This window comes from Microcaecilia unicolor, chromosome 4 (genome assembly GCF_901765095.1).
Source record: "Microcaecilia unicolor chromosome 4, aMicUni1.1, whole genome shotgun sequence".
Classification (NCBI taxonomy): Eukaryota; Metazoa; Chordata; class Amphibia; order Gymnophiona; family Siphonopidae; genus Microcaecilia; species Microcaecilia unicolor.
Genome location: NC_044034.1, coordinates 175185941 through 175687348, shown reverse-complemented (window position 1 = coordinate 175687348; position 501408 = coordinate 175185941). Strand labels below are relative to the sequence as shown.

The following is a 501408-nucleotide window of genomic DNA, read 5'->3' as shown; positions in this document are numbered from 1 at the left end:
AGTTCCAATTAAGTGCCAATTAGCTCTAAATAACCTCAATAATTGGTTGTTAGCACCCAATTGACTACCTGTGCATCTAGGCTCTGTGCCCAAATTTAGGTGCTCATCTTTGGATGACCTATATAGAATCCAGGGGAGAGTGTCTCATGGAATTTACATGTGAGCAGGAAACAGAAGGGATAGACAGGCAATGATCAGATGCAGAACGGAGACATCTGCAGCGTTATAGGGAATAATTGTAGAAGCCAAATTTGAGGTGACTCAGCTGAAGCACTTTATGAGTCAAAATCAGAACTTTGTATTGGATGCAAAATTGGATTGGTAACCAATGATGATGCATCAGAAGTGGGGTGATCTAATTGTATCTTAGGCAGAGAAAGAGATAGAAGATGATATAGATGGGCAGATTGCATGGGCCATATGGCCTTTATCTGCTATAATTTCCCATATTTCTATATCTTCAGGTGCAGATCAAAACCCTAATGGGCATATTTTGTACCAAATGAAATGTTTTTCAAAAGGGTAGAATTAAGGCCAGTATAAGCATCCAAATGACTCAGAACTAGGGCATATAATAGAGATGTGCAAAAAGAATCAATATAGCTTCTGACAGCGCGGATCTGACGTAATACAGAAAAACAGGATTTGACAACTGAAGAAAGTTGAGCATTCAGGGAAAGCTGATAGTCCAAATGGATGCCTAAATATCTAAATGAATCAACAAGAGTAATTACTTCAAGAGACAGATGATAAGCATGCTGAGGCAAGGCTGAACAAGTGAAAAAGAGGACTTCTCTCTGTCTGTCTGGCAGACAAATCAGCAAGAAGCAGGTGCACAGCACAAAAGTCAGCACAGACAATTACACTTCCAACAGGAGGCATCTTTTCCATTTCAGAGCAAACCCCAGGTATAGTACACAGGAAATTCTGTGTCAAAAATTTTACAATTATGTCCCGAAAAAATCAGAATCATGCAAATACCTTTTTTTGTCACACAAATAGACTAAATTATAGTGCAGGACTTGTTTACAAATAGATGCAGGTCCTTTTGCAACAATTAAGAGACTATCTTCCTAGAATCAGATGCCTCCGGCCATGTACTAAATGTGTAACTGCATGCATAGAGTGATTTAGTGTAGCGTGTTGGGTGGGGAAGTGGGTGTGTGACTGCATGGTACTGAATGACTGATTACAGTGTGTTTGAGACGTGCCTTGCATGATTGCTAGGTGAGATGTTTCAATGTGTGGAATGAGTGGGGTGTGATTGTGAGACTAAGTAACTGGGCTCAGTATGGCTGAGTGAGGTGGGGGGAGGTATTACTGTGCTGGATGGTGCTTACTTATCCATGGACGAGTGGGCTGAATGCATGGGTGGAGGGATGTTGCATGTGGGTTTTGTTGATAGCTTAGTGTTTAGTGTGTGCATTGTTTAAAGTCTGTAAGTGAGACAGAGGAGGTGGGTGTACTCTGATTATTTGGGGTTTTTTTAATACTATTTTTATTTCACATATCAAATTGGAAGCATACACATTTTATATATCAGCAGGGTTCAAGTAGTACCATTTTCACAGAGGCAGCTGACAGGGTGGGAGCAAGTGCGGATCCTGGGGAGGGGATGACTCTCAGGAGTTTGGTAATGGTTGGGGCTTCAGGGAGGGGGAAGGCTTCTTACAACATTTTAGCCCAAGTTGGAGAGGGCTTGGACTTAGTGGGCCATGAGGATTCTGTACTTTGATGCAAATTTACACAATTATGTGTGCACTCATTAATGTGCCATATTTACTGCAGGTCCCATTTTGTACAAGGTGACCTATTTACTAATAATGTACATTAAGGGCAAAATTAAGTAAACAGCGCTCAAATTTAGGCACTGGGGAAAATCCGTGCTAAGCACTGTTCTATGAAGGGCACTCCAATTTGATGCCTTTTATACAATAATGCTAAGAGCGGATTCCCACATGAGGACTTATGCCAGCTGGCGCATAAGTTGGGCATTTAGAATGCCTCTTACCTGCCGAAGTCCCACCCATGGCTACATCCCCTTTTGGGTTTGCACACAAGACACTTTGGGTGCTCAGTGTTATAGAATAACATGTAGGCAGATCCATGCTTAAATCCAAATTAGTGCCAATGCAGTGCCAATTAACTCCAATTAACATCAATTATTGGTTGTTAACACCCAATTGGCTAATTAGTTTGTGTGTGCATCTAGGTGCCCAACTTTAGGGTAAAAGGGCAATTCTATAACTGGACATCTGCAATTGTGCACCACTTGAGCATGTAAATGTACAGAATGCTAGTGTTCACTTATGCACATATGTACAGAATACTAGTGTACACTTATGCACATATGTAGCTGCAGGGTTGCTAAATGCTTTTCTGTAAGTGTGCACAGTTGTGGCACAGTGTGAAAGTGCAAGGGGATGTTCACTTGGGTGGAGCATGGGAGGGGCTTGGGCAGGACTGTCAGTTACATGTGTACCTCACAGAATACTGTCAGTTACATGTGCCCCTGCTGCATTCACACAGCCGTATTTATGCTAGGTGTATGGCTGGTGTAACTGCAGTCACATACACATAAGCATGTCGATGCCAGGTTACAATCATATTCTATAATGGAATCTGGGTGATGTTATAGGATAGGCTTTCTCCATGCGGCATCAGGGCACCAAAAAGAAGAGGCTCACTTAGGGGGGTCTCTTACGTAGGCGTGCTGGCGTTTTTAGTGTGCATTAAAAATAGGCATGCGCTAAACGCTAAAGACGCCCATAGGAATACATTGACATCTTTAGGGTTTAGTGTGCACCTATTTCTTTTTTTATTTTTAAAATTTGTATGAAGTCTTTATTAACCAAAAAAAGACAGTGCAATAGCTCTTCGAGCAACGATAACATTACACTGTTGCATATTTTATACAGACATTCAAGGTTATCTGATGTTTCCTCATCCAACAATTTCAACTACCAATTATTAACTGCATTGAACTTCAAACTTTATAAATTTTCCCCCATATACATTTATCTCCCTCCCCGTACCCACCCTCCCCCCTATACCCCCCACTCACCTCCTTAGGACACCACTTGCCACTTCCAGCCATACCACACTCTCATCACACATATTAAACATTTCGAGTACCCTGAATAAAGAATTGCCATACTGCATGCCATTTACTCTGTTGTCGTTTTCGCTCTGCTATGAATTTCTCCATGTCATACACATAGCTCAACTTATTTAGCCATCTCTTGACCGGTGGGACCCCCACCTGCTTCCAATACAATGCAATAACCACCCTTGCTATACCAACTGCTTGCCTCACAAGTACCTGTTGGCTCGAAGTAAGGCCTGCCACCCTGGCTGAAAAAAGGAACACTCGCTAAAAACGCCAGCACGCCTACGTAAAAGACCCCCTTAGAGAATTGTAGAAAAGCATTAGTATCATAGCAATGTTATTTGAATGTTCTAATTGTGTGCTTTTTGGATATTTCTTCACTATTATGCTTGCATCATATTATGTCTCTGTTATTTGAATTTCAGTGCTCTTAAAAGTGTATATTTCTGATTCTGTTTCATGGTAGTCTTATTATTAGGTTTCAATTTGCTGTTTTCAAGTTTTCCTCTTTCTTTGTATTTTTGTTTATACTTGTATATTTTACTATTGCTATGCTGTTAACAAAATTGTAAGTTTGATGTTACCATTGGAAACCTAACGCCAACTCAGAGCTGGCATTGGAGTGTTTGAAGAGCAGATTTCCCATGATTTTCTCCTTAATATCTGACAGTTTTGATTTAATTTGGAAGCAGAAGGAAGCCCCTGCAAGCCTCTAAGCATTAGAATTGAGAAACACATATGTGCGAGTCTGAGCAAAGCTGAAAATGAAAGCACACATTGGTGTCTGTTTTCTGCACTTAAACATAAGCCTTCCAGTGAAAAAAAAATTAAAAGGATTATATTTAAAGGCACAGAGAAATAGCACCAATGTATGCTTCACTTCTGGGTTTACCTGAGCATGCACACAAGAGCTGCACTTAATGCAAAACTCTTGTGCGCAGGGCCGGTCTTAGGCAGAGGCGACCAAGGCGGCCGCATAGGGCCCCGCGCTTAGGGGGGCCCCGTGTGGCGCACCTCAACTCTGCCTCACTCCGACCAACCCCCGCTCGGACTGCATCATGATCCTGCTCGGCCGCCGCCGCTCCGCTCCTGCCACGTTGCGGCACGGTGCCCACCCCCCCACTGAGCCCGCCGTCAGCAGCCTCCCGCCTCCCCAGACCCCGACAGTTGCACTGACGGCCCTGACAGACAGTTGTAGCGCCAGCGCGACGGCCCTGGCTCCCGACAGAGAGCTGCAGTGATGGCTCACCCCAGCGTTTCACTTCCCGCTCAATGTCCTGCCTTCTGATAAGGTATTTCCTGTTTGGCGGGCAGGAGTCACTGAGCGGGAAAGCTGCCTGGAGCCTGGTCGGAGGTGAGCCGGTGTGCGAGTGAGTGCGACTTAAAAATAAATAAAGGCAGTCAAGTGGAGCTCGAGCTGGAGCAAGTTTGTGCCACTGCCATTCAAAGGCAAGCCAGGTATGATGATAGCTTTTCTTATAAGGAAGAAGGAAGTTTCAAACCCCTTTTGTGCCATTTTAAAGGTAAATACTATTGCAGTAGTCTATTACTCTCCCATCAGTGATTAAGTCAAAATTCAGTGTTTTATGAAGGGCAGTGACAGGAAAAGATCAAGAGGTTAGCTAAAGGGGTGCGTGTATGTGAGGGGTGGGGACAGGGGCAACTGGAGAGGGCTAGTAGTGTCAGAATTTACTGTTAATTTGCCCAAAGTTATTGAAAACCTAAAGAATCCCAAGTGGGCAGACTAAAAATTGTCCATCTAAAGGTACTTATCTTGCTACGCTGGCCAGATCATGTGTATTTAGAATTTGAGTTTCCAAAGCAAATAGCATTGTAGCCTCAAGAAAGAGGGGCATTTCTCTAAGCATGTTCAGCTTAGGAGAGGAAAAGAGTACATATAAAATCCATTTCCAAGGAACCTTTTTAAATTAAAAAATAGGGGAATTTGAAAGTACTGGATCTTTTCTTAGTATTTTTCCTTTATTCTCCTTTGTTATGAGAATTGGAACTACTGATTGTAGTGGACTTGAACTGAATTTCTGGGGAGGGGGGGTTCATGATAGCATTGTGCTTATTATTTCAATCAGTTTTTTTGTACAAGTTGTACAAGTTTAGCTTCATTTGTCTTTATTTGAAATTTCATAAATAAAAATTTTCTAAAAATGGAATAATCTTATCAATGGGGTGGAGCTATGGTGGGGCAGGGCTATGGTGGAGCGGGGCTAGGGTAGGGAGGGGCTAGGATGGGGCCCCACCAAATTGGTCTGCACAGGGCCCCGCACTTGCTAAGACCGGCCCTGCTTGTGCGCATGCACCAGGCATGTTCCTCCTCCTTACTTTTGGACTCACAATTAGTGATGATCATTTGGGAACTACTGTTCTGTGCTGTTCATGTGCTATTCCCAGGCACTGTTTGCTACAGCACCGGAGTTCTGAGTATCGGCCTGCCAGAGAGGAATAGAAGGAGAAAGTATGCATTGCGTTAGAGGTAGACCAAATAACAAGTCCAACAGGACAGGAACACAAAGAAAGTGCCATATCTGCATGTTAGAGATAGATACTACAGGAAAAGACCCAGATCGAGACTGAGATCATACTGCACATGCACTGTATTAGGAGTGAGGTTCATTACAGAGTGGAGGAGTAGCCTAATGGTTAGTGCAGTGGGCTGAGAACCTGAGGAACTAGGTTCCATTCACTCTGGGCAAGTCACTTAACCCTTCATTGCCCTAGGTACAAAAAAATTAGATTGTGAGCCCACTAGGGACAGAGAAAATACCTGCATATAATATATATGTAAACAGCTTTGTTTATACCACAGACATGTGATAAAACAAATGCATGAGCCCTGTGCCTTAATGTGTAAAGCTAACCCATTTGGAGATATTGCTCCCTGGATACACACACCAGACACTTTATTTTATTTATTTATTGGGATTTATTAATCACCTTTATGAAGAGATTCACCAAGGTTGTGTTCAGCAGGTACAGTTGATGAGCAATGACAGGTACATACATGGAAATATTCACAGGGCAGATTGGTTCTAAAAAATGATGTCCTCCATGCAACGCTTGTTCCTACACTGGCTTTTGTTAATGTTTTACTGCTGTCTCCGTGGCCAGATATCTACCTTCTCTCTTTCTACTTTAGTCTCAGAAAGAAACTGCACAGTTTTTGGAGCATCCACAACAAATATGCATGACACAGATTTGCATAAAGTGGAAGCAATATATCTATCTATCTTTTTTTTTTTTTTTACAATTTATTTGTAATTTTATTGAACAACAGCATTCGAATGGTACAACATCTGAACCAGCCTCTGGCTTGGCTCAAGTAATAGTCATATAAGATCTTAAACATATTCAACTTTGTTTTCCCTTTTACTGAACCTACCTATCCTCCCCTCTCCCCTTCCCCCCTGCCCCCCTCCTTGAGGTTCTGGCAAAGCCATTTCAGGATGAGATGACCATTGAATATATGGGTCCCAAACGTGGTAATAGGCTATTATATTGCCTGTACGCAGTGCAGTGAGTAGACATCAAATGGATATAATCCAATTTACGCATTATCACCGATATATCAGGCAGGGATTGTTGTTTCCATGCTGCTGCCAGCACTAATTTAATGGCTACAAACACTTGAGTAACTAATTGATGAGTATTCAGATTCACCCCCTGCAGTTTAGCATGTAAAAGACATTGCTCCATTTTCATGGGATAACTGACCCCAGTCAGTTGCGATACAAAATATAATACTTTCTCCCAAAACTTTTGTGCTGAGGGGCAAGACCGCCAAATATGATACATATCCCCCTCCCCCCCACTCACATTGTCGCCAGCACAATGCTGATCCTGCCCTGAACATTCTAGCTAATCTCTTGGGAGTGTAGTAACATAGTAGCATAGTAGATGACGGCAAAAAAAGATCCGCACGGTCCATCCAGTCTGCCCAACAAGATAAACTCATGTGTATACCTTACCTTGATTTGTACCTGTCTTTTTCAGGGCACAGACTGTATAAGTCTGGCCAGCACTATCCCCTCCTCCCAACCACCAGCCCCGCCTCCCACCACCGGCTCTGGCACAGACCGTATAAGTCTGCCCAGCACTATTCCCTCCCTCCCAACCACCAGTCCTGCCTCCCACCACCGGATCTGGCACAGACCGTATAAGTCTGCCCACCACTATCTTCGCCTCCCCACCACCAACCCCTCTTCCCCCCACCGGCTCCACCACCCAATTTCGGCTAAGCTTCTGAGGATCCATTTCTTCTGCACAGGATTCCTTTATGTATATCCCACGCATGTTTGAATTCCGTTACTGTTTTCTTCTCCACCACCTCCCGCGGGAGGGCATTCCAAGCATCCACCACTCTCTCTGTGAAAAAATACTTCCTGACATTTTTCTTGAGTCTGCCCCCCTTCAATCTCATTTCATGTCCTCTCGTTCTACCGCCTTCCCATCTCCGGAAAAGATTCATTTGCGGATTAATACCTTTCAAATATTTGAATGTCTGTATCATATCACCCCTGTTCCTCCTTTCCTCCAGGGTATACATGTTCAGGTCCGCAAGTCTCTCCTCATACGTCTTGGAACGCAAATGCCATACCATTCTCGTACCAGCAATAAAGTATCTTGTATCCATTCTCTACCAGGGAGCTAGATACCGACACCTTAAGCAGAGATTTAAATATCCTTTCCCACTCTGCGTGATCATAGGTCACCCCCAATGCCTTTTCCCTTTTCTGTGTGTAATAAGTAACAGGGTTAGTCCGCTGAAGCGATGCCTTATAAATTCTCAATATTCCTCCTCCCCCCCCCCCACTAGCCATCGCCTGCTCCAGTTGTGTTTCCTTTTGACTTAACTCCCCCTTTGCTTGTCTAAGAATATAGTCTCGTAATTGGTGATACTGGAATGCATTAGAGGCGGGTATCCATATTCCTCCTGCATCTCCCCAACTGTTAAAGGTCTCCCATCCTCCCATACTTGCCCAAGCTCGCGTAGACTTAATTGTGCCCACTTGCCATAACAAGTATCCGTTATCCCAGAAAGGAACCCCGGGGCAACTCGTATGTGCATTTGCAGAAAATGTGTGCACCCTGGGAAAAAACGCCCTCTAATTGCGTACCAAGTCTTAAGAAGCCATTGAAGAAGCAGTGGGGCCGATTTAGTCACTCTTCTCAATAGTCTCTGGCGTAGCCAGGGGATAGCGCCCAGGGGGTATTGATCAAACCATACCTGCTCCATCGCTGTCCATATCTTCCTCCCCCCCCCCTTAAGCCAATCAGCTAAAATTCTAAGATGAGCTGCCTGATAATAAAGAAAGAAGGATCGAACTCCCTTTCCCCCCTGAGCTTGGGACTGGAACATTACCACTCGACGTACCTGCAGTGGTCTCTTTTTCCAAATAAAAGAGAACACTTTCCTATTCAGACCTTGAAAGAATGTATCAGGGATAGAAATTGGCATTGCCATAAACAGATATAGCAGTTTGGGAAGTAAAATCATTTTCACCGCATTTATGCGTCCCAGCCAAGAAATCGTCAGTCCCTCCCATCTCTCCAACTCTAAGAATAGCTCTCGCACTTTCGCTGGAAAGTTTGCCTCGTATAGATCTTCTATGCACTTAGTCAGGTTGACCCCCAGGTATTTAATATATCGTGATGCCCATTTAAACGGAAAGCTGGATCTCAATCTCGTAACCTGTTCCTCTGGGACTGTGATAATCAGGGCCTCAGACGTCCATATTTATCTTAAAGCTTGACACCCCACCATAATCCTGTAACACGGAAGACAGGACCGGGAAAGATATACCTGGCTCGGTTAAGGCGAGTATTATGTCGTCTTCAAACAAAAGGATTCTTGATTCGATAGTCCCCTGTCGCAACCCTTTGATATCCGGATGTGTACGAATATAAATAGCTAGAGGCTCGATCACCATTGCAAAATGGAGAGGGGACAAAGCACAGCCCTGTCTTGTTCCCCAGTGTAACGGAAACTGAGAGGAATGACTGCAATTTACACGCACAGCAGCTGTAGGCTCCTTATATAAGAGATGTAGCCAGTGAAGAAAGCAGCCCGAAATTCCCATCCTCTCCGCAACTGCAAATAAGAAGGGCCAGTGCACCCTATCAAATGCCTTCTCAGCATCTAATGAAAATAAGCACATAGGGATTCTCAATGACTGGGCACAGTGGATGAGGTGTAGCACCCTACGAATGTTATCAAACGTTTGCCACCCGTGAATGAATCCCGCCTGATCCTCCTGCACCAACAATGGAAGATAATGTTGTAACCGAGAGGCCAGTATCTTGGTAAAAATTTTATAGTCCACCCCTAATAATGAGATCGGCCTATAGGAACTGCAGAGCTGTGGGTCTTTTCCCGGTTTAGGCAAGACTGTAATAAGGGCCATATTCCAAGTCTCTAGAAGTGTCTGTGCTTCCTGATTTAAATTGAACACCCTCAATAGGAGAGGGGCCAGGAACCTTCCAAAAATCTTATAAAACTTATTTGTGAAGCCATCCGGCCCCGGAGACTTGGAGGGAGCCAAGGCCTTGGTTGTCTCCAGAATCTCGTGTAGCTCAATCAGTCTAGATAATCTATGTTGGGCCCCTTCTAGTAACCTCGGTAAACAAATCTGATCTAGAAAAGCAGATATATCGTTCTCTGTGGGGTCGATATCAGGGGTGTAGAGTTTAGTATAGAACTGTTGAAACATTAATTGTAATTCTATTGGATCTGAGGTTACCACTCCACTGCCATCCCTCAGTTGTGAAATCTGAGCTCAACTCACCTGCTTTTTGAACTTGTGAGCCAGAAGCCTACTTGCTTTATTCCCAAATTCAAAATGTGTCTGTTGGACCCTCTGTAGCTGCTCCGAGATATCAGCTAGTTGCAGCTCATGTAGCTCCTGCCGTAGTTTGTGTGCCTGATCTAATAAAAGCTTCTTTGTAAAGAATTCTCTGCCTTCTGTTTTTCCTTTCACACATGAGCGTTTAAAGCAATAATGTGCCCTCTCATTACCGCTTTAAATCCCTCCCATATTACCAAAGACGTGACCTCCCCATTGTCATTTAATTGTAGATAATCTTTAATCAGACGCTCAAGTTGTTGTACATTAGCCACGTCAGAGAGTAATGTATCATCTAGACGCCAATGTGGGGTAGTTCTCGATCTAGTACAAGAGCAAAGACACAGCATAACTGGGCTATGGTCCGACCAAGTGTGGGGCTCTATCTGTTGATCAGAGAAGCAAGACAGCACAGAGGCATCCCTCAGCCAGAAATCTATACGAGAGTGAGATCGATGGACTGGAGAGAAATACGTGTATTCTCTCTCTGTTGGGTTCGCATGACGCCAGAGATCTATCAATTGCCACCTAGTTAGGAACGCATGCAGTATTGAACGACTCTGTTGGGCATATTGTATTGTTTGAGTTGAGTTATCTACCCGAGGGTTAAATGTGAGATTAAAGTCTCCCCCAACTAACACTGACCCCTCTCCATGCTCTAATAATAAGTACATAAGTACATAAGTAGTGCCATACTGGGAAAGACCAAAGGTCCATCTAGCCCAGCATCCTGTCACCGACAGTGGCCAATCCAGGTCAAGGGCACCTGGCATGCTCCCCAAACGTAAAAACATTCCAGACAAGTTATACCTAAAAATGCGGAATTTTTCCAAGTCCATTTAATAGCGGTCTATGGACTTGTCCTTTAGGAATCTATCTAACCCCTTTTTAAACTCCGTCAAACTAACCGCCCGTACCACGTTCTCCGGCAACGAATTCCAGAGTCTAATTACACGTTGGGTGAAGAAAAATTTTCTCCGATTCGTTTTAAATTTACCACACTGTAGCTTCAACTCATGCCCTCTAGTCCTAGTATTTTTGGATAGCGTGAACAGTCGCTTCACATCCACCCGATCCATTCCACTCATTATTTTATACACTTCTATCATATCTCCCCTCAGCCGTCTCTTCTCCAAGCTGAAAAGCCCTAGCCTTCTCAGCCTCTCTTCGTAGGAAAGTCGTCCCATCCCCACTATCATTTTCGTCGCCCTTCGCTGTACCTTTTCCAATTCTACTATATCTTTTTTGAGATACGGAGACCAGTACTGATCCAATCGATGAAAAAATTCCCTGTGATCAGCATTCTGCCCATATACATTTACTATAGTATATTTTGGGGTCCCCACTGAGAAAAATCCATATAAATAATTCTCACCTCCAATTCTGAAGCTCACTGTTTGGCAGGGAAACACTGAAGCCCTGTACTGTTGTAGGCTGTCAGCACCACTCACTCTCACTCTCACTCATACACCCGCCCTCAGCCACGCCCCATCCGGACATAATTCGCAACCCTTACGTTCTAATGAAGCCCCCAAGGTCGACCCACTTCCGTGAAGGGTTCGTAACTTCATGGTGGTGAAGCCTCTCCACTGCCCATGTCTCTCTGTCACGCCATCACATCAAATGTGATGATGTCAAGGGCGGAACAATTTCGGGGAACGAAAGGAATGCCAGAACAGAAGTTCGCCTCCGTCAGCAGAGGTAAACACAGGCTTCAGGGAGGTTTTCCGGATGAAAGGCTGGTGTCCAGAGGGTCGCGCCACGGGAGGGGGGGACAGCGAGTAACGCCAAGGGGGGGGGGTTCAACTCGGTGGGAGGGCGTGAACGGGCCTTGAACTGGGAGGGAGGGGGTCTGCAACTCACCAGGGATGGAGAAACGGAGGGACAGAGGGGGGTATAGAACTCGGCAGGGAGGGAGGATGGGTGGGGATTTCCCTTGCTAGCACCCGCTTCATTGCGTTTCGAAATGGGCCTTTCTTACTAGTAATAATATAAAACGACCCTGCTTATCTCTAATAGTTTTTTCAATACACCAAGGACGTGAGTCATTAAACGCTATCAGAATCCCCTTGGTCTTGCCCCCTGCACGATTGGATGCAAAATACATAAGAGGATATTTACGATGTTTACACAAATACTCATACTGTGGTTTTAGATGTGTCTCCTGAATCAGAGCAATGTCCACCTTTAAACGGACCAACTCCTGAAATAGTAGCTGGTGCTTCATATGCACATTCAGACCCCTGACATTTAGGAGCATTAATTTCATATCTAACGTTGTAGCATTTTCCTCATCTCATTCTGGCCATCTACACCCCCTTCACTCCCTTTCCTCTCTCTCCACCTCCCACCTCCATTCAACCACCCGTTCTTTCCCTCCCATGCCCGCTCAGAACCCCTTCCCCCCACCCCTCCCCTTTCCCTTTATGAAGCCCCCTTCACATTACCTAAAGTTTTTCCCCTCCCTCCCCCCCCATCCTATCCAACCCCCACTTATCCATAGCACCTCATCCATACCAGACTAGGTGCTTTAAGGGAGGAATGTGACCCTTACAGCCAAAGCCACTTATATAGCCATTTATAACAATCCCTCATCTAGTAACAGTTGGCCTTGATATGACATGTCTATATATTCCCCAACTCAATAAGGCAACAGACCCAAACATCAAACATCCCACTCCCACCCCAACAGTCAAACCAGGATCCTGCATATATGATCGTAGACCATGATCAAGGGTCCCCAGTAATATCAGTATAAAGTTAACCCATTTTGTATACTCCCGGTCCATCTTCAAGTGAGGCGGCTAGCTGATTGTTGGCGTTGCAAGTGCTTGTGCCCCACTTGTTGCCACTTCGGGTGGGATCTCAGGGCAGACTCAGGTCGAGATACCCCAGATGGTAATGGTGTTGCTGTTAGGTCTCCCTCTGGTATGACCTCTCGCGCTTCTGAAACAGATTTAACATGGTGCATTCTTCCATCCTTATAGAATACCAATGCAAAGGGATGTCTCCATCTATACCAAATGCCCAGATCGCGAAGTTTAGTAGTAACAGGTTTTAGTTCAGCTCGCCATTTCAAGGTGGCTGATGCTAGATCTTGATAGATCTCCACGTTATATGAGTCCCATTTGAAGTCATTGGCTTGACGCGCTGCTTTGAAGACCTGCTCCTTCAGTTTAAAATCATGAAAACAGGCTATGATGTCTTTGGGGATGTTGTTCCTTATCGGCCCCATAGCTCGGTGGGATCTCTACAAAACTACCTTCTCCGGGTCGATGGGCGAATCCGTTGCTGACAATAGCAAGCTAACCAGTCTTTGAACCACCAATTCGCTATCCTGGTACGTTGGAGTTCCCGGAAGACCGCGAAACTGCAAGTTTTTGCGTCTGAACCAGTTCTCTAAATCCTCCAATTTGTCAGCCATTTGCTGATGACCTATGCGAACATCTGTGATCTGCCAATCTATGAATCCTATTGCCTCTGAGTGTTCGTCAAGTCGGCCTTCTACTTCTTCCACTCTATGTCCCAGTTCTTTAATCTCGCCCCTCAAGTCCACCCCTAGTGTGGCCAGGTCAGATCGAACCACTTTTAGATCCGAGTGGATTTCCTGCAACCAGGAACGTAGCTCCGAAAAGCCTCCAACCTTGGGTTCAGCCTGCTCCTATGTCGAGAATAAGTCCCCTGAGGACGGGTCTCCAATCATTTCTTGCTCAACGGCGGTCTCCCCCACCTGAGCCGCCATGTGCTTTTTGCTCGCACTGCTCCCAAATGCAAACTGAGATAGATTGACTGACTCTGCCCGTCTCTGCATCACCTCGCCAAGACGCTCACACTCAGATCGTCTTTACTACACCAATCTGGAAGAAACTGATCGCCGTTAGCTGGGGGATTGCATCAAATTGCTGCGAGTGATCAGGAGCTCGGCATTTAGGCTGCCATCTTCCCCGATGATGTCACTTCCTCACAATATATCTATCTCAAGTATATTCATTGTGGATATCCTGAAAATCTAACTGGCTGAGTTTTGTGGGCTTGGTTGAGAACCATTAATCTAGAGAAAAGACTCATTGTCATGCTGATAGCATATGTTGGATTCATCATAGATGTGATATGAATGGACACATGCTGGCTTTTCAAGCCAGCTTGATAAGGCATTGGTGGTGTTTTAGAGAGTATGCAAATGAGACAGTGTGGAAACTAATGTACTGGCAGTGACTTCTTGCCCTTATATCATACTGATACTATGACTTCTGCATGCTTAGAGCAGCTTCTTTGCCTTTCTCTATAAAATCTGACATCATCTGACTGACTTTACAGGTCAAAAAAGGGATACGTGCTTAGGCTCATGCATGGAAAAATAAGGCAGCTAATGTATTTGGAAACTCGGAGCAGGACAAGTCCAACATGTTTCTTTCTACTCTTGCTTGTATCTAATTATTCCTAGTCAACCTTTCGTGCTCTCTGCTCAGACTTTGAATAAGAAATGATTATTCACCTCTGCCTCGTTTCCAACTTCAGAATAAATGAACTGACCCCTGGTGTTCCTTTAACAAGAAGCATTCTAACAGCAAACACGTTTGTGCTGTTCAAATATTTGATGGAATAAAATTCAGTCAAAATCCAAACTAAAAGGACGGCTAATTAATAAAACAGCCTTCATTAGTGCTTGATTAGTAATGGAAATTTTAAAATTGGCATGCTTCAAGCTACTTAATAATAGCCTTTATATGACAAGGCAACTACTTTATTAAACATCTTTTATTTTTGCAGATATATAATCTTATAAACTAAAAGTACAGTGTACAAACAAACAAAATGTTCATGATATATTTAACAGTTTTTATTATCATATTGCAGTCCAAAGAAAAAGCAGAAAACCAAACACCTCCACTGAGCCAAAAGAAGCAAACAAAAACAGGGGGAGGAGTGGAAGTGACTACAATAAATCTGTTCCAGGTAGAAATACGATAAAAGTGTATTCGTAAATCCAAAATGAGCACAATACACCTATGGTGCATGTAGTAGGCAAGTAGATACTCAGTTGTAATACTATTTTCTAGGCTTGTCCAATCCCCACCAAGTACTTTTTTCTGGCTTGGCAATACTTGTGGTGCCTACAGTGGGATTCCTGCTTCCCCACCATTACTCAGCTCTCTGTAAGTTTGAGCCATATGGTACCGGAAGTTCGGGTCGGTCTTGCAGTTTCAAGTCTCATGAGACTTCAAACCGTGAGACCAACCCAAACTTCTGGCACCACATGGCTCAAACTTGCAGAGAGTTGTGTCATGATGGGGAAACAGGAATCCCGCTGGTTCTTGTGCAGCTGAAGCCAGGTGAGGGGAAAGAGACTGGGTGAAGACTTGGGGGAGGGAAGGTGGGGGGGGGGGGGGGGTTATATGAGAGAGAGAGAGGCTGGGGGAAGGGGACAACACACCTTTGTATTTTACCACTATTTCATGAATCGTGGCAAAATATGACAGTGTGTTTTGGACTTCTGAATGTTACAAAATAAAAAATGTGGCCCCTAATAGAAAAAGGTTGGCCAAGCCTGCTATAGACCATATGCTGTACAGATTGACCCTACAGACACTTGCACCTCCTCAGTGTGGCAGAAATGTTGCTGACGTGTTTTTTTTTTTTTTTTGCAGAAACCGAAACCTGGATTTTGGGTCAGTTTCAGTGCTGAATCTGAAGTGGAAACTGAAATGTGGTTGCCTCTAGTGCCAGCAGCCCTTTCTTCCACTGAGGGGAAGTGTGCCTTTAGAATCCCCTTTAGTTGCTTCCCCTAAAGAACTCTGCCATAGGTGAAATGTGGCCATTTTGGGCTATTTTAATAAACGTTCGCTCTTCATCCTGTCTGATCCATTGTCTTCTACTTAAAAATAGATTCATAATATACTCCCTCCAGTTTAAAGAAATCCTCCTCACTAATTTCTAGATTATTTAAGGTTATCAATAGAAATCAAACCAAATAAAACATGGAAAAGAAAATAGATTATTTAACAAAGTTTCTCTTAAAAGAGAAATGTTTGGTATGCCTGTAGGTGAAAGAATTAGCGGTTTATATGCTAAAGCATACATTAAAATGAAAGCATGAGGTCATACACGATTATTTTGTATCTCAATAGCAGCGGGGTATGACAGAGTCAAAGTGGGGGAAGTTATCAATGTGGGCTACTGTTAAGATGAGTTATTTTACTACAACTCATGCTACTATAGCACAAGTCCCATTTTATGCAATGAGACCCTGTGTTAAAATAGTACAGTTTGTGAAAAAATAACCCATCTTGACAGTAGCCCTTGTTGATAACTTCTCCTCAAACTCTCTTCGAAGCTCATGTTCTATTCATGACCTGGACTAGTACTGTCTGTTTGGCTATTGTGTTCAAATTTTATTTTTATGTTATTTATTGCATTTGTATCCCACATTCCCCCACCTATTTGCAGGCTCAATGTGGCTTACATAGATTTGAAACATTGTCATTACAGGATATCAGATACAATTATTACTGTGTAATTAGGAGAGGTAAGAGAAGAAGGAAGAGAGTGATTAGGGTAGTTGTAGAAGGTAGGCATTCTTAATTGATTGGGTTAGTGGGGTGACTTAGTGAGGCTATAGGTTCTCATTGTGGGACTTGTAGAAAAAGAAGAATGTCTTCAAGGATTTTCGAAGGATAAATGTTTTCATAGATTAGTTTAGTGAAGCTATAGGTTCTCATTGTAGGCCTTGTTGAAGAAGAATGTCTTCAGGGATTTTCGAAAGACTGTTGTTTCGCTGATTGCTTTCAGGTCTGTAGGTAATGCATTCCATATCTGCGTGCTCATGTAGGAGAAGGTGGTGGCATGCATCTGCTTGTATTTAAGCCCTTTGCAGCTGGGGTAGTGCAGGTTGAGAAATTTGCGGGATGATCTTGTGGCGTTTCTGGGAGGTAGGTCTACGAGGTTTAGCATGTAGATTTGGGCGTCTGTGTGAATGATTTTGTGTACTATCGTGCAGATCTTGAACGTGATGTGTTCCTTGAGTGGGAGCCAGTGAAGTTTCTCTCTTAGGGGTTTTGCACTTTCATATTTAGTTTTTCCAAATATGAGTCTGGCGGCCATGTTCTGGGCAGTTTGGAGTTTTTTGATTGTCTGTTCTTTGCATCCGGCGTATAGTGCATTGCAGTAATCTAGATGACTTATTACCATTGACTGTACCAGGGTGCGGAAGATGTATCTCGGGAAGAATGGTTTTATTCTTTTGAGTTTCCACATGGTGTAGAACATCTTTTTCGTTGTGCTTCCTCTCCTCCAGGTAGAGTCTTTAAAGTACTTCTCATATTTTTCACAATAACTTAATGGGAGCTCAGACACTGCTTACAGATGGTCAGTGTGGTGGGGTTAGGGAGGTGGTTCCCAAACCTGGTCATGGAGGCACCCCAGGCAGTCAGGTTTTCAGGATATCCACAATATTCAGGAATATACTACTACTAATCATTTCTATAGCACTACTAGAGGTACACAGCACTGTACATATTATATGCAGGTACTTTCTCTGTCACTAGAGGTCTCACATTCTAAGTTTTGGTACCTGGGATAATGGAGGGTTAAGTGACTTGCTCAAGGTCACAAGGAGCTACAGTGGGAATCAAACCTAGTTCCCCAGGATCAAAGTCCGCTCCACTAGGCTACTCCTCTACTCCAATATGAGATACACTTTGAAAGTGTTGATACCACCACCCTCCCCCGCTGGTAAAAGTCTCCGCAGGGAACCAACCGCTGAGAACCTTGCTGCCCTCGACAATATCAAGGAACCTGATCCACCAGACCCACTGGACATTGGACTTTACCCTGTTGATAAGTGTCATTCTGAGCAGGTATCTGAAACCAATTCCCATTGGTCGAACGACTTCGACGACACTTATTTGGAAGGCGACACCATTCCTGACGACACGGACGGAACCAGCACCCGTCCGAGCGTTGTCTCAGCAGCAGTGACGGTGTTACATCAATACACCCTCTTCTTCTGCTTTCCATCTGCTCGATTGTTTGCTGTTGGACTCGTGTGCATCATCCTACTTTGTATAGGTTTGGTTTTGTTTTTCACTACCCTGTTTACCTATACTGCTGATAGTAACCTCCTTGATCTTTGGATCACACTTACTGCCTTTCCCACTGGCAACGTTACCTTGCCAGCCGGAAACGCCACGGTACTTGCAACTACCTCTGTACTTGCAACTACTCCAGCAGTACTTGTAACTACTTCGGTACTTACATCTACTCCTGCTCCACCACTTACTACAGCAGCCTACACAGAGCCCCAACAATACACCGCATTTACACGCCTGTTTGCATACAGATCCCTCCAGACGACCTCAAAGATAACTCCCATTGCCACCAGTCATCCCACCCCCTGGGCAGACACATCTGCCACAACAGACTTTTCAACTGGCAATCCTCCAGAGCCTATTGCAACCTCTGCGACTACTCCTATCCTCACTGATTCTCCTGTTTTGCATTCTACAACTGTTCCCAATAATATCAGTAGCTCGGTCCATATTGTCCCCAATCTTACAACTACTTTTGAGGATAATATTACCTTGCTCGAATTACGACCCACCCCTCCTCCTTATTCTCTGGTTCCTCCTAGTGACGCTCCTCCTCCCACGAATACTACTTTAGCCACTCCAAACATCACCGTCCCAGCCACTCGACCTCCCAGATAGCTCAGCATCCTTAAGTAACCATCAATATATGTCCCAGAATTTACCAGATAACCCGCCCTCTCCACCTGATTCTCCCCCACCATCGCCTTTTAGTTTAGGTGTACACTTAATCCCTGAACCCCCAGAGTACCTTCTTGATCTAAGAGAGTTACTACATCCTCATTGGGACCCAGCTCCAGAAGACGATCCCAATTGGGACCCCTTCACCCGATATCTGACATTGTGTGAACCTTTGTTTGAGAATTGGACACTAGGTCCTAGCCGAACGGTTACAGACACTGTGATACTGTTTGGAGGAACCTTAGGTTTACAAATAGAACAAACCGACGACCTCCTAATAAGACCAGAAACTGGTGACGTTGTAGATTTTTGGATAATCACATACGCCGTACTGGGCACTGATTGGATACCCTTTCTGTTCATTAGAGAGGTTGGATTGGGACCTTTGGAAGTATACAGTCTTTTCGATATCCCCGACCCTCCTGAAAGAGGAGCTATTAGAATTTACCCACCCTACCCAGTTATTAGAATTTACCAACCCAACCCAAATTCTTCCTGATGATATATCAAGCTTTGGTATACCTTGGAATATTAATTATAGCAATTACAGTTCTGGTTAAGACCCTAGGATTTATTGTGTTACTCATTTTCATTAACCGCCAATTACCTTTGGTACAATCCAGATCTTACATTTAACCATGAAAACTACCAACATGAAGTCCTTAGTCTTCCTCCTGTTGTGTGTGCTCACCATGCCCATGATACAAGGAACACAGCAGCTAGAAAGTTTTCTAAAACAATTCATTACCCCTTACGAAATAGCATTACCCACCACCACGGACACAACCACAATAACCCTTGATGTCTGTGCTTACACAATGTGTGGGGCACATCCTGTACAGCAATACTTGTCAGCTTTTGAGGTATACCTGTGTCCCTTCTCCAATTGCGGAAGTTGGGCACAAGTATGGTGGTATACAGGGTCGTGGGTCCCCTACTCAGGTAGTGAGATTCCAGATCTCAAAAAGAGCATTTCTATCATGAAATTGCGAGTGAATGGCCTCTGTCCAATGACCAAATGTAATCAAGTGGCTGTTACTTTCAGAGGAGTAACAGCCACTACATACAGAACTTATTCCATAGGAATTGATGCCACAGGTAGAGATCCGGTTGGAACGTTCAAGATTATTCCACCCCCAGCTCAACCAGAACCAAATCCTTTGGTGCCAACTAAGATCCCAGAAGTAAAAATTCCTTACCAGATCGTGCCAATTAATAATTCCAAAGATTTAATAGCATTAGAAACAGGATTTGGAGAAACAAACCTATGGCTCGAATGGGCACATTATACTACAAAGAGCTTGAATGTCTCTAATTGTTATTTTTGTTCCCATGCAAGAGCAGAACCAACGGTAGTTCCTTTCCCTTTAGATCTCCACAATGATCCAGATGGTTTTTGGTGTATGTTAGAATTATTGCAGGTAAAAGAAGAAGTCAATCAGTCTTGTCAGCATCTTGACAAGCACCACCCCTACTTGCCCCCTCGGATGAGGGTTCCACCTGCATTCAGGATTCCAGATCCTGCTACCAGATATCATACATGTATAGAACGATATGGGGTGAAAAATACACGGTTTTTAGGAAATTTGACTAATTGTAACACAACCTTAGAAAAAGGGAGTCTGCGAAATCTTAATCTCACAGACTTTTCACAAGCTAGAGCAGACATATGGTGGTACTGTGGAGCCCATACTATCCACCATACACTTCACAGAAGTTGGACAGGCAGATGTGCCTTAGTCAAATTGGTAATTCCAATTATAATAGCCTCTTTACTCCCTCCTCACAGCAGCTCTTCCTCACGAGTGAAGAGAAATGCAATGCCTGGATCTTTTGATGATCGGGTCTATATAGATGCTATTGGTGTTCCAAGAGGGGTCCCTGATGAGTTCAAAGCCAGAAACCAAATAGCTGCAGGATTTGAATCAGTTTTCTTTTGGTGGTCCACTATAAATAAGAACGTAGACTGGATTAATTATATATATTACAACCAGCAAAGATTTGTGAACTACACTAGGGACGCAGTTAAAGGAATTGCAACACAATTAGACGCCACCAGCAGGATGACGTTGGAAAATAGATTAGTTCTTGACCAACTTCTAGCAGCGGATGGCGGGGTGTGCCAAAAGATAGGTACACAGTGTTGCACCTTTATCCCCAACAATACAGCTCCAGATGGATCAATCACCAGAGCTTTGGAAGGCTTAACCTCACTGTCACAAGAGTTGGCAGAAAACTCTGGCGTTGATACATCCTGGACTGGTTGGATGGATAAAGCTTTTGGTAAATGGAAGACATTTATCATTTCAGCAGCCACAACTATAATCATAGTGGTAGCAATTTTTGTGCTAGTAGGGTGTTGCATAATCCCTTGTGCTAGAGGCTTAGTAGAACGCTTAATCGAAACTGCAATAATGAAAAAGACAACAGCTGGACAATATGTCCTGTACGAAAATCTCCTTCCCAACACCACAGGAGATAACACATTGGACTATCTCCCTCTGAGAAGGACCAATCGCTATGCAACTGCTAGAGACACTAGAGAGATGTCTGCAACTGTATAATCAGGTAATAGCACACACAGGGATACAATATAACCATATAAAGCTTTATAAGATAAGATATAATCAATATATAACCAAAGAATTAATGATAAAATAGGTAAGAATAAGATAGAATCTGCATATTAAAGGGTAGAAGTATAGTAACTATAAGTTTTTGTATAACCATAGAGATAGATAAGTAGGAAGGATAGAAATAATTGAAGTGGTGCCAGGATGGTAATCTGAAACCAAATAATTCAGACTGTACCGGTTTGCATTGAGACAAAGAAAATTTGATGGCCTTATAGGATACCTTCTGGAATGGATGGTACCATGGTACATGAACCCTGGTGTCACCCTATGGGATAGGGTGAAGAGGGGAATGTTAATATATGGCCTGGTTTTAGATCTACCACTGGAATTGTGATGGACAAAGCCACAGAGCCAAAAACATCTGAAAAAGTACTGATTAGGCCAAATAAGTAACAAATGAATTAATATTTGAGAATCTGCAGAAAGCAGGTCTGAACAATGAGTCTTAACACAAACAGGTACAATATTCAAATAAAATGTAGCACCTGTAATGAAAGAATGATGGATAAAATGGGAAAAAAATGTGGCTCTCAAAATGGGGATAAATCTCTCTTGTCTGTCCCCTTCTCCTCTACTGCTAATTCCAGACTCTGCTCCTTTTATCTCGCTGCACCTCACGCCTGGAATAAACTTCTTGAGCCTGTAGTCTAGCCCCGTCTTTGGCCGTTTTCAAATCCAGGCTAAAAGCCCACCTCTTTAATGCTGCTTTTGACTCCTAACCGCTACTCACTTGCTCTGTACCCTTTTATCCCCACCTTTCATTCCTTTACCTCTTAGTTGTTATATTTGTTCCTTCCTATTTACCTCTTAGTTGTTCTGTCTGTCCTGTCCTATTTAGCTTGTGAGCTCTTTGAGCAGGGACTGTCTTTTTCATGTATGGTGTACAGCGCTGGTATGCCTTGTAGCGCTATAGAAGTGATAAGTAGTAGTAGTAGTACTTATTTCCCCGCCTGAGGTTAACAGTGTGTTCTGCTGCCATGAATTTATGCAGGGGTTGGTGAAATTAGGTAGACTTAAGTATTCTGTCGCTGGAATTTTATGTCTGGCATGGGCATTGCAAGATTATGAAGTGAGCTTAATAGCCAGCACTGGGAAAGTCCTAAAGCTATTGGTTTTAGGTCAAGAACCTGGAAAGCTAAAGCCGTTTGTATAACAATTTCATATTGATGAGATTTAACTTTTTAGAAAGCACAGCGCTGGATGGAGTCTTCCAGAAAGATCGCTTGACATCAAATTATAAGTGGACCTAAGTTCCAAGTTACTGTTTGTTATCTAGCATGATTTGTAAAACCCATTGTTCTTAAACTGTGACTGATCAGAACCATGTGCAGGGACAGCGCTAATACGACCAACATTTTCGAGATAAAGAACACCTTAGTGTACAGATTAAAGCAAACATTTATATATATTTTATTTTTATCTTCGGATCTGAAGCTTTTATTTGCTGTTTTGCCAGTCTGGTGCACTTTTCTGGCACATATATTAGATTTTACATCTCATTGCATTCCTTATTCTCTTCTCTCTTCGGACAAAATATCTGGTGGATAGGAAAGCGAAGGAGGGAAATATCTGTGTAGAATTCTGTTACTTCTTAATCATCTTAAAAAATATGACTCCAGCGGACTGAAGATTTAAAGATAAAGAAGTAATCATCCTTAGAAATCGTCATCAAGGGTACATTGCTCTTCAAGCAACTGTAGACAAGCTGTCAGTATGGGAAGGGGGAGGGGGGTTGTAGTTTGAATAAGGAAAATCAGTAGCACAGCCTGAAATCATTTATGGTCAGGCAAGCATACAAGAACTACAAAAATACAGTTTTGAAAGATGGATCAAACTGATCACTATTGGCCTTCATGTGTCAGAATACAACTTTTGTACACGCTTGTCGGGAATAATCTGCATCTATCATGGAGGTAAAGAGACGGTGCCTCATCTGAATCTCACTCTTGCTGCAAGAAGTCTATATTTGTCATGGTATCAATAATAATATTTATGACTGAGTTTTAGCCTACTTTCTCTGCGCTGTAATTGTTCACGTTTTAATTACAGGGCATCAGAGGGAGCTTTCTCCAGTAGGCGCAGGATACCCTAGGCATTAAACAATGTTAAGTATTCAAATTACAAGAAACAAACAAACAAAAAAAGTAAAAGATAGCGGTTGGAAGGTGTCCTATACTTATTAGTACTAACATTTAAGATTTGTATGGCCCTCAAAACCTCTGATTGTGCTGCTGCAATACCTGTGGAGACGTTATCGCCCTTCTCCAATGAGCTTCTATTTGAAATACGCTCCCGATCTCTGTTTTAACCGAAATATGTGGGGGGAAAAACCACATTCTGCTGGTTTCCATGGTCATCTTAATCTGTTGACCGATTCAGTCCGAGCCACTCTATTTCAGTCTCGGTTCTCTGACTCACGTACTGTTTCTGCTAAATTGAAAATAGTTTGAATTTTAACATGCAATTTAAATGGCAACAACACATTATTGAAAGCAAATGAAGGCTACGACAATTTGGGGCTCATTTTCAAAGACTTTCAAAGTTCCATAGGTACTTAGCTTTGTGCTTTGAAAATACGCCTCCATGTAGTCAACTGCTTTGAAAAGGAACTAATTTATAGTTTTAACAAGTTATCCTTAAACACTGATCACTTGGGCAGTTTAATAGTTACAAATGTATGAATGAAAAATGATTCTAGTCACACTTATTTGTCATAGGGTTATTATGCTAATGACCTCTCAAAATCAAGATGTTTACTGTACTTAGCACGCTTTGTATATACCCTATTGCTATTGTTAAACATTTAAGCAGCTGTAATATTGCGCTGTAGAACAGTCCAGGTACAGAATTTATCCGAGGATGGAAACTTTTTATTAATGAACCATGTTTAAACTATTTCTTTCTATGCATAATCTTCCAAAATCTAGGTATTTGCAGACACGCAGGTCTTCTCTTTGGTATGTTGCTTAATTTGTTTGTATCCTGTTGACCAATCTTGACAATAACGTGACTAATCCTATAAAAATGTATCTGGGGGGTCTTCAGACGGAAGGTGAAAGCCAGCAGAAAGAGAACGAGCCAGGAGCGTGCGATTGGCACGTAGCGCAGTCCCGCCCCCTCCCGGCTGCTGCTATAAAAGGCTGCACCGCAGCTTAGGACATTCACAGTGGTTTCTTCAGTGGGACACAAAGAGGGATTTATCAGCGCTCTACTACACATATAGCCGCACTTGCTGGATAATTTTGATCTCGGGATCGATAAATTAGAAGAACATTTGTGTCTGTGGATTATCAGCATTATCAGGTATGTATGTCTTTGCAAAACAAACTGGGGGGGGGGGGGGGGAGGTAAACGTAAAAAAAATGCTGTTAGGACTTGTGATTCTGAAGTCACACTGCTAGTTTTGGATCAGTTTTTAAATCAAGAGCGATTGTTCAATGTGATTAAAAAATACTAATCTTTCAAAAGTAGCTAGTCCAGACAAACCTGGCACTGAAAAATACGGGCTACTTATTTAATTCCCTTCTTCACGTTAGAGCCAGTGGTTTGGCAATGCTGTAGCCTTGAATTATCTAATAAGCCAACATATGACACGTGAACTCAAAGGTTTTTTTATTTGCTGTATTAGAAATTGCTGAGTAAATATGAGGAACATAGTGCAGAGAAATTCCTAGAGATTAGAACTATGCTGCGGTACATGCATGCACTTGGTGGTGTGAAGCAAAGTCGGTAAATCCTATAATGAGTTTCTCTTTTCTCCAACAGGAAAACTGCCAAAATGAAACTGGTTCCAGTAGCCCTGCTTTATCTCAGTTCTGTGACCTTCCTGGGTGCCAGTGCTGTAAGACTGGACGTTGCTTCAGAACTGAAAAAAAGGTGAGCCTTCTGTTCTGCTGACCTGCTATTAGCTTCCCACCTTTAAACTAATGACTTATGATCTAGTATAAACCATTCCATAACTGTGTGCATTTTTTATTTTCTTTACTTTACTTTGCTTCCTGTCTCAGTTTGTACAGTGCGTGTGCTAAACTGCTGCATTGGCTGTTGTATTTAGTGACTTTTTGCTTTTGCATGTTTTCAGATGGAATGTGAGGGTGCTCAGCCGAATAAGGAGAGAATTAAGGGCACCAAGTAAACCCTATGCTCAAGAAGTTAATTCGAGTATAAGATCCCCGTTCATAAGGACAGAGAATATGAAGGATCCCTTGAATCTTCAAGACAGGTAATTTTAATAACTGCAATAGGTGGAGCATGCATGTAGAGATTTAAATAGTTAAATGGAAAGCATTCGGCACTAGAGGCATTTCACAATCGCCCCGGGTGGGGAGGGGAACCAAGGTCACATTCATTTCTTATAAACATTTAGAGGTTTGAAAGACTCAGTTGGGGTAAGATAATTCACTGCCATGAGGCTGAAGTCAAAATAGAAACTGACTATGGTGTTATCATTCCTGGGTTTGCTAATATCTCTTGCCTTGTTCTTTTGCAGCACTCCTAGCGCTCACATGCGTGTGAAAAGGCACCGTCCGAGCACTGACAACCTGGTGAAGGTGGGATGTCGATTCGGGACGTGCACGGTGCAGAACCTCGCCCACGTGCTTTACCACTATACAGATAAGCAAAAGGACAACGCAGCTCCCAGCAGAAAGATGAGCTCGCAAGGTTATGGCAGGAGAAGGCGCGCTGTGCCGGACAGCAGGGCGCTTTTCCAGGTCATCGAGGGCAAACTGAGGCCACTGTGGCTCAGAGGCAGCAGCAGCAGCAGCCGGACGTCAGAGAAAGGACAAGAGCAGGTCCGGAGAAACGCTGACGCTCCCCAATCCAGCCTGAAGAGGGCGCACGCTCAGCTCGCCTTCCTGAGGACTTAAGAGCAGGAGCAAGAAGTAGGCGCCTCTGCCAGAGCCTGGGAGGAGTGTGCACAAAAAACCTCCGAAAAGAAGGGGTGGGGGGCTTCTGAATCCCCTTCTGCACTCGCAGCTGCAACTGAAGAAGCTGGTAGCTGACCCGACCCCTGCGGGGAAACTCCAGGGAGGGGCGCGGCTGTGGGGTATTGCACTTGTGACTTTTGGAGTCCGGTATGATCTCTGCAGTGGGACGAGGACGTGATCACATGGGGAACCACTGAATCAAAGGGGACAGGAAAGTGCGATCGGCACTTGTTGGACATGTAGCAAACTCCTCCGCCCCCCCCCCTCCGGACAGGCTCCCCTCCCATTGTCTATCTGTCTGTAAACCAGTGTCTGCGGGAACTGTGAATTAAAGACTCACATCACCGAAACTGGCAGTCGGAGAGCCAGATCGGGCTGTGGATCTGCCATCGGCCACTACTAACCACATGCTTTTGACGCTGATAGAAGCTGAAGCTATGAACCTTGGTGCGGGATTTACAGGGACTCCGATCCACGTCTGCTGTGGCTGGACTGAATTAAACGCCGCTCCTCAGTTGGATAAGGGATCCGACAGACGCTAAGTCAGTCCGTTAAGGATTGTTTTATACTTGAATGTAAACCTCCTAAAACAAAGTGCAATTTTTGTGTTTGTCATGGTATATGTATATGATGATATTTAAATTCTGTTTTGTTTCTTGTTTTCTGTAACGTTTTGAAATCAGAATTATTTTTGTATGTTGTTATATAAGGGCATTTCCTATCTTTATTTTTAATGTCTGAGGATACCGCCTATCTCAAGATGAAGTATCTGTCCATCTCTCTCTTTTTGAACATTCCAGATGTGTGAAAGAAAATGTATGTATTATCTATTTCGTTCAAATGGGTAATGTGACATAATAAAAACCCTATGATTATTTGCAGACTTGTTATTTCTGGCGCAATTTAAGTGGTCATTTTTCATCAGTGTTTGCAATTCGTACTGACCAGGTGTCATTTGTCTGTCATAAGGAGGCACACAAGTATGTATATTTAAGGTAATTTGTCAGATATGTTCAAAACAGAACGAGCCAAGAAGAAGCTCCCATAAGGTAAATTCAGGAAAAACAAACCGCACTGCTTAGGGTACATGAGATCATCTATTTCGGAAAACTCCAAAGGAAATTTCCACACTCTGCTATAAACAGGCTGCAAACTGTCTGAAGTTGAACTTACCAGGTTAGCTTACTCTTCTGCAATTAATCAAAGACAACAACAGCAGCAGCCTTCAGCGTTACACAATAAAGCAAAAGATTTGTTGTCTGTGCTTTTCCCCAAAATAATGTCAGTTCCAAGGCTGATATTTTGAAGGATTTCCTGGGCTACAGTTTAGGTTAAAGTTAGACGCCAACCAGATCATTGCGGTTGTACAATGCAGTTAAATCTCTTCATTTTTCACTGGGACGCATCCAAACCACAGGCCACAAAAATAAACCTGAGCCCAGGCTAACTCTGAGGTTTCTACGCCACCTACTGCTGTTGACTATTATTGTTACAACAAACCAGTACAGGTTCTTTTTTCATCATCCTGTTATTTATTTATTTGGATGTTGCTCACACCACACCATTTTCAGTAAGAGCTGGAGGTGAGTTACTTTAAGGTACAGTTGGTATTTCCTAGTCCTTAGAGGGCTCACAGACTAAATTTTGTACCTACTGTTCCTTTTGTGCCAAAAAGTATAATTGAAGTCCTCCACTACTAATGATAAAAATAATAAGCATTTTATTTTTACATTTATATCAACATCTTAAGACACAAAGCTAAAAAAACAAAATTCTCTTTATAAGCACTTTACATAATTTACAGAGAATAATGTGGTTACATTTATTTCCTTCTTCCTGAACCACAACAGCAAGAGAATTTCACAGTGGTATTAAATTAGTCTTCCTGGATTACAAGGTATTATTTTCTACAATTTCTTAGATGTTAGCTATTAAGTCTTTTCAAATGTTCTTGTCTGGCTTGAGAACCCTGATTTTATAAACCAGATATATTTCTTTTAGTAATAGAGCTGTGAGTACAGGTTTCTGGAGACCAGACCCCTTAACAATTATTTGGGAGATTCCCATTGCTTATTTCTGGGAGTGACCAAGGGAGAATGCCCCCCCCCACCGTGGGAACCACCAGGTATTTCTAAGCAATGTGGTATGGCCACTGTTAAAAGACAGGATGCTGGGCTGGATGGACCTCTGACACAGTCTGAACCAGCATGACTCTTTTGTTTTAAAGGTAAATTCATGAATCATTGCTGCCAATCAATCCTTTGAATCAAATGACAGATGATAATGGTATTTACCTAAGATGATTTGAAAACATAATGCGATGTTTGAAATTATTTATGCATCTCACTAACAGATAGCTCGACCACTTGCAGAACATAAATGCTCTTGAATCAGAAACCATTTCTGCACCTATGACCAACATTCTTTACTCACCTGGTGCAAATATTTCAGTGGAACACCTGGAATGTTTCCAATCACTTTAATCCAACAGAATTCTTTGACAATTGCCTTTTGGTTTTCTTTGGCCGATGAATACTTAACAGTGTTTGTTATATAGTAGCTTGATTTCTTGGACGGTGGAAGTATACAATGATTCCTGCAATATTTTCACTTTCTGTCTGTTTTAAATCCGCTCCTTTCTTTCCGAGCACTCTACCAAAACCCTCATCCACACCCTTGTCACCTCTCATTCAGACTACTGCAATCTGCTTCTTGCTGGCCTCCCACTTAGTCACCTCTCCCCTCTCCAGTCAGTTCAAAACTCTGCTGCCCATCTCATCTTCCGCCAGGGTCGCTTTACTCATACTACCCCTCTCCTCAAGACCCTTCACTGGCTCCCTATCCGTTTTCGCATCCTGTTCAAACTTCTTCTACTAACCTATAAATGTACTCACTCTGCTGCTCCCCAGTATCTCTCCACACTTGTCCTTCCCTACACCCCTTCCCGTGCACTCCGCTCCATGGATAAATCCTTCTTATCTGTTCCCTTCTCCACTACTGCCAACTCCAGACTTCGCGCCTTCTGTCTCGCTGCACCCTACGCCTGGAATAAACTTCCTGAGCCCCTACGTCTTGCCCCATCCTTGGCCACCTTTAAATCTAGACTGAAAGCCCACCTCTTTAACATTGCTTTTGACTCGTAACCACTTGTAATCACTCGCCTCCACCTACCCTCCTCTCTTCTTTCCCGTTCACATTAATTGATTTGATTTGCTTACTTTATTTATTTTTTGTCTATTAGATTGTAAGCTCTTTGAGCAGGGACTGTCTTTCTTCTATGTTTGTGCAGCGCTGCGTACGCCTTGTAGCACTATAGAAATGCTAAATAGTAGTAGTAGTAGTAATATATAAGGTATAGCTACCATTCAGATACAGGACTTAGATTCTGAACATCTACCACAGGGACAGCAGATTATTGATGAACATGCTGGATGGTCATGAGAGCCTTGTTCTTGAATTTATGAATAAACATTTTCCTAGACGGACTGCAACAGTTCTTTCGCTATATGAAAATATCTGCTCATGATTAAGTGATGAATCTCACATATGTTGCATAGGGGTGTGCAGGGAAAAACTTTCATTTTGTGTTTTCTTTTTGTTTCCAATGTCTTTCATTTCTGTTGTTTCATTTATAATTTTTATTGTCTTTGTCATTTTGTTTCATTCTTTGTTATAGTCAACGAATGCTTGCTGATTGGATTGTAATAGAAACAGAATATACCAGTATATATGTACTTCTCCTCAGCATTTGCCTTCTGCTTTTTCCACAATCCGAATTGTAGCTTGTCCCGTTGCTACTGAAGCTCACATAGCATCTTTCTCTCTCTCTGCACTCATTCCAGCATCTATCCCCTCACACGCTCCCCTACCCATAGCAGCTTTGGGCCTCCTGCTTTATTGATCACTGATGGGATGGGCTTCACCAGTGGCCTAGGCTTCAGTCACTGGTGGGATGGGCTCCACCCTGTGCCAGTACCATGATGGTATTTAAAAAAAATGTTGGGATCCTGCCATGCACTTCTAACTTGGATTGGCCACTGTTGGAAACAGGATGCTGGGCTTGATGGACCTTTGATCTGACCCAGCATGTCATTTCTTATGTCCTTATGTTTACAGGTCAGCATTTCCTGCCTGCTGATCTAATCTTATAAAATCACCAGCTGAGAGATCTTGCTGCTTCTCCCAAATGACATGGAAAAACACCATTGATATTTTCTTTTGACTTGATGTTGTTTTTCATAGGAAGCAACACAAAAACAAATATAAACTACAAATAAAAATATAATTGGTGTTTTCCACATTGCATTATTGATTTCACATCCTTAATACTAAAGATTTCTGGACCTTGTGTAACCCACTTCCGTAAATTTTGGATCCTTTGAACTTCATTTTTTTAATGTGCTTTCTCTGTCAGAAGCTTGGGAAACGTAGAAGCAGAGTTTGGGGGTGAGTGTGGGGACAGTGCCCCTCCAGATATAAGGAGCAATCAGAAATCCATGGATACCAGCTGAATTGACTCATCTGGGCCAGAAGCAAAAAGAGCCAGTGTAAGCCTGTCATGAAGGGAGGAGATGGCTGTATTGAAGGCAGAGTAAGGAACAATGCTTACATCAAATTGTATAGGTGTGAAGAAGGGGGAGTTGAAATTGGCCTGTGAGAATAGCAATTTAATAACTGGCCTGTGAGAATAGCAACTTAATAAGTGTGAGGGTTAGAAGCTGCCTGCTTTGGGAGGGGGGGGGGGGGAGGAAGGTGGAAGTTTTTATATAAACCGCTTTGATTGGTAGGTCCTGAAAGGAGGTAATAAAGAACCAATAAACATAACATAACACCGAGGTCAAGGGTGGTATAAAGAGGCAGAATGTTGAGGTCAAGTCTAGTGGTGGTGAGATGGTGGGAGACTGTGGAGGAGGGACTGAAGCAGTGATCAGAGAACCAGGAAAGTCAGGGTTCAAATTCCATTTCTTCTACTGATGCTCCTTCTGATTTGGCCAAGTCATTTTACTTTCTATTGCCTCAGGTACAGTGGTTGCTGGTGTGGTAATGAATGGGCTGTATCAGCATTACTGTGTGGCTTAATGGGGGGGGGGGGGGGTGAGGTTAGATTGTAAGTCCTCTGGGAATATGGAAATGCCTTCTGTAGCTGAATGTAACTTGCCTTGAGCAATGACTGAAAAAGCATGAGCTAAATCCCCACAAAATGTGTGTGTGTGTGTGTGTGTGAGAGAGAGAGAGAGAGAGAGAGAGAGAGAGAGAGAGAGAGTGAACGGGAGGGGTTTAAAAGAAGTTTGGTCAAGTTCCTGGAGGAAAAGTCTATAGTCTGCTGTTGAGACAGACATGGGGAAGCCACTGCTTGCCCTGGAATGTTGCTACTATTTGGGTTTTTATATACAAAAAGAAAGGAGAAAATCATCTTCTAAACAGATAATGGCAAAAGAAATATAGGAGGAAACAAAAAGTGGCAATACCCTAAATCATACAAAACAAGTATACTGCTATTTTTTTAAGGACAAGGGGCCAGATGCACTAAACCTAACGAGCCCACAACTTGTGTTTTAAACTGGTTCCAACCAGTTTAAAACGCAAGTAGTTTACCGGGGGCATGCACTAAGGGCATTTTCCCTGCTACGGTAGCAGGCAACGAAAACAGAATGCAAATTATTCAAAAGCTCTTATAATGAGCTGCACTACCATTGCAGCCCATTATAATGAGATGCACTACCGTTTTTCCGATTTCCTTACCGTAGGAACCCTAACAGGAGGTCTGCACCTCTCGTTAGGGCTCCTGTGAGGGAATCAGAAAGGGAAAGGGTCCCCCAAAAAAGGTAAAAAAGAAAAAAAAAAGCAGGGAGCGCATGTGAGGGGCGTCCTTTATGGACGTACTTTCCCTGCGCTTGTGAGAGACGTCTTTTTTTCACCGTTTTTCGCTCTGCCAGCGCTCGTGTTTTTTCCCCCTTCTATTTTGTCTTCGCCGCGCCACTTACCCCTCCACAGCAAAATTTTTCTATTTTCCTGGTTGCCGGAGAATCAGGACGTCCCTTTCGATTATGCACCTCTTCCTGGTCTCTTCAGCCAATCAGAGCGCATTTTGCTGACAACAGCCAGCTAAATCCGCTTTGATTGGCTGAAGAGACCAGGAAGAGGTGCATAATCGAAAGGGACGTCCCGATTCTCCGACTGGCAACCGAGGAAAATAGCGAATGCAAGTGAGCTACAACGAGTAGCTCATTTGCATTCCCTATCGTTGATGCATTCCCGTTCCCTACCAATTCACTATGGAATCGGTAGGGAATGGGAATTACCGACGACTTTAGTGCATCTGGCTCAAGGAGGCATCAGATGTTAATTACAGGAGCTATTAGATCTCCTATAGCGCAAAGCTATTCCAGATCTAGAAATATTCATCAATCACTTGCCTACAATGTCCTCTTTAAACTTATATATTAAAAGTCATGAACACAGTTTTCAATAATTGACATGCTACAGCACTGCCTAGACAAAGCAACAATGTTAAACAAGAGAGAGCAACTACTTAGCTTCAACTGTGCATATTGCACTCAGCCCTAGCACACTGGCAATTGAAGCTAAGTAGTTGCTCTCTCTTGTTTAACATTGTTGCTTTGTCTAGGCAGTGCTGTAGCATGTCAATTATTGAAAACTGTGTTCATGACTTTTAATATATAAGTTTAAAGAGGACATTGTAGGCAAGTGATTGAGAATAGCTTTGCGCTATAGGAGATCTTCTAATAGCTCCTGTAATTACCATCTGATGCCTCCTTGTCCTAAAAAATAGCAGTATTCTGTTTTGTTTGATTTAGGATGTTACCATTTTGTGGTTGTTCCTATATTTCTTTTAATATTTGGGTTTCTGCCAGGTACTTGTGATCCGGATTGGCCACTGTTGGAAACAGCATACTGGGCTAGATGGACCATTGGTCTGACCCAGAATGACTATTCTTATTTTCTTATGATATTTTTCCCTTTCCAACATCTAGACCTCCCTACCCTTTGATCCTCCAACATTAATCAGCCAAAAGGTAATTCTATAAGCTACACACACCTTATGTGCATAAGTGATGCTTTAATAGAGGTCTAAGATCTGACTAGATTTACTAATGTGCATTGATATGCTTATTGTATTATTCCACATTAGTGCATGTTGAACTGCATTAATGCATGTTTGTTTATGACTATTAACAAGACTTACTTTGCAAATGGCAGTATATTATCATAGTGGAGAGGAGTGGCCTAGTGGTTGGAGCACTGGTCTTGCAATCTAGAGGTGGCCAGTTCAAATCTCACTGCTGCACCTTGTGATCTTGGGCAAGTCACTTAACTCTCCATTGCCTCAGGTACAAACTTAGATTGTGAGCCCTCCTGGGACAAAGAAATATTCAGTGTACCTGAATGTAACTCACCTTGATCTACTACTGAAAAAGGTGTGAGCAAAATCTAATAATAATAATAGACATGTATTTGTACTTAGTGCTAGTCTATAAGGGAGAGATGTCTCCTGGGTGGGGGGGTCCTTTTACTAAGCCACGGCAAAAAGCAGTCTGCAGTAGTGTGGGTGCATGTTCTTAGCGTGCGCTGGGCCAGTTTTTCAATGGGCCGGGAAAAGGGCCTGCGGTAAAATTGAAACCAGCATGCGCCTATTTATGGCCTGAGCTCTTAATGCCACCCATTGATCTATTGGTAAGGGCTCAAACGCTACATGCACGGTGACTGGTCGGCATGTCCCTACTAATGATTAACATTGGAAATGTCATGCGCAGTAGGAAATAAAAAATAATTTGTCCCAGCAGTATGGGCACATGTCAAATCCAAAATTACCACCAGGGAGTGCACTAGCCCGGTGTAGTCTTGTTTTAGCACATGCTAAGCACACTTAGAGCCTACCGCACCATTGTAAAAGAGCCCCTATGTGAGCTCCTTATAGAATATACTATAAGCTCTGTGCATGCATAGAGCACTGAAGCACACCAGCTTACTAGACCTGGTGTAAATGGGTGTGCCTAAATGGCACCTCAATGCTGACCTTTGCTGGTATTCTAGAACCAAATCTTGGTGACAAGATGCCATTATAGAATTGTCCCCCCTCCCGACTTTGCCTATGAGAGAGACAGAAATTTCAAGCATATTTTGCATGATGATAAAATGAAGAGAGACTGAGGGAGAAAAATCTTACTTTGGTAGAAGACTTTTGTAGGCGTATAGAAACTATAGAGTTAGAGATTTTTTTTCTCAGTTTGTTCTAGAAAGCCAGATGTCTCAGTTTCACCTGGATCCTGTGAACACAGAGAGATACAGTGATTTGTCAAAGCTCAGACAATCACTGGCAAAGGGAGTCTCATGCTTGTGACTTCTCAAGCATAGCCCAATGCTCTATCTACAAGACCACTCCTCTTCCTTATTGTTGCATGCAAACAATGGAGGTAATGGGTATGCAAATATATCTCATGCATATTCATTATAATATACTCAACAACTGTTACAAATATATCCATCTTTATTACATATTTAAATATCATAAATCTAACAATTATTGTCTAAATGATTGGTTAAATGAGCAGCGGGCTGGTCTTTGAAAGGCAAGATAAAACAACACCTGATATGTAGAGAAATTCAAAGACTGGTAACAAGTGGATGGAGAGAATATGTTAATGAAGAAAAGTTTTCTCTGACTGACTGTGTAATTGACAGGCTCTATAATAATATTGTTATTGAAATTTTGGTGAAATTATGAGTGACACAATTATTCCGGGTACTGCAATGGTGTATTAATGTTAATGATTTTAGGGATTTAAGATTGTGTGAGTGGATGAATGATTGGATATATTGGGAATTTTAGACAATAATTGTTAGATTTATGATATTTAAATATGTAATAAAGATGGATATAATTGTAACAGTTGTTGAGTATATTATATAGATTTGATGCAACTATTTATTGAAATTAACCTAAGGTAGCATTGTGTTATGCATATTCATTAGGGAGATCCTGAAAATCAGACCCATTGGAGGCCCTCTAGGACTGGGAGTGAAAACCAAATTGTTAGGTAGATACTTTTGGTCAATGAAAATGTTGTCTTAATGTTACGTGGATAACTTTATATGTTTAGTGGCAGAAGTTTCCGGATAAAACTCACTGGATAGCGGATAAAGTTATCCAAATAACTTATCCACTAGGGATGTACATTTGTTTGAAACACTATGGGAAATGCTAACAACATTTCCTATGCTTTTTATTGTCCTTTAGAGCCTGCAATGACAGGAAAAAGCCCCAAATATTTTTCTCTTGTGCTATTAATAGTACTCACTGTTGACAAACAGTGTGCATGCATGTGTGCACTATTTGTGCTTATGCATGTATTATTGAAAAATAATGTGTACTTTGTGAATCGTGGGTACTGTTAATGACATTGCCTCTAAATGAAAATTTAGAAATAATAAAACAAAATAAAATCCTGCAAACAACAAGAGGAACAAACAGAACAAAACCTTTTGCACTACACATCCCTACTATACATTCGCAAGGTTTGTATATTTATGTTATATTTTTCCATGACTTCCAGAGACAAAACTGTAGGATCAGGACCACCGAGAGACTGAGCAGGGCCCAGGGCAAGGCCGCCCCTGGGGCCTGGGCCCCCGCTGCCACTGTCCCCCTGGGGCCCCCCAGTCACTACCACTGTCGCCTCCCTCTCCTGCTCCCATATTGCCGGTGCCGCAGTCCCCAGTCTCCACCTGCCCCCCCCAGCACTGTCGACAGCCCCTCTCTGTCCGCCACTGGGCCCCCTGCATTCAAATTGGCAGCGCAGCACCAGCGAGCAGCGCCTCACCTCCATGTGAAAGTGGCAGAACACCTCCCTTCGGGCTCTCCCTCACTGTGCCCCGCCCTCACAGAAACAGGAAGTTACATCAGAGGAGGGCGGGGCACAGTGAGGGAAGGCCCGAGGCGATCCGCCGCACTCAAACAGACGCGAGGTGCTGCACTGCCAACTAGCGACTCTCCCTTTTCCAAATGCAGGGGGCCTGGTGGCAGACAGAAGGGGGTTGCCACCGGAGCTGAGAGCAGGCAGGTGGAGACCGGGGACTGCAGCGCCAGCAGCCTGGGAGCAGGAGAAGGAGAGAGACCCCAGCACTAGGCCCCCCTTGGAGGCCCGGGGAATTTTGTCCCCCCTGCCCCCCCTCTCGGTGGCCCTGTGTAGGATCAGGCACTGGCACCTTTAGGCTCACCTCACATTCATAGCCAGCCTGTACAATAGAACTGCAATTTTAAAAAATCCTAAATCGCCCTTTGGAGCAGCAGCAGCAGCAGCCATGCCAGATGGGTGGCTGAAAAAATGTTCTTCTTGTGGTTTATAAGTAGGTGGGTCAGGGAATATTTTTTAATTTCTCAAGACAGCTCCTGCCGAGATAATCTATGTAAAAGAGATGTCATTTACTCGCACTCTTTGGAAAATCTGTATAGTTTCATGACTATATTGAAGAACTTCATTCACATGCCAGAAACAAGAACAATGGCAAAGAAGGGAATACTAATGAATATTTTGGCACGTATGTGCAGCTTGCTGGCTGATGCTGTACCCAAGAGACACTAAGTCATAATTAAAGACAATAATGTTAACTCCAAACAACTATTCAGATTTTTTCCTGATGTTGTCAATACACTATTTTTATATTTTATAACATCATTCTTAGTATATACTGCAGACACGTGAATATGCTCAAGCAGAGCTAGAATTGCAGCTGTTGATAGACTTATAAAACCCCTTGAACATGTGCAATTCAGGACAATTCTTTCATCAGTCTTTTCTGGGATTTTTCCCTGAGTGGAGGAGTAGTTTAGTGGTTAGAACATCAAAGGCCCTGTTTACTAAGGTGCGCTAGCATTTTTAGCATGTGCTAACTGTGTAGATGCCCATAGGAATATTAAGGGCACCTACACAATTAGTGTGCGCTAATGCTTAGCACACACTAAAAACACTAATGTGCCTCTAGCGTGGCTTAGTAAACAGAGCCCCAAGTTTGACATCCAGGGGTACCCAGTTCAAGTCCTGCTGATGTTGCTCTGTGTGACCTTGGGCAAATCGCTTAACCCTGGTAAGCCTTCCAAGAAAGCATTGCATAGGCACAGAGTTGAATTGGCATTCTCACCAAGATGCTGACCTTAGCAGTTTTTAGGGCAAATTATTGGATTTAATCAGCTACAGCAAAGCTACGGATCAAATTAATTTCCAGTTCTTGTTCCTGCTGACCTTTTGACACCGGCACTGTGTTCTCGGAGCACTCATAAGTCCTGGTGACTACAGTACTAACATTGTGAGTGGCCATAAAAAAGATTTGCACTTGATCTTGGAGGTAGTGTCCATCTTTTCTAGACTCACCCAAGCAGGTGTTGATTAGGTGTTGCTTTGTTTCAGGTTGCTTAATGAAGCTTAGGTGGTCATTTTAGAAGCATTTCCAAATGTAAATAATGGAATTCACATGTGTAGATTGTTATTTACATATGGAGATGCAAATGATGCTAAGATTTCATGGGGGCATGGTGAGGTGTGTTTTGGGCACTGCTAAAAATAGTCCCCATTTTACAATGAGAGTGCACGTCTATTTAAGAAAACTTCCCTCATGGCTTTTACACCTACCCTGAGGCATGAGGAAGTGCCAGCTACCTGTTTAAACCTGGGGTGTAAATGGGGCAGGTGCAAAACCAAATTCTCCATCCCCTGCTGACAAACATTACTTACTCCCCCCCCCCCCCCCACACTTCTCAATACCTCTGACTCTTATCAAGGATCTCTGGTGGGAGGAGGAGGCAGGAGTGATCCCTGGATGCACCTTGGTTCAAAATGTATTGTATGCAAATAGATCTCATCCATATTCATTATGGAAATCCTGACAACCTGACTAGATGAGGGCTGAAGTTTGACCCCCCTCTGAGCAAAGAATTTATTTATTTATTATTAGGATTTATTTACCGCCCTTTTGAAGGAATTCACTCAAGGCGGTGTACAGTAAGAATAGATCAAACATGAGCAGCAGGCAATTAAAGCAGTAAAAATATTCGAACAACAATACAAAGTATGGCATGGTATACTACTTGCAATGACAACACAATCCTGCTTATAATTGAAATAGAAAAACGCCTATATTGTGACCCAAATTGGGAGATAGAAGTTTATCTCACAAAAACGAATAAAGCGGTATAATCGAAAGCCGAATTTGGACGTTTTCAACTGCACTCCGTCGCGGATGCGGACAAAGTTGATGGGGGCGTGTCGAAGGCGTGGTGAAGGCGGAACTGGGGCGTGGTTATCGGGCGATCAGAGATGGGCGCCTTTCGCCGATAATGGAAAAAAAATATGCGTTTTTAGCGAGAATTTAGGGCACTTTTCCTGGACCCTGTTTTTCCACAAATAAGGCCCCAAAAAGTGCCCTAAATGACCAGATGACCACTGGAGGGAATCGGGGATGACCTCCCCTGACTCCTCCAGTGGTCACAAACCCCCTCCCACCACAAAATATGCCGTTTCACAACTTTTAATTTTCACCCTCAAATGTCATACCCACCTCCCTGGCAGCAGTATGCAGGTCACTAGAGCAGTTATTAGGGGGTGCAGTGGACTTCAGGCAGGTGGACCCAGGCCCATCCCCCCCACCTGTTACACTTGTGCTGGTAAATGGGAGCCCTCCAAACCGCCCCCCAAACCCACTGTACCCACATGTAGGTGTCCCCCTTCACCTCTTAGGGCTATAGTAATGGTGTAGACTTGTGGGCAGTGGGTTTTGAGGGGGATTTGGGGGGCTCAATACCCAAGGGAAGGGTGCTATGCACCTGGGAGCTGTTTTACCTTGTTTTTTTTTTTTTTTTTTGTAAAAGTGCCCTCTAGGGTGCCCGGTTGGTGTCCTGGCATGTGAGGGGACCAGTGCACTACGAATCCTGGCCCCTCCCACGAATAAATGTCTTGGAGTTATTCGTTTTTGAGCTGGGCGCTTTCGGTTTCCATTATCGCTGAAAAACAAAAACGCCCAGCTCAAAAAAAGATAAACGTCCATGTTTTTCGAAAATACGCTTCGGTCCGCCCCTTCACGGACCCGTTCTCGGAGATAAACGCCCATGGAGATATGTACTAGAACATTATAATTGGTAGTGAAGGGTAAGGCAAAGTTGTAACATATAGATGAGTAAGAAAGTAGGAAGAATTAGAAAGTAAGGTGATTGATTTGAAGAAAGTTGCACGTGAGGTCAGAGAGATGGTTAAATATTATCTCAGCTAGGGTAGGAGTGGATAAACATGTCAAGCTGCAGTATGTGCAGCCTGAGTCAATCCTTGTGTGTTTGACTCAGGGCAAGTCACTTAACCCTCCATTGCCCCATGTAAGCCGCATTGAGCCTGCCATGAGTGGGAAAGCGCGGGGTACAAATGTAACAAAAAAAAAAAAGTTATAATTTCAAGCAAATCAGCATCAAGCTTGCCAGTCAGGTTTTCAGGATATCCACAATGAATATGAATGAAGTTGATACACTGCCTCCATTATATGCAAATCTCTTTCATACATATTCATTGTGGATATTCTGAAAACCTTTCTGGCAAGGGGTACTCCAGGACCAGACTTGAGAAACACTGATCTATGGTACCATATACCCTTGTATCAGCCGTCCTCAGGAATGACCTGAAGGTGTATTTCTTGTAAGAAAAGGTGGTGGATATATGCACCAACTTCATAAGTACATAAGAATTGCCATACTGGGACAGACTGAAGGTCCATCAAGCCTAGCATCCTGTTTCCAACAGTGGCCAATCCAGGTCACAAGTACCTGGCAAGATCCCAAAAAAGTCCATTTTAATAATGGTCTATGGACTTTTCTTTTAGGAAGCCATCCAAACCTTTTTAAACCCCACTAAGCTAACTGCTTTTACTACATTCTCTGGTAACGAATTCCAAAGTGTAATAACACATTGAGTGAAGAAATATTTTCTCCGGTTCATTTTAAATTTGCTACTTTGTAGCTTCCTTGAGTACCCCTTAGTCCTAGTATTTTTGGAAAGAGTAAACAAGCAATTCAAGTCTACCCATTCCACTCCACTCATTATTTTATAGACCTCTATCATATCTCCCCTCAGCCATCTTTTCTCCAAGCTGAAAAGCCTTAGCCACTTTAGCCTTTCCTCATAGAGAAGTCATCCCATCCCTTTAATATTTTTGTCGCCCTTCCCTGTACCTTTTCTAATTCCACTACATCTTTTTAAAGATGCGGTAACCAGAATTGAACACAATATTCAAGGTGCGGTCACACCATGGAACAATACAAAGGCATTATAACCTCCTCATTTTTGTTTTCCATTCCTTTCCTAAGAATACCTAACATTCTACTTGCTTTCTTAGCTGCTGCCGCCTACATCCCTTTCCTGGTCGGTGACTCCTAATGTGGAACATTGCATTATGTAGCTATAATTTAGGTTCCTCTTTCTCACATGCATCACTTTGCACTTGCTCACATTAAACGTCATCTGCCATTTATGTGCCCAGTCTCCCAGTCTCGTAAGGTCCTCTTGTAATTTTTCACAATCCTCTTGTGATTTAATAATTTTGAATAAATTTGTGTCATCAACAAATTTAATTACCTCACTAGTTACTCCCATCTCTAGGTCATTTATAAATATGTTAAAAAGCAGCGGTCCCAGCACAGACCCCTGGGGAACCCCACTATCTATCCTTCTCCATTGAGAATATTGACCATTTAACCCTACTCTCTGTTTTCTGTCTTTTAGCCAGTTTTTAATCCACAATAGGACACTACCTCCTATCCCATGACTCTCCAATTTCCTCTGGAGTCTTTCATGAGGTACTTTGTCAAATGCCTTTTTGAAAATCCAGATACACAATATCAACCGGATCACCTTTATCCACATATTGGTTCACCCCTTCAAAGACATGTTGGCTTTGTCTCATTAATCCATGCTTTTGAATATGCTCTGTAATTTTGTTCTTTATAATAGTCTCTACCATTTTGCCCGGCACTGATGTCAGGCTCGCTGGTCTAAAATTTCCCGGATCTCCCCTGGAACCTTTTTTAAAAATCGGTGTTACATTGGCCACCCTCCAATCTTCCAGTACCACTCTTGATTGTAAAGATAAATTATATATTACTAACAATAGTTCTGTAAGTTCATTTTTCAGTTCTATCAGTATTCTGGGATGAATACCATCCGGTCCTGGCAATTTGCTACTCTTTAATTTGTCAAATTGAGCCATTATATCCTCCAGGTATATAGAGATTTCATTCAGTTTCTTTGACTCATGAGCTTTGAATACCATTTCTGGCATCGGTATCTATCCCAAATCTTCCTCGGTGAAGACCGAAGTAAAGAGTTAATTTAATCTCTCTGCTATGGTTTTGTCTTCCCTGATTGCTCCTTTTACCCCTCGGTCATCCAGCGGTCCAACCAATTCTTTTGCTGGCTTCTTGTTTTTAATATACATCAAAAAAATGTTACTATGTGTTTTTGCCTTCAATACAATCTATTTTTCAAAGTCCATCTTTGCCTTCCTTATCAACACTCTGCATTTGACTTGACATTCCTTATGCTGTTTCTTATTATTTTCAGTCTGTTCCTTCTTCCATTTTCTGAAGGATTTTCTTTTAGCTCTAATAGCTTCCTTCACCTAATTTTTTAACCATGCTAGCTGTTGTTTGGTCTTCCTTCCTCCTTTTTTAATACACAGAATATATTTGGACTGGGCTTCCATAATCCACGCCTGATGTAAATTTTTGACCTTCGTAGCTGCTCCTCTAAGTTTTTTAAAAACAGTTCTTATCATTTTATCATAGTCTCCTTTTTGAAATTTAAATGCTAATGTGTTGGATTTCCTTTGCGTACTTACTCCAAAGCCGATATCAAATCTGATCATATTACGATCACTGTTACCAAGCGGCCCCAGCATCATTATCTCCCGTACCAGATCTTGCGCTCCACTAATGACTAGGTCTAGAACTTTTTCTTCTCTTGTCGGCTCCTGTACCAGCTGCTCTATAAAGCAGTCCTTGATTTCGTGAAGGAATTTTACCTTCCTAGCATGCCCTGATGTTACATTTACCCAGTCAATATCGGGGTAATTGAAATCACCCATTATTATTGTGTTGCCCAGTTTATTAGCCTCTCTAATTTCTGATAACATTTCTACATCCGTCTGTTCATCCTGGCCAGGTAGACAGTAGTACACTCCTATCACTGTTCTTTTCCCCTTTATACATGGAATTTCTATCCATAGGGATTCCAAGATGTGTTTTGTTTCCTGCAGAATTTTCAGTCTATTTGATTCAAGGCCCTCCTTAACATACAATGCTACCCCTCCACCAATTCAATCCACACTATCACTAAAATATAATTTGTACCCTGCAGGGGCGTAACTACGGGTGGGCCTAGGCCCACCCAATGTCAGCTCAGGCCCACCCAGACAGCCGACAGCTCTCCGGTCTTCCTCCACCCGAGTCCTGATCTGGAAGTTGTAGGCAGGTCATTGTAGCGGTTGCGTTGCAGCTGCACTTCGGCGCCATTACTCCAGTCCATTGTTCAGTGCCTTGCTCACTCCCCGTCTGGTTCTGTGCTGCTTTGCCTTGTTCTTTCTTCCCTGCCCCCAGTGCGCATCACAGTGCCGCAGTTGAGCTGAATGGGAAATGTGCTGTGCAGGCTGCCGTCAGTGTCGCTGTTGCGTTTCCTTCACTCTGTGCCCTGCAATGCAGCCTTCCCCCTCCCAGTCCTAGTCAGCACTCCCCTGCGACCCCACTCAACATGGAGTGGAGCACACAGCACAGTGAGTGCTGAGCTCTCTGCACCACCTGCCACCACTGAAGCCCAGCTGCAAAGGTTAAAAAAAAAAAAAGAGGTTTAAATTTTTTTTTTTTTAACGTGTAGTGAAGTCAGTGTAATGCTGGCTGGTGGTGCTGGTGGGCTTCTGGGTGGGGGTGGACTCTTTCACTGCCTAGGGCAAAAAAAGGTATATTTAATCATTCAGTATACTTTTTTTCCCTAAGTAGTGAAGAGCCGACCTCTACCCAGAAATCCACCACCAATAAATTTTATTATACCCAGGTTAAAATTTAAAAAAGGTTGTACTATATTTGTCATGGTGCCTTGGTGGGTTTTTGGGTAGGGATGGTCTCTGCAGTACAAAGGTTAAAATTAAAAAAAAAAAGTTTTCAATTTAATGTAGGTGGGTTTCTGGGTGGAGGTGGGTCTGCAGTGCCCAGAACATTTAAAAAAACAAGCAAACAAACAAAAAAAAAAGGTCTTATATTTAATGCTGGTGTCCTTAAGGGTGGGGGGACAGGGAGAGGAGATGCCAGACCATGGGGGGATGGGTGGGGGTAGGACAGGGCTGATGCTAAGGCTACAAGGAAGAGTGGGGTAGGGCTGATGCCTAACTATGGGATGGATGGTGAAGAAGGGAAGGGCTGATACTGGGCTATGAGGATGGATGGGGGTGTTGGGAAGGAAAGGAAGGGCTGATGGTAGACTACAGGGATGGATGGGGGGAGTAGGGAAGAGAAAAGCTGATGCTGGGCTACAAGGACAGTTGGGAGGGTAGGGAAGGGAAAAGCTGATGACAGGCTATAGGGATGGATGGGGGGGGGGGGGTTTAGGGAAGGGAAGAGCTGATGTCAGTTTACAGGACAATTTCTAATTTTTGGTCCTTTATTCTGTAATTGATGAGGATTGGTCTGTGTTCTGCATTTGACTGAGAATGCTGGTATGTGGTTTGTGTGGGGATCTATGAGTCTGACTTGTCTGACTTTCCAATGGGACATGTAGTGCTGTTGTGTATATTCACTGCTGCCTTTGTAAAGGTATTGTTATTGGAATTGGTGTTAAAGTTTGCAAAGTTTGTATATATCATTGCTGTAATTATATTGCAGAATCCTGTCATGTGCGTTGAGATGTTTGCCATTATAGTAGACTTAATGTAGCATGCAACAGAACGAAGACTTTTTTGCACTGACTGCAGGATGAAGAGGACGTCGGCTGGCGGGGATTGGGGTCCCCCACCAGCAAAAGCAAAGGTAGGTGGCGGCGGGGGAGGGTTCGCGAGCGGGGGGTCGAGAGGGTCATTGGGAGGGGGTCCAGGATGAAATCTAGGAGGGCCCAGACCCCCTCAGGCCCCACGTAGCTACGCCACTGTTTTGTAGTATCCCAAGAAACACTACTCATACCTATATACATAGTGCCCACCCATATTAGCCCTGGGCCCACCCAAAATGTCAGGTCTGGCTACGCCACTAGTACCCTGGTATGACAGTGTCCCACTGGTTATCCTCCTTCTACCAAGTCTCAAAGATGCCCATTATATCAAATTTTTCATTTAGTGCAATATATTCTAACTCATCTTATTTCTTAGGCTTCTAGCATTCGCATATAAACATTTCAAACTATGAGGCAGATGCACTAAAGCTAAATGAGCCTTTAATGACCCTCCAACGAGGAAAATTTGATCCGTTGCATGCATCAAAGGGCTTTTACCGAGGAAGCCAGCAGCTAACGAAAACGGAATGGAAATGAGCAATTAGTGTGAAAACCCCATTGAAACGACATGCACTAACCTTTTCCGATTGCCTTTACGCAGGAAAAAGGCAGGAAATCTAACGAGAGGTCTGGACCTCTCGTTAGGACAGCTCTGTGCCAGGAAAAATCATTAAGTGAAAAAATAAACAAACTTTGAGCCAATCCCAGCGCATTAGCAGAGCTAAAAGCGCTGTGATTGGTCCAAAGGACGTCAGAAAACACATCAAATAAAAAAAATAAAAAAAGGATCGGGAGGGGGCAAGGGCGCTCATCAGGAGCGTACCTACATCAGAAGGAGGCGGGGCCTGGGCCAGGGAAGAAGAGACGTCATGGAGACTCTACAACCAACACAATAGATCTTCCTGCCCGTGCAGCGCTTCTGAAAGAGGTGAGAGGCGCTGCTCGGGTCGTTAATAGGGAGGGGGGTCTCGGTGGAGGGGGGGAGCGGCGTAGTCGACCTCAGGGGGGGCAGCGGGGGCGGGGCACGGTGCGAAAGAATGACAGGAGGCAGAGTTAGCTCTGCAGAACACAGGAACAGGAAGGGAGGGGGACCGGGGCAGCCAGCTAGCATTTTGCTTTTTTGGGGGGGGGGGGGGGAGCGGCGGAAAGTGTGGGCGGGGGGGCAAGGCCGTCCATACAGGACGCTCCTGATGAGCGCCCTTGCCCCCTCCCGATCCTTTGTTTTTGGATTTTGCTGACCGGGTAGCCACGTGTATGTGTTGTGGCTTTTTTGTTTGTTTGTTTTTACGTTTGCAGCATGCGCAGAGCAGCCAGCAAAACGCTTGGCTGCTCTGCGCATGATTTAGGGGCCGATTACCGATGTGTATTGTGATTCTTTGATACATTGTACGTTTGAATACCGATCTGAGCATGTGTGACTTTTTTTTTTGGTGCATTCTTCGTTTTTTAAAAATCGTTAGGGACTTTAACGATTTTGATTTTTTTACGTTTGGTTGCTGCATCTGCCTCTATGTTTGTTGTTCCTATTTACATCTTGCTCAGTAGTTGACAGTGTTAATTTGCAATCTTTTGTCTGATTTTTATTTAAGGACACCTGATCTACTATGGACTCTTTTGCAACCTTGCTATCGGGATAATCTATCTTCCCTATTTTGGTGATATCTTTGAAAGATACCTTAAGGAGGTGGTGGGGCCTAATGGTATCAGAAATTTAAAAAGCATGTGATGTGTCAGCTCAGAAAATTCTGAAGTGGAAAGGTGGGGACCAATGTAAAAATTAAACAGGATTATAGTAAGTGTGGAAAACGAGAAGATGAAATGGACTATCAAAATGAAGGTGCCTCAGGGGCCTGAAGGATAATTGAGGAAGGTGGAAAGATGAAAGTAACAAACTTGAACTGGCCCTGATTTCAGTTCATGGCATAAGTGTAGTAATGTCTATATTCTGTGCAAGATTTTATTATTAAAATATCATTCAGCATATATTTAAAACTAAAAATAAATACATAAAATGTTGCCTGGAGTGGATACAAATTTCATGGTATAACTGTAACACTTTTACCAGTGATCATCCTTGAGGCACTTAATATGTGGTTTATTGTGGGTTAACTGCTAACGCTTATTTAGCAGTTACTGTGAGGTAAACTACATATTAAGAGGTCTTTTTACTAAGGTGCACCGAGAAATGGCCTGCGCTAGTGTAGGTGCATGTTTTGGATGCGCGAAAGTCCATTTTTTAGCGCGCCTGGAAAAATGCTTTTTTTTTTAGCCGATAATGGATGTGAGACAAAATAAAAATTGGCACGTGTCCATTTTGGGCCTGCGACCTTACTGCTACCCATTGACTTAGTTGTAAGGTCTCATGTATTAACTGGGTGATAATTGTCAGCATCCATACACTGCCAATTACTGCCCGGTTAGCGCCACGAAGCAGAAAATAAAAATAATTTTCTGGTACATTTATTGGATGTGAATAAAAATTAGAATTACTGCCCATGGCACGCGGTACCTGGACGGTAGTTCTAATTTGATGCGCATTGTACATGCATAGGAGCCTATGCACCTTAGTGAAAGGCCCCTTAGTGTTTTTTGTTCAGGGTTGTGGCATGGGCAGAGAGTGGGCGTGAAAGGCACTTGCCAGTTAACACCCTGAGCTTACTGTTCGCTAACCCCCAGATTCTATATAGTGCAACCTTGAGTTGCACGCACAAATCAGGTTGTATTCTGGATTTGTGTGCACAACTTAATTAGCTATCAAGTCAATCAGCGCTGATAATTGCCACTTAACAAGCAATTATTGACACTAATTGCATTAATTAGAAATTATATGCACAACTTTCTAAGTGTATTCTGTAAAGTGATGCGCATAAATTCTCAGACGCAGATTGGAAAAGGGGGCGTGGCTATAGGCATGGAATGGGCAGGTCATATTTCTAAAAACTGTGCACACTGTTACAGAATACAACAGCTCTGCACCTATCTTAAACATAGGCATTTATACCAAGTTTTACTTGGCATAAATGCAAGCAACTAAATGTAGTCATGTTGATGGGCGCTAGGCATATTCTTTAAACTGCACCTAACTTTAGGCCTACTTTATAGAATACGCTTAGGCATAAATTTTTTCGGACCTGATTTTTACAGCGCCATGTATAGAATATAGCACTAACTGGCTAGCATGGAGTTAATGTGCTATATGCCTCCATGTTAACTAGAAGCAGGCACCGCAAGTTAATGGGAATGTAACGCATGACCTGGAATAAAAAATATTCAGAAAGTCTTCAATATGTGCAGCATTTAACTTGCAGCTACCGTGCTGAAAAGTCCCACATTAAGCCATGGTAACTGCAAATGTTACCACAGTTTAGTGAAAGCGCCTGAAAGAATATAAGCAGTTTAAATTGTCATGCACTCTCTTTGTGGTCTGTTTCTAGATTGTTGTGTACTTCAGCTATCTAGTGCCTCATTTGCAGTGTTATTCTACCATATCTGGCTTGCTACATGGCTTCCATAATCGGCAAGCAAAAGTAGCATATATAGAACATCAATAACACACACGTTCAAAGGCATAAGGGTCAGTGTTACCTGCCGTACATTGGAAAAAAGATACAATTCAGATTTGATAAAGGTAATTTCTTTATTTGAAACTCTGCTGCCATCTACTGCTTTAAAGACAGAAGGGAGAACCATGTATATGAATGGATTTATAGGGCTTTTCAACTTAAGAACATAAGAACTGCCATACAGGATCAGGTCAAAGGTCCATCAAGCCCAGTAACCTGTTTCTAACAGTGACCAATCCAGGTCACAAGTACCTGGCAGGAGTCCAGAAAGTAGCAAGATACCATGCCACTAATTCCAAGTTTACTCAGATAACAGTTTATGCACTTTTCTTCAGGAACTTGTCCATACCTTTTTTATGGTTAATCTCTTTATTGAATGAATAGCATATAAGAACAAAAACCCAAGAATCAATAGAAATCTTTTTAAAACCCAGCTACACTATCTTTCCGCCTATGCAGAAACAGAAAGTTGCATCAGAGAGAAAGCTCTGAGATCATTGCTGGCAACCTGTAGAAGAAAAGACAGTTTTGAAAAGGTACATTGGTTGGGGGGAGGGGGAAAAAAGTGAACGACAAGGAGAGATGCCATTGCCAGCTTTGTAAGGGGCAACAGGGAGAGAAGCTGGACCGCTGGTGTGTGTGTGTGTGAGTGGGTGGTGATGTCACTTTCAAAGCCTAAAGAAGTGCTGGAACGCTCTGTTCCAGCACAAAAAGCCCTACACTTAAGATTATCTCTGATAGGTGGCATATAAACCTAATAAATGAAATCAAAGTGAAGGAAGAGAGGAGAGAGAGCTCAATAATTCTGAATTCTTGTCTTCTTTACCTAACTTCTCCTCCATAAATGATTCCATCTAATTTGGTCAAAAAAGTTGCTTGTTTCTACTTATTTCCTGAAAAAGATTGCTTGCTTCAGTGCAGATAATTGACAATCTAATGCTTATCAGCCTTTTTGCACCTTCCTCCTTAACTTTCTTCTTACAGGTTTTGAAATGTTATTATGTATATTTGTGCCATGCATCAATACCATTCATAGAGTATTGATATTTGTGGTATACGCTTGACTGAGGAGTTGTAAAAACATGGAAGGAGATTGGACTTTTGCAGTTTTTGAGGGTGTAGAGTGAGCAACCATAGGGTATTTTTGTCTTTCTGCAGAGTGGCAAACTGTAAGAGCAGCTTTAACATTGAAAAGGAGAGGTAGATAGAACTGAGACAATTTGAAATGCTGAATCTTCTACTATTTTCACCTGTTTTCTGTTGTTTTCCGTGAATTTGTGAAGTGCTTCTCATTCAACCAAAATTCCCAGTTCCTTTCATTTGTAAAACGTACCTCCAGTTCACAGCAAATCTCCAGGGAAGTGTACCACCTGCACCTTTGTGTAAAAGGCTTGTAACCCAAGACTAGCTTCTATTTGCAAGTTTATTCATCAGACCCCACTAATCCCAGGTGTTCATATGCACATCTGTCTGTGTTCTTGTACAAACTGAATGTATCATGGTTGTTGTTTTTTTCTCTATTAGAATTTCCGCTTACCTGTAGCTTTTAACACAGCAGTTACTCCAGCTTCTATATAAGGTGCAGTGAGTAATGTGCATTAAATTGTGCAAGTGACCAATTTATGCATGCTACTCAATTGAGTAACAAGCCAATCAGTGGCCAATAATTGGAATTTATTCACGCTTCTCTTTAGGCATATTCTAAAAAGAGGTGTGTGTAAATTCTAACACGCATAGCTGAAAAGGGGGCACGGCCATAGGAGGAGTGTGGGTGTGTTTGGGACATTACTAAAATTTACATTTGTTGTTATAGAATTTGGAAAAATGCACCTACATTTAGGCAATTGGTATTTACACCAGGTTTTCAGTGACATAAGTGGCCACACCTATTGTAACCAGGCGCCTCTCTTGTGTAGCCAGGGATAGAACAATCTCCTCTAACCACAGGCTCCTGGTACAATGAAGAAACAGATATCCACCAGTAACTTCAAACTCAAGAACTTTATTCCATGCAGGTTTCTAGTACACAGTCCCAACAGCAGCATTCACCTTCAATCCTAAGTACCTATAAGCCACCTGAAAGTGTGTGGCCAGTAGTCCCCTTTAAGCCAAAGGCTCTTAGCACATGTCAGGATTCAATATAGGCTACAGTCAGCTTCAGTTTAGGCTCTTTATCCAGTGCACCATAAACATTAGTTCAATTCCAACCAGCAGCAGCCCATTCAATTCATCACCATAGTTAACTCACAAAGCAGCAGTTATACTTTCTATTCTCTTCACCCTCATAATGAGTTCCATATTTTAGGGACTTCTCACACCCAAGGGATTCCCCCTGCAACCGCTTCACTAGTAAGGTCAATACTTTAGGGACTTTTTCTTACCCCAGGATTTTCAGCCTGCAATTACTTCCAAGACTTCAGTACTTTAGGGACCTCCCTGCCCAAGGGTTTTCAGCCTACAACTGCTTCTCGCCTTCCTTACTGCTCTCCCTGAACTAACCTCCTGAGACTCCTTCCCACCTGCCTAATCAATCCCTGGCTTCTGCCTTCACAACCAATCATTCTCCACTCATTAGCTTCTCTACACACCCATACCAGCTGAGTTGAGCATGAGCCTAATGAGGAGCTCCTGCACACAGGGTTTCCTAGCTCTCTTTCCCCCTAGGGCAGCCAATCTACACATCCTGTCAGCTTATTCCCTTGTCTTCCCCTATTGCAGCTAGAAGTCCAGTCCGGGTTCCTCATCTCACCCCCTGGATCCTTGCCTGCAATGCCTTTTGGGATTTGTAGTTCAGACAGAAACTGCCTTAACCCAACTATCCTGGCTGTGACTTTATCACACTATATATAGGCACGTTCCCTGGTCCTTTGCGCTATTCTATACACCGTGTCTAACTTTAGACGCATTACATAGAATAGTGCTATGCTTGTTAATCAGACGCATCTAGATTTTAGATGCCATTTACAGAATCTGGCCCTTAATCTATCCTAACAGTTAATGCAGGTGCCATGCTTCAAGCTACTGTAACACCTTAGCAGTTAATGCACAGCAACTTTTGCGCCAACAGGGAGTGGAATGGGTGTAGAGTGGGCGGGGACTGCGTTTCACATTAATGCATGGGAAAGTGTGTTTGGATGGTCTGGATGAATGATTCTTTCCTGAACATAAGAGCATAAGAGTAGCCATAATGGGTTAGACCAATGGTCTATCTAGCCCAGTATCCTGTTTCCAGCAGTGGCCAAGCCAGGTCACAAGTACCTGACAGAAACCCAAATAGTGGCAACATTTCATGCTACAAATTCCAGGGCAAGCAGTGGCTTCCTCCATGTCTGTCTCAATAGCAGACTCTGGACTTTTTCTCCAGGAACTTTCCAAACCTTTTTTAAACCCAGATACGCTAACCGCTTTGTACTTTTGGAACGAGTAAAAAATCGATTTGCTTCTACTTATTCTACACCACTCAGGATTTTGTAGACCTCAATCATAGCTCTCCTCACCGGTCTCTTTTCCAAGCTGAAGAGCCCTAACCTTTTTAGCCTTTCCTCATATGAGAAGAGTTCCATCCCCCTTATCATTTTGGTTGCTCTTCTTTGAACCTTTTCTAATTCTGCTATATCTTTTTTGAGATACGGTTACCAGAACTGAACACAATACTCAAGGTGAGGTCGCACCAAGGAGGGATACAGAGGCATTATAGTATTTTTGGTCTTATTCACCATCTTGTTTTTATTGACGTACTTTTGTGATAAAAATATTGAATGTAAGCCATCTTTGTTAGTAGAAATGTGGTATATCAAGCTTTTTAAAACTATTTCATATAACTGTTAACATGTCAGATAAAGTGGCACAGTTAATGCTGCTTCAATAGGTATAGCTAAGTACATCATCTTTTCTGCCATTCAGTTAACACTTGTTAAACATTTTTCCTCTGTATTACCTGTATGGGAAGCTGCTGGGAACATCCCCAACAATTATCAAAGAGGTTTAGGAGTAAATTCAAGAAAAAGCACAGTTCCACATGGAACTGCTGTTACATAGTAAAAGATGGCAGATAAAGACCTGAACAGTCCATCCAGTCTGCCCAACAAGATAAACTCATTTTACATGGTATTTATTTATTTATTTAGATTTTGCCCACACCTTTTTCAGTAGTAGCTCAAGGTGAGTTACATTCAGGTACTTTGGATGTTTCTCTGTCCCAGGAGGGCTCACAATCTAAGTTTGTACTTGAGGCAATGGAGGGTTAAGTGCAGTGGCGTAGCCAGACCTAACATTTTGGGTGGGCCCAGAGCTTATATGGGTGGGCACTATGTATATGGGTGTGAGTAGTGTTTCTTGGGACACTCCTAAATAATGCCTTAGAGTGCATTTGATGACAGATTTTTAATAAACAGTCTGCCCAACAGTTGTGCTGCATCAACATAAACCACATCCATACTTGGAACCTATGTTGCAAACCTTAACACCACCAGTTCTGAACACACAAATGCCAACAACAGCACCTTTAAAAAGGCAGCAGTGAACATACACAACAGCAATATGTGTTCCATTGGAAAAAAAACAGACAAGTCAGACTGATACAGATCCCATACAAACCATATGCCATCAGAATCTCTCACCTGGGTCACATACAGAACACAGATTAACCCTCATCAATTGAGACTAGAGGACCAAAAATTTGAAATTGGCCTGTAGCTCAGCATCAGCCCTGCCCTTCCCTACCCCCATCCCTCTCTGTAGCCTGGCATCAGCCCTGCCCTTCCCTACCCCCATCCCTCTCTGTAGCCTGGCATCAGCCCTACCTTCCCCCCCCCCCCCATCCATCTCTGTAGCCATTTCCCCTACCCTTCCCAATCTCTCCCCCAAAGTAGCAAAGCCCACAGGTGCTTAATAAAGACCATCACCTGCTGAGGCTCAGCTGCAGGAATCCCAAGACAAGTACGGGTGCTGCTTATGGACAAACAAGGCAAGCAATTCTGGCAGACAGGAAGATCCGACCTGGACCAACCTCTGACACAGGCTTGGGAAACAGCAACAGCTAGTCTATAGCAGTCACTGGTACTGGCCACCAGAGGGCGAGGGGAGCACAAACCAGGAAAACAGTCATAATCATGACAATTTAGGTGTAATATATAGAATATGCTTAGTTGATATCCCAGCACCTAAAACTATATGCCTCCATTTACACCAATGAAAATGTGGCATTAATCCCCATGTGTAAATTTACATGCACTCGGCCATATTCTATAATAACACGTGCAAATTTGGGAACACCCATGGAATGCCCAAATCCCCGCCCATAGCCACACCACTTTTGAACAGTGCACATTAGAATTTGGGTACAGTTCATTACAGAATACACTTAGCGAGTTGTGTGTTTAAATTGTAATTATTGCCAATTAGTGTTCATTATTGCTTAAGTGCTGTTATCAATGCTGATTAGCTTGTTAAGCCAATTAAGTTATGTGCGTTATTATAGAATATGCCTGGATTTTGGTGCAGATCTCTAGGTGTGCTATATAGAATCCGAGAGTTAGCGTTTAAATGCTATAGAGCACAACTACAAAGGGGGTGTGCCCATGGGTGGGTCAGGGGCAGGTCTAAGTTATAGAATACTATTACTTACATGTGAGATTTTCACCATCCTTTGACATGGTGTAAGTGCTTGTCCCTAAAGTTAGGCACACGCATGCCAACTTACGCTCTATTCTATAATAACAATTTTGCACATATTTGCCATTATAGAATTGGTGCTTAGCACCCATATTTTTTGCCCCTAATTTTTGGTGCCATTCCCTTTATCCATAGCCACGTCCTTGTTAAGACCTTGTTGGGAACAGCAATCGCTGGTGAGGTAGTGACGGAATTGTCAACATATCCTGCATATCAATATTGGAGAATAAACCTTTGGTCATCTTGGAATTTGCTTTTGGAGTCTTCCACCCCCTTGTTTTGCTCATTTGACTGTTGTAGAAGCGGCATTTCCCCTTTTTTCTATTCATTTTTGAGGTAGTGACATATGCAATCTCAGACGCCCATGGGACATAGATAGTCAAGATGCCTTGCCAAGGGCACATACAGACTCTCTTAATATAGGTCAGCACCAGCACCTTGCCCTTGCTGATATATCTTTCCCTTCTCATTCCAGCACCAGCATAATTTACCAACCCATCCAAACATTTACATTAACCTTTTTAAGTTGGCATACATACCATACACATGACAGCTTGTCTCTGCTGCAGCACACATTATTATGATGATATGTGTATAAATACATACCATCTTGTCAACTGGTGTACTTTTACACATGTATAAAATTGACAGAGGCAGGTGGCACTTTATAGACTGACTAAATGAACAAAAATGTATTCCTACTTCGCTGATTACAGCCAAGCTTCACTGTATGGGAAGGAAAAACACCTCAGAGATCATAGATCAGCATAATCTTTCAATGTGCTTAATCTAATGTAATCATAGGCACAAAAACTTTCCCACTATTGTCCAATATTTCACAACCTCAAAATCACATAATTTAGTACTTTGAAAAAGTGTATCTTGAATGTCTTCTATGTCACGCTGGTCAGATCCACACACATAACTCTTCTAGAAACAGTATTGGTTCAAGGATTGCCAGTGTTTCATTATACTATATCAGGAACCAAGGGACTAAAATTCTGTAAAAATAAAGAAAAGTAAACATTAGTGTCACGATTGTGGCCATGACCCCTCTTTCGACTCACCTTTTCTGCTGGTCAGGTCATGAACTGGCTTCTATCTGCATTGTTGTGTTTGTCCTGTGTGCTCCAAGCCTCACTTTGGTGTTCAGAGTGTAGGGTTTCTACTTCCTGTGTGTTCCTAGCCTCACCGGTGTTCAGTGTGTATTTCCTGTTTCTGTCCTGTAGGCTTTCCACTTCCTCTGTGTTTCAAGCCTCATTTTGGGTTCTGTATACTTTCTGTCTCTGTCCTGTTTATAAGGAAGTGATTGACTTTCATTCAGGGCCTTTGCAATGCCAAAGGTCCCGAGGTTAGTCCGTGTGCAGTGTGCACTTCTGTTTAGATTTCTTGCCTTGTTCTTGTCTGGGTGCCTGTGGGCACTTCCGTGTCTTGTTTTCTTATTTGGGTGCCTGTGTGCACTTCTGCCTTTAGCCTTTGTTCTGTTGTTCTTCTCTGTTTGTTAGCTTTGTGTCCTGCTTGTCTCTGCCTTGCAAGCCTTCAGTTTTGGTTCTGTCCCTGCTTGTCTGTCTTTACCCTGGTAGTGTTTAGCTCCAGTCCCCTTCCTGCTTGCCTCTGCCTTGCAAGCCTTCAGCTTTGGTTCTGTCCCTGCTTGTCTGTCTTTACCCTGGTAGTCTTTAGCTCCAGTCCCCTCCCTGCTTGTCTCTGCCCTGTTTGTAGCCAAGCTTGTTCCTGAATCCAGTTCCAGTCCAGTCAATTCAAGCTTGTTCCTGAATCCAGTTCCAGTTCAGTCAAGCCACGCTTGTTCCTGAATCTAGTTCCAGTCCAGTCAAGCCAAGCTTGTTCCTGAATCCGGTTCCAGTCCAGCCAAGCGAAGTCCGTTCCAGCATTTGGTTCCAGTCAAGCCAAGCTTGTTCCAGTATCCGGTTCCAGTCCAGCCAAGCCAAGTCCATTCCAGCATTTGGTTCCAGCCCAGTCAAGCCAAGCTTGTTCCAGTATCTGACTCTAGCCAAGCCAAGTGCATCCTGAATCCTGCTCAGTCTTGCTTGGGGGTTTTTGTCTCCTGCTGCTGCTCGACGACAGTAAGCCAAGGGCTCACGTTGTTCCAGAGTTCGTGCCTGGTTGTTCAAAGCCCAGGATCGTGACAATTAGATAGAAAAAGACACGAGAGAGAAGTATTAGTGCAAGCCTTGTTTTCACCATTGCAAAAGCTCACAAATATGGGAGCAGGTTGAAATAGTTGTTCTCATTTAAATTAGGCCTGAACTTTTTAATCTACTTCATCAGAAGTGAAAGATCTTCTTTATGAGTAAAAAAGCCTTTAAATATGGCAAAAATCTTTGGGTCTCTTTTATCAAGCCGCTCTAGCTGCAATGCTGACAGAGCCCATTCAAAGTGAATGGGCTTTGCTGGCATTACCGTACCGGGAGCCGCTAGCGTGACATGACAAAAGAGGCCCTTTATAAAATTATCCCCCTTATGACCATAACTGTATAATTAAAATTAGATCGCTGCAGAGGCAACAGTCACAGCCCTGCCACAGGAATTCCTAGTGTTGAATTTAGGGCTGTACAATACGATCAATCTAGGACAGCTGGAAATGCTGTTTTATGGGTCAATAGTAAATAGGTTTCTCATGATTAACATCACTCTTTTAGCACTGCAAGGGCAGGAAGCATTCCAGAGCTCATTACAGTAATGCACAGTGGTGTGCTGGAGCAGGCTCTCATGGGCTCGTGAGAGCCGTTTGTTGAGTTTTTAAGAATTGTGGGCGCCAGCAGTTAAAGTAGGCCCCCCCTCCCATGGTTACTTTAACAACTGGCTCTCAAAGTGTGGGCTTGTGCCCCCTCCTGAATTCTCTTTTACTTTCCTGGTGGGGATGCTGAGCCCCGTCAGCCAAGTAAATAGACTACTGCTGCTCCCTGCTCCATGTTTCCAGCTTTGAGCAGCAGGCTGGGAATTCTCCTGCATGTGAGAGAAATCCCAGCATGCTAGTCAGAGCCAGAAACAAGCAGCCCTCGCTTGTGGTAGCAGTCCATTTATTGCCCGGTGGGGCTCGGCATCCCTGGCAGCAAAGGTATGTCTAGTGTGCCTGCACAAGGGCGGAGGAGATAGAGACATGCACTGCCCCCCAGTCCACCTCTGCCCCCCCCCCCCCCACCAAAGTGAGGGGCTGGCTATGCCTGCAGAGAGAGCCCACTGTTAAAACGTTACTAGCACACCCTTGGTAATGCATGTCCAGCCATAGTGACTGTAGACATCTGACATAGCAGAGTTGAAGGGGAGTTTTATTGCTTAAGACAGTGCCAAAGAGCTTCATCCTAACAGGATAATTTAGACATCTTTTTACACTGGATGCACTTTACTGCTTGAAAAAAGTGTACAGAGTTCCAATAGCTATCTGAGTCATACAGAAAGGTGAATGCTTTACACAATATGATGCATTTTGTTAGTTTATACAAACAATGAGACACAAATGGGAACCAGTAAGCATGCCTTTTTTAGTTGTACTTATGAATTATCTGTAGAGATGGTGTACCTGAAGTTTCAACACCACACAGGTCTGCTGTGTGGATGATGCCAGCTGGAGAGAATCCAGTGTGTGTGAGAGCAGTTAGTAGGCCTTAAATTGTAAATAGTATAAAGCCAGTACAACTTGTTTGACTACTAATTTAAGGCTTGTGAGCACAGTGCGGTGAATTCTAGATGTGTGTATTTGTGAGCTCGCTTTTGCTTTGTTTGGGTGACCAAAGATTTAAAGTGCACGCAGTAGGTATCATTTTAAAACGTGCTGCATGTATGCATGGTATTTTAGTTCAGCAGGCTTTGCTAACGCTGACATTTTGTAAAGGCATATTTGTAACAAGCCGCCTTTCTTTCCTTTTTGATTTTTTCCAAATTAATTGCTTGTGAGATGTTCCTTATTTTTAACTAATGTGTTTTTTGAGAGTGCTTTTAAAAATGGTTTTTTTAGCTCCTTTTTCAGACAGTGTGGTTTTCATTTATAAGTATGCATGCAATATGGCTCATCTACTCTTCACCTCCTTCTGTTTTCACATGCCACACTTATTGTTACAGCCTCGCTTTGTGTTTTTCATTAATCACAAGCACACAGACCAATTTTTTCCACCCTTTTCTCACAAATACAGATGTTTCTCTGGGACTTCTCATATTCCATTCTGCTTTTTAGTTTATATCTGACTCCTTATTATATTTCATAATCATTTATTTATTTTTGTAGCATTTATACCCCGCTCTTTCCCGCTGTTAGCAGGTTCAGTGTGGCTTACAAAGTATAGTACAGAGTTACAATGCAGGTTTAGTGCGGTTTACAAAGTGTGGTACAAAATTACAATGTCTGATACAAAGTATCACAGAAATAACATAATTGTATAAAGTAGGGCAAGAAGAAGAGATGTGGGGGAGGGTTTAATGTAAGGATAATGCTAGTGGTGTGGATTGGGTTCGTGAATTAAGTTGGGTCATTTGGATAGGCTTGTTTGAAGAGGTAGGTTTTCAGCAGCTTGCGGAAGGGTAGGTGTTCTTTGTTTGTTCGGATGTGTCTTGGTATGGCGTTCCAGAGTAGGCTGCCTATAACGGAGAAGTTGGATGCGTAGTAGGTTTTGTATTTGAGACCTTTGCAATTGGGAAGATGAAGATTGAGAAATGTTCGAGATGATTTGGTCCCGTTTCTGGCTGGAAGATCGACCAAACAGTTCATGTAGCTTGGGGCTACTCCAAGGAGGATCTTGTGGATCAATGTATGGACTTTGAAAAATTTTTTTTTTTTTTTTTAACATCTTGTTTATTGACAACTCAAAAAATCCATAACATTAACAGAACAGTTAACAGGACCAGCGCTCATTCTAGGCTAATACAATCACGATCTGTGGGTCCTTAAGAGTTTTATTCATTTTCTCCCCTTCATCCCCCCCCCCACTTCCCCCCTCCCCTCCCTCCCCTCCACCCCGCCTTCCTCCCTACTACCCTTCAGGAGTTCAAGACTCTACTTCTTGCCACTGATGTCAATGTGTCCCAATATGGAGACCATATCTTGCAGTACATGTCTCCCTTTTCTGAAGACAGATCCGCCACATTTTTCCGTTCTAGTGAGCACATTTGAATCATTAGCGAGCGCCAATGGCTGACTGTGGGGCTTTCTGCCGACAGCCATACCTTCAGAATAGCTTTCTTCCCCATTAAACTAGCTCTTTGCAGGAAGGCCCTCGCTCCCGCTGGTGCCTGTCCCTGAATAGAAAAGGTGTTAAAAAGTTGTCTTGGGGAGTGGTACCATTTAATTTGCCACATTGCAGATACATGTTCTGCTAGCTGCTTCCAAAATCTATGAATTTTTGGGCATGTCCAAAACATGTCCCAAATGTGCATTAGCCATTTCACACTTTGGGCATGAGTCTGTCTCCCTTAGTGTGGCCCTGTAGGCTCTATGCGGGGAGATGTAGAGACGAAGAATAAATTTATATTGTGTTTCCTGCCAGTTTACGTTCTCTGTTAGTTTGTAAATCCTCTTTAAGCAAGATTCCATCTGCTCCTGAGTAACGTGAGTTCCCAGTTCTGTACTCCATTGCTGTGCCAGTTTGGTATAGTCCTCCTGTTCGGTGTGTTCTCGTAGGTGTGCATGAAAGTATGCCAATGGAATTCAAGATTGCGCATCCAATCCTAGCATAGCATTGTAATTTTCCCACGATTCCAGACTCAAAGCTTGTCTCGGCAGCGAGTGCACATAATGGTTTAGCTGCAAATATGCAAAAGTGTCCCTTCTTGACAGTTTAAACTCTGTACAAAGTTCTGGAAAGGGCTTTATCTCGCCTTGATCATCAACTACATGGTATACATATCTCACTCCCCTCCATGCCCATTCCTGAAAAGTTCTGGAAGTACTCCCCACTGGAAATTCAGGATTACCTCGGATGGGTAGCAGGGGGGAAATACACCTGTTATAGCCATAATATTTACATAACCATTTCCATGTCAATCTCAATGGCTGGAATATAGGGGACACTGGGCCCAACCTCAACACCCGCCCCGCCGAAGCATGTAGCCAGCTCGCAAAGTGCCCTCCCCTAAACCATTGTGTTTCTACTGGTGTGTTGGAAAAAAATTGAGTAGACCTAAACCAGTCCGAGAGATGGCGCATTCCACTTGCCACCGAGAGCAGACGTAAATTCAATAGCCCCAACCCCCCCTTATCTCTGGAAAGCATCGCTCTTTTTATGGACATACGCGCTCGTTTACCCTGCCATAAGAAGTGGTTAAGTTGCTTCTGCAGCCATCTCTCATCCCCAGCTCGTAAGTACATGGGCAGCGTTTGGAATGTGTAAACCCAGGATCATGTTATATAGGGCTACCCTCCCCATCAAGGATAAGGGTAGGGCTTGCCAACTTTGTAATGTTCTACCCATTTTGTCTTTCAAATGGTTCATATTGCAGGAGTAAAGTGTGTCTAAATTTATTGGTATGCGCACTCCGAGGTATGTCACCTCCTCCTGGGCCCATTGCAATGGGAAGGGTCCCTGCCACTCTGTCCGCATCTCCACCCTCGAGGGGAGAGCCACCGATTTTTTGGAGTTTAAAGTGAAGCCGGAGTGAAACCCAAACTCATCTATGACTTCTAGAAGCCTAATTAAGGATTCCTGTGGCCTGGTCAAGGTCAAAAACACGTCATCTGCAAATGCTAGGGCTTTCACCAGTTGACCTGGCAACTGAACCCCAACTATCTATGGATCGGCTTCAATCATACATAACAATGGCTCTAGATACAGCAGGAACAGCAGGGGTGAGAGAGGGCAGCCCTGTCTTGTGCCCGATTTTATCTCCAGTACTGGTGATTTCATGCCATTTACCAACACCCGGGCAGTTGGCGCCTCATAGAGTGTTTTAACTGCTTTTAAAAACCAGTCCTCTATGCCCACATGTTCTAACACTTGGTATAGGTAATTCCACCGCACCTTGTCGAATGCTTTTTCAGCATCTAGACTCGTTAACAAGAGTGGGGTCTTTGCTGATCTGCACTGCGCAATGGTTAGTAAGACTTTTCGTACGTTTAACACTGATTGTCTGCCTCTCACAAACCCCACTTGATGTTCTCTTATCAGGTACTGCATATGTGGTGCCAAACGGTCTGCCAAAATTCTGGCCAATATTTTTAAGTCAACATTAATAAGAGAAATTGGCCTATATGATTCTACCCTATCTTCCGGTTTACCCGGCTTAGGGATCAGGGTTATCCATGCCTCATTTTCTCCTGATGTAAAGTGACCTCTCCCAACCACTGCTTCATAATAATCAATTAATGGGGCACTAAACTGGATTGGGAGGAGCTTGTAATACTCAGCCGGGAACCCATCAGGGCCCAGTGTGGAGCTCAGCGGTAAAGCCTTGAGCACCTGCTGTATTTCACGGGCCTGCAATGGACCAGAGAGCGCCGCCCGGACCGCTGATGGCAATTTCAGGAGACCTGAGTCCTCTATGTAGTCCCGTGCTGCCGACTCTTCCTGGTCTCCTCCCCCTGCATACATTTTTGTAAAATATGAATGGAATGCCTCAACTATCTCCTCAGGGCTGTGTATTCCAGACCCCGACGGGGATATGATCGATGTTATTAGCCTTTTTGGTGTCTGTGAGTGGGCCACCCTAGCTAACAGTTTCCCTGTCTTGTTCCCGAAGCGACAAAAGTGTATCCCACGCGCTAGCAATCGTTTTTTAGTTTGTTCATGAATCAGGGAATTCAGTGCCACTGTAGTTGCTGTTAGGGCCTCCCTGTGCTCTCTGGTTGGGTTCTTTAAGTATTTACCTTTTGCCAACTTTAGCACCCTTTCAAGATTTATAATACCCGCTGAGATTCGTTTTTTCCTAGCGCTCATGTACGCTATAATCTCCCCCCTCATTACAGCTTTCGAAGCTTCCCACAGTACTATAGGGGACTCACAGGAAGTAGCATTTGTTTCCCAGTAACTGTCCCACTTTTCTTTTATGTGTTTGGCAAATTGTTCCTCACTATATAAGTAGGACGGGAATCTCCATGTGTAACCCAACTCCCCGCGGCCCTCCTGTGTCAGATCTATCCATATTAATGAGTGATCGAATATCACCAAGGGTCCCACCTCTGCGTTCTCCACTCTAAAGAATATCGACTGGGCCACTAGAATGTAATCCAGACGAGACCATGATTGGTGCACTTTGGACTGATGGGTGAAGTCTTTGGTGGAGGGATGTAGAAGTCGCCAAGGGTCCACCAATGTTAGCGCCTTGCAGAGTTCTGGTAGGCTACTACTGACCCCCTGCCTATGTACGACCCCGGTCCTGTCCAATTGGACGTCCATGATATTGTTAAAGTCTCCCACCCATACCCAAGGAGCGTCCATGTGTTGCATACCTAGCGCTATTAATTTTTGAAAGAAGGAGGGGGAAGGGGAGTTAGGACCATACACATTGCACAAGTAGTAGCTCTGCCCCTGGATGTTAAGTCTGAGCAGCAGGATCCTCCCCTCAGTGTCCTTGTATATTAACTTAGCCAAGCACGGGAGGCCCTTTTTTATCAAAATTGCCACTCCACTCCGTTTGGTCCCTGCAGATGCATAGTGGCACTCCCCCACCCATTGTTGTTTCAATTTCTCATGTTCCCCATCTGTCAATTTGGTCTCTTGAATACAGGCAATGTCTGCTTTATGGTGCTTGAGTTGCCCTAATATCTTTGATCTCTTTATTGGGGATGTTATACCTGACACATTCCAGGAGATTATGCGAGTAGTGGATTTATGTATAGGTGTTACCTATTGTCCCCATCCAAATGTACTCCTGCAGATATTTCCCCGGGAGCCCAGCCCTTCTCCCTGGGGGTCTTTGTCCTCCTACGGTCTCAGTGGCCTTTGATCCTTTTCCTGTGACATTCCCTTTCTGTGACTCCTGAAGCTTCCTTATCTCCCCCCTCCCTCTGATCCCCCTCCTACCACTCCCACTTCCCATCCCCCTCCTTCCCCTCCCCCTTCTTATCCCTTCCCCTTGCCGGGGTACCAGGGCCCTCTCCCACCCGGAGTGAGGTTGTCTGGTAGGGGTCAATACACCAAGTGCCCCGGGGAGCCCCATCCACTACTTCAAACTTTAACAACAAGAACTTATGTACCTTCATGCCCATGAGACAATTGTCCAGTAGCGAACTGAGTCCTTAGACCTTAGCCCGTTCACCCTGTTGATTTAGGGTTCCGGTGATTCCAAACTGTTTGTCCATGTCTCTGCCGCTGCGGCCTCCATGAATACTTGCCATCTGTTGTTATAGTGTACCCGCAGCGTGGCTGGGTATTGTAGAGTGAAGCGAATCTTCTTCTCGATCAGTTGAGTACAAATTTTTGAAAACTTGCGCCGCTTTGCTGCCAAGTCCGCAGAGTAATCTTGAAAGATTCGAATCGGCTTCCCCTCAAACCGGGCATCTTCTTGATTGGTCTTATAAAGCTGTAACAATTGGGCTTTCTGCGAATACTTGTGGAACTTTGCAATTATCACCCTCGGCCTCTCCGCATTCAGCCTCGCTGGGCCCACTCTGTGTACTCTGTCCATGCAGATTTTCCCATGGCTAGCCACCTCAGGATAGCGCGCCACCAACCATGTCTCCAGCGTGGCTGCCAATGTTGCCTCCGAGACTGATTCTGGAAAGCCCACAAATCTTAGATTCTCGCGCCTCGCTCTGTTCTCTAGGTCCTCCAGTTTTTCATGCTGAGACTGAGCCAGTGCTTCTAGGTGCTCTATTTTCTCATTTTGGGCCTGTATCGTGTCTTCTGTGTCCGAGACTCTGACCTCCAACTCTCCTGTACGGGGGTGCAACTCTGCTGTGTTCTGTGCGATTCCCGCTATTTGTTCCGAGAGTTGCTGAAAACGCGAGTCCAGAGCACTGACTACTGCCTCTGTTATTTCGGCCAGGAACTCCGCAGAAGCTGTTCGAGGCGGAGGGCTGGGCGCCATTTTGTCCTCGCTGGACTTGTTGCGGTCTGCTCCTTTGCGCGACACTTTTACCAACATTCGGGTCGTCGGGGCAGATAAATATTTGTCCATGCGATGCTGCACACTTTCACCCCTTTTTCCCCCCGCGGGTAGTGCCGAGTTTCAGGTCTCACGGGCGTTAAAGTGGATCGGGTTCCCTCAGCGAGCTGACTTGCGTCCGCTGTCGTTCACAGCATCACGTGACCCATGGACTTTGAAATTTATTCGTTCTTTGATAGGGAGCCAATGGAGTTTTTCATGGAGTGGGGTTGCGCTTTCAAATCGTGGTTTGCCAAAAATCAGTCTGGCGGCTGTGTTTTGGGCGGTTTGGAGTTTTTTCAGGATTTGGGCTTTGCAGCCAATGAAGATGCTGTTGCAGTAGTCGACGTGGGTGAGTACAGATTGTGGAAAGTTTTTTTGGTGAGGAATGGTTTAACTCTTTTCAATACCCACATCATATTGAACATCTTCTTTGTTATGGTTTTTGCATGAGTTTCTAGAGTTAGGTGGTTGTCTAGCGTTACGCCTAGGATTTTTAGATTGTTGGATATTGGGATTGTGACATCGGGTGTGGTCAGGGTGGTAGGGAGCATAGTGGAGTGTTGTGATGAGAGGATTAAGCATTTTTTCTTTGTTCAGTTTCATCTTGAAAGCATTGGCCCAGTCGGCTAGGATGTTCATGCCAGTAGTTATTTTCTTCGAGATCTCATCCAGGTTAGATTGGAATGGAATGAATATGGTGACGTCGTCAGCATAGATGAAGGGGTTTAGATGAGATTTGGATAGGGATTTAGCCAGGAGAATCATCATAAGTTTGAAGAGGATCGGGGATAGAGGCAATCCCTGGGGGACTCCGCATTTTGATGACCATGCAGACGATATTGATGAGGTTGATTTGACTTGATAAGATCTGGTGGTGATGAAACTTTTTATCCACTTAATGATGTTTCCGCCGATCCCTAGTTTGTCCAGTAGTTTTGTGAGAATGTTAGTCAACTCATTGCAAATGTTACACGGATTTCACACTAGGGACTAGATTCTGTAAATGGCACTAAGAAATCAGTGCTGAAAAATGTAAACACTGAGCTCTATTCTATTAAGGATCTGCGCCATTCATAGAATATCGGCTAAGCACATAAATGGTGCTTAACTTAAGGGGTCTTTTACAAAGCAGCGGTAAACCCAATGCTGGCTTACTGCATTCTAAAATGGAACTACCACTGGCCCAACGCAGCTGCTGGCAGTAGTTCCATCTGGAGTGCGCGCTATTTCCAGCGCACCGGGAAATGTTTTCCCTAGTGCAGCGCTAATCTGGTGGTAATCGGGTATCAATGCACACTGCCCAGTTACTGCTAGGTTACCACAGGAGCCCTTACTGGTACCTCAATGGGTGGTGGTAAGTGCTCCCCATAGTATGGCCACACGGTAAGGGGGGGGTTACCTGTTGTAGTAAAAAGGGCCCTTGCGCATGGGAAAAATGGCCCCATTCGCTACTGCAGGGCTCTTTTTCCTGCAGCTTAGTAAAAGGACCCCTTAAGACACCAGTAATTATGCCTGCTGGAAAGCAGGTGTAAGTACTGGCACTAAGTTAGGCGCTAATTGGGTCTATTCTGTAACAATGTACATACATTTTGAGAACACCCCTGACCATGCCCCCTTGAAGTTATGTGCTATAGGATTTCCTCATGCATCATTATAGAATATGATGTGTGTGTAAATCCCAATTAAGGCCAATTAACACTAATAATTGGCACTGATTGGCTCATTAATCAATTAATTTGCACATGCAAATTGTCACTGTGTGTTGATTTGCACATGCAAATTTAGTCGCCATATATAAAATCTGGGAGATAGTGCATACATATATGTACTCACAAGTAGAGTTCTTGGTTTTATGTTTAAACGGTTTTTATTAACACTGCAGCAACATAAACATTGTCATACAGGCTCTGCATATAACATCCATCCAACCTCGATCTAACTATACAACAATTGCTAACTAACATGCAGCATTTTTGAATTTTATATTCCAACATTTATTTCCCCATCAGGATGTACCTATCCTCCCCCCACCCTCTCCCGTAACCCTCCTTTACCCCCCCCCCCCTTTCCCCAGACCTGGAGAACCATTCAGTAACAGCCCGTGGAGTTCACCCTGCATTTAAAAGTAAACTACGACCTCTATGGCTTAGACTTCGCAGATAAGGGCCCCAGACAGCCAAAAATGTGACTCTCTTTTTCTGTGATAATAGGGATTCTCCAGCCTCCCAAGACACCAGCTGATGAAACTGGTTTCTCCAGTGCCAGTATGCCGGAGGATCCTTGACTGTCCAGTACTGTAAGATGCATTTCCTGGCCAATAAGCTCATCTTACGGAGCATTAATGTTTCAAATCGATTCTGCCCTCTAAAGGACCCTGGAATGTCTAAAATAAATTGTTCAGCTGTCCCCAGGATCCGAAGCGAGTTCTTGGTTTTATTAGGCTCTACATTTCTTCCTTTTTGTGGGTAACAATATGTGCCATTCTTGTTGATGTTCTAGGTATGTTTTTTCACCACGGGTTATCACCCTAATTCTGTACAAGTTGCCAAAAAATTTGCATGCCCAATTTGTGCGCATAATTTAATTAAATAACAAGCTAAATGGTGCCAATAATTGGCTTAACAAACAATTATTGATACTAATTAAATTAAATTGAACTTTACGTGTGTAAATGTAGGCATGGATTCCATACCTAAATTTTACATGTGATCTGGGGGGAGTGAAAATGGAAGGTTCGTGGGTGGAACAGGGGCATTCCTAAAATTAACAGGTTGTTATAGAATACTAGTAAAAAAGGCCTGTTTCTGGCTGAAAGGAAACGGGTACTAGCAAGGTTTTTGGCGGAGTGTGTATGTTTGAGAGAGTGTCTGTGACAGTGAATGTGTGAGAGAGAGAGAGTGAATGTGCAAGTGTGTGTGTGTGACACACTGAGATTGGTTGCAAGTGTTTATGTGAGAATGAGTGTGTGCGTGAGACAGTGAGTGTCCTCCGCTCTCCCCCCTCTCAGATCTGAGGACCACCTACCCTGTGGTGTGAGGACCCCCCCTCTCTGTGGTGTGAGGACCCCCACTCTCTGTGCTCTGAGGACCTCCCCCGTCTGTGGTCTGAGGACCCCCCTTCCCCACCTGTCTGTGGTGTTAGGGACTCCCCTTTCCCCCTCTCTGGTGTTAGGGACCCCCCTTCCCCCCCTGTCTGTGGTGTTAGGGTCCCCCCTTCCCCCCTTCTGTGTTGTTAAGGTCCCCCCTTCCCCCCTGTATCTGAGTTCCTGGCCCCCCCACTCTCCCCCCTCTCAGGTCTGAGGACCTCCTACCATGTGTTGTGAGGACCCCCCGCTCTCTGTGCTCTGAGGACCCCCCCTGTCTATGGTCTGAAGACCCCCCTTTCCCCCTGTCTGTGGTGTTGTGGACCCCCCTTCCCCTCTCTCTGGTGTTAGAGACCCCCTTCCCCCCTGTGTGGTGTTAGGGTCCCCCCTTCTGTGTTGTTAAGGTCCCCCTTTCCCCCTGCATCTGAGTTCCTGGCCCCCCATCTCCCTCCTTCCACCTCTTCCCATCCGTTCTTTTTCCTTTGCCAGTCCGCCTCTCATCCTCCCCCTCCCCTGTGGTTTGAGGAGCCCCTCCCCTCTGGCCTCAGGACCCCTTCCACCTCCGTGGTCACAGCCGCTCACCCTCCCCCCGCCCCCCAGGGTGCCACCGCTCCTTCCCCTCCCCCCCTCCCTACTGCTGTTGCTGCTGCTCTCCTCAGGTTGTTTCCTGTGCCGGGTTGCTTTAGCCCCTACCAAGAACTGTGGTGCTGCTGTTGCTGCATGGGCTCTGCCTCCACCTGCACATTTACTTTAATTACTGGCCATGTTGTTGTCGTGCTTTACACATGGAGGGTGCCCCTCCCTCACCTCTGTATCCTCGGGTGGTGGCCTCCCTCACGGGGAGCCCCGCAGCATGTAAAATGCACCTCCGTAGACAGACAACACACATTGGCTGATGTCTCTGCAGCTGTTCCTCCTCTCCCCTCTGACATCGCTGTGCTCCTCCGGGGTCTTCCTCCAGGGGCAGTCACGTAGAGGGAAGAGGATGAGCGGCTGTAGAGACGTCAGCCAATGTGTGTTGGCTGTCTACGCAGGTGCATTTTAGGCTTAAGGTTTTTTTTTTTTTTAATATTTTTCTTTCTGTACTGGCTGCTGCTGCTGAACAGGAGAAGCAGCAGCGGCCGGACAGTATTTGCGGGTGGCGAGGCGGTTGCTGTTTTGGGTGGGGGGGATAGTGGCTTGGTGATGCGCCGTGGGGAGGTGAGTGATGCGCCGGGGGGGGGGGGGGTAGGGGCTTTGTGAAGCGCCGTTGCGGGGGGGCAGTCAGAGTTGTTTCTTAGGCAGGGGGTGGAGTAGGGAAACACACTCCATGTGTTTCCCTACCGCTCCCCCTGCGTGGCTCGCGGATTGGCAAGGGAGGGGCTTGGGTGATGCGCTGGGGGGGCGGCACTGTCCACTTTTGCTCCATGAGTGTCATTGCTCCGCCCTCGATGTCATCACATTTGACGCGTGGGTGGGGCAGACACTCATGGAGCAAAAGCGGTCTCAGCCACCTCACTTTAGAAAGTTGGGAAAGTGAGGCTTCATTAGAACATTGGAGGTGCGTTTTATATAGAGAGATGTGCCTAACGTAGGTGTATACATTTGCACCACATTTCAACTGGTGCAAATGGCTGCACCTAGATTCCCAGGCGTAACCGCTATTCTATAAACAACACTTAAGTTTGAGTGCAGCTTATAGAATAGTGCTTTTTTTTGCACCATATATAGAATCTAGCCCTATATGTTTGTATTAACTCCGTAAGTGGTATTCTGCCATTTTGAATGGTTTAGGCTTATTTCGTTTGGTAAATTTATGGGCAGAGCACCATTATTCTGTAATTACGCACCTAACTCAAAGCCATGACCTGTTCCATCCTGAAACACCCATGACCATCCCCTTTCTGCACCCCCTTTTTTGGGCTGCGCATAAAGTCTAGGCACGAATCTTGCACCTGACTTAGGGGTCCTTTTTTTAACTAAAGGGTTGCCACGTGGTAATGGGCTTGCCGTGTGGCAAATTGAATCTACCGCAGGCCTAATGCGGCCTTCAGCAGTAGTTCTGCCCTCAGCACACAACATTTCCAGTACTACTGGAAATTCAAGAGAAAGACTGTCTAAACTGATCTGGCTTAAATCACTTGGGTTCTCTAAGTTAGGGTCACTGTCAATAAAAAGTGATGATTTCTTGTACTTTTGTTGTGTTATTCTACACTTTTCATCTGGAATAGTCACAAACATGGTGAAAGGGATAATAAAATCCAGAATTTAAATTTAAGAGGTGGTGCTAGAGAGCTTTAAACCATTATATCCTACTACGGGATTCCTTTATAACATCCTTCCTGTAGCATGGAGAGTGGAGACTAGAAATTATGGGATCAACTATGAGACACGAGAACTGTGCCCCAGAGTCCAGAGGAACTATTTCTCATGTAACTGGAGAGGTGTGAATGTCTGACACCCAGTGATGTGGTTTTCTGAACAACTGGCTTGGCAGGATCAAAACTCCATAACAAAAAAAAAAGTTAACATTTACCAACAATATCACATTTTATGCCATAATTTATAATGCTACGTTTTCCTTTTTTTCCTGTATTTCCAGTATTGTAAAGGGAAAACAGGTAACAGCTTAGTGCATTCTATCTATAAATGGCACGTCTGAGTTAGGCACCATTTATAGAACAGCGCGTAGTGTCGGGATCTACGCCCAAATTTGGGCATCAGGATTTACACCAACTAAAACCAGGTGTAAATCCTAGTGTAAAAATTAGGCACAGATCCCATAATTCTAAAATACTAAGAGTATCTTAAGTGAACACCCCTAAGCCACCCATGCTCCTTCCATGGCCACACCCCCTTTTTCATTTGCAAGCTAAAGGATTTATGTGTGCATCTTTATAAAATAGTTTATAAAGATGTTTAAAAAAGGGTTGGACGGTTTCCTAAAGGACAAGTCCATAAACCGCTACTAAACGGACTTGGAAAAATCCAAAATTCCAGGAATAACATGTATAGAATGTTTGTACGTTTGGGAAGCTTGCCAGGTGCCCTTGGCCTGGATTGGCTGCTGTCGTGGACAAGATGCTGGGCTCGATGGACCCTTGGTCTTTTCCCAGTATGGCATGTACTTATGTACTTAAGCCTTGCAAGATGTGCGTGTAAATCCAAATTGTTGCCAATTAGTGCCAATAATTGATTGCTAGTACCCAATTATTGGCACTAATTGTCTCGGTATTCAATTAAATTGTACACAGAAATTGGACGCACGCCCAAATTTGTGCATGTAACTTTGAGCACCATATATAGAATCCAGGGGTATATATATATAACTGGGAGACACACCCATGCTCTTCCCATGTGTGCACCCTGTAGCAGTTAGGCGAATAGTGCCCAGTGCGCATCAGCACCTAACTATCAATAATTAGTGCCTCAGACATGCATAAGTGGAACGTACTACTACTACTACTACTACTATTTAGCATTTCTATAGCACTACAAGGCGTACGCAGCGCTGCACAAACATAGAAGAAAGACAGTCCCTGCTCAAAGAGCTTACAATCTAATAGACAAAAAATAAAGTAAGCAAATCAAATCAATTAATGTGTACAGGAAGGAGGAGAGGAGGGTAGATGGAGGCGAGTGGTTACAAGTGGTTACGAGTCAAAAGCAATATCAAAGAGGTGGGCTTTCAGTCTAGATTTAAAGGTGGCCAAGGATGGGGCAAGACGTAGGGGCTCAGGAAGTTTATTTCAGGCGTAGGGTGCAGCGAGACAGAAGGCGCGAAGTCTGGAGTTGGCAGTAGTGGAGAAGGGAACAGATAAGAAGGATTTATCCATGGAGCGGAGTGCATGGGAAGGGGTGTAGGGAAGGATGAGTGTGGAGAGATACTGGGGAGCAGTAGAGTGAGTACATTTATAGGTTAGTAGAAGAAGTTTGAACAGGATACGAAAACGGATAGGGAGCCAGTGAAGCGACTTGAGGAGAGGGGTAGTATGAGTTAAGTGACCCTGGCGGAAGACAAGACGGGCAGCAGAGTTTTGAACCGATTGGAGAGGGGAGAGGTGACTACGTGGGAGGCCAGCAAGAAGCAGATTGCAGTAGTCTAAACGAGAGGTGACAAGGGTGTTGATGAGGGTTTTGGTAGAGTGCTCAGAAAGAAAGGGGCGGATTTTACAGATGTTGTAAAAAAAGAAACGACAGGTCTTGGCGATCTGCTGGATATAATCAGAGAAGGAGAGAGAAGAGTCAAAGATGACCCCAAGGTTTGAAGCTGAGGAGACAGGGAGAATGAGAGAGCCATAAACAGAAATAGAAAACGGGGGGAGTGGGGAGGTGGGTTTGGGTGGGGAAAATGAGAAGCTCGGTTTTGGTCATGTTTAATTTCAGGTGGCGTTGAGACATCCAGATAGCAATGTCAGACAAGCACGCTGAAACTTTGGTTTGGATGCAAGGTGAGATATCAGGGGTAGAAAGGTAGATTTGGGAGTCATCAGCATAGAGATGGTAGGAAAAGCCATGGGATGAGATTAATGAACCAAGGGAAGAAGTGTAGATAGAAAAGAGGAGGGGACCAAGAACAGAACCCTGAGGTACGCCAACAGGCAGAGGGATAGAAGTAGAAGAGGATCCACCAGAGTGAACACTGAAGGTGCGGAGGGAGAGGTAGGAAGAGAACCAGGAAAGGACAGAGCCCTGGAATCCAAGTGAGGACAGGGTATCGAGGAGTATGCTGTGATCGACAGTGTCAAAAGCAGCGGAAAGATCAAGAAGAATATGGATGGAATAGAGACCTCTGGATTTAGCCAGTAATAGGTCATTGGAGACTTTAGTAAGCGCAGTTTCGGTTGAGTGGAGAGGGCGAAAACCAGATTGTAGTGGGTCAAGAATAGCATGTGAGGACAGAAAATCAAGGCAGCGGCGGTGAACAGCACGCTCAAGTAATTTGGAGAGAAAGGGAAGGAGGGAGATGGGTCGGTAATTAGAAGGACAAGTAGGGTCGAGTGAAGGCTTCTTAAGGAGAGGTATGACCACAGCATGTTTAAAGGCAGCAGGGACAGTCGCAGTGGAAAGTGAGAGTTTGAGAATGTGACAGATAAAAGGAATAAGAGCAGGAGAGATGGCATTAAGAAGGTGGGTGGGAATGGGATCAGAGGAACAGGTGGTACATTTTGAGGAAGAAAGGAGAAGTGTAGTTTCCTCAATAGTAACTTCAGGAAAGGAGGAAAGGAAATGAGGGGGAGGAGAGAGAGGGGAACGGACTAGTGGAGGCAGAGGTGGCGAGGTAGAGAATGCAAGGTTTATCTTTTGAACCTTGTCGTGAAAGAATTCAGCAAGAGTCTGAGGAGATAATGAAGGGGGAGTTGGGGGAGGGGGCACCTTGAGGAGAGAGTTCAATGTGGTGAAGAGAAGTCGAGGGTTAGAGCCAAGAGAGTTGGTCAGTTGGATATAATAATCCTGTTTGGCGCGTAAAAGAGCAGATTGGAAGGAGGTCAGCATGAACTTAAAGTGTAAGAAATCAGCAAGGGCCCGAGATTTCCGCCAGAGGCGTTCGGCGGAGCGGGTACAGGAACATAGGTAGCGGATATTAGAAGTCAGCCAAGACTGGGATTTTGTACGCCTTATAGGGCGGGTCATCAAAGGTGCAAGAGTGTCTAAGGCAGAGGATAGAGTATTGTTGTAAGAAGAAACAGCCTCTAGGTGCCAATTAATAGAATTGCCTTCTGCAGCCACCTTTTACAAAGCTGTGCTAGGGGATGTTGGTGTGGTAATGTTGACACAACACAGCTCTGTAAAGGGGGGGCCTAAGTAACATAGTAACATAGTAAATGACGGCAGATAAAGACCTGTATTTTCCATCCAGTCTGCCCAGCAAAATAAACTCATTTTACATGGTATGCAATACTTTATATGTATACTTTTTATGTATACCAGAGTTTGATTCTCAGGGCACAGACCGTAGAAGTCTGCCCAGCACTCTTCTTGTACTAAAGGTTCTGAAGCTAATGTCGAAGCCCCTTAAAATTTACACTCTAGCCCATCCCTATCTATTCAGTCACGATCATGGCATAGACTGTAGAAGTCTGCCCAGCTCTGGTTTTCCTTCCCAATTACCGGTGTTGCCACACAATTTCCACTAAGATTCCACAGATCCATTCCTCCTAAACAGGATTCCTTTGTGTTTGTACCAGGCATGTTTGAATTCCATTGCCGTTTTCATCTCTACCACCTCCTGCGGGAGGGCATTCCATGTATCCACCACCCTCTTGCTGAAAAAATTCTTCCTGACATTACTCCTAAGCAGTGGCGTTCCTAGGGTGGCTGACACCTGGGGCGGATCACCGATGCGCCCCGCCCGGGTGCAGTGCGACCCCCCCCTAGCGAAAGGACACCCCCCGGGTGCATTTTTACCTGCTGAGGGGGGGGGGGGGGTCCGGCGCGCCTGTCGGCTTCGCTCGTTCCATGCTCCCTCTGCCCCGGAACAGGAAGTAACCTGTTCAAGGGCAGAGGGAGTACGGAACGAGCGGAGCCGACAGGCGCAGCACCCCCCCCAGTGGCGTGCACCCGGGGCGGACCGCACCCACCGCCCCGCCCTTGGTATGCCACTGCTCCTAAGTCTGTCCCCCTTCAACCTCTATTCAAGGGCCTTTACTAAGCCACAGTAGTGCTTTTGGCACACGCTAAAAATAAGTGTGTGCTAAACAAGAAGCATAGCCAGGTTGAGGTGTCGGGGGGAGCGGAGAGCAGACTGCTGCTGGTGTCGGTGCCTATTTTTCATGCGACAGATCACATGAAAAACAGGCGCTGGCACCGTTGGATGTCCATTTGGAGGAGCAGTCACTCCCCTGGTGACCCACCTAGCTATGCCTCTGTGCTAAGCACTAGAGATGTCCATATGTTCTCTAGCATTTAGTGTGTGCTAATCATTAGCACACGCTAAAAATGCTACCGTGGCTTAGTTGAGAAAAGGGATAATGGGGGGAGAGGTATTCTATAGCTGGGTGCTTCCATTTAGGTGCTCGGAGGATGAATACTGTCAGCCTATTCTACAACGGCATTTGGGTGACCAGATTCCATTATAGAATATTAGAATAACCCAGTATTGTGCACCTTACATTTATGTAAAATACAAAAAAATGAAGACATTTCCACTGAAATCATATGAATACTAAACACACTAAAGTGGAACTTAATATGCCCTTCAAATAGTAAGAATGGAGGAAAAAGACCTCAGCTGACTCAGGCTATATCACATGTAGTGTAATCGCTGGTACTATACCGGAAACCAGCCTATCTTTGCTCACAGCTCTCCATCTAAATCATCGGTCAAAAATAGCTCCATATAAATGCAATCTTTATTCTGTGTTTCAATACTTAAGTTTTTTTAAAAATTTTTAAACTATTTTAAAAAAATTTAACAGTTCAACTTTTCATGCTTGCGCTAAGGATCGTTTAAACAGCTGAAGATAAGTGTTTCCTTTTTCCTGCTTAGATTGACAGTATTGCCAGATATTTGCAAAAAGATTTGCTCAGTGCAAGCATGCAAAGTTAAACAGATAAACTGAAAATTTTTCAGTGCAAGCATGAAAAGTTGAATTGTTAAATTAAAAAAATTAATTTTAGAAATTCAAAAACTTGAGTATTGAAGCACAGAATAAAGATTTCATTTATATGGAGGTATTTTTGACTGATGATTGAGACAGAGCTGTGAGCAGAGATAAGCTGGTTTCTGGTGTAGTACCAGCCATTACACTGTATATGATATAGCCTGAGTCAGCTGAGGTCTTTTTCCACAATTATTAGTATTTGAAGGGCATATTAAGTTCCACTTTAGTGTGTTGAGCACCTTACGTTTACCCATCTGCAGTTACCTTAGGAATGGTGCAATTGCAGGGGTCTGTAAGTTACATGTGTAAGTGGGAGCCTCGCCTATTGCCATGCTCCACCCATGTGAATGTCCCCTTGCAGCTTCACCATGCCACTTACACACACCCTTAGAGAATAGTGCTTAGATGACCTACTAGCACTTATACATGTAAATGTGCACTTATGTGTGAATGTTCGCCTTCCATACTTTATCATGTGCAAGGGCTGCTCGCATGCAGGTGCCCAGTTTTAGAATTACCTTTAATGAGGCTCATAGAACATTCATTGCTGCTAGTACATTCTGCAGCTTGGAGCTGGCTGAGTCTCAAATGCCTTATTATACTGTCCTTACCACCCAGTTCCATATTATCTGGCTTCTTGTGCAGCCTCTGCTCAAGCTTTGAATAACTTTGTTTTACTTGCTGTGGTCTCCTTCCTGCTCTCAAAGTAGACAAATTTTATAATAGGGTGCCTAAGTTAATAAGGCAAGAAGACGCCTATCTTTGCCTGTGTTATGAAGACACAAAAGCACCTATGCATAAATCTTGCAGGAACCGCACCTAGATTGAAAGATGCAGACAGTTCAAGCAGACGCGAACATAATGCATACAGTATGTGTGATTGCATATATTTTGTATAGCATGCACCTAAATTGGGATTCTGCCCAGCACTGTTCCCTCTAAGCTGAGCAGGAGACCTCCACCTACAGTCCTGCCAGTGGAGGGTGCTGTTTCACAATCACATTTTTAATAGTGAGGTCTGCAGGACTCCAGGGAACCTGGCTATCCCTAATGGTTGAAAGCACAATATTGAAGCACCGCCCCCCACTAGCAGCAATGCAGTTTGAGGACTCCTGCTCAACTTAGAGGGCACAGTGCTGCCCAGGTTCTGCCCAAATGCCACCACTGAGTACACCTATTGTATGAGTATATGCTGACTTGCACTGCATGACCTAATTTTCTAAGATCCCATTTATGCATGTAAATCAGCATTTTACAGAGTGGAGAAGTGGCCTAGTGGTTAGGGTAGTGGACTTGGGTCCTGGGGAATGAGGAACTAAGTTCAATTCCCACTTCAGGCACAGGCAGCTCCTTGTGACTCTGGGCAAGTCACTTAACCCTCCATTGTCCCATGTAAGCCGCATTGAGCCTGCCATGAGTGGGAAAGCGTGGGGTACAAATGTAACAAAAATAAAAAATAGTTTATAAAAAGATTCTCAAATTGTGTAACTTGAGCCATTAGTGTTAAGGGCTGGATTCAGTAAATGGCACTAAAATGTGGACACTGGAAAAAATGAGGGCTGAGTGCTATTCTAAAAATAGTGCTCTGAGTGGTGCTTAGTGCCAGGATCCATTCTCAATTTTGGGCACGAGGATTTACACCAACTGAAACCTGGTGTAAATTCTCAAACCTAAATGAGGGTCAGATTTCCTGTATTCTATAGTACTGTGCATGTCTTAAGTGTACGCCCCTAGCCCACCCATGCCCTTCCATGGCCACACCCCCTTTCAGTTGTGCACTAAAAAATGTACACACACATCTTTACAGAACAACGCCTAGGAAGATGTGCACACAAATTCAATTTGTTGCCAGTTAGCGCTAATTGATTGTTGGTGGGCAATTGTTGGTTCTAATTTCCTCATTATTATATTAAAGTATGCGCACAAATTGGGCGCATGCCCACATTTTTTTTGTGCACAATTTTGAAAGCCATTTATAGAATCTGGAGATAAATGTTAACAATATTTTCAGAATAAGGTTTTTTTCCCCCACCTGCCAGTTTTCTGCTTCTTTGTAGTTTCAGTTCTGTTGAAATCTTCATGCACAGCTAGGCAAGGATTTTTCCCCTATTTCAATACTACTCAACTTTTAAAAAATTTTTGGACACACTTATGAGTTTGCTGAAACCTTGCGGCACACCAGACCAGATTCTCCATGATCATCAACCTCCCAGCAATAGGATGGGTGTACTTTTTACCTGGGTGTGCCTCTTTCAGCGGCCTTCATTCTGGTGCATGAATTAATGGAGCCAGCAGATCTTGTGAGGCTGAAGAGCTCCATACATTCAGACAGCACATAGATGTCATTAGAGGAGACATAGGTAAGAAGAATTGCTCTCCTTCTACCAGAGGGTAAATCTGGGCTACTTGTTATCCGCAGTGAGCAGTTCATTTTGCTGAGGTAATGAAGGGCTAAATAACTTGCTCAAGATCACAAGATGCATCAGTGGGATTTGAACCTTGGCTTTCCCTCTCAGCCCACTGATTTAAATAGTAGATTATTTCTCCATTCCATCCCCACCAGTACTGGCCTTCCGACAGCCACCCAACTTAAAACACAAGCTAATCAGAAGTAAACTTCCATCACAGACTGAAAAGGAACAGAAGGGCACACTTCCCTGTAATTTATCCAGTTGCAAACTATGCCAAAATATTTCACAGGACCCCAAAGTCATCCACAAAGGAAAGATATTCAATATAAAGGGATCTTTCACTTGCTCATCTTCCAACGTGGTATATATCATTCAGTGTAAAAAATGTAACGAAGGATGCTATATTAGAGAAACAGGCCAGATGCTTAAGACAAGATTCAATTTACATAGACATCACATGAACAATACTGGTGCCAGTAGGGTTCCCACACCTGTTGGTCAGCATTTTACAGGACCAGGACACTGTACCAGTGACTTCACAGTGAGAATCCTGAAAGGTAACTTTAAAACCATACAAGAACGTAAGACCTTTGAAGTCAGAATGATTGAATATTTTAAAACCCAACAGAAAGGACTTAACAAGGATCTGGGGTTCCTAGCCCATTATAAACCATAAAGCTGTATGTCTCTGTTGATCACCCCACCCCTCACCTATCCACACCCATCCTGTTAGAATATCAATTATATGCTTTGATGTCCCCATGCATACCTCCTACCCACCCCCATCCTCCCACCCTGTCAGACTGTCATAGTAATGCTTGAATGTCTTCACTTATATACACTGTCAGCTAGCACATTTGCTTATTTCCGATCTGACGAAGAAGGGCAACCTTCGAAAGCTAATCAAGAAATGTATTAAGTTATGTCCAATAAAAAAGGTATCATCTTATTTTCTTTTCCATGTTTTATTTTGTTTGATTTCTATTGATAACCTTAAGAGTGGACTAACACGGCTACTCCATTCATCCACACATGCCTAGCCATATTCTTAGGTGTCATCACCAAGGCACATCAAAGATTTACCCAAGGCACACCAGCTGGCTGGTTCAGAAGCACTGCCCTATATTATATCCTCACGGCTCCAAACACACTTGTCATTACAATGATGATCCTGGGCTGGCAACCATGCACCAGGGCTTCTTCCAGAGCACTGCAATGAAGGACCTGAATCTGGTCACTAGATGTCACTCTTAAGCAATGTCTATGACCATAACCATGAGCATCACTCTTTCCCTACCTCCCTAATGGGCTGTGAATGCATAGAAATTAGTGTTTTACATGCAAACATGATTTGTAAAGTTACCCTCCACATGTACTGTATTACATAACATTGAGGACTGCAGTAACTGTGAACCATCTTCAATGTTTGTGCACACTGACAAAACACTTCTAAAAGAAAGAAAGTGAGGACTGGTAGTAGGTATCAAGACCAAAACTGCATATTTTCAGTTTTAGTGTGAGGTTGAAGCTGAGGGACAGCTATTCAAGGGGGAAGGATGGAGGCATTATTCATCTTTCATTGATAGACAGTATATCAAATAAAGGTGAAACCTTCCAGAGTTCAGTAACTATGGCACTACCTTATATTTATAGGGAAGAACATAATATGATAAAGGCACAAGGACATTGAGGAATAAATGACACTGAATTGTGGCAGTTTTCTATGGTATTCAAGGATTCTTTTTTTCTGAATCTTCATCATTCATTTCTGTATTTCAGCTGCCTTTGTCTCTATGAAGACATTGTAGCAGGCACTTTGAAAGTTTGTCCAGCTTTTAGGTTTCTCAGGGAAAGTATATGATAACCATTGACTGGGTGCTACAGGTCTCCGCCATCTAGCTTGGCCCAACTTTTAGTATTGGATTGGATTTAATGATTTGATATGCTGCACAATATTTATGTGTCTAAGTGGTTTACACTTATTAAATAAATCTTTAAGAGGTCCCACCTGGACCTCTCTGAGCTCCCTCAGTATCCTGGGATTTATCCCATCCGGCCCCATAGCTTTGTCCACCTTCAGATTCTCAAGCTGTTTATAAACTCTTTGTTCCATAAACGGTGCAATATCCACTCCATTCCCAGATGTTCCCTCGGCAGCCAACAGCGGTCCTTTTCCAGGATTTTCCTCCATGAACACTGAAGATAAGTAATTGTTTAGCACGTTTGCTTTTTCCTCATCACTCTCCACATAGCCATTCTCATTATCTTTCAGTCTTGCAATTCCATTCCTATCTTTTCTCCTTTCTACAATATATCTGAAAAAGGTCTTGTCCCCTCTTTTTACATCTTTTGCCAGTTTTTCTTCTACTTGTGCTTTTGCTAGCTGTATTTCCCTCTTTGCTTCTTTGAGTTTAATCCGGTAATCTTTTCCGTGATCCACTTGTTGCGTTCTTTCAGCTACTTGTTTGGAGAACCATATAGGTGTATATGCCTTCCTATGCTTGGCCTATGACTAAGGGCTAGGCCTAAGGCCTGTACAGTCAGTTTGGTTCTCACAAGTTAGCCTACTAACTCAGCATCTTGTGTAACAATCATTGCCTTCTCAGGAGCTGAGAACTGACACTTCATAACATTTGTTTGCAGCTGAGTATGTTTTTCATATAAGGTGGATGTAACCTTGATAGTTGCTAAGGGACTGAGGATACAGTGAAGCCTACTAGTATGTTGCATTTGTGGAGAGAGACAGAGAGAGGATACAAGGGTATTGTTCTGACTGTGCACGCAGAACAGATAACTGACTAGCCAATAGGTACCGATTTTGCACGTGAACTCCCATCAGGAGAGACTGATAGAATACAGGAACAATCAATATGGTAGAAGGCAACCTAATGGTGCTAGTTGATGGGAAATCACATGATTTATGAGAAATGGAATTTGCAACACTATATATGTGATGTCCTGGAGGTGTTAGGGGGGCAGTTTGTTTTTCAGGATGTGCGCTGCTGACTGACAACCTGCTCCAAGAGAGAGAACAATTATTTGTATTTTTTGGCTCTGTGACAAGCTAATACAGGTAATTTAATAGCTGCGTCTAATAGAGTCTAAGTTCTCTTTCTTATCTGTGTTTTCCCTCCCTGGGGGGGGGGGGGGGGGCTAAGAGATGGAAATACACATTGGCTTCCTGTTTCTCTTATTTTTGTTTACTTTCCTTGCATAAAGATCAGTTGCCATATTTATAGCAGCCTTTAGCTTTGACCACTGATTTTCCACTTCTCCTACGCCTTCCCATGCCAACAGATCCTTCTTCAGGTATTCACATTTTATCAAAATCAGTACGTCTGAAATCCAGTACTTTGAGTTTTGTGCGTCTGCACTCTGTCTTTGCCCTTATATCAAACCATATGGTGTGATGATCACTATTACATAGGTGGGCACCCACCTGGATGTTGGAAGTACTTCCTCCATTCGTGAGCACTAGATCCAGCATTGACCCTTTCCTCGTGGGTTCCATCACATAAGTACATAAGTACATAAGTAGTGCCATACTGGGAAAGACCAAAGGTCCATCTAGCCCAGCATCCTGTCACCGACAGTGGCCAATCCAGGTCAAGGGCACCTGGCACGCTCCCCAAACGTAAAAACATTCCAGACAAGTTATACCTAAAAATGAGGAATTTTTCCAGTCCATTTAATAGCGGTCTATGGACTTGTCCTTTAGGAATCTATCTAACCCCTTTTTAAACTCCGTCAAGCTAACCGCCCGTACCACGTTCTCCGGCAATGAATTCCAGAGTCTAATTACACGTTGGGTGAAGAAAAATTTTCTCCGATTCGTTTTAAATTTACCACACTGTAGCTTCAACTCATGCCCTCTAGTCCTAGTATTTTTGGATAGCGTGAACAGTCGCTTCACATCCACCCGATCCATTCCACTCATTATTTTATACACTTCTATCATATCTCCCCTCAGCCGTCTCTTCTCCAAGCTGAAAAGCCCTAGCCTTTTCAGCCTCTCTTCATAGGAAAGTCGTCCCATCCCCACTATCATTTTCGTCGCCCTTCGCTGTACCTTTTCCAATTCTACTATATCTTTTTTGAGATACGGAGACCAGTACTGAACACAATACTCCAGGTGTGGTCGCACCATGGAGCGATACAACGGCATTATAACATCCGCACACCTGGACTCCATACCCTTCTTAATAACACCCAACATTCTATTCGCTTTCCTAGCCGCAGCAGCACACTGAGCAGAAGGTTTCAGCGTATCATCGACGACGACACCCAGATCCCTTTCTTGATCCGTAACTCCTAACGCGGAACCTTGCAAGACGTAGCTATAATTCGGGTTCCTCTTACCCACATGCATCACTTTGCACTTGTCAACATTGAACTTCATCTGCCACTTGCACGCCCATTCTCCCAGTCTCGCAAGGTCCTCCTGTAATCGTTCACATTCCTCCTGCGACTTGACGACCCTGAATAATTTTGTGTCATCGGCGAATTTAATTACCTCACTAGTTATTCCCATCTCTAGGTCATTTATAAATACATTAAAAAGCAACGGACCCAGCACAGACCCCTGCGGGACCCCACTAACTACCCTCCTCCACTGAGAATACTGGCCACGCAATCCTACTCTCTGCTTCCTATCTTTCAACCAGTTCTTAATCCATAATAATACCCTACCTCCGATTCCATGACTCTGCAATTTCTTCAGGAGTCTTTCGTGCGGCACTTTGTCAAACGCCTTCTGAAAATCACCATTTGTCTGAGCAAGGGGCGTCCACAATCTCCTTATTTCTTTCCGATTCTGCAGATGGGACTTTACAATCCACATCAGACAATTTCAGTAAACTAAAGTTACTGAAGAGCAGATGGACCACCAAAGATTGAAAAACAAGAGGAAATATTGTACCTTCTGGTCCAATACAGGTATATCTGTGCATGGACCCCTGCAGATCCTGCCTCATTGGTGTCTGCTCCCCTAGAGTGCCAAATGCCCCTTCCCCAAGGACAGTCCAGAAGTGGTGGTGGTGTGTGTGTGTATGGGGGGGGGGGACTACATTTAAACTAATTTATAGCATGTTTTACAATCACTGTGAGGGCTGGGTTTAGAAAAGTACATATACAAAATCTTTACTTGCTTGATTTTTATCTTCATTCTCATAGATTTAGAGAGTTTTTATTGACATAACACTAAAAACAGTCTTTGCAGCAGAGTAGATGATATCCTAGCACAGAAAACAAGTATTCTGCAATATAGTCTCTTCAGGCACAGGATGATCCCAAATGAGACCCTCCGGTCATCAGACTCCCATTCTTCCAATAAGCATTTAGGTCTTTCCAGTTCAGGCGACCACTGGCTTCTTTAGTTGAAGAAGTGAAATATCTACCTGACATGAAGAGAGTAATTTAGGTCAGTTTGCACAACCATTTGTCCTGGTGATGCCCACCTGAATCTCTTAGACCCCCTTGGCATGATCCAGATCTAGGGCACACTCTGCATTTACTGCAAGGGCTTTGCACTACCTACACATTAAGTTTTACTTTTAACATGCATTAAGTGCAAAACTAGTGTGTGTATATATATATATATATATATATATATATATATATATATATATATATATACATATATATATATGAATTACAGAACTGAATCCAGCTGGACGTCTGTGTCCGATTTATCCTCAGGGAGCCCAAATTACATTATTCATTATGAAACCATTCATTATTCATTAGTAAACAACTGTATATAATAACTTCACATTAACATTGTGATCTCACTTTCAATTTGTCACAATGATCCATAATCCCTATAATACAATAAAATTCAGTTCTAGAATTTGCTCTGTGTTCTTTCTTTGTCATGTGACCTGCCATCCAAGCTTGTGTTCTATGATGTCATTAAAAGGCCTGGATGGCCTTTTAAATTTGGTTTTATACCATGTTTATAAACATGTGGCCATTCGAACTACATAATGATAAAAGCATTATTCCACACTACTCTATGATAAATTCCTCTGTTATGGGATGTATTACCTTTAGGAATTATGCAAACAGTTTTGCTTTGTGAGTTAGGAGTGACCATCGCTCCCCAGTGGCAGAGACACAAGTCAGTGATTTAGTCACTTAGGAATGAATCAAAAACATTTATGTAACTTCTGAAATCAATGCTGTTTCTGTGAGCTGTACAATGCAGATATGGTGCATGGGAGACTGACTGGGGATTCCAAATAAACCCATTTCCTCAGATCAATTGCTTACAAGCAGATTGGGAAAGGTAAAAGAGAGCAGAAGTTAATGAATTAACTGGAATGTTCTGAAAATCCAGGTGACTGGCCCCACATATCCTATGGACATTTAATTCAGTGGTAGTTTAATCTAGGAAACTCAGGGGTTCAGAGGGAATTTGGAATACCATGATTGGTAATTTGATTTTACCCCTCCCCCTTCCCTTATCATCCCATTTGTACAATTTTCGAGGTCTATTTTAACAATAACAATATATCCACTTATGTTCCGCTAGATACTATCTATGGATAACAATTAAAAGAGACTGGTGACATGCCAGGAATAACAATACATAAAATTCCACTAATTACTAAATATTCATTGAGTCAAGAAGTTATTACTTATTTTTCTATTAAGAAATCTTTTAAATAAAAAGTTTTTTCCCCCCGAAAACTCATGTAATCTATCATAAAACAGGTCCTAAGAAACAAGATGGCAAGCGATCCGCAAAATCCAACGTGGAGACAAGCAAAGCAGATCAATCAGTGATATGGTTCAAAACTTTATTTTCAGAGATTCGCCCGACACAGACTGTGTTTCGCCCACAAGGGCTGTGTCAGGGGCTAATAGTCCAAGCAAGACATGAGATTGAAACGAATTGGCCCAATTCAGGCATGTGTAGAGTTTAAGAGTGTCCTCACCTTGATTGAGGAAAGCACCTTGCTGTTTTTTTACGTTTCAATCTCATGTCCTGCTTGGACTATTAGCCCCTGACGCAGCCCTTGTGGGCGAAACACAGTCTGTGTCGGGCGAATCTCTGAAAATAAAGTTTTGAACCATATCACTGATTGATCTGCTTTGTTTGTCTCCATCTATCATAAAACATACATTATCCAGACGATTATTTCAGAGATTCACTATCTGATAAGGCAGAGACTGTTCAAACAGTTTTCCATATCTTACTCCTTTTGGATTTGGGAATTGAAAACTCATAGAAGTGTGTAAAGCTGTCTTAGTGGTAATAACAAAGGCACCTGTCCATGTTTGGCCTAATTCTATATATGGTGCTAAAAAATTGCGTGTGGAAATTTGGGTACGCGTGCCCAATTTCCACATGCAATTTAATTGAATAACAAGTCGATTAGCACTGATAATTGGGACCTAACAATCAATTACCAATGCTAATTGACATTAATTGAAATTTATTTATGCATTTTTAGATGCCAGGATCCCCGTGTAAATTTTATACCTGGTTCCAAAAAGGGGCTGTGGCCATGGAAGACTCATGGACAGATGAAGGGTGTTCCTGCAATTCATGCACACTGTTGTAGAGTAAGGGGGATCAACGCCTAATTTAGGTGCAAAGATTTACACAAGGGTTTTGTTGGTGTAAAGCTTTGTGCCTAAAGTTAGGCATGGAACCCAGCGCTATGCTCTGTTCTGTAAACAGCGCCTAATTTTGAGTGCCATTTATAGAATAGCGCTTAGCATGGCTTTTATCAGTGCTGATTTTTCAGCGCCATTTATAGAATTTGGTCCTATATGCGTACTCTAGGTGTTCCACTTACTAATGAAAGTATCGGATGTACAAAACAGCCCATTCCAGAACAAAGCTTAAATCTGTGGGGGGTTTCTTTTAGGTGGTTTTGAATATCACAAGTGCATGCAGAATTCAGAAGCAGTAGGAATAACTGTAGAATAAGATATCTATGTGAAAATATACTGGCCTTCTCAGCGTTCAGGACTGAGTTCATTGCCTTATTGAAAATCCACATTAAGTTATATAAGAAAAAATGCCGGGAAGACTTTTGTGGTCTGTGCCCTGATTGTGGCTGGACAGATTCAGCTTCAGTAACTGGAGGACAAAGACAGGGCCTGGCAGACTTCTACGGTCTGTGCTCTGAAAATGGCAAGGACAAATCAAAATCAAGTATACATATGTAGTATCACATCATACCTTATGCTATGAGTTTATCTTCTTGGGCAGACTGGATAGACTGTACAAGTCTCTATCTGCCATCATCTACTATATTACTATCAGTACATAAGTATTGCCATACTGGGACAGACCGAAGGTCCATCAAGCCCAGCATCCTGTTTCTAATAGTGGCCAATCCAGGTCACAAGTACCTGGCAAGATCCCAAAAAGTACAATACATTTTATGCTGCTTTTCCTAGAAATAAGCAATGGATTTTCCCAAAGTCCATTTTAATAATGGTCTATGAACTTTTCCTTTACGAAGCCACCCACACCTTTTTAAAACTCCGCTAAGCTAACTGCTTTTACTACATTCTCTGGCAACGAATTCCAGAGTTTAATTACACATTAAGAAAAGCTACAAGAATGGTATGGGATTTGCGTTACAAGACGTATGAGGAGAGACTTGCGGACCTAAACATGTATACTCTGGAGAAAAGGAGAAACGGGTGATATGATACAGACGTTCAAATATTTGAAAGGTATTAATCCACAAACGAACCTTTTCCGGAGATGCGAAGGCAGTAGAACGAGAGGACATGAAATGAGATTGAAGGGGGGCAGACTCAAGAAAAATGTCAGGAAGTATTTTTTCACGGAGAGAGTAGTGGATGCTTGGAATGCCCTCCCGTGGGAGGTGGTGGAAATGAAAATGGTAACGGAATTCAAACATGGGTGGGATAAACATAAAGGAATCCTGTTCAGAAGGAATGGATCCTCAGGAGCTTAGCTGAGATTGGGTGGCAGAGCCGGTAGTGGGAGGCGGGGCTGGTGGTTGGGAGGTGGGGATAGTGCTGAGCAGACTTATACGGTCTGTGCCAGAGCCGGTGGTGGGAGGCGAGACTGGTGGTTGGGAGGCGGGGATAGTGCTGGGCAGACTTATACGGTCTGTGCCAGAGCCGGTGGTGGGAGGCGGGGCTGGAGGTTGGGAGGCAGGGATAGTGCTGGGCAGACTTATACGGTCTGTGCCCTGAAGTGGACAAGTACAAATCAAAGTAGGGTATGCACAAAAAGTAGCACATATGAGTTTATCTTGTTGGGCAGACTGGATGGACCGTGCAGGTCTTTTTCTGCCGTCATCTACTATGTTACTATGATCTAAATATCTTTAAATGGTGGTCAGCTGAATATTTCCCTCACAAGGAATAACCTACAATATGCTTAAGTGAATGGATTATCCTTCAATTAAGGTTACTGTGCTTAATTTGATCATAGCTTGGGCCGTCAGATCAAATGATCATCAGAGGCCATGTTGAACTGTCTATACTGGATACTGAGGATGTGAAAAGTGACTGAATGCCAGTGTAGTAACTTAACCAGCCAGAAATGGCTCCTGGCTGGTTAAATCACTTGTGCCGGGCTATTCAGTGGCACTTGTTAGTTCCGCTGAATATCACCACAGACCACTATAGTAAAACCGACCATTTTGTGGGTGGTCTGGGGCGGAGTCATAATGTATGCATTTAAGTGCCAAATTTCAGTGCTTAACCACCAAAGTTAAGTGACCAAATTGGACTGCATAAAAGTCAGTCTTATCTTTGTGTGGTGTTGCTTAGGCAGTTAAGTGCTGAACATCAGAATTAAAATGCCAGCTACAGCTAAAGAAATGCTCACTGCCGCCAGCTGACTATCTACCCCCACAATTAAGCAATGTGACCAGCATGTATTCCTCCCGCAAGAAATGTGATAGCTCACTTTGATTCATCCTAATCAACATTCCATGTCATTGTCTAGCATTCCCTTTGATTTGAGGTGTACAGGGGCTGTCTTGCATACAGTGTGGTCTGCAGCTTGTTTATAATGCAGTAACTCTTGTGAGCTTTGCCTTCTAACTTGTAGAAATTTGTTCCAGAATTTTGAATCTTTTCCATTGAGATATGAAATAACTTCCCAACAGTTATCTGAGCCTAGCTGATTTCCTTTTTTTCGTTTGGTTCTTTCTTTCTTTGGACCGTGCAGGTCTTTTTCTGCCATCATCTACTATGTTATGTATGTATGTTTCTGTTTATTTCCATGTTCTTTTCTGTTTTACTCTGCATTGTTTCCCGCTTGTGTTTTTTCCATTCTTGTCTCCTTATCCGTCGCATATAATCTGAATTTCCTTCAGTCTGCTGACCTCTGACATATTTGGCATCATCTGCAGTCCCTCCCTTACCTCTTGTTTTCTCCTATCTATTCTCTTCCCTATCTAAAGGGCTGCTAGTCTACATTATAAAAATAGATCTGCTTGCATTTCATTAGTCATATGCTATAAACTAGGCACCCTACTTCTAGCAAACAAACTATCAAATTTCTCTATGATACCGAGAACAGGCACGTTTAAAAAACAAATAATGTTCAGAATGTTCCATTCACTTCTCACATTCTTTTTATCTCCTGGGCTAGTACTACATTGCTACTTAAAGACAGCAGGAACATCTCAGGCATCGTTAAATGATTATGGGATCTGGAATGACTTGAGCGGAAAATAACTGTTTTGAGGACGGTTTAAAAAATCTTATGCTCTACTCAGAATTGTGTGATTTGGATCTATGGCATAATATTCCTACAGTAAGGGGAAAACTTCAAACCACTTGAGTGAGGCAGGACATTAAATAGCTGCTTTTCCTAAAGGAATTTCTCAATAACTCTTTTGAAAGGCAAAGTAAAACAATTTGACAGTAATCATGCAGGATGTAGGTAGCAACAGGAACTTAGATATCTCAAAATAAAAGAAGTGAGCAAATTGACTATCAGCAGGAATAAAAACTGAAATATCCCCTCTCTGCAAAAGACAAATGACTTGAGCCAATATTGTTGACTTTTGTCAGTTTCCATCATTTCAGTCAGACTACAGATTTCAAAATAATATGCATTTATTTGTATTTAATTTCTCATAAACCACCTGCATTGCAAAAGCTATGGAAGCAGAGTACATTCAGGCACAGTAGATATTTTTCTGTCCCAGAGGCTCACAGTGTGGGTACTCAGGCCTTGAAGAAAAATTGTAAATGAGGACACCCCAGTCCCTTGAGAATTTGCCAACTGAAGACACAGAGATCTACTTGTGAAGGGATGTAGTGTGCTCCTGGGACATAACAGTAAAGCAGCATAATTTTGGAACTCCCTCCCTTCTTTGATTAGAACTGAGCAAAATTATTTAATATTCCGGAAAAAAATTTTTTGGTTACTAAATTCTAAGGGGTCCTTTTACCAAGCTGCGGTAAAAAGGGCCCTGTGTTAGTGATTGGGGCTGTTTTTGCCATGTGCTGCAGCCCTTTTTACTGCAGCAAGTACAAAAGGCTGAAAATAGTCATGGCCATGCAGTAAGATTGCTCTTACTACATGGCTCCGCGGGGGGGGGGGGGGGGGGGGGGAAGGAGCATTTACTACTATCCATTGAGGTGGCATGTGATGCTGCCCGATTACCGCTGCGTTCGTGCCACGCTAAAAAATACTGGCTGATTTTCCCTAGCATGAGAAATGGTGCACCCTGGAGCTGGAACTACCACCAGTGGGTTGGGCTGGCAGTACCTTCAGATTAGCGTGCGGTAAACCCACATTGGGCTTACTGCCACTTTGTAAAAGGGCCCCTAAGTTTTTATAGTTAAGACATGTGCTCCTAGTAGAGATTCTTATGCTTACTCTATGATGAATTGTATAATTTTCTCTTTTTAACTGTCACTATTTTAATATTGTTTTTTGTACATTTCTGCTTTACTGCTTTCTGACTTTTTGTGATTGTATTATTTTACTTACCTGCACACCACACTGAACCCTATTTTGAGGGAACTTAGTGGTCTATAAGAGCTATATTGGCATTGACATGTCCAGTGAGGTAGAAGGTTCATCTCATTCTTTTGCTGTTTTATAAGTGTTCTACCAGTTCAAGCAGTTTGTAAATGCAACCAAAACATTTGAGGTCCTGCTCCTTTCCCCATAATTAACTTTTAGGGCGGCCTCCTCCAACAATCATAATCGCCCAAAACAACTCCTCCCAGAATAACCTGTGTAAATGGACTGAAAATGCCTACCTTCCCTACTGGTAAAAGTATCAGTCTTTTTGTTTGTCAGGCCTTATTGTTTTGCTCTAACTGCAGCTGCTCTTTGGTGTCCCCCCAGAAACTGCTGCTCTAGACAACTGCCCAGTTGTGCCCAGGGCCGCCGAGAGACTGAGCCGGGCCTGGGGCAAGGCCACCCCTGGGGTCGCTGCTGTCGTCACTGCCTCCCAATCCCTACCACTGTTGCCTCCCTCTCCTGCTCCCAGGCTGCCGGCGCTGCAGTCCCCAGTCTCACCTGCCCACCCTCGGCTTCATCGATAGCCCCCTTCCATCCGCCACTGTGACCAGGCCCCCTGCATTCAAATCGGCAGCGCCTCACCTCCATGTGAAGGCGGCAGATCACCTCCCTTCGGGCCCTCCCTCACTGTGTCCCACCCTCGAGGGTGGGACACAGTGAGGGATAGCCCGAAGGGAAGCAATCTGCCACCTTCACGTGGAGGTGAGGCACTGCGGTCACAATGGCGGATGGAGGGGGGCTATCAATGGAGCCAAGGGTGAGCAGGTGAGATCGGGGAATGCAGCACTGGCAGCCTATGAGCAAGAGAAGGAGAGAGACCCCAGCGCCGGGCCCCCCTTGGAGGCCCGGGCCCGGGGAATTTTGTCCCCCCTGCCCACCCCTCTTGGCGGCTCTAGTTGTGCCTAATGGTTGGGCTGGCCCAGACCAGACCAAAATTCTAAGATAATACTTGATTTATTTAAAGGAAAGTTTGTAACATGAAATAACTTTCCTGGTTGAGGAAACACAGCAGACACAGTACAGATCAATAGGGGGATAAAGTGTCATGATCTGTGCATCTAAGCTGTGCTGAGGTTTCTGGAATGAGATCAGGTCACAAGAACAGAGGCAGAGAAGACATTATGAAATGACACCAGCGTAAGTGGAAGTTTATGAATGTGTTTTCTGTACTGCAGCAGGAAATATGAAATTACAAGAAGGATGGCAGTAGATAACAGGAGAAAATATTTTTTCACTCTGCAGAGTTAAACTCTGAGACTCGTGGTAAAAGCAATTAGCATAGCTGTGTTTTTAAAATGTTTGAACAGTTCTTGGAGGTAAAGTCCATAAACCGTAGTTAGGGTAGAGCTGGGGAAAGCCATTGAATTCTTTCTTCTTTTTTGGGATATACTAAATACTTATGACCTGACTTGGACACTGTTAGAAGCAAGGTAGTGGGCTAGATGGATGTTTTAATGTCTTATGTCGTGTGTCAAATGCTATAAAACTTTTATGATTTTGCTCTAGCAGTCAATGGCAACCTTGAGTTACCTATTGTATCTCATTTGGAGAATGATCCGCCAATTTTAGTGGCAATGAGAAGATGGACTGCTAAGTCTAGTAGTTATGAAAAATTAAAGTTGAGCATTCCCCCACACTACTACTTACCATTATATACTGTAGAGGTCCTGATTATCTGACCTTTAGTTATCTAATGTTCTAGATTATCCAATAGTCAGGTAATCTGGGCTCTGCCCCTCCCCCTGAAACATGTTTAGACCTCCCCCAGGGACACCCCACAAAGTGCCTCCCTGTAGGCCCTTCTGGCACCACACTCAGCCCATCCCCACATAAATGGTAGCAGCCATACCCCTGAATGGTAACAGATGCACCTCCCGGACCCCTACTCAAACAGTAGTAGTTGCACCTCCCAGACCCCCTGCCCCCTGAATAGTAGCAGCCATATCTCCCAGGCTTCCTCCCAAGTGCTTCCCACTCTCCTGTAGGCCCCTCCTGGTCCTTCCTTATAGTCTCAGTTGGTCTAGTGGTAACATTGGGACAAGAGCAATCCCCAATCACTCCTGCCCCTGTTGGCTCCATTTTTCAAAATAGCTGCTATAACCTCTGTATATGAAAAGTAACAAGCAATGAATCAGTATTTTATCACATTTGATGGTGAAGCTGAAAGTTGAGTTCACTGTCCACCACAACTCCCAAAATCTGATTGGAGGTTTTAATAGGTACTGAAAATCTAGAAATAGGTTGCCAGTGTTTTTCAGGTTGGGGGGTGGTGGGTGGCATTTATTGGGGGAATCTTGATCTGGTTTGAAGACCAAATTTTCTGGGGGTTTTGGTTCCTGAAGTGGGGAAGGGTGGACATTTATTGGTAGTGGGTGTTTATTAGAAACAATATGGTGTGTATGTATGTGTGTAGATAGATATATATGTCCATGAAAATGTTTTATTAGGTATTGTGTTGACATTGTAATGTAGCATTCTATGCCATACTTTGTATTGTTATTTGAATATTTTTTACTGCTGCAATTGTCTATTGCTTATGCTTGACCTATTCTTGTTGTACACTGCCTTGAGTGATTTCCTTCAAAAAGGCGGTAAATAAATCCTAAATAAATAAATTATGCCTACCATTTAGATGTTGTAAAGTATAAGCTATAGAGAGGCACAGCATTCAGAAAACTAACTTTTTTGTGTATTTTTGGAAACAAGAAATGAAGGATTGAGGAGGCAGTATCAGAACAAGTTATAATTCTCTCTAGAGTGAATGAATAAAAAAGACGTTGCACTTATGAAAGACTTTACTTTTTACCTTATGTGGTATTGCTTGGTGATTCATGGTTTTGGAGAAGACACCTTTAGTTTTGATAATGTAAAATATAGAATTGACTAAGGGGTATCTAGGATTTTTCTCTATTAAAGGAATCTCACATGGCCACATCACCATCTGTGAACTCTAGGCTGCATCCCATGTGTCCTGTGTCATCATGGATGAGGAATCCATTTCTGTAGCCTTAATTTCCCAAATCGGGCTGCAATACAAATGAGTCAACTAGTCTTACCTGCATCTCCACAGCATCCCATGTGTTCAGCCATGAATGAGAAGCCCTGTACCTCTCCTAAACTCTCAGGTGCATCATGTGTGACTAATTAGTGAGGCTGCCACTCCCAGCATCATCATCAGTGCTGTGCCCCTGCCACATGTGGCAAGAGTCATGAATGTGGAATCTTCTTCCTCATTCTCACATTCTTCAAAGTCCTAACTGAACTGGATTTCCTGCTTGCACAGTCTAATGGAAGCAAAAGTTTATGGCATAGCAAGGAGTTGTCTACTTCATGGTGATTCAACAGCAAATGATGTTCATTTTAATACTGCTCCACAAAAACACAAGTTCACATGATGTCTTATAGAATACTAATGCAAAATGTTACATAATGCTTCTAATTCAGATACACCACTATCTGCATATATGAAGTATATCTAGTGAAATCATATGGTTTAAAATAAAGATCATTTAGGGGCCCTTTTATTAAAAGGTGATAAGCTCTTAACACACAGTTAGTGTGTGAAAAGAGGCTACCACATAAATTCATTAAAGTGTTTTGAGATATTTTCCCTGCTTTCACATGTTAAACTGTGACTATAAATTAAAAAAGAATTGGGGGAAGGGGTATAGTATGGTTGGTGTAAACCAGTCAACACATGCTTGTTTTAATTAGCATGTGCTATCTGGTTTACACAGAAGGTGCTAAGTGCTCTTAAGACATAAGACATAAGCATGCCACACTGGGACAGACCAAAGGTCCATCTAGCCCAGCACCCTGTCTCCGACAGTGGCCCATCCAGGTCGCAATCACCCGACAAGATCCACGGAGCAAAGCATTTTGTACTGCTTGTCCCGGGAATAGTGGATTTTTCCCTACGTCCATTTAATAACATTTTATGGCCTTTTCCTTCAGGAAGCCATCCAAACTTTTCTTAAACTCTGCTAAGCTAACCGCCTTAACCACATTCTCTGGCAACGAATTCCAGAGTCGAATTACGCGCTAAGTCAAGAAACATTTTCTCTTATTTGTTTTAAACTTACTGCACTCCAGCTTCATCGCATGCCCCCTTGTCCTAGTATTTTTGGAAAGCGTAAACAGATGCTCCACATCTATCTGTTCCACTCCACTCATTATTTTATAAACCTCTATCATATCACCCCTCAGCCGCCTTTTCTCCAAGCTGAAGAGCCCCGGCCGTTTTAGCCTTTGTTCATAGGAAAGTCGTCCCATCCCCTTAATCATCTTTGTTGCCCTTCTCAGCACCTATTGTAATTCCACTATATCTTTTTTGAGGTGCGGGGACCAGAATTATTTTAATTGTTTCAGGTCTCATGCACTGTTGGCAAAAAAAAAAAAAAAAAAAAACAACTAAAATGAAAAAGACCTAAAAACACTCTACTTTTGCAGTTAGGGCATGGGAAATTTCCACCTAAAGCTGCACAATTGGAAAATAGTATGTTTTAGTAAAAGGGCCCTTTAGATCAATATTGTTGCAAGATATTTCATTTTATTTTCATTTAATATATTTACATTTCACCCATCTTCACAATCCTGGGCCGATCACAATAAAACCCTTCTGAGACTAATAAAAAAGCAAGGTAACGCATGTACCTTTGTTTCCTGGTCCTCACATTTCTCTCTCTATGGGGGTCTTTTACTAAGGTGCCCTCACGTTTTTGGTGCATGGTAAAATTGTGGGCGCACTAAACATTAGAGACGCCAGTGCATTCCTATTGGTGTCTCTAACTTTTAGTGCGCCCACAATTTTAGCGTGCACTAAAAACGTGAGCACGCCTTAGTAAAAGATGCCCTATAACTCTCTTACTACAGGAACTCTAAGTGAACAATTTTAATAGCTAGGTATTAACATTTATGCACACCACATGTACCTAAATGTTTAGAACACTAGCATATATTTGTATATATGTGCAAATGTATGAACGTATAGGGCAGCATGATGCTAAGCACTGTTCTGCAAATACCCACTTAACTTATATACCCACCCTTTAACAAAGCTGCGCTAGTGGCTGCCGACGTGGTAATGCCAACACAGCCCCTTCAAAGTGAAGGGGCTGTGTTAGCATTACTGCGCGGCTTTGTAAAAGGGGGAGGGGGTAGTGCATATTTGCAAGGAGGTGTACACAAGGACAGAGCATGAGTACAACATAGAGGGGACTCCCTGTTACACATGTAACTTACAGAATACTACAAACAAAAGTAAAACCAACACTTTCACAAAGCACAGCAAAGGAATACAAGAGTGAGAGTGACCAAGCTGACAATAAGTGAAACCTTTATTAACAATTCCACAAATGCACAGTCCCAAACAAAACTGGACCCAACATGGGCCTTGTTTCAGCTCTCAATCCCTCCTCAGGAGTTCTCTGTCATATAGAACATACAACAATCCCAAAAAGAAAGGGCAAAAAAGTGCAATAATCAATCCTTGTTGCAATAGTAGGGGGTTCAGGCAGGGAAAAGGTCCCACGCAAAGGAGTAGCAGAAGTGACAGTGCTTATTGCCGGTCTTTACCTTTTCTTTTTGGGATTGTTTTATGTCCTATACGACAGAGGACTCCTGAGAAAGGATTGACAGTCAAAACACAGCCCATGTTGGGTCCAATTTTGTGTGGGCCTACGCATTTGTCCAATTGTGAACAAACTTTTCACTTATTGACCATCTTGGTCACACTTACAGAATACTACAAGTTATACATGTCTCTGCCACACTTAAGTGCTCTATGCTGGCATAAGTGCAAGTATCTAAACGCTAGGCCAGAATATTCCAGGCTATGCTAGCATAATGAAACAGAGGCACGTAGGTTCCTTGATAGGATAGACTCCTACCATTTACCCTCAGGATGCCTAAATAGAGGCACCCAGATAGAGAATTGCCCCCTTAAGGCCAGATTCTATATAAGGTGCCTACAAAATCTGGCTAAGCATATTCAATAAGTGGCACCTAGATTTAGGCACGGTATATAGAATATGCTTAGTTTATATCCCAGCGCCTTAAACTACGCTCCTTCATTTACACCAATGAAAATGTGGCATAAATCCCTGCACATAGATTTACATGCACTGGCCCATATTATATAACTATCCTGCTTATAATCGAACGAGAAAAACGCCCAAGTTCCGACCTAAATCGGGAGATGGACGTTAATCTCACAAAAACGAGTAAATCCATATAATCGAAAGCAATGTTTCAGTGCGTCCGTGTCGCTCGTACGTGGACGTAAAAACGTCCAAATAAGAGGCATGTCGGGGGCGTGTTAGGGGCGGTGATACGACGTGGACGGGTACAACGTATAACAAATAGCGAAATGGCTCTGGTTGAGCGGGAAGATGGGCGTAATAGGATGGACCCGAAATAAAAGCGACCAGAGCAAGGGGGAAAGCGTCTTTAGACCCATTAGCGATTGTGTGTAGTTGGAGAGTGGCGATATTGTTGGTGGAAGAGCTGAAGTGGTGGTTGCAGAGAGAAAGCCGAGTGTGTTGAGTACCTGTGACGGTCGTCTGTGTGCCCTGCCTCTTTTTGTGTCTTACCCTTTGACCGTTCCTTACTCCTACTCCTTTGCTCCATCGCCCCCTTCCCCTCCCCCTATCCCTCCCCATTCACTCTTCCCACGTGTATACTCTATTCCCTGACCTCCGTTTGTCTCTGTGTTCCTGTACTGTTTGGCGAGTGAGTGGCCAGAGGGCGTGGTGGCTGGAAGTGAAAGATCTGTGTGTGTTGCTGTTTGTTTGACTACTAGTCCTAATACTTGCACTGGTGGTGGGGATATGGATGCACTTAATGCACTTGTGGCATGCATGCTACACGAAGAGGCCACCCACCGCAAGGAGGTATTCACGGCCCCGAGTGTTTAGGCCCCGCACCACCTTCCTACAACTCACTGACCAGCAGTGTCTAACAAGGTTCAGGTTTGATAGGGCCACCATTCGTCAGCTGTGTGAGCAGCTGACACCCCTCCTTCAGCCCCAGACACGTAGGAATAACCCCATCCCTGCCCACCTCAAAATCACTTCCGCTCTCTCTGTCCTGGCCACTGGCAGTTTTCAATCCGTATTAGCTGCTAACACAAGCCTCACCCAGGCTTCTATTTCACACTGTCTCACCCAGTTCCTGGATGCCTTCATAACTCACACCTCACACTACATCACTTTCCCCACCACCCCCCAGGCCCTGCACAACAACATGGCCGCCTTCTATGCTGTTGCTAGATTCCCCTCGGTCATCGGTGTGATAGACTGCACACACGTAGCCCTCAGACCCCCCCGGGCACACGAAGCCACCTACAGAAATAGGAAGGCATTTCATTCTATGAACATGCAAGTTGTATGTGATGCCCAGGGGGAGATATTAGACGTGTGTGCCAGGTACCCCGGCTCCAGCCACGATGCCTACATCCTACAGCACTCGGGCATCTTCCGCAGGTTCGAGCGAGGGGAGTTCATTGGTGGATGGCTACTAGGTAAGTGCAACATGCATGTACCACCCATACTAGACCTCCTCCACTGGGCAACCCTCCGCCCTGGCTTCCTCCACCACAACCCACTATCCAAATCCCCCCGCCCCCCCTGTACTTGCTCCAAGCGATACACACTCATCTATCTCATTCTGCTTTTCTGCAAAGGTGACCGAGGCTACCCGCAGAGGACATGGCTCATGACCCCCCTGATCCACCCACAACCAGGGCCAGAAGAAACCTACAACAGGAGACATCGCAGCACCCGGGGGATCATTGAGCGCACCTTTGATTTATTGAAAAACCGCTTCCGCTGTCTGGACCGGTCTGGAGGAGAGCTGCTCTACAGTCCAGAAAAGGTGGCCAAGATCTTTGTGGCGTGCTGCATGTTACACAATTTGGCCCAGCGCAGAGGACAGCCTCTCCCAGAGGAGCCACAGCCACCACCAGAAGAGGCCCCAGATGAGCTGGAAGAGGAGCCCCCTCCACCCCCAGCCCACAGAGCAGAGCTCAATGCCTACCAGCTTGGCGTAAGAGCAAGACAAAGACTCATTGAAACAAGTTTTAGGTGAAAGTAAGTGAACATTTATTTTTTACATTCAGTGCATGTGTGTGTTCAACCCCACCACCACCACCACCACCACCACCCCCCTCCCACACCCACCCCCCTCCCACCAACCCTCACCCTACAGCATGTCCCATCATTTTCCCCTTCCCTTCCCCCGTCCCCTCCTACCCCTCCCACGCCCTTCCTTTGCAGCTGGTGCTGCACGGGAAGTCTCCACCCTCTTCGGAGCTGCTGCTCCCAGTGTCCTCCTCCCTATCCCCACGGCAGCCTGCGGCTTCGGCTGCACCGTGGAAATCGGGCCACCTTCTTGGTTCTAGTGGTCTGGCCACAGGACCCAGAATGGGAGCAGATTTGGTGGGTGCTGCAGGAGTGGGTGCGGAGGCTGAGGATCGCAATGCCCACCTCTTAGCTGGTGGTTGCTGGTGGTCAGTGGAGGAGGATGTTGATGGCAGGGGCTGCTCCAGCAGCACGGGGGCTGGAGTAGGCGCGGTGCCCTGAGGGCGCAGGTGTTGGATGCTCTGCTCCAGCCGTCTCAGTTGCTGGAGCACCTCCTGGTGGCCTTCACATTGCACCTGGAGGAGTTCCTGGTGTGCTCGCTGCTGTGCCTCCAGTGCTTGGCGCTGCAGCTCCAGTTTCTGCTGCCGGTACTCCTCCAAGCGCACGTTGTGGCGGAGTAGTTCCGTGGCCAGCCGCAGGAGTTGCCTCCTTTGGCCGGATGGCCTCTGGCGGGGAGCTGGGCCCTCCTCCTCCTCAACAAAGTCCTCCGGTGCTGGAGGTGCGGCCTCTGCTGGTGCAGGTGGTGGTGGTGGTGGTGGTGGTGGTGGTGGCAGAGGCTGGACAGCTGGTGGTGGCAGAGGCTGGACAGCTGGTGCAGGTGGTGGTGGACGCAGAGGATGCACAGCTGGTGCAGGTGGTGGTGGACGCCGAGGTTGCACAGCTGGTGCAGGTGGTGGAGGCTGGACAGCTGGTGCTGCAGGCTGTGGAGGTTGAGGCTGGACTGGTGGTGTAGGGCGTTGGCCTTGCAGGCCACTAGGGCCAGCCTCCTCTGAGTCATCACCTGTATAGCACAAGAGTGAGGAATAGTGTTGGTGCAAATAACCCACTTTTGTCTTTCAGCATTCATATACATTGGTATGTCCCCCAACCTGATGACCCAGCAAAGAGATGGTGAGGAGGAATGGAATTGACACGGGTACGAAAGAGAGAGCCCCGCAGGCAGCTGGGTAGAGGTGGTGGATGAGCAGCCAAGAGAAGGACACCACTCACAACGTTGTGCTCAAGCTGTTAGTTGTATAATTGTTAAATTGAACAACATTGCAGCATGTGTTGTGTTACTACTGACTTGCTAAACTGCATAGAACTGCTTTATGACCCCCATTACAGGCTCCTTCAGTTGAATGCATGTGGCCCACACTCAGTAGAGCACAGAGGTCACAGGAGGAACTAGGCACAGTTTGGTAATGGGAAAATAGGAGGGAGTAGTAGGGAAGGACGGCCCCCAAAGTTCTGCCACAGTAGTAACCTACACACACCCATAGGAGCCAACTGGAAAGTAGTATTGGGGGTGCTAAGCCCAGTGACCAACACTCCTCCATGCACAGCTACATGATCTTTCCTCAATATTGGGGGTGCTCACACACACACACAGCACCCACCCTGTCTGCTTGCTCCTATAACACACATGACCACTACCACTACTCAAATAGAGCTTACAATTAATTCAATAAATATGGGCACACAGGACAAGTAAGAGGAAACCCAATGACAACAGTAGGGATAGGGAGTAAGGGTAGAGAGCTAGTGAGTAGGGGTTACCAGGTCACAACAGCATCATAAAGGTGGCCTGTTAATATACATAAAGACAGCCAGAGATACTCCCCCCCCCTCCTCCTGCCCCCCACTCCTCACCTCCCTCCCCCTGACCCCAACTTCTATAACACAAGTGTACTGCAGCACAACAGATACCCCAACTGCATAATGAAACACCTACCTGAGTCCTCAGCCTGGCTCGAGGTGTCCAGGGAGCCAATCCCGTGGATGCCCTCCTGGGGTAGGAGGGAGTACACCATCAGCTCCATGGGTGTAAGGTTGGCAGTGTCATTGCCTGGGGGATTGGCCCCCGCCTTCCTCCGAACATCCCTCCTCAGCTTCCGCCACTTCCTCTTGCAGTCCTCCACGTCTCTCCCAGCATGGAAGACAGCATTCAGGCTGTCCCGTACTGCCTCCCATTCGCGCTGCTTTAATGTTGCTGCCAGCCTCTGCCCTGTAGGAGCAAACAGACTCCGGTGCCGCTGTACTATTTCTTGCACCAGGAGCTCCACCTCTGCTTCGACAAAATTACCCTTCCGGGTCGGCAGCATGCGTGGTGGCATTGTACCAATGGGGTTTTCGAAAATACGGAGTGGGCGTTTATACAGGCGCCAAGAACGCCCATTGAGACGGGGGCATAGGCGTTTCTGATATGGGCGTTTCTTTTTCAGTTATACACATAATTGCTAAGCGTGCCCAGTTCAGATAGCGATTAGGAACACATGGTTTCGATTATGAGTAGATAAGTATGGGCGTCTCCACCTGCCTTCCCTTTCTTCATTGCCATTTTACCTGTCATTTCCTGCACTTAGACCTTGCCCGTTGTTCGTAATAATCATTTACAGGGTTTTACCCTCACTTATATGAAGGTATGTGTTTAGCAATGTATGCTTGGGTACACCTGTGTATTTAGGGGGGGGGGGGGAATTATTGTTGGCCCTCAGCCACCACGCCTTCCGTTTCCTGTCTTCCACATCCCCTGATGCTCCCTTCCTTTCTCCCATTCTCTCTGCCTGGTTGTAGCAGGCAGTGTGTGGGGGCCAAGAATTTAGTACAGTCGGCCCAAATCAAGCACCCCTCGGTAAGGGTCATTTCAATCAGGGAGATGTGCAGCTAATGTTCCAGAAGATAAAAGGCGCACTACACAGTCTTGAAACAGACGTTCATGGTAAGCTCTCATTTGTCTGCCACCTCTTCTCTTTGTGCTCATAGTCAAGGAGTGTGCATTCACTGTATGTATGTAGTCTGGAGTCAGATGTTAGGTAGCTCTCTTTTCACCAGGTTCCTGTGCACTGTACTGTGGGGTTGGCAGGTCCTCAGTGGTGTGGGCCAGCTGTTGGAGGTGCTGTATTGGTTCCCGGTAGCTTCCATCTTCCTTGTTTATGTGGTGTACCCCAGTCCCCATTTATGAAGTGGCCACCCATTCTCAAGGTCCATAGGCGGGGGAGGGGAGAATGATTAATGCAATGGATGTGTATAGCACATTATGGAACACCTTCCTAAATTGCTCCATAGGTAGTAGGGTAGGGAACATGCACATTACATTGTTTTTAATCGGTAGCCTGGACAAAAAATGATCGAGGTGGCTACAGGTAGTGCCACTGAGGCCTATGACATGGTGGTGAGGGAGAGGGGTGTGTGTACAGGTACCAACCCAAAGTAACTGGTGGTGGCTAAAGCCTGGTGGCTGCTGTGGCCTAGTGGTTAGAGCACTGTTGCAGGAATTGATGCATGAATTACCCCTATTGTTAGCAGAATCTGTGGTACTTCAGGAGTCAAACAGCACACACCAGAATGAGGGAGAAATCTTCTTTATTTGCCAGCAAACAAAGTAGGACATCAGTTCTAGCTCTCTTCTCTCTCTCTTAGCTCTCTGGATGTTATGGCTTCTGTCTCAGCTGCTTCTCTTCTTCTGCTGTCTGTCTTCCTTCAGCTCTCCTTCTTCTGTCTGTTCCCTCTGACGTAAGCTGCTTCTGCTCCCACTTATATACCGTTCTATCCCCCTCCTAGCCCCCCTTACTCTCCAGATGGTAAAGAATAGATTGATTACCCTGTCTGAACCAATCATCTCCATACATATGTTCAAAATATCAGTTACATAGGTTTGAGATGTCCTAAACTGACCTATGACCTGGGGCCTCTCACACTAGACATTGTGGCTCCCATCTCTTACATTTTCATTATGATTAATTTCTCAGCTATAGCTTAAACTGAGTTTATTTAGGGGCTAAGGGACATTCTCATATTCCTAGTCAACTTCATACTAACTGCTAACTGAACTCTGGCATTCATTAAGGGGTCAAGGGCCAGTCTTACTTAATGGCATACAGCTATAATTTGTTATTACTTTCAGGACCATTCCTACATTTACCTATAATTAATCAAGGAGAAGAGAGTTGACTTCTCTTTCACCTATTAGCTTCATACATTGAACCAGCCAGGACTGCAGGTAACTCAAACCATATGCTGACCTTTTCAACTACAGTCTTACTTAGAAAGTCAGACAAAGAGTTGGACAGACATTAGATTTAAAAAGGTATTCTACATATTAACTACACAGAATAAACATATTCTAAAATAAGCATCCTTATAAGACATATTCTAAAATACACAGAAATCAGAATTCCTTATAACAAAATCTACATATCAAGAATTATTTAAACAGCATTCAGCCTACTTTTAAACTACAGCATGTCTGGCTCATGCCTTGTTCATAATAGTATACAGATGTATGTGGTAAGGTAATATCTTTGAACTATCCTTCACCCTCCATCACTCACAAAGGGTGAAAGAAGTTTCTCTCTCTGACCTTTCTAACCTTTAGCTTAGCCAAAGCTAGACTTTCTAAGTAATTAAATCCAGCTGGCATTCCTTCACTTGCAGGGTGAAAAGTTGACAACTCAAACACCAAGCTTTTAAACCCCAAATTTTTAAACAGAATTAACAATTAATATGATTTCTTATATATGTATAATTATGCCCATGCTGTCTCAGCACCAGCCTTATAATCATAAGGTTGCTGGTTCAAATCCCACCTAAGGCAAGTCACTTCAGGGACAAAGTTTGACACAAACCCAGAATACTTGAATGTAACACACCTTGATCGACTACTGGAGAAAGTGTGATCACACCTGCAAATAATGAGCACCATTTTTATTTGTGCCCTTCCCTAACACAAGTATTACATTGCAACTGTGATGAAGTAACCATCCATCTATTGGGTTTCCCATTGTTTCCCTTTTGCTCCTCAGCATTATATACCATAGCTGATGTATTCAATGTGAAAATATGAGCCAGCTGTTTGTAGGTCCTTCTTGGGCCCCCCCCCCCCCCCCCCCACCAATGTGGCTTGTGGGTAAGGATATGTGTCCATCAGACAGCAAACACTGTGTATGTGGTACCTGGAGTTATGTGGAAGTGTGTACCTGGCAGATCACACGTGGTACACTATTAATCTCTTATTGATGGCACTCTGTATTGTGGGTTAGTATGGTGGAGGGGAGGGAGGAAGGGAGAGAGAGATGCTGGCTGGCCATTTTTATTAATGGACACAAATATCCATCCAGCCTCCCCGGCCCAACCCCCCTGCACATATGGCCATGCAGGTTGGAATGAACAGGTGGCGTTCTGTATGGCCAACATTCTCAGACATACATCACCTTCTCATTCACACAGCACATTTAATGCTACGCATATTGCTGCCTCCTTCCTCTCAACTCAACAGCACCATTTGGTGATATGTAATGCACAAGGGAGACAAACACACACCCACACCCTGATAGTTATATTGTAACAGAAACATTTATTCCCCCCCCACCCCCACCCCTACAAAATAAGCCCCAACAATGCCCTCCTCCCCCCCACAACTCCCCACACACCCCAACAATTCCCTCCCCCACCCCCCACAGAACCCCCAACATTTTCCTCCCCCACACACACAACCCCAACAATTCCCTCCCCCACCCCCCACAGAACCCCCAACATTTCCCTCCCCCCACACACACAATCCCAACAATTCCCTCCCCCACCCCCCACAGAACCCCCAACATTTTCCTCCCCCACACACACAACCCCAACAATTCCCTCCCCCACCCCCCACAGAACCCCCAACATTTCCCTCCCCCCCCACACACAATCCCAACAATTCCCTCCCCCACCCCCCACAGAACCCCCAACATTTCCCTCCCCCCACACACACAACCCCAACATTTCCCTCCCCCCCCACACACAACCCCAACAATTCCCTCCCCCACCCACTCCCCACACCCCCAACAGGCCCCCCCTATTTAAATTAAGGGCGGCCACGCCCTCTTAGCAAGGCCCTCTGTAGCAGGGCAATGAGCAGCCCCAGCAGTACCCTTAGTGGGCCCTGGAGCTGCTCATTGCCCTGTCATAGGGCTCTCACCTCCTGCAGCAGCTGGTGCTGGCCAACTATAAGCTGCTGCTGGCCATCTACCAGCTGCTGTAGGAGGCGCACCACAGTGGCAGGGCCAAAGGCTGGAGGTGGGCCAGGGGACACGGAAGATGGCCCAGGGGATGGAGGTGGGCCAGGGGACACGGAAGCTGGCCCAGGGGATGGAGGTGGGCCAGGGGACACTGAAGCTGGCCCAGGGGATGGAGGTGGGCCAGGCGATGGCGCTGCCTGAGGGGAGGGAGAGGCCTCATACGGAGCTGCAGGTGGGGAGGGGTCCTCATGATTGTCCTCATCCTCCTCATCTATGATGAGGACTCTCTCCTCCGAGTCCTCCTCCTCCTCCTGGTGGGCTGCCTCCTGGCCTGGCTGCTGCTCCTCCTCCTCCTCCTCCTCATCCAGCTGCTCCTGCTCCTCCTGCTCCTCCTGCTCCTCCTCCTCCTCCTGCTCCTCCTGGAGGTGGTGGCCCTCCTCATCCTGGCGCTCAGCTTCCTGCTGGTGGAGCCCTGTGTATGTAAAAGGAGTGTGATTGAGATCAGTGCATACACCATGGCTTGCATAGTGCAGTAGCTGGGTGGCGTGAGGCAGGGGATGGGGCAGGGTGTGGTAAGGCGTAGCCTATGCCCATGGGGAATGAGCTGCATCAGATGACATGAAACAGAACCCTGGACCCTCCTCTGACACACACCACGCAGGACATGTTGCCATACCAAATTCATTGCTGACCAGCATGTTTGCATTGTGAGATGCAACGAGGGGTTGATGGGCAGTTGTTGTAGGAGTTATTGGGGGGGGGGGGGCAGTGGGAAGGGTGTTGAGCACAATTCTTTTATGTGATTTAGGCCATAACATGCAGTACAAGTAGGGCCTCAGGCAGCTGTACCAGGACACAGTAATCAGCCACCACAATAAGGGGAATAGTAAAGTGTGGCATATCATCTCATTCATCTCGGGGGGATGGTCGGACGTTGCAGGCACGCTCATGGGAGAACCCCTGCAACCTGCATCCTTGATCTGGGACAGATATGGTATTACTAGGTGCCTATTAGGCACATGGGAAGTGATATTGTACAACACATTTGCTTTATTCATGAAATGTATGTAGTAATCTGTATAGGTGTCCTGTTTTTGAATACTTACGGCGAGCCCTGAGGTGCCTTCGCACCGCCCGGATGAGGTCGGGCCTCTCCCGCCTCACCCGCCGGAACCGCCTCCTCAGGGACTCCAGGTCCCGGTGGACTCCAAAGCGTCTGTAAGATATAAGTTTGTAGAGCAGGGGTCAGGGGTGTTGGTCCTTTTTGTCCTCTGCACACATTCATTTGCTATTCACATACCAGAGAGAGAGGGTCTACAGTGTTGGGGGGGGGGGGGCACCTCCATTGGTAGTGAATCATAGGAGCCACCTTTTTACCATTTTGGGGGGTAGAACCCCCAGTGGAGATGACCCCTCCCTCCATACATATTTGATATTGGGGGTGGGGTGGTGAAGCACCCACAGCAGCCACCGAGTTGGTTCCTATGCAGATGATGCCAGAGAAGTGGGCATGAGGCCAGACAGTACCGTTTGTATACATTATAATGTATGCTTGTTAAACTACTTTATATGTGTTATCATGACCATGTTATAAAGTATGGTATAGGTTTCATTGGTCTCATGCTTCCACTATTCGGAGGCGTTGTAACCCACTGGCTGCAAAGAGGGGTTGGAAAATGTGGCCTTCACATAACTAACGAAATTGTCACATAACACTAATAGCATTTGTCACATACCTAACCTAACGAAATACATTCTTGTAGGGATGTGGGAATGGTGGTCGTTTCAATAACATACAAATTATTAGTGATTGTGCATGTTCCTATATTACTCATGATCCTTGCATGGACACTCCAGTTACTGCTGGTAACATTGATGACGGAGCTGTTATATGTGTAGGTACAGGAGGGGAGGGGGGTTGGGCCATAACCTTACCTTTCTAACCTTTCCCGGATGCGGGACCAGGCTCGCATGGCCTGCAGCCTGGGGGGCAGGTGGTGGTGCTGGATAAACAGCGTGTGTCGGTGCCTTACGCACAGCCGCACCAGCAGCAGGCTCTCCTCCTCTCCAAAATTTGGCTCCCTACGTTGTGCCATTTTTCCACGTGTTGGAACAGAAGTGCCTTATATAGACGACCTTGCGTGAGGGACGTCGTTTCATGCACAGCTCCATATATGGATGACCATTCCATATATGGCCCCTATCAGCACGTGGACGCCCTCGTAAGCATAGACGTCTTTGACGTGCACATGCCTGCAGGAGTGTGAAACGTGCCTTATATAGATGAGTATGACGCACCCCACCCGACCCTTTTCACATATACAGAATATGCATTTACTGCATGTTCAGTAGGTGTACAGTGCATGCAGATCCGGACATTCAGATGGGCACATATGATGAAAGTATGGGTGGAGCAGCATGATATGTCTGTAGTTGACACATATATGCGTTCCTCATATATTTCCGTACCTGGATGGCCTGAACAACATGTACTGTACTTGCGATACACCTATGTACATTATTTTACACACCACGTGATTTGGTTGTTTGCACCTGCAATAATCGACCGTGTTAGGGCGCCCAATTTAGTCACGCTTATGCGCTCGTCATTTGATTGTTTTCTTACAGGGATAATCGATTATCGAAAAACGCCCACACTATTTTTCCATTATACAGGTCTATTTTTGGACGTTTTCGTAAGAACGTCCTAATTCGTACTTGGACGATCTTTCCATTATGCCCCTCTATGTGTGTAAAGTTTGGAACACCTATGAAATACTCATAGTGGAGGAGTGGTCTAGTGGTTAGAGCACCAGTCTTGACATCCAGAGGTAGCCATTTCAAATCCCACTGCTGCTCCTTGTGATTTTGGGTAAGTCACTTAACCCTCCTTTGCCTGAGGTACAAACTTAGATTGTGAGCCCTCCAGGGACAGGGAAATACCCACAGTACCGGAATGTAACTCACCTTGAGCTACCACTGAAAAAGGTGTGAGCAAAATCCAAATAAATAACCATGCCCCTTTTGAACTGCACACATTAGAATTTAGGCACAGTTCAATACAGAATACGAGTTGTGTGTGTAAATTCTAATTATTGCCAGTTAGTGCTCATTATTGCTTGTTAGGTGCTATCATCAGCTCTGATTAGCTTGTTAAGCCAATTACGTTATTTATTTATTTATTTGTTGCATTTGTATCCCACATTTTCCCACCTCTTTGCAGGCTCAATGTGGCTTACAATACATCATTAATGGTGGAAATACATAAGAAAATATACATTTAGTATTACAGGAGGATCTTGGGTAACATGATATTGATAGAACATGATAGTAGTTTAACAAGCAAATATTGTAAGACAGTTCTAGATATATGTATAGGAGTTCACATTTGTTGATCTTTGTGGTATGCCTTGTTAAAGAGATGGGTCTTCAGTAGTTTGCGGAAGTTAGTTCATAGGTTGTTTTTAAGTTGCGCGGCGGCAGCGCATTCCAGAATTGTGTGCTCAGGTAGGAAAAGGTTGACACATGCGTTCGTTTGTATTTTAGACCTTTACAGTTGGGGAAGTGAAGATCAAGGAATGTGCGGGATGATTTTTTAGCATTCCTGGGTGCTAAGTCTATCAGGTCTGACATATCGGCTGGGGCGTCTCCGTGAATGATTTTGTGAACTAGGGTGCATATTTTGAATGTGATGCGTTCTTTAAATGGGAGCCAGTGTAGCTTTTCACATAGGGGTTTGGCACTTTCATATTTTGTTTTACCGAATATTAGTCTAGCTGCGGTGTTCTGAGCTGTCTGAAGTTTCTTGATTATTTGTTCTTTGCAACCAGCGTAGAGTGCGTTGCAGTAGACTAGATGACTGAGTACCATTGATTGTACCAGGCTGCGGAAAACGGTCCTTGGGAAGAAAGGTCTTACTCTTTTTAATTTCCACATTGAATGGAACATCTTCTTGGTTGTGTTTTTCGCATGACTCTTGAGTGTTAGGTGTCGATCAATAGTAAGTCCAAGAATTTTTAGGGTGTCCAAAATTGGAAGATTCAATTTTGGTGGTTTAATGGTGGTGAATTTGTTCGTGTTATGTTGCAAGGTAAGTATTAGGCATTGGGTTTTTTCTGCATTAAGTTTCAGCTGAAATGCATCCGCCCAAGTATGCATGATATGTAGGTTTTGGTTGATATCATTGGAAATTTCCTTTAGATCTTGATTAAATGGGATGTAGATCGTTATGTCGTCTGCGTATATGTATGGGTTAAGGTTTTGGTTTTGGTTTGATAGTAGTTTAGCTAAGGGTATCATCATTAAGTTGAATAAGGTCGGTGAGAGGGGGGATCCCTGTGGAACTCACATTCAGGTATCCATGTAGCTGATGTAGTCGAATTAGATGTCACTTGGTATGATCGTGTGGTTAGGAACCCCTTGAACCAATTGAGAACGTTGCCTCCAATTCCGTAGTACTCGAGGATATGTAGTAGTATCCCATGATCAACTATATCGAAGGCGCTGGACATATCAAATTGTAGAAGTAGTATGTTCTTGCCAGTTGCGATCATTTGTTTAAATGTATTCATGAGAGTTACTAGTACCGTTTTCGTACTATGATTAGACCGGAATCCTAACTGGGAATCGTGTAGTATTGAAAATTTGTTTAAATAGTTTGTGAGTTGTTTGGTTACCATCCCTTCTGTTAGTTTGGTTATTAAGGGAATGGATGCTACTGGCCTGTAGTTGGTTAGTTCACTAGCACTCTTCTTCGCGTCTTTGGGTATGGGGGTGAGTAGAATGTTTCCTTTCTGCTTCGGGAAGAGTCCAATTTGTAACATATAGTTCACTTGATTCGTGAGGTCTGTTATAAATTGTTGAGGGGCAGATGTCATAAGGTTGCTTGGGCATATGTCTAATTTGCAATGAGATTTGGTGAATCTTTTGAGCGTATGGGAGATGAGATCCTCTGATAATATCTCGAAGTTGGTCCAGGTTCTGTCTGCTGGGTATACATCAGGGTCTGGATCTAGACAATCAAGGAGTTTGGTGTAATCGGTGGTACTGACTGGTATTTTAAGTCGCAGTTGTACGATTTTCTCATTGAAGTATCTCACGAGATTGTCTGCTCCTGGTGTATCTTTGCCGTTGGTTGTGATTGGTGTGGTATCTAGTAGTTTATTCACGAGTTGGAAGAGTTTATGTGTGTCTTTGTATTTTGGTCCAATTTCAGTTTTATAAAATAATCTTTTAGTTTGTTTTATGGTATATTTATATTTTCTTTGAAGTTGTTTCCAGGCATTGAGTGTGGGATCATCTTTCTTTTTATTCCACGCACGTTCTAACCTTCTAACTTGTGTTTTAAGTTTTTTCAGTTCTTCATTGAACCATGGTGTTGAGTTCTTCCTGTGTGAGGTTGTGGTTTGAGTTGGGGCAATGTTGTCTAATACTGATCTGCATCTATTGTCCCATTCTAGGAGGAATTGGTTTGTATCTGCCTTTATTGTCCATCCATTGTGGTAGATCTGTTGCCAGAATTTTACCAGGTCAATTTTTCCTCTCGTGGTGTAGGTTTTGTGTTCTTGTTTATTAATTGTGTCTTTCGTTCACCATTGGAGGGAGATGTATGCTTTATAGTGGTCTGACCACGGTGCGGGTGTCCATCTTGTATCTGTTAGTATAAGGTTTGAGTTTGGTTCGAATTTGTGTGTGATAATGTCTAGTGTGTGTCCTTTAGTGTGAGTTGGTTGTGTGTTTGGTGCGTGAAGATCCCATAGTTGTAGGAACTCTTTGCATTCTTGGGTACTTGTTGAGGTAAGATCTTCAAGGTGCAGGTTTATATCTCCTATTATGATAAGGTTTGAGGTGGAGACACATGTGTTTGAAATAAAGTCCATAAGGTGTGTTTGGGAATCTTTCCAGTTGCCTGGTGGTCTGTAGAGTAGGACTGCGTTTAGGTGTTCCTGCAAGTTTGGGTGATTGATTCTTACCGAGGTGATTTCAAGTTGTGGTAGAATGGATTCCGCTGTGGTTGTGATGTGTGTTGTTATGGAATACGCTTAGATTTCAGCTCTGAACACTAGGTGCGCTATATAGAATCCGGCAGTTAATGCCTGAAGGCTCCTGCAAGCCAGCTCATAGATCTTCTGCAGCATCTTCAGCTTCAGTAAGCCCTGGGAGAACAAATTCCAGTCCAGAAATTCAACCAAGAACCATCCACACTGACACACATTGCACTTACCATCTGAGCCACCAGGTCATCCCATTCAAATACTTTCTACTGAAGTGGGGGCCTGGAGCTCTGCTGCTGTATACAATTAACATAGTAACATAGTAGATGACGGCAGAAAAAGACCTGCATGGTCCATCCAGTCTGCCCAACAAGATAAACTCATATGTGTATACCTTACCTTGATTTGTACCTGCCTTTTTCAGGGCACAGACCGTACAAGTCTGCCCAGCAGTATTTCCTGCCTCCCAACCACCAGTCCCGCCTCCCATCACTGGCTCTGGCACAGACCGTATAAGTCTGCCCTCCACTATCCTCGCCTCCCAACCACCAACCTCTCTTCCCCCACCTGCTCCGCCACCCAATTTTGGCTAAGCTTCTGAGGATCCATTCCTACTGCATAGGATTCCTTTATGCATATCCCACGCATGTTTGAATTCCGTTAGCGTTTTCATCTCCACCACCTCCTGCGGGAGGGCATTCCAAGCATCCACCACCCTCTCCGTGAAAAAATACTTCCTGACATCTTTTTTGAGTGAGTCACAGCTTTTCTGATATGATTGGAAAGGAAGTGACAGAGCATGTCAATGGAAGGAAGATATGTCTGATAGACCAAAGCATTTTAAAGAGCTGATGGGTTACTTGGTTGAACTTTTCTCCCATAGCAAAATACGTGGCACTCAATTACACCTATTAAAACAGTTCTTCAAGGTCTCAAATAAAGAGAGGGAATGGGAAATACAGAATGAGAAATAAGTATATCAGTGTTAAGATTCCAGTTGTCAAACAAATGAAAACCTGTAAAAGATTTATGTTACGTTATTGGTGATTATCTCAGTAAAGGGCAAAGGGGGTAAAGGGTTACTGCCTTTCTGTTGTATGTAGGGAATACATTTCTGTTTTTCTATTGTAGCAATTAAAGTGTTTCGAAACAAATACATAAAAAAATATAAAGATATAAATTGGGGATATGGGTGGTAGAGGTAAACAGTTGCTTTCTGAAAACGTTTTTCTTTCCCCCTGGGATTTCTATGGAGTCCCAAACCGCTGGCTAATTACTGAAATTCCTGTGCAATTACTGTCTTCTTCCAGTAATATTCAAATGTTAGAAAGTGTTGATTATGACTTTAACATGTTATATCCTGCTGGAAACTCCTTTCCATACTGCAAATAAATAGCACTGATCCATGGAAAGCTGTGAGCTAAATTTAGCATCTGATCTTCTCTGGGCTATGTAATTCTCGGCCTGTGCACTCATTGGTCTGGACTGTGAAATCTGTTTTGAATTTGCTCGAGCAAGACCGATGGTTTCTCTCTTTGGATCTTCGCCAGCCAGCCAGCCAGAATATGTATTTCACCAGTTCACCAACTTGTTCCAGTAAAGCATTCTTTAATTAGATATAAGAAGATTTCCCCATTTTTATACCAATTCCTGATGTGGATAAAGATATTGTATTTTACTCAAATGCAGGTTCTGCTTTTGCTTTAATGGACCCATTATAGATTAAATGATCCATTAGTTTGCTTTGCTCTGCAGGAAAGGCAAATCAATAATATAAACATATTAAAAACCATTTGAATACATCAACCTAACATGTCCTTTCTGGAGAAGGTGTGTAGAGATCCTAGGCAGGATGTTACGCTTCTGTAATTTGGCATTCTGTGATTTTAAAGTGATGTAAAACAAGTTCAGACCTCACAGGATGTCTTACAACACACTGAGATTTCTAGAGGTCTTCTGCAAATGACATGCAATCGAACTACAGGGTTTGAACTCAATATTTAATTTTTTTAGGGGTCCTTTTACTAAGCTGCAGTAAGCACTAATGTGTGCATACTGTGGGGTGTGCTCAGATGTCCTGTGATAATTTTTGCATGTGCACATGCATGCGGTAACAATAGCCTTGGCACATGGGAATGACATGTGTAAGCAGTGGCGGCCCTACCATTAGGTCAACTGAGGCAGGGGCCTCAGGCGGCACACTTCTGAGGTGGCATCACCTCTGCTCTTCCTTCTCCAACTCCCTTCCTCAAACTTACCTTTTCTTTCCTTGTTTTTTAAAAGGCAGTGGCGACAGTAGCAGCAGCAATTCCCAAAGGCTGCCCTGCTGCCGGTCCTGGCCCGTTCTCTCTACTGTGGCCTGCCTCTCTGATGTAACTTCCTGTTTCCATCAGGGCTGTGCCAACACGGTAAGCGAGGTAAGCACGGCAGGAAGGCGCCGTCCTCTGGGGGGCGCCCCGCCGCACCATGCTTACCTTGCCCTCCCGCTCCCATGTCCCAACTGCCCGCCCTCTTCTCCCCTCCAACAAGATCCCTTTTAAATTTACCTCCATCCGGCAGCGAAGGTGCAGCGTCAGTGAAGGAGGCGGCGCTCCCGACGTCTTCCCTTTGCTCAGTGTTCCGCCTTCTTCTGACGTCAAGGCGGGACATTGAGCGAAGGGAAGACTAGTAGAGACGTCGGGAGCGCCGCCTCCTTCACTGACACTGCACCTTTGCTGCCGGACGGAGGTAAATTTAAAAGGGATCTTGGGGGGGGGAGAAGAGGGCGGGCAGTTGGGACATGGGAGCGGGAGGGCAGGGGAGAGAGGAGCATGGATGGGAGGGCAGCGATCATTTTCACGGGGGGAGGGGGCACATGCGCGCCAACTGTTCATCTGCGGGGGGGGGGGGCGCCAACTGATCTTCTGCAGGGGGGCGCCACAGACCCTTGGCATGGCCCTGGTTTCCATGGAGGTGGGCTGCAATTGAGATAAGGGGCCAGGACTGGTGGCAGGGCAGCTATGGGAATTGCTGCTGCCACCTTGTAATGGAAGTGAATTTTAAAGATTGTTTTTCAGCTCTGTCTTGACTGACCAGTGCAGTAGGGGTATGTATTGTTGATTAGAAGTAATTCTGTTTAAAAATGATTGTTTAACTTTGATTGTGTTGGAGTTGGAGAACATGTGACCACGTTCCCACAGTATGGCTTGTTTACCTAGACAGAGAAGCATTCTGTAATTTTCCCTAGCTCTGAACATGAGTTCTGAGCCTAATAAAAAGGGGAGTTTCTTTCAGTGAAATCGGGAGCTCATCTGTGAGTAACGTATGTACTGCGCAGAGGATCTGTTCCTGGTCTAAAAAGCTCCTGGCTTTCGCTGTAACGCCCCCCCTCCAGCTGATGATGAGCCTGGATGATGTAAGGACCAGTGATGTTGTATGTATGTATGTATTATTGCTTCTTTTCCCGGTCTAAGAACTCTTAGCATTACTTAGATGTAGAGACCAGTGATGTAATGATTGTTTATATATAGCTAATCATTGTGTTTATATAGCTAATCATTGTATATACCTTAATCAATGTAGACTTTAGCTCCTCTAATAAAGGTTTCATTTATCTAATACGAATCCAAAAGAATCCACAATAATTACTGAGTAGTCTGTGTCAGTGAAGCAGGCTGTAAAATTCATAGCAGTACACACCTCCACCTTTTCAAAAACAAGAAAAGAAAAGGGAAATTAAGGGAAGAGGGTTGGGGAAGGAAGGGGGGAGATGTCAGATGTGGCGGGAGGGGGTGGCAGTGGAGGAGCCGGAGTGGCAGCTCATTCCTTGCCTCAGGCATCAGATTGTCTTGGGCTGCTCCTGTGCGTAAGCATACACTAAGGCCACTTTTTATTGTAGCTTAGCAAAAGGGCCCCTTAGTAAGCATCCAGAGTATGCAAAAATTACATGAAGGAACTTTGCATGGAGACATAACATGCAGAACATCTATACGAAACACGATTTGTTTTCTTTGAGACCAATATGGTGGATTTAGTAAAAGACCCCTGTAAAAAGATTTATATCCTTCAGATTTATTTATTTATTCTCTTTATATTTTGCATACCAAACTATGCAGATAATAACAAAACATATATAATATACAATCAAGTACATGGTGACAAAACAAAGCAATAATTACCAAACATAAGGCATTCAGGTAACATGCATCTGATATGTTTTTCCATTTGTTAGGTCTCGATTTGTATCTGTGGAAATTATATAATTCCCTTATGTTGGATGGTGCTGGTCTATTTTTAATTCTTGGTTTGATCCTTTTTGATATCAATTGAATTGAGGGTGTTGATTAAATGTATTTAAATGAATAAAGTTATAACCTGCTGTTCTAATTTAAAGCAGGCTTATGGGATATGCGCATATTGGTTTTGATCCCATCTGCTGCTTTTTGTGATTTTGGACAAGTCATTTAGGTGTGTTATTGGATGTGCACTAACAATTAGTGCACTAATAAGGGACCTGTTTACTAAGCTGCGCTGTAGGCGCACTAACTTTTTAGCTCACATTAATGATAGAGACACCCATTATATTCCTATGGGTGTCTCTAGCTTTAGTGCACACTAAAAAGTTATCGTGCCTATAGTGCAGCTTAGTAAACAGGGCCCTAAATGCTGCACAGTCCATTGTATACCTATGGGCTGCGTGTCATTTAATGCACACTAATTTGTTAGCATGTGCTAAATCCGTTAGCGCACCTTAGTAAAAAAAAAAATCCTTAACCCTCCATTGCCTCAGATACAACATTAAATTGTAAGCTCTCCAGGGACAGGGAAATACCTACTGTATCTGAATGTAATTCACATTGAGCTACTACTGAAAAAGGTGTTAGCAAAATCCAAATGTAGACAGATAATTTTTGGGTGTTCTATCCACAGCAAATTTTCAGGACATGTCAGCAGTGACACGAAGATTCTGGCAGGGGTCCCCTCCCCTCCCCCCATTCACACATACACTCACATCATGGATGAATGTACATACAATCTAGATGGCTCCATTTCAGGGTGAAAATTCTTGTTTAAACTCATCTTTTGGGGCAGGAGGGTAGGATGAAGCAGGGCGTAGCCACGGGTGGGCCTAGGCCCACCCAGTTTGGGTTCAGGCCCACCCAGCAGCGGAGCGGAGGGAGCAGGCAGCGCTGATCCTGCATCTGCCTCCTTCTCTCTGACAGCAGCGCTTCCCAGACGCTGCCTACCGCCGCCACGATCTACCTCCTCCCTCTGTCTCACTCTCAACAGCAGCGGTAGCGTCGTGATTCAAACACGCTGCCTCCTGCTTCTAACCCGGAAGCGTCTCCTCTGCAGAGGGGATGGAGGGGAGGGAAGAGCGAGGAAGGAGATGAGATGAGGGAAAAGGAAGAGAGGAGAAAATTGCACATGGATGAAGAAAATAGGCAGAAGCTGGATCCACTGGACAGTCAAGTCTGCGGAGGACCCAGAGCAAGAAATGAAGAAGAAAGGCGGAAAGTAAAGAAATAAATGGAAAGGAAGCCCTGGAAACGGAGTAAAGAGGACAGATAGCAGCAGAATCAGATACTGGGCCAGTATGATCAGAAAAACAAAGTCACCAGACAGCAAAGGTAGAAAAAAAAAATCATTTTATTTTCATTATAATGATTGGAACATGTCCACTTTGAGAATCAGGTGCTCAACATTAAAAGTTTATATTTATTTACTTATTTATGGCATTTTATCCCACATTAAACATGAATTAGATTGGAACCTGGGATCATTTAATGTTTTTTTTCCTGGAGAGAGTAATGCATTGCCTCCCCCACCCCCCAGGCTCTCTCCCCCGGTATAGCCAGCTCTGCAATTTTGAGGGGAGGTGCACAGGTGGATGGGGGAGGGGGGCGCAGAGGTGAACAGGGGAGAGAGCCTGTTGTTAAACATTTACCAGCACACCACTGTCTAGTGCCCACCCATCCAACCTGTTGGCCCACCCAAAAATTGACTTCTGGCTACGCCACTGGAAGAGTCAGATACTTCTGCCAAGGGTTACTGTATCTGTGTAAGATGTATAGGATAATGCGCGTCATTTCCAGCAGAGGGACTGACCGGAGGCCGGAAAAGAGAACTTTTCTGTTGCGATTCCAGGTCTGAGTTTTCGCAGGTAACCCAGCCTGGCAGGGGAAACGCTGTCCTACCTGCAGACTGCACACTTGGGCTACTTTCCAGGGAGAAACTACACAAGATTATTCCTATCTGATCAGCCAAAGAATACACAGGTAACCCCGTAGAGATCATAAATAATCCTAGGGGAAATTTAATGTGTGAAAGTCACTGACATGCATGATCTAACATTTTATCTGGATTTCTTTAATTACAGATTTTAAATGAGTTGGGGGGGGGGGGGGTTAAGGGGATAGGAAAGCAGGGGTGCTTGGTCTGTTCTGCGATAGGCTGCCGCTTTGAGCTGGATCAGGGCTTGAACTTACTTCTTCTCCCTAACTTCCTCCCGTGCCCCCTGCCCAGACTCCAGCACGGCCTGGCACGCGCAGACTCGTTTGGGGAGGTCAAAAAGAACCCCCCGAGCCCTTCCAGCCGTGGGATCTAGAAAGTTACATTACACAGCTAACAAGTTCCCTCGTCACGTGCTCGAAAGGTGCCATTGAAAAGGAGCAGGTGGCATCACTTTCGCTGTGGCGCGAGGCTGCATTAGCAGACACGGATAAAGCTGCAAAGACGCGCTGCCGGGAGGGGGAGGGGGAGGTCAGGCAGCCAACCAGCTATTTGCTCTAAAGATACTTTCTTTCCTTGGAAATAATTTCAATCGCTCACTAAATCCTTCCTCTCTACCTTCCACGGTTGTACAGTTGTTGCTCTTCCGGGTTTTTTTTTTTTAATTGGATGATGAGTTGTTCCACATTAAGACGTGTATGATGAAAACTCGACCAGGCAGCGGTACGCGTAAGATCGGCGTCCTGAAATAGAAAAGGGGTGCGGTATAAGAAAACCTCCGAGCCGAGTTTCCAGGCTGTCAGTAGGAGGAAGGATCTATTCTGAGCAGACAGAGAGACAGAGGATCCCATTCTACTTGTTAAACGGGACTTCGGCGTATTTCCTCCTGGCCCCTTCTTCCATAGCAGAGCCATGGCTTTAACTGGGGCTCTAGGTAAGGACAGAGTCGGTTGCAGATCTTAGCTTCTCTATGCCGTTGCTGCATTGCTCCTGCAGTCAGAGTCTGAGAAAAGACCTTGCAGTCCCCCTTGCTAATATAGCCTGAAGCGGGCGTTAAACACCAGATGCGGCAGTAGCAAAAATACAGCAATACTGCTTTCAGTTTAGACACATCTTTAAATAAGGAAAAATGGTCCATCGATAGAAGAAATATATACAATGGTGACGCTGAAAGATAAATATCTTCTCAGTCTTTTGCCATCTAAACTGCTTTTATTCTAGCTCGATAGAAGCGAGTGTAATTTTCTGCTTGTAACTTACTTTAGGCTATGCGCTGTCCTTTTGAAATGTGCATTCAATTTATTATTATTATTTTTATTATTATGCTTTAAGGCCAGCACGGGGGCTCCGGAGCAGTGTGGCAGATTATCATACTGTCTGCATAGGCTTGGCTCCAGGGCTAGGGCTCTGCGTCTCGGGATGGTCTGGGGGGGGGGGGGGGGGGGGGGGGGGAGGGGGGAGGAGGCTCAGTCATTGTACAGCAGCGACTGTACTTCCATTAATGCAGCCTTCTAGAAGGAGCCCCGGTGCTGCGATGACCGAGCTCAAATGCTTTAAGCCAGCCCTGACAGTCCGAAGAGTCGTCAACATTTGCATTGCTTCTGAAGAAACATCAGAATGTTACTGAACGGTGCTCTTTCTCCCTCATTCATAATTATGCCTTCAGATTGATTTATCAATGAAACTGTAATAAAAATGTTGCTAGGTAGGTGAGGAACTTGCTTTGGCTATCTGTAACAAAAATGTGTTTATGCAAAAGGACGCCTGACGATTTATGGAAAGAGATGCTTTAAAGTGTTTTCATACCTAGTCCCAATGTGTGCTGAGCAATGTTGTGCGGCTGGAACAGTTGTTTTGCACCTTGCCACTGAGGAATGCTGACACACTGCAGACTCTCTGCAGATCAATGGCTGAGCCATTCAGAAAGATATCAAGCCTCAGAGAGGGCTGTCATATCTGGTATCATCATATGATACTGTTGATCAAAAAGACAAGCAAGAGCCTAAAATGTCAAAACTCCAATGAAAATATAACCTATTTAAGAAAATTGCTTATTCATAATCATTATTTATACAATTTATGTTCCATCTTTTTGGAATAGATACAAATCTACTAAAGGTGAATAAATTTTCTGAGCGCTAGGTGAGATCATTAGATACCTCTATCCAAAACATCAGTATTGCGTGGCAACGTCTAATCCCCAGCAAACTTGGAGAAATATGATCCATAGAAAGATGACAGCTTCTAGCAGCTCTATTTATTCCAGCAGTGATGTTTTCCTTCTTATCTATATTGTCTGAAAATAGCTTGTATTATCTTTCCAACTATTTCTGATGGTGTTTCTAAAGATAGACATTATGGGTACAAAGGGTGTATCTGACTTGAACAGTTTGGGAAATAAGTCAACATTCCCTAGCATCCAGCTACTCCTGGGGTAGACACATCATATACTGCAGCTGTCCCCAGCCTTGCTTTAGGAAGACAAAATTGCATTTAACAGAGACTAGAAGCCTCCTTTTTCCCCAGACTGCTTCACCTTACACTGCTTTAGAAATAATTTAGTCGGTTCCCACCATAATTTGCAATAAACTGTTCTATTTTTTTAATTTATTCTTCTCAAATCTTACAACCAAGTAAAACTTGTAAAGTAAAGCTATCCAGTAATTCAGAATAGGAAGTTCTATACAAAAGCAAAATAGAAATATTAGATAGTTAAACTCAAGTCCACTATTTGCAGATTCAAGATTACATAAGTGGACATATTTTATAGGGGGGAAAATTAATTATGTAAATAAATTAAACCTGACTAATTACAGAATGCCTTATTACATTTTAGAGCAAATGATAGTATTAATTAGCCCCCGTGAGTCTTTTAGCAACTAAAAAGTCAGTAAGATGAGAAGGCTCAAAAAACACATATTTAACTGATTGGTAACGGATTACACATTTACACAGATAGCAAATAGCACAAATCTGAAGAACCCCTGGTTTAAGCAATAGAAACTGGTGTCTCTTCTGAGTTTCTCTTGACACATCTGGAAAAACTTGAATTTTAAATCCCATAAAGATCTTATCCTTATTTTTAAAGAACATTTTCATCAACCAGTCTTTATCTGGAGCCAAGGCAACCATTGCCAACAAGGTTGATTCAACTGCTGAAACATCTAAAGGGACATCACTTTGTTTTTAAGTCAATTGACCTTCCACCGGTTTACTCAGAAGATAGTATGTTTGAGAGAAAGGCGGAATAGGTTCCTCTGCAACTGGAAAAATTTCTTTGATATATCTTCTGAGCAGAAGTAATAGAAAAAAAATGCTAGGGAAATTTAAGAAACGTGGATTATTATTTCTCAAGGAATTTTCAAAAGTTTCAGCTTTTCTCCTCAAATTCACTACATTCTTAATCACGGTTGTATCAAGTTCTTTCAACAGTTTCCAGTCTCTGTTTAAGAGATTGGATTTCTTGCTCCATTATCTGAATCTAGGGGCACAAAGCCTTACCCAGATTTATAATTAGAGCCCATAGATTATCAAGGGTAAGTTCAGTCAGTTTCTCAGTCAGAAAAGTAGGAAAAAGTGAAGTCTGTACCTGTTAAACTGGTAAAGCAAGAGCACTCAGGTTACCAACTGTAGTCAAAGAATCTCCCGCAGGGCCAGATGATCCCACAGTAGCTGTTTGGGAGTTCAGAGAAGCTGAAATCCCCCTGTCCTCCACTGGATGTAATTGTGCCTCATGTTGTTCCGACACTGCTGCACTTCCTGGCTGCAGAGGGTAAGATGCTGTCAACGGAGAACTAGCACTCTGTGGTTGGGGCTCAGAGTAACATCTAGCCCTAGCATCACACTGGGGTCTTTACTCACAGCGGTCGTAGCAAGCGGGCTGCTCTCTGACCTCATTGGCACACTAGTTTTCTGCAGAAACGAATCCAAAACACCAGTCCTTGGTGTGGGAGGTTGACAAGAGGCAACAGTGGCAGCCGGCCTACCCCTATGCTTCGGCATCCTGAGGAAAACAGTCACAAGAAATGGCAGAGTTTCCACTGACGTCAGGTTCATAATGCCATCTTGGATCCTCCCTGCAATAAACTATTCTAAAAGAGAACTTTAGAATTAAATTCCAAATATCAAAACTTGAGATCTTTATTCATTTTACTTTCAAGATAATGAAAATATTTTACTTTTCTTAATATTTTTGTCCTTGAAAAAAATAAATAATGACCATCAGTCACTCTAGGCAGTTGCATAGGACTGCAAATTCTGCAGTCAAAGCAAAAAGATTCTGATATTTGTGCAACATCTATGTTTGTTTGTTTCATTAAACTTTATATACCGCTTAACTTTTTCAGAACAAAGTGGTTTACAAACGTATAGACATAAAAATACAAATAAAACAATTAAAAGAGCTCCATTAATGAACAGAAAAGCCTCAAACATTCATATCAAGAGTCATTTATTTCCTCATTCAAATTCTTTAGAAAATGTTTATACTCTGCAGAACTGTTAATATACCCTAATATCCAGCTCAACCTCAAAAGCCTGTTTGATGTTTTTAGCAGAATCTTAAACCTTTTAAAATTTACCTCTGCATGAATAGTGTGTGGCAAATTATTCCACAAAGGCCCTAGATCATGTTGAGGTCCATTTGGCCCGTTTAAATTGAGATATAACCATTCTCTTGTCTTGTTTATGCCTGCTCTGTTTTGATTTAGTTGAAGTTTCTGCTGGTTTATGTCTAGTATTTTATAAAGGCACACAAACCAGAGTTAGGACTAACTTAGGGGCCCTTTTACAAAGTGGTGGTAAGCCCAACATGGGCTTACCTCATGCTATTGCGGAACTATTGCCGGCCCAATGCGGCCACCGGCAGTAGTTCTGGCTCAAGTGCTTCGTTTCCGGTGCTTCGGGAAATTGTTTTGTAGTGCGGCGCTAACTCGTTGGTAATCAGTCACCACTGCGTGCTGCCTGGTTACCACATGGCCACGTGGTAAGAGTTATCTTACCGCTTGACCATTTTTTTGAGGCATTTTACCCACTGTGGTAAAAAAGACCCTGGTGCACGGGAAAAATGGCTCCTGCCACTACCGCAGGTCCCTTTTTCCTGCAGCTTAGTAAAAGAACCTCTTAGTCTGTACCAAGGGCAACTTCTAGTCCTACTTTAAAAAAATTTGGGGAGGGGGGAGTGGTAAATATTCAGCAGGTGGTAGACAGTTATTTTTTTCATTCCCATCACCTGCATGCACAGATATTCAATGCCAGCTCATGTCCAGCCACTGGCATTGAATATCCAGGTATGTGCGGCCGGCTGGCACTTAATTAGTTAAGTCCTGTTATTCAGCCTTGACCAGTTAAGCTAAACCATTCAAAGATAAGACTGTTATTTATGTGGTCCTATTTGCCCAGTTAACTTATCCAGTTAAATGCTGACTCCTCCCCCAGACTGCCCACACAATAGCCTGTTTCATCTTTAGGTCCATGCATACTAAGCCGAGCTAGAATTTCTGGCGCGCGCTAAGCATTAGTATGTGCTAACCGTGTAGATGCCCATAATATTCCTATGGGCGTTTATACAGCACATGCTAAAATCGCTAGCACACCTTAATAAACAGGGTCCTTAGTGTTTAGAGGAGATATTCAGCACCACTATCCAGCTGAATATTCCCTCAGGGCCTGGTCAGTGTGTTAATCGGAAAAAAGTCTCTCTTAACTGGTGGCAGAGGGAGCAGGGAGCCAGTGGAGCCGACAGGCGCACGGCTGCTCTCTGCACCCTCCAGCAGCCAAGAATGCACCCGGGGGGGGGGGGGGGGGCTTGATGCGCCGGGGAGGGGAGTGTCATTGCGCCGGGGGTGTGTGTGTCATGCTGCACCCTGGGGGAATGGATGCTGCTGCACCTGGGGGGGGAGGGTGCACAGTGGCGATCCACCCTGGGTGGCAGCTGACCTTTGATCACCACTGCATACTTGTTTTTACACGTTACTATGATATGGCCAATAATATATTCATGAGATTGATTTGTATACTGCGTCTACTTTGTATGCATATTCATTGTGGATATCCTGAAAACCTGACTCTCTGGGGTTTCCCCGGGACAGGTTTGGGAATCACTGAAATTAGGTGTCATATAACAAGGGACTGTCCTACTTGCCTTGCTGAGCCATATAGAGGGGCATTTTCGAAAGGGACATCCAAGTTTTGATGAGGACGTCCTCACAAAATGTCCCCATCCAGGGGCAGGGAAACCCGTATTTTCAAAACAAGATGGACATCCATCTTTTGTTTCAATAATACAATCAGGGATGCCCAAATCCTGAAATTTGGTCGTCCCTAGACTTGGTCATTTTTGATTTTCAGCGATAATCGAAACCAAGGACGTCCATCTCAGAAACGACCAAATGCCAGCATTTGTAGTGCACTGGTCCCCCTGACATGCCAGGAGACCAGCCGGGCACCCTAGGGGGCACTGCAGTGGACTTCATAAATTTCTCCCAAGAACATAGCTCCCTTACCTTGTGTGCTGAGCCCCCCAACCCCCCCTAAAACCAACTACCCACAATTGTACACCACTACCATAGCCCTTACGGGTGAAGGGGGCACCTAGATGTGGGTACAGTGGGTTTGTAGTGGGTTTTGGAGGGCTCGCTGTTTCCTCCACAAACGTAACAGGTGGGGGGGGGGGATGGGCTTGGGTCTGCCTGCCTGAAGTGCACTGCACCCACTAAAACTGCTCCAGGGACCTGCATACTGCTGTGATGGACCTGAGTATGACATCTGAGGCTGGCACGACATATTTTCAAAGATGTTTTTTGAGGGTGGGAGGGGGTTAGTGACCACTGGGGGAGTAAAGGGAGGTCATCCCCGATTCTCTCCTCTGGTCATCTGGTAATTTCGGGCACCTTTTTGTGCCTTGGTCATAAGAAAAACACGACCAGGTAAAGTCATCCAAGTTTTCCTCAGGGACGTCCTTGTTTCTTTCAATTATGGGTCGAGGACGTCCTAGTGTTAGGCACACCCAAGTCCCGCCTTCACTATGCCTCCGATACACCCCCTTGAACTTTGGCCGTCCCTGCGACGGAAAGCAGATGGGGACATCCAAAATCGGCTTTCGATTATACCGATTTGGATGACCCTGTGAGGACACCCATCTTCCGATTTATGTCGAAAGATGGGCGTCCTTCTCTTTCGAAAATGAGCCCAAAAGTCTTAAGAAAGGCAACCAAATGGAAATACATCATTTTCACGTCTCTGAGATGGCTGTTATTTGCGTTGATCTATCTTAAACATTTTTCTTCATAGGCGAAATGCCAAGACAGTTCCCAAAGACTAATATCTCTCAAGTGGATGAGAAGGTGCGGCTTCTAGCAGAGAAAGTGTATGCCAAAGTTCTTCGAGAGGAAGATAGCAAAGATGCTTTCTCGCTCTTCAGTGTGCCCGAGGACTGTCCAATTGGCCAGAAGGAGGCTAAGGAAAGAGAGCTGGAGAAAGAGATGGCCGAGCAGAAATCAGCAGAGACAGCTAAAAGGTTTGTTCAATATATACATAGGCTTTCGATTGGTAGATCACTTGAAATGTGGTGTCTGTGTGAAAAGTTTTAACATGCATGTCAGGAACTGGTAAACACTGATTTTGCATCCATAAAAAGGCAAAGTAAAATGGATTTTCTTGCTTTGAAAAAAACTGTGTGAACTGCTTTTTGTTCTGCGAAAACTAATGGGGACGTTTTCAGAAAGATCTGAAGGTGTCTTGTCACTGAGAAAAAATGCCTATTTTAATAGACTGACCCACTCACTGCCTGTCTAAATTACTGGATAACAGACCTCTTATGAATGTTCGGATGCACAGTTCTTCCATTTTACTAGGGATGTGCATGGCAACAAATTTCAGGTCATTTCTGGACTTTTTTTCCTTGATTTTTTTAGACATTTTTTCGATTTGCTTCAGACATTTTTGTTACATAAAATTACAACGTCAGAAACAAAATAATGGTGGGGCTGTTTTACTAAGCTGCACTAGTAAATGGACTTAGCACATCTCATTCCTGTGTATGTAATACTGTTATATTCACTGTTTCATTGTAAACCACATTGAACCAATATTTGCTTTTTGGATATTGTGGGATACAATAATAAATAAATAAAATAAATAATGTGGGACCTTCCTACATGCTAAGCCCATTTCTAGTGTGTCTGTAAATTCAGACTTTCAATTATTTCATTTTCTAGCTGTGCATTAATGTTAACATTAGCACATGGCTGAAAAAAATTAAAGCAGTAACCCTTACCAACTCCTATTTAGGAGGTGCTAAGGGCGCCCGAATTGTCAGCATTATTCAGTCAGGGGTCCTTTAACCAAGCTGCAGTGAAATGGGCCCTGCACTAGTGACGGGGGCTGTTTTTGCTATGTGCTATGGCCCTTTTTACTGCAGCAGGTAAAAAAGGCTGAAAATAGCCATGGCCATGTGCTAAGATTGGTCTTACCGTGTGGCCATGCGAGGGGGAGCACTTACTGCCACCTATTGAGGTGGTGGTAAGGGCTCCCACGCTAACCAAGTGGCAACTGGGTAGCATGTGGCGCTGCCCGATTACTGCCAGGTTAGTGCTGTTCTAAAAATTACAGCCCTATTTCCCCCAGCATGGGAAATGGCACGTAGCTCCAGGTTAGTGTGTGGTAAGCTTGCATTGGGCTTACTGCTGCTTTGTAAAAGGGCCCCTTAGCACTTATTAGTGCCAGCGAGCTAGCTGAATAGCACTTCTATGCACATTCTCCACTCCTGACACACCCCCTCCCCCCAAAATACCACATGGTTAGCATGCAAAAATGCAATACTAATGCACAATGCTTTACCACATGCTTTATAAGGCCCAGTAGCATTCCTAGTTCAGCTGCCACCCTGGGCAGATCACTACTGCGCACCCCCCCCCCCCCCCCGGCGCATCATCTCCACTCCCCTGGCACATCATTTCCTGGGGGTGCAGGGAGCAGTCGCACGACTGCCGGCTCCACCGGTTCTCTGCCCCGGAACAGGAAGTAATGTCAGAGAGAGCAGGGAACCGCTGCTCCTGCACCCCTTTGCAGGGTGCACCTGGGGCGGACTTCCCCCACTACCCACTCTTGGTATGCCACTGGTAAGGCCACTTTTCCTGCGTTAAGTGTGTGTTAATGCTTAATGCACTTTAGTGAAAGGGCCTCTATGTGTGTTCATTCTTAGGTTAATACACAGTAAATTGATTTTCTATGCACTGTTTTTAAGGCACACTAATGAACCAAATACATGCTGATGAAAGCAGATCCCCTCAATTTACAGGTATGCAGAGACCTACAAGGTTTTTTTCACTTCTAGAAAATGAGACCTGCTTGAGGAATTGGTAGTAAAATTACTCCTCTGTTCACTAAGCCGCACTAGCGGCTGCCATGTGGCACTGCCGACACAGCCTATTCAAAGTGAATGGGCTGTGTTGGCATTAGCACATGGCAGCTGCTAACGTGGCTTAGTAAATAGGGGGGTTAACTTCAACCCACAGAACTCAGACTGAAATTTTCAGTCAGTGTATCACAATATCAACATCTTCCAGTGCAAATGGTCAAATTATTTTTATTATTATTGCAATCATTTGTATAAGCAGTAATGGGTGTAATGCAGTGTTTTTCTGATACTTATAATAGCCCCTGTTTCTTGAAGCATGTGCCTCATTTTCAAAGCACATAGACTTACAAAGTTACATAGCTTATTATTGTAACTTTATAAGTCTATGTGATATGAAAATGAACACCATAGTCTGCTAAGACAGACAGAGGAAAAGCTGACAAGACAATACCTCCACATTCTATAAATTGTGCCTACTATTAGCAGCACTTAGGATCCCTTTTACTAAAGGAGCCCTGCGGTAGTTCCCACCCCCAGTGTATGCCATTTCCAGCACTACAAAATTATTTTCTATTTTGTAGCACCAGTGCTTACCCAACGGTAATTGGCAGGGTCACTTGCTGCCGGTTACCCCTTACTGCCACCTAAGTGGGTGGCGGTAAGTGCTCCCCCCAAAATGGCCGCGCAGTAAGTGGTTCACTTACCAAATGGCCATTTCTTTAAAAAAAAAAAAAAGAGACAGCCTTTTACCTGCTGTGGTAAAAGGGGGCCTCAGTGCGTATTTGGGTGTTTTTTTTGGGGGGGGGGGGGGAGGAGCTGACACTTTCCACCAGAAGTGTAATAGAGTGGATTATGGGCCTGGTTCCCCTTCTCTACAATACATTGCACTGACCACTAGGCTATTCCAGGAACCTGCTTCCTGTTCTAATAGGACTGACCATAACATCTGAAACTGTCATAGAGGCTACTGTTTCATTTACATCTTTGCGGGGTGGAGGGGTTCAGTGACCACTGAAGGAGTAAGGGGGTTGTCATTCCTTTATTCCTGCAGTGGTCATCTGGTCATTTAGGGCACTTCTTTGTGTCTTATTGTTAATAAATCAAGTCTAGACCAAAACATACAACTTATAGCCCTGGATGTTTTTGTTTTGTTCCATTATTGCAGAAAAAAGTCCAAGTGTTAGGAACACACACATCCTGCCCTTAACATGCCCCTGGCATTCTCCCTTGTGATTTGAATACACTTCTGACAGACGTAAAAAAAAAAAAAAGTCTAAAAATTGGTTTTGAAAATTCCATTTTGGATGAAAAATGTCCAAATGCAGATTTATGCCACTTTTTTTTTCTCTTTTGAAAATGAGCCCCAAAGTACAACAGCGATGTCTGTGGTGGGATTTGGAAACAAATATACTGGGTGCTAAAAGGATGCTGCTGAGATAGAGGAAATGTGGCCTAGTTGAACTGAAGACATATTGTGTTTAAACTACTGATGTCATACCCGCCTTGAGACAGCTTATACAGGGAAACTCTGGCCACAGTCGGTGTGACTGACTTCTCCCGCAGTTTGTCTTCACAAGTTTAAGCAAAGTTTTTTTTCATTATAAGATAAAGGTTTTTTCATTAGAAGTTCTTTGGGATCCAGTATTCCTGTGAAGTTTTTAGCAAAATAAGAATTGAGTATAGGGTTTTTTTATGCCGATGAAGAAAGTTGACCCATGTTGTTTCCTCCTTATCTCATAAATTATCATATTGGGTGGAGGTTTGGGTACAGAGGCTTTTTCCCTTTCTCATTATTATGGTCTTGCGCTTCACAGGAATGTATTAGTCCAAAATGTGGGATCCAAATGTAACAAATAAATTAATACAGAAAGTACTTTGTAGTTTATATCAAGAGAGGTTGATTTTGTTGCCTAGTTGAGGAAAACTATTTGTGGCTGCCAATGAAGCCCCATGGAGGGGCATAATCGAACGGCGCTGGCCATCACTGGGGCTGTCTCCGCAAGTGGGCGGAGCCAACCGTATTTTCAAAAAAGATGGCCGGGCATCTTTTTTTTCGATAATACGGTTGGGGCCGGCCAAATGTCAGAGATGGCCGGGTTTGAGATGGCCAGCATCATTTTTTGCCCATAATGGAAACCGAAGCCGGCGATCTCAAATCCGGCCAAATCCAAGGCATTTGGTCATGGGAGGGGCCAGGATTCGTAGTGCACTGGTCCCCTTCACATGCCTTGGACTTGGACCTGAAAAAAAAGGGGCCAAATAAAGCAGACCAAATTCTCGTCAAGGCCGGCTTTCTTTTTTCTATTATCGGGTGAAGCCGGCCATCTCAATGCAGTCCCGCCCCCGTCCTGCCTTTGCTACCATGTTGACACACCCCCTTGAACTTTTGCCGGCCCCGTGACGGAACGCAGGTGAAGCCGGCCAAAGTCAGCTTTCGGTTATGCTGATTTGGCTGGATTCAGGAGATCGCTGGCCATCTCCTGATTTGTGTTGGAAGATGGCCGGCGATCTCTTTCGAAAATAAGCTGGATGGTGTCTCAGTGTTGGGCCACCATTATAAATTCCATTGAATGGGGCTGGAGCATGTTCTGACTTGACTGAATGCTTAGATATTGAAAAAAGTGAGGCATATTGAAACAGAAAATGTGTAGAATGGAAAAAGATATTATGAGCTCGTATGGATCAGCTGTAGCCCTGTATCATGCAGTGACTCAGCATTTGAGTATGGGTCAGGGAGTGGGGAAGGGGAGGTGCTTAAGGCCTACCATGATGGTAAGGCACTTCAATTTCAGAAAGGAAGATCAGTTGTTGCCGCTGTAATGACCTTTTGGCATAAGAGTACTACTGAGGCCCTGTAAATGAGTAGTGTTGAAAAGCATGGTATTGGCAGAATACTTGCAAAATCTGGAATGAATAAAAATTTGGACTTTTTGCAGCAGTCTTAGACTGTTATCTAAATAGCTTTAGATCCAAAGAAATGTGCCTGTTAAACAAGCACAAAACCAAATAGGTGATGGCTTCTGCTATTGCATTGAGCTGAAATAATTATCTTTCTTAGGGCAATATCCCGAGATTGTCTTCTAGCTATGCCCTAATAAGTAGAATTATCTTCACCAAGGTTTCTTTTCTTGAGCTCTTGTAGATCAGATCAAGGGTGGCAGTAAAGCCCGGGGATGGCAGAGTGAATATAATATCAACTAGTGTGGCTCCTTCTATGTGTCCAAGTGTGTGTGTGTGTGTGGGGGGGGGGGGGGGGGGGGGTTAGAATCTGATGTTCAGTTCAGGGAACTGAGAGTACTACTGCTGTTTTCATGCTCACCCCTATATTATGGAATTCTTTACTGTCTTATATTTGACAAGGTTTAAAAAGGCACTTAAGATATATTTTTCATAGGTGTTTGCGAAGGACTAGGGATTGTGTTGGCTGGGGTGGAGGAACAGCCAGTCTGTTTCTTTATTTTCTAGCTTTTGCTGCTGCTTTTTTTCCTGCTATTCTTTTTATGGGATTTTGATTGTATATAAAGAGCTATGATGATGCATTGAATGGTGGTATACAAATTCTGCAATAAACATAAACATACTGATAACACAGATAGGGAAAAGGAACGGGACTGAGATTTGGGGTTGTCCATATAGTTGGTTGTTTTTATTTCAATAATTCTTAGGTTTCAAAATAAGGAAGCGTATTTGTTCATCATGATTATACCTTGTGCCTTATGATCCCTGTGGAGTGAGAATGTTAAACTTTTTTGTACTATGCTTCTGGATGCTGCTAAAGAGGATTCTTTATTTTTAATGAATCTGATATGTGTTTTCCATCCAAAAAAAGTCCAAAAAGTCTGGATGGTACCAAGCTATAGTATCTGATCCACTGGTGCCCACCTACCTCGTCCACTTCTCCAATGCCAATGAGAGGAGACAGTGGGCTGAGAGCAATTTTTGTGCACCTTCATATTTGCATCAGTGGTTTAGTGCTGGGAGGAGTGATTCAGTCGTTAGAGCATTTGATGCTGACTGATTAGAAAATGAGGAGCTTGATTGCATGATTCTTCTCTGCTGCTCACACTGTATGATGTTGGACAAGCATTTTATCTTCCTGGATTTCTGTGGTCTGGTTGAAAATAAGGAATTTGTCTTATCCTAGTCAATACGTAAAAAATAAATCCAATGGCTACTGTTATGTTCTTACGTTCTTCTGTAAAGCAGTCATTGGTGGTGTTTGCGCTAATATAGGGAATATGAGTTTAAATTCAGTATTAACTATGTTGGGAAGATGGTCCATGGACTTCATAGCACTTATTATAGGGGACCATTGAGATGTTATAAAATGTACTTTGTTTAATAAATGCAAACAAAGTATTGGAACTAAGAGAAGAAACAAACACCCTGAGGGGTTGATATTCAAAAGAGTTTAACCGGGCAGGAGAAGCTCCTGCCCAGTTAAACCCCACTGGTTAGTGCCACTCAATATGTCCTCTAATTGGCCATCCCCTAACCGGATAAGTTAGGGGTGGGCTGGGGACAGAGTTAGGGTAGAGCAGCAAGGCAACTTAGCCGGTTAATGGTGATTTTCAGTCTGCTAACCATCTAAGAAACAGCATATTATTAGAACAGCAAAAACATGTGTCCTAACTTTATGTGCCAAGTTAACCGGGCATCAGTCTCAACATCAGCCAGTACTTGGTTAAATTCTGGGTAATCGGTGCCAGGAGCCGTACATGTCCCAGCTTTGAATTTCTGGGGTTAGTTCAGATCATGGCTGGAAGCAGCTTACCAGTCGCTTAACACTGCAGACTAGATATCTACACCTGAGTTCGCATTTCAAACTCTGAATTGCACGTTGCTAAGCCTTCCTTGGGGAGTTCATGAGTAGCGGTTAATCTGTTCTGAGACCTAAGTTGCTTCCTGGTGATTTGGCACAGGGCCATCTAACTTTCTATGGAGGCGATTCTGTAAGTGGGTGCCTTCATTAAGATGCCATGCAGTGAAAACCTATTCTGTAGTGAAATCTGGATGCCCACATTCCATAATAGAAATACTAACGTAACCTGCTATTGGCATATCTAACATTTACAAACCCGCGATTGCCATAGATTTAGCATAACTGCGATTGTGTAAATGTGGCAGGTGTGCACATAACTCTCTAAGTTATGTGTATAATTGGGAACCCTGCCCATGCTCTGCCGTGTGTGCAGCCCCTTGCATTTATGTGCTATACCACTTCTGCCCCTGCAGGCACTTTTACAGGTGAGTGCACACTTTGCACTACACTCAGTAACTGGTGGCCAAACTTGGGAGCTGAAAAACTACACATTGAGCGCTATTCTATAAACGGCACTCCAAGTTGGGCACTGTTTATAAAATAGCTCCGCAGCACCGGGATCTGTGCCAACTTTTAGGAGCGAAGATTTACACTAACTGAATCCCTGTGCAAATCCCCATGCCTAAATTAGGCATGGATCCCCTGGATTCTATAATAGTGCGCACATCTTTAGTGAACACCCCTCCCATGGCCAACCCCCCTTTTTGGTTGCATGCTAAAAAATATGCACACGCATCTTTACAGAATAGTGCCTAGCAAGATGTAGGCATAAATCCAAATTTTTGCCAATTAACGCCAATAATTAATGCCCAATGATTGGCGCTAATAGGCTCATTATGCACTCACATTTGCACATACAGTTTTAAGCATCATTTATAGAATTACCCTGCAGGTGTATAAGTGCTAGTATTCTGTACATTAACAAGTGTAAGTTAAAGAATTGCCCTTCGTGTGACCAGCTATTAATTTGACATTTTTGTTAGTTGGATCATGTTCGATGGTTAGTGACTGACGTTTGTTAGTGACACCATCATGAATCCCACAGCATACAAAAAACCTCCTGGGAGATTACACAGTGACAAATCTTTCTGTTCATGGATCTTTTGGTTGGGGTGATGTGAAGCTGTTGAATACTGCAGCTTAGGCATGTTTTGTTGGACTGATTATTGCATGTGCAGTTGTTGTGCATGGAGAGTTTATTTCATCTTTGCTGATTTGATTATGTCAAATGTTTGGATTACCTCCCTCCTCCATTCAGTGTAGGCCCTATTTGTGGCAGAGACTGTCCTTTGAGGATTTGGGGTCCCAGGACTCTGTTTGAAATACCCAAGATGACACATGAACATATTTGTGTAAGGTACTGAATTTTCTGTGTTTGTTTTATGGCGCTTGACACTGCTACAGTAACACTAAAATGGCTGAGACACTTACATCTGTCACCATGTTGGTTGGTTTCTCTAATCACTCTGTTTAGACTTAAGCTCTGTTTGACATATGAAGAACTGCAGTAACCGCTCTGAACATAGCTAGGCATCTGAGTTTTTCTTTACTTTCCTGGAGCACAGGAATTTTTTTAGGGGTTAATATTTTGCAGGTGGAGAAGACAACTATTCTGATGCTATTTTATAACGACACATAGGCTTTAAGGTGTGTATGAATTGTGACTGTATCTGTGTCTTGCTCATCATCGTTCCTGTGCATGCTTACTATAAAAATATGCACTCGCTTGCACCATCTGTACTTTTAGGCATGGCTTAATTTTTTAAAAACCCATTTATGTGCTTAAAACTGCTTTTTGGGCATGAAAATGACTTCTAATATTTCTCTCTTAGTAGGCAATTGTTTAACACAGTGGTGTTCATTTTTAAGCTGCGGCCACTTTGGATTCTAATGACCCGAAGGAGAGCTGCAAAATATCTTCCCATTTGGGGCCATGACACTGCTGACCAGTGTGTGTCAATGAAATCTGGCTCCACCAGTTCATCTTTAAACTTCGCTGGGGGGGGGGGGGGGGGGGGGGGGGGTATCCTCAAGGTGGTGATCATTTTCAAATGTGTTTTCAAATGTCTATTGAGAAATACCTTGTCCTTCAAACATGTGGCTCTTCTCCCCCCTCCCCCCTTTCCAGTTTCCCTTTTTCGTCTTGAGCCTGGATAGTGAGACAAAGTAGCAGAAATGATTAAAAAAAAAACCACAATGGTGGCTGCCCCAGAGGTCTCCAGGAGTGCCATTGGCCCCGGGCCTTGCATTGAAGAACACCGCTATAATAGGCTGCCAAAATTTAGGTGTCTAGTTTCTACAAGTAGCAAGCCTATTTTCTAAGAACACTTGCAAAGGCAAATGAGGATGGACTGGGGAGGCAGGACCAGATGCTGAGAAAGGGGGAGAAGGACTAGAAGCTTGGGAAGGAAGCAGATGGGGGAGAAAGAGGCAGGGGTATATGCTGGGAAAGATGTGAGGAGAGAAGGGGTGCTAGGGAAGGAGGCAAGGCAGATGCCAGGAGAGGGAATGGATGTTGAGGAAGGAGACAGGAAGATGGGAGCTGGAGAGGCATGGACAAATGCTGGGAAAGTGGGAGAGGAAGGGAGAGTGGATGCTGGGGAAAGAGGTAGATGTGTGAGTTCTGGAGAAAGGGGCCAGGAGACAGACGATCACATATTGACATGGAGTGGTGGGAGAGCAGACTGACCTCGCGGCCTTCCAGGCAACCACCAGGTGAACCAACCAGGTGAACAAACGGAACGTATACTTCGTTACCTGGTAAGCGATCCTGCTGAAAAAGCGACCTCCAGGCGAGCCAACTGACCTCGTGACCAACGGGCAAGCTGACCGACCTCGTAGCCTTCCAGGCGGACCAGCGGGGCGATCACTGCGAGACCTGGCAGACGATCCAGCCGAGAACGGGGACCACTAGGCGAGGAAGGACCACCAGGCAAGCCGACCAACCCGTGACCACCCACCCGCCGACCGACGCGTGGTCATCCACCCGCCGAGATCACAAAGTGCACAGGACAGATAGCAAAGCACCGGGTGAGGAGAAGAGTGGCAAATGCTACCTCGGCGGTTCTGGAGCAGGGAGAAGCAGCTGCTCCCCTCCCCAGGAGAACCGAGTGAGACCCAAACGCCCAGAATTCCCTCCCGCCAGCTAACCCCAAAGCAGATAGACCTGGTAGACAACATGCTGGAACAGCGATCACCTGAAGAAACGACTGACCTCATGATCATCCACCCACCGGGATCGCAAACCTCAACACAGGACGCACGAGTCGCATAAGGACCGAGAGAAGAGTGGAAAATGACACTTCAATGGCCCCGAAGCAGGGAGAAACAGCTGCACCTCTATTAAAGGACCACACGAGACCTGGACACCCAGACTTACCTCCCGATCGCCGACCTCCCTCCGACACAACAAGAACCACTCAAACCGTCCCACATCTCCTAACCGACGCAACAAAAGAAGTCTGCACTCTCACTACCTCGACCCAACCGGACCCAAATTGAGGACGCCGGACGAGGAGAGTAACGACGGACAAACCCATAGCCCGTAAGCGATACTAAATTGAGATGCATGAGTGCAACATTATGGACTTCTGTTGTGTAGTATGTTGAGTGACTTCCTAAAACAACTTTCTAATCAGTATTTTGTGTAGTTGGGTAGGTTTGAGGGAAGCACTGCAGACTTCTGATTTGCAGCATGCTATGCGACCTCTTAAAATAACTCTCTAGTCAGCATTTTGTGTTTCTAGGTAGGATAAATCATAAAATCACTGCATTATTGAAATGTTTGATGACTTAATCCTCTAATGCTTTCAAATACTTTCTATATATCTCATAACACTGTACCAAATTGCAAGCATGTAAACGGCTAAAACTGAATCTAACCACTTCCCCTACTCTACTCTATAATATACTGAATTGTACTATGGACTGTAAGTACATACACGGAACTGCATGATCAACTGCAAACTTTAATCAATCACCATTGCTCTGCAAGGCTGAACACTAACTCACGCACGCTTCTGCTGCACTTTACACACTACCACCAATATGAATACTAACAAACTACTCCTAATCATCTACTATCTCTCCCTAATTCACTACATACTCACAACCCATCTCACGGACAACAAGGTACCCACAGTACATAAACCATGCACACAACCCAAACACAACACACCTACCCAAAAGTTTAAAAAATGGAACGGAAAACCTACCACCTACGGACACAATCAACAGAAAGGAAAGAAGGGACTCCGCAAACTCAAATACCAAGAGGACAGACAACTAATAGAAATCATCACAACCTCGAACCCAACTGAACCCCACCAACTAATACAAATGGGTTATATAAATGCTAGATCTATAGTTAACAAAACTACGACAATAACCGACTGGATCACAACCGACAATCTCGATTTCCTACTTATCAGCGAAACCTGGATCCATGAATCCAAAGATCCCATAATTTTAGAACTATGCCCTCCAGGGTACAAAATTATCCACTGGACAAGGAACGGAAAAAGAGGAGGAGGCATAGCTATAATCTACAGTTCCCAATTCACCTTCACAACAATAGCCAAATCCATAATTCCCCAACTTGAACTAGCTTCAGTTAGAATCAACCACCCAACCCTACAAGACCACCTCAACCTTATCCTGTTTTATAGACCACCAGGCAATTGGCAAGACTCCCAAACACATTTTATGGATTTCATATCGAACACATGTGTTTCCACCCAAAACCTTCTTATAGTAGGCGACATCAACCTTCACCTTGAGGACACTAACCTAAGTAACGTATGTGAATGCAAGGACTTCCTTCAACTATGGGAGCTTCACTGGCCAAACATGCAACCCACCCATAATAAAGGTCACACACTAGATATTATCACATACAAATTCTCCTCAGAACCAAATCTCGCATTAAAAGAGATAAAATGGACAGCTAAACCATGGTCCGATCACTACAGAGCTAACCTGTCCCTTCACTGGTGAACAAAAGATTCACAACATAAACAAGAACAACAAACCTATACCACGAGAGGCAAAATAGACCCGTAAACATTTTGGCAACAATTCTATAATGACGCATGGACAGCACCAACAGACTCACCCCAATTTCTTCTGGAATGGGACAACAGATGCAGAATCGTGTTAAACAACGTAGCACCGCTTCAAACCAGAACCTCACACAGAAGTAACTCTATACCATGGTTTAACGAAGAACTAAAAAAAACTAAAAACACAAGTCAGAAGATTAGAACGAGCATGGATTAAGAAAAAAGACGACTCAACACTCAAGAACTGGAAACAACTACAAAGAAAATACAAATACACCATCAGACAAACTAAAAGAACATATTATAAAACCAAAATCGGACCAAACTACAAGGATACACATAAACTCTTCCTACTTGTAAACAAGCTATTAAACACTACACTGGTTACTTCTAACAACATAGACACCCCATCAGTAACCAACCTTGCGAATTACTTCAAGGAGAAAATTATAAAGCTACGACTCATGATACCTATCAACACAACTGATTATGTAGACCTTCTTGAGTGCCTAGATCCAATACCTGAAGAACACCCAGCAGACCAATCATGGACCAACTTTGATACACTCACAACCGACAACATCTCCCAACTGCTTGGAAGATATGCCAAGTCACAGTGCAAATTAGACATCTGCCCCACTAGCCTTATAAGATCTGCCCCTCAACAACTCAAAACAGACCTCACGAAACATCTAAACTACATGCTACAAAATGGCCTCTTCCCTGCGGATAAAGGAAACATTCTACTTACTCCTTTACCTAAAGATGCAAAGAAAAGTACAAAGGACCTAACCAACTATCGCCCAGTAGCATCTATTCCACTAATAACCAAATTCACGGAAGGTGTAGTGACGAAACAACTCCATGAATACCTAATCAAACACTCAATTTTGCACGAGTCTCAATCAGGATTTCAGTCAAACCACAGTACTGAAACTGTACTAATGACCTTAATGAACTCATTTAAGCAAGCAATTGCAACTGGCAACAACATACTCCTCCTACAATTCGACATGTCAAGTGCCTTCGACATGGTCAATCATGGAATACTACTACATATTCTAGAATACTTTGGAGTTGGAGGTAACGTTCTTAACTGGTTCAGAGGATTCTTGACCACAAGATCATACCAAGTAATAGCAAGCACGGATATGTCAGCCCCATGGACACCTGAATGTGGAGTCCCCCAAGGATCCCCTCTCTCACCAACCCTCTTCAACCTAATGATGATACCCTTAGCCAAGCTACTAGCCAATCAAAACCTCAACCCCTACATTTATGCAGATGATGTCACGATTTATATCCCATTCAAACACGACCTAAAAGAAAGCGAGATCAACCAAAGCCTCCAAATCATGCACTCCTGGGCGGATGCATTTCAGCTAAAACTTAATGCAGAAAAAAACACAATGTCTCATACTCACCTCACAACATAACACAAGTAACTTCACCACCATAACTACACCAAACTTCTCTCTTCCCGTCTCAAACAATCTGAAAATTCTTGGAGTCACCATTGATTGGAATCTCACACTTGAAACACACGTGAAGAATACAACGAAAAAGATGGTCCACTCCATGTGGAAACTCAAAAGAGTAAAACCTTTCTTCCCGAGATCCATTTTCCGCAACCTGGTACAGTCAATGGTGCTAAGCCATCTGGACTATTGCAATGCACTGTACGCCGGCTGAAAAGAACAAACTATCAAGAAACTTCAAACAGCCCAGAATACTGCAGCCAGACTCATATTTGGAAAAACAAAATATGAAAGTGCAAAACCCCTAAGAGAGAAACTTCACTGGCTCCCACTCAAAGAACATATTGCGTTCTAGATCTGCACGATTGTTCATAAAATCATTCACGGAGATGCCCAGACCTACGTGCTAGACCTCGTGGACCTGCCTCCCAGAAATGCTAAAAGATCATCCTGCAAAGTTCTTAATCTACACTTCCCCAGCTGTAAAGGACTAAAATACAAGCTAACACATGCTACTAGCTTCTCTTACATGAGCACGCAGTTGTGGAATGCACTACCAACTGACTTGAAAACAATTAACAAAATAACTAATTTTCGCAAATCTCTGAAAACCTATCTATTCAACAAGGCCTACAACGAAAACCTATAGCTTAATTATAACACTTCACCACTCCATTCTCATTCTGAATGTCATCTTTCTATAACTGTCTGCTTAGACCTCTTTTCTCATCCTTGATCTCTTTGTAACACCAATTGTACCCTCTACCCTGGAATGGCGATGCCATAACAGGCCCTTGTAAGCCACATTGAGCCTGCAAATAGGTGGGAAAATGTGGGATACAAATGCAATAAATAAATAAAGAGTACGGTAGGTATGCAGAAACCGAGTGGGAGAGCAGAAGAGCAGGGTGCGAGATTGGGATTGGATAGAATGTGGGGACTCAGGACTTAGATTAGTAGCATGGGAATGTGGAGATTCAAGGAGTAAGTGAGGGCAGAAGAAGACAGTGGAAAGGGTATGACTAGAGGTGTGTTAGATGAGCTGTGGGGTATGAGACTGAAAAAAATGGGGAGGTGTTATGCAAAACCTAGAGGAGCTGTAGGGAAGGGTTGAGAGGCAAAAGAAAGTGGAAGGGGACTGTGGAGTGAGTGAGAGGCAAATGAAGAGGATGAGCCTTTGAAGGGAATAATAGAGGGTCACAATAGGGAAGGTGAAAAAGGGAATGAGTGGAATGGTAGGGGGTAAGAGACAGAAAAAAGAGGCTGATGGCAGGGGAAAGAATGAATAATACATTGAACTAACCAGAACAGATAGGGGGAAGAGAGGCAGGATAAGGAAGATGATGGCTGGTGGAGAAGAAGTGGCAGTCAGGGGCTTGAGAGTAGGTGAAAGAGAGAAATAGAAGACTGGGGGAGGAGTGAAAGACAGAGGGGTAATGAAAGAACTGGAAAGGTGAAAGTGGGATTTGGAAAGCTGAACTGAAAACTGGAGGGTGAGAGGAGGGGAGGAGGAAAATGTATCTAGTGTGGGTACAGAGGTAGCTGAGAGAATAGGGGGAAAAGATATAAAAGGAAGGAACATTTATAGAGGAGGAAGGGAAGAAGACAAAAAAGAAACAGAAAATGGAAAAGATCCTAAAAAAATTGACAAGGGGAAAGCAGAAAGAAGAGTCCAGAACCTGCCTAATTGGAAAAAATATAATAATCAGACAACAAGGTACAAGAAAAGCATTTTATTTTGAGCGATTGGGATGTGTTAGCTTTGGAAACATATGTTTCTTATGTATTTGTGTTTTGCTCTGTATAGCAGGAGTTCCCTTTCTGTTTGTTGTTTCTTCAGTGTTGCATGGCATGCTATATGCTCACATGTAGTCTCTGTTTAGGAATCTGTCACAATCTGACTTCTTAGGTTTTTAAATTCAGATTTTCACTTCATACTTCTGTTTCTAATGTGTGGTCCCTTATTTTCTATTTAGTGAACATCTTTTTTCTGCATGTGTGTCTGCAGAGAAGGATTAAGCTTACATTTAGGTTCTGTGTAGGGATCTATCACAGTCTGGCTTGTTCTGCTTTCTCAGTACGAGATGTACCAATGGACTATAGCCCAGTATATTTGCACTACTACCTTTGCAATGCTGTGAAAATCCTGGACGTTAGTGTTTTTCTGGTATGGCACATTTTCTATATGCTATTGAATGTTTTTTTTTGCAGGGTTTTCCAGAATTGTTTCAGTTATCACCACAACAGTGCATCTACATATAATATACATTTCACTGTAAGTCATAGCTGTACCTCAGAATATTGTGCTTTGTCTCTTTGTGTGTTAAAAACATATCTTTTTAGGACATTTTTTATTAGACTATTTTTTTTGTCTTTCTTTGTTGTACTTTATTGTTTTGTAATCCGCTTTGAACCTGTTTCTGGGGAGATGGTGGAATATAAATACCATATCATATATCATTTTAAAATATTCACTGTTACTCTTTCATATGAACTAGATTAATTAATATAAATGCAGAATATTTACTCAGCTACATGTTCAAAATTATTTTTCCAATGTTAATTGTACATATGTTGTAAACGGTGGGGGAAGCACAAGGCTACAGTTTCACCTAGGATGTCAGATACTTGTGGGCTAGCTCTGGGGAGCAAAAAAACAGAAACAAATGTCTGGAGGGCCTAGGAAGAGGTAGAGAGGCAGTGTTGAGAGGTGGGACTGTGGAAAGGCAGACAGAATGTAGATAAAGGACTGGGAAGAAGTTGAAAGAGGACAGTTGGAAGCTGGATAGGTGGTAAGAAAAATAAATAAGAAAGGGCATAGATGAGTAACAGGGAAGGAACTGGGGCTAGTGAAGGAATGAGTCAGAGGAAGGTAGATGAGGGCTTGGGAGTTAGAAAGTACAGAGGATGGAAACGGAGCAAGATGGATTGAGTAAAAGACAGAATAGGCAGGAAAAGGAGGAGGGGGGACAATGGGAGGGTTTGGATGAGACTGGGAAATGGAAAGCTGGTAGGTGAGAAGTGAAAAGAGGGAGACTGAAGACTAAACAGTGAGAGAAGGGGAAAATGAAGGATTAAATCTGAGTAGAGAATCGGAGAAGAAAGAAATGATTAGTGTCAGATGTATAGATGCAAGGGAACAAAACCGAAGGAGAGAGAAGAAATGGAGACACTAGAAAAGAATTTAGGAGAAGACCTACAAGGAAAGTACAAGAGAGACTGGGACCAGCTCATTTAGAAAAGTGAAATGCCCAGACAATAAAGGTAGAAAAGAGGATTGGAATGTGTCTGCTTTGGGAAATGCACATCTTTTCTTTTTGTATTTTTCAATTCTGTTTCTTTTTACCAGTATTGCACTGCTTGTAGAGCCTGGCTTTATTTATTTATTTATTTATTTGTTATATTTCTACCCCACATTTTCCCACCTATTTGCAGGCTCAAATAGGTGGGAAAATGGACATTTCAGGTTTTGTTTGCATGTTTTTATCATCCAGTTCTGTATCAGGTGAGGAACTGTGAATGTGTGATGAATTCTGTTAGCATATAGTGTCTCTGCAGAAATCTGTAATAATCCAGCTTGTCCCATTTTCCCAGCAGTAGGCACATTGGTGCTGTAGGTCTAGTGTAATATTTATAGCCCTGTGTTTCCATAGGTAGTATTGCTACGTTTGAGTCCTGGGAGTTAGAGCGGTAATGGTGTGATGTTTGCTGTATAGGTTTTCAGTGTCTTTTTCCAGGGTTTTATGTTATTTCACATATGGCTCCTTTTACAAAGCCACGCTAGCGATTTCAGTGCAGCCAATATGACAAAGCCTATTCAATTCCTTTGGGCTTTGTTGCATTTGCCACACTGGAATCACTAGCACAGCTTTGTAAAAGGAGCCCATAGTGTCTGGTCCTATTTGAAAGCAGGCTCAGGGGCAAGTGCTGCCTTTAACCCTTGCCTCCCAAAAGGAAAAAGGGTCAAGACAGTGGTCTCCACAGCCTATAGGGTCACCACACAAATAACTCATCTGCTTAAAAAAAAAAAGTGTCTGTCAGTGAAAGGAGCATTTGCTGTTCCTGAAGTGTTAATTACAATGTGAGTATTTTTGTATGATGGATTTTAAGGGGGATAGCTCCATCGTTGGGGAATATAGTTTTGTAATACAGAACTAGAGCTTCAGGATTTGTATTGAGATTTTGTCCAATTCTTTAGAGAATCCAGACTTCATTTCCACAAAGAAGAATTTGTTGACTGATGTAGTCAATTATAAAGGTAGTTTTACTGGGTAGCTGGAACTGGCTGGAGGGAGGAGGGTTTCTTTATGCATAAAAGGCCACGGTGCCTTATATTGCTAATTTTGAAGTGTGGAGATGGGGGAAGGTGTGTGTAATGTTGTGGTGTGGACATGATATGTGGAAGTGTCAGTTTGGCTTGCCCCCTTGTTGCCACCCCAAATATTTCTTGCCCTTTCATCTCTGGTATACCTATCCCAATTAAAGATGAGGCTAAAATCCTAAGGGTCATCATTAATAATCGCCTTATTAAACATCATATTTCTTTTATTGTCAGTAAATCTTTTTTTGTTCTTTAGCAGATTCGTCTTGCAAGGTCCTTCTTTGATAAACCTTCATTTTGCCTTCTTATCCACTCTTTTGTCATTTCTTATCTCAATTGTTGTAACTCTATACTCCATGGTTTAGCACATTTCCAATTACGTCAGTTACAGCTCATAGAGAACATCTCTATCAAATTAATATATGAGCAAAGAAGTTTGATAGTGTTACTTCTCTTCTACAGGATTGCTTATAAAATTCTTGTTCTAACCTTCCACATTTTCTGGTATGGTTTTCCTGTCTTCTTTTCGAACATCTATTCTATTCTATTGATGTTTTATATACCCACCATTTTCCAATTGGGATTCATAGGGGTTAACAGTCAAGATAACCTTTAACATCTGAAGGAGATAGGTTCTACCCATCAGCATTTTCTTGTCCCCTCCAGATCCATTCACACTTCTGTAGATCCTCCACCTTTTCTGTTCTCGCTTCTTCTGTCTGGAATGCTATCCTCCTGCCTCTAAGAACTGAACTTTCATCCAGCTATCCTTAAAGCACACTTTTTCTCTAAGGCATTTCCAAGGTAACCTTAATAATCCCAGCCTCTCCCCTCCAGTTCCTGTTCCTTTATAGCAATAACTCTCCCTCCATTCTCCTGACTCCTTTTTCACTACCCTCCCCACCGTGTGTATCCCACCTCTTTATTAAAGCATACTTTTCCTCCTTCATTGATATTTTCCCTGTGTGTGTTCAGAATCCTTTTGTATCTCTCCCTCCCCTTTTCAAAATCTAATTTATGATTGCTTGTAAACCGCTTAGATAACTGTTTTACTTGTAGTATATTAAATAAATGTGAACTGTCAAGTGGATGTAAGGGTGGAAGTTTCCCCGCCAGAAAGGTCGCAAGCGGAAAGCTGACTTTCCAGAGAGTACCTGGACTTTACACAGGTTCAAATTGAGCTCTTGGAAAACAGTTCCAGCCCAGTGCCATTGGATGACCTTGTGTAACTAAGTCCTGACTCAATCCTACTTGTTGATGGAACCCCCCCCCCCCCCCTATTTTTCCTGCAGTTTAGTTTTTATCAAGTTTTCTGTAACATCTAAATGCTAGCAATTTACACAGTCATTCAAGTTAACTGTGCTCCACAGTAGCATCTTAATATGTAACAGCTGCACAAAACTAGTTGGATTGTCAAGATATCCACAATGATATGCATGAGATAAATAATCATAAACGCATTTGCACAGATTGCATCTCATTCATACTCATTATAGATATCCTGAAAGCTCAGCTGACTGCGGTATCCTCAAGACAAGTTTGGGAGGGCCTGCCTTAGGTGTCCTTTTACTTAGCTGCGAGAAAAAGGGCCCTGCAGTAACAGCGGGGGCCACTTTCCCCATGTGTCAGGGCCCTGAAGTACATAAATATTGCCCCCCCCCCACAATGGCCAAGTGGTAAGATAACCATTGAGGTGACAGTAAGAGCTCCTGTGGTAACCCGGCGGTAACCAGGCAGCATGCTGGATCCAGAACTACCACCGCTGGCCATGTTGGGCCAATGGTAGTTCTGGGATAGCGTGCAGTAAGTCCGTGTTGGGCTTACCGCCGCTTTGAAAAAGGGCCCCTTAGTGAATCAAGCCCCTAGATGGAAAGGCCTCATTGAATACCCCTACAGGGCTCCATTTTATTAAGGACAGTCTACTGGATTCTTTTTCCATCTTCCATGTACTAGTTGCACAGCACAAGCAACTCTGTTTGTTACTCTGTGGGGTTATTTCTGTAGAATACACTTAGGTGGTATGTACTTAAACTAAATGTTTGTCTTATTCTTTACTGTGGATCATAGGAGGAAAAGTTTCAAGATCATCAGGTCCCAGTCCCTGTCGCTGCAAATTCAAGACTGGAAGGGTTCATCAGCCACTCCCGTTATGTCACCAGTCACTCCAGTTCAGCCAGCCCTTGCCACAGTTCCAGATGCTGTTGAGACAATAGAGCTACCATATGAGGTTCCGGAGTTCCAGAGAGTCACCATTAGTGGAGATTACTGTGCAGGGGTAAGAAATATAGAATTTTCCAACACATTTAAATAAATACTTATACTGTATATCTGCATTTTTTTTTCACAAGTGATTTTCATTAGGCACAGCACAATAAGCACTTCTGACTGGGTGCCAGCAGTGTGGAAAGCAGATATGGTAAAAGGTAGGGTTACCAGAAAAAGGAGGACGGATTGAGCCAGCCGGGTTTTACTTCCATTGCTTTGCAATGGAAGTAAAACCCGGCTGGCTCAATCCGTTCTCCTTTTTCTGGAGCCATATGGTAACCCTAGTAAAAGGTTAGTGTAGTTCTCAAACTCAGTGGTTCCCAAATCTGTCCTGGGGTACCCCCAGCCAGCCAGTCAGGTTTTTGGGATCTCCGCAATGTAGGCCAGTGGTTCCCAAACCTGGTTCTGGAGGCCCCCAGCCAGTCAAGTTTTCAGGATATCCACAGTGAATATTCATGAGAGAGATTTGCATGCAGTGGAGGCAGTGCGTACAAATTTCTCTCATGAACCACTGATGTAGGCAGTACATGCAGATCTACTCATTAATATTCATTGTAGAGATCCTGAAAATCTGACTGGCTGAATGTCTCCCAAAACAAAACAAGTTTGGGAACTGCAGCTCTAGGTTGTACATGTGCTATATGTAATTTTAATCCATGTTGACATACATTTGAATGAAAAGTATGACAAAATCTACTTCAGTTTTATACTTTGAATCCTTAATCCTATCAACTGTCAAAAAGGTGTTTGCATTCTTAGAAAGACTCCTGGACAGCTGGCCCGGTAGCTCTGCAGCAGTGTTTGCACTGCCCTGCTGGGAAGGGCAAGGTAGCAGAGACACCACACCCAGACCTTGGGTGGAAAAGGTCATTGTGATAATTACCATGGAGTGGTAACACCCAGAGTCCAGATTCATAGCCCATTATTGCAGGGTTCTGGAAGGATCCCTGGTGATGTTACAGTAAATTGGATCAGGACGAATTCAGCAGGTATTTGCACCTAAAGGCTCCGAGGGCCACATTCCGGCCCTGGTTCTGATCGTGCTGGAAGCCCGAAGAAGCAGGAGGAAACCGCTGGCTGAAAAAAGCAAAAAGAAAGTCATGTTTTTCATGAACCAGTAACAAAGCTGCTATTAAAAGAACCTGCAGCACCTTCATACCGCAGTACAAATGGCAGAAACATAGTGATGGTAAAGCAAAACCATTAATCAGTCTCAGTCAGGGCCACGTCCTACCCTGCAGTTCTGAAGGGTGATAAACCTGCTGTGTCTGCAAAGAGTACAGTTTTAAGGAGCTTTCACCTCTGCTGACAAATTACTGCTGCATTACTGCGGGAGATAAGTGAGAATTCTGCTTCATTTCTAACCGCATAAAGTGCTCCTGTCTCTAGCCTGCTTTTTAGAAAACCAAGTTTTATTGTTCCTTTTTTTCCCACTGCTGCTGCATTGCATTAAGCAGTTGCTGTCTGTCAGTGAAATCCTCTTCATAACCTTTTTATGGTGATTATGAGAGAAACCACAGGTTGGAATGCCTGAAACCAATGCCTAGTTTGCCTATGCCTTAATCCTGCCCTGACTGCAGCTCTGAGAGAGATCCTCCTGCCCCCTTCCCCCGTCTTTGGTTAACATGGTGTTATAGGAGCCTTTTCAGTCCTAGCTACGTGGCTGTTCATACCATATAAATACACTTGAATAGGTAACTATACTACATTATTCTCAATTGATACAGATTGGGAAGAGTTTGTGGATAAATCAAACTGGATTTCATTGGGTGTATAGACTGACACTTATCCTTGTCTGAGGGCTGAGTAGCTCTCATCAGTTGGCAGATACATATAAGATACATAGAGGCAGGGAAGGGCCAGGTGTACTAAACCAGCGGTTTCCAAACTGTTGCTTATAACTCCAAAATGGGTCACAAAAGGTAAACATGGCCATTGCCCCCTTACCAAACCTTCCCCCCCCCCAGACAGTGATGATATTGAACTGTGTAGGATGATGGTACACTACACTTCATCCAACGACATGGTCTTGACAGGTGGTGAGGAAACAGCAGTAGCATCCATTGGTTAATGCTGCAAATTGAACTGAAGCAGAGACAGGAAGAAAGGTAGGGCTGGGGTCATGTTGATTGTAGAAAACAATTAAATAATGAATTCCCTTTTACACTAGCTAGCACAATTACATATTTTTAATATGCATTAGCATTTGACTAAAACTGAACCGAAGATCACTAATGTTCCGGTATGTGAGGTGTTCATTTCTTTTTTAGGAGCCATGGTTGATAGTTGCCTTTATTGTCACCATCCAGAAGTGGATTGACCATTTGTGTAACCGGACAGTGCCCGAGGGCCCAGATGCTCTTCCCAGTTGCCTGCCGCTGCTGCCCATTACAACAGGCCTGGTTCTACCTTGAAGGTCCTGGTGGTCTAAATGCCTGTGCGGGGGGGGGGGGGGGGGCAGAAAAGAACAACACTGTTTCCTGCCTGCTTCCACTATTCTGGCTGGCGCTGCCGTATTTTAAAAATGGCTACAGAGACTCCCTGCGGCAGTCTCATGAGACTGTCGAGAAATGTGACATTAGCATGAGAAGTCTTGGTCGCCATTTTGAAAACACGGCGGTGCCAGGCAGAATATTGGTAGTGTGCAGGAAAAGAGTGGAGTTCATTCCTGCTTCCAAAGAAGCCACTAGACCACTACTACTACTTATCATTTCTATAGCGCTACTAGACGTACGCAGCGCTGTACACTTGAACATGAAGAGACAGTCCCTGCTCGACAGAGCTTACAATCTAATTAGGACAGACAAACAGGACAAACAAGAGATAAGGGAATATTAAGGTGAGGAAGATAAAATAAGGGTTCTGAGCAAGTGAATAAGGGTTAGGAGTTAAAAGCAGCATCAAAAAGGTGGGCTTTTAGCTTAGATTTGAAGCTAAAACTTGTGATTGTGGCCATGATTACCATGACTTTTCTAGACCACCAGGGCCCTTCAAAGTAGGACTGGGAGGGGCCCACTGAGGCTCGGGGAACTGTGGTGTATGGGATGGGTGTGGCAGCACGGGGGGGGGGGGGCCCAGATCACCCTGCCTGGAGGCTCAGAAGTCCGCCCCTGTCACAATCTGTCTTCCAACATCTCTTCAGTAAGCAATTTTTCAGTCAATCGTCACCTTCTCTAAATAGCTTCTATGAGGTGATTTTTGGGAAGGATAGTAGGTATCAATGCTTTGGATCAGAAAAGATCTGTGAAATGCAGGAATCCAAGCAGAATGCACTGTAGCACACAGCACTGAGGTGCAAATTTCACTTTAGCTTTGAACTGTTTGCAATAAAAAAATCATTTCTTGTAGGTCACTGTAGATGATTATGAACAGGCTGCTAAAGGTCTTGCGAAAGCTCTACTCATTCGGGAGAAGTATGCCCGGCTGGCCTACCACCGCTTTCCTAGAACAACTGCAAAGTACCTATGCTCCATGCGTGATGAGAACCGTACACTGGAAGATGAAGTTTTTCCAGGTGGGCTCCTTCTGTCCTTTGCCGCATGTCAGTGTTATAAACGTAGATGACTTTATTGGTGATAAACTTGTGACTCTGGCCATGATTACCATGACTTTTCTAGAACACTGTTTCCCAGGTCTTTACAATAGTGTGGTTATTTGATCAGTAGCAAATAAATCTCTGGAATATAGTTTTATTGAAGCTAGAGTTTGATATGACCTGAGCTTGGATATGAGGTAACTAGATGGGGTGAAAGGCAGGATAATCTTTGGATATAAAATTTCTATAGGAGCAGTTCTAGCTTCTGCAGCACAGGGAGTTACATACAATGAAACCATAACAGTTAGAGTTCTTCCTTTCCAACTGCTTCTCCATTCTCTACTCTCACCACCCCCCAACAGCCCCACTCCCCATGAGTACCTCCTACCCTTCCAACTAACCAATCTCCCAACATACCCACCAGAGTTACCTGTCCACCGCTAGCTGTGCAGTGGAGAGGTAGCTTAATGTTTAGTGAAATGGGCTGAGAACCTGGGGAACTGGGTTTGATTCCCACTGCAGCTCCTTGTGACCCTGGGCAAATCGCTTAGCTCCAGGTACAAAAATTTAGATTGCAAGCTCACTAGGGATAGAGAATGTACCACAGAAAGGCAGTATATCAAATCCATGACCCTTTACCCAGCTACCCTCATCTTTCTAGCCATTATTACCTCCCCAACAAAATCTACCACAAAGGTACTCAATCCTCCCAAATTAATCCTCATCCCCTCCTCTAAGTTGGAAAGAATACAACGAGCCATATTCTGCTTGCTTCCCCCACTTGTTTCTATATCTAGTGGTTTGATATTGCTGCATGTGCTGGCATACATATTTTACAAAAAGCTTTGCATTAAGCAGAGTCTTTTGTAAAATACTCAGGAAATTTGTCTATTTCCCACATGGAGCTCCTATACAAAATGTGGTTTCACATATGAAGGTAGTAGGAGCATCAGAAGAGCAAATCAGGAAGAGGATAAAAAAAAAATAAGGGCATGTGGCTATAATAAAAATGGTACCACCATTGTTCTAACAATGTGTTAAAATATAAGAAATAGATTGGGGGGGAGGAGAGGAGGGGAAGAAAGGAGACCTAGAAATTAACCAAAAACAGGAAGTCAGTGAGTCCAGACATTAACATACTCCTAGGGAAATATCAGCTGGTGAGTTTATCTTTAAAGCTTTGAAGGCTCATTGTTTGAGGATAGGCTGATACTTGGCATAGGGTGTTGGAACAAACCTGGTGAAGGTGTGGTTGCTTCCCTATAAATAGATAACATTGATAAAACCAAACTCGTTTTTCTATTAAGGGCAGGCGTAGTGATGTTTTTATAGTTTACACCAGATCAGTGGTACTGCTGTATCTTTTCTCTGCCCTAGCTGTGGATGCCAAGAACTTCTTGGCAATGGCTCCTTTCCTTCCAGGGCTTCCTGGCTCACAGAACAGAGGTCCCCAGCAGGAAGGTGACAGCAGTAGGCCAGAACAGTGACAGCAGAGAATGGATAGGGACTGGGCAGAGATGAGGAGGGAGAAGGCTGCTGGAGAGATTGAACGAAGAGATAACTAGAAGGGTGAGACGGATATGGAATGGTACACAGCAGTTTGGAATCTGCTGTTTTCCCCTCCTTTTTAGTTTATTATTTAATTCCTTTTCTCATAATATTTCTTTCCTTTTTTTACTTTGTTTCATGCTTCATCTGTCCTATTGGCTTCGTAGTTCTTTTCAAACTTCTTACAATTGTAATTTAATTGTAAACCACCTAGATGGTTACCGTTGTGTGGTATATCAAATTTTAATAAAACCTGGAAGTCAGAGCATGGAGCTGAAGGTACTACAATAATGTCATTTAATTCTGGCATTTATAATCTGCTTAACCACTTGTTTCTATATCACACTTTATAAGCAGGTACTTTCTCTATTCCTAGAGGGATCACAATCTTGGCTTTTGTACCTGAGGTAAAAGAGGGTTAAGGGGCCCTTTTACTAAGCCGTGTAAGCATCTACACGTGCCCAACGTTCGCCAAAATGGAGTTACCACCCAGCTTGGCTCTTGCGGTAATTTCATTTTTGGTGTGTGTCCGATATGCGCATCCAAAAAATAATTTTAATTTTGGATGCGCATATCGGACGTGCGCCAAGTGTCATTTGATGCACGTAGGTCATTACCGCCTGGTTACTGCGTGAGCCTTTACCACTAGGTCAATGGCTGGCGGTAAGGTCACAGACTCCAAATGGACTCGTGGCAATTTTGATTTTGCCGCATGTCCATTTTCAGCAAAAATTTTAAAAAGACCTTTTTATAGTCGCGCTGAAAAATGCACTGGCACGTGCCCAAAACCCACGCCTACACTACCGCCAGCCATTTTTCAGCGCACCTTAGTAAGTGGACCCCTAAGTGACTTGCCCAAGGTCACAAGGAGCTGTAGTGGGAATTGAATCCAAGCTACCAGGATCAAAATCTGCTGCCTTGACCATTAGGCCACACCTTCCACAGGCTTTGGCAGGTGCTAACAGATGAGAGCTCTCACAGTGTGGGGGGGTCTCTTTCTATATAATAATTCTCACCACCAACGTTTTAATGTGTCTGCCTGTGTCCGTGGCGCCTTCGAAGTTGCTGAGCTAGGCTCCGTTGCCAGGCTGACGTCACTCACAGCTGATTCCCAGGCAGGGGGAGGAGTAGGGAAACATGCGGATCAAGTGGCAGGGAGCGGCGCATCAAACAACGACCCTCCTCTCCCCTGCCCCCCCTCCTGCAGCCACATGTCCTGCGACCCTCCTCTCCCCCTGCCCCCCCTGCAGCCACCCATGTCAAGGGACACTGCTCTCTCACCTGCCCCTCCTTCATCCACCCAGGTTGTGTAACCAATTCTTCGGCGCAGGCAGGAAAGATCCCCGGTCCTGCCTGCCCACTGCTGGCGCTGGTGCTGACGCTCCCCCGCTGCCGGATCACTGTTCAAAATGGCCGCCGATACTTACAAGGGCAGCCTCCAAGACTTCAGCAGAAGTCTCGCGAGTCCGCCATTGGAAGTCTCTGTGGCCATTTTGAACAGCGATCCGGCAGCGGGGGAGCGTCTCAGCGCCAGCAGCGGGCAGGCAGGACCGGGGATCTTTCCTGCCTGCCCTGAAGAATTGGTTACACAACCTGGTTGGATGAAGGAGGGGCAGGTGAGAGAGCAGGGTCATTGGACATGGGTGGCTGGAGGGGGGCAGGGGGAGAGTAGGGTCGCTGGATATGGGTGGCTGCAGGGGGGGCAGGGGAAGAGGAGGTTCGCAGGACATGGGTGGCTGGAGGGGGAGAGGGGAGAGGAGGGTCATTGGACATGGGTGGCTGGAGGGGGGTCAGGGGGAGAATAGGGTCGCAGGACATGGGCGGCTGCAGGGGGGCAGGGGAGAGGAGGGTCGCTGGACATGGGTGGCTGCAGGGTGGGGCAGGGGGAGAGGAGGGTCACTGGACATGGGTGGCTGCAGGGGGGGCAGGGGGAGAGGAGGGTCGCTGGACATGGGTGGCTGGAGGGAGGGGGTGGGGGGTCCTGAGACCAGAGAGGTGTGGGGGTGGAAGGGGGGCCTCAGACCATAAAGGGAGGGGGGAGGGGCACACACTCACTCACTCTCTGTCTCTCACATACACTGTCTCTGACACACTATCTATCACACTCTCCATCTCTCACACACACTCTCTCTCAAACATACACTCCGAGGAAAACCTTGCTAGCGCCCGTTTCATTTCTGACAGAAATGGGCCTTTTTTACTAGTCTGATTTATAAATTAAATGTGACAACAGTTGACTTAGAGGTAGCAGAGGATCAGAAAAGTAACTTGAGATTTTCTCTGTGTGGAACAAAGAAAAGAATGCACTTGTCTGGTGAACATTGTGTCTGGGTATACACTAGGGTATAATCTGAGTACAACATAACCTTTGTACTCAGAAGGAAACTCTGCACCATGGATGCTTTTGTTTTAAGCAAATCTTTATCTGTACATAAAACAAAATAAATTTGCATTGATTTTGTTGAACCTGTTGAGAAGAATTGCATTGGTGCAAACCTCTAGTGATGACCTTTCCTTTCCACTGCTTTTCTAGATTTTACAAGCCAGTTGTAAGGCGTGGCCAAGCCAAACATTTTTATTTTGTTTAGTCTCCTATGTCAATTATGGGCTTTTTGGTTTTATCTAGGTTTTGAAAATTTTTTGCATGTCATTTCAGGTTTAAAATGGCATAAAACAAACATGTAAATATTAGTGACATTTCCCGTATTGTTTTAAACAAATGCACGTCCCTATAGTTCATAACCAGTAACATTTACATGCCAAACGTGAGCGCAGAGGACTAGAATACTGGCATCTTTGAAGATGGATGTACACATGGGACTAGGTTCAGTAAATGGTGCTGAAAACAATCCACGCAGAGTGGTATTCTATAAACAGCGCTCCGAGTTGCACGCCATTTATAGAATAGGTAATAGTGCTGATTTCCATGCCAAACTTTGGGGGGTGAGGCTTTACATTAGCTTAAACCTGGTTAAAATCCTGGTGCATAAGTTAGGAGCAGATCCCCAGAATTAGTAATACTGTGCGCATCTTTTGTAAACACCCCTGATCCACCCTTCCCCTCCCATGGCCACACCCTCTTTTGTGTTTGGATCTTTGTAGAATAGTACTTAGCAAGATGTGCTTGCAAATCCAAATTGTTGCCAATTAGCACCAATAATGGTTAACACCCAGTTATTGGAACTAATTGGCTTGTTAGCCAATTTAGTTGCATATGCATTTTAGGATTGCATGCAGAAATTTGCACACAGGGCTGGCTCAAGGGATAGTGGTGCCCTGGGCCAACTTGCTTTTGCGGAGCCCTCCACCCCCATGGAATTCCTTCTGACACCCCTTCCCTCCTCCCCCCTCCTCTCCTCCTCCTGTGGGTTCGGCATCTCTCCCTATTGTGGGCTGGTAGAATGTAGCTTGTCATACTGCTGCTGCTCCCACTGGCAACCAAGATAAATTTCACAAGATGACGGAGGAGTGAGAGAGGTGAGGGAACAGTACCAGACCCACAGGGAAAGGGAAGAGAGAAGGGGAGAGACTGGATTGAGAGGAGGAGGAGAAAAGGCTTAACCTGTAGGCAAGGTGAGGCAGGGTATTTTTCTGCCCTTAGTCACTGGCACCCTGGGCCAGAGCCTTACGAGGTCCAATGGTTTGCACGCCATTTATAGAATCTGAGGGATGGTGGAGTCTGGGCAGAGTATAGGTGGGGTACATTATAGAATACAATAATTTATGTGCCTGTTGGCAATTTAGGCAATGAGCATTTACACCAGCTCTATGGTATAATAATAAAAACGTCTTTTTTGGTAGTGCTTCACTCAGCTGAGACCTGGAAGTCCCTGAGCCAATCACAACGCATTCAGCCGAGCTAAACGTGCTGTGATTGGCTCAAAGACTTCTTGGACTCTCAGCTGAGTGAAGCACTGCCAAAAAAGACGTTTTTATTATTGCAGGGGGGAATGACAGCCAAAATGGACATTTTTTGGGGGGAGGGGCGTCCATTTTGGCTGCCATTTTGGCGGAGCAGGTGGGGGAAGAGAGGTTGGTGGTTGGGAGGCGAGGATAGTGGAGGGCAGACTTATACGGTCTGTGCCAGAGCCGGTGATGGGAGGTGGGACTGGTGGTTGGGAGGCGGGAAATACTGCTGGGCAGACTTGTACAGTCTGTGCCCTGAAAAAGGCAGGTACAAATCAAGGTAAGGTATACACATATGAGTTTATCTTGTTGGGCAGACTGGATGGACCATGCAGGTCTTTTTCTGCCGTCATCTACTATGTTACTATGTTCCCCCCTGCAATAATAAAAACGTCTTTAGTGTATGCCAGGGTTTACTACTTGCTCGTTAATGGCTCGTTAATGGCTCATTAAGGGCTCGTTAAGTTTAGTGCATCTGGCCTTCAGTTGATTATGTGTCATCTAGAAGTTTACTTTAAAGCCCACTTCTTTAGATCTGTGTTCAGCTAATATGAAAAGAAATTTTTTTTAATAGTTGTATTCTTGTATTAATATTAACTGTCTTGTAATACTTCTTAATTTGTTATGTAAGCTGCATTGAACCTGAGCTTTCTTGGTAAAATGCGGGATAGAAATGTCATAATAAATAAATAAATAAAATAAAAATCCAGTCATATTCTGGATTTGCACGCGCAACTTAATTAGCTAACAAGCCAATCAGTGCAGATAATTGCCAATTGACAAGCAATTATTGACACTAATTGGTATTAATTAGAATTTTTGTGCACAGCTGTCTTAAAGGCCCTGTTTACTAAGCCACGCTGTAGGCACACAAAGTTTTTATCCCGTTATGTCTCTATCATTAGCATATGCTAATTTTTAGCACGCCTACAGCACAACTTAGTAAACATGGCCCTAAGTATATTCTGTAAAATAATGCTCATAAATACTAAGGTGCATAGTTGAAAAAGGAGCATGGTCATGGGTGTGGAATGGGTGGGTTGTAGGCATTTCTACAATCTATGCACGTTTTTATAGAATACACTCTGTCCACTCCTAATTTAGGCGTAGGCATTTACACCAAGTTTTATTTGGCGTAACTGCCTGCAACTAAATTTAGTAATGTGGATGGGCGCTAGGCGCATTCTATATGCCATACCTAAATTTAAGCATAGTTTACAGACTACACCTAGGTGTATTTTTTTTACACTGATTTTTTAGGCATGATATATAGAATCAAGCCCATTATTAGTATCTGGTATACTGATCATATTTCTCTATTTTTAAAAGGATTATATTGGTTACCAATTTGGCGTATTAGGTTTAAATGGCCAAGATGGCCGCCGACTAAACATCACGCTGTTGGCTAGCTCCGGGTGACCTAGTTTTAAGAGACTTAACATCGGGCTTAAAATGAGCCATACCTGCGCATCCTGTACACTGCGCAGTCAGCTGGCTCAGTAGGGCTGATTTTGGGCTGACAGGGGGCCGTTGTTGCAAAGATATTGAGCTGCCAGCGGGTCAGACCCGGTCACTGATTGCACGTCGCGCTGCCGTCGCGCTTACCTTGTCTGTGCACTGGGGTGGATCTAGCCTATGATCGGGCTCGACCGGACATCGTGTTGACAGCGGATTTCGGGCTGCTTCAGGACATCGCCCGCACATTGTACTTCCCCTCGCTTGTGCGCCGCGCTTCCTTTCCGGGGCCGCTGGTCTCCCTCTGGTCTGTCCCTGCATGCCTCTGTGCCTGTCAGCGTTTTTGGCGCTGCAGCTTTCGGTTTCCATTTCAGCGTTGTGGAGGAGGAGCCCGTCTCGACGCCAATCAGCTGTTCCTCGGAGTTGCTGTGATGGACGTCCCTGGCAGCTGGAGGAGTGCCCCGGCGGTTGAGGAAGCAGAAGACGACTGTTGGTCCGCCATCTTGTTCCCTGCTTGGATGGCTGCATCGCTGTGGAAGTTTGTCTCCAGCTTCATTTGTTCCATTTGGGCCCTGCTGGTGTCACGAATTGGGGATCATCTTGCTGGTCTTCTCGGCGTCAGCTTGGTTTTTCTTCTCTCTTCTTGGCCCACCAGGACTTTCATCGGTCATCTCTGTCTTTTTTTCCCTTTCCTTTCCCTTCCTTTCCTGCTCTCCCACCCTAGTTTCTAAATTGTAACTGTAATGTATTTATTTTGATTAGTTCATTGTAAGCCGCTTTGGGGCTTTAACACTATGGCAAAAGGCGGGGTATAAATGTACTGAAATAAATAAATTTTTAGTTTTGATATATAGAGCATTGAGTAATGATGTTCCTCAAAGCGTCGCTTCTGCCTTGAAAATTTTTAGACCTTCCTTCCAGTTCAGATCCTTAAATAAATGATTACTTGATATTTCATCATTTCACCACGTCCATTTTGAAAGATCTCGCATAAGAATGTTTTAAGTAGCTGGGCCTACATTATGGAATTCACTCCCTGAAGAGTTGAAAACAATTCCCAATTTGTTGTCTTTTTTTTGTCCATGTTTGTTTATTCAAAATTTCAATACATTGAAGTAAACAAAGTTTAACAATATTAATTCATTACAGTCAATTGATGCTTGCTTGTAAAAACTGATACCAAATACAAAGCAAAACTGCCTAACCAAAACATTTATGTTTATGTATGTGATTATCTTACTAATTTGTCTTTTTGTAAGAACCTTAAGTTTGTTTTTTTTACAAGCTTTCAATGAATAGATTTTTATAACTGATGTACTGATTTTATGCTGCTGTTTTATTTTATGTTGTGGTGATTTATTATAAACCTTATAGATCTTTTGGATATTGCACTATATAAATTTGTAAATAAATACAAATCTTTTTAATCTGCTACACAGTACTCTGTAGGCAACTGCTTTCCTTCACAGAATAGGAGCTACATAGGTGCCCTCTAACCCCAGGATTCTATAAAGGTCACCCAAATTTGAGAGCGGCCTTGAATTGAGTGTACAACTAAATTTGTTAATGAGCCATTAACATCCAATTGGCTGCTAACAATTATTGGCATTAATTGGTACTAATTTGAATTTTCGTACGCAACTGCCTATGCGCAATTCTATAAAGAACCGCATCTATATCTTCTCATGTGCAACTCAAAAGGGGGTGTGGCCATCAGAGGGGCATGGGTGGGTCAGGGGCATTCCAAAAAGTTATGCACAGTGTTACAGAATTTGGGGGATGTGCGCCAAACTTGTGCACCAGGATTTATGCCAGGTTTCAATTGGTGTAAGTCCTTGTGCCTAAAGTTGGGTTCAGGAATCCATGCTAAGTGCAATTCTGAAAAAAGTGCTCAGCCTGGAGTGAGCTTTATAAACTAGTGCTGAGCTATTGTAAAAATTGCAAAAATAAAGAATTAAAAAAATACATAAAGAATTAAAATAGCGCTGAGTGTGGCTATTTCCTGGTGCCTATTTTTCGGCACCATTTACTGAGTTTGGCCCTAACCCCCGGACTCTATATAGCGTGACTTAAGTTGCACATGCAAATGCATAGTCTAGATTTGCACGCACAACATAATTAGTTAACAAGCCAGTCAGTGCCAATAACTGCCACTTAATCAATTATTGACATTAATTGGCATTAAGTAGAATTTAGGCGCATAACTGTCAAAGCTTATTCTATAATTTGATGCACGTAAATTCTAAGTCGCATAGTTGAATAGGTATGTGGCCATGGGCGTGGAATGGGCAGGTTATGAGTGTTTCTAAAATCTATGTGAGTGGTTATAGAATACACCTGGTCTGCATGTAATTCTGCGTGTAATTTAGGCATTGGCATTACACCAAATTTTACTTGGCATAACTGCCTGTGACTAAATTTAGTCACACTGATGGGTGCTCTGCATATTCTATAAACTGCATAGAAATTTAGAATTATTCTATAAAGTACAGCTAAATTTAGGCGTACTTTATAGAATATGCCTAGGCATATTTTGGTGCCGATTTTATAGGCGTAATTTATAGAATCTAGTCCTAAATGCCTAAATATAGGCACACAGTTACAGAATTACTACCTTAACATTTTCATTGAAGCATAGTTTAGATTGTGTAAAAGATACTTAGGATATAATGACAATATATCTCAGCTGGTAATTCTAATCCCACCTTATCTTGTGTTATAGATCTGCATCCACCCCCATGTGAAGGAGAAGATCCTTACAATCTTGAAGATTCTTTCAAGAACCTGGACTGCATGGTGAAGATGAAAGGGGGTATACCCTATGTTTATGATAGCTTCAAAAAGATGCAGAATGAAGAGCCTCGAAGCCTGCCTTACCCAGACTTGGAGACCTACACACTGGACCTCAGCCATATTCTGGCTCTCATTGCCGATGGCCCAACGTATGTCCATTTTTGTAACATACAGTAATTTGATCTTTTCCTATGCTAAAGTGGTTTCAGTTTTAATGATTTAGCACCAGGCTGTTGACTAAAAAGTGCTAGAATAGGCGGTTGCAATGAATGATTTCCATATCCTGAGGCCTCTGATTCAGTCTCAACTAGCATCATAAGGAGCTCTAATTTCTAAGGTTGTTGACTGAATTTAAAAAATGGCAATTTTCAAACGACATCACTTGTAACTAAGCTGCTATCCAGGTAAAACTGGCAGCTGGAAATTGTTCATGCTTTGAATATTTTACTGTCCCCTATTATCAGTTTTGTCCTTGAGCCAGCTATCTGCAACATTCCCTCTCTCCATATCTTCACACTATGTGTACACATGCATGCGCCCACAGGTGAACAGAACACAAACATTCCTGTTCAGGCAATATGTACCTTGGAACAGCCTTAGCTTCTTATGTTAATTTAAACTCTAGAGATAGCATCTATCTGTTATTGTCAATTAATAGCTTTAGCTATCATAAAACACCTCAGCATTTCACACCACCTTCTTTGATTCAAGCTTTGCCAAGTACGCACTTAAACCAGTAATGCTTTGGATCATAGGTATCAGCTCTTGTGGGTCAGTGAGTGTTGAGCACTCCCTTTGTTTAGCACGCTCCTTTAATATACCCAGGGAGGGGTTATTATGCTGCAGTTAGCACCCCACTCATTTTGAAAAGTTGGCTGCTGTGCTTTGGAAGAGATTTTGCTCAGTTGAAAACTGGTTGAGGTTTATTTTTCTGGGCTAGTCCTGTGGCTCAGTGCTGTGTGCTGCCATGTAGAAGACCCTCAGTTTGATCCCACAGTGGGGTTTCTGCAGCCCATGTTGGCTGGGATTAGGAATGGCATGGAAACAGCATGACAGGCCTCAGAAGGGAACCTGGGCATGGAGAAATGTCAAGGTCTTCTTTAAGAGTGACAGTGGTGCTATGGGATTCCAGATAATTGCTGCAATGACCAGACTAGGAATATTGGGAAAGGTGGGTCCATTAAAACAGGGAAAAAATCCCTGGGTAATGGGGAATGAAGACTCATGGTACCGGACCCCAGCATTGATACCAACTGTGTTGGAAGAAAAAGGAGAAAAGAGGAACAGTCAGACCCCTCCCACATCCACAAAATATTTTTGCTTTACTGTGAAACTATAAACTTTACATATCAAAAGACAAAGGATGGTAGTCTCCAAGCTTTCTACTTGTACTGAAATATCCATAAGGCTTCTGATTTTTTAAGTTTTAACAAATAAACACCCATAAAACAGCCCCAGTACAAACAAAATGAAAGTATGTGTTTATTGGATAAACATTGGAAAAACAGCATGTCCCCTGGTACACTCTCACCCCTTCCCTGGCTTATCTTGTATTCTGCATTAATGTGCTTTTTTCTGTTTAAATGTCACAAGTTTACATATTTGATTTCGTCGGCAATTAATAATATCTCTGAAGAGAGGTAAAATGCATTGCCCCCCCCCCCCCAGTCTATCCCTTGGCACCCCCCGAATCCTGGTTACAGCCCTGGTCAATAGTACTGTCTTACTTATTGCATATCTGCCCCAAACTCTCAAAAACATGTGAAGTAAATAGTAAATGCATTTATAAACTGCACTTTCTACAGGAAAACCTACTGCCATCGCAGACTCAACTTTTTAGGATCAAAGTTCAATCTTCATGAGATGTTGAATGAAATGTCGGAACTGAAAGAGCTGAAAAGTGTACCTCACCGGGATTTCTACAATGTTCGAAAGGTACCATTTTGTGAAGAGACTCCTTTACCTGGGTCTTTTGGGTGAAGGCTTCTGCTGGAATATATGATATTAGTAGAATCACAGGAGCCAGCTCTGTGGCTGCTTGAGCACTTCCAATTTTGAGCAACCCCTTGACAATGTCCAAAGAGGGGTAATTTCCACTGGGTTTATCATCCCTAATCATTTTGAAATGTTGACTTCTATGTGTATAATGCCCTTTTAGGGGGCATTCACCCCTGAATTCTATAAATGGTGCCCAAGTTTGCATGCCCAAAATTGCACGCACAAATTAATTGCATAACGAGCCTTTAACTATTAATAATTGGATGCTACAACCAATTATTGAGGTTAATTGGCACATATAAAAATTTGCATGCGCGTCTAGATGTGCGCTATTCAATAACGAATGGTGCCTAACTGTACTAGTGTGTAAATAGTGTGTAACTCAAAAGGGGATGTGTTCATGGGTATGTCAGGGGCATTCTGAAAAGTTGCACATGGATTTGTAAAATATGGCCTGAGCACGTCTAACTTGGGTGTCAGTATTACACCAGGTTTCAGCAGTTAGGCCCAGGAATCGGTGTTATGTGTAATTCTATAAAGAGTGGGTGCCTTTTATGGAATTTTGCTTAAAGCCAATTTTTTGCTGCCTAATTTTGAGCACCATATACTGAATCCAGCCCTCTGTGACTTTAAGGGCGGCTCTCAGTAGGAGACCTATTTACTAAACCGTGTCAAGTGCTTAACCTGGTTTTTAAAGTGCTTTTGTTAGAGGTGCCTAGGTTAATTGGGCAGGAAGGTGCATAGAACAGCGCCTCTTATGTGTGTATATTCACTGCACGCTATTCTATAAATGCGGGCGGAGCCAGGTAGAGGCATGGGTGTGTCTCCAACATATAGAATACATTTTAATTTATACACTTTGCATGGAGCACTCATTTACTCGCTGACATGGTTTAAATGGTCATGTCTAAATTTAGACACATCAATTTAGGTTTATGCTAGTATTCTATAATGGCATCTTGGTGCACAGATACCATTATAGAGTTGCGATTAGCTCATGGCATCGGCATCCTTAAGTTATAGAATTGACCCCAGTGGACACTTAGCCTTGCTTGAGAACCAGTATAAATATCTTCACATATGCATTTATTTTATAAAATATGTGTGACTGATGCTCACACGCGTGGAAGAAATTGTTGCACCCTCAGCCTTACCATTTTCAAAACTGAGGAAAGAACAAGATTGCGGCCATTTTCCATGTGGTGCTTGTTCTGTCTGCACGTCGTTCATGAGCATTAAGGAATTCAAACACCCCTGTACTTTCAAAACACACATTTTAAAGCATCAGTTGGACTGCAGCACAGAGCAAATAGATTATATCATCTGCCCATGTTCACTGCTAAATGTGGGAAAACTAAGAGGAAACTCAAGACATGCATGATTAGAACACAAAAGCAATATTAGACGAGGAAATGTAGGAGCTTCACTTGTCCAACATTGCTTAGATTTTTCACACTCATTCTCTGATCTTAGATTTGTTGTTAATAAAATGATCCTCCAAAGGTGCTGTGAAAACAAAACTTGTTAACTTCTGGGTTAAGCACCCACCTAACACAGAATTTTATTTTAGGGGGTGGAGTAAGGGAGGAGATGAAGAGTGTACTTGCGCTTAACTCTAATACGTCAGATAATGTAGAACAATTAACTACTTTCCATGTTAATGACTGTGCAGCAGCGACGTTTGCCCCACGACTGCGTTTCCCCAAGTGCCAGGATCCTTCCACAACAGTTATTGCAGAGGTCTTGCAGATATTGTGTGTTAATTATTGCAGTTCCTGTGTGTTAACTGCAAAACCTTAACACAGTAAGTAGGAGCCTAATTCTAATTCAAGGTACTTCCATTTAATTGCCCCACTGCTGCGAGGGAACACCTATTCGATAACAGAATCTGGGATCTCCATTTCCATTATAGAATACTAACATAAACCCTCATTGGCATGCCTAAATTTATGCACAACTCTTTATGCCATCTCTATGGTTGGCGTAAACGGGCACATCTAAGAGTACTCTGCAATGAACATAACTTTCACCAAACTGTGTTAAGCACTAACCTCAGCAAAAAATGCCTTACCAAGGGGCATGTTCAGGTGACCTGTGTTAACTTGGGGATTGCTGTGTGCTATCCATGCACTAACAAATAACATTTATTTTAAGCACTGGGGGGGGGGGGGTCTGGGGACAGAGAATGGGCACATTCTGTGCTAATTGGTTAGTGCATCTACATTGCCTTGCGCTAACTGATTAGTGTGTGAGCCCTTGCCGCCTACATAATGAGTGCCATTAGGGGCTCTTGAGCTAACGGCCACATGCTAATGGGGAAATTAGCATGTGGCCATTAATAAGGGAAATAGGAAAATCAGCCATTTTACCTCTGTGGTAAAAATGGCCTTAGTGCGCAGGAATGACTTGCGTAAGGGCGCGCTATGGCCATTTTATTTTTACTGCAGTTGGGTAAAAGGGCCCCTTAGTATTCTCTAAGTTGTGTGTGTTAAGTAGGAGACATGCCCATGCTCCACCCATGTGTACGACCCCTTGCAGTTACATGTTACAACGATTATGTACTCTTATAGAAGATCGTGCATTAGGAGAGCGGTCTTGATATAGTGTGTATATAGAGTCAGAAATGGAAAAGAAATGTGAACTAGCAAAACAGGTGAAGAAAAATGCTATAAAAGTTGAAAATGAAAAATAAGAAACAATTATAGAGAGGCGGGGACTTAGAAAACACATTTTGAGAACAGTTTAGCCATTGCTGCTTGTTTCCAACAAGATCATACATTTTAGAAGTAGAACAATTTCTTTTTAAGAGTCTCATGTGACAAGTTTTACAACACCTCAAATATATATGTCCTGTAGTAATATCTAACTCACACCCAGTCATACCTCAATATTTTAGGTAACTCACCAATGAGTCATCCATAATTATTGCTACAGTTGAGGACACTAATTATACAAGTTTTATTGACTTCGCAATGAGTTCGCAATCTTTGTTTAACCTGTTTTTCAGTTGCTAGTAGGTCAATGAAATAGATTATTTCAAAACATTGGAAATGAATTTTAGTACTTCCAAATGCCTTAATTTGCATAAGGTTTTATTGAAACGTAGAAAAAATACCGCATTTAAAGACCATGAGGCTTATTTTCAAAGCACTTAGCCTCCCAAAGTTCCATAGAAACCTATGGAACTTAGCCTCCCAAAGTGCTTTGAAAATATGCCTCCATATGGCCTATCCAGTCTGCCCATACCAGCTTATAAAGCTCTACAATCCCTTCCTCTTCAAATATCCTCTGTGTTTGTCCCATGCTTTCTTGAATTCAGATACCATCTTCATCTCCACCACTTCCAGTAGGAGGCTGTTCCATGCATCCACTATCCCTTCTGTAAAGAAATATTTCCTTATATTACTTCTGCATCTGCCCCTTTCACCATCATCCTGTGATTTTATCGCAGATCCTGCTTTCCTTTGAAAAAAAGGCCTAACTCCTATGTACTCTTTTATACTTTGGAAGTATTTTGATGTCTGTATAATATCTCTCCTCTCCTGTCTTTCTTCAATAGCATTCATATTTAGATTAAGTCTCTCCCCTTATGTTAAATAATGAAGATCATTAACCATTTTAATATCTACTTCTGAACTGATTCCATCCTGCTTATATCCTTTTGAAGGTGTGGGCTCCAGAATTACATAGGGTATTCCAAACTAAGTCTCACCAGAGATTTATATAGAGGCATTATCATCTCATTTTTCGTATGGACCATTCTTGTCCTGTGCACTCAAGCATCCTTCTAGCTCTTGCCATTAACTTTTCTACCTAATTGTCTACCTTAAGGTAATTAGATATGATCAATCCTAGATCCTGTTCTATTTTCATGCAAAGAAGTACTCCATTCCCTTTACTGTACCTTTCCCTTGGGGTTTTATACCCCAAATGCATTCCCCTGCCTATTTTAGCATTAAATCTTAGCTGCCACACTTGAGACTATTTCTCAAGCTTCACTAGACTCTTCTTGATGTGTTCCACACTTTCCAGGGCAGTGGCGTAGGAAGGGGGGGCGGGGGGCGGTCCGCCCCGGATGCACGCCACTGGGGGGTATCGGCTCCGCGCTGGTGCACTGCCCTCTCTGCCCCGGAACAGGTTACTTCCTGTTTCGGGACAGAGAGAGCAGTGAACCAGCGCGGAGCCGACACCCCCCAGCAACATGCAGTCGGGGCGGATCGGCCCTCCCACCCGTCTCTCGCCGCAGGTATGCGCTCTGGTGGGGGGGGGGAAGGTATGCGCTCCAGGGGGGGTGCGCTCCAGCGGGAGGAGGGTGCGTCGTGCTGCACCCAGGGGGGGGGTGGTGCGCAGCGGCGACCCGCCCCGGGTGTCAGCTCCCCTCGCTATGGCTCTGTTACAGGGTACGTGCCCTGTTGTATCTTTTGGTATCAGCAAAAAGGCAGTGTTTTCCTGTGGTTATGGGCATGGAATGGGTGGGTCGTAGGTATTTCAAAATTCTATGTGCATTATTATAAAATATACCTGTTCTGTGCCTAATTTAGGCGTAGGGATTTAGGCCAAGTAAAACATGGCCTAAACGGACATAACCAAATTTGGTTGCGTGAAGAGATGCTTGGCATATTCTATAAATCGCGTGGAAATTTAAGCAAATTCTATAAAATTTAGGTGTACTTTAGAGACTACACCTAGGTGTATTTGTTTACCACGTGGATTTTTCAGGCACCATATATAGAATCTAGCCCTTAGTGCTTAAATGTAGGCACCATTTGTGCACTAAAATTATATAGTATGAGCACAAGTGCTATGTGTGTGCTCAGCAGTAGTCTAGAACGTGAGGAGGAAATTCTTTAAATGGTGAAAAAAATTAGGCACCGATTAAAAGTTGGCGCTCAACATTATGAGTGCTCTTTATAGAATAGCATTGAGCACCAAGTTCGCCAGCTGAAACCTGGTGCAAATCCTGGCATGCAAGTTGGGCGTGGATCCCCGCTGTTCTGTAACACTGCATCTCTAGTGAATGCCCCGACCCTCCCATGGCCAACCCCCCCTATTGAGTTGCACACAATCTGATTTAGGTACCCACTGTTTCAGAATAGCACACAGCCATATTAGTGCCCAAATCATAATTAGTGCCAATTAAGTGCTTGTTAACTCCAGTAATTAAAGCCCATTAATTATTTTTATAGGATCTGGGGGATAGAGCATAATGGCAAGAGGGAGGTACATGGACAGGGTATTGGCGTGCTAGATTTTTGTGTGTGTAAATGATGGAATACAGCCATTGAGATGCTAAAGTACTACATTTAAGTGTTCATTTACATCTGCTATTCAGATGCCATAAGTAGGCAACTTATGCCAGTATTCCATACTGGAATCTGGATGCCCAGATGCTGTTAGAGAATTAGCGCTCATCACACTGCAGCATTGTCCCCTTGCTGTAAAAGGAAACAGAGTGAAATAATTCAGAAGACATGAAAGAAAATCATATTCTAATATAGATAAACACAATGGTATATAAAAGAAGCGTAAAAAAAGTTAAAGATATATTTACAACAGCTTCTTAAAGAAAACAATAAGCTGTGGCAGTATAAAACTGTTACCAGAACAGCTTATCCTATTCTATGCCTACATAAAACTCTTTAGAAACCTGGGGCCATGAGGTTTAGTGCACCAAAGAGGTTTCTCCTTGTCTTAACACTGCCTGTGCAGCAGCAGCTTTAAACAATTAATATATTTGAAATGCATAAAGGTGAGCACTTTCTGTCCTGGAAATAACTTGTTCTAACTATAGTTTGACCAGTCAGATTCTAGAAATTCATTACTGTGAAACTCTTGGCCTCAGAATGTGACCTGAACCCTCAGGGTGTGCGGGGGGGGGGGATAAATAAACAGAGTAGGGCACCATAAGCAAGGAAACCTGAGCTGAGAAATGTGCCCAGCTCTGCAGCACTGAACCAGCAAGTTCAGCATCTTGGTAATGAGGGGCTCTCTGCAAGGGTAGTACAGTAACTCACAATCAACATGCAGGGACAACTGTGTCATGAAAGTACTGCAAGCAGTCCAGGAGAAGCGCCTTTCCATTTGAGAGGGTATAAAGAATAAGGCACAGTTGTTGTGGTTCAGATGAAGAAATGGAACATTGATAGCAGGCCCTAGAAAACAGCGATAGCAGGGTCAGGAGTGACTGAGGATTGTTCCTGCCCCAAAAGTCCCTACCATTGAAGAGGTAGACCCAGGGTGTCTGTAGGCGAGTAGGGTTCTTTCAGGGGGAGGGTCTGTTCAAGGGGTGTCTTTGGGAGTTGATATTCAGAGGTGTTTAACTAGGTAGAAGCCGCTCCTACCCGGATAAGTGCTGTTCACTGGGGCGAAGCACTGATTTTCAGGAACCATTATCTGGATAGTGCATCTGAAACTCTTTACTGACTGCCCTGGTGGGGGAAGGATTATTTTGGATCCCCTATAGGTATGTGTCCTTTTTTAGTTCAGTCACTGGTGCAACAGAGAGTTATCTGTAATGATTATACACTTTGGAGGAGATTCTCTATATATGGTGCCTACAAAATTGGTGCTGAAATCAGTGCCAACTAAGCATATTCTATATTCGGCGCCTAGATTTAGGTGCCGATTATAGAATATGTTTAGTTCATATCTCAGTGCCTAAAACTACACTCATCCATTTACACCGATGAAAATGTGGCATAAATCCCGGCACTTAGATTTATACACATTGGGCCATATTCTATAACTACGTGCGTAAATTTCAGAATGCCTACAAAATGTCCCTTTTTTCCAGAACACATTAAAAGTTAGGCGCACTTCATTACAGAATACGCTTAGCGAGTTATGCAAGTAAATTATAATCCGTACCAATTAGGCTCATCATTGCTTGTTAAGAGCTGTTATCAACGCTGATTAACTTGTTAAGCCAATTAAGTTAGCGCGTTGTTATAGAATCTGCACCATAATCTCTAGGCGCTCTATATAGAATTCAGGAGTTTGTGCATTTTTCATTTACAACTCACATTAGATTCTATTACATATATTTTGTACCTTTCATAGCCTGTTGAATTTTTGTTTCTTTTATATTAGCATTTGTGTCTCATACACTTTTGACTATTTTATAATTACCAATATGGAAAGCTTTTTTTGTTATGTATGAATCATTGATTTTAATGTTTCATTTATTTATCATTATTTGTTGATTTAATTGATATATATGTGTAACTTATTGGATTGGCTTTAATTTAATTTATGTCTGAATTGTCATTTGGCCTCTGACGCAGCCTGTGTGCAAGCGAGACATGATCACGTCGGACACTTTCGAATAATAAAACTTCTTACCTCTACTATCTGCTCGTCTGCCTCATCCTTCTGCTGCTGAGCATTTGCAGATAATTTCCTCTCTGTGCTTCTACTATCTGGATAGTGTCAGCGCCTGTTGTTTAGTGCCAGTACTCGGAGAAATATCCAGATAAGTTAGGACAGCCTTGATGTATCTGGATAGTTATCCTGATCCCAGCACTGAATATTGGCAATACCCAGAGAACTTCTAGTATTCATCTTATACCCGGATATTCCATTTAAAATTTATTTTTAATTTACTACCCCACCTATCAGATGGGCTATCTGGGCAGTTTATAATCTAAAATGATAGTATGGGGAGACTGAGAAACAAGATAGAAGAGGGAAGAATATTAAAGATAGGATGGAGGGTGGGGGGGGGGCATATAAGGTTGCAAGTTGCAGGGTCACTGAGAGGGAGATGTGGGGGGGGGGGAAGATTCTCCTGGGCCCGTCCTCCTAGGGGAGCCCGGTGCCAGGGTCTGTTTCTCTCCTGCTCCTGACGGGACCCAGGTGATCTCATCCTGACAGGATCAGGAGAGAGAAAATTCCGGTGCTGGACCCCCCCTTAGAGGCTGGGGAGGAGCAGACACAGGACTTTGGGGTCTCTGGTTTGGCTGGTGGGGGCCCCCAAACCCTGTACATCATGCATGATCAAGGGGAAAAGCAGCTGCAGGGCAGGTAATGCGGCAGAGAACAATGCTGGAGTAAGGTTTCTGCTGGTGGGGCTTGGGGACTTCTACCAGACAAGGTATGTGGAGTTGCAGTAGGGTGCAGGAAGGTGGGGCAAAATGTGCCCCCACTTTGGGCTCCAGCCCCCCCAATTTTTGTGGTCTGGCTATGCAGAGGTCCAGAGGGGGAGGCAGCAGCGGTCCTTTGGGGTGCCCAGCGGCGGCGGCCCTATCCCGGGTCTGGCTCTGTCTCTCAGCAGCCCTGGCAAGTTGTGCTGCTATCTAGCTATGGCCTGATAATGAATATCCAGGCATACACTCAAATACCGTGGTCAGCGTTTTATTTATTTATTTAAAATATTTAGATTTGGCTATTCTAATAGAACACTATTTAAAAGGGATCTCTTTGTAATGGGCCACAGAGGGATTTCTCTCTTCCAAACTGGCTCCTTCATCAGTTCAAGACCTGATACCCTCAACCCTACCCTAGGGGAATTCACTCATGTAGCTTGTCTCTTTTGCACGTTGGTTTGCATGGCAATAATGGTCCTACTCAAATGTTAAGTGACTGGACGCCTGTGGTAATTTTCTCATTCTAGGTTGATACTCACATCCATGCTGCTGCCTGCATGAATCAGAAACATTTGCTCCGATTCATCAAGCATACCTATCGGACTGAATCAGACAGGATTGTTGCTGAGAAAGGAGGAAAGAAAGTGACGCTGAAGCAACTGTTTGATAGTCTTAACATGGACCCTTATGATCTCACTGTGGACTCCTTAGACGTGCATGCTGTAAGTCTGTTTCTTTGGCATATATGATGTAATAACAACCAAAACACATTCATTTAATGGTAGCATACAGCCGTTTTGTCTTCAGTTGCCCAGGACCTAAAGCCCTTTGTTAGCATCCTTGTAACTCAAAAGTAATTTGAGTATTTAGAATTATCTATGGTTTAGCTTGGCTTACATGGGACATTTTTGACTTTAGTCCCTTTGATAAGTCATTACATAATCAGGACCATCTGATCCTTTTTTTTCTGTGAAGGATGTAGAGTCTAAAAGGATGTTTTCATCAATTACCCTTTATTAAATCCCCACCCTTTGGATTTCTCTGCCTCTGTCTCTTCATCAAGAGAGAGACCTGTTAGTGTTTTGAAAAGGAATTAGGGCCTAGTGATTGATGGATACTTTTAAGGAGTAAGTAGGAGCCATTTATTGAGTCATGGTAGAGTACTTTTTATTGTTATGATTATATTCATGATTGTACAATGCATATTATTGTTGTTTGATCCTGTAATGTGCTTCAGGGTCTTGAAGAAGCATGTCATTAAGGGGATGGTAATTAAGGTGTGTTATGGCAATAATGCATGTTATTTGCCCTTAATGGACTAAATTCTGTAAATGGCACCTAAAAAATCAGCACAAAAAAAAAAACAACAACCTGCGCTTAGCACTATTCTATAAACCTTGCCTAAAGTTAGGCATGGTTTATAGAATACACAGAGAAGCTGTCTGGTGACTAAAATTTAGACGCAGGCACTTATGTCAACTAAAACCTGATGTAAATGCCCACGTCTTATTTAGGCGCTGATCAGGCATATTTTGTAATACTGCACGTAAATTTTCAAAATGCCCACGATCCACCCATGCCTCTCCCATGGCCATGCCCCCTTTTGAGATCCATGTGGGCTGATTTATGCACATCACTTTATAGAATATGCTTAGTGAGTTATGTGTGTAAATCCTAATTAGTCCCAATTAGTACTGATAATTGCTTGTTAACATCCAAGCTGACTGGCTTGTTAACCAATTAAGTTCCATGTGCAAATCAGCTACATATGCCGATTTGCACGTGGAACTGTAGTCGCCGTTTATAGATTCTGGAAGAACGTGTTAAATGGCAATTCTGGGGCCCTGGGAGTTTCCTGAGTGCTAAACCCAGATTTAATGCACCAATATTTAGAGATTTTTATACTTGTTTTTCAGGTCCTACACTAATTTTTCCATTAGTGCATGGAACTTGTAAAAAAAAAAAAAAAGGATGGATCACTTACTGGGGTCCCACCTCTTTTTTAGGAAGCCCTAAGTGTTCCTGCGATAAGTCTGTGTTATCCCGTTAGTGTGCACTAATGCGAACATGCTAGCTGGATAATGCTTCCATGCTCATTCCCAAAAAAATATTTTTAAAAATGTGTGGTTAGCATGTGCAAACTGACGAAATCATCACAAAATGTGTTAAAGCGTTTTATAGTAAGCTTTTTATCATACACTAAAGGTTCATTAGGGCTTAATGCTTTTTACTACTACTACTACTACTACTATTTAGCATTTTTATAGCGCTACAAGGCGTACGCAGCGCTGCACAAACATAGAAGAAAGACAGTCCCTGCTAAAAAGAGCTTACAATCTAATAGACAAAAATAAATTTTTAGCAAAAGGGCCTCTACGTGCTTTATATTATTTAACTTACCATGGGATACATAATAATGCAATGCAAAGCATTACAAGTACATGCAAAACATCTAATTACTATGTAAATTGAATAACACCCTGATATGGCAGCTAGACCGGAAACCAAATACATGTGGTTTTGTAGGAAATTAAAAACATTTCTCTTTCAGAAAATTTTAAAAGGATAGCTTATGTTAAAGTACGGTACATTTTACTTTATGTTTCTAATTCCACGATATGTTCTACCTTCTTTTTTATTGTAATCTGTACTGAACCAAATTGATGGGTAATCATGGAATATATTGTATTGTAATTAAATGATATTGCTTAAAATAAGCACAGTTTGGGCAGTGATACAGTTAACTATAAAATGGAATATGTTTAAATTTAATGCACTGAAATAGGACTGAAACTTGTTTCCTCTTTAGGGCCGCCAGACCTTTCATCGATTTGACAAGTTTAATGCGAAATACAATCCGGTTGGTGCCAGTGAACTGAGGGACCTGTACTTGAAAACTGAAAACTATCTTGGTGGTGAATACTTTGCCCGTATTGTCAAGGTAACTATTATTTTAGCTCTCTATGGATATGCTGTCTCTTTGTGAGATGCGAAAATGCATAGATATTCAAGTTTGAAGTGTATTCAGGTTACTGCCTATCGGTGTTCCAGCTAAGTGTTTGACAATTGTTATAATTGTAAGAACTACTACTACTAATAGCATTTGTATAGCGCTACCAGACGCACGCAGCGCTGAACATTTTTTTAAATTTTATTTATCGTTTTTATACATAGTAAACAAGTATAAACTTGTAAAGAAAAATCCACTATTACAATTAAATCTAAAGATATTATTCATAACACAAATTAAGTATTTTAGCTTCATTTAAAGTCCACAACAGGAGTCCAAGATTCCTAAATAGGAGAAAACAGGTAATAAACTTTATAAATCAAATTTTGAGATACAGACGAGTTTCTATTCGACTTTACTTAACTAGGAGCTCTCTTAGATGTTAAAAAAGATGACAATTGGTCAGGATCAAAATAAACATATTTCACGGCTTGATAGGAGATTAAACATTTACAAGGATATTTAAGGTAAAAAGTTGCGCCAAGTTGAAGTGTCTCCTGTCTCATCTGTAAAACCTTTTGTCGTCGCCTTTGCGTTTCCCTCGCTAGAACTGGAAAAACACGAGTTTGCAAACCACGAAAGGTTTTTTCTTTATTTTGAAAAAACTTCTTTAAAATCCAGATCTTGTCCGAAGGCAGCGCTAACATTTGACATAAAGAGACAGTCCCTGCTCAAAGAACTTACAATCTAGGTAAGTACATAGAAGATCATAGTAGATAATGGAAAATAGGAAGAAGAGTAGGGTAAGAAGGAAGAAGTTACATTATAAGGGGAAGGGGGTAAGTTAGATTAATTCTCATTGTTGTCCAGTTCCAAGCCTTGTCCCACTGTCTCTTGACAGAAAGGTTGGCTACTCTTTACTGGAATGTTTTTTCAAAGAAATCACTTTTAGAATAGCCTTAAATTTTAAGAATGAGAGCTCTAGTTGAAGATGTAGTGGTAAGTTATTCCAGAGAGATGGACCTGTGATGATAGACAGACTGCTACAAAAGAAATCAAACTTAATCTGGAAAAAGAGGCAACCAATAAAAGGTGTTGATTTTGAGAGTGTAGGGATTCTGACGGTTGGTAAGCGATCAAGAGATGCAGTAAGAATGAAGGGAGGCTGGTATTTTGTATTTTATAAATCAGAGTTAGTATTTTAAATGGAATCCTGTATGTGATTGGTAGCCAGTATTCTTGTTTCAATAATGGGGGTCACATGATCCTATTGATGTGCACCTGTTATGAGCATGATTGCACTATTTTGGATCAGTTGGAGATGTTTAATATCAGTAACCTGGAAGCCTTGAAAGAGGGCACTGCAGTAGTCTAGTTGGTGTAGTATGAGTGAATGGACTAGGATGCATAACGATTTTTGATCAAAGAGCCTATCAAATTTAAAGAAGGAATTTTTTTTCTTGGAATATGTAGTTAAGTAATTTGTCAATAATGACTCCAAAAATATTCAGTGAGGTGGGTGCCATACAACTTTAACTGGATACAAATTATTCATTTAAAATTATGCATATATTCAACTGAGCCAAACATTTAACTTGGTCACCTGAATGTATAACTTTAAATGGATAACTTATCTGGCTGCTAATTGTGGCCAAAATTAACTATATAAGTATATAGAGAACAGTTGAATTTTGTCGCTCTTCGTCCATGCATTTTTTTCTAGGAAAAAAGGTGTTGATACTCACATGTAGGGTGGAAGGGCCAGATATACTGGGGGAGGGGGGATGCACTGTTCCTTCCCACCCCTGCAGCCCTGTCCTCACATAGCCTTACTCCTGTAATATATGAGAAGGCAGCATTACAAACATTACTCTAGTCCCTAGAACACCAACACACCTCTTATTGGGAAGACAGAACAAGCAGGATTGCTATGTGTATTCCCCAAGGCCAGTGCCAGGCATGCTTCTATGGTCTGTGCCCTGAAAATGGCAAGGACAAATCAAGATCAAGTATGCATATGTAATATCACATCATATGTTTTGCATGTGGTTCCCAAACCTGGTCCTGGAGGCCCCCCAGCCAGGCAGGTTTTCAGGATGTACACAATGAATATTCATGAGAGAGATTTGCTTGCACTTCCTCCTCATCCTGAAAACCTGACTGGCTGGGGTGCCTCCAGGACCAGGTTTGGAACTCACTGCCTTATGCTATGAGTTTATCTTATTGGGCAGATTGTGCAGACTGGATGACCGTACAGGTCTTTATCTGCCTTCATCTACTATGTTAGATCCCTACGCAGAAACTGTACCCAAATATCTCTCCTAAGTCAAAGTGAACAGACCCTCACCAAATACAGAATAAGACAGTAGTTCTCAAACCTGTCCTGGGGGACCACCAACCAGACAGGTCTTCAAGATAGCCCTAATCAGTGGTGTGCTGGAGCCGATTCGCACCGGCTCACAAGAGCCGGTTGTTAAATTTTCTTCCGACTTGTGAGCCAGTTGTTAAAAAGCGCGAGCTGGCTCTCCTCCCTCCCTCCGGATACGGTCCCTCACCAACCTGACTCTGAGTCACCCTGCCTTGTCCTTCAAATTCTTTGGGGCAGGCAGTCTTGCCTTCCCGCTGCCAGCGCTGACTCTCCCCCGCTGCTGATTTGCGCTTTAAAAATGGCTGCCGAGACTTCCAGAGGCAGCCTCGCGAGACTTCTGCTGAAGTCTTGGAGGCCGCCCTTGTAAGTCTCGGCGGCCATTTTGAAGTGCGATCCGGCAGCGGGTGAGAGTCAGCGCTGGCAGCGGGCAGGCAAAAGTGCCTGCCCCAAAGAATTCGAAGGACAAGGCAGGGTGACTCAGAGTCAGGTCGGTGAGGGACTGGATCTGGAGGGAGGGAGGGAGGGAGGGAGGAGAATTCGCTGAACAACTCTGGAGGGGGTGGCAGGGGAGAGAAGGGAGTCGCTGGGCATGGGTGGATGGATGGAGGGGCGAGAAGGGTCACTAGGTATGGGTGCATGCAGGGCAGGGGAGAGGAGGGTCACTGCTGGACATGGGTGGATGGAGGGCAGGGGAAAGGAGGGTCACTGGATATGGATGCATGCAGGGCAGGGGAGACGAGGGTCACTGGGTATGGGTGCATGCAGGGCAGGGGAGAGGAAGGTCACTGGACATGGGTGGATGCAGGGCAGGGGGAGAGAAGGGTCACTGGACATGGGTGGATGGAGGGCAGGGGGAGAGAAGGGTCGCTGGACATGGGTGGATGGAGGGCAGGGGAGAGGAGGGGAGCGAGAAGAAATGCTGGACATGGATGGAGGGGAGGGAAGAGTGAAGAAGGAGATGAGATGAGGGACAAGGAAGAGAGGAGAAAAACTGCACATGGATGAAGAAAATAGGCAGAAGCTGAGGACCAGAAATGAAGAAGAAAGGAGGAAAGGAAAGAAATAAATGGAAAGGAAGCCCTGGAAACGGAGTTAAGAGGACAGATTGCAGCAGAATTGCATACTGGGCCAGCATGATCAGAAAAACAGTCACCAGACAACAAAGGTAGAAAAAAATCATTTTATTTTCATTATAGTGTTTGGAATATGTTCACTTTGAGAATCAGGTGCTCAATATTAAAAGTTTATATTTATTTACTTATTTATGGCATTTTATCGCACATTAAACATGAATTAGACAAGCCGTTTAGCCCATTAAAATGGGCAGCATTTTTTATTTGTGAAATGTAATTCCCTTATTGTTGTAATGTTTTGTCTGTGTGTGAGAGAGAGAGAGAGACAGTGAGAGTGAGTTGAGAGAGAGAGTGTGAGTGTGTATGACCATCTCCTCCTGGCTCTCTTCTCTCCAGGTCCCTTCCCCTCCATGATCACCATTTCTCCCTTCCACTCCATGACCACAGTCTCCCTTGTTTTTTTCATCTCCTGTTCCCAGCATCTGTCCCTTTCAAATATCTCTCTCTCTGCCCTTCTTCTACCAGTAATTTTTTCTGGTCTCCTGAATCCCTTACCCCTCCCCGTGGTCCCCTTTCTCTCTCTGTTAACTCCTGAACCCTCACACCTCCCCCCACCAAGTCCACGTTCTCTCTCTCTTCTTATACCTGCTCCTCTCAGCCCTTCGACTTCATCTTTAGTGCTGCAGGCAGAAATCGGAGCGCTGACAGGAGCAAGTATAAGGAGAGAGAACCACTGCTGCTGCCTACAGCCTCTCCGGGCACACTGCAGTCTGCGCACACCTTATTACTCCTCCGCTTCCTCTTCGACATGGGTTTCCCCTCGGCAGCCCCCCGCCTCCGGATGAGGGGAGGGGAAACAGCAGGAGCCGCGTTAAGAAGCGCTCTCGCAGCTCGTCAGGGTAACTCCTGTAAACGACAGACGGCGCGGGAGTGATCTGTGATGTGCCACGCATGCGTGGCACAGCTGCGCTGTACTGCGCATGCGCGGCACGTCGGTCACTCTTCATTTATATAGTAAGATTGGAACCTGGGATCATTTAATTTTTTTTCTGGAGTAATTCATTGCCACCCCCCCCCCCCCCCCCAGGCTCTCTCCCCGGCTATAGCCAGCTCTGCAATTGGGGGGGGGGCGCAGAGGGGGACCGCGGGGGTGCAGAGGGGGACCGGGGAGAGAGCCTGTCGTTAAACATTTACCAGCACACCACTGTCCCTAATGAATATGTATGAAGAAATTTGCTTATAATGAAGGTGACAGGCATGTAAATCTGACTCTTTATTCATTAGGTATATCATGAAGTCCGGACAGGTTTGAGAACCACTGGATTTAGGAATCATGAATTAGAAATAGGATTGTGCAGACAAAACTGAACTGGAAGCTCCAGAAAGTCAAACTCTGTATGCACTGCAACACCAAAGTAGAAATATCCACAATGAATATGCAGGAGATTTAGATGTAGATGTTGTGAAAACCCAACTGGCTGGGTGTGCCCTGAAAACTGGATTGGGAACTGCTGGTGTAAGGATCTGATAGCAGGTCAGAGTTTTCTGTTTAACCCATAGTAGGTTCATTGGTGTTTCACAGTCCTCTGTACTATTCAGATTGCTAGGTAGGGTGGTTTCTATTTGAATCCTGGGTGTTAGTGCTGTTATGGTACATTATGATAAGGTTCTGAGTGCCTTTTTTTTTTTTTGCAAGGTTTTGTGTGGCTTTGCAGAGTGCCTGGCAGTGGAGAGAGTTTGTGTTGCTGTTACTTTGGTAACACCAGAACTTGAATATAATTTTTTTGCATATTGGGTTGTAAAGTGAACCATTCTAGTTCTTTTGGGCACCCAATTCCTTTTCTTATGTTCTTTTGATTATTGCTGTTGCATTGTAGTTGTTTTGTTCTTCACTTTGGTTGCTCTGGAAAAAAGATTTAAATAATTCATTGATATTTACTGTGAAATACAATTTGGTTTGATGTTTCTGTACATGTGTCCTGTGTTTGCTTTCTACAAAATATCTTTCTTGTGTTATATAAACAGCAATAAACATAACCAAAAGAAGATTTCAGAGGTACCTACTTTATACAAACAGATTAATGAAGCAATTATCTCTACTATAATAAAAAGCACCTGCAACGTTGTGAAGCTGACTCCGTGGCTTCACTGAAGTGAAGGGTTCGTAAGGTTCGTCAGATTCGTCAGTCTGTCACCATCTCTCTCGGCCCCACCCTCGCGTCAAAACATGATAACGTCGAGGGCGGTGGACCTATGAGAGACGAGAGGGCGGGGTCGAGAGAGATGGTGACAGACTGACGAATCTGATGAACCTTACGAACCCTTCACTTCAGTGAAGCCACGGAGTCAGCTTCACAACGTTGCAGGTGCGTTTTATTACACTACATAGCTCCCTAATTTTGCAGTTAAACATCGCAGGGTGGCTGGAGGGGGGGGGGGGGAAGAGGGGGGCAACGACCCTGGAACCGGGAGGGAGGGAGAGAGGGGGGGCAACGACCCTGGAACTGGGTGGGTGGGAGGGAGGGGGGCGGACCCTGGAACTTGGAGAGGGGGCGGGTGGACCCAGGAACTGGGAGGGAGGGGAGTGACCCTGAAACTGGGAGGGAGGGGGAGAGGGCCAACCTTGCAACTGGGAGAGAGGGAGGGATGGGGGGGGACCCTGGAACTGGGAGGGAGGGAGGGAGGGGGCGGGGCCACCCTGGAACTGGGAGGGAGGGGGGGCCCCTGGCACACACTTTCATTCTCTCACACACACACTCTCGCACCCAGTCTCACTCTCTCTGTCACACACACTGACACATTCACTCTCTCTCTATCACACACTTACTCTCACACACCGAGGAGAATGTGTTTGGTTGAGTTTAAATTAACTTAGAGGATACCTATTGCCTCTTGAGACATTGTTAAATGTAATTGCATTTTTTCATAAGCGTACACGTGGTTTAACACTATTAAGTGATGGAATCAATAAGTTTGAAATATTTAAGCTGCACCCATGATGCAAAAGGGCTTTTGAGACTGCTTAGATATCTATTGACAGGTGCACTCAAACTTATATTGCTCAGATCTATATGTAACCAAGGTACCAAAAATAAGGTTACAAATAACAGAGATAAAGGCTATAAAATTTTGGAGGGGTAAATTTGGGCAACTTTAATTTTTGAAATGTGATCAGTCTATACAAAAATGGTCAAACTTTTATCCCTAAATTCCTATGGATTACAGAGATATAGATGTTTTAAATGTTGCTGTTTTTCAAATGTGTTTTTCCAAAAAAACGTACTTTTTTAAAAATTGATGTTTCTCATTTTTTAAAGACATAAGTAGCCCATACTAGAGAGCTGCATGAGAATGGGGTTTGCGGGAATCCCACGGGAAATCCCCTCCAGGGCCATGGGACTCCCGTGGGAGTCCTGCAGGAATGGATGCAATTTCTGCTGGATTCCTGTGGAAGTCTACACAGTGCCAGGCCAACCTAGTACCTATCCAGGAGGACTCTTTGTGCCGCAGTCACCTCCTCCTTCTTTCAGTGATCAGCACAGCTGCAATCACTGTCTGACACACGCACAGGCCAGCAGCATCAGGTCAGCTGATCGACTCTCCAAAATGGCATGCCGGACCAAGAGGCCGAGTTTTCCTCCTGATGCAGCTTCTAGCAAAACATAGATTCTGTTAAGGGGAAGAGAGTTTTTGGCCCATTCCAAGTGATGAAGTTCAATCAGAGCCACTATTGGAGATGTTGAATTTTGTATACAAACTATTGGAATGATATTTTGCTCCTGTTTACTGAAAGACTGCTCTGTTAGAACCCTTGGAGAGCAATATTTTAAATACCACTCAGGGTTTTCTTCAGTGAGTTAGTACCAGTGTGAACTTTATAAAATTAAATAATGAAGAGCATGTGGACTTGTGGTTTTTTTCCTGACCAATGATGTGTGAGTAGCAATCTTGAATTATTGTGGGAAATTGTTTGCATTTTCCCCTGAGGTCTTTTTTTCTCCACATTTTTCTCTTATATAATACAGATTGAAACCATTTTCTTCACATGGTTCTGCTCACCAAGTATACATGAGCTGATACAGTATTGATTTTCTGGATTGTTCAGTTCACCTCTATTATTGTTGTACATCTAACATAAAAACGTCATCATGCGTAAGGGCTCTAGACAGCCTAAAATACCATCTCGCTTATTGGAGGGAATGGGACCTTATTGACCTAAGTATCTTTTAAATTGGAAGCAGGATTTAGGGAGGGTGTTTACAAAACAGGACTGGGCACTTGTTCATCAAAATACATTTTGGGTATCAATATCAGCGAATTTAGTGGAAAATAGGATCAAATCATTATATAGAATGGTACTTGACTCCATCCTGTGTTGTGTATTTCTCCCAGGGGAGTGATGGTAAATGTTGGCAGGGATGTGGGCAACTAGGTACTGTATCTGCATGTCTGGTGGGCAGACTGGATGGACCGTACAAGTTTTTATCTGCTGTCATCTATTGTGTTACTATGAATGTATTTTAGTTTGTGATTTATGGAACTCTCATTCATCTGACCCAAATGGACTTTTACCTTCACCTATTTATATGTGATTCACGCGTAGCCACCGTCAGCGGTCTGCTCTCCACTCCCCTGTGCCTTCAACTTGGCTACGCTTCTGGTTGAGAGTGCCACCAGATGTCTTAAAGGTGCTTTTCCCCTGCCTGGTAGTGATTTGCCACAAGGTGGCCAAAAAATGGTGTATGCTTGAAATGTCCACATTTGCATCCATATGACAAGCTCTCTGGGATGCTTGCTTTCTATCTCAGGAAACCGGCTTCTTAAAAAAGAGGCAGATTGGAGAGTCCTTTTGTGTTTTCTAACTTGCACTACCATGAGGACTTTGAGAGGCAGGTGCATATAGACAATGCTATATAGCCCCGATTAAGATGTCTGTGTTGGTGGGATTCCAACCCTGTATTGGAGCTGAGTGGCTGGTTATTGTTCTCTTCCTTGGTTGTCAGTCTCTTAGTTTAAGGTAGTGAATGGGGGAGGGGTATTGGTTTTATCCCTGTATTGCGCATATTTGTTTGTGTTTCTATTTTTATTTTTATTAAAACTCAATAAAAACTAAAAAAAAAAAAGAATTAATTACTTCTGAAAGTTATGGGTAAGGGCAGGGATGGAGGAGATTATTTGTGAGGATGGACAGGGGTGGGGTGGGTTAGGTTCCAGCAGAGACGGGTGAAATTTTTGTCCCCGTTCAACTATCTAGTCCATACCTGAAGCTGAAATTTGGCAGAATTATGCAGTTGATATCTCTCCCTCATGATATAAATAAGAACCCTGCTTCCGACAGTGGCCAATCCAGGTCACAAGTAGTAGCATCATTCCATTCTACCAATTCCAGGTTCAGCAGTGCCTTCCCCCATGTCTATTTTAATAGCAGACTATGGACGTTTCCTCCAGGAACTTGTCAAAACCGTTTAAAAATCCAGATATGCTAACCGCTGTTGCCACATCCTCTGGCAATGAGTTCCAGAGCTTAACTATTTATTGAGTGAAAAAATATTTTCTTACATGTGTTTTAAAAGTATTTCCATGTAATTTAATTGAATGTCCCTCAGTCTTCTTGTTTCCAAGCTGAAAAGCCCTAACCTGGTTTTATGTATTAATCATTATACTAACATATGGAGGATTATAAATGAATTCATGTGGGAGGCAAACAGATAGTTGGAAAGGGTGCAATAGAGAGGAAGATCCATATTGTTCTTGCAGCCAGATTATGGCCTTTCATTTTGATGACATTTGGTGGAAATAGCTAAACCTGTCAATCTCATTGAGATAGAGGAACACAGAATTGACTGATTCCAACCATTTCTGAGAATATCACTATGGTCATATATTGGCATATAAAGGGTATGGCTCATTCCTGATAAAACCCATAATATCCTGCAAAGTCTTTACCGTATAACTTAAATTTATCAACTATCTTGTTCTAACAGGAGGTGGCCCGTGAGTTAGAGGATAGCAAATACCAGTATACAGAACCTCGACTGTCCATATATGGACGCTGTACAGATGAATGGAACATTCTGGCAAACTGGTTCATCAAGAACAAGGTCTATTCTCCCAACATGCGCTGGATAATTCAGGTTCCCAGAATTTAGTAAGTAAACCGAATCTATCAATAATATTAACTGATTACAATTGTGCAAACAACCTATTTTCAGTATTAGTCTATTTTCTCTTCTTTGATCCTTACCAAGTTCCTTCCATGTCCCTCCATTCTTCCTGTTTTTTTCTTTTGCTTTTCCCGTCCTCCACCAGTAACTGAGGGTATAAAGAAGCAATATTTATTTGATTTGAAGAAACTGTGCCTGAGAACATTGTTGATTTTTCCCCTGGTCATTGAGAAAGTGAGGAAAAGATTTTGTTATATTTGAATTGGGAGATTGTCTTGTTTGTGTCTGTTCTAAGCTTTTGCATGCAATGCCGATGCTGTTAAGAAGTCATGATTAGATGTTAAGTAACTCTGTCTTGTTTATAATCCATATGAGTATTATTAACATTTTTAAGTTATTGTTTTTAATGTTTGTATGTAATTGTATTTTTGTTTATTGTCATCCACTTTACTGATTTGATTTTGTTAAGGATGAATATGAAATCTGGACATTTAAATTAAACAGGCTAGAATGCAGACAGCTAAAACAAAGTAGATTCACATATATTTTCCAGCTGACTACCGTCAGAGGACGTATGTGGTATTACTAGATTGCTATCTACCCATGTCAGCACATTATAAAGGAAAAATGGCATTGTTTTTATGTTTAGCCAGGCCTGTTCATCTAAAAAGTTCAAAATTGAAGGCAATTCATTTCCAGTTTTAAAGAAACAAAAGAAACTGTTATGAAATCAGTAAAGCCGTCTTAGAGGGGCACAAACATATTACACCACATTCATAGAGTCAGTTGAATACTATATCTGATCAATTAGTGACAGTAAGACATCAGTGTAAGTTCTCAGGAGTTAGAGCTATGATCAGGGGCGTAGCTAGGTGGGGCCACGGGGGCATGGGCCCCCGCAAATTTAGCCCTGTCCCCCCTGCTTTCACCCCCCTGCCGCTGACCCTCCCCCGCCACATTCGACCCCCCCTCCCGCTGCTGCCAACCCTCCCCCGCCGCCGCCGCCATCAGGTACCATTGCTGGCGGGGGTCCCCAACCCCCGCCAGCTGAAGTCCTCTTCAGCACCGGTCTCCGGTCCGTTGCTGATCTGGATTCTGTTTTTGTGAGTCCTGACGTCCTACACATAGGAATGTGCAGGACGTCAGGACTCACAGAAACAGAATTCAGATCAGTGAACGCGCCGGACTCGGAGACCGGCACTTAAGGGGACTTCGGCTGGCGGGGGTTGGGGACCCCCGCCAGCAAAGGTACCTGGCGGTGGCGGAGGAGGGTTGGCGGCGGTGGGGGGGGGGCGAAATGGATGGGGGAGGGGCGCTGGGGGGGGGGTCAAAAGTGGCAGGGGGGTCGGTGGCACCGGGGGGGGGGGGGCTAAAATGTGCCCCTCACCTCAGGCTCTGGACCCCCCCTCCCGCCGAAGTCTGGCTACGCTCCTGGCTATGATTAAATGCTCCACAGGGACACATAGGGGTAATTTGAAAAACCACCTGAGTGTGTACAGCAGTGTTTTGCATGACCAAACAGGAGCTTCTCTAATTGCCTTGACATATCTGAGCATAAACATAGGTGCTGAGAAAACACTGGCAATCCCATGGTGAAGAATGGGCACAGGGGCAGGGATTGGTCCTTAGGCTTGTATTTTATAGCATGCATGTACAAAGTTCCTCCAGCCTTGGTTCCAGTATAACAAGTCCAACACAGGTGCTGTTTCATCAAATTAATCACACAGCAAGCGTTAGCAGTAAATTTGAGAGACACGGATTATACTCCACATGTCCTGGCTTAAGAGTGAGGTCCATTCCTGTCATTTTAGGCGCAAAACTAATCAACTTGAAAAAATTGCCCCGGGACTACTGCAGTAGGGTTTGGAGATACTTTTGAACCTCTTTAACTGTGAGCAGATCAGGGTCCAGGTGGGGAGAGGAACTGGCAATTCCAAATCCCTGCACATACATCCTCTCTCCCAATGTCGTCCCCCCCCCCCCCCCCCCGTCCTTAACCCTGAGAATGACTCCTCAGAGTCCAGTTTTAAAGAGCAAGGTGCCATTGGGGGGGAAATCAGCTGATTAGATATTTCTCTCCATATTTTGGGTGCTGCAGTTCCTGCCATTCTTTTACTCCTCAAGAAGAACTCAGTCGTTTTGTGCCTCTGAGGAGGGAACACAGAGTCCCCCATACACATTTTCTAATCAACAGGGAGCTATTTTAATGTGTCAGACTTTGAGCTGTAGCATTGATTTGATAGGGAACCAGTGTAAAATATGGAAGTGATATATATTGAGTTTTAAGGCCAAGGAAACTCCTTCTCCTCTTCACAGGGAGACAGTCTTGTTTTCTAGTGCTACAGGCAGTCTTGCAGAGCTGTTGGAAATCCAGGACCAGCCTGAAATCTCCTTCCTGGAACCAAATAATGTGGCAGCTCTGATGTTGAATACAATAAGAACATAATACTGGAAGTGTAAATGAAATTATAATAAACCCTAAGACTAAATCATAACACTGTCTAAAATACAATCCTTAGTCTGGGGGACAATGCAATACCTAATTCCATCAACATTTATATAATCTGACTTGTTTTTTCAAATAAACATATTAAAAAATAAACCAGTGAGCTAGAAAAGAAATATAGTGTTCTCTCAACAAAGGCACCCAACTTTCTATCGTACAAAGTTGCAAAGTTTGTAATGACAGAAAATTGGATGTCTTTGTTGATAGAACACTAGGCACTATGGCGGCCAATATTCAGACCGCGGGAGTTAGCTGGCCTGCCTCCCGCAGTTGGTGAGGAACCTGGAAATGTAATGCTGGGCCTTATCCAGCAACCGGCATTGAATTTCTGGGATTTTTTTGGGCACTGTGTGCATAGCTGGTTAAGAAATGGTTCCTGGCCGGTTAAATTGTCTGCTCAGGGCTCACCGGTCATTCTCAGCGGCAAACTGGTTGTAACCACAGAAAATATCCGGTTAGCACCTATGTCAAAACTGGTGGAATCAGTACTTGGCTGGTTAAGGGGCTCTTTTACAAAGGCATGCCAAAATGTGGCCTGTGGTAGCGTGGGCTCATGTATTGGATGCACGCTGGACCATTTCTCCACTGCGTCTGGAAAAACGTTTTTTTCGGGGGGCCAGGAAATGGACGTGTGGCAAAGTGAAAACCAGTGCATGTCTATTTATGGCCTAGGCCCTTAACGCAACCAATTGACTTAGTGGTAAGGGCTCACATGTTACCCACGTGGTAACTGTCCATCGTGCGCCAACTGCCGATTACTGCCGGGAAACTCCCATGGTAGAAAATAAGAAATTATTTTCTACCGTGTGTTTTCAGCGCACGCCAAATTTGGAATGACCACCCGGGCATGCGGTAGCTGGGCGGTAATGCCGATTCCTTACACGCCTTTCTAAAAGGGCCCCTAAGTGTTGCATATTGCACTTAACCAGCTATGCATTAGTCTGCTCCACAAACCTGGAAATTCAATGCTGAAGCCTGGACATGACCTGGCATTGAGTTTCTGGGTATAACACCAAACGCTAAGCATTGCTGGCTGAATATCGGGCCCATTATTTTTAAAAAGTCAATTAAAAAATAGATTTGATTATATAAAACAAAGTTAATTAAAAAAACAGATCAGATTATATAAATGTTGATGGAATCAGGTTTTGTACAGTCCTCCAGACCAAGGATTGTATTTCAGACAGTTCTGGTGTTGGACCAGAGTGTCATAGTAGTGCTTTTTTGAAGTGGTACCGTGGATGGCTGTAAAGTAAGTAGGGGCAGACTCTTTCCTTGGCCCAGCTATCTGGCATCTTTAATATCTGGGGTACTAGGCAGTTTTTCCTAAATCAAGGTCTGCCTGTAATGCAGAAAGCTGGGATCTGACCTTATATTGCCTGTGACCTGATAATAAACTTTGCACTATTGAGAGCCTTGGAGTACAGTTCTACCCATGCTCTGACTGAAACTTGAGATACAGTAACAGCTTCATCATAGATGTCAAGATGGCAGCAAAGTTGTCCAGATCATTTAAAAAATGATAGCTCTTTATTTGTGTCTTTCAGTGATATATTTAGGTCAAAAAAGATTCTGCCTAGTTTTGGGAAAATGTTAGAGAACATCTTCTTACCTCTATTTGAGGCAACAATTAACCCCTCAGAGCATAAAGAGCTGCATCTTTTCCTGAAATATGTAAGTATTTCCTTGAAACTGCTTCTTTCAGAACCATTGGGGTGCCTTCTCCTAAAGTGGGTCTTCCTGTATTGTGCCTTGTGGATGGGGGAGGGGAAGGAATATCCTTAGTACAGAGGCCGTGCTGTTATGGAGAAACTAATTGTGATATATGGTTGGTTTTATAAAATAGTGGCTTGTATTGAGATTTACCACTGACAAAAACATGCCAGGTTGTGTAATTGGATAACTCTGAAAGATATTCCCTTTCTTCTATTGGGCACAACACGTTGAGGAAACGGCTACATAACATAGTGGCGTAGTAGATGACGACCGATAAAGACCTGTGTGGTCCATCCAGTCTGCCCAACAGTGGCTAATAGTGGAGCGGCAGACTGGGCTGGTTTGTGCCGCCGCAGTTTAGTTTCCAGTTCAGTGGTTTATTGGTATTTATTCCCAGTATGCTGATATCCTAGATCCCTTCCCCCACCCCCAATTTTTTAAAATAAACCCCTTAATAACAAATTCAAACTTTCACCTCAGTCATTTATGTTAAGGCAGCCAAATCCTAAACAAAACCTTATTACAAAAGCATTATCTGACTTTCAGGAAACTTTATGTGGCCCTTTTACTAAGCTGTACTAAAAAGTGTCCTGCACTTTGACTAGCGCGTGGGTTTCACATGCACTGAGACCACTTTTAGTGTGGCTGTAAAATGGTCACATTTCTTATTTCCCTCATTAATGGCTATGTGCTAATTTCCCAATTGGCCCATGGTCATTAGCACAGGAGCCCTTACAACACCTATTATCTAGGTGGTAAGGGCTCCCATGCTAACCATGTGCTAATCGGTTAGCGTGCGGCGATGTAGTGTATAACTGATTAGTGCTGGGCACGCCTACTCTCCGCCCCAACACCAAAAAATATAAATTATTTTTTAGAGCATGGGAAGTGTGCGTCAATCCAAAAATTACCACGGGATGCCTGAGTGTGTCCCACGGTAGTGGTTTTTAGCCTGTAGTATGCACACGTTAGTGCTTACCGCAGCTTAGTAAAAGGGCCACTTCATTTTAAGAGTATGCAAGGGTGTTAGGTTTTCTTTTTCATTTTCATTTAGTGGTATGGATAAAACAAAAATAAGCACAAAAGGGCCTTCAGGACTGGATCAATCAAGAATCTTTAATAAACAGACCCTACACGGGCTGTGTTTCAGCGCGCATGCGCCTGGGGTCAAATGCAGTCAGATCTTTTAAAAAGGTCACGGATATGACTTATCTTCAAATGAAAACTCTGAAATGCAATGAACTGTACATGGTGCTGCATTCTGAAACACCGCATCCAGAGAAATGTCCTCTTTTCTCAGAGCTTCTGGGAGCAGTTATATGAAGTCCACAGCAGCAAACCCTAGGGTGCCCCATTGCTCTCCTGGTATGTCTGGGGCACCAGTCTGCTAAAAAATGCTGGCCCCGCCTACATCCCAATGGCTTGATTTTATACGTTTTAAATGTGTACGTTTTTTAAAATGGCCTGAAAAGATTAAACACACAGAGCACAAAACATTGTTACAAACGGTATTTTTGAAAATAAAGGCTTGACATTTTTCAATTTTGAAAATGGTCATGTTTTTTATTCATATTTTGGATGTTAAGCACAAAATCTCCAAAGTCCAGCTTGGATGTCATATCGAAAATGCCCCTCCATGTGTACACAAATAGGCAGACAGACAAAGCAAATACATAAGCAACTTTTTGAGAAAAACAAGTGCTAAAATTGTAAGCAGTGATGTTAACCAGGGCTCACGCTTGAGACAGAATCTGTAAACCAGCTATATCTGTCCACACCAGACATCACCGCAGAGACCCAGGCAAAGGTATCAGCCTGCCTATCCGACATTGCTGCCTGGATGTCCAACCGCCACCTGAAACTGAACATGTCCAAGACCGAGCTCATCGTCTTTCCACCAAAACCCACGTCTCCTCTTCCTCCACTTTCTATCTCAGTTGATAACACCCTCATCCTCCCCATCTCATCTGCCCGCAACCTCGGAGTCATCTTTGACTCCTCCCTCTCCTTCTCTGCGCATATCCGCAGACTGCCAAGACCTGCCGCTTCTTCCTCTTTAACATCAGCAAAATTCGCCCTTTCCTCTCTGAACACACCACCCGAACTCTCGTCCATGCTCTCATTACCTCTCGCCTTGACTACTGCAACTTACTTCTCACTGGCCTCCCACTTAGCCATCTATCCCCCCTTCAATCTGTTCAGAACTCTGCGGCACGTCTCATATTCCGTCAAAACCGATTTACTCATATCACCCCTCTCCTCAGGTCACTTCACTGGCTTCCAATCAGATACCGCATTCAATTCAAGCTTCTCCTTCTTACCTACAAATGCATTCAGTCTGCTGCCCCTCACTACCTCTCCTTCCTCATCTCCCCCTATGTTCCCGCCCGTAACCTCCGTTCACAGGACAAATCCCTCCTCTCTGTACCCTTCTCCAACACCGCCAACTCCAGGCTCCGCTCCTTCTGCCTCGCCTCACCCTATGCTTGGAACAACCTTCCTGAGCCCTTACGCCAAGCCCCCTCCCTGCCCATCTTCAAGTCTTTGCTTAAAACCCACCTCTTCAATGCTGCATTCGGCACCTAACTCTTACCGTTCACTATATCCAGACTGCCCCAATTTGACCGCCCCTATCGGACTATCCGTTCACTTGTAAGCTCCTTGACCAGGGACCGTCCCTCTATGTTAAATTGTACAGCGCTGCGTAACTCTAGTAGCGCTTTAGAAATGTTAAGTAGTAGTACTACTACTACTATTTAGCATTTCTATAGTGCTACAAGGCGTACGCAGCGCTGCACAAACATAGAAGACAATCCCTGCTCAAAGAGCTTACAATCTAATAGACAAAAAATAAATAAAGTAAGCTAATTAAATCAATTAATGTGAACGGGAAGGAAGAGAGGAGGGTAGGTGGAGGCGAGTGGTTACAAGTGGTTACGAGTCAAAAGCAATGTTAAAGAGGTGGGCTTTCAGTCTAGATTTAAAGGTGGCCAAGGATGGGGCAAGACGTAGGGGCTCAGGAAGTTTATTCCAGGTGTAGGGTGCAGCGAGACAGAAGGCGCGAAGTCTGGAGTTGGCAGTAGTGGAGAAGGGAACAGATAAGAAGGATTTATCCATGGAGCGGAGTGCACGGGAAGGGGTGTAGGGAAGGACGAGTGTGGAGAGATACTGGGGAGCAGCAGAGTGAGTACATTTATAGGTTAGTAGAAGTTTGAACAGGATGCGAAAACGGATAGGGAGCCAGTGAAGGGTCTTGAGGAGAGGGGTAGTATGAGTAAAGCGACCCTGGCGGAAGACGAGACGGGCAGCAGAGTTACAGTAGTTACAGTAGTAGTAGTAAACTGTGTTTTCAAATTGGAATGCTGGGATTTTTTTTGACTCATAGTTCACTCCTCTGGACAATGCTTCTGAGGTACACTCATACTAATTCAGCTAGCCTCATGGCTTTCCCAGTCAGATTTCTGGCATTCAGTATTTTTTTGTTAATTTCCCATTATTCGTGTCATGTTTAAATGCTGGTCATGGTTCATGTTGAAGGGCTTTTCTGTTTGTCATGCCTATGCATGACTGCTGGGTCTCTTAAGAAGAATTCAAGCAGTACTGTCTTTCTTGCCATATTTTCTCACCCATGAACAAAAATAGTACACCTCTGTACATTGCCACAGTTTTGTCTGTCTGTCACTCTTTTGTCTGTCTTTTGTTCTGATGATTTGCATTGTGTAATGAAAATTATTACAATGGCCCTCGCAAGAATCCAAAGGAAAGTTGATCTGCAGTCTTTGTCTCTGGGTATGTGTGTTATATGGGGGGGGGGGGGGGGGGGGGGGGGGGTGGCAAAGGTTGATTCTATATTGCCTTGTGTGCTTTTGGAAAGCAGCCTGGCTTTGTTAAAATGGCCTTATTTCAACATTTGTCATGGTTTGCAGAAATTGCCATCATAAATAGCCTTTGAGCACATCAGTGCCCACTGAGTGTGGTAGATGGCCACACTGCAGTCTACCCATCTGAGAAGTTAAATTGCTTTGCCCAGCTCACACTTTTTCTGTACTAATGCATTGGCATTGCCCCAAAGTGATTCTATTGATTCTTAGGGGAGGAATAATGTTACACCGCAAATGGCTGGTGCTGGGATAAGGGAGAGGGGTAATGAGCCACCTTCTTGGAAAGAGTTACATGAAAAGTCTGAGAGACCATATTGTTTTTCTTGGAAAACATAGCAGATAGTGTATTGACTTGGGGTCTAAAAGATAACAATGATCAAAATGATATTGTGGGATGAGCAAAAGAGGAGGCTGAACAGATATACCCTGAGGTGGCATTGTCAGGGAAAATAAGAGGGAGCAGATGGTGTGCTCATGCTTGAGGGGGGAGGGAAGATAGAATGATGACTGACTTAGGAGGTATCTCTGCTGACACATGACTGATGTTGCAGGATTTAGACTTTCTCCTACCTTTCCCTCAGGCAGAAAGGGGACCTGTAGTAGCTCAGACAAATGGTGGGAGGGGGAGAAAAACAGGGATAGAGGGCAAATCTTATACACTCATGGAAAGACAACTGATATGCCCCAGTGTGGCAATGCTTATGTTCTTACGTTATTTCCTTATAATGCAAAAGTTATTTGATTGTAGATATTCTTAGATGATCTGTAGGGCACGTAGAAAGATACAGAGTATGACAGTAAATGAAGCCTGTACAGCCTGCATGGCTTAGTATTTCCCTCTGATGCAGCACTTTAGAGCAGTGCATTTCAACCCTCTCCTGGAGATGCACCTAGCCAGTTGGGTTTTCAGGCATACCATAACGAATATTCATGAGATAGATGTGTATATACTGGATGTCCCCAAAAATATATATATATATATTTACAGGGTCAATATTCAATCATGGTGGTAAATGGCTGCTAAGCTGCTTCCAGCTGTGAGCTGAACTAATCCCAGATGTTCAGTGCCAAGGCATGTGCAGCTACTGGCACTGAATATCCACATGTCCACCAACTCGGAAATTAACCAGTCCCTGGTCAATATTTAGACTGGTGCCTGGTTAACCCACTGCATAGACAGCTATTTTGCTATCCTAACCTTATGCTGTTACTTGGACAATTAGCAGAGTGAAAATCGCTGCTAACCAACTAAATTGATGCTCTGTCCTAACTCTGCCTCCGTTTCCCCCCCCCCCCCCCCACCCCAACAACCTATCATCATCTCATCGTGACTTTTGGAAGTATCCTGTTGGCTCACTACTGTTTTGCTTCTGATCACTGTTCATAGTGTTTCACATTCTTCCACCTTGGTGGTTGATCCTTACTTGCATCTAACCTAGCCAGTTAGGGGATGACTGGTTAGCAGACATATTCAGCAGCACAAACTGGTTAAGTGCCAGTGAATACTAGGTTCTGGCTCACTCAGTTGGGTTTTAAGATAAATCCTTTTGAATATCGATAGAGCTGGTGCAACACGGTAAGTGGGGTAAGCATGGCAGGGGGGTACCAATGTTCAGGGGGCACTAAAAGCTGCTTATCCATTGTGTTGATCCTGGTTTTAGCCCTCCTCAACTGCCCTGTACTTGCTAGTCATTAGCAGAGTGACAGGAGCATCTCTTTTGCTGCTGCTGCTCTGCCTTTCCTCAAACAGCTGTGGCTGCCAGCACTGCATACTTCTCTGAATCTAAGATTAACTACTTCCTCTCCTGCCTGCTTAAACCATGCTGAATATTGGCCCCTTAGTATTTCATACAGCAGTAGCGTACATAGGTTGGCTGCCACCCGGGATGGGCTGCTGCTATGGACCCCCTGGCACATCACCCACCTCCTTCCCTGAAGTGTATTACCCATCTCCCCCCCGAAGCACATTATCCTCACCATCTGGGGGTGCACAGAGCAGTCGTACGGCTGTTGGCACCACCAGTTCCCTGCCCTGGAACAGAAAGTAACGTCAGAGGGGGCAGGGAACCAGTGGAACCGATAGCTGCATGACTGCTCTGTGCACTCCCTTGCTGCCTGCACCCATGGCAGACTGTTTCCTCTGCCCAACCTTATTACGCTACTGTCGTACAGTATAGCATTTTTATGGAATACATAAAACTTTCATTACTGGTGAGTCATGCTGTGCAGCTTTTCATGGTTTTGGTAACACAATGATGTCTTTAATTGCCAGCAGGAGTGTTCAGGGGTGCGCAGCACCATCTTTCTTATGTCTGTTGGCGTTTTAACGAATTGCCACCAGATAACACCTCCTATCCCCTAGTGCCCTCAGTGACTTTCTGTTCACTTAATTACCAGAAATACTACGCTGATGGCATTTTAATGTCATTTGCAGCTCTGCTGCTTCCGGGGATCTCTGCAGAAACAGCAGACAGTGTGTGTCACTAAGAAATGGTTCTGATTCTACTCTGCTGGCCCCTGGTGGAAACTCCAGTGATTTACAGGCAGCTATTGTGCATCCAGTAATCAGGCCAAACTCTCTATAGAGTGCTGGTGTTTTTAGAGAGCTTATATATTGCAGCAGTGAGAGAGATCCACCAATAGGCATGAGGAGGAGTGGTAGTTTAATAGCTGTGGGTTGGGTTTTTTTGTACATATTATTACTTTCTTTAATATCTGCTGTATATTGGGCAGCTCTAGCATCCTGAGGAAGTTAATGAGAACATTTTTCTGTTGTAGGTGACAGGATTTGACAGTGTTGATGATGAATCTAAGCATAGTGATCACATGTTTTGCAATAAGAGTCCGTGCCCTGATGTTTGGATTATTGAGCAGAATCCCCCGTACAGCTACTATCTCTATTATATGTATGCAAACATTATGATCCTCAACAATCTTCGGAAGTAAGTAGTGCTTGGAAGAATTAGTGCATAAGTACATAAGTGCAGTCTTCCCACCTGTCTGTAGTTTTGCCATTACATCTGGGGAAAGTGAGGAAGGGTTCACGGAAACTAAATTTTAATATTCACAGAGAATAAAACCAGATAGAAATGGCTCTTGGCTGATTAAATCACTTGTGCAGGGTATATGCTGATATTCAGCTACCCTTAACTGGTTAGTGCCACTGAGTATCACCACAGACCACAACAGTACAAGTCATCTATTTTATGGATGGTCCAGGGGGTGCAGTTAAGTGCTAATATTCAGCACGTAACTGCCTAAGGGCCTCTTTTATCAAGCTACGCTAGTGGTTTCCGCGCAGCAAAGCCGACGGAGCCCATTCAGAGTGAATGGGCTTTGTCAGCATTATCACAGTGGGAGCTGCTTGCATGGTTTGATAAAAGAGGCCCTAAGTTAAGCGTGCATATCGGACTGCATAGAAGTCAGCCCTATCTTTATGCGGTATTGCTAAGGCAATTACTTGCTGAATACTGCACTGAACAGCGTAAAAGAGAGCTGGCTGCATAAACCTGGATTTTCAGTGCCAATGCCTGGACATGGCCTGGCATGAATATCGAGGAATAACACTGGCAGCAACTAAAAAGTGTTTACTGGCACTGGAAGAATATTCAGCTTTATGAGTCTCCCAGGCTTTAAATATGTTGAGGAGCATAATCGAATGGGGCGCCCAAGTTTTCCTGAGGGCGTCCTCGCAAAGGGGCGGGGAAACACGTATTATTGAAACAAGATGGGCATCCATCTTTCGTTTCGATAATACAGTCAGGGACACCCAAATTTCAACATTTAGGTTGACCTCAGAGATGGTCGTCCCCGGTTTTCAGCGATAATGTAAACCGAGGACGCCCATCTCAGAAATGACCAAATCCATGCCATTTGGTCATGAGAGGACCCAGCATTCAGAGTGCACTGGTCCCTCTGACATGCTAGGAAACCAACCGGGCACTCTAGGGGGCACTGCAATGGACTTCAGAAATTGCTCCCAGGTGCATAGCTCCCTTACCTTGGGTGCTGAGCCCCCCCCCCCAAACCCACTCCCTACAACTGTACACCACTACCATAGCACATAGGGATGAAGGGGGGGGCACCTATATGGGGGTACAGTGGGTTTCTGGTGGGTTGTGAAGGGCTCACATTTACCACCACAAGTGTAACAGGTAGGGGGGGATGGGCCTGGGTCCGCTACCTGACGTGCACTGCACCCACTAAAACTGCTCCAGGGACCTACATACTGCTGTCAGGGAGCTGGGTATGACACTGAGGCTGGCAAAAAATTTTTAAAAAGTTTTTTTTAGGGTGGGAGGGGGTTAGTGACCACTGGGGGAGTAAGGAGAGGTCACTCCGATTCCCTCCAGTGGTCATCTGGTCAGTTCGGGCACCTTTTTGAGGCTTGGTCACAAGAAAAAATAGACCAAGTAAAGTCGGCCAAGTGCCTCGTCAGGGATGCCTTCTTTTTTCCTATCGGCCGAGGACGCCCCATGTGTTAAGCAGCCCCAGTCCGCCTTCACTACGCTTCCGACATGCCTCATGAACTTTGGTCGTCCCCACGACGGAAAGCAGTTGAGGACGCCCAAAATCGGCTTTCGATTATGCCAATTTGGGCGACCCTGGGAGAAAGAACCCATCTTCGATTTGTAGACAGAATGGGCGCCCTTCTCTTTCGAAAATAAGCCTGGTTAGTTCTAGCCCTGGGGCATTTTCAGGAGTAGATTCTAAATAGCGCAGGGGTAGCAGCAAATCACAGTCTATGCTGCATAATATGTAACCATAATACTGCAATGAGGACAAAAGATTTCTATAAAATGCATGCTTACAAGGGACAGAGATTTGATTACCTCAAGAGACCAAATGCCTTCAAAGTGTCTTCTTTCTCTGGAGATAATAGACATCTGAGTCACAAGTTCAGTAAGTTTGTATGGAAATTGGAGCTCCATTCCCTGCATTCTTCCTACAATACTATACCAAATGCTCTCATGCCTTACCTATGCAGGCAGCATGAAAGTTAACTAAGGATGAGCACAGGAAGCATTTTCCATCAAACTTACTATACTATACAAATGGCATATCAGAATCTAACAGTAGAAAAAATGTTCAAATCTAGTACTTCTGGACAAACTGATACAGCACAGGGCAGTATTATTTATGAAAAATGTAATATACCACTGGTCCAGGAGATGCCTTCTTTCTATCAATTACAACATGTGAGATATATATTACATATTTGCATGGTTTGACACTAAAAGTTCTGATCGCTATCTAACCCACAGGAGACTGTCCTAGTATAAGATCCAAATTGTTGTTTCATTTTTAAACTGTAATTCTAACAAGGCACTGGGGACATAGGTATTAGTGAGATATCTCAATTGCATGACCAGATCTCCTAGGATGTGTTCTGGAGCACTTTATTACTTCAGCCATGAGTCAAATAAAAGGTTCACCTTGATCCTGGTCTTCTGAGTGAGTGTAACTCATGGCTGGGAACATCTTCTCTTACTGAATTCACAGATCAAATATGACTTGACAAAAATAGCCATTAACAAAAATAGCAAATGACCCTTTATCGCCACCTGTATTGTAATGCTAACACACTAACTGATTAGCGCAGAGAATACCCACTGCCCCCCCAAACATGTCCCCTAAGCCAAAAATTTTGTGCGTGGGTAGCAAGCGCACATTTAAAACTTACTGTGGGAAGCCTCAGAGTAGTGCTTATGGCACCTTAGTAAAAGGACCCCTTAATAAAAGGACCCCTTAGTTTTTGATGTGGGGTATTTGTACCTCGCAGGAGCTGTCCAGAGCTTAGTGCTGAACAGCAGTGGAACATGTATTACAATAAACGCCAGGATTTATTGGTGATTCCTGTTTTTTGTGTGTTTTTTTTTTACAATTTTTATTTTGCCGCATGTCCATTTTTGTCAAAAATTTTAAAAAGGCCTTTTTAACAGGTGCGCTGAAAAATGATTCTGTGCGCGACCAAAACACGCGTCTACACTAGCACAGGCCATTTTTCAATGTGCCTTTGTAAAAGGGCCCCTTAGAGTTTCATTTTCAAAGCACATAGACTTACAAAGTTACATGAGTTACTCTGGGGCTTATTTTCAAAACAGAAAAATGTCCAAATAGTGTCATAAAAACACCATTTGGACGGAATTTTTTCTCAAAATATCCAAATCAGTATTTTCGAAACCTAATTTGCAGACCATTTATCTATGCATTCATCTGCAATATGTCCAAATCACAAAGGGGCATATTGGGGGTGTTGTGGAGCAGGATTAAGGCAGGTCATAATGGAACCAAACAAAAACGTCTGGGGCCAAAACCATTTAATGTTTTGGTCTAGTCCTGTTTTTATAACAAATAAGGCACAAAAATGTGCCCTAAGTGATCAGATGACCACTGGAGGGAATCAGGGATGAGCCCCTTTACTCCCCCAGTGGTCACTTGCCCCCTCCCATCCCCCCAAAATGTGAATAAAAATAGTACTCACCAGCCTCTATGACAGCCTCAGATGTTATAGCTAGGTTCATTAGAGTAGCATGTAGATCCATGGAGTAGTGTAATGGTTGGTGCATTGCACTGTAAATAGATTGACCCAGCCCATACCTCTTCCTAGCCTGTTACACTTGTGGTAGAAGCTGTGAGCCCCCCCAAACTCACCAGAAACTCATTGTACCCACATATAGGTGCCCCCTTCTCCCATAAGGACTATTGTAGTGGTGTACAGTTGGGGGTAATAGGTTTTGGGTGGGTTTTGGAGGGCTCAATAGACAAGATAAAGGGGCAACAGTGAGATGTGTACCTGGGAGTATTTATATGAGGCCCACAGCAGTGACCCCTAGGGTGCCCTATTGCTCTCCTGGGATGTCTGGGGGGACCAGTCTGCTAAAAAGTGCTGACCCTTCCTACACATCCTAATGGCTTCATTTTCTATGTTTTTCACTTGTACATTTTTTTCTGAAAATGTCCTGAAAAGATAAACACACAGACCTTGTTAACAATGGTATTTTTGAAAAACAAAATAGACATTTTGTGGTTTTGAAAATGGCCATATTTCCTATTCGAATTTTGGACATTTAGCATAAAAATCACATCGAAAATGCCCCTCTATGTAACTTTGTAAGTCTAATGTACACTTTAATAATAAAATTCTGCATGATTATAACATTTTTCTAAAGCATGAGTGGATTGTTGCTGGAGTTTTCTTGACCTTAGCTTAGGCCTACAGTGCTGCTGAATCCTGGTCTGGTTTAGGATCTCACTTCTGGATTTGCTCCCTGTTCTGCAGGGAGAGAGGGATGAGCACCTTCCAGTTCCGACCACATTGTGGGGAAGCCGGTTCCATTACTCACCTGGTGTCAGCCTTCCTGACAGCTGACAACATCTCACATGGACTAAACCTGAAGAAGGTATGACTGCTGTCATGTGCAGAATGAAATCTGTGGTCTTTGCCATTTTTGGAATTGTTCATATCACATTTGTTTTTTTCCCAGGCTTTGAGAGATAGTCACAAGGCTAACATTTTTAGATAAAAATGAATTTCCAGATGATGTAAAGGCCACTGTAGGGTAAAACAGTGACTGCATATATCCTCACAAATTCCTTTTCTGAGTAAAAGATAGGAACAACTGTTACACCCATGGGATCCACATTTAAGTTATTTCGCCTACTCTGTGCAAAATGTTTTTTTTTTAAATAGGTTCCATCCTCATCGAGGAGGATGAGAATGGAGTAGGGACCTTTGGATTTGGCAAGGAACAGGTCATTACAGACTTTAGTGAGTGCCGTTTCTGTCAAGTGTAGAGGGCGAAAGCCAGATTGAAGCGGATTGAGGATGGCATGAGAGGAGAGAAAATCAAGGCAGCGGCTGTGAACGGCGCGTTCAAGTAGTAGTAGTAGTATTCTCTTAGGAATAAAGAGGGCAGTTTTATAACAGAGTGTCTGTTATGCTATGCTACAAGTTTATCTTTCTGGGCAGACTGGATGACTAAACAGGTCTTTATCTGTCATCATCTACTTGTGTTACTATGGGGCTCATTTTCAAAAGAGAAACACATCACAAAAAACATCCAAATTGATATATTGAAAACCAATTTTTAGATGTTTTTCTATGAAGTCTGTCAGAAGTGCGTTCAGATCACATGGTGGCATATTGGAGCATGTTAAGGGCAGGATTTGGACATTCCTAAGACTTGGTTGTTTTTCAGCCATAATGGAACAAAATGAAAATGTCCAAGACTAAACCTAAGATGTTTTGAGCTAGACCTGTTTTTAGAACAAATGAAGTACAAAAAGGTGCCCTAAATGACCAGATGACCACTGACACCCCCCCCCCAAATGTGATTAGAAACATTACTTACCAGCCTCTATGCCAGGCTCAGATGTTATACTTAGGTCCATTACAGCAGTATGCAGATCCCTGGAGAGGTGGTGGGTGGAGTGCCCAAACCTCCTCCTACCTGTTACACTTGTAGTGGAAACTGTGAGCCCTCCAAAACTCACCACAAACCCACTGTACCCACATATAGGTGCCCCGATCACCCATAAGGGCTATTGTAATGTTGTAAAGTTGGAGGTAATGGGTTTCGGGTGGGTTGTGGGGGCTCAGCAGACAAGATAAGGGAGCAATGGCGAGATGTGTACCTGGGAGCATTTATTTGAAGTCCACTGCAGTGCCCCCTAGGGTGACCCACTGATCTCCTGGGATGTCTGGGGGACCAATCTAGTAAAAATGCTGGCTCCTCCTACATCCCAATGGCTTGATTTTCTACGTTTTTCATTTGGACGTTTTTCTTTTTAAAAAATGGTCCAGAAAAAAGCACAAAACCTTGTTCAAAATAGTATTTAAAAAAAAAAAAGATAAGACGTTTTTTCTTTTTTTGAAAATGACCTTATTTTCTATTCAGATTTTGGACTTTTTGTGCAAAACATCCAAAGTTGGACTTAGATGTCATATTGAAAATGCCCCTCCATGTTTCTATGACTGAGGGGGCAAAAAAGCACCGATTTTATAAAGACACCTTAAGTGTGTATTCAGTGATGCCCCTAGATCCTGCCAGTCTTCAAGACATCCACTCCCTCAATGTCAAGCTCTCCCAGGTTGCAACTTTACTGACAATAAATTAAAGCAAAATCCGGAGAAATCTAAAGCCCTCTTGTTTTCAGACCCACCTCTCATGACACTTCCTACACCACTTCTACTCTGTGATGTGCAAGCCCCACTTGTTCCCACTATAAGACCGCTCGGAATTCTACTTAAACATGCCTTCAACTTCCAGCACAAATGTCCTCAATGATTAAACGTTGCTTCTTTAAACTATGTTTGATTCAATCAATTAGATCACTTCTCCATCCCCCAGCTCCTCAAATACTGGTCTATTCTCTTGTCCTCACCCAAATAGATTACCTTAACTCATTGTATAAGGGTCTAGGCAAAAAGACTTACACCACATACAGCTAATTCAAAATGCCTCTATCAAACTGATCACAGGTTCAAAGAAATTTGATCATGCCACCCCTCTTCTTAAAGGTGCGCATTGGTTGCCAGTCTCCCACAGAATCACCTATAAGATTCTTCTCCTAGTTTTTAAAATCAAGAGCTCTGGTTCCCCTTTTTTCTTTGCACGTGTCCTGACTCCTTATTCTCCATCATTTGCTCTACGTTCATCCCAACAGCATTTCCTGGTTAAGCCCTCATTCTGACAAATTAGGTATGATAACACACATCATTTTATTTTTTTCAGTCATTGGCTCCACCTTATGGAGTGCCCTACCCCTTCATCTTAGACTGCAGATCTCCTTAGCAAAATTTAAATCTGATCTTAAAACATTTATTTTTGAAAAAACATTTATACTCTCTTGAGGCTGTCATTGAGCTGAGTTTGCTGGCCAACTCAGATTTGCTTCTTTAACCCCTCGTTGTCTCCTACTACTGTCAGTCTTTCCTGTCATTTATTTTAGTTCCAATTTCACCCTCCTATACTGTTCTCTTGCCCTATCTCTCTCTCTCCCTCTATTATCTCTAGAATTGTAAGCCGCTCAGATATTTGATGTGCAGGGTAGCAAGTGTTTAATAAACTTGGAAACGTATATACTAGCAGAAATCGTGCAGATATCACAGGTAAAACAAACTTGTGTAAACAGGTAAAACAAACCAGCTCAAGAGTAAGTATAAATGCATGCATGTACAATAATTATAATCACATGTATTTTATAAAATATGTGTGTAAATTGAGACTCCATCCAAGCTGTGTCCAAACTCTGGCCTAGAATATGCACACACAAGTACATATAATCTTGCCATCACATGGACTTTCTAAGATGCAGATTGGGAAAAGGGGTGTGGAATGGGTGGATTGTGGGCATTCTAAAAGATATGGGCCCTGTTTACTCAACCATGCTAGAGGCATGTTAGCAATTCTATTGTGTGCTAAGAATTAGCATGCGCTGTGTAGCCACCACAATATTCCTATGGGGTGCCTACAGTTAGCACAGCTAATTTTGTGCATGCATTAAAAACGCTTGCACACCTTAGTAAACAGGGCCCTATGTGCAATGTTACAGAGCACACCCAATCAAGAATCTAACACTTTAAATAACGAAAGACTGTGTCTTACCTCCAAGCTAAAAGACTCCACACAATGAAAACCTGAAACTAAAAGCTACAGTGGCTTTACAGTGGATGACTTTGTGCCACACTTGGAGTGACACCTGATGTCATAACACCACAGAGAAGCTAATTCCTAAGGAGTTTATCAAATTTGAAAGGCTTAAATTCTTCTAAAATTTTACATCAAAAGCATTTATTTGGAGCACTCTATGTAACACATAAATTATTATGCAAGATCATAACTGCATTACTTGCAATTGCAGTAGACACACACACAAAAGAATAGAAAGAGTAGTCCCCCTTCTCCACCCCCCACTAGGACTACTTTACAATCCCTGGTGGTCTAGTGCTGTTGTCAGGATAGGAGCGATGCCCCAGTCATGGCAGCCAGTTTCAGAGCAGAGCCAGGGGACCGCTGCTGCCCCAACTACACTCCTAGACCACCAGGAATTGTAAGATAGGCCCATGGGAGGCTACAGATGGAAGGGGGAAGGCACTCAGGAGTTCCAGGAGGAGGAGCAACTCCTGGAGGGGAGGGAGACAAATGGAACAAAGTGCAAATTTGATCTTCCACTGAAAACCCATAGTCATTTTTGGCAGAAAATTAAAATAACCTTTCAGCTGAAACTGAGAAGAAAAAGAAATTTGGGTTGGTTTCGGTGCCAAAATTGAAACGGAAATTCAGTTGGCCTCTAGAAGGGATCATAACTCCTGAAGTGTATATCACCTTGAACATATTTTGTGGGCTCTTATTTCTGTAAAAGTGAATGAAGTTGGCCACTAGATGGTGGTAGAAACTAAATAATGACTAAATTCTTGCCAGCCAATGATTGTCATTGCAGTCTGTTTTAAATAGCTGTCTGAGCTGCTAATGTTGCTGGTTTCTTGATATAAAGCACATTATGATGCTGCAGTTTGTGAGATGTCATTTCATGTGTTCAAGACAGAGACCAGAAAGTTTTGTGAGTCAGTGGCAGAAAAATAATTTCAACACATGATCCCCGATCCTGGAGAAGTACAAAGGTTAAAATAGAAATATAGAAAAATGTAGACAGATAAAGACCATGTGGTCTATCCAGTCTGCCCATCCATGCCGTCTACACTCCCTATCGCTCCCTTAGAGATCTTATGTACTTGTCCCAAGCTCTCTTGAATTCAGACACTGTTTTCGTCTAAACCACTTCCACAAGGAGGCCGTTCCACAAAACCTTTATTACCTTGCACAAATTCCCATTGCTATGTCTCCATTAAGCAACAACAGTCTCTTCCTGGAATATTCCAAAAATCCACTTCGGGAATTTCTGCATAAGGGGCTGGTGGGCTTTCTCTCCACGGACGATCCAATGCAATTCCACTACACTAAGGTCAGTATGGCAGAGCTCACCTAGAGACATAGGGACGTGGTTACGAGTGGAGGAGTGGCCTAGTGGTTAGCGTAGTGGACGTTGGTCCTGGGGAACTGGGTTTGATTCCCACCGCAGGCACGGGCAGCTCCTTGTGATTCTGGGCAAGTCAGTTAACCCTCCATTGCCCCAGGTACAAATAAGTACCTGTATATAATATGTAAGCCGCATTGAACCTGCTATGAGTGGGAAAGCATGGGGTACAAATGCAACAAAAAAAAACTCCACCCTTTCCGTGAAGAAGCATTTCCTCAGGTTACTTCTGAGTCTATCCCCATTCACCTTCATCCTATGCACCCTCATTCCAGAGCTTCTTTCAATTGAAAGAGACTCACCTCCTGTGCATTTATGCCATGTAGGTATTTAAATGTCTCAATCATATCTCTCCTCTCCCGTCTTTCTTCCAAAGAATACATAGTGAGAGCTTTAAGTCTGTCCCATAGACTTTATTATGACGGTGGACATGTTAGTAGCCGCCCTCTGCACCAATTCCATCCTGTTTATATCTTTTTGAAGGTGTGGTCTCCAGAATTGTACACCATATTCTAAATGAGGTCTCAGCAGAGTCTTATACAGAGTCATCATTAACTCCTTTTTCCTACTGGCCATTCCTCTCCCTATGCTCCCATGCATCCTTCTAGCTTTCGCAGTCACCTTTTCTACATGTTCGGCCACCGTAAGATCATCACATCTGATCACACCCAAGTCCTGCTCCTCTTTCGTGCAAAAAACATTCAGCCCCTAAACTGTACCGTTCCTTTGGATTTTTTGCAGCCCAAATGCATGACCCTGCATTTTTTAGCATTAAATTTAATGTGCCCAAATTCCAGACCATTCCTCTAGCTTCCGCCAAGTCTTTTTCATGTTATCCACACCATAAGGGGTGTCTACCATATTGCAGATTTTGGTATCGTCTGCAAAAATGCAAACCTTACCAGACACGCCCTTCAGCTATTAATCTAGCTCAATTATTTCTTGCTCATCAGTTTTTTTATCTTTAATGGTGTAAAATTTCAATTCAAAATAAAAGAGAAAAGAACTCCATGTAATGATAAGATAGGTTAACACACAACAAACTCATTCAACCATTAAAAACTGTTATCACACTTCAGAGTTTGCTGTGTGTGCCCCATTGATTCCTTAATAACAGTTTGTGCTCTTCTTTTACAGAGTCCAGTTCTCCAGTACCTTTATTACCTTGCACAAATTCCCATTGCTATGTCTCCATTAAGCAACAACAGTCTCTTCCTGGAATATTCCAAAAATCCACTTCGGGAATTTCTGCATAAGGGGCTGGTGGTCTCTCTCTCCACGGACGATCCAATGCAATTCCACTACACTAAGGTCAGTATGGCAGAGCTCACTCGAGACATGGTTACAAATCAGAGGTACCAGACTCTGCTGCAAGGACGTAAGAATAGGGGATATGAATTGCCAGTGAATTTTATAGATCCATCGTAGATAGGCATCCAAATGCATGTGTGGGTCATGTTCATGTCAACAATAGGTCATTGTCCCACTCAGTGCTTATTTTACTGGTTTGCACAGAAACCAGCAGTGCATGCAAATCTCTCTCATGAATATTCATTGTGGATATCCTGAAAACCTGACTGGTTGGGTGCCTCAAGGACCAGGTTTGGGACCACTGCCCTATACTGTCAATTAAAATGTTCTATTACGTATGTGTTGCATTGTAAGTAAAATGCTATGCTATACTTTGTATTGTTATTTGAATATTTTTTACGTCTGTAATTGTCTGTCTATTGATCATGTTTGATTTATTCTTACTGTTACACTGCCTTGAGTGAATTCCTTCAAAAAGGCGGTAAATAAATCCTAATAACTATTAGCCCTACTCTAATCCCTGAATAGCTTCTCTTTACTTTCCTTCTAATTATGACACAAGGACTGAAAGATTTGTTTTTTTTCACTTTCTTTTTTTTCCCCTTTTGGAGATATTAGTTTACAAAAATCATATTTAAAAAATTTCAAGACCTATGTTGTTGCATGGATAGTTTTTCTGCCACCACAAAAGAAAATGGTCCCAGGATGCTGAAACGTTGTCTGATGTCACTGGTAGACATGCAGTGACGCAATAGAATCCAATAAAATATTCTTCTTACTATAAGTGCTGAAGGTCTCTATATAATATATATATATATATATATATCATTCTCAAATTGTGCAGTGCTGTTTAAAGGCCAGTTTTTGGAGAGTTTCCATTTTGGTATATTGCTATTTCTCTTCTCAGAATTCTTTATATTTTAGAGTCACAGGGAATTGAGACATTTAAGGGGCCATATTCAGACCACAGGAGTTAGCCTGGCTAACGCCTACAGTCCATGGTGATGCTGGATATTCCAATGCCTGGCCGTTTCCAGTGACTGACATTGGTTTATTTTAGCCGGTTTCAACATAACTGCTAAGTAGACACTTATCTGAAGCTGGCCAAAGATATCCCACGTTTTCAAATGGCCATATTTGGCCACTAAACCTGGGCTGAAAACCAGCAGATACCGGCTATATCGCCTGATATAACTGGTTATACACTAGCCACTAACCGGCAGTATTCAGTGGGGTAGTCAGCTATCACCTGTTGAATATGCTGGATAGCTGGTTATGGGATATTTAACCGGCAAGGTGCTGATCTTGGCTGGTTAAATGCTTTTGAATATGGGGGGGGGGGGGGGGGGGGCAAGTGTTAAAGCACATTTCAATGAGGTTGTATGATGATTGTAATGTTAGCAAGAACAATTGTGTTTCTAATAGCATTAGAATAAAGATTTGCTCTGGTCTGACATTATTTTGTATTGTGGACTTCCACAGGAAGCACTCATGGAAGAATATGCGATAGCTGCACAAGTGTGGAAAACTCAGCACCTGTGACTTGTGTGAAATTGCCAGAAACAGTGTCCTGCAAAGCGGATTATCAGACAAGGTAAAAAAGTATTTTCTTGCACTGAAATAATGAGATTTTCCAAACAAAACAGAAACAGATAATAGGAGTTTAGGAATAGTTGATCGTAAACTGCAAATGCAAGATCTCCTTTAAATTGAAAAAAAAAAAACCCAAAAACCTAAGAGATTTCTAACATGCATTTAAGCCTTCTGAATTTCCATATGTACTAACCAACTTAAACAGATACTATACATAGAACCTTACTCTCCAAGCTATTTACATGCTCCAAAAATGAAAGAATTGTAACCTTTCCTTAAAAAACTCACATAAAAGGACTCGACATGACACCATGTTTTGGCTAGTGTGCCTGCATCAGGAGTCTAAAAAATATATAAACAGTGTCTTCTCTGGAAGTGTCCTGTTGATTACACTACTTTTTTTGTTTCTGACCGGTACTCGTAGTGTTCTACATTCCTCCACATTGTGGTTTTCTTCCACAGGAAAAGAAACACTTCTTGGGAGAGAACTATTTGAAAGAAGGTCCTGAAGGGAACGACATTCGTCGGACAAACGTTGCACAGATTCGAATGGCTTTCCGATATGAGACCCTATGCAACGAGTTGAGTTTCCTAGCTGACGCCATGCAATGTGAGATTACAGCTCCATCACAGTGAACATCAAGACTGAAAAGTATAGATAGATCAATGCTGGATACAAGCTTCTGCTCAGCAGTGTTTGCGTCTGACCATGATCACAACACAACCGTGAGGAGCACATGACCACTGGAAGCATATCGAATTCTCCTCGGTTATGTTGGAACGACCATGACATTGTAGAGACTTTATATGAGTATGTTTTCTGGTTGTGTTGGTTGTGCCAATTAGCATTTAACATATTCTGTGTTGAAAACATCAGAATTCGCTATTCAGGATGATTCTTTCAGGCAGGTGGAAGGTCATTGTTTAAGATGTCAGCTCCAAAAAGAGTTATCCTAAATCATAACATTCATCTACTGAGCATTAATTGAACCTACCAATTGCATATTTTTATCTGAGCTGATATGAGTTTTAAGTCATAAACCGCCTCAGAAATCCTTCTAAAAAGTAACATCTCCAGAATCCATTCTTGTAACATGCAAAATTCTGGTCCTCAAAAACAATTGAGGGATTGCACATCTGGTATTTTACATGAGAATACCATGAGAAAATCATATGTTTGATTTAATGATAGATCTCATTGGCAAGTGAAGCCATAAGAGCACTTGCACTTTAATAATCGGCACTCGTTAACAGTCAGATTGGATAGAGAAGAAAGTTGTAGGGTTCTTTCACTTACAGGCACAATGTTGTCATTGGTACAAAATGTACACTGTGCTTAGGCATATATTTAGCACTTTTTCTGCATCTTTTAAATCATTATCAAGTAATATAATGAAACTAATAGTGAAAAAATAATATGCATATTATTTGACTCTATAGTAATTTTTTATGGCTGATCATGGTTTAGCTATAATTGTATCCTAATTAACATGCTTTATTTTTAAAGTTTTTAATTATAATTGTGCTATACAAAATGCACCTTATGATGAGATAAGTACATCACTTATGCAATGTATGTCTTTGCTGACATGTTCGCCACAAGGTAGGAATTATTTGGGGGTTGCATAAGGAAGTTTCTCCCTTGACTTGAATAAGGATCCTATTTCCTACAATTGTATCTGCAAGGTTACAAGCTTTGAGTTTTGGTCCCATCAAGAAGATGTGGTCTAGTGATTAACCCATGGGATTATGAATCAGGCAGGGCCATACTGCCTGAGGGTCCTCTGCCACTGCACAGAGCACATGGAAGGCAGGGGCACCTAAATTGTTCCCCCTTCATTGCCTGTGATCAGTGGGCAGGATGGGGGGGGGGGGGGGGAGATTCTGGCTCGGTACAGCCCTGGAATCAGAAGGCAGCCTGAGATAAGTCCAAGATGTTCCTCTGCCACTGCTTCTCTGTGTGAACTTGGCCAATTCACTAAGGGGCCCTTTTACTAAAGCTTAGTGCACACACTTAGCATGTGCTAAGTGCCACATGCCTCGTGGTACACAGGTATAAGATAGGACATGCAGGATGTAGTGTGTGCTAATTCTGTTAGCCCACATTAAGCTTTAATGAAAGGGCCTCTATATCTCCCTAAGCTTCTAGTCAAAATATTTGGTTTTGCTGTTAATGAATCATAAAATCAAAAAATGTGCATTCTTTTGAACAAAATATTCCACACAATACTGTATGTCAGTCTACATTAAAATCCTCCAGGGACATGCATTTAACTGGAAATTGCCCCCATAAGAAGGTTTATCACTTCAAACAGTGATCTCTGAGAATGAATAATGCTAGGTGGGTGCAGGAGGGAAAGGAAGACTATTTGAGTGAGGGAGAGGGAGTATCTGACAGTATTCTTTGTGCTTCATTTGGGCTTTTGACTCTGTTCTAGTTCAGATCCAGTGTCATGGGCCGCTAAGAGATGTGGCCAGGCCTGTGGTCAGAACCAGACCGCCGCAAGCCGCCCCCCCACTTGCACCACCACTCCCTCCCACCTGGCCCCTTACCTTTCTCTCTTTGTCTCCAAGTGGGGGAGGGGCCCAGGCCCGGGAAGCTGCTTCCTACATGTCTGCTCCCACGGTGTGTCCTCTCCTGCTCCTGTCCATGCCAGGACCCAGATGATTGCATTAACGCAATATTGCGCTAATACAGTCATCTGGGTCCTGGGCAGCACGCAGGAGTAGGGGGAGGCCTAGCCCCCCCCCCCCCCCTTGGAGGCTGGGTCCCGGGGAATTTTGCCTCCCCCCTGCTCCCCCCCTCGGCAGCCCTGATGCAGGTATTTCTTCCCCAATATTTTTTATATTCTTCCAGCCTAGTTGTCAGTGACAGTCAGTGTGGGGGGAGGGGGTGAGGAGAAAGAAAGCACCAGAGCTCCTTCTAGAGCCCTTCAATTATGGACCTTAAATCTTGGCACACGGTGTTCCAATTGTAGGATGACTGGCATTCATGTCCCCCCTTCCCTCCTAAGGACTGTGAATGCTACCCCCCATAGAATCTCCAGTCCTAACCAGCCATGGGAGCAGAAAATTTGAACTTTGACCTGAGCCCTGGTTCCCCACATAGCAGTGCACAGACTGCCAGGCAAGCCCCAATGACTGTATTGTTGAAAAAGAGTTCATCTGATATATAGTGGAGAGTTCTCAGCTTGTAGCTGTTTCATTGCTGCTTGCACGATCAGGTGTAGTTACTAATGTGCACTACAAATTTAGTGTGTGTCAATGTGGTTAACTGGCATTTTAATACAAGTCCTATTTCATGCAATCGTACCTAGCTATTAGTAACCTGCATTAAACGTGTTAACGTTAATAACTTGGCCTGCTAGACATACTGCCCAGTGGAATCCTCCTATAAGAACATCCATGGGACCAGATAAAATGCTTTTATATGATTAATTAATCTTTTGGGAAGAAACATGAGTCTGGGAAGAAAATGTTTTTTACTCAGGATGTTCAGAAAGTGAGAATTCTTGCACACGGACTGTGAGAAACATGAAATATAATTCCATATGTGTATATGTGTAGGACTTAGTTAAACATTTGTAGTAATATTTAAGACTTGTTTTACTTTTTCTTATTGGCCATATTTCTGTTTCTTCTGCTTGCATCTAGTTTAACTATAGTGCAACTATGTCATACTTTACATTCATAAATGTAAGGATTATTGAGTTCAGTCGTTTTTGTAAATACTAGTACATTTATATTTGTTTGAAATTAATATAAGCACAATTCAGTTTGTTTAAAAGTGGTTTGATTTTTAAAATTTAGTTTCAACTGTGTGGCTTTTGAGGGAGGTTTTTTTATTATCATATTTGTTTTACTCTTGGTGACATGTTTACTGCTTGTTTTATTTATTTATGTTATATATGTTTTTCTAAGACAAGGTTTGGACAACTCCTTTTAACTACCACTTGGAAACACTCTGTTCCATACAACTGTTTTCCAAACGTTATCACTTTCACATTAGACTTTAAAAATGTTTTTATTGCAGGAATCTTAGTTTATCAAAATCATTAAAAAATTGCTTATTTGAAATGAAGTGTTTTACTCAGGGTCCATTTTGTTTTGTTGGCCCACAACAGGCTCCTAGCTCAGTGATTCTCAACCTTGCTCTGGAGCAGTGATTCCCAAACCTGTTCTGGGGGAACTCCAGCCAGTTAGGTTTTCAGGATATCCACAATGAATATTCATAAGAGATCTGTATGCAAATTGATCTCATGACTATTTGTTGTAGATATCCTAAAAGCCTGACTGGCTGGGGTTCCCCTAGGACAGGTTTGGGAATCACTGCTCTGAAGATATATCTAACAAATCTGCTGTAGTAAATGATAAATAGACTGGATCTAGCAGGTATACACCTTTATCTAAATCTATATCATGCATATATTGTGGCTACTCTGAAAGTCAGACTTAGGATGCCTCCAGATCTTACAGGAAGCCATGGACCTTTTAGTTAAGACAACTGGCAGTCTGGTCCAATGTGGTTTTTCCCCCCTCCAATTAATCTTAGAAGATCCAACACAGTCCTGGATGAAGAACAGTTTCACCAGAGCTTAATATATCTAAGGCAGGGGGTTTTATACCACTCAAGGGCTGCTATCAGATCTAGGGATGTTCTGCCCCAAACGTGTTGGTTATGGGACTTGTTTCTTTTTTCATTTCAAGTGTGCACTGTTTTTCAGTAGTGTGCATTTTTTCTTTCCTGATGGCATGCATTTATTTGTGCATGCGTGCACTATTTATGACACGAGAACACCCCCCCCCCCCCCGGCACACACTATCAGGAAAGAATGCGCGGTATTTATGAGACACAGGAAAAGCTGAAATGTGGGCATTTCTTCCTGTAGTTGCAGAGTCACATTGACATTTTCCAAGCCTTTACAAAGGAATGCACATCTATAGTCAGGTCTGGTTTTCAGGGTAATCATGCCATACAAAGTGAATGTTCATTGTGAATATCTAAAAACCAACCCTCTTCATGGCATAGAAGAGGGCTAAACGTTTTTTTTGGGGGGACCTGCCAGTGTCCCCCTGCTCCTTTGAACTTCCAGCTCAATTGGAACCAGGGCAGTGATCAGCACTATAAGCTACTGGCTCTCACTATAGATGATTCAAAATACTACTGCTTGTATAATTTGTGAAATAGGAAGGTTTGACCATCTGTCACCAGTATGAAAACAACTACACTGGTTGCCTATGAAATAGCAGATAGACTATATGCTTTTAGTTTTGATGTTTCAAAGCGTATTTGGTTCTGCTCCTGAAATGTAATGCAACTTTCTAAAGCTAATAGATCACAGAGATCAAATGATGACAGGAAGGCAATGGTTTGAGATTTGAGACAGATACATTATGTTTTATACAATTAAAAGTGTTTTTTCCCATTGCAGGGCCAGTACTGTGGAATGCTGTCCCTGGCCCTATGTGTTTTAGTACATGTCTATTGCAATTTAAAAAGCTTTTATGAGTATTTAAGGCAATTTAGTGGTTACTTCTAAATCTGTTTATTTTACAGATGGAGTTTGATGTTTTGTTTTGTTCTGTATAATTTTCTTTATGCGTGTCTTTTTGTAAGTTTAAAAACATAGAAACATCGGGGGGTCACGTGATGCCTGCTACCTAGAAGGCAGCAAAGAAGAGAGGCTCCGCAATCCTCCCATCTATATCAGCTAATAGTACCAGACTAACAGGCTGCGATTTGGGGGAGAGTCGTGGCTAGAGAAGAGGACTCACCTTGGCAGTCGATTGAGGGAGTCCCCCGCGAGGTATGCCCACCAGAGCCCCCAAAAAGTTGTCTAAAGCAACGAGTAACCGCATGGACAAAATGGCGGGGGAATCACCTAAGCAGGCAACACTGGTGATTCCAACAACAGACTGGGCGCAGGAGATCTCCCGGTCTGTATCGGCAGCACTGGAGGACAAATTAAACAAATTGCAGTCCGCTGTAGACGAAATAAATGAGAAGTTTGACTCACATACGACCCGCATCGCGGAGGTGGAACACCGGATCTCCGCCAGAGAAGAGGAGGCGCAGGCCGTTGCAGCGCAAGTCGCCACTCTTCAAAAGAATATCACGGAGTTGCAAGAGAAGGTAGAAGAGCATGAAAATCGGGCGCGACGAAATAATCTGCGGGTGATCGGGCTGCCTGAAACCGTGTCCGACAAAGGCCTGTATGACTTCTTTGTAAAATGGCTACCAAACCACTTAGGCCTGGCGGAACAGGAGGGCTATTTCTGCTGTGACAGAGCACACCGTATTGGAGCACGAGGCGAGGGGAACACAAGACCCCGGACGGCAATAGCCCATTTCATAAACTGGCAGGCGAAGGAGAGGATTTTAAAAGCGGCAAGAATGAAGGAAGCGCTCCTCTACGAGGGACATCGCTTGATGCTATTTAATGATTACTCCATGCGCGTGGCCCTAATGAGGAAGGCAATGGCGCCTATATGTACTGCTCTTTACAAAAAGGGGGTCAGATTCGCGCTGCTTTATCCGGCCAAGCTGAGGGTCTGGGTGGATGGGAAGACTCAGCTGATAAACGATGTGGCTGGAGCGAAGGTTTTTTTGGAAAAATGTAACCAGGAGAAGGCTGCAGAACACCCAGAGCCGGAATAGCAGAGAGCTGTGGACAGGGACGGTGAGGCATGATGCAGAGAGTGTTATCGCCATGCTGACAAGGGGACTGCGGACATTCTGCCTGGCTTCGAGAGGCTAAGAAGTGAACAATGTCTACTGATATAGCAGGAAGCCAGAGCACAACCTATACTCAAGACATAACGGAGTGGGGACCAGCGCAGTACCTGAGAGAAAATGCTTATCTGATCATCTCTGTGAATATGTTTCTGTTTTTCCCTTTTGGGGTTTGTTGGGCAGTTATGAGACAGTCACAGTTTTAGAAAGGGGGGAAGCAGAAACAAAAAAAAAAAAAAAAAAAAAGTATGGTTTGGTATTGTTTTGAATTAAACTAGTTAGGGTGGGGGGAGGGGTTGGATGTCCTTTCTTTAAGCTGTTGTGGGTAGGTGAAGGATGTGGGGAAGTACTTTGGGAGGGAGAGGGGATAGACAGGAGATGGGGGGTAGGAGGGAGCGAGGGAGGGAGGAGGGTGGGGAGAGGAATGAGTGTGTGTGTGATTGGTGTGTGGAAGTGAGTGGAAGAGGGGTGGGCAGGGGGGGAGTAAAGGGAACACAAAATGGAACTAAGATTCAGGCTCTGATCCAAGGAGGAGGGGGACGGAGAGGAGTGTGGGAGAGAAATGGAAGGTCTCTGAAGGGGCGGCGAGAGGGAATTCACTGGCTTAGCTGGGAGGCCAGTGAATGGAATACTAACATAATGATAACAAGGAATCCCAACTATGGTGCCAATGGTTAATCTGAAAGTGGTCACTCTTAATGTAGACGGGCTTCATTCTCCGGTTAAGAGAACGAAAGTGCTCTCCTGGCTGAAAAGGGAGAGATCCGACATAGCTTTCCTCCAGGAGACACACTTGAACATAACAGAACACCAAAAACTCCGGAGGAGTTGGGTAGGAGAGGTAGAATATGCTTCATACAACTCTAGGCAAAGGGGGGTGGCTATTTTGATACATAAGCAACTGCCCTTTAAAACACAGAAAGTGATTGCGGATAAGGAGGGTCGATATGTGCTGGTACTGGGAGACCTCTGGGGACAGAGTATCTTACTGTGTAACATTTATGGACCCAACATTTACTCCCATAGATTCTTCTCAGAGTTAGTGGCTAAAGTGGTGCCCTTCCCGGACTGTCACATAGTGATGGGGGGAGACTTTAACTGTGTAGCGGACCAGACGGTGGATTGTAAACCCAGGAAGCTAAGGGGGGGGAATTGGGGGAGCAGAGGGGTAAATTTTTTATCATCCCAGCTAGGGCTGGTGGATATATGGAGACTTTTGCACCCACACGATAGCGAATTTACCTTCTATTCCCACCCGCATAACACCTACTCCCGGATTGATTATCTGCTTACCACACCATCTCTGCTTTCTAGGTCCTCTGGGGTTCACATAGTGGATTGCGCCCTTAGTGATCACTCAGCAGTTACTATGACAATATCTTTTGCAGGGGGAAGGGAAGAGAGGGTGTGGAAGTTTCATCCTTCACTGTATCATGACAAAGAATTCAGGGAATACATACGAACTAAGTGGATAGATTATCAAACATATAATCAAACAACGGATGTAGATGTTGGCATGTATTGGGAAGCATCGAAAGCGGTGATGAGGGGTCACATAATAGCTTACACCGCGGGGAAAAAGAAGGAAAGAGAGGCAGACCTGCTGAGACTGTCTAGTGAATACCATCAATTGAGAAGAACACATATAGGTACTATGAATGCAAGAGATCGCTCACGCTTATTAGAGGTTAGACACCAGATAGACGACATCTTGAATCAGAGGGCGCAACGGGATATATACTTCCAACGTTTTAAACTATTCAAATGGGGGAATAAAGCTGGGAAACTACTGGCAACACTGGTCAGGCCATATCGTAAAAGGCAAACCATTACAGCTATCAGGGATGAGGCAGGGATAGAACACACCACAGATAAACATATTACACAACAATTCGTCACCTATTACAGCTCCTTATACGGGGCAAGAGGGTTTGACTCCGAAGCATGCGAGGGGTTCTTTCAAGATATTTGCATACCTACACTTACACATGACCAATTACAAACCCTTAATGGTCCTATAGTGGAACAAGAGATCAGACAAGCCATCAAGTCTTTAAAGCTGACCAAGGCGCCAGGACCAGATGGCTATGGCCCAGAATATTATCGAATAATGGTGGACTTGGTGGCGGGCCCCCTGGGAGATTGGTTCAATGGGATTGTGGAGAACAACTTACCTATACAAAACAATATGGCCCATATAGTACTAATACCAAAGCCGGGCAAAGACTTAAATCAGGTGGGCTCATACCGACCCATTTCGCTGCTAAATCAGGATATTAAAATCCTGGCTGCCATAATGGCTCGGCGAATGAACGGGGTGATCTCTTCCTTGGTTCATGAGGACCAGGTGGGATTTGTCCCGGGAAGGCATGCCTCGATGAATATTATGAGAGCCCTCCTGGCTATACAGGAATGTAGGGGCAGAGGGGGCCTGGAAGGGATTGTGGGGTTGGATATGGAAAAAGCGTTCGACAGCATTTCATGGCAGTATTTGTTTTGGGTCCTGAACCGTTATGGCATATCAGGGGCATACATATCTTGGATTAAAGCGCTTTACACCCTCCCTGTGGCCAGATTGCTGCTCAATGGCACACTTACAGAGAGTTTCCCCTTACAACGGGGAACCCGGCAGGGATGCCCCTTGTCACCGCTTCTTTTCTTGCTAGCTATAGAACCGTTAGCAATAACAATCAGGGAAACAAGGGCCATGAGGGGGATTAGGGTAGGCAGAAGGGAATTTAGAGTAAATCTATTTGCAGATGACATCTTAGTATACCTGGCTAATGGGCCTAGGGATCTCCCCCGGGTGCTGGCAATAATAGGTGATTTCGGGGATATATCGGGGCTGCGGGTCAACTGTTTAAAATCAGAGGTGCTCCCGTTATCAGGAAGCACTACAGACCCGGGCTGGTCGGGATTGCCAATACCCCTAGCACGAGGAGCTATGAGATATCTGGGAATCTTTCTTAGTGTTAATACATTGATATTCTACAAAAAGAATGTGGTCGATATAATAGAAAATATCAGGAAGCTGTGTGACAGATGGAAGCACTTGCCGCTTTCCCTGATGGGCAGAATAGCCCTAGTTAAAATGGTTTTGCTGCCAAAGATCTTATACCCATTACAAGCGGCTCCCATATGGCTGTTAAGGAGAGACGAACGTTTATACCGATCTATCATACGTTCCTTCATTTGGCAGGGGAGGGGAGCACGGATAGGGCACCAGAAGCTCTCTCTGAGTAAGAACGAGGGAGGCCTGGCACTGCCTGAACTACGCCTATATAACGTGGCGGCACTTATGCGAATTATTTTTGAGGGAATGACGGGTACTTATCGGTTTTTGCCGAGCGGAGGACTGGAGGATTGGAGTGCCCCATGGTCATTCATAAATCTTATACATATGAGGCCTAGTAATATATATGACACAGCAGGGAGATTGACCTTTTTGCAACCTCTGCGGAGGGCGTGGGCATGGTGGAGAGGGCATCAGAACCGAGCACCAGAGGCATCTCCCTTCCTGGGGTTGGTGGGCAATGCAGATTTCCCGGCAGGCCTAGGATATTCTATATTTGACAAGTGGAAGGAGAAGGGATGTGTGATGCTGATCCATCTCATGGCACAAGGGCAGGAACAGTTAGAATCCTTTGATCAGCTGAAGGAGAGGTGGGATTTCCCCAATAAGCATTTACTACAATATCTTCAAGCACGGCATTATCACACTTCTTTACAACGGATACACGGAGATCGATGGCTGTGGGGGCCAATGGACAAGATTTTATTGAGTATACCGTACAAGGCGAACAGCCTATCCACATGGTATAAAATATTGCAGATGCATAGGCCTCTGGGAGGGATGGAAAGATTGATGGACCAGTGGAACAGAGAGTTGAATAGAAACTACACGATAAAAGAATTTAGTAAGCTTTTTTCCAATATCTATGATATGGTTAAAGTAGCAAACCTGCAAGAAACCCAATACAGGATATTGCACCGAGCATACATTACAAAGGCTAAGGGGGCAGTCATGGGACTCTGGGGAGAGGGTCAATGCACCAAATGCCAGACAGGGTGGGGGACTTTTATTCATTCCTTTTTAGAATGCCCGTCTCTTTCACTGTGGAATCAGGCATTTCAGGTGATTAAACAAGTCACAAATAGACAAATAGAGTGGGATTATGCAACCTTACTGTTGGGAGACCAAGACCTTCTGATTGCCCAGGGCCTTCCTAAGTCACATAGGAGATTTATATATACATCCCTCTTATTGATCAAAAAGACCATTCTACAATTTTGGATACAACCAGACCACCCCCCGGTAGAAGTGTGGTACAATAAAATGAGAATGGTGGGCGAGAACGAGTGCCGTATCTATGCCACCTCAGCAAAGCTTGCTATCAGGCAATATCGTGGTCTGTGGACAGCCTGTTTAAAAGTGCTACCTTTACAGGGCAATGAGGGAGGGGGGGGGAGGGAAGGGAATGGGAGGGTATGAGGGGAGCGTTTGGGATAGCTGTTGAGTTCTGGAGTGGGATAAAGTGCTGAGTGTGTAGTATGATTGGGGAAGGGGAATAAAACAGAAAATGCAGTGTGTAGTGCGAACCAGGCCAATGATTTATGGTTAGATGTTTTGTAAGCTTCAAAATGGAGTCTTTATGTGTTACTGTACATACATAACTGGAAGTTTTGGATATGTCTGAGTGAGCACTGCTGTACTGTGTTAATAAAAATAAATATAAAAAAAAAAAACATAGAAACATCACGGCAGGTAAGGGCTATATGGCCCATCTTGTCTGCCCATACTCAGTAACCCCTAACTCCTTTTCCTAAGATATCCCACATGTCTGTCCCACGCCTTCTTAAACTCCGACACAGTCTTCGTCTCCACAACCTCCACCGGAAGGTCCTTGAGGCACACACAGCCAGACAGATTTTCAGGATATCCACAGTGAATGAGCATGAGATAATTTTGCATACCCTGTCTCCTTGGTATGCACATCTATCCTGAAAACCCTAGTGGCTGGGTGTGCCCCAAGGAATGGGTTAAGAAGCATTGCTAGAAGCAAGCATTTCCCAAACTTTGCGACACATCAAGGACCTGACACGGCTTTGTTTTATGACGTTGCATGCGAAACACAGGAACAATGCCCACCAACACTACTGATTATGGCTCAGGACGGCTGTTTAAAGCCTACTTACACATATATTGGACTTATTGACCACTGAGGCAGGCTCACACTCTGAAATACAGCCGTGTCAGGTTGTTGATGTGTTGAATTTGCTGATGAGATTAAAGGCCCTACATTGACTTTCTGGAGTCCTCGTTTCTTCTGTTTCCTTCACTTCTTCTGTGTTGCTGTTACATGTCTGTGAGGTCTAGTTATCTTCTCTCTTTGTTTTCTTCTTTATTTGCAAGAAAGGAAAGGAGGCAGTCAACTGTTTTTGCTCTGGATAGATAATAGGTGCCCTAGCATCATTCTCCATTTTCTATGCATGGACACATTGGCTTGGAAGCAAGTCCTTTATCATTCCACCTTCGTCTTCCAACTCATATTTCATACACAATTCCGTATCGGCATTTATGAGGTTTGAAGCCTTCTTTTTAGCAAATTTGAAGTAAATTGGAGTGCTGCTGTACTAATCCTTATTAATATCCCATGCATGCACTACACTATGTTTAATGCACGAATATTGCATGAACTGGTGAAGAATGAACTCAAGGAATAAAATAGCTAAAAATCTGGGATGTGCTCAAGTAAGTGTATCCCTTTTATTCCATAACTGAACAAAAATAGAAGTATTAAAGCATGCTGGGACAAAGAGAGAGAAGAAATAAAAGCTAGAAGGGAAGTAAACGTAAACTCTGACCACATGCTACTAAGAGATCTAAAAGTGCTGATTCAAAGACTCTTCTTTCCTTTAGTGCTCAAGTTGGCATTGTCAGATCTTACAACTGCTTGGCCAAAGATTCTTTTTGATACTGTTTTTGCTGTTCAACTAATTTATTTTTTCACAAATAGGTTATTGTAATTGATGTTCCACCATAACAAATTATTATGGTAGCATGTGCCAAAGGTCTAACATTTACTAATCACAGCTTTCTAGATTTGTACTAGTCCCATCTTTCGTGGTACTTTAATATTTTGCCAGTTGCTCAGTCTTTATCACTAAAGAACTATCTTTCTGCCATGGTTTGTATTTCTTGAACTCAGACCAATTTTCATCATTTGATATACAATGCCAAACACGCTTCCCTTTTACTGGTCAGACATTTTCTGATTGTTCACAATGGTTGAATGATGTTAACTTTCTGTGTACACCATACTGAGTTTTTGTGGATGATGTGAACACTTTAAGTAATGTATAAGTAATTTATTAAGAATGTTAAAGATGGGAATTACATTAAAAAGTGAAAAATGTGTCAGCTTCCTTGTTTTTCTTCTGTTACACCACACTGAGCATACCTATGGAAAGTGGTTTAAAAACTGGAATACATAGGTAATAATTATACACATCTTGGTGGAAGCACAGTATAAGAAAACAAGTCCAGAAATCTTTTTAATATACCTTGGAAAAGATATTTGTTTTTGTGTCTTTTTGGCACCCTCTTTCCCCTTTGGGCTTCACGAACCTACCCTACTGCATTCAAAAATGTCATGATTCTTCATTCACTACTACCCAAATATTTTCCCCCCATTTCATTTTTGCCTCCTCTCTTGCCTAGTCCAGACGTTGCACCAACAGCCCTCTTGACCTTGTGACACCCACTGGAACCCAAACATTTGGGCCGAGTCAACCAGAAAGTGTCACTCGTGAGGTGGTTTGAATTCCTCTCAAAGGCCGTAAACATAAATATGGGCAATTCTATAAGGTTGCAGCTAGAGGTAGGTGCCATTTAGTTGCATTAAAGGCTCCACTGAAAGGCAGATGCCTATGTGCATAAGGTGCTATTCTTTTAGGTAGCACAGAAAAGGGCGACAAATACGATAAGGGGGATGGGAAAACTTCCCTATGAGGAAAGGCTAAAGTGGCTAGGGCTGTTTAGCTTGGAGAAAAGACGGCTGAGGGGAGGTAGCTTGGAGAAAAGACGGCTGAGGGGAGATATGAAAGAGGTCATTTGGAGGGGCTGGCTATAAGGACACCCTAGCACTGTTATATTTGTGCACAGAAAAAGATGGAAACCTGTGCAGCTGGTGGTGGGGGGCAGAGATCTGTGTGGTCGAGGGTGGGGAGCAAAGATCAGTGTGGCCTGGGGGGGGGGGGGTGCCGTGAAAAATTGCTCAGATATGACGGCTGCCGTTAACTGAAAACGTTTGAGAAACCACTGCTATAAGCCTTCACTTTCAACTAACTGTGGGGATTTTCCCCTGACTTTATATCCCCTTCCATCTTGTTTTAGTCCAGTCATTGTAGAGATAACTCTAGGTCCAGGCCAGAAACTGGGGCTCCTTTTGGTATCCTGCAATCATGGCTTATCATCCACTTATTTTAATGAGTAGAGTAGAATGGGTAGACGTGAATCGCTTGTTCACTCTTTCCAAAAATACTAGGACTAGGAGGCACACAAAGCTACAAAATAGTAATTTTAAAACAAACCAGAGAAAATATGTTTTTCACATGTGTAATTAAACTCTGGAATTCGTTGCCAGAGAATGTTGTAAAAGCAGTTAGCTTAGTGGGGTTTAAAAAAGGTTTGGATAACTTCCTAAAAGAAAAGTCCATAAACAATTATTAACATGGCCTTGAGGAAAATCCACTGCTTATTTCTAGGATAAGCACCATAAAATGTATTCTACTGTTTTGGGATCTTGTCAGGTACTTGTGATGTGGGTTTGGCCACTGTTGGAAACAGGATACTAGACTTGAAGGACCTTCGGTCTGTCCTAGTGTGGCAAATGCTTATGTTCTTACCATATAGTGCCTAACTGCAAGGAGTGTGAACACATGGGCTGCTCTCCCTGGTATGTACATTGCTTATAGAATACTATGAACTATGAGTGTCACTTGGCTCACCTAGGCACACCAACTTATGCCTGCCATTGACATGGCTTGAGGGAATGCCTACACATGGTTGCACCAATGGAGACCTTATTCTAATACCTGTAACAGAATCTTGGCACCAAAATGCCATTATAGAACTGGCACTAAATGCATGGCATTAAGGCACCTAGACTGAGATGCCAATTCATATAATTGCCCTCAATGATTTAAAAATTGTTTTATAGGATTTTCATAGAAAGAAACAACATTTGCTGTCAACATACAGGCTCTACTGTGGCTTTGCCACTTAGAATGTTGAAAGCATCTATGGTACTTTGTGTCTAAGTGCTTTGAAAATGAGCCCCTGTGTTTAATAAATACACCATTAAAATATTAATAATTTTTCCTACATTTACAGGCCCTTTTGCTAAGCTGCAACTGTGCGGTTTACTATGTGGAAGACAGTAGAACAGACTTGCACTACTGTCTCTTGCATTAAAAAGGCAGCCAGAAGTAAAAATCCCACGTTAGCTGGATGGGACTAGGGTGGGATATGGGCAGGTGGAGGTGTTGCAGCTAGCAGATGGGCCAATAATGAACACTAACTATCACAACTGATGCTAGCACAACCAAAATTAACCGCCACCCCAAAAGGTGGTAATAGCAGCTGTGCTACCAGCAGTCCAGTAGCGCAGCTGCTAGAATATGGTGGTACTCCCAACTCACCCCCCACCCCCACAAAAAAGTAACCCTTTCCTGATCCCCCCTATTCTGACCCTGAGCCCTGACACAAAAAACAGCCCTCCTCAAGCAAGAACCCCAACCCCTGCAATTCATATCCATCCTATCCAGAGTTCAACAGTCCCCACCCCCATTACAAGTTCAGGTCCCCTTGCCACAAGACTCCAACCCCTCCAGTTCAATTTCACCCCCGCCCCCATCAAAGAAACCCAATCCCTACCAAAAAAAATCCTGCCCCATACCCCATGCGGGGGTCCATTGAACTGCATGTAACTTGGTGCCTCTGTGGTAACCATATGCCCTGTGTGGTAAATGCCAGGCAAATGGTAGCCACACCCATGCACTTACCTCACAGAGCCTTTTGCACTTACTGCACAGTATTTTTTTGCAACTGTGCACTCTGCAAGATTTACCACCATTTAGTAAAAGGGCCCCTGAATGAAGTAGGAAAAGGATACATTGGTGATGAGATGCACTAAACCACAGCAAGCCAGCTTATAATTTTCTGTCAACCAATGGCAGGACAGATTTAAAAACACACCACAACCACAAATGGCAAAGCAACAATAAAAATACTTGATGACATCACAATATACTCTAACATTATGGAGCTTCCAATAGAACTAAACTGAACCAGCCCATATGCCTAAAGAAAATTCTAAGGTAGGGGAATCAAAGGCACATGAAAATTGAGAGCTAGGAAAATTATGCTAACAATAGAAGAAGTGTTTAGCTTTTGTAAACTAACCAAGTTTGACTCCTCTCCACAGTACAGATATGTAGATGAGTCACAGGACAGAAGAGTCAAAAATTGGAGGCTGCAAATACAACCATCTATGTGTGCACCAAAGATACTGGACTCTTGTCAATGTGAACAATTTAGACATATTACCCTTACGCATTATCTGATCTCCAAAAATGCATTTATTACACAATCAATAAGTAAAGTGTCAGTGACAATTGCCTGTACATTTTAAATACAGTGATATTTAAAGTTTTCTTAACAACTGTATTAGGAATTTTCACATTGTCCTGGAATATGGCATTGTGATTCTCTTCTTCCAACTACAATCTAAGAAACCTGTGAGTGAGTGAACTAATTCCTACTCCAAATCAGTCACATCAGAGAACCACAGAATTTTACAAGCACAGTGTCAAGTGTCTTTCTCTTATCCAACTAAAGGGGCTAGTTATTAAGCTAAGATAATGTGCTATTTTTTCCCCAGGCGTATTCTTAAAAGGGCTGGTGACGGATAAATGCTACATAGTTCCCCCCCCCCCTCAAACCCCAGTCAAAATCTCTCACCTCCCTGATCAACAGCAACCCCAGGCCCCCTTTCCTTCCTGCATTCCTCTTATAGCCCCCCTCCCGGATCTACCTCTGAAATTGCTGGTGGTCTAGTGGAATGGGGCAGGAGCAATCATTTGCTCCTACCCTGTCGGGCTCTGAGTTCAAATTGATGCCTCTTGACCCCTAGTAGTAGTCTTGCAGTTGCTAATTGGGTTTCTGCCTGGTACTTGTGTCCTGGATTGGCCACTGCGATACTAGGCTAGATGGACCATTGGTCTCACCCAGTATGGTTATTCTTACATTCTTATGTGTAGAAGCAACTGGGGGTCACTCCTGACTCATTCCACTAGACCACCAGCAATTTCAGAGGTATGCCTGGAGGGGGAGGGGAGTGAAGCCTACACCACTATTCCTACCTCACAAGCCCCTTTAAGAAGTTGCCCAGGAGCATCAGGCCATGCATTAGTGGCCCAGTGCTCATGGGCAGGAAAAATAACACCAGCTCAAAACTGGTGCTATTTTTTCACAAATAACACAACTTGCAAAGTTCAATACAAGTTGCATTATTTAACATAATAATCAGATAGCACACTGACTTAAACATGCATTACACTTAACACAAGTATGTAACTACCCCCTAAATGGAGGAGAGAAGAAAAACCTATAGAACATGTTCAGTTTCTTTCAGGGAGTAATTTCATAGCAGGGCATCTCCAAGAATTCTCAAAAACATGCCTATTTTATGCAGACAACATAGGTACCTCTGTGCCTTTAGAAAACAGGCTCCTTCAATAATCCCAATAGCATACAAATGCTCTCACTCAATTTACAGCACTTTTGAGGCAGATGTAAATGCACACATGCAATTGTGTATATGAGTATTTTGTAAAGAACATATATACACTGCAATCCTGCTTCACACAACCAAAAAGACATTTCCAGCCAAATGAATAAATATGTGAATCTTTATTGGGCACCACTCATTCATGAAAGCCGACACAGGGCCATGTTTTGATGGGGTCGCTTACTCAAAAGAGGATATCTTCCATAAAACGGTGCAAAATCAACTCCATAGAACACTGGATTGCTCAACTTTGCAGTGTGTAGCTAATTTGGTGGTTTTGATGGCATCTTTGCTACAGACTGCAAAGTTGAGCAGTCCAGTGTTCTACAGAGTTGATTTTGCACCGACTTATGTAAGATATCCTCTTGAGTAAGTGACCCGAGGCAGACAGTGTTTCCCGTTAAAACATGGTTCCCATGTCGGGTCTCATGAATGAGTAGTGCCCAGTAAAGATTCACATATTTGTTTGCCTGAAAGTGTTTTTTTGGTTCACCCCTATTTTTGTTCTGCTTTCTGCGTAGGGGTTCCTTTTCCATTTTTCTTGGTTGTACTGTGGCATTTACTTGCATGCCATGCTCTGAGCGTATGTTTTACACACAGAAAAGTGCTTTATAAAATTACCCCATGGTCCTGTACCTGTGCTACAGCAATACTTAAACTAGCAAAATAAAAAAAAATTAAAAAGGCTATGCAGAAATATGTCATTTACATTTTCACAGTTTTTCTACCACAACAGAGTAAAAGGACAACTACAATCTCCAACATCATCTGCAATCATTTCTTCTCTTTCTGATCTCTCTTTCCTCTAACCTGTTCTGTTTATCCCCTCCCGATTCTTTCTCCTTTATATATGAATATATCATGACTCACGTGTTTGTTCTCATGCCACATTAACTCCAGTAGTGCTTACAATTCACAAGTTCATCACAATAACCACAAATTACTTGCAATATGATTACTTCTGATGAATTAGGGCCTGATTCAATAAATGGCGCTGAAACTTAGGTGTTGAAAATATTCAGCCCTATTCTATAAGGGTGTGCACTGTATATAGAATAGGGTTTTGTGTGGATCCCACACCTATGCCTGCTAAAACCTCATGTAACTGCTAGCACCCAAGTTAGGCAGTATTCTGTACTTCCATCTGCAACTTTTCAGAACACTCTGCCATGTCTGTGCCTCCTTTTCAGATACAAGTTGTAGGAGTTAGGTGCAGTGCCTTATAGAATAGTGAGCATCCAGATGCGCATTTAAATTTTAATACATGTCCAATCAACATCAATAATTGCTTGTGAGCACCCAATTATTGATGGTTCAAAGCTCATTATCCAATTTATTTGCACATGTATCTTGGAAGTGCACGTAAAGTTGGGCGCCATATACAGAATCAGGAGGTAAGCCTGTTCTCCTCTTGTCCTTATGGGGGGGGAATAAAAGACTAGTAAACGAGGCATTAGATCTCACTTAGGAAGTCATGCATGAACTCTTGCATTCTTCATTCCTCTTTCCACTAACAAAGCAGTAGCTGGTCCATTTCTGATAGTGGCTATGGTGACATCAGAAGGGTTGGGTGTTCCATAAATTATTTTCATGGACAACTGCTATGGGTCAATCTAATTTGTATTTCATCTCTTCTAAAGGCAGTGGCTCAAGATAATATATTCCAGGTACATTACAGATGGCTAAAGGTAGGGATTTCTACACAAGAAAGCATGAGAGGTCTTGGGGGGCACCTATAGATTGTCCACAAAACTGTGTCACCATACAGTAATTTGCACTGCATGCTTTTCAGATTAAGAGATATATGCTGGAGGAAAGCAGAAAACTATCCAGAAAACTCAAGAGAGTAAAGAGGCTGTCCTAAGTTATCTGTATACTTATCTTAATAATGGCAGCCTTCACTGTTGTACCCAGATAAGCAATGCCAATATCCAGATATTGGCTGGCATTGAATATTTGAGTATACGTTTAAATACCACAGCTGGTGTTTAAAACAGAGTGTGGAGTTTAAATACTGAACTGATAGAAATAAGAAGAGAGAAGAAATGTGAAAAAAAGAAAAAATGAGAAAGTATGAATGTGTATGTGTGGGTGACAGAGTGTGTGTCAGTGGGGAGGGAGGCGAGAGAGAACTAATCAATGATAATCTGAGGAAAGGGGAGAAAGTTCACCCACCAATCTGAGCTCCCTACCTCCTTGCACCGCCAAACAAAGCAGTCAAATTATACTTATGTTCCTACACCCCTTTTTTCAGCTTCTGAAACCTCATATTCCAGTGGATTCTAATCATATCAGACTTTATTAGTAAATAAGAGGCATATTATTCCTCTTGTGCAAAGACAATAGTGCATGTGAATAATATTTTTCATTAGAAAGGTAATGCTGCTGTTTTACTCAACCCAGGGTAAATGCCAACAGAATCTCAAGACAACATGAAGCTAATAATGGCAAATGGTGCAATTATAGTCCTTTAATAGGAAAACATGTAAAACATTACATTCTAAGTGTCAATGATCCTTATTAAAAATAATGCATAAAACTGGAAGCAGATTTTCCCTTACAGATTACACATAAATAAAAACCTTTACCTAATCTATCAGGGCACCAAAAGCTAAGCCTGGGATAATAGGGCAATCCTCCTCGATCCAGTACTGGGGGCACATCTAACTAGTCAGGTTTTTATGACAGGCACTATGAATATGCATGAAATAGATCTGTATATACTGACTCTCCCAAGTATGCAAATCCATCTCATGCATATTATGTTACAGATATTCTGTAAACTAAATTGCTTAAGTGTGCAACCAGGACAGGGTCAACACTCACCGCTTCAGAAATCCACAGCTATCTGAAACAGATGACTGACAGACTACTTGAAAACTATTAGGTCAGTTTTCAAAAGGGCTGAGTGCCCACCCTCAGGCAACCCCATAGCAAACCTAACATTCAGGAATTTCTAGATCAGTGGTTCCCATACCCGGTCCTAGAGCCAGTCAGGTTTTCAGGATCTCCGCAATGAATATTCATGAGATTTGCATGCAAATCTCTCTCATGAATATTAATTGTGGATATCCTGAAAACCTGACTGGCTGGGGTGCCTCCAGGACCAGGTTTGGGAACCACTGTTCTGGATTATGTGCCTAAAGTTAAGGTTCTGATATTCAGAAAATGTTATTTTTAGGAACCTTTACTCTCTCAAGTTAGGAACTTAATTTAAGCACCTACACTTGGGGGCCCCTTTACTAAGCTGTGTAAGCGTCTACACGTGCCCAACGCGTGCCAAAATGGAGTTACCACCCGACTACCACGTGGCTTTTGTGGTAGTTTCATTTTGGGCGTGCATCCGATACGCGCATCTGAAAAATATTTTTGGGCGCATGTAACGGACGCACGCCAAGTGGCATCTGACGCACATAGGTCATTACCACCCGCATTCTTTACCGCTAGGTCAATGGCTGGCGGTAAGGTGTCAGACCCAAAATAAACGCGCGGCAATTTTGATTTTGCCACACGTCCATTACAGGCGTACTAAAAAATGGATCGTCGCGCGCCCAAAATCCGCACTTACACTACCGCAAGGCATTTTTCAGCAGGCCTTTGTAAAAGGACCCCTAAGTGCTTCTAATTAGGTGCTCAGCATCTTCATATACAAGGCTCTACACTAGTAGTTTTGATTCTATCATGTGATAGTTTCAGTGTCTAAGAAGTGTCATCACTAAATCCAGAGCTAGCCTGTGAAGCCTTCCTTAAGGCCATATTGGCCCTGAAGAAAATTGTATTCTTTATAGACCCATATGAAACTAACATAATAATTATCCAAAGGCCTTGGGGTAAAATTGTGCGTGAAGAAAGAACCCCTCTGGTCTCAAGGTTCAGATCGACAACCATCCTTAGCTGAACTAAAAAGCTGTTGTTTTTGATTGCAGTATTTGTACTCATAGTTTTTTCTTGCCAGGGGGCTGTATAGCTACTGGGCAAGTAAAATATCCAATAAATAAAGGGCCTTACAGCCTACAAAAATCCAGTATTTCTGTAAAAACTGAGGTGAATATTAATAGTCAAGGGGCAGAAGCCGCGCCCTATAATTTCAGAAGTGAATCTGGAATTTATCATTGTTAAATCTCACAATTTCCACCCTGAATTCTTCCATAATATTATAAAGACCATGAAGAGCTCAGCATACCACAAAGTAAAATGTTTTATAAATAAAAACTACACAACACAGCTACATCCCATATGAAAATAATTAAAAGTGTTAATTTCTTATTCAAAACATAAATCTTTAAGATCTTTCCTTCAAGTGTAAGATGACTGGAAGCATTTAAGTAATTTCCATTATTCACCTCCATGTGCCATTAGAACTGAATAATCAGACCTATGCAGTAGTATAAACTTAGCTTACAGTAACAAACCATGTAAACAGAAGGTAAGAAAACTACATGTTAATATATGACAGGGAGGACAAACAGATGTCAACTGAACTGCCTCCCCTCAAAAAAGCATTTATTAAATGAACAAAGCTTGGTCCTCAGTACTATGGGCCGTGTGGCTGGCCTGCCTCATCTGCTAGGTTGAGAATATAGCTTGCAACATCTTCTTCTGTAGGGGCATCCGACACCACCCATGAATCCTTTGACCCAGCCACCTGCAGGCGACATATTGGACAGTTCCTGTTGCGATCGCTCCTGTTCAAGATACAGCCCCCGCCCCCCCAGATAAAGTTATTTGTCCATTTAAAAATATGTTTCAAAAAAAGTCATTACAAAAAGCAAAAAAGAAAAGATCATTTAGAACCAAAGGAGGATGGGGAAAGCAACAGAGATCAACACAGGATTATTATAACAACTGGAAACATGCCAAAATTGTTGCAAGTCTGTTAAGTTGTAAATTCCTACTGCACACAGTTTCTACTTGCTGTAGCCCAGGAAAAGAAATCCCCCCAGGTATCTATCCAACATCTCTCTATTCCTGTAAACCCAGGGAGGGTTCCACTGAGCCTGTAATGAATGTGTGTCTCGTTTCTGAGGAAGCAATTTCTAGGCCTGTCCAAACCTTTGAGTGTTCATGGCTCCAGGAGAGAAACCTCGGGCCCACACGAATTTCAGTTCCCCTCCTCCTGGGACTCAGAATAATAATTCCCAAGCTCCATACTAACTTCTTGTTCCTCTGGCCAAGGAAGGGGATTCACAGGTCTGCTCTGTCTCTTCTCCAAGGACTCAAGGAAGGGATTCTGAAGCAGTGACAGCCACATCACAGGAGGAGCCTGAGTGTACTTGTTTAGCGGCCATTTTTACAACAACCACTGTAATATTTGCCAAACATTGTTTTTTTTTTTTGTTGAACTGTGTCACTTTCTTTCTTGAAAGTGATAAATTTTGGCAAAACTATGGCGTTTATTCTTCCCAAATACACCTTAATTGTATGTATGCCAACAGGATGTGCTCTATCAGAACATCCACATAAACAGGAATGTTCCATATTGGTACAGAGAAGATACTCTGATAAGGAAAACAATTTGTTTTCTTGCTCTTCTATTCTTTTCTCTATTTTTTTGTTTGTGTTGAATTTTTTGCTACAATTCTTATTACTAACATTTTTTACACTTACGTTCACAGCCATAGTGAATTTGAATTTGCAGAATGTGACAATAACTTAAGTATGTTTTCCCTCCAGAGGTAACTATCATCGTACTCTATCCAGTCCAAGAACCAGCTCTCAAACAGATAACAGAACGTTTGAGGAACTTTTAACCTTTAACCCTACTCTATAGGTCAGCGGCAATGTGTTTCCTCTATTTCATCTGTACAAACACTTGGTGCTTGATCCTAAAAGGAAGAAAAATATTCCTTCTGTATGTCTATGGAAAATTTGTACTAAAGCTGGAACCTGGATGTATCAATCTACACACTTAGTGAAAAGGAATGAGGCAAATATACATAGACAATGCCAAACAAAATCAGACTGGCCGCAGATAGGCTCCCTCAAGTACCTATAACTTGAATATAACAACTTGATTCCACATGATCCTTCAAGAATCATTTGTTTTCCAACAAATAACTCGACTTAGCTCAAACATAACATATGATTTCTTTCATCCCTTGTGAATAATACTATTTGGTAATTGTACATTACTAAAATAACAAAAAAAATGGGAAAAACACAGCTTAACTTATAATATGCAGCAACAAAATAGCAGGTCAGATCAAGCAAATACATGCTGGTGAAAAAAAATAGCGGAAGGGGGGAAGAAGGACCTCAGACTGGTGACCTCAGCCAAATTAATGGGATTACTCATGCATATATACCCATATGCACAGTCACCATACTTCAATCACTGGTCCTCAACCAACCACCTCCCTAGACGTTAAACAATGTCTATTTTATAACAGTTTTTATGCAAAAAATGTGCCACATACACACCTCCTCAGGACATAGAGAGCAAGGAAACAACTTATCTTATAGCAGCGTTAAACTTGGGCCTCCCCAACGGTCCATTTCGCCGGAAAGGCTTCGTCAGGGAAGGACGCCCTAATGTTGAAATCCTGCTCAAATGGCAAACGACAAAATCCTGAAACAACAAACAAACAAACAAACATCCAAAGCTCACCCCATTTCACATGCCAGTGCTAACTAAACAGGAGAACAAAACCTACAAGAAAGCAGCTACACATACGGCTTGCCTTCCTGCCGTCAACTACACTGCGTACGCCGCCACACAGAGCAATGCACGCCGGGCTAAATGTGGTAGATTGAGAGGTGTATGAATGTCCTAGGTTAGTGTGATGTGGTTGTTTGTTTTTTTTTTTTTCTGTTCACTTATTTTTTATTTCTTCACAGGTAAGGTTTGTTCCTGCATTACATTGAGGCTATTTCTGTCTTTTGTCTTATATTCCATCATTTTTTGTAATTTCAAAAGATCGTTTTTAGCAGTAGGCCCCCTTTGTTTAGGTGGATAGTATGTGACCCACGGTGGGGGTCCTCCGTTTCCTCCCGCCCCACGTTTTGTTTTACTTAGTAACACTTAAAAGGTTTTGAGCAGTATGTACAATTTTTAGGTGGGCGGTACGACATCTTGGCGGGGGGCTCGTTGGGTTTGAGGCAGGGCACGCTAGCAACCAAACACAGCTGTGCATCGGGTCCCATTGGGTTTACGAGTGGCTGTCGTAAAGGGAATTTAAAAAGCGACGCACGCGTGTGCAATGCTCTGTGTGGGCGGCGTACGCAGTGTAGTTGACGGCAAGGAAAGGCAAGCCGTATGTGTAGCTGCTTTCGTGTAGTTTTGTTCTTCTGTTTAGTATAGCACTGCATGTGAAATGGGTGAGATCTGATGTTTGTTGTGTTTCAGGATTTGTCGTTTGCCATTTGAGCAGGATTTCTACAGTTAGGGCGTCCTTCCCCTGACGAAGCCTTTTACCGGCGAATGGACCGTTGGGGAGGCACCAAGTTTAACGCTGCTATAAGAGTAAGATTGTTTCCTTTGCGCTCTATGTCCTGAGGAGGTGTGTATGTGGCACATTTGCATAAAAACTGTTATAAAAATAGACATTGTTTAACATCTAGGGGATGGTGGTTGGTTGAGGACCAGTGAATTGAAGTAATGGTGACTGTGCATATGGGTATATATGCATGAGTAATCCATTAATTTGCTGAGTTCACCAGTCTGAGGTCCTTCTTCCCCCCTTCCGCTATTTTTTTTCACCAGCATGTAATTTGCTTGATCTGACCCAACTATTTTGTTGCTGCATAATTGTACATTACTACACTCATTGTAACATTATTACCCTAAAACTAGCTTCTGATTTCAGAAGTCAAGTACTCCAGCTACTTAATCCATCTGTAGCGCTATGGAAAACACACAGCCTTGAATGAAATAAAAGGTTAAGGATCATGAATGATATACTACTACAATCATTTCTATAGCGCTACCAGGCGTATGCAGCGCTTCACAACTGAACATGAAGAAAAGAACGTCCCTGCTCAAAGCAGGTACTTTCACTGTCCCTAGTAGGCTCACAGTCGAGTTTTGTATCTGAGGCAATAGAGGATTAAGAGACTTGCCCAAGGTTACAAGGAGTGCAGTGGGAAAGGAACCCAGTTCCTCAGGTTCTCAGCCCACTGCACTAACCATGAATACCTGGGCATTTATGTTTAAAATTTTTTTTTTTTGGGGGGGGGGGGGGAGGAGGGGATTCATTATATCATGGAGTGATAACAGCAGTGCTCTTCAAAGAATGCACAGTATTGAAAGTACACAAACCCCCCCACAAAATTTGTTTGGTTGTCTGCTTGTTTTCATATGCCAAAGACATTTCCTTGTCATTTTAAATGAATGCCATTCCTAGAAATAACTGCTTTATTATGCCTATGCTACGGAGGTGCCGTAAAGGATCTGCCTTACTGGTGCTAAATGCAAAACCTCAGAGAACTATTGTGGGTGTCCCATTAACAGAGGTTAGTAGCACCACTGTGTGTTAACTGCATTGCAGATAATATGAAGCATTTAGCCGTGCCTATTCAGGTGACATAAATTGTACCATGTTAATCTGCCGTCATTCCCTACACCTCATTATGGTACTGCATTCCTTAACAACTGCCAACTGTATATTTAATTTTTATCGAATGCCAAAATGGGAGTCTACTAGACAAAGAGCATGTTATTGCATGGCGCCATCACTCTGGAATTCTTTCCCAGTACCCCTTTGACTGGAACTTTTCCATTTCCAAAATTCAAGACTGAATTGAAAATCCATCTATTTTCTCTAGCTTTTGGTGAGAATCTTAGGGAGCATTGCACCCTAGCTTAGTCTTCCAATTCTTGCCTTTCTATCGCTACTTACATGATTATTTAGTGTACTTTTTAGTGTGTGTGTCAGTACTAAGACTGTTTCTCTCTTCTTATTTCCTCTCTCCTATCAAATTTTATGACACTCTTCCATTTCTGAAGAACATTAACCACCACGTTATGTCCTGAAGATGGACAGTACATCGTTTAATAAGCCATAACCTGTGGTGATTTCTCTACATAAACTGTAAGATGCAGTCTCCCCCTTGCTCTGTCTCCACCCATTCTCCATATTACTATGCATTCACTGCAAAGGTGCTGCATTAATCGTTAGTGTGTGTGCTTAACTGCTGCATTAACAGTTAATACAACTTATTAACTAGACCTCTAAATGCCTTACCACTTGTCGATGCACTTCTGACAGAAAGAGTGTGCACACGGCAGAATGAGATCAGCTCGGCTATCCATGCAGATACAGCATTCCTCCTCATCGGTCAGCTCCTTAACCCTAGGATACACAGACGGGGGACAGAGAGAGGAAAGCATTGGCCAGTAAAAGCAGTTTTATGTTTTCCTTTATTGCCATACACTAGAGGGTTAAACACATATTTAGTATGACTTCACAGTAGGGATGTATAAAGGTTAAAGAAAAATGTATAGATATATATGCAACTGTTAGGTAAACTTGCTGAATGTGACAGAGCAGACGGGATAATGATGAATACAAATCTGACAGTTCTGAATTTAGTTTCTTTACCAGTTTAGAATTCTGCTTCAGTCACTGGATTGTAACAGGAGATTCATGCTAAACTCAACTCTAAGACACCACTACTAACCCAGAGTCCATATCCATTAGGGCTTGGAAACCTAACATCACGCTTTAGGACTCTCAGAATTCTGATATTGTTCTTCAAAGCTTTTGGATATAGCCTAATTAATAATTCCATGTTAATCTTTTAAAATTTGACCAGCAGCTTTCACCTGCTCCTTTCAGCATATGGCTCAGACTTACCCCAGTAGAGGGGTGATGGTCTCTATTCACTGCTCCCTGCGGGTTTTCCAATTTTTATGTCTGATCTCTCATACATATAGTCCCAACTAATGCAACAGTAGCAGTACTGTCCCCCCCCCACCCCCAATTAAAAAACAAACTGGCACAGAAGTAGCCAGTATGTGTTGCTCTTGAGCAATCATGGATAAACTTCATCCTAAGGAGCTGGGTCTGGGAAAATAATCAGGACCTGCAGCGCCACATCACACCACTGTGACTTTAAAAGCAGCAGACTGTCACTCTTTCAGCCTTACTTCACTGAGAATTTATTTATTACATTTGTACCCCACGCTTCCCCACGCTTTCCCACACATGGCAGGCTTAATGCCGCTTACATAGTAACAATATGACTTACAAAGTCATAACAAGAATATACAATTTGTAGTAAATGTAATATTAATAGGGTTAACGGATAAGTAAATTGAACATAGGAGGAATTGGAGTTCAAAATGGCTGCCGAGGATAGACGCATCTTTGTAGCTCCTGAGGAACTTTCCTTTTAGAACTTGGGTGAAACTGGTTTTTGCCTAAGATTACCTCATAATGCCGAAAAGAAGGGGGAAAGCCGCGGCTATCGGCCCCCAGCGACTTGGAACCCCGGTTCGAAGCGGCACGATTGAACCGTTCCTACAGCGGGCCCAGGCCGCTAGTACGCCGACGGGCGGTTCGCTGTTGCCTCCCGCAGCAGTTGAAGGCATGCGAGACACACTTGAGCTGGAAGTTTCATTGAGCCCGGACGCTCGAACACCTCCTCCTCCTCCTGTGTTTCGCGAGTTTCCTCCTTTGGTGGCGGCGTCTCTGAGTCGAACTCCGGAAGGAGAGGTAGCAGTAGGGACGCCGGGGGCGATTGAAGATCAGGAGAGAGCTGAGCTGAATGGAATATCAGCGGAGGAGAGATTTAGCTCTAGTCGACCAGGAAACACACAGCAACAACAACTGACGGAGGTAGGAGCCTTCTCATTTGCTTTAACACAAATCAAACCCCCCGAAGTGACTCTTGAATCCCTTTGGACACTTATAATGGATTTGGGCAAAGCTTTAGTACCCCAAATGCAGAAAGTTAAACAAGATGTTGAAAAGTTAGAAGATAAAGTAAAATATTTAAATACACAGGTGGGACAACAAGCCAAAGATATTCAACAACTACAGGAAGTTCAAAATGTAGTTGTGAAAGACTTAAGTAATTTAAGACGAAAAGCGGAAATAATGGAAAATTTTTCCAGAAGTAACAACCTTCGATTTCTTAATTTTCCTTATTTGAACACTATGGCTCCTAAAGTGATGTTAAAGTTATACTTTAAAGAAATTCTTCAAATAAAAGAAGAGGATATGCCTCCTCTGGCACAAGTATTTTATATTCCGTCTAGGAACTTGCAACAACTAGAAACCCAACCGTTGGATGTATCAGCTCTATTAGAGCTTTCGGACACTTAACAAGTAACACCTGCTACTTTGATAGTTACGGTAGTTTTATCTCCGGATAAAACTTGGATACTGAGATTATTCTATAAAAATTCGGCAAAACTTTTTAGAGGCTTAAAGATCAGCATCTTTCCGGATGTATCAAGGGAAACACAGCTGCGCCGGAAGAAATTTCTACAGAAGAAACGAGAAGTGCTCACTTTGGGGGCAACATTTTTCCTTAAATTCCCTTGCAAATGCCTAGTCACCTACCAAATCGAAAAGTTTGCGTTTTTTGATCCTATTCAACTTGAGACTTTTATAACATCTAAAAGGACAGTTGGAACTAGTTTTCCAACTAGTAATAATGTTCAATAGTAATATAATAACGGCTAGATGCGTTTATTCACTCTCTTTAAATGTTAATTGCTTGTTTACTTGCTTCAACTTATTTGTATTTTTGAACTCCCTTATGGTGGACTTGTATTGATTAGAGGAATATTTATGATGAAAATAGATTTTCCTGAATTTTTGTAACCTCTAAATTTCAATTTTTCTTAGAACAAGTTTTTATGCTTGTAAAACTGAAACTTATAAAAAAAAAAAAAAAGGAGGAATTGGGTAAAGAAGGAAATGAGCGTTAGGAGGTAGGTGTAGGAAGATGGAGAGGAATAGATATCGGATAGCAATAAGAATAATGGGAAACATGGTCAATGTATAACAATCGTCGGTAAGAATCGTGTGGGCAGGCTTTAGTTAAGTTGAATTGTTAGGGTAGGCTCCCTTATTTGTCCTGATTGTCTGTCCTTATTAAACTGTAAGCTCTGTCGAGCAGGGACTGTCTCTTCATGTCCAGTAGTAGTGCTATAGAAATGAGATACACAAAGCAACAAAGGGATTTGGGGGTCATTGTTTCTGCTGAACTTGAAGTAGCCAAACAGGTAGAAAAAGCGACAGTCAAAACCAAGATGCTTGGGTGCATAAGGAGAAGGATGACCAGCAGGAAGAAAGAAGTGATGGTGCCCTTGTATAAGTCTCTGGTGAGGCCCCACTGCCCTTGTATAAGTCTCTGGTGAGGCCCCACTTAGAGTACTGTGTGCAATTCTGGAGACTGCACCTATGGAAAGATATAAACAGGATGGAGTCGGTCCAGAGGGTGGCTATAAAATTGGTAAGTGGTCTTGGACATAAAACATACAACGACAGACTTATGAACCTTAACATGTATATACTGAAAGAGAGGAAAGAAAGAGGAGATATGATAGAAACATTTAGATATCTCAGGGGCATTAATGTACAGGAAGAGAGCCTTTTTCAAATGAAGGAAAACTCTGGAATCAGGCGGCATACGATGAAGTTAAGAGGAAATAGGCTTAGAAGAAACCTAAGAAAGTATTCATTTACGGAAAGGGTGGTGGAAGCGTGGAATGGCCTCCCAGTAGAGGCTGTGGAGACGAGGACTGTGTCAGAGTTTAAGAAAACATGGGACAACCATGTGGGATCCCTTAGGAAAAGGAGGAGTTAATGATTACGGAGGATGGGCAGACTGGATGGGCTATTTGGTCTTTATCTGCCTTCATATTTCTATGTTTCTATGTAACCACCATGGATGTAGTTTGGGGGGGGGGGCGAGGGGGGCATTGCCCCCCCCCAAACACCAGGACCGGCACAACATGCTCTTGGTCCCTCCTTCCCACCCTCAGCTCCCTGACAGCCCTCCTCTCCGGACCTGTGCCCCATCATTGGGAGGCCCGAGAAGGAGCCCCCTGATGAGAGGGGGGTCCAGCCGGACGCTTCTCGTTGCGAAAGGAAGAACACTGCCTAAAACGAGGACGCTGAAAGGTTGCGTTGGACTGCCCTGGGCGATACCGGTGTGTCTCTCTGAAACATGACCTCAAGGCTCCTTTCTAGGTCTTCCCCAAAAAGCAATTTCCCTCGGAAAGGCAATTTAATGAGCCGTTGCTTAGAGGCCATATCTGCGGCCCAATGATGGAGCCACAGAAGACGCCGAGAGGAAACTGTCAAGGCCATGAGTTTGGTCGAAGCACGGACCAAATCATACAAGGGATCCACCAAGTACGCCAGCCCAATATCCATCAGCGACATCTGAAGAGTTTCCGGCACATCAGACTCCGAAATCGAATCCATGACAGAATGTAGCCAATTGAGACAAGCTCTAGCCGCATAAGAACTACAAACAGAAGCTTGAAGTGTCAAAGCGGCCACCTCAAAGGCACATTTTAAAGAGGCCTCTAGCCGTCTGTCTTGCATATCCTTAAGTGCCACATCACCTTCCACTGGAAGAGTAGTCTTCTTAGTGACCGCCGTCACCAGGGCATCCACCCTAGGTAGAGCAAACTGCTCTAAAAGGTCCGCTGAAACCGGATACAGCCTGGCCATAGCACCTGGCTACTTTCAGCCCCTCATTCCGGGAAATACTGCCCACTGGGCCGAAATCAACTCAATAGCTTCATGTACAGAAAGGCCTTAGGAAGGTCGTCTGGTACTAGCCATCTTGGGGTTGACCACCTGAGAAGCCACAACCTCAGGGTCCTCTACATTCAGGGCTTATGGAAAATCCTCACGGGCGAAAGGGAAAGGTCCTCCGGTTGGTCAGTGAGGACACCGTCCTCCAAGTCCTCTATCCCCATCTGCTCTAAGAAAGCCACCACGGAGGAAGCTGCAGGGCGACCATAATGCAGGACCCCTCCTCAGACCCCAAAGAAAGCCTAGGCTTTTTAAGGGAGGAGAAAATCCTCTGGGGAAAACCAAAATCGTCTTGTTACCCCCAGACCCCCTGGAGAGAATCAGAGGCTGAAACTGTCGCAGCCGGCCGCGTGAGGGGGGGGCAAGGCCCTTTTCAACCAAAAAGCCTGATGGAGTAGCAAATAAATGCTGGCGAAAACCCCTCCCGCCCGCAACGGAGGTCACAGCCATGGCAACTGCACACCACCCGCCCACAGTGCATGACGCCCCCCCCCCGACTCCCCTACTAGCTGAGAAGAAGCTTTGCCCAAACCGCCTACCAGCAGCCGCACGCTCTCTGTGGGGGGGGGGGTGGGGGGCACCCGCTCCGTCGAGTCCCGCAAAATCAGCGCACCCCGTGCTGCAAAGGCCACACAGCCGAACACCGTTCCCGCATCGGGAATAGCATTTTACCACTTCTGCTGCCATCGCCTGCCCCCAAACAGGAACCCCAGCAGGCCTTAGCCCGGACCGGGAAAGCGCAGGAACTGACAGCTGAGCCGAAGAAAAAAAAACTCTCCAACTCCACTTCGAGGCAGCTCAGACAAGCAGGCAACAGAAAAACAGGAACTTCGACAGGCATTACCCAAACCTGCTCTCAGTGAAAACACACTTCCCTGTGCTTCTCTTTCTCTTTTAAACAAATTCTATGGTTCTCTCTTTTTTTTTTTAGTGAGGGGGGCAGAAACAAACAGGAAGGAAAGGAACAGCAAAAGCCTGCTCAGGGAATTTGAGGTGCAGCAGGGACCCAGCAACTGCGTATCGCTGGCCAAAGGGGACACCCACCAGGTGTGCCGCCACCCCCCGGCTCAAACTGGACACCGGCCAGGTAGCACCCCTCAGAGGCCTTGGGCCCAGGAGCTGAAGAAAAAGCCGTCCACCACCTGCTGAGATAGAGACATACTAACTGAGGAAGGAGCTGGCCCTCTGACATCACTGCCTTTAGTTTGTTTATCTCTATCTCCACCTGCTGGTAGGCAGACTTAACCCACTAGTTCCTGGATTCATCTGCCGCAAGTGACAAGGAAGGATTGTTTCTAAAAATTCTGTTTTTGACTTGTAAACTGTTTGGGAACTAGAAAGTTCGGGTATAAGCTTGAAAACAGAAAATTAAATAGGAAACAAGAGGAATAAGCAGATAGAGTGCAATTTGTTTAGATTTTATACAAAACCAAGATAACCTGTAATAAACATTATCTTTTTAGGAGAAATAAAAAAAAAAAAAACCTCAAAGTGCTGCAGCAAAACAGCTTTTTTCTTCAGAACTAGAAGCCAGCTCTTTCTGAAAGGTACCTGGCTCAGAAAACACTAAAAAAATATTTTCTAACTACAGAAGTCTACAGCTGATTTTTTAAAACAAATGTCAAACTGCTGAAAGTAGCTGTGTCAAAACCATAAAGGCTGAATGTTCCTTCTGTAAGATAAACAGGAAACTAAAGAGTGAGAAGAAACGCCTATCCTGAATCCAAATGATCAGGGTGGGAAGGAGCCTGTAGACTTTGAGGAGGATAAGGGCAAGAGAAAGGAAGAGAAGGGGCATCTGTGATGCAAACCCTTTACCCTTTGGGGCTGTAGGAGAAAATGGCTTGCACAAAAGTTGCAGATCCATGCTACATTCAGATAGTAAAATCCAACACTGTTTCAAACTTTATCCTGTATAACTGCTTATAATTTGATGTTCGTTACACAATACAACCATGTAAAATAATGCATAAACTAATTTTTGTAAAGTTTCATATGGCCGCATATAGAAGATTTACTTAATATTTTTCTTTTATCAGAAGATTTATAACTATAATATATATTTACTAAATTGTCTTGACTGTAAGCCACGTTGAACCTGAACTCTGGGAAAATGCGGGATACAAATGTCACTATAAATAAATCCGGTCCATATACATCACTTTTGCATTCAGTTTTTATTACTGAAGCTTTTAGGTGGGTCACATACAGTGGGGGAAATAAGTATTTGATCCCTTGCTGATTTTGTAAGTTTGCCCACTGACAAAGACATGAGCAGCCCATAATTGAAGGGTAGGTTATTGGTAACAGTGAGAGATAGCACATCACAAATTAAATCCGGAAAATCACATTGTGGAAAGTATATGAATTTATTTGCATTCTGCAGAGGGAAATAAGTATTTGATCCCCCACCAACCAGTAAGAGATCTGGCCCCTACAGACCAGGTAGATGCTCCAAATCAACTCGTTACCTGCATGACAGACAGCTGTCGGCAATGGTCACCTGTATGAAAGACACCTGTCCACAGACTCAGTGAATCAGTCAGACTCTAACCTCTACAAAATGGCCAAGAGCAAGGAGCTGTCTAAGAGCAAGGAGGATGTCAGGGACAAGATCATACACCTGCACAAGGCTGGAATGGGCTACAAAACCATCAGTAAGACGCTGGGCGAGAAGGAGACAACTGTTGGTGCCATAGTAAGAAAATGGAAGAAGTACAAAATGACTGTCAATCGACAAAGATCTGTGGCTCCACGCAAAATCTCACCTCGTGGGGTATCCTTGATCATGAGGAAGGTTAGAAATCAGCCTACAACTACAAGGGGGGAACTTGTCAATGATCTCAAGGCAGCTGGGACCACTGTCACCACGAAAACCATTGGTAACACATTACGACATAACGGATTGCAATCCTGCAGTGCCCGCAAGGTCCCCCTGCTCCGGAAGGCACATGTGACGGCCCGTCTGAAGTTTGCCAGTGAACACCTGGATGATGCCGAGAGTGATTGGGAGAAGGTGCTGTGGTCAGATGAGACAAAAATTGAGCTCTTTGGCATGAACTCAACTCGCCGTGTTTGGAGGAAGAGAAATGCTGCCTATGACCCAAAGAACACCGTCCCCACTGTCAAGCATGGAGGTGGAAATGTTATGTTTTGGGGGTGTTTCTCTGCTAAGGGCACAGGACTACTTCACCGCATCAATGGGAGAATGGATGGGGCCATGTACCGTACAATTCTGAGTGACAACCTCCTTCCCTCCGCCAGGGCCTTAAAAATGGGTCGTGGCTGGTCTTCCAGTACGACAATGACCCAAAACATACAGCCAAGGCAACAAAGGAGTGGCTCAGGAAGAAGCACATTAGGGTCATGGAGTGGCCTAGCCAGTCACCAGACCTTAATCCCATTGAAAACTTATGGAGGGAGCTGAAGCTGCGAGTTGCCAAGCGACAGCCCAGAACTCTTAATGATTTAGAGATGATCTGCAAAGAGGAGTGGACCAAAATTCCTCCTGACATGTGTGCAAACCTCATCATCAACTACAGAAGACGTCTGACCGCTGTGCTTGCCAACAAGGGTTTTGCCACCAAGTATTAGGTCTTGTTTGCCAGAGGGATCAAATACTTATTTCCCTCTGCAGAATGCAAATAAATTCATATACTTTCCACAATGTGATTTTCCGGATTTAATTTGTGATGTGCTATCTCTCACTGTTACCAATAACCTACCCTTCAATTATGGGCTGCTCATGTCTTTGTCAGTGGGCAAACTTACAAAATCAGCAAGGGATCAAATACTTATTTCCCCCACTGTAGGTCAGCTCATTCTGTTACCTCACTGGCCTGAGCATCAACCATCTTTAATCTACGGCTATCGAAAAGCTTTCCAAAACCTGTATTGAAGACTTTCAATAAGTGAAAGCTACAATAAAGAAGTACAGAAATTACAGAACTTAAGATTTTTTTTCTTATTAGACAATCCTACAGTCTGAACTTACCATATGTTATTTATGATAGCTAGGGCTCTCCTTCACAAATTTTCTAAGCGGATTGGTGCAGACCCAATAATCTGCACAACTCTGTGGGTGCTTAGATATTTAACCTGACCTTCCCATCCTGCTCCTGCCAAGCTCTGCTTTTCTTATATAGCGAGTTCCTGAACAAAATGTAATCTTTGGCCACGTAGATAAATGACTTAACATCAAATCACACAAAAGAAACTCCTTTGGCTAATCACATTGTACAGTCCAGAATTTTACTAACAGTTTTCACCTAACTTAGGGGCACATTTACAAAAGAGCGTTAGGATCTTATGCTTAATGCAGGATAAAAGGCAAAAATCAATCCACTTTAAGTGCAAAGGGTCCATGGCAACTGTTGTGGGCTATAAACGTGGATGATCCTAATGCTGCCTACTGAGGTGGCATTAAGTGAACCATGTTAAACTGCACATTTGCCAGATAGTGTGGGTTACCTACCGCACGATGACCTCAATGAGCAGTCTGTGCTCACTCTGCATCCATACTCTGCTGAGTCTCTGCCCTTTCTTACATTAAGCAGTTGGCACTGGACTTTTACTGCACTGACCATTTTAACATGTTAGTGTGGATTTGCGATAATGGTTAGTGCTTGCTAAAACTTGTGCTAACTGCTTAGTACATCTTAGTAAACATGCCCCTTAGAGTTATATGTATAATTCCTATTCTTAAAGTGGCTAGACCTTACATCTTAACCCCAAATCAAGCTCCACTACCTGAATTCAGAAATGTAGGTTTTCCAGAAAATTTAGAATTGGACAGTTTTCTGGAAAATCTTCCCCTGCCAATTTTTCAAAATCAATAAAGTTTCATAATTTATTCTCAACACGCTATATTAAGTTTCCCGATGCCTGACTAGAATAGTAATTTCAGGGAGTCTTTTAGAAAGCTGCGCGTTTTTAGCTCGCAATAAAAATCAGCTGGTGGTAAACGATGAGATGCCCATAATGGGCGTCTCAGTGTTCACCACCAGCTGATTTGTACCGCAAGGTAAAAACGTTAGCATGACTTTGTAAAGGCCCTCTTAATTTGTTATGTTACTATACTCTTTAATTTGGTAAAAACACCAAATTATTTTCCTCACCCTGTACAACAAAGTTAACTAAAATATTTGATGGGAGTCGGGGGAACCAATAGAGAGACTTAGAGGGGCATTTTTGATATGCTGTATAAGTTGGACTTTGGGATGTTTTGCGCTAAACGTCCCAAATCCAAAAAGCAAATATAACCATTTTCGAAAACGCAAACAGACTATTTCTTTTTCCGAAAATACTGTTTGTAACAAGGATTTTGTGCATTTATCTTTTCAGGCCATTTTCGAGAACCCCCCTACACACACATAAGTGAAAAAAACAGAGAAAATCAAGTCACTGGGATGTAGGAGGAGCCAGCATTTTGGTCCACCAGACATCCCAGGAGAGCAACGGGGCACTGCTGTGGACTTCATATAAATGTTCCCAGGTACACTTCACTGTTGCTCCCTTATCTTGTCTGCTGAGCACTCCAAAACCAGCCCAGCACCCACTGCCTCTAACTGTACACCACTACAATAGCCCTTATGGGTGAAGGGGGCACCTATATGTGGGCACAGTGGGTTTCTTGTGAGTTTTGGGGGGCTCACAATTTCCACCACAAGTGTTAACAGGTAGGGGGAGGTATGGGCTTGGGTCTACCTGTCTGAACTGCACTCAACACTGCACTACTCTGGGGGGGACCTGCATGTTGCTGTAATGGACCTGGCAATAACATCTAAGATGGTCATAGAGGCTGGCGAGTACTAGTTTTATTCATATTTTTTGGAGGTGGGAGAACCACTGAGGGAGTAAGGGGGGGTCATTTAGGGCACCTTTTTGTGCCTTATTCATTCTGAAAACAGGTCTAGACCGAAACGTTTAAGTTTTCATCCTAGATGTTTTCATTTTGTTCCATTATGGCTGTAAAACATCCAAGTGTTAGGCACACCCTAAGCCCACCCCCATGTTTCAAAAACACCAATTTGGTGCTTTATGACACTTTTTGGATGCTTTTCTCCTTCGAAAATGAGCCCCTTAATGTGCTTTAAATATTATAATGAAACAAAGTCAAAGCTTCTACTTGGCAAGCTTGCCCAGTATGGCATAAGCATTTATACACTGGCATTAATGAAACTGATTGAAAAAAAAAAAATCAGTTTTTAAAACTGAAAAGTTTTCCACAGAAAAACACAGCATAGTAAAAAGTTCCAACCTACATACCTTCCTAAATTAGGCCTTCTCTTTCCAAATTGTTTTGGTGAATGAAAAAGAGGGATAATAATTAAGGTGCAGTAAAATTTGGGTTTTTACCACACCCTAATTCATCACAGAAGTCATTAACCTGTGGTCATTCACTACCGCAAGCTAGTCACTCCCATGGTGCGTGAGTAATGGGTTATTGTTCAGACCTTCAAGATGAAGCCTGGGAATATTAAGCCATGGGTTAGCGACCTGATGCTCCAGGGCAGTATAAATAATGTTACTTGTAATCAACCTTGCAAGCAGCATTATCTCACCCTTCCCTTAACGCCCCCTGCAAACCTCTTCCCCCAATGAGCACCCCCATCATCAAATCCCTTGCCCGCCTCCAAAGACCCCACCCCACCTTCTGGGTTTATCTGTATACATTCCTGGGGTCTAGCAGGTAGGGGCAGGAGCAATCCCCAGCCTTATATGGCAGCTTACTCCTTGAGGTAATACTGAGATACTACAACTAGGGGTAAACTATGCCCTTTTGAAGCTAGTACTGGAAGACAGGAGCAGCTAGGTATTACTCTTGCTCTGTACCCTCTAAATTTCAGGGGTGTACACAAGTTAGCCCAGGGGACCTATGGGAGGCTTGAGAGTGGAATCTATGAAGGAGATTGCAGCTCCTCAGATGGGGACTTCAGGGAAAAGGAGAGATGATTCATTAGTGTCCAACCCCTTTTAGATAATCTAGGACAGGATAAACGTGCCTTGTGATGCTCACTACAAGCTTCGTTATTCAATTTACATAGTAATGAGATGTTCTGCATGCATTTGCATGCTCTCCATTTCATTACTATGTTGTAACTAACATTAAACATGCAGTATGGTAATATGCATGTTAAGGCTATAACCCACTTTAATAACTGCCTCATTTAGTGAGACTTGTGTGGCAAGCAGTTACCACGTGAATTATTGCATACTGTTAAAGCACAGTTGTGGTGACAGTTGCCATGCTGGCATGACACACAGCACAAGTTATTAAACGCACCAACTGCATAACAAGGAATGGGCAGGAAATGGGTGTGGACTACCTTTTGTAGTTAGCACGCAGTAACTGTCACTGCTGCAGATGTGGCAAATGCCATCTCAAAAGCAGGCGGGAAAGGCATCTGCATGGTCACTGCTGTTAATTCATGAAACAGGTCTTTCTTCTGCGGTAACTACATGGACAGGTGCTGGGCACATCCCAACAACTATCACACAGTACCTGCAAAACTGTACTGCACTTTAATAAAAGGGCTCATAAGGCCTCTCTCACATGAGACCGAGTTTCAGATATTTACTTGTGATTTCAAAACTTTCCCTGTTAACAGATGCAAGTTTTCATATGACATCTACAAATCATAAAACACTCTAAGTGCTGAACCTGTTGTGCTCCCTTCCTCTCCTAAACAGGATGTCAACATTTCTGAATCTCACTGTGAACGTCATGAAAAAGCTTCACAGTTGTGCTCAATTTTGCTGCTGCTTCCACTTACAGCAGGTGTGGACTTTCACATGCCAAAAGTTAACAGAAAAGGAAAAGAAAGTTGAAAGGGAACAAGAACATATTCAATCTGTGTAAATAAACATTACACTTTGATTTTGTAATTAGAGCTGATTTCACTTCCTTTTGGTACCTCTTTCAGAAGATATTACACAGGATAAGGTCACACCTATTAAAGAGGCAGTGCGCCACTAAATCCCACAAGCTTTGTCACAACTAATCACTTGCTAAACTGTCACACACACCAGCTGCAATGCACACCAAATACCAAGATTACTAATAGAAACCTGAACCTGTGCTTTTAGACTTCTAGCATTTCAATATTTAACATTTTTAAGAACTGACCACGTACGCACCACAATCCAGTCAGGTTTTCAGGATTTCCCCAATGAATATGCACGAGATCTATTTGCACGCACTGCCTTCACTGTATACAAATAGATCTCATGCATATTCAAATGTGGAAATTCTGAAAACCCGACCTGGTGAAGGCTGGTATTGGACACCCCTGCTATACACTGTATACAGGCATTTTGATGGAAGCCCAGAGAATAATGAAAAGAATAGTGAAATGCAGTACCTTCCCATCCACAAGCTGGCTTGGCAGGAGGACACAGATGACAAGTTCCCAGCACCCTCAGGGGCTGCAATTTCCTGTGCAAGAACTCCTGCTGCTTGACTGGTGATATCCTTATACAGCTGAATAAACTGATACAGATTCATAATCCTTGAAGCTTCCAAAATTCCACTGCTTTTGTTAATCTAAGAATAGAAAAATGATTTTATCTTTCCCAAGAAATGGGATCATTTTTCATTATTCTCTAAATCTGGAAGATGTGGGCACTTTTCAAGTTACCCAATAATATACAGAAGTAGCAGACTATAACTTATTAAGAACCTACAACAGTGCAAATAATCAGCAACTATGATGTTAGGCACTTCTGTAAACTGGATGATAAAAATGATATTCCATGGTTATGATAAGAAGTTATATAATAATGGTGAAGCTGGTTTCTTAATATCACTTTGAAAGTGAACATTATGCATGTGTGCGTGTATATATACATACACACACACACACACACACATATACACACACAAATATACATAGACATACATACACACACACTGCAATATAAAACATTTACACCTGTATTAATAGTTTCCATTTTTATTTTGAACAAAATAGAGTTTATATCTTACAACACTGGTGTGTGAAAAGCTAGAAAGATTAAAGTATACTAGAAGCTGATAAATATACTTTACAGTTTATTTCATTTGCTATACCGCTAGGCTAAAAACATAAGATCACAGTGGTTTACAAATCAATAAAAACGTAACACAAAATCAGAAAAACAAGGCCCCAAAAATTCTGGTGAGCTGCCTTTTATGTTCAGGCAAGAGGAATTAACTCTTAAAAAAGATTCCCTAGAAATTAAATCCAATTGGTTTATTTAAAAACTATGCTCAGATTGGTTTAAAAAGGTCTAATATGTAACCCACCTTAGTACAGACTATTCGAACAATAACCTTCCAAAGTGCTGAGGAGTCAGACCCTGGCAGCACCTCAAACAAGAGATGTTTGTCCTGGCCAGATGCCAATTTTGCAGTTCTGAAACAAAAGGAAAAAGTTGCAATGTTGATACAGTTTAATCAGACGGATCCTGCAGGTTCTATATGCCCTAAAATGCAGCAACAAGACCACACACTTTGCACAACACTGAAACTCAAACAAAAAACAGTGAAGTGGACGATGGATGGCAGATTTATTTTTGAACATACAAATGACTTAACAAGGACCTTGTTTCGGCCCGTAGGCCTGCGTCAGGAGTCAACTGATACCTGATCAAATGCAGGTACAAAGTTTTACTCATATGCTCCAGGGCACAAAAAAAATCCACACACTAATATTGAAATCTGTGTGTACAACGATACAGAATTCTAGACGGAGGATATGCTCAATCAACAAGTGTCTAACATAAATGTCACCAAGGCATTCATCTACCAAACAGCGTCACAGCAAGGCACAAATGTTTGGAAGGATAATCGCTTGGTGACGTTCATGTCAGACACTTGTTGATTGAGTATAGCCTCCGTCTAGAATTCTGTATTGTTCCACACATAGATTTCAATAGAAGTGTGTGGATTCTTTGTGCCCTTGAGCAGTGTAACACCTTGTAACTGAATTTGATCAGATATCTATTGACTCCTGATGCAGGCCTTCAGGCCGAAACACGGTCTGTGTCGATTCACTTGTATGTTCAATAAAGAATCTTCTGCCATTCATCGTCCACTTCGCTGTTCTCTGTTTGAGTTATGACTATATGCCCTGGACCAGCCATTCCTAATTTTGAGATGAAACATATCTTATTGATGTCATCAGAAAGACTAACATTCGTGGATACAACTGTGAATGTTAATTCAGAATGCTGCACTAGCCTTGTCTAGTGGATATACTTTAAAAGTATTGTATCGAGTTTTAAAATCATAAAAGGCAAAGATTTATTCTTTTTCTGCAAGCAAGTTTAATCCCTCAGATTGGAAATTGTTTTTTTAAGATCTGAAGATAACAGCCTCCTATCTATTACTTCTATCAAGTGCTTATTCCTTGCTATGACTTCACAATTGTGGAATTCTCTGCCCACAGATAAATTGGACTGTTTATTTGTCCTTTCATAAAAAGGTGAAGACTTGTCTTTCTAGTCTGAATTTTCAGTTTGTACTATTTTTTCACAGTGTTGTTTGTTATAGCTATCCATGCTTGTGACAAAACACTGGGTTTGTAAGCCAGTAAACTGTATTAATTATTTCTTGAAGTGTATTTCTCTAGCTTGGCTAGCAGGTGGTGCATGTTTAATGTTTAAAGCTGTTACAGAGTTCCTTTATGTGGCCAGCTACTTTTAAAAAATGTTGTTCTGGGCTCTGACTGGCCCAGGAGCTCAAATTCAGTCTGGAAATAATGGATTTTTCTCCAATCTCAGTTTGGAAGTACAGAGAGAAAGACCTCTTTACAGAGACTCTGTAAGCAGTTATATTCTGTAACCTGTGAGCACTTATATTTCCTGCACTTCCCAGGCACTATCCAGGTAGTGATAAAATGTTTAGAGAGTTTTATAATTGATCTTTATTCAGTTATCTGTTATTTTCCATCTGTTTTATAGTTCACTGTTCAATTTTTTTAGTTTATTGATGCTGCTTGTCTGGACTAAGAAACCTGGTGGTTTGTGTGTTGGGTCTGTGGGTGCTTTCTGGGAACTGTGGGACCACTGGGAGTGTGGCCCCAGTGACCTAGAAATCCCCGGGGATAACGAGAGCGGGAGACCTGCCCAGCAGCAGTTGAGACCTAGTCAGTGGGAGGAGGGTGCTAGTGTACAGCACGTGCCCAGGTGAAGGAGGACCCAAGCTGTGCTGGGGATAGACCCTCTGAGAGGTCGCAGGGTTGGCCCCAGGAGGGTGGCTATGCATTTCGTGACAGACATTGTCCTTCTTTTTTGTGGCAGCATAGTGGGATTGTCATGCTCAGCATGTGGGTGAGGGTCACCATACACTGAATAGTTCAGAGGTTTTTTTTTTTTTAACCTGTAACCTCCAGACACAGAGCACAGTGAACGAGTGCAGTAGTAACAGGGTCCCTCTTCTGTTCAGTTTATTTTGCTAGTGTTAGGAGATTAGCCGAAGGCTGATGGTGACTGGTAGCAGCCCTCAGACACCAGATATGCCTGACCTAACACCAGAGTAACCAGATGACCTCAATGGGAAGAAGCTGCAGTACTGGCCTGCGCAGAGTTCTCCTGGGGTGAGAGCAGACCCCTTGTGGGCAGAGGCCCATCAGTTGGCGGGCTGGATGCCACACCAACTGAGGTCTCAGCAGATCTACAAGCTAGAGCGACAGCGGCTAGAACAGTAGTTGAAATGAGAGGAAGACCAACGGCGGCATGAAGAGTGGAAATTCCAGCTGCAGAAAACAAAGCTGGAGATGGAAATGGCTTGTATCCAAAGTTCCAGCCCAACCCCTGTGCCGAGGCAGGATCCACAGCCCGAATCGGGCCCAACCTGTTTGCACAGTTTGATAGCTAGCTGCCTTTGAAATAATCTGCCATTTCAATAAGATTCCTCAGAAACACTGGGTGCACTATCTGGGAGGAAAGCTCACTGGGAGAGCACTTGAGGCTTTCCAAGGACTGTACATGGAGACATGTTCCCAGTTTAAGAAGATGCTCAAAGCTTTGTTGAACCTTTTGCCACTACCCCTGAGACCTATAAAGTTCCGGATTTTGCAAAAGGGGGCAGATGATACTCACAGCTAAGAGGGGCAGCTAAGATACCAATGGATCTGAGGTTAAAACCTTGGATGACTACCAAAACCTGATGGTCCTGGAGCAGTTGCTACAGCATTGTCGTCCAGAGGTGAGGGAACATGTTCAAGATCACCAGCCCCCTATTCCAGCGAAGTCGGCCGTTGGCTGACATCTTTATGGCTAACTGCCCCTGGTTGGCAAAGAGAAGCTGTCCATATCCGCAGCAGCTAGGATCTAAGAGGAACCAGTGACCTAAGCCAAATATCCTTGCAACCTCTGAGACGGTCAGCAAACCCTCCAGTGTTCCCCCAAAACCTAAAGACTTTAGGAATGAATGTCCTTGTCACCAGTGTGGGCGTACAGGACATTTCAAAGTGGATTGCCCAGATAATCAGTTGCTGCAGCACAGAAAGTTACTGGTCATTCATCAAGCAAGGAAGCAGATGGGTTTCCACTACACTACAGCACCCCAGTAACTGTAAATCAGACCCAGGTGGCTGGGCTTGTGGACATTGACTCTAGCATGACTAATTTCGACCAGAGCTAGTGCTGGAAGGTGCTATTCTTCCAGGGCGCACTGCAGAGGTAGTGTTAGCCAATGGATCCAGAGAGACTGCACCCATTGCTTGATTATTCCTGGATTGCGGTACCAAGCCTGGATACAGAGAAGTAGGAATAATGAAAAACATGCTGGTGCTGATTGAAATTGGACCAATGAACATTACCCTTGACAGCGGAGTCAGCATTTCTGCTATGGTGACCTTTAGTCAGGCCCAGATGGCCCAACAAGCAGCAGCAGAGATCACCTCTCCAGCTCCAGATCCTGAGCCAGTCTAGGTGGAACCAGATGATCAAGTGACAGGAGAAGGTGCCCCAGTGCTTCTGGCAGCATCTGTCTCTGAGGCCACCAAAGTCGTATGGGACAACCTAACCTAATGATCAGACTGTTGACCTTGATTTGTCAGAGTCACCAGCAGAGACCCTTCCTGTTATGGATACTGATATAGGACAAGATATGCTTTTCAGGAAGTACAAGACTCTGACCCCGACCTGGAAGCCCTGAGGCAAAGGGCTGGTCAGCCAAATAATGAGACTGGTACATAAGTATTGCCATACTGGGAAAGACCAAAGGTCCATCAAGCCCAGCATCCTGTTTCCAACAGTGGCCAATCCAGGTCACAAATACCTGGCAAGATCCCCAAAAAGTACAAAACATTTTATACTGCTTATTCCAGAAATAGTGGATTTTCCCCAAGTCCATTTAATAATGGTCTATGGACGTTTCCTTTAGGAAGCCTTCCAAACCTTTTTAAAACTCCGCTAAGCTAACCGCCTTTACCACATTCCAGAGTTTAATTACACATTGAGTGAAGAAACATTTTCTCCGATTCGCTTTAAATTTACTATATTGTAGCTTCATCGCATGCCCCCTAGTCCTAGCATTTTTGGAAAGCATAAACAGACGCTTCACGTCTACCCGTTCAACTCCACTCATTATCTTATAGACCTCTATCATCTCCCCTCAGCCGCCTTTTCTCCAAGCTGAAGAGCCCTAGCCGCTTTAGCCTTTCCTCATAGGGAAGTCGTCCCATCCCCTTTATCATGTTCGTTGCCCTTCTCTGCACCTTTTCTAATTCCACTATATCTTTTTTTGAGATGCGGCGACCAGAATTGAACACGATATTCGAGGTGCGGTCGCACCATGGAGCGATACAAAGGCATTATAACATCCTCATTTTTGTTTTCCATTTCTTTCCTAATAACACCTAACATTCTATTTGCTTTCTTAGCCGCAGCAGCACACTGAGCAGAAGGTTTCAACCTATCAACGACGACACCTAGATCCCTTTCTTGGTCTGTGACTCCTAAAGTGGAACCTTGCATGACATAGCTATAATTCGGGTTCCTCTTTCCCACATACATCACTTTGCACTTGCTCACATTAAACATCATCTGCCATTTAGACACCCAGTCTTCCAGTCTCTTAAGGTCCTCCTGTAATTTTTCACAATCCTCCTTCAATTTAACGACTCTGAATAACTTTGTGTCATCAGCAAATTTAATTACCTCACTAGTTACTCCCATCTCTAGGTCATTTATAAATATGTTAAAAAGCAGCGGTCCCAGCACAGACCCCTGGGGAACCCCACTAACTATCCTTCTCCATTGAGAATACTGACCATTTAACCCTACTCTCTGTTTTCTGTCTTTTAACCAGTTTTTAATCCACCATAGAACACTACCTCCTATCCCATGACTCTCCAATTTCCTCTGGAGTCTTTCATGAGGTACTTTGTCAAACGCCTTCTGAAAATCCAGATACACATCAACCGGCTCACCTTTATCCACCCCTTCAAAGAAATGTAGTAGATTGCTGAGGCAAGATTTCCCTTCACTAAATCCATGTTGACTTTGTCTCATTAATCCATGCTTTTGAATATGCTCTGTAATTCTGTTCTTAATAATAGTCTCTACCATTTGCTAGCACCGACATCAGACTCAACCGGTCTATAACTTCCCAGATCTCCTTTGGAACCTTTTTAAAAAAAATCGGTGTTACATTGGCCACCCTCCAATCTTCCGGTACCACGCTAGATTTTAAGGATAAATTACATATTACTAACAATAGCTCTGGAAGCTCATTTTTCACTTCTATCAGTACTCTGATATTCATCAGGTCCAGGAGATGTGCTACTCTTCAGTTTGTAGAACTGCCCCATCACATCCTCCAGGTTTACAGAGAATTCATTGTTTCTCTGACTCGTCAGCTTCGAATACCATTTCTGGCACCGATATCCTACCCAAATCTTCCTCGGTGAAGACCGAAGCAAAGAATTCATTTAATCTCTCCGCTACGGCTTTGTCTTCCCCGATTGCCCCATATCCTATGGCAAGGGAACTTGCTGTACAGAGAGACCGATCTTGTTGATCCTAATAAGCCCTGGACAGCAGGCAAGCAACTTTTAGTGCCCAGGGCATACAGAGAACAACTCCTACAGATTGCACATGATATTCCACTAGCAGGACATCAGGGGGTGACTCGCACTAGATTAACCAAGAACTTTATTGACCAGGAGTATCTTGAACTGTAGCTGACTATAGTCGAAACTGTGACAAGTGCCAAAGAGTGGGTAAGACCCAAGGTCACCCCCCCCCCCCCCCCCGAACTCCCCTGAAACCTTTACTCATTATCAGTGAGCCATGAGGATAGCTGGGGATATAGTGGGGCCTCTAGCTGTCCCTAGCCAGACTGGGAAAAGGTATATACTGACAGTGGTGGACTTTGCTACAAGATATCCTGAAGCGGTAGCCTTAGCCCCCAGAGAATCAGATAAAATTGCCACTGCCCTGCTAGAAATATTTTCCCGGGTAGGATATCCATGAGAAATAATCTCAGACCAAGGGACACAGTGTATGTCTGAGCTGATCCAAAATCTGTGGGCACACTGTGGAGTGAAATCTGTACACACCACATCATATCACCCTGAAACTAATGGGTTGGTGGAAAGATTTAATGGGACATAAAAGCATATGTTAAAGACCTTTGTGGAGTCAGGAGACCAGGAAAGTATTTGCCCTACCTACGCATACAGAGAAATACCCAAGAGGTGTATTTCAAAGAACTTAGCCTTCAAAGTTCAAAGGTTACTATGGAACTTTGGAAGGCTAAGTGCTTTGAAAATATGCCTCCAGGAGTCTACTGGGTTCTCCTCATTTGAACTGCTTTATTGGCCAGAGGGTGAGAGGGCCTCTTGACCTAATAAAAGAACATTGGGAGGGGAAAGTTGATACCTCTGACACCCAACATGCAGCAGAAATTAGAAAGACCTTGTGGGCTTGTCAGAGATAACTTGCAGGTAGCCCAAACTAAGCAAAAGACCTGGTATGATCGCAAAGCCCGCTAATAGAGACTTTTCTGAGGACCAGCAGGTACTTGTTTTAGTTCCACTACGCCAGAATAAACTTCAAGCTAACTGGGTTGGACTTACTACAAACTATGTTATACCTACGGGACTCTCAAGGCAGAAAGCAGTGTACCTTTCATGTAAATATATTAAAGGCCTAGCAGATCGCACAGCTACTTTGTTAGCTGTGTGTAGCCCACCAGAAGAGTATAAGGATAGTGAACCCATACCTGACCTTCTAGCAGAGACATTACCAGAGGAATCTGACACTGAAGAGAAGCCATCTTATGTACAGGCTGAGAAATAACCTTTAGGCAAAAGAGAGAACTACAAGGACAACAGAAACTTGTATAAAAGGAGACATATTTTACATGGTCTAAGTGTGAGAAAGGTTTCCGTTGGTGAAAATTACTCCCAGAACATGGAAAAACTCTTACTAGTATAGAGTCAATCTCTTCTAAATCTGAAAATTTCTTTTATAGGAAGAGAAAACTATCAAAATACCAGAAAATTTTGAAAGATGAGAGACTATATCCCTGTTCTGTCTGAGTGCAGCATCCATCGAAAAGGAAAATTGTCAACATAGAATAGATTCCCTTCAAGGATGAAATCATTTATATGCACCGAATGTAGAAAAAGCTTTATTCATAAATCACAGCTAACAAAGTACCAAAGAATCCACACAGGAGTAATGCCATTCACATGTGATAAGTGTGGTAAGAGCTTCTATCAGAAGATACTCCTCACTATTCACGTAAAGCGAATGATACATACCTGTAGCAGGTGTTCTCCGAGGACAGCAAGCTGATTGTTCTCATTACTGGGTTGACGTCCACGGCAGCCCCCACCAACCGGAAAAAAACTTCGTGGGCGGTCCGCACGCAGGGCACGCCCACCGCGCATGCGCGGCCGTCTTCCCGCCCATGCGCGACCGTTCCCGCTCAGTTGAATGACAAGCAAAGGAATGAGTAAAACGCAACTCCAAAGGGAAGAGGGAGGGTAGGGTGAGAACAATCAGCCTGCTGTCCTCGGAGAACACCTGCTACAGGTATGTATCATTCGCTTTCTCCGAGGACAAGCAGGCTGCTTGTTCTCACGACTGGAGTATCCCTAGCTCTCAGCCTCACTCAAAACAAGAACCTAGGTCAATTTAACCTCGCAACGGCGAGGGCATAACAGAAATTGACCTACGAAGAACAACTAACTGAGAGTGCAGCCTGAACAGAATAACATTGGGTCCTGGAGGGTGGAGTTGGATTCAAACCCCAAACAGATTCTGCAGCACCGACTGCCCGAACTGACTGTCGCGTCGGGTATCCTGCTGGAGGCAGTAATGTGATGTGAATGAGTGGACAGATGACCACGTCGCAACCTTGCAAATCTCTTCAATAGTGGCTGACTTCAAGTGGGCCACTGACGATGCCATGGCTCTAACACTATGAGCCGTGACATGACCCTCAAGAGTCAGCCCAGCCTGGGCGTAAGTGAAGGAAATGCAATCTGCTAGCCAATTGGAGATGGTGCGTTTCCCGACAGCAACCCCCTTCCTATTGGGGTCGAAAGAAATAAACAATTGGGTGGACTGTCTGTGGGGATGTCCGCTCCAGAGAGAAAGCCAACGCTCGCTTGCAGTCCAATGTGTGCAACTGACGTTCAGCAGGGCGGGTATGCGGTCTGGGAAAGAATGTTGGCAAGACAATTGACTGGTTAAGATGGAACTCCGACACCACCTTTGACAGGAAGTTAGGGTGAGTGCGGAGTACTACTCTGTTATGATGAAATTTGGTATAAGGAGCATGAGCTACCAGGGCCTGCAGCTCACTGACTCTACGAGCTGAAGTAACTGCCACCAAGAAAATGACCTTCCAGGTCAAGTACTTCAGATGGCAAGAATTCAGTGGCTCAAAAGGAGGCTTCATCAGCTGGGTGAGGACGACGTTGAGATCCCATGACACTGCAGGAGGCTTGACAGGGGGCCTTGACAAAAGCAAGCCTCTCATGAATCGAACGACTAAAGGCGCTCCAGAGATGGCTTTACCCTCTACACGATAATGGTAAGCACTAATCGCACTAAGGTGATTCCTTACTGAGTTGGTCTTGAGACCAGACTCTGATAAGTGCAGAAGGTATTCAAGCAGGTTCTGTGCAGGACAAGAACGAGGTTCTGTGGCCTTGCTCTCACACCAAACGACAAACCTCCTCCACTTGAAAAAGTAACTCTTTTTAGTGGAATCCTTCCTAGAGGCAAGACCCAGGAGACACCCTCAGACAAACCCAACGAAGCAAAATCTACGCCCTCAACATCCAGGCCGTGAGAGCCAGAGACTGAAGGTTGGGGTGCAGAAGCGCTCCGTCGTTCTGCGAAATGAGAGTCGGTAAACACTCCAATCTCCATGGTTCTTCGGAGGACAACTCCAGAAGTAGAGGGAACCAGATCTGACGGGGCCAAAAAGGCGCTATCAGAATCATGGTGCAGTGGTCTTGCTTGAGCTTCAGCAAGGTCTTCCCCACCAAAGGTATGGGAGGATAAGCTTACAGGAGGCCATTCCCCCAATGGAGAAGAAAGGCATCCGACGCCAGTCTGCCGTGCGCCTGTAGTCTGGAACAGAACAGAGGCAGCTTGTGGTTGGTCTGAGAGGCGAAAAGGTCCACCGAGGGGTGCCCCACTCTCGGAAGATCTTGCGTACCACTCTGGAATGGAGCGACCACTCGTGCGGTTGCATGACTCTGCTCAGCCTGTCGGCCAGACTGATGTTTACGCCTGCCAGGTATGTGGCTTTGAGAAGCATGCCGAACTGGCAAGCCCAACGCCACATCCTGACGGCTTCCTGGGCGAGATCCGGTGCCCGCCTGCTTGTTGATATAATACATTGCAACCTGATTGTCTGTCCGAATTTGGATGATTTGAAGGACAGCCGATCCCTGAAGGCCTTCAGTGCGTTCCAGACCGCTCGGAGCTCCAGGAGGTTGATCTGAAGATCCTGTTCCTGGAGGGACCACAGTCCCTGGGTGTGGAGCCCATCAACATGAGCTCCCCACCCCAGGCGAGATGCATCCGTCGTCAGCACCTTCGTGGGCTGCGGAATTTGGAATGGACGTCCCAGGGTCGAATTGGTCCGAATCGTCCACCAGTGCAGCGAATTGCGGCAACTGACGGACAGGCAGATGACATCTTCTAGATTCCCGGTGGCTTGGCACCACTGGAAAGCTAGGGTCCGTTGAACAGATCTCATGTGAAGGCGAGCCATGGGAGTCACATGAACCGTAGAGGCCATATGACCCAGGAGTCTCAACATCTGCCGAGCTGTGACCTGCTGAGACGCTCTGGTCTGGGAAGCGAGGGACAGGAGATTGTGTGCCCTCACTTCGGGAAGAAAAGCCTGAGCCGTCTGTGAATTCAGCAGAGCTCCTATGAATTCCAGAGATTGGACTGGCTGGAGATGGGACTTCGGGTAATTTATCACAAACTCCAGCAGCTCCAGAAGGTGAATAGTACACTGCATGGACCAAAGAGCTCCTGCCTCTGAGGTGCTCTTGACCAGCCAATCGTTGAGATACGGGAACACGTGCACCCCCAGCTTGCGTAGATACGCCGCAACCACCAAGAGACACTTCGTGAACACCCGTGGTGCAGAGGCGAGCCCAAAGGGCAGCACACAATACTGAAAGTGCCGTGTTCCCAGACGGAATCTGAGATACTGTCTGTGAGCTGGCAGTATCGGGATGCGAGTGTAAGCGTCCTTTAAATCCAGGGAACATAGCCAATTGTCTTTCTGAATCATGGGTAGAAGGGTGCCCAAGGAAAGCATCCTGAACTTTTCTCGGACCAAATATTTGTTCAGGCCTCTCAGGTCTAGGATGGGGCACATCCCCCCTGTTTTCTTTTCCACAAGGAAGTACCTGGAATAGAATCCCTGCCTTCCTGCCTGGGTGGCACGGGCTCGACCGCATCGGCGCTGAGAAGGGAGGAGAGTTCCTCTGCAAGTACCTGCTTGTGATGGGAGCTGAAGGATTGGGCTCCCGGTGGGCAATTTGGTGGAGTGGAGATCAAATTCAGGGTGTATCCGCACCACACTATTTGGAGAACCCACTGGTCGGAGGTTACGAGAGGCCACCTTTGGTGAAAAACTGTCAACCTCCCCCCGACTGGCAGGTCGTCCGGTACGGGCACTTTGATGGCGGCTATGTTCCCATGGATCCAGTCAAAAGTCCATCCCCTGCTTTTGCTGTGGAGGCAGGGGGCTGCTTAGGTGCACGCTGTTGACGGGAATGAGCGCGCTGGGACTGTCCCTGTGCCTGAGGAGGCCTTCGGGCCGGCTGGGTGTACCTACGCTTGCTGAAGCGTAGGGTGCAGCCTGCCGGGCCCGGGAAAAACGTCCACCTGCAGAGGTGGATGCTGAAGGCGCCCGAGAGAGCTTGTCGGAGCGTTTCCCGCTGGTGTAGTTGGTCCACAAACTGCTCGACCTTCTCGCCGAAAATGTTATCCCCCCTGGCAAGGAACATCTGCCAGCCGCTGCTGGGTGCGGTTGTCCAGGTCAGAGGCACGCAGCCATGAGAGTCTGCGCATCACTATATCTTGGGGCCGTAGCTCGAGATGCCACATCACAGGTGTCATAGATACCCCTGGATAGGGAACTTTCTGCACGCCTTCAGCTGCCCTGACCACCTCCTGAAAAGGCCTGGACTGCTCCGGAGGGAGCTTGTCGACCAGGTCCGCCAGTTGCCTCACATTGTTCCGCATGTGGATGCTCGTGTAGAGCTGGTATGAATGGATGCGGGTCACGAGCATAGAGGATTGGTAGGCCTTCCTCCCAAACGAGTCCAGAGTGCGAGACTCCCGCCCAGGGGGCGCCGAGGCGGTATCCCTCGAACTCCGTGCTCTCTTGAGAGCAGAGTCCACGACCGCCGAGTCATGAGGCAATTGAGGCCGCATCAACTCTGGGTCTGAGTGGATCCTGTATTTGGACTCTGCTTTCTTGGGGGTGGTGGGATTAGATAGTGGCTTCAGCCAGTTCTGAAGCAGTGTCTCCTTAAGGACATTGTGCAACGGCACCGTGGAAGACTCTCTAGGTGGTGATGGATAGTCGAGGACTTCGAGCATCTCCGCCCTCGGCTCATCCACAGTAACCACGGGAAAGGGAATGCAGATAGACATATCCCTGACAAAAGAGGCAAAGGAGAGGCTCTCAGGAGGTGAGAGCTTCCTCTCCGGTGAAGGTGTAGGGTCAGAGGGAAGGCCCACAGAGTCCTCTGAGGAGAAATATCTGGGGTCCTCCTCCTCTCCCCGCGAGGCCTCCTCCTCGGTGTCGAACATGAGCTCTCTCAGCTCAGACCTCAACCGGTCCCGTCTCGGCTGCGAGGAATCACGTCCTCGATGATGGCGCCGAGCAGTGGACTCCCATGCCGGGGGGGACGAAGCTTCCCCCATCCACGTCGACAGGGACTCCACCTGCGTAGCGGTCGACACCGGTGCCGCAAGCGGCGGCCTCAGCATTGGGCCAGAGCACACCGGCGCCTCCATCAACGGCGCCGGAGGCGCAAGCACCCCCGGTGCCGGCAGAGCCTGGCACATCAGCCCTTCCAGGATTCCGGGAAGGATGGCTCGGAGGCACTCGTCAAGGCCCGCTGTCGGGAAAGGCAGGGGGGCCGGTGTGGGTGCCGGAAGCTGCTCGGGTCCAGGAGACGGTACCGAAGTACCCGCGGACTGACGCAGCGACACCTCTTCAACCGAGGGGGAACGCTCCTCCCGGCACTGCCGCTTCTTGGGCGTCGAGTCGTCCCTCGAAGTACCGGAGCTGGCAGTCCCTTGCGCGACCAATGACGATGCTTCTTTGCTTTCTTTCGATGCCCATCATTGGCGCTCGGTGGAAGAGACGAGGAGGAGGTGGAACACCCCGGCCTCGAGGAATCGGATCCGACAGGGTTCCGTCCCGATGGCCCTGGGTAGAGGGAGTGGCCGGGGCAGACTGCCCACGCGGCCGCTCACCCCCGCTGTCACCGGCAGGCCGGCGGGCCAAAGGTACCTATACTCCTGGGGTCAGTGCCAGAGTCGGCGCGGATTTCGTCGACATCGGTACCAAAGACCCGGCCGTCGACACCGATGCCGTCGAGGTCGACGTCGAAGGGCCGGCGCAAGTTCCAAAAAGACGGTCCCGAAGAACTTGCTTCGCCACCTGTGTCCGCTTCCGTAAGCCGAGACACAAGGTGCACGTCTTGGAATTATGCTCCGGGCCGAGGCACTGGAGGCACCAAGCGTGGGTATCGGTCTGCGAGATCTGCCGGCCGCACCGACCACACTTTTGAATCCGCTCGGGACCTTCGAGGACATCGACGGAAAAATCGCGTCGGCGAGGTTAAAGTCATCGATGGTGGCGGTAAAAGGCCACCCCAAAAAGAATGATCCGCGCGGCCACAAGGCCGCGACGAAGCGCCCTCGCGGCTAAGAACGACGAGGCCAACTCTCTTCTTTTTTTTTTCTCAAGAAAAAACACGCGAACGCGTAACGAAACGAAGAAAAAACCGGCGGCTAGGCCGCAATCCGGTTTCCGGGGCTGACAAAGAGAGAGATGGTACACGTATCTCTCCAGCGTGGAATAGAAAAAAACTGAGCGGGAATGGTCACGCATGGGCGGGAAGACGGCCGCGCATGCGCGGTGGGCGTGCCCTGCGTGCGGGACACCCGCGAAGTTTTTTTTCCGGTTGGTGGGTGCCTGCCGTGGACGTCAACCCAGTCGTGAGAACAAGCAGCCTGTTGTCCTCGGAGAACAAAGCATACAGGATTAAAGCCATTAGCGTGTGCTGAGTGTAGTAAAAGCTGCGGTTATAAGCACTGGAAGGGCAGTGAACATGGTAATGCCGATGGACTCTCCAGAAAGGAAGAGCCAGAACCGCCCTGACACTGGACTGTCGAGGTCCAAACAGCGGTCTGCAGAGGCTGCAGTCCAGGGTCTCTCTCTTAAGGAGAGAGGTGTGGCAAACCAGTGGGTTTTAAGCCTGTAAAACTGTACTATTTCTTGAAGTGTATTTATGTAATTTGGCCACCAGGTGGTGTATGTTTTATGTTTAAAGCTGTTACAAAGAAATTACTATTTCTTCTTTAGTTTAAGACAAAGAGGAAGTAACCTGCAGTGATGTGGCCAGCTACTTTAAAAAAATGTTGTTCTGGGCTTTGACTGGCCCAGGAGCTCAAACTCAGTCTGGAAATACTAGATTTTTCAGTTTGGAAGTAGAGACAGAAAGACCTCTTTACTGAGACCCTGTGAGCAGTTATATTCTGTAACCTGTGAGCAGCTATATTTCCTGTACTCCCCAGGCACTATCCAGGTAGTGATAAAATGTTTAGATAGTTTTATAATTGATCCTTATTCAGTTACCTGTTATTTTCCATCTGTTTTTATAGTTCACTGTTCAATAGTTTTTCATGACAATAAACCTCTTTTAGTTTATTGACTCTGCTTGTCTGGATTAAGAATCCTGGTGGTTTCTGTGCTGGGTCTGTGGGTGCTTTTTGGGAACTGTGTGACCACTGGGAACGTGGCCCCAGTGACCTAGAAATCACCAGGGATAACTTGAGAGCAGGAGACTCGCCCAGAGGCAGTTGTGACCCAGACGGAGGGAGGACAGTGCTAGTGTAGACCATGTGCCCATGTGTAGGTAGACCTCAGCTGTGCTGGGGATAGACCCTCTGAGTGGCTGCAGGGCTGGCCCCAGGTGAGTGGCTAGGCGTTCTGTGAAAATGCTATTTTGTTTAATTTTGTAATGCATCTAAAATACGAGTTCTTGTTCTGATGTAATATATGCAATGAAAAATAGCAGTACAGTCTGCTTATTGTACAGCATTGATGAATATTAAGATTTTTGCATGCACTTGTTCTTATGATCAATTTAATCTGCACATTTTGGTATGTACAGGCATATTTTCAAGATAAATGTGCAGTACAAGTTTAGACACGATGTGGAGAGGGGAATTTAAATATCAGGTCAAACCATGGAAACTTTCCACTGTATTTTACAGTCACTACTGCTCTTTCTAGTCTTGGGTTTCAAAATTGCACCATTGACTCCTCATGGTAATCTCATAATACTATAGCTAGGGGCAAAGCTGTCAATAAAAGGGACTAGGGATCACTTTGGCTTACACTGGACACCAGTGATACCAGTAAAGCCAGGGACAGGATGACGAGAGGGGGAGCCATTGAGGGGGGTAGAATATCTGATGAGAGAGCGGGGTGAGATCAGGGCAGGGGTCCTGACCTTAGTCTTTATACTTCTCCCTAACAGAAACAACCTTATTTGTGCCTCGGATGTAAATTTTGATGGCCAGATTTTTTCTCTCATCTATGTGGATTCCCCTTGTAAGATGCCACCAGGAAAAACAGATGTGGTATGTGTGTCAATAGTCCCCTTTTCTAAAATGTTATTTACACAAGTATGCCAACCCACATGAATTAATGGTGCTATTTACACATAAGGATGCTTCTAAACAAGGGCCTTTGGGGTATGTTTACTAAGGCGCGTTAGCGTTTTTAATGCACCTTTAAAGTTAAGGTGCGATAAAAGCTAACACGTCAATGCATTCTTATAGGCACATTAGCATTTGTTGCGTGTTAAAAACGCTAACTCGCCTATAGCACACCTTTGTAAACACAGGCGTTAATGTTTTAGATATCCATAACACTATACTAAATGCTTTACTGATAGTCCAGCGCCAGTCTATAAATCTTGCTGTCTAGAATGCAATGCTGCTGAAGAGTATGATCTTTTCCATCATGAAAGATGTTCTCAGTCTCATTATTAAATCAGTCATGTGGAGGCAAGGACTAAGTTTTTAGTGTTTTGGAAACTGGAGATTAAAAGGATTTATCAAAGTGCCAGCTCCAGGGAAGCAGAGTTAATACTGCATCCACCTACACATACTGCATCTTGTTAAACTTCAACAAACGTGTTTTGGCAATTTCACTTTTCATAGATTTTGAATTTAGTTGATAAAATTTAGTGCACCCAATACTATAATCACATTCCTACTCATTTCTTAATTATTCAGTACTTTGAGACTATTCAAATATACTCCACAATACATTATCCTTAGACAACTGCTAGGTGAAGGATATGAATGAGACATGTTACGGCAACTAGGCAGAAAATAGGAAGAAAAAGAAAACAATTTAAGCCTTACACATCATTAAGTTCGGCTACTCTGCCCAGAAACTCCTCATAAGTAAGAAAACCGCTGTCACGAACCAAAGAGACATGCTTTGCTACTTTCTCTGGCAGCCTGTTCATTACGGTCTGTGTCTGGTTTGAAATCTGTTGTCCCATGGTTTAAAGCAATGATCCAGATCAGTATTCACTGAGCTATTTGGTTTTCTTCATTTGTGCAGTTTCTGTTAAACAAAACAGTGTTAATTAATCAATCTAAGAAGACTGAAGCCTCATTCCACCATGAGAAAACCCCCCACAAATGTGGTTTTCATGGACATCTGATCTGCTGTTTTATCTATAATTGTTGTGTTTTAAGGTACCACATAAATATTGATAACACAGAGAAGCACACATCATTGCACATTCAATAATGAAAAACAAAGAGCTGATAAAATGTGTATAAATAAAATAAACATAAATAAAAGGCAATCTGACCATACATCAATCATTTATTAAAAAAATTAATGGCCCTATTTACTAAGCCATGCTAAACGCTAGTGTTACCCATATGTTCCTATGGGCGATTTAGCGTGTGTTAAAAACAATCCAGAAAAGTCCATAAAGAAGATCATGTGTCCAACAACCAATTATAACATATACAAAGACATATGGGGGCTCATTTTCAAAGCACTTAGACTTATAAAGTTCCATAGTAACCTATGGAACTTTGTAAGACCAAGTGCTTTGAAAATATGCCTCATGGTCTCTTAAATGGAGAATATCATCATCATATTTCCTGCTTCAAGGTTCTTAGTTGAAACAATGACACTTAGGGCCCTCCCTGTTTATTAAGCCACGCTATAGGTGCAGGGGCGTAGCTACGGGTAGGCCTGGGTGGGCCATTTTATGCAATGTAACCTTGTTACTAATAACTGAGGTTAACAGTAAAATTACATGCCATATGGCAGCCAACAGTTTTCACTCACTCCCCCCCCCCCCCCCCCCTTAGACTCTATCAAGGGCTCAATTTTTATGCCATTAGATTTAGGACTGCAGATGCCACTACCATAATTTAAGTCAGTGCTTAAATATTTCTTTTCATTGGCTTTTGGCCAATGATGGCTGTTTACCTTTTTATAAAGGGTTCTGGTGTAATGTTACCATGCTGAATCTGTATAGCCATATAGCTTTGTGTCCGATGTTTGCTCTCAGACTATATATTTGTAATAAATAGAACTAAAACAAAATAAAGGAACATAAGATGATATCTATGTTTTATTGGACCAATCACCTTATTTTCCTCTTTTGTTTTAGTTTTATTTATTACGAGTTTATAGTTTGTTCTGATCTGTGCAATGTGATTGTTTTTTCTGTTTTTATGTGTGTTATGTTTTGTAAACAACCTATATTACAGGCACTATATAAATGTTTAAAATAACTAAGTGGACAAACAGCAACCACACTTTATGTCACTATATACTGTACTGTTTACTTTTCATGCATATATTAATGTTTGTAAACTGCTTAGAGGTTTGTGACAATGAAAGGTATGCCAAATTTTGGAAACTAGGATCTGGAGGGAGAGATGTACAAGTGACCTGTTTGTAGACTGTTCATCTCAGTAGCAGCTGAAAGTAAATCCATGGTTCACCATTGCAGCAATAACATGTAAGCATTACATTTTTTTCTCAGTTGTTGTATATATCTTGATAAACACACATGGCCTTGTCTACTAAGGCGTGCTAGCATTTTTAGCACATACTAACGCTACTTCCAAATCAAGGGTTACACACTCCTCTTAGTCAAGTTTTGCTTAGCAACCAATTACATATGACTATTTCGAAGTTCTACTATCATTTTCACATATCATACTAACGCTAGAGACACCCATATATTCCTATGGGTATCTCTAGTGTTAGTGCGCGCCTACAGCGCAGCTTAGTAAACAGGACCCACAGTCTGAAGCATTACAGGTACTTCCTCACTGAATAAACATGCAGTATTATATGCCAAAACATCAAAGAATATCATTTGGATAGGCAGCACACTACCTTCAACTGTGCTCTCCACAGTTAATCAATTTTTCATCACAGGGACAGAATGGGAGAAAACTCCTTTCTGAATATTGCCCAGTGTTTTGTTTTGTAAGTTGAGAAAACAGCAGAATTCACATCTAGAAGAGGAGGTCAAGGTTCAAAACATGCCAAGTTTGTTCCGGACGCTAAAGAGTGCGGCCCCACAGCTATTCCTTCATAAGACTGAAGCGCTCCCTTACTGCTGGGTTCAATTTTAGGCTTCTCACTCAGGGACGGACGTCCGCAGGGTTTTTCTCATTTCTCCTGCTCTTTATAGTGAGCAGAATAGATATACCTACGAATACATAGAACGGATATCCGCCTCAGCAGGCTCGACCCGAGACGGAAAGCACGGGCCTTAGCTGAGCTCCGCTACTCACAGCTCCCGTCACGCATTTCACTGCCCGCGGCCGCGACTGAAGCAGCAGTAGTGCACCCACCACCACCACCACCACCAGACCCTACGCTCAAGTACAACGGCGATGACAATATGACATCACTCAGGCGCCGTCGCCGGCCAGTGACGTAGGCGTGGGAACATTTTGCTGGTTGCTGGGCGATCAGATGTTAATGATGGAACGCCGGGGAGTGGGGTCTCTCTTCGGAAAGCTGCTTGTAAATAGAAGATTATGGGATTATGACGGTTTTTTTTGGCGAGTAAGATTTATGGCTTGGTGAGTGAGGGACAGAAAATGAAGTTTCTAGGTGGAGTCTCGGATATAAAAGAGATGCCAAGTTTCACTCAATAGGAGTGGCACACTCATTTGAAAGCTTTCTCACTCTCACACTCTTTGAGCCATATTTCACACTCAACAGAGCTTCAGTACCAGTGTACTGATCTTGATCACTGCTTTCATGAGAGGCAAGTCTTCGGGGCCCTTTTACTAAGCTGCGTAAGTATCTACGTGCTCCAAAATGGAGTTTGCGCCTGGCTACCACGTGGCTCATGCAGTAATTTTGTCATTGGCATGCATCAAAAAAATAATTTTTATTTTCAGATGTGCATATCAGATGTGTGCCAAGTGGCATTTGACTCACATAGGTCATTACTGCCCGGTTACTGCATGAGACTTTACCACTAGGTCACTGGCTGGCGGTAAGGTCTCAGACTCAAAATGGATGTGCGCCAATTTTGATTTTGCTGCACGGCCATTTTTGGCAAAAATTTTCAAACTGCATTTTTTTGCAGGGGCGCTGAAAAATGGATCTATGCGCACCCAAAACACGCGCCTACACTACCGCACACTATTTTTCAGGTCACCTTAGTAAAAGGACCCCTTATTTATTTTATTACATTTGTATCCCGTGCTTTCCCACTCATGGCAGGCTCAATGCGGCTTACATGGGGCAATGGAGGGTTAAGTGACTTGCCCAGAGTCACAAGGAGCTGCCTGTGCCTGAAGTGGGAATTGAACTCAGTTCCTCAGGACCAAAGTCCACCACCCTAACCACTAGGTCACTCCTCAGAAAAGTAAACCAAGTGGTCCCCAACCAATAGAAGAAATATGAGCACACCTTTCTGCCAGCTGCTTCACCTTGCCATGTCTATTTATTTATTTTTGTTACATTTGTACCCTGCACTTACCACTCATGGCAGGCAATGGAGGGTTAAGTGACTTGCCCAGAGTCACAAGGAGTTGCCTGTGCCAGGAACTGAACTCAGTTCCCCAGGACCAAAGTCCACCACCCTAACCACTAGGCCACTCCTCCATGCCTCCTTTTCCTTGTTCTGCAAGTACATGCACTCTGAAACTGATGTACATACTTGTAACTACTGGGTGTAGGGGTATTTTCCTGCTATCTTACCTTTGCTGGCTGAAGGCATGTTTAAGTCTGAACCTTCATTTGCTGAGCTACTATGGATTCCACAGCCTGTGGTCTGAATACAACAGAAACCACCTTTCTACAAAGGAAAATTACTTTTTGGCAGAGCTGTGCTATTGACTTCATCAAAGACATATGTCTACATGTCCACCTTGTCTCCTGGGAGTATGCGGAGGAGTGAACTTCTCAGGAACAGTGTCTCCGGTAACAACCGTGAATAATGGAGGGGAACTTGCTACAATTAGGCTCCTGACTGATAAGTTATTCTAGCTGGATGCTCACAAGCCCTCTTTGTCATGACCATGAGTTTATCTGCTGGACAGAGATACACTGTTAGTGATTGGTCCATTTGTCATCTGACTGAGAGCAGGGCCAAGGATGGGGGGTGAGAGAGGAGTCAGAAGTTCAGGAGAAGGAAGATGAAGATTGCTTGGTGTATGGTTCTCTCTCAGAGGAGTTAGAGACTTTTTGGCCTGTACACCAGTGAACTGAATTCCTTGTGATAAAAGCTAACAAGGTCAGTTCATTTGCGGCTCCGTGGCTTCTCCAAAGACTGTGTAATCGGTGCTTAGAGCAAAGACTTTGGACTTTATTCCTGAACAGACATAGATTCGCAGGTACTCATGCAGAGAGGAAAAATCGGAAGAAAAAAAAAACAAGCAAGCAAGTGCAGTCAGGGACGTCCAAATTAAAAGATAGTAAAAGGGGGAATCGAACCAGCAGCCTTTTGATTACAAGCTCAGTGCTCTAGCCAGTGCACCACTAATTAGATGTCCTTCCTGTTCCATTAAGTCTCTCCAAGTTTGTGTCAGCCAATCACAGCTCATTTAGCTGACATCTGTGTCAGCTAAACAGCGGTGATTGGCTGACAGAAACTTGGAGAGAATTAATGGAACTGGAAGTACGTCTAATCAGTGGTGCACTGGCTAGAGCACTGAGCTTGTAATCAGAAGGTTGCTGGTTAATTCTCCCTTTTACTATCCTGGTAATTTAGACGTCCCTGACTGCACTTGCTTGTTTTTTTGTTTTTTTTCCTTCTGATTTTTCCTCTCTGCATGGGTCCCGCACAGCACTAACTAAACTAAAATTACTTCGGGGACCTGCATACTGCTGTCATGGAGCTGGGGATGACATTTGAGGCTGGCTTACAAGTTGGGAAAAAAGTGTTTAACATTCGTTTTTTTTTTTTGTGGGAGGGGGTTAGTGACCACTGGGGGAGTCAGGGGAGGTCATCCCCGGTTCCCTCCGGTGGTCATCTGGTCATTTAGGGCACTTTTTTGGGACCTGTTCGTGAAAAAAACGGGTCCAACAAAAGTGACCTAAATTCTCTCTGAAAACGCCTTTCTTTTTTCCATTATCGGCCGAGCACGCACATCTCTGCTCAGCCGATAACCATGCCTCAGTCCCGCCTTCACCACGCCTCCGACACGCCCCCGTCAACTTTATGCGTTCCCGCGACGGAGTGCAGTTTTGAAACGCCCAAAATCGGCTTTCGATTATACCGATTTGGGCACCCACAAGAGAAAGACGTCCATCTCCCGATTTAGGTCGGAATTTGGGCGTTTTTCTCTTTCGAAAATAAGCCTCTAAGTGATTTTCTGTTGCCCACCTAAGTACTTCTACAGGTGGAAGACAATTTTCTGCTCAAAAAATGTATCGAAACTGCTCCCCACTTTGTATTCTTTCAGAAGCTGTCACGTCTGTGGCCATGACCCCTCTCAGACTCACCTTATTTCCTGTGGTCAGCTTCTGAGCTGGCTTCTGTCTGTTCTTTGTGAGTTAGTTCTGTCTCTGTGTGCTGGCTGTATTAGATTGTCGGTGTGCTGTCACCCGTTCCAGATTTCAGCTCAGTCTAATCCGGATCTTCCAGGCTGCCCGACCCCTAGTTGCCTGGTGATTGTTGCACCTGAGTCTCAGCTGCCTGCTGGGCTTATTAGCCATTTGGAACCTCTCTGCCTTTGCCTTTGCATTGCGTCTTAGGCCCTGGTATGTGGGTGCTGGTGCACTTCTGCCTGAGAGACTTTGTCTGATCCTGATTCTGTGTTTGCTGGTTTCTTGCCTTTTGAACCCTGCCTGTTACTGGACTATTCTTCTGCTTGCCGCCTGCCTAGACCCGGAGTGTTACTGGGCTATTCTTCTGCTTGCCGCCTGCCTAGATCCGGAGTGTTACTGGAATATTCTTTTGCTTGCTGCCTGCCTTTTGAACCTTTGCCTGGACCTGGACTTTGTTTTGCTTGCCGCCTGTCTTTTGAACCTTTGCCGGGACCTGGATTTTGTTTTGCTTGCCGCCTGCCTTTTGAACCTTTGCCTGAACCTGTCTTCTGCTTGCTGGCTGACTGCCAGAGACCTAGCCTGGATTTACCGGTACATCTGTTCTGCCTTGCTTCTGGTGTGGGGTGGTTTTGCCTGCCACTGCTGCTCCTCGGCAGTGGCCCAAGGGCTCACAAACCCAGTTCCTGTTTAGTGAACGTGACAGAAGCCTGAAAGAAAATCCAATATCATTTAATGCTGCCTTGATTAATTTGCAAAGCAATACTATACTTTATTTATTAATCAATATTTGATATACCACTAATCACCATATGGCATCTGGGCAGTTCACAATAAAAGCTCAGACAGCATAAAAGTTGCAGTGAAAGAGGAAAATGAAGGATGTAACGGGGGGGGGGGGGGGGGGAGTGGTGTGCGAGACAGAGAAAGGGATAGACAGTGGGGAACAAACAGGGGACAGAGCAAAGGGTGGGAAAACTGATGGAAAGGCTTGACAGAATAACCAGGTTTTCAGGAGTTTCTTAAATATGGTCTGTGGTCTGTGAGAAAACCAAGAAGACACAAGCTAGCTAATTGCCCTACTAGTTCATAAATAAGGGAATAAGTTATATATACAAAGCTGACTGATCTGAAAAACCAGACAGCTCTATACTAAACACTATCTGACACAATTAGATCCAAATTCAACTATATGCATCTCCGCAAAAAGCTGAAAACCCTATTGTTTGACAAAGTCTAACCCTCATGTACCACAGCTGTCACCTTAAAATACTACTCTCCCCCAGTTTCCCAACCCCCTCTTCCTTCCTGTCCAATGTAGATTACTACCCTGTAAACCGCATTGAACCTCTCTCTGGGATTTGTGTGGTATATAAGCAATGGATTAGATTAAATTAGATATACTTGATCATGGTCTTTCTTTGGTGTTTCTGGGACATAGACCATAGAAGTCCACCTGGCTCTGTCTTTATGTCCAACTACTGGAGTTGCTGTCACAGCCCATTCCAGCCTATCCAAATCCGTCCTGTCATTTACAGGACACAAACCATAAAAATCGGCGCGGCACTGAACTCACATTCCAGATTACTAGGTTTCCATCAAAGATCTCTCCAGCCTATTCTAAACCGGATTGTTATATGCGGGACTCAGACCATATAAGCCAGCATTGCACCGGCCTTAGTTGATACAGCCAGAGTTGCCATCTGAGCACCACTTGACATGCAAACACATATTCAACCCTTTACGTTTTGTTTTTGATACCATTCATTTTCAAATTAGAGATCCTCTGTGTTCATCCCATGCCTTTTTGAATTCCGCCACAGTTTTTTTCTTCACCACCTCCCTCAGGCAGGGTAGGGTAGGCCATATAACTTTTAAAAGGGTGTCATGTAGGTTTGTTCACCATCTTGGATAGAGATATAAAGTAAGAAGCTGCAGCAGCATTTTGCCAGGTAAATAAGTATTGTGTAGGCACATTATTTTAACATTTTGAGGTTGAAGTTTTTTGAGAGGGTATACAGAACACTGCCCCTCACCCTTAAAAAGGATCCTTCAGGTACTGCAAGCCACCTTAAAACCCTTAGCCCTGCCCAGGGAGAAAGTGAGATGGGAGGGGTGGAGCCAAACCCAGGAACTATAAAAGGCAGAGTCAAAGTAGGGTTAAGGCGGCCCAGGGAAGGAAGAGGTGAAGCTTCAGCATACGCCTTTACAAATATGTTTAGCTACTGTGGCCTGGCTGAGGTAAGCCAACTTTTGATTTGAAGACTTGTAAGCCTTGCTCTGAAGTCTGGCTGGAGCAGACATGGAAACCCAGAGAGAGAGAGGGAGAAACTTATAGACTGTGTTTGGGGCATGGCAGTCACAAGCCACAGACAGTTTTTTGGGTCCTGTCAGCAAGGGGCCTTGATTGATTAAAGAGACTTTTTACCTTTTGTTCCTGGCCCTGTGAAGTAACAGGCCTCACGTTTACATTAATAAAGCATTGATTTACCTTGTCTGGCTGTGTTATTTTTAAGGCCCACCCTCAGCCCTCACTCTCAGTATCACAAAGATAATTTGCTTTATTTTATATGCATATTTTTTTTAGGATCATGCCCTGATACAGCATAGGCGAAACATGGCACATGTAGGCTAGGGTCCTGATAAAGATGGCTATACTGAGATAAGTTATTTGACTCAAATATTATATATGCATAAGAGTTAGTGAGATATGCATAGTAGAAATTTTGGATTTAAATAAAGAAGTAGTATATTGACTATGTTAAAGTTAGTGAGGGACCAATGAAGATTTGAGTGAGTCATGAGGATGTGTACCTCATGTGAAAAGAGTCGCTACCAAGGTCTGATTTAGCAAAGAATTTGTATTTTAAGGGTGGTGCCTATTGAAGAAAGTTGGTAAAGCACTGGATTGTTGAAGGCATTGTCTATTAATACCCCTGCTGTGTGAGATATTAGGGCCTATAATTACTGATCCATATAAGCTCTGAAACATCACTGATCACTAAGGAGGTTATTTTCAAATAACTTAGACTTATAAAGTTCCATATATACCATATAAGCTAAAGACATTTTCATATTGGACTAATATCCTTAGTACCTTAGCAAGTTTTAAATTACTGAAAAACTCAAAAATACTAAGATGGAGTCAGCAGTCCAGCAGTGAGAGGGGTGCTATCAAGTATTTTCACTGTCACATGTATGATTATCTCCGAGTTGGTTGAGCATGTGTGTGCCCCATGCAAAGAGCTCCTAGCTCTCTCAGAGTAGCAGACTTGGAGGAGCTAAGAGAGAGAGAGAGAAGTACGTAAAGGAGACCTACAGGGACGTTGTAGAGAAGTCCCACCTCCAGTCTGGCAGCCCCTGTGCTGCCTTGGAGAAGGGAGGTCTCCTATAAGGAGAGCATCACCCTGGTGAAGTAGGAAGTACTCCTGTTGCCAGGACCTGCCCAGCAGGGGATGCACTATCCTCTCGCACTGAGGATATGTCTCCAAGAACTCCTGCCCAGGCGGGAAGGGTTAGGACAGCTGTTGTAGTTGGTGATTTGATCATCAGGCAAATAGATAGCTGGGTGGCTGGTGGACGTGAGGATCTCCTGGTCACTTGCCTGCCTGGTGTGAAGCTGGCAGACCTCACGTGTCACTTAGAATCTTAGATAGTACAGGGGAGGAGCCAGCTGTCTTGGTACATGTAGGTACCAATGACATAGAAAATATGAGAGGGAGGTTCTGGAAGCCAAATTTAGGCTCATGGGTAGAAAGCTGAAGTCCAGATCCTCCAGGGTAGCATTTTCAGAAATGTTTCTGTTCCACGTGCAAGACCCAAAAGGCAGGCAGACCTCTGAAGTCTCAATGCATGGTTGAGACGATGGTGCAGGAATGAGGGATTTAGATGTTTTAGGAACTGGGCAACATTCTGGCAAAAGGGGAGATTTTTCCGAAAGATTGGGCTCCACCTTAACCGGGATGGAGGCAAGGTTTTGGTGTGGATTAACAATTGGTTATTGGACAGAAAACAGAGGGTAGGGTTAAATGGTCATTTCTCTCAATGGAGGCGGGTGAACAGTGGAGTGCTGTATGGATCAGTACTGGGACTGGTGCTATTTAACATATTTATAAATGATATGGAAATTGGAACGATAAATGAGGTGATAAAAGTTCATCTTCCACCATGTCTGCCTCTTCATCTTCCAATATTCAGCACTTAACCAGCCAAGTTAACCGCATAAGACCGCATAAAAGTCTATGCGGTTCACCGTAGCTGGTTAAGTGCTACATATTGCATTTAACTGGTTTTGGTGTCGCCGGCTCCATTAACCTGGAAATTGCCAGAGCCCAGACATGACCTGGCATTGAATTTCTAGGCATAAGGCTAGCGGTCAGCAAAATGCCCAAAGTTTTTTAATAATCCAAATAGCTACCATAACTAGTTTGACTGAATTTCAGCCTCCTAGGTCTCTATGGCCTTTCTGGATTGTACCTCACCAGCATTCTGCTTCAACATCCCAGTCAACATAAGTTATGCACAGTCTGCCACATACACCCAGTTATCCTAGGACTTCTAACTGCAGAGATCTCATTGCATGGTTCCACGTATTTCTTCTAGGCGTTCTAGTTACTTATGTACTTCTAATTTTGTTTTCACATTTGGGCAGACTGACTTGATTTCAGGGTTCTCCATGTTTCTGCTAGGATTTCCAGCCTTTTCATATTATTCTCATTTTTATTCTTGTGGTTTAGAAACAATCACAGCTTATTCAAAATACTGCAGCCCAGCTGATTCATAGATTTAGGAGGTTTGACAGCATTGCACTGGCTCCCTATACATAAGAGGGTAACATTTAAATCAGCCTGTGTGTTATTTCAAGTGATTTATGGATATACATTGGATATGTTGTGTAACCTGTTCTCTTATTTTCTAATTAGTCGGTCTTCTTGAATACAGGCCTTGTTGTTGTTTGGTTCCCCGACCTCTAGAGGGGTATGTTTTCTGAAACTTTTTAATGCTTGGTTTCCTTTTGCAGTAATTTCTGAATGGCATTATCTGTCCTCTTTTATAAGACTGGAGCTCACCTTTTTGATATTTCGAAGGAAACTGAAAACCTTTTTGTTTGAAAACTAATTATGTTATGTTGTTTTGTATGTAATTCTGGGTGACTTGTGCGTCTATGTAATTCACTTTGGGCCTCTTTTATCAAGCTGTGCTAGCTGTTCCTGGTGCGGCAGTGAACCTGGGAAGGGATATTGCGGTATATAAGTGATATATTGACATAGACATTGACCCTTTGGCAGCCCCATCACGCTTTGTTGAATTATTCAAGTGGGGCAGTTTGAAAACCTGACTCCACTATCTCTTCACTTTTTTACAGTTAAGGATTCTCTGTGCTCATCCCATGTATTCTTGAAGTCCATTAAGTTCAAATGAAAATCAAACACAAAGGAAGTTCATTTGCTTGGCTTTTATTCTTTAGTTGAAGCTGTAAACTTTGATGACCACAAATAAACCTAAATTTTCTAAAAGCAGATCTAATACATTACAAAGGCTTTCAATATGCATACTTCCCTCTATTTTATTCTGTCAAAATAAAGAATGAAAAACGTCTGTACTGGAGTAAATATTTGCAGAACAGAAGTGAGCTGCCAGTTTAAGAGAAAATTCCACAAGCCACTGCTGGAATCAGGATCCTGGGTTAGATGAACCATCGATCTGACCCAGTATGACTATTCTTATGTAATATCTCCAGGTGTTTGTCTATTCACATGACTCAGGAATCTTGCAAAATAAAGGTTTTGTCTTTAAACCTGTTTGATCAGTCATAAATCTCTCATTTAATACTGCATTTTGAAGTGTTCTGTTTTTTTTAAAAACAGTAATTAGCAGTGAAATTGTATAGATTTTCTTCAGATGTAACTTCGATAAATACAGACTAAAGCTACGGTGTTTATTGACTGCATTAGACAATACTTCATTCTTGTCTGAATTGTGCTGCACAGAACTGTGCACTCAATATAAATTAATTTCTTACACAGCATGTTCTCTTCTGTATTAGTGATTGGATACATATCATAACCTGACAGCCTCCTTCTGGAAATACAAATGGATCCTTTTCTTTACTGAGCCACCTTAAAAATAATTGTATGCAGCCAATCAACCATACATTTAGTAATTCTCAAATTTATACTTATATACTAATGTTCAACTTAAAAACTGGGAAGTGTGGATATTCTTCTCGTAGCCTTACTGTGAGGTCAGAATTTCTCAGCCTGAATGCAGGAATCACGATACAGCCATTTGTTTCTGGAGTATCTCTGAATAACTCGTGTTCTTACAGTTTCATTCTCTTAAGTGCATCTGTAATTTTCAAGTGATTTTCTGTTGTTTCTTTCTCCCCAACATCAACATGGGGGTATATGATATAATTAGAGGCTGACTGAATTTCAGTTTTGGTTTCATTTACAGCGCCAAATTCAGCAAAAAATCCTTTTTCTGCCTGGTTTGGTTTTGGCCAAAAAGTAATTTTAATTTTTGGCCATGTTTTTGGTTTTGGTGAAAAATGACTATTGGGCATATTTTTGAAAGAGAAGGGCGCCCATCTTTCGACACAAATCGGGAGATGGGCGTCCTCCCAGGGTCGCCCAAATCGGCATAATCGAAAGCCGATTTTGGGCGCCCTCAAGTCTTTCCATCGTGGGGACGACGAAAGTTCCCGGGGGCGTATCAGAAGCATAGTGAAGGCGGGACTGGGACGTGCTTAACACATGGGCGTCCTCGGCCGATAATGGAAAAAAGAAGCGCGTCCCTGACGAGCACTTGGCCGACTTGGTCCATTTTTTCTTACGACCAAGCCTCAAAAAGGTGCCCGAACTGACCAGATGACCACCGGAGGGAATCAGGGATGACCTCTCCTTACTCCCCCAGCGGTCACTAACCCCCTCCCACCCTAAAAAAACTTTAAAAATATTTTTTGCCAGCCTCAAATGCCATACCCAGCTCCCTGACAGCAGTATGCAGAATCTTGGAGCAGTTTTAGTGGGTGCAGTGCACTTCAGGCAGGCGGACCCAGGCCCATCCCCACCCTACCTGTTACACTTGTGGTAGTAAATGTGAGCCCTTTAAAAACCCACCAGAAACTCACTGTACCCACATGTAGGTGCTCCGTTCACCCCTTAGGGCTATGGTAGTGTTGTACAGTTGTGGGTAGTGGGTTTTGTGGGGCTTAGTACCCAAGGTAAGGGAGCACCTGGGAGCAATTTCTCAAGTCCAATGCAGTGCCCCCTAGGGTGCCTGGTTGGTGTCCTGACATGTGAGGGGGACCAGTGCACTACGAATGCTGGCTCCTCCCACGACCAAAGGGCTTGGATTTAGTCGTTTCTGAGATGGGCGTCCTCAGTTTCCATTATCGCCGAAAACCGGGGACGACCATCTCTAAGGACGACCATCTGTAAGGTTGACCTAAATGTTGAGATTTGGGTGTCCCCGACTGTATTATCGAAACGAAAGATGGTCGCCCATCTTGTTTCGATAATACGGGTTTCCCCGCCCCTTCGCCGGGACGTCCTGCGAGGACGTCCTCAGGAAAACTTGGGCGCCCCGTTCGATTATGCCCCTCCACGGGGCCCTTTTACTAAATAGCATTAAAAAGTGGCCTGCACTAACCCCAGCACAGGTTTTCCCAAACACTAAGGCCACTTTTAGCGCTGCTGGAAATGGCCATGCACTAATTTTCCTATTAGTGCATGTGCACTTACTGATGCTTATATTGGGTGGTGGTTCGCATGCTAACCACATGCTAATTGGTAAGGGCATGGCAATGTAGCTGCGCTAACTAATTAGCACAGAACACACTAGTCTGTGCTCCTGACCTGCCCCCAGCGTTAAAAAATAAAAGCTATTTTTTTAGTGCATGGGAAGTGCATTTAGATTCTGGAATTACTACTGGACTCCTGAGCGCGCTCCACAGTAAGGCATTTTAAGCTGCAGTAATCATGTGCTAGTGCTTACTGCAGCTTAGTAGAAGGGCACCCTGTGTTTTCAGTGGAAGCTGAAAATTTGTGCTTTGTCCTGTTTGACTCCCTCCATTTCCCCTGAACAGGAGTTGCCCCTTTTCCCAGATACCCCACCCCTCAAGAGCCTCTGCCTTCCACCCATAGCCCCCCTGGTCCTATCTTAGAATCCCTGGTGGTATAGGGGTGTAATTGCGGCAGGATCAGTCCTCAGTTATTTTTGTCCATTCTGGCTGTTCTCTCAAAATGGCTTCTATAACTGGGGCATTGCTCCTGTCCTTAGTATACCACTAGACCACCAAGGATTGTAAGGTAGTCTGGAGAGGGGCTACTCTTTATTCTACTTTGTTTTTGTACTTCAGTTATGATATTACACAATAGTTTATTTAATAAAGCACGCCAAATAAATGCTTTTGATACAAAATTTTAGCAGGAATAAGTCTGTAAATTTGGGCTGAGAAGCTCCTTAGGAATTAGCTTCTCTGTGGAATTGTGAGATCAGCTATCCCTCTGAGTGTGGCACAAAGCCAGCCATTGTAAAAAGCACCATGGTTTTTAGTTTGTTTTCTTTAGCTGCAGTCCGTGTGTATGAAGGCTATTTTGCTTGGAGGTAAAATACCATCTCTCATTATTTATATTATATTCTGGCTTGGATACTGTGGGTTTAGCAGAGGGATGCAGAATGCAAGCTCTGACAATCCACAGCAACACTCACTGGTTCACATTAACTTAACCAAACTTGAGGTTTCGGCTTTGGCTGAAAACAGGTGATGAGTTTCGGCTGCAATTTCGATTTTGGCCAAAAGCTTTCATACAGTTTCAGCAGCAGTTTTTGTTTCAGCTGAAACCGAGAAAAGCAGTTTTGGCCGGCCTCTAGATATAATCCACTGGATGCTTTTGAAGTCTGATAACCGAATTGCTAATGTTCCATTCTATAAGTTACAGAGTTCTTGATAACAAAGCACTAAAACAGTGCAAGAATTTAACTTTCTGAAAATAATGTTGCATCAGGCCTTAGTATCTTGAAGGCTTTGAGCCAGTGTAGGGTGTCATCTGGGAACACTTGTTTCCGATTTTGCTTGTCACAGCAGTCTCCTTAAACTTCTGCTTCCACACACTGTACTGTTGCTGCAAGCTTGTTTTCTAACTTTTCTACCGGTTTACCATTTTTCTGTTCCTTATCAGCAACATTATCGCCGGTTCTGGCTTCCTTGAATACTTTGGTCTCTACATCTTCTTTTTGCTTCTTTTTGCTTGAAAATGGAACTGTTTCCACATACCTTGGATAAAAATTTGGCACAGTTAGCTCTGTTCTTTGAAGAGAGATACATATAGCTCTTGTTTTAAAAATATGCAGCATCTTATTCGGTACACTTCTGGACAATGAGTCATTAGAACAAATAATTTCCAGGTGTGGTTAAACACCATTCCAAAATAATTAATTCTAATGTGCTTAGAATAATGAGAAATCACATACAGACTCTATGGGTCAATTTTTAAATTGTGTGTATGTGTATAATATTCTTTATTGAGGGCCCCTTTTACCAAGCTGCGGTAAAAGGGAGCCTGCGCTGACATCGACGTGTGTTTTAGATGTGCGCCATTTTCAGAAAATGGCCATGCGGCAAGAGAAGCACTTGCTGCGTGGTCATTTCGAGGGAGAGCCCTTACCCAGCAGTAACTGGGCAGCGCGCAGAACTGCCCAATTACCACCGGACACACACTGGTGCTACAAAAATAAAAATATTTTTGTAGCACCTGATATAATGCGTGCTAGGGGTAGGAACAATAGCCTGGCAGCACTTCCTTTTTAGCGAGCGGTAAGCCCTCACTTGCTGCATGGCCATTTCCTTCATATGCTTCATCGGTCTTTAAATATCTACCATTAATTTTCTGATGCTATCACCCCCACAAAGAACATATCTCAACCTCCCCTTTGCGTTTTCTGTTTGTAGTAATAGACTATGCAAAGAGTGTTTTGTATAAACTGAGCAGGTCTGGCAGTTCAATTTAAGAACAAATTCTTATATGGGGGAGAAGGAAACATGCAATTGAAATAAAGGAAGGCAGCTTACTTTCTGACATAGCAAACAGCAAGAGCAGCTGCTACTATAAAGAATACCAAAGCCAACACCAAGAGAGCAATGGGTAGACCTGAAATTAAACAAAAGGAAATATTAGTTTATTTTAATCTTGTGCATGTTTGTAACCTTTAGGGATCCTTGTATAGAAATGCTAAGTAGTAGTAGTAGTAGTAGTATTAAGCTGCAGTAAGCACTAATGCTTGCTTACCACATCTTAAAATGCTTTACTGTGGGGTGAGCTCAGGTGTCCCGCAGTACTTTTGGCACCAGTGCACACTACCCATGTGCTAAGAAAGAGGATTTCTTTTGCGCTGGGGCGGGTCTGGGGGCGGAGATTAGGCATGGTTAGCGAATGAGCTCTTACCACCTACAGTAGGATTCACGTGCTAATGGCCAAGCACTAATGGGAAAATTAGCATGTGGCCATTAATTGAAAAAAATTAGATATTCGGCCATTTGCCCATGTTGAAAAATGGCATCAGTGTGTAGGAATGACCTGTGTAAGCACACACTAAGGCCACATTTTACCACAGTTTGGTAAAAGGGACCCTTAAATTATTGGATTAGAACCTGTAGTTTGCAGTGATACTACTACAACTTATCATTTCTATAGCGCTACTAGACGTATGCAGCGCTGTACACTGAGCATGGAAGACACAGTCCCTGCTCGACATAGCTTACAATCTAATCAAAAGGCTGGACCATCTCAAAGAGTGAGATTCAACGCCAAAGAGTGAGACTTTTTTTATTCAGATGGTGTGTCCAGGTTATAAATCTAAAGATATTTAAGGGCCACATTTGTTTTCAAATTTAAAAAGCAACATAAATGATATTTGGTTTTATTTGGTGCCTTTGAAAGGACATAGACAGGGAAGGGACAACATGAGACAATTTTCAAAGGAATTTGCCCAAGTAATTAAGCACGGTATACATTTCCCAGGCTGAAAACTGCCCTTCACTCAGGGGGTAATATTTAGCCTGCAGCAGTGAGTGGCTTGTAAACTGCTCCCAGCCGCGGACTGAACTAATCCTGGATATTCAATGCCAGGGCATGTGCGGCTCCCAGCATTTAATATCTGGGTATGTGTGCTGATCTAAAAGTTACCGGGCACAGACTGCTTTTCAGACTGGTGCCCATTTAACTCAGTACATAAAGGGGCCCTTTTATGAAGGCATGGTAGGGCTACCTTATGGGTAGCGTATGGCAAAACATCACTACCGCTGGGCACCCTGTGGTCGTTCTGCTTTTGCCTCACGCCATTTCCTGCGCTAGAAAATTATTTTTATTTTTTAGTGCAGATGGTGGGGATTAGGCATGCCTGGCAGTAATTGGGCTTGCCCGGGCACATTGCCGCGTGCTGCCCGATTGCCACATGAGTAGTGAGTAATCGCTTACCACCTTCTAAATAGGTGGTGGTAAGGGTTCAGGTGGTTTGGAAATTAGCACGTGGCCATTAATGGCAGAATTAGAAATCTGGTCATTTAGAGTCATGCTAAAAAGTGGCTGGAGCATGTGGTAAACTGATACACTAAAACTAGTACCAGCCACTTTTTATCATAGCTTAGTAAAAGGACCCTAAAGTTAGGATAGCTTTTTTACTATCCTAACTTTGTATGCTTGCTTAGTCATTTACCCTGGATTCTATATAGTGTGCTTAGATTTAGGCACTGAAATCGGCATGGGTTCTATAATACTATGTGTAACTTAATTGGCTTAACAAGTTAATAAGAGCTGATAACAGCACTTAACAAGCAATAATGAGCACTAATTGGCACTGATTAGAAATTAGGCGCACAACTCGCTAATCATATTCTGTAATGACGTGCACCGAACTTCTAACTTGCAGAGGCAAAAAGGTGTGGTTATGGGTGGGAAAATGGGCATTTCATGGCTGTTCCAAAATTTTTAGGCTCCTAGTTATAGAATATGGAGTGGAGCAGTGGCCTAGTGGTTAGGGTAGTGGACTCTGGTCCTGGGGAACTGAAGAACTGAGTTCGATTCCCACTTCAGGCTCAGCTCCTTGTGACTCTGGGAAAGTCACTTAACCCTCCATTGCCCCATGTTCAAATAAGTACCTGCATATGTAAGCCGCATTGAGCCTGCCATGAGTGGGAAAGCGCAGGGTGCAAATATAACTAAAATAAATAAATATGGCTCAGTGCGCCTAAACCGACATGCTGAGATTTATACCAGGTTTTCGTAGGCGTAAATGGATGCATGCAGATATCAGCACTGAAATATCAACTAAGCATGTTCTATAATCGGTGCCTAAATCTAGGTGCCAGTTTTAGAATATGCTTAGTTGGCACTGATTTCAGCACCGGTTTTTTTAGGCACCATATATAGAATCTCCTCCTTAGTAGACTGAATATTGTTGCTAACCAGCTAAGTTCTAGTAACATCCAAAATCTGTCCCTGACGGCCTTAACCTAGCTGGTTAGGGAATGGCAGGTTAGTGGAGCTATTCAGAGCCACTACCCAGTTAGATGCCGCTGAATATCAATGGCCGGCCAGCTCAGCAGGGTTTAACCAGGTGGGAGCTCTCCTGTCTAGTTAAACCTTTTCGAATAGCAACCTCTTAGTGGCTAAAATTATGTAGTTAGGTTTCAGAGTCTAATGAGTGAGAGTGAGAGAGCCTTGAAATGAGTGTGATATGCTTCTAATGAATGAGACATAGCATCTCTGGGTCAGCAGACTGAAGGAGGTCTATAGGACACAGAGAAGAGAAGATGTCTTTTCATGCAGAAGGGAGAGAGGAAAGACCTATGTAAGGGTGCACTAAGGCCATTTTTTGTAAAAGGACCCCTAAGAATTTTGGGGCAGGAAAGTCAGCAGTAAAACCACTGCACAAAGGTAGTGCACTGACTGGATATGCAAAATGCATGCAAAGACTGGATTTTAAATTGTCCTGATGTAAAAAAAACCCCCAATTGTACTAAATTTAGCTCAGGTCTAGAGTAAAGATGCATTGAAACACTTCACTTCAGATGGCCCTGTTCAGCAGCAATCCCTAGTGACCCAAGAGAGCCCCTAGGCCCCCACCTGGACCTCACAAATGTCCCAGTGGCCCAGGCGTAAATACATATGTGTAGTTTTGGTGGGGTAATTTTCTAAGGTGACCTTTTACAAAATTACCTCTCTATAGACAAGTAAAGATCTCTGATTAATTCTAGCGCTAAACATAATCCCCCTGATTCTATAAAAGTTGCCAAATATTGCACGGCAAATTTAAGTGGGCTCCCCATTTGCATGTGTAATTTAGTAGAATAATGAGCCAATTAGTGCCAATAATTGGCTTTTTAACAAGCAATTATTGGCACAAATTAGATTTAATTAGGACTTTTGTGCGTAAATTTAGGTGTGGATCCACGCCTAAAATTTACACATGACCTGAAAAAGGGGGCATAGAAATGGGAGAGTCATGGGTGTTTCTGGGTGGATTGGGGGTGTGGCTTTGAGTTACATGCATAATTATAGAATGTGGGTGCTTCGCACGTAAATTTAGGACATGTTTTCATTGGTGCAACTAGCGGCACTTAAATTTACGAGCAACCTCTCCGCTTAAGTGTTATGCTGTAAACCGCACTGAACTTTAGGCATGGCTTATAGAATACCACTTAAGCGGGGCTTTTTTGGTGCTGATTTTATAGGAACCATTTATTCACCCCATTGTGTTTACCTCCAAATATGACATTGTCGCTTCTAAGTGCATCTTTCTGTTTAGGAAGCTCTAAGTTTTCTTCATCACTTTCTGTGGTAATCCTTTCTGTTGGCAAAGGTGATGCGGTGCTAAACTGTGCAGAAAATTCATTACTGTTAATTTTCTTTGTTGCTGCAGGTTTTAAAATCTGGAATATTGTGGAAGTGTCATGTGATGCTGGTTTCAGTGTTGCAGATGTTTTAGCCCATGTGCTTGCTTCTTTAGTTGGTGGATTTGTTCCAGCTGTTGTGCTGCTTTCTGGCTTGCAAGAATTAATCCATATATCTGAGGGGAAAAAAAGCATAAATTTTCACATAATATATTAGTACAAGAATTTCTTATTCAAGAGTTGAAACAGAAAAAAAGAGGGTTTCCTCTCTCTCTCTCTCTCTCTCTCCTCCCCTGTCTTTCCTAGGTTCTTTCATGTTCTTGTCCCTAATTATACCCTGGGGAATTATGCACCAAAAAAAAATCAAACTTATTCAACCTTATGCAAAAGTAATTGCTATGATTGTTTTCACAATGTATTAAATAGAACAGTATTTGAACATTTTTAGAAACATATAAAGGTAATCTAACATATTACTGTAGTGTAATCATGCAAATATCATTCCAATAGATAACAAATATTTCTGGGATCAAACAGCTCAAGCCTCTCATTCCCAATTCCTATTCCTCTTTCACATGTGCACACCAAAAAAGTTCCCACGCACGTACACAGTACCCAAAACCGTAGTGGAAATTCTGCATTCCAGATGCACTGCAACATGCTGTCTCTGCAACCTTTAAATAAATTCTGTGTTGCTTGCAGTCACATTGCCATATATTATATGACTGGAGTTATCACATTATATTGGTGTGATAATTTACTGTTGTGCATAGTAATTTTTCCATCATTGATCTATCTACATTTCAGTTCAGTATGAACTAAAACAAACAAACAATAAACACAACCACCACCACCACTTTGAGCTCTATTTACTAAGGTGCACTAGCATTTTTAGTGTGCTCTAAAAATTAGCGTGTGCTAATGCTAGAGACACCCATAGGAATATATGGGTGTCTCTAGCATAGCGTGCATAAAAAATGCTAGCGCGCCTAAAGCACAGCTTAGTAAACATGGCCCTTGGAGTATTGGGTTCAGTTTTGGAGGTCATATCTTGCTAAGGACATAAGAAAGCTTGAAGAGGTTCAGAGAAAAGCAATAAAAATATGGGGTTTGTGCCAAAAGACCTACGAGAAGAGACTTGAGGACCTAAATATGTATACCCTAGAAGAAAAGAAGGTTATGGGTGATATGATACCGACATTTAAATATTTGAAAGGTATTAATATGCAAACAAATCTTTTCCAGAGAAGGGTAAGTGGTAGAACTAGAGGACACGAATTGACATTACAAGGGGGACTTAGGAGTAATGTCAGGAAGTACTTTTTCACAGACGTGGTGGATACCTGAAATGCCCTCCCACAGGAAGTGGTGGAGACAAAAATAGTAGTGGAATTCAGGAATGCAAGGGATAAACACATAGGATTCCTATGTAGAAAGAGAATGGAATTAAAACAACTTAGCCGTGCTTAAGTGGCCAATCCAATAGTTGGGGAAGTAAGGCTAGTGCTGGGCAGACTTCTATGATATCTGTATCCTGATTATGGCTAGATAGATCTGGTTGGACTGGAGCAGGTTTCAACAGCAACTTCAGTAGATGAAAATTAAACCACTGCTGGGCAGACTTCTATGGTGTGCCCTGAAAATGGCAAAGGACAGCTCCAAGATCAAGTATGTATATGTTATCTTATCATATAGTAGAAGTTTATCTTTTTGGGCAGACTGGATGGGACCTTGCAGGTCTTTGTCTGCCATCATCTACTACGTTACTATGGTAAAACAACAACATACAAACCATAATTCTAGAAGTTCAAGAAAGTATAGTGTTGGTATAATTTAAAATTTTAAGTACATCTTTACGTCACTGTAAAAAGTGAAGTATACAAACTAATGCCACTTACATACCAGGCAATCAGAACTACATAGCAGACAAGCATAACAGAGGGGCCGTGGCAAAAAGTGGCCTGTGGCAGTGTAGGCATGTGTTTTGTGTGTGTGCTGGGTCAGTTTTTACCGCGTTTGCAAAAAAGGGCTTTTTCAATGGGAAGGGAAAAGGGAATGCGGTAAAACTGAAACGAGCGCACCTAAAACCGGCCTGAGCCTTTAACGCTACCTATTGATCTAGTGGTCTCACATTCTACATATGCGGTGACTGGTCGACAAGCGCCAACTGCCGATAACCGCCGGAAAGGCTGTGCCTGGAGGAAATAAAAAATAAGTCATCCAGGTGTTATGGGCACACAGAAAATCTGAAATTACCACTGGGGGGCACGGTAGCCTGGTGATAGTCTCATTTTGGTGCACGCTGCATGTGTGAAGAGCTGTCACAGAACCCGGGATGGTGAGCCCTTGGGCTGCAGCCAGGCTACAGCAGACAAGTCCTCTGGGAAGGGGCAGAGCAGAGGCAAACCAGGCACTGAACGCAAACAAGATACCAGACATGGCAAATAGACCACACACTCAAGACAAGCAACAAGCACCACCAGAAAAGGGAGATAGATCACTCAGGCGGGCCTCAAGGCCGATCAGGAATCCACTCATACAGAGTCCAAGCGTACAGGCCTCACGGCTGAACTGGAACTGAATCATACCAGAGGGAAGGGGAACGGAATCTCTTGAGCAAGTACTACTCAAGCAGTGCACACACTTCACTACACAGAGTCAAAAACAAGGGGTCAAAAGACCCTACACACAGGCAGAAAGAAACTGAAGGGAAAAAGACAACCCCACTTAGACTCACATGGTAGAAACCACAAGTAAAAGGTAAGAAAACCACACAGGAAGGCAGCACAGGACTGGGCTTAGAACCCTAGCTATAAATGAATAGTCCTAACCAAGTCAAACAGACATAACATGGAGAGGTAGCACAAGGCTGGGCTAGTAGTCCCAGCTAAACTGAAGAACCACCCACTCAAGCACAAACAGAACCAAACAGAGAGGATACTCAGGGCTGTGCTAGATCCACAGCTATAAACGAATAATCCTAACTAAGTCAAACAGAAATCACACACAGAGGTAGCTCAAGGCTGAGCTAGTAGTCCCAGCTAAACAGAAGAGCTGTCCACTCATGCCACACAGGAAGCTCAAGGCTGAGCTAGTAGTCACAGCAAACAGAAGAACCACCCACTCAAACAGAATCAAACAGAGGGGATGCACAGGACTCTGCTAGTAGACACAGCTAAACGGAAGAACAGCCCAATCATGCCACACAGAAAGACCGCTCAAGGCTGCACTACTAGTCACAGCTAAATGAAAGAACAACCCACTGAAACACAACCAGAAACCTCACAGAGAGAACTCAAACAGAAAGCACACAGGAAAAACTCAAGACAAGGCCACACAAAGGAACACTCACGGCTATGCCACACAGCACTCAAGGGAAAAGGGAAGCCACTCATAGGAACACTTTAGGCTGTACCATACAGCACTCAAGGGTAAAGGTAAGCCACCTATAGGAATACACAAGGCTGTGCCACACAGCACTCAAGGGAAAAGGGAAGCCACGAATAGGAACACTCTAGGCTGTACCATACAGCACTCAAGGGTAAAGGGAAGCCACCTATAAGAATACACAAGGCTGTGTCACATAGCACTCAAGGGAAAAGGGAAGCCACCTATAGGAATACACAAGGCTGTGCCACATAGAGTGCCATAGAGTTGGAACAAAAAGACATGAAGGTACCCAAAGTGAAAAGACACCCCCAAATCACTAATGTTGAAACACATACCAAGAAATATAGATGGAAAGCGATGGCCACAAATGCTCGTAGTCTAAGCAATAAAGTTCATGACCTTCAAGCCCTGATGTTGGAGGCAGACTTAGATGTTGTTGCAATCACAGAGACATGGCTCAACGGTTCCCACGAATGGGATACAAGCATACCAGGCTATAATCTATTTAGGAAGGATAGATAGGGTCATAAAGGTGGAGGAGTAGCTCTGTATGTGAGGAATGATATCATGGCGACTGAAATGACAGGGACCTGGGGAAAAGAAGAAGCGATATGGATCACCTTAAAAAGAGAGGATAGAACCTCGGTCCAAGTGGGTATTGTCTACAGACCCCCGACACAATTAGAGGAACTAGATAAAGATTTGATCGCGGATATTCAAAAATTAGGAAAGAAAAAAGAGGTTCTGTTGATGGGAGATTTCAATCTGCCGGATGTAGATTGGAAGGTTCCGTCTGCCAAATCGGAAAGAAGTAGAGAGATCGTGGATGCTTTCCAAAGTGCTCTGCTCAGACAGATGGTGACGGAACCCACGAGGGAGGGAGCGATGCTGGATCTGGTGCTCACAAATGGGGATAGTGTGTCAAATGTCCGAGTGGGTGCACACCTGGGAAGCAGTGACCATCAAACGGTTTGGTTTGATATAATGGCTGAAGTGGAGGGCGGCCACTCTAAACTCAAAGTCCTGGATTTCAAGCGTGCTGACTTTAGTAAAATGGGGGAATACCTGAGGAAGGAGCTGATGGGCTGGGAGGATGTACATGAAGTGGAAGGGCAGTGGTCCAGGCTGAAAGAAGTAATAAATAGGGCCACAGACCTTTATGTAAGGAGAGTAAATAAAAGCAAGAGAAAAAGGAAACCGATATGGTTCTCCAAGCAAGTGGCTGAGAAAATAAAGGCTAAAGAGTTAGCATTCCAGAAATATAGAAAATCTCAAGAACAGGAACACGGGGAGGAATACTGGATGAAACTGAAAGATGCCAAGAGAGAGGTACGTCTGGCGAAGGCGCAAGCGGAAGAACAAATGGCTAGAAATGTAAGGAGGGGCGACAAATATTTCTTCAGATATATTAGTGAAAGAAGAAGGACTAAAAAGGGAATTGTGAGACTAAAAGATACAGCGAACCGCTATGTAGATAATGGTGAAGAAAAAGCCAATTTGCTAAATAGATACTTTTGTTCAGTTTTCACTGAAGAAAATCCTGGAGAAGGACCGCGAGGGACTGGCAAAAGTACACCTGAGAATGGAATGGATAGAGCACCATTCATGGAAGAGAGTGTGTATCAACAACTTGGAAAGCTAAAGGTGGACAAAGCCATGGGACCGGACGGGATCCACCCCAGAATATTGAGGGAGCTCAGAGAGGTTCTGGCAGGTCCTCTTAAAGATTTGTTTAATAAATCCTTGGAGACGGGAGAGGTTCCAAGGGACTGGAGAATGGCGGAGATGGTCCCTCTTCACAAAAGTGGTGATAGGGAAGAAGCTGGAAACTACAGGCCGGTAAGCCTCACTTCGGTTATTGGAAAAGTAATGGAAGTCATGCTGAAGGAAAGGATAGTGAATTTCCTAGAAGCCAATAAGTTGCAAGATCCGAGACAACATGGTTTTACCAGAGGGAAATCGTGCCAAACGAATCTTATTGAATTCTTTGATTGGGTAACTGGAGAACTGAATCATCAACGTGCTATAGACATAATCTACTTAGATTTTAGCAAAGCTTTTGACACGGTTCCCCACAGGAGGCTCTTAAATAAACTAGATGGGCTGAAGACAGGTCCCGAAGTGGTGAACTGGATTAGGAACTGGTTGACGGACAGACGACAGAGGGTGGTGGTAAATGGGGTTCGCTCGGAGGAGGGAAAGGTGAGTAGTGGAGTGCCTCAGGGATCGGTGCTGGGGCCGATTCTGTTCAATATATTTGTGAGTGACATTGCCGAAGGGTTAGAAGGTAAAGTTTGCCTATTTGCGGATGATACTAAGATTTGCAACAGAGTGGACACCCGGGAGGGAGTGGAAAGCATGAAAAGGGATCTGAGGAAGCTAGAAGAATGGTCTAAGGTTTGGCAATTAAAATTCAATGCGAAGAATTGCAAAGTGATGCATTTAGGGAGTAGAAACCCACGAGAGACTTATGTGTTAGGCGGGGAGAGTCTGATAGGTACTGAGGGGGAAAGGGATCTTGGGGTGATAGTATCCGAGGATCTGAAGGCGACGAAACAGTGTGACAAGGCGGTGGCCGTAGTGAGAAGGTTGCTAGGCTGTATAGAGAGAGGTGTGATCAGCAGAAGAAAGGAAGTGTTGATGCCTCTGTACAAGTCGTTGGTGAGGCCCCACCTGGAGTATTGTGTTCAGTTTTGGAGGCCGTACCTTGCGAAGGATGTTAAAAAAATGGAAGCGGTGCAAAGAAAAGCTATGAGAATGGTATGGGAATTGCATTCCAAGACGTATGAGCAGAGACTTGCTGACCTGAACATGTATACCCTGGAGGAAAGGAGGAACAGGGGTGATATGATACAGATGTTCAAATACTTGAAAGGTATTAATCCGCAAACAAATCTTTTCCGGAGATGGGAAGGCGGTAGAACGAGAGGACATGAAATGAGATTGAAGGGGGGCAGACTCAAAAAAGATGTCAGGAAGTATTTTTTCACGGAGAGGGTGGTGGATGCTTGGAATGCCCTCCCGCAGGAGGTGGTGGAGATGAAAACGGTAACGGAATTCAAACATGCGTGGGATGTGCATAAAGGAATCCTGTGCAGTAGGAATGGATCCTCAGAAGCTTAGCCAAAATTGGGTGGTGGAGCAGGTGGGGGAAGAGAGGTTGGTAGTTGGGAGGCGAAGATAGTGGAGGGCAGACTTATACGGTCTGTGCCAGAGCCGGAGGTGGGACTGGTGGTTGGGAGGCGGGAAATACTGCTGGGCAGACTAGTATGGTCTGTGCCCTGAAAAAGGCAGGTACAAATCAAGGTAAGGTATACACATATGAGTTTATCTTGTTGGGCAGACTGGATGGACCATGCAGGTCTTTTTCTGCCATCATCTACTATGTTACTATGGCACACAGCCACTCATAGGAACACTCTAGGCTGTACCATACAGCACTCAAGAGTAAAGGGAAGCCACCTATAGGAATACACAAGGCTGTGCCACTCAGCACTCAAGGGTCAAGGGAATCCACTCGCAAGAATACACAAGGCTGGCCATACAGGACTCAAAGATAAAGGGAAGCCACTCATAAGAATACACAAGGCTGTGCCACAGAGTCAAATAACAGACACTAGAGACAAAGGGAAAAGCAAGCAAATAGGGAAAGCTGCCTTTACATACACAAGTAAGATAAGGAGCAATGCTCACAAGAATCAGGAGACAGATACAGCAGACAAAGAGTTAAAGCAGGCTAAAAGGAAAGGCTGCTTCTAAAACAAAAATCAGCAAGAAGCAGGGCTTACACTGCAGTCAAAGGTTTAAAGCAAACAAAGGGAAAACAAACAATGTTCTTACCAGAACTCAGCCAGCACACAGCTGGGTAGGGAAAGGAAAGGCAGGCAGAGCACCCAGCTGCATGGAAACAAGGTAATCAAGGAAAGCAGCTAGGCTGGGGAAGCAAAGTAATCAAGGAAAGCAGATGGGCTGGCAACAACCGGCTCTCTGAATAGTGAAAGGTAACAAGGGAAACCACACAAGGAAACAGAACAGGCTTATGCTGAAGAGCCTAGATAACAAGGAAGGAATTTATTCAGATTCAAACCAGAACCACACACACAGAAAAACAGAACAGGGCTTTGCTTGGAAGCAAAGTTAACAGGCTAGTAATCCACACAGGTTTAAAGCAGAACAACACACACAGAGAAACAGAAGAGGGCTTTGCTTGAGAGCAAACCTAACAGGGAAGTAATCCATACAGATTCAAACCAAAACCACTCACACAGGGCTCAAGGCTGTGCCCAAAGGCACAGCATAACAAGAAGACCAGTTCCCTCAGAATCACACAACAGTACAACAAGAAAAAGGAGTAGGCTGATGATGTCACAAGTAGGACATGAAGCAGAAGCAGACAGTCCAAAGCGAGGCTTGGCTTCAGGGACACCAAAGGGAGGCTTGGCTAACAGGAAGAACAACAACAGGAAAAAAGGCAGACTGGGGAGGTCACAGAGCTACATACAGAGAAACAGTAGGTCTGGACATAAGGGCACGGCCACAACTGTGACAAGAGCCTAACACGCCTTTGTAAAAGGGTCCCAGAGTTCTTTAGCCTTACACATGGTGGCTAAACCCTCAAACAATTCAGAATACATTTTGAAACTGGGGCACTTTTCAAATAAATAAGTCCAAAGGTCTTCCCATCAATACTGAAATATCAAACTTATGAAGTATTCCATCTGTATCCCAACAGTGAACACTCAAAAATTTATATACCTATCTCTCTATCTCTCTCTCTCTATATATATATAGTAACATAGTAACATAGTAGATGACAGCAGAAAAAGACCTGCATGGTCCATCCAGTCTGCCCAACAAGATAAACTCATATGTACTACTTTTTGTGTATACCTTACCTTGATTTGTATCTGTCATTTTCAGGGCACAGACCGTGTAAGTCTGCCCAGCACTATCCCCGCCTCCCAACCACCAGTCCCGCCTCCCACCACCGGCTCTGGCACAGACCGTATAAGTCTGCCCAGCACTATCCCCGCCTCCCGCCACTGGCTCTGCCACCCAATCTCGGCTAAGCTCCTTAGGATCCATTCCTTCTGAACAGGATTCCTTTATGTTTATCCCACGCGTGCTTGAATTCTGTTACCGTTTTCATTTCCACCACCTCCCGCAGGAGGGCATTCCAAGCATCCACTACTCTCTCCATGAAAAAATACTTCCTGACATTTTTCTTGAGTCTGCCCCCCTTCAATCTCATTTCATGTCCTCTCGTTCTACCTCCTTCGCATCTCCAGAAAAGGTTTGTTTGCGGATTAATACTTTTCAAATATTTGAACGTCTGTATCATATCACCCCTGTTTCCCCTTTCTTCCATTTATTATCTTTAAAAGTGGACTAACACGGATACCACACCACTTTACCCAAGATAAAATCATGAAACTGATAGGGCCACTAGAGAATACTGGGTGGAATCTCTGATTTATTGTACAATTTTTTTTATATGTTTACACATGCTCTTAATTTTTTTCCTCTGGAATTTTCAAATTTGATTACTTTTCATTGCAAGTTCTAGCTGTCTCTCCTTCTTCACATAAAACATGCAATTAAAAATTATGTATCTATGTATACAGTGTTTTGGTGAAAGACTGAGAAACTTTACTTTGAACTTTTGCATTAGTGTTTGATGAAGTAAGTGAACTGAACGCTTTGGCCTATATCTTTTTTTTTTCTTTTTCTGGAGGGTTTTGGATTGCACTTCAGCTGACTAGTGGAACTGTGCTGAGCTGAAGTGATGAACTGATTAGGTTTTTTTTTTTCTTTCTTTACAATTGAAGTAAGCAGACCAGCACTTTGCTCAGGTGGAGCTTGTAACCGAGGGAGTTGGAGTTTTTTTTTTCCTTTTGTGTATTTGGCTTTAAAACCAAGGTGGATTACATTGGGGTGTTTAACTGGATCTGGAAGTGAGAACTGTGAGGCTTAACCTGATCTGGAGGGGAGCCCGGGACTGCCGGAAACCATTCCCTGACCTTTGAGCTGAAGGAAGGACTTCACTATATATATATATATATATATATATATATATATATATATATATATATATGGAGGAAAATGCCTTAGATCCTACAGAAAACTCTTATCTTAAGGTAACCTCATAGGCTAATAAAATCCTCCCATACAATAACTTAATTACAGATAAATATTAAAACACTTTTTCATGCCTACACAGACGTTTATGATATGATACCATCGACGGTTGCCAGAGTTTCGCTGAGGTCTTATAGGACCAGTATCAAAACAGCTACAGTTAGCAAGCTTCAACGGCATTGTTGGAATGTAGGAGAAATACTTCATAAGTCTGGTGTTTCAGTATTGATGGGAAGACCTTTGGGGTTATTTATTTGATTGTGTACTAGTTCCATTGGCTCCTTATTGCTGGTATTTGCACTCTTCAAATAAACCTGTATGACGGCAAGGAAAATACAAAGCTGTCCCCCAGTTCACCCTTCTCCACATTGTTTAGCAAGGGATGTTCATAAAATTAGACTTGTCCTCTCCTCTATGCTTATTTACCCATCCATCTAATGACAAAAGCCTTGCGCAAGTTCAGTAAACGCTTGTAGCACCACATATTGACCTGACAGAACCTGTTTTCGCTTCTCAAAAGACTCAGTTCTGCCTTATCTCAGGCCCCAAACCTCTCTAACCCCTTACAATATAGAATGGAGACTCTCTTCTGCATCCCAACCTCAAGTAACTGGTGCTGCCAGCATGGAAATTGAGCAATGCCTCATTGTTTCCTTGGATCTACCACCTAAAATTCAAGACATCTTGATGGCAGCAAGAAACCCTCCAAGAGATGTTCATTTTTTTAAAACTACACTTACTGTGGAGACCGAAAGTCTATCTTTGTTTATTTTTTTTAAATAATACTTTTTATGTAATGTATTGTAGACTTGCAGGGAGAGAATGGGGAAGAAGGGGGAGGTCTAGGAGTGGGAGGGAGGAGCAGAATGTTTGTATGAAAATGGGGAGGGGAATCATAGTAACGGTAGGGATGAGAATGGGGGGGGGGTGCAAATGGGGAAGTGAGAGACAGGTAAAAGTCTATCTTAACCAATCAGATTTTAGAAGGGTGTTGCAGTCATTCTATTTATTTATTGGTTCTGTCATATTTGGATTACTGTAATTCAATATTTTGGACTGCCTTTAGCTCATATTAAACCACTATAGGTTATCCAGAATGCTACTGCCCAGCTTTTAATTGATACCAGACTTCATGGACATATTCTCCATTATGATAAATAAGAACTACCAAATAAGTCCCAAAGTAATATTGAAGTAGTGGAGGTATCATAACATATATCTAAACTCAAAACCCAGCCATGTTCTTACAATATTCATTATACAGCCAAAAAATAGCCTTGGTAGTAACTCGTTTCACACAAGGTACACAGCCTTGTGATTCACCCAGCTCATCACTGGCTCTGTTTATATGACTTTGTTGCACACATGTGCACAACCACAGTGAAGGTGACAATGAATAGACAGACAACACTGTAAAATCCAGTTCTTTATTACATCCACTGACACTAGACGGGCCAGTGTTTCGGCCAAAGGCCTGCCTCTATTGGATGTGTTGAACAACAATGTCGAAAATTTCAGTGTATAATAACAATATTAAATAGGTACTGAGTTCAAGGATTAATGCAGTAAAACTGCTACTGCAGCACATATAATACCTTGACTGCCACACTGTCAAGCCAGCGTGAATAAGTCAATCTCTCTCTCAGAGACTCTGCTGTTCTATGCTACAGTACCTATATAATCTGTATCACCTAAGGCTGGAAATTCTCTATTAGAGTACATTTTAGTGCACTCTCAGGTTATCATGTCCTCATAGACAGAGCACAGGCTTCCTTGTGCCTAGCCATTTCAAGATTCATGAAAGAGTTTCTCTATGTCAAATCATTGATTCAGGAGCCTTCTGTGCCATGGGACCTGAATATTATCCTTAAAGTTTTCATGAAGCTGCCATTTGAGCCCATGGAATTCTCATCTCTCAAGAATTTGACCTGGAAATACTCTTTGTAGTACTGATTATGTTGGCTAGAAAAATCAGTGACCTTTAAGCCTTAGTTGCATATGAACCTTACACTTAGTTTCAACATAATAAAATAGAAGTATGTGCTCATCCTAAATTCTGGGCCAAGATCATCATATCTTTTCATGTGAATAAAGAAATAGTGTTGGCTATGTTTTATCCTAAATTGCACAAGCATCCACGAAAGAAGACCCTCCACACTAGACTATAAATGGGCTTTCACTATCTTAAACTGATGGAATCCATCAGAAAGACTATATGACTGTTAGTCTCCATCGACCCCAACAGACTTGGCATTCTACTGTATTGGCAAAGTAGACCCTAATTGGTTAGCTTTTTAAAGCAGACTGGTAGCCCTTTGACCAACAGTCAAATCTCATCAAATCAGAGCAATTCCAACTACTATAGCTCTCTTAAAATCTGCTTCACTAGATAACACCTGTAAAGTACCTACTTGGTCCTCATTTCATACCTTCTCTTCACACTGCTGCTTGGACCAGTCCTCAATCTGAGACAGTGCATTCAGTCAAACAATTCTGACCAACCTGTCCTTGCAATCTATGGGATGCTTGTTCCTTTGTCTAACCAAGCTGCTCCACAGCAATGGACAACTTGTGACAAAACAATGTGTTTTAAGCCTGTAAAACTGTATTATTTTAAAAGTGTATTGCTCTAGTTTGGCCAGCAGGTGGTGCATGTTTATGTTTAAAACTATTACAGAGAAATGGCTGTTTCTTCATTAGTTAGCACGCAGAGAAGAAGTAACCTGTAGTGATGTGGCCAGCTACTTTTAAAACATGTTGTTCTGGGCTCTGATTGGCCCAGGAGCTCAATTTCAGCTAGGATGTACTGACGTTTTCTCCAGTCTTAGCCAGGGAGAAGGGAGAGAAAGATCTCTTTGCTGAGACCCTGTGAACAGTTATATTTGATAACCTGTGAGCAGCTATATGTCCTGAACTCCCCAGGTACTATTTAGATAGTAAACAAATGTTTAGATAATATTATAATTGATCCATATATCAGTTGCCTGTTAATGTTTTGCCGATTGCACCTTTTCTGTTTATTGTTCTAATTTTTCTTGACAATAAACATTTTTAGTTTATTGCCTCTGCTTGTCTGGACTGATTTAGAATCTTGGTGGTTTGTGTGTTGGGTTTGTGAGTGCTTTCTAGGAACCATGGAACCACTGGGAGTATGGCCCCAGTAACCTAGAAATCACTGGGGAATACCCTGAGAGTGGGAGACTCACCTAGAGGTGTTGGGACCCGGTCAGTGGGAAAAAGGTGCTAGTGTAGAGCACAAGCTGCAGGAGCTGTGCTGGGGACAGACCCTCTAAGTGGCCATGAGGTAGCCCCAGGCAGTGGCGATCCTAGGTCGGCTGCCACCCGGGGCGGGTCGCAGCTGCACCCCCCCCCCCCCCGGGTGCAGCGGCGTCTGTCCTCCCAGGGTGCAGCATGACACCCCCCCAGCACTATGACACCCCCTTCCTCGGGTGCATTCTTGGCTGCTGGAGGCGCGCACCTGTCGGCTCCATTGGCTCCCTACTCCCTCTGCCCCGGAACAAGAAGTAACCTGTTCAGGGGCAGAGGGAGCAGGGAGCCAGCGGAGCCGACAGGTGCGCGGCTGCTCTCTGCACCCTCCAGCAGCGTGCACCTGGGGCGGACCGCCCCCACCGCCCCGCCCTTGCTACGTCACTGGCCCCAGGTGGGTGGCTAGCTGTTCCGTGATACAACTTATGTATAAAAACTGAGTGGTCCTGTGCTTGGGAGTTAACCACTTGCGTGACTGATTATGTCCGGTTTGTCAAAGGAAAAAGCAAAGTTCCTTATTTTTAAAAGATGTTCTCTGTAGACAGTACAATTAATGTGTACCCAATCCCCCCACTTCCCAGTTAATTGCATTACTATTTGAACTATGTTCTAACTGAGGGACCTGAAGAGATTGCTCAACATGCTCAGAACTTTACACTAGTTCTGATCTCTAGTGATGTCATCCTCTTGTGTACCTGATTAATTGTTCTCTTAAAGATAAACAGTGTTGTTTTATCATACTTGGTTTTTAATTTTACTATTCTTTCCAAACCAACAGATGTTTGGGAACTGACATTCTTGGCATGATTTCTCTACTTATGTTTTTCATTCCTTTGCATTTCAGGATCCTTTGTGCTTATTCCATGCTTCCTTCAGCTCTGTTGCTGGTACCTTTACCATCTCTATTGGCAGGCTGTTCCATGCATCCTTTATTTTCTAATGTTGCTCCTCAACCTCCCCTGTTAAGCCCCGTGTCATGGTCCCTTGTTTCATTTCAGTAACAGATCTGTTAGAGACATCATGAATCAATTATCTTTGGTATACTCTGAAAAAAATATACTACAAGCTCATTGATGTTGCTTCTGCTTCATGTTGCTTAAGTTGCTTAGAAGATTCGAAGGAAAGCCATCTAATGTTTGTCTCATCCTATTTTCTTATGCTCAGTTCAGAAAGAATGAGGAAAAATAAAGGCATATCACAATTACTTACCTGAGGAGTTGAAACAGTAAGTGTGAAATGACTTTGAGAAGTTAGCATGCCAGGGGACTATTCCAGTTTTGTTCTGACCACATTTTGTGTTTGGTTGAATCCGGGAAATTATACCCACACCATCTGATACCCATCCATAACTGTAGGAAAAATATTAACAATAGTGATAGTTACTATAGTCATAAGTGCTAGATCAGGTTTCCTGAAATCTGGTTCTCAAGGGCCAGTTTAGTTTCAGTATTTCTACAGTGAATATGCATGAGAAAGATTTGTATGTACTGCTTCCCCAGTATGAAAATTTACCTCATGCCTTTTCATTGTTGAAATCTAGAAAATAGGACTTGTAGACCAAGTGTGGAGTCTTCTGTGCTAGTAAAATCTAAATATTATTAAATGATTCACGTACCTGCATGTCTCATACCCATGGTGATTCGCTTTATTGACTTGCCATTTACTTGCCAAGCTTAAGCCCAGTAGGTTGCAGATGGCTTCTGCTGTTGTATAGTTGAAAAGGTATGTTCCGTTTACTTTAATTAGAGAGATGCCATCATATCTGCATTTAGGAATATCCAGATCTATAAGATGATCATGTGTGATCAGTTAACATGTTGCAATGTGTATTTTCTACATACAACTCATTTTGACACAAATCTTTATATAGTAATTTCCATTTTAATAGGCTGTCTCTTGTACGTAGCAAATACATTGTCACAATAAAGTCCACTTGGACTAATATCTCCAAATGGGTTAATTTTGTGCATTCAAACTTCAAAACACAAAACCTGCTCAACTGCTTGTGTTGTGTAATCTCTCAAAATACCACTAAATTTGTGTAGAAGACAAACTCAATGTAAGTAGAGAAAAAAGAGGTCAGAACAAGTATTAAAACCACCCATCTGCTGGTTACCCAGTCTATACATGACACAGTCCCATCAAAGGTCAAAGAAAACATCTCCATTTACATCCATAGCAATAATGTAATTTTCAAACATATAAAAATAAAGAACTTCCAAAAATAATACAAAAATATATTTTCTTAATAGAGAGATAACAGAACTCAAAACAACGGCAAGAAAAAAATATATATGAATCCCCACTCATAAGAAGTTATATACAAAAATTCAAAATGTCCTGTCCATTTAGCTCAATCTGTTATGCAAAATTTTCATTTCCAATGTGGGAAACATATCAAAAACCCTGATGGGGTCTCCTTTTCATTACTGCTGCTTCAGGGGAACTCATAACCTTACCTTAACTCGGGCTTTTTGATATGTTCCCCACCCTTAGGTATTACAAATTTGGATCATGTAGACATGATGAGGCATATTTCAAAGCACTTAGCCTTCCAAAGTTCAATAGGTTTCTATGGAACTTTGGAAGGCTAAGTGCTTTGAAAATATGCCTCAGTATATTTTAGGGCCCTTTTACTAAGGGGGGTCTTTTACTAAGCCGCGGTAGCATTTTTAGCTCACAGTAGAAATCAGCTGGCAGCAAACATTGAGACACCCATTATATTCCTATGGGCGTCTCAGTATTTACCATCAGCTGATTTCTACCACGAGCTAAAAACTGTACTGTGGCTTAGTAAAAGACCCCCTAAGGCTTAGCATGCACTAATGGAATTAGCACGCGCTAAAGGCTGCACATCTTATTTTATACCTATGAGCCATGTGGCACTGAGGGGCCCTTTACTAAGCTGTGGAAAAAGGGGCCCGCGGTAGTCTGGACACATGAAATTGGTGCATGCTAGGCCATTTTTTTTTACTGCGGCTGGGAAAAAGGGCTTTTCTTAGTGGAGTGGTAAATGGCCGTGCACTAACATTAAAAACAGTGTGTGGCTATTTACTGCCTGAGCCCTTATCACCACCCATTGACCTAGTGGTAGGGGCTCATGCGATACTCATGCGAAAATCAGGCAGCGGCGCCAATGTGGCCATGCTGTCAATTACCGCTGGGAACGCCCCCACAGAAGAAAATAGAAAAATATTTTCTACCATGGGGAAACAGCATGTGCCAACTTTGAAAGTACCACCGGGTGCCTGTGCTAGCCTGGCAGTAGTATCGATTTGGTGTGTGGGCCGGCTGTAGTTCCGATTTAAAGTGCAGTAATCCTACATTGGGCATACCACTGCTTTGTAAAAGGGCCCTTAAGGGCCTTGTTTACTAAGTACGCTAGCGTTTTTAGTGTGTGCTAAAATTAGCGTGTGCTAACCTTGTAGATACCCATAGGAATATTATGGGCATCTACATGTTTAGCGTGCACTAAAAACACTAACGCGCCTCTAGTATGGCTTAGTAAACAGGGCCCTAATTGTTGTATGCAAACTTGCCAAATCCATTTTAGGGTCAAGTCTCAACGTTGTTCAGCTGAGGAAATGAACTCTTGAGTACTGACTTTGGTTTTAAGTAGTTCTCTCCCTTAGATAAAGAAATAGTTGAAAATTACAAGGATCAGCTATTTCAAATCAGTGGCGTAGCCACAGGTGGGCCTCAGGCCTACCCAACAGTAGCACACGTTTAGTGGTAGCTGAAGAGGATCCCAAGCTCGGCCAGCTGAAGACTTCCCCCTGATGGTAACGAAAACGCTACTCTCCACAATACTGGCACCTGAACATGCTCATTTTTCAGTGCATGCCTGCTGCAGACTGCCAAGGTGGAAAGAAGTGTTTTCCCACCAGCTGAGATATTTTTTGGTGGTGGTTGAGGGAGGGAGAACACTTGGTGCCCACCCACTTCTTGCCTAGGCCCACCCAAAATCTGTTGTCTGGCTACGCCCCTGTTTCAAATAGAAACATAGAAACATGACGGCAGATAAAGGCCATATGACCAATTCAGTCTGCCCATCCTCTGTAACCCCTAATTCTTCCTGTTCCTAAGTGATCCCAAATGCTTATCCCATGCCTTTTTAAATTCTGGAACAGTCCTAGACTCCACCACCTCCACTGGGAGGCCATTCCACGCCTCCACCACCCTTTCTGTGAAATAGTACTTCCTTAGGTTACTCCTAAGCCTATTCCCTCTTAACTTTGTCATATGCCTCCTCATTCCAGAGCTCCCTTTCATTTGAAAAAAGCTCTCTTCCTGTACATAAATGCCTTTGAGATATTTAAATGTTTCTATCATGTCTTGTCTCTCCCTCCTCTCTTCCAGCGTATACATGTTGAGGTTCATAAGCCTGTCCCTATAATTTTTGCGTTCAAGACCGCTTACTAATTTTGTAGCCACCCTCTGGACCGACTCCATCCTATTTATATCTTTTCGTAGGTGCGGTCTCCAGAACTGCATGCAGTACTCCAAATGGTGCCTCACCAGAGACTTATACAACGGCACTATCACCTCCTTTTTCCTGCTGGTCATGCCTCTCTTTATGCACCCAAGTATCTTTCTGGCTTTGACTGTTGCTTTTTCTACCTGTTTGGAAGCTTTAAGGTCATCAGACACAATCACCCCCAAGTCCCCGCTCTTCCTTCGTACACTGAAGCACTTCTCCCCCTATACTGTACCGTTCCCTTGGATTTTGCGACCCAAGTGCATACTTGGAGTAAAGTGCTTAGACAAGATTTATATGTCTGTTGACTTTCCTGTTTTTTAAGACAGTTACAATACCCTACAGTGCATTTGTTAGCTGTTCTCAGGGAAGAGGTTCTGAAATAAATAGATATAAACAACTTCTCCGATGGTACGTTAAGGGGTCCTTTACAAAGGTGCGGGAAAAATGGCCTTAGCGAGCCCTTACACAGGTCTTTCTCGCATGCTAAGGCCATTTCCTCCTGCAGCTGGAAAATGGCAGATTTCCAGTTTCCAGCATTAGTGGCCATGTGCTATTGTTTCCACTAAAAAAGATTAGGATGTGAGGCTTTACCGCCACCTATTATTTTAGGTGATAAAGGTTCACAAGCGAATCAGTTGCCGGTGTACTAACTGGTTAGCATAGAAATGCCCACTCTCCACCCCCAGACATGCGCCTTCCATGAAAAAAATTAAGAATTTTTAGCACATGGTGTGTGTGTATGTGTGTGTGTGCAAAGTGCAAAATTTCCAGAGGACACCCTAGTGCATCCAGCAGTAAACCCTTTTAAGCTGTGGTAAGCACTTGCTAGCACTTACCGCAGATTATTAAAAGGATCCCTAACTGTGAACGTGGAGGCGTATTTTTAAAGCACTTAGACTTACAAAGTTATGTGGAGGGGCATTTTTAATATGACATCTAATTCGGATTTTGGGCGTTTTCCCCGGGATTTTATAAACCCCGATGAGATTTCTGCATGGAAACCAAAGCGTATTCCATAACAATGCATATAGCTTAATTAGTTGACAAGCTAATCAGTGCTGACAATGGGATGTTAAGCAATTATCAGCACTAATTGGCATTAATTAGAATTTATATGTACTACTGTCCAAGCGTATTCTGTAACATGGTGTGTGTAAATTGTAAGTCACATTGTTGAAAAGTGGACACAGTTATGGGAGTGGAATAGGCGGGTCATGGGCTTTTCTAAAATCTATGCACATTGTTATAGAATACGCCTGCTGGGCTCCTAATTTAAGTGTCGGGATATACCAGGTTTTAGTTGGCGTAATTGACCACGACTAAATTTAGTCACATGGACCAGCACTCATCATATTCTATATACAGCACAGAAATTTAAGCCTATTCTATAAAATGTAGGCACCATATATAGAATCTAGCCCTTTGTGCTAAACATCCTGAATCCGAATAGCAAATGTAACCATTTTTGAAAAAGCAATATGTCTATCTTTTTTTTCTTTCGAAAATACCATTTGTAATACAGTTTTGTGCTCTGTGTGTTTATCTTTTCAGGCCATTGGGGGAAAAAAAAGGACATGTGAGAAATGTTGAAAATCAAGCCATTGGGATGTAGGAGGGGGCCAGCATTGTTAGCAGACTGGTCTCCTAGACATCATAGTAACATAGTAGATGATGGCAGAAAAGACCTGCTCATCCCAGGAGAGCAATGGGGCACCCTAGGTGTCACAGCTGTGGACTTCATATAAATGCTCCCAGGTACACATCTCACCGTTGCTCCCTTATCTTGTCTGCTGAACCCTGCTAAACCCACTCAAAACCCACTACCCCCAGCTGTACACCACTACAGTAGCCCTCATGGGTGAAGGGGGCACCTATATGTGGGTACAGTGGGTTTCTGGAGAGTTTTGGAGGGCTCAGTTTCCACCACAAGTATAACAGGTAGAGAGAGGTATGGACCTGAAGCCACCTGTCTACAGTACACTTCACCCACCATTACACTACTCCAGGGACCTGCATGCTGCTCTAATGGACCTGGTAATAACATCTGAGGTGGTCATAGAGTCTGGTGAGTACCATTTTGTTCAAAGTTTTGGGGGTGGGAGGGGTCAGTAAGGGGGGTCATCATTGAATCCTTCCAGTGGTCATCTGGTCATATAAGGCACAGATCTAGACCAAAACATTGACATTTTCGCCCTAGACGTTTTGGTTTTCTTCCATTATGGCAGTAACACATCCAGTGTTAGGCACATCTTAAGCCTGCCCTAACCCCACCTTTGAAACTCCCGTGACATGCCCCCTTGTGATTTGACATACTGCAGGCAAAATGCATAGATAAATGTCTGCAAAAACAGGATTTGAAATTACCGATTTGGATGTTTTGAGAAGAAATCTATGCAAATGATGCTTATAACACTTTTTAGATGTTTTTCCTCTTTTGAAAATGAGCCCCATAGTAGCATATTAAAAGATGGTAAAGACCAACATGGTCTATCTAGTCTGCCTGGCAAGGTGGATAGATTTGTACTTGCCAATCTATGCAGGTTTCTCTCCTCTATGCCTTTTTTGATGTTCAAAAGTCTTATTTTGTTTTTTTGCTTTGATTCCATCCTCTTATAGAAGATGGAATCAAAGCAAAAAACAAACAAACAAAACCAACACTTTCAGACTTCAAAGTTAGTCAAATTCAGAAATGCATCACCTCATGTTTGTTCAGTTTAATGCACTTAGGGGTCTTTTTACTAAAGGGAATTTATTTTATTTATTGGGTGTGAAAAACATATTAAAGCCTTTTGTGGTATTTTGCTTGTTAGCACATGCTAGTGCATGCTAACTATTCTTTAAAAATATTTTCCAGAGGGGGCGTGTCATGGGTGGAGAATGGGCGTGGAAGCATTAACCAGCTATTGCATTCATATAGCATGTCCTAACTCCTGGATTTTATATAGCGCACCCAGCATTCCATACCAAAATCCAAGCGTATTGTATAACAATGCACATAACTTAATTGCCTTAACAAGCTAAATAGCATTATTAACAGCACTTAAGCAATAATGAGCACTAATTGCCAATAATTAGAATTTACACGCACAACTTGCTAAAAGTATTCTGTAACACACTGTGCCTAAATTTTAATGCATGCAGGCAAAAAGAGGCGTGATTATAGGCAGGAAAATGGGCATTTCAAAATGTAAGCATATAGTTATAGAATATGGTCCAGTGTGCGTAAATCTACATGCAGGGATTTACGCCATGTTTTCATTGGTGTAAATGGAGGTGCATAGCTTGAGGCGCTGGGATATCAAGACAGCATATTCCATATATTGCACCTAAATCTAGGTGCTGCTTATAGAATACGCTTAGGCGGAAATGTTTTCCACGCTGATTTTTTAGGCACCATATATAGAATCTGTCCCTAATTATCTAATACTGTATTAAAATGGGGGGGGGGGCACTTAGCACCTCCTAAATAGTGCTTCTGTGTTAATATTTTGCAAGTCCCTCATGCTAATGGAAAAATTAGTGTGGGACCTGCAAAAAAAAAAATCTGAGCTTAGCGCACAGGAAAGTCCTTCGTTATGACACGCTAAGCCAAGACTCTAATGCCTTTTAATGAAAGGGCCCTTATTGTGATATAGAAAACCACAGTGGTTCAAATTGCTTTTCTCAAGTTTGCTGTTCACTAAATTCAAATAAAATTGTGGGACTTTCAGGGAAGAATGGTGTGACGTTTTCTGTATATTTTTAGGTTGTTCTTGGCTCAGGTTTCTTCTGCATCCATTTTGGTTTATTAATTAAAGGGGTCTTTAACTGAAGATGAATGCATGTTATCTACAGTAGGGCCCATAGGAATAAAATGGGTTCTTTGGCAGATAACATGCGCTAATCTTTAGTAAAAGCCCCCCTAAATTTTTCTAACCACTCTTTACAATTGCTTTAGCAGTCTTGGAAACAGACACTGCTTATTTTGACAGACAACATTGGGTGTACATATTATTGGGGATTATGGAGCTAAAACTGAGGATCAGAAAGCTTTACAGTATATAAACAAATTGGTCTGTTTGCTGATGGTGGAATAAATACTTTAAAAAGTGCTTATCAATCTTTTTGTGCCTGTGACCCCATGAGTATTTATTTATTTATTTAAACATTTCTATACTGCACAATCGAAAAGTTCTCAGCGGTTAACAAAGCATACATACATAAAATCAAAGACATTAATTCTTATAAACATAAAATTTCAAACAAATTAAAGCATATTAAAATTTTAAAGCATTTTCTTTTCAGGCTTCATTCTAATTACTCAAATAACATTGTTTCTGCCAAATCAGTTCTGATCTTCTGCTACCCCATATGCTTGTTCAAAGACATAAGTCTTCAGCTCTTGCTTGAACTGTTTTACTTCCTGAATTTTTTTAAAGCCAAATAAAATTGTGTAACCCCCTGGAGGTGCAGAATAATGATGCACCTATTGAGAGCCCACCCAAGCATGACCCTAGATGCAGGGTTTGTGACTCCATTTGAGGCCCCAACCCATGATTAGTGAAGCTGTGACTTAAAATATTATGAAAGTTCTGAAATGCATTTTAAAACAATGTAAGATGAAACAGGAGCGTATCCAGATGGCCAAATTTTTCCCCAGCCCACTTTCTGCTCTCCCCTGCAAACCCAAAATATTAAATACCTGAGCTGGCGGGAATCCCCAAGCCCTACCAGTTGAAGACCTCCATGTCCTCGGGCAGCCAGTGCTGTTCCAAGTGGTAATTGACTGTACTGTACCCAGGCTGTCACCACTGCCAGTAGACAGCACATGCTCAGTGCTTGCGCATGCACGAAAACAGAGGAGGCTGGTGTCAGCGTCAGCTCGAGGTAAGTGCTTCTGGCTGCCATTTGGAAGAGCACTGGCTGCCCGAGGAGGAGGAGGAAGTTTTCAGCTGGCTGAGGCCTGAGTGCAAACTGGGAGGACCCCGGCCTATCCAGCCCATCCATGGCTATGCCACTGACATGAAATTCTTTCTTTGTAGTATTCACTATAACCAATTAAGGTGCATATAATGGGTCTGATTATAAAACATGACACTTATGTGAAAAGTCCAAAATAGTACTTATAAGGTCCTATGGGCTCCCAGAACCAGCCCTGACAGTACACAAATTTACACCTGCTCCAGTGCTGATGTAAATGTGTGAATATCTTGCAGATGTGAACCTGTGTGTATTATAAAACCATGTCTACAGCGTAAACTCTGCCTCTATTCTGCCTAAACTATGTGCCAGGAACACTTACCCAGAGACTACCGGATTCTATATAGGTCACCTAAATTTGGGCGTTAATCCCGATCCACGTGTAAATTAATTAGGTGCTAACAATTATTGGAGTCAACAAGCATGTAATTGGCAGCAGTTAGGAGTAATGGCAGATCTGTCCTATACCCTTTTCAATAACGTGCATGCTTAAATTTCATAGCACGCAACTCCAAAGGGAAACGGAAATGGGACTTGATATACCACCTTTCTGAGGTTTTTGCAACTACAGTAGTACCTCAGTTTTCGTTGACGTCGGTTTTTCGTCAGTTTCAGATTTCGATGAGAAATTTGTCTCGGTTTTCGTTGGTTGCCTCGGATTTCGTCGAAAAAAGAAGGACGTCCATCTCCCAATTTGCATCGGAAGATGGACGTCCTTCTCCCGATTTTGGCCGTCCTCGTTAATTGCCTTGGTTTTCATCGGTTTTGGATTTCGCCGATTGTTTCGGACGGATTATCGACGAAAACCAAGGTTTCACTGTATATTCAGAGCGGTTTACACATATTCAGGTACTTATTGGGGGCGTGGGAATGGGAGGTGCATGGGTGGGTCGGGAATTAGGCATGTTGTTACAGAATACCTGAATTTGCATGCCTGTCATCAGTTATATTCTGGATTTGTGTGTGTAACTTAGAGGCCCTTTTTACTAAGCCAAGTAGATGCCTACACACGCCCAACATACATCAATTTTGAGTTACCGCCAGCTACCATGTGGCCCTTGCGGTAATTTCATTTTTGACGCGTGTCCCGCTATGCATGCCTGAAAATAATTTTTATTTTCTGGCGCGCAGCAGAAACTGGGCGGTAATCGTCATTCTACGCATGTAGACGATTACCGCATGGATATCAAGTGAGACTTTATCACTAAGTCAATGGCTGGCGGTAAGGTCTCAGACCCCAAATGAATGCGTGGCAATTTTCATTTTGCCGCACATCCATTTTCATCAAAAAATTTTAAAAAGGTATTTTTTACAGGTATGCTGAAAATGATTCTACACACGCCCAAAACATGCAACTACACTACCACAGGCCAGTTTTTAGCGCACCTTAGTAAAAGGGCCCCTATATTAGTTAACAAGCCAATCAACAGATTGTAACAGTAGTTAGTGTATCTGGGTTTAAAAAAGGTTTGGACAAATTGCTGGAGGAAAAAATATGTGCTTTGCAAATATTCTCTATGCAAAGAGTTATGTTGCACTTTATATGTTTCGACACCTGTTTATTGGTGTTAATTAAAAAAACATTTTCTATGCTCAAAGTAGGTTTTACATGTGCAAAATGCTTCTTATAGAACAGCCTGGTTGAATACAAGCTGATTGAATAGTGCATAGGTGTTCTCAGGGCAGAGCTAGGGCAGAGTTGAAATGTATATACTAACTGTATTATGTTACATAAAATGTGTGTATATGCAGTGAGTGCAGGCAAACACGTACAACTTCAAAGCAGGTGTAAATTTGTGTGAGAGCATTTACATAATTCTGAGAGTCTATTTTATCAAGACATATAGGTGCCTATCGGGCTTATTTTCGAAAGTGATCGCCGGCCATCTTCCGACATAAATTGGGAGATGGCCGGCGATCTCTCAAAAGCGGCAAAATCGGTATAATCGAAAGCTGATTTTTTGACACCATCGCCGCTTTCCCTTCAAGTTCAAGGGGGCGTGTCGGCATGGGCGGGCATGGGCGTGGCTACCAGATGGCCGGCTTCCGCAGATAATGGGAAAAAAAGCGGCGTTAATCAGTATTTCACCGGTTTTACTTGGTCCTTTTATTTTCACGATGAAGCCAGATGACTACCAGAGGGAATGGGGGATGACCTTCCCGTACTCCCCCAGTGGTCACCAACCTCCTCCCACACTAAAAAAATAAAAATATTTTTTGCCAGCCTGTATGCCAGCCTCAAATGTCATACCCAGCTCCCTTACAGCAGTATGCAGGTCCCTGGAACAGTTTTTGTTGGTTTGCAGTGGCAGGCAGGGGGGCCCGGGCCCATCCCCCCCCACCTGTTACACTTGTGGTGGTAAGTGTTGAGCCCTCCAACCCCCCCCCCCCCAAAACCCACTGTACCCACATGTAGGTGCCCCCTTCACCCATAAGGGCTATGGTAGTGGTGTAGAGTTGTGGGGAGTGGGTTTTGGGGGGGAGTTGGGGAGCACAGCACCCAAGGTAAGGGAGCTATGCACCTGGGGAGGATTTGTATATATTTTTTTAATTTTTAGAAGTGCCCCCTAGGGTGCCCGGTTGGTGTCCTGGCATGTCAGGGGGACCAGTGCACTACAAATGCTGGCTCCTCCCACAACCAAATGCCTTGGATTTCGCTGGGTTTGAGATCGCCGGCATTTTTTTCCATTATCACTGAAAAAACAAAACCAGCCATCTCAAATCCGGCGAACTCTGGCATTTGGCCGGGCCAAACCGTATTATCGAAAGAAAAGATGGCTGGCCATCTTTTTCGATAATACGGTTCGTCCAGCTGTTTGCTGCGCCACCAAAATAGATCGCCGGCAATCTATTTTGCCAGCGCCATTCGATTATTCCTCTCCATGTTGCTTTAATAAAAATAGGTAGTTTTTTTTGGACATGCCATATAGGTGCCCTGTTATGAAATTACCCCCAATAGCCAAATCCTTTTCCACAGGTAACAGCCTTGATTAGTGGCTAAAAGTACGTTTGGCATGTGTATCCTGCTGTCTATGGAGAACCTTTGTTACAGGTTAAGTAGGCTACTACTACTACTACTTAACATTTCTAAAGCGCTACTAGGGTTACGCAGCGCTGTACAATTTACATAGAGGGACAGTCCCTGCTCAAAGAGCTTACAATCTAGAAGACAAGTGAACGGTCAAATTGGGGCAGTCTGGATTTACTGAACGGTAAGAGTTAGGTGCCGAATGCAGCAATGAAGAGGTGGGTTTTAAGCAGAGACTTGAAGATGGGCAGGGAGGGGGCTTGGTGTATGGCTCAGGAAGGTTGTTCCAAGCATAGGGTGAGGCGAGGCAGAATGAGCGGAGCCTGGAGTTGGCGGTGGTGGAGAAGGGTACAGAGAGGAGGGATTTGTCCTGTGAACGGAGGTTTCGGGCAGGAACATAAGGGGAGATGAGGGAAGAAAGGTAGTGAGGGGCAGCAGACTGAGTGCATTTGTAGGTAAGAAGGAGAAGCTTGAACTGAATGCGGTATCTGATTGGAAGCCAGTGAAGTGACCTGAGGAGAGGGGTGATATGAGTATATCGGTTCTGGCGGAATATAAGACGTGCGGCAGAGTTCTGACCAGATTGAAGGGGGGATAGATGGCTAAGTGGGAGGCCGGTGAGGAGTAAGTTGCAGAAGTCAAGGCGAGAGGTAATGAGAGCGTGGACGAGAGTTCGGGTGGTGTTCAGAGAGGAAAGGGCGAATTTTGCTGATGTTAAAGAGGAAGAAGCAACAGGTCTTGGCTATCTGCTGGATATGCACAGAGAAGGAGAGGGAGGAGTCAAAGATGACTCCGAGGTTGCGGGCAGATGAGACGGGGAGGATGAGGGTGTTATCAACTGAGATAGAAAGTGGAGGAAGAGGAGAAGTGGGTTTTGGTGGAAAGACGATGAGCTCGGTCTTGGACATGTTCAGTTTCAGGTGGCGGTTGGACATCCAGGCAGCAATGTCGGATAAGCAGGCTGATACCTTTGCCTGGGTCTCCGCGGTAATGTCTGGTGGGAGAGATACAGCTGGGTGTCATCAGCATAGAGATGATACTGGAAACCATGAGATGAGATCAGGGAGCCCAGGGAGAAGGTGTAGATTGAGAAGAGAAGGGGTCCAAGGACAGATCCCTGGGGAACACCAACAGATAGGGGGATGGGGGTGGAGAAAGATCCATGAGACTGAACTCTGAAGGTGCGGTGGGAGAGATAGGAGGAGAACCAGGAGAGGACAGAGCCCTGGAACCCAAGGCAAGAAGTAAGTCATGATTGACAGTGTCAAAAGCGGCGGATAGATCGAGGAGGATGAGGATGGAGTAGTGGCCTCTGGATTTGGCAAGGAACAGGTCATTACAGACTTTAGAGAGTGCTGTTTCTGTCGAGTGTAGAGGGCGAAAACCGGATTGAAGTGGATCGAGGATGGCATGAGAGGAGAGAAAATCTGAGTGAAGGGTACCAGGACAGTTAGCCATAATATATGCACAGTTTGGGATTATCAAAGCTACACTGCTGAAAAAAAGGTGCATATTCTGTATGTAATTTTTTTTTTTTGGGGGGGGGAGGGGCAGAAGTGGATAATCAAGGAAAAAAAAACAGCTCAGGCTTTTGCTTTGATTATTAATGTAAATCCCAAGTGTCAAAATACCCCCAGAGGCTGCAGCAATGTGGGCAGTTTTGATTATCCCCCTTAGTCACACACTTCTCTTCTTGCCTTAAATATATTTATACACCGTTGAACTGCATATTTTACTAATAAACATGCAGTAAAAAAAATTCTCTCTGCTTTTCTGAGACTAATAATTCCAAAACAAGAGTATAAAATGTAAAGTGATTTTTTTTTTTTTGCAAACTATTTAAAGCGGCACTTATTGAATCCAACCCAGCCAGACGCAGAGAGCAATCTGGAAAAGATTTTTGAATCCTTTACACCGATGCTGAAACATTCCACACAACATCACATACCTTTCAGGCTGAAAAAACTCTGAGATCCTTGCATGATGATCCCGACTAAAAACAAAACAAAAGTGATACCGAAGTAGAAGCCATTCTGGCTAAGACCCACAAGCAGGGCTTCCCTAGCCTGTAAAAGTTCAAGAAGAGATGAGGTTGATAATCCAAGCTCTGAGCGCTGCAGAATGTAAATGCCTCCTGGAGTGATGCTGATGTGTCACCGCACGAGTTCGCGATTAGAATGTCAGAGCAGAGTGAGTGCTGCAAATCCAGGGTCACTGGATGGGAAATACATGACGTACCAACCACGTCTTTCACTTCAGTGCATGGACGGATGTTTGGAAATTCTACTAATGTTGATTTCGACAGCACAGAAAGAAGGAAGGAAGATAACTCGGGACTGAACTTTCAGATCTCAATAAACAGTTGGGGAAGAAGGTGCATACGTATGTGGTTTTTTTTTAATCTGCTCAATTGCGGGTGCTGCGTATATTGTAATGATTTGAATACTTCACTTGCTATATTATATTTGGTATTATTAATATCTTGTAAAGTTTGGAAATCTCCGGCAGCAATGCATCTCCAATGTAAGTGTTATAATAAGTGTTATAATGTTTCCGAAATCCTTATTAATGTGATAACTTGAGGGATGAGGGCATTTGAGAGGAGGTGTGTGTGAGGGGGAGGGGATAGAGATGTGGGGTGGCCACGGTGGATACCACATTTTATTTATTTATTTATTTGTAGCATTTGTATCCCACATTTCCCAACAATTTGCAGGCTACAATGTGGCTTACTTTTGCCATAATGGCGGTTGCCATTTCCGGGTAACAGAATTACAAATGGTAATGTGTTAAGTTGCATACATACATGGTAACATACATGTAACGTGACATACGTGAACAGATCATGGTATAGATTTATATCATGTGCATTTATATGTTAAGGAAGAATAAATTATGGTAATACATGAAAGTTCCTGAGTAAGAAATTGGAAGAATAAATTATAGTAATACATGAACATTCCTGAGTACGAAATTGGGTTGTATCATTCTTTAGGTCATCGACTATGGAGAGACCATATTTGACATAGAGATTGAAGTGGTTATGCTTATTCATTAGTGGTAAGGAGGTTGATCAGTCAAGTGATAAGATTTCAATTATGTCTATGTCGTGTAAAGTCTTATTTTTTGGTGTTTAAGATGGGTGTTTATGGTATGCCTTCTTGAACACATCTGTTTTCAGTAGCCTTCGGAAGAGTTAGGTCTTGCATTATTTTTATGGCCTTCGGTAGTGCATTCCATAGCTACGTGCAGATGTATGAGAAACTGTCGCGTATGTGGATTTATATTTTAGGTCCTTTGCAGTTAGAGTAATGGAGATTGAGGAATGTACGTGCTGATCTCTTTGCATTCCTGCTAGGCAAGTCTATAAGGTCTGACATATAGGCGGGGCTTCCCCGTGAACGATTTTGTGACCAGGGTGCAAACTTTGAACACAATTCGTTCTTTTAGTGGGAGCCAGTGTAGTTTCTCTCTTAGGGGTTTGGCGCTTTCATATTTCGCTTTCCCAAATATGAGTCTGGCTGCTGTATTTTGAGCGGTTTGAAGCTTCTTAATTTCTTTATATGCAGCATAAATGGCATCGCAGTAGTCTAGATGGCTTAGCACCATTGATTGTACTAGGCTGCGGAATACTTCCCTTGGGAAGAAGGTTTGATTCTTTTAAGTTTCCACATTGAGTAGAACATTTTTTTGCTATATTTTTCGCATGATCTTCAAGTGTGAGATTTTGGTCGATTGTGACTCCCAGAATTTTTAAGCTGTCTGAGACCGGGAGGGTGTAGTCTGGTGTGTTTATGGTATTGGGTTTGTTTGTATTATATTGTGAAGACAAGATGAGACATTGTGTTTTTTCTGCGTTCAGCTTTAGTTGGAATGCGTCCGCCCATGAGTTCATTATTTGGAGACTGTGTGTGATTTCATTTGTGATTTCGGCTATATCTTGTTTGAATGGAATGTATATCGTAACATCATCTGCATAGATGTACGGGTTGAGTCCTTGGTTGGCTAGCAATTTGGCTAATGGTATCATCATTAAGTTGAAAAGGGTCGGCGAGAGCGGTGATCCTTGTGGTACTCCGCATTCAGGTTTCCATGGTGTTGACGTTTTTGAGTTTGATATCACTTGATAGGTTCTTGCTGTTAAGAAGCCTTCAAACCATCTAAGTACGTTTCCTCCAATCCCGAAATAATCCAGGATGTTTGAGAGTATTTGGTGGCTGACCATGTTGAACGCGCTGGACATGTCAAATTGTAGGAGGAGCACATTGTTTCCCATTGCAATTAATTGTTTGAATATGGTTATGAGAGTAGCACTGTTTCAGTGCTATGATTGGATCGAAATCCTGATTGTGATTCGTGCAGTATGGTGAATTTGTTTAGGTAATTGGTAAGTTGTTTGGTTACCATACTTTCCATTAGTTTGACTACCAGGGGGATTGATGCTACTGGTCGATAGTTGGTTGTGTTGTTTAATGGGTTGGGCTGCTGGAAATTGTGTCACTGGCAGTTTGGTGGAGGTAGATGCACGACTGTAGTCAGTGTACATGATTTCCACTTTCAGTAGCCTGCAACTCTTTAGGTTATCACTGTGGGCTCAATTATGTAAATGTTTATAAGCCAAATACATGTCAAAAGTTCTAGAAAAAAAAAAGAAAACTGAGCAAATCCATAAGAAACGGATGTGGCAGAGGCTATTAAAGTCACACAATGTACCATTTCACCGCATCATGCAACGTTCCTTCTGAGCATCATGCAAGCTACCAACTCTAGAAATATATTATTGTATTTTAAAATAATTGATGATTCTAAAGCAGGAATAAAAGGAAGTATTGGTCCGTTAAATAAATCCCATGGAAACAGGAGCACTTCGAACTGTATCTTTATTTTCAAACTCAAGTATATGGGTACTATACAGTACAATGCTGGCACACTTTGTGCAAAGTTTACAACTAATTTGACATTTAAACAATGAACAATACAAAACCAGTGATCTTTGTTTTTTATTTTCTCTACTCAGTGCTGTGCAGAACCGCCCAGGTGTTTGTTAAAGCAGGACAATAAATAGTGCATTTTTTTAACAATCATAGCACAACTATAAATAATTTCTGATATCTTTCATTCTTATTGGAAGTGCTCCTGGACAACACAAAAAAGCTGTTTACTTTCTCTCTAGAGGAAGGACACTAAATTCAAAATGATAATATAATAGAGCTATTCCTGAACGCCCATGTTTCTTGTCAGAAAGTGGTACACATCTACATTTATTAGCTGCAAGCATGTCACTCCTGAAGATCCATCAAAAGTTATATTCCCTGTAGTTACACCAATTTAATAACGCCATTGACACAGTGCAATAAATATCAGCATGCCATTTTCCAGTGATTGTTGTTTCTTCATATTTGTTTCCTACCTTTGTTTCCCCAGTAGCAACAGCCTACTAGAATAAGCTGCAAGGGTAGCAAGCTGTTCCAACAGATGGCTTAACATTTCATCTGTGGCTATCTTTTCTGATAGGGGAAGTTTCAAATTAGATATCTCAAAACCCCTCACTACCCTTCTTTCTTTCTTTTTTTACTGCTGTTTTGCTTCATAAATGCAAGAACATACATCACAGCAGCATTTTGTCTCCAATACTGTCACTGCTCTGTTCCTGCTACACAACCTACTGGGGCCACTAGCCACTTAGTACCATATGTTCTAGTGGTTAATGAGCCTCTTTACTCCTTTCCATCTTCTGTTTGCCAATGACTTCTTTTGGAAAGTTGGAAGCCACCGTACCATTATTAATACCTTACCCTGACTGCCGGGAAGGAGTATTTTAGTATGAAGAAATTCTTTCCATATCAGGTTTCTCATAAATGTCTTATGCAACTTTTCTACAAGTTGAGCAGCTCCGATGTAGTGCATCATGAAACTGTAGGAAATGCCACTTGTAGTTCCAAAAGGCAATGAAATGATCTTCATTTTTTTAAACAAACAAATAGCAAGAAGCTAACCACTGTGAGACCTTAAAATGAAATTTCTTTTTAAATGCAGTTTTAAAGAAACCCTGCATTCTGTCATTATTAGAAAAAAGGGAAAACATTACAGATGTTAATGCAAGATCCTCTTCTACATTAGCTCCTATAGCAGGGGAACCCAGTGAAGAGATTTGGGTTTTGGCTCCTGCCTTTTTTTGTAGCTGAAGGTAAGTTACATTCTGGAACAGAGGTCATTAATCTAATAGGGCAATTTTATAAAGTGGTTCTATCTGGTAAAGTTAATCTGATAACTTATCTGGTTAATTAGGATATTCAAAAACTTAACCAGTTAACTCAGAAGTATTGAATACAATTTATTACAGGGGTCTTTTCACTGAGCTGTGGTAAAAAAGTGGTATTAGCATGCCTTTACATGGGGTTTCCTGCATGCTAAGACCATGTATACTGTAGCCAAAAAATGGCCGATTTTCTATGTTGTCTATTAATGGCCATGTGCTAATGTTGGCATTAGCACGCGTTCATTAAAGAACATTATTGCATGGCCACTTACCAACACCTACTTTGTATGCAATGTGCTCATACAGTAAGTCTAACCAGTTAGTGCAGGTAATGTAGCTGGATAACCGGGAAACCCATTCTTCACCCCCTGACACGTCCCCTCCAGCAAAAAAAATTTAAATAATTACTAGTGCCCCATTAGCACATGCAGATTGGGAACTTACTGCAGGATGCCTAAGCACAATATGTGGTCACTGTTCCCTGTAAGCTGAGCGAGTGTCCTCCAACTGCATTGTTACCAGTAGGGAGTGCTGCTTCAATATTGTACTTTCAATCACTAGGGACAGGCAGGTTCCCTGGAGTCCTGCAGAGCTTGCCTGTCCCTCTCTATTGGAAATGTGACAGTGAAACAGCACCCCCCACTGGAAGGACTGTAGGTGGAGGACTCACACTCAGAGGAAACAGTGTATGTGCACTAGCACTTACTGCAGCTTAGCAAAAGGGCCCCATACTAGTGAGCTGGATGTATTTTTGCAGTTCACTTTAGAACAATATTTTTTATGATCAGACTTAACTGGTTCTAATGATGTTAAAGTTTATCTCCTCCCATATTTAAACTGGTTAACTTTGCTTAGACAGCAAGATTGCCCAGCCAAAGATTATGGAGAGGAGGAGTAGCCTAATGGTTAGTGCAGTGGGCTGACAACCTGAAGAACTGGGTTTGATTCCCACTGCAGCTATTTGTGACCCTAGGCAAATCACTTAACCTTCCATTGCCCCAGGTACAAGAAATTTAGATTGTGAGCCTACTAGAGCAGTGGTTCCTCAACCAGTCAGGTTTTCAGACTATCTGCAATGAATATTCATGAGTTAGATTTGCATGCACTGCCTCAATTTCATGAATATTCATTGTAGATATCTGGAGAACCTGACTGGTTGGGGTTCTCCAAGGACAGGTTTGGAAACCACTACACTAGGGACAGAGAAAATACCTACACATAATACATATAAACCACTTTGGTTGTACCACAGCAAGGCAGTATATGAAATCCACAACCCTATACCCTTTTAACCAGTGTATGGGGCAGGAAATTCAAAAATGTTATATTTGTCTGGGTAATCCCTAAAGCTACCTGGACAAATCTTTTAAATATGACCAGGGCTGCTGTTAGGGGGATGAAAACAGGGCAGTTACCCTGAACCTCCATGGTACAGGAGGCCTCAAAATTGTCTGAAGCTGAAAGAAATACAGTTTGCTGGTAGGCTTCGGGGTCCCCTCCCAAACATGGGCCCCAGCATGTTTAAACCAGCCCTGAATATGACCCCAGTATAGTTTGTGCTGAATCAATCACTAGTGTTTGCTTGTACAATATACTCACAGCAAAGGTAGCAATTTGGTTGATGCAGTATAAAAAGTGAAATGTCTCACTAGGCTTCCTTTCTTGCTTTGAGTGGTTCTGAGTCACTTTGCTTTTAAATCAGCTGATACTCTTTGAGCTCAACCTGGGCTGCCACTGTTGTGGATTTTCCTGACAGCTGGAAAGATGCTGTTCTTATCATTGCCTGAAGTTACATTAGACTCATGTACTCATGACATCCTCTTCATTCCCTAAAGAGGACTGTCCTGTTCGGCACTGACAATAACCATCTCTACTCTCACCAATGTATCTGGATGCTGAAAGTCAGTATAAAGCTTCTTTTGGATTGCCAGGCTGGAATCCATATAAAGTTATTTATTTATTGCAGGGGAATATAGGGGAAGAACCTACCCTTGTGAGATTGCAGAAATCATAAAACATAATACAGAAAAAAACACAACAAATATAACAAAACACAGTAAACAAGCAAAACTAAAACTATGAGCTTTACCTTAACCCAGGGGTTCTCAACCCAGTCCTTGGGGCACACCTAACCAGTCAGGTTTTTAGGATACCCACAATGAATATGAATGAGATAGATTTGCCTACAATGGAGGCAGTGCATGCAAACTTATCTCATGCATATTCATTGCGGATATCAGGAAACTTAGACTGGCTTGGTTTGTCCCAAGGTCTGGGCTGAGAACCCCTGCCTTAACCATCTGAAAAAAAAAAAAGCAAGACCATACTTCCACCAGAACAAACCTAACCAAACGCCTCTATAAACAGCAGAATCTTCACCTTCTTATGAAATGACAGAAGAACTGTCTCTGCTCTCAAAGCTTGGGGAAGCAAATTCCTGGAGGATCTGCTGCCAAGGAGGCCTGAACTAGGTGGAAGCTAATTTGACTGTAAGAAAAGAAAGCACCACCAGCAAGTTTCTACCCCTCAAATACAGTGCACAAACCGGTGGCAAGAACTAGCATTTCGTTATGATAAACTAGAGCTTCTTCATGTGGTACATGAAACATTATTGAATATCTTGTATCACAAAAAAAAAACTAACAAATTTGAGGATGCTAGCATAAAATATAAATATAAACACATCGACCTGTCTCTTAGTGATGCCATGATGGGTGTTAATCCAATGGCATGCAGTTAACTCAAGACAGTTTCCTTCATTGAAGATCTCCTCCTGTAACATACTGCAGGTCAGCTGACATACTACATTAGATACCATAGCTAGGAAGAAATATTTGCGGATTGAACCACTATTTATTCCCAAGTCTGTGTTTCTGATGTTAGCAACAAATACCGATTGATTGAAACTTTGAGAATAACGGGGTAGTGTGCTGTGCTGACACTGGTACTTTTGTTTGTGTGATGACTATTGAAATACAAGATTGTTTCTTAGTCTGTGCGCTGCTTCTGTTGAAGTCTTGAGTTCCACCAGGAATATTTCTGGATGGCAGAACAAGTACCTTTTCCATGAGGTCCATCTGACAACTCAGTACAGGAATGGTAGGAGCTGTAGATGCCATATAGAGCAGCAAGAAGGATGATCCCAGCTAGTACAATCCCACACACATTCCAATGTTTTACCAGATTAGGGAACAGAAGATGTAAATAATCCACCAATTCTTCAATTTTGCTGAAAATAACAAAAATAGTTCAATCTGAAAGTTTCACTGTCAAACATGTAGTAAATATTTTGACATCTTGCAAGATCTTCGTAAGATGAAACATTCAGTTTCAAAACAGCAAATAAATTACACCTCATTGAGCTGTATCTCTCACATACTGTGTTGTGCCACTAGAAACTACCATGACTCTCTCATTTTCATATGCACAATTCTAGCTCAGTTCAAGCATTATATTTCATTCACTCATCAGTTTTTCTGGCAAGGCGATAGGGTCTAAAAATCTCTGTAGTTTCTGTATATATATGTATAAGTGACATAGCCACGTTTTCACACCAGGGGGAGCAGACTTTTGTAAAAGAGGCACTGTTTTTTTTTTTTTTAATCGTAACATTTCTAAAATCCACATAGGTGCCATTTTTTATTCAAAATCCATTTGGGGATTTCCCCTTGTACCTCTCCTAGCCGCATCTCAGGTATGTATATATTAATGATGGTTATAACATTTGTCTCTTACTTTGAAAGGTATGTAGAAATGTGGTTGTTGTGCTATTCCACTTTAAAAGTAATAAATAGAACTAAAACAAAATAAAATAAAGTGATCCCTTTTTTATTGGACTAGGTTAATACAATACCAAAATATATATAGTGACAGTCTTGAGGGAAAGATAGGGGTGGGAGGGACAGGGAGAAACAGGAAGGGAAGGATGGGTAATTAGAAGGTGACACGATGGTATAATGTTATGGTTTGTAATGTTATTAAAAAAAAACAGATTCTTGTTAAGTCCTGTCTGGCCGGTGTCAAAATATTTCATCATTCTAAATTCAAAGGTCTTACATTCCTGGATTGTTTTCAAGTCACCTCTTTGTGTTCCCTTTCCCTGGAGACTGCCATTGGAATGCTTTTCAGGTTTCAATACATATATTTTGATATTGTCATCTTTTGCTCTTAACTGACCTGAAGAAGAATGCTGTGCCTTCAAAAGCTTGTCAAAAATGTATCGTTGGTCCAATAAAAAAAAGGTATCATCTTTTTTTCACTTCTTTTGATTTATTTCCAAACTGCATATATTAGTTAAGATACCCCAGACCACTTCTCCTCTGACAGCTTGTCCTCACTCCTGGCATATTGATAGATATTTTGCCCTTTCCTTCCAAGGGACGGCTAATGTGTCACATTGTTCCTGGCAGAGCATTGTCTGTCCTCTCCCCTTCCTCGGACTTTTCTGCCCATTTCCTGGAGTTTTCTTGACTCATCTGTGTCCTGTCTATTCCCACACTAAATTACTGCCACTTGTCATTTGCAGAGCCCAGGGTAAACTCTGCTAAAACAATGGGGTAAAGCTATTTTTTTTATTATTATGATTTTGGACATATGCTAGATTTCCAGTCTTTTCCTCTTTTTGTTAGTAGAGATATAATTTGTAAATGCTTAATCAAAGAAAGGCAATTGGTTAGAAACCAGAAATGGTAAATGGTAGAGTCGATCCACATAAATCTCTTAGCTTAAGGACAATAAAGCCTCATTCAAAAAGAGAATTTATTTCCTTACAGCTAATGTTATATCTGTTTAAATCTAACTTTAAAACTGACTTTAAAACTTATTTGTTTAAGGAAACTTTCCTATAAGTTCTTCACCTGAGGGAACACAAGAACATAAGAGTAGCTGTACTGGGTCAGACCAATGGTCCATTTAGGCTCAGTATCCTGTTTTCCAAACAGTGGCCAAGCCACATCAAACGTATCTGGTAGAAACCCAAATCATGGCAACACTCCATATTTCAAATCCCAGGGCAAGCAGTTGCTTCCCATGTCTGGGGACTATGGACTTTTCCTCCACGAATTTGTCCAAACCTATTTTTTTTTTATTTTTTTATTTATCATTTTACTTAATTACATTCACATTTATCACGTAAATGTAAGGAAAAACAGAAATTAATATAAGGAAAAAGAAAAAACATTTTCTCTCAACAATATATATAATTGTCCACAATTGGGGGATCCAAGATCAGGAAAACAATCTCAAAGAAAATAAGAAAAACACCAAGTGGTTAATCTTACAAATTCATATTTTCTGAGGAAGGAAGGTTAATCGGTAATTGCAGCCGGTACAGTGGTAACTAAAGGAAGTTGCTGCAGAGGGTTCTTCATCTGTTCTTTTAACTCCACAAACTCTTGTAATTTCTTGGGTTCAACAAATAAGTAATAAGGAAATAAAACACTTACAAGGGAATCGCTCTAGGAAGGTCCCACCTAGGGCAATGATTCTTGGCTTAAAAGCCAAGAGTTCACACCTCCTAGTGTGCGATTCCCTTGATATATCAGGAAATATATTTATCTTTGAATCCAAAAAACTATCAGCCATATATCGGAAATACAATTTCAAAACATTGTTCTTATCTAAATCAAAGGCAAAAGTCACTAGTAATATAACTCTATATATAGGGTATTTTAGGAAGATTTATCATTCTCAAGTTATTTTTCCTTAATTGGTTCTCCAGAAGTTCCACTTTTTTACAAGAAACATGACTGTCCTTCACTACCAGATTAACTGATTTTCGTAGAGAAACCATTTCCGTAATCAAAGTCTAAATTTTTATATCTTGGACTTCCACTTTGTTAGATAAGTATTGATATAATCACATATTTATGTCTGAAAAATTTTTGACATCTGAAGAACAGAATTATTCACACTCTGCAGCACTTCCCATAGTGCGTCCATTATGACATTTTTTGGCTTCACCAGGTCCAATTTCTCCACAGAAACCGCTCCAGATATCTTCGGGGGGAAGAGCTCACTCTCCAATCCCCCAGTTGGTTTATTATCCGGAGTCAATGCTGCGCCAGGACCTCCTTGGATCGCATGAGAATCCTAACCCACTTCGGGCGTTTCCACTGTCGACCTCCATAGTGAAGCGTTACTGTTTCTGGGTCTTGGAGAGGTCATGCCAACAGGGGGACTCAAAGTCACTCCCTCTCCACTGAGATTCAGCGATAAAGCCTTGCTGTTCCCCGAGCAGGAACCAATATCCCCGACGTTATGACCTCGAATCTCTCCAAAGTAGACTGAGAAGTGGTGGGAACCCCAGCCGTGTTCGAGGAGGACAACACCACGGCTTTGCCTTTGCTCTTCCCCATTCTCTGGGGAGCGTGCCTACTTCTTCAGGTATTCTGGTGTAAAACGGGAACTCAACTAACGTACGTCCTCCCTCGACGCCATCTTGGATCCTCCAGTTTGGGACACTCTTTGTCTGGTTTCTCCTCAGAGGCCTGTCTGATATGGGTAACCCTTCAGCATAGCCCTCTAAGTCATTGAAACACGGAAGCCCCTCCACCACTTACAAGGTGGTGTCCCTTCGGAGGGGGTCCAAACCTATTTTAAACCTAGATATGCTAACCACTGTTACCCCATCCTCTGGCAAAGAGTTCCAGAGCTTAACTATTCGTTGAGTGAAAAAATATTTCCTTCTATTTGTTTTAAAAGTATTTCCATGTAACTTCCTCGAGTGTGCCCTTCTTTTTGTTATTTTGGAATGAGTAAAAAATCGATTTACTTCTACTCATTCTACACCACTCAGGATTTTGTAGACCTCAATCATATCTCCCTTCAACCGCCTCTTTTCCAAGCTGAAGACACCTAACTTCTCTAGCCTTTCCTCATACGAGTTTACTTCTACTCATTCTACACCTCTCAAGATTTTGTAGACCTCAATCATATCTCCTTTCAATTGCCTCTTTTCCAAGCTGAAGAAACCTAACCTCTCTAGCCTTTCCTCATACGAGAGGAGTTCCATCCCCTTTATCATTTTGGTCGCTCTTCTTTGAATCTTTTCTAATTCCGCTATATCTGTTTTGAGATATGGCGACCAGAACTGAGTGCAATACTCAAGATGCAGATGCACCATGGAGTGATACAAAGGCATTATAGTATTTTTGGTCTTATTCATCATCCCTTTCCAATAATTCCTAACACCCTGTTTGCTTTTTGGGTTGCTGCCACACACTGAATAGAAGTTGAAGTTGGAGATGTGAGTGTGGTAGTGGGAAGGAAGTTGAAGTTAGAGAAGTTGGAGATGTGAGTGTGTTGATGGGAAAGAAGTTGAAGTTGGAGATGTGAGTGTGGTGATGGGAAGGAAGTTGAAGTTAGAGATGTGAGTGTGGCGGTGGGAAGAAAGATGAAGTTGGAGAAGTTGGAGATGTGAGTGTGGTGGTGGGAAGGAAGATGAAGTTGGAGATGTGGTGGTTGCAAGGAAGTTGAGTTTGGAGAAGTTGGAGATGTAAGTGTGGTGGTGGGAACAGTGGCGTAGCCACAGGTGGGCCTGGGTGGGCCAGGGCCCACCCTCTTAGGGCTCAGGCCCACCCAACAGTAGCATACATTTAGCATACATAGCTGGTGCTACTTTCCACGATACTAGCACCTGCACATGCTCAGTTTTCAGTGCATGCCTGCTACAGACTGCCAAGGTGGAAAGAAGCGCTTTCCCACTTGTTGAGATATTTTTTTGGTGGTGGAGGTGGGGGAGAACACTTGGTGCCCACCCACTTCTTGCCTAGGCCCACCCAAAATCTGTTGTCTGGCTACGCCCCTGGGTGGGAAGAACTTGGAGAAGTTAGAGATGTAAGTGTGGTGGTGGACGAACTTGGCGAAGTTGGAGATGTGAGTGTGGTGGTGGACGAACTTGGTGAAGTTGGAGATGTGAGTGTGGTGGTGGGAAGGACATTGAAGCTGGAGAAGTTGGAGATGTAAGTGTGGTGGTATGAAGGAAGTTGAAGCTGGAGATATGAGTGTGGTGGTCGAAAGGATGTTGAAGTTGAAGAATTTGGAGATGTGAGTGCGGTGGTGGGAAGGAAGATGAAGTTGGAGATATGAATGCAATGGGGTGCCCTGAACGGCACTGTAGTTCTATTATGCCACTTATTTTTCTCTCCTTTCCTATCTAAATGGAATTCTATTGCTTCTTCTTGATTTATTGTATCATTATGTATGTAAACCGCTCAAATAAAATTTGATGGGTGGGATAACAGGTAATAAAGAGACTTGAGACTTGTCAAAATGTTTTTGGGGGTAATTCTCTACAGGTCATCTAAAGTTAGGTGCAAGGCTGATGCATACTAAGTGTGAATTCTATATTGGCAATTACTGGCATAATTGTGTAAGTCTGTATTTACATGCCTCACTTTAGGTGTGAGTACTTACACTAGCTCAATGGCTGGTGTAAATGCTCACACCTGACTGCCCTTAGGCACATAACTGACAGTATTCCAGAATCTTACAGGGAATTCTTTACCAGGCACTGAACATTAGGCACTACTTCTGTGCTGAAATTTCAGCGGAAAAGCATTCTAACAGATGCAAGGTCCTAAAACGAGGCAGAAACAGCAGGTCTGTGCAAAAACAAACATGCCTATTTCTAGAATAGTGCCTAAGTGTTTCTGTGTGGATCTGCAAGGGGTCGTGGCCATGGGAAGGTCGTGAATGGGTCAGGGGTGTTCCCTTAAAATAGAATAGTGTGGATCTGCACCCCATTTGCATGCTGAGATTTATACCTGGTTTCAGCTGGTGTAACTCCTTGTACCCAAAGTTGAGCACGGATACTGGTGCTATGCACTTTTATATAAAGGGAACCAATCCCAGATGCCTGTTTTAAAATATTGATGAGCACCAATTTCTTTTTTGTGGTGCTAAATTTTGAGCACTGTTTACTGAATCCAGCTTTTATTGTGTGCTATGTATGCTCCTGATCCACCCATTCCCCTCCCAGGTCCACACCCCCTTGCAGTTGAGAACGATGGATTTTGCATGCATAATTGCAAATTAGTGTCAGTGAGCATCAATTAATACCAATTATTGATTGTTAAAGCCAATTGGCAGCTAATTTAACAGTTAAGTTCCATGCATAACTGGCACTATTCTATAACATGAATGTACAAATCTACGTACTAAGCCTCAAATTGCATGCGCAAGTTATAGACTTTAGTGTCTTATGATTAGAATGGTAGTGCTGTTCGGCGCATTCATAGGTGTGCACTTACCACCTACGAACATTAGGGATGTGCATCATTTGAATGCTGTTTCATAACATTTTTAAGGGGATTAAAGCAAAATGTTTCTTTTCCTGTGTGACAAATTAAGGGCGATTCTGTAACTGGGCACCCGCATTTACACAGAATACTATCAATTATGTGCATAAAGGTACATGTAACCACGAAAGTGCTGGCAAGGCATCTAATCGGTATTCTCTAATGGTATGTGTAAGTGGCATAATGTGAGGGTCTATGAAGACACACCAATGCAGCTTAAACTAGTATCCTATAAGAGAACCTTGATGTCAAGATGCTGCTATAGAATTAATGTTAAGCACATGGCATTGGGGCACATAACTCTTTCTTCCTTACTGTGTAGCCAGGGCAGAATGAGATACAACTGTCCTCCCCTGGGGGATGGAAAGGGATTTTGCTCACACTCTTTTCAGTTGTAGCTCAAGGGAAGTTGCATTCAGGAACACTAGATATTTTTCTGTCCCCAGAGGGCTCACAATCTAATTTTGTACCTAAGGCAATGGATGGCTACACAACTTGCCCAAGATCACAAAGAGCCACAGTGGAATTTGAACCCTAGCTGCCCTGGTTCTTAGTCTGCTGCACTAACCATTAAGGGAACTGTATAGGGGGAATTGTGTAGGTTCTGGGGTGCTGCCACTTTGTTTTATTTAAAGCCAAAAGAGAAATCTGGGAGAGATATCAGAAGAAGGATGGGGAGATGTTTCAGAACACCATAAGTTCATTTACAAAAGCCAGGAGTGGTGTAAGGATCAGGCAGGTAGGTAAGATCAGGTAGGAAATATAGGGGAGGAAAGGTGAACAGACAGATTTAGGCTTGCTTTTGCAGTGCCTTGATTTGACTGGCTAAGAGGCCCTTTTAATAAAATGCATTAAAATCTGGGCTTAATGCAAGAGTTTCCCACATGCTAAGCCTATATTTAGTGTGTCAGTATTTAGGACTTTTTAAATTTTGGGTTTCTTTTTTAGCAGGTCCCCTGCTGATTTTTCCATTAGCACATGGAACTTGCAAAAAACTTAATGCAGAAACACTTACTGCTCCTATTTAGGAGGTGTTAAGTGCTTCTGCATTAAGTTTGCATTATCCAGCTAGTGCATGCTAATGCACTTCCATGCTCATTCCCTGCCCATGACACGCCCCTCATAAATATATTTTAAAAAATAAATAATATGCAATCAGTGCATACAAACTGGCAAAATAATTTGTGTTAGCGGTAAGCCTGTTTTCGCACTCTAAATGTATGTTAGGGCTTACACCCTTTAGTAAAAGGGCCCCTAGGTTAGGTGGCTTCCTAGCTTTGTCCCTGATCTACTTCACCTTAGGCCCACCTAGATTTTGGCCCTCTAAACTTAGCTGCCAGTGAAATTTGGGAAAATACATTTATTGTTAGTTTAGTCAGATTTTAAAGGCCTTAATCTAGCATGCTATATCCTATCTTAGCTGTTTACTTCTGTTTGAATATGACCTTTATGCCATTGTGAGGAAAAATCAAGTGTGGTAGGACCAAGACTTAGGAAGCCTCTCTAAATGCTTGTCACAGGCTTAGCATGTTCCACATTCACATGTTCAAGCAAAAATGATTTGACCTCATATCTTTTATCCAGAAAGGCAAGATAGGAGCCAAGACATTGGGTCCCAGGAGGAAAAGCCTTGCCAAAAATCCTAGTATGGAGAGGAATATGGGTTTGCTTATATTTCATCTTGTTGAGACCCAGTGTGTTGGCTCTTTTCCACTCTCACATCAATTGATAAAGGTTTGCAGAAACATATTTGGCACAGATGAAAACAAATATTGCAAATGCTTACTGCACAAGGATTTGTTGATGTTTCCTCATTATTCTAAAGCTCAAACCTTTAATCTAGCCCTAAAACTGGGTTCTTCTAGACACCCTGTCATCTTACCTGCTTTTCATTTCTTGATTCCCCCCTTCTTTTTCAGCTTCTTTAGGCTCATTTAGACTTTCAGCTATCTTCTCTTCATATTCTTCCTTCAGCTCTTCAAGTTTTTTGGTCTTCTTCAAACCTTCCTGATATCTTTAAACAAGATATGATATTACTGTGTAGCTATGATGTGAATTCTGCCATTCACGAAAGAGACAGTAACTGGATTAACATCTTGAATTTGGTCAGGTTAATAATGGGTTTCAGCTTTTCAAGACAAGTTGATATAGTCCTACATTTATGCCATTGGATACCTGTGGTTCTCATTTGTCTATGAAAAGGAAGACTATGGTAGTAATTCTATAAGTAGACACCTCCATTTAAGGTCCCAAGACCATGCGACAGGAGCCTATTTTATAATGGCATGTTGGAACCCAGATTCAAAGATTAGGACAGAGTCAAGTATATTCCGAAAAATCTGGCTAATTGTTCAATGATGTTTATTTATTTATATTCCATTTTAATGAAAGCAGTTCACAAAATAAAAACATACTCAATCTTTAAAATATATTTCTATAATGAGCATGGCTACTGCCACCCCTCCTGAAATCAAATAAGATACAAATCATTTCCATCAGATCAGACTCTGCAATACTCTAAAAAGCAAAATAATTACAAATCCTACTCAAACATCAAACCCTTAATTCTATAAAAGTCACCAAAAATTGCAGGTGCATGCAATTTAATTGAATAATGAGCCAATTAGCACCAATAATTGGCTTTTTAACAAGCAGTTATTGGCATTATTAGATTTAAATGGAACGTATGTGTGTAAATTTAGGTGCGGGATCTGTGAGAGTGTTTGGGCGTGGATCATTATAGTTTTGCATGCAGCCAGATCAGTGTGCAAATCCTAGTTAATGCTGATTAACATCAATAATTGATTGTTAGCAGCCAATTATTTATTGTTATTGGTTTGTTAATTCATTTATTTCCATGCAGATCTCAGGATCGCATGTAAATTTGGGCACCATTTATAGAATCCAGTGGTTTATGTTTAATGCAGCAGATAGGACACACTGTTAGCATTGGCACTAATTAGAATTCATTAAAATATATGTGTGTAAATTTAGGCACGGATCTGCGCCTAAATTTTAAGCACGAGTCAAAAAAGGGGGCATGGAAATGGGAGGGTTATGGGTGGATTGGGGGGTATTCCTTTTGGTTATATGTGTAGTTATAAAATAAATTGGGATTGGCACTTAGTTTAGGTGCGAGACTTTGCACCACATTTCCATTGGTGTAAATGGTCACACCTAAATGTAGTCTTGGTTCCCGGGCATACGCACTATTCTATAAACCGAGCCTAACTTTAAGCCTTCAATGTCTGAACAATTGAAACATTCTTACCTTTTGTTATAAGCGTCTTCCTCAATCTTGGCCTGTAACTCTGGGTTGATCTCTTTCCAGCAGCCCTCAATGTCTGAACAATCGAAACACCCTTACCCTTTGTTATAAGCGTCTTCCTCAATCTTGGCCTTTAACTCTGGGTTGATCTCTTCCTGGCAGCTCTGCACAGCAGCAAGCGTTTCACTCTCAGCATCTCCATTTGTCTTCTCACTTCCAAATAAAGTTGAGGAACACTTTAATTTTGGGGCTGATCATGGGACATGCAATTAAAAACCACTGTTACCCTCTTCCAAAAATGTGCATCTCTTCAGGTTAAATCCCAATTTACATTTCAGGAAGGATTACACTTTTCCAAGCGTGTAGACTATACCAGCACAACTTACTATAAAGTGGTGGAAAATGCATTAACATCTTTGTGTGATAATGTGGAGGAATTGAAAGAAATATTGGTGAACCTGGAAGATGTACTGAGCCAAATTGACAAATTAATGGGTAGTAAATCACCTGGACCAGATGACATACATCCAAGGGTACTCAAAGAACTCAAGCATGAAATTGCTGATCTGCTGTTAGTAATATACTAACGACTGTAGCCCCCACCATTGCATGTTTATATATGTCTCAGTATGAGGATCTAAATGTTTATCTTCCTGAATTCACCCCTAATATAGCACTATGGAAGCGGTACATCGACGATGTACTTCTCATATGGAGAGGGGATCGATGTAAGCTGGATGAGTTCTGTCATCATCTTAATAGCTGTGATGATAACATCAAATTTGAAGTTAATATTGGCAACACAAAAGTTAATTTTTTGGACGTATCCATAGAACTACGAGCAGGCCGTTTATGCACGCAATTATATCGTAAAGTCACTGATACAAATTCTGTACTGCACTACTCCAGTTTCCATCCTTTATCTCAAAAAGAGGCAATTCCCTACGGCCAATTTTTGAGGGTAAGAAAGATATGCGACACTAAAGCAGATTATCATAAACATGAAGCGGACATGGCATGCAGGTTTGAACAACGGGGGTACCCTCGTAAAATGATAAAGAAGGCACAGAAAAGAGCTGCCAATGTGCATAGAAGATGGTTTTTTGAATCACCACAAGATAATAAACATTTGGTAGAAGGAGATAACATTACCTGTGTGTTACCTTTCTCGTCGAGGACTGCGCAAATCAAAAAGATTATCAGGACCCACTGGCCCATAATGCAATTACATGGTATTTTAGCTACTCCACATTTTTCCTTTACACGAGCACGCAATTTGGGAGAGATACTCAAATATAAACATGAGAATCCGGTCCCCTAGTGACTCAGAGGACATTTAACATGCCGAAACAGCATCTATTGTCGTTTTGCATGGGTAACCTCACAAGTGGTGCATCCGGTTACCAACCATATCATCAGATTGCGAGACAGGACAGACTGCAACAACCACCCAGGTGGTTTATGGGATCACGTCCAGCTCGTTATGGTATCAACGGGGGCAAACCAAAAGAAAAATCAAGCTCAGAATTGGGAGAACATTTGAGTAATTTACGAAATCATAAAACAGAGCTCCTCTGTGGAGCATTGGACCTTGATGAAGCATATGCAAGAAGACTTGAAATTTGTAGTACTTTTTGTATTGCTTCACCTTGAGTGGGTAACGTAGTAGCCAATCTCCTGAAGAAAGAAGCACAGTTCATTTTCAATTGGCGCACCACAGCCCCGGGAGGACTAACAAGTCCATTGATTGGTGGACTGTTACTCATTTGTAATCGATATAAGCAGTTTTGCGCATGTGCTGGCGTTCTTGAGCTGACCTGTTGCCAGCCATGCTGAAGTTTCACTCGTAAGCCCAGAAGCCCTAGTAAGATATATTTAAAAGTACTGAAAGTTTAAATTGGGAAGATATATGCAACTAGATGATAGGTATGCCATGTTCTTTCCTTTTTCATCTTTTAGTTTATAGGTTTCGTTCTCCTGATGACGCCTAAGGGCGAAACATGTGACCACATGTAGAGAACGTGGAAAAGTTTTGTGGACATCACTTTGTTTTGGACACCAGTTATTAGCAAGATTGAAAACTGAAAGAAAATTTATATCACTATTTGAGTTGGTATCTATGTATGCAGCGTATTCCATCTGGACAGCACTCCAAAGCTAAGTACCATTCTAATATAGTATTTAATAAACCATCAACAGATATATTGGTAGGAAGGTAGGGTAGTGCTTTGATGGAGGTGATGGTGTTATGATCAACAGCTGCTCATAGCCAACTCTAGCACCAGTTTCTGAGCACTATTTAATAATTAAGTAATTTTAATTGGCATGGCATACCTTGTAGTGACATATAGTAAGTTACTCAATATGCGAATTGAATCAATGTATGCGATATAACAGGTTTCTTTTTTACAATGTAGTGTTAGTAATATATAATCTGTCGTAAAATCGTTCATAGTACCTGAAGATTGGAGGGGTGCCAATGTGGATGCTGATTTTTAAAAAGGTTCTAGGGGTGATCCAGGAAATTATACACCGGTAAGCCTGATGTCGGTGCCAGGCAAAATAGTGGAAACTATTATAATGAATAAAATTATAGAACACATAGACAAACATGGTTTAATGGGACAGAGTCAGCATGGGTTCAGCCGAGGGAAGTCTTGCCTCACCAACTTGCTTCATTTCTTTTAAAGCATGAATAAACATGTAGGTAAAAGTGAACCGCTTGATATAGTGTATCTAGATTTTCAGAAAGCTTTTGATAAAGTTCCCCATGAGAGACACTTGAGAAAAATAAAGAGTCATGGAATAGGAGGCAAGGTTCTGGTATGGATTAAAAATTGGTTATTGGACAGAAAACAGAGGGTAGGGTTAAATGGTCATTGTCATTTCTCTCAAAGGAGGAGAGTGAACAGTGGAGTGCTGCTGTGATCTGTACTGGGACCAGTATTATTTAACATTTATAAATGATATGAAAATCGGAACGATGAGTATGGTGATCAAATTTGCAGATGGTACAAAACTATTCAAGGTTGTTAAAACATGTACAAACTGTGAAATATTGCAGGAAGACCTTAGGAAATTGAAAGACTGGGCGTCCAAATGGCAGATGAAATTTAATGTAGGCAAATGCAAGGTGATGCACATTGGAAAGAATAATCCGAATCACAGTTACTTGATGCTAGGGTCCACCTTGGGGGTCAGTGCTCAAGAAAAAGATCTGGGTGTTGTAGGTAATACGCTGAAATCTTCTGCTCATTGTTCGGTGGCGGCCAATAAAGCAAACAGGGTGCTAGAAATTTTTTTTTTAAAGGGATGGTGAATAAGACCGAAAATACTATAATGCCCTTGTATCGCTCCATGGTGCATCTGCACCTTGAGTATTGCATTCAGTTCTGGTCGCCCTATCTCAAAATGATATAGTGGGAATTAGAAAAAGTTCAAATAAGAGCAACTAAAATGATAAAGGGGATGGAACTCCTCTCATATGAGGAAAGGCTAAAGAGGTTAGGGCTCTTCAGCTTGGAAAAGAGATGGATGAGGGGGAGATATGATTGAGGTCTACAAAATCCTGAGTGGTGTAGAACGAGTAGAAGTAAATCGATTTTTTTACTTATTCCAAAAGTACAAAGACTAGGGGACACTCGAGGTAGTTACACGGAAATACTTTTAAAACAAATAGGAGGAAATATTTTTTCATTCAACTAATAGTTAAGCTCTGGAACTCATTGCCAGAGGAGGTGGTAACAGCAGTTAGCGTATCTGGGTTTAAAACAGGTCTGGACAAATTCCTGGATGAAAAGTCCATAGTCTGTTATTGAAACAGATATGGGAGCAACTGCTTGCTCTGGGATTTGTAGTATGGAGTGTCGCCACAACTTGGGTTTCTGCCAGGTACTTGTGACCTAGCTTGGCCACTGTTTGGAAAACAGGATACTGGGCTAGATGACCTTTGGTCTGACCCAGTATGGCTACTCTTATGTTCTTATGACTGCTATCAGTCTTCCAGCTCTGACATTCTATTTACTGGATATAAACTGTTATTACTAAGAATTTTTTTGTTCAAAAACATTTGTAGGATCATTTTTAAAGCAAGAATATCCAATAGCTTCACACGATTCTTGACTTACAGTTTAACACTGGTGTCTCAACAGTTCCCACTTCTGAAAATGCATTCTGAAAATGCATTTCTTTAAACAGTTTCAAGCAGAATTTTCCATTACTCTAATATGTTTTTCAGATAACGTGAATGCTCTTTTTAAAATATATAGTGCAACTACACAGACTATAAAAAAAAATCAATGGATTACCTCTTTTCTATTTTTAAAAATATTTTTCCTCCTTCCTGCTGGATGGGACCAGCTGAGAAGTGTGTGTTGAGGTATAGTTGGTTCTCCTATCAACCTTTGTCAACAGAACGTATAAACAGAAGGAACTACTCTTTTATATAGTTTTGTACAATTGCTTTAAATAATGATTAAAAGTATGTGTGCTAAGAGGTTTTACTGAAGATCTGACATTGAAGTATGACAGTTCAGACAAACTCTATGAATTTATGGCTGTCATGCAGTGTCGCTTGGAAAGATTTGACGGCCTGTGAATCATTTATCACTGGGACCCTTCTCTGCTTTGCAGTGTGCAACTGTGATGTTTAACTTCTCTAATGACTAAGGTAAGAACTGGAAAGTCATCACAACTGCTATATTACATGTATTGTATTACAGTTAGAATGGTCACTGGGGGTTTTTTCAATGCATGCTATGTTGAAACTGGTACAGGAAGAGACATGAGAAGATAGTGATTGTATAATAGAGCGCTTATAAAAATTTCAAGAAAGGTGCCTATTTCATAAAAGCTCACTCAACTCAGATAAGACAAATGTGGAAGGGCATTTTCAATATGATGTCTTAAGTCCAGCTTTGGACATTTTGCACAAAACATCCAAAATCTGAATAGAAAAGAAGGTCATTTTCGAAAAAGAAAAACATCTACCTTTTTTTTTCCCCAAAATGCCATTTTGAACAAGGTTTTGTGCTTTGTACATTTTGCTTTTTGACCATTTTGAAAAAAAAAAAAAAAAAAAAAAGTCCAAATAAAAACGTAGAGAATCAAGCCATTGAGATGTAGGAAGGGCCAGCGTTTTTAGTAGACTGGTCCTCCAGACATCCCAGGAGAGCAATGGGGCACCCTAGGGGGCACTATAATGGGCTTCATATAAATGTCCCCAGATGCACATCTCACCGTTGCTCTCTTATCTTGTCTGCCGAGCCCCTCAAAACCCACTATCCCCAACTGTACACCAGTACAATAGCTCTTATGGGTGAAGAGGGCACCTATATGTGGGTACAGTGGGGTTTCTGGTGAGTTTTAGGGGGCTCACAGTTTCCACCACAAGTGTAACAGGTAGAGAGAGGCATGGGCCTGGGTCCACCTGTCTGCAGTGCACTGCACCCACTGCTAGACTACTCCAGAGAACTGGATGGTGCTCTAATGGACCTAGTATAACATCTGAGGCTGAATACAGGCTGGTAAGTCATATTTTTATTCAAAATTTTAGGGGGTGGGAGGGGGTCAGTGACCACTGGGGGAGTAAGGGAGGTTATCCCTAATTCCCCCCAGCAGTCATCTAGTCATTTAGGATACCTTTTGCACTTTATTCATTCTAAAAACAGGTCTATCTCAAACGTCTTAGTTGTAGTCCTGGACAGTTTTGTTTTATTCCATTAAGGCTGAAAAACATCCAAGTTTTAGGAATTCCCAAATCCCACCCTTAACGTGCCCCTGACACGCCCCTTTGAGATTTGGATGCACTGCAGATGAACAGCATAGAAAAACGTCTGAAAAATAGGTTTCAAAAATACCAATTTGGACGTTTTTGTGAGAAAAATGTCCAAATGGGGAACTGAGGAACTGAGTTTGATTCCCACTGCAGGCACAGGCAGCTCCTTGTGACTCTGGGCAAGTCACTTAACCCTCCATTGCCCCAGGTACAAATAAGTACCTGTATACAATATGTAAGCCGCATTGAGTCTGCCATGAGTGGGAAAGCGCGGGGTACAAATGTAACAAAAAAAATGCTGCTTTATGCCACTTTTTGACATTTTTCTGTTTTGAAAATGAGCCCCATAGTAACATAGTAAATGATGGCAAATAAAGACCTGCATGGTCCATCCAGTCTACCCAGTAAGGCATAAGGTATGATGTGATACTACATATTTAAACTTGATCTTGATTTGTCCTTGCCATTTTCAGGGCGCAGATTGTAGAAGTCTGCCTGGCACCAGCCTCTAGCTACTGAAGATGTCATCAAAGCCTACTCCAGCCCATCCAAATCTCTCCAGCCATGATTGGGGCACAGACTGTAGAAGTCTGTCTGGCACTGGCCAATTTGTCCAGCCATGATTAGGGCACAGACCATAGAAGTCTGTCCAACCCCAACAGAATAAAATTAATCTACTATCAAAAGTATAAGTTGTCAGTTCACTTGAAATAACTACTGGATCCTGGATTCATTGCCTCAGGTACAAACTTAGACTGTGAGCCCTCCAGGGACAGAAAAATACTTACTGTACCTGATATAGACCACTTTGATAACCTTCAGGCTTGTAGGCAGTATGTAAGAAAAATAAAGCTTAGGCTTTAAATGGTCAGGTGCTTTGAAAGTAAATGCCACCAATCCAAACTTTATCAATGACCACCACTTGGATCTTCTTTTCCTAATTGAAACCTAATTAGCTGATGGCTAGTTTTATTACGTGAACCAGGCCGTTCAACAGATTATTGAACTTTCCATTAATTGGAACTGGAAGAGGTGTAATGGTTTACAGTAATAGTGACTTTAGCTTTCTGATTGGTAGGCTGACCAACCACCCCCCGTTATCATTACACTCAGTGATAGAGTTATATAATCTGATACTGACCCAACTATATCATTGTTGCAAGATTTCTTAATCTTTATTTCAGACTTAGATTTATTACAGTTGGTAACCACACCAGCATGCATTGCAGACCATGTCAAGGATGAATTATTGATTGGTCTAGCATCTGTAAGATGCTGTTCACGAACCAACCAACCATCCTGTGCTCTCAAAAAATATTTGATTTGTACAAAGACACCTTGTTAATATTTCTACTTCTTCCTTACCTGCTCCTTCAGTTCTTACCCTGAATGAGCTGGTTAATACATTTGTGATTTAGTGTAATTTTCAGCATTTAATCTCATATGGTGAACCACATAAAGATAGGACTGTGTTTTATGCAGTCTTATTTATGTGGTTATCTAATGCATTTAAGTGTGCCGACTCTGCCCCCAGACTGCCCACAAATTATTTAGTTTCGGTTTGGGCGTTAACCGCGAATATTAACCCCTAAAAGACCATGGCATGGCTCTTTAAAAAACTAAGAAAGGACAACTATTCCTCCTTGATTATCAAGGATCCCATGTCCTCCTTGGTGTTTGAAAGATATGGATAGTGCTCACTGATTTGCCAAGAAAAAGCTGATAACTCTTTCCCAAACAGATAGCTTCAACTTTCTTAGGGAAAATTGCGACCATTTATGATTCATTATTATCTTTGCCCACCTCCCCCTTCTCTCCTACTCACCGTCTCAAGATAACTCCCAGCTCCACCCCTGGACTGTATTGTACTGTCCAGAGAGCACCATGACAATCTGCAATGATTTTCAGCAGCGTTATCCAGATAAGGCCTCTGAAAATCCATGGACAGCCTTGGTATAATGCCATTTAACTGGGTTGCAGGTGCTGCTACCAAGCAACAGTACCATTGTTCTCTCTAAGCTGAGCAGGGGTCCTCCACCCACAGTCCTGTCAGTGTGAGGTGCTGTTTCACTATTACATTTTCAATAGTGAGGGACAGGCAAGTTCTGTAGGATTCCAGAGAACTTCCCTGTGCCTAGCAATTGAAAACACAATATTGAAACAACACCCCACATTGGTAGCAATGCAGTTGGAGGACTCCACACAGCTGTGGTACTGCTCACTGGTCTCAAGAGAAGTACGCAGCCATGTCTGCTTTATTTTATTTGAACAGGCTCCATTCTCTAAGCAGCTGGTGCTGTAGAATGTGTTGTCTGTCCACTTCATTGGTGTTCTGTGAGCCACCAGTATCACATAAGGCTCTCCTTCCAACATCCAAGGATTTCTCTTATTTTGTATCTATTGAAAACAAATCCTTGGTAATTCTAGCCCTCACATTAGATTACATGAAACAGATACAAAGTAAGTGTTTATGGATCTTACAAAGATCATCAGAAACCTAGAAGAAGCAAACTAAAGTTATTTTGACTACCTATATTTAACTTGATCTTTACACGTTGCCACAAACTAACATTGTTCTTTTGAAAATGATAACTTTCTATTTTCTACTTTTCTTCAGACTAAGTTATTTTAAACGCCATCATAGTTCAGCCTAATTTGGGTGGAGGTATATATTACAGTAAGTATGTTTTTAGAATTATCTGACATCCTCTCAACAAGTTTCTAATCTTTTAATTCTGTAATGTCAGCAAGTCACTTCCTTAAGAATGAGTCAAATTTCCTGTGAGAGATAAGTGTGTTGGTGTGAAAGGATTTCACCCGTGACTGGGCTAGACACACACAAAGGGTAATTTTATAACCAGGTCCTGGTTTGGCAAGCACTGTTCCCTCTACGCTGAGTGGAGTCTTCCAACTGCACTGAAGCCAGTTAGGGGTGCTGCTTCAATATTGTATTTTAAATTCCTAGGGACAGGCAGGCTCCCTGGAGCCCTGCAGAGCTTGCCTGTCCATTGCTATTTAAAATGTGATAGTGAAACAGCACCACCCACTGGCAGGACTGTAGGTGGAGGACTCCTGTTCAGCTTAGAGGGAACAGGGCAAGGCACATAGGCAAATCTGTTGCACCCATTTTACAAAGGCAATAAGGGTGCCTTTATAAATTGACATCTAAAGATAGGTGTCAATTGTGCATGTAAGTTGCAGATTTATAGCACTTTCATGTGTGATCGGTGCCACTAATTGGCAATTATGCATGTAAGTAGTAGGCATTCTTCTGTAACATGGGTACCATCATTGCTTAGGGGCTCTTTTACAAAGCCAAGGGAGAGCTAATGTGCAGGTAGTAGTATGTGCCAAATTGGCACTACCGCTGTGGTAGCATGTGCGACTGGCGGTAATTCTGAGTTTTACGCATGCCATATCCTGCCGTAGAAAATATTTTTCTATTTCTATTGTGGGGGGGGGGGGGGCGGGGGGTGTTCCCGAAGGTAATCGACAGTGAAGCCATGTTGTGGCACGCTGCATGGTTACCGCGTGGGTAGTATGTGAGCCCTTACTGCTAAGTCAATGCTGGTGGTAAGGGTTCAGGCCATACATAGGCGTTCACTAGTTTTAATTTTGCACATGTCCATTTCCCGCCCATTAAAAAAATGGTCTTTTTCCCAGCTGTGTTAAAAAGTGGCCAATGTGCAGCCAAAAGACGCGCCCACACTATCACAGGCTTTGTAAAAAGACCCCTTACGTCATAAGTGTGAGGGGTTGTAAATATGGGAAGAGTATCTGTCGAAGACAAGCAAAAGAGAAGGAATCCGAAGTACAGGATATAAAGATCATGCATCTTTATGTCCTGTACTTCGGATTCCTTCTCTTTTGCTTGTCTTCGACAGATGCATGCAAAAAACGTGATGAGCCTCCAAGGATAGGTTGGTGTCTAATGTTTATTGAAGGACCCAATATGGGCCGTGTTTCAGCAAACACCTGTATCAGGGGTCATAGTTATAGTAATTAGGTTTATAATGCTTATTCCTTCAATATCAATGTTCAATCCCACACAATTGTGCTAGCTCTATGTTATGACACTGAATTTTGCCAAGGAGATCAGACAACAAATGATTACCAAATGGTGTTGGCATTGAACATTGATTATTGAAGGAATAAATCTTAAGAACCTGACTACTACAGCTATGACTCCTGACACGTGTTTGCTGAAACATGGCCCGTTTCGAGTCCTTCAATAAACTTTAGATGCCAATCCATCCTTGGAAGCTCATCGTGCTTTTTGCATGTGTCAGAGTATCAGTGGGTTATAGGTGTGTCTCTGGGATAGCCATGTTATTTATAGAATACTATAGATACGCACACATCAGGGGCACAATTAGGCACCAACAGTTACCATGCCAGTGACATTGTGTAACTGTAGGGCATAATTTTAGGTGCACCAATGCCAAATTAATGCTATTATTTTAATCTTGGCAACCATAAAGCAGTTATAGAATTGGCACTAACCCCCCAATTCATATATGGCGCCTTAATTGTGCGTGCTAATTTTCAGCCGCATGGTCAAATTGTGCACACAAATTAATTGATTAACAAGCCAATCAGCACCGATAATTGGTAATTAACAACCAATTAGTGGCACTAATTGACATTAATTAGAACTTTCTAGGCATATTCTATAATGTGGTGCATGTAAATTCTAATGTGTGCAGGTCAAAGGGGGCATGGCCATGGGTGTGGAATAGGCGGGTTTGTGGGCATTTCAAAAAAACTATGCGCACTATTATAGAATACACCAGATGTGCGCCTAACTTGCACAGGTAATTAGGCCTGGTTTTAGGTTGGCCTACATGGGTGCACCTAAATTTTAGTCGCCAGGATGGTGCGTGAGAATATTCTATAAACTGTGCCTAACTTTAGGCGCAATTTATAGAACACTAGTAAAAAATGCCCCTTGCTTTGGTATCAGCTGTCACTGAGTGTGTCGATATCATGACGTTTGACACGAGGGCGGGCACACAGTCATGGTGGAATTCCGATCTACACCTGACGGAAGTTGGAGATTAGAAATTTGGCTTCATTAGAACGTTGGAGTTTGTGAATTATGTCCCGGAGGGGCGTGGCTGAGGGCGGGTCTATGACTGAGGGTGAGTGGTACTGACAGCCTAGCCTAGGAAGAGTAGATTCAGTGCTTCACTGAACGTTGGCGGTGAAATATTTATATAGATGTTAACTGCATGGTTTTTCTGCACTGATTTTAAGGTAGAATTTGGCCCTAAGTACAAGGCATTGGGCACTTGAGTAATCCTTTCAGAAATTTAAGTTCCAGCTGAAGGCTTAATACTTGCCTTGGCTTTCCCTGCTCTGGATACCAGACCTAAGGCCCTCTTTTTGTAATTTTGCCCTGCCATGCGAGTAGACAGCACCAAGCTTCCTCTCATTCTCGTCTTTCCCTTGATTTTCTCTTCTTTCTGAACAAATGTAAATTTCCCTTGGTCCGCTTTTCGCTTGTGTTCTGTTTTGCGTTATGTTACGTACAGGCTTATTTTCGAAAGGAGAAAAACGCTCATGTTCGGGAGATGGGCGTCCGTTTCCCGTGGGCGGCCAAATCGGTATAATCGAAAGCCGATTTTGGTCATCTTCAACTGCACTCCCGTCGCGGGAATGAATAAAGTTGATGGGGGCATGTCGGAGGCGGGTGAGGCGGGACTAGGGCGTGGTTATCGGCCGAGCAGAGATGGGCGCGCTCGGGCCAATAATGGAAAAAAGAAAGGCGTTTTTAGCGAGAATTTAGGACACTTTTTTGGACCCTTTTTCTCTCACGAACAGGTCCCAAAAAGTGCCCTAATGACCAGATGACCACCGGAGGGAATCGGGAATCACCTCCCCTGACTCCCCCGTGGTCACTAACCACCTCCCACCAAAAAAAAACCCACTTGCAAAAACCTTATTTCCCAGCCTCTATGCTACCCTCAAATTCCGTACCCACCTCCATGACAGCAGAATGTGTTTGATCCTCTCACAGCCTTTCCCTGGGTCAGATGTGGCTCTCGGGTGCACTGCAGGGTCACATCAGCATTGCATTGTGGTGGGTGTAGGGTATTGGGCTCCGTTGATTTCATTAGCTTGTGTTACAGTTCTCACGATGTTGGTAGTTGGTAGGCTCTTCTCCCATGGTGCTTTTTCCCTCTGCTTACTGGGTCAGAGTGTGCCCTGTTTTGTTTCCGGTAGTCTACGAGGTAGTGGCCATTTTGTAAGTCCGTTTAGATCCCTTTCGTGTGTTAGCCACGTTACAGAACTTAGTTTATTTATTTATTTATTTTTGTTACATTTGTACCCCGCGCTTTACCACTCATGGTAGGTTCAATGCGGCTTGAATGTTGCTGAAAGAGGGCATTGTACACCATTCTGCCAGCTCTGACCTACTGCTAATCTTAGTACCAGGGAGACTCGTTGCCAGTGGGGCGCAACCTCTCATCTGCAGTTAACTGTGAGTAAATGCGGTTATTGAAATAAAGGACGTTTTCAGCGAGATTAGTCTTACGGTGTGAACTGCTGTGCCAAGGTTATACAGCAGCAACAAGTCCTGTCCCTGGAGCAGTTTCAGTGGGTAATGCAGTGCACTTCAGGCAGGCGGACCCAGGCCCATCCCCCCTACCTGTACCACTTGTGGTGGTAAATGGGAGCCCTCTAACCCCCCCCCCCAAAACCCACTGTACCCACATGTAGGTGCCCCCCTTCACCATTAAGTGCTTTGGTAATAGTGTTGAGTTGTGGGGAGTGGGTTCTGTGGGGGATTTGGGGGTCTCAGCACCCAAGGTAAAGGAGCTATGCACCTGGGAGGTAATTTAATGTTTTTTTCCTATTTTTTAAAAGTGCCCCCTAGGGTGCCCGGTTGGTGTCCTGGCATTGTGAAGGGGGACCCAGTGCACTACGAATCCTGGCCCCTCCCACGACCCAAAGCCTTGGATTTGGTCGTTTTTTGAGCTGGGACGCTTTGGTTTCGATTATCGCTGAAAAACAAAAACGCCCAGCTCAAACAAACGCCCACATCTCAGAAAACGCCCACATCCAATGCATTTGCCTGGCACAAACCGTATTTCAAAACTAAAGATAAACTCCATCTTTTTCGAAAATACGATTCGGCCCACCCCTTCACGGACCCGTTCTCGAGATGGACGTTCTTACACATTGGCGTTTGCGTTCGATTATGCCCCTCTTTGTGTCTTCCCCCATTTTTCCTCCCCCCCCCCCCCCATAATATTTTTTAAAAAATATTGTAAACCACTTAGATTTCTCCTTTGAAAATTATGTGGTATATCAATAAATTGAACGTGAACTTGAACTTGGGGCACCCTGAATCTTAGCACAGTTTCTAAAATTTCCACCAATATATGTGCCTGTCTCCAAAGAAAGCAAATTTTTCTTCTTAAATTTAGTCACTTAGGTGTGCATTTTAGAAGATACATGCCCTTAGTGTCATTCTCACTCTCAAAATCTGCCTCAAGGAACAATTACATATAGACCATTTAAAAGTAGGCATATTAAGGGGCTATTAAGAGTCATGTCTAGAAAATCCTGAGTGATGTAATGAGTAGAAGTGAATCAATTTTTTACTCTTTTAGAAAGTACAAAGACTAGGGACACTCAATGAAGTTAAATGGAAATACTTTTAAAACAAATAGGAGGAAATATTTTTCACTCAACGAAAAGTTAAGTTCTGGAGCTCATTGCCAGAGGATGTAGTACAGCGGTTATCGTCTCTGGGTTTAAAAAAAGGTTTGGACAAGTTTCTGGAGGAAAGTCCATAGTCTGCTATTGAGACAGACATGGGGAAGGTGCTGTTTGTCCTGGGATTGGTAGCATGGATGTTGTTACTATTTGTATTTCTGCCAGGTACTTGTGACCTGGCTTGGCCACTGTTGGAAACAGGATACAGGGCTAGATGGACCATTGGTCTGACCCAGTATGGCTATTCTTATGTCCTTATGATTTGATACACCATCTTTCTGTGGTAAAACCAAAGTAGTTACATATTATATGCAGGTACTTTCTCTCTTTATAAGGAGCACCTACTTTTGTATGTATATAACTCCAGACAATTTGTAAGTAGCTCTTTTACATGTAAAATGCTATTTTACGCACATGAATGCCTTATAAAAATTATTCCCACACTCCCTAAGTGTGGTATCTTCTGTCCCCCACTTTAAGTAACCATTAAAATGTGCCAGATCTGTCCAAATATCTTTTCCAGTCCAGTCATGGAATCTCTTGGTACAGGAACAGTGCTGGACAGACTTCTGCGTCTGTGCCCTGAGAAGGCAAGGACAAATCAAACTCGGTATACATATAAAGTATCACATACCATGTAAATGAGTTTATCTTGTTGGTGTAGACTGAATGGACCATATAGGTCCTTTATCTGCCATCAGTTACTATGTTACAATTGACATAATTCCATGCAAGGATCATTCAGCTTTATATCAGTTGTCATTTTAGAAGTCACCATGTGAAAAATATTAATAAGATACTTACTTTTCTGAAAGTGGGGTTAGAGTAGGAACAGGTGACTGTTTCTTACATTTGGTGATTCAGACTGTTAAAAACAGGGAGGAGAAAGTTCTCAGTTTCAAGGAAACAGCATAAAAAATTATTTTTAGTTTAATTTAAACATGCATTTATGACCCACTTCTTCCCTTGTTAGAATTTGAGACAGTTTACAGATTAACATAAAGAATATACATGAAATCACATAAACCTCCCATTCAGAATAACTTGTTATATGGTAAATTATCCTGCTTTATTTTACTTGCCTTTCCCACCCATTCCATAAGATCCTTATTACAACTTCATCATCTGTGACTTCCTTGTTGAGCAGTACAATTAGACTAACTCAATCATTGCGAGAACAGCCATGTTTTAGTCTTCTAGTCTTTTCCTAAACTGAAAATGATTCCGCTCTAGTTGTAGAGTCTCTGGGAGAACATTCCAGACCTTACAGCCTGCTCTCCTCAGTGTGTGATTCCTAGTTATTGCCGTTCAACATCCTGGTATGTCGTTTCATATTTTGTCAAATGTGACAGTATATGTACACATTCTTGAAATAAGATGCTACCCCAGATAAACCTAGGAAACCCATGCAAGTCCCTCAGTAAATTTGATGCAAAGAGTGATAAAGGAAAGGCAAACTGCATAACCTATGCTTAAGGTTATTTTAGAATTTATGGGCCCTGTTTACTAAGGTGCACTAGCATTTTTAGCACATGCTAAAAATTAGCGTGTACTAACCATGTAGACCCCCATAGGAATGTTATAGGCATCTACATGGTTAACATCGATCTAGAGACATTTGGACACATCTCCCTTTCCCTCTTCCCTCAAAGTTTCCCTTCACCTTCTGTCCATTCCTACTCTTCCCCATTATCTCTTGTAGGTTTCTGCTGTATTAGCTTCGTTTTACTGCATTGGTGTCTGCCTCTGTGGTGCATTGTAAGCCACATTGAGCCTGACACTGTTGGGAAACTGTGGGGTACAAATGAGATAATAAATAAATAAATGCTTAGTGTGCACTAAAAATGCTAATGCGCCTCTAGCATGGCTTAGTAAACAAGGCCCTCTATTTGTAAGCTGAATAGTAGGTATTTTAGAGCTGAAGATGCCCTGGAGTGTGTATAGACTAAATTGTATTGATATGGTTAGGAGAGAAGGGATTCCATGATTTTGTAGATTGTATATTAGGAGTTTTAGTGATTAGCTTATAAGTACATAAGTAATGCCACACTGGGAAAAGACCAAGGGTCCATCGAGCCCAGCATCCTGTCCACGACAGCGGCCAATCCAGGCCAAGGGCACCTGGCAAGCTTCCCAAACGTACAAACATTCTATACATGTTATTCCTGGAACTGTGGATTTTTCCTAAGTCCATTTAGTAGTGGTTTATGGAGTTGTCCTTTAGGAAACCGTCTAACCCCTTTTAAAACTCTGCCAAGCTAACTGCCTTCACCACGTTCTCCTGCAATGAATTCCAGAGTTTAATTATACGTTGGGTGAAGAAAAATTTCTCCAATTTGTTTTAATTTTACTACACTGCAGTTTCATCGCATGCCCCCTAGTCCTAGTATTTTTGGAAAGCGTGAACAGACGCTTCACATCCACCTGTTCCACTCCACTCATTATTTTATATACCTCTATCATGTCTCCCCTCAGCTGTCTCTTCTCCAAGCTGAAAAGCCCTAGCCTCCTTAGTCTTTCTTCATAGGGAAGTCGTCCCATCCCCGCTATCATTTTAGTCGCCCTTCACTGCACCTTTTCCAATTCTAATATATCTTTCTTGAGATGCGGCGACAAGAATTGAACACAATACTCAAGGTGCGGTCGCACCATGGGGCAATACAACGGCATTATAACATCCTCACACCTGTTTTCCATACCTTTCCTAATAATACCCAACATTCTATTCGCTTTCCTAGCCGCAGCAGCACACTGAGCAGAAGGTTTCAGTGTATTATCGACGACACCCAGATCCCTTTCTTGGTACGTAACTCCTAACGTGGAACCTTGCATGACGTAGCTATAATTCGGGTTCTTTTTTCCCACATGCATCACCTTGCACTTGCTCACATTAAACGTCATCTGCCATTTAGCCACCCAGTCTTGTAAGGTCCTTCTGTAATTTTTCACAATCCTGTCGCGAGTTAACGACTTTGAATAACTTTGTGTCATCAGCAAATTTAATTACCTCACTAGTTACTCCCATCTCTAAATAATTTATAAATATATTAAAAAGCAGCGGTCCTAGCACAGACCCCTGAGGAAACCCCATTAACTACCCTTCTCCATTGTGAATACTGCCTATTTAACCCCACTCTCTGTTTCCTATCCTTCAACCAGTTTTAATCCACAATAGGACATTTCCTCCTATCCCATGACCCTCCAATTTACTGTGTAGCCTTTCATTAGGTACCTTGTCAAAAGCCTTTTGAAAATCCAGATACACAATATCAACAGGCTCCCCTTTGTCCACATGTTTGTTTACTCCTTCAAAGAATTGAAGTAAATTGGTCAGGCAAGATTTCCCCACACAAAAGCCGTGCTGACTTGGTCTCAGTAATCCATGTCCTTGGATGTGCTCTGTAATTTTGTTTTTGATAATAGCCTCTACCATTTTCCCCGGCACTGACATCAGACTCACCGGTCTGTAATTTCCCGGATCTCCCCTGGAACCTTTTTTAAAAATCGGCGTTATATTGGCCACCCATGTGAGTAATGTATAAAGTACTGCTGTATTATAGAATCAGGATGGCTATACTGAGTTGTGTTTTATGTAATTGATTGTGTTTAGCTGAGCAGGACTGTGACTGATAAATCCAAACATTGATTCTACAATTTTTGACATTCATTTACACCATTGAATTTAGCTGAAACCGAATACATTCTAAGAGCTGTGTTTGTTTAGTTTATCCTTTCACATGGGAACTGAATGTGTAAAATGATCCAGTTATTAGGGGAGATTATAACTGCTAGCTGTGATCTAGGGCTTTGCTCCAACTACCATTATGAAGACCTAAAAAAAGGGATTTTTTAAAATGTGTAGAACCTCATCGAAGAAAATCCATCAAGGTTATTTGCCTTCATTTGGATCATGACAAACAAATTACCCCAGTGTTTGTACTTTCTCCTTTGTATTTTGCAGATACACCTGCAGAATTGGAAGGTATCTTTCCCAAAGCACATCTCTTTGGTTAGTTGGGGTTATAGCCATCTTCTCATGCTCCACCAATCTGAGCATATCTGTGCCCCATCACTCTGAACAGATGGGGGATTCTGATCCAGATCTTCCACACCATAGTGCACAGCACTACAGCCCTGAGCCATAGACTTAGTCCCAGCATGTACTACTACTACTTGACTACTACTACTTGACATTTCTAGAGCGCTACTAGGGTTACGCAGCGCTGTACAGTCCCTGCTCAAAGGAGCTTACAATCTAAAGGACGAAATGTCAAGTTTGGGCAGTCTAGATTTCCTGAATAGAGGTATGGTGGTTAGGTACTGAAGGCGACATTGAAGAGGTGGGCTTTGAGCAAGGATTTGAAGATGGGCAGGGAGGGGGCCTGGCGAATGGGCTCAGGGAGTTTATTCTAAGCATGGGGTGAGGCGAGGCAGAAAGGGCGGAGCCTGGAGTTGGCGGTGGTGGAGAAGGGTACTGAAGTTGGCGGTACTGGAGAAGGGATTTGTCTTGAGAGCGGAGGTTACGGGTAGGAACGTAGGGGGAGATGAGGGTAGAGAGGAAGGGAGGGGCTGCAGATCGAGTGCATTTGTAGGTTAGTAGGAGAAGTTTGAACTGTATGAGGAACCTAATTGGAAGCCAGTGAAGTGACTTGAGGAGAGGGGTGATATGAGTATTTCGGTCCAGGCGGAAGATAAGACATGCAGCAGAGTTCTGAACGGACTGAAGGGGGGATAGATGGCTAAGTGGGAGGCCAGTGAGGAGTAGGTTGCAGTAGTCAAGGCGAGAGGTAATGAGAGAGTGGATGAGAGTACGGGTGGTGTGCTCAGAGAGGAAAGGGCAAATTTTGCTAATGTTATAGAGGAAGAAGCGACAGGTCTTGGCTATCTGCTGGATATGGGCAGAGAAGGAGAGGGAGGAGTTGAAGATGACACCGAGGTTGCGGGCAGATGAGACGGGGAGGATGAGGGTGTTATCAACTGAGATAAAGAGTAGAGGGAGAGGAGAAGTGGGTTTGGGTGGGAAGACAATAAGCTCGGTCTTGGCCATGTTCAGTTTCAGGCGGCGGTTGGACATCCAGGCAGCAATGTCAGATAAGCAGGCCGATACCTTGGCCTGGGTTTCTGCAGTGATGTCTGGTGTGGAGAGATAAAGCTGGGTGTCGTCGGCATAAAGATGATATTGGAAACCATGAAATGAGATCAGGGAGCCCAGGGAAGAGGTGTAGATTGAAAAAAGGAGGGGTCCAAGGATGGATCCCTGAGGAACTCCAACAGAGAGCGGGATGGGGGTGGAGGAAGAACCATGAGAATGTACTCTGAAGGTACAGTGGAAGAGATAAGAGGAGAACCAGGAGAGGACAGAGCCCTGGAACCCAAATGAGGACAGTGTGGCAACAAGTAAATTGTGTTTGACAGTATCAAAAGTGGCGGATAGGTCGAGGAGGATAAGGATGGAGTAGTGGCCTTTGGATTTGGCAAGGAACAGGTCATTGCAGACTTTAGATAGTGCCGTTTCTGTCGAGTGTGAGGGTGAAAGCCGGATTGAAGCGGATCGAGGATGGCATGAGAGGAGAGAAAATCAAGGCAACGGCTATGAACGGCGTTCAAGTATCTTGGAGAGGAAGGGTAGGAGGGAAATTGGGCGGTAGTTCGAGGGACAGGTAGGGTCAAGTGATGGTTTTTTTGAGGAGTGGTGTGACTACAGCATGCTTGAAGGTGTCAGGGACAGTTGCAGTGGAGAGAGAGAGGTTGAGGATATTGCAGATGGGGGGAAGTGACAGTAGGAGAGATGGTGTTGAGTAAGTTGGTGGGGATGGGGTCAGAGGAACATTTTGAGGAGGAAAGAAGATGGCCAGTTTCCTCTTCGGTGATATCAGGAAAAGAGGAGAAGGAGGCCTGGGTTGGTTGGTTGAGGGAGTGGGTTAAAGGGTGAAGAGGAGGAGATGGTTTGGTGGTGAATTTGAGGTTGATCTTCTGCACCTTGTCGCGGAAGTAATCAGCCAGTGATTGAGGAGAGAGTGAGGGAGGGTGGGAGCGGAGGGCACTTTGAGGAGGGAGTTAAGGGTGGCGAAGAGACGAGGAGGGTTAGAGCTGAGGGAATTAATCAACTGGGTGTAATAGTCTTATTTGGCGAGGAATAGGGAGGACTGGAAGGAGGATAGCATGAATTTGTAATGAATGAAATCAGTATGGGTGCGAGATTTCCTCCAGAGGCATTCAGCCGATCGGGCGCAGGAGCGAAGGTATCAGGAAGGTATCGGGTGCAAGGAGTCAGCCAGGGCTGGGGATTAGTATGCCTTGTGGGACAGGAGATGGATGGTGCAAGGGTGTCCAGTGCAGAGGAGAGAGTGGCATTGTAAGTGGAGACAGCCTTGTCGATAGACTCGGAGGACATGATGGAAGGGAGGAGATTAGAGATACTAGAGGATAAGGTGGGAGGGTCGACAGCCTGGAGATTCCTGGAAGTAGTGGTTAGTGTTGGGCGGGACTGAGGGGGAAGGTGATGAAGTGTGAAGGTGATCAGGTGATGGTCAGAGAGAGGAGGGTGAGCAGGTAGAGGAGAGGACGAGGTCAAGACAGTGGCCAGATTGGTGAGTAGGGGTGGTGGAGCTCAGTTGGAGGTTGAAGGAGGAGGTTAGAGTGAGGAACTGAGAAGCATAAGAGTCGAATGGGTCATCAGTGTGTATGTTAAAGTCTCCAAGAATGAGGGATGGGGATGAGGGCTCAAGAAAAACAGAGAGCCAGGCATCGAAGTCGGTAAGGAAGGAAGAGAGGGACTTATCAGGGGGGCGGTAAATGACTGCAACTTTGAGTGGCAGCGGGTAGAATAGACGGATGGAGTGAACTTCAAAGGATGAGAAGCAGTGAGACTGCGGTAGGAGGAGAGGTTGAAAACTGCAGGAGGGCGAAAGTAGTAACCCGACGCTGCGGCCAACTGGGCGGGGAGAATGGGAGAAGAGATAACCTCCATGGCATAGGGCCGCGACTGAGGCAGAGTCGTCGGGGGTGAGCCAGGTTTCAGTTAGGGCGAGCACTTGAAGGGAACGGGAGATGAAAAGATCATGGGTGAAGGAAAGTTTGTTGCAGACCGAGCGGGCATTCCACAGGGCACACGAGAAGGGGAGGGAGGAGGGGGAAGGAGGGGAATAGAGATGAGATTGGAGACATCGCGGAAATGTTTGCATGGATGAGACGAGGACGAGGACAGGTGTGGGGGACCTGGGTTGGGATTGATGTCTCACGCGGATAGCAGGAAAAGGAGCAAGAGAGTGCGGAGGAGGGTGGGGGAGGTAGGGCAACAAAGACGGGATGTGCTTAGGAGGAATGGGGAAGGGTTCATGGCAGGAAGGAGGTGCTGAAGGTTGAGAGCTAGGAAGGAGAAGGAGGACAGTAGAGATGGTGTGGTGGTGTGGATGATGTACTTTAAGGAAGGTTCATTTTGACAGAGTAAATGTCTTCTTTGAAACAAATTAACTATGTAAATATATAAAAATGCACTATTCTGGTTTGTATCAGCTACTTCTTGAAGGTTTTTTTTTTCTGATCAAATTAATTATATGAACCCATTTTATTCAAAATGAAATTAAATTGGAAGCTAATTAGATAACAATAGATATGAAGATCTACCAAGTTCAGTTCTCCAGCAGAGATACAAATATTTTAAACAAGGAATATGGTGATAGATAAAGAGCACTCGGTCTATCTAATTTACCTAGTTTCATTCCTGGTGCAATGCCATGGACACTAGTTGATGTCTATCTTCCTGAACAAAAGAGGCAACGAAAACTGATCAAACTCATGACAAAAATGAACAGAATCTCCACTATTTGTGACACTATACAACTTTGCCACCTTGAGTCAGGATTTATCTATTTGTCACAAGAACAGCAAACACATTAATCCCATAGATTCCATTATGTGAAGTGCGGATATCTACCCCCCGATATTCAACTGGCTATTTAACTGGCTGTCTCCCACTGAATATTGCCAGTTAGCAGCTAGCCCATTCATCGGCTATGTCACACAGCATAGCCGGTTAGCTCCAATTTTCATTGACTGAACAACTAAGTTTGGCAGCCATATTTGGCTGTGTATATACCAGGCCTACCTTTGGCCAGTTCAAACTTAACCAGCCAGTGCTGAATATCAGCTTGGCCAGTTAAGTTTGAACTGGCCAAAAATAAACTGAATATTCAATGCGGGTCACTGGAAATGGCCCAGCAGTGAATATCTGGGCTAAGCGCCGACAGTGGGAGTTAGCTGGGCTAACTCCTGTGGTCTAAATATCGGGCCCTTAGACTCAACTGTAGGATCAAAATTCAAAAATGTTTCACATGTTCTGTCCTTTCAAAAATATGTAACCTAACTACCTTATGAAGTAAATCAAGTGAATAATAATGTTGAATCTTGGTTTTTGATGAGATTAAGTACTTACCAGAGATGATAATGTAGGTAGTGGTGATGTATTAGCTGAATGGCCAGAAATGTTTAATAAGTTGAATTTGGGAACAACAGCAACACTCACTCTTCTACGAGGCATATTCTATGAAAAGGACACACAATGTGCTATACTGCTTTGCATTATAAAATTTGGAATTCTGAAGAGAGCTATTTCACAAAAATCCAATATACAATAAAGATAATTTTATAACAGGATGCTTACCTGAAATGTGCATAAATTACAGCTATTAAAAAGGGGAAAATTCACATTGGAGACAATTCAATAAAGGGTGCCATGCAGCATGCCAAGTGCAAATTCTAAGATGGCATTTGGGCACCCAGATTTCATTATAGAACACTAGTGTAAGTCAGGTGTGCCTGCTTATGTCATGTCCATGGCAGATGTAAATGTGCACCCTTAAATGTGGCACTTCAGCACATATATGACAGTATTCTACAATATGGATGTGTAAGTATTAGAGACGCCCATGTGAACATCCCTATTCCATTTGCATGCTATGTGAGTTGCATGATAAGATCATACAATAGCGCTTAGGGGTGAATTCTATATATGACACCAAAGAATTCAGTGCCAGTAAAAGCGTTATTCTATAAACTGTGCTTTGTAAATATGGCAAAGTCTACACAGAAAAAAGTATGTCTGTACTTTTAATGTGAGCATGCGGTTATAACATTTTCTCCTAATGGTCAATTGTATCAAAAATTCAATAAATCTAATACTCTACCTTTCCCAGTGTTAGAGACATGGATCTGGATGACCGAGGTACTCCATCATCTGTTTTAGAATAAGAAAAGGGGAGATGAAAGGTTAGGTATTAAATGGACTTGGGAACAGCCTCCACCAACCAGAGGCATAGTGGGGGTCTAAGGTTAAGATGAGTAGGCAATGGATAGTGCAGATGTTGATATCTCTTTCTATTCTTTTGTCATTGGCCTGTTCCTCTGCCCAATGATGTTCCTAGGCCAGCTGCCACCCGGGGCGGATCACCGCGGTGCCCCCCCAGCACATCACCCACCACCCTGCAAATCACAACTCCCCAGGCACATCACCTCCACTCTCCCTCCCCAAGCACATAGCTCTTACCTCCTGGGGGTGCAGGGAGCAGTCGCACGGCTGTCGGCTCTACCGCTTCCCTGCCCCGGAACATGAAGTAATGTCAGAAGGAGTAGGGAACCGGCGGAGATGACAGCCGTGCAGTTGCTCCTTGCACCCCCTTGTTGCGTGCACCTGGAATAGACTGCCCCCTCCAGCCTGCCCTTGGTAAGCCACTGCCTCTGACTGGGTGGGCCTGATTCCAAAGTGGAGGGGCCACAGCCTACCCATGCCCACTCGTGGCTATGACCCTGCCAATGACCAGGTCTGATGGTTCACAGTTTCCTTTCTGCTTCTCACCTAATTTCATAGGAAAGAACTGAAAGGTCTGGACAGACCTTCACTTCTGCACATGAGGCTCAAATAAGTATTTTCACTTTGGTGTCAATCATAACTTTAATAAGAGTATCAGCCTTATTTTCGAAAGTGATGGGCGCCCAGATTTCAACCCAAATCGGGAGATAGGCGCCCATCTTGCAAAGGCATCCAAATCGGTATAATCGAAAGCCGATTTTGGGCGTCTTCAACTGCACTCCATCGCGGGAATGAACAAAGTTGACGGGGGCATGTCGGAGGTATGGTAAGGGCGGGACTGGGGTGTGTTTATCGGCTGAGAAGAGATGGGTGCCTTCGGCCGATAATCGAAAAAACAAAGGCGTTTTTAGCGCAAATTTAGGTCACTTTTTTTGGACCCTTTTTTTCACGAACAAGTCCCAAAAAAGTGCCCTAAATGACCAGATGACCACTGGAGGGAATCGGGGATGACCACCTCTGACTCCCCCAGTGGTCACTAACCCCCTCCCACCAAAAAAAACAACTTTAACAACTTTTTTTTCCATCCTGTATGCCACCGTCAAATGCCATACCCAGCTCCATCACAGCAGTATGCAGGTCCCTGGAGCAGTTGTTAGTGGGTGCAGTGGACGTCAGGCAGGTGGACCCAGTCCCATCCCCCCCTACCTATTACACTTGTGGTGGTAAATGGGAACCCTCCAAACTGCCCCCAAAACCCACTGTACCCACCTGTAGGTGCCCCCCTTCAGCCATAAGGGCTATGGTAATGGTGTAGAGTTGTGGGCAGTGGGTTTTGGGGGGGGATTGAGGGGCTCAGCACCCAAAGGAAGGGAGCTATGGACTTGGGAGGTATTTGACTTTTTTTTTAATTGTTACAAGTGCCCCCTAGGGTGCCCGGTTGGTGTCCTGTGTGAAGAATAAGGGGCTGTCCTATCCTGGGTAGGCCACTAGATGGCGCAGATCCCATAGAAATGGGGGGGGGGGGGGGGGGGGGAATGTCCAGGATGAGTCACTAGAGGGAGCCAGTAGGGGAATGTCCAGGTGGAGGTTGCTAGAACCAAGGAGAGTCCTGGGCTGGAAACAGGTGTAGGTGGTTATGGGCTAGGTCTGCCTGGAATTAGGGGGAAGAACCTAAAGGGGTGGAGAAGCTAATTAACCACCTTATACCTGCCTCAGTGGTGAAGGAGAGGAGAGAGGAGCTGGAGACGTGGTAGCTGGGGGAAGAAGATCCCCTTGAAGGTACTGGCTGAACTCTGTGGACTTTTGGTGGACTGTGTTCAAATAGAGCTATTTATTAAGAACAAGGAACTAGCAGCCAGGGGCTGGAGGACAGAGCTGTACCCTCAGAGTGAGGGAAGAACATCCTGTTCAGGCCAGAGGGGCTGTTAGCACTGAGCCCAGGTGTCTGTGTGTGAGGGCTCAGTGGGGAGATTGCTGTGGAAGTGTTTAAGCTGGAAGAAGTGTGCCCAGGGGGCTGGAATAAAGAGCTGCCTGATGAATATGCTGTTGTTTAGAACTGTCTAATCTACATCTAATTTGCATATTAAGAGCAAGGTTACCCTGAGTGAACAAGGGACCTTGGATCCTGAAGGTTGGTGTGTTCAGGGTGCTGGGAAGAGAACGGCCGGAGTCCTGCTCAGGAGCCACAAGCTAGTGAGGCCTGCTGGAGAGCAGGAGGAGAAGCCCCGTCTTAACACCTGGCATGTGAGGGGGACCACTGCACTATGAATCCTGGCCCCTTCCACAACCAAACGCCTTGGATTTGTTCATTTTTGAGCTGGGCGTCTTCGGTTTCCATTATCGCTGAAAAACAAAACCGCCCAGCTCAAATCCGCACAAATCTGATGCATTTGCCGGGCACAAACAGTATTATATATAAAAAAAGATGGGTGGCCATTTTTTTCAAAAATACAGTCTGTCCTGCCCCTTCACGTACCTGTTCTCGGACATAGACGCCCATGGAGATGGGCGTTCACATTCGATTATGCTCCTCTATGTCAGTTCATATGCTCTCAGGGCGCAATTCTATAAATTGGCACCTCATTTTAGGTGCTACAAAGGAGCACGCTTAGCACCAGTTCTATGATGGCTTAAAGGTGAACCTTAACCATTATGGGATTTTAGCGCAAAGCTGCTTTGGCATGACAAAAGTTAGGCACACCAACTTATGTTGTGTCAATGGCTGGTGTAAGTTGATGCAACTAAGTGTGCTATGCAATGCACACAACCAATAGTATTCTATAAATTGCACATGCTTCTCAACACACCCATGACACGCCCATGCTCTGATCACATTAATTCCTCCCTTGCAGATGCGTGCTATGCAACTTGGTACTGTTTATAGAATAGTTCCTAGCATTTACACATGTAACTGCCACTTCTTGGTGCAAATCGTGACATCTAACTGCCATTCTTTGTGCAAATCATGACACTTAACTGCCACTTCTTGGCGCAAATGCAAAGGACTGTTTTGCTCCAATTGTGTGGAGCATGAAGAATTGTTTAGTCTGCCATGTGCGGGGACAGATTTCCATTTTTGTGCATCAAGCTTTGTAGCTGTTTTTTCTACAATCATATAGGAACCCTGATGCAGGCGCTGTGCGCCGAAACACGGCCCGTGTTGGGTCATTAAAGAAAGATTGATGTTCAAGTCATATGATTAAATGATCTGTGTCCCAATTTTGAAGGATCCTAGTGCTTTTTCTTGGCTACTTGGACTTTGTTCTGTACTTCGAACCCTCTCTGTGTTGGTTTGTGGACTTCTTGGTGCAAATCATGACACATACCTGTTACTTCTTGGCACAAATCATGACATGTATGTGAATTTTATACCACATTCATATCATATGCTTTGAGTGCAGGTGCTGTATATCTCAGGGGAAGACATCGCAAAGTGTAACTTAGCGAGTAAACTGTTATAATTATTGTATTGTTGGTTCAATAACAATTTGATAATGAATGTGACTTTTGGGCAGACTGGATGGACCATGCCGGTCTTTATCTGCCGTCATTTACTATGTTACTATCTAAATCTGGCCCTAGGTTATAGAATTTCTTAGCATTTTTATTACCTGCTGCACCATAATTTCTGCTAGAATTCTGATTTGCCAGTTTCTTGAATTCAGTTAGCTCCGCATGATCCTTTTCATAAGTTCTCTTTAAATTCTCCACGTACTGCATCATGACCTCGGTAGCTTTGGACATACGTTTTTCCTATGGTGAGAGTAAAGAGAGAGACATGAAATGTTTTTCTTTTATCAAATCCACATATTTGTAATGCACTCAGTACCAGTATGCAAATTCAATAAGTTGATTATCCATGCAAGCACATTTATAATATTCATGTATCTTAGATGATACACTTGTTTTTGAATGAGTTTCAAAAGAATTCACATTCTTCTATATAAACCGGAACCTTGCCTATCTTCTGTGATACTAATAATAATGTATCCTGATTTTCTAGACCAATTTAATCCAGTCTTGGATCACAATCCACCATGGGGGTGGGGGTTTTGGTTTTCAGTCTATAGTTACAATATTCTTTTACCAAGTTCTTCTTTTTAAATCTAATACTCTTTTCCTAACAACCTCACTATTTATCTTCAGATTAAAAAAAAAAAAAAAGCAAACAGGATGCTAGGAATTATTAGGAATGGGATGGTAAATAAGACCAAGAATATTATAATGTTTCTGTCCTGTTCCATGGTGCAACCTCATTTTGAGTATTGCGTCCAATGCTGGTTGCCGTATCTCAAAAAAGATATAGCAGAATTTATAAAAGGTTCAAAGTAGAGTGACCAAAATGATAAAGGCGATGGAACTCCTCTCATATGAGGAAAGACTATAGAGGTTAGGGCTCTTCAGCTTGGGAAAGAGACAACTGAGGGGGGATATGATTGAGTTCTACAAAATCTTGAGTGGTGTAGAACAAGTAGAAGTGAATCAATTTTTTTTACCCTTTCAAAAAGTACAAAGACCAGGGGACACTCAATGAAGTTACATGGAAATATTTTTAAAACAAACAGGAGGAAATATTTTTTCACTCAATGAATAGTTAGGCTCCAGAACTTGTTGCCAGAGGATGTGGTAACAGTGGTTAGCATATCTGGGTTTAAAAAAGGTTTGGCCAAGTTCCTGGAGGAAAAGTCTATAGTATGCTATTGAGATAGACATGGGGAATTCACTTCTTGCCCTGGGATTGGTAGCATGGAATGTTGCTACTATTTGAGTTTCTGCCAGGTACTTGTGACCTGGATTGGCCACTGTTGGTAACATGATACTGGACTAGATGGACCATTGGTCTGACCCAGAATGGCTATTCTTATGTTCCTAAATGTCAGTCCTGATGGCCCATGTAATTGTGCAAAAAGGAAAGGCAAAATATTTATAAAATACAAATATAAAAATGAATTCAAACAATAGAGAAACATATATTAATTACAAGATAACAAACAGTAAAGAGATGTGACCCATGATCCCCTTGTCTCCAACCCCACACCTTGACCTCCAAGGTGGCCTGGGACTCCCAGGTACCTGAAATCACCAGAAACCCTTACCCACACCCTTATCACCTCTCGCCTAGACTACTGCAATTTGCTTCTCGCTGGTCTCCCGCTCAGCCATCTATCTCCTCTTCAATCTGTCCAAAACTCTGCTGCGCGTCTTATATTCTGCCAGAGTCGCTATACTCACGTTAGCCCTCTCCTCAAGTCGCTTCATTGGCTCCCTATCCGCTTCCGCATACGGTTCAAACTTCTCCTTTTGACCTACAAGTGCATCCACTCCACAGCTCCTCAGTACCTTTCCGCTCTCATCTCTCCCTATACTCCTCCCCGTGAACTCCGTTCGCTGGGTAAATGTCTCCTGTCGTACCCCTTCTCCCCCACTGCTAACTCCTGGCTCCGTTCCTTCTATCTCGCTGCTCCCTATGCCTGGAATAGACTCCCTGAGCCAGTACGTCAGGCTCAGTCTCTGGCTGTCTTCAAGTCTAGGCTTAAAGCCCACCTCTTTGCTACTGCTTTCGACTCCTAACCATGACTCTCTTACTCAACACCCTCACTTATCACCCCTACCACTGCAATTTCCCCACCCCTAACTGTCTGTTCGTCTGTCCAATTTAGATTGTAAGCTCTGTTGTACAGTTGGGGGGAAGAGGGGGTGGTGGTTGGGAGGCGAGGATAGGGGAGGGCAGACTTATACGGTCTGTACCAGAGCCGGTGATGGGAGGCGGGACTGGTGGTTGAGAGGCGGGAAATACTGCTGGGCAGACTTATATGGTCTGTGCCCTGAAAAGGACAGGTACAAATTCAAGGTAAGGTATACACATATGAGTTTGTCTTGGGCAGACTGGATGGACCATGCAGGTCTTTTTCTGCCGTCATCTACTATGTTACTATGTTACTATGTAAGTCTAGTAGCGCAATAGAAGTGTTTAATAGTAGTAGTAGTAGTAGAAATAACCTGAGAGCTCGTGGCCACCTAATACTCCTCAAACCTAGCACCCCCCCCCCCTCTGACCCTCTGAGTTGGGAGACCGGAAAAATGCTCACTTACCGCTGCCTCCTCGTTGCCATCTTGAAAAATGGTGGCGCCTGACCCAGGACGCACTGTATGGGATCAGCCTGTCAAATAAGGAGATCATTGCCATCTCCACCATCAGTCTGTCAGATAAGGTGATGATTTTCTTATTTGGCAGAACTGACCCAGCAAGGTACATCCCAGTATGCCACATGTGGTCAGGCGTTGCCATTTTTCAAGATGATGGTTGTGGAGGCAGGTGCAAATGTGTAATGCTCCTGCATGCTGACTGTTAAGGTGGTCTTGGGGGGTTCTACTTGGGCTCCTGGGGGTAATTTTGGTGATTGGAATAAGGGGATGGGGCCCCATGGCCACCAGGTAAATTTGTGGGGTGGGGGGTTAGGGACCAAGGACAACAGGACCACCAGATATTTTCTGTGGGGTCAGCAGGGAACTTCAGTTGGGTGGTTCTGGGAGGGGTGGTCTGAGGATTTGAGCTTTGTTGTTTTTTAATATATATCTGTCTTCCTGTCAGTGTGTGAGCTAATCCCTGCTCATGCTCTGACAGGAAGGGAGATATTTTACTCCCCATGCAAATAGCTGTATTTTACCACAGCAATGTGTTCTGTTTTTTTTCTGAAAGTGCATACTTTTTAACACTGTTGTAATTTGCTTGCCATCAGTTTACTGAACTGGAAGTAAATATATATTTTTAGCAAGTATGTTAGAAAGCTGTATGCTGGAGCATAGTGCAGCGTTCTAATGCAGTGCTTACAGCACTGAGGCCGGGAGGCAACAAAGGGTAGTTACTAAATAGAGTTTACTCTGAGGAAAGGGGTCCTTATTCTGATTTTTAAAATATTTTTGTGAATGATATTCTGGAAGGACTATCAGGAAAGTTTGTCTTTTTTGCAGATGATACCAAAATCTGCAACAGGATAGACACCCTGGAAAGTGGAGAAATCATGAGGACAGATCTAGCAAAACCTAAGGAATGGTCTAGAGTATGGCAGCTAAGATTTAATGGTAAAAAATGCAGGGTCTTGCATTTGGGCTTCAAAAACCCAAGGGAACAGAACAGTATAAGGGATGAAGTTCCATGCCTGAAAGAAGAACGGGACCTGCAGGTGATCGTATCTGATCATTTTAAAAGTAGTTAAGGTGATGGCAAAATCTAGAAAGATGCATGGATGTATAGCACAAGAAATGGCCAGAGGAAAAGTGGAGATGATATTGCCTCTGCATGCATCTCTGGTAGGAGTCATTTGGCATACAGTGTAAAGTTTTGGAGACTGCACCTTCAAAAGGATATAAACCAGATGGAAATGATGTATATGGTCAATAGGGCAACTACTAAATTGGTCAGAGGTCTTTATTGTAAAGTATATGGGAATAGACATAAAGACCTCAATATGTGTACCTTGGAGGAAAGGCAAGATAAGGGAAATGTGATAGAGACATTTAAATACCTCCAAGATATAAACATACAGGAGACTTGGGTGTGATCCAAAGAAACGTTTCTTTACAGAAAGGTGTTGGATGAATGGAACAGCTCACAGTGGAGACTGTGGAGATGATGACAGTATCCAAATTCAATAAAGCATGGCACAAACACAGAATAAGTACATAAGTATTGCCATACTGGGAGAAACCAGAACTCGTTGCCGGAGAAGGTAGTGATGGCAGCTGACCTTGCTGAGTTTAAAGGGGGTCTGGACAGATTCCTGAAGGAAAAGTCCATTGATCGTTATTAAATTTTGGGTTTTTGCCAGGTTCTTGGGGCCTGGATTGGCCGCTGTCGGAGACAGTGCTGGGCTTGATGGACCTTTGGTCTTTTCCCAGCGTGGCAGTGCTTATGTACTTATGTCCATCAAGCCTAGCATCCTGTTTCCAACAGTGGCCAATCCAGGTCACAAGTACCTGGCAAGATCCCTAAACAGTACAATACATTTTATGCTGCTTATTCTAAAAATAAGCAGTGGATTTTCCCCAAGTCCATTTTAATAATGGTATACGGACTTTTCCTTTAGGAAGCCAGCCAAACCTTTTTTAAACCCTGCTAAGCTAACCACTTTTACTACATTCTCTGGCAACGAATTCCAGAGTTTAATTACATGTTGAGTGAAGAAATATTTTCTCATATTCGTTTTAAATTTACTACTTTCTACCTTCATTGCATGCCCCCTAGTCCTAGTATTTTTGGAAAGAGTAAACAAGTGATTCAAATTTACCCGTTCACTCATTATTTTATAGACCTCTAACATATCTCCTCTCAGCCGCCTTTTCTCCAAGTTGAAGATCCCTAGCCGCTTTAGCCTTTACTCATAGGGAAGTCGTCCCATCTCCTTTATCGTTTCCGTCACCCTTCTCTGTACCTTTTCTCATTCCACTATATATTTTTTGAGATGTGGTGACCAGAATTGAACACAATATTCGAGGTGCAGTTGCACCATGGAGCGATACAAAGGCATTATAATGTCCTCATTTTTGTTTTCCATTCCTTTCCTAATAATTCCTAACATTCTATTTGCTTTCTTAGCGGCTGCTGCACACTGAGCAGAGGGTTTCAACGTATCATCAACGATGATGCCTAGATCCCTTTCCCGGTCAGTGACTCCTAACGTGGAACCTTGCATTACATAACTATAATTCGGGTTCCTCTTTCCCACATGCATCACTTTGCACTTGCTCACATTAAAAGTCATCTGCCATTTAGATGCCCAGTCTCGTAAGGTCCTCTTGTAATTTTTCACAATCCTCTCACGATTTAACAACTTTGAATAACTATGTGTTGCCAGCAAATTTAATTACCTCACTAGTTACTCCCATCTCTAGATCATTTATAAATATATTAAAAAGCAGCAGTCCCAGCACTGGGGAACTCCACTATCTACCCTTCTCCATTGAGAATACTGACCGTTTAAACCTACTCTTTGTTTTCTGTATTTTAACCAGTTTTTAATCCACAATAGAACACTACCTCCTATCCCATGACTTTTCAATTTCCTCTGGAGACTTTCATGAGGTACTTTGTCAAACGCCTTTTGAAACTCCAGATACACAATATCGACCGGCTCACCTTTTTGTTCACCTCTTCAAAGAAATGTAATAGATTGGTGAGGCAAGTTTTCCCTTCACTAAATCCATGTTGGCTTTGTCTCATTAATCCATGCTTTTGAATATGCTCAGTAATATTGTTCTTTATAATATTCTCTACCATCTTGCCCGGCACCGATGTCAGGCTCACTGGTCTGTAATTTCCCATATCACCTTAGGAACCTTTTTTAAAAAAATTGGTACATTGGCCACCCTCCAATCTTCCGGAACCACGCTTGATTTTAAATTACATATTACTAACAATAGTTTCAGAAGTTAATTTGTCAAATTGCACCATTACATCCTCCAGGTTTATAAAGATCTCATTCAGTTTCTCTGACTCGTCAGCTTTGAATACCATTTCTGGCAGTGGTATCTCTTCCAAATCTTCCTCGGTGAAGACTGAAGCAAAGAATTCATTTACTCTCTCCGCTATGGCTTTGTCTTCCCTGATTGCCCCTTTTACCCCTAAGTCATCTTGTGGTCCAACCGATTCTTTTGCCGGCTTCTTGCTTTTAATATACCTAAAAACATTTTTACTATATGTTTTTGCCTCCAATGCAATCTTTTTTTCAAATTCTCTCTTTGCCTTCCTTATCAGTGCTTTGTATTTGACTTGCTATTGCTTATGCTGTTTCTTATTATTTTCAGTCGGTTCCTTCTTCCATTTTCTGAAGGATTTTCTTTTAGCTCTAACAGCTTCCTTTACCTCACTTTTAACCATGCCGGCTGTCGTTTGGTCTTCCTTCCTCCTTTTTTAATACACGGAGTATATTTGGCCTGGGCTTCAAGGATGGTATTTTTGAACAGTATCCAAGCCTGATGTAACTTTTTGACCTTCGCAGCTGCTCCTCTAAGTTTTTTTTCCACCGTTCTTCTCATTTTATCATAGTCTCCTTTTTGAAAGTTAAAGCCTAATGTATTGGATTTCCTGTGTGTACTTACTCTAAATCCGATATCAAATCTGATCATATTATGATCACTGTTATCAAGCAGCCCGAGCACCATTACCTCCTGCTCCACTAAGGACTAGGTCTAGAATTTTTCCTGCTCTTGTTGGATCATGTACTAGTTACTCCATAAAGCAGTTCTTGATTTCGTCAAGGAATTTTACCTCCCTAGCATGCTCTGATGTTACATTTACCCAGTCAATAACGGGGTAATTGAAATCACCCATTATTATTGTGTTGCCCAGTTTGTTAGCCTCCCTAATTTCTGATAACATTTCTACATCTGTCTGTTCATCCTGGCCAGGTGGACGGTAGTACACTCCTATCACTGTCCTTTTCCCCTTTACATGGAATTTCAATCCATAGGGATTCCAATATGTGTTTTGTTTCCTGCAAAATTTTCAATCTATTTAATTCAAGGCCCGCCTTAACATACAAAGCTACCCCTCCACCAATTCGATCCACCTTATCAGTACGATATAATTTATACCCTGGTATGACAGTGTCTCTGTTTGTACCAGAGCTAAACAATTGGTATGGACAGGAAGACTAGATAGGCTGTCATGTTCTATATTTTTATTTCATGCATCCATAGTTATTTAGGGAGTCCTTAACTAAAGCTTAGCTTGAGATATCTGCAGCAGGGCCCGTAGGAATAAAATGGGCCCTGTTGCAGATAACTTGAGCTAAGCTTTAGTAAAAGACCCCCCTTAGAGTTTAGACTGAATTGACATATTTGTCCGTCATGTTCAACCTTCTGAATTTTAGAAAGTAGACTCCCATTGTACTCTTTTACACATCCCTGTATTTGACTGTTTTAGCAGTTAAATATATTCCTAGCTTTTATTTAGAAATATCTGTAAGAGACAACTCAGTGAGATATGACGCACTATTCTAAAGCTTATCATTTAGACTATAAATTTTTTTCTTCTTGATTTTCCATGACCAATTTCATCCTGTGGCTTTACTATTTCCATCTATTTTCAAAATAAGTTTATGAACTGATCTCTTACATACTTCAAAATATTATCTTATACCCTTTACCCAGAGTGAACATCTTTCTAGCCTTTGTTAATCAAGCAGTAATCCCTCCATTGCTCCTTATGAATCTTACAGTTGTTCTTTGATCTCATTCAGATTCATCAATCTCTCTCTGATACTGAGGTAACGATAACTGCAAGCACTGGGCCTTGCCAAAGCTTCACAGGAAAGCAATATCCTCTCCTTTGCCCTGCTATTAATCGCCCTTTGTAAGCACGCAAGGAGTCTTGATGGTTTGCTAGCTGTTGACTGACACTGACACACATTGAGGGGCATAATCGAACGGGGATGACCATTTTTAAGGGCGCCCATCTCTAAGGACGTCCTGGTGAAGGGGAGGGGAAACCGCTATTATTGAAACAAGTTGGGCGTCCATCTTTCGTTTTGATAATATGGTTGGAGACGCCCAAATCTCAACATTTAGGTCAACTTTAGAGATGGTCGACCTAAATGTTGAGTTGGTCGTCTCCGTTTTTTGGCGATAATGGAAACCGAGGACGCATTTGGTCGTGGGAGGAGCCAACATTTGTAGTGCATTTGTAGTGCACTGGTCTCCCTCACATGCCAGGACACCAACCGGGCACCCTAAGGGGCACTGCAGTGGACTTCAGAAATTGCTCCCAGGTGCATAGCTCCTTTACCTTCGGTGCTGAGCCCCCCAACCCCCCCCCCCTAAAACCCACTCCCCACAACTGTACACCACTACCATAACCCTAAGGGGTGAAGGGGGGCACTTACATGTGGGTACAGTGGGTTTCGGGTGGGTTTTGAAGGGCTCACATTTACCAGCACAAGTGTAACAGGTAAGGGGGGGATGGGCCTGGGTCTGCCTGCCTGAAGTGCACTGCACCCACTAAATCTGCTCCAGGAACCTGCATACTGCTGTCAAGGAGCTGGGTATGACATTTGAGGCTGGCATAGAGACTGGCAAAAAATGTTTTTACATTTTTTTGAGGGTGGGAGGGGGTTAGTGACCACTGGGGGAATAAGGGGAGGTCATCCCCGATTCCCTCCGGTAGTCATGTGGTCAGTTTGGGCACCTTTTTGAGGCTTGGTCATGAAAAACAATGGACCAAGAAAAGTCGACCAAATGCTCATCAGGGAAGCCCTTCTTTTTTCCATTAACGGCCGAGGACGCCCATCTCTTAAGCACGCCCCAATCCTGCCATCGCTACGCTTCCGACATGCCCCCATGAACTTTGGTCGTCCCCGCGACGGTCTGCAGTTGAGGATGCCCAAAATCGGCATTCGATTATGCCGATTTGGGCGACCCTGACAGAAGGACGCCCATCTCCCCATTTGTGTCGGAAGATGGGCACCCTTCTCTTTCAAAAATGCCCGATAGTCTCAAATTTATTGCTTTGCCTGGTTCTACTGTGCACTGTGTCACTTAGGGCAAAGACTTTGGTTAACACTGTCCTCACGATTAAGATATATTTAATTGTAAATTTAATGGAACCTCAACAGGAAATTACATTTTTTTTCATTGGCATGGTTTTCAGCAAATGACTGATAACCACACAAATATTTAAGATTAGCTGGAGCTTTTAGGTTATTTTAGGGCTTACAGTAGTAACAGAGAGCTCCTGGTTGGTCACTTCCTGTTCTTTAATAACCAGTGAGTTACAGTATCTTGGTTTTGCCTTGTGTCCAAAGCTCTTCCCTTGGCATATTAAGTGCCAGGAAATGTCCTCCCTGTCACACATTACTTACAAAAAGATAAAAAGGAAATGAGAAGTTTCCTTGTTATATAGCATGTAAAATCCAAAGTTGCACATCATACACATTGGAAGGAACATTTTTATTTCTAGAAGGAATGGGATAATATTTCTAACCTGCCGAACAGCTCCAACCATTTCCGCTCGACTGGAGAGTCTTGTAGATAAACGGTGGAGCACAGCAATGTCTTCCAACAACTTCTGGTAAGCTTCTCTGTGTTCACTGTGCTGCCATAAGGGTGCTGAAGACTGTGCAAAGGAAAGCCAATTAAATTTGTTTGAGTAGAATGCACAAAGCAGTCATGATATGACTAGGGGTGCGAGTGATGATGACTGGCATAAACAATCAGTGGCATGTTACATCCACATTCCAGGGAACAAGCAAAATAAAAACTTGAAAGGCCAAATTACTAAGTAAATCTTCCAGAGATACTTTAAATTACTAAAGCATTCATGGGGATTATTAATCTTTATTTCATAACTGCAATATTGCCCTCAGGATCCAAAGTGGCTGAGAATGTTCACCTCATTACAAAACACATGTTAATTATTTCTTTTTGATCAAGGGATTTACTGCCAGCCAAACTTTTCTTTATTGTCACTGAAAAAGTGCCCTTAACTATGCACTGCATTTCATAAGTAGCATTTAAAAAAATCACAGCTGCATAAACTCCAAGGGGAAGATATTCAGCCGGTGGCAGCAAGCCGTTTATATGTTCCAATATTTAATGCCGGGCCATGTCCAAGCACCAGCATTGTGGGGTCCTTTTACCAAGCTGTGGCAAAAGGGAGACTGTACTGGCATCAGCATGTGTTTTTTACATGCACTGAGGCCTCCTTTTACCACAGCGAGTGAAGCACTTGCCGCATGACCATTTGGGGAGGGGGAGCACTTACCATCGCCCATTGAGTTGGTGGTAAGGGTTCCTGTGCTAACCTGGTGGTAACCAGGCAGCGTGCAGCACTGCCCAATTACCGCCAGGTAAACACCGGCAATACAAAAATTAAAATATTTTTGTAGTGCTGGAAATGGTGCTCGCTGGAGCTGGGAACTACTGCTGGGCTGCTGCGGTAGCCCGGCAGTACTTCCGGTTTAATGAGTAGTAAGCCCACATTGAGCTTACCGCCACTTAGTAAAGGACCCCCTGAATATCTGGGTTTATGTGGCCAGCTATCTCTTATGTGGCAAAGTGTGATATTCAGCACTTAACTGCCTTAAGTGCTCCTTTTCCAAGCTGTGGTAAAAGAGGTCCTGCAGTGGCATCAGCACATGGATTTGCTGTGTGCCAAGGCCCACTTTTACCACAACAGGTATAAGGCTTTAAAAAAAAAAAGGAAATGGCTGTGTGGCATGGTAAACACTTGCCGCATGGCCATTTCCTGGGGGATCCCTTACCATCACCTATTTAGGTGGTGGTAAAGGCTGCTGTGCCAACTCGGTGGTAACTGGGCAGCATGCAGCACTGCCCGATTACTGCCAGGTAAGCCCCTGGTAGTAAAATTTAAAAAAATTTCAAGTGCTGGAAATGGTGTGTGGTGGGAGTGGGAATTAATGATCCTGCAGTAGGCTTGCTGTGCATTTTGTAAAAGGGCCCCTTAGTAACACCACATAAAGATAGGACTGTGTTTTATGTGGTCCGATTTGACCGCTTAGGTGGTTAAGTGCTGAATATTGGCATTTAACCTCATAAATGCTGACTCCATCCTTGCACTGCCCATAAAACAGCCGGCTTTTCAGTTTAGCAGTCAGTGCTGATATGAAGTGGCAGTAACTGGTTAAGTGCCACCGAATATTAACGGATAGTCCCACAAAAGTCATTTAACCAGACTGGATCCTCTCCTGGCCGCTTAAATTGCTTTGAATATCGATTGGCCACTGTTTTCTTCTGAAACAAATGGGAGTTTTATTCAACAATGAAGCCTAATAACATGGCTGGAAGCTCCATCAATCTGTGCTTCAACTACATCTGTATCTGTGATATAATCAGATATTTTGGCGATGCTTTCTTACCACAATGGCAGCTTTAAAGTTGTCCAGTTCCTTTTCATTGTTCTCCTCAGTGAGATTTCTTTCCCTTTCTGCCTGATGAAGTCTAGATTCCAGGGTGTAACTGTCATTTTTAAAGGCCAGGGACAACTGCACAAATACATTCTGTGTGGGGAAAAGGCATGAAATATTTGCTAGCAGGAGATACTCTTCTGCATTTCTTTCTGCTCTGATAAAGCTATTAAGAGGACAGGAGAAAAGGGAACACAAAAGATACAATATCCCCCTAGTGCTATAAACTTGCACATACAATATTACATGTGGACCAGAATTTTAGAAAGGAGGTCCAAGCACAGCAACAAAAATAACACAGTGGGCACCAAGAATTGGTGAGAAGGAACAAAATGTATTGGATGACCCAACATGGGCCATGTTTTGGCAAGGTACCTGCAACAGGAGTCAGCTTAGTAAAGGTTCTATCACAAATAAATTATTCAGATCTATTAAAGACCAATAAATCCAATCTGTGAACAGCGAGTGCTGCACCTTACTATTTTACTTCACAATCCAAAAATCCAACTCAGAATATGGACGTCCAGGTTTGAATGTCAGATATTGGATGTCCGTTTTTCATGTATTTCAAAACAGGATCTGCTGACATACAGCCTGTTCTAAAACACGTGAGAAATGGATGTCTAAGTGCCGGCTATGTCCAGAATGAACATCCATTTTACAAATTGAAATGTCTAAACTATGAATGAGACAAAACAAGGGACACGGACATCTTTGCAGAAGCATAAAAATGTCCATATTATAAAATGACCACAGATATGCCCATTGATATATCTAATGGTTAGAGCAGCCAGCAGAGAACCAGAGTAGAGATCCAGTGGTTGCCTGTACAAGTCCTAACACAGATTTTTGTAATTTATGTTTTTTATTTTTACTTTTTTAAAAAAATTGTGAGCCCTCCAGGGACAGGAAAATATCTACTATGATTTCCCCTACTCCATTCATTGGAGAACTGCTCAGTCAGAGCACCTTTCTGAAACCTGGATGTGCCAAGTACCAGGTCTAAATATGGATGTCCATTTCTTCGACCAAGGACATCCCTTCCCCTTTTATAATCAGAGCTGGATGTCCATCTTTTGGCTCCTTCTTGGTCCCACCCAAAACAGGCTCTGAGTATGCCCCGTTGCATATGGACACACACCAGTTGTAGGTGTCCATATCCTGGCTTTATAAAATCGGCATTTGGACATCTAAGCAATATGTGATTGCCTGGTTTTCAGATGTCCAAAACACAAATAGAGGTTCTAAAATAAGCATCCTAAGTGTGCAAAGGTGCATATACAACTCACCACAATTTAACAGGGCAGGATTTTCAGCAGTTTCAGTGGTTTCCATCTAATGAGTGTATCTCAATTATTTAGCATTTGCCTCAAAATGTACAAATCCTTTCTTAAAACTGGGAGTAGGTGCAGAGTCCTAGCCAGGTAATATAGTAAATATTCCATCCTCTCTGATTCTGCACAGGTTATTCTCTAATTGACCCGTAAGTCATGATACCCCCAAATGGTTCTGTGTATTATATGCTTTGTTTTATACATTGATTTGGATTCCAATTTAAGAAATGTGATTCATAAATTTAAATAAATGAAATGAAAGTCGCCCTTCCTTGTACAAATCACCACTTTACCATCCCACATGCAGAAGGTAAAATAACTTTTTCAACTAGGATGTGTCAATAGCATTTTCCATGACAGGAAAATACCTTAAATTGTATTTTTGTTTTTTTGTTGTTGGTGTATGTCATTAATAGTGGACACTCTTCTGAAAGAGTGTACACTTTTCACAAAGAGCACACACTATTTGGGAAGAATGCATCATCTTTCAGAAGAATGCACACTCATTCCTGAGAGTGCATGCATACCTGCATCATTGTGCATGCATGAATAATGCACCCATTATTGGAAAAGTGTGTGCACTCTTTCCAAAAAGATTGTGCATTCTTTGTGCATAGAGCACAGTCTTTGTGAAAAGTGCACACTGTTTTGAAAGAGAGTGCACTCTTTGTGAATACTGTACAGTCTTTGTGAAGTGCATGGTGTGCTGAAAAAGGGTGCACACTTCATGAATAGTGCACAGGCTTTGTGAAAAGTGCACACTGTTTTGGTGCACTCTTTCTAAGAGAGGACATACTTTTTCCAAAACAGTGCACACTACTAATCATACTGTTCCCATAAAAATAGTATTTAAAAAATGGAACAAAATGAAAGTTCATAGAAATGACATGAGAAACGATAGAAAATAAAATTTTCAGCTATACAGCTTTTACTTTTCACCTACAATGAAAGTGCAATCGGCTGCAGAAAGAAGAGAACAAAGGATGATATATGCCAGCAGAGAATATTTGGACATACAGCTGAAGAGCAGACTCACCTCAACTTCTTTTTCACTTAGCGGGGGCACACTGAAATTCAAAATATTGATTTTAGTCAACTTTGGTTCTGTTTGGAACAGTGGAGTACAATCCAGCACTGTTTACCAAAGAATCTATTAACTAGAATTTCTTATTATCTGTTAAAAATCATTGTCCCTTGATTGTGTTCTGTTATTTGGATACCTTCATTATCTGAAAATTGGCTGGCTTCATATAACCCATTATCCAGAAAAACCCAGTTATCTGAACTTCATTTATCAGGTAAATGGTGCTATAACTGTAATCTGGCTGAAACAGTAGGTGTATCGTGTAGGGGGAATTTTCATAGCCAAGACTGTGGGTACTTTATTACTTAGCACTAATTTTAAAGAGAATATACATCATAGGCATCCAGTATAATAGGCACAGTGAGGCTAAGCCTCCTCAGCAGCAAGCGTGACCTCCCCAAGAGGAACCCCAACTCTCACTTCATGAACTGACCTAGACTGCTGTCAGCTTCAGAGCCACTCCTGTTGTCAACAGTTCTCCTTCTCTCCTGCTCCCCATGGCTTGCTGATGCTGCTAACATGCCTTGTTCACTGCCAGTAGAGACACCGCAGCAATTGAAAGGAGCTGCCTCAGGTCCTTAGTCTTCCCTGTCATGTGTTCTGCCTTCTCTGATGTAACTTCCTGTTCTGCATGGATAGGATGCATCACAGAGTAGACCGCGACCTTGAGGCAGCATCTTTCAATCACTTCAGTGCCTCTACTGGCAGCAATCAAGGCACTTAGCAGCACCAGTGGTCCAGGAGGGAGGGAAAGAGAAATGCTAGAACCATTGGGGGGGGGGGGGGGGGGGAGAGGGGAAGAGTGCAAAAGGGAGAAATGTTGGACCTGAAGGTGAGAGGGAGGGAGAAAGAAGTGCTTAATCCTGGTAAGGAGAACTAAGTGCTGTTCTGCTTGACCGGGAGAGGGGAGGGAGGGACAGACAGACAGACAGGAAGAGGTGCTGGATGGGAAAGGGAAGGGGGAGAGGGATAGATGATGGGCCAGCTGTTGGGGGGAGGGATAGACTGACTGTGGGAGGGGAAGAAAGGGCAAAGATGCTGGATGGAAGAGAGGGGGAGTGGCGCTGGAGACCCAGGAGAGAGCCATACTGAACTGTGAGGGGGATGTGTGGGTGGGATGAGAGAGGGAGAGATAGTGGTCCCATGGTGGGGGGGGGGGGCGCGAGAAGAGAGAAGGGAGGGCTAGGGAGACAGAGATGAGATGCAGGGCATGGAGGGAGCATACGGACAGGGAGACAGAGGAGATGCTATGTATGGTAGGAAACAGAGGGAGAAATGTAGGACACAGCAAGACAGACACACAGGTGAAATTCTTAATATAAGGGCACTCAGGGAAGACAAAGCCATAGCGGAGAGATTAAATAAATTCTTTGCTTCAGTCTTTACTGAGGAAGATTTGGGAGAAATACCGGTTAAAGGGTCAGTATTCTCTACTACTACTACTATTAAACATTTCTATAGCGCTACTAGACTTACGCAGCGCTGTACAAATTAACATGAAAAGACAGTCCCTGCTCAACAGAGCTTACAATCTAAATTGGACAAACGAACAGAAAGCTAGGGGTGGGGAAATTGCAGTGGTAGGGGTGAAAAGTGAGGGTGTTGAGTAAGAGAGTCATGGTTAGGAGTCGAAAGCAGTAGCAAAGAGGTGGGCTTTAAACCTAGATTTGAAGACAGCCAGAGACTGAGCCTGACGTACTGGCTCAGGGAGTCTATTCCAGGCATAGGGAGCAGCAAGATAGAAAGAACGGAGCCGGGATTTAGCAGTGGGGATTTGGGAGAAATACCGGTTAAAGGGTCAGTATTCTCAATGGAGAAGGGTAGATAGTGGGGTTCCCCTGGGGTCTGTGCTGGGATCGCTGCTTTTTAACATATTTATAAATGATCTAGAGATGGGAGTAACTAGTGAGGTAATTAAATTTGTTGATGACACAAAGTTATTCAAAGTTGTTAAATCACAAGAGGATTGTGAAAAATTACAAGAGAAACTTACGAGACTGGGAGACTGGGCATCTAAATGGCAGATGACGTTTAATGTGAGCAAGTGCAAAGTGATGCAAGGTTCCACATTAGGAGTCACCAACCAGGAAAGGGATCTAGGCATCATCGTTGATGATACATTGAAACCCTCTGCTCAGTGTGCGGTGGCCGCTGACAAAGCAAATAGAATGTTAGATATTATTAGGAAATGAATGGAAAACAAAAATGAGGATGTTATAATGCCTTTGTATTGCTCCATGGTGCGACTGCACCTTGAATACTGTGTTCAATTATGGTCACCGCATCTCAAAAAAGATATAGTGGAATTAGAAAAAGTACAGAGAAGAGCGACAAAAATGATAAAGAGCATGGGACAACTTCCCTATAGGGAAAGACTAAAGCGGCTAGGGTTCTTCAGCTTGGAGAAAAGACAACTGAGGGGAGATATGATAGAGGTCTATAAAATAATGAGTGGAGTGGAACGGGTAAATGTGAATCACTTACTTAATCTTTCCAAAAATACTAGGACTAGGGGGCATGCAATGAAGCTACAAAGTAGTAAATGTAAAACAAATCTGAGAAAATATTTTTTCACCCAACGTGTAATTAAACTTTGTAATTCGTTGCCACAGAACGTAGTAAAAGTGGTTAGCTTAGCAAGGTTTAAAAAGGTTTGGATGGCTTCCTAAAGGAAAAGTCCACAGACCATTATTAAAATGGACTTGTGGAAATTCACTGCTTATTTCTAGGATAAGTAGCATAAAATGTGTTGTACTGTTTTGGGATCTTGCCAGGTACTTGTGACCTGGATTGGCCACTGTTGGAAACAAGATGCTGGGCTTGATGGACCTTTGGTCTGTCCCAGTATGGCAATTCTTATGTGCTTATATATCTCTTATTTTTTGGATGCAGAAAGGACCCATATGACGTTCACAGGTTATGTGCTGTCATGGATTTGGATTTTAGTTTTCTAGCTAAGAAGTGAAAGCATTTCCCAACAGTCATTTTAAATTTTCCAGCAAATTTAATTCTACTATAGTATATTTAATATGTTGCCTATAAAACTATTATTTAGGCAGTTTATAATTCAATAAACATATAAGAAGCATGTCAATAAAATATATAGCAAAGATCAACAAAAAATGTGGATATAACTATTGGTATGGTACAGTGAAAAAGAAACCAGTTCTTATTATATGTAGTTCAAAACAGGCCATCAGAGATAACTGTTTGGAAGGAAGTGGTCATAGCACTTCATATTGTAAGCCGCATTGAGCCTGCCATGTGCGAGAAAGCGCGGGGTACAAATGTAATAAATACATAAATAAATAAATATTAGGAACACAAAGTTCCATAATATTGCATCCTGACTTATTGCATTTATATCTTCATCATGTGCCATCTAATATATTTAGGGTCCTGTTTACTAAGCTGCGCTGTAGGTGCATTAACTTTTTTGTGTGCGCTAAAAATGAGCATGCACTAACACTAAACACACCCATAGGAATATATAGGTGTCGCTAGTATTAGCGCACACTAAAAAGTTAGCGTGCCTACAGTGTGGCTTAGTAAACAGGGCCCTTAAAGTCCACACAGTGAAAAAAATATCTCAATAAATAACATATGTCATGTGCACAAAGGAAAAAAATAACTTGCAGTACTGCAACACCAGCTTTCAGATTAATCCACCCAACAGCAGCACAAGTCCAAAAGTCTCACATACAGATCACAAAGCTGCTGTGTCCAAAATTAAAGGTGTTTCAATGGTCCTCTGCCTGCTTCCAGGGTTGTCATGCTCTAGCAAAAGTAGCACTATGGCATGCCTATAAGCAATCCTTCACTCCTTCAAGGATGCAGTGGGCACTCATTAACTCCCAATTAGACTACTGCGATACTATTTATTGAGGATTACCTTTCTTTTCACTTCATTGGCTACAGACTTTACAAAATACGAATTCTCACCTGTGCCAAGTGATCTGCCATCATTGGTTTCCTATTATATACCACATCCAATTCAGGATTCTTATTCTACTACTACTACTACTTAACATTTCTAAAGCGCTACTAGGGTTACGCAGCGCTGTACAATTTAACATGGAAGGACAGTCCCTGCTCAAGGAGCTTACAATCTAAAAGACAGGTGTAAATCTAGAGACAAGTGTACAATCTAAAAGACAAGTGTAGAGTCGATCTGATAGGGCATACTATATTTCTCGAGAGGTTAGGTGCCGAAAGCAGCATTGAAGAGGTGAGTTTTAAGCAGAGATTTGAAGATGGGTAGGGAGGGGGCTTGGCGTAGGGGTTGAGGAAGATTGTTCCAGGCATTGAGACAGGTGGAGACCCACTCGACGGCTCACTGCTCCCAGCTAAAGGTGAAGTTAAGACAGCCATTACCTGCGTTCCCGATGTCGATCCCATCCCCGGTGCCGATATGTTATTCTCACTTTCAAAGCTTTATACCATGGTACCCCCATAACCTTGCCTCTTCTATTGTTCCCTATGCACCCCTAGACTCCTCCACTCTTTGAAAGCTCATCAATTGAAAATCCTTTCACCCCATCTGATAAATATAGACACAACTAGAAATAGTGCTTTCTCTGTCTGGAATTCCTTTCCTCCTCAGGCCCACCTAGAAATATCTTTCCCTATATTTAGGAAGACTTTAAAGGCGTTCCTATTTCAGAAGGCCTTTGAAGAGCACCCTCTAAATGGTCCATTTGCTAAGCTATGTTATTGACATTAATATGTGTTAAATGCCAATTATTAACCTATAATACAAGTTAATTGTGTTTAAAGTGGTTAATAAATCCCAATAAATAAATAAAGGATGTTAATTGATCAGAAGGCTGTTTAATCCAGGCCTACACAATGCTAATGTGTAAGTTAATGCTACTAAGAAGGCTGTTAAAAGAGTGGTCCATGGCTTCTGCCCCAATTTATAACAAAAGAATTACTATGAAGTCTCTTCTGAATCCTACCCCCTTTCTGTGGTTCTGCTTCTCATCAAAAAAGGTACCTCCAAGCAACACCAACCTGCCAAAGTGTATATTAGTTAACAGTTGTAATTTATAGTTTATTTATACTACTAGATTGCTCTGTCCGGGCAGAGCAGAGTGGTGTACAGTCTACAATAATCGGAAAAGGAAATGAACTCCATTCAAAATAGTAAACAGTTACATGAGCAATAAAAGAAAGGATACCAGGAAAGGAGAAGGGGGGAAGGAGATACAAACAGCCATACAGAGAATTAAAAAGGGGGAAGCCAAAGAAGGAGAAGGGGGAAGAGTAGCTGGTGGTCCTGGTCAACCTGCCCTTCCAAAAGCCTGTCTAAAATGCCAGGTGTTTAACTTCACTTTGAAATTTTTAAATGAGCGATTACTGCGAAGTGAGAGAGGAAGATTATTCCAGGTGTGAGGTGAAAGAAAGAAAAAAGCACTATGCCTGGTTGACTCAAAATGGGCGGACTTGGGACCTGGGTGGTAGTTCAAGGAATGGAGGGCTCTGGCAGGTGAGTGGGGAATCGTGAGACAGATACTCAGGAATACCAATTCTGAAGGCCTTAAAGTTTAATATTGCTACTTTGTAGATAATTCACTGCTCAACAGGTAACCAATGATATTGTTTTAGTAAACACAGTATGATATATGAAAATATACCTGCTTTAAATATCTACTTTTTGTTTTATTATTTTTTAAATTTTGGGGGGGACCTCAGTTTGGGGATTAAGCAAACCAGTTTGTTCTACTATTGCTTATATATCCACCAAGATTGTATATCCTAGATCAGTCGGCATGTTAACATATCATTTGTAAGAGAGGGGGGGGGGGGGGTATCCTTGACAAGGCCGCTTGACGATGAAACATGATTCATGTTGGATTAAAAACCCTCTGAAGACAATACTACTCTTGCTGAATAAGCTAAGTATTATATTACTACATAAGCTTAAAAGATAAAAGCAAAAAAAAAAAAAAACGTTATAGAGTATTCGGATTCATGCTAGTTTAAGCAGACCAGTGATGAGCTGAGGTTATTTAAGCAATAGTAGAACAAACTGGTTTGCTTAATCCCCCAAACTTAGGTCCCAAAAAAAAATTTAAAAATGAAATAAATAATAAAACAAAAAAATTGATATTTAAAGCAGGTAGATTTTCATATATCATATGGTGAATCCTTTTGAATTATCTACCTGAAAGAACACAGGTCTGTTTCTTAGATAGACTTATGTAGTTTTAGTAAAGGCATAATGTGATCAGTACGGCAAGCATGACAGAGTAATCTTATGGCCTAAGAAAGGACAGGAACTGGGTGGCCCTACACCAACCTGCCCCAACTGTACCTTCCAATCCTTGGGGTCTAAGAGAGGACATGAGCTGGGTGGCCCTAATTGCTACTGTGCCCAGTGGTTAGGGTCAGTCAATGCTATTTTGGAAAGTGGCACCAGCAGGGCAGGAATGAGCAGAGATTGCTCCTGTCCTCCCCAATAGACCTTAGGGACTAGAATGTAGGTTTGGGGGAGGACAGAGGTGAGGGTGCGGGTCAGGTTGCATGGAGGAAACTTTTTTGATAGGCTAGGGGCACGATTGAGTGTTGACTGCAGTAACTCCTTCTTTATAGATATGGTGTGCTGGGGGGGACCACCAGGGATTTCACAAAAGAGGGAGAGAATTACTCAGCACCTGCAGCCTCCTTTAAAATATGACCACCCAGGATTGGGAGAGTGCCATTCAGGCTTTCCATGGCCAGGAACGCAAAGAAAGGTACTTCAGGATTTAGTAAACTGTGAGAGTCAAGTTCAATTTTATTGAATCCCAGGCTTATCAGTGGTAGAACGTGCTATTTTAACACAGATTGTTAGCCTTTTAGCTTGTACCTGAGGCAATGGATAATTGCCTAAAGTAACAAGGAATGTCTAATCCAATGTAATCTAATCTAATATAGGGCTTAATTAGTTGCAAAATCCCTATATAGGTCCTATGTGTCTTACAAAAAGAAGAAACCCAAACAATATGGGGAAAAACAAAAATTTAAAAACAAAATGAGTTGGCTAAAATTAATCAAATAAAAATGTTTTCAATCGTTTATGAAAAAGCATATAGTTTGTAGTCATCCTAATAGGGCTACGTATAGTGTTCCAAATATAAATAGCCTGAAATGAAAACATAGATTTAACTGTATGCTTGTAGTGAATATCAATAACAGAGGGATATCTCAATAAAAACTGGTCTTGAAGTTGAGAAGACCGACAGGAGAAGGATTGGGAAAATAGGCCAACTACCAGTTCTGAAATGTTTCCTTGTAAAATGAAAAACATAATACAGTTAGGGAAGTGGGATTTAAACCCTAGCTCTCAATCCACTGCTCTAATCACTAGACTAGGGATTCTCAACCCAGTCCTCAGGACACACCTAGCCAGTCAGGTTTTCAGGATATCCACAATGAATATGCATAAGATAAATTTGCACGCACTACCTCCAGTGTATGCATATTCATTGGGGGCATCCTGAAAATCTGATTGGCTAGATGTGTCCTGAGGGCAGGGTTGAGAACCAATGTGCTAGACCATTCCACCACTGTTTGGATAATTTTCATCCTAACTTACCCTGTTGATCCATAGGAAACATTTTATACAAAGCTATACTTTCATTACAGCATTAGAGACCCTGAATTACTTTGGGCTCTCCACTGAGCTATGTTAAATCACCAATCTGAACATTTTGATTCCATGAATGAGGAGTAGCAACTGGTCTAAATACACTGTTAGATGCTGTAAAACTCCTAGATTATTATTTTAATAAAATAAGTATTGATTTGGAGAACTACACTAAATACAATACAGCAGCAGGATCTGCATTTTGCCCCTAGGTATGAACACAATCTCAGTTTGAATTAATTTTTATTTTAAAAATTTCTAGGGTAAAAATATGAACTGCAGGGGCTTAAACAGCCTTATGGTGTCAATGCTCCATACATAAATCTTACTATTCTATAATTTATGAGCATAACTGTGCATCCCACCCACACTCCACCTAATCTCCGCCCATGTCTATGCCCACCTTCAAACTATGTGCCATTGCTTTTTAGTGTCATTTTATGTAGTCAGACTATTGGCCTTTCATGATCATGTGCATCTTTATTTGATATACTGCCGAAGGGACATCCCATCTCAGCATTTGCAAGGATTAAAAAATATTCACAAGAGGAGCCTAGCAAGAAAAGAATTATAAACTCAATAGTATAGAAGAATAAAGAGAAACAGAGAATGCAAAAGCGATAGAAAACTACAACAAAGGGTGTAGATTCGGTGCTCCAACATGGGCTCCCAGAAGGACAAAAATACAAAAGGACAAATGGCAGTTGGGTTGCTCATATGTTTGACTAAATAAATGGTTCTTGAGGGTTGCCTTAAACTCTTGATGTAACAATACCCTACATAAGCCAACAGGGAGAACATTCCACAGAGTTGGGTACACAACATGAAACATAGACGACTGAAAGACATTCAAAAAAATCTGTCAAAATGAGGGAATCAACAGCAGGTTTTGTTGTGAAGAGCAAAGCACTCATTCGTTGACATATAGGATCAAATAACAGGAAAGAATCCTGGGTTGGCTTGATGTATGGATCTTATGAACCAGGTTTAAAATTTTATAAACTATTCACTCAAGTATCAGTACACTGTATTATACAACACTGCTGGTCCCTGGCCATGGCTAAAGATTGTCACAGTTGTATGGTGGATATGTGGGGACTATATCACCACGAGTGTCTGAAATAGGACCTTGGTGTAATAGCGCAGAAACTACAGGTCATATATGCATGTTCTTGGCACCTAAATATTGCATTGCATTACCCTCTAACTGCTCAATATACCTTAGCAAACAGGTATCCTACCTTCCAGAGAAAGACTTGTGCAAGTGAAGCTTTCGTAGCAGTAAATCTGGAATATTAGGCATAACCACAGAGCTACTCTTTGTTTCTTCTTCTTCAGGGGATGCAGGAATAACAGGTGAAGGACCTATGAGAGATGTTACGAGGAAAACATTTGACCATTGATATCACATTGCAGTACATGTACATACAGTAGTAGAATAATCAGTGCCCTACATGAATCTTGTCCTAATGTTCAAGTCTCTAGCCTGTTGGCTCCCCTCTCCAAGATTTTGACAGTTTAACTCTACCATCATATTCATCCTACAACAATTCTCTGAAAACACATGACTGGACATCATACTTCTATATGTTAGACTTTGTTTTGCAGGTAAAAGGATGCACTGATGGCTCTTTGAGTCTGCCTGGCCATCAGAGCTTATTGTTTCGCTTTGACTGCTGCTGGCATCTTAGGTGACTGCCTAGTCTTGCCTACTGGTTAAGCCAGCCCTGAAAATAATGTGATCTCTACTGCCAATTCTTTCAAGGAAAATAGTTAACTATTTTCTAATCGCACAAAGCTTCTGCACTGCATTCATCCAGGATACACATTAATGAGTCTACTAATTCAAATAAAAGTTTCATTGCTGAATGACCAAAGCAGAACAAAGACAATAGCAACATTGCCATAGACATTCATCCACATCTCCAGAACATTTTCACTCTTTCAGTTAATGCTTTCTCTCCACAAGGCAAGCAGGTCTCAGTGATAAGCATTCCTGATGAATCTCCTCTGATCACAGTGAGCACTGCCAGTGCACCCAGATCAATGAAGCTAGCACATGTATCATTATCATTCTATCCATTGCATAATATGGTCCCTAGTGACAGGACTGCTATATCATAAGACCAAACCTGAAGTCTCCATGCTCCGCTTCGTGTTGCATGACAGTTGCAAGAAGTATCTAGCAAGACTGCTGAAAGCCTGCGTCAGGGCTGATAAGCCACCACCAAGAGGATGCAGAGAGGATGTTGACCCTGCTGTAGTCACCATTTCATTACAGCTTATCAGTACTGACATATACAGTTGTATGTATGTATGTATATATATATATACATATGTTTATAGCTACATACACTTGTAGAACAAATTCCGAGTATGGACTAAGTTACATAAATCGATTAGAAAGCAGACACTGAAAAGAGCTTTAGTATTCCTTCCCAGATTTAATTTAGGAAAATGTTTAGTCATTATCCCCCTAATTCTCTAATCTTAGTGTATAAATGTAAGTGCTATTTGTGCACTAGGATGATAGAATTCTAGTACTTAAAGTGTGTGAATGTAACATTCATGTGTCCAAGTTCTAGGCGTTCAGCGGTATTCTATACTGTCAGTGCGCAAATCAATTAGGGGTCCTTTTACTAAGCTGTGGTAAAAGGGGGCCTGCGCTAGCATCAGCTTATGATTTTGATGCATGTTGAGACCCCCTTTTACTGCAGCTGGTAAAAGGCTGTCCATTTTTGGGAAAAAGAAATGGCACATGCTAGATGGAAAGAAGAAAGATAAAGTGATGTTGGATGAGGGAGAGATATAGAGTGATGTTGGATGGGGGAGAGAGAGACAGGCAGGGCCGCCGAGAGAGGGGGGGCAAAATTCCCCGGGCCTCCAGGGGGGGCCTGGCGCCACCGCCGCAGTCCAGCCCGCCCACCCTCCGTCACTCCCTGGCATTGAACTTAAGTACCTCACCTTCGAAAGCGCAGCAAACAGCGGCAGACCACTCCTTCCTTCCGTGTCCTGCTCTCGCCTGATGTAACTTCCGCAAGGGCGGGACACAGAAGGAAGGAGTGGTCTGCCACCGCTGCTTGTTGCTGCACTTTCGAAGGTGAGGCGCTTAAGGTCAGTGCAGAGGGCCCAGGGGTGGAGAGAGGGCCCGGCGACCTCGGGTGGGGGGGGGCCCCAGGGACAGCCTTGTCCCGGGCCTGGCCCAGTCTCTCGGTGGCCCTGGAGACAGGGTGATGCTGGATGCAGAGAAAAGGGAGACGGTGAAAAAGATAGACAGGGTGAATCAGGATGTAGGAGGAGAGACATAATGAGAGATGGGGTAATTCTGGATGGGGAAGAGAGAGACAGGTGGATTGGAAGAGACATAGATGGGATGATGCTGGATTAGGTAATGGAAAAGAGACAGAGACAGAGCATTACTGCAAGGGAGGAAGAGACAGAGACACAGAGAGAGACAGAATGATACCAGATGGGAAGAAAAAGCGAGAGAAACAGTGTAATGCTAGATGGGGAGAAGGGAGGGAGATGGGGCCATACTGGATAAGGAGGGAGAGAGGAGGATCTGGGGCAATGCTGGATATGAGAGAGATGGAATGATGCTGGTTGGCAGGGGGAGAGAGAGACAGAAACAGAGTTGAAATGCTGCTTGGTAGTCAGATGGGGAGAGAGGCTGCATGGTGAAGGGGGAGGCAGAGAGGAGATGTTGCATAGCAGGGCGAGGGAGAAAAAGAGGAGATGTTATATGGCAAAGGGAAAGAGGGAAGAGTTCATGAAAGAATGGGAATAAGAAAAGGGGGAAATGATGGACCTGGGTGAAGGAAAGATATGGAAAGCTGTAGTTAGATTCGGTGAAAAAAAGGGAACTTAAAAACTAGATAGTAAGAATGAATGAAATCTAAACAGACAGTCAGAGGCAGAAAAACAGAAGGAAGCTGAAAGAGAAAGTTGAGCATCAGATGCAGTGGATGAAGTGATGAAAACAGAGAGAAAAAAGAGAAATGGAGAAAAAACCCTGGCAAGAGAGTTAAGAGAAGACAAAAGAAAGCAGAAACCAGAGACTAGGACCAACAGGTAGAATAAGAATTTTATTTTTAATTCAGGATAAAGTAGTGTGGTAGCCATATTGGTCCACTCTAAAGGTTAACAAAAAATAAAACAAAAAATTGAAAATTAGGTGATACTTTTTATAGTAACAACTTAATATAATTTTTTACCAGCTTTTAGAGGCCAAAACCATCTACATAAGTAATGCCACACTGGGAAAAGACCAAGGGTCCATCGAGCCCAGCATCCTGTCCACGACAGCGGCCAATCCAGGCCAAGGGCACCTGGCAAGCTTCCCAAACGTACAAACATTCTATACATGTTATTCCTGGAATTGTGGATTTTTCCCAAGTCCATTTAGTAGCGGTTTATGGACTTGTCCTTTAGGAAACTGTCTAACCCCTTTTTAAACTCTGCCAAGCTAACTGCCTTCACCACGTTCTCCGGCAACGAATTCCAGAGTTTAATTACGCGTTGGGTGAAGAAACATTTTCTGCGATTTGTTTTAAATTTACTACACTGTAGTTTCATCGCATGCCCCCTAGTCCTAGTATTTTTGGAAAGCGTGAACAGACGCTTCATATCCACCTGTTCCACTCCACTCATCATTTTATATATTTCTATCATGTCTCCCCTCAGCCGTCTCTTCTCCATGCTGAAAAGCCCTAGCCTCCTTAGTCTTTCTTCATAGGGAAGTCGTCCCATCCCCGCTATCATTTTAGTCACCCTTCGCTGCACCTTTTCCAATTCTAATATATCTTTCTTGAGATGCGGCGACCAGAATTGAACACAATATTCAAGCGATATAACGGCATTATAACATCCTCACACCTGTTTTCCATACCTTTCCTAATAATACCCAACATTCTATTCGTTTCCGAGCCGCAGCAGCACACTGAGCAGGTTTCAGTGTATTATCAACGACGACACCCAGATCCCTTTCTTGGTCCGTAACTCCTAACGTGGAACCTTGCATGACATAGCTATAATTCGGGTTCTTTTTTCCCACATGCCTCACCTTGCACTTGCTCACATTAAACATCATCTGCCATTTAGCCGCCCAGTCTCCCAATCTCGTAAGGTCCTTCTGTAATTTTTCACAATCCTGTTGCGAGTTAACGACTTTGAATAACTTTGTGTCATCAGCAAATTTAATTACCTTGCTAGTTACTCCCATCTCTAAATCATTTATAAATATATTAAAAAGCAGCGGTCCTAGCACAGACCCCTGAGGAACCCCACTAACTACCCTTCTCCATTGTGAATACTGCCCATTTAACCCCACTCTCTGTTTCCTATCCTTCCTCAGGCCAAGACAATATACCACGAAAGCAGCATACTACCTGACCTGAGGATAAAGAGGTTTTGGTCTTTGAAAGCTAATCAAAAATGCATTGTTAGTTCAATAGAAAGATATCACCTTATTTTCTGTTTTTTGTTTCATTTGTATTTGTTAATTTCTAATATAGTGATTGGATTATGTCAGTTTTTGAAATTTGCAGCTACTATCTTAGTTTTGCACAGTTCAGGGGGAGGGGCATGCATCATTGCTTCTACTTCTCTGGTGTTGCAAAGTATGCAGACTCTGGCATCTTGAGGGTTCAGATGAATTTTTGTCTACATATTTCTATTTTTAGGTTATGGTTACTTATTCTATATTTGGTGACGGTCTGTGTGTTCTGTGTGTATGTGAAAGAGGCCAGGTATTCTGTTAAGTACTGAATTTCTATTTAGGATCAATCTATACTAAAACAGCTTATTTAGTTTTTACAATAGCTGTATTGATGTTCTAGAGCCCACTACAATATTTACGGTGCTGACTTTTCCTAGGTAGGCCCTTATTGTATGTTTCCTGGAAGTTAGTGTTATGATGATATGCTAGAGTTGCTCTATAGGTCCTGAGTGACTTTTGTAGGGTTTTGTATTACTTCACAGTATACCTGGTAATGGATTTTGCATTAGTATTTAGCTCATACCTCATAGTAGTAGCTGAAGGCAAGGTATAACAAGTATTTTCCTGTTCCTGGAGGCTTACAGTCTCACCCCCCCCCCCCCTTGTTTACTAAGCTGCACTAGTGGCTGCCTTGTGGCAATGCCAACACAACCTATTCAAAGTGAATGAGCTCTGTTAACATTAGCGCACTGCCAGGCTTAGTAAACAGGAGGGTAAGTTTGCATCAGAGCAACTTGCTCAAGCTCTCATGGAGAAGCAGTGGAATTTGAACACTGGCTTCCCTGGTTCTCAGCTCACTTCTCTAACCATTAGATACAGCTAATACAGATACTACCTATTCAAAATATGCTTTGTTTCTCTACAATAAACTAAAGACCAGCAGATCTAAAGCCTGGTGGCCATTTTGCAATTTACCAAAAAATGTGATAGGTAAATCATTTTATGGTTGCCAATAACGACAGGATTTCTGTTAAAGTAGCCAACAGGAAGATGCTGGACTGAGGAGCTAGAACTGACTGGGAGCCAAGTGTTAAAGTACCTGCATATATTTCCATAATACTGCAAATACTGTTCTGTTTAATAATTTGTATTATTGTGGTACATTATTTGGATGTTTTCAGCATATAATTCCCTGGAGTGTATTCAGTGTGAATAATATCATCAGCAATAGACATACTAGGGGGAAATAGCTGGTGCAGTTGCACCAGAGATATAGTGAAGCTGTTCCTTTACAGCTGACATGGGTGCTGCCCCCACCATAAAGATTTTCGCTAGCCCTACCCCAACTCCACCCTAGGCCCACCCCACCCTACCTTAGCCTCCTCAAACAGCTGAGTCACTGACCGCATATTCCTATAAGGATTTTAACCCTCCCCTCTCTCCTTGCACTTCAGCCTCAAACTGGCACCTATTTTACAAAAGTCTGCTCCCTGGCTACGCCTCTGGCAGTAGGTCTTTTTCTGTCCATGGGGGGCTCACAATCCATATTTCTACCTGAGGCAAAGAGGGTTAGTTGACTTGCCCAAGATCATAAGGAGCTGCAGTGGGATTTGAACTGAGCTCCTCTAGTTCTTAGCTCACTGCTCTAACCATAAGCTACTCTATATACTTTACAGCCTAGGAATAGTTTTATAAAATTAACCTCTATATATTAACGTTAGTCTATTTATTTAAGCAGTTTTCCTTTTTCAGAAATCTACATCTGCACCGTCAGAGTCAGGATAGTAATCACTGGAATCGCATTCCCTAATTGAGGAAAGTAAGAGTAAAGTATGACAGCCCTAAGTCACATGCCCACTTTCTGTATGCTGCTTCATTGAAATTGGAAAGTTGCTGAAATATTGGAGTACCTAACCTGCTGTTGAGAAATTTGGCAGATTGCTGCTGGAAAGCAAAAGGAACACCAGGAAACTTGTTTTGTTCTGGAGCTTTAGGTGCTGCGTCCTTGAAATTATTGTCTTCTCCCGTTCTAGAGGGCTATAGATATCTTGAAGTGGAAAAGACGCTGAACTGTCAGAACACTGGACTGGAAATGCCAGGAAAGGAGGATTTATGGCTATAGAGTGCTTTGATTTTTATATTTTGTTTTTAATAATAAAATGCATAAGACCAAAAATCCATCTAAATAAACAGCGATATAAAAATCAGTAATAAGTTCAAGTTAAGATCAATCACTAGAAGTACCCTTGCTGAGATCCAGGATGTTTTCAGATATGGCTCCGACTTTGCAGAATGCTGTACCGAAAAGTCTTAGGTTGGAAACCAATGCCAATAAATTTAAAAGAAGGCTGAAAGGTTTTTTCCAGGTTATGACTTGATTATTAAAGAAACACCTCCATCATTTGGCTTAGCATGTTCTCCCAACTTGGGAGGATGTCCTAGGCTAAATATCTGGGGTGTTCCTTGAAACAGCGAAAAAGCAAAACTTGGGTCATGTCGGAAAATGATCCCCCAAGTCAACAAAGCCAAAACCCTCAGCTGAGTACATTTAGAATTTATAAAAATAAAATGTCAATTTTAAGATGTAATATAAAGGGCTGATGAAAAAGTGGGAGAGTAAATCTTAGTAGCAAAAAGTTTAGAGGCTACTAAGGGTCACTGCTGAGGGCCTAAATAATTCTATATGGTATCAGTGGGTCACGGGTGTTGTATGCAGTTATAGTATAATTAAGTTACAATTGAACCCTTGACAGAAGAGGTTATAATAAGCCATTAGACTGAGAGTTAATTATTAAAGATACAGTTGATTTTATGTTACATTTTTCTATATTAGATATGCTATGGAGTGGCCTAGTGGTTAGAGCACTGGTCTTGAAATCCAGAGGTGGCCAGTTCAATCCCACTGTTGCTCCTTGTGATCTTGGGCAAGTCACTTAACCCTCCATTGCCTCAGGTACAAACTTAGATTGTGAGCCCTCCTGGGACAGAGAAATATCCACTGTAACTCACCTTGAGCTACTACTGAAAAAGGTGTGAGCAAAATCCAAATAAATAAGACTTTGTGAACAGATTATTTGTTTTTGTATAATTTGATTATGAATGTATTTTATTGTGAACTGCTTTGAACAGATATTTTTATCAGCATAAATGGTATAGAAAATTTTAATAAAGATAAAAGCCCAAATACACTCATGCTTTTGTGCATCATTTTAAATTAAAGGCAGATAATTCAGTATTAAGTTCAATGAGAGCATGAAACCAAGAGTCAGCTGGAGGAGTGATAGAGAGTGTCCAGGTTCAATGAATTTCAGTGCAAATGTCCTCCTTTTTACACTCAGTATTTTCTCAGAAGTAATTCAAGAATTTTCAGGTCCGAAAACTGATATGACCTCAGCTCGCACACATCCTTAAGCTGCTGCCTGTCATGATAGTCACGCCATCTTGTTTGTAAGCCCACAGTTTAACTCAGAAATGTGTGAAATTTCACAAAAGCAAACTCCTTTCATATGTAATTGACAAAATTTGGTAAGTCTCATTCTTAAAATCTATACTTGCATGCTTTACTCTGATACTGCCTTTTTATAAGTATAACATAATGTTTCTGAGCACATTTAAAATCCTTAAATAACAATTCTATAACTGTGCACCTGCAGTTACACATGCCTTGTGCATGGAAATGCAGCAAAAATGTGTGCAGATACCCTAAGTGCTATTCTATAAGGCAGTGGTGTAGCCATGGGTGGGCCTGGGCCCACCTAAAATTGTGGCAACCTTGTTAAGACTGTCGGGGATCCCCAAACCCCTCTAGCTGAAGAAGTCCTGCTCCAAAGGCCCAGAATGCTCCAGTACTCACTGCAGCTTGTGGAACTCTCTACGGACTGCTGCTGTACCAGCTCACCCCCTCCCATGCATGCTCAGTTTCTGCGCATGCACATGAGGGAGCAGGGTCAGCTTGGTAGTGGTCCATAGAGAGTGCTACTGGCTGCAGCACGTATGGGAGCATTCTGGGCTGCCGGAGCAGGGCCTCTACAGGTGATGGGGCTTGGGGATCCCCATCAGCTTAGGTATTTATTGAATGTTGGGGTTACGAGGGGGGGGGGCAGAAGAAATAGTGTGTGCCCACCCCTTTGGGTTCAGGCCCACTCAAATTGGTACGTCTAACTACGCCACTGCTATAAGGGTGCATGTAAGTGGCATAGCATGCAGGTTTTAGGACTGATTTTGAATTGATCTTTATCTATGGAACCTCAGATAAGTAATTTATATTTTAAAAAGTCTCTTTTAAGCTCAGGCAGTTAAGAATGGTGCACCATTATTTTGAGGAGGAGCATTTCTGTCTTCTTGTCCAGAATATAATTTTGACACAACTGGATTACTGCAATTCACTCTATGCCAGGGTTTCAATGAAGATGTTAAGAAAGATCTAATTGCTTCAGAATACAGCAGTTAGGTTAGTCTTCAAATTGCACAAATTTGATCATGTTTCTCTGGTGCTTATAAAATTACATTGGCTGCTGGTGATTGCTGGATAGTGTATTAAATCTCTTGCTTAGTATTCAAAATTCTTAATGGGGCTGGGGCAGCTGTATTATGGGTAGTCAATTTAATTTATATTCTATTGGGTAGGAAGAGTTTATATTCAAAAGACTGCCTGATATTGGGCTTTCCTTCCTACAGGGGGATATATCTTAAGAGAATGCAGAATGGCACTTTTCCTTACTTACATGATTCCATTATTTATTAGACAACTACCGACTTGTACTTTATTTCATAGACATTTGAAAGCTTTTTTATTTCAGAAATTCTTGGAAGTATTTTAAGTGAATTCTTACTATTTGAATGCAATCCCACCCTCCCCCCAAAAGCAGTGGTGAAAAGGTGGGTTTTCAGCATAGATTTGAAAACAGGTAGAGATGGAGCTAGACGTACAGGCTCAGAAAGTCTATTCCAGGCATAAGGTGCCGCGAGGGACAAGGGACGAAGCCTGGAGTTAGCGGTGGAGGAGAAGGGGGAAGACAAGAGAGATTTGTCCAGTGAGCGGAGTTCACGGGGAGGGATGTAGGGAGAGATGAGAGTAGAAAGGTAATGGGGAGCTGCAGAATGGATGCATTTAAAGGTCAGTAAGAGAAGTTTGAATTGTATGCGGAAGCGGACAGGGAGCCAGTGAAGTGACTTGAGGAGTGGGCTAGTGTGGGTATAACAATTTTGGCGGAAAATAAGTCATGCTGCAGAATTTTGGACAGACTGGAGAGGAGAGAGATGGCTGAGAGGAAGACCAGCGAGAAGTAAATTGCAGTAATCTAAACGAGAGGTGACAAGCCTATAAAGTGTTCTCTCTACCGTGGCTCATACAGTTACATAGTCAGAGGATCAAGGCTTCCCTTTTGAAAATCTTCCTGCCAGGCTCAATAACTGCATGTTATGAAATTTGGACATGGAGAGGTAAAGTACAGGTGCTTTACCTCAATGACTATTGCACTGCACACTCCTGGTCCAAACGGGCACTTAGTTATGCCTGAATCAGAACAGGTGTAAGTGCTGACATTCATATTTTTTAAATGCACACAAATATTCTCATTGTAACATTGGAAATAAACATGTACGTTTGGTTCCTGTCCAGACTATGCCCCTTTCCAAAGTACAAGTCAGGTGGCTTTATAAAATCGTCTTTTACCTGTTGAAAAATTGTGCAAAGGTTTCTACAATGAACTCCACAGTAGAGAATCTCATAACAATGAACCATAAAAAATTTGAAAAGGTATCTATTGTATACTTATTTTATTAAGACAACATTTGTACCTCGTACTTCTACAGAACACATGCAAATTTAAAGCTGCTCTGAGGCAGGCATGAATGCATCTGTATACTCTGTGTATCAATGTGAGTACTTTATACAATATGTGTATACATCACAGTTCTGACCTGGAAATGCCTACATGCATGTAAGCACATATGTTATTGTCAGTACATGTTTTAGGGGACCTTTTACTAAGCTGTGGTAAAAGGGGGCCTGCACTAGCATCAGTGTGTGTTTTTGACCGGCGCTGATGAAAAGAAATGGCCATGTGGTTAGTGAATCACTTACCACATGGACATTTCAGTGGGGAGCCCTTACTACCACCCATTGAGATGGCGGTAGGGGTTCCCGCACTAACCCACTATTACCACCGGTTAAGTTCCAGTGTTACAAAAATAGAAAACATTTCTGTAGCACCGGAAATTACATGCATGGGGTGGGAACTACTTCTGGGCTCCTGCAGTAGCCCGGGAGTAGTTCCAGATTCATGCGCAGCAAGCCCATTGCCGAGCGCCAACTCTTTAGTGAAACAGTCCCTTAGAGAAGTTTTATTTTCCTCACGTAAAAGATAGGCATCACACACAGACAAGCCTTTTTACAATTACCTCCATCCTGCATTAGAACATGTTCCATTTCAAAGAATTCTGAATTCTCTCTTTTAAATGAGGAAATGTGAAATACACTAATTTTGTCCTTTCCATATCATCAAGCTGATCAATCCATAGACTGGTGGGTTGTGTCCATCTACCAGCAGGTGGAGATAGAGAGCAAACTTTTGCCTCCCTATATGTGGTCATGTGCTGCCGGAAACTCCCCAGTATGTTCTCTATCTCAGCAGGTGGTGGTCACACACAGCAGCAGCTCTGGCTAGGCCTCCAAGCCTAATCCTTAGGTTTTGTTGAGGCCTGGGGTTGAGGGCTCTTTTGAGCAAGTGCAAACCTGGTGGTGCCAGGTCCCTCCTTTTCTCCCCCCTCCCGCTGGCTCCGTTTAAAAAAAAAAAAAAAAAAAAAAAAAATTTTAAACGTCTTTAAAGGCGTTTAATTCGACGTTTCTTTAAACGTTCATTGCAGCTACTCACTGGGACACCAGTTCGTTACAGCTCGGAGCGGCAAGCAGGTAATTTTACCTTTTTATAGCGGGCAGGGGGTTCCCCGATTCTTCTCCTCGTGGCATATGGCGTCGGAGGGCGAGGGCGCAAAGGGTCGCTCCCCGGATCGCTGGAGCGCTTCTAGAGGGGATGCGGGGGTTTTACAACCTGATTCGCCCTTGATGGGTGACAGTTTAGTGACCGATGAATGTCCCGGTCGTTCCTCTGGCGTGGCGGTTTTTTCCCGCCATAAACGCCCATCCCCCGCTCCTCGCCTCCGCCATCTTGGCCGGCCACGCGGCTCGGACGGCTTCTTCGTGGGCCGCCCTTGAGGTTGGAGACATTAATGCCATGAACGTCCTTAATTTGGGCGACGGCACAAGCGGCTAAAGTTAAGCGCCGTTCTTCCCGCGCGGCTCCTTCGCGGAGTTTCGCGCCGGACGCCATTTTGGATGCGCAGCATGTCTCTCCCCCGCTATTGCGAGCGCCGGTTGAGAGTGCGTCTAGGGCTGTTGCCCAGGCTGCGGAAGTGCACAGTCTGGGGGGTTTCTCCCCCGAGTTTGTTTTGCTGCTGCATCAGGCTTTCCTCATGCAAAACGCTGCCCCTGCTCCCTCTTCTGATAAAGAGGTTGAGGTTCCCAGAGGTAAACGCCCTCGGGTTGATTTCCAGGCCTTGGAGGACTTTGTCTCCTCCGATGTAGATGAGGGCAGCGTGTCTGAGGTCTCCCAACGGTCCTTTGCGGATTCCTTGGAGGAGATAGATCCCCGCTCGGATGGAGCGGATGACCCCTCTGCAGCGCGGCTTTTTAGCCCAGAGGATTTGCCCAACCTGTTTTTACAGGCCATGGACACTTTGAAGATTTCCTCTCCGGAGGACGTCTCTCCCTCAGCCCCTGTTGGCTCTGCCATTATGCTGGGGACGAAGCGCCCGCCTAGATCCTTCCACGTGCATGATGCCATGCACACCTTAATTGCGGCTCAATGGGATGTCCCGGAAACGAGCCTTAAAGTGGCTAGGGCTATGTCCCGCCTCTATCCTTTGGCTGTGAGTGAACGTGAGGCCTATCTGTGGCCTACCGTGGATTCTTTAATCACTGCGGTGACTAAGAAAACGGCGTTGCCGGTGGAAGGTGGCACGGCCCTAAAGGACGCCCAAGACAGAAGATTGGAGGCGGCCTTAAGGTCGTCCTTTGAGGCAGCTGCTTTAAGTTTGCAGGCCTCAGTTTGCGGCTCCTATGTGGCCAGGGCGTGCCTGACTATGGTGCAGCGGGCTTCCCCCTCAGATCTTTCCTTGAGGGCTGATTGGCCGGCCCTGGAATCGGGCTTAGCCTATTTGGCAGACTTGCTGTATGATGTCTTGAGAGCCTCAGCTAAAGGCATGGCTCAGACAGTCTCTGCGCGGCGGTGGCTTTGGCTGAAACATTGGTCTGCTGACCACGCCTCTAAATCCCGCCTGGCTAGATTGCCTTTTTAAAGGCAAGCTGCTCTTTGGGGTCGAGCTGGACAAAATCGTGACCGATCTCGGCACGTCTAAGGGCAAGAAATTACCAGAGGTCAGGGCTCGGGCTAGTACTCGTCCCGGTACCTCCAGAGGACGGTTGCTGGAAGCCCGTCGGTACCGCCCGGGCAAGTCGGGTTCCTCTGCCCCCTCTTCCTTCAAGAGGAATTTCTCCCCCAAGCAGCATTCCTTTCGCAGAGACCGCCGTCCCGGAGGTGCTCCCTCCGGTCCTCCCCCAGGGTCTCGTACCCAATGACGGGGCCTTGGTCCACGCCCCAGTGCAGATTGGAGGACGGCTGTCCTCGTTTCTGGGCGAGTGGACCACTATAACTTCAGACGCGTGGGTGCTGGAAGTCATCAGAGACGGCTACAAGCTAGAGTTCTGCCAACCCTTAAGAGACGGGTTTGTACTCTCTCCCTGCAAGTCTCCGGTCAAGCTGTGGCAGTGCAGCAGACCTTGGACAACCTGATCCGCCTGGGTGCGGTCGTTCCGGTGCCAAAAAATCAGATTGACAAGGGACGTTACTCCATTTACTTTGTGGTTCCAAAGAAAGGAGGTTCTGTCCGGCCTATCCTCGACCTCAAAGGGGTCAATCGGGCCTGGAAAGTGAGGCACTTTCGCATGGAGACTCTCCGCTCTGTTATAGCGGCAGTGAAGGCAGGAGAGTTCTTGGCTTCCGTGGACATCAAGGAAGCGTACCTGCATATTCCCATCTGGCCTCCTCTCCAACGCTTTCTGCGTTTTACAGTCCTGAGACGACACTTCCAGTTCAGAGCCCTCCCTTTCGGGTTGGCTACTGCTCCGCGGACCTTTTCCAAAGTAATGGGGGTCATAGCGGCCTTCCTGCTAAAGGAAGGAGTACAAGTCCATCCTTATCTGGACGACTGGTTGATCCGAGCCCCCTCTTATGCAGAGTGCGGCAAAGCTATGGACCGGGTAGTTGCTCTTGTGAGCTCCCTGGGATGGATCATCAACTGGAAGAAGAGCCAGCTGCGCCCGACTCAGTCCCTGGAGTATCTGGGAGTTCGATTCGACACCCAAGTGGGCAGAGTGTTCCTGCCAGACAATCGGATTGTCAAGCTTCAGGCTCAGGTGGACTAGTTCCTAGTAGCCTCTCCTATTCGGGCTTGGGACTACGTGCAGCTGTTGGGCTCTATGACGGCCACGATGGAAGTGGTGCCCTGGGCCAGGGCTCATATGAGACCACTACAGCTATCTCTGCTGCTGCGCTGGACTCCGATGTCGGAGGATTATGCTGTGCGCCTTCCCGTGGACCCAGCAGTGCGCAAGGCGCTGAGCTGGTGGACGCAGACAGACAAGTTGTCTGCAGGATTGCCTCTGGTGACCCCGGAGTGGATTGTCGTCACGACAGACGCCTCTTTGATGGGCTGGGGAGCCCACTGCTTGGGAAGGACAGCGCAGGGGCTCTAGTCTCCTGCAGAGGCAAGTGGTCTATCAACCTCCTGGAACTCAGAGCCATTCGGTTGGTGTTATTGGAGTTCATCCCGGTACTGGTGTTGTAGCCTGTACGGGTCCTGTCGGAAAATGCCACGGCTGTGGCCTATATCAACCGCCAGGGAGGTACCAAGAGCGCCCCTCTAGCCAAGGAGGCTATGAGTCTTTGCCAGTGGGCGGAAGCGAACCTGGAGCAGCTTTCAGCGGCCCACATTGCCGGAGTCATGAATGTCAAGGCGGACTTTCTCAGTCGCCATACCTTGGAGCCCGGGGAGTGGCAACTATCTGCTCAGGCGTTCTTGGACATCACGAAGCGCTGGGGCCAGCCGAGCCTAGATCTGATGGCGTCATCGGCCAATTGCCAAGTGCCGCGCTTTTTCAGCAGAGGACGGGACCCTCGATCCCTGGGAGTAGATGCTCTTCTCCAACAGTGGCCGACACAAGAGCTCCTCTATGTGTTCCCGCCCTGGCCCATGTTGGGCAGGGTGCTAGACCGGGTGGCAAAGCATCCCGGCAGGGTAATCCTGGTGGGTCCGGATTGGCCCAGACGTCCCTGGTATGCGGACTTGATCAGGCTCTCACTCGACGATCCTCTGCGGCTGTCAGTGGAGCAGGGCCTGTTACATCAGGGTCCCGTGGTGATGGAGGATCCCTCTCCCTTTGGTCTTACGGCCTGGCTATTGAGCGGCAGCGTCTGAGGAAGAAGGGCTTCTCAGACAAGGTCATCGCCACTATGCTGAGAGCGAGGAAGCGCTCTACTTCTACTGCTTACGCCAGGGTTTGGCGTATCTTTGCAGCATGGTGTGAAGCAGGCTCACTTTCTCCCTTCACTGCTCCAATTTCTTCAGTGTTGGCGTTCCTGCAAGAAGGTCTGGAGAAAGGCCTGTCGCTCAGTTCCCTTAAAGTCCAGGTAGCGGCTCTGGCTTGCTTCAGGGGCCGCCTGAAGGGTGCTTCCCTGGCTTCGCAGCCAGATGTGGTGCGCTTTCTCAAGGGAGTTAATCACCTGCGCCCTCCTCTGCACTCAGTGGTGCCTGCGTGGAATCTCAACCTGGTGCTAAGAGCATTGCAGAAGCCGCCTTTTGAACCCTTGTCGAGGGCATCTCTGAAAGACCTGACGTTGAAAGCAGTCTTTTTGGTGGCTATCACTTCAGCCAGAAGAGTTTCCGAGCTCCAGGCGCTCTCATGTCGAGAGCCTTTTCTGCAGTTCACTGAGGCAGGAGTGATTATTCGCACAGTGCCTTCCTTCCTGCCCAAGATTGTTTCTCGCTTCCATGTGAATCAGCAGCTCTGTCTCCCTTCCTTTCGTAGGGAGGACTACCCAGAGGAGTACTCTGCTCTTAAATATCTGGATGTGAGACGAGTCATCTTCAGATACTTGGAAGTGACCAATGATTTCCGGAAATCGGATCATCTGTTTGTCCTGTTTGCAGGTCCTCGTAAGGGTCTGCAGGCTGCTAAGCCTACAGTGGCAAGATGGGTCAAGGAAGCCATTGCAGCGGCTTATGTGGCCGCGGGGAAGGTGCCGCCTATCCAGCTGAAGGCTCACTCCACGAGAGCTCAGGCGGCCTCGATGGCAGAGGCCGGATCCGTCTCCTTGGAAGAGATATGCAAGGCGGCAACTTGGGCTTCGGCTCATACATTCTCCAAGCATTACCGTTTGACTGTGGCTGCACGGGCGGAGGCCCGGTTTGGAGCTTCAGTGTTGAGGTCAGGGATTTCAATGTCCCGCCCTGGGTGAGTACTGCTTCGGTACATCCCACCAGTCTATGGATTGATCAGCTTGATGATATGGAAGGTAAAATTATGTATAATCATACCTGATAATTTTCTTTCCATTAATCATAGCTGATCAATCCATAGCCCCTCCCAGATATCTGTTCTGTTTTTATTCTGGTTGCATTTCAGGTTCAAGTTTAGTCTTCAGTTATTTCAGAAAGACTTCGTGTTCAAGTTCTTTCACTTGGATTCTTCAAGAGTTGAGACGAGTTTGTGTTACAGTGAGCTGCTGCATTCCTCTCCCCTCCGTTTTACGGGGCTGGATTGAGACATAAATTCTGCCGGCACTCCCTCCCGCTTCGTGCGGCTGTAGGGCAGCTTTGTACCCCTCCCGCTTCGGCGGTGTTAGGGTCAGTCAGCTCCTCCCGCGGTTGCGGTTGCAGGATAAGCCAGATCCCCCCGCATCGGCGGGTGTGGTGTCCCTCCCCCGCTCCGCGGGGATGAGCTGGACGGATTCCCCTCCCCCACTTGTGTGGGGATGAGCTGGGTTAATTCCCCTCCCCCGTTTCGGCGGTGGTGAGCTGGGCAGAGTGTCCCTTCGTGGGTGTAATTCTCTAAGTGCTGAGTCCTGCGGATGGAGCTTTGATATCGACATACTGAGGAGTTTCCGGCAGCACATGACCACATATAGGGAGGCAAAAGTTTGCTCTCTATCTCCACCTGCTGGTAGATGGACACAACCCACCAGTCTATGGATTGATCAGCTATGATTAATGGAAAGAAAATTATCAGGTATGATTATACATAATTTTACCTTAATCCTTATAGGAACATGTTTAATTGAACCAGAACAGTACAGTATACTAACTACAGCTCCCTGACATGCATTTTTCTGGAATTGACACTTATAGATCATATTCATTAGACAATAATGAATACTTGAAAGATGCACAAACATTGGGATTTATGTGATTGCAATGCATGGATTTGCACCATCATCTGATTTTATAAACAAAGCCTTCTGGTCAAACTGTATTCTTTGATAGCAGACATTGGAGCTCATTTTCAAAATAAAAAAACGTCCAAAAAAATGTCATAAGGTGGTAGATGGACATTTTTCTTTCAAATAATGACCAAGTTGCAATTCTTGGCACTTTTTTTTAGACTTTTTTTTTTCTCCACAGTTCATCCAAATTTCAAGGGGATGTGTTGGGAGTGTGTTTTGGGCAAGACATGGGCAGCACCAAAAAATAGCTGTTTTTCTGCAATAATGAAACAAATTGAAAATGTCTACGTAAAAAATCAAGACGTTTTTGTCTAGACCTGTTTTAGTCACGAATAAATGATCAAAAGGTGCCCTAAATGACCAAATGACCACTGGAGGGATTAAGGTATAACCTCCCTTACTCCCCCAGTGGTCGCAGATCCCATCTCCCCCCCCCCCCCCCCAGATGTGATAGTGAGAGTACATTCCAGGCTGTATGACAGCTTCACATATGATGGCCATTCTTGTTAAAGACGCAGGCAGGTCCCAGGAGCAGCCTAGTGGTCAGTGCAGTGCACTATAAGGAAGGGGACCCAGGCCCATATCCCACTCTAACTGGTACACTTGTGGTGAACATGTGAACCCTCCAAAACCCAGTAAATACCTACTGTTCCTACATATAGGTGACACCTGCAAGCTTGAGGGCTATGGTAGTGGTGTACAGTGAGGTACAGTAGGTATTTTTCTGTTCCTAGAGGGCTCACCATACAATATAAGGAGGTTACGGTGAGATGTTTACCTGGTACCTTTTATGTGAAGTCCACTGCAGTGCCCCCTAGACTGCCCCACTGCTCTGCTGGGATGTCTGTGTGGCCAGTCTACTAAGAATGATGTCCCCCATACATCCCAATATTTGGGTTTGGGGCGTTTTTCTCTTGGACATTTTTTTTCCAAAATGGTTCCAAAAGAAAAATGCACTGAGCACAAAACGTCTAGAAAATGGCTATTTTCAAACCAAAATAATAGATGTTTTTCAGGTTTGAAAGTGGCTATGTTCGCCACTTGATTTCTGGATGTTTTTAGCAAAACAGCCAAAATTGGACTTAGAAGTGTTTTTGAAAATGTCCCTCATTGTGTGTGGTCAGAGTGCACAGTGTCATAGGATACCTCTCTCTTGCTCAGCTACCTCACTGAGATCTGGAAGTTTTGATCCACCGAGGTTCTGATTTCTCATCAGTATATGCTCCTGTTTGACACAAAAAATAATTTCTAAACAGCATGAATGATATTGTTTGAACTTCAAAACATCAGATAGCTGTTTGTATTTATATAAGTATTGCTGTATTGTTTAAATAAATTACATTTCACTTCTACACAACCTATTCAATCCATGAAATCAACATTCCATTTTGAATGAACATTTTTGCATCACTGTGCATGTTTCTTTAGTATCAGAAGACAGATCAGTAGGGCAGAGCTGCCACTCAGACACTGTGGTACACCTGCACAACATCACTGCTCATGAGTGAATTCACAAATGAACGTAGTAAAGCAAGAGATTGTAGCAAAGCCCCAAATGTTTCAAGCAAAAGTTGCTGCCATATTTAGGTGAATTTTAAGTACGTAAGAAAGTTTATTAACCATAGATTGGGAGAAGTTAGTTGGGGAATACACAGACAGGGAGGTATGTAAAGAAGAAGGTGTAAAGTGCCAAATGAAGCAAGAACAATAATCTACACTCTGGTAGTTATAGCACGCGGAGAGGTAGAGGTAGCTAAACCATGAAGTAAAGAGAAAGTTCCATAAGAGTAGAGGGGGAGGGTGGTGGTGGTGGTAGGGGGGGGGGGGGGTATAGAATCAGGAAGGATAATACTCAATGCATATTGGAGGGTCATGTGTATTATTAGATAGGAGAGCAATCCATTGAAAGAGCACATTAAGAGGTCCCGCCTGCAAATACTGATGGGACAGTACATAGAGTAAAACACGAGTTATAAATATTGGAGTTTAATATAAAAGTTTATTGTTAATAGATATGCAACTGTACTGTAATTATACATGTATACATTATAAATATATAAGAAGATGAGGGAAGGGATAGGGGAGAAAAAGTTTGGAAAACATTGATAGACGTTTCAGGTTTATAAACATGCGATAGAATTATTTGTTATGAGATTAATATTGGCGGAAATGGACTTGTATACCATGTGAATTCATCAATTAAAATTGTTGAAACATAAGTACGTAAGAGAGAAACATCACAAAATATTGGACAAACAAAACTTAAAAAATAATTGACACAGCCTACAAAATAAACTTGATGGATCTAACTTAGGGACCCTTTTACTAAAGTGTTTACGTGCTTAACGTGCTCTACTGTGGGACTTTCCCACATGTTAAGCCCAGATTTAAAGCAGCATCTTTTTAGGGCTTTTGCTTTTTCTTCTGTTTGCAGGTCGTGCGCTAATGTTTCCATTAGTTTATGGTACTTGCAACAAAAATTAGTGTGGAAGCACTTAACGCCCCCTATTTAGTAGATGCCATGTGCTTCCGTAGTAACTCTGCATTATTTGGTTAGTGAATGCTAATCAGAGAAAAAGCAAGTGCTAAGCATTATTCCATAAAGGTTGCCTAAATCTGGGCGCAATCCAGAGATATGCACAGAACGTAATTGGTTAACAAGCCATTAACACTCAATAACTGGGTGCTTTATAGAATAGCACTGAGCATGGATTTTTCATGACATATATTTTTCAGTGCCATTTACTGAATCTGGCCCTATATCCTAAGGGGTCATAAGAACATAAGAATAGCCATATTGTGTCAGACCAATGATCTTTCTAGCCCAGTATCCTGCTTCCAGCAATGGCCAATCCAGGTCACAAGTACCTGGCAGAAAGTAGTCTAATGTAATTGAATATGCAAGAACATACCTCTCTTAACTTTGTTAATTTCTGTAGTCTAATGGGTTGAATGTGAAAGTCTTTACATCCCGTTATCTTTTGTAGCGTATTGTTGGATTTGACATTAGAGATGGAGAGATCCTCTTCTTTAGATGTTGACTCAGAAGCCACCTTCTCTTTATTCATAGGTTCCACACTGTCCCAAGAGAGAGCTCGTAGCAGTGGAGGTCGTGTCCCAGGTGTTTTAAATTCTGTCTTACAGGTACCCTGGGGCTCACTATGAACTAGGACAGCTCTTTTGAAAACTGGATCCACACCACCAGCACCTGCTTTTTGCAGATGGCTTCCCAAAGGGCTGTCACTTTCTCTTGACTTCTTAAGGAATGGTTTGCTAAATTCATTTTCCGTAACATGTGTGCTAATGTTCAGAGTCGTTTTACTGCTGTCATTGTTCATAATGGAGAGTTGAGGTGAGTTATCCAGATGGCTCCGTGGATCAAAGTTTTCCTTTTGCTCAGAGAGTGTCTCTTTTGTATTTAGAAAAGTAGAGGACCGAGGAACCAATCGTCCTTGAGAAACTTTCCTCTGATCATTTTGCCTTTGATCTGTTAATCCTTTAGTGGCATTCTGGAAACAGTGAACATAAAAACGTATTCAGATGTTTCTCACTTTCATCACAAAATGTTCATTGGGTTCCTACAGAATGCTACCATGCTTACCTGAGCTGAAGCTGCTGGCCCAGGGATACTGGCTGCAGGAGCATCAGAACCTAAAGTGTTACAAGTATTTCATTAGATTTACTTTGGTGCAGGGGCGTAGCCAGACTTCGATGGGAAGGGGGCCAGAGCCCAGGGTGGGGGGGGGGGGGGGGCCCTTCCGCTGCCACCTCTGCCCCCCCCCCAACTTCTGCCTCCCCCACCACTGCTGCTCCCCCCCTCGCTGCTGCTGGAATACTACCGCCTCTGCCTCCCCGCCACCATTCCCCACCCGGCTGCCACCGCTGCTGGTAGGTACATTGGCTGGTGGGGATCCACAACCCCCACCAGCTAAAGTGTTTGTCCCACACTGGTCTTACATTGCTGGTGCCCTGGCTTGCTTTCAGCACCATGCACACTCGTTTTAATGAAATTGAGCATGCGTGAACATGCTCAGTTTCATTAAAATGAGCGTGCACGGTGCTGAAAAACAGGACAAGGTGCCAGCAATGTAAGAACAGCGAAGGACAGACACCTTAGCTGGCAGGGGTTGGGGATCCCTGCCAGCCAAACCAGGGGCCCCGGAGCCAGTTTGAGGGGGCCCAGTCCCCTGTGACCCCCCCCCCCCCCCCCCGTAGCTACGCCACTGCTTTGGTGGATCTCTCATGATATTTAAATGACTTTATCTGTATTTTCTATTCAACACCAGTGTTTTAGCAGTTAATGCATTAACTCTGTGTTAATATAAGAACCGAAAAATAGCCATACTGGGGCAGACTGATGGTCCATCTAGTCCAGCATCTTGTTTCCATAAGAGGCCAATCCAGGTCACAAGTACCTGGCAGAATCCCAAAGTAGCAAGATTCCATGCTACCAATCCATGCCCCTGCCCCTTTGCTCAACAAAATCAGTGAATGAGTTTAAATATTTAACTGTAGTTATACACATAGGGAAAATAATTCACTTTCTCAAAAGAAAACAACTGGAATACAAAGGAGGAAAGTTATCAATGGGGCTACCATAAGACAAGTTATTTTACCACATCATGCTATTTTTTTACTTTTACTTTTTTTGTTACATTTGTACCCTGTGCTTTCCCACTCATGGCAGGCAATGGAGGGTTAAGTGATTTGCCCAGAGTCACAAAGAGCTGCCTGTGCTGGGAATTGAACTCAGTTCCTCAGGACCAAAGTCCAGCACCTTAACCACTAGGCCACTCCTCCACTCAGGGTCCCATTTTATGCAATCAGATCTGTGCTAAAATAGCACAACTTGTGATACAATAACTCATCTTAACAGTAGCCCACATTGATAACTCCCCCCCTTAATGTCACATTTGAGGTTAGAGATATGATTGGCTCATGGAATAATAAGGTGCCTGGCTTTGGCACATAGCATATGTTTAGAAGGACTGGATCCAAAGAAGCTTAGAGGAGATTAGGTAGGAAAGCCAGTGCTGGGCAGATTTCTACATTCTGTGCCCTGATCATGGCTGAATAGATTTGGATGGGCTGGAGTGGAGCTTTTCAGGGTCTATGACAACAACTTCAAAAATTTTAGAACAAGGCCAGTGCTGGGCAGACTTCTACGGTCTATGTCCTAAAAAAGGCGAGGATAAATCAAGATCAGATATACACATGAAGTATCACTTCATACAATATGCAATGAGTTTATCTTATCAGGCAGACTGGATGGACCATTCTGGTCTTTATCTGCTGCTATCTACTATGTTACTATCAGGCTTATTTTTGCCAGCCTGTATGCCAGCCTCAAATGTCATACCCAGCTCCCTGACAGCAGTATGCAAGTCCCTGGAGCAGTTTTTACTGGGTGCAGTGCACTTCAGGCAGGCAGACCCAGGTCCACCCCCCCACCTGTTACACTTGTGGTGCTAAGTGTTGAGCCCTCCAACCCCCCCCCCCAAACCCACTGTACCCACATGTAGGTGCCCCCCTTCACCCATAAGGGCTATGGCAATGGTGTAGAGTTGTGGGGAGTGGGTTTGGGGGGGATTTGGGGGGCTCAGCACCCAAGGTAAGGGAGCTATGCACCTGGGAGCTATTTGTGCATTTTAAAAATTTTTTAGAAGTGCCCCCTAGGGTGCCCGGTTGGTGTCCTGGCATGTGAGGGGGACCAGTGCACTACAAATGCTGGCTCCTCCCATGACCAAATGCCTTGGATTTCGCCGGGTTTGAGATGGCCGGCATTTTTTTCCATTATCGCTGAAAAACAAAACCGGCGATCTCAAATCCGGCGAACTCTGGCATTTGGCTGGGCCAAACCGTATTATCGAAAGAAAAGATGGCCGGCCATCTTTTTCGATAATACGGTTCCGGCCAGCTGTTGCATCGCTGCCAAAATAGATTGCCAGCGTCGTTCGATTATGCCTCTCTTTGGGGCTCATTTTCAAAGCACTTAGACTCACAAAGTTCCATAGGTTACGTAACTTTGTAAGTGTAAGTGCTTTGAAAATACACCTCCACTTTACTTGCACCATGCTATTTTTAGTTTGGATATTTGCAGATTACCTTACCCAGCAGTGCTGGAACTGTAAGAGAGTGGCTCCGAGCTGGCACAGGTGAAACGTTTGGACTCAGTGTTGCAGAACATACTGCAATTCAAACGAGAAAGGAATGGAATTGCTCGTATTTGATCCAGCATATAAATTAATAAGTTAAAACAGCACTCAACAAAATTATTGTAGCTGTGGCCCCAGTTTTCATAGTCAAAAAAGCATGAACCCTGAAAAGTGCAGGACAATGACATCCTATGGAGCACCAGCCCAGGTTGTAACCCGAAATGTGGCTTCTGTTTGGGATTGTGACTCATGGTTTTGGAAGCTCTGAGCTAAAAACTAAGAGCAGATATTCACAAAGAGCTGAGTTCTTCAGCTCAACTTGGGAGTCTAAGTTTTGCACTGAAAATGCACCAAAATATAGGAGCCTTTAATAGGATCTTAGATTTAGGTCTCCTATTCATTTGTCTGGATTAAAGAGCCAGAGCTTATTTATTAATTATTTTCTCTTATTTTGTGTCTAAGGGAAAAAAGGTACCAAGTGCTGCTGACATTACATGATGTGATACCTGCAACCAAGCCTTCTCTGGAATAGTCCCCACACTCTGGAAGGCTCCACTTAACACAAGACTATCTCTACTTCAGGAAGCAGGTGAAAGCTTGGCTCTTCAACCAGGTCTTTAATGGAAGAAGTAACTAACTTATTAGTCTCACTTACAAACACAAGGAGTGACACAAGCTACACATACTGCAGCATTTCTCTGACCTCATGTGCACCTTTCTTTAAATTAGTCACCTTACTTTCTAACTCCTCTTACTGTCTTACCTATCTATATGTTCCATCTTTGCTTATATTACATATTGTGTTGACATTGTAAATAGTATACTATGCCATACTTTGTATTGTATTGTTATTTGAATATTTTTACGTCTGTAATTGTCTATTGCTCGTGTTTGATTTATTCTTACTGTACACCGCCTTGAGTGAATTCCTTCAAAAAGATGGTAAATAAATCCTAATAAATAAATAAATCACTGCTAAGTTCCTAACTTAATTCCCAACCTTAACTTAGAGGAAACAGGCTTCTAAATTTAGGAACTCAAGGGGCTGTTAGGAGCCGACTGTCAAAATTGGGAATGTAAACCCTTTGAATACTGGTCTATAATCATCTAGACCAGTGGTTCCCAGGCTGTGTGTTGTGGCCCCACAGGTGTCACAAATCCTAATATGGGGTCACAACTACAGGAACAAAAAAACAAAACAAAGGGAGATTGATGTCATTGACCCGCAGAGGATGATAGGGCATAACTCGGCCTGCATAGATGATAGGACATGGGCTAAGTGGGAGGAAGGGTGTGCACTGATTTTATCAGAAGTTATTTTATTTATTTATTGCATTTGTATCCCACATTCCCCCACCTATTTGCAGGCTCAATGTGGCTTACATAGATTTGTAAACATTGTCATTGCAGGATATCAGATACAGTTAGTAGTGTGTAACGATTAGGAAGGGAAGAAAGAAGAAGGGAGAGAGTGTTTAGGGTAGTTATAGAAGGTAGGCGTTCATGATTGAGTGGATTGGTGAGGTGACTTAATGACGCTATAGGTTCTCATTGTAGGCCTTGTTGAAGGGTAGAGTGAAGCAGAGAAGCAAGATTGGCATATTTTATGCTATGAAATGAGGCCATGGCAAAAATAAAAAAAAGTTTAAGAAGAACTGATCTAGGTAGTGGATTTGGTAAAACCTGGAAATTCCAGAATCAGATAGAAATGGAGACCATCTTATCAGCTTTACTTACAGTACAGTTAATGGTATAAGAAGCACTGTGTAATGATGCAGTTTAAAATGATATATAAATCTAAATGAACAGGTGTAGTAAAGGGAAATGTCCTGGATGTTTGAGCATTTGTACAATGTGAGTGTACTGAATACCTGTAGAAGAGTCAGACAGGCTGTATCTGGACTTTCTCCCCCGCCGTGTTAGGAATCGCTCACTGACTTTCCGTGCTTCTTCTAGTAAATCAAGGTTTTTCTTTTTATCTTCATCTGAAATTCTGACATCTGGCAGCTGGTCGTGCACCAGGTCAATTACATGACCTAAATGATCTGGAATATAAATTGTGAATTAGAAGTGGCCGCATCTTTTAAAAATTGTGGGTCTGAAATTCAAAACGATTTAAAAGGCCAGGAGAGGCTCCTGGCTGTTTAACTTGACTGTCTGAGGCTAACAGGGCATTTTTAGTGGCAATTAACTGAATAGTGCTGCTGAAAATGCCCAGTTAGTGCCCAAGCCAAAATATTTTGGAGGCATTCCGGGGGTGGGATTGGCACTTAGCCAGTTAAATGCCATTTTTCAGCACTTAACTGGTTAAGATAACTGCATAAAACACAGTCCTATCTTTATGTGGTTCTTTATAGTCAGTTAAGTGCTGAATATTGCATTAGGGCATCACTTTGCACTTGCTCACATTAAACGTCATCTGCCATTTAGCCGCCCAGTCTCCCAGTCTCGTAAGGTCCTCTTGTAATTTTTCACAATCCTCCCACGATTTAATGACTTTGAATAACTTTGTGTCATCAGCAAATTTAATTACCTCACTAGTTACTCCCATCTCTAGGTCATTTATAAATATGTTAAAAAGCAGTGGTCCCAGCACAGACCCCTGGGGAACCCCACTAACTACTCTTCTCCATTGAGAATACTGACCATTTAACCCTACTCTCTGTTTTCTATCTTTTAACCAGTTTTTAATCCACAATAGAACACTACCTCCTATCCCATGACTCTCCAATTTCCTCTGGAGTCTTTCATGAGGTACTTTGTCAAACGCCTTCTGAAAATGCAGATACACAATATCAACCGGCTCACCTTTATCCACGTTTGTTCACCCCTTCAAATGTAGTAGATTGGTGAGGCAAGATTTCCCTTCACTAAATCCATGTTGACTTTGCCTCATTAATCCATGCTTTTGAATATGCTTTGTAATTTTGTTCTTAATAATAGTCTCTACCATTTTGCCCGGCACCGACGTCAGACTCACCGGTCTATAATTTCCCGGATCTCCTCTGGAACCTTTTTTAAAAGTCGGCGTTACATTGGCCACCCTCCAATCTTCCGGTACCATGTTCGATCTTAAGGATAAATTACATATTACTAACAATAGCTCTGCAAGTTCGTTTTTCAGTTCTATCAGTACTCTGGGATGAATATCATCTGGTCAAGGAGATTTGCTACTCTTCAATTTGTAGAACTGCCCCATTACATCCTCCAGGCTTACAGAGAATTCATTAAGTTTCTCTGACTCGTCAGCTTCGAATACCATTTCTGGCACCGGTATCCCACCCAAATCTTCCTCGGTGAAGACCGAAGCAAAGAATTCATTTAATCTCTCCGCTACGGCTTTGTCTTCCCTCATCATCCGTTTTACTCCTCGGTCATCTAGCGGTCCAACCGATTCTTTTGCCGGCTTCCTGCTTTTAATATACCTAAAAAAATTTTTACTATGTGTTTTTGCCTGCAACGCAATCTTTTTTTTGAAGTCCCTCTTAGCCTTCCTTATCAGAGCTTTCCATATGACTTGACATTCCTTATGCTGTTTCTTATTATTTTCAGTTGGTTCCTTTTTCTATTTTCTGAAGGATTTTCTTTTAGCTCTAATAGCTTCCTTCACCTCACTTTCTATCCACGCCAGCTGTTGTTTGGTCTTTTTTTTAGTTACATTTGTACCCTGCACTTTCCCACTTATGGCAGGCTCAATGTGGTGGGCAATAGAGGGTTAAGTGACTTGCCCAGAGTCACAAGGAGCTGCCTGTGCTGGGAATTGAACTCAGTTCTTCAGGACCAAAGTCCACCACCCTAACCACTAGGCCAGTCTTCTGTCCTCCTTTTTTAATACGCAAAATATATTTGGCCTGGGCTTTCAGGATAGTGTTTTTGAACAGTATCCATGCCTGATGTAAATTTTTGACCCTCGCAGTCGCTCCTCTAAGTTTATTTTCCACCGTTCTTCTCTTTTTATCATAGTCTCCTTTTTTAAAGTTAAACGCTAACGTATTTTATTTCCTATGTATACTTACTTCAAAGCTAATATAAAATCCGATCATATTATGACCATTGTTATCAAGCGGCCCCAGCACCATTACCTCCTGCACCAGATCATGCGCTCCACTAAGGACTAGGTTTAGAATTTTTTCTTCTCTCGTCAGCTCCTGTACTAGCTGCTCCATAAAGCTGTCCTTGATTTCATCAATGAATTTTACCTCCCTAGCGTGCCCCGATGTTACATTTACCCAGTCAATATCAGGGTAATTGAAATCACCCATTATTATTGTGTTGCCCAGTTTGTTTGCGTCCCTAATTCCTTTAACATTTCTGCATCCGTCTGTTCATCCTGGCCAGGCGGACGGTAGTACACTCCTATCACTATCCTTTTCCCCTTTACACATGGAATTTCAATCCACAGCGATTGCAAGAAGTGTTTTGTTTCCTGCAGAATTTTCAATCTATTTGATTTAAGGCTCTCGTTAATATACAATGCTACCCCTCCACCAATTCGATCCACCCTATCACTACGATATAATTTGTACCCCGGTATGACAGTGTCCCACTGGTTATCCTCCTTCCACCAGGTCTCAGAGATGCCTATTATATCTAATTTTTCATTTAGTGCAATATATTCTAACTCTCCCATCTTTACGGTACCATGTAAGTCACATTGAGACTGCAAATAGGTGGGAAAATGTGGGATACAAATGTAACAAATAAATAAATAAAAATTTCTTAGGCTCCTGGCATTCACATATAGACATTTCAAAGTATGTTTGTTGTTCCTATTTACATCATGCTCAGTACTTGACAGTATTAATTTGCAATCTTTTGTCTGTTTTTTATTTTCATTTAAGGACTAATCTACTATGATCTCTTTTGCAACCTCACTATCAGGATACCCTATCTTCCATGTTTTGGTAATATCTTTGGAAGATGCCTTATCCCGAACCATGAGCTTTTGAGCGACTGTCGGCCTTCCCCCCCCCCCCCCCATTTCTAGTTTAAAAGCTGCTCTATCTCCTTTTTAAATGACGCCAGCAGCCTGGTCCCACCCTGGTTAAGGTGGAGCCCCTCCTTTCGGAATAGGCTTCCCCTTCCCCAGAATGTTGCCCAGTTCCTAACAAATCTAAAACCCTCCTACCTGCACCATCGTCTCATCCACGCATTGAGTCTCTGGAGCTCTGCCTGTCTCTTGGGCCCTGTGTGTAGAACGGGTAGCATTTCAGAAAATGCTACCCTAGAGGATCTGGATTTGAGCTTTCTACCTAAGAGCCTATATTTGGCTTCCAGAACCTCTCTCCCACATTTTCCTATGTCATCGGTACCCACATGTACCAAGACAGCCGGCTCCTCTTCAGCACTATCAAAAATCCTGTCTAGGTGACGCGTGAGGTCTGCCACCTTCACACCAGGCAGACAAGTCACCAGGCGATCCTCACGTCCACCAGCCACCCAGCTATCTATATGCCTAATGATCGAATCACCAGCTACAACAGCTGTCCTAACCTTTCCCTCCCGGGCAGCACTTGGAGACATATCCTCGGTGCGAGAGGATGGTACATCTCCTGGTGGGCAGGTCCTGGCTACAGGAGTACTTCCTTCTTCACCAGGGTGATGCACTCCTTCTAGGAGACCTCCCTCCTCCAAGGTAGCACAGGGGCTACAAGACTGGAGGTGAGACTTCTCTACAACATCCCTGTAGGTCTCCTCTATGTACCTCCTGTCTCCCTCAGCTCCACCAAGTCTGCTACTCTAGCCTCAAGAGAACAGACACATTCTCTGAGAGCTAGGAGCTCTTTGCATCAGGCACACACATATGACATCTCACCAACTGGGTGTCATACATGTGACACTCAGTGAGGTAATTAAATTTGCTGATGACTCAAAGTTATTCAAAGTCGTTAAATCGCGGGAGGATTGTGAAAAATTACAAGAGGATCTTAAGAGACTGGGAGACTGGATGTCTAAATTGCAGATGACATTTAATGTGAGCAAGTGCAAAGAGATGCATGTGGGAAAGAGGAACCCGAATTATAGCTACGTCATGCAAGGTTCCACTTTAGGAGTCACGGACCAAGAAAGGGATCTAGGTGTCATCGTTGATGATACGTTGAAACCTTCTGCTCAGTGTGCTGCTGCGGCTAAGAAAGCAAATAGAATGTTAGGTATTAGTAGCAAAGGAATGGAAAACAAAAATGAGGATGTTATAATGCCTTTGTATCGCTCCATGGTGCGACCACACCTCGAATATTGTGTTCAATTCTGGTCGTCGCATCTCAAAAAAGATATAGTGGAATTAGAAAAGGTGCAGAGAAGGGCGACGAAAATGATAAAGGGGATGTGATTATTATTATTTATTGCATTTGTATCCCACATTTTCCCACCTATTTGCAGGCTCAATGTGGCTTACATAGTTTTGTTAACATTGTCATTCCAAGATATCAGATACAGCTAGTGTTGTGCAGAGATTAAGTAAGGGAAGAGAGAAGAAGGAAGGGAGTGATTAGGGTAGTTGTGGAAGGTGGGTTTTCATAACTGAGTGGGTTGCTGAGGTGGATTAGTGAGGTTATCGGTTCTCATTGTAAGCTTTGTTGAAGAAATATGTCTTCAGAGATTTGCGAAAGATAGTTGTTTCATCGATGACTTCCCTATGAGGAAAGGCTAAAGCGGCTAGGGCTCTTCAGCTTGGAGAAAAGGTGGCTGAGGGGAGATATGATAGAGGTCTATAAAATAATGAGTGGAGTTGAACAGGTAGATGTGAAGCATCTTTTCACGCTTTCCAAAAATACTAGGACTAGGGGGCAAGCGATGAAGCTACAATGTAGTAAATTTAAAACGAATCGGAGAAAATTTTTCTTCACTCAACATGTAACTAAACTCTGGAATTCGTTGCCAGAGAATGTGGTAAAGGTGGTTAGCTTAGCAGAGTTTAAAAAAGGTTTGGACGGCTTCCTAAAGGAAAAGCCCATAGACCATTATTAAATGGACTTGGGGAAAATCCATTATTTCTGGGATAAGCAGTATAAAATGTTTTGTACTTTTTTTGGATCTTGCCAGGTATTTGTGACCTGGATTGGCCACTGTTGGAAACAGGATGCTGGGCTTGATGGACCTTTGTTCTTTTCCAGTATGGCAATACTTATGTAGGGCCCCTTTTACAAAGCGGCGGTAAGCCCAACGTGGGCTTAACACTCGCTAAACAGGAAGTACCACCAGCCTACCACAGCAGCTCGGCGGTACTTCCTACCCCCCAGCATGCCGTCATATCCAGCGCTACAAAAATATATGTATTTTCGTAGCACCAGTGTGTACCTGGCAGTAATTGGGCAGTGCCGCTTGCTGCCCGGTTACCGCCAGGTTAGCATGGGAGCCCTTACAGCCTCCTCAATGGGTGCCAGTAAGGGCTCCCCCCAAAATGGCTGTGCGGCAAGTGTTCTGTTGTATGGCCCTTTCCTGCCAAAAGAAAGACCTACCATTTTACCTGCTGCGTTAAAAGGGGGCCTCGGTGCTCATCAAAAACACCTACCGATGCTAGCACAGGCCCCCTTTTGCCACAGTTTGGTAAGAGGGGCTCTTAAACGGCTATGTTTTCACCAGATCCGTATACTTGGAATTTCAATGCCAGCACGCAGACCTGGCCCAGCATTGATTTTCTGGGTATAACGCCAGTGCGGTTAGCAAAACAGTGATCACTGCCAGCTGAAAATTGGGTCTCATATTTACATTTTGATCTGAAATACATCATACATGGATCTTCAAATCTAGCACAAAGAAATATTACAGACCTCTTGTCACTATCCTGGGACCCTATTTTCGAAAGGAAACACATGCCCAGTTCCATTTGTAGTGATAAACGGTGCAATTTCAACCACGTTACGCTATTCCATGCTGTTTCATTTCTGGATGTATGTAAATTCTCCTTTCTTGCCAAGCTCTAAAGTTAACATAACCATTTGGAGCAGGTCTTTCACATATTCTTTGGGGTGTCTTTTTCTTTCCTTAATGTGTTTTGAAAGCAATGAAATCATAATACAGTTTTTGAAGTGTCTTACCAACCGAAGTGAGACAGTTCTCAGAGGGGAAAGACTTCCTAATATGTCGATTAATGTGCTTCGTCCCCAGACCGTGGGTTCTGGAAAAAGTAGTACAGTCAACAAAAATGTACAATAATACTGAAAGCGTTGCTCTTTCCAGATGTATTAATCATTCCAGAGAACTGTACATCTACAACATTCCAGGGATTGCTAAGCATCTGGAGGCCATAATAGTGGATGGGACTTGATATACCACCTTTCTGGGGTTACCATCAAAGTGGTTTACATATTATATACAGGTAGTTATTTTGTACTTGGGGCAATGGAGGGTTAAGTGACTTGCCCATATTCACAAGGAGCTGCAGTGAGAATCAAACCCAGTTCCCTGGTTCACAGGCCACTGCACTAACCATTAGGCTATTCCTCTATAAATTATCGAGAAACTCACAGCTGAACAGCTGTGGCTATCTTATTGGTTCAGATCTGTAATGAGGGTCTAATGTGCTTACAAAGTAGGCTGCCTGTTGATTAATTCTATAAGAGACGCTTATAATTATGTCTATAAATAACAGCAAAACACCTAAACCCTATTTTATAAGAGCATGTGTCAGTGGCATAGGGGGAATTTGATAAATGATGTCCAAAGTTAGGTGCCAGGAATATCCTCAGTAAAACTAGTATTCTGCAAGGGTGACCTGTGCGGAGCGTTCTTTATAGAATACTAGTTTAGTGCGGAGCTCACACCTGACTTTGAGTGCCGCACTGACGCCTACTGAAACCTGGTGTAAATACTGATGCACGTCTAATGGCAGTTGGGTGTGTAAGTGACCCTATTATATAACATCACACCTAATTTCTGGGAACGCCCTTGACCCACTCATGCCCCTCCCATGGCCACACCCCCTTTTGAGTTGTGCGCTATAAATTTCAGGTGCGCGTTTAAAGAATAGGGTGCAGGGCAGATCCACATAAAAACCCAAATAAGTGCCAATTAACATCAATTATTGATTGTTAACGGCTCTTTAAATAATTAGTTTGTGCACTGATCTGGGATCTGCATCCGAATTTGTATGACCTATGTAGAATCTGGGGGAAAGTATGCAAGGAGGCATTCACATGAGAGGGCATGGCTACCACTTATGTGTGCAGCTTACAGAATACAGTAAGTTAAGCATGCTCTTGCTGTATATACATGCCCACAGTTAAACCAGATCTACAAAATGGGTGGTGATAAGGACTCACACGCTAATTTTTGTTAATGGCCACTTGCTAATGGCAACATCAGTGCATGATTAAATTATGTCTTCTGGACCTCAGTAGAGAAGCTCAATGGACATTAAAAACTTTCTCCCATTGTAACTTATTTCTCTGTCATCATCACTGGTCCAAGATTTCTTTTACTGTATTAATAGAAACATTTTCTTCTCTTATATCTTCAAAAGAGTGAGGCTTCAAAAGAGTGAGGCTTCAAAAGACTGCAGTTGATAGCCTGGCTGACTTCTGCAGTCCGTGCCGAACCCAGATTTCTGGTGACCAGCATTGAATATCCAGGTTTTTTGACATGTCCTCAATGCAAGTGGCGTCCTTGGGCTGCGCGGGGTCCCGTCAACACGCACACTTGACTGGCACTGCCCTGAGCCATGTGTGTGTAGTTCTTCTCTGGGTTTGTTCAGAGAGTGGTGGTTGCAGGCTCCTTAATTGCTTTGCTTCCATGCACCTGTGTCTGCTCTCCCTCTGCCTGGCTTCCAGGCTCCTTGATTGCTTTGCTTCCACCCACCTGTGTCTGCTCTCCCTCTGCCTGGCTTCCCTTGCTTCTCTCCTATTGGTCTTCCGGTTCCTCCTTCCCCTGCTCTTGTCCTATGGCTGTGCTCCTTCTCCCTGCTGGTTCCTGCTGATGTCAGACGCTCTTCCTGGACTCCATGCTTCGGCTTCTGCTTTGGTAGCTGTTACTTGCTCAGTAGTTTGTTTCTTATCTTCTTGTCCCTCGTTGCTGATTTTGCCTGTACCTGGATCACTCTCTTGCCTGCTGCCTGCCTATTGACTTTGCCTGTACCTGGATTACTCTCTTGACCTGCTGCCTGCCTACTGACTTTGCCTGTACCTGGATTACCCTCTTGACCTGCTGCCTGCCTACTGACTTTACCTGTGCCTGGATTACTCTCTTGCCTGGTGGTCTGCCTATTGATATTGCATGTACCTGGATTACTCTTCTGCCTGCTGTTTGCCTGTTGACATTGCCTGTTCCTGGATTACTCCCCTGTCTGCTGCATGCCTATTGACTTTGCCTGTACCTGGATAATTCTCTTGCCTGCTGCCTGACTGGCCGATACGTTCACCACCCCGCTTCCAGCTCCGTCTCGTAAGTCCTGCAGGCCGTCCACACCTAGGGGCTCAACCTCTGGGGAACGGTGGTCAGCGTAGGTAAAACCCGGGGCTGTCCAGCCGCCAAGCAGAACCTGGTCCGAGTACTGGGCTCAGCAGCGCTCTACTTGGTAGAAGAACTCACAAGTCTGACATTTTTTTCCGACCGGATTGAAGATAACCAGCTATGTCGATATTCAGACATAGGCGGTTATCTTTAAACAAGCCAAAGAAATACTAGAGTTTGATGCAGCCAAATATGACCGCCAAACCTGGTTTAAAAATTCGCGGATAGACGGTTATATTGTGTGATAAAACCGGTTATTCACCAGCTGCTAACTGCAGATATTCAGCAGAGGTTAGCTGGTTATCCCCCACTGAATATTGGTGGATAGCCAGTTAGGCACTATTTAACCAGTCAGCATCTGTTCTGACCGGCTAAATAGTGCTAAATATCAGGCGGTGAATCTTATATGCACTTATCTGATCATGTCAGCTTGGGGATTACTCTTCCAACATGAAATCATGTTTCGCTATATGCTGCTTCAAGGAAAACCCCCCACTGCTTTTCCTTGAAGCAGCATATAGCAAAACACGATTTAATGTCGGAAGAGCAATCCCCCAGCAGACACGATCAGATAAGTGCATTTAAGATTCACTCTTTTGAATATATATGAGAAGAATTAAGCATTTAGTAAAAAAAATATTCTGGTAATAAAGTTAAAAAAACTTGGACTAGTGACAATGATGGAGAAATAAGTCTCAATGGGAAGAAAGTTTTTAATGTCTATTGAACTTCTCTATTGAGGTCCATAAATCATAATTTAATCAAGTCCTTTTTGATGTATTCTGATGTTTGTGAGTCTTGATTCTAAATAATTGTTTTGCCAAGTAGAAAAAACATTAGTGCATGGCCATTAATTTGGAAAATGGCCATTTTCTGGCTGTGGTAAAAATGTCCTTAACATGCGGGAAGGTCGCTTTTTATCGCACCTTAGTAAAAGGACCCCTAAGATTGTGAGCCCTTCAAGGACAGTAGGAAAATACCTACTGTACCTGAATGCAACTCACCTCTAGCTACAGCTGAAAAAGGTGTGAGCTAAATCCAAATCCCTTCTCTATTTGGCAAAATAAAACATGGAAAAGAAAATAAGATGATACCATCTTATTTTCTTTTCCATGTTTTATTTTGTTTGATTTCTATTGATAACCTTAACAGTGGACTAACACGGCTACCACACTCCTCTATTTGGCAAAAATGTGAAGAATTCATTTTTATATGTTTTATATATTTTTATATATTTCAAATTTAATTTTTCTAGTCATCTTCTAGGAAAACAAACTTCTAACTATGAAATAAATGAATTCTAATATTATAAATGATTGTACACCTCACAACCTATGTACCTTAACTTTACATACAGAATCCTACCTGTTCACTAGATTTTTGTCAGATTGTGCCTCAGGACTAAGTGCTGCCTTTGGAAGGACAATGCATGGGGTTCTGTTTGTTTTCACTTCAGAAGTCGTATCCTGCATTGTTTGTGACAAATGTAAATATTATTTGAAGAACACAAACACCTGAAAACTGATGCATTTTAGGAGGCATAAACTTTGAGGATAATTTTATAACTAGCCATATAAGAGGATGTTGCCAGTATACATTGTAAAAGTTAGAAGTTTTATATGTAGGGAAGGTACACATATATTTTCCCTTCTGAAATCATCACCTATATGTTCATCACATATATATTTGTAAATATGTCTGCTAGCTATACATGTTTAGAAGTTCTTTGTAGAAAGCTTGCTTAGCATATACAGGTGAATGTAAATGACTAAGGGGTTCTTTACTAAGCTGCGGCAAAAAGTATCCTTAGCATGTCCTTATGTGGGTCTTTCCTCATACTAAGGCCACTTTTTCCATGGCTGGAAAATGGCTGATTTTCCATTTTCCTAACTAATGCCCATATGCTAATGTTGCCATTAGTGCATAGCCCTTAACTAAAATTAGTACGTGTACACTTATCCTCACCTGTTTTGTAGGTGGTAAGAGCTCATGCACTAATCTTGGGCTAATCATTTTGCACCAAACACAGCAAAGAGGCGTATGGTCTGCAGCAAACGCAAAGTCCAGAAGAATCTTAATTTAAAAACAATATTACTTCCAAGGGGACCCATATCTAAAAATGAAATCTTTTCCTTACTATAATCCATTTTAAATTGTATATTTACATCTTGCCCCGTATTCGAAGTCTATATAATCTTCCGAAAATCCATAATCCTTGAAATGTCCACCTGGAAGACCAACTGTCTCTGTTAATGAATCTAAATTGGAACCGCTTTCAGTTTTTATAGATACATTTCTTAGACCATTAGTTCCTACTATTCCTTCATATGTTAGGGACTCATCAGATATGATCAAATTTTTTTTTGATTAAAATTAAGATTGAAGAAGAATTTTTCTTGGGATCCTTGGACGTAAAGTCTTTATATACAAATATCCCGCAGGATGCAACCCTTGATATTATTTATGATGCCTTAAGTAACAGCACATACATTAGTAGAATACCAATTGATTTTTTGATGCATCTGGATTTGGAAACGTTACATTGATGATATTTTCGTTATTTGGAAATGGAGAGAGGAGGATCTGCATACATTTTACAAATGGCTCAATAAGCAAGATATAAATATAGAATTTAAAATGGATTATAGTAAGGAAACGATTTCATTTTTAGATATGGGTCCCTTTGAAATAAAGATTATTTTTGAATTAAGATTCTTCTAACCAGTTAGCATGCAGCAATGTAAATGTAATAACAGATTAGTGTAGAAATGCCAACTATCCACTCCCATACACTCCTCCTCAGCCAAAAAATATTTTTTAGTGCATGCACATTTAGAACTTACTGCAGATGCCTGAGCGTGCCCCACAGTACGTCCTTTTATGCTGCGTTAAGCACACCGTAATGTTTACTACAGCTTAGTTTAAAGATTCCTGAAGGAGGTAATTCTATAACAATGCATCTATAGTTGGGTACTTAGGGGGGGAATTCAACATATGGCCACTAAAGTTGCGCACACAAATTTGGCAATGTGGCCAAATTGCTTGCACAACTTAATTAATTGACAAACCAACTGTTGCCAATAATTGGCCAATAACAATTATCAACACTAATTGGTCCTAATTGGAATTTACGTGCAGAACTTTCTAAGCGTATTCTATAAAGTGTTGTGTGTAAATTCTAATGTGTGGATCTCAAATGGGGGCATGGCCATGGGAGGGAAATGGGAGGGTCATGGGCGTTCCTAAAATGTACGCACACTCTTATAGAATATGCCCGATTCACACCTAAGTTAGGTGTGGTCAATTACATGCAGAATTTGTAGGTCTGTATTCTGTATATGGCAATCCAGTTTAGGATGGGCTGGAAAAGGGCTTCAACAGCAACAATAGAAGCCAGAACCGAGGACAGTGCTGGGCAGACTTTTACGGTGTGGTCCTGCAAATGGCAAGATGGATTCGGATAGGCTGGAGTGGGCTATGAAGGCAACTCCAGTAGTTGGAACCTAAGGACAGAGTCGGGTGGACTTCTAAGGTCTATGTCCCAGAAACACCAACGAAAGACCATGATCAAGTATATAATATCATGTTCATTGTTCATTTAATCATGATTTGATGAGTGTGACTAGTGGGCAGACTGGATGGACTGTTCAGGTCTTTACCTGCTGTCACTTGCTATGTTACTATGTTTTAGTTGGCATCAGTGGCGTAGCTAGGGTAGTTGACACCCGGGGTCGGTCATTTTTTAACCCCCCCCCCCCAAATCCAGTACTAGGCATACCGAGAATACAAAACACTCAGGACCTATAGCGCAATTCTACCATACCATAAGCAGTCATTTCTACAAGTCACACAAGCATCTTAAACGCTACAGTGAGCACTAGAACATCAATTCACCTATTGTTAAATCGAAAACAGACAGATTAGTACAGATCGTCGATCCTGCACAGTCAATGCCAACTGAAAGCCATGTCTTTTTCACAAACACAGATACACCCTAATCCACTATAGAATAAGTAATCATAAACTTTCTATTTAGACAAAAATTAAACTGAACCCCCGATGCCAGACTCTGCATACAATGCAACACCACAGAAACAGAAAATGTCCCCTAGTACTGTGCAAAATATAAAGACAATGGATGTAAATTTGAAAAAACTAACAAATCCGATCACCACTTTACAAATTAACAAACAGAAATAAAACAAATATAGAAAATAAAATACCGTTTTATTGGACTAATACATTTAGCTTTCAGAGGCCAAAACCTCCTTCCTCAGGTCAATACAGTATAGTGCTGTTATAGTATCCTATCCTGACCTGAGGAAGGGGGTTTTGTTCTCTGAAAGTTAAGTCAAAATGTATTAAAAATTAGTCCAATAAAATGATTACCTTATTTATATGTTCTATTTATAAACATTCATTAACACATAAACACAGATACAATACTATACCCTAAAGCAAAAAAAATAAAAAATATATATTTTATTTACAGTTTGTCGTCTCTGCTTTCTGCTTTCCTCATCTTCTTTTCACTGTCTTCCTTCCATCCAGCCTCTGTCTTCACTCTTTCTCTGAAATCCAGTGTCTGCCCTCTCTCTCTGCCCCTTCCATCCACCATCTGCCCTCTTTCTCTCTCCCCCTTCCACCCACCATCTGCCCTTTCTCTCTGCCCCTTCGATCCGTCTGCCCTCCCTCTCCCATCCATCCAGGGTCTGCCCTCCCTCACGCTCCCCCCCTTCCATCCAGGGTCTGTCCCCTCTCTCTGCCCCCTCTCTCTGCCCCCTCTTTCCACCTGCACCTAGTTCCAGTTCCAGCCCACATCTCCCACCTGCCACCCTTTTCAGCCCCACTATCCCACCAGTCCCCAGCCCTTTTCTCCCATCAGTCCTGGGCTTCAGCCCCCAGCCACTTCTCCCTATCCCCTTTTCAGCCCCTAGTTTCAACCCCAGCCCTTTTCTCTCACCAGTCCCGAGCTTCAGCCCCAGCCAGTTCTCCCTGTCCCCTTTAAAGCCCCCAGTCCCCACAGTTTCAGCCCCTGCCCCTTTTCAGCCCCAGTTCCAGTTTCAGACCCCTTCTCCCATGAGCACTTCCCTCCCCAGTCCCCTTATCCCCTCTGAGCACCCCCACCCCTCCCCAATCCCCATTCTCCCCTCTGAGCACCCCCACCATCCCCAATCCCCATTCTCCCCTCTGAGCACCCCCACCCTCCCCAATCCCCTTCTCACCTCTGAGCATCCCTCCTCTGAACTCCCCCACCCCTCCCCAATCCCCTTCTCACCTCTGAGTACCCTTCTGAGCTCCCCCACCCTCCCCAATCCCCTCTGAGCACCCCCACCCCTCCCCAATCCCCATTCTCCCCTCTGAGCACCCCTCCTCTGAACTCCCCCACCCCTCTCCAATCCCCTTCTCCCCTCTGAGCTCCCCCCCGACCCAGTCCCGTCCCCCCTCCATTGAGAGCCACAGAGCCCTCTTCTCCTGCCACCGCCTGCCTTTTTCTTTTTTTTAAATCCGTGCAGCCACGCAGGCAGCGCTTCGCGTCTGCCCTGCATGTGCTGTGAAAGAAGTAAATAGCCAGCGCTGGCGTCGGGCCTTCCCTCGATGTCCCGCCCTCGAGGAAATAGGAAGTTACCTCACAAGAGGGCGGGACATCGAGGGAAGGCCCGACGCCAGTGCTGGCGATTTACTTCTTTCACAGCACACGCAGGGCAGACGCGAAGCGCTGCCTGCGTGGCTGCATGGATTAAAAATAAATAAATAAAAAGGCAGGCAGTGGCAGGAGAAGAGACGCGACGGAGCACCCCCCACCCGCCTACACCCGGGGTGGACCGCCCCCACCGCCCCGCCCTTGCTACGCCACTGGTTGGCATAAATGGCCATGCCTAAATTTTAGTCATGGGGATGGGTGTTACGCGTATTCTATAAACTGCACCGTGCTTTAGAAGAGGTTTATAGAATAACACTAAACATGTTTTTTCGGTACCATATATAGAATTCCCACCTAAGAGAGTGCCTACTTTCTTTATAATATACTAGCTTAACAGGTGAAATATGTGCCTCTAAGTCAGGTGCCTACTTGTACCTAAATACTGGAGTTAGACACAGACTCTCTTCTATAAGTGTGAACCCCACCCACACTCCACCCAGAATTTACATGCATCTATGCACACATTTGCACATTTATGCCATTATTCTAATCATTTACATGCATAGTCAGCACAGAAATGTTAGCGCCTTAAAGTTAGATGCCAGGTTAATGTGCACTAAGCGTAAATTCTATATCAGCAATTGAACATGCAATTGACACTATATAATGCTAGCATTAACCCCTGGATTCTATAAAGGTTGCCCAAATTTGGGTGCAATCCAGAGATGTGTGCAAAACTTAATTGGTTAATAAGCCATTATCACACCATAATTGGGTGCAAACAATCAACTGATGTTATTTGGTACCAATTAGGATTTGCATACACAGCCGCCTGTGTGCTGCTCTACAACAAAGGGAGCCCGACTTTCATCACGCATATACCAAAATGGGGCGTGACCACGGGAGGGGTATAAGTGGGTCAGGTCTGTTCCAAATATTTGGGCGTAGTATTGCAAAATATGGGGGATCCACATTCAGGTTGCAAGTAAGTTCTCAAGTACAAAGCTGGATGCGGGAATGCACACTAAATGTTATTCTATAAAGAGCATTCAGCTCATAGCACTCTTTCTAGAAAAGTGCTGAATGTGGATTTCTCCCAGCACCTATTTTTTGGCACCATTTACCGAATATGGCCCTAAGTTTGCGGGAAGGCGCATAGCTTTATGTGTGAGCACTTACGCTAGCTCAGTGGGTGGTGTAAGTGCTTATGCTTAACTGATGAAGTTAGGCACTAGAACCTGAGCATATAAGTGCTGGGTACACCTCTGACTCACCCCTGCCCCTCTCAGATCCACGTCCCCCCTTGCAGTTGGACGCCTTGGGCTTTGCACATACAGTTTACAGAAAATAGACTTAGGGCAGCTAATTAGAGCCAATTAGCACCAATTATAGCCAATAATTGGTTATTGCCAATTAGCCGCTAATTATTATGTTAAGTTACGTGCATAAATGTTTAAAAATTAGTTCCAGAAAAGCTGCTATTTTGCTAAGGTGCACTAACAGAATTGGCATATGCTAATGATTAGCACACTCTAAATGCTGCACAGCCCATCGAATATCTATGGACTGCATGGCACTTAAAGCATACTAAATCCATTAGTGCACCTTAGTAAAAGCACTCCTATATGTTTCGAACTGCAACACACACAGGCATTTTGAGGGCATGGTTTATACAGGTGTATTCCTTATTTTGCAACATGCACAGTTTAAAGAAATATTTAATTGTAGCAAATGAATAAATAGCTTTTAGTTACTGAGCACACATCAAACAGTGACTGACTTTTCAAAAACTTCCAGATTTGAGTTTGACTGAGTCTGAGCCCAAGCATACTTATCAGAAAAGCAGATATCCCTCAACAACTCTGACTGGATTTTGAGATAGTGTGAAAGTCTTTGCATAATTTATGTTTACATTGTGCCTGCACCAACAAAATTGCTTTGACAGATTCAACCATCAGGGAAACAGAGAGGAGATCAGCAATATCTTTCTCTCTCTTTAGCACCCTCATGTGTCCAGACTGATTAATAGGCTACAGATGATTTCTCTCATTATATGGGTAGGTGTGTTGTTCATAGGCACATAAAAGAAAAAAAGGATCTTTCCTAAAAATTAAAACAAAAATCCTGGAGGTCATATTTGAAGAAGTCCAAAAGGAGGATGTCCTCTTAAAAGAGGTCGTATGGTAACCCCAAATAAAATCCTAATGAAATGTAAACATGTGAGCATGAACACCCTTAACACGTGTTTCACAGGCAATCTTTTTACTAAAACAGCTACCTAAAAACAAACAAAGAAGGGGTTATCCTCTAATCTGAATGATAATACATTTTACCACCTTATAAGGAAGGGAATTTTTGCTCAGAGTGGGTAGAATTATGAAACAATGTGTCAGCAGAAGTAGTTCCACGTTTAACACTAAATCAATTCAAAAGTAAATTAGACATTGGCTGATTTTTTCCATGATAAGGTTCTCAAGATTCAGTAAAATAAATATAAGAACGCACTGGAATAATCTGCACAGAGTGGCAGTTACAATCTTAAACCACGAGCACTGGGGTAACCTGGGCCATGGCAGTTACAACCTAAACCACAAGCAGTGGGAAAATCTGGGCAATGGCAGCGACAGCCTTGAACAACAGCAGCATGACTGCATCAGGACTCCAAGATAGAGTCCTGGTGATCTCTAACATGGAACCTTGCATCATATAGCTATGGTTTGGGTTCCTTATTCCCACATGCATCACTTTACACTTACATTAAACTGGTTAATAGCAATATGCATAAAGTTAGGACAGCAAAAGGCTGTTCTAACACTATATGCCAAGCTAACTGGGCACCAGTCTGAATACTGGCCATTGCCCGATTAACTTCCAGATCAACGCACATACCCAGATATTCATAAAAGTTGTCCTACTGGGATAGACCAAGGGTCAATCTAATCCAGCATCCTGTTTCCAAAGTTGACCAGTCCAGGTTACAAGTACCTGGCAGAGTCCCAATAACTGGCAAGATTCCATGCTCTTAATTCCAAAGATCAATAAAAAGTAGTCAAAAGATATATTAAATTAATCCAGTAACTTTAGCTAAGTCTACTTTAATATGGATTTTTGGACTTTTCCTCCAGGAATTTGTCCAAACGTTTATTAAACCCAGCTATATTAGCTGTTTTTACCACTCCTCTGGCAGAATTTCAGAGCTTAACTATATATTGAGTGGAAAATATTTTTCTTATTTGTTCTAAATGTGCTACTATGTAACTTCATAGAGTGTCCCCAAGTCTTTGTACTTTTTGAAAGAGTAAACAATCGATTCACATTTACCCATTCCAATCCATTAAGGATTTTGTAGACCACAGTCATATCTCCCCTCAGCGTCTCTTCTCCAAGCTGAAAAGCCCCAATCTCTTTAGCATTTCCTCATATGAGAGTTCTTCCATTCTCTTAATCATTTTGGTCACTCTTCTCTATACCTTTTCCAGTTCCACAATGTTCCAGCATTGAATATTCAGGGTTACTACTACTACTTATCATTTCTATAACACTACTAAACGTACTTAGCGCATCTTGCAAGCACCTACCAACACAAGTTTAATATTATCCCATAAAACACATAAGAATAGCCTTACTGGGTCATGCCTGGGTCCATCTAGTCCAGTATTCTCTTTGCAACAGTGGTCAATCCAAGTCACAAGTACTTGGCAGAAACCCCCATAAGTACAAAGGTTCTACTGGTTTTACAACCACCCTAACCACTCCAGAACTGAAACATCAGAGTAGTGTCTGTCATGATAATAAAACGTCAGGTCGTGGGGTGAAGGTTAATATTTCAAGTTGTTAAGTTGTAGGGAGGGATGGGTTGTTTCCTTTCTGTCGATTATATTGTTCAGCTTGTACTGTTTTGATTATTGTAGTTGTGATCATAATAAAAAATAAACAATAAAACAGCAAATTGTTAAGTTCTATTTGTTTCCTTTTTCAGTAGTGGCTACAAGAGGGATCCCAGAGAGATTTTTTTCTGGACTATGTAGAAGATTCTGCCATGTAGTTTGGTTGCTGAAGGCCTGGTACCAGTTCCCTTGCTTGGGCTCACTTGCAACTGTGGTCATTATTCAAATGATTTGGGCAGGCTCAGACATGCTTCACTGCTTAAATCCTCCTTGCATTTTGAAAAAAGGTTGCTTGTGTACACCACTCCTGTAAACTTGAAACCCATGTGTAGAAGGCTTTGCTGGTACGACAAATTCTATCTTTATATGGAGAATATTTAGTGTTCTTAGTCCTGACCCCTCTGATGCAAATGACAGTCTCATAGCTTGCATCTAGTCTGTTCAACAATAGTTTCATATGATTGAGGAATTATAACCTGCCTGACCCATGTTTCCAAATGACTGTCTTCCACACTGATGTCCAACGGTAGTTTTTATCAGAAGCCAGGAAACTACCTGTCAGCACAACATGCAGTTTGGATGGAATGCATGACAAATCGACATGGGGTTTCTACTGACATTATTTTTCTAAAGTTTGAAAGGAAAACCAGAGGATGTTTTCAGCCGAGGAGTGGAAGATGGTGTCCTAGGCCCTAAAGATAATTGGACAGCAAAACTGAGAATGTGCCAAGTTATAAATATTCTTTGTTTTTCAGGCTTGATCTCATTTGCTAAAACAGCATGAGCTGGATTTTGAACTGCAACTGCTGTGAAAAAGGAAAAAATCCTCACATTCTGTCATTCCAGCACATATTTCAGGAGAGAAAGAACTTAATCTTATTATCCAATGAGCCCTGATTAATAAGAAATGAGAGTTCAAAAACCCGTTGTAAACAAAAAAAAGTTTTTGGAACTACTATCCCATCCCACCATTATTATTTAGTTATTTATTTGGTTCACTTGTATCCCACATTTTCCCAGCTTGTGCGGGCTCAATGTGGCTAACAAAGTTACAAGAAAATTACATAATACAGCAGAATATTATTGTTCTTTAAAAATTAACAAATACAATAACAGAAGCTGCTAAATAAGAGAATATGGATGGGAATACAGGACCAACAAAAGGGAAGCTGACAGAAGGGTAAAAAATGGGTAATCAAACAAAACGGAAAAAGGGATTTAAAGAGTATTGTGGACTTTGGGATAGGCTTTACTAAACAAATAAGTTTTAAGTAATTTTTTTAATGTTTGGTGATCCGTTGTCTCTTTCAGTAGTCTCGGCAAAGCATTCCAGGATTGCGGGCTGATGAACGAAAAGGAAGAAGCGTAGATTGACTTGTACTTTAGATTCCTGCAGGAGGGATAGTGCAGAATAAGATAAGTACGAGATGACATCAATGAATTTCTGGGAGGTAAATCAATCAAATCACACATGTAAACTGGTGCTTCTCCGTAAATGATCTTATGTGTTAAGGCGCAGATTTTGAATGTAATACGGTCATTAATGGGTAGCCAATGAAGACTCTCATGGAGAGGCTGCGCACTATCGAAGCGAGATCTTCCAAAGATTAGTCTGGCTGCGCTGTTTTGAACCATCTGGAGCTTCTTCAGAATACAGTGTGTACAACCAGCGTAAATTCCACTGCAGTAATCGATGTGGATTAGATGATCAGGATCCTGACACTTTCACATTTATTTCATATTTCCTTTTAGCTTGCGCATCCAAAAGAAGAATTTTGTTCTGGATAAGTACTATGGACTGGATTCAGTAAATGGCATTGGAAGACATCCACACAGAGCGCTGTTCTATAAACGGCGTTCCGCATTGGGCGTATTTTCTAGAATATGTTTATGTTTATTTACACTCGATGAATCGCTTGTTTTAACAAATAAATCAAAGTAATGTACAAAATAGATAAAATCAAATGAAAAAAAAGGAACGCCAAAAAATAAACAGGAAAGGAATGAATCAGACAAGAATACAAATAAAACACAGCTGTATAACTACTGCTTAGAGCTAATTTCCATACCAAACTTTGGGCCTGATGATTTACACGAACATAAACCTGGTGCGTAATTTAGGTTCAGATCCCCAGTATTCAGTAATACTCTGCGCATCTTTAGTGAAAGCCCATGACCCACCCATGCCCACGCCCCATTTGAGTCGCATGCTATAAGATTTCCGCATGGATCTTTATAGAATAGCACTTAGCAAGATGCATGTGCAAATTCAAATTGTTGTCAATTAATGCCAATAATTGATTGCTAGAACTCAATTATTGGCACTATTGGGTCGTTAGCCAATTTAGTTGCATGTGCATCTCAGGATAATGTACGATTTTGCATGTGGAAATCTGCACGCCATTTATGGAGTTCAGAGTAAATGTGGTATGAAAAGCTTTCATGTCTTGCTAGCATGTACTCATAATATATTGCAGTTTATGCACTAGAGTTTAGCATGGGCCCTAACGTGACCGACTGGGTTATGAACTGGTTGAGTGGAAGGTGACAGAGGGTAGTGGTAAATGGAGCTCATTCTGAGGAAAAGGATGTCACCAGTGGTGTACTCCAAGGTTCGGTTCCTGGGCTCAGTGGTGGCCCAAGGCAAGATGCTGTCTGAGGCAGGGCTGAGATGCTGTCCCTCCTCCCAGGCTGAGATGCAGCCCTCCCTCCCTGCCCCGGCCAAATTCAAATGTCAAAATAAATGTTCCAAAAGCCGGCAGCGGCCTCTTCTTTACTGCAGCCACCTCTAAGGAAATAGGAAGTTAATACATCAGAGAGGCGGCCGTAATAAAGAGAACAGGCAGGTGCCAGCGGCAGGGCAGCATATGGGAATTGTGCCTGCCATCGCCAGCTTTTGGATCATGAAGAAAGAAGGTAAACTCAGGGAATGGGATAGAGGAAGGAAGGGGAAGATGCCACTCCCAAAAAAGTGCCGACTGAGGCCCCTGCCTCAGGTGGCCTAATGGTCAAGCCACCCCTGCTTGGGCTGGCTCTTTTGAACATTTTTGTAAGTGATATTGCTGAAATGTCTGGTAAGGTTTGCCTCTTTGCGGATGATACTAACATCTGCTATTTAAGTGCTTATTAATTCCAATAATTCATTGCTAGTGCCTAATTGACTAATTAGTTTATGTATAAATCTGGGATCCCTGCCACAATTTGGTCAATCTATACAGAAGCTGGGGGTTACTGACCTATAATTTAAGCATGATTTCTAGCACTTAATACTAGTATTTTATAAAGACGGTAAGGGCTCCTGGCAGTAATGGCCATGTATTGAGGAAATTAGTACAGGCCACTATAAAAAAAAAAAAAAAAAAAGCTGACTATGGCCATTTTTCAACCATAATGGAACAAAACACAACTGTCCAGGAATAAAACAGACATTTTGAGCTAGACCTGTTTTTATAACGAATAAGGCACAAAAATGTGCCCTAAATGACCAGGTGATTACTGGAGGGAATCAGGGGTGACCTCCCCTTACTCCCCCAGTGGTCACTAGCCCCCTCCCACCCCCCAAAATTGTGGTTAAAACATTACTTGCCATGATACAGGGGGGGGGGGGCAGGGGTAGAGGGAACATAGAGGGGATATGAAATAAGGTTGTGTTAAGAATCTTAGCAATGTTGTAGTGGATTATGAGAAGATGTAACTCAATGCTGATTGTTGTACATTGCAGAGAATTAATAAAAAAATATTTTTTGTTGGAAAAAAAAAGAAGAAAAAACCCCCCATTACTTGCTAACCTTTATGCCAACCTCAGATGTTATACTCAGGTCCATTAGAATAGCATGCATGTCCCAGGAGTAGTCTAGTAGTGGTGCAGTGCACTGCAGACAGGTGGGCCCAGGCTCCTACCTCCCCCTACCTGTTACACTTGTGGAGGAATTTGTGAGCCCTCCAAAACTCACCAGAAATCCACTGTACCACATATAGGTGATCCCTTCACCCATATGGGCTATGGTAGTAGTGTACAGTTGGGGGTAGTGGGTTTTGGGGGGCTCAGCAGACAAGGTAAGGGAGCAATGGTGAGATGTGTACTGGGAGCATTTTATGAAGTCCACTGCAGTGGCCCCTAGGGTGCCCTATTGCTTCCCTGGGATGTCAGGGAGACCAGTCTACAAAACTGCTGGCTCCTCCTACATTCTAATGGCTTGATTTTGTGCATTTTGCACTTGGATGTTTTTTTTCTTAAACAAAATATCCAAATCACAAAGCCTTGCTCAAAATAGTATTTTCGGGAAAAAGAAAAGATAGACGTTTTCTTTTTTTGAAAATGACCATCTTTCCTATTCAGATTTTGGGCATTTTTTGCAAAACATAAGTCATATCGAAAATGCCCCTCCATGTAACTTTGTAAGTCTGAGGTGCCGATGATCCAAAAGTAAATGCAGACACTAGAGGCCATTAGCACTGTTCTAGCATCCATATTTACCAGTGCAGAATGATCAGAGGGGTCTAGCGTAGCAAACAATGAGTGTGCCAGGCCTTAGTGCAGACAGAATGCAAATGTTGTCAAGCTCATTTGAATGAGGTAATTTTGTGTCCCTCCCCTTACCGCTGTAAAAAATAACACCAGATCCGAGCAGGCATTAGGGTGTTGGAAGAGAGGATTTCTCATGATTATCATGCTTCTCTCATGATTATTTCTGCAAAATCTACCAGTTTTGATTGCTTTTGGAAGCAGAAGGAAGCCTGTGCAAGCCCTTGAACGCTGGTTGTGAGAAACAGGAGACTCGAACGTGAAACACACATTGGTGTTCTTGTCCTGCATCTAAATTTAAAGTGCCATCTAAATATAATCATCCAGAAAAAAATTTAAAACACTTATATTTAGACTATAGAAAACAGACGCCAATGTGCGCTTCACATTCGAGTTTTACCAGGCGCACGTGCACAGGAGCTGAGCTTACCACTGAACTCTTCTGCTCATGTGCTAAGCACAGTCTTCCTGCCAAACTCCCTAATGCTCAGAGCTATGAGTGCGCCTATATTTACATCTCATTAACTTTGAGCATTAGGGTGTTGTTCTTCTGCACTGTTCCAGCAGTATCTTTATGGCGCTATTCAGAATAGCACTGGATTTTTGACCATCGGCCTTTAAGTGCTTTGGAAATACACCTCTATGTGTCTTTGTAAAATAGCACCTAAATAGGCAGCTACTTGCCCTTTTAAACCACATTTCCAGTTGTGAAATTATAGCAGAATGGGAGAGAAAAAGAATGCTTACAGTGTGTTGGGCTGCCTGTGCTGCTTGCTTCTCATCTTCAGGCAGGGTTGGCATGGTGGGTGCTATGAGGCGCTTGGGATTGCAGCGTGTCTTGGAGAACGCGTGCACTTCTGAAACTGCCCGTTCCAAGCTAACCTCAAGGGATAAGCACTGAGAAGCCTGGTGATCCACAGAAAGGAGCAGATGCCAATGTAAAAAGAAAAAAAAAATAATAAATTAAATCAAAGAGGATCACACTACAGCAAACGCTTTTAAAATGGAAAACGATGAACTCTTTTTCAGATGTTTTTCTGAACTGTAGTTTTTCAAAGTCAATAATGATATCATAATGACATTTACAGAACACTTAATTACTTTTCTTGTTGGACTTTACTTTGTATAAACTAATTTTGTAGATTGTAGTGATGTTTAAAGTTGTGAATTTAAACTGCCTATCTAAAAAGTCACCCTCATTAATGTAATATAGCCATTGCCTACACCCAGGAACATTAGGTTAAGATTTACTTCCAAGAAAGGAATGTTGTGAAGAAGTTTTTGTGGGGACAGTAAAGGCATCACCGTCTTTGACGTAGAGGGTAATGTTATCACAGGTTGCCTAGGCTGGGAGACCAAATAGATACCTAAAAACACATGGAGGGGCGTAATCGAAAGGGGCATCCAAGTTTTCCTGAGGGCGTCCTCGCAGGACATCCCCACGAAGGGGCGGGGAAACCCACATTATCGAAACAAGATGGGCGGCCATCTTTCGTTTCGATAATACGATCGGAGATGCCCAAATCTCAACATTTAGGTCGACCTTAGAGACGGTCGTCCCTGATTTTTGGCGATAATGGAAACTAAGGACACCGATCTGAGAAACGAACAAATCCAAGCCCTTTGGTCGTGGGAGGAGCCAGCATTCATAGTGCACTGGTCCCCCTGACATGCCAGGACACCAACCGGGCACCCTATGGGGCACTGCAGTGACTTCAGAAAAAGCTCCCAGGTGCATAGCTCCCTTACTTTGTGTGCTGAGCCCCCCAAACTCCCCCAAAACTCACTCCCCACAACTGTACACCACTACCATAGCCCTTAGGGATAAAGGGGGGCACCGAGATGTGGGTACAGTGGGTTTGTGGTGGGTTTTGGAGGGCGCACATTTACCACCATGTTTAACAGGTAGGGGGGGATGGGCCTGGGTCCGCCTGCCTGAAGTGCACTGCATCACCCACTAAAACTGCTCCAGGGACCTGCATACTGCTGTCATGGAGCTGGGTATGATATTTGAAGCTGGCATAGAGGCAGGAAACATATATTAAAAATTTTTTTTTAGGGTGGGAGGGGGTTAGTGACCACTGGGGGAGTAGGGGGAGGTCATCCCCGATTCCCTCCGGTGGTCATCTGGTCATTTAGGGTACATTTTTGCTTTTGATTATGCCGATTTGGGCAACCTTGGGAGAAGGACGCCCATCTCCCGATTTGTGTTGAAAGATGGGCGCCCTTCTCTTTCGAAAATAAGCCTGATAGGCAACTTATGGGTTCAGTTCTACAATTGGGCATCTCCATTCAGGTACCCCGAGGGCATGCAGTAGAAATCTGTTCCCTAAGTATCTGGGTGCCAAGGTTCCGTAACAGGATACTAGTGTAACTTGCCTACAGTTATAGCAGTGTAAATGCAGCATAACTTACAGCATTCTGTAAGGTACTCAAAACTTGATTGTTCCGTCATTTAAATGCTTGAGCTCTTCTGCTATAGCAAAGGCAGCATTACCTTATGCTGGTCCTAGTGGGTGGAATGAATTACAGCTAAGATTACGTCTGCTGCGGAAGTTTGACATTTTTAAGAAACAGCTTAAGACGCTTTTATTTGCACAGGCATATTTAGGGTTCTAATTCAGTGTCTTTGTATTTTATGAAGATGAAAGAATTATATGCTGATTATGTTGTTTGTATGTGATTTTATTGGATTATTGTGTTTGCTTTGTTTGTAGCCTGCCTAGCTAATAGTTAAAAGCAGACTTATGCCAGTATTCTATAACGGCAGTTGCACACACAACTTGTGATATATAATTTGTGCTTAATGTGCATCATCCTGGCACCTAACTTTAGGTTATCTATTTGAATAACACTAATATCACTTATGTGTACTGTTACAGAATAGTGTGTAGACACACTGGTGGCGCTTTTACATGCACAAATGTGAGTGTTCAATACTTTTATGCATGCAAGGGGTACCTAGTTTATAAAATTGCATAAAATGCAGCTACTGAGGAGCTGCTCACGGCTGAAGTATGTGCATATGTATTTGATAACATACATGTATTCTTACATGCCTATTCCCAGGTCACAAACACATATGTGCCTATTTGAATCACAGCATGTACTTGTACATACGGGGTAATTTTATCAGAGATCTTGTATGCGCATATAAAGTTATAAAAATGTGATGACATCTTTATAAAATAACCCCAGAGCTTCCAAGAGACCCAGTTCCAAAAAGAAAGGCTATTTGGCCTGTCCAGTTTTAAACTTACACCCCAAATGCAGTGTGGCGTATGTAGTTCCTAATTCTACCCTTGAAATAAATACTGCAAGTCCTAAAATTCATCAGGATGGGGGTTGTCAAAAATCCAGTATTGGCCCCTCCTATAACAGGATAATTTGGTTGCTCTGTAACCCCCTATGTAGACTTGTAGGCAAGTGACTAACTTCCATTTACTCAGATGTCCATTAGAAGTTCTTCTAGCCCTATAAGGAAGGCTGACCTCTAGCGGTAGTACAATGAGACTACCTCTAGAGGTTGTGACCACCATTTTTCAGCCAGAGTTCCAGGGGCAGGAGCATGTGAGGTTTGCCCCTGCATGGACTACTTACTAGACCACCAGGGATGTTAAGGTAGGCCTGAGAGGGCTTGCTGGGACATGGGGGATTCTTCTCTTGTTGGAGGGGCCTGGGGAGGGGGTGGGTCATGTTAGGGGGGGGCTTCTCTTGTTGAGAGGATCAGAAGGGGTATTGGGCCATGTTGGCGGGACTTCTCTTGATGTTTAGAAGGGGGAATTGGGAGAGGGGTGAGAGGGGTCAGATCTTGTGGGGGTGAGGTCATGGGGGTGGGGAAATGGTAAGAGATGCAGGCTGCTATCTGGAAGTTATGCAGGTGCTGGTTGATATTCAATGCTGGCACCCACATAGCTAAGCAACCAAAATTAGGACAGCTTTTTGTGTGGTCCTATCTGGTTGCTTAACAATGCAGACACATGACTGGCACCCACATAACTGCCAACTCCTCCCAATTCTGACCCTGCAACACCCCTCCAATATCCACTTTTGACATGACTGGTTAGTGTCAATATTCAGTAGCACTGCTCAGTTAAGTGCTACTGACTATTGGTGCACAGCCAGCTCATCAGGATTTAACAGGGTAGGAGTTCCCCTCCTCGCCCCCCCCCCCCCAAGGACAGGTTTAGGAACGCTGTTTAAACCATTTCAAAAATCAAAGGTTTCAAATTCTTAAAATGGACAAAACAATTCATAGATCAGAGATGTGGATGGTCATATGGGGGGGGGGGGAGGTCAGATGAGTAAATTGTGTCCTTTGAATATTGTAATCTGGCAGTTACAGTTACAGTTCTGATAATGATATACAACACATGATATATACCCATTCTGCACCTGGAATAGCTTGCTACACATACTGTAACTTAGATCAGTTTCTTATCTCTTGATTAAACATACAACAAACCTGTCTTGATTTTAGCTAACCATCAAATTATCCCAACTGACTCTATACCACACATCTAGTTCCCATCATATATCTGTTCTTGGCCCCTCAGCTATATGGTAAGCAGTATTGTAGAAAATCTTTAGCATCATCTCTGTTAGTTGAATGTTCTAATGCATGCTTATTAGGTGCTATGCTAACATTAGTATTATGCTAAAATTGTATTACATCTCTGGTATTTGAATTCCAGTGCTGTTAAATATAAAATATGTATATTTTTATACTGTTTCACGGTAGTTCTATTAATAGGTTTCAATTTACTGTTTTCAAGTTTACCTCATTTATTGTATTTGTGTTTATTCTTGGTTATTTTACTATTGTTGTGCTGTTGACAAAATTGTACATTTTATGTTAAACTGTACCTGCTGTACACTGACTTGTGTGAATCTCTTCATAAAGGTGGTTAATAAATTCCAATAAATAAACAGATAAATCAAAAACATGGGGAAGAGGGATTAATACAAGCACAAAGAAGAACAAGTCTTTGCCCAAGATGAATGGAAGCAACAACAGCAAAGGCTGGTGCAAAACGTTTTGATGGGACTCAATACGAATCGTTAGCCTGTATCAGGAGACCACAAACAGAACAAAACTAAACATACACATAAACATACATATCAATAAAATAAAATCAACATTAATGAATCTGAAAATTCAATCAAATCAAAAAATAGTCTCCTATAACCTCAACAGATACCCCTGGAGTCTCACTGTTTATAGCCATTGTAACATAACTCACCTTGAGCTACCAATGAAAAGGTGTCAACCAAACCTTGAAAACAAATAGTATTGGAAACAGCAAAAAAATATCAATTTGCACTGCAGTCACTTCCTGTAGTAAAGGCAGAGCTTCCCAAACCCCACAGCTGATTGGGTTTCAGGACATCCACAATAAATATGCATATGATAAATTTACATGTTCTGAGTCTCCCGGGAATGCAGATAGACCTCATGAATATTCATTGAGGAGTTCCTAAAGACTTGACTGGCTCTGGGGTCCCCAGGACTGGTCTGGGAACCCTGTACTGAGGTGTCACTCATTAGATGCAAAATAAAGAAGGGGTAGACCAGATGTATCCTTGGTCGACACGCATTTTATTTTGAATGCAGTACTGTGGCGATACTTTGTTGCATCTTCATTGAATGCTGTTCTATTGGATTCTCCAGCCCATTTATGTGTTGTTATCATCAGTGGCTGAGATACCTTGTATTGACTCCTGAGGCAGGTGCAGTTAGTGCCGAAACACAGGACTGCATCGAGTCTTTGGACTTTATGTTTGAATAAACCTGCTGTTTGGATATACAGTACATCTGATCTTCCACTACTTCTTTTTTTATATATACATATTAGATGCTGTATAAGACTATAGTACATTCAGCACAGAATGTTTATATTGACGATGCCTCATTCCCCCCCCCCCCCCCCCATGCAAGCTCCAGATGACACTTTCAGCATTCCCACGCTAAATAGTATACTACATAAATAAACTGTGTTTTTCTTTGTCCCAGCTTCTTGTAAACTGACTGCTTAAAATAGCAAGGTAGTTTAAATGATGCCTTAGGGTTTAGATCTGTAGTTAAATGTAGATCAGAGGATAAAGGGAACTTCCTTGTGTGTCCAGAAACGATGATATGGGAGCTGCCTTCTATAAAAGATGAAAGTATTTGGGAAAGTTCAGTGGTACAGCAGAGCCCTTTGAAAAATGTATTATCCCAAAAAGCACAATACAGAAGAGGATACACATGGAACTCACCCTATCTGCTTCAGCTGCCAGTGATCACCCCTAGGAATGGCCCAGTCACTCCATTTGCACTGCTAGTCTGAGAGGCGATGTCCTCTCCACCACTATCTTCTCCTTTTTAATCAAAAGAGAGAGAAGAGAGAGAGAGAGAGAGAGAGAAAAGAGATAAAAGCACAGATCAAAAACAAAAAAGGTTAGCAAGCATCTACCAATATCCTGGCTTTCTTCTTTGTACACTTGAAATACTTGTAAAAGGAGACAGTCATTTAATTGAGTGTTATTTTTTTAAATAGCAGAAGGATGGGCATGCAATCTTGTTGCAAGCCCAACTGATGCCAACCACATATTTGCTTTAAAAAAGTTCAAAAATAAAGTAGCCATGTACTGGTGTATTTTATAAGACTGAACAAAGAGTGCAACTAAATGCTGCCCCCTGAATACACCTACCTGCAGGTCATGTGAAAGTACACACTTCTTGATCTGGGATCCGTGTTTATATTTGGGAAAAGTAGACAGACTCTGGGGAATTGTGGTCCTTAAGCTATAACATTTAAGAGCCCTCCCCCCCAATTAAGAAGGAAGTAAATTTTAAAATTAATAGTTCTTCATGCTTGTGAAGCGTGAGAACTGTTCCCTCTTAGCTGAGCAGGAGTCCTCCACATACAGTCCTGTCAGTAGGGGGTGCTGTTTCACTATCACATTTTCAATAGTGAGGGACAGACAAGTTCTGCAGGACTCCAGGGAGCCTACCTGTCCCTGGTGATTGAAAACACAATATTAAAGCACCCCCCCCCCCCCCCACACACACACACACATACTGGCAGCAATGCAGTTGGAGGACTCCTGCTTAGTTTAGAGGGAACAGTGAGCCTGAGGCCCCTTGTAATTATCACAGGCTAATTACCTGTTGGTTCCTTCATATAAAAGGCTATGAGTAGATTCCTCACGTCATACTGTGTTTGCATTGCACCCACATTGTGGAATTCCATCCTTTATGATCTTTGTCAGGGAGTCTTGTATCAAAAATATAAGACAGGTTTGAAAACATGGCTATTTAAGCAGGCTTTTGACTTGGATTGATTAAAATCCCCCAAAACTTGGATGTTCTTATTCCTCTACTTAGGCGTACAGTTGTTGACTAGTCTTCTGGTTTTCTGATTCTATTTATTCTTTGTACACTGCTCTCATATGAGAACATTTTATGGACATTCTGTAATAAGCCAGACAGAGTCACTCTATCTGATTTATTGCAGTCTGGCCATAAACTTTTCTCATGCCATTTGATTTCTTGGACCAAACCAGTCATGTTGTGGATCAGTACACCTGAATAATGTTATAACTCATACTAGTCATGTTAACTGAAGTCTACAATATGGAATGTAAATAATATCAGACTCAATGTACACCTTTTTCCCATAGATACTATCAGGGAAATTCTGTATAGGTCACCCAAATAAACATAAACATAATTGACTTCATTGGTTAAAACAATCAATAATTAGCATTAACAAGCACTTAATTGGCAGTCATTAGGAGTTACGTGTGGATCTGGAGTTACACAAGACCCCCTTTCTTCTCTTCCTCCTCCCCCCTGACAAACATGGCCCCCTTGTAGGCTACCATTCCTAGCAGACCAATCCCAGGCCTAATTTTCTAGTAATTGGTGGTGAAGTGGTCTTTGGAGCAGGTGCGATGCCCACTTGCTCCTGCCCAGCCAGCTCGATCATGGCAGTCATTTGGATGATGGAGCTGGCCTGGGCAGGAGCAAGTGGGCATTGCTTCTGCTCCAAAGACCACTTTACCACCAATGACTGGAACAGTAGGCCTGAGGGGCCTGGTACCTACTGGGGGGTGGGGTCTTGTTCATCAGGGAGAGGAAGGGAAGAAGGGGGGCCCATAGATATAAAATAGAAGAAAGTTTCAGACATATCTGCTCTTTTAATTTTACGTACTGACGGCCTAAAAACTACAAGCTGTGGAACTACATGGATAAAAAATGATAAAGCGTGTGGTTATTGCAAAGGAAGATTCTTGGCAACCAAGATGGAAGCTTTGCATTTAGATATGGCAGCAACTTGTGGGACGGAGCAAGTTTCAATTAATCTGGAAGCCAGGAGACATGGTACAGAAGTGGCCTAGTGGTTCATGCCATTGCTTAAGGTATAGTAAAGCCAGGGTTCAATCCCTCACAGCCACCTCTGTGGGTTTAGTGGACTGTAAGACTCCTAATATGAAACAAGCTCTTTTGTTGTGTCCAGAGAAGGGTAATTTGTATAGTGTTTGGTTTTCCCAATCATTTGAAATATTGATGCCTATGCTCCTTGTAACCTTGACCAAGTCACTTTGCCCTTCATTGTCTCAGGTACAAATTTAGATCTTAAACCTTCTGTGGTTCAGGGACCTATCAACCTTAGCTAAATTACAACTCACCTTAATCTAAGATTTGGAAAAGTAAGTAATTAAACCTAAGGTAGTCCAGCCCTCCTCCCCGCCCCCTCCCTCCCCCCCCCCCCAAAACCACAAACCGGAAAAGCAAATCTTTTCCCTTCAGTGAGAAGAACTGAAATCATGTTAATTCAAATTGTTTTTTTCCCAAAGGAAAGTGTACATGACCTTACTGAACTGAGAAGAAATACTTTGTAATTGGAATGAAGCGTGCAGTTTAAGCAGAAAATATTTCCTGAAATATGTTTAATGCTACAGTATTTATTATTTCCCATGGCAATGCTTGAAATGTAGACCCTTTTCAAAATTGCTTTTTCAACATGATTCAAATTATCTCCAATTTTGCAATCTAGATCTGACCCCCAAGCCCCCTCTTGGGATACATTTAAAGTTCCATACTTCAAAATGAGCACAAAGACAAGTTCTTGACATAGACATGGTGTTCCATGAATTTTGCAGATCATGTATCTTATTATTTTTCTAAGTCTCTCTGGATAAAAAATATGCAGAATGGTATTTTCATGATTTATCACAAAGACATAATTCTGGCCATAATTCTAAAGCATGGAAAACCCAGGGGATTAATTTATACAAGTGATCTACCACTATCAAGCAACAAGAGAAATCATTTTGAAAAGGAGATCCGAAGTATTTTCATGTGACACTGACACAGTACAAAAATACAGAGACCTTGATTGCAAACTATAGACAGCACCCTACAAGTTGTGTAAAAGTTCTGTTAGACATGCCCACAGTTTTATAGGATTGTGTATTATATATTTTTTTCACTTGTTTCTCTCTTGTTTTTCATTTTTTGGTTATCTTCACTACAGAGTTCAATCAAACAAGAGGTCATTTTTACTAAACTGCAGTAAAATCTGGGTTTTATGCAAGAAACGCGGGACTTTCCCACATGCTAAGCCCGAACTGAACTCAACATTTTTTAGGGTTTTTTCTTAGATTCTATTTGCAGATCATATGCTAATGCTCCTCTTAGTGTGCATGGTACCTTCACAAAATTAATGCGGGTGCATTTACCACCTTTTATTTAGGAGGTACTAAGTGCTTCCCCATTAGCTCTGAGTTAGCCAGTTAGTGCATGCTAATCCTAATGTGCTAACAATCAGGAACACCCACTCTCAGGCCATGATATGACCATCCAAAAAATATTTTAAAAGACTAGGGGCCCTGTTTACTAAGTTGCTCTGTAGACACGCTAACGGTTTTAGTGCATGCTAAAAATTAGCGCGTGCTAATGCTAGAGACACCCATATATTCCTATGGATGCCTCTAGCATTAGCCGTGCTAATTTTTAGCACACGCTGAAAGCGCTAGCGCACCTTAATAAACATGGTCCTTGATAACGCTTGGATTAGGTGCAAACAGGCTAAATACAGCAAAATGCTATAATGCATTCTATGATAACTGGTGCTAACTGTGTTAAGGGCTTAATGATAACTTGTGGTAACTGTGTTAAGGGCTTAATGCCCTTTGATAAAACAGCCCCAAGAGTGTGGTAGGGACTACCTCGACTTGTCCCCAGGGCTGGATTTATGGTGCCCATGGGCAGAGGCTTAGTGGGGTGAGGGGGTACCCCAAGAGATCAGAGTAAAGGGTTTAAGGTCCTAGTTTTTTTGCACCTTCAGAATTTGGCACCCTAGCCACAGTATCTGAATTCAAGAGAGTTTGGGACAAGTATATAGTATCTCTAAGGGAGTGATAGGGAGAGCAGATGGCATTGATGAGCAGGCTGGATAGATCATATGGTCTTTATCTGCCTACAATTTTCTATATTTCTATGTTACCTATGTCTAAATTTGGCCCTGCATGCCCTTTCCATTTAACAGAAATATTTTAATTATAGAAACTGTCCCAGATTTAATATAAACTGTACAAGTGGAATCATGGAGCAAAAATAAACCCAGAATTAGATTTATGTAATCATCATATCCATTGAGGTTCTACCTTAATCTACAAAAAAATGTTCCAGGCAATGTGGAGGCTTCGGCGCATCAGATACCTCCTTCCAAGAGACTTGTTTCGTACCCTTGTCCACTGGCTGGTCCTATCCCATCTGGATTATTGTAGTGGTATTTACGTGGGTTGTCAGGCCTCCTTATTGAAATCGTTCCAAACGGCTCAGAACACTGCGGCGAGGCTCATCCTTAAAGTAAGGCGTTTTGAACATGCCGAACCCCTGCGCTTTAAACTTCATTGGCTGCCTGTACATGAGCGAATTGCTTTTAAGATCTGCTCCCTAACTCATAAAATCATCTATGGGACTGCACCGGAATACATGCTCCCCTTGATTGACCTTCCGCCTAGAAATGCCAACCCTGCCGCTCGGTCCTATCTCCACCTTCATTTTCCGAACTGTAAGGGAGTAAAGTACAAGAAAATCTTTGCCTCGTCCTTCCGTTACTGGAGTCCCAAACACTGGAATATGTTACCTCATCACCTTAAAACTCAAGAAGACCATGGCCTTTTTAAGAAGTTGTTAAAGACATTCCTCTTTGCTAAGACTTACCCCTCAACTTGCAATGTTGATTAATGTATCCTTGTCCCCTTCCCTATCTAGTTCACTCTGTTAGATGCTTGCATAACCTTTAAGTTTGTACTTTTATTTAACTTACTGTAAGCCACATTGAGCCTGCACGAGTGGGAAAATGTGGGATATAAGCAACAAATAAATAAATAAATAAATAAATAAATAAATAAAAATAATTTCTGCATCAAACTAACTTATTACATTTCTAGTACACTTAAAATGGAAATTGTTGGGCCTATTTTCTCGATCCTGTCTTACCCTCATTAGGGAGCCTGACTATATAATGAAATGAACTCAGAAACTTCACACCATGGAGAAAATAAATGTCCTACATCCATGGTAAACTATGTTTCATCTACAGTACAGAAACAACCCTATCAGGACTAACCAACTAAGGCACAATGAATATGAATGAGGGGAAAGCAGTACTTTTAATATCACTTGATCTATCAGCTGTTTTCAACTTTGTGGATTGTGCCCTATTTCTTCATCAGCTTGTAGACCTTGGCCTACAGGGAACAGTTCTGCACTGGTTCAGTTCCTCTCTGGATAATAGAACCTTTATTGTATACCAAAATAATGTCCCATCCACCACCATCCCTAGGGCTCAGCCTCAGTCTTATCCCCTGTGCTTTTTAACATATTCATGGCTCCTTTGGCAACTCTTTTCTTGCTCAGATCCTTGGCTTCACTTCATTTTTCTATGTTGATGACATCCACTTGTTGCTTCCCCTTAATTCTTAAGATTCACAGTCAGTACAAGACATTACTTATTGCAGACTGGTTAAATGAAAACAGGTCTAAACTAAATCTAGAAAAGACCAAAGCTCTTATCTTCTCTAGAAGGCACAACTCCTCTTACCCCACTACTCTACACCTCCAAGGATATCACATACCTATAACACCCTCCCTGCATACCCTAGGTGTAGTCTTAGATACATGAGTGGAGATTAAACTTGCTATCTGCAGTATTGTAAAAGAAATGCTTCTTTGCCCTAAAAATGATCCACTGCACCAGTTCAATGCTTGATATTAAACCTGTCAGTACACTCACTCTTGAACTAGTCATAATGTAAGTGGCTAAAGGGGGAAGTTCTCAACGAGGGTTACCGTTAAAATGGGATATTTTACTGTTAACCCAGGTTATTAGTAACTAGGTCTCATTGCATAAAATGGGACCTGTGTTAAAATAGCATGAGTTGTAACAAAATAACCCATCTTAATGGTAGCCCACATTGATAACCTCTCCTCTTAGACTTTTATAATTCACTTCTTCAGGGCTTGAAAGATTCTTCTATTTGGCAAGTACAAATAGTGTGAAACAGAGCAGTGAAGTTGATCATGGGTGCTAGGAGACATGACCACACACCCCCTCCCCTCTGTAGAAAGAGGATACTGAATGCTAATCTTATACAGGATCCGCTTTAAGATCTTAATTGTAGCTACCTTTCCACAGGCATCTTCACTATGACCCAATCAAAAACATCTCCTCATGTTCCTTGCTTACACATGAGTAAGAACAGAACTAAACAGGGGTTCTGATTTTGGAGTTATTTCTCTATGTTTGTGGAATGACTTACCCCTCAATCTTCAACTTGAGTCAGCCCACAAGAAATTTAAAACACCTCTAAAAACCCATTATTTAAAACTTGAATTTCATTCCTGACACTCTTTGGATCTGCTGTGTCTGTGGCTCCACTGGGCTTGAAGGGCAGTTTTAGATTCCCTTCTATCCCTATGCCTGTCCTTTTCCCCTCCTCTTTCCATTCTGATATTCCATCCTTGTTTCCTTTACTTCCTTTGATGATAACATGTTTGTATCATAGATATGACCACTGTGTTTTAAGGATTGCTTTATGTCGTTGAATCACTCCATGTGCCTATGGATTAACTTGGTTTCAGTTTGATTGATTTGTAAACCACCTAGATATCTTTTTGATAGCTGGTATATGAAAACAAAGTAGAAAGCAGGGCCAGCATAACTATTAGACAAAGTAGATGATTGCTTAGGGCAGCAGCTTCTGAGGGGGTTGCAAAGACCAGGTTCAGTCAAATCAAAATAACAGGTTCAGAGAGTCACACAAACTCAAAGAATCATCAGTGTTTACTTTTAACCAAAGGAAGGTGTGCAGTTTTCAAAGAACCATTAAACTGGGTAAATGGTTTTTGGAAATTTTCCTTATGCATGTAAATTACCTGTTATATATAACAGTGGCGTAGCCAAGGGTGGGCCCGGGTGGGCCTAGGCCCACCCACTTTGGGCTTAGGCCCACCCAGTAGCAGTACACCTATGATGTGACTGGCAGGGATTCCCAAGCCCTACCAGCTGAAAACTCCCAATGACTGTTCCTCCTTCATACCTTATAAATAGCAGATCTTTGCCTGCAGCAGCAACAACTGATATATACTGCTCACACCGGCCCCACAGCCTTCCCTCTAACATATTCCCACCTGTGCGAAACAGGAAGTTGGATAAGTGGGAAGGCTGTGGAGCCAACATGAGCAGTGTGTATTAGTTGATGCTTACTGCAGGCAAAGATTTGCTATTTACAAGGTATGTGGGAGAGAGGGGATGTTTGAAAGACCATATGGCATGCAGGTGAGAGAAGGAGAGACCAAATCACCTATGGGATGAGGCGGGGTTCTTCTGCCCACCCATCTTGGGCCCAGGCCCACCCAAAATTGGGTGTCTGGCTACGCCCCTGATATATAAGAACATAAGAACAGTCATACTGGCTCAGATCAATGGTCCATCTAGCCTAGTGTCCAGCTTCTGACAGTGGCCAATCCAGAAACCCAAATAGTAGCAACATTCTGAAATCCCAAAGAGTTGCAAGATTCCAGGCTACTGATCCCAGAGACAGCAGTGGCTTCCTTGTGTCTATCTCAATAGCAGACTATGGACTTTTCCTCCATGAACTTTTCCAAATCTATTTAAAACCCAGATGTGCTGTCATTAACATATTCTCTGGCAATGAGTTCTAGAGCTTAACTATTCGTTGAGTGAAAAAATACTTCCTCCTTCTTGTTTTGAAAGTATTTTAGAAAGTATTGCTGTAAAAAGTATGCATATTGACATGATAGAATGTACTTTGCCAGTAGTTGTGTACAGAGGCGGAGTTTGGGCAGAGCACAGGTTGAGTTCACAAGTTTGCATATAGGCCTGGATTCTGTAAATGTGCCCCGAATTTGGATGCCGAAAAAAATGAGTGCTGAGCACCATTCTATAAACAGTGTGTGTAGCACTGGGATCCTCGTACAATTTTGGGCTCTAGGATTTAATTTATATCAACTGAAGCTTGGCATAAATCCTCATGCGTAAATTAGATGCGGATCCCCTGAATTCTATAATAGTGCACGCATCTTTAGTGAACGTCCCTGACCTGCCTATGCTTCTCCAATGGCCACAGCCCCTTTTCAGTTGTGTGCTAAAAGATTTATGTACGCATTTTATAGAATAATGCTTAGCAAGATGCATGTATAAATCCAAATTGTTGCCAATTATCACCAATAACTGATTGTTAGCACCCAACTAATGGCACTAATTGGCTTTTTACTTAATTCAATTGTGTGCACAAATTGCGCACACACCCAAATTTGCGTGCACAATTTTGAACACCATGTATAGAAACCAGGGTATAGATTGTAAAATGTACTAATTTACATGCATATGTAAATCATCTTGAGCAGGTGTAAATGTCTGTGCCTGCAATAGAGGTACAATTTCTGTCACTTACACTGGTACATTATAGAGACATATAGCTGCCTATCACGCTTATTTTCAAAAGAGAAGAATGCCCTTCTTTCGACACAAATCGGGAGATGGGCGTCCTTCTCGCAAGGTCGTCCAAATCGACATAATCGAAAGCCAATTTTTTGACACCCTCAACTGCTTTCCATCACAGGGATGGCCAAAGTTCACGGGGGCGTGTCAGCAGGGTAACGAAGGCAGGACTAGGGCATGATTAGGAGATGGGCATCCTCGGCCGATAATAGAAAAAAGAAGGGCTTCCCTGACGAGCACTTGGCCGACTTTACTTGGTCCATTTTTTTTCACAACCAAGCCTTAAAAAGGTGCCTGAACTGACCAGATGACCACCGGAGGGAATCAGGGATGACTACTACTACTACTTAGCATTTCTATAGTGCTGCCAGGGTTACGCAGCGCTGTACAAGTTTAACATGGGGAATCCCCCAGTGGTCACTAACCCCCTCCAACCATAAAAAACAAGTTTAAAAATACTTTGCCAGCCTCTATGCCAGCCTCAAATGCCATACTCAGGTCCATCGCAGCAGTATACAGGTCCCTGGAGCAGTTGTAATGGGTGCAGTGTACTTCAGGCAGGCAGACCTCTGGGGGGGGGGGGGCTGGGAGGCTCAGTACCCAAGGTAAGGGAGCTATGCACCTGGGAGCAAAAGTCCACTGCAGTGCCCCCTAGGGTGCCCGGTTGGTGTCCTGGCATGTGAGGGGGACCAGTGCACTACAAATGCTGGCTCCTCCCACGACCAAAGGGCTTGGATTTGGACGTTTTTAAGATAGACGTCTTCGGTTTCCATTATCACCAAAAACTGAGGACGACCATCTCTAAGGTCGGCCTAAATGTCAAGATTTGGGCATCCCCCACCGTATTATTGAAACGAAAGATAGATGTCCATCTTGTTTCAATAATACTCGTTGCCCCACCCCTTTGCGGCACCGTCCTTAGAGTTGGGTGCCCTTAGAGATGGTCGCCCCCCTTTGAAAATGCCCCTCCACGTATTTTTACAGAACAGCGCCTAAGTAGGCATCTACTTGCCCTCTTAAACTAGGTGCCCTCTTACAGTTTAATATTCAAAACTATTATGCCCACTTATAGGATTGTTCTAGGAGATGTGGGTTCGGGTGATCATAATTGTTGAGTTGGCATCTACTACTACTACTACTAATTGTTTCTATAGCACTACTAGATGTACACAGCACTGTACAATTATATGCAGGTACTTTCTCTGTCCCTAGAGGGTTCATAATCTAAGTTTTTCTACCTGGTGCAAGGTCAAAGGAGCTGCAGTGGGAATTGAATCTAGGATCAAAGCCCTCTGCACTAACCATTAGGCTACTCCTCCACACCACCTAAGGTTAGTTGCTCTGCCATGTGGATTAATATCCACATTCAAGCCTCTAGTCAAGCTTGTGCTTTCTAGACTAGCAAGAAGTGAGGATACTGTGGAAGTAGTACTCACGGCCCTTGGGAGAGTGGGTTCCAGCATTTTTTTAACGGTGACATCTGGTAGCCAGACTTGGTGTGCATATGCACCATGCTGCAGAAGAAACTACAGTCTGTGGCTGCTAGCCTTGGACTATGTCCAATGGTTGGAATAAGTGTTGGGTTATAAAATAGGGGCCCTCCTCCTTCCTGTGAGCCTGCAAATGAAGGTTCAAGTCCCCAGATTCTAGCCTTGGTTATGAAGTAGTTGGAAGCTAATAGGAGCAGGAGGAACCTGCTGGGCATCTTGTTTTTCCATGTGCAAGAATGGCAGTGGTGGGTGATAGTTCAAGCCTGGTTTGCAATGCATCTTATTGTGCCAAGTTCAATATTGAATATGTTAGTTACTTTAGTTTAGACCTTAGAACTTCCTCCTCCCCTAAACCTGTTTTCTTTCACCATAGAAAGGTCAAAAAATGCATTGCTTAGGAAAAGCCCAGGAAGGGAGAAATGAATTATAAAGATGATTACATTTATTATTAGTTTTGAGCGGGGACAGACTGCCCTATTGGAGGATAGGTCAGCCCCCAGTGAGCATGTCCCCCTAAGAGTTTGTCCTCTTACAGGCACAGAGGTTTGTAGGCCAGCAATATAGCAATAATTGCTGCTCATGAGGTCCTATGCCTTTAAGATGGAAGACTTGGGGGGGGGAGGGGCATACAGCTGCTGGGATTTGCTTGCATCAATTGAGGCAGGTTTTGTAGTGACAGCAGCTGGAATCTGGATCAGTACAGGCTGCAGCATTAAGGATCGGAGGGGAGGAGGCAGGGGTGGACTGAGAGGGGTCTGGGCCCCCTGCATGGCCACTGCCCAACACTCCCCCTACCGCCACACTGCTGCCTCCCTATTGCCACAGCCGATGCCCCAGCTGCCTCGGTCCTACCTGAAGGGCCTTGGTGGTCCAGTGGTCCCTGCTGACACCACCATGTTTTCAAAATGGCACAACGGGCAGGAAAGAACATATCCCCCCCCCCCCCAGAGGCCTCTACATCACCAGTGGTGCACCTTTAAAGGTAGGAATGGGGAGGGCTGTAGTGTGCGGCAGGCATTCGGGCAGAGCCTCTGGGCCCCCTAGAGCCTCTGGGCCGCGGGCACTGCCTAGTTGCCAGAATATTCAGTCCGCCCCTGGGAGGAGGGACAGAGTGATGGGAGAGGAAGGGCCAGGGCAGGATCCTCATGCCTGGGCTGATTTTTGGTCACAATCTGCACTTAGTTTTGAGCTGGGATCTTAAATCATGAGCCATATTTATGAGTCTATTACAACTCTTTCTATACCACTCTCGCAGGCACAACAGAGAAGTTTACACAAGCTGTCAATAACATAAAAATAATAAATGAGAAAAACGAAGAAAAGCAAGGAACTTGAGTGGCATGTGAAGAACACAGGAGCGAGGCAAAAAGACAGGAACAAGGCAAGGAGCCATAAGTAAAGTCACTCCAAGCACTGAGAACACTGTCAGTCAGGGTCAAAGGTCTGAGAAAAGAAATAGGCTGTATGGCCAGTTTAAAATTTAGTAACTGTGTTTTCTAAATGAAAGTAACGTGGTAGTGAATTCATAAGAGGGAGGTGGATATAAAGGGTGTGTGACTCAAGGTAGGCTTCATTTTGCACCTACCTGGAGACTTTCCCCCTATTTAATATCTTTTCAACACACATAATCTGATCATTGCACTGACGGTGAAGGGAATGGGGGCTATGCAATCATGGATCCGGATCTGGACACTAGGTGTCACCCTTGCCAGTGACCATGACTGACTCCTTTCCTCTGCAGTGTCCCGTGGCCAAGCTGACCTAGGGAAGACAGCGCATAATGCAGAGTTCAAACTGGAGACCTTCTGCATAGCTGTGTACACACTTGCAATCTGAACTGCCTTTCCCTGGCATTTTTCCTACTTTTGTAAAATGTAGAATTGTGTCTGAACTGAAGGAGAAGCTTTCGAATGTTCAGTAATATACCTTGTATAGTCAAACGTTCAGAAAGGAACAAGTTATTGTTGCTGATAAATTAATTTGCATTTGAATTCAAAAGTCATTTTCTAAAAAGAATAAAAAATGTATTGAATAAGAGGGCAGAAGGAGTCCCACTTTCCATTTTTTTTGCAATGATGGCAAGAAAAAGTTCAAAAAGGTTTCTGGTCAGCACAACCTGAGGGAAAATGACTATCAGGCTTATTTTCGAAAGAGAAGGTCGTCCATCTTTCAACACAAGTCGCAAGATGGGTGTCCTTCTCACAGGGTCGCCCAAATCGGCATAATCGAAAGCCGATTTTGGGCGTTCCCCAACTGCTTTCCGTCGCAAGGACGACCAAAGTTCATGGGGGCGTGTCGGAGGCGTAGCGAAGGTGGGACATGGGTGTGCCTAACACATTGGCGTCCTCGACCCATAATGGAAAAAAGAAGGGCGTCCCTGACGAGCATTAGGACAACTTTACTTGGTCCTTTTTTGTTATGACCAAGCCACAAAAAGGTGCCCGAACTGACCAGATGACCACCAGAGGGAATCGGGGATGACCTCCCCTTACTCCCCCAGAGGTCACTAACCCCCTCCCACTCTAAATGAAATTCTTTAAAAATATTTTTTGCCAGCCTCAAATGTTATACTCAGGTCCATCGCAGCAGTATGCAGGTCCCTGGAGCAGTTTTAGTGGGTGCAGTGCACTCCAGACAGGCGGACCCAGGCCCATCCCCCCCTACCTTTTACACTTGTGGTGGTAAATGTGAGCCCTCCAAACCCACCACAAACCCACTGTACCCGCATCTAGTTGCCCCCCTTCACCCATAAGGGATATGGTAGTGGTGTACAGTTGTGGGGAGTGGGTTTTGGGGGTGGGTTGGGGGGCTCAGCACACAAGTTAAGGGACCTATGTACCTGGGAACTTTTTCTGAAGTCTACTGCAGTGCCCCCTAGGGTGCCCAGTTGGTGTCCTGGCATGTGAGGGGGACCAGTGCACTACGAATGCTGGCTCCTCCCACGACCAAAGGGCTTGGATTTGGTCGTTTCTGAGATGGGTGTCCTTAGTTTCCATTATCTCCGAAAATCAGAAACGACCAAGTCTAAGGACGACCATCTCTAAGGTCGACCTAAATGTTGAGATTTGGGCATCCCCGACCGTATTATTGAAATGAAAGATGGACATCTATCTTGTTTCGATAATATGGGTTTCCCTGCCCCTTCACAGGGATGTCCTGTGAGGATGTCCTCAGAAAAACTTGGGCGTCCCCTTTGATTATGCCCCTCCACGTGTGCTTTGATTTCAAAGATGTCAGCTCCTTGACAGTTTATTCCCTAATGGAAGACTCAGATTAAATGGTGTTTTTATTTATTTCATAACTAAAGCATCTCTCTCTTGCCAGAATGTTCCTTTCCCTATAATAAAATAAGGGTAAGCAGGCCCTGAGTAACATTTGCCAAATTTTAAAGAGTTGTGGCTCTTATTTTTGCATTAGTTTCAGCTTGGGAGGCTTCTGCTAGCAGATATGTTTACAATCTGCAGCTGGATCTGGCATGTTCTGCGTTGATTTTTTCATATCAGAAATCATGTGCGCTAAATCCAAATCCAAATCCCATAATACAATGGCTTTGATTCTGTGTCGTGAATCAGTGGCGCCCTGCAATAGATTATAGCGTCAATTTTGTATCCCAGGAGAGCAATAGACCATCAAAGGGGGGCCCTGCTGTGGACGTCATATAGAAGCTCCCAGGTACACATCTCACCATTACCCCCTTATCTTGTCTGCTGAGCCCTTCAAAACCCACCCAAAACCTACTGTCCCAAACAGTACACCACTACAATAGCCCTTATGGGTGAAGGGGTCAACTATATGTTGGTGCAATGGGTTTTTGGTCAGATCTGGAGGGCTTACACTTTCCACCACAAGTGTGACGGGAGCACTGTACTGACCACTACACTATTCCAGGAACCTGCTTGCTGCTCTAATAGAACTGGCTATAACATTCTATTCTATTCTGTGATTTCTATTCCACTTTTAAATTACGTTTCAAATCACAGAACAAAGAGATATCCCAACTGGATAGAATTACATTAAAATCAATTATTAAAAATATCCATCTAAGTCTTTTTTATAAAACATTAATAAATGAACAGATATGTTTTTAAGATCTTTCGAAAAGAACTGTAAGGAGTAGTTAAGTGAACTGTTGTAGGTGGCCATTCCATATTTTTGTGCCTTGGAAGGCAAAAGAATGTTCCAAACAGACTTCAACTGCATGTTTTTTACAGAAGGGACATTTGGAGACAGATTTTTAGAACTCCTCAGATGCCCTCTATGACTTGGGAATACAAGCAAGTTTCCTACCATAACTGAATTAGCACTATAAATACATTTATAGATTACACAGGCTATTTTAAGTTGAATTTGAGGTTCTAATCTTAGCCAATGTAAATTATTCAAGTAGGGGCTAACTTCACGAAACCTGCCAAATCCAAATATTAATCTAGCAGCTGTATTCTGCAGAAGTTGAAGTTGCCACATCTGAAGCTGTCGTAGAGGCTGGTAACTAATATTTTTAATCACCTCTTTGGGGGGTAGGAGGGGGTCAGTGACCACTGGAGGAGTAAGGAGGGGTCATCCTTGATTCCCTCCAGTGGTCATCTGGTCATTTAGGGCACCTTTTTGTGCCTTGTTCTACAGGTCTGACTCAAAACGTTGAAGTTTCAGCCCTAGACACTTTCATTTTGTTCCATTATGGCTGTAACACGTCTAAGTGTTAGGTACACCCTAAGCCCCCCCCCCCCCCGAAACACCCTCTTGTGGTTTGGATGCACTGCAGATGAATTTCATAGATAAACATCTGCAAACGAGGTTTCAAAAATACCGATTTGGACATTTTGAGAAGAAATATGTCCAAATGCTGCTTGATGACACTTTTTAGATTTTTAATTTTGTTATATTTGTACCCCGTGCTTTCCCACTCATGGCAGGCTCAATGTGGCTTACATGGGGCAATGGAGGGTTAAGTGACTTGCCCAGAGTCACAAGGAGCTGCCTATGCCTGAAGTGAGAACCGAACTCAGTTCCTCAGGACCAAAGTCCACCACCCTAAACACTAGGCCACTACAGATGTTTTTCTCTTTTCAAAATGAGCCCCATAGTAACATAGTAGATGACGGCAGATAAAGACCGAAGTGGTCCATCTAGTCTGCCCAATAAAGCAGCCAAAGCCGCACCTGCCACTACATCATCATCAAATACTGGCATTACAAATAGGGCAGTCACACAGTCATGGAAGAATTTTATCATTTTGGATAGTCACATTTATTGTCAATACTTGAATAAACCAGCAATCCAACAATGTTGCAAATAGACATTTTACTCACTATGAACCCTTAGGTGAATGTGACACAAAAAACGCACACTTGTTCTTGATTTGTCCCTGCTATTCTTGGGTCACAGACTATAGAAGTCTGCCCGGCACTGGTCCTACTTCCCAATTGCTGGAGTTGCCATCAAACCCACTCCTGCCCATCCATAAGGACACAGGCAGGAAGAACTCAGTGGGCAGGATGGGTAAATGGTCTTTTACTGTCATCATCCAGTATGTTAGTGTGTCGAAGTGTTAGTTCTTTTGGTCCAGGAAATAAGGAGTTAATAGAACATGATCTGACCTCTTATGAATGACTCAGAATTCCTAGAAGCATATTTTTCTTGTTATAGAGTACTCGCGTTTGATTTTGCAATAAAAAGATTTAGAAGGGGCTTATGTTGCTATTAATATCCCCGGATATTTCCCACAACAAGTAAGCTACTTTAGCAATTCTGTGTAATGGTTCCATGTAAATTGCTGCTAACAGCTACAGTATCTATCACATAGACCTCTTTTTCTACCACCCTGCTGGATGTGCTTTTTTTAGATTAAAAGAAAGAGAGGGCATGGTCTGCTAATGTTGTTTTTTTTTAGCACAACTATGCTTTTCTTGCAGTGAAATCAATGTGGCTCAGCAACAGAAATAATTCAAACACAATCATCAGCCTTTTAAAGTCTCTTCAAGAAACTGTTAGCTGCGAAAGGTGGTATTGGGACAATTTTATACATTGGCACCTTAGTATAGGTGCCCCAATGTTGTTTATGTTTATTAGCGTCCTCGATATACCACCTTTCACAACAAATCAAAGTGGTGTACAACACTAAATAGGAACAGGAAAGGAACACCAATTTTAATGACAGGACAGAAAAAATAAAACAAAAGAGGTGAAAAGGGAAATAAGGAAGGGGCAGGAGCAGAGAAACAACCAACTACCCTCTGAAACTGTAGCATGATATGATGAATTTTCAGAGTTATTAATTTTACTGGATACGGATATATAAAAGTGTTTTGCAAAATCTTTGAATATAACTTGCTCAGAATCAGAAAGCAGATCTATCCCCATTCTCCTCCTTCAGACCATGAAAGCCTGAAACAAAAGAACTGTTAAATGGTCAACCAATGTGTAACAAAAGCAGGCTGGATGGATACAGGAGAGTTAATCACCACCATTCTCCAAGAACAGGATCTGTATATTGACAGCAATCAAAGAGGCTGGATATAACAAAAGAAAGACCATCTACCTGAAACTCTCAGACAATAACTCTCTTAATCTTGTCAAATACATTCTGGGATGTGTACTACAGTAGCTGGTCAGCCAGGAAGCATGTGACCAGCTAAAATCAAGCTTTCCATTCCTCCATCTCCAAGACCAGAGAGAACTAGTTTCAGCTATCCCTGAGTTGTGATTGGTTTGAAATCAGGGGCGTATCTGCATGGGGCCACAGGGGCCTGGGCCCCCGCAGATTTCGCCCTGGACCCCCCTACCGCCGCCAACCCTCCCCCGCCGTTGCTGTCGCCTACCTTCGCTGGCGGGGGATCCCAACCCCCGCCAGCCGAGGTCCGCTTCCTCCTGCCACTGCCGGCTGCCTTTAAAAGAATTCCTTCAGCTGGCGGGGGACCCCCCAACCCCCGCCAGCCAAGCCGAGGTCCTTTCATTTCTTCCACTGCAGTCTGCAAAGCTGGCGCCGAAAGTTTCTTCTGAGTCTGACGTCGCTGCATGTTGTACGTGCAGGACGTCAGACTCAGAACAGAATTCTTTTAAAGGCAGCCGGCAGCGGCAGGAGGAAGCGGACCTCGGCTGGCGGGGGTTGGGGTCCCCCGCCAGCGAAGGTAGGCAACAGCAACGGCGGGGGAGATTGGCAATGGCGGCGGCGGGGGGGCTATAATGTGCCCCCTCACTCTGGCCCTGGCCCCCCCTACCGCCGCAGTTCAGATACGCCCCTGGTTGAAATGCCCCACATGACCAACAGTTATGGCCCAACAAGAATTATAAAAACTGGGCTCTCACGGAACCCACCCTTTTTGGACTTTATCTCTCTCTCTGGACCTTCTCTGCACTGCTCTCTCTGGACCTTCACTGGACTCCACACACCCAAGATAAGACTTCCACTACCATTAAATCTGCAAATAGAAGACCTCTTCCAGCAAGGATCACCATCAAGCAATAGCGACAACACTTCCTTCACCACTCCAACCAGCAGGAAAAAGAATATATCTGAACCTCAATCAGAGTGAGTTTATATGAATCCAGCATAATTAATAATTCAAATTTTCTAACAATATTTATCTTGTGGCACATTTCCCTTGAATAAGATCCCTAAACTGAAGCTATTGCATTACCTGTACATTACCTGGCGGGAGGCGGGGATACAGCTAGGCAGACTTATACGGTCTGTGCCAGAGCCGGTGGTGGGAGGAGGGGCTGGTGGTTGGGAGGCACGGATAGTGTTGGGCAGACTTACACGGTCTGTGCCCTGAAAAGGACAGGTACAAATCAAGGTAAGGTATACACAAAAAGTAGCACATATGAGTTTATCTTGTTGGGCAGACTGGATAGACCATGCAGGTCTTTTTCTGCTGTCATCTACTATGTTACTATGTTACTATGTATTGTAAATAAACTTGCTCTGTGCCCAAGATTATGAATCTAGTCCTCCCCTAGGATTTCACTTACCAATTTAACGGGTCCTTTTACTAAGCCATGGCATAAAGTGGCCTGCAGTAGAGTGGGTGAGTGTTTTTGGTGCATACCAGGCCAGTTTTTATTATGTTTGGGAAAAATGGCTTTTTTTCAATGGGCAGGGAAAAGGGTCTGCAGTACAACTGAAACCAGCAGGTGCAACTTTAATATTAAAGATATTCTTTACACTCCAAAGCTTCTTGATATTTGCTCCCAATTGCATAATACTGGCACACTGCATTTTTTATCTATAAATATTTCAAATCTCAGATACAATGGAGCTGCTCTAGTTTACACAGTGCTTTTTTTGTGCCGGTACGCACTGGTACGGTGTACCGGCACCTTTTTTTTTTGTCCGGCAGCTCCCCGACGTTCCATTCTGCCCCCTGTAGTTACCAAAGTCCCCTCTCCCATGTCCAGCAATTCAACGCTCTCCCCTGCCCTCCCCTCTCCCATGTCCAGCGATTCAACGCTCTCCCCTGCCCTCCCCTCTCCCATGTCCCACTTCCACTCCACTCTCTACCAAAGTCGCAGCGGTGAACTGGCGGGCGGCGGTTGTAAAAGCAGCAAGCAGGCTCGACTCTGTCCTTCGCTTCCCTGCCCTCTCTGCGTCCCGCCTTCCTCTGATGTCATTTCTTTTCCATGAGGGCAGGCGGGATTCTGATAGGGCAGGGAAGCGAAGGACGGAGTCGAGCCTGCTTGCTGCTTTTACTACCGCTGCCCACCAGTTCGCCGCTGCGACTTTGGTAGAGAGTGGAGTGGAAGTGGGACATGGGAGAGGGGAGGGCAGGGGAGAGAGTTGAATCGCTGGACATGGGAGAGGGGAGAGCAGGGGAGTGAGGAGAATTGCTGGACAAGGGAGAAGGGAGGGCAGGGGAGAGCGTTGAATTGCTGGACATGGGAGAGGGGAGTGCAGGGAAGAGAGAATTGCTGGACATGGATGGGAGGGCAGGGAAAAGAAAATTGCTGGGCATGGATGGGAGGGGCGGGCAGGGAAGAGAGAATTGCTGGACATGGATGGGAGGGGAGAGAGGAGAATCGCTGGTCATGGATTGCAGGGGAGGACAGGGGCAGAGAAGAATTGCTGGGCATGGATGGCAGGGGAGGGCAGGGGGCAGAGAAGAATCGCTGGAAATGGATGGCAGGGGAGGACGGGGCAGAGAAGAATCACTGGACATGGATGGCAGGGGAGGACAGGGGGCACTAACCCACCAACCCTAAAAAAAAAATTTATATATTTTTTTCCAGCCTCTATGCCAGCCTCAAATATCATACCCAGCTCCATGACAGCAGTATGCAGGTCCCTGGAGCAGTTTTAGTGGGTACTGCAGTGCACCTCAGGCAGGCGGACCCAGGCCCATCCCCCCCTACCTGTTACACTTGTGGTGGTAAATGTGAGCCCTCCAAAACCCACCACAAACCCACTGTACCAACATGTAGGTGCCCCCCTTCAACCCTAAGGGCTATGGTAGTGGTGTACAGTTGTGGGGAATAGGTTTGGGGGGGGGTTGGGGGGCTCAGCACACAAGGTAAGGGAGCTATGCACCTGGGAGCTTTTTCTGAAGTCCACTGCAGTGCCCCATAGGGTGCCCAGTTGGTGTCCTGGCATGTGAGGGGGACCAGTGCAATACGAATGCTGGCTCCTCCCATGACCAAATGGTTTGGATTTGGTCGTTTCTGAGATGGGCTTCCTCAGTTTCCATTATCTTCGAAAATCAGGGACGACCATCTCTAAGGTCGACCTAAATGTTGAGATTTGGGCGTCCCCGACTGTATTATCGAAATGAAAGATGGACGCCCATCTTGTTTCGATAATACGGGTTTCCCCTCCCCTTCGCGGGGACGTCCTCAGGAAAACTTTGGCGCCCCGTTCGATTATGCCCCTCCACATGGTCTGCTGTTTCCTTTATTTGTAACATTTCTGGTCCTCTTGAATATAAATATCTACTCCTTAAAGGTAACTGTTTTAAAAATGATCTTGAGGAACATGATTGTCTAATGTTGAATACACTACTCACTATTGCACTCAAGGTGATCTTTGCTTCCTGGAAAACTTTAAACCAAGCCATATCATACTCAATTGTGCAACTTAGTTTGCACATCTTACAAATATGAATCTTATATTTCTAAATGATCAAAAGTGTCTGATAACTTTATGCAAAAATGGTCAGCTCTATTGAAACATCTTGAAATGTGTTAATATTGTATTGATAATGCTCATAACTCAACTGCTTTGTATTATTTTTCCTTGTGCCCTTTCTGTACTGGTTTGTTGTTCTTCAAAAATTCCGCTGTTCAGTGGAGAACTTTTATGCTTCACGCGGACATTTCATTTGTTTACGCGCAAGTTCTTTCATAAAAGTCTTTTTAAAGACTCACTTCATAGATTATCACATCAAGTGTCTCCCAACGCATGCATCAGCTGATTTCCAACGTCTGAGACCCACTATACGGAACACCGTCGAGCGAGACTCCTGATGCAGGCCTAACGGCTGAAACACAACAGTTGTGTTGAGTCTTTTATTCATCAATAAACAAGTATTTTTAAGATCTATCTCTCCAGGTCTTGTATTTCCGTGGTCAAACATCCCACTTTCTTCCATACCTGGTTTGTTGTTCTTGCATTTTTTATAAAATCAATAAAAATTCATAGACTAAAAGAAAAAAAGAATCTTAACCTTATGTTCTGAGTATATTTCCTTAAACATTATACAGTGCAGGCTAGTGCAATTCCCCAACACATACATATTAAATTCCTCCTGCATAATTTAAAATCTAGTTAAAACAACACATTTATTACAAAACCTACAATATGGAACCTTCTCAATGGACATGAAATTAAGGAAACACCAGAGAAAATAAGTTGTGCACTTACCCCCAGATTCTATAAAGGTCAGGGCCGCCAAGAGTGGGGGACAAAATTACCCGGGCCCGGGCCTCTGGGGGGGGGGGGCCTGGCGCCGCCGCCGTGCGGCCCACCCGCCCTCCGTCGCTCCCTGGCATTGAACTTAAGTGCCTCACCTTCAAAAGCGCAGCAAGCAGTGGCAGACCACTCCTTCCTTCCGTGTCCCACCCTCGCCTGATGTAACTTCCTTGAGGGCAGGACATGGAAGGAAGGAGTGGTCTGCCGCTGCTTGCTGCGCTTTCGAAGGTGAGGCGCTTAAGGTCAGTGCACGGGGCAGGGGGTGGAGAGAGGGCCCAGTGGCAGGTGGAGGGGGGGCCCCGGGGGCGGCCTTGTCCCGGGCCTGGCCCAGTCTCTCGGCGGCCCTGAAAAAGTTCACCCACATTTGCATGCCCAATTTGGCCATGATCCTGAGATCCAACTAATCAATGAGCTATTAACAATCAATTATTGGGAATAATTGACACTAATTTGAACTTATGCACACAACTACCTATGATCTATTCTATAATGCTGCACACCCAAAGTGTCTTGTGTGTACAACCCAAAAGGGGGTGTGGCAGGGGTGGGTCAGAGGTGTTCCAAACTTTTAGGCTCAGTGTTAGAGAATTTCTGGGTTGTGCACTCAACTTGCATGCCAGGATTTACAGCAGGTTTCAGCAGGAACAAGTCCTCGTGCCCACAGTTGGATGTAGGAATTGGCACATAGTATTATTTTATTAGTGGCGTCTCTAGACAGAAATATCTGGGGTAGCAATAGGGTGGCAAGCTAGGTATGGCGGGGGCAAGCCAAAGTGAAATTTTCACACATCATGCCCACTACATCAAACACCATCCCCCAACCCCCTTTTTTAAATGAGCAAAATAAGACAACATGGCCTTCTATGCATAAAAAAACCCTCCTCCTCCTGCTAGTTTCAGCTCCCAGGTAGAGGAGTGTGGTAGCCGTGTTAGTCCACTCTTAAGGTTATCAATAGAAATCAAACAAAATAAAACATGGAAAAGAAAATAAGATGATACCTTTTTTATTGGACATAACTTAATACATTTCTTGATTAGCTTTCGAAGGTTGCCCTTCTTCGTCAGATCGGAAATAAGCAAATGTGCTAGCTGACATCCTCCCACCCTGTCAGACTGTCATAGCAATGCTTGAATGTTCTCACTTATATACACTGTCAGCTAGCACATTTGCTTATTTCCGATCTGACGAAGAAGGGCGATCTTTGTTAAAAATTACCCTGGAAGCAGGTTGTGAAAACCGAAATGCCATTCTGCTGTTTGTGGGGGTTGGGAGCAGGAATTAACGATTCACAGTGCTGTGACTTCTGTGATACAGCTAAGTATTTTGGTCGCTGGCTGTTTATATTGATATATTTTGTGCTTTACTTGAACACTTGAAGTAACTAAACTAACTAAAGCACATTCTATTTGCTACAATCACAAAGTGTTGAATATTGTTCAAAAAAGGCAGTTTATAAATCAATGTGACATTTTCAAAAGACATCTTAAATAAACTAATGGTAAAAATATAAAGGAAGGTTTGCCCCTCTGATCATTGCAGGTGGTTGAGGACTGTATCTGAATTTAAGAATGCATGGGACAGGCATGTGGGATCTCTTAGTGGGAAGAAGAGATAGCAAATGGTATGGATGGGCAGACTTGATGGCCATATGGCCTTTATCTGCCGTCATTTTCTATGTTTCTCTGTGTCTAAGATATCAACCCAATAACATGTCAAAGACAATTTATAAAGAAATAGAGTAGAGAATTCCTGTGTTAGGTTGGCTGATTTAGCTTAAGCCTGGTTAGAGTACCTAGCATAAATGTGTATACTCTCCTAGTTATTTTTTGGAGTTCCTTTCTGATCTTGGATTTTATTGTACAGCGCTGTGTTCCTTTTAAGTTTAAGTGGTACAGTAAATTCAGTAAACAGAGACACAAGCATGAACATCCCTGTCTTAAGTATGGCAGATTTCCTCGCTCAACATATAATTAATCTCTGGAATTCATTGCTAGTGAACGTGGTAAAAGTCAGGGTTTAAAAAAACATTTGGATAAGTTTCTGGAAGAAAAGTTCATAAACCATTATTAAGGTGGACTTGGGAAAAAAACATCTACTGTTTGTTTTGGGAATGAGTAGCATGGAATCTATTACTCTTCTAGGATCTTGCCAGATATTTTTGACCTGGATTGGCCAGATATTTTTGACCTGGATTGGCCACTGTTGGAAACAGGATACTGGGCTTAATGGACCTTCTGTATGTATGATGTTGTACGAATATGACTTCAGAAAAGAATTTCTCTTTTACCTAACAATGAGCTCTGTGGCATGGAATGGCCATTGTCAAAGTAGTATTCAATTCCACAGGATAACGGATGGCAGCATTGCAAAAGGCCTCTGACTGGAGCAGAATAGATGAAGGGTTGATTGGCCTGTTTAAAAAGAGCAGAACATACATCAGTCAGGCTTAATATCCAGAACCATGACAATTCACTTGCATATTTATTAAATCTTCACAATAGTCCATAGGTCATACTGGACTTTATTTTCTAAAGGCATTTGTTTAACCTTTGACATGCATGAGAGAGATTAGCATGCTTAATATTTCCACTGTATGCAAATTTCTCTCATGTATATTCATCATCGGTATCCTTAACATCTGACCTTTTGGCAGTTCTCAAGGACTCAGAATGAATACCAAGGCACCATTCATTCAGGTCTCGATGCTCAAAACTCCTGTTCTGTTCTGAAAATACCACCCAGACAGCGCTGCAAAGTTCCTCCCCAATGCTCAATGCTAATTGCATGCAAATTGTATGCACACTGTTAGCGCTGCACATTGGCATGTAAGGAGGGGGGATATCCCCAGCACATGCACAGTCTTCATGGACAGGAGGAAGCACAAGTGTGGCGGAGTTAAAGATTCTTTACTGACATGTCCCTTCTGAGCAGAGGTCCTGAGAGTGCAAGCAGCAGGATAGATAGCCCCAGCAGATAGCAGGGAGGCAGGCAGAAAAAGCACTTGCCCCTCTGCTCTCGCATCAACAAATCTGGGGGTGGCGGCCAAGCTCTCTCTTTTCCCCTTCCAACCCCGTCGTGTCTCTCCTCCAAATTCCATGGCGACTTGAATCCAAATCCTGTAGCGGCTTCAGGAATCCATAAGACTACCTCTTCAGACATCTAATGCCTGTTCCGAGCTAGTGTAGAGTTTACTGCGGTGAGGACGCCCTTCTGAAGGGTGCTGTTATCTGAACATCAGGGGAAATAGGAAATAAACCCATTTGTATGCTTTTGCATACACTAGCATGATACTTTTGCTGATCCAGAGTAAGCTTGTTATTCACCATGGCAGGGGCCTCTGAACATTGTGCGCTGACAAATGCGGGTGCTAGTCTGGAACCAATGGCCTCTAGCTCCCGTGTTTGCTTCTGTGCATTGGGCCCTTAATTATATTTTATTTTCATTAGATTTTTGTCACAAAATAGGCAAATGTGTTTAGAAAATAAAGGGGCCATTTTACTAAGATGTGTTAAGATCTGGGCTTAACTTGTTTTAATGCGGGACTTTTCTGCATATTAAACCCAGATTTTCTGCAGTAGTATTTAGGGCCTTTTAAATAATTATTTTTTTCCTGGTCCTGTGCTTATTTTTTCACTTGCATGTGGGACTTGCAAAAAATTAACACCCCTAGCTACACCACTGCACCTATGGATCTCAAGACTGGTGCTCTAACCACTAGGCTACTCCTCCACTTTAGTAAAAGGCTTCTAAAGACCAGTACGGCTTATAGACTATTATGAAGATTTATTGGACCTGCTAGTAGAGTAGTGGCAGAAGCCAAAAGCCACTAGAAGTGGGTTTGGCTTTCAGTTCATATAAAAACAAATTGAGAAAAGAATAGTACACAAGCTAAATTCCAGCCAAAATTGCTAAATATGTAATAAGGACCAGCATAGGGACTTGACAGCATAGGGACTTGACTGTTATTGTGTGGCCTGTTTATTACAGTATACTAATGCATTAATACACATCCTCCCTGGATTGTATACATGGCATTAAAAGATATGCACTGCCATATAAAAAAAAAAAATTCCCACCCAAAACAGCCCAAAACCCGCCCAAAAACCTCACACACCCCACCCCCGATGTCATCACCCCCGCCCCTTCCGTCATCACCCCCACCCCCGGCGTCATCAACCCGCCCCCGCCGTCATCAGCCCCGCCCCCGCCATCATCGCCCCGCCCAATACGTCACCAAACCACGCCCAATACGTCACCAAACCCCGCCTCTGTTGCCGTTAGCCCCACCCCCACCAGCCGAAAAACCCGCCCCCCCAAAAAAAACAAGCCCAAAAAACTGCAACCTGCCGCGGGCAAAAGTTTCCTGCGGCAGGTTGCGGAAAACCGCCCATCTGGCAACCCTGGTAGGGCTGAAGGAGAAAGGAGGATCAGTGCCAGGGGCTCTGGTGGCTGAATATGTGTGTGTGCAGAGAGACAGAAAGGAAGAGAAGCGAGAGCAGAGCCATGTGCTCTGCTTTATATATATACTAGTAAAAAAAGCCCGTTTCTGTGAGCAATGAAACGAGCACTAGCAAGGTTTACCTGCGGCAGCGTTGGGAGGGCGCAGGATGGCAGCGTGGGGAGGGTGCAGGTGGGTAGTTTGTTTTTGGAGGGTGGCAGCTTCAGGGTCCCGGCGGATCAGGTGTTCAGAGGGCACTCCTCCCCCTGCGTAGCTCGGTGTTTGTCGCTGTGCGTCGGGGGGGGGTGGAGGCCCTGCATAGGCCGCTGTTTCTTGCAGTGCGTCGGGGGGGGGGGGTAGCATCGGAGGGCGGTGGAACTGGCGATTGGCTGAGTGTCATAGCCCCGCCCTCCACATCATCATGTTGTGACGCGAGGGCGGGGCAGACACTCATGGGTTCTTGCAACTACAAATTTACATTTAGAATGTTGGGGTTGTGAATTATGTGTGGATGGGGCATGGCTGAGGGCGGGTCTATGAGTGAGAGTGAGTGGTTCTGACAGCCTAGAAGACTACAGGGCTTCAGTGTTTCCCTGCCACACAGTGAGGTTCAGAACATTGGAGGTGAGAATTATTTATATAGATATCTAACAGGACAGAGAGGGATCAAAAAACTTCTTTTCTTCCCAGCCTTTTGTTATCAGCTCTTTCCTTTGCAACCTCCAGTTTAATTTCCTGATGTAAGGAAGATGAGCATTTTCACAGGTTCTACTCTTTGAAGTCCCTAGTTTTGGAGCCTCTCTGTCTGGCTTTCATTATTCTCAAAGCCCTGCTCCCAGATGCTCAGAGAGGACAAAGGTATGTTAATTAGGGGTAATCAAGAAAACAAAGGGCTAGGAGGCAGCTGAGCGGGTTACCATATGGCTCCAGAAAAAGGAGGACGGATTGAGCCAGCCGGGTTTTACTTCCATTGCTTTCAATGGAAGTAATTGAGCCAGCCGGGTTTTACTTCCATTGCTTTCAAGCAATGGAAGTAAAACCCGGCTGGCTCAATCCGTCCTCCTTTTTCTGGAGCCATATGGTAACCCTAATTTGGTACATCTGCCATCCTCCGGGCTTCCTGAGGGAGGGGGGAGTTATCAGAAGCTGGTTTCATCAATCCTGACATCCAGCAATCCTGACAGTGTGCGCATCTTAATTACTTAACAAGCCTGTTTGTGCCAATATTTGAATGCTAACAATCAATTATCTGCATTTATTGGCCTCAACTGCAACAGGGGAGGGGAGATCCTTCCTGCCAAGGGTCCAGAGCACCATTTAGCCTGGTGACTGTTCTGGGTCAGACTTTGCTAGCTAATGCCTTTTTTATGAGAGGCAGGAGACTCCCTCTAGCTCATTAGAACAGAAGACCCTCTTCTCCAAGAAACGACCAGAAAATACATATTATTTTAAGAGGGGCATTTTTGATATGATGTCTAAATCTAACTTTGGACGTTTTGCTGAAAACATCCAAAAATCAAGTGGTGAATGCAAAAGAAACACCCACACTGCAGCAGACATAATCTGGTCCACATTTAAATCCCCAGAACTAAACATAGTAAAACAAATATTGACAAAATATGCACATGCATACTGTATGCTAGAAAACTGCCCGAACTACATGATGAAAGACCCTATGGACTGGTTCATCGAATGCTTCACCAAACACATCACACACATGCTAGCAAAAGGACAATTCCCAACAGACAAAGGCGACATAGTACTAACACCAATACCCAAAATCACAAAAAGCAAAATTAGCGACATCGCTAACTACAGACTAGTGGCTTCAATGCCACTATTGACCAAAACAATGAGAGGCCTTGTAGCACAACAACTAATGGAATACCTGATGCAATTTTCAATCCTTCATAACTCCCAATCAGGCTTTAGACCACAACACAGCACTGAAACAATCATAAAAACTTTGATAACGAAGTTAAGAAGTCTTATATGCCAAGGTCAAAACATATTACTAATTACAATTCGATATGTCAAGTGTTTTCAACCTAGTAGACCACAAGGCACCAATGACTCTGCTCGACTACATGTGCATCTGCGGAGCAGTGGCATCATGGTTCAATGGTTTCCTAAGGACCAGATCCTACATTGTGAAGATGGCTAACCAGTTATCAACTTCATGGATCTCTGAGTGCACAGTACCACATGGTTCACCAGTATCATCTATACTATTCAACATAATGAAGGCACCACTCAGAACAAAATTGGAACTAATGGGCTTCCACCCATTTATATAGGCAGATGACATCACCATCTACATACCATTCCACAAAAATATCGCAGAAATAATTTAATCAAAAAGTCATGGATATCATGGAAAACTGGGCAACAACTTTCAAACTCAAAATAAACAGAAAAAAACACCAAATTCCTGGTTATATCCACATTCTTGCACCCCTTAAAGGTGCCTTACCTTTTGCCGCTTTCTTTCAACCCCTTCCTATCCTCTCAAGTTCCTTCAAACTATCTGTCCATCCCTCTCTCCAAATACTCTTCCCTTCCCTTCATCTCTAAAGGCTCTTTCCCCTTCACATCTACTCACTTGAAGTATTATTCCCCATTTAGATGGTCTTCATGTTGTCTTTGGTCAAGTCATCTCTGGACAAGGAGTCATTAAGGAGATAGAGAATCAGAAAACAGATGCATCCAGTAAACCATATGCTGAAGTTCGTGTGTTGAACTGTGGAGAATTGATTCTGAAATCCAGAGCTAAAAAAGAAGAAAAAAAGAAACACAAATCTTCATCCTCATCCAGTGACTCTGAGAGTTCCAGCGACTCAGAGTCTTCCTCTGAGTCCTCCGCAGATTCTCAAAGTGGAGGGGAAGCCAAGTCAAAGAAGAAAAAGAAGAAACATAAAAAAAATTCCAAAAAACAGAAGAAAGAAAAGAAAAAAAGAAAGAAAAACAAAAAGAACTCATCTAGTGATGTTGAAGCTGAAAATTCAACAGCTCAGCCAGCATCCACTGTCAGGCCAGAAGAGATCCCTGCTGTCCCAGAAAACAAGTTTCTGATGAGAAAAAGTCCACCCCAATCCGAGGAAATAGAAAAGAAGAACAGAGAGAGAGAGAGGCTGAGCATTTTGGCCAACACACAATCTATGAATCCGAGGAGGCTTCTAGTAACCAGATCAGGAAGGAAAATAAAAGGAAGGGGCCCAAGGCGCTATCGGACCCCTTCGAGGTACAGATCAAGGGATCGCTTCAGGCGGAGTGAGACTCCTCCACATTGGAGGCAAGAGATGCAAAGAGCTCAAAGGATGAGAGTTTCCAGTGGGGAGCGCTGGATAAAGGGCGATAAGAGTGAAGTAAATGAAAATAAGAAAGAAAATCAAGAAAGCCCAGGAACAGGTAAAGAAAAGAAAGCATCAGATCATAGTCAAATGTCTGAAAGTCCAAGCAGAAGAGGGGAAAAGGAGAAGGAAAAGACCACATCTCTGTCAGCAAAGACAGAGAAACCAGGAGAGATGCAGAGAAAGAAGATCATCATAATAAAAGTAGAGGAAAGAAAAGAGCAAAATCAAAAAGCCGTAGTGAAAGCAAGGAAAATTCCAAAAGTAAAGACCGAGAATCAAAACACAATAGACATGAAGAGAAGAAGATTTCATCAAGAAACAAAGATAGGGAGCATGAACGAAACAGAGAGAGAGAAAAGCATTCTGATGCCCGAGGAAGAGGAAAAGAAAGGAGCAGAAGTAAAGAGAGATCCAAACGAGCAGGGACAAAGAGTAAGGAAAGGGAAAGAAGTAAAAGTAAGGAAAGGGAGAAGCATGCTCGGTCAAAGAGCCGAGAGCATGAGTCAACAAAAGGAAAACATAGAACCAACAGCAAAACAAAGGCACAAAGCAAAAGTAGAGACCAAGATAAGGGAACCCAGTTGAGAAGTAAAGAACGAGCACCTAGCAGAAGTAAGGATCATCTGAAACACAGAGAGAAAGAAATAAAGAGAAAAGGAAGATCAAGAAGCAGGGACCGAAGGGGAACTCCAGAAAAGCACAAAAGTAAAGAAACTAAAGGAAGTGGAGATTCCAAGAGCTCTGAGAAAGAAGAGAGTCAAAGCAAGAGCAAAGAGGAGAGTCAAAGCAAGAGCAGAGAGGAGAGTCAAAGCAGGAGCAAAGAGGAGAGTCGAAGTAAAGAATTAAAAAGTTCACACAGAAAAGATAACGATGTTGAAAGTCATAAGAGAAAACGTTCTAGAAGCCCTAAAAGTAGTAGTCCTGAAAACAACCATGAGAAAAAAGCCAGCAGAGATGAGGATAGGAGTCCAGACTCCAAGAAAAAACGAAACAGTAAGGACAGAGAAACAAAAAAAAACATCTTCACACAGGAATAAAGAGAGGGAAAAAATGAGGCCTTCATCCCAAGACAAAGAAAGTAGCCAAAAATCAAAGAGCCAGGAGAGGGACCACAGCAGCACCAAGGACAAAAAATCTAATCACAAGTCGAGTCCCATCAGTAAAGATGGAAGTGGATGAAGAAATTTTATGGACATTTATGGCTTCCACTCCCTCTCACTCTTTCTGTGTATGTAAACGGGCTGCCAGAGATATTAAGGATCATTCTTTTTTTTTTCTTTTTTTCTTTTTTTTTTTAAGTGGACTTCAGTTTGAACTTTTGATAATGAACTATCTGGACATTTGTATTGCTAAAGTTTTAATAAACTTGAAATGAGAACTGAATCCACTATGTAATGCTGTGTGTTAAGGATGTTGTAACATCCAGCAGTTACGCTGTACTTTGCTGATTTATTTTTCCCATTGCAAGCAAAACTTAAGGGTAAGTCTGAAAATGCCACTTTATATTTTCATAACCTTTCTCTGTTCTAAACCTACTACTACTACTACTACTATTTAGCATTTCTATAGCGCTACAAGGCGTACGCAGCGCTGCACAAACATAGAAGAAAGACAGTCCCTGCTCAAAGAGCTTACAATCTAATAGACAAAAAATAAAAAAAAAAAAAAAAAAAAAAAAAAAAAAAAAATAAACCTGTATTTCTTATTTCCATTTTTCCAGTATAGCTGATGTGCTGTGATAAAACATACATTATGAGAAGGAAAATGACTTTAAACTGTCTTCAACATAGGTTCCGTGTAGTTTTCAGGAAGAGCCAGGCCATGGAACACTTTTTTTTTTTTATCAGTGGTGGTGCTAGTCAGCATTGGCTATCAAGTAAAAGAGACAAATTTCTTGAGAATACTCTCATAATTCAAAATTGAACTTGGTGGCATTACTGAAATTTCATGTGACGTCTCTCTCATTTTTGTTTATTTTCAGATTAGTATCCCTTTTGCGTTTTACTGATTTTCATGAGCCATGTGTCTTCAGTACCCAAGCGGGACAGGGCTTCCTTGCAATTAGGATATTCAAGTCATGCATGGGATAAACATAAAGGAATGCTGTTCAGAAGAAATGGATCCTCAGAAGCGTAGCAGAGATTGGGTGGCAGCACCAGTGGTTAGGGGGCGAGGCTAGTGGTTGGGAGGCGGGGCTAGTGCTGGGCAGACTTCTACGGTCTGTGCCCTGAAAATGGTAGATACAAAGCAAGGTCAGGTATACATATAAAGTAGCACATATGAGTTTATCTTGTTGGGCAGACTGGATGGACCATACAGGTCTTTTTCTGCCGTCACCTACTATGTTACTATGTATTCCCCATTTTCCCTTACTCGCATACCTTTTACTTGCTCCCTACATCTAGAGGCTGTTCCCTCCTCTTCGCATTGTCCCTGCTCATGCTCTTCCTTCCTTCACAACCCCTTCCTCCCTCCACATGCTATTTCTTACAATTCGTACCTTACCCCTCTTAGTTTCCTTCTCCTTACTCCTCCTTCCTTTCCTCTGTTCTTCTCCTTCTTCCAGTGAGTGGATCTCATGGTTACCCCAGGCATAATTCGACTCTACCATGCACCCAACAGGCTAGCTGCAGGAGACGTTTTGAATCACATATCATTTCCTACTGTTACAGGGCCAGTTTCATGGAAAGAGATTTTGTGATTCTTATTGTGAAACTGGCTTTGATGCTCTAGGGCATAATATCTGATTTCAACACTTCAGCTGATGACTTGGGAGGGGGCTGCAGTAAGAAGCTGGATCAGTAGACAGACCAGGAAAGCAAGTATTGGATCAACCAAGGATTTGGGTTATTCCAGGCCCATAGGAGTAGTTTACCTGTTTACTCTGCAGGGAAGGAGCACTGAGTAGGGCAGTCAGAATAAAAGGAAAGGTTAAACTTTCTCCACTTCCAGCTCCTTCTTTCTCTTTTTGTCTCTCACACATATAGGAGCCAACTTTTCATAATGATTGGAAGCACTCAACTCGGCACACTTTACCATGTCTGTAAAAAGGAAAACAAAGTATGGCAGGGTCATGGACACATCTAGCCAGGCCATACTTAGATATAAAGCCTCAGGCAGTGCACACTCTGGAAGGAATTGTGGCTTAAAGAAATTAAGCTAGATCTGGCTGGACTGGGAGGGATATGACTGTGGTTTAGATAGGCTGTTGGTGGGAAGGGGGAAGGAGGAGAAGAAAAGTGAGGTGGAGTGAATTGGTGGGGGATGAGGTGGGGTTGGGGAGGAAGAGAGACTGGTGGCACATTCAGTGCTTCCTTAGCTCTTCTTTAAGCCACAATTCCTTCCAGAGCTAAAGAAGCACTGAATATCCCACCAGTCTCTCTTCCTCCCCAACCCCACCTCATCCCCCACCAATTCACTCTACCTCACTTTTCTTCTCCTCCTTCCCCCTTCCCACCAACAGCCTATCTAAACCACAGTCATATCCCTCCCAGTCCAGCCTGACCTAGCCATACCACCCACACTCAGGCAGGATGGTTGTTTTATTTTTGTGAAAAAGGAACATGATGCTCCTCTCCATTTTTCTTTCAATTTGAGACATGACTATAGGTCCTCTCCATTACAAAACTTTTTCAGGCCATGGCATCACATACTTCCAAAACTCCCTTTGCTTCTGCTTGCCCCTTCAGTAACATAGTAACAAAGAAAATGACAGCAGATAAAGACCAAATAACTTATTTATCTTGGTGACCATAGGGCTGGAGGAAAATGGCAAAATATAGCTATTGCCGTCCCTTGACCCAGCCCAGCTAGCACAGAAGTCTTTACTTTTGTGTCTATAGTCACTGCTTATTCTTGATCTTCTTTTATGCTTCTTCTCTACCTTCATGTTTTCTTGTCTCTTATAAATTCTATTCCAGTCTTGTTCTCATGTATTCCATTTCTCTTTACTCCATGTCTTTGATAGAGAGTGACTGAAACTGAATCTGTGGCTGAAATTTACAGCTTGGTTTCAGCCAAAACCAAAAACCTGTCACCCTGCCCCCAGCAGAGTGCATCCCCTACCCCACCCCCCATCTCCCCAACAAACAGCAAATATCCCTCGGCCTCTGCCTGCCTGGGAGCAAGTCCTGCTGGAAGAAAGCGGGTTTAATGGGCTGACCAGGCCCCCCAAGCACCCGTAGGCCCTCCCTGGGCCTGCCTTTAGATAAAAAACAAGATGCCTTTAGATGCCATGGTGACCTAGAGGCTCTTTGGGGCATGAGCAATCTGAAGTTGCTTCTGCCTTTCATGGCCTTGCAGTCAAAATGGCTACTATGATTTGCCCCAACAGCCAACCCTCAGTCATTCTTGCCCATGCCGGTTCCAATCTCAAAATGGCTGCAGCAACCCCTCATGGCAATCTTGCAAGGCTACCGTGGAAAGTGATGGCAGCCATTTTGTTTGTGTAGCTGATTGGCAGGAGTGACTCGGGATCACTCCTGCCTCAAAGAGCCACTAAACTACCAGGGCATCCAAAGGTAGGCCCAAGGACGGCCTTTGTGTTGGAGCCTGTGGTGAGGCAGGGTCAGAGGGGGGAGAGTTTTGATTTCAGATTTTGAGCCAGTTTTGGCACCGAAGCGAAAACCAAAATTCAGTTGGCCTCTAGTGTTTGACTTTCCATAGCCTGTCTCTCTACCTTCTCTCATCTCACTGTCTTCTAGTGTCATTCCCTCATGCCACTTCTCACCCTTGTCACCTTTATGTCTCTTTCCTCCATCTTGACCTTTTCTCTCACCTTTCAGTCCTTTTTACAATCCCAGCCCACATACACTCTCTTACAGCTCCTTTTTCCTCTGCATCTTATGTCCCTTCTGCATGCTCTTCTTCCTCTCTCCCAAAATCATGTCACCTTCTGCCAGCTTCCTTTCCTCTTTAAAACCCATGTTCTGTCCCTGAATTCCTCTCACTTTCACACCCTGTTTCTTCCCCACTCACCCATAGCCGCTGCGAGGGGGGGGAGCAAAATTCCCCGGGCTCTGGCCTCCAGTGGGGGCCCAGTGCAGGGGTCTCTCTTTCTCTCTCCAGCTCCTAATGGGACCCGGGTGATCGCATCCCAACAGGAGCAAGAGAGAGAAAACTCCGAGCCGGGCCCCCCTTCCATTGCTTGCCAAGCAGCTGCTGGGCCCTCAGGCCACACATGCTCAGTTTTGAGACTGAGCATGTGCGACCTGAAGAAAGCAGCTGCAGGGGCAGGCTATGCTGGGCAGAGGAAGGAGCCACGCTGCCTGCAGCTCCCAGGGCCAGCCAAGGTACTTCGGGCGGGCGGGCAGGTGGCAGGGGGGGGCAGCGGTGGCGATGACGATTTGAGGGTTGGGGCGGTGGCAATGTCGATTCTGCCCATGGAGCAATTCCTTAATTTTCTTTCCTATTGGTTTGATGCTATGTATTACTTTCTGCTTCTTTTCTATATCCTTCATGGTCTCTAGTATACTAATACTGATCACTTTAACTAAACAATTTCAAACAGTCCCACAGTGAAAGCTCTTTCAGCTGGTGGTAAATGTGCCTCACTTGTCACTAATCCCAAGGAGAAGCTCCTCTCATAAGTTTTCTGTTGTTTTCAAGTGTATTATGGGTATTATTTTCCCTTTCTTCACACACACACCTTTTGTCTCTGATCTCTTAAAGCATAATATCTTCTCAAAGCAGACATATGCTAAAATAATAGGACATTATAGCCTCAGCACAGCAGCAAACACCAGAAGTCTCTTATGTTTTTCTGAAATTTGCTTTTATTGAATAACTGTAGCTTACTTACTCACAGTTAGTAGATTCTCAGAAGTTACTGCCCCGAGTCAAGAGACATTGTAGTTCTGAGAGCTGTTTTCAGAGTGTGGAGATGGAAATTGGAAGAAAAGGAAGCTTTATGGTGGAGGTGAGAGAGCTGTCAGGTGAATGAAGGTGGTTCACAGATGGGATGCTGATTCGTGCAAATTCTAAGATAACTTCTGAGGTAAAAAGACAAGTTCTCTGCAGGGGAGCAGGAACATGTGCATTCAGAGACAAGCTGGAGAATGTCTGAGCTCATGGGGTCAGAGGTCAAGAGGAGCCCACAAGATCAGGAGGGTGAGATAAAAGGAACAATAGGGACAGAGCCTGAGACCAAGTAGCAGAGGTGGTCATATAAAGCAGTCCTTGATTGGAGGAACAAAGTGAGAACAAAGCAATAAAAACTACGTTAGACCACCTAAATTTTCAGAAAGCACTAAAGACAGACCTGTTTAGAAGAGCATACCCCACCGACCCAACATAAAAATACCTGGTCACTTGCAACACAATGTAACCAAAGACCATAACGGGCATTCCGCAGCTCCTCAGTACCTTTCCGCTCTCATCTCTCCCTACACTCCTCCCCGTGAACTCCGTTCACTGGGTAAATGTCTCCCCCTTCTCCCCCACTGCTAACTCCCGGCTCCATTCCTTCTATCTCCCTGCTCCCTATGCCTGGAATATACTCCCTGAGCCAGTACGTCAGGCTCAGTCTCTGGCTGTCTTCAAGTCTAGGCTTAAAGCCCACCTCTTTGCTACTGCTTTCGACTCCTAACCATGACTCTCTTACTCAACACCCTCACTTATCACCCCTACCACTGCAATTTCCCCACCCCTAGCTATCTGTTCGTCTGTCCAATTTAGATTGTAAGCTCTGTTGAGCAGGGATTGTCTTTTCATGTTAATTTGTACAGCGCTGGGTAAGTCTAGTAGCGCTACAGAAATGTTTAATAGTAGTAGTAGTAATAGTACCTGACTCTGCTTCCCCCCAACTGTACCTACCATACATGTAACTCATTCTACCACAATATCACTTTGTATTCATTCATACTATGTATTTGTTCAGACCGGAATCGGCTAACGTCGTTAAAGGTTATATGTAAGCCACATTGAGCCTGCAAAAAGGTGGGAAAATGTGGGATACAAATGTAACAAATAAATAAATAAATAAAGATGATCAGGGAATGACACCAGGTAGACAAAAGAATCAATCTCTGCTGAGAAAGTGAGGAGCCGCTGCAGGAGAGCACATCTATAGTAATGAACTTCATACGAATAAGCCAGGGTGGCTGCAGTACATGTGAGACTACATTACACACAATGCATTGTCTATGTATCATTGCAGGAAGTGACTGTAGCAATAAAAATCCTTAGAAGGGAGAATAACATTAAAGGCATTAAACACATTTTATGGCTACGGTTTAAAAACAGTATAAGGCTGCCAGGGACACAGCACCTTTCTGACACATTTTAAAATGCCTTATTTAAGAGCAGGGTCTAAAGGGGCAGCATGTGGGCTTCCCCTTCAGTTGTTAAGCTGTCCTGGCCCAGTTTTTTTTTTAAACTGAATAACTCTCTGCTAGGATCCCACAGAGGCCTCTTTCCTCCATTTGCAGTACATGTGTAGCCTAGCACTGGATACTAGGTTTTCCTGATAAACTGGAACCCTAAATAAGCTCCCTCTGAGATTTAGTGGATTCTGATATGCTTGCTGCTTAGCGGCTCTGTTTCTGGCTGACATTCACAGTAGTTTCAAAATAGATGTGACTGTCCTTAATAAAGCTAGATTGGAACACATTGAGCCTGTTAACCTACCCACTAATAGTACCCTGATGCTGAGGAGCAAATGCGGGCGCTAGAGGCCATTAGAGCCGGACTAGTGCCTATGTTTGCCGGCACACTATGCTCGGAGGCCCCTACCACGGCAATCGAGTGCACCAAATGATAGCGCCTGTAGCATTAAAATTAGATTTAAATTAGTTCATTTTCAGGCTTATTTTTGAAAGTGATCACCGCCCATCTTCTGACACAAATCGGGAGATGGGCGGCGATCTCCTGAATCCGGCCAAATCAGCATAATCGAAAGCCGATTTTGGGCGGCTTCAACTGCGTTCTGTCGTGGGGCCGGCGAAAGTTGAAAGGGGGCGTGTCGGCATGGTAGTGTAGGCGGGACGGGGGCATGCGTTGAGATGGCCGGCTTCGCCTGATAATGGAAAAAAGAAAGCCAGCCGTCAGGAGAATTTGGTCCGTTTTATTTTATTGACAGGTTACATATTATTTATTTATTTATTTATTTATTTTATTACATTTGTATCCCACATTTTCCTACTTATTTGCAGGCTCAATGTGGCTTACATAGTACCATAGAGGCGTTCGCCAACTCCGGTATACAAAGTGATGTAGTGGTAGGATAAGGTTCATGTGGAAAGACACATTAGGGGATTGTAGAGCATAAGAGTTATGTTATGTCCATTACTTGCTTTGGTTTCGTTGTGTTGCAGAGTTCAGGCATTTAAGTTTGATCGGTAGGGTATGCCTTTTTGAACAGCAAATCAACAATTTCATGCTTGAGTTCTTTGAGTACCCTTGGATATACGCCATCCAGTCCAGGTAATTTACTTCTCCTTAATTTGTCAATTTGGCTCAGTACATCTTTCAGGTTCACCAAGATTTCTTTCAGTTCCTCCACATCATCACCCTTGAAAACCATTTCTGGTACAGACTGGTCTCTTACATCTTCTTCCATAAAGACAGAAGCAAAGAATTCATTCAGTTTCTCCGCTATGGCCTTGTCCTCCCTAAGCGCCCCTTTTGATCCTTCGTGATCTAACAGTCCCATGGATTCCCTCGCAGGCTTTCCACTTCTGATGTACCTGAAAAAGTTGTTACTGTGAGTTTTAGCCTCTGCAGCAAGTTTCTCTTCATGTTCTTTTTTAGCCTTCTTTATTAATGCATTATATCTGACTTGCCAGTGCTTATGTTGCTTCTTATTTTCTTCATTTGGATCCTTTTTCCATTCTTTGAAGGACAATCTTTTGGCTGTAATGGCCTCTTTTACTTCACCTTCTAACCATGCTGGCTGTCCTTTTTTCTTCTTTCCACCTTTGCAAATACATGGAATGCATCTAGACTGGGCTTCCAAGATGGTATTTGTGAATAACGTCTACGCCTGATTTAGTATCCTAACTTTAGCAGCCGATCCTTTTAGTTTCTTTTTAACCATTTCCCTCATTTTATTATAGTCATCCTTTCGAAAATTAAATGCAGCTACAGTAGATTTCCTTTGCAGGTTCATCCCAGATAGTAGCTCAAACTTGATCATGTTATGATCACTGTTTCCCAGGGGTCCCAACACCGCCACCTCTCGCACTATGCCCTGCATTCCACCAAGCACTAGATCCAAAATGGCTCCCTCTCTCGTCGGTTCCTGGATCAGTTGCTCCACGAAGCAGTCGTTTATTACATCAAAAATTTATCTCCCTGGCACTCCCTGATGTAACAATTATCCAGTCTATATCGGGGTAATTGAAATCTTATAGTGTTGCCCAATTTGCCAGCTTTCCTAATCTCTATAAACATTTCTTCATCCGTTTGTTTGTTTTGTCACAGCGGACGGTAGTACAGCCCTACATGAATACTCCTTCCCTTCACACGTGGAATGTCTATCCATAATGATTCTATGCTGCTATCTGTTTCATGTGGAATGTTTGTTTTATTTGATTCAGTTTCCTCTTTAACATAGAGTGCAACCCCTCTCCGATTTGATCCTCTCTATCATTGTGATACAATTTGTACCCTAACACAGTGTCCCATTGATCGTCCTCTTTCCACCAAGTCTCAGAGATGCCTATTATATGTACTTCATCGTTTAGTGCTACAGTGGTGGAAATAAGTATTTGATCCCTTGCTGATTTTGTAAGTTTGCCCACTGACAAAGACATGAGCAGCCCATAATTGAAGGGTAGGTTATTGGTAACAGTGAGAGATAGCACATCACAAATTAAATCCGTAAAATCACATTGTGGAAAGTATATGAATTTATTTGCATTCTGCAGAGGGAAATAAGTATTTGATCCCCCACCAACCAGTAAGAGATCTGGCCCCTACAGACCAGGTAGATGCTCCAAATCAACTCGTTACCTGCATGACAGACAGCTGTCGGCAATGGTCACCTGTATGAAAGACACCTGTCCACAGACTCAGTGAATCAGTCAGACTCTAACCTCTACAAAATGGCCAAGAGCAAGGAGCTGTCTAAGGATGTCAGGGACAAGATCATACACCTGCACAAGGCTGGAATGGGCTACAAAACCATCAGTAAGACGCTGGGCGAGAAGGAGACAACTGTTGGTGCCATAGTAAGAAAATGGAAGAAGTACAAAATGACTGTCAATCGACAAAGATCTGGGGCTCCACGCAAAATCTCACCTCGTGGGGTATCCTTGATCATGAGGAAGGTTAGAAATCAGCCTACAACTACAAGGGGGGAACTTGTCAATGATCTCAAGGCAGCTGGGACCACTGTCACCACGAAAACCATTGGTAACACATTACGACATAACGGATTGCAATCCTGCAGTGCCCGCAAGGTCCCCCTGCTCCGGAAGGCACATGTGACGGCCCGTCTGAAGTTTGCCAGTGAACACCTGGATGATGCCGAGAGTGATTGGGAGAAGGTGCTGTGGTCAGATGAGACAAAAATTGAGCTCTTTGGCATGAACTCAACTCGCCGTGTTTGGAGGAAGAGAAATGCTGCCTATGACCCAAAGAACACCGTCCCCACTGTCAAGCATGGAGGTGGAAATGTTATGTTTTGGGGGTGTTTCTCTGCTAAGGGCACAGGACTACTTCACCGCATCAATGGGAGAATGGATGGGGCCATGTACCGTACAATTCTGAGTGACAACCTCCTTCCCTCCGCCAGGGCCTTAAAAATGGGTCATGGCTGGTCTTCCAGCACGACAATGACCCAAAACATACAGCCAAGGCAACAAAGGAGTGGCTCAGGAAGAAGCACATTAGGGTCATGGAGTGGCCTAGCCAGTCACCAGACCTTAATCCCATTGAAAACTTATGGAGGGAGCTGAAGCTGCGAGTTGCCAAGCGACAGCCCAGAACTCTTAATGATTTAGAGATGATCTGCAAAGAGGAGTGGACCAAAATTCCTCCTGACATGTGTGCAAACCTCATCATCAACTATAGAAGACCTCTGACCGCTGTGCTTGCCAACAAGGGTTTTGCCACCAAGTATTAGGTCTTGTTTGCCAGAGGGATTAAATACTTATTTCCCTCTGCAGAATGCAAATAAATTCATATACTTTCCACAATGTGATTTTCCGGATTTAATTTGTGATGTGCTATCTCTCACTGTTACCAATAACCTACCCTTCAATTATATGGGCTGCTCATGTCTTTGTCAGTGGGCAAACTTACAAAATCAGCAAGGGATCAAATACTTATTTCCACCACTGTATATATTGTAACTCTCCCATCTTATTTTTTAGGCTTCTAGCATTTGTATACAGGCACTTCAAATTGTGTTTTTCCTTTGATCTACAAGATGCTTAGAAGTTGAAGGGAATAATTCACATCCTTTATCCTGCTCTCTTTAAGCACACCTGGCTTACTTTCAGCATTGTTGAAACCCCTCTACTGGGATTCCCTAATTGTCCTGTTTCAATAGTATCCTTCAAGGATAGTCCACACCAAACCATGCGCTCCTGGGCGACTGTGGCTCCCCCCTCCCTCCCGTCCATTCTAGTTTAAAAGGAGGGGAGTGGCTTGGGCACTGTATTTGGTTATGGGGGGCCTCTGCATACCCAGCAGCAAAAGTATGTTTAAATAGCACAGGGTAGAGGGTGGGGGGGGGGGGGGGGGGGGAGAGAAAGGAGGAATGCATTGCACTCCCAAAACCTGGAGGGTTTTCTGTAGCCCAACCTCTTACAGATCGCACATAGACATTCCAAGAGTCAGAGTTGTGATGTACTGTGAGGCATACAACTAACACCTGCTCCAAAGATTAAACTTGTGTTTGAATTTTTCTATGCGCATTATTGCAGCACTATGAACAGTGGCCATCTTAGTGTAAAGAAGTTCAGGAGCTGGTTTCACTTAATAGGGGAATGTTTGTACCAACTGGGTTTGCTTCACTCAATTTTATGCAGTTGTAAGCTGTTTAGGTATTGGGGAAAGAGGTAGTATTTCAAATAGAAAATTTACCAGATTGCTTGATATCTCTTTTATTTATTTATTTATTTTTTGTGTGTTTTTTAGCACGCTGAATCACACATCCTAGCTGTCATCCAGGACTTAATTCACCAGCTTCACACTGCCTGCCTCAGTCTGGTAACCAGAATCCAAGCATTACCCCCAAAATATCCAGGACCAAATTCATTAGGTTCTCTGAGTGGCTGAGAATTTTTACCAGAGCTTCCACTGTGCCACCACCTTGAGGGACATTTCTGAGCAACTTGGCACCATGAAAGGATAGGTGAAGAAAATGAAGGAATCTCTGGATTAGGTGATATATTATCTTGGTAACACACCCTTCAGCTAGTTAATGGGTCCCTTCTACAGTAAACTGCAGCGTGCAGAATGCAAAGTATAGGAAGAAACGAGACAGCAAGACAGAGCCTAAAGAGAAGAGAACATCCACTCATCTAATAACCAATGTAATTATTTAGCAGACAGGCTGCATCAATGATCTACTGAACTGTCCACTTAGATTGATTACAGCTGAGGACATAAAGAGTTGATAAAGAAGCAATTTTTATTTAAAGGAATGGGAAGACGAAGGGTGAAGCTACACTTTCTGCTTCATTGTAGAAATGGATGTAGGTGACTGTTGGCATTTACTGTGATCTATAGACATTCTCCTTTGGAGGCCAGTATTTCCAAAATGGTAGTGTCTTTGGTAGAATTGATATGGTGCTCTCGCTTTCTCAGCTGATATGGAAGCTCATCTTGAAACCCGCAGCTGAGAACTCTGCTTTAATGACTAAAGCCACCTAGACAAAGAATGGTGGTTTTGTATTCTTGAGGCTGTAGAAGAGGGATGTCTGCCCCTAATCAGCCTTGATTTCCAGCTTCTGACTTGTTGACTTGTACTAGTCTTTATACTACAGCAATGGCTCAGTGTAGGAGAGGTAGCTTATTCTTTTAATGTTAGGAAGGCTGCCAGTTTTCCATAATTTAATCACATTTCTGCTTCACTAGAATTAGTCAAGTGGATCTTCTTGTGACACTTTTTAATAATTAGGTTAATGTTCTAAACCACTCTCCACAAGAATAAATTGCTGGCCAGAGAAGGTTAACATTTTGTGAAATGCCTTTCTTTAGTGTCTGAATCTGTATTAGTAATAAATATTCAGCAGTCAAATCAGATACATTGTCTTTTTTTTGGGGGGGGGGGGAGAATTTTTCCTTAAGTTGTATGCTCAGCTTTGTATTGAAGGTAGTTTGATCCTTGTTATGTTCATGAGGTGGAGTTCATTTTGGGGTTTTATCGAAACAGAAGTGGCATATGCAAATAGCAAATCAGAGCTTGGAGTATTATCTTACACTATGCACATCTTACTGTAGTCTAATTCTGGCAGTCCTCTTTGTCATGGACATGCTCCATAAACTACTTCCACTGTATGGAAATCTTTCATGCATATTAATCATGGATATCCTGAAAATCTGACTGGCAAGAGGGTATTCCAGGGCAGACTTGAAACAGTTAGGCTATTGTATATTGTCAAAGAAGTGAAATTTACTACTTTCTACTCACAAAACCTGTCAGTTCAATATTCTGCTAGCTTAGCACATTGGTTACTTCTGTCAGCTGCCCCCAAGTCTCTTTCTAGCTTGTTCACTGCTATTCCATAATCTCCATAAATGAACCTGGCCTCCAGTTTCTACATTCCAAATAGATTATGCATTTACATGGATTAAAGCTTAGTTGCCCTGGGTTTAGACTGTTTTAAAACTTAATTTGCAACATTACTGTTGTTTTTGCTCCTAGACACGTTATAAACTGTCTAACTGCCTGAAAAGTTAAAGAAAAGGGCACAAACTTGTCATGGGGGAGGGGGAGTTAGTAAAAAGACAGCTTGAAAAATGGGAAAACAGGGGCATCAACCCCCTTCTCCCACACAAAGCCTAGGCCATGCCTATGGGACAAGGTCTCAAAGTTGCAACATCAACATATTTGATAAAAATGAAATAATCAGTTGAATTGCTTTTTTAAACTGTCGTTGTTTTCTCTACTTTCCCAGCCCTGCTACCCTTGATCATATGCAGATAGATGGACTAGAATAAAATTCTGGTGCAACCTGCTGGGCTGGTTCTTACTGATTTAATTTTCTTACTTGTATGGTTCACTGCAAAACCAAGTAATTGAGCTTGCCTAATGGTTCATGTATTCAGTGATTTCCTAACATATGAATCGTGTAGTGTGCTTTGTGTACTCATGACAAAACCTGTTTCATTGGTAGATGGATGCTGAAGGCTGATTTCAATAAATGGCACTCAGCATTTGCCTATAAAGGACACTCCAGTTGAGCACCCTATGGATTCTGCTTTTATCACTGAAGTATTTCATTTTAATTTAATTACCTTGGCATGTCTTCTCTGGCATCCTTCATATCTACCAATATATTTTTTTGGATTTGCCTCACACCTTTTTCAGTTGTAGCTCAGGCAAGTTATATTCATGAGTAGCTATCTGTCAGCAATACATTTTTCAGTTACAAAGCCATACTTTTACCCTTAATATATTCATATCTAATAATTTGTACTTGTGACCTTTCCCCAATTCTTATAAAGACAATGAAGAATACTGGTCCCAGCAGCAATCTCTGGAGTAGTCCACTGGTCACTTACCCTTGACTAGTATAGATCCTATTGCTTAACAGTTACATTGGCTTTCTGTACTTACTTCCCCCTCCTTTTGTCCCACTGTCACCGGCATACCTGTGTTCTACCCGTACTCCATCCCTCTTCACTGGGGTTATCACCCACCAAAACCTCACACTACAGGTTCCTTGCACTAAGTAATGACTATGACTTATTGTTGTTCCATTTACCTTTTGCTTTCCTCTTCTACTATATCCTCATATTACTCAATCTCCTTAATTGTCACTCCCTTAAAATTAAATACGCTTTAATTCAGGATTTATTTACTGAATGCAGTCTTGAAGTTCTATGTGTTACTGAGTCCTGGCTCAGAGATGGTAAAAAAAAAGCTTATCCTTATTAGTGCCTCCCTTCTGGCTTTATAGCCTTCCACTTAGCCAGGAAATCAAAAAGGGGTGATGGCCTGGTGGTTAGCTTACTGCTCTCTTTCTGCTAAGTTTCTCTCCACTACCCTTCCTTATTCAGAAATCATAATTATTAAAATTACTTCCCCATTCACCTTTTAGTTACCAGTCTGCTACTGCCCCCCTTCTATCTCCACCCCTGAGTGGGAAGCTTTCCTCCTCTCCCTGGCTGATGCCACTTTCTATTTTCCAAACTTGTTTATAGTTGGGAAGTCAACATGAATATTGAAATCACCATCATCTCCTTGCATTCTCTCCAAGGTAACTGAACGGTTTTTCTTCAGTCAACATTCTGCCAGAGTTAATCTGCTCTCCATTTTGCATCCCTATCAAACTGCTTTCAGAGCTTCCCATAGCACTGAAACTACAATCACTGCTGCATTGTATGCGTGATGCAGGCAAAATCTTTCTTTTAGTTTCACTTGATATCTCATATGCTCTTGATCTGGTTGATCACTCCCTCCTTTCTCATTAAACTTCTATGGGACTCTCAGGTACTGTGCTTTTGTTTCCTCTTTCTCTTAGTGTGGCCTTTTTCAGTCTGTACTATATTGTCAACACTGGCTGTTCTTTCTCCAACTTTCCTTCTCATCAAACAGCATGTTAGTTAGCAGCTATCTTATGTACTCTTCTATAAACTGGAAAGGCTTGACAATGCATGTACTACCTCTGAATGAACTCACAGGCCTCCATAGTTTTCAGTATCAATTTATGAGCTGAACATCAAAGCTAACCTATGTGGTAACCATAGTTATATAGAAGATCACCCTCACTTCACAGTTGATGCTTACTTCACTGATCAATATCTGGCCATGAGCAACTAATGTTAGTATTCAATGCAAAGTGCTGAAAGGTGTGGTATGTTGACAAGGCTAACTAGGAGATAGTGACAGGTACACACCAGAAACAAGCCACAAACAGTGGCCAGAGTGTGTGAGGTGGTGAAGATTTAGGAATAGTTAGAGGTGCATATGCTGTCTATGATATGTGTCACTTCTGACCTAACCGGCATGTATGGCATACTGGGACAAGGTAACATTGTGGAACCCATGATATGGTTGATCAGGCCTGCAGGGGCAAAAACAGAGGTGACATTCAATGGTGGCAGTTAGGAACATATTTCAGGCTGTAGCACTGTCCCTCTTGCATATAGTGGTCAAAGTCATACCTGGCTGTAGGTCAGAAAGCAACACATCTCTAGTACACCAGTCCTAGTCCACAGAGCACAGTGCAGACACATGAAATGTGACACATGTCACCTACCACTATACAAACATTTGAAATATTCTGACATGGTTTGTAGTACCTTAACCTTTGGGGGCCTGTTTTGAGCTCTATATTGGGGGATGAAGATCCCTATGTGTTCAATTTTATAAAGGACTGTAGGCAACTCCCTAGGTGGAGTATGTACTTGTTAAAATTCTGCCCGTGAAGTAGGCCCTATGTGCTGAACCATGTTGGGCTGATGGACTAATGAAAAAAGTATTTTGGCCTCAGTAGTTCCACTTACCTCCTACAGGTAGGTTGCGTATTTATTTTAGCACTGCAATACCCTGTCCCATCTCCACTGGTATGTTTCCTGATCAAAACTGCTGGAGGAACCTGGGAACAAAGTGGCCTGGCGCTAGCAGGACAGGAAGGCAAGCAGGGCCAAATCCTCTTGGCAAAACCAAGGCTTTGTGCTGTGTGGTGACATTTTGAAAAAAATAGTGTTTTGGAAAGTAGGAAGTTACGTTGACATCATCAAGGCGCATGCGCAGTATATGTGTATCTATATTACGGATGTGCACGTAAATGTGATAACACATGCACACACCAGGGCAGGCAAGGTACCTAGTCCTGGACATCTTTGGCCTGGTCCTAGATTTCCGGCAAACAGATACAGGAGGATTAGGGCACTTGCTACATGCAGGTTATGCGACTACAAATGACACTTTACATTGAGGGAAACCTGGAATACGTTGCCCCAGTCAAACCACTGAGCTTGACATACTCATACCTGTGATTTTGAGGTGTCTTATCAAGATGTGACACACTGTTCCATTAGGGTGAAGGATTAGCTTCACAGTTAGTACAGCAGCCTTTTGTCCATGTGACATGGATTCAATTCTCACTTCAGCTTCCTCTAACCTTGGGCAAGTCAGTTAAGCTTCCATTGGCACAAGTACAAATACTTCCTTTGGAGCCCTCTAAACACAGAAAAAGTACCTGCATATAAGGTGTATAGTACTGCATTGGTCTATTAGTAATAGTAGGGTGCACATGTAGTTCTAGATCCCCTTAGTCTCACCACATGTTTTGTCTAGACTGTAGGACAACCTTTTTTCCTACTCTCACACATACTTATTTCAGTATGCACTGCATTTCCCACAGTGCCTTGGTGCTTTTGGACCTCTCCAAACTGCAAGAGTTCCTTCCCTATACTCCCAGCATTCCTGTGAGCTCTTTCCTGCAGTCATTCACTATAATGTGACAGCTGTGTCTCTCACAGGTGGCAGATTCATTTGGGGGGGGGGGGGGGGGTAGAAGAAACTCAGTGACCATTAGAGAAGTAAGGTGGGGTCATTCCTTTATTCCTCCAGTTGTCATTTGGTCATTTAAGGCACCTTTGTAGGCCAGGTCCAGACCAAAAAGTCCAACTTTTAGCCCTGGACATTTTTGCTTTGTTCCATTATGGCAGAAAATCGTCCAAGTTGTGGGAACACCCAAACCCTACCCCATCATGCCCCCTTGTAATTTGGACACATTGCAGTCAAACTGCTTAGAAAACATCTAAAAATGTGTTCTGAAAATAGCAATTTGGACGTTTTTGCAAGAAAAAAAAGTCCATCTACCACTTGTGCCATTTTTTGGATGTTTTTCTGTTTTGAAAATGAGCCCCTAATTATAATATTAACGTCTTTTATGCAAGTAATATGGTTGTCATGTTAGTCCATTTGAAGGTACAAACTTTTATTTTTATTCAGATTCATTTATCTCAAGATGTATCATTTGCTTTTTTGAGCCAGACCAACAAATTTGAAACATAAAATCTCTCATATACCAACTGGAAACATTCCATTCATGGAAATACCAAAAACTATAACTTAGTATAGACATATTCAGACATTACTCATGTCTCTGTTATGATTATAAGTCAACTTTGTATACACATTGTGATTCCTGACATTTTCAGCTCTTCTGACGTCCCTATTTTGACTCTGTTAAAACAGGAAATGTCAAAAAATTCATATACACCAAGTCCAAAATGTGCAGAGGTGTAGTATCTAAAAATAAAAACTATCTCCTTACAAAAATATACTAGAATATAGAGGAGGTGACAGACCTCTACGGTACAGACTGCATGGGCCCACAAACTTTACATTACTGCACAAGTTTCCTACAACTCACAACCTAGGAGCCATATTTAAAAAATGGGATTATTTAACACGCTTACTGTACCTGTGAGCCAGAGTGATCTGCCATCTGAAAGTACAGGCGGTAATATTTAGCCCACGGTGGTAAGTTTAAGCATCTCCCAGCCATGAACTGAACTAAGCACGGATAATATTGGGACATGGACAGTGCCTGGCATTGAATATCTGGGCATGTGCACTGACCTGGACATTAATCGGGCATTGGCTGATATTCAGACTGGTGCCCAGTTAACTCGGAACATAAAATTAGGCCAGGCTTTATGCTGTCCCAACTTTATACACTGGCTTAGCTGGTTAGTGGGTATACATGTGTATTTTATTTATTTATTGGTATTTATTAGCCATCTTTGTGAAGAGGTTCACCCAAGGCGGTGTACAGCAGGTATAGTTTAACATAAAACTTACAATTTTGTTAACAGCATAACAATAGTAAAATAACCAAGAATAAACATAAATACAATAAATGAGGTAAAAAGTAAATTGAAACGTAATAATAGAACTACCATGAAACAGTATAAAAAATGTACACATTTAACAGCACTGGAATTCAAATACCAGAGATATAATACAATGTTAGTATAACACTAATGATACACCTAATAAACATGCATTAGAACATTCAACTAACATAGATATGATGCTAAAGATTTTCTACAAAATGGCTTCTGAGGGATCAAGCGCAGATATATGACGGGAACAAGATGCGTGGCATAGAGTCTGTTGGGATAATTTGATTGTTAGTACATAAGTAAGTAAGTATTGCCATACTGGGACAGACCAAAGGTCCATCAAGCCCAGCATCCTGTTTCCAACAGTGGCCAATCCAGGTCACAAATACCTGGCAAGATCCCAAAAAAGTGCAAAACATTTTATGCTGCTTATCCCAGAAATAATGGATTTTCCCCAAGTCCAATTTAATAATGGTCTATGGACTTTTCCTTTAGGAAGCCTTTCAACCCTTTTTAAAACTCTGATAAGCTAACCGTCTTTACCACATTTTCTGGCAACGAATTCCAGAGTTGAATTACACGTTGAGTGAAGACAAATTTTCTCCGATTTGTTTTAAATTTACTACGTTGCAGCTAAACTCAAGGCAAGTTCTTTGTTTAGTTAAGCAAGAGATAAAGAATATATGTGCTTTGAGCAAACACTTACAGCAGCCATAGAGCTATAAGTGTGTGTGCCCAATTCTGAGAGAAATGCATGGAACTTATAGCATTCAGGAGTCCTTTTACTAAGGGGCGCTGAAAAATGGCTTACGGTAGTGTAGGTGTGGGTTTGGGGCATGGGCAGAATCATTTTTCAGCGCACCTGTAAAAATGCCTTTAAAAATCTTTTACCGAAAATGGACGTGCGGCAAAATCAAAATTGCTGTGCGTCCATTTTGGGCCTGCGACCTTACTGCCAGCCATTGACCTAGCGGTAAAGTCTCATGTGGTAACCAGGACGTAATGACCTGCGCGCGCCACACGGTAGCCATGCGGTAACTCCATTTTTGCGCACATTGGGTTCACGTAGAGCATTACGTGGTTTAGTAAAAGGGTCCCTCAATAAACTGCAATTGTAACTGCGCTGTCTGCCCATGCTCCAAACCTAGCCTATGTGTACACTCATCTGCAAACTAAGCACATGTAGGAGTGGAGGAGTAGCATAATGGTTAGTGCAGCAGGCTTCAGTCCTTGCAACCTGCAGTCAATTCCCACTGCAGCTCCGAGTCACTTAACCCTCCATTCCCACAGGTACAAAAACTTAGGGGTCTTTTACAAAGGCGTGGCGAAAAATGGCTTGCGGTAGTGTAAGCGCAGGCTTTGGGCGCGTACCAATCCATTTTCCAGCACGCCTGTAAAAAAAGCCTCTTTGTTTTTGCCGAAAATGGACGTGCGGCAAAATCAAAATTGCCACGTGTCCATTTTGGGTCTGAGACCTTACAGTCAGTCCATTGACCTAGCAGTAAAGAATCCAGGAGGTAATGACCTACGCGCGTCAAATGCCACTTGGCGTGCGTCCTTTACACGTGTCCGAAAATAAAAAATATTTTTAAGACGCGCGTATCGGACGTGCACCAAAAATGAAATTACCGCAAGACCAACGTGATAGTTGGGCAGTAACTTCCTTTTGGCATGTGTTGGTCTTGCGTAGATGCTTACGCAGCTTAGTAAAAGGGGCCGTTAGATTGTGAGCCCTCTAGGGACAGAGACAAGTACCTGCATATAACATCTATAGTGTTGTGTACATCTAGTAGCACTATAGAAATGATTAGTAGTAGTAGGTGCTATCCAGCATTTATGTGTGTATGTGCACACATACCTCTAATCATTCATGTGCATAATCAGTGTGTAAATGTTAACACCCACTTTATGGAATTACTAGTAAAAAAGGCCCGTTGCTGACACAAACGAAAAGGACGCTAGCAAGGTTTTCTTCGGCTCCCCTGCAGCCACCCATGTCCAGCGACCCTCCTCTCCCCCTGCAGCCACCATGTCCAGTGACCCTCCTCTCCCCTGCGCCCACTGCAGCCACCCATTCCAGCGAACCTCCTCTCTCCCTGGCCCCCCCTCCTGCTACCCATGTCCTATGACCTCCTCTCTCCCCTGCCCCCCTCCAGCCACTCTGTCCAGCGACCCCCTGCCCCCCTTGCAGCCACCCATGTCCATCGACCCTCCCTCTTTCCCCTGCCCCCTCCAGCCACCCATGTCCCGACCCTCCTCTTCCCCCTGCGCCCACTGCAGCCACCCATGTCAAGCCGAACCTCCTCTCTCCCTGCCCCCTCCTGCCACCCATGTCCACGACCCTCCTTCTCTCCCCTGCCCCCCCTCCAGCCACTCATATCCAGCGACCCCCTGTCCCCCCTGCAGCCACCCATGTCCAGCGACCCTCCTCTCTCCCCTGCCCCCTCCAGCCACCCATGTCCAGCGACCCCTCCCTCTTTCCCCTGCCCCCTCCAGCCACCCATGTCCGCGACCCTCCTCTCCCCCTGCGCCCACTGCAGCCACCCATGTCCAGCGAACCTCCTCTCTCCCCTGCCCCCTCCTGCCACCCATGTCCAGCGACCCTCCTCTCTCCCCTGCCCCCCCCCTCCAGCCACTCATATCCAGCGACCCCCTGGCCCCCCTGCAGCCACCCATGTCCAGCGACCCTCCTCTCTCCCCTGCCCCCCTCCAGCCATCCATGTCCAGTGACCCTCCTCTCTCCCCTGCCCCCCCTCCATCCACCCATGTCCAGCGACCCTCCTCTGGACATGGTTCAGCTATGAGGCATGTTTTTTTCTCCCCCGGGTTCTGAAGTTGACATCATAATGGCTACGGTGATGTCACCGATTCTATGGAACCTAGCAGACCACTCGGAATGAGCCACAGTCCCAGGCAAATCAGAACGCTGGAGGTGAGAATTATTATATAGGATTCCCTTGGCCTTTGAGATTCATCCTTTGGGTAACTGACGCGAGGCCTCAGACTTCTACTCCTCCCTTCCTGATGTAGCCTCCCTAGTGCTTTCCTTCTTGTTCTTCACTCTCACTCTAAGTAACTTTTAACATAATATAATATTACTCATTCTTGTATATAAACTTTATATAATGTTATACAATCTTCTCTCTAAAATGCTTTGACATGTTTTATGTAGGCAGTATATCAAACCTAAATAAGCTAAACTAAATTAATACTGGAAGAAAATAAAAGCTTGCTAAAGAAGGCCACACGTATCTTATAAAGGAACTTAGGGGGTCTTTTACTTAAGCTTAGCTCAAATTATCTGCAGCAGGGCCCGTTTTATTCCTATGGGCCCCTGCTGCAGATAACTCGAGCTAAGCTTTAGTAAAAGACCCCTTTAGTCAACTGCATCTCTGTCTGGGTTTATGTTATGATCTCTTCTATAGCAAAGTTACTAATCAGTGATGTACTTTATGATATGCATGCAACGGTTTTCTGATGCGGAATTCAGATTCTCTGGTTCTCATTTTTGTATTTAAACATATTTTTCACTATTATTTTATACAAGGAAAGGCAGGGAAATGGTGCTCTTCAGGACAGGTGAAACTGCTGACATGAGGCACATGTTTAGATATCTTTCAATCTGCAATGTGAATTGCTTGTTTACTCTTTCCAAAAATACTAGGACTAGGGGGCACGCAATGAAACTACTAAGTACTAAATTTAAAATAAATCATAAAAAGTATTTCTTCACTCAATGTGTAATTAAACTCTGGAATCTGTTGCTAGAGAAAGTGGTAAAAGCAGTCAGCTTAGCGGAGTTTAAAAAAAGGTTTGACTACTTTCCTAAAAGAAAAGTCCTTAAGCCATTATTAAGATGGGCTTGGGAAAATTCACTTGTGACCTGGATTGGCCACTGTTGGAAACAGGAAACAGGCTAGATAGATCTTCGATCTGCCCCAGTATGACAACACTTATGTCCTTAAGTGCATATTCCATATTATTCCAAATAAAATTATGGGATTATGATCATATCTTACACCTAAAAGACAAAGCTCCACCAATGAGAAGACTGCATTATTATAAGACTACAGTATTTATTCCACTGTAACCAACCGGAAAGGTTTGCTTCAATATTTTCTAAACAGTGGAGGTTCATTTTCCTGTGCTGCCTTGTTAATTAATTTTTAGCCTTACACTTCTGTTATAACCCCACATCAATTTCTGCACTTGCACTGGCACTGGCCTCTTCTGTTACATGAGTATGGTTAATGGCTCTTATAAATTGCACTGAGGTATGAACAGGAAAGACATAGGTACACAGCAAGATTGTGTGATCTACATGTAGGTGTTCCCGGCCGGGGGTACTTTGAGCACAGCTGGTCAGCGTTGCGATATGTACATGTATTTTAAAAACTCTGAGGGCAATTCTATAACTGGGCACCACCATTTAGGCACCCCAAGCCTCTTTTATAAAGGAACCTATATGCCTGGGCTCCAATACCAGCTAGAAGAACACCAGGTCTCTGGTTTCGATGTGATGAACATTTAGGCCTGTGCATTATGCCACTCATAGAGCTTGCTATATGTGTGTGCCTAAATGAGGCAGCTACCTGCATAACTTACAGTATTCTGAGTTACACATGTACATAGGCACCCTACCTATGTCCCACCCATGTGTGCCCCCTATGTAAAGTAAGCAGTATTGCAGAATAACTCTTAGGCAGCATTTTACCATATACATGCAGATTAGAGAATGACACAGGGACGGGGACCCGCATTAACCGCGGGGATGGGGAGGAAGACAGAGCTGGCTGGGACAGATCCCATGGGGATGGGGACAAAGCCCACGGGGCAGGGATAGGGACAGAGCCCACAAGGATGGGGATACACTTTGTCCCTATGTCATTTTCTACTTTGAAGCCTGTTAATGAACTGGACTGTTATTTATGTTTGAGTGATGCAGACAATGATATTTTGATGTTTTTCCAAACATGCTGGCCACAACTAGCAAAATTTGCATGGGGGATGCTGTACATTCTGCTACCAGCACATCAAGAAGACATCTTCTATTGAAGGAAGGATTGTGGAAGACAGGAGAGCTAGACAGTGATTCATAGGGCGTATTTCTCCCCTCTAGGGAATACAGAACGGGTTGTATTTTGTACCCCTGGACATTTTAATACAGTGGATTAGGATTCCTTGGGGTAGTAGAAATCAGCTGTTGCTGGGGTTGGGGAAGGGTAGAGGGTGGTGGTGAGGAGGGTTATTACAGCTGCTCACTGTTATTATTATTTTCTATTTGTAATATATACACAATAGTTGCACAGCATATTGTTCCTTTTATATTTTAATAAAAAGATTTAAATATAAAATCATAATTGTTCGAAGCTTCTGCAGATGAGGACAGAGGCCATGGGAATGGAGCGGGGATGGGGCGGGGACGGGGACAGAGACAGAGCCTGTGGGGATGGGGCGGGGATGGAGACAGAACCCAAGGGGACAGAGTGGGGACGGGGACAAACTTTGTCCCCCATGCCATTCTCTAGTGCAGATGCAGCAGGTTACATTTGTGCAAGAGAATTTGTATACCAGTGGGGCTCATTGAAGCAGTAGTGTAGCCATGGGGGCCTGGCCCCCAAACCTGCAGCACCCTGTTAAATGGCTGGTGGCGATGCTGAAGCCCCACAGCCAAAGAAATTCAGTGCTCAAGTCGCTCTCCTCCCCCTTGTGCTGCTGTTTTAATGTAGAAGTCAGTGGCATGCCATCAGCCACCAATGCAGGAACTTCTTGTGCATGCTTAGTTTGCACAAGAACTGAGCATGTCTAGGGACTCCCAGAGTCACCGTTGGAAGCATTCCGGTGATTCCTTCCGCACTACAGCAGCAGCACAAGAAGGGGAGCAGCTCAGGCACTGAATTTCTTTGGCTGGTGGGGCTTCTTGGCATCCCAGTAGCAAAGGTATTTTTAACGCTCTCGATGGAGGGGGGAGGGAGGAGGGAGGAGGGAATGTGTTGCTACCCCAGTCCACTCCTGGGCCTCCACAAAATTGGAGGGCTGGCTACACCCCTGCAAGGAGTGGCAGTTGCATATGTAACTTAATTGTTAAATTAGGGGCAAATTGGCATTAACCAATAATTGGCAATGGGGTTAATTAGAGTTAATTAACACTAATTAGCGGTTACAGCATATCTGCCCATAGGCCGTATTCTATAACCTTAGCATATAATTCCTTTGTATGCAACTGCTACGGAGTATGGAAGGGGCATGGGCTGCTCAGGGGGTGCACAAGCATTTACACCAGCCTTTGACATGGTGAAAGTGCTCACGAATAAAGTTAGGCATTAAAATGCAGACTTATTATTATTATTATTAGCATTTGTATAGCGCTACCAGACGCATGCAGCGCTGAACACCTGACACAAAGAGACAGTCCCTGCTCAATAGAGCTTACAATCTAAGTAATACAGACAGACAAGACAGTTACGGGTGAGGGTGAGAAGGAGGGAAGGAGCAAGGGGAGGGCAAATGAGTAGTGGCTAGGAGCCAAAAGCAGCAGTGAAAAGACGGGTTTTCAGCATAGATTTGAAAATAGGTAGAGATGGGCTAGACTATAGGTCCAGGAACGTCTATCCAGGCATAAGGTGCCGCGAGAGAAAGGAACGAAGCCTGGAGTTAGCAGTGGAGGAGAAGGGGGACGACAAGAGAGATTTGTCCAGTGAGCGGAGATCACGGGAGGAATGTAGGGAGAGATTAGAGTGGAGAGGTAATGGAGTGGATGCATTTAAAGGTCAGTACGAGAAGTTTAAACTGTATGCGGAATTGGACAGGGAGCCAGTGAAGTGACTTGAGGAGTGGGCTAGTGTGGGTATAATGATTCTGGCGGAAAATAAGTCATGCCGCAGAATTTTGGACAGATTGGAGAGGAGAGAGATGGCTGAGCGGAAGACCAGTGAGAAGTAAATTGCAATAGTCCAAGCGACTAGTAATTGATACTTGCAATTACGTGTGTAATTGCCAATATAGAATTTGTGCTCATGACCTAGTATTATAAGACCTAACCTTAGGTGACCTTCATTGAATTACCCCCTGCATGTATATATATGCCTTTGTATCACTCCATGGTGTGACTGCACCTTGAAAACGGTATGCAGTTCTGGTCACTGCATCTCAAAAAAGATATAATGGAATTAGAAAACGTACAGAGAAGGATGACGAACGGCTAAAGCGGCTAGGGCTCTTCAGCATGGAGAAGAGACGGCTGAGGGGAATATAATAGAGGTCTATAAAATAATGAGTGGAGTGGAACAAGTAGACATGAAAGCCCACCTCTTTAACATTGCTTTTGACTCGTAAGCACTTGTTACCACTCGCCTCCACCTACCCTCCTCTCCTCCTTCCTGTACAAATTAATGATTGATTGCTTAACTTTATTTTTTTGTCTATTAGATTGTAAGCTCTTTGAGCAGGGACTGTCTTTCTTCTATGTTTGTGCAGCGCTGCGTACGCCTTGTAGCGCTATAGAAGTAGTAGTAGTAGTAGTAGTAGTAGACATGAATTGTTTGTTTGCTTCTGAGATCAGACGGGATCAGGCGCATTCTGGGTGGAATTGTTTGTTTACTCTTTTCAAAAATACTAGGATTAGGGGGCACAATGAAGCTACAAAGTAGTGAATTTAAAACAAATCAGAGAAAATATTTCTTCACTCAATGCGTAATTAAACTCTGGAATTCGTTGCCATAGAATGTGGTAAAAGTGGTTAGCTTGGCTGGGTTTAAAAAAGGTTTGGATAACTTCCTAAAAGAAAAGTCCGTAAGCCATTATGAAGATGGACTTGGAGACAATCCACTGCTTATTTCTAGGATAAGCAACATAAAATGTATTGTACTGTTTTGAGATCTTGCCAGGTACTTGTAACCTGGATTGGCCAATGTTGGAAACAGGATGCTAGGCTTGATGGACCTTCAGTCTGTCCCAGTATGGCAACACTTATGTTCTTATATAACACCCTCAGCATCTCCACCCAGGTAACAGAAGCATCATTCAACTGCCAGCATAGTCAGCAGCATATTCTTGACATTTTCAAACAAGAAAGAAAAGCTGAGAAAACTCCTCCAGCCCTACACATTGTGGACTGTGGTTTTAGTCTCTACTTTGAAGTGAAGCCACAAACGACAAGATGTCATTCTTTAGGGCTTCACTTTACAACTGTGGGATTTGTAAGTGCCAAGAATTTTTAACTTATTGAAAGAATATGTCAGCACAGATGGCTTTTGGTTGGCAGGACTAATAAGCTGCTACAAATGAACTGTGAAAATACAAATTGTTAATTTAGAAATTACCTTTATATTGGTGGTTCTTTTTCTTGAGCCTTTAAGCACTCCAAAATGGTTTCATTGTATCTAAAATGAGGGTCAGTTTGTTGGTCTTTAATTTTTTTATTATTGTCCACATCTTCCAAATGGAAACACTGGGTTAATTTAGGGGTCAATATTTAACCTCCCCAGTTGGCATTTCTTTTAAACCCTGACTATGGCATTTAAACATATACCTGAATAATCAGACGTTCAAATATTTGAAAGGTATTAATCTGCAAACAAACCTTTTCCGGAGACGGGAAGGCGGTAGAACTAGAGGACATGAAATGAGGTTGAAGAGGGGCAGACTCAAGAAAAATGTCAGGAAGTATTTTTTCACGGAGAGAGTGGTGGATACTTTGGAATGCCTTCCCGCGTGAGGGGTTGGAGATGAAAACGGTAACAGAATTCAAAAATACATGGGATAAGCATAAAGGAATCCTGTTCAGAAGGAATGGATCCTCAGAAGCTTAGCAGAGATTGGGTGGCAGCGTCGGTGGTTGGGAGGCGGGGCTAGTGCTAGGCAGACTTCTACGGTCTGTGCCCTGAAAATGGCAGGGACAAATCAAGGTCAGGTATACATATAAAGTAGCACATATGAGTTTTTGTTGGGCAGACTGGATGGACCGTACAGGTCTTTCTCTGCCGTCCTCTACTATGTTACTATGGGCTCATTTTCGAAAGAGAAGGACGTCCATGTTTCAACATAAATTGAAAGATGGACGTCCTTCTCCCAGAGACATCCAAATCGTATAATCGAAAGCCAATTCTGGGCGTCTGCAACTGCAGTCCTTCGCAAGGACGTCCAAACTTCAGGGGGCGTGTCGGAGGCGTAGCAAAGATGGGACTTGGGCGTGCCTAACACTTGACGATCTTTGACCCATAATTGAAAAAAACAAGGACGTCTCTGACGAACACTTGGGCGTTTTCACCCGGACCTGATTTTATTACGAATAAGGCACAAAAAGGTGCCCGAAATGACCAGATGACCACCGGAGGGAATTGGGGATGACCTCCCCTTACTCCCCCAGTGGTCACTAACCCCCTCCCACCCTCAAAAAACATCTTTAAAAACATTTCGTGCCAGCCTCTATGCCAACCTCAGATGTCATACTCAGGTCCATGACAGCGCATGCAGGTCCATACCCCCCCTACCTAATACATTTGGGAGGAAACAGCGAGCCCTCCAAAACCACCACAAACCCACTGTACCCACATCTAGGTGCCCCCCTTCACCCATAAGGGCTATGGTAGTGGTGTACAGTTGGGGGGTAGTGGGTTTGGGGGGCTCAGCACACAAGGTAACATTTTATGAAGTCCACTGCAGTGCCCCCTAGGGTGCCCAGTTGGTGTCCTGGTATGTCAGGGGGACCAGTGCACTAGAAATGCTGGCTCCTCCCATGTCCAAATGGGTTGCATTAGGATGTTTTTGACATGAACGTCTTTGGTTTCGAAAATCGCCAAAAGTCAGAACGTGCATGTCTAGGGACGTCCAAATTTAAGGATTTGGACGTCTCTGATGGTATTTTCAAAATGAAAGATGGACGTCCATCTTTTTTCGAAAATACAGGCTTCCCCGCCCCTGGCTTTCACCATTTTGGAAGGACATCCAAATCGTAATTTGGACATTTCTTTCAAAAAAGCCCCTCCAAGTAACATCTGGGTATGCTGCTGACTGACGCTGTTATCTAGATAATAGTGCTGAATATCGCCGCTATTTGGATTTATTCTAGTTCTGCCCAGGCTTCACCTCCAGACTGCCCTGGCACTATCTGGATACCCCCTATTTCTATAATCTTGTGTGCACGATTTGAGAGTCACTCCCTAATTCTATAAAAGTTGCAAAAAATTGTGCGTGAAAATTTGGGTACACCCAATTTGCACATACAATTTAATGGAATAATAATTAACATCTGTTTTAGCACCTAATGTTAGTTAACAAATTGGTGCCTAATTTTTGGGCACACCTTCCTGCTTATTTTCGAAAGAGAAGAGCGCCCATCTTCGACACAAATCGGAAGATGGGCGCCCTTCTCTCAGGTGCAGCCAAATCAGCATAATCAAAATCCGATTTTGACCGTCCTCAACTGCAGTCCATCACAGGAGCGGCCAACGTTTAAGGGGCATGTCGTAGGTGTAGCGAAGGCAGGACTGGGGCGCGGTTAACACATGGGCGCCCTCGGCCGATAATGGTAAAAAGAAGGGCGGCCCTGACGAGCATTTGGCCGACTTTACTTGGTCCATTCAGGACCAAGCCTCAAAAAGGTGTCTGAACTGACCAGATGACCACCGGAGGGACTTGGGGATGATCTCCCCATACTCCCCCCAGTGGTCACTAACCCCCTCCCATCCTAAAAAAAAAATTAAAAACATTTTTTGCCAGCCTCAAATGTCATACCCAGCTCCATGACAGCAGTATGCAGGTCCCTGGAGCAGTTTTAGTGGGTGAAGTGCACTTCAGGTAGGCAGACCCAGGCCCATCCCCCCCTACCTGTTACAGTTGTGGTGGTAAATGGGAGCCCTCCAAAACCCACCCGAAACCCACTGTACCCACATGTAGGTGCCCCCCTTACTACTACTACTACTATTACTACTACTATTTAGCATTTCTATAGCGCTACAAAGCGTACGCAGCGCTGCACAAACATAGAAGAAAGACAGTCCCTGCTCAAAGAGCTTACAATCTAGTAGACAAATAATAAAGCAAACAAATCAATTAATGTGTAGAGGAACGAGGAGAGGAGAGTAGGTGTAGGCGAGTGGATACAAGTGGTTATGAGTCAAAAGCAATGTTAAAGAGGTGGGCTTTCAACCTAGATTTAAAGATGGTCAAGGATGGGGCAAGACGTAGGGGCTCAGGAAGTCTATTCCAGGCATAGGGCGCAGCAAGACAGAAGGAGCGAAGTCTGGAGTTGGCAGTAGCGGAGAAGGGAACAGATAAGAAGGATTTATCCAGGGAACGGAGTGCACGGGATGGGGTGTAGGGAAGGACAAGTGTGGAGAGATACTGGGGAGCAGCAGAGTGAGTACATTTATAGGTTAGTAGAAGAAGTTTGAACAGGATGCGAAAACGGTTAGGGAGCCAGTGAAGCGACTTGAGGAGAGGGGTAGTATGAGTAAAGCGACCCTGGCGGAAGACGAGACGGGCAGCAGAGTTTTGAACCGACTGGAGAGGGGAGAGGTGACTAAGTGGAAGGCCAGCAAGAAGCAGATTGCAGTAGTCCAACAGAGGAGACAAGGGTGTGGATGAGGGTTTTTGGTAGAGTGCTGAGAAAGAAAGGGGCGGATTTTACGGATGTTGTAAAAAAGAAATGACAAGTCTTGTCGATCTGCTGGATATGAGCAGAGAAGGAGAGAGAAGAGTCAAAGATAACCCCAAGGTTTCGAGCTGAGGAGACAGGGAGAATGAGAGAGCCATCAACAGAAATAGAAAACGGGGGGAGTGGGGAGGTGGGTTTGGGGGGAAAATGAGAAGCTCGTTTTGGTCATATTAATTTCAGGTGGCGTTGAGACATCCAGAAAGCAATGTCAGACAAGCACGCTGAACTTTTGGTTTGGATGCAAGGTGAGATATCAGGGGTAGAATGGTAGATTTGGGAGTCATCAGCATAGAGAATGGTAGGAAAAGCCATGGGATGAGATTAATGAACCAAGGGAAGAAGTGTAGATAGAAAAGAGGAGGGGACCAAGAACAGAACCCTGAGGTACGCCGACAGGCAGAGGGATAGAAGTAGAAGAGGATCACCAGAGTGAACACTAAAGGTGCGGAGGGAGACGTAGGAAAGAGAACCAGGAAAGGACAGAGCCCTGGAATCCAAGTGAGGACAGGGTATCGAGAAGTATGCTGTGATCAACAGTGTCAAAAGCAGCGAAAGATCAAGAAGAATGAGGATGGAATATTGACCTCTGGATTTAGCCAGTAATAGGTCATTGGAGACTTAAGGGCTATGGTAGTGGTGTACAGTTGTGGGGAGTGGGTTTTGGGGGGGATTTGGGGGGCTCAGCACCCAAGGGAAGGGAGCTATGTACCTGGGAGCAATAATTAAGTCCACTGCAGTGCCCCCTAGGGTGCCCAGTTGGTGTCCTGGCATGTGAGGGTGACCAGTGCACTACAATGCTGGCTCCTCCCATGACAAAAAGGCTTGGAATTTGGCCGGTTTTGAGATGGCCGGCCTCGGTTTCCAGTTATCGGCGAAAACCGAGGCCGGCCATCTCTAATCCGGTGATCTCAACATTTAGGTCGACCATCTCTAAGGTTGACCTAAATGTTGAGATTTGGCCAGCCCTAACCATATTATCAAAACAAAAGATGGGTGCCCATCTGTTCGCTAATACGGTTGGCTCTGCCCCTTCCCGGTGCTGTCCCCGAAGATGGAGCCCCTGTTCAATTATGCCCCCTCTATATAAAATTAGGAGGTATTATTCTATATCTGTACATAGGGAGTGGAGTGGTAACTTAATGGCTAGAGTAGCAGCTGATAACCAGGGAAGCCAGTTCAAGTCTCACTGCAGCTCCATGTGGTCATGGCAAGTTACTACCCTCCATTGCCTCAGGTCTAAACTTCCATTGTAAGGGGACAGAAAAGTACATAATGTCATCACTTCAATAGCTCTAGCGTATGCGGCTGCTGGAAACATTTATGCCTTGATATAGCTATTCTGTGTAGAAAATAGGCCATCTACTTTTCTTTATAGAATAGGGTTCACATAAGCATCACATCTAGGTGCCTCCTTTTAGAAATACCTCTTTAAGAGCAATTCTACAACTAGGCACATTTATTTAGAAGCCCTGAGGATGCACAATGGGAATCTATTCTGTAACTATGCACTTAACATTTATGTGCCCAAAGTAACACCAGCACCAGCCATAAAGCGAATGCTACATACCTGTAGAAGGTATTCTCCGAGGACAGCAGGCTGATTGTTCTCACTGATGGGTGACGTCCACGGAAACCCCTCCAATCGGAATCTTCACTAGCAAAGACGTTTGCTAGCCCTCGCGCGCCCATGCGCACCGCGCAATGCGCGACCGTCTTCCCGCCCGAAACCGGCTCGTGTTCGTCAGTCCCGTATGTAGCAAGACAAAGAGAAGGGAAGACACAACTCCAAAGGGGAGGCGGGTGGGTTTGTGAGAACAATCAGCCTGCTGTCCTCAGAGGAATACCTTCTACAGGTATGTAGCATTCGCTTTCTCTGAGGACAAGCAGGCTGCTTGTTCTCACTGATGGGGTATCCCTAGCCCCAGGCTCACTCAAAACAACAAACGTGGTCAATTGGGCCTCGCAACGGCGAGGACATAACTGAGATTGACCTAACAACTTATCCAACTAACTGAGAGTGGTAGCCTGGAAACAGAATAAAAAATGTGCCTAGGGGGGTGGAGTTGGATTCTAAACCCAAACAGATTCTGAAGCACCGACTGCCCAAACCGACTGTCGCGTCAGGTATCCTGCTGCAGGCAGTAATAAGATGTGAATGTGTGGACAGATGGACCACGTCGCAGCTTTGCAGATCTCTTCAATAGTGGCTGACTTCAAGTGGCTGACGCTGCCATGGCTCTAACATTGTGAGCCGTGACATGACCCTCAAGGGCCAGCCCAGCCTGGGCGTAAGTGAAGGGAAAATGCAGTCTGCTAGCCAATTTGATAAGGTGCGTTTCCCCACAGCCACTCCCCTCCTGTTGGGATCAAAAGAAACAAACATTTGGGCGGGACTGTCTGTTGGGCTGTGTCCGCTCCAGATAGAAGGCCAAGGCTCTTTGCAGTCCAATGTGTGCAGCTGACGTTCAGCAGGGCAGGAATGCGGACGGGGAAAGAACGTTGGCAAGACAATTGACTGGTTCAGATGGAACTTCGACACCACCTTCGCAAGAACTTAGGGTGAGTGCGGAGGACTACTCTATTATGATGAAATTTGGTGTAAGGAGCATGGGCTACCAGGCCTGAAGCTCACTGACTCTACGAGCTGAAGTTACTGCCACCAAGAAAATGACCTTCCAGGTCAAGTACTTCAGATTGGCATGAATTCAGTGGCTCAAAAGAAGGCTTCATCAGCTGGGTGAGAACGACATTGAGATCCCATGACACTGTAGGAGGTTTGATGGGGGGCTTTGACAAAAGCAACCTCTCATAAAGCGAACAAACTAAAGGCTGTCCCGAGATCGGCTTACCTTCCACACGGTAATGGTATGCACTAATTGCGCTAAGGTGAACCCTTACAGAGGTTGGTCTTGAGACCAGACTCAGACAAGTGCAGAGATAGTCCAAGCAGGGTCTGTGAAGGACAAGATAGCGAGGATCTAAGGCCTTGCTGTCACACCAGACGGAAAACCTCCTCCATAAAAAGAAGTAACTCCTCTTAGTGGAATCTTTCCTGGAAGCAAGCAAGACACGGGAGACACCCCCGACAGACCCAAAGAGGCAAAGTCTACGCTCTCAACATCCAGGCCGTGAGAGCCAGAGACTGGAGGTTGGGATGCAGAAGCGCCCCTTCGTTCTGGGTGATGAGGGTCGGAAAACACTCCAATCTCCACGGTTCTTTGGAGGACAACTCCAGAAGAAGAGGGAACCAGATCTGGTGCGGCCAAAAGGAGCAATCAGAATCATGGTGCCTTGGTCCTGCTTGAGTTTCAGCAAAGTCTTCCCCACCAGAGGTATGGGAGGATAAGCATACAACAGGCCTTCCCCCCAATCCAGGAGGAAGGCATCCGATGCCAGTCGGCCATGGGCCTGAAGTCTGGACAGAACTGAGGGACCTTGTGGTTGACTGAGATGCGAAGAGATCTACCAGGGGTTCCCCACACTTGGAAGATCCGGTGCACTACTCTGGAGTTGACGCACCACTCGTGAGGTTGCATAATCCTGCTCACCTGTCGGCCAGACGGTTTGTTTACCGCCTGCCAGATATGTGGGCTTGGAGAAACATACCGTGACGGCGAGCCCACAAGCCACATGCTGACAGTTCCTGACACAGGGGGCGAATCCGGGCCCCCCTGCTTGTTGATGTAATACATGGCAACCTGGTTGTCTGTCTGAATTTGGATAATTTGATGGGACAGCCGATCTCTGAAAGCCTTCAGAGCGTTCCAGACCGCCCGTAACTCAGGAGATTGATCTGTAGACCTTGTTCCTGGAGGGACCAGCTTCCCTGGGTGTGAAGCCATCGACATGAGCTCCCCATCCCAGGAGAGACGCATCCATAGTCAGCACTTTTTGCGGCTGAGGAATTTGAAGGGCGTCCCAGTCAAATTGGACCAAATCGTCCACCAGTGCAGGGATTCGAGAAAACTCGTGGACAGGTGGATCACGTCCTCTAGATCCCCAGCAGGCCTGAAACCACTGGGAAGCTAGGGTCCATTGAGCAGATCGCAATGCGAAGACGAGCCATGGGAGTCACATGAACGTGGAGGCATGTGGCCGAGCAATCTCAACATCTGCTGAGCTGTGATCTGCTGGGATGCTCGCACCCGGGAGACGAGAGCAACAGATTGTTGGCCCTTGTCTCCGAAAGATAGGCACGAGCCGTCCGAGAATCCAGTAGAGCTCCTATGAATTTGAGTCTCTGTACTGGGAGAAGATGGGACTTTGGATAATTTATCACAAACCCCAGTAGCTCCAGGAGTCGAATAGTCATCTGCATGGACTGTAGAGCTCCTTGCCTTAGATGTGTTCTTTACCAGCCAATCGTCGAGATAGGGAACACGTGCACTCCAGCCTGCGGAGCGCTGCTGCTACCACAGCCAGGCACTTCGTGAACACCCTGGGTGCGGAGGCAAGCCCAAGGGTAGCACACAGTACTGGAAGTGACATGTTCCCAGACGGAATCGTAAGATACTGCCTGTGAGCTGGCAGGTATCGGAAAATGCGTGTAAGCATCCTTTAAGTCAGAGAGCATAGCCAATCTTTTTCCTGAATCATGGGAAGAAGGGTGCCCAGGGAAAGCATCCTGAACTGTTTCCCTTGACCAGATATTTGTTCAGGGCCTACGGGGGAAAAATGGGGACGCATCCCCCTGTTTTCTTTTCCACAAGGAAGTACCTGGAATAGAATCCCAGCCCCTCTTGCCCCGGTGGCACGGCTCGACCGCATTGGCGCGAGAAAGGGCGAGGAGTTCCTCTGCAAGTACCTGCTTGTGCTGGAAGCTGAAAGACTGAGCTCCCGGGTGTGCAATTTGGAGGCATGGAGGCCAATTGAGGTAGTATCCTTGCCGGACTATTTGAAGAACCCACCGGTCGGAGGTTATAAGAGGCCACCTTTGTGAAAAACTTTCAACCTCCCCCCGACCGGCAGGTCGTCCGGCACGGACACTTTGATCTCGGCTATGCTCTGCTGGAGCCAGTCAAAAGCTCGCCCCCTGCTTTTGCTGGGGAGCTGTGGGGCCTTGCTGAGGCACACGCTGCTGACAAGAGCACGCGCGCTGGGGCTTAGCCTGGGCCGCAGGCTGTCGGGAAGGAGGATTGTACCTATGCTTACCAGAAGAGTAGGGAACAGCCCACCTTCCCCCATAAAAACGTCTACCTATGAGGTAGATGCGGAAGGCTGCGGCGGGAGAATTTGTCAAAAGCGTTATCCCACTGGTGGAGCTGGTTCTACCACCTGTTCGACCTTTTCCCCAAAAAGTTATCCGCTCAGCAAGGGGAGTCCGCAATCCGCTGCTGAATCCTATTCTCCAGGTCGGAGGCACGCAGCCATGAGAGGTCTGCGCAATCACCACACCTTGAGCAGCGGCCCTGGTTGCAACATCAAGCTATCAAATACCCCTCTGGCCAGGAATTTCCTACATGCCTTCAGCTGCCTGACCACCTCCTGAAACGGCTTGGCTTGCTCAGAAGGGAGCTTGTCCACCAAGTCCACCAGCTGCGCACATTGTTCCGCATTGGATGCTCGTGTAGAGCTGGTATGATTGAATCTTGGCCACGAGCATGGAAGAATGATAGGCCTTCCTCCCACAGGAGTCTAAGGTTCTGGGGTCTTTGCCCGGGGGCCCGAAGCTGCTCCCTAGAACTCTTAGCCTTCTTCAGGGCCAGATCCACCACACCAGAGTCGTGAGGCAACTGGTGCGCATCAGCTCTGGTCCCCAGGATCCGATACTGGGATTCGATCTTCTTGGAATGTGGGGATTAGTTAGTGGCTTGGTCCAGTTTGCCAGCAATGTCTTTTTTAGGACATGATGCATGGGTACTGTGGACGCTTCCTTAGTGGAGAAGGATAGTCCCAAGAGCTCAAACATCTCAGCCCTTGCTCATCCTCCATGACCACCGGGAAGGGGATGGCCGTAGACATCTCCCGAACAAAGGCCGAGAAAGACCGACTCTCGGGAGGAGAAGCTGCCTTTCAGGGGAGGGAGTGGGGTCAGAAGGAAGGCCATCAGACTCCTCGTCAGAGAAATATCTGATGTCCTCCTCCGCCTCCCACGAGGCCTCATCATCGGTATCAGAACAAGTTCACCGGACCTGCATCTGAAGCCGCGCCCATTCCGACTCCGTGGAAACACAGAGCCACGGTGGGAGCGTCGAGAGGTGGACCCCCTGGCTGGCAGCGGCGAAGCTCCCTCCCCCGACAATCGTCGGGGAGTCCACCTGGGAGGCGCCGGAGCCGGTACCGCAAGCGTTACAGGTACCCAGGACCTCACCCCGGGCAAAGGGCCAGCTGTCGTCTCACTCGATGGCACGCGTGGCGCAAGCACCCCCGGTACCGGAGGAGAAGGGCGTAACAGCTCTTCCAGGATGCCTGGAAGAACGTCCCGGAGGCTCTCGTGCAGAGCGGACTGTGGAGAAAGACTGAGATGCCGGTGCAGGGCGTCGAGGTCAAAATCTGTTCCGGTCGCGGAAGGCGGTACCGGGCTGTCCGGGGTAGAGTGCACCGACACCTCCTGGATGGAGGTGAGCGGTCCTCCCGGTGCCGATGCCTACTGGGTGCCGACTCCCTCGGCGCCCCAGAGCTCCCGTGTACCAAGTCGGGAAGGTGACCGGTGACGATGCCTTCTAACGACTTCTTCGAGCGAAGCATATCACCGGAGCTCCCCGGTACCAATGAGGAGGACGTTGAATCCAGACGTCACTTCCTCGGGGCCGGGGCCGAAGAAGGTCGATCCCGGGGGGGCTGTACCGCAGGAGCCCTCAGGGCAGGAGGAGACCTACCCGAAGGCTCACCGCCACCAGCAGGGGAATGGACAGCCCTCACTGCACTCCAGACGAAGCACCACCATCGACGACATCAGCACCAGCGGGGGTCCCAGTACCACCAACTGCCGACGCACTCTTCCGAAGTCTCAGTACCGTCGATTCAGGAGGAATACGCCTCGATGCCGTCGACGCTGATGCACTCCCCGAAGACTTCGGTGCTTGCCAGACGCCGATGCACTCGTCGAATCCCGAGATGGCTGTTTGCCGTCGAAGCGCCGGAGAACAGAACTTTCCACTGGGCTAAATCTCGCTACCCGAGTCCTCTTTTGGCAAACAGAGCACAAAGACTACAGGCCTGCGGGCGGTGCCCCCCAGACACTGAAGACACGAAGCGTGCCTATCAGTGAGCGAGATTATCCGGGCGCACTGGTTGCACTTCTGAAGCCGCTGGAAGGCTCGATGACATGGGCGGAAAAATCGCACCCGCAAAATCAAAATTCGCGATGATGACAATAGGCACCGAAAAAAAGGGAGAAAAACCCGTACGGGCGGCCAACCAGGCCGCTCCCGAAAGCGAAAGGATACTTACGCTGGAAAAAAAGCTAGAAATACGGGAAAAAAGGGAAATCCTCTTTTTTTTTTTTTTAACAAACACAGAGACAAAAGTAGAAAAAACCGCGAAAGGATGCGCAAGGGTCTTCTGAGGGGCACGAAACAGCGGCAAAACACGACCGTCCCGAGTGCGGACAAAAGAAGACTGACGAACACGAGCCGGTTCGGGCGGGGGAAGACGGTCGCAGCTGCGCGGTTGCGCATGTGCGCTGCAAGGGGCTAGCAAACGTCTTTGCTAGTGAAGATTCCGATTGGAGGGGGTTTCGTGAATGTGCACCCATCAGTGAGAACAAGCAGCCTGCTTGTCCTCGGAGAAACCTGGAGTAACTGAATAACTGTGGCTGGGACATGAGTAACTTATGTGCATAAGAAGGGACTCCACCCAGTGGGGGGTGGGAGGTGTAAGGTCATGGATTTGATATGAACCACCAAGAAAAGTGGAAAAAGTAGCAGCTTCATGAAGAAAATGTTATTGTTTGTAAGGTAATATTGCTATGATGCACTTTGATATGTGAAGACAATGATATTTGAGATGATATGTTTATTAAAATGTTTTTTTTTAATTCTAGGAGATCTAGCGTCCTGAAGCAGGTTTTCGTAACATAGCTATGTCAGCACCACTAGCTCTTCTAAGAGAATTAGATAGTTTGCTTATTTCATCTTACACTGTTATAATTCAATGATAAGCTTTCAAAAAAAAGAAAAATAGGCCAATGATGATCTTGGTGACTATCAGCACTAAGTGGAAGTAAAAATCATAGTACTGTCACAACTAATGGGTCCAAGAAAAAACAAAAAATATATATAGAAATATCCGATTATATTATATCGAACTTGTCATAATATTGGTTGCTATTTTCATAATAAGAGTATATGAGCTGGGACTTTTGGAAAGTGGTGTGTTCATAATTTCCAGAAGCAGAGGATAGCATGATCCAGACAGGACACCTCCAAAGAAACCACAGAGATGAAAAATAAGAAATAAAAAATGTTCTTTAATAGTAGAAGATAAGACTCAATGCTGATTCTCTAACCAATAGGTTACTATGAGGACATTATAGTGCCTTTGTATCGCTCCAGAGTACGACCGCACCTCGAATATTGTGTTAATTTCTGGTTGCCGCATCTCAAAAAAGATATAGTGGAATTAGAAAAGGTGCAGAGAAGGGTGACAAAAATGATAAAGGGGATGGGACAACTTCCCTTTGAGGAAAGGCTAAAGCGGCTGGGAATCTCCAGCTTGGAGAAAAGACGGCTGTGAGGAGATATGATAGAGGTCTATAAAATAATGAATGGAGTGGAACGGGTAGACATGAATCGTTTGTTCACGCTTTCCAAAAATACTAGGACTAGGAGGCGATGAAGCTACAAAGTAGTAAATTTAAAACAAATTTGAGAAAATGTTTCTTCACTCAACATGTAATTCAACTCTGGAATTCATTGTCAGAAAACATGGTAAAGGCGGTTAGCTTAGCAGAGTTTTAAAAAGGTTTGAGCGGCTTCCTAAAGGAAAGGTCCATAGATCATTACTAATTTGAACTTGGGGAAAATCCACTATTTCTGGGATAAGCAGCATAAAATGTTTTGTACATTTTTGGGGATCTTGCCAGGTATTTGTGACCTGGATTGGCCACTGTTGGAAACAGGATGCTGGGCTTGATGGACCTTTGGTCTGTCCCAGTATGGCAATACTTATGTACTTATGTACTCTTCTCCAGATATACACATTCAAGTCCTTACGTCTCATTGCACAGGACTTTGGATGCAGACCCTGTCCATTTTAGTAGTGTTTCTCAACACTGCCTTAGCTCCATCTAAATCTATGGTCCCTGATCTCCCATGATTCCATGGTCTTGGAAAGGTCACAAAATCAACCCTAACCAGTAGAATTCACCAGATTCTGTGGGATTGCTTGAAACCAGGCTGACAGGGTATGAAGATTCAGCCCTTTTTACTATCCCCTTTCCCTGTTCTCCTTCCAGCAATCCAGTAGCAAAAACTGCCACAAGAGGCGCTAGTCAAACATCTTTTACAGAATTATTAGACTAAATAAATATTCAACAATTTTTGAGAGCAATGATAATTAGTGCTCTAGAATCAAAATGTTCACCTACAAAGTCTTATAATAATTAAATAAACAACTGCTACACTTTGTTAAGCAACAATATAAGAACATGAGAATAGCCATACTGGGTCAGACCAATGGTCCATCTAGCCCAGTATCCTGCTTCCAGCAGTGGCCAATCCAGGACACAAGTACCTGACAGAATCCCAATTAGTAACACCATTCCATGCTACCAATCCTGGGGCAAGCAGTGGCTTCCCCATGTTTATCTCAATAGCAGACTATGGACTTTTCCTCCAGGATGGTGTCCAAACCTTTCTGAAACCTAGATATGCTAACCACTGTTCCATATCCTCCAGCAATGAGTTCCAGAGATTAATTATTCTTTGAGTGAAAAAATATTTCCTCCTATTTGTTTTAAAAGTATTTCCACATAATTTCATTGAGTGTCCTCTGGTTTTTGTACTTTTCAAGAGAGTGAAACTTTGATTCAGTTTTACTTGTTTCTAAACCACACAGGATTTTGTAGACCTCAGTCATATACCCCCCCCCCCCCCCCCTCCCAGCCATCTCTTTTCCAACCTGAAGAGCCTTTGCTTGTATGAGAAGAGTTCCATCCCCTTTATCATTTTGGTCGCTCTTCTTTGAACCTTTTCTAATTCTGCTATCTTTTCTGAGATACAGTAACCAGACTTGAACGCAATACTCAAGGTCACACCATGGAGCGATGGTATTATAATATTCTTGGTCTTATTCTGCATCCCTTTCCTAATAATTCCTAGCATCCTTTGCTTTTTTGGCCACCACCGCACACTAGACAGAAGATTCCAGCGTACAATGACACCTAGATCTTTTTCTTGGGGTGCTGACTCCTAAGGTCGACCTAGCATCAGGTAACTATGATTTGGATTATTCTTCCTAATGTGCATCACTTTGCATTTGTCCACACTAAATTTCATCTGCCATTTGGATGCCCAGTCTTCTAGTTTCCTGAAGTCTTCCTACAATGTTTCACAGTCCATGTGTGTTTTGACAACTTTGAATAGTTTTGTGTCATCTGCAAATTTAATTACCTCACTTGTCATTCCAATTTCCAGATCATTTATAAATATTTTAAATAGCATCAGTCCCTGTACAGATCCCTGTGGCACTCCACTATTCTCCGTCCTCCATTGAGAAAAATAGCCATTTAACCCTACCCTCTGTTTTCTGTCCAATAACCAGTTCCTAATCCACAGAAGGACATTGCCTTCTATCCCATGACTTTTTAATTTTCTCAGGAGTCTCTCATGAGAAACTTTATCAAAAGCTTTCTGAAAATCTAGATACACTAAATCTTATAAAACTGGTAGCTAAGCTCTGTCATTTATAGTTATGTAGGTTCTTCCTGTTGTTATGTTTGAGTTTAGTGGTTAATGTGTTATTCATTATCATTTTATGCAAGGAAAGATACATCAGTAGCTTCAAGTGCCAAATATGAAAATTGTAGACCAAGTGTTTGCATTGGCAAGAACCAACATATTTCATTGCCAATACCTTCTAAAACTCAGTGGTCTATAAACCTCAGCTTTTGATGGCTATTATAGGGACATCTTTGAGGGGGGCAAGGAGGTGGATGAGATGAAAAAAGGGGGTGCATCTTATATTCCACTCCAGTGGTTCAAGAACCTGTCCTGGGGGAGAACCAACTGATCAGGTTTCCAGGATATCCACAATAGTGGCAATTCTGGTGCCCCCAATGCAGCACAGTTTGTACCAGGTTTATAATGGCATTTGGGCATCCAGATTCTATTATAAAATACTAGTGTAAGTCAGCATTGGTGTGCCAAAATGTGTGCATGCCTACTTATGACAGGTCAATGGTTGGTGTAAATGGGTGTGCATAAGTGCAGCAAGCTATGTTATAAGGTTTGCCCATCAGTGGGCATCACACCTAAGTCCCACCCAAGCTCCACCCTCATGTATGCACCCCTCACATATATGCACAATACCACTTGCACATGCCCTTATAGCAGTGGCATAGTCACAGGTGGGCCCAGGTGAGCACAGGTCTACCCACTTTGGACTTAGGCACATCCAGCAGCGGCACAGTTTTGATATGGCTGGTAGGGATCCCCAAGCCCTGCCTGCTGAAGACTCCCGGTATCTCTTCCTAACTCATACCTGCAGCTTGCACCAGTGGCGTAGCCAGAAGTCAATTTTTGGGTGGGCCAACAGGTTGGATGGGTGGGCACTAGACAGTGGTATGCTGGTAAATGTTTAACAACAGGCTCTCTCCCATGTTCACCTCTGCGCCCCCCCCCCCAGTCCACCTCCCCTCAAAATTGCAGAGCTGGCTATAGCCAGGGAGAGAGCCTGGGGGGGGGGGGGGGGGAGGCAATGCATTACTCTCTCCAGGAAAAAAAATTAAATGATCCCAGGTGCCAATCTAATTTGTGTTTAATGTGGGATAAAATGCCATAAATAAGTAAATAAATATAAACTTTTAATGTTGAGCACCTGATTCTCAAAGTGGACATATTCCAAACACTATAATGAAAATAAAATGATTTTTTTCTACCTTCGTTGTCTGGTGACTTTGTTTTTCTGATCATGATGGCCCAGTATCCGATTCTGCTGCTATCTGTCCTCTTAACTCCCTTTCCAGGGCTTCCTTTCCATTTATTTCTTTTCTTTCCTCCTTTCTTCTTCATTTCTGGTCCTCCGCAGACTTGACTGTCCAGTGGATCCAGCTTCTGCCTATTTTCTCCATCCATGTGCAGTTTTTCTCCTCTCTTCCTTTCCCCTCATATCATCTCCTTCCTCTCTCTTACCTCCCCTCCATCCATGTCAGCATTTCTTCTCTCTCCCTTCCGCTCCATCCATGTGCATCTCCTTTCTCTGTCTTCCCTCCCCTCCATCCATGTCCAGAATTTCTTCTTTCTCCCCTCCATCCATGTGCATCTCCTTCCTGTCTTCCCTTCCTTCACGTCCATCCATGACCAACAATTCTTTCCGTGCCCTCTCCTCCATCCACCCATGTCCAGCAACCCTCCTCTCTCCCCTGCCCTCCCCTCCATGTCCAGCAATTTCTCCTCTCTCCCTGGGCCCTGTCCTCCCATCCATGTCCATCGATGCTCCTCTCTCCCCTTTGACCATCTCCCTCTCATTCCCTCTCCAGCAAGACAGGTACAAATCAAGGTAAGGTATACACAAAAAGTGGCACATATGAGTTTATCTTGTTGGGCAGACTGGATGGACCATGCGGGTCTTTTTCTGCCATCATCTACTATGTTATGTTACTATATTACTCCCATTCCCCCTCTGTCTCTCCCTTACCCAGTCTCCTAAATTCCTCCCCCATCTTTCACCCACTTCATTAGTCCCCCATTCCCCATACTCTGTACTCACCACCCCTCCCAATCCCATCCTTCCCTCTGCTCACCAACAATAAAGAACGACAACATGGACGCAGGCAGCAGCTCACGGGTTTGCTTCCTGTGATTTGAGTGAACGGCGATGGCTGCACAGTGGAGTAGAAAGAGATTTTCTAAATGGCTTCCAGTTCCTTCCATCCTTCTCTAGTCGCAGCGGCGAACTGGCACGGGCGGCCAATAAAAGCATAAAGCAACCAGGCTCTTCGACTCCATCCTTCGCTTCCCTGCCTTCTCAGCGCGTCCCGCCCACCCAAAAGGAAATGACATCAGAGGAAGGTGGGATGCTGAGAGGGCAGGGAAGCTAAGGACGGAGTCGAAGAGCCTGGCTGCTTTATGCTTTTACTGGCGCCACTCGCACCAGTTCGCCGCTGCGAGTCTGGAGTGATCAGATAAGCCAGAGCGGGTACCGTTTCTGCTACAGTGTGTGTGCGCTTGGGTGGGCCTGAGCTGAAATTGGGTGGGCCTGGGCCCATCCAGGCCCACCCGTAGCTACACCCCTGGCTTGCACCAACCCCAAGCCTTCTCTCTGATGCAACTTCCTGTTTTCAGCACCAGAGAGAAGGCTCGGGTATAAATCATTGTTCATTGCTGGTGAAGAACTGAGGGGTCCTTTTACTAAGGTGTGCTGAAAAATGGCTTGCGGTAGTGTAGGCGTGGGTTTTGGGTGCATGTCGATTCATTTTTCAGCACGTCTGTAAAAAGGCCTTTTAAAATTTATTTGCCGAAAATGGACGTGCGTCAAAATCAAAATTGCCGTGCATCCATTTTGGGTCTGCGACCTTACCACCAACCATTGACCTAGCAGTAAAGACTCATGTGTTTACCAGGAAGTAATGATCTATGTGCGTCAAATGCTACTTGGCAAGAATCCAATATGTGCGTCCAAAAATAAAAATTATTTTTCAGATGTGTAAATCAGACGCTCACCAAAAATTAAATTACCACAAGAGCCACGTGGTAGCCGGGTGATATATCAATTCTGGCATGCGTTGGGCGCACGTAGATGCTTATGCAGCTTAGTAAAATGGCCTCTAAAAAAAGCAAAAGGTACCAGGAGGGTTGGGGAGTGGAGGTAAGAGATCCTCAATCATCTGGGAGGGGAGGGGGAGATGCTAGGCAAGGAACAGGGTTCTTGTGCCCACCCACTTATAGATTAGTGCATATAAGTGGCAGTTAAGGCACTATTCATTTCTGTATATGGCACCTAACCGCTGGAGCAGTTCTAAAATTTCCCTTTTAGTACCTAATATTAGGCATCATCCTTAATGAATACACATGAGATGGATATGCATACACCATTTCCACTGCATGCAAATATATCATACAGATTCATTGCCAATTTCCTGAAGACCTAACTGGCTGGTGCTTCTCCAGGACAGGTTTGAAAACTGTTGCTCCACACAGCAGCAATTCAGGGTGGTCGGCTTTGCTTTCTGGTCCAGAAAAGAATTAGTGGAACAGTGCAAAAACTTTTGGAAACAGAATATCAGATTCATAACCAGTCTAGTTTTCTCTTATCTTCCTTCTTAATTGACTTTTATCTTTCTGGCTGAATTGTCCCCTACTCAGTGAACACAGCTGTGACCTGAAATCTGGTAAAAACAAACAAAAAACAACAACAAAACAAAAAACAAACAAAAAACTATATGCACGTTCAAGTAATGGTGCCGGAAACTGATTCGTAGTTTCCTCTGTTTCATTAGGATTACATGGATTAGCAAGAACATAGTTTCATATTCTTTCCTTCCTAATGAACTTCTACTATATTCTTTAAAATTTACCCGGTACTGAATATTATACATAGGAATACATTTTAGGCTCATTTAAGGACCAGTTGCAAAGGCCATAGTAATCGGCTGTGCACACAGGAAGGCCACCAGGAAGGGATGATACTTCAAAAGTATCAGATGTGGATGATCAACACACAATGTTTAGCAAAGGCAACAGTTCACACCTCACAGTTTACATCAGCCAAGCAAAACATCCGAAGAGGTGCATCCTCAGTCTTATTGTGTAAAGCACAAACCAGCAATCTAACGCTCAAAAGAAAGTAGACTAGACAGATATCCAGGATCCACTATATCGCTGATCAAATCCAAAGTTGCCTGAGCAGTTTACATCGTAAAATAAATCAAAAATCAAACATAAAATATACAGAGACGTCCATGCAGACTTTCCCTGCAGATTTGCCAGCTTTAGTCTGAGTAGTTTTTGATCGTTTGCTCAACATCAAGTTATCCCTACCGACTCCATGAAGATACTGTACTGTCAAAAAAAAAAAAAATTGGTTCCGGAAATGTCTTTAAAACAGACAGGCTCAAGAGACAGGTAGCTAAATAAATTTATCTGATGTACGCAACAAAACAAGTGCATGAGGTGAAAGTATATCATATTTAACATGTAATAACCAAAAACAATCGACGCATAACACTGCTACACACCTTTATTCGCTCAGTTTCAGTGGACTCTCCAAAGACTCGTCTTTATCATACTGTGTGCTTGTGCCTCAGGACGGTATGTAAACAGAGTGAAACCCAGTTAAACATAACTTCCTGCAAAACGTAATCCTTTATATTTTTGGCATATAAATCGGATGCAAAACGAAAACAAAAATCCAAACAACTGAACTCCCCCTCCCCACCCCCTTCCAGCTTCCTCAACAGACTATCCAACCCAATAAATCAATGTCACATCAATGAAGTACTATACCTTTAAGAAGGGATAGAGCTCTGTTCTGCTGCAAAACTGACTAAGTTTATTCTTGGTTATAGAGATTGCTAGTCTAAAACTGAGTTATTCCTTTTTTTTTCCCAAGGCCGGCCTCTCTCTAGCTGATGGGAGCTTTTACCATTTAAGGTCATTGTTACATCTGGCTCTTGTATCAGTCGGAGCTTTTTCAGACTTGGAGACCCAACACACTGTCCCAGAGAGAGAGAATGTCTAAAGTAATAAGCGGTTCAGAAATTGACAATTAAATGCCCCCCCTTTTTTTTTTCTGGCGATAACCTTTTAAAGTCCAGCTAGATGCTATAACTGGTTAATGATTTCTGGGCAGTTTATTTAAAACAACCCTAGAAAATAGCAGGCTAACGATTAAAGGCCTTAATCAATCAAAAATGGACCTTGGAAAACATTAATGCTGAATAAGAGCTGTAAATGTCAATTTTCTCAGCAACACCTTAAAAACAGGGATTTAAAAAACAAGAATTTCAGTTCATTTTTATTTTCTATTCTGGTCAAAAACTATAAAAGTTGCAACTGCTTTAAGGTGGCATGCAAATTTATAGTGAACTCTGACAGCTTCTGATGTTGTTAAACTGTGGCAATGCAATTATGGTTTTTATTGTTATGATATACATATTGCAAAATAAGTATTATAGATTTATGGCTCTTCTTGTCTCTTTGTTCCAACTGTAGCCCACAGCATGCTGAGGTTTGGGGAGCAGTTAGAAACATTAGAGAACAAACAGATAATTCTTAAGAACAGCAATGAATAATCTAGGCTCTCACATAATCAATTACAATGATTTTTTTTTCATGCAGAACCAAAAATGTTTCTCACTACTAGAACTACTACTTAACATTTCTATAGTACTACAGAGGCATATGCAGTACAACCTTACATCCAGTAGTATATATAGAAAAATGTAAGCAGATAAAAACCATATGGCCTATCCAGTCTGCCCATCCAGTCTCCCTATCACTCCCTTAGAGATCCTGTGCACTTGTCCCAAGCTCTCTTGAATTCAGATACAGTTTTCATCTCCACCACTTCCACCAGGAGGCCGGTCCACAAATTCACCACCCTTTCCCTGAAGAAGTATTTCCTCAGGTTATTTCTGAGTCTATCCCCTTTCACTTTCATCCTATGTCCCCTGTTCTAGAGCTTCCTTTCAATTGAAAGAGGCTCTTCTCTTGTGCATTGATACCACATAGGTATTTAAATGTCTCTATCATAGTTCCCCTCTCCTGCCTTTCATCCAAGTATATATACTGAGATCTTGAAGTCTGTCCCCATAAGCTTTATGACCAAAATCATTTTAGTAGCCGCCCTTTGGACCGACTCCATCCTGTTTATATCTTTTCAAAGGTTCGGTCTCCAGCATTGTACACCACATTCTAAATGAGGTCTCACCAGAGTCTTATACAGGGGCATCATCATCTCCTTTTTCCTACTGGCCATTCATAGGCACCCCGTATAAGAGGCTTGGGCAGGCTAAGCCTCCCCAGCCCAACCGTGACCTTCCCCTGCTGCCCCCACAAGCGCAGGGCTCCTTGCCTCCCGACTCAGCTCCCTGACCGGCAGCCCTCCGACTCAGCTCCCTGACTGGCAGCCCTCCCCTCTCCATTCCTTCCCCCCTCCCCCCTGCGCACGTGTATGTGTGTTTTACTTTCCATGGCAGCGACGTCAATGAGGAAGAAGGCACTGCGGGCTCGCCTCCGGCTCCAGCTTCTCCCTTCCCTCTTCACACAGTGTCCCTGCGATGATGCATTTCCTGTTTCCGTGAGGGCAGGACACTGTGTGAAGAGGGAAGGGAGAAGCTGGCGGCGAGCTTGCAGTGCCTTCTTCTTTACCGACGTCGCTGCCAAAGACAGTAGGGTTAAACGCTTGGGGGGGTAGGAAGGAATGGAGAGGAGGGCTGTCGGGGAACTGAGGGAGGACAGTGAGAATTGCTGGACATGGAGGGGAGGGCAGGGGGAGAGGACAGATCTCTGGACATGGAGAGAAGGGGAGGGC

The 501408-nt window shown here is 43.5% G+C and overlaps 6 protein-coding genes across 8 annotated transcripts; 3 read left to right on the top strand and 3 right to left on the bottom strand.

Moving 5' to 3' along the window:
• The first annotated feature begins 24543 nt into the window (after positions 1-24543).
• On the top strand, positions 24544-27167 carry ADM (adrenomedullin). The gene is made up of 4 exons (XM_030199496.1): positions 24544-24667; positions 25130-25240; positions 25446-25586; positions 25854-27167. Exons 2-4 carry the CDS (start codon positions 25143-25145, stop codon positions 26230-26232), a joined length of 618 nt encoding a protein of 205 aa, XP_030055356.1. The 5' UTR covers positions 24544-24667; positions 25130-25142; the 3' UTR covers positions 26233-27167.
• Positions 27168-115840: 88673 nt separating this feature from the next.
• Positions 115841-202222, top strand: AMPD3 (adenosine monophosphate deaminase 3). The gene is given in 16 exon segments (XM_030199495.1): positions 115841-116126; positions 122483-122708; positions 142299-142506; positions 145845-146010; positions 155663-155882; positions 157539-157668; positions 166343-166537; positions 168625-168756; positions 178191-178354; positions 182424-182550; positions 189252-189415; positions 193756-193876; positions 199650-199823; positions 201306-201347; positions 201349-201417; positions 201879-202222. Coding segments are annotated over 16 exon segments (2334 nt in total). The 5' UTR covers positions 115841-116104; the 3' UTR covers positions 202053-202222.
• A 20254-nt stretch (positions 202223-222476) lies between these two features.
• RNF141 (ring finger protein 141) lies at positions 222477-260510 on the bottom strand. Of its 3 annotated transcripts, none has more exons than XM_030200988.1 (6): positions 260221-260510; positions 257885-258092; positions 242010-242118; positions 241087-241268; positions 228185-228292; positions 222477-223687 (listed from the first exon to the last, which is right to left on the bottom strand). In XM_030200988.1, the coding sequence occupies exons 2-6, from the start codon at positions 258025-258027 to the stop codon at positions 223537-223539; spliced, it is 693 nt and encodes a 230-aa protein (XP_030056848.1). In that variant the 5' UTR covers positions 258028-258092; positions 260221-260510; the 3' UTR covers positions 222477-223536. The 3 variants fall into 3 exon arrangements, with proteins under 3 accessions (XP_030056848.1, XP_030056849.1, XP_030056847.1); XM_030200989.1 differs by having other exon boundaries at positions 260225-260510; XM_030200987.1 differs by having other exon boundaries at positions 259902-260509.
• Positions 260511-271097: 10587 nt separating this feature from the next.
• On the bottom strand, positions 271098-305020 carry LYVE1 (lymphatic vessel endothelial hyaluronan receptor 1). Its single transcript, XM_030200985.1, has 6 exons — positions 304624-305020; positions 291824-291992; positions 291418-291557; positions 277284-277589; positions 273595-273673; positions 271098-272799 (listed from the first exon to the last, which is right to left on the bottom strand). Exons 1-6 carry the CDS (start codon positions 304655-304657, stop codon positions 272616-272618), a joined length of 912 nt encoding a protein of 303 aa, XP_030056845.1. The 5' UTR covers positions 304658-305020; the 3' UTR covers positions 271098-272615.
• A 6100-nt stretch (positions 305021-311120) lies between these two features.
• MRVI1 (murine retrovirus integration site 1 homolog) lies at positions 311121-499214 on the bottom strand. The gene is given in 23 exon segments (XM_030200986.1): positions 311121-312163; positions 320116-320247; positions 321601-321714; positions 335807-335841; positions 336722-336748; positions 343437-343544; positions 344188-344237; positions 347921-348062; positions 357289-357420; positions 359183-359323; positions 361601-361631; positions 370520-370643; positions 388422-388500; positions 390188-390784; positions 390877-390926; positions 393386-393463; positions 395302-395475; positions 401470-401549; positions 405245-405345; positions 418683-418841; positions 424194-424295; positions 447637-447760; positions 499112-499214. Coding segments are annotated over 20 exon segments (2490 nt in total). The 5' UTR covers positions 418737-418841; positions 424194-424295; positions 447637-447760; positions 499112-499214; the 3' UTR covers positions 311121-311922.
• Positions 451818-454510, top strand: LOC115469646 (peptidyl-prolyl cis-trans isomerase G-like). Its single transcript, XM_030202440.1, is given in 4 exon segments — positions 451818-451978; positions 452396-453264; positions 453267-454150; positions 454152-454510. Coding segments are annotated over 4 exon segments (2082 nt in total). The 3' UTR covers positions 454320-454510.
• Positions 499215-501408: the final 2194 nt, after the last annotated feature.

Coding starts and splice junctions, on each gene's coding strand:
- ADM (XM_030199496.1), top strand. CDS start 25,143: ATGAAACTGGTTCCAGTAGCCCTGCTTTATCTCAGTTCTGTGACCTTC. Junction 25,241..25,445: donor GCTTCAGAACTGAAAAAAAG/GTGAGCCTTCTG, acceptor GCATGTTTTCAG/ATGGAATGTGAGGGTGCTCA. Junction 25,587..25,853: donor CCCTTGAATCTTCAAGACAG/GTAATTTTAATA, acceptor GTTCTTTTGCAG/CACTCCTAGCGCTCACATGC.
- RNF141 (XM_030200988.1), bottom strand. CDS start 258,027: ATGGGACAACAGATTTCAAACCAGACACAGACCGTAATGAACAGGCTG. Junction 241,269..242,009: donor TTCGAATAGTCTGTACTAAG/GTGGGTTACATA, acceptor TTCTATTCTTAG/ATTAACAAAAGCAGTGGAAT. Junction 228,293..241,086: donor GCCAGCTTGTGGATGGGAAG/GTACTGCATTTC, acceptor TGTGTATCCTAG/GGTTAAGGAGCTGACCGATG.
- LYVE1 (XM_030200985.1), bottom strand. CDS start 304,657: ATGCAAGGATCTCAGAGTTTTTTCAGCCTGAAAG. Junction 277,590..291,417: donor TTACTGTTTCAACTCCTCAG/GTAAGTAATTGT, acceptor TTTTCCCCTCAG/ATATATGGATTAATTCTTGC. Junction 273,674..277,283: donor CGACAATGTCATATTTGGAG/GTAAACACAATG, acceptor GTTTAATTTCAG/GTCTACCCATTGCTCTCTTG.